The 576716-nt window shown below is 33.3% G+C and overlaps 1 protein-coding gene and 1 long non-coding RNA gene across 2 annotated transcripts; one reads left to right on the top strand and one right to left on the bottom strand.

Annotated features, from left to right (window-relative positions):
* Positions 1–87722: 87722 nt before the first annotated feature.
* Positions 87723–165992, bottom strand: LOC127553328 (uncharacterized). Its single transcript, XR_007951725.1, has 3 exons — positions 165894–165992; positions 105102–105181; positions 87723–88020 (listed from the first exon to the last, which is right to left on the bottom strand). It is a non-coding gene; the product is annotated as an uncharacterized LOC127553328 (long non-coding RNA).
* Positions 165993–243407: 77415 nt separating this feature from the next.
* Positions 243408–562140, top strand: MYCBP2 (MYC binding protein 2). The gene is made up of 83 exons (XM_051983950.1): positions 243408–243817; positions 284363–284438; positions 302871–303086; positions 316524–316677; positions 321378–321574; positions 321777–322019; positions 322339–322410; positions 323742–323838; positions 327105–327178; positions 333067–333205; positions 337780–337856; positions 341907–342111; positions 343354–343518; positions 345366–345524; positions 347458–347662; positions 351659–351804; positions 352131–352232; positions 363794–363901; positions 373423–373542; positions 375119–375200; positions 379367–379484; positions 381682–381886; positions 383222–383375; positions 386158–386333; positions 389658–389783; positions 389873–390000; positions 391031–391122; positions 394511–394645; positions 394885–394968; positions 396135–396231; positions 397832–398024; positions 398626–398900; positions 400393–400614; positions 402440–402631; positions 404525–404731; positions 405842–405973; positions 407131–407309; positions 410477–410619; positions 411152–411252; positions 415873–416091; positions 419649–419874; positions 422534–422652; positions 424098–424185; positions 425088–425137; positions 427295–427467; positions 431988–432132; positions 441685–441900; positions 444876–444931; positions 447869–447984; positions 451996–452093; positions 453179–453295; positions 454012–454152; positions 463563–463787; positions 464705–464837; positions 471766–471888; positions 498052–499704; positions 500247–500416; positions 501400–501644; positions 503605–503772; positions 506315–506472; positions 507150–507349; positions 509933–510082; positions 514032–514192; positions 516353–516509; positions 517339–517563; positions 519600–519665; positions 521264–521503; positions 526421–526519; positions 528341–528421; positions 530256–530522; positions 531163–531446; positions 532152–532248; positions 534566–534685; positions 546389–546490; positions 547785–547913; positions 548004–548136; positions 549673–549776; positions 551706–551894; positions 552326–552433; positions 553761–553970; positions 556104–556211; positions 557492–557657; positions 561318–562140. The coding sequence occupies exons 1-83, from the start codon at positions 243489–243491 to the stop codon at positions 561431–561433; spliced, it is 14076 nt and encodes a 4691-aa protein (XP_051839910.1). The 5' UTR covers positions 243408–243488; the 3' UTR covers positions 561434–562140.
* The last annotated feature ends 14576 nt before the right edge of the window (positions 562141–576716 follow it).

Genomic DNA, 576716 nt, shown 5'->3' with positions numbered 1-576716 from the left:
ATCATTCCAAGTGCAGAATTTAAATGGAACAAAGATTTCCTATAGATTATGAAATCATCTAGATACTCCTGTTTGAAAATATTATTGTTCATTGCATTAAACCTTATAATATTGCAATCTCCTAAATAAGATTAATAAAAATTCAAAAGAATTTGATCTAATGCCACAAAGAAAATCTCAAATGGATAAAGAATACCCATAGTCCTAACCAATGAGTCCAAAGCCTGTGTAACACTATATTAGTGAGCTATGAGTTTCACTAAATATGATATAAATTGCATGCACTAAATTTACATTTGCAATTGCATATGTGTGCAAGAGTTTTCCAACTCTCCTATAGTGTTACTATGCTAAATGTTCATTTGGCTGTGATTTCCATCAGCAGAAGTAATACTGGGCTATGGGAAGGGGTACTAAAAATAAAAAAGAGAGGATCTGCTAGAGGGCATAAAGGAAATGAGATGGCCAGGAATAATGATAAAAGATTGAACCTTGGCATCATAAGACAAAAATTCACCTATTAGAGTCAGGGGAATCTGGGAGCAGAGTCCAAAATTTAGGTGGAGAAGTAGATAAGTTCAAATAGACAATAAACTAGACTAAAACTGAATGGAAAGAAGAGAGCAGATTAGATCACCTTTAGGAAATTGAACTGTTTTTCATGGCCTCAGGCTTCTCACTGAAACAAAGGTATATGTTTTAAATAGTGATATTCTTCTAGTAATGCTAAGTACCAACAGATTGTAGAAAATCACAACTTCCAAATAACTAAAATTGTACATATTCTGAAAGATATTGAAAGATACATGATGATTTTGAATAGATTATAGCATATTAAAAATGAATTATACACCCAAAGCAGAAACTTAAATCTCATTCTTAGACATTGTCTTGCTAACCATCTGCTCATTTCTGAAATCCACACATAAAGAACAAAAAGATATGGATCAGATATTATGAAGGAGTGATAATGGTAAAATTGGGTGCTCCAATCATATTCATGAAATATAAAGTATCTATAGGAAAGGCCCTAGTATATTTGGCAGATTTCCTTTGGAAAAATTATTAAAGAGTATGAATGAGTCACACAGAATGTAAAGAGTTACAATAAATATAATTGAAGAAAGTCTCCACATCAGAGAGATCACAGATCTACCAGAGTTTTTAAGAATTCATTTTTGTCTGTGTTTCCTTTGATTGAGCTCTCAGCTTATAGCAATGTGCCACTCTTTAAAAAAAAAAAAACTGTTATATTATCTTTTGTCCAGTCATATAGCAGAAAAAAATTTTGCATACATTTTTATAATATTTTGTGTTGCAATTTTTTCTCCCTTCTCCCTCTCCTCTTTTCTCCTGAAGATAGTAGGCAGTTTGATATAATTTATACATGTACCATCATGTAAAACATATGTCCATATTAAATTGTGAAAGAAGAAATAGATTTCGCCCCCTCCAATCCCAAAATTACAAGAATATTCATTCAGGACCCAACAGTTGTTTATGTGGATATAGATAGCAATTTCTTTCATGAGTCCTTTGTACTTGTCTTAGATCATTGTGTTGCTGAGAACTGAATCATTCATAATTGTTCAACGTACAATGTTGCTGATGCTATGTACAATGTTTTCCTTGTCTTGCTCATTTCACTGTATATCAGTTCATCTAAGTCTTTCCAGGTTTTTCTGAAATCTGCCTGTTCATCATTTCTTATTGCACAATAGTATTCTGTTACATTAATATACCACAGCTTGCAATTTTAGAAAAGCCTGGAAAGAGTTGCACAAATGTATGCTGAGTGAAACAGGCAGAACCAGAAATACATTGTACACAGTAACAGCAAGATCAGCTGTAAAAGATTTAGTTTCAGTGATCCAAGGCAATCCCAATAAACTTTGGATTTTGTTTTTGTTTTGTTTTGTTTTTATGAGCTCCAGCCACAATAGCTCTATTAATCTCATTGTATTCTTTATATAATTTACAACGGGCATAGTAAGATTTCTTAAGTTTTTCAATGTAATGACTTGAGACCATTTTGAATAACCGTATAGCAATTATACTGAAGTAATATAAATAAGTTTTGGTGTATACATTTTCGGAAAATACTGTAGGTTAACATTGCATTACAAAGACTTTACAGATCACCAGTTTTTAATGTGAATAGCATTTCTTGGCCAAGTGAACAAATGGATTCCTTCCCAGTTGCATCTTCCTGAGCAGCTGGGGCACAGGCCAGAGGTCCTTGCTGCAGGAGAGTATCTATCTGAGTCTGCCACTTGGCCTTCATCTACAGGTACTGGCCTTTGCCCTCAAAATGCTTCTTCTCTTCTTCAGTTTCTGAGGTACAGAGAGTGGCTTTCCCTCTTTGCTCAGGGACATGTAGGTGACAAAGGCATTGGCAGCCTGGTATGTCTCTTGGGAATGCAAATAGACAGGATCACCTCCACCAAGACTTTGATTTCCATGGACTTATTGCTTATGAAGGTCATGCATCTAGAGGTGGTGATGACACCTTTCCTGATCTTGTCTGATGACAAGATAATGTATAGTATAGTATAGTAATGTATAGAGTAATGTATAGTAAGATAATGAAAGTAAAATATATAATCAGAAAAAAGTTTATTCGGTCATTATTCTATTGATGGGCATTGCCTTGATCTCCAATACTTTGCCATAATGAAAAAGACTGTTATGAATATTTTGTACATGTGGTTCTTTTTCCAAATTTTTTATGATTTCTTTGGGATACAGACCAAGTAGTGGTATTGCTGAATCAAAGCATATGCACAATATTCTCAGTGTGTAGCAGAAACAATATCCTTGCCTTGAGGGCTTGACATTATCTTTTTCCTTTTTCCTACGTACTCATCTATGAGAGAAGGCTTAGAGTTTGAAAACTGAAATTTAGAGTTGCTTGAGAGTTATTAGATGTTTTAGTTATAGACTAGCTTATGATACTGAAAAATTTGAAGTTTATAGAATGCTAATCATAAACTTATTCAAGGTTTAAGAGAAGCATGACTGTAAGACTAGGAAGTGATTCCAAAGTGGGGGGAGGGAAGTGAAGTCTAAAGACATTAGCTAGCTGAGAATGTTCCCGTTTATTTTTAAAAGCCTAATGCTGTAAATCTCCTAAGGAGAAATATGGAAAAATAAGGAGCCAAGATTAGAAAGAAACCCTATCTTAAAAAAGATATTGACAAGTAGAAGCATTTCCAAAGCAATATTTCCAGTCTAGGGTATTTATGCCTTAGGATTATTATGAAGGATCAAAGGAGATAATATATATTAAGAACTTTGCTAATATGAAAGCCACTATATTAATCTTATTTATTATTGATCTCCTTGGGGATGCCCAATAGTAGCATTACTAGATCAAAGAATTTGAACAGGTCAGTGAATTTTTTCTTCTATTTTCAAGTATTACCAGAATTTCATGGCTCTACCAATAATGTATTAGTTTGCCTACTTTATCAGTGCCCCTTCAACATTCTGTTTCCATCTTTTAGAATTTCTGTTAATATTCTTTTCTTAGTGATGAAGTAATCTGAATAGAATATCCTTCACTTATTCTATTCAGATTACCCTTCAATTATTCCTTTACTTAGTCCTCAAAATGATAAGCTTTTTGAGCTAGTCAGTATTATCAATGCTTTTGTATGTATGTATATATGTATGTATATATATGTATGTATGTATTACATACATATATATACATACATATGTATGTACATACATACATATATATACATACATATAGTGGTTAACCTTTTTCTCATTGTTTATATTATTTTCAAAATTACATGATGAGGTATTAAAGCAAGATTTTTGTGATGAATGAGAGACAAGACTGAGAAAGGCAAAGTGATAGTTCTTCCTAAAGGAAGTCTTCTAGAATATTGGGTGGATTTTCTGTGGGAAATTTCAGGAAAAAAATATTGAAAAGATTTATTCAGGAAGAAATGTCATGGTGGCATCCATGCAAAATGTATCGTATTGATCAAAATTTATCTCAATTATATTCGACGGTTGCTTCTTTTCTTTCATCCCTAATCTAGACATCATTGCTTTCTCTGTCCTTGTATGTATCACATTCTCATTCCAAAGCATTCATTTCAATGGGAAATGATGGGTTTCAAGGAATGTACCTCATCATCAGATTATCTGTCAAATGCCCTCTAGGACAGCCCACAATTGCCTAGCACTCATTGTTCACAACTCCTTTCCACAAAAAGAAGAGTCATTGGTTGACTAATGAATATATTTTAAACAAACCAGTAAAAAAAAAAAAAACATGAGCCCAGAAACCAATTATGAATCTTCCTAAAACTAAATTATGAAAATTTTAGGCTAGAGGCTAAGGAAGTACCTATAAGGTAAAAATATACCAAGTAAAAGGTCATTGTAGCCTAAAGTTCAAGGAAAGAATATTAAGGATCTAGACAAGAAAGTATCTTTCCATTTGGTATGTAGAAAATCAGAGCAGTGACTTCAGGAAGCTATAGGCTATTACAAAAAAAAAAAAAAGATAGAGATTGTAATCTGGGTTCCCTCTACCACAAATAAAATGAAGAAGCACATTCCATCAAAAGTATTTAAAATCTATACATAAGCTGAGCAAGAAATTATAGTCAATAAAGGGCAGAATGGGCAAGAAAGATCTTTCCTTAGCCTTCAAGCTTATTTTGCAACTTGTATTCTTTATATCTTTTTTCCTACTCTTGTTTTGTTTTGTTTATCTCAATTTTTTAGGAAGACTACAACTTTAATCTTAAAGGCCCTTGTAAATTTGACAATGAAAAAGATAAAGTGAATCTAATCTTAGGGCATTATGGAAAAAATATTATAGGTATCCTTTACACATGAGGGTAAAGGTGTTTATGAGAGTGGTGGTGTTAGAGGCAGAGTATCCCCTCTTTCACCACCCATCTGGAAAAAATACTAACTTTTGGCCCAGAGAAGAAGTTTAAATTATTATGGTATTAAAAGCCAAAATACGTTGATATTATGCAATACTACACATATATTTTATGCATTTCTGATTTTCTAAACATTTTCTTTATCATCTGCTGACCTCCCCATATCTTACAACTTTTGCAAAACCCCCCCTCAAATCCCCTTTTAATTTCTTATGTTGATCTGCAATATACCAAAATCATAATAAGGAAAGTTGCAATGTAAGAAGGATAACTGTTTGGTACTCCTTCTGATCAGGTACAGTGGTGATATAAACCATTCCAGCTCTATTAGTCAATAGGGTCCTGGAACAGAGAGGTCAAAGTTCATCAGTGAATGATAAATCTGCTTACTAGATGGATATTCCATCACAAAAATAAATATATAAAATTATTGTGTTTGTATGTCAGATTCTGTTGCATGTTTTATTGATCACAATACTAAACTCAGTATGCTGAATACTTGTGTGTTTATCTAACCTTAGTTTGTTATTAAAAATAGAATGATAATAAAGGTAATATTGGTCCCAAGTCTTGAAAATGATCTGAATTGTTTGGTGTATTTACATAACTCACTTCATTTCTGCCTTAATTTCTCTGGTTTGTGACCTTACAGAGATATCTATATTGATTAATAATTAAGAGTTCCTTTGAAAATATAAAGCATTATAGAAATGCTGATTAGTCATTTATTTTAACAGTGTGACTCAGAATTGGAAGGTTTCCAATATGTCTCATTATTCTTGGTTGATTGATTTTCACCAATCAGGCCAAATGAAAAACAAAAGTAGACATAGGCTTTTAGAGCTGAAAGGAACCCAATCCAACTCCCTCATTTTTTTCAGATGAAGAAAGTGACAACTAAAGACTTTCTCAAAGTCACATATCTAGTCAAAAGCAGAAATTTAGCTAGTACCCAGATTTCCTGGCTTTAGGTTTGGCGCAGAATAATTCACACCCTCTAGAGCCAGCAAAACAAATTCTCATTTTACTGAGTTCTATCAGTGAGAAAACATATTTATTTAATTTTTTTTTCATTTGGCATCATGGTTTAAAGCAATGTGAATTTGAAGGCTGAAAACTAGGGTTTTTTTCCAAGGTCTATCAATCACTGACTGTGTAACCTTGGGCAAGTAAGTTAAGCTGTCTAATACTTATAGTACCAACTTCACAGAATTCTTGAGGACAAAGTCCTTGGTGCACCTTAAAAATGGTATTTAAATATGTTAATTTTTTTAAACAAATTTTTCATAACTAATCTGTTATCTTGTCAAGAAAATCAGTTTTTGGTTTGTATATTCTGTCCAAATAGTTTTCATTTAAATTTAAACTTCTAACTAGATTTTTTTCAACCTCACCATTTCCTTTCTAAAAATAAAATCAATGAATTATGTACTACTATCCTTATATTTTAAAATGTCTTTCTTAGTCTTCCTCTTATTTTGCTTCCTATTGATAGAATGAATTTAATTTCTTAACCTCTTATATAATATTATGCAACCTCAGCTACCTCTGGGAATTTAGTATTCCACAAAATTAAATAATCATCAAAGGCAAAAAAGAAAAAAAATGATATGGAGCAAAAGCATCAATGATATGGCCACATTCAACCTTCTTGAGTTTAAAGGGAACTAGATTGAAATACAATTAGGAAATATTTATCAGAATAAATAAAATACAATAGAACATAGATCAGATTTTCTAAGTCAATACATGGCAGATAGGGATTCTTATGTGTGATTTATTGGTCTCTATTTCTATAAAGTGTGACACTACTACTCTAGAGGATGGAATTTTGGATTAAAACTAATAAAAATCCAGATGTGAAGAATAACCAGAACATAAGGTCCATACCTTAAGAAAATTGGTTCAATAAAATGGAGATGTTAGTTTTTTAGAAAAGAGATTTATGGCGGATGAGATAGTTGTCTTCAAGTACTTGAAGGTCTGTCATATGGGGGGAAAATGATTTATTTTGTTTTGTTTTAGTTCCAAGGGGTAAAACTACACCTGCTAGATACTTAAAGGAAATGACCCCAAAATTATAATACTTTACACAGCAAAATTCATTTATTAAAGTATAAATATAAGGAAATCAAGTACTGCCTCATTAAACAATGACTAGCAATATTGAGAAAAGGAAGATGTGCAAGACATTCAGGTGTTTAAGGATGAAACTGGAAGACAATATTCAAACAAATAAAAAATGGAAAAGAGCTATAGAGATTCCTACAGCTAATTTTTTTCCCACCAATGACAGTGAAGCTACAATAATTTGAATCTAACATAATCATCTCAGATGTGCTACATCAAGAATTAGAAAACAGCACTAAACAAACAGCAACCCCTCCAAAAAAAAGAATTCTTGAGTAAGACAAACCACACATTCAGAGAGGCTCATACTGTAGAAGACAATATTATAAGATTTGAGGGAATTGGTCTCAAGGACCTGAAGCAGAAGCAGATACCAAATGCTTGAAAAATTCATGAAGATTATTATCATCTTTTTAATGAAACAACTAAGTGAAATAAGTAATTATCAATTTTCTTTCCATTTCTATTAAAATTATGAAAACAATGTGCATATGCATTGAAGAAGCTAAAACAAGGATATAGATGTAGTTTTTTGCTATAGGAGACCACATCTTTTAAAAATCACATAATTGACAAAATAGTATAGGTACAATGCACTCATACTGTATTTATCATTTGCTTATTATTTTTTTAATAGCTTTTTATTTACAAGTTATATGCATGGGTAATTTTATAATATTGACAATTGCCAAACCTTTTGTTCCAATTTTTCCTCTCCTTCTCCCCACCCCCTCCCCCAGATGGCAGGATGACCAGTAGATGTTAAATATACTAAAGTATAAATTAGATACACAATAGGTATACATGTCCAAACCATTATTTTGCTGTACAAAAAGAATCAGACTCTGAAATAGTGTACAATTAACCTGTGAAGGAAATAAAAAATGCAGGCGGACAAAAATATAGGGATTGGGAATTCTAGGTAAAGGTTCTTAGTCATCTCCCAGAGTTCTTTCACTGGGTGTAGCTGGTTCAGTTTATTATTGCTCAATTGGAACTGATTTGTTGCTGAAGATGGCCAGGTCCATCAGAATTGATCATTATATAGTATTGTTGTTGAAGTATAGAATGATTTCCTGGTCCTGCTCATTTCACTCAGCATCAGTTCATGCAAGTCTCTCCAGGCCTTTCTGAAATCATCCTGCTGGTCATTTCTTACTGAACAATAATATTCCATAATATTCACATACCACAATTTATTCAGCCATTCTCCAATTGATGGGCATCCATTCAATTTCCAGTTTCTGGCCACTACAAAAAGGGCTGCCACAAACATTTTGGCACATACAAGTCCCTTTCCCTTCTTTATGATCTCTTTGGGATATAAGCCCAGCAGCAACACTTCTGGATCAAAGGGTGTGCACAGTTTGATAACTTTTTGAGCATCGTTCTAAATTGCTCTCTAGAATGGTTTGGATGGATTCACAATCCCACCAACAATGTGTCCCTGTTTTCCCACATCCCCTCCAACATTCTGCATTATCTTTCCCTGTCATTCTAGCCAATCTGACAGTGTGTAGTGGTATCTCAGAGTTGTCTTAATTTGCATTTCTCTGATTAATAATGACTTGGAGCATCTTTTCATATGGCTAGAAATAGTTTCAATTTCTTGGCCTGAGAATTGTCTGTTCATATCCTTTGACCATTTATCAATTGGAGAATGGCTTGATTTCTTATAAATTAGACTCAATTCTCTATATATTTTGGAAATGAGGCCTTTATCAGAACCTTTGACTGTAAAAATGCTTTCCCAGTTTATTGCTTCCCTTCTAATCTTGACTGCATTGATTTTGTTTGTATAAAAACTTTTCAATTTGATATAATCAAAATTTTCTATTTTGTGATCAGTAATGATCTCTAGTTCTTCTTTGGTCATAAATTCCTTCCTCTTCCACAGGTCTGAGAGGTAAATTATCCTGTGTTTCTCTAATTTATTTATAATCTCATTCTTTATGCCTAGGTCATGAACCCATTTTGACCTTATCTTGGTGTACAGTGTTAAGTGTGGGTCAATGCCTAGTTTCTGCCATACTAGTTTCTAATTTTCCCAGCAATTTTTGTCAAACAGTGAGTTCTTATCCCAAAAGCTGGGGTCTTTGGGTTTGTCAAATACTAGAATATTAAAGTTATTGATTGTTTTGTCCTTTGAACCTAACCTATTCCACTGATCAACTAATCTATTTCTTAGCCAATACCAAATGGTTTTGGTAACTGCTGCTTTATAATATAATTTTAAATCAGGTGCAGCTAGGCCACCTTCATTTGATTTTTTTTTTCATTAATTCCCTTGAAATTCTTGACTTTTTCTTTTTCCATATGAACTTTGTTGTTATTTTTTCAAGGTCATTAAAATAGTTTTTTGGGAGTCTGATTGGTATAGCGCTAAATAAATAGATTAGTATTGTCATCTTTATTATATTTGCTGGCCCTATCCAAGAGCATTTAATATTTTTCCAATTGGTTAGATCAGGCTTAATTTGTGTGGAAAGTGTTTTATAGTTTTGCTCATAAACTATCAGTATAACTAAATCAGTATAATTCTGATTTTCCCTTGGCAGATAGATTCCTAAGTATTTTATACTATCAGTAGTTACTTTAAATGGAATTTCTCTTTGTAACTCTAACTGCTGGATTTTGTTAGTGATATATAAGAATGCTGATGATTTATATGGGTTTATTTTGTATCCTGCAACTTTGCTAAAGGTGTGGATTATTTCTAACAACTTTTTAATAGAATCTCTGGGGTTCTCTAAGTATACCATCATATCATCAGCAAAGAGTGATAATTTGGTTTCCTCATTACCTGCTCTAATTCCTTTAATCTCTTTCTCAACTCTTATTGCCAAAGCTAGCATTTCTAATACAATATTGAATAGTAATGGTGATAGTGGGCAACCTTGTTTCACTCCTGATGTTGTTGGGAATGGTTGCAGTTTGTCCTCATTACATATGATGCTTACTGATGGTTTTAAATAGATGCTACTGATTATTTTAAGGAAAAGTCCCTTTATTCCTATACTCTCAAGTATTTTTAATAGGAATGGATGTTGGATTTTATCAAATGCTTTTTCTGCATCTATTGAGATGATCATATGGTTTTTGTTAATTTGGTTATTAATATGGCCAATTATACTGATAATTTTCCTAATATTGAACCAGCCCTGCATTCCTGGTATAAATCCTACTTGATCATGGTGTATTATCCTGGGGGTGATTTTCTGTAGTCTTTGCTTATTATTTTTAAAAATGCTTCTGGTCCAATAAAGGAAAATGCTTATTTAATGGAACTTCTCAACATGCATATGTTCATATCTTCAGGATTTCTTGATAGGATTAATCATATTTTAAATTAATATTACTATTTAGTAAAGCACAGAAATGTGAAGTATGTTTTCCAAAGGTAGCTATTTGTCCTTTGTTCTCAAAGGAGATATTAGAAAGGTGATGCCATGACTTGCAAATGAATTGGATTTAAGCAAGGGAGGGCTGTAAAAAGTCACTGGTCTTAACTTTCTTCCCCAAAGCCAAATGAATCTAATGACAAGATATAGATCAGGATGAATGCTTATGACCCTGAATGAAAGATAGTTAACAATTTCATGAAGATTGTCCTATACAAATTGCAAATGAAAAGGAGATTTTCTATGGATAACAATTATAGACATGATTCTCTTTGTGGAGGCACTTTACTGATTCCACCAAATACCTGAACAGTACATGCCTTGTTAATGAGATTAATGGCAGATCAAAAGAGAAAGATCATCATCTCCAGTGAAAAAACTAAGTGGGTGAAAAAATATTACCCAGATTGTGATATGCAATTTGCATATAAAATTTTGAGTTAATCTTTTGGTGTATATACACTGTCCTAGCAATCTAGATGCATAATGATCAAGGTCCAGAACTCAATAGGTTGAGGTAAGCAGCCTAGATTGAATTTGAATATAGGTGGAGCAATTTCAAAGGCTTAATATTTTGCTTATCATAGTACCCGTTTTTGTTTGTTTTTTCAAAGCCCATATTTTTAACAATAACATTCTTCCACTGATACCATATGGCTCTAGGTCATGAGGTATGATTTCCAAAAAGCCAAAGTTTTGGATTAGCCAAATGGAAATTGAAATATGCATAGCATGTACTGGAATATACATCTTCCCACTTAGGATACAGTACATTATCACTGATTATAAGCATTTGATAAGTTTAATAAAGGATCTCATTTTGTGGCATGTGTAATTGGAAAAGGAAATAGATCATAGTGTAAGGGATAACAGAGAGTCCAAATACTGTATCCACAAAATATCAAAAGTGGGAAAGAAAGATTTCCAGTGTATTGGGTGCTTGGTTATTCTAACAAATGGATTGTGATCTGTAAGAAAGGATGAAATAACCATACCTACAAGTTTTTGAATAACCTAAAGCCAGAAACATTTACTCCTGGCCACTAATTACTTTAATAAAGGAAAAACACTCAGACTAATATAAACAAATATTTAGTTTTTTTCAATGTAAATGTGATAGAATCCTATCTAATTTCTCGATTGTTCTTTCCTCTTTCAAACATTAGTTTTGTCCCTTCTTTACATTGTCTTAACACTTTGACTTAGTCCCAAAAATCAAGTCACAGAATAATAAAAATAATAGCAGTATTTCTAAGGATTTTTCTGTGAAATCTGTGGCCCCAAACTGTAACTCTAAGTTTATTTGGAACAGGTTCAATCTTGGGGAACTTCACACAAAGAAATTGTTTTTTAATAGATATTTATTTACTTCTAGATCTCTACAGCAAAGTCAGAGAAGTCTCAGCTACCTTACAAGCACTCTGACTCATAAATCAATAAACATAAGTCAAATTTTATTTCATCTCAGAAAATACATAAAACAAAGAAGATTTGCAACCAGATTCAAAAATAGTCAAAATTCTTTTTCCCTCTGTTGGTTTCCATCTTCTACAAAGAGTACCCTGGATTTGATGCTACCCTACCATGGCCCTCCCCTCAAATATAATGCAAAAATTCCTAACAACTAAACTACTTAATTCCCTCTCACTAAAAATATCTCTTTCGACTAAAAATCAAACATTGTTCAAGTGATGGAACTAAAGTTTGGATTTTGAAAAAACTATCAATTAAGTAATAAATTACTGGGGAAAATTATGTTGAGCTGATGAATATAGTGTTCTGTTAATCATAGTTTCATAGCTTCATTGTCTACTTCAGGCTTTCTCATATCTAGATGTGTGAATATGAGATGACACTAAGTTTCAACTATATGCATTCATATAGTTAATACATTTACCATAGGAAAACAAAATAGTTTGCTAAAGAGATGTGACTCCCTTGAAGGACTAATGGTACATTCCATCAAATAATTCAGCTCATTCCTTTCTGATGACTGCTAGCCTTTTAGTAAATCTGTTGCACATCTAACCTAGATCTTTACAGAGTCTTTCACAGAATAACAACTATATATTCATAAGGAAACTTCTATGATGTGCCTCTTAACCTATGTTGTCAATAACATGGCACATTGCCCTGGACTTGTTCATAGCTAATATTTCTTTCTGTATTTCATGGATTTAACTTCTCCAGTCCCATTTTAAACATAGCTAAACTATTTCTGAAAGTCATGCTCTTATCTGACCTTAGGAATCTAACTCTCAGTTTAGGCACAGATATCTCATCTTTGACATAGAGCAATTGGAAACAACCTGATCCATAAATGATGTATCTTATTCTGGTGTCAAAAACCTTCCCTTACTTTCCCATGTAGGTGAGAACTCAAATATTATTTTAAACTCCCAACTCAATTGTTATGCTATGTAATCACCTTTATACAATAATATTAATTTCTGTGGGAGCAGAGCCAAGATGATGGAGTAAGTCAGCAAACAGGTTGAATTCCCAACTTTCCCCTTCAAACCCCTTTAAAATATGTCAAATTGAATTCTCAAGTGACATGGCCAACAAAAGGTGAGAGTAAAACATTCTTTCCAGCCCAAGACAACTTAAGAGTTTGGCATAAGAGATCTGTAACATGGGGGTAAGGACCAACCACCAGAACTTAGGATGTTGCAGCAGCAATGGCCTTGAGGCAGCAGTGAAAGCAGCAGCAACAATTTCAAAAACTTTCATCCCACAGAAAATAAAGAATTGGTGAAAAAAAAAATTTAGGAGACCCTGAGCTAACACTGAGCACAGGACATGTTCTATTTGGTAACTTTATTTCCTATACACATTTCTGGGTCCTATTTCCAGGGTAGAAAAGAGAATTCAAGATCAATCACAAGGAACCAAGGTCCTTGGTCACAGCTCTAGAATAGAAAGAAGTGCTAGCACTTGTAGTTTCAAGAAAACAGGGGCCTTCCTAGGTAAAGACTAGAGCACAGACCGGGATATTGCTGACCAAATCTTGCCTCAGAATACACTACCTTGGAAGCACCCAAAACTTTTAGACCCCTAGAAGTAGCTCTGAAAGCAGTAGCATGAAAAAGCCTGATGCTTAGAAGAATGCCTCTTCAACCTCAGGTAAGCAGAACTTATTTTTAACATAAAGTTCAAAGGCAAAAAATAGACTGGGAAAATGAGCAATAATAACCAAAAAAAAAAAAACTATAATAACTATAAAAGTATAAAAAGCCATTTTAGGGAATAGACACAAACTCAAAAGCTTTCAATATGAAAATATCTACAAGCAAAATCTCAAAAAAAAAATATTGAACATGAACCCACCAGGAATTCCTGAATTAAAGAAAAAAAATTTAGACTGACAGAGGAAATGAATGAGAATTACATGAAAATTAAAACTTTGGTAGAAGAGGCAATTTTGGTAAATAGTAAATAAAGTAAAAGCTTAAAAAAATAGAATTAGCCAAATGGTAAAAGACGCATAAAAATTCACTGAAGAAAAGAACTTCCTAAAAAGGAGAATTGGCTGACTGGAAAGGGAGGTACAAATTCTTACTGAAGAAAATAATCCCTTAAAAATTAGAATCAGGCAAATGGGAGCTTATGGAAGCAAATCAGGCAAATGGAAGCATTAGACATTAAGAAACAATAAAATAAAGTCAAAAAAATGGAAAAAAGATAGAAAATATCAAAAAAATGACTAACGATCAAGGAGAGAGAAACTATTTGAGAACTATTGATTTTTGTTTTTAAAAAACCTAGAGATCATATTTCAAGAAATTATAAAGGAAAATTGTCCCATTGTCTTAGATCTGGAGAGTAAAATAGAAATGAAAAAATTCACTGATCACTGAAACCCCTGAAAGATCTCAAAATTAAAAGATTTGGAAATATAATATCCAAGAATCCATAGCTGCAAGATCTGGGAGAAAATGTTACAAGCAGCCAGAAAGAAATTATTCAACTATCATGAAGACATAGTAAAGATCACACAAGTGTCAGCAGCTTCCATATTAAAATAATGAAAAGTTTGGAACATGACAATCCAGAAAAGAAAGGAACTAGGATTACAACCAATAATAACACATTCAGAAAAACTGAGTATAATCCTTCAAGGTGGGGTAATAAATATTTAATGAAATAGAGGACTTTCAAGTATTCATGATGAAATGACAGAGCTGAACAGAAAAATTGACATTCAAGCACAAGATTCAAGGGTAATACAAAAAAATATGAAAGATAATTCCTAAGAGACTTAATATTACCCAACAGAAAATTAAGAAAGGGGATAAAAGAAGGGGGAGGGAGTGATAAGAAAGAAATTGTATTAAGAGAGACAGTGCTCAAAAGCAAAACAGATTTCACATACACAGAGACAGAAACAGGAACATAGAGAGAACAAAAATAGGATGAAAGAAAATGCACAGTAAGTAATCATAACCATAAATGTGAATGGAACAAACCCATGGATTAAATGAAATTGGGTTGCAGAATGGATTAGAAAATTGAATTCAACAATATATCATATACAAGAAATATACTTGAAATAGAAAGATACATATGCAATTAAAATAAAGGGCTAGAACAGACAGGATAGCAATCATGACCTTAAACACAGAAAAAGTAAGTATAGACCAAATTTTAAAAATATAATCAAGGAGACTATATTTTATAAAAAGGTTGTTGTGCCCTGCTTTCTGGTGCCCCCAAGTTGGGGTGACAAAACAACCATTGCTTTCTAGAGCCTCCACACCATGGTAATTAAAATATACCTAAAGGAGAAGTGATGAGGATGGTGGGAAAAATGGAGTCCATTTATTTCAAGGGCTTTCCCCTTTTTATAATGTAACAAAAACAACACTAAGCATGTGGGACCACATAAACAACTTGCTATGATATGTAGTTTGCCATTTGGTATCACTCTGCCACCTGATATCACTCTGCTTCAATCTCAATACAGTTTGTCACTGTCCCCTGATTTCTCAAGAAGACCTAGAGCCCTTAGGGGAGATGGGGAGCCAAACGCTGTTAGACAAGTTCCTTCTGGGCTGAAGGGTCTTATACATTACCCAGAGTTTCCCCACTGACTTTGACCCTCCACAAAAGGTACCATAAACAGCGAGGTAATATCAAACTTTTTAGAGTAAATTACTCTAATAAAAGATGTTATGATTTGATTTTTCTTGTGATATGGCTAATATGAAAATTTTTTCATGATTTCACATGTATAATTAATGTCATGTTGCTTGCCCTCTATGGATGGGGAAGGGGTTTAAAAGAGAGTAAGAATTTGGAATTTAAATTTTAAAAAAAAGAATATTAAAAAAATAATAAGTTTGCAACTAACAATATGGTAGATGATCAGAGTATAAAAATTTGCTAATCCAAAATGAAAATGAAATGAAACTTTAATTAAAAAGAAGAAAGATAAATTGAAACAAATTTTCATATTTCTGAGTATTTTTGAGAAGTTTGCAAGTTTTCAGATATTATCTTATATTTTAATTTTGTTAGGTATTTTTAAGTTGTCAACTGAGTTGACAAAGCATAATCCATATTGTATTTCTTGTCATTCAAAATGGATTATTCTACTCACCTAATTTTTTTTTTACTTTGTTCTCTCAGATGTAGTTAGTTGGCAGGTATATAGAGCACTTGACTTGACTTTGAGCAAGTCACTTATGCTTTAACTGCCTTAGTTTGTTCAAACATAAAATGAGTGATAATATCATCTACTTTGATTTGTGAGAATCAAATGAGATAATATTTGTAAAGTATTTAGCATAATGTCTGCTGTCTAGTATGTATTTATAATAAGTACTTGTTGTTTTCCCTCATTCACACTTAAGACTTTGTAATAACCTAAAATCCCAAACAGAATCTATTCCAAACAAAAATAATTTTTATGACTGTCAACATCCCTAAAATGAAAAATTTCAAGTACCACGTACTAGATAGTAGCTGACCAGTCACCAATGGGTAATTCACTAACTGACCAAACAAATAAGCAAAGCCTCAAAACAAAGTTCCAAAGTGAGAGTGATACGTCTATCATGTATCAGCAAACTGTCAGTAATACATAGTAATAGCATTCCACTTGCACATGGACAATTCAATCACTGTCCTGTTACCACAATAAATTAACATCCATTTAGGGGTGCAATTTGATCAAGTATGAAGGAAAAAGGAGGAAAAAAATCATAATAAAAATAAAATTGAAATAGTATTCATAACAAAATAAAATATTATAAGAGGAAAAAAGCGTACTTTAAAAAGAAATGAAGTATTAAAATGTTTTAAAATCTAGCAAATAAAAAAATTCACAAACATTTTTATCAATATATTTTCCCCAAAGGAACAAAAATGGTGAAGTACATTCACTTTTAAACTCAAAGACATAAAGAATAAAAATGATATATAATCATAAAAATAATTGAGAAAAAATTAAGGTTTTTTGTTTTACATCTATCTTCAATGCATGTAACAATAATGCAGTGCTTAATAGGAAACAGGAAGAGAAGTAAAATGGCATCTAAATTTTCAAAGCAGAAGAAAAGCAATCAAAAAAAAAAAAAAAAATCCCATGGATGAGGTTTTTGTTTGCTACCAGTAGGCTGTGCTGTCTCGCAAAATTGACTATATCAGTGCCCACATGGCCCACATCTTTGGAATATATAGACATGTTTATTCTGCACCAATTTCTCCCTATGTTAGCAGAGGACCAGTATTTTTCCTTAACCAATGAGTATAGACCATATTCAAAATAAAAGGCATAATGAGAAGAGTGAATTTGCGTGATGCTACTTGCCTCTATGAAAAGTTCTTACTTTTATTGTCTTCTTATATCTATGTAAGTCTATTTATTCATGACTCAATAGCCTAAGGGAATGGTTTGAATTTCTGCTACTGAGGAAATTATGTTAACAAAAATCAAAACCCATAAGATACTCTTTCATAGAGCTCCAATTTCTATTAGGACACAGGGACCCTCCTCTCTGCTGCTTCAGTAATTCGGCAGCAAGACTATTTTCTGTCTCTCTCTTTCTGTATTAATACCATTAGTTATTCACTGATTCTTTTCCTTGCTTACTCACAGAGCAGTGGTGACCTGTTATAGTTTCACACCAAGGAGAAGACAGCTTTTAAGTTATTTTTTTAAGTTAAAAAAATATTTCTTAAAGTAAATTTACATGTGAACTGCAACCATTGAAAACCAAATATTAAAATTTGGAAACAATTTGATGACAGACTAAAAAATTTTAAGAACATAATGTTCTAGGAGCAGAGTTTAATATAATCGCTACATGAATAACAAAACTGTTATGCACATGTTCATGATGGTTTTAATCATTGTAGAAACAAGTCTATAATGTTTCAAACACTCAAGTGCCACTGAGAAAAAAATATATTTGTAACATAATTGGGCTGTTATTTACAACGTTAGGCACTATTAAAAAACTTTTATCATGAAACTTTTGGATCATTTCTGCAAATCCTCTTGTACTCTATTACTTGTACAATCTGCTACCTCAGATTCTGTCTACATTCAAAAATGGGGGGGAAATTGGAATGAAGAAAGCTAAGGCTGCTCCTATTCACATGCAGAACTCCTTCACAGTGATGTTCAAAGACTAATTAAACCTCTTATAGTAGGATACAAGCGAAGTTTAACTTTTGCTTCCATGTGTATTTTTATCCTAACACTAAAAGAAATTCCAAATCAAATTCAAATAGGCATTAAAATATTTATTCCTATTGTCAGGTTGTAATGAACTTCTTGGATAAAGCTTGGGTGGTGATAAATTAAGTAGAATTCAATCCTAAAATGCTCTACTTTCTGATTCTGGTAAATATATTGAGCTTTTACCTAAATCATATGCTTGATCTCAATTGCCAGTTAGATTCACAAAGTAAAGAAGTGACATGATTTAAGAAAACTATCAAGTACTTTGCATCAGCTGGCAAGACTTGAAAGAGTGTAGCATCTGGGGAAAATTCAACATGCAATTGTAACTGTCTTGGAGTTTAGAAAAAAACCGTTGGCTGAGCAACCAGCTATTTAAATTACTGAAAGCTGGCAATTAAAAATAATCCTCTGGGCTGATAATTAAAGGGCCATTTGAAGTAGTACAATGGGCAGAAGGTGATTCAAGAGATTCTAGGAGTGTTTTGCTTTAAATGGGCTGGTCCACTCCTTTTTGGAGGCTGGAGATGTTGATATCTAAGAGTATGGAACAATTGGTGTATTGATTGGTTTTTATAAATGTTTTCTTTTTTTCTCTTTTAAAAACTGTAAGAAATGACTCTGTGGGAAGAGGAAGGTGTTATATAGGTGAAAATTTAGGCAATGTGAAAAAGATATTAATAAAAATCTATTTTTAAAAATAAATGGCTAATGCAGACAAGGGGGGGGGCTCATTATTTGTAGGAAGAATATACTTAACTCTTTAAGTGTCTTATAGGATGCCATTAATTTGTAGGGATATAAATACCTAGTGGTCTAACAGATATAGATATCTAAATGATAAAGAATCTAGGTAAACAAAATATAGTGGAAAGCACCAGATATTGGGAATCAAAAGACAGAATCAAACCCTAAATAACTCTTTGATGTGGGGTCAATCATTTTAACTTTTCTGGGTCTTGGGTTCCTGATCTGCAAATTCAAGAAGTTGGATTAGAATACCTCTGAGTTCTTTTCCACTTCCACCTTTGAGTCTGTAATCCTATGAGTTTGAAGTGCCTTTAGGAGTCATCTATTCAATGCAGCTCTCATCCGAAGAAAGAAAACATTCTACTCTATCCGCAAGGAATCATCTATCTTCTACTTAAGACCTCTAATGATAAGGTATCTAAAGGTGGTACAGTAGCAAGAGTGCTGCTAGGTGTGGAGGCAGAAGGCGTGATTTTTAATCCTGTCTTTTACTTCCTGGCTGATGACCTTACACAAAATGTTTAAACTATTTTTTACTCCCTCCAGTGAGGAGGGTTAGTGGACTAAATGATTTCTGAAGTTCTTTCAGCTCTAAACCTATGGAGTTCTGACTTCACAAGATACCCTGTTCCAATTTGGAATAGACATTGTCAGGTTTTTTCTTTCTATTGACCCAAAAATCTAACTATCAGTAACTTATACTCAGTCCTGGTTCTAATCCTCTGGAAAAAAAGCAGGACAAAGCAAATCCATTCTTTGTGAGATCTGAGTTTTCCAAAATTGAACATTACAGAATCTTTCCAAGAACAGCTGCAGATAAGAAGCCACTCTCCCTTATCCGATTCCCTCCAAACACAGAAGCTATAAATTCATTAAAGACGCATCTCTGGCCTTCAGTGTTTCCCTGGCTACAAAGACAGACACAATAAGAAACAGAGGAGACGCCTCCTGTTTCGCAATAGTCGTTATGTTTATAGCCACTAGAGGGTAGTAAGAACCCCTTGGAAATCAATGCGACGAGCCCTAGTATTCCGCCTCCTCAAAAAGAAAACCATGTTATGGAAGCATTTTCCTATTTCGCAATAACAAAAGCGTCGTCTTCCTTCCAGCAGCGGAAGAAAAAAAAAAAAAGAAAGAAAGCAAGAAAGGGAAAAAAAAAGTAAGTCTTTTTTTTTTTTTTTCTTCTTTAAAGCTCTTTTGTCCAGGTGGCAGCAAAATGACTGCCAGGGATTTTAACTGGCTGTGATTGCCTGGGTAGCTTCACAACCAATCCCTTCCACCCCCATTTAGGAAGGCACTAGAAGCACGGTGATTCAGCACTTGTGGTGTAATGATGTCAGTTCCCTAATACACACCCTGATTTAACACCCCCTTCAAAACAGCAACAGGTCAAGAAAACTAAGGGATCATAACAGACCCAAACATGCCGATCATTGCCACTTATTAGCAGTCATTCAGAGGACAATGCAGTCTGTCTATCTCGTTTTCTCTCTCCTTCTCTCTGTTTTGCACCCCAACCCTCCATTACCCAGTCTCTCTCTTTCTGCCTCAGTCTCTTCAACTCTGCCTTAAAATGATGTAAGCCGTACTTGCTTTTTTAGACCCTGAGGTCAGAATGATTATTTATTTTAAATTTGCAGCTCCGTTTAACCCACACTATTTGTGGAAGGTGAGGAAGAGACAAGTCACATGATTGCCAAGATGTAATCATCCTTGTGAAAATGCAAATGAATCTGGGAAAGAATTCTGAATCACTCTGATCTCTTTAGTTGAAATCTTCACAAACTGAAGAGGGGGCAGGGAATTGAGAAAGTCCAGAATTACAGGACCTTACAACCTAGGACTGAAAAGATATTTAGAGGTTATCTAGTTCTCAATAGATGCTTTCTCTGGCAATCTCTAATGTCAAGACCCTAAGTCTAGAACTGGAAGGGACCTCTGAAAACCTGTATTCCAATTCCTTCATTTTTGTTTTGTTTCGTTTTATTTTTAATGATCTACATCACCACCACCACCCTTTTGAGCCAAGAGGCTGTGCTAGGTTTGGAGGAATAAAATGACAAAATGAGAAAAGATTCTTACTTTCATGGACATTATATTCTAATAGGAAAAAAAATGTGTGCACAGATAAACACAATTACACACAATATAAATTTAAAGTAAAGGAGAAATTTGAAAGAATTGTCTACCAGCGAGATCAGGAACATCTATATATAGGATGTGGTAGTATCTGAGCTGAATTTTGAAGCGGACAAAGAATCCAAAAAAGGTAGAGGGTGCCACTCATATACAACCTTCTCCTTTTACAAAAGAGGAAACTAAGGCTCATTAAACTTAAGTGACTTGCCTAAGGCCATACAAATGATAAATTGCAGAGGAATGATTTGAACTAAAATTTCCTGACTCCTAGACCAGGAATCTTCCCACTTTTCTTCTTTGCCACAGTATAACAGAAGATGGTGCTATTAGAAACATGTGTTTGGTGTTTTGGGTTTTTTTTTTTTTTTTTAAATTATTGTTGCTGTTTTTTCAAGGAACAGCCTCTGATGACCTGGCTATAAAATGTGGCTTTAAATGGTTTGTGGCCTCGTTCTTTAAGGAAGATTTATTTTAAATGTCAAGAATAACTGAAGAATGTTAAAGAACTGTTGTAAATAATAGCTACCCTTCTAAGCATAAATATAATGAGTGATGAGAGAAGTCAGGAGCCAACACATTTTGGTTTACTGAAGCAGAGCTTGGCCAGCATGGTGATTTCATTCCTTGGCACCTCGTGGAAATCATTCTAGAGTTCAACAGGCAATGTAAATTGACTACAACTCTCTTCTTCTGAAGTGAATTGACTAATGCTGACCCATTGACAGCTAACTCCATTAAATGTGAGACATAAGGGCTGAAAAATAATCTTACCATCAGTCTTAAGCAATGCCCAAGATGGAGTTATCATTCACATAAAAATACATACATGCACATACACATGTGCAAACCTCTACTCCATTGATCTCCAAATCTGAGATGATGAATCACACCTGATTAATGTTGGAAATAGCATTTGTACCCATATCTCCTAACTGTAAGTTCTATGCTCATTCCTCTACATGTTCCTTCTTTTATTAGTAACTTTTATAGTAAACTAAGAAGTCTTTCATGTAGAATATGGACTATCTACTATCCATATAGCTATCTATTTACATGTGACATAGGTAGTTTGTATATAAGGGACATCCTAAATGTATGCAGGAAACATATCTGGTTTTCGTTCAAGTAACTAATTAGAAATTTGGAGAGAAATAGTATTTAGTCGTGATGACTCAGGGTTCATACTGTGTGATGATGGGTAGTCTTCCAATTGACTTCACAGCTGGAATGACTGATGACTCAAGGGTTTTTGAACCTGAATTAAATAGATTTACAAAAGGGTCAACCCATCCCTTGCCCTCTCTTTTCAGTTTTGAATAAGGCAACACTACTTTAAACTGGTTCTGAGAGGTTGGTGAGGAAAAGGTATGGTCCTTGTCTTTCCTTAACAAGGCAGCTATGAACATATTGCTACCTCTGAGTCTTTGTTTTTTATTATTTCCTGGTCTTACGTGAATGAATTTTTAGAATTAGGAGTCCTTAGGTGACCTTAAGAGTTTGAATAAGGCTGGATGACATCTAATGAGAGGTCAGAGCTAAATGTCAGTTAAGAATCCCACCAGAGTGGTAATGGCTGATGATAGTATCTTCAGTGGCAATGGGGACATATTAGGGATATATGTTAATCACCAAAAGATAGTTTCAGGGAGTGCAACTCCCTACTAAAATGAAGGCTATAGACTCAACAAAGTTATTGATGCTGTTAGCCCACTTGTGCTATCCACTTAATAGGGAGTTATATCTAAGGGAACCTTGGTGAAAACTCTATAAAGAAAAATAAGTTCTCTTAATGCCAGGAATTGTGAGGTAGCTCTTATATGCACTGAGTCTTTCCATGTGTTTCAGACTACCTGTGTACATTAATTTTGATCCCACTCCTCAAGGGACCTTGTATATACAGGAAGAAAGTGTGTTCTGAGATAAGGGACATGTTTTCTATCTATATTTGCTATACCTTCTCAATGAATCTCTTTTTCTAAAAGCCAAGGGAATTCCCTGGCTGATTATTATTGGGGAACACAGGGCTAATGAGCAACAATACTAGAAACTTCAGCTTTTCAATATTACGCCTACTATTCTGAAAGAAAATGGGGGCAGCAAGGTGGCGCAGTGGATAGAGCACCAGCCCTGAAGTCAGGAGGACCTGAATTCAAATTTGACCTCAGACACTTAACTCTTCCTAGCTGTGTGATCCTGGGCAAGTCACTTAACCCCAATTGCCTCAGCAAAAAAAAAAAAAAAAAAAAAGAAGAAGAAGAAGAAGAAGAGGAAGAAGAGGAAGAGGAAGAGGAAGAAGAGGAAGAAGAAGAAGAAGAGGAAGAAGAAGAAGAAGAGGAAGAAGAAGAAGAAGAAGAGGAAGAAGAAGAAGAAGAAGAAGAAGAAGAAGAAGAAGAAGAAGAAGAAGAAAGAAGAAGAAAGAAGAAGAAAGTGAATAGTAGTCAGCCATCTCAGGAACCCAACCCATGAGTGTATATATCCATGGAAAAGAGTATTTACATATATGAAGGAAAAAATGCATTTATAAAGGAAAAGTTGTCATATAATAATAATAGCTAACATTTATATACTATTTACTATGTACCAGACACTGTGCTAAGGGCTTCATAATTATTATCTCAATTGATTCTCACAATAACTCTGGGAGAGAGGTGCTATTATAATCTCCATTTTACTGATGAGGAAACTGAGTTAAACAGCTTGCCTGGTGTCATACAGCTAGTAAGTGTCTGAGTAAGTGTCTTGAATTCAGGTCTTCCTAACTCTCTAGCCACTGTGTTATCTAACCACCCAAAGCTCAACATTATGAGAGATAATGTCATATTGATGGAGAGAGGACCAATCTTTGAGTCAGGAGTATATGGGATGAAAGTCTGCCTCTAACACATATTAGTTATTTATCCTCTCAGTAGCCCAGTCAACTACAGAAGAGTTGCTGACCTGCATTTGTGGGGAAAGGGAGGGGGTTTCCACACTGGGAATTCCTGGGAATTCCACACTGGGAAATCACAGATCCAGACGCACATATACTTCCCCCTACCCGCAACCCAAAGCTATATGTGTGTATATGTACATGTATGTATACACTTATACACACATATATATTTATTCAGTTATTCAGTTATGTCTGACTCTCTATGACCCCATAGACCATATCATCAATACTATCCATGAGGTTTTCTTGGCAAAGATTTAGGAGTAGTTTGACCTTGAGGTTATCTAGTCCAATCCTTTTATTTTACAGATGAAAAAACTAAAGTCAGTGAGGTTAAGGTGACTTGTCCAAATTCACCTAGGTATCAAAAGACACGATTTCAACCCAGGTACTTTTGACTTCAAAGCCATCACCCTTTCCCATGCTGTAGATAAATAATATTACTTTTTTGTGCCTCAATTTCCTTTTGGTAAGTTGAGCTAATTTCCCTTTCTTTGGCTATCTCATACAGAGTCATAATTAGAAAAGTGCTTTATAAATGTGAGATATGAAGAAGTGTATAGTGAACAACTGGTTCTGTCTCTATCACTAAATCTTTAAGTTAATCTTCAGTTTTCTTGTCTGTTAAAGATGGCTGTGGATAGGATCCATATTAGTAAGGTAGAAATGAGTAAATCCAAAAGATTCCATCTCATGGATTTGAATTATTTTAGTTTATACCATTCTGTGAGTGGCAAAAAAGATAAGCAATCTCCAATAATCAGGAGTTCCCACCAGCCATATTGACTTTTAATGATCAAATGTTTGAAATCTGCTCAGTCCCAGCCTGGGCTATTTAATTGTTTAAATAATTAAATTTAATCCTTTAATTAATTAAATGGTTATAAAGATAAAATTATCAGATAAAGAGGAAAATGTTCCAAATTCATATATTCTTTCTGTATGCCTTTGAATTTGCAAATCTGGAGATAAACAAAGGATGGTGGATCCCAGAATGGAGAGGATATAGCTGCTTTTTCAAGCCTCATCACTGAATCTCTACAATCCTCTAGAACAGGAACAAATCACAAAACTTCCAGAACATTTTAAGCACGCCACGTCTATACTGGACTTCTGAACTTACCATAGACTTCTGCATGCATCATTATAACAATGGTCTTTTATTTTTTAAAACAGCTATATAATTTTGTGAATAATACACTAACTTGGAGTCACAAAGACCTAAATTCAGATCCTGCCTCAGGCATTTATGAGGTGTGTGACTCTAACAAGTCTCCTGTATTCTCTCTGTCCTAGGGTTTTTTATCTGTAAAATGTGAGTAATAAAAATACCTATTATTATAATCTTATAACACTACAGGACTGTTGTTTGTAAATGTAATTTTTTTTTTAAGTAACAAAAATTTCTCTCCTATCTCTTCCATTGGGAAAGAGGAGAACAAAATCCTTGTAACAAATATACATAGTGAAGCAAAATGGGGGAGAGAGAGAGAAGGAGACAGGGATGAAAAATGAAGACAGGAGGGTGTAAATGGTATAAGTATAATCAATCATTGGTTGGAATGGTTGTTCAGTTCTAGTGAAAGGCACTCACATTTTGGGAGGAAGGAATTTGGTAGATTAAATGGTGCAGCCCTCTTTTTTTTAGGAGTAGCAATTAGTTAGAACAGGGAAGCAAAACATTACAGCATAAAGAAGTCCATCCATAGTTCTTGCATCTTGAGAATAAATTTACACAGTGCTGCTAGGATTGATTGAGGAATAACCCACTGCTTTACTCATCTCATGGAAAATTCTTCAGATATTTTCCCTAGAGAGAGAAAATAACCAGCAGAAGAGTTTAGGCTTTTCACCAGGACATTAATGAATTAGGTCCACAATAATGGAGCTATAAAACATACTAATGAATTACTTTCCTGCAAAAGACAGGCCCACTTGAAAATGTACCATCCCAATAAATTCACCCATTATGTTTTTAATCTATTTCCTTTGGTTAGCATAATGCAACATCCAAAAAGAAAATAAAGAATATTTGTATATGCCAACTAAAAAATGATTCATGTTCCCAAAGCTCATTTGTTAGCTGCTTGTTTGAAACTAGAAACATGTTTTACCATAGAAACCATCTTACCCAGTGGTAGTTATGTTCCCAGACTAATCCATAGAAATATATTTTATCCATAATGTAGGCAAACTATTTACTAATAGTGCTTACCATTTAATAGTACTAATTGCAATAAATAGTAATTACCATTTAAAACATTTCTTCCAGGAAAAGATATAAATCAAAGCACCAGGGACACTACCCAAACAAAAACGTTTCTGCAGCTACCCCAATAACAAGGGGAAATTTTCTTGCCTGCAGACTTCAATTAAAGAGGTTTCAGATGCAAGTTTGGGATTGTGTGAAAGTATTGTTCCCACTGGGCCCAAAGTATCACTATTGGCAAATCTTTACTTTAGCATCCAATAATCTTTTTTTTTCCCCAAAATTGGCAACAGAAAGTCTGTATGAGTTGAGTATCTTATACAGTCTCTTAGGAAGGGCTCCTAGCCAGATTATTAGAAACGATTAATGGATTTTTTTTCATCCATATCAGAACATAAAGATAATGAATGAATGAATGAATGAATGAAAAAAAAATTATTGGGCTCTTACAATGTGCCAGGTACTGTGCTAAGTTCTGAAAACAGAAATAAAACCAAACAAGACAGTCCCTGATCTTAAAAGAAAACAACATATATAAAGAAAGAGCCATGGAGCAAGATATTTAGAGAGGGCAGTCAGAAAGACTAATAACTAGAATACAAAGGAAATTAATTCAGATGTTCTTAACAAAAATGGTAGTGTTGAGAATTGACAATGGAGAGGTACTTGTGTCGTTGATGTTGTTCAGTCATCTCAGTTGTATCCAGCTCTTTGTGGCTGCATTTGAGATTTTCTTGGCAAAGATATTGGAGTGATTTGCCATTTCCTTCTCCAATTCATTATGTTGATGAGGAAACTAAGGCAAACATAGTTAAGTGACTTGCTTAGGTTCGCATAGCTACTATGTGTTTAGAGCAGATTTGAATTCAGGTCTTGCCGATTCCAGGCTTGTCACTCTGTCTACTGCATCATCTAGCTAGCCTACTTGTGCACCACATAGCATTGAAATTAATGGGAAGTATTGATTTAACTGTCTACTAACTGGAGCTGTAGGTTATGTTGGTAGAAGAAATATACCAGTGAAATTACAGATCATGGAAGTATGGCAGACTGACTTCCTCCAAGAAACAATGGGGTTAGAATAGTGATGGCCTTTTGATTGGATGTTTGGGTTTTTTTTTTTTTTTTTTTAGTGTATAAAAATTTAGGATGGCTAGAAATCAGTGCATACTTCTGCTTTACATATCCCTACCTTGAAATATGATTAACAAATATATTATCACATAGAGTTTATTTATCAACAATTTACTATTTAAAGAGGCACTCTTCCATAGTGGATGGAGTGCTAGTCTTAGAGTTGGAAGATCTTAGTTCAAGTATAATCTTTGACAAAAATATTATATTTTTAAACTCAAGTAATTCCCTTAATCACTCAGTCTCTGAAATAACTCTCTAAAACTGTAAATTATTGAGATTACTGGAAGATACCTTATTGTCTGGATTGGAAGAAGGCATTTCCACACAAAGAATTCCATACACTGATGATACTGATAATTACAGGTCTGAATCTTCCCAATCCATGAGGAATAGTATTCAGCACACCTTGAGGAGTAGTTGGGTACTCTTATAAGCAAAGTGAAATGAAAAATTGAAATAATTAACTAGAAAATAAAAAGGAAGAGAAAAAACCTTTGCTACTGGAAAAATTTTACTGACCAAATAAGCAGATTGTTCATAGCCATTTGACTTATTGCTTCCAGTTTGATAATGCCATTTGAATAGATCATTTTAGGTCTTAGGAAGATGATTGTGAAAAAAAAAACCTAATATTTTGACTTCGAGCTGGGGATCATCACTCTATCCATGCTCAATGCTAGTGTTTCCCAATTTTGCTTCAAGGATTTGTTGCTTTTCTTTTTGAGCATGCTATTTTTAAGAAATTGCTTGAAAAGATTCACTTTGATCATTTTTAATGTGCCCTACATCAGAAGCCATATCATGCTACTGATGCTGTTTTACAGTTTTCAATGAATGATGCAGGCAGAATAACCAATAGATGAGCCACTAAAACACAAAGGAAAAGAAAAAAAAGGAATAAACCTGGTGTTCAGGCCAAAATTGATACAATATGCTATTTGTTTAGTCTGTTCAGGAGGGGGTGAAACTGTATTTGAAAGAATTTCACAATGAACACTGGACATAGTCAAGCATAAGTAGTAAATAGTAAGTAAGCAATGTGCCCAAAGTAAGTTTTCAATTTTTAAATTGCTGTTATATGACCATATAATAGCATTGGGGACTTTTTAAAAATAATAACAATATAAAAATAAAACTTGTGAGGACAGGAGAAAGTAAGAAGTAGAAATAGATTTATTTTAAAATTCTGTTTATTTATTCTTGACAACATTTCAGCCATCAAATAATGTGTCAAGAATAAATAAACAATATGCCATATCTCATGCATTCCCATTTTGCTTGTGTGTTTCTTAGAATTTATAATTTTCTTCAAAGTCTAACTTACACATCTTTCCACATGAAGCTTTTCTTGATCCCCCAGTTGCCAGTGCCTCTCTCCACAAATTACCTTGTCTTTATTTTATTTTATTTTTTTAAATATCCTTTCAAACATATTACTAACTCTCCAGATAAGATGTAAACTACATGAGGAACAGATCATTATATTTTTTGTTTTTGTAGCACTGACTCTTCAGTGTAATACCTGGAATATAATAGGTGAGTAATGAATGCTTGTTGCTTGACTGCTCCCATGCCATTTAAAATATTGTTATAGGAGAAGTGCTAAAACTAGCACCATAAATTTAGAGCTGGAAGGCACTTAGTTCAACTTCCTCATTTTTACAGGTAAGGAAACTGAAGCCCAAAGAGATTAAATTACTTGCCCAGCATCACCCCTGAGGCAGGATTTGAATGTAGGTCTCTTGACTCTAAGACTAGCATCCTATCTAGCTACCTCAACTATCAGGAGAGTAATTAATCCACCAGAGGAAAGAATACCAACTCAGAAGACCAGAGTTCATATCTCATCTCTGATACTTGTATCTGTGATATTTGGTAAGTCTTATAAATTTCCAGTGCCTCAGTTCCCTCATTTAAAAAAAAATAGTGGTGAGATCTGATTCAGTTATAAATATATGATTTTATATGGGTCTCCACTTATATCTGGGTATAATAAAAAAATACTGAGTCATACTTCCCTGTTGGGCAAGCTATTCCCTGACTATACACTTTGGGAAGTTATAAAAGCTTTTTCAAGGCACAGGAAGCCATATAATAAATTATAACTTTAAAGTTATCTTAATAGCTTAAGAGATTTGATGCAACTTCCTAAAATAGTCTCATACAATAGCTTATCCAAGGCTATCCTTTAGCTTATTTGATACATTCTCCAAATCTCCACAGGGAAAACAGAGGATTAGACTGGAAATTGAGGGGCTTCTGTAAGGCTGTTTACAGGGACAAAAAGGATATTGCCCACCATGCTCTCTTACAGTGGCTGGTCCTATATCTCTTAAATAGGTCAGGATTCAGCATTTATGTAGTACTTTTAGTTTTGAAAAATATTTCAAATATCCATGTAAAGTAGGTATGACATATGTTATTATCCCAATCTTACAGATGAGAAACTTATTTATTTGTTTTCAATTTTTGCTTTTATAATCATTTTATTTTCATTCTTTTTCTTCCATCTTCCTCCCCTAACCCTTCCCCAAGATGACAATTAATCTGATATAGATTATATGTGTATAATCATATTAAACATATTTCCACATTAGTCATATTGTGAAAGACAAATCAGAACAAAAGAGAAAAAACACAAGAAAAACAACAACAACAAAGTGAAAACAGTATGCTTCAATCTGCATTCAGATTCCATAGTTATTTCTATGGATATGGAGAGCATTTTCCATTATGAGTCTTCAGAATTATCTTAGAAGATGAGAAAAATCGAGAGTAAGAAATGTTAAGTGTCTTACCTAGGGTAGCAGAGTGTCAGAGGCAGAATTTGAATTCAGCTTTTTCTAATGGCAAGTTCAGATATTGTACTATATGCATTTTGTACAGGGACTGCAGGTTGACCAAGGAATGAAGTGTTTGACCAGTTTATAACTGTAGCATATTCAGTGGCCATACTCCATCTTAGCAGATGGGCTAACCCATTAAAGGTATTGAATCCATTTGTGAGTAGGGGGATATCAACCCCAAGCACATAAAGGGCAAATGAGAACAATTTATTCCAACAGCCATGAAGGCAGCTGAAGCAGATGCTGTGGAACACTTGGAAATTATTCGAACATCAGACTCCAAGGAAATCTACTGTATCCTGGACCATCAACAGTCATCTTGATCTTTGTCTTGCCATCAGACTTTGATAATTCAGGAAGAATCAGCTTTGTGCAGTGGTGCCTTATTTAAATGCAATAGTCAAGACATTACCTGTTATGTTTTTCACTTTCTTTGAAAATGAAGGACAAATAACAATATATACATGTACACAAATATGTATATATCACCCTATAAAATGAGATATATATATACACACACATATACATATTTAAATTTTGTTGTTACCTTTTGATTAATATTGCATTCATATTTTTTTAACCAGAGATCCCCTTTTTAAATATATATGTATTATTTTTAATTTATGGAATAAATAAGATTTTTATTACATAGTATTATAAAAAATAATTATACTTAAACTGCATATCTACTATATACAATTTGCTATTTCTTTTAAATATATAATAAAGTATATACATTTCTTTTTTTTTCTTTTCCCCTTTTTTCCTTTCTTCCCCTTTGTCTTGTCATAGAGATGTCTACCAATAGAAAAAAATAAGAATATATACATACACATATAGTATAAATATATATATATGTAAAATTATTCTATATATATACTTCTATTTATTAGTTCTTTCTCTGGATACAGATAACATCTTTCTTCATATGTCTTTTATTTTTAATTTATGTACTTATAAGAGTCAAAATGATCTATTTGATCAAAGTTGTGCTTAAAACAATATTGCTGATATTATATACAGTGTTCTCTTGGTTCTGCTCATTTCACTTTTCACCATTTTATGCAAGTCTTTCTATGCCTTTCTAAGATCATTGAGCTCATCGTTTCTTATAGCACAATAGTGTTCCATCCATTGATTTCTTCCTAGTAGTAGAAAAATTTTAAAGCAAAACCAAATGATAATATCACCAATCATTCCCTAACTCTTTTTTTTTAATAGCTCATCTTTTCTTAGAAATACACAAGAAATATCTTACTAGTACTAGCTTGGGTGCATTACTTATTTTTCTGGGCCTCAGTTTGGTTTGTGATTTTTGTGATACTCTGAAGCTGGTTGGCACACAGAGAAATTGAGCAATCTGGCTTTATGTTGGAAACTCCCATCTTTCTGGGAAGGTTTGGCCACATTTCTTCCTAGAAGTATTATTGTTATTGTTTAGTCATTTCAAGTTGTGTCCGACTTTTTGTGACCCCATTTTGGGTTTTCTTTCCAAACCCACTGGCATGGTTTGTTATTTCCTTCTCCAGTTCGTTTTAGAGATGAGGAAATTGAAGCAAACAGGATTAAATGACTTGTGCACGTCACAAAGCTAATAAGTGTCCAAGAATGGATTTGAACTCATCTTTCTGACTCCAGGCCTCATGTTCTATTCACTGAGCTACCTAGCTGCCTCCTAGAAATATGGGACAAATTCATAATCTTTTATTTTTTTAATGAGCATTTCACAGTAGTAAGTGAGGATCTCAATAATTACAATAATGTCCTATTAAGTTTCTAAAATACCTTTCTTCCAAGAAGTTATAAGACTTCATAAATATCTTTTTTTTCCTGAGCTAGGTATTCCCATTTTACAGATAAGAAGCTGAGGCAAAGATCAAATTATTTTCTCCAGAATCATGTAGAATCAGTGGAAGATCTAGAACTAGGTCTTGACTCCTTATATTGTGGGTGTTTTTGTTTTCTCTTTCCTCTTCCATTCCCTCTCCTCCATTCTCTCTCTTCCTCACTTCTTTTCCTTTCTCTTTCCTCCTCCTTTCCCTTCTCCTTCTCCCCCCTTATCTTTCTCAATTTCTGTCTCTATCTTTCTCTCTCTCTATCTTTCTTTTAAGAAGAAATAATTAGCATCATATGAAAGAGCATTTGAAGGCAATCCTTGCTTTCTTCCATTTGGAGGCAATTAAATGGTGCAGTAGATGAAGTGCCAGGCTTAGGGTCAGGAAGATTCATCTTCATGAGTTTAAATCCAGCCTTAAACATTTGTTAGCTATGCGACTTTTGGCAAGTCACTTAAGTCTGTCTCAGTTTCCTCAGTAAAATTATCTGGAGATGGAAATAGCAAACCACACCAGTATCTTTTCCAAGAAAACCTCAAATCAGATCTCAAAGAGTCACACGTAACTAAAAGAAAACTGAATGAAGAGAGAGCATTGCCATTATTTTCCTCAAGCTTATTTTAAATAAGCTCACTAAAGGAGTTTTCCATAAAATTATTTACAAAGATACTCCCCTGGAAGGATCCTTTCTGGAGATAGCCAGATGGAGTCATGACTAGCATGCTAGGTCTGAAGTCAGGCAGATTTAAATTCAAGCCCAACCTCAGATACTTATTAGCTCTATGAACCTAGTTAAGTTATTTAATATCTATTTATTTACATTTTTTCATGATTTATTTACATTTTTTCATGGAGATTTCCAGATTACAGCATGAGCTACAGAAAGAACCTGCCCTTCTTAGTGTTTTGGAGCTGATCCATGAGAACCCAGAGTCCTTCTTGGGAGTTGAGAGCACATGGCATATAAATTACGATGGAATAAGCTACATTTAGTCACAAAATGGTTGTCTCCCACATTAACTTTATAAAGGACTCCATCACAGTGGTCTCTCTAAGCATTTGCTGCTAGGTTACAGGATTTCTGATATCACAATCCCAGTGAAAATTGTGAGCTTACAGTTTCCTCATCCATAAAATGGGGATAAAAATAACATCCATCTCCCTGACTTGTGATAAGGAACAAATGAGATGATATTGATAAACAACTTATAATTACTGTTTGTGAAGCACTTAGCACAATGCCTGCTACAAAGTAGGTGCTTAATAAATGCTCCTTTTCTTCTTTCTGTGTGTCATTTTTGTTCTCTTTCTTTTGCAAGAGATTCTTAGGAAAACAAGAACAGGAAAATCTTGCCCAAGTACTTGGTATTTGACCTCTATTTAAATCTTGGTTTCTGCTTCCCCACCCTTGACATTAATTGTCTCTTGCTTGGGATTTTCTCAATTCAGTAAGCATACTAAGTGCCAAGCACTGTGTAAGGTTCTAGGGATAAAAACATAAAACTGATACATATAGGGCAGTTGGATGGGCATTTGGTTAGAGCCCTGAATCAGGAGGATCTGAGTTCAAATTTGACCTCAAACACTTAACATTTACTAACTGTGTGACCCTGACAAATCACTTAACTCCAATTGTCTTATTCATATGTATATGAATATATATGGAAATTTTTATCCCTCTCTTTCCCTCTCTTCCTTCTTCAAGATAGCAAGCTATCTGATATAGATTAAAGATGTGTAATTCTTATAAACATATTTCCATATTCATCATAGCAGAAATATTATAACTTGGAAGTGAATTACTAAAAAAGGTATGAGGCATTGTTGGTGAAATTGTGAACTGATTCAACCATTGTAGAGAGCAATTTTGAACTATGTCCAAAGGGCTATCAAACTGTGCAAACCCATTGATCCAGCAGTGTCTCTACTATGCCTGTATCCCAAAGAGATCATAAAAAAGGGAAAGGGAACCACATGTGCAAAAATGTTTGTAGCAGCCCTTTTTGTAATGATAAGAAACTAGAAACTGAGTAGCTTCCCATCAGTTGGAGAAGGGTTGAATAAGTTATGGTATATGAATATTATGAAATATTATTGTTCTATAAGAAATGATCAGCAGGATGATTTCATAGAGGCCTGGAGAGATTTACATGAACTGACGCTAAGTGAAGTGAGTAGAACCAGAAGAACATTGTACACAACAGCAGCAAGATTGCATGATGATCAATTCTGATGGACATGGCTCTTTTCAACAGCAAGGTAATTGTGGCCAGTTCCAATGGACTTGTGATGGAGAGAGCCATCTGCACCCAGAGATAGGACTGTGGGGACTGAGTCTGCATTACAACATAGTATTTCATATTTGTATTGATGTTTGCTTGCTTTTTGTTTTCTTTCTAATCTTTTTTTTTTCCTTTTTTGATCTGATTTGTCTTATGCACCATGACAATTGTGGAAATATGTATAGAAGAGTTGCCATGTTTAACATATTGGATCACTTTACATCTAAGGGAGGGAGTAAGATAAAGGGAAAGAAACAAATTGGAATAAAAGGTTTTGCAAAGGTGAATGTTGAAAATTGTCTATATAAATATTTTGAAAATAAAAAGTTTTAATCAGAAAATAAAGAAGGTATTAGGATGAAGTCCTTTATAAAGGTGATATGGGAGACAGCCATAATAACTAGATAACTAATAATAACTTACCCAGTTGAAATTATAGGGGTGTGTGTGTGTGTGTGTGTGTGTGTGTGTATGTATGTGAAATGTGTGACCCAATCATGTCCTTCGATCCCCACCAAGGATTTTGGGTTTTCATGTCCCAGGTCCATAATCCCAAAAAGTCTAACTTCTTTGAGTAATGCTTCCATCTGAGAGTTCTTCGGGGAAATTCTAAATATATTTTTGGTATAACTCTTGCATAGGTTTCCAAACATGTAAGCAAAAGGGTCCCCAACATTCAAACCAGTACTACATTTTAGGAATGGAAAAAACTCATATTTATCGCCAAGAAAATGCATAAGATACAAAGGACTCATAGGTACTCACAAACATATGAAGTACCCAAGAAATCTGGCTTTAGATACTTTTAAGCTCTGTGACCCTGGGCAAGTCATTTAACCTCTGTATGCTTCCTTGTCTTCAACGTTATAATGGGGATCAAAATAGCACCTAGTTCAGTATAAAATACTTAGCACATTGTTTGGTACATAAAAAGTATATAATACATAAGTGGTACAGTGGATACAGTGCCGGGCCAGGAGTCAGGAAGACTCAGATTCATGAGTTTAAATCTGGCTTTACTTATTAGCTGTGTGACCCTATTTTACCTATGATACCTATTTTTTCATCTTTAAAATAAGCTGGAGAAAAAAATAACAAACCACTCCAGTATCTTTACCAAGACAATTCCAATGGCATCACAGAGTTAGACTTGATTGAAAAATCATGGAAAAGGTATTTAATAAATGTTTGTTTCCTTCCTCCCCCTTTCTATCCTTTTCGTCCTTCTTTTTTCCTTCTTTCTTTCCTTCCTTTCTGCCTTTATCAGCTCCCCTGTAAATTAAATCACTTTATGGGCTACTGAATAAATGATTCTCCTTCACATTGGACCTGCTATCATGTGAGCAACTGAAAGTATAGTAAAGAGCAAATAGGAAAGATTCCAATGTCCTGCTCCAACCCCCATCCCCATATGACTCCAGTCTTCTAATTGAAGGGGTCACTTGGCATATGGCAATCCTTTCTCCTTAAGAACACATTGTTAAATGAATCTTCAACTTCTAGCAGATCAGTTGCCCAAACTCTCACAGTTGGGATTACCAAGGGCAAATCACCTAGTCTGGGAAAATATACTTTCAAGTTGTGTATAAACATATGTCTATCTCTACTGTGAGCTTTTTCAGGAACTCTGCCAAAGCTTAGGCAAGGAAAACTCATCCTTAAGAACTCTGGGCTCTGACAAGTGCTTAGAAAAGGAACCTGAAAGGCAAAATGGCTCAGGAGGTTGAGGTCAAGATACTTCAAGGTACTTGGGCACTCAGCAGTGCTTCAAGTATAAGTTATTATTAGTTATTTCTGGGATAAAGAAGCAGATATTCTTTTCCCTCTTTTGTAGAATAAAGGTAATTATTCAGATGTGAAAATCTAACATAAAGAGAATAAGAACAAGAAGTGAGACCAACTTGATTTTATAGGCCATAGAGAAGGAATGGTTCTTCTAACCAAAATCTTGTACTTTCAATATTTTCCATTGACAGTCATCATTTCAGTTGGTGGACCCAATATTTTTCAATTGTTCAGTTTCAGCCACAGTCACAGGTAACAAAGCAGAAGAATTTTCTGTGTTCTCTTAGCAAGATGTCCTTTGTGCCTTCTTCCTCTGGAAGTATCCTTCAGGAACCTCTAAACAGAGGTCCACACACTATAATCTCATTGGGGATATCATGATATTGAATGGAGGTTCTATTTATCAGACCCCTTATACTCTTCTCCTGGTTAAATTTTTGTTGTCTCTGCAAATACAACTGGAATATTTTAAGATGCATTGATGCCGGCTCTTTGGTGACTTTGGGAGGGTCAAGTTTTCTCTGTGTTGATTGCCTCCACAAATGCAACATGTAAGCATACAATTCTTAGGCATTCTCCAAATTAACCATATTTTGTGGATTTTTAGTCACCTCATAATTGATAAACCTAGAGATTATACTCTCCCTAAAATGCATCATTTCTACTAACTCTTTTTCTTTCCACCTTAAAATTCCTGAGAAAGGCCAAGATCATCCACTGCTTCCTGAGTCATTGCCAGGCATCTTGACCTTTGTCTTGTTACTAAACTCTGATGGCTGAGCTAACAACTTTGTGCAATTCTGCCTCACTCAAATCCAATTCATGAGCAAGTCAAGACATCACACTGGTGATGTCATTGGTCCTCGTTGAGAACAAAGAAAGGAAAAACAAACAGTTAAGCAAATTGAACAAGCAATTTATTCCAAAGTCTCAATAGATTATTACTTGCCTTTTGCTTGTAAGAGCCTTCTAGACCTGAAACAATAACATGTTTGCTTTGAAAATGCAATTAGAGCTCATTGCTAAATTAATTAGGCTTCATATTGCTTATTTCTTTTATTTTAAATAACCCTAACAACAGAAAAAATAGCACTGAGAAATAACTCAGTCTGAGTTATAGTCTGAGAAATAACTAAAACTTAGTAAAAGATTAATGAAGAAATAATTCAAGAAGCTTATTTTCTTGCTATGATGTCTAACCCTTTCTTGAAACCTTTTTCCATTTTCAAAACACATATATACATATGAATTTCATATGCATATAAATGATGCAAAGAAACTACATTTTCACACACATAAATTACATATATGTGTATAGGTATGTGGAAAGTGTTATTTCTAGACACATATATTATGCAAATTTTGATTGTACAGTACTGAATCTTAAGCAACCTGATAAATTATTACTATTTTATCTATGAGAAGGATAAGAAATTGGACTTGTAAGTTCACTGGGATAAGAAATTTCATAGAAGGAAATTCCCTCTACCAATGCAAATATACTAGACTTGCTTTGTAATTTATAAACCAAGAGAGTTCCCTGGAGAACTAAGACACTGTGATCAGTATCGATCAAAAACAGGCCTTTAATCCAAGTTTTCTTGATGCACAGGTCAATATTCTATTCACTCACTGTGCCATATTGCTTGTTTTTCATTGATAGAATGGAAAATCCTTTCTTTTTGCTAATGCCAGTATAAGATTATGAGATAGCTATAAATATTTGCTAAGTTAATATAGAAATAGACTGCTCATTAAGATATCAACCTATATTCATTATATTGCAATGCAGATATAGTTATTTCATTTATAATGGTACTCTCTCCATTGTTGCAAATTGCAACCTCTTTCTGCCTCAAAAGATGGCATCATTACAGGAAAGAATACAGAAAATTACAAATAATCTTATCTCAGAACATAACAAAAAAGGAATGGAAAGGAAAACAAGACTGCAGAAAGTTTGATAGGAGAACCTTGCCAATTAATATCATTCCTGAGACATTTATAGAAACAGAATATCAAATAATGGATGCAAAATAGAACATATTCCGCAATATTTCTCCTATTGAGTGACCTATTATTATGATTAAAGTCAGTGGCAATACCTCATCTTAACTTTTAACATGATAGTATCTGACATGCTATACAAGTTACAAAAGAAGAGAATAACAACTCACAATTGTTTTAACACTTTCAAGTTTGCAAAGTGCTTTATGCCTATAATCATATTTGATCCTCATAACAACTTGTAAGATAGGTGGAATTGCTATGAAGATGATAGCAAATAAGGAAACTGTTACAAATGAGGAAACTGAGGAACATAAAGGTGAAATGACTTGCCCTGAGTCACACAGTCTGTGAATGTCTGATGTGGGATTTAAATGAAATCACATATTTCTGACTTTGAATTCTAATTAATCACTGTACAACATTGTTGCGAAGAATAACTATACTTACCAAGTACACATAGAAATAATCCATGCTCTGAGACACTGAGGAAAAGGTACAAAGGAAAAAAAGAAATTAACAAAAAAATTATTGTCTTAGAGAGCCTACAAAAATCTCATTATGTCTCCTTTTTCATCTTTATGAAAATGATCTTATGTATGTTTTGGTAGCATCCTTAATGAAAATGTAATAAGGGGGCAGCAAGCTTTTAGAGATAACTATAGAAAATATCTTCATAGTGATATAAATTAGTGAAAGGTATAGAGAATTCAAGATTCTGATGTGCTTCTTGACTTTGATTTCAAAAATACATTTGACTTACAGAGCTAAAACAGTCTTAACAACTTGACTCTTCTATATATATATATATGTTTTAAGATCTTGTTAAGTTATTTGTAAGAAATAATTATATACCACTGATATGCTTCATAATCGTAGATATGTTCTAACCAAAAATGCTGCCTATTATGGAAGATGTTGGTACTGAATTCAAAATGAAGATTTCTATGGAGGTAACATCTTTGGATAGCTCTCAAAACTGTGCTCTAGTTATGTCTTTATCTACTACCTCCCCTAGAGAGTCAGGGAAGCAGGGAAATGTAGAATTAAACTTTTGAAGATAAATTTAGGAAATTTTATTGTGACTTATTCATGGAAGAAGGGCATTTCATATACTCATAATCCTTCTAAGAATCCATGTTGAACTTCATTTATCTGTCTTCACTGTGATACACTAGTCATTGCGCCTCTTCCAGAAGTATCTGGGTAGTACAGAGTTAGAGCTCTGAAAATTTGAGTTCAAATTATGCCTCAAACATTACTAACTGTGTGACTTGTGGAAGCAATATTATCTCTCAGTCTCAGTTCTCTTATCTGAAATAATATTGGCACAAGTAGAAAGTACTTTGTAAATCTAGTTAACTAGTTAGATACTAGCTAGCTGATTTTACTCTTATTCTTACATTCTTACCCTGAAAAGCTCTGCCTCCAGAACTTTATTACAGTGCAGGCACACATTCTCAGTCCACATGTACCTTAAACCTTAAGGTTACTGTCATTTTAAAGTGAGCACCCTCATTTTCCAGATTTTAGCTTATTATATCTCTAAATAGTAGCTGTAATTCTTCCTTGTTGTTTATTTGTCCTTTTTGTTTCTCCCAAGTCCCAATCCTTCCTTCTCTAAATAACCTCTCATCAATTCTTAGGATGTTGCTATATTCTACCAACAGAGGAACAGAAGAACTGCATTCACAATTTATGGCATGCATTTAAATGAACAATCCGTTGAGTCCATAAACAGATACCTCTTAGCTGGCTGTTATAGATGGGAAAGAATCTGGGCTCAAAAGATTAAAAAAAAAAAGTAGGTTGCCTGGTATTTTTGCATATGGGAATTTGCAAAGCACTTTTAATAAGTCTAATCTTCTCTTGCAATTAAAAACTTACTTATTTATTCCTATAATTCAACCAGCAATGCTTTATGGCTCTATAGGAAACAATATAAGCTCTGAAAACATAAAATTTGCAGTTGATGCAAAGGGCTTTAGCATATAACTAATATGCAAGACTGGTATGCAAGAAGTGGTATAAAAGAGATCATTCACCCAGTTATCAAGCAGCCAGCATTTAGTAAGTGTCTTCTATGTGCTAGGGGTATAAAAATATAGTTAATATATTGAATACTCAGAAGGAAATTATTCTTTAATGGAGGAAGACAAGTATTTAGATTAAACTTAATGAAAATAAACCAAAAAATATATGTTAATTTTAAAAGGAGCTTTAGAAGTGGGGAATCAAGAAAGGGATTCTATGAGGTAGAGGTAAAAATATACTGTTTCATGCACTGGGCATATTAAACATAAAGGTATAGAGATAGAAAATGGAGTGTCTTATAGGAGGAAAAGAGAGAATTTTAGTTTGGATGGATCACAAAATCTAGGGGAAAGGAAGGAAGAGAGAGAATAACATACAATATGACTAGAAAAGTAAACTGAAAGAAATATATGAAGAGTTTTGAAATATAAACATAGCAGTCTATATATTTGTTCTCAAGGTAATACAAAACCATTGGATTTATTGGATAGGAGAGTGATATGGCCAAATATTCACTTAAGGAAAATCACTTTGCCAGTATTGTGGGATATTGATTAGGCTAGGGAGAAATATAAAGCAGAGAAAATGATGATAAGGCTATTGAAATGATTTAGGTGAGAAGTGATGAGAGACTGATCTAAGATAATGATTATGTGAATTGAAAGAAGTCAGAAGCAGAAAATGTGGGAAATGATGAAAAATTAGGAATTGAGGACAATTCCAACATTGTGAATTTGGGAGAGTCTAAGAATGGTAGTGTTTTTGATGTAAAAAAAAAAGAGAGAGAAAATTTAGGGATTGGATAAATTTAAGGGAAAGAGATGATAAATTCTATTTTGGTTATACTAAATCTGAGATGTATTCTAAATGTTCACCTTGACATATCAAAGAAATGTTATTGAAAACCCAAGAAAGCAGTTATACATTAAAAGCAAAGGATCACAAATGGTACATACAAATGCCATCCACTGGTATCCATGTGTAGCACAGGCTGTGAAACCATTTTCCCAACCCCTACTTGAAGTAATTTGCTTTGTCTCCAGAGGGCAACTGTTATTTTTCCTCTCGTGGATCTAGGGAATGCTAAAGTATATTCCTTCCCAATGATTAACAGTTGATAGCCAGATTAATTAATTTTTAAAAGCATTATTTCCTTGGGTGGTATATAGCAAGAACAATTGATATAAAGCCTCTCTCCAAAAGTGTGGGATACATTCTTCCACCAGTATATATGGAACCAAAGAAAAAACTGACTTAAGCTTAAGGCACATATGTGGCAAAAGGGAGCTGACAGCTCCTGGATGTTAGTTTCTTTCTTTCCTCTGTGGGGTTAGCTCCCTTCAGAATAGAGTAGATTGCATAATTCCTAGGAGATAAACTGAATCTGCCTTTCTTCCTTGTATCTAATTTATCCTCACCTCCTGATGTAGTCACTGTATCAATTAATTGTTCAGACTAGGATGCTGATGGAAAGTCCCTCCTCAGACCCTCCAAAATACAGAAGGTTCTTCTCTTGTTGAAGAGAAGAAGGTGGGGAGGGGAAGCCAAGGCACATTCCTTTTGCCCCATGCCATCCCTTTTCAAAAAGCATAGTCGGAAAAGCTTTCACCATTAAGTTGCCAGGTGCTAAAATACCCTATTTATGTAAGCCCCAAAGGAAATCTACTCATTCAATCCCAGAAAATTTCCTATCATATGTACTCAAAATACCTTCAGTTGATATCATGTACAAGTCTAGATCTCTTCCACACACAGATTATACCTCTAATTGCTTTATTTAGATTTGCCTAGAAAAGGTATCAGGGTCTAACATCTTGCTAGTTACTTCATGTAAGTAGGATGTTAAATTGATTGAGTTGCTTGACTCTCCTTCTCCGCCCCCCAACTTTATTCACAGAACGTTAAAAGACCTTAAGAGTGTCCTTCATTACATTGCAAAGATCTTCTATTGAGAGTTTATGGGATGAATGGCATGGATGAGAATCATACAAAAAGAAAAGATATTTTGTGTAGACAGTTTTCATTGCCATAGCCAGTATCCATTGGCGTTGAAATAATTGCTACACTGAAGTATTTAAGTAGAAACAATATAAATATATATTGCTACATAGTTTCTTTTAAAATGTAGAACAGTCTTAGATGATTGTCCATTTTAATTCTTATCAGTATGAATCAAGTCACTCAATAAACATTTATTAAGCACCCACCATGTGTCAGGCATTATGCTAAACACTGAGGATACAAAGAAAGATGATTCCTGCTCTCAAGTAATTCTCAATCTAATAGGATAGACAACATGCAAACCACTATGTACTAGAAAGCTAAATAAAGGTTAAATTTGAAATAATTAACTGGGAGAAGGAAGTTTAATGAAAAATTAGATAAATCTTCTTGTAAAAGATGAGATTTTAACTGGTACTAAAAGAAAAAAGTAACAAAAGCTACTAGGTAGAGATGAGGAGAAGGAGCATTCCAGGTCAGAGAAACAGCCAGTGAAATTGCAGTTAATTCATGGATCATCTTCTTCAGAAAACTACAAGTGTACCAGTGGCACTGAAGAGTTCAATAGAAGAGGAGAGAGAATATAAGATATAAGAAGACTAGAAAAGTGTGGAAAGGGCACATCATGCAGGACTTTGAATATCAAACAGTGGAGTTTATATTTGCCTTGATTTATATTTGCAATTTTTTGAATAAGGGTATGATGTGGTCAGATTTATGTGTTAAGATGATTACTTTGAGAGCTGAGTGGGGGATATAGACCAGAATGGGGAGGGACTTGAGATAGGCAGACCCACCAGCAGACTATAGTATGGGAATAAGGTGATATACCAGACACAGGGCCTGTACCAGGGTGATGGAAATGTCAGAGAAGAGAAGGGGGGGATATTCAAAACATGTTATGAAAGTAAAATCAACAGGCTTTAGCAGCAGATTGAATATAATTATTAAGAGAAACTGAGGAGCTGAGATTGATGCCTAGGTTTCAAGCCTGGGAGGTTGGAGATAGGAATAGGGAAGTTAGAAAGAGGGGAAAATTTGGGGGAAAGGCAATGAGTTCAATTTTGGACATGTTGAATTGAAGGTGTCTACTGGACTTCCAATTTGAGATATTTAATGGGTAATTCGAGTTGTGAAGCTAGACATCAACAGAAAGGTGTTGTAGATTTGAGAATCATCAGGACAGAGAAGATGATTGATTCTATGGGTGTTAATGAGATCACTAAGTGAAAAAGAATAGAGGGAGAAGAAAAAAAATCTAAGACAAAACCCTGTGGGATGATCACAGTTAATTGATATGATAAATGATGATCCAGCAATAGAAGTAGTCAGATGAGTAAATAAAGAACCAAGAGAGAATAGTATCACAAATACCCAAAGAGAAGGAAGCATCAAGGAAAAGAGAGTAATAAAAAACATCAGAGACTGTAGAGTTTTCAAGAAGGATGAAGAATGAGAAAGGATCCATTGGTAATTAAGCGATAATTGGTACCTTTGAAGAAAATTTTAGTGGCATGATGACACTGGAAGCTAGATTGTGAAGAGTTATAGTTGGCTTTCTCAAGGAGTTTAGCCAAAGAAAAAGAGAGATATGGGTTGATAGTTGCTAGGGATGGAAGGATCAAGTGAAAGTATTTTTGAGGATGTGGGAAAATATTGGTCTGTTTGTAAGCAATAGGGAATTAGCTAGCAGACAGAGGGATATTGAAGATAAATGACAGAACGGGAATAATAGAGGGATCAGTTTGCTAGAGAAGTTGGGAATAGAATAGGAACATTTGTGCATGTAGAGTACTTTGCCTTGGCAAAGAAAGTGACACTAATCATATGAGACAAGAGTTCTTCCACTATCACAATTGTTCAACAAAAATCAAAATTTAGTGAGTTATATGGTACTTCATAATTTTTGAAGTCCATAAAGCTTTATTTTGAATGCCCTACTTGCCAAATAAGGTAAGATGCTACTGAAGTCTCTTGTATAGTCCACTGAGGCATTGAGAAAGGATTTCAGAAATGTTCTAAATTGTTTCCTTCTGGGAAAAAGTTAAAGTAGAAAATCAATAATGCCATTAATAATAAATGCCATTAAATTCCTAATTCTTGGCATGATGTTGCCAAGATAAATTCACCTGGCATGGTACTCTTCACCTTTGCAGGAAGATGTAAAAGGTATAAGCCACTTGACAAAGTTACCAAGTCAAAGCATTGCCAATAAGAAAACATTTCTCAGTTCTCCAATGTGTTCTTCTCAATAATGAAAAGAGTCCTTGATTTGGAGTCAGATAATAGGGTTTTTTTTTTTCCCTTCATTTAAATTTTTTTATTTTCCTGTTACATGTAAAACAACATTTTTGGAGTTAAATATGTGTTTTCATTTTTTTACATATTTCCATATGAATCACATTGGGAGAGAAAAATCCAAACAAAAGAGAAAAACCACAAGAAAAAAAAAAAAACAGAAGGAAAAAAAGTGACCATAGCATGTATTGATTTACATTCATTATCCATTGTTCTCTCTCTGGATGCAGTTGGAATTTTTCATCTCCAGTTTATTGGAATTGCCTTGGATCACTGAAACACTGAGAAGAACCAAGACTATCATAGTTGATCATTGCACAATATTCTTGTTGCTGTGTACAATGTTTTCATGGTTCTATTTGTTTCACTCAGCATCAGATAATAATTTTTAATGTTCCATTTAACTCAAAGTCTTATGACTCAATGGTCTAAATTTGAATACTGGCTCTACCACTTAATGTGTTTTTAGGAAAGTCATTTTATACTGCAGAGCATCAATTTCTCATTTGTCAAATAAAGATCATCCCTTTACCATTACTTCATAAGTTTATTATAAGTAATAAATGACATATGTAGAGTGCTTTGTGGTTAGTAAAGAAACCATTAAAATAAAAAAAAATAAAAAGGAAGAAAAATTAAAAGCAAGTTGTTGCTATTGTTATCATCTGGAAGTTTAAGGGTCATCATATCATATCTATCATAAATAAAATAGAAACACCTTAGAACAAAGATGGTTTTAGTTTTGTCTTCTTATGTATTCCCAAAGCTTTGGGATTACCTGACACACAATGGGCGTTTGTTTTATATTAAAGGTTTATTGACTGATTGGCCTGTTCTAAAAATCTGAAATACTATTATGCCATAATTTTACTATAAGTTAAATTACCGTAAGCATGAAGAGGACTTAATTATACAACTATCACCTATAACAATCTATGTAGTAAAGTGGATAGAGTGCCAGGCCTGGAGTCAGGAAGAGTTGAATCCAAATCCAGCTTCAAACACTTATTACTTGTGTGACACTGAGCATGTGACTTAACCATGTTTGCCTCAGTTTGCTTATCTGTAAAATAAGTTGGAAAAGGAAATAGCAAACTATTATAATATCTTTGCCAAGAAAATCCCCAAAGATGTCTTGAGTCAGATAAGAGTGAAAACAATACAAAAAAACTTATAATAGAACTCCATAGTATAGATTCCATTATTACAGATAAACTTTGATAAACTTGAATGGCTGGTTTCAAAATAACTCTGTAAGAATTAGATTGTCATTATCTATAGGAGAAAAAGGTTTATATTATGCATTTTACATAAAATAGAGATACAATTTACTAATTTATGGGTTTTTCCTCTAAAAGAGAAATACTGATGCAGTTTCCTTTTACCAATAGATATCTCAGTGCTAGCACAATTTCTGATGGACATGGGAAACTTAAGTACTTAGTCCAAATTTAACATTTTGTTTTTTGTTTGTTTTTTTTTTGTTTGACCAAATATTACAATCACAATTTTAATATTGGCACACTTTGGGGGAAGGTCTATCTACCTAGAAAACTAGGATGTTCCTTTTTCCCAATAGAAACCAAAAGGATCACTTCTCTGGATTTGGGCAAATAATCAATTATTAAGTGATTGTTGCAGGAGAGACAACATGTCCAGGATGTCCCAAAAGTCTTAGTGTAGTTTTAAGCTATTAAAGCTTAAATAAAATGAGCTTCCTACATAAGATTCATGTTATTTAATATTCTCCACACAGCTTCTCCTCTTTTTTGCAACTCCTTTCCCCCATACCAGTAGTGGAAAGAATGATGGATCTGGAGCGCTGAAAACTTAAAACTTCACTAAGATTTTGGGAGCTCCCTGTATAAATATAGAAGACGCAAATATATACCGAATAAGTACAAAATAAATACAAGGTAATTAGAAAATAAAGTAGGGAAGTTGGACACTAGTAGCTGGGTGGATCAGGAAAGACTTCATGTAGAAGATGGTCATGAGCTGCATTGTGAAAGAAAAAAGGCATTCTGTGTTGCAGACACAAAGAGGGAGTCCATTTCAGGCAGGGAAGACTGCCAGGACAAAGGACAGAGACAGGAGATGGAGTGTTATGTATGAGGAACATAGAAAAGCCTATTTTGCTGAACTGCAGTTTAGGAAAATGAGTAGTGAATAATAAGCCAGAAAGGTTGATCGAGAGAAAGAACTGATAGAGTCTGAATGCAGACAAAGGTTATTTTTTAAAACTTTATTTTTCTTAGGTTTGTTTTTGTGGGGTTTTTTGTTTGTTCCGTGTTTTTCACAAGATGGCAAATATGGAACTATGTTTTACATAACTGCTTATGTGTAATCTGTATCAAATTGCTTACTTTTTTAAAGGGGGAATGGAGTGGGAAAGAGAATTTGGAATTCAAAAAAATTTTAAGAAGAATGTTTAAAATTGTTTTTATATAAAATTAGAAAAAAATATTTTAAAAATTTGAAAACAAAAATTGCTTGAGGCAAGGTTTTCAGGGGCCTTAAATGCCAAACAGAAATGTTTTTATTTGATCCTGAAAGCTATAAGGAGTCACTGTATTTTATTGAATAGGAAAATGATATAAATAGATCTGTGCACTTTGGCCACAATGTGGAAGACGGGTTGGAGTGGTGAGAGAGTTGATAGAAAGAGACTAACTAGGAGGTAAGTGCAAAATAACTATTGGAAGAGCCTTAATTAAGGGGATAACCATGAGGATAGAGAGAAAAGATTAAATGACAAAGATTTTGTTGAGGTTAAAAAAAAGGGGGGCAAGTTTCGACAGCTGATTAAATATTTAGAGTGAATGAGAGTAAGGAGTGGAAAATAAAATGAATAAACTTCACAAAATGAAGTTTATTAGTATATAAAACTAGAAAAAATAGAAGATAAAGGAACATTAGGCTTCTTAATCAAGCATATCAAAAGGATATTGCTTGTCCTTGATTTAATCACTGACAAACCCTCTTGCTCTAGATAACAGGAATTAAAATCAAACTCTAAATGGACTGTCTTCTATTCGTGGAAGGAGGCAAAGATAAGAATGACACTGCCCTAATATTAATTCTTAAATTGTGCAACAGTGAAGACCTAAGTTCTATTGACTTATATAATCTAAAACTCTCATGAATATTTCTTTTATTGAGAAGACAAAATCCTTGACCTTGGGAAAAAGACATCATAGTGAATATTTATATGAAGAGCTTATTCTAATGCCTATATTTCTGAAGTCTCCATAGGAGTAAACTGTTTACCTAGGTGAACTCTTCCACATTCTTCACTCCTGCCTTCACAAAATATTAATAAAATTAACTTCTTCATATGATTCAAGTATTTAGTTTTCTTTCCCAAACTGTTTCTTTTCCTGTACTCCTTCCCCAACCCCATACCAATAGTGGAAAGAATCATGAGCCTAGAATCAGGGATTTTGAGTTTGAATTCTAACTCCATTAGTCAAGAATAGTCAGTCAAGTTACATTTGTTAATCACTTATCATACCCTGTGCTAAGTATTGGGAATATAAGTACAAAGGAAAAAGAAAAACAGTACCTGTGCTTGAGGAGCTTATATTCCATGGGAAAACAACATATAGAAAGAAGCTGAAGGTTTGGGAGAAGATAGACTTAATAGAGAAGACATGGTGGAAATATACAGAGGAATGTACCTAATAAGAAATGGAGATATAATTGATCTGGGTACTATCCTTAAATAAAAATTCTGGGAGGAGCCATCCAATCAAAAGAAGACATAAGAATTGAGAATAAATCCAAGATATGAATTTGAGAGCAAAAGCAATCTTTTAGGATAAAAAAAACTTTACTGTGGTCATTCTACATATGAATCAATTATTGTATAGACTCAAATTTTTTTCATCTCTGAGCATCAATTCCCTCATTTTAAAAATGGGGATCATAATATTTGCACTATTTATTTCAAAAACTTGTTGTGAGGAAAACAATTTGAAAACTTCAAGATGCTATTATGTATGTTATTATTATTGCACCCTGTGAAAATTGATGGATCTTCTAGGGAAAACATATAGAAGAGTATACAAGAATAGTAGAGGATTAGTTGGGAAAGGCTTACAATCTGCACTCCCGGAGGGATCCAACATAAATCCATTAAAATATTGAACTACTGACTATGAAAGTGACTCCATAATGAACACCCAAGGATGCTTCTTTTAGAATTCTATAAAGAGATTGATATAAACAGAACACTTGCATCAGGCAAATGGTAGATATCTATTTTTTAAAAATATTTCCCTCCTCCAGCTCCTTTTATAGTATCTGACTTGCTTCCAAGTAGAGCTGATTGACAAGTATGAAAATGAAGATTCAAACACTGTAAAATTAATTGTTCCCTACAACTTAGTGATGAACATCCCCATGGAGACCAAGAAATAGATGGCAATAGATGTCTAGGAGTGACAAAGGTCAAACAAAGTGAGAAATAGTTTGGGATTATGGATAAAGTGCTGAACTTGGAATCAGAAAGATTTGAGTTCAAATCTTGCTTCAGACACTGAATAGCTGTTACTATAGGTAAATCATTGAACCTTTCTGAGCCTCATTTTTCTTGTTGGCAAAATGTGCAGGGGGGACTGGCCTAAATTATTTATTACAAAGGTCCATTCTACCTCTAAATTTACAATTCTATAGTTCTCATAGAATAGGGCAAGCTTCGTGTGATTGTACATAAAAACATGGAAAGCTGCAAATACAGCAGATATTTATACTTCTATTATGTGGGATTGAATCTATATAATCTGAACTCAGACTACATTTATTTTCTTGTCCTTTGAACTCTAATTTTGATCGTAAATCTTATTTCTATTCAGCATGATACTTTCAGCTTTAGCCATCAATATTGTTGACCTGAATCCCAGGTACCAACTCTACCTTATAGAACAATGCTTCTGGATCCTAAATATATGAAAATTAATCAGTTCATGGTTTTACTTCATCCCAAAGTCAAGAAGATTTCAGTGTGTATCCTGGAAAGTGCCCAACCTTAACCCATGGAAAGTCATATAACTGAAGGTGCTCGTGGGTAGGACCTATGAGTAGAATGAGGAGCCTCAGTATATGCCCCACAAGTATTTTCTCCCAGCTATTAAAGTTGTCAGGCAACAGTGCTCTAAAGAGCATGGGTCCAGAATATCACATTTCAGCAGATCTTAAGTAAGTTACATTAGGAAATGAGTCTTCAGGTTAAGGTAGCTACCCTAGGATGTCAGACTTCAACCATCAGGAGTTTCATTATGAGCAGGCCAAACTAGCTTTTCTCGTATCCTCATTGACAGGGCAGGGCTACTTGCTAGGACACACCCTACCTAACTGCTATCTACTCCCTTCTAAATGACTGCAAATTTCTTAACCAACTATGTGAGATGTTTAAATTACTCACTTCTTGATCAATCTGTCAACTAACATATGAGCTAGTTCCAGTAGAGAAGGAAGGGTGGAGATTGAATTCACTTTCATTTATTAAGCACTGATAATGTTCAAAGTACCTGTCATTCTATTTACTGATGGAGGACTTAGACAACACAAGAGGTTCAAAAATAGGTAAATATAAAACAATGCAAAGTAATTTCCAAGGGAAAAAAGTATTAATAATTAGAGAAATTGGGGCGGGGGTGGGGGGGAGGAAGCTCTTATAAAGAGGTAGCACTCAAGCCATGTCATGAAAGAAGCTGGAGATTTTGAGATATTCATAAGAAATCAAGTTTGGGAAGGAATGAAGTTGAGTACATTCCAGATAAAAAGGATCCTCTATGCAAAAGCATGAAGGTAAAAGATAGAATTTTATGAAGAAATAAGAACAGATTAGTATGTCTCAAAGAATGTCATATAATATGAGATAATTGATAATCCTCTAGTCAGACCAAATCAATCATTATACATTCATCTTTGGGCACCAGATTTTAGGAAGGACATTGAAAAATTGGAGTTCATTCAAAGAGGGTAACCAAAATGATGAAGACACTGGAGAATATATTAGGAAATGAGCAATGTTTTAGCATTATGGTAGTAGAGATGGCTAGAGGGAACTGATAATATAGTGGATAGAATGCTTGGCTTGAAGTCAAGAAGATTTGAATTCAAATCTGTCTCAGACATTTATTAGCTGCCCTAGATGAGTCATTTAACTTTTATTTGCCTCTGTTTCCTTAACTGTAAAATATGGATGGTAATAATAGCACTATCTCCTAGAGTTGTTGTAAGGATCAAACAAGATAGTATTTATAGAATAGGTATTAAATAAAGGTTCCTTTTCTTTCTAGACACAAGTAATACCATTTTAGAATAATCTTCCATTTGATTATTAACTCCCGCATCTTGCTTTCCTTTAATCAAGGACAAGGCCAACCAAAAGATAGAATGCACTCTACCTTGGGTCCCTGAGGTCAGTGACAGAATAGAAGATTAGGAAGTCTCTCTCTTCTCCTCTGAAACAACAAATTGTTACCAAAGCTGACAAGTTGTGAACTGAGGTAAAGTTGGAGAATGGACTGTTTCATTGTTAAAGGGAAATACAAGGCGAAGAGTGTTACGGACCATGCCTAAGTGCGAAACCTAGAAAGCCTGTATAGGATTAAAGGGGACTATACCATTAAAGGGTGGGTCAGTCCTCTGGAAGTCCCCACAGCTGTGGATCATAATACACATAACAAGGAATTGCAAATTAGCCTTTACTTACCCAGATGTTGCTTGTGAATTGGGAAGAAAGAAAATAGGAGGCAAGACGGAAGAGGAGAGAGGTCAGAGAATGCAACTACCTCTCAGTCTCCTTAGCATCCTCTCACATGAAGGCATCTATTCTGCTGGTCAGAATTAGATCTCCAGCAGCCACCAGCAGGTGGCTCCCATAACACCCAGTAGCTGCTAGCAGGTTGTACCTATAACAAATGGCGCCCAATGTAGGGCACAAGAAACAAAAAAGCAGCAGCTCTCAAGAACTATCTGTGAGTAGGATCCTTCCCGGAGAGTTCCATGTGTTACCCATGGGGAAGGAAAGGGAGAAAAGACCCAGTAAGACTTTTTCAATTGGGGTAATTAAAATGGGCCAACACATCAAAGGCCAAGCCAGGAGACTGATGAGAGACTTATGAAAAATGCCTGATCTGACTACAATCTTATTTCTCCATTTGTCAAAAAGTTTGCTTCCATGATGGATGATGTTAGAGCAAATTGAATCTTGCAAGGTTCAACAGCTGCCATTCTCATCCTGCAACCATCCAGAGGAATAGGACAGAAAAGACTTTGTTGGTGTTGTTTGCATTCCTCAGCATGTGGACTCAATATTGCTTTGCAACACTGGACAAACTTACAGATCATGCTGTTGGGAGAAAAATAATCATGTTTCTGTAAAACAAAAAAAGGGGAATTGTTAAAGACCATGCCTAAGTTTGAAACCCAGAAAGCTTATAAAGGGTTAAAAGGGACAGTACCATCAAGGGTCAGGTTGGTTCTCTGGAAACCCCCACAACTGTGAATCATAACACACTTGAGGGAATTGCAAATCAGCCTTTACTGATCCAGATGTTGCTTGTGAATTGGGAATGAAATAAATCGAAGGCAAGAGGGAAGAAGAGAGAGAGGTCAGAATGCAATTGCCTCTCTCTCCTTATCATTGTCTCACATGAAGGGATCTATTCTGCTAGTCAGAATTAGATCCCCAGCAGCCACTAGCAAGTGGCTTCTGTAACTCCCAGTAATCATTAGCAGGTTGTGCCCATAACAGAAGAGACTCCCTTTACCAATACTTTTTTTGCAATTGATATTCTTAAATAATTGTCTCTAACATCAAGATTATGATTTGAACTGTAATGACAGAGCCACTGTGAACTGACCACCCTGAACATTAGCATGCTTCTTTCTACCTTCTACCATTTTCAACCTGAGATTTCCAGGAATCTGGATTTGGTGGATTCAGGGGCTTTAGCTAATAAGGAGAACAAAGAACAGGGCTGGTATTAACAAGTACTTCTTTGGATCATGAATGCTGTCAATGGTGGCACAGACCATTTATATAAACTGGCAACTGGCAATTCAGAAAACTAAGACTTTGCATCCCCAGATAGAAAAACATGGAAAACCTGCACAGTACCTTATTCTAGATATAATTTGCTCTTTTGTAATTTCTGATAATACTGGGAAACAAATGGCTAGGTATTCATGAGTGGGAATTTCTTGGATTCATTTCATTCCACTGTGCATTTTGTTTGCAGAATTGTGTGTGAACTTATGCAGGTAAAGACACTTGTCACAATGAAACATCATTCTATTATGAACATTTAAACACATATTCAATATCATTGGAGCAATGAAGCTGTTTCCATACAGGTTCTGAGACTATGCAAATGATCAGATAAATTGAATTAATCAGTGGAGTTCCTGAAGAACAATGTGGTTAAAAGGTTTATCTACTTTTCCTGTGTTGTTTGTGAATTCTTTACACAGGCTGTCCCAGAATACTTGAAATGCTCTACTTTCTTGCCTCCTTGTTGTGGAATCCCTAGCTCAATTCAACTAATGTGCCTGCTCTGAAGTAGAAGACTTTAAATTGTTCCATTATCCACCATTGTTAGCACTCAATAGTGTGAAATGAGAGTGGAGGAAAGAAACTCACAATAACCAAAGATCATGATAATATGAGAGTACTTGTCAGCTATCAACACTCCATTTTTTTAGGTTATTTTTTTTTCTGCTTGCTTATATTCATGATGAATCTATTTCAGTTCTCAAAGACTTTGATAAACCTTGTTGCAGACCTGAGTTTGAGAAATTAAAATATTAGTTCATTGTAGAGCTCAGATATCTAGATCCATATGAACTAGTTAGAGTAGAGTTGATGGGGTAAATGGACCCTAGCAAAATATCCCTGTCTATAACCTAGTCCCTGTCTATATGTCCCTGTCTATAACCTAGTATCTGAAAGGGTCCCAATGAGGAGCAAGCTAATATTGACATCATCATGTACAGACAGAGCTATCCTGTACTGAAGCCCTCTGTTACCTTATACAATCCGGAGATTAAGCTGTAGACATCAACTTCCAAGGCTATTTTATATTGATAGAATGACCATGACCACCAACTGAGTTGCTGATGCACACAATTAACACAGTTTAAAAAAAAAAAACTTGCTCTGCATCCTATCCCAATAAAAAGACCCACCTTGTCCCTATTAATTGCTAGTTCATTAGGAGCTTTGCCTGCCTTGTGGTGTAATAATAAAGCTTTGCCTCTTAATTTAGAAATAGCCTGAGCCTATGAATTTATTCCAGACAATCCTCCTCCCCTACCTTCATCATTTGTACTTTTGTTACCTGTTGAATTTCATCAGAGTCATGTACCTCCCATATAGCAATGGATTCTACCTGTTCCATCTCAAGTCACCACTGCTGTATTATACTTAGGCTCTATGTATATTTTTAAGATAAACAATTAATAAACAAACATTTATTAAACTTTTACATTGTACAGAATTCAAAAGACAGAACAAGAACAGCAGAACAGATAGATCTATCTGATCATGGCCTCTTGAGAGTCACATGAACTCATATACAGCTTTCTGAGCCCAGTTCAGAGGCCAGAAATCTGGGGAGGATGGAGACTGTGCACAAAGACAGGTTTCTCCTCCCAGCAACTTTTTATGATAATACTTAGTTTTCTGTATCCCTAAATGAAAGTATTCCTACCAAACCTTCTGCCTTCTGTGAAACAAAAGTACTTCTCATTTGGCTTAGTAACAACAAATGGAATTCTTAGTTTACCAGACTTTTATGGCTAAGGCAAATCTTTTTCACAGACCAGCCCAACAAAAGTGCATTTAATACTAATTATTAATGCCACTTGTCAGAGTGTGTTATAAGATGTGAAAGAGACATACATAAATAATTAATAAATTAATATTTAATTTGATATTTTCCCAGTTATATGTAAAATATTTTCAAGCATTCATTTAAAAAAAAAATCATGTTCCAAATTCTCTGCCCTCTTCCCCCCTACCCATTGAGATGGCAATCAATTTGATGTATGTTATACATATTGTGGTTCTTGTTATTTGCCCCTTATTCTCAAAGATGACCATGACATCAAGGAGGTGGTGCCATGACATGCAAATGAATTGGATTTGATCTGAAAATGCTATGAAAGGTCACCAGCTTCACTGTCTCCTCTACAATCCTCTAGGTCCAGATATAGATCCAGATGACTGGAGATGGCCCTGGATACAGTGGGAAACCTTGGAAACTAAGATCTTTAACAAGTCTCAGTTTGAGTGAGGCAACAGCCTATTCACTGATTAAGACTAGGCAAGAAAAAAATGAGGCAAAGAGTTACCTTTTTCATTTTTTCCAAAAAATAAACAAATAATTTTTTTTAATGGAATCCATTTGGAAAGGGAAGATCCTGAGGGTTTCTGATTAAAATAACAGCAATTGTGATTTACATTCACACTGTGGCAATCAGAGTCAAAACAAATAGTGGGCTTGTCTTGGGACCTTTTGTTGGCCAGTTCAAGAGAGCCAGAATAATTTGGGTTCATCCTTAAGGAAAAACTCATGAATAAAAAGGAAGAAAGGAAGGAAGGAAGGAAGGAAGGAAGGAAGGAAGGAAGGAAGGAAGGAAGGAAGGAAGGAAGAAAGGAAGGAAGGAAGGAAGGAACATAGGGAGAGAGGAGGGAAGAAAAGGAAGAAAGGAAGGAAGGAAAGAATATAAGGAGAGAGGAGGGAAGAAAAGAAGGAAGGGAAGCAAGGAGAAAGGAAGAAGGAAGGAAGAAAGAAAGAAAGGATAACTTAAGCTTTGTTGCCCAATCTTCAGTTGAGCAGATTCTGCTCATAGAAGTTGTTTCAGGGAGATGATGCCATGACATGCAAGTGAATTGGATTTGAGTGAAGGAGAGCTATTCAAGGACACCAGCCTGTCTTTCTACTTTGGAACCTTGGATACAAGTTATACATGTACAGTCATGAACAACATATTTCCATGTTAATTATGTTATAAAAGAAAACACAGATTAAAAAAGAAAGGAAGAAAAAAGAAAGTTGTTTTTTTTTTTTTAAGTATGCAAAGTCCTATTTAAAGAAGACCTTTACAAAGGTTCTTAACCTGAGGTTCAAGAACTTGGGGAGCTGTATACAATTCTATCTCAATATAATTGGGTTTATGATCCTGTGTGTTTATGTTATGCTCCTAAATATATTATCTTGAGAAAGAATCCATCAGACTATCAGAGGACTATGAGACAAAGAATTTTTAAGCACTCTTGCTTTAGATGAATTTAAGTTTTAAAGAAAAGATATGTTCATAGATAGGTACATGCAAGATATATATTCAGACTAAATTAAAGATAATATTATAAGGAAAGGCAACTTCCTGGGTGGAAGTTGAGGAAAGAATTATAGATGCTTCAAAAGATTAAGGATCCAGTTTCATGCATTTGGGTGCTCCTTCCTTCAATGCAGAATGAAAACTCTTCCTCATGGTCTTCACAAGTTGCTGTGGCCTCAGGTGATAAATCTCTATATACTTACCTTGGATGATCTTTGGACAGCAAGAACTCACCAGGTTTCTGGATGACCTTTTCTACACTTAAGTTTTTATTGTAGAATACAATATTCATCATGGCACCTGTATAAAGGTATAAACTCTGCTGGTATGGCCTTCAAGCAACCAGGATCATCTTCATCTTATAGCAACCAGGATCATTGGCCAATGAGACCCAGAAAGAAGACTTATATGAAGGGTCCTCTTATACACTTACCTTATAAAATGGTATAATTCAGTTTGAACAAAAAGAAATATGATTTCTAGGTATATAATAGAATATAGTCCAGGTATTCTTAATTTTCCAAGACTTTTTTTTGCTGTTAGTATTTGAGTAACTCAATTAAATTGATTTCCTTTGTTATCTCATATATTTTATTTTACTTATTTTATGCATTAACAACATTCTAAAAATGGTATCCATAAATTTTATCAGAAGATGCCAAAGGGGTTCATGACACATTCAAAAAAGGTTAATAACTCTTCCCCTGGGCAAATGCAGACAAATCTAAAAAGAAGAGATGGTATTGTAATAGGTGGGATAGAAAGCTCCTATAATAACCAATAACTTTGTAAGGTATAGAACTTCCATAATGTAAAGACCTCAAGTCTGAAAAATTAAGGCAAATGGTTCTATGCATAAATCAAATGAGAACTGAGTTGGAATAGTGGTCAGGGAACTGCTCTTGGAGTCAGAAAGACATGGATATAAATACCACCTCTAAGAAACTGTATTGGCAACCTTCAACGAATTATTTAACCTCTCAGTGTCCCAGCAAACTGTATAAGACAATATATTGCAAAATAGGTGCTTATCTTCATTTGGTAGAGAGCCTTTTCCCAGTGAAATCACAAGGTCAGACTTTTAAAAAAATCAACAAATTAATTAGAGCAACAGATCTCAAATAATGGTCAGGGATTTCTGTGGGTCCCTGACACCCTTTCAAGGGGAGGAAGAGTCTGAAATCAAAAATACTTTCATAATAATGTTTTAATTTCTAATAATAAGCATACAATTCTTAAAGGGATCCTCAATATTTTTTAAGAGTGCAAAAGAATGCTAAAAGCAAAATGTTTGAGAGATATTGAATAAGAGATTGTTTATCCAGAGGCTCTCCCTTAACCCATCCAAATTTACTGATTTAAGGTAGAGTTCAGGGACTCAGCAATCTTAGATTCCACCTTGTAGCTCCTAAACTCATTCCAAGTGATCATCCAACAGTGTTGACCAAATTCCCACTCTATCCAGAGCACTGAACTATAGCTCAGTGGAGAGACAAAGAGAGAAAAAAAAAAGTTGTTTTTTTTTTTGTTTGTTTGTTTTTTTAAATGCTATCCAGTTAAGACACAGAGAATGACTTGGAAATCCCTACAGAATAATGTGCAAATTCACATAGAGTTCAAGAGATAGAGAGCAGAGCACTGATCAGAATTGGGTATAGAAGGTGACCATAATCATGTATGACTATAAATAAATGAGAATTATTACAGAGTTTGTAAGAAAACAAACCCTAGTATAATTCCAAAGGACTCCTATAATTATTTCCTGATGTCTTAATAATATAACTCTAAGGTGTTATTAGAGCTATTGTTTTTCTTTTTATTGAGAAAAAAGAGTTCTACAGTATTAAAAAAAAAGATTCTAGCATGAATCTCATGCAAAAATATTTGTCTTCAAAAAAAATTATAATGATAAAAAACAATATGTGATTGAGAAATTTCTTTGCCTTGATATTAAAGCTTGTGCAAGTAAGCCTGTATTACTTAATAATTCAGAGGATCTCTCACAACTCTCTCCAAAGTAAAAGGCATTAGATTTTATTGTGTTCCTGTCATTCAAAAGTTCAGGCCTAAAATAAATCAAAGAAAGAATTCGTCCTCGGCTGTCACTAAGGACTTTTACACTTCACTCTCAGATTTTATCAGAGCTCAGGTGATGACAGAATAGTCTATAGCATAACAAATTTGTCACTGAATTCTTCCTCTATAAAAAGGAGAGGATGAACTAAATGTTCTCTAAGATCAACTTTGCAGCTCCAATATTCTATAAAATAGGATCACACAGCTGCCATGTTCCCCAATGCTGTATTTTATGCATGTGCAAGGATTGTTGTCAGAGAGGGCAAATAGGGTCACAGTTCCTTGAATTAAACCATGCTTCTTAGAAAATAATGCATGGCATAGATTGCTGTCCTACTGAATCAAAAACGAAGGATGAAAGTCGTGAAAGAGTCATGAACCTGGGACAGATATAAAGCTGAAATGAGGCTGGATTATGCAATGATTCCTTCCTCACTCCTAAAGTAGACTATAAGGTTTAATCTTGGCTAAGCTTATTAGATGGTCATGTGATCGAGCCACTCATACCTGCTTCTGGAGGGAAAATTGCTAGCCAGAAGCATGATGGAGTCTTAATGGTAACATGCCCTCCTTTGTGACCAAAGTATTGGAAAGCTTTAACTTCCTGTCTATTCACGTGAGTCAGTGTTGGTCCCATGAGACACCTTCAGATCTGAGCAGGAGCGTTTGCCCAGATATTGAGTCAAGATTCTGTTTGACTGTAAAATGAAAGAGCTAGAAAACAAGACTGAAACAAATAAGCAGGGAAAGTACCACTGATGAAAAATGAAAGAAAAACCAAATAAAACAGAATAAAATAGTTTATTTTTTATCTGAGTGTATAGCTCTGAGCTACCTTCTCTCTACCTTATCAGGGAAGCACTTGGAAGAAAAAATAAGTACCATATACTGATTCTAAATTAGGTCTTGGCTCAGTGATATTCACATAACTGAAAAATCAATTTTATCCAATAAAAGAAAATAAACTGGTTATAGTTATTCAATAAATATTTATTGAGTGCCTAATTTGTGTGGAATATCTTGGGCTAGACTTGTAATTCAAGTGTCCTATAATATTAATTTTTAAAGAAAGCTAGCTAATCACCATCTGCTTATATGTATTTATATAAAAAGTTCTATATATGTAATCTCATATGGTCTTACAACATCCCCTGATAAGTAAATTTTTATAATTATTCTCAATTCATAGATGAGAAAATTGATGAAACAAGTTAAGTTACTCTCCCAGAGTCATGTAGCTATTGTACTCTAAGTTGCATAAAGTCAGAGATCATGTCATATTCATATTTATCCAAGAGCCTTTGCATAATTGATTTTCAATTAACATGAATATAGTGAATGTGAATATAGCTTTATTAATACAATCTAACTCAACAAACATTTATGGGCACCTACTATGATCCATAAAATGAGTATAATAATAGCACTTACCTCTCAGAGTTGTTGGGAGAATCAAATAAAATAATAATTGTAAACCACTTAGTCCAGTGCCTGGTACATAGTAAATGCTATAAAAATGTTAGCTATCTTTATTATTGTTATTATTATAGTTAAGGCATATAAGGGCACATTTGAAATAGGGTTTTTGTTTTGTTTTTGTTCTCAGGGAGTTCATCTTGGAAGAGGTGATAGAATATCACACAAAAATAAGTAAATACAAAATAGAAGCTAGAATAGAACTGGGAGATCACAAAACTTTTCAAAAAGACACAGTTTTTTGTCACAGTATCTGAGCTGAGTCTTAAAAGAAATCAAAAATTCAAAGAAACAATTGAAAAGTGAAGAAACTGAAGCAAACAGAAGTTACTTGAGCAGAGACAAACAGCTAGAGTCTGGGAGCAGATTTGAACTCAGATCTGACTCCAGGCCTAGTCAATCAAGCCCACTAGTTGTTCCATTTTCCCACCTTTGATGTTACAGACCAAGAGCCACCAACAAACAAGGTAGTATAGGTAAAAGAAGTTTCAGTCATGGTGTGAAAATGTAATGCTGTATTTTAAAAATATATTGATTAGTTTTTTTTAACTATTTCTTTCTTTCTTTCTTTTTTTTAATAAGGCATGGGAGGGAAGAGAAAGTGATGGAGAAGCAATCTATTCCAATAAATTATTATTTTAAAAAACATGGAAGAATCACAATTAACTTTTATATCTCACTTCCTATATGCCAGAAAGTTCTAAGCACTTTTCAGTTATTATTTCATTTTATCCTCATAACTTCTGTGGAAAGTAGGTATTATTATTAGGCTACTTTTACTGATAAGAAAACTGAGGCAAACAGAGATTAAATATTGATTGGAAACCATGCCAGAAGGGCTATAAAACTGTATGTATTATTTGACACAGCAATACCACTAATAGATTGTACCCCAAAGAGATCAAAGAAAAAAGAAAATGACCTGCATGTACAAAAGCATTTTATTATATTTCTTTTTTCTTTTGGGTGGCAAAGAATTGGAAATTAAGCAATGTCCATCAAGTGGGGAAATAACTGGACAAATTATGGTATACTATTGTGATGGAATGCTATTGTCATGTAAGAAATGATGAACAAGAGTGTGTTATTTACCTCGACTCTTAGCTTGTCAAGGGCTGTAATGAGAATCCAGGTATCCCTGCTTCTACCATTGTAGTCACTGCTTCACCCACCGGTCACCATGCACAAGTGTATCTCTATTCATCTTGGCCAAGTTGGTGTGTAGGGGATTCGTGGAGGAAGGAGAATTCTCTGAGGCACAGAAGGATATGGCTGCCCTAGAGAAAGATTATGAGGAGATTGGTGTGGATTCTGTTCAAGCAGAATGTAAAAAAGGAAGGAGAAGAGTATTACTTACCTCTTCCATACAACTCTGCAGCACTGTATCCAAAACTCGTCAGCTTAAATAAACACTTAGCTTATCTGTAACCTAGGCAACTGTTGAGAAGATACCAAGATGGTATGAAGGTAATTTTAATAGTACAGCTAGCTATCTAGTCTGTCTATACTATCAAAACTATGATTACATCTAAGTTTTCCACATGTCTTTGTAAAAAAAAAATGTCCATCATGCCTATGAAACTAATGGTTTTAAAGGAAAATGCAAGAAATTTTAAAAAAAGAAATGTTGAACCTGGGAAGACTTACATGTACTGATGCAAAGTAAAATGAGCAAAACCAGGAGAACACTATACACAGCAATAGCAATATTGTGGCAGTGATTAGCTGAAAATGACTTAGCTATTCTCAGCAAGAAAATGATCCAAAGGGCTTATGAGGAAAAATGTTCTCCTCTTCCAGAGAACAAACTGATGGAGTCTTAATGCAGATTGAAACATACTTAAAAAAAAAACTTTATTATTCTTGGGGAAAATTCTCCTACATTTTCTTTTGCAACATGATGAATGTGGAAATGTTTGGAATGATTGTACATGTATAGTTTATGTCAAATTCCTTTCCTTCTCAAAGAGGAGGGATGACCAGGAGGGAGGAATGATCTGGAACTCAAAATTTAAAAAAAAAAATGTTAAAAATTATTTATGTGTAATCAAGAAAAAAAATCAAAATAAACAATATATTTACTAAAACAGAATTTAAGTGACTTGCCCAGGATCACACACCTAATAAGTGTCTAAGGTTGGATTTGAACTGAGATCTTCCAGTTCCAAGCCAGCCTTTCTATTTACTGTGTCAGTGGAAGATTCCAGAAGAGTACAACCATTTAAGAATGGAAAGGAGGGGTAGATCTAGGGCAGAGATAACATGTCACAAGATGGGTTAGCCTAAGAAAATCAGAGGTTTTTTGAACTGTAACAATTTTATTTATGTGTGTTGTGTTAATATATATTTGAAATACTATGTAATGAATATTATACCTATAATATAAGCAATGTGATTTTAAAATTATATGAAGAATTATTTGGAGTCCAAAGGGGGGAAAATTCTTACTTGGGAGACAAAGAAGTTTCAGTCATGGTGTGAAAATGTAATGTTGTATTTTAAAAATATATTGATTAGTTTTGTTGAACTATTTTTTCTTTCTTTCTTTTTTTAATAAGAATATCTATTATAAAGTAGGCCTTGAAACAGGGGTTGGATTTCAAAGGAGAGAAATGGCAGCAGGAAATATAAGATAGAGGAATGGCACAGCCGGAAGCAAAGAAGCAAGAAAGTTCTTCACGTTTTCAAAGGGCGTTGAGTGGTCCATTTTGGAAGGATAGTGTCAGATTTCATGGTCTCTGGAGATAACTCTCAAATATGTCCATGCTAAATCCACCAAGGATTCTGAATTTTCTTCCTCTTCTGCTACATTTCTACTTGGTCTCCATCTTCCATGGCCCCATGTGATGCTAAAGACATACATGTAGAGTACTATATACAGGTTATTGAGAATCAGGAAGAAATAGTAGCATCTCTACTTTGGTTTGTCTATTTAGATAATTAGTTTTTCCATCAAACTATGACAAAATTCATTTTGGGGGGACTTATGAAAGGGAAAAGAGATAATAATAACTCTTGTTTTGAAGCTTGTCATTATCTTCTATTAAAAGAATGTACTAAAACAACTTCAGCCAAATACATTATATACATTAGTGAGCAATAATTTTTGGCATACAGTGTAAGAGATGTATTTTTGCAATTCTTATGTATTCAAAGGTGATATTACATAAAAGACATTTATTCCATGCAAAGTACTGTATATAATTCTTCTGGATGAAAGATTAGTGAACCCACCCTATGAATTACATCAGGTTTTGATCAACCATTCAAACTTGCTTATCCAGACTGGGTGGAGCTAAATATTAAACTCTACCTATTTACTTGATGAGAAATGAGATCGCCTTCCTCTGTAATAATGGGCTGATGAAAAAAAGCCAATAAAATTCTTAAAAGGTTTAATTTTAATGAAAGAAGAGCCATATAAGAACAATTTTCTACAAAGGAAGATAATAAATAAAGTCACATGAGCTGGTGAGTTACTGTAAGGGTTATATATACAGAAAGAAGAAGATACTCATTCATCCCTCTTATATATGACAGCTATTAGATAGCTTTTAAGTGCTATGTACATCTCCCCTTTTCTAAGAACATCCTCAGTGCTTTCAATGAGTTCTCATAGGGTTTAATAGCACCTACCTCACAAGATTGTATGAGCAGCCAATGAGGGAACATATGTAAAGTACTTTGCAATCCAAAGCACTATATAAACCATCAGCATCTGTCATTGTCTTCACTGTCATCACTGCTGTTGTTTTTTATTTTTTTAGTGCTCTCTGTTACCATCCTCCAGTTGTACTCCAATTTACCAATGTCCTTCCTAGTGAGGCAACTAACAATGAATACAGCATCACTTTAGTTTCTTGCCACATTGATCCCTATCCTAAAGTTATTCACCATAATCCTCCTTCACCAGTTCTTTTCTTCACATGAATCATGTTGATCCATGAATTGTTTTAATCTAATTTTTCCTTTTGAATAAGACATATCTTCATTGTCCAATTCTAGTCACATAGCATATCCTCTCTTTTAATTAGGATCGCAGAATTTCAGAATTACAAGGAATCCAAGATATAACTTATTAAGGATCCCAGAATGGTAACTAGGAATGTGTGTCTCATTGATCTATGCATACTTCATTTGTAAATCTGACTCACACTCTAAATCATAAATGGCAGCAGACAGGTTGGATAAAGATCAAAGAATAGACATAGATATCTGCTGATACAAAGTCTGTTTATTCATGCAGTCCTCAGCCATCAAAATGGAAGTCACAGAGAACAAGTGACAGAAACTCCCAGGAATTATGTGACCTAGGAAGTAGCAGAAACGGGGAATTATCAAGGGAGTAGGAAACATTCCTAAACCCATCTTTCCAGAAAAGTAGTGAAAATTCTTGGATCTAAGTCTTCTAGAGAAAAGAAAGAGATCCTGGGTAACCCTTCCTAGTAGAAGAAAGAGTTCATAGACAATGCTTCCTAGAAAGAGGGAAACAATTTCATGACCATGGAGGAGTCATATGGAAGAGCAAACTTGGACTTTTTCTCCTTTTATGACAAGTAATTGGAACAGGTTTAATGAAACAATTCTTATTTTCTTTTCATATTCTATTTTGCTACCTAGTACATTTCCATACATTTTTAACCCTCTATCAGAGTTTCATAAATGGATCTTATTTAGCTTCTGTACTCATTTTTCCTCTCAGTGTCATATGTACTCTTTTCAAAAGTTAACTGAAATGAAATGAAGTCACTTGACCCCCTGAGCCCCAGTTTTTTCATTTCTAAAATGATAATAGGGATTCTTCATGGGATTTCATTGATATAGAGAACTTTAGAATGAAGACACATTTTCCCCTTCTCTGAATTTATTGTCTTATATAGCTGCCTAGAATATTGAGTGTTTAAGTGACTTGCCATATGCATAACCAATATATTTCAGATGTCTGTCTTGAACCCATTTCTTCTTGGCTCCAAAGCTAGCTCTTTGTTTACTATGCCATATTGCTTCTAAAAGAGTAATAGTAATAATAATAATAGGAAAAGATGAAAAGAGTGAATAGTGATAATATGAATAGTAATTATAATTATTGTACTCAGAGTTTTTTGTGAGAATAAAATGTGAAAATGAACCCATACAGCATCTATTAGTGTAAGATATTTTTATTGGTTCTGGCAATGAAAATTATGAAGTAAATACAATTTGTCTTTTGCTTCTTTCAAGTCCCTTTCCACAGTCTTTCCTCCCCTAGACTGGCCTCTTAGAAACAAATAGTACTTTCCAGTCCAGCATCTTTCCACTGGCAGCTCTAGTAGCTTCCAATCTTCTCTTTCCACCAATTAACCTTACTTTTCATTCTCTCTCAGCTAAATGGAAGACAGTCTGATAAATGAAAGCTCCCTAAGGTCCTCATCACAGTTTAGAAAGTTGTCTCTCAAGGGATATTTGCATTTTTACAAGGGGTTCCTGGGGACATTACCTTACAACCAGAGGAAATGTGACAAGCTGTAGGCCCTAATTTTTGGATTGCTCTCACTGAGATACTCTGCCACAACAGCAAGATTCCATCTCTGGCAATACATAACTCATACAGAAATCTTCCTGTGTTTCTGTAATACTGCAAGTGCCCCCAGAGAGGCCTGCTGAGATCAAACATTGCTGCAGGAATTTTCCTCTTTTGATTTGCAAATTCACAAGGTGATAGAGGAATCCTGAACCTTCATTATGCCACATGCCAGCTTAACAGTTTCCTTCCTATCAGGTTCAATTTTGAAAATTCTAACAAAGATTCCAAAGGTGAGCTGTGTACTTTAATGAAATTAATGCTTTCTTGCTTACAAAGATGTTCTTCTGATGTCCTTGAAAAATAGGCTAATAGAGTTTCACTTTATTATGAACAACTCATCCAAGGAAAAAATATGTATTTTAGTCTCCTTTGAGACTTTAGTATACCTCTACACCAGTCACCAAGAACTAGGAAAAAATTGTATTATTTTCCAGAAATGAGGCTATTTTCAAAAGCATACACCCATCAAAGCACTATCCAAATGCTGTTATATATAATATTGAGATTTTCCAGTCCATGCAGCAAAATAGAAAATTCATTTTGGAAAATAGCTCAGATGATACAAGACAGTATCCTTTTCTTTATTGTCATTACACCAATAGAACCATATCATACTGAGATTGCAAGACCAGATCTATAAACAAGATTTATTATAAAATAATTTTGCTTTGACAGATGGTCTATATTTCTAAGGTACCAATATAAAAAGTGAGTGTGTTTTTTTTTAAATAAACTAAAGTCTTTAGCAGCTTGCTTTAAAAAAATTATAGCTGGGAAAAAAATAAAAACAAGGACTGCTATTCCTGTGGTTATTGTCTATCATTTTAGATTAATTTCTTTAGTGGTTGCCACTAGCAACAAGAAAATTAAAATGAATAAATTTTGTTCAAATAAATACTGATGTTTACCCTAATAATCAACTTATATGTAGTTGTGGAAATTTTGCAAGTATGGTACAAATCAAGATTCTAAATCATTCACTTTTTTTAAAAAATGGTGTTTAAATTTTAAAATGATATTCTTTATTTTTTCAAGTGTAATCTTCAATCATAAGGATTAGAATATTGGAATAATGAATAATATCTGGCATGTAAGACATATCTTACATTGTTATGTGCTTTGCCAGTTTTCACAATAAAAGATAGAGATGAAATTAAATACCCAGCCTCAAAACTTGCTAGAGGTAAATTTAAGGCTTAGTAATGTCATCTTTTTTCTTAGGATTATTACTAATCTGAACTCAGTGGTAATAGAAAGATCTCTTTCAAAAATATTCTAATGGCAACCCATTCACAATTTATAATAGAATAACAGATCTATTCCATGCACAGATTAATGTCCATATCTCTGATTTAAAAAAAAATGAAGACTTGAAAATATCTTTTTGGATTTTGGTTCATTGCAGTTGTTTAATTTGAAAGTCATCATTTGACATGTTGCCTCCCCTCACAGTAACAACACTAAAATGCTCTTATATACTATTTCAACCAAACCATTCATTTGGAAACTGAGGACCATATTAGTGAAAGTCCAGTGAATAGAGCCCAGGACCCAGAGTCAGGAAGACCTGAATTCAAATTTAGTCTAAGATACTAGCTGTGTCTCCTTCAGTTTCCTCATTTGTATAATGGGGATAACAACTATTTCCCAAGGTTGTTTTAAGGATAAAAATGGGAAATTATCTTTAAAGAGCTATACAAACCTTAAAATGTCATATAAATGATAGCTATTATTATAATTATTGTCACCAATAACTTTTTCAAGATCACTCCAACACATCCTAAGTTACAAAACTCAAGTCTTCTGACTCCAGATACATTCCATTCACATCTTTCCATTGAATCGTACTCCCTCTGTTGAGATAAAACTATATCATGACAAAGTGGGACTCTTCTATATTTTCCTTTTCATATAAGGACTACAAAATACCTTTCAAGTAGTACATTTTGTTACTGTCTCTGTTTCACATGAAAAAACTAAGGTATGAAGAAGTTAGGAACAACACCACATTCATATACCACAAGAGGAAAGATCTATCTTCCTACTGGGTAACTGATCTCAGTATTGCACTTAGAAAGTATGGTTGCACATAGTCCACTCAGAGGCAATTAAGAAAAAAAAACCCAGTAGTATCTGCAATAGACTCATCCCCATTTTAAAATTATGAAAAACTGCCAACTGGGATCCATAAGCGAGTTGCTGATTCTTCTAAAGTCAAATTGTACTTTCCATTTTAGAAAAAGCACAATGCTTATTGAGTTCTACAGTATAAGTAACAGATTACAGGCAGTTCCCACTTAGGGCCACAATGAACTCCATTTGACTAGGTATTAAAGCTGATCGGCGTAAGGCAAAATCCCAATGGCTCATAAACTGTATCTTGGCTTCTCACATTCTGTAGACTTCATTTGCACTCAGGCATTAGAGGAAATCATCAAATGAGCAGGTAAAGATCATAAGTAGTGAAGCAGACAAGTATATTAGACAGGGATGGATGAATAAATGAGAACAATAAAATACTAAGCAATGAAGAGCAAAGACTATGGTTACTTAAAAACAGACAAGATTTTGTGAAATTTTCAAAATCTCTAGATTTCAAAAATGGTGTTTACTATACAAACACCATAAAGTTATTTTTATACAAACATATTGATTTTTATTCATAAAATTTCTTCTGTGTATTACCCTTTTCAAAAACCAAGGTGAAATTTTAGAAAATTGTCAGCAGCCTGAATTTTAAAACTACCTTCCATTTGATAGGTCTTTTAACCCTTAAAAGCCTTTATCTGTGGCATAAGAAATGCAAATTAAAATAAATGAGGATTCATTTCACTTTGCAAAGTGGCAATTATTAAAGAAAAGTTACTTATCCACTCTACAAGCATTTGATTATTAAATACTTACAAAGCTCCACAGCTGTGCTAAGCATTTTGATATACCAAAAAAAAAAAAAAAAAAAAAAAAAAAAAAAAAAAACCAAAACAAAACAAGAATCCTGCTTTTTACCCTCATGGGTCTTACATTTCATGGAGTAGCTAATGTTCTCTTAAATAGACATATTCAAGATACCTATAGAATAAATGTAAGATAATCCTATAAAAAAGAGCACTAATAGCTGAGGGGATCAGAAAAGGCCTCCTACAGAAGGTAGTATTTGAGCTGATTCTTGAAGAAAGTAGTCTAAGAAACGAAGATGAGAAGGAAGAACATTATAGGTATAGGGGCCATCAAATCATGAGTGAGAAAGAGCAAGTAGGTTGATATTGTTGTCCTGTATAGAATATGTGGAAAGATTAATGGTAATGCATAAGAAAAGTGAAAAGATAAGATGGAAAAATCATTGGGTAACTATATGGAGGATAGGTTGGAATGAAACGAAGCTTAAGATGGGGCAATCAATTAAATGGCAATTGCAAGTCTTGGCAAGAGACAATAAGGGGGAAGGCAATTAAGAGGCAATTAATGTTGGAGAAGCTATGAGAAGATAGTCCCATTGATGCATTCATTGTTGCAGTAGCTGTGAGATAACATGACCATTTTAAATCTAAATTTGGAATTCCAAAATAAAAGTAATTAAATTATCCATATACATTGACATAGCAATTCTATTACTGGAGATTCATCTTCAAAAAAGTCAAAGAGAAAGACAAAGGTTCGATCTATACCAAAATGGTTAGAAGAGCATATTCTTTGTGCTCACAAAGAATTGGAAGCTTATCAATTGGAGAATGTCTTAAAAAATAAAAATAACTATAATTGAGTATGATTTATGTAGTAAGAAATTATGAATTATGAAGAGAAGAAGATTGATGATGATGATGATGATGATGATGATATTGGCCAAGTCCAGTTCTTATGAGTATGTTGAGCATACTTGGCTATAATAATCTCCTTCAAAGCATGTATAAGTAGTGTTTTTATTTTGCTTACCATCTTAAGAAAGGAGCCTTTCAATTAACTGTGAACTAGAAAATAGGTAAATAACTGGCTATTTATTTATTTAGCACTTATAAAGGTCTGCAAAGTGTTTTATAAATGTTTTCTCATTTGAGCCAGGACTAAGAATGCTTACAAAAGACTAACTAGATGATTTTTCTGCTTGACTGTGAGAAAGCCTCCAAATAGAAACTAAGAACTATTAGAGAAGATTTACTTTTTCAACTGGACTAATAAGAAGTCATAAATACAAGACCTTGCTATTGCTTCTCTTGCTATTTTGTCAGCTTATTTCTGCTATAGGTGAAGGGAAATTGGAAAGGGAATGTTCTAGTTTGGATCCTTATAAACTTCACAAGCTTGAGAGAATCCCAGAGATTCAGGTATGAACCAGAGTTTGTGGGCAAACAAGCATGGTTGTGGCCACTGCGGTCCTATGGAATACCTGGGAATCAGTCCAACAGTGGATTGACCCAGAATCCAAAATGCCAAGTCCTACAAGAGATATCAGCTCTTTCATCCATTATGCCATATTTAGAAGTAAACTGAGGCAACTGTTTTAAAGAAATTGCTTTAAGTGTGAACACATCCTTCCAGGGATTTAGGTTATAAAGGGGAAAGATTTGGGGGAGGCAGCAAGTAGGTTGATATTGTTGTCCTGTATAGAATATGTGGAAAGATTAATGGTAATGCATAAGAAAAGTGAAAAGATAAGATGGAAAAATCATTGGGTAACTATATGGAGGATAGGTTGGAATGAAACGAAGCTTAAGATGGGGCAATCAATTAAATGGCAATTGCAAGTCTTGGCAAGAGACAATAAGGGGGAAGGCAATTAAGAGGCAATTAATGTTGGAGAAGCTATGAGAAGATAGTCCCATTGATGCATTCATTGTTGCAGTAGCTGTGAGATAACATGACCATTTTAAATCTAAATTTGGAATTCCAAAATAAAAGTAATTAAATTATCCATATACATTGACATAGCAATTCTATTACTGGAGATTCATCTTCAAAAAAGTCAAAGAGAAAGACAAAGGTTCGATCTATACCAAAATGGTTAGAAGAGCATATTCTTTGTGCTCACAAAGAATTGGAAGCTTATCAATTGGAGAATGTCTTAAAAAATAAAAATAACTATAATTGAGTATGATTTATGTAGTAAGAAATTATGAATTATGAAGAGAAGAAGATTGATGATGATGATGATGATGATGATGATATTGGCCAAGTCCAGTTCTTATGAGTATGTTGAGCATACTTGGCTATAATAATCTCCTTCAAAGCATGTATAAGTAGTGTTTTTATTTTGCTTACCATCTTAAGAAAGGAGCCTTTCAATTAACTGTGAACTAGAAAATAGGTAAATAACTGGCTATTTATTTATTTAGCACTTATAAAGGTCTGCAAAGTGTTTTATAAATGTTTTCTCATTTGAGCCAGGACTAAGAATGCTTACAAAAGACTAACTAGATGATTTTTCTGCTTGACTGTGAGAAAGCCTCCAAATAGAAACTAAGAACTATTAGAGAAGATTTACTTTTTCAACTGGACTAATAAGAAGTCATAAATACAAGACCTTGCTATTGCTTCTCTTGCTATTTTGTCAGCTTATTTCTGCTATAGGTGAAGGGAAATTGGAAAGGGAATGTTCTAGTTTGGATCCTTATAAACTTCACAAGCTTGAGAGAATCCCAGAGATTCAGGTATGAACCAGAGTTTGTGGGCAAACAAGCATGGTTGTGGCCACTGCGGTCCTATGGAATACCTGGGAATCAGTCCAACAGTGGATTGACCCAGAATCCAAAATGCCAAGTCCTACAAGAGATATCAGCTCTTTCATCCATTATGCCATATTTAGAAGTAAACTGAGGCAACTGTTTTAAAGAAATTGCTTTAAGTGTGAACACATCCTTCCAGGGATTTAGGTTATAAAGGGGAAAGATTTGGGGGAGGCAGCAAGGAAGTTGGAAATTAATTGTACTTTTGTTCTTCATATTTTTATAAATAAATATATCTGTAAATATTAATTGGTGAAAAGGCACGAGGACACTAATCACTTGAGATTATCAATGACATAAGAGATATTAACTATGTTGTTTTTGTTCAATAGTGTCTGACTCTTCAGGACTCTGTGGACTATAATATCCATGGGATTTTCTTGGCAAAACTATTGGAATGGCTTGCCATTTCCTTTTTCAGTAAATTAGGAAACCACTTAAATCTGATACATGAATAAGTCGAGACATCACTCCGTGTTGTCATTGGTCTTCTTCAAAATGAAGAATGAACCAGAGCAAAAACAAATAAAGGTTAAATGACTATCCAGGGTCATACAGCTAGTACATGTTTGAGGCCAGATTTTAACTTAGGTCTTCCTGACTCCAGGCCCAACATTCTAGCCATTTAGTCATCTAACAGACTTCTTTACATGGTAGTAAATAATAGGAAGAATACTTTGAAATGAGGGCTTGAACTACTAATTTGAAGTATTCTCAATATCTATTCTTGGAGAGAAATCCAATAATCTTTCAGGGGTACACCTAGAATATTGGAAAGTGTAGCTAGTCTTGTTCTAGAGAACCTAGAACCCCAATGGAAGTAGGAATTGGGATAAAGATGCATCAAAAATTATGTGGATTATATTTCTGTTCAATCAAAAAGGAATTTTCAAGAAAAAATGTGTCATTGGCTAAGAGAATATTACAGTTATAAAAAATTACAATGTACAGGATTTTCTGAGGTTGCAAAATTGGCAGCCAGACAAGGCATTCATCAGAGGGCACAAAACAACATTATTTTTATTACAATATTATTTTAGTGGATCTGTGATCTTATAGCAAATGCTCCATTCTTAAGTAGAAATCCCAACTTGCCCATGTCTCCTCATCTTCCATAATTCATGTTCTTATTCTCTAATTCACCACCCTAGAGGATCTAATTAATAATGCTAGAAACTTTTCTGTCAGTCTTTTCACATTTTGTAGGTGTCGGTGAAACACTCATTCTATGTATTATTGCTCACACTCAGAATAAGGATCATTAAAAGAAAGCCTTAATCTCCTGAATGTAATCTACTATTTAATTAATGCTCAAAGTAGATTTGCTACTGAAGTGATTTCTTACAGCAAAAGTCACCTTGTCTCTCCCTACTCATTAACTCCAGTACTTCTTTGTTGCTTTTGGGTTCAAGGGTAAACTCCCTTTGGGATGAAGGGAAATTTCTTGGTTTGCTATTCAAACTGCTTTTTAATCACATCTGAACCCATCTTTCCAAAGTAATTTTGGTTTTCTTTCTCATATTCTGTGGTTCAATTAAACCATCCCCCTTGCTGTTCCTCACAGATAACTATCCATGTCCTATCTCTATGCCTAGGCACTAATTGTCCCCCTTTCCTGGAAAACTTCCTCACTTATATTTGTTTGACTTTCTAGACTCAACTCAAGCATTATCTTTTACATGAAATCTTTCCTGATCTGTCCCCTATCTCCCAGAGCCCTCCATCTCATCACATTCTGATTAGACTTCCAGTTCACTATTATCATGTAATTATTTTGTATCTGTAAACTTACTTATGTATATGCTGACTCTTGCAATGGAATACAAGTTCCTTAAGGGAAAGCACTGTCTTTTTTGTCTTTAGTATTACCAGTACCTAGCTATGTGGCACAATGAATAGAGCACTAGGCTTGGAATCAGGAGAGCCTGAGTTCAAATCCAACCCTAAACATTTATTAGCTGTGTGACCCTAAACAAGTCCCTTAACCTTGTTTGCCTCAGTTTCCTCAACAGAAAAATTAACTGGAGAAGGAAACGGCAAACATTATTTATATCTTTGCCAAGAAAACCCTAAATTAAGTCATAAAGAGCCAGACATGACTGAAATGATTGAATGACACACATAGTAGGCATTTAATAAATGCTTATTTGTAATGTCCAGCCTAGCTCTCTTGAGGATCTTGGGACCAGCCTTGATCTTAGTGGAGGAGTACAGGAGGCCAAATAGTCCCCAGGAGGATGGTCAAAAATGGAGTCTCTCATTTCCAGTCCTCTCAGCCTTAAGTACTTTGGTATGATTACATCATTACAGCATATTGATTATGTGTGAACTAGAGAACTATCATCTCATCAGTTCCACTGAGTTAACACCTTGTTGTAAGTATCCTTGATTCAAATATACTTCTCCAGAGTTGGCCCTCAACACTTATTGATTAAAGAAGAGTCAAAAAGTAAGTGCATACCAGAAATGGAGAACCCACCCTGGGAAAAAACACCCAGGTAGGAGATGGAATAAGTAGTATAGTTTCTCTGGAACAGATAGAGGGTGAAGAGGAGTAATGTAAAATACAATTGGAGTTGTGGTGGAAAGCAGACTATAGAAAGCTTACTTAATAATAATTGCTAGTATTTATATAACACCTCAAGGTTTATAATGTGCTCTGAAAAGCTTATCTCATTGGATCTTTACAACACCAGTATTACATATGAGGAAATCTGAGGTTGTCAGTATATAATACAGGGATTAAGACACAGTTGGCATTTAATACATTTTTTTTGAATTTTTTGGATTGAAATAATCAAGTATAGAACTTAAGCTCAGTCTTCTTATTCCTTGTTCCTTCCACTTGACTATTGCCTCTGCTTATAATGAAGGGTATAAGGTTTAAGGGAAACAAAGAAGGCACTAGTATTCACTATGGAGATTAATTTGGAATGGATTTGAGATCCAAAATCCTAACATTTAGAGTTTTCCCATCAAAATAGTTAATCTGATATTTTCAAATTGACATCTGATCAGCATCTCCCTCCCAAATATATATATATATATATAACTGCAAATGACAATATGATGCTTATTATAAGTACAAACAAAATCTCACCCTAGGAAGGAGTGCATCAGCTGAGCCATAATCGAGGCACAAAAGGCAGGAAATAGCTCTGCCAAGAACATGCTGATTTTATTCCTAAATTTTGGCATTTAGTCCTTTTGTATATATGTCACTTGGTCTTCACATAACAAGGGCTCTAAAGTCTGGGTTTTGAGAATTTTGTCTTGAGGCATTAATGAATAGTTTTTTTCAGACTATCATCGTTACACTGTGCAAATAATAGAAGCCAATCAGAATGTCATTAATACGAACAGAAATCCTCTTGTCAGTTGCTATGATACTGTGTTCCCTTACATTCCTATTACGGGTATAAAAAACATTTGTTTTGTGGGTGACAAGCAAAAGGGGGAAGGGAGTTTATAAAAACTTACTTTGACATTGGGTCAAATATCAAGGCAACAAAGAAAACCCCAAAAGGGTACTTGATCTCAAGGAACTTACATTCTAATAGATGGACAACATAAACGTAAATTATAGTAATGAGATAAACACAGAGGATGACATAGGAAGGCACTAGTAGGTGGGGGCATCAAGAAAGGCTTCTTGTGGGAACTGAGTCTTCAAGGAAGCCAAGGACTCAAAACTCAGAGGTTAAAGATAGCATTCTAGACATCTGGGATAGTCAGTGTAAGAGTATGGAGTTGAGTATTGGAAAAGTTATAATATTATAGGGACAGTTATTACTGAAACTATAAGCCATTCTTCAAAGGGATAAAATAATATTATTCTTTCTAGTTTCTCATCAAACATGAAATTAGAAGATTAGAAAAAGGAAATGGGGGGCAGGAAATCCTCACATTTGGGATGAATAGATTAAGAACATTAATTTGTTAACAAAAATTGAAAAGAATAGAAGGAAATAAACATTTTAAGAGCCCTTTACAAACATTTAATCCTTATAATAACCTTAAGAGGGAGATGCACTTTTTTTTATATAGTTGAGAAAACTGAGGCAGAGATGGTTAAGTGACTTGTCTGGGGCACATAGCTTATAAGTGTCTGAGGCCAGATTTAAACTCAAATATTCCTCATTTCCTGGACTCTATCCATTGCACTAATTCCTTCTAAGAAAAGAGCTTAGATTTTCAAATCAGATTACAAATGATAAGTTAATTTGGCTTCTAGAAGTTGAACCATTAATTATAAAGAAAATCATAAATATTTAATTTTCTAAGTACTGAAATAATTGATCTTATTAGTTAAAGTGGCTAATCTTAGCCTTGGAGAACAGATGATGAAATAGAATTCTCTTCCCTTTGTAGAAAAGCTGGGGGTGATAAATGTGGAATGTCACATTGGTTATTAGATGGGATCACTGTTTGGTTTGCTTTGTTCAGTAAAAATAAATGAATGAACGAATGAATGGTGCTGAGACTAGCTACCATCTATAAAATGTGATACTTCATATTACCTTGTAACAAGAAGTAATGAAGAGAACCAAATGTCATGGTTATGTTACTAATTTAAAGATTCATTATTCAATAAGTATATTCTACCAATCCAGTTCAAAATCTTCCACCCCAAAGTGGATGAGATCTTTAAAAATTGCTATGCCCCTCCAAAAATAATCACTTGGTAACTAGATTTCTGATGATGAATCATTTTGCTCTTAACTATATAGGATTCATCAATTGATAAAGTATTGGTTTATAGTAATGAGATAAACACAGAGGATGACATAGGAAGGCACTAGTAGGTGGGGGCATCAAGAAAGGCTTCTTGTGGGAACTGAGTCTTCAAGGAAGCCAAGGACTCAAAACTCAGAGGTTAAAGATAGCATTCTAGACATCTGGGATAGTCAGTGTAAGAGTATGGAGTTGAGTATTGGAAAAGTTATAATATTATAGGGACAGTTATTACTGAAACTATAAGCCATTCTTCAAAGGGATAAAATAATATTATTCTTTCTAGTTTCTCATCAAACATGAAATTAGAAGATTAGAAAAAGGAAATGGGGGGCAGGAAATCCTCACATTTGGGATGAATAGATTAAGAACATTAATTTGTTAACAAAAATTGAAAAGAATAGAAGGAAATAAACATTTTAAGAGCCCTTTACAAACATTTAATCCTTATAATAACCTTAAGAGGGAGATGCACTTTTTTTTAATATAGTTGAGAAAACTGAGGCAGAGATGGTTAAGTGACTTGTCTGGGGCACATAGCTTATAAGTGTCTGAGGCCAGATTTAAACTCAAATATTCCTCATTTCCTGGACTCTATCCATTGCACTAATTCCTTCTAAGAAAAGAGCTTAGATTTTCAAATCAGATTACAAATGATAAGTTAATTTGGCTTCTAGAAGTTGAACCATTAATTATAAAGAAAATCATAAATATTTAATTTTCTAAGTACTGAAATAATTGATCTTATTAGTTAAAGTGGCTAATCTTAGCCTTGGAGAACAGATGATGAAATAGAATTCTCTTCCCTTTGTAGAAAAGCTGGGGGTGATAAATGTGGAATGTCACATTGGTTATTAGATGGGATCACTGTTTGGTTTGCTTTGTTCAGTAAAAATAAATGAATGAACGAATGAATGGTGCTGAGACTAGCTACCATCTATAAAATGTGATACTTCATATTACCTTGTAACAAGAAGTGAGAACCAAATGTCATGGTTATGTTACTAATTTAAAGATTCATTATTCAATAAGTATATTCTACCAATCCAGTTCAAAATCTTCCACCCCAAAGTGGATGAGATCTTTAAAAATTGCTATGCCCCTCCAAAAATAATCACTTGGTAACTAGATTTCTGATGATGAATCATTTTGCTCTTAACTATATAGGATTCATCAATTGATAAAGTATTGGTTTATTGTAGTGAGATAAAGAGAAGGTAGAAGGCATTATGGTACCTCAACTCATTTGCATATGTCTGTTAAATGATGAAAAAACTGAAAAAGGGGGAAATTATATTAACTTTTGGAGGCTGAAGCATGATTTTAAAAGGACTACCAATTTTACAGGAGAAACTTGGGGACTGTTATCATTTAGCCAAAAGATAAATCATAGAGAGTCAGGTTGCAGAGCTCTCATTTAAATCATTATGGTTAGAGGAACCTAGAAAAAGAAATCTGAACTATGTTGCTGTGAATTCTGTCTGGTTGAATAATGAAGCATTTGGTAAGTGAATAATTAGGTGGGCTGGTCTGTACAGCCCCAAAATAGCTAATCTGATGAGATTTGCTATTTTCTGACTTGAAGAGAAATGCTATTGAAGAGCATTCAATCTTCAAGAGCAAGAGATAATGTTTTATAAATGCCCTACTTGAAAATGCTTGTAAATGCTACATTGAAATATAGAAGTGATTTACCTAGATAAAGAGTGATAGGGGCCAAATAAATAAGTAGTAAACAGAGAATTAGTTTCTTATAATACTGATGTTCCTAAGTGGACTGATGACATCAAAGCCTCTAGCCCATAATCTTGAGTTTCCCTAAGCATAAGGATTTTCTTCTTTCATGTATTTCCTTTCCAGTTCCTTCTAAGTGCCCACACTTTACCACAGATACTGAGTGTGTTGATGGAAAAGTGGGAACCGTGTTTATGTGTGGATTGTGAAATATTTTGATAATTATACATTTCTTTCAAAATATAAATTATATTATTTACTTTGGCTTATTCTTATGTAACTTATTTTAATTTATTTTTTAACATTATTTAAGAAATAAAAGTATCCTCGTTATAATTGCCTTGTATAAAGTTCATTGCATTGTAAATGGATGGATGTATAAATGGGAAATACATTGAATGGACTCAAGAGCTAGAATGGTAAGTAAAAGAAATGTTTTTCCTCCCAAAAGACTTACCTCAAGGACTCAAAAAAAATTGAATATAACCTCTTTAGGAATCTGGATTTGCCTGGGACAAATATGTTGAAATGATAGAACCAACCCAGAACATAGTGGTTGTCAATATGCCTAAGTGTTAGATGTGAGTATTCTTATAGTGGAGAGTGATTATTTCATATTACCCAGCAATTTATGTCCAACTTACATTATATTGGAAATGCAAAGATAAAATATTGCTGAGAGGCTTTGTGGAGGAGAGATAGGTTGAATTTGACTTTGAAGTTTAGCTGAGAAATCACAGCTAGAGAAAGGAGGAAGGACACTCTAGGAGGAAAGATAGCATGGGCAAAAGCACAGATGCATGAGAGCAAAGAGAATGCATAAGGTGGTATAGGGCATAAAGTGTTAGACTTGGAATCAGTAAGACTTGAATCAAAACCTGCCTCAGATACTTATTAACTGTAAAAGTTACTTACCTTCTCTAGACCTCTATTTCCTCATCTGTAAAACAGGGCTAAGAACACCTATCTCATGGAGATATATAACAAGTAAAGCTCTTTGCCAGCTTTAAAGTACTATGTAAATACAGTTATTATTTTTGTTTGGTTGAAGAGTAAACAGTTTGATTGGCAATAAATTAAGATGAGGTTGGGAAAATAGGGTATCACCACTCAGAATAAGAAGAAGAATGCTAAGCAGGAAAAGATTCTGAACTTTATTTTATAGATAACATAACAATATTAAACTTATTTTAAAGTCAAAATGAAAATAAAATTAATACAGCCATGTTGAGGAAATTGTAATTAATGCCAGAGACCAAGTTCTGGGGTGATGATCATGGCTAGACTAGTGTTCAATTTTCATTTTAAGTCTCAAAAACTTTTTATGAGTTTGACTCAGTTCTCACTTCCTTTCCTTGTGCTCTTTTTACTCCTTTATTTTAGCTTTATCCCGAGGAATAGACTTTTTTATTGCCTTTTTAAATAAGATGCTGCGATGGTCATGCCTTTGACAGTCAGTTTTCTATGACTTTCATGTAACCAACTTTTCCACACTTGAAAGGCATTGTTTTCTCAGTTGCAGAATAATCTCAAAGAGAGAAATGGCTGATGAACAAGCCTGATCTTGTAATAGGCAAAATTCTATAAAACAAGGAGTTTAACTCCCATAGTATTTGAGACATAAGAATGTTTAAAAATGAGTCACTGTGGATTCATAATGAGTCATTCATCACAGAGAAACTAACATGATGAAAAGGATGATATCTTCCTTTTCATCATGCTGAACAGCATTGGGAGAATATATTTATTCAATAATGAATCTTTAAATTAGTAACATAACTGTACATATGTATATATATTTTCCTTTTCATCATGCTAGTTTCTCTGTGATGAATATATATATATATATATATATTCCACTTGGATTTCAAAAACTATTTAAGACATTTCTGCTCAACAGGATTAGAAATTTCAAATACAAACAATTTGCTAATTTTCACTAATCAGATTGCCAAAATGATGGAAAGTAGATACCAAAAAGCTAAAGATACAAGGTCAAGAAGTATAATAGAGGGGGGAAAAAAGCAACTGACTTATGAAAAGTAGAAGAACTGATTGTCATGACACATAGTAATCCATCACCTTTCAATTATGCAAACTGCACAAAGGACCCAAAAACATTTACCAAATGACTTTGTTAGAACATTTTAAATTATTTTAAAAATGTTTATTCACAATTATGTGTAAAAATAAATTTTAACTTTTATCTTTTTATTTAAATTTCAAATTCTTTTCCTCCTCTTCTTGCTCTCTGAGATGGTAAGCAATTTATACATCGGTAACCATGCAAAATTTCCATATTAGTCATGTTGTGAAAGAAAACACAGACTAATACAAAAACACACAAAAAAGTGAAAAATAATATACTTCAATCTTCAGTGTTCATTACTTCTTTCTCTGGAGGTAGATAGCATTTTTCATCATGGATCTTTTGGAATGTTGTTAGAGTACATATGTTTTTTACATTTAATCATCTTTATAATATTGTTTTACATATTTTTAACATATTTACAATATATGTTGTTACTATATATAGTGTTCACTTCACTTTCCATGTCTTCCCAGATTTTTCTGAAACCATCCTGCTCCTTATTTCTTATGGCACAATAGTATTCTATCACACTCATATAAAATAACTTGGTCAGCTATTCCCTAATTGATGGTTGTCCTCTCAATTTTGAATTCTTTGCCACTGTAAAAACAGCTGATGTAAATATTTTTGTGCAGATAAGTCCTTTTTCCTTTTAAAAAATCTCTTTGAGAAATAGACCTAATAGCAGTATTCTACTACTAGGGTAGACTAATAGTCTAGGGTATGGACAGTTTTATAATTCTTTCAACAGAGTACTAAATTGCTTTTCAGATGGTTGGGTCAGTTCATGACATCAAATGTATATACAAAGAGTGTATATACATAAAGTGCTTTATAAATGAGTCAATTCAAATATTCAATAAACATTTATCAAGTGCTTACTATGTGTTAGTCACTTATCAAGCACTGGGCATATAAAGAAAAGCAAAAGACAGTCCTTGCCCTAAAGGAAGTCACAATTAATGGGTTTTCTTCATCACTGAAAAATTGGAACTGATTTGAATCATCTCATTGTTTAAGAGAGCTATGTCCATCAGAACTGATCATCATATAGTCTTGTTGTTGCCCTGTATAATGATCTCCTGATTCTCCTCATTTCACTTAGCATCAGTTCATGTAAGTCTCTCCAAGCCTCTCTGAAATCGTTCTGTTGGTCATTTCTTACAGAACAATAATATTCCATAACATTCATATATATATGAAGAAAACCAGAGAGAAGACTGTGGGAATTGAGTGTGGACTACAATATAGCATTTTCACTCTTTCTGTTTTTGTTTGCTTGCATTTTTTCCCTCTCAGGTTTTTTTTTTCTTTCTAGATCTGAATTTTCTTGTGCAGAAAGATAACTGTGCACATTTGTACACATATATTGGATTTAATATATATTTTAACATATTTAACATGTATTGGACTATAAGCCATCTAGGGGAGGAGATGGGGGAAGGAGGAGAAAATTTGGAACAGAAGGTTTTAAGGATCAATGTTGAAAAATTACCCACGCATATGTTTTGTAAATAAAAAACTTTAATTAAAAAAACCATGCTTTAAGCAAAATACTTTCTTCACAGTGGCCCTTGAACATTTGATAATATGCAATCTAGTAGAAAAATATAATAATATACACAAATATCTATAATTCAAAATAATTCATGTTCAATAGAAAAAAGAGGTGCCAGAAGACTATTAATTTGAGGAAAGGGGAGATTATATTGTGGAGGCAGCTATGAATGAAATGGAATTTGTGGACTGAGGTAGTCCATGTATTTTTTTGGGGGGGACTTGACAGTTGTGGAAAAAAAAAACAGCAACAACAAGAAGTTATATCTGGTCCATGGAAATGATGTGCTGCATAGCCTCTGATTCAAAGAGTGAACTCTTCATATGTATGGATAATCCAATATTAAATTACAAGGGAGAGTGTGCCCTTTTATTACAGAAAGACCAACATTGATTGAAGAATCATAAAGTACCTCATAAAATATCAAGTGCTATATTTACATTTTGTGTTTGATTGTTATCCATATGCTTACTTCAATTCTATTAAAAATCGTACAGCACTCCCTCCTTTAGTTTTTATATGAGATATATGTAATATATATATCCCTTTCTAATCTTGTCTGCATTCATTTTGTTTGTACAAAACCTTTTTAACTTAATATAATCAAAATTATCTATTTTGTGATCAATAATGATCTCTAATTCTTCTTTGGTCACAAATTCCTTCCTCCTCCACAGGTCAGCTTATGTTCTTCTGATTTGTTTAAAATATCATTCTTTATGTCTAGATGATGAACCTATTTCAACCTTATCTTGGTATACGGTGTTAGGTGTGGGTCATTTTCTAGTTTTTGCCATACTAGTTTTCAATTTTCCCAGCAGTTTTTGTCAAATAGTGAATTCTTATCCGGAAAGCTGGGTGTCAAACACTAAATAAAGCATGGGTTTTTAACACCTCCTTTGTATCATGGACTTTACTTCTCTTGGTAGTCTGGTGAATGTCTTCTCAGAATATTTTTAAAATGCTTAAAATAATATAGGATATACACAGGATTATAAAAGAAACCAATTATGCTGAAATATAATTATCAAAATATGTGAATTTTTTAAGCTCATAAAGCTCAGGTTAAGAACCCCTTTCTTAAAGTATCCTGTAAATGTCAGCTCTATTGATGATGTTGATGAAGAAAAAGAAGAGTAAAAAAGTAGAAGGGCCTGACTTATCTAAACATTGCCTCTTACTCAGTCTCTAGTAGAATGCTCTTTACACAAACACACACATACACACACATATATACACACATATACATACATAGCTGTAGTAGCTATTCAGAAAATATTTGGTGAGTATAACTGAATTGTTGAATTATTGAATGCCATGGAATAGCCATAGTTTATATCCTAAATAATTAGAATAGATAATCTACTTGACAGAGAATAATCATTACATGTCAAGTGCTCCTTCCAGACAGCTTACTGGGGTTGGATAAGCCTCTTTCAAAGGATGCTCATGAGGGCTCACTAAGTGGATCCTAAGTGTATAATGAGAGACAGAAGGAACATGGCATAAGTATAGAATGGAATGAAAGAAAACTACATGTTGCTGGAGGAAAAGTTGTAACGACTGTGTAAACTTAAAAGATTTTAGTCAAATTTTATAAGGAAAGAAAGAAGAAACCAATGACACTGGCAAACTATAAATATGATAATTGGTAGATTATATTGGACAAAAAGTGAGAGAGAAATACAGTAATAAAGTGGGCACTGTACCAGTTACTAAATAGAGCATAGACAAGTGGCTTAGAGAGCCCTGGATAAAGCTCAAATGAGACATCAAAGACTTAGCAACAACAAATGCTATGTTGGAAAGCAAGCAGATCAACAACCAAAAAGATGAAAATAACAGCGACTTCATGGATTTGAAAGGCCTCAACTATAGAAACTCTAGAATCTTCAAGAAAATGCATACAAGAATTTGTAAATTGATAAATGGTCAAAGTATATGAAGAAGCAATTTTCCAAAAAAGAATTCAAAGCTATCAATAATCACATTAAAGTACTCTAAATCACTACTGCTTAGAGAAATGGAAATTAAAGCAACTCTGAAATATCACCTCATACATAGTATGACAGAAAAGAAAATTGACAAGTGCTGGAAGAGATGTGGAGAGACATGAATGCATTGCTGTTAGAGTTGTGAACTACTCTGGAGAATAATTTGGAACTAAATCCCAAGGCCTATAAAACTATGCATAATTTATCACCCAGAATTAGTAGATCTGGATCCTAAGAAAACTAAAGAAAAAGGAAAATGACCTATTGTACAAAAATAATTACAGCAACTCTTTATGGTGGCAAAGAATTGGAAACAGAGGATGCCCATCAATTAAGGAACAGATGAATAAGTTGTGGTATGTGATTGTAATGGAATACTATTGTGCTATTTAAAAAATAATGTACAGTTGAGTTTCAGAAAAACCTCATTAGACTCATAAGCACAGATACAAAGTAAAGTGAATAAAAGGAGAACATAATATGTGGTAACAGCAATATTATAATAATGATCAATGAAAGACAGCTAATCTGATTAAGACAGTAACCCAAAACAATTTCAAAGCATGCATCATGAAAAATTCTTCTAATCTCCAGAGAAAGAACTGATGAACTCTGAATGCAAATCAAAGAATACTTTAAAAAAAAAACTTTCTTTTTCTTGGTTTTGTGTGTCCATGCTTTCTTTTTCAACATGGTCAATATAGAAACAGGTTTTATGTGATTTTATGTGTATAATCAGCATCATATTGCTCATTTTTTTGTTATAGTTTTGTTTTGTTTTGTTTTGTTTTTTGCTGAGGCAATTGGGATTAAAGGACTTGCCCAGAATCACACAGCCAGGAAGTGTTAAGTATCTGAGGTCACATTTGAACTCAGGTCGTCATGATTTCTGGGCTGGCACTCTATCTACTGTGCCACCTAGCTGCCCTCTGTTTTTTGTTTTTGTTTTTGTTTTGTTTTGTTATATTGCTTATTTTTTCAAGAAGTAGGGGGAGGAAAACAATGGAGGGAGAGAATTTGGAACACAAAAATTTTTTTAAATAAATTTTTAAAAAATTATATGTAATTTATTGAAGCAAATAAAATGTTTTTTGTTTGTTTGTTTGTTTTGGCTGAGGCAATTGGGGTTAAGTGACTTGCCCAGGACCCCACAGCTAGGACGTATTAAATGTCTGAGGCCAGATTTGAATTCAGGTCCTCTTGACTTCAGGAGGACTGTTCACTGTACCACCCCAATAAAATGTATTTTTAAAATACAAAGAGGAAAACATCTTTAATATGCACAAGAAGAAAATCATTTCTTTAATAAAAGAGAATTAGATTTGCACTTTTCCCCATCATTGTTGAAATCCTGTGAGTAAGCAAATGAGCCTGCTCATCCAGCTCAGGTTTGTTCTGTCTCAGCCCTCTGACACATTTAGGCTGCTGGAAACCACAGCAGTGGTGGCAGGAGCACCATGGTGACAGGGGCAACCAGGGACACATTCAGAAATGGAGGTTTCAGGGGCTGATGTTGAAATGTATCTATTACTTGTCCAGATCAACCCACATTAACAGATGCTACTCACCAAGCTAAGTGTAGATATGGGGTGGGGAAATGGCAAGAAGTGAGAGAAGGATGGCGAGTGCCAAGCTTGGCAATCCACAAAGGTCAGTCATGCAGCCACAAGTCTGGCCACTTTCTAAGTATATCATGGTTGCTCTGGCCTCCCTTTCTCAGGGACAAGCCTGTTATACTTCCCCCCCACAAAACACACACACACACACACACACACACACACATCAAAAAGTCTCTTTTCTCTGACATTAAGCCTCTACTCTATGAGTCTCCCAATGCTAGGGGTCCAGTGACTAATACTGAAGCTTCATTGTTATCATTTAACATAAGATTATCTTTTACAAAGGAATATTTACTTCAAAGAAAGAGCAAGAGCAAACATACAAAATTTTCTCCATCACCTCACAGGCTTAATTACTCTCTATACGTGTCCCTTTGTAGATCTGAAGACCCATGAAAGACAATGGACTCCTAAGTGGAAGAAAACATTAATAATATTTCAAACATGTTTATAGGTCCACTAGTAGGATACATGGGATCCCATGAAAAATTTATTTTTTATTTTATTTTATTGTAATAGTATTTTATTTTCCAAATATGTGCAAAGATTGTTTTAAACATTTACTTTCACAAAACCTTGTGTTCTAAAATTTTCTCCATCTTCCCCTCCTATCCAAGACAGCAAGCAGTTCAATATAGAGTAAACATATGTAATTCTTCTAAACATTTTCGTATTTGTCATACTGTGCAAAAAAAAATCAGATTAATAGGGAAGAAGCATGGTAAGGGAAAAATAATTAAATAAAAAACAACAAAAAGCTGAAAATATTATACTTTAATCCATATTCAGTCTTTACTGTTCTCTCTCTGAAGAGATGGCATTTTCCATCATTAAGTCTATTGGAATTAAGTCTTGAATCACCTCATTGTTGAAAAGAGCCAAGTGCATCACAGTTGATGGTTATATAATCTTGTTGTTGCTAGATACAATATTCTCTTGGTTCTACTCACTTCACTTAGCGTCAATTCATGTAAGTCTTTCTGAAATCAGCCTGCTCATCATTTCTTATAGAACAATAATATTCCATCACATTCATATACCATAATTAATTCAGCCAATTCCTAGCTGAGGGGCATCCACTCAATTTTCAGTTTCTTCAGGAAAATATTTCTTGCAGGGCTCCTATCTATGTAATAATTTAATCAAACAGACATTACAGAATTTATGGGTTTATATGAAGTATGATGACTTACTGATGAAGGTATAGAATAATTAGCTAACAACATTCACCTTTTCATTAAAAGTATGGTGATTTAAAACACTGAACTGTTTACAGCTAAATTAATGGATGTAGACCCTCACCCCACTTGCTAGGATTACTTCAATAATCTCCTAATTGGTCTCCCAGCATCCAGCTTTTCCCTTTTCCAATTCATCCTTCATGGAGATGCTAAATTAATATAGTATAGGCTGATCATATCATTCCTTTCAGCAAGAAGCATTTATGACTCTCCACTGCCTTCATATCAAACACAAATTCCTCTATTCAGCATATAAAGCCCTTCCTAATTACATATTCCTTTTCCATGTGCAGTAAATGAATCCAGCCACATTTGCTATTCCCGGTACACAACATCCTTTCTCCTTTCTCGGTACTTTGCACAGAAGTCCCTCCAGTCTGGCATCCTTTCCCCTCCTTACCTCCATCTCTTGAAATCCTTCATATCCTTCAATCCTCACCTCAAAACTTCAAGAGTTTCCCTAATTCTCCCAGTTGTTATATCCCTTCCAAAAATCACTGGGTATGGTATTTACCTTTATATAATCTATATTTATTCATCTGTGAACATAGTGCTTCTCTTTAGTAAAATGTAAGCTACTTGAAGACAGGCATTGCCTCACTTTGGTATTAGGATCTCTAGAATATAGTACAGGAGTTGACATGTCACAGACTCTTTGACATGTGCTTATTAATGGCACTGACATTACAAAAGTCCTTGCCTGCCTTCACAGAGTTCACAAATTATGACACATCCACAAATAACTATAATGTTAACTAAATTATGATGAATACAAGATCGAGGTACAAAGAGCTCAAGAAAAAATATAGGTTAAAGAGAAATTGAAGCTAGAAGAATCAGAAAGAAGTGGCACCTAAGTTAAACATGCAGGGAAAAGGAGGCTTTTGACAGGCATGAGGTGAAGAGAGAGGACATTCCAGACTCAGGGGACATAATACAAATTCACAGGGCAGGAGCTATCAGAGTTTTGGAGAATAACTCCTCTTCCTATCTGGTTGAAATATAATATCATAAAACTAGCAATGCAAATAAAATGTAATAATGGTCATATACAAATTCAAATAAAATCTGGAATGAAACAAAAATTTCCACCAAAAACAAAACATAAAAAGCAATTTTAAAAAATTTTAAGGGGCTAGATGGCACTGTGGATAGAATGTTGAACCTGAAGTGAAGATAATTCATCTTATTGAGCTCAAATCTGGCCTTAGGTGCTCAGCTGTGGGATCCTGAACAAGTCACTTAATCCTGTTTGCTTCAGTTTCTCATCTACAAAATTAACAAAGAAAAAAATGACAAACCATTCTGGTATCTTTGCCAAGAAAACCCCAGATGGGGTCACAAAAAGTCACTCAGCTTAAATGACTGAACAGCAAGAATAGTAAATAGAGTGTTGGTCTTGGAGCCAGGACCACCTGGATTTCAAAACCTTCTTCCAAAACATACAAGCTGGGTCTGAGTAAGTCAAAACTTCTCAATACTGTAGGTCACTAAGTTTATATGTCACAGAGAAGATACAGGCCTGCATGAGTAAAAGGAACTCTTTTATCTCAGAACTCTCTATACCAGAGATTTCATAGTCTCTAGCTTATTAATAGAGGCAGTTGCTGGTACAATGGATAGAATGTTGGGCCGGGAGTCAGGAAGACCTGGATTCAGATTCTGTCTCAGCTGTATACTAGCTGTGGCCTTAGACAAGTAATTTAACTTCTGTTTGCTTCCTCAAATATAAAATGAGAGTTATAATAATACTTCCTTTGCAGCTAAGTTCTAGGGATCAAATGAGATAATATTTGTAAAAAGCACTTAGCATAGTACCTAATACATAATAGGTACTATATAAATATCTTTCTTTCCTCCCTAATCAAAAGTGATTGCTCTGATTACTATAAAAATATTTACCAATTTTTGACTTATTATTGAGTGTTGCCTTATGTCTCTTTCAAAGACATCATTCTATATGTTTAGTTAACTACATAAATCAAATTAGCTGAGTAATTTATTATGAAAACAATTATTTTTAATAAACGTGTCTTATCTGCCAAGACATTTATGGAGTTTTTTCAAGAAAATAATAAAATAGATTTAATAACAATTCTCATTAACAATTAATATCTTAATAAAAGCCTAAATTTTGTATTATTAAAAAAGAAATACAACATTTGAAAACGTTCACCTTTATCTCCTTTTTAATATTTACTTTTGTATATATTTCATAGTTCAACCTATTAGTACAGTATTACATGCATATAAATTACAAATACACAAAATGTTTTGCTGATAGATTGTCAAAATAATTTGGAGAACATTGTCTTGAAACACTCAGAGTTCAAATGATTCTCCCACGGTCACACAGCTACTGGTGTCAGGGGCCAGCCTGCTCTTTGCCAGCCTCTCTCTCCACAGCTCTTCACGTAGAGCAGAAATCTTCTTCCTTACAGATTATACCCCTTACCTCTATTTCTCCACCTGTAAAGGAACAGAAAATGAAAAAGTGTGTTTCTAAATCCAAATTGATTATTTTTGAGGGTTCAAAGACAATGATTGAGATGTCTAGTTAAGATGTTTCCATGAGGGAAGAAATGTAGCTATGTAACCTGGGGCAAATCACATAACATTGTTTACCTCAGTTTCTTCATCTGTAAAACAAGCTGGAAAAGGCAAAGGCAAACTACTTCAATTTCTCTACCCAAAAAACTCCAAAAGAAAACTCCACAAAGAGTTAGACATAACTGAAAAGACTGAATCGACAAGAAGATTTAAATTGAAATTCTGCTTAGGGGCCTACTGGCTTCATGAACTTGGGCAATTTGATTTAATCTCTCATCCTAAATTTCCTCACCTGTAAAAATGGGATGACAATAGCACCTCTCTCCCAGGATTGATGTGAGGATTAAATGAGATAAATGTAAAGTGTTTTACAAACCTAAAAATGCTATATAAATGACAACTGTTATTGTTATTCTGTCTCCACTATATACTTAGTCTTATCACTTGGAACTGGGAAATCTCATCATAAGGTGTTTGGGAACTGGAAAAGAAGCGTGAGAGAGTGAGATTGAACACCTCCTGCACTTAGCTCCTTCTTTAGCTGCTGGAAGAAAGATCCAAGATGCCTTTGGCCAAGTAGATTTTTCTCCATCAAGCAAAGGACTTTGCTTCTTCTGAAGGGACTGATTTAGGCAAAGCAGTCCCCAGCTTACATGCATGATTCAGGGTATTGCTGGGAAAATCCCACAACTTTCCTAATGCATGATCTTGTCCCTGGACTCTGCTTCTAATCTATCTAGGAGCTGAGTGTGCTGATGGATCTGGATGAGCTTGTCCCTTTTAGTCAGAGTGTAAGGAGTGTAAGGCTGAAGTGTGAGGTGTTTTTTGTTTGTTTGTTTGTTTGTTTGTTTTTGCCCTATAGAGCTGGAGCCTCAGGAAGAGGATTAATTAAAATAACCAGAACAAATCCTAGCCACTCTCCTGAAGAAACTAGAAGTAGAGATGCCTCTGAATACTTCCCACCTCACTTTCTCCAACCACAATTTAGCTTACTAAATACAAAATTTGCAACCATCTATTTCAGCTTAAAAATCAGAAGCTACTTCCCCTCCCATCTTTCACCACTAGCAATCTTCACATCACATTATCCAGGTCAATTTGCTAGTTCAATTCAGATATTCCAATATCCTAAACAATATATTCCAAAACAAAAAAGGGAGGAGGGGCAACAGCATTCACTTGGTTTACAGGTCATTCATAATTATTTTGTTTTATTCTGATATTTTTCATTTTTATCTTAATAATTTTAATAATTTGTGTGTCCACAATGGTGCCTCCAAAGTGCCTAAAAAAGGAAAGGACCCCAGAGTAGAGTACTTGCTTGCTGGCTTTCCTGCCTGCTTATTTTTTCTTGCACCTGAAAGCAAAGATAAGGAAACTCATTCCCTAAGTAGTGTTTGGTACCCTTAGGCAAACCTCCCCCTGAAATAGATTATAGTTATTGACTTGCTTGGGTTCAGATATTATTAATCCTGTGCTTCAAGTTCTGTATTGTCATGGATGATTTGTCTTATTGATATGTTTACTCTCTCTAACTGTATAGTTTGTGATCCAGCCACATGTTTCTATTCTTTAAGATTCTTGGACAGCAGAATATAACAATAAAGGATCTATTCTTGATTCAAATTTTCAATTTAATTTCTCTTGCTCTGCCTTTAGTAACATTTAAGGATAGTTTTATACTATCATTTCTGTGATGTTTCTTTTGATATTTTAAGGCCAACTCCCTTGTGTTTTTTTTCCTCTTTCCATAAGTAAGCCTGAATTTATATTATAATCTTCTTAAGTGCGGAGAATACTTATTACTATAAACCCTCTGTAAATAATCTAAAAAGAGTACCATTAATAAAAATATTTTCATAATATCATCATTTTATATGTGTAATTAACTACAGGGTCACTACTGGAAAAATCTAAGTGTATATATAATGAAGAAAGAAGCTCTAGCCCAGAAATAATGTTTCAGGATAAACAAACTCTTTCCTCTTATATTCCAGTAGCAGCTACTAATAATTGCACACACTGGGTGTGAAAGTTATCGTTAAATAACTTTGTGTTGCTTAGTAAATAAACAATCTTAAGGCATTTAAAATCAATTCGCTCCATAATGGAACTCTGTAAATGCCATTGAAGGAAGACAAAAGCTTTTTTTGTCTCTCATTATCAAGAATCCTCACATTTTCTTAAGCTTTATTTCTTTGCAAAAAAACATCATTTAACAATTATCCCCATTCCTATCCCAGTTCTGAGATCTATTGTTTGGGATCTAGAGATTTAAAAAACACAAGGTTGTATAATAAACATTTACTTAGGTATTCAGATAGTGGTATGATGACATTTCTATGAGTACTGTTTCCTAAAGGGAAATGGCAATTACACCATGACTTTCTGTCCTGAATAATTCTTGTCTGTCTTTCAACAAATTCAACATAAATGATCCACCTAAAAAGCTGGATAACTTTTCCCTAGTTCTTTTAATATCTTAACAATGATAGTATATTGTAATATTTGGCTAACCAGCCATTGTATCAAAGTTTACCACTTGACTGATCTTCTTCCTTTTCCAGTCATACATATCTTTAATGTTCTCTCTTCCAATTTTTGTTCATTTTGTTGTTGGTAAAATATCACAGTCTGCTTACATGCACCTTTTCATTGACTTTATCTCATTTATAATTTGCAATTTGTAAGCATTTAACTTGACTGGGAAGATAGTAAACCTAAAGAAATAGGTTTTTATAGGAAAATAGATTAATAATTATAAGCTCTGCATTTTTTCTCAAATGCAATACACAATTTTCTCCGAGAATTTAACTCAGGGCATAGATTACTGTCCATCTGAGGTACCTGATCAAGAGATAGGGAGATAGATAGATGGGGAGTGAGGTTGGGGAGACAGAGACAGACAGACAAACAGAAATATGCATGCATAGATGATGGATATGTGGGTTATCTGTGTAGCTAAAACTGCAATTAAGGTAATATATAATTTTTGTGAACTTTGTTTTTCTGATTGTAGATCAATTGAACTATTATAAAAATTAGAGATTTCAGTGAAGTGACTTGGTAATGTTCCAGAGCTTAATGTAATTGGAATAATGTTATCTATAAATAAACTATCTTGAAAAACTTTATTAATGATCAGCAACCTCTTTTCTCTATGGATTAGATATAGGATGGCTTTATCTCCTGAAGTCCAGTGCCATATTACCAGCTACTCATTGGACTTAACAGCTTGATTGTGGAAGTGGCAGTAGGCATCTCAAATGCAACATGTACAAAAATAAATTTATTGTGTGTTCCCTCTAACCTAGCTGCAATAGGAATGACTTGTTCTAATAATCTGGATGGGAACGATGATAGTAGATCACACTGAGCTGTTAGAAATTTATCACAAATGTCCCAGCATCTTTAAAAGGCAATAAAAACATCCTTGAGACTTGATTGGTCCAACATACTTAGGCTAAAATAACTGACATAAATTTACATTTACCTAAGATATAAACTCATAACCAAATTATTCATGCTCCTCAAGCTTGATGTGAAAGTCAGCACAATTTAATGACTGGGTATACCCCGATAAGGAACTAGAATAGAAGTGGGGGGAGAGTTGCATCCAACTGAAATAATTCTGTATTTCCTTGTTGAGTATTCTTCCCATTCTATTATTAAGTAAACTTCTTTTGTAAAATATTATATTGTCTACATATATCTTATTTCATCCTAATCTTAAATCTGAATTAACAGACTAACCTTAATTAGATTTTCCCATGAACACCAACACTCTTCCAAATTTCCCTTTTCCTGTTTAGGGGAATTCTTCTAGTCATCTCAGTTTGCAATATTGGATTCATCTTTACTATTCTGTCTCCCTTGATCCTACATCCTATCAGTTACCAAATATTATTACTCCTACTACTGCAACCTCTCATTCATCCATTTTTCCCTTTGCCACTCACATAGTCACTCTATGCTAGTTCAGGTCCTCAACCTCTTCCACCTAGACTATTGAAATATAACCTTCTAATTGGTCTCCCAGCCTCCAATATGTCTATCTCTATTTATCTTCCACATAGCTGCACAATTGAAATTTTTAAACATCGAATTGATCATGTCAATATCTTCCTATTACTTCTAAGAATAAAATAATATGTAAACTACTCATCCAGACATTTAAAGCCATCTACAATCTGGATTCCTCTTATCTTATATTATTCCTCTTCATATACTCTCCAATTTATTCAAAGTGATCTACTAATTGTTCCCTCATTCCATTTCATCTTATATACTTGCACCTTAGTATAAATGTTTTGCTACATCTGGAATGAACATCTTCCTCTCTTTCACTTCATAACATCCCAAGTTTCCTTTAAAGTATTGTATTGGTGCCACTTCCTATACCTGAGGGACTTTTCTGATCCTTTTCCCAGTTATTAGAATTTTCTCCCTCTAGAAATTCTTTGACTTTTTTTGTATATACTTTGTATTCACTCAGTTGTGTAATATAGTATCCCTAGGTAGAACATGACACTCCATGAAAGCATAGAACCTTTCATCTTTTTTTATCTCCTAGCACATAGTAGGCATGTAGTATTTGTGTGTTGAAATGAACATCTGGTAAAACTTTGTTTGCATATCTTTCTGTTTTAAATTTGCCTTGATATTAAACTTCAGGGAACTGAACTAAGTATTTATCATTGGGGATTCTATAGAAACAATGATACCACTAAGAATTTCTGTGCCCAAAGCAAATAAAATAAAAGGTGACTTCAATTTGAAGGTGGAACTACTTTGTAGCAAAGAGATAATGACTTGAGAACATCATTGCAAAACCACTGCTGGAAAGGTAAGGGCTATGGGAAAGGAAATAGTGTGGGGTGGGAGATCACCCTAGTATACCATCTGATATCTTTCTGATTATATTACTTCTTGTCAAATTCTATTGCTTTGGGTTGCTGCAAATTCTATAAATATCCTGTAAAATGAGGGTCTTGGAGCAGTGACCCAATCACTTTGCCTAGATACAATTCCACATAGAATCTTGAATTATATTAATATACTCAATATGAACTTTTTAAAAAGAAAATTATAATTTCTTAATAAATAATGAATTTTTTTGTTGATACAAAAATTTTTGGGTATTGTTTTTTTTTAAAGCACCATACCCTACATACAGTGGAGATTTTGCATATTGCAAACCTCTCAGTGAACATAAAGATATGGTATGCAGGGGTCCTCAAACTTTTTAAATAGGGGTCCAGTTCACTGTCCCTCAGACTATAGTCAGAGGGCCAGACTATAGTAAAAACAAAAACTTTGTTTTGTGGGCCTTTAAATAAAGAAACTTCATAGCCCTGGGTGAGAGGGATAAATGTCCTCAACTGCTGCATCTGGCCCACGGGCCACAGTTTGAGGACCCCTGAAATAATTCGTGAAAACTTTGGTGACTTCCCTTTCTTGTTTTCTGAAAAAGGGTCTATTGTCTTCATCAGACTGCCAAAGGAATCGATGATCCATAGAAAGGTTAAGGATCTCTTCCCTAAAGATACAACAAAGATCAGTGCATCCAAATTTACCTATTTCAAAAGGTTACATTCTTTGGATAACTCATTGATGGTGGTTGTGTTTGTCACTTGAAATGGACATTAAGAAGCTGTACAATATAGAATATCTGGGAATACACCTGCCAAAACAAATCCAGGAAGTATATAAACAAAATATTTTTAAATAACTTTTTATGCAAATAAAATCATATTTAAATAATTAGAGAAGTGTTAATTTTTCATGGAGGACCAATACAATAGAAATGACAATTTTGCCTAAACACCTATATATTCAATGCCATCCCAATTAAACTACAAAAAAATTGTTTTACTAGAAAACAATAAACAATTACTAGAAAAAATAAAATTCATTTGGAAGAATAAAAAAAATCAGGAATATCAAAGGAAACAATGAAAGAAAATAAAGGAAAGAGATTTAGCAGTGCCAGATCATTAACTGTAGTATAAGGCAGTAATTATCAAGACTCTCTATTTACGGGTTAAAAAATAGAAAAGTAGGTTAATGGAACATAGTAGACATACAATTTATAGCAGCGAAAATTATATAGTAGCCTTGTATTTGGCAAATGTAAACACTTAAGATTTGGGAATTCATTAATTAGTAAATATTGTTGGGAAAACTGGAAAACAATGTGGCAAAAATTTGGCATAGACCATATTTTACACCATGTACCAAGATAAGGTCAAAATGGATACATGACCATAATATACACAGTCTAACAGAGATATTACCAAATAAATTAAAGTACATGGAATACATAACCAGATTTATGGATAAATGAACAATTTATGAATAAACAAGAGATAGAATGAGTTGTAAAGTGAATAATTTTGAAATTATATTTAAAAGGTTTTATACAAATAAAAGAAATGTAGCTAGAAGCAAAAGAAAAGCAGAAAATTGGGAAGAAATTTTATCAAATATATTAATTACCAAATTGTGTCAAATACATAGAAAATTTAGTAAAATCTATAAGAATGAGTCATTTACCAATTGATAAATGGTTAAAGGATATGGATGGGTAGTTTTCCAATGAAAAAATCAAAACAATTTATAGTCATATAATAATTTTGAAATTATTATTGAATAGAGAAATACAGATTAAAAGAACCTTGAAATATCATTTTTTATCTGTCAAATGGATTAAAATGATTGACCAGGATGGCAACAAATGTTGGAGATGTAGAAAAATTGGAACATTAATTCATTGTTGATAAAATTATGAACTAATCCAATATTATCTTACATTCTTTGATCTAGAAATACCACTAATAGGTTTATTTCCTTTTTTATAAATGAAATATTTTATTTTTATTAATATAGCTTTTTATTTACAAGATATATACATAGGTAACTTTTCAGCATTGACAGTTGCAAATCCTTTTGTTCCAACTTTTTCCTTCCTTTCTCCCACTCCTTCACCCAGATGGCAGGTTGACCAATACATGTTAAATATGTTAAAGTGTAAGTTAATAGGTTTATTTCCAAAGATGATAAAGGAAAAAGGAAAAAGAAGCTATATGTTCTAAAATATTTGTAGCAACTCTTTGTGTGGCAAAGAAATGGAAATTGTGGGACTGCTTGTTAATTGGAGAATGACTGAACAAGTTATGATATATGACTATGATGGAATACTACTATGTTATAGGAAATTATAAACTTGATGGTATTAGAAAAACATGGATAGACTTGCATAAAATAATGAAAAGTCAAATGAAGAGAACCAAAAATATACTGCATAGAGCAATAGCAATATTAAGAACAATTTCAGTGAATAAACAATTTTGACTCTCATAATTAATCAAGTTAACTACAAAGGATTTTATGAAAGAAAACATTATCTGCATCCAAAGAAAGAATTGATAAATAGATGTATGTATGGAATGCTTTTACATATATACTTTTATGTGAATGTATGTATATATATGCATATATATACATGTGAATATATATTATATATATATGTGTGTGTGTGTGTGTGTGTGTGTATACATATTTATATCTAATCTGGCCATTGCTAGAGTAAGAGAAGAGAAGAAAAAAGGAAGAAATTTACATGATAACTTTTTTATATATGTTTAAAAGGAATAGTGAATTGTATTTGGTAGATTTGCAATTTTATGTGCAATGATTTTTTTATTATACTATGTTATAAAAATGTTTATTTTATTCAATAAATTAAAAATAAAATAAATAAAATTTTTAAATTGCTTTGCTTTAACAGACTATATCATAGAATGATGGACATTGTAGTCCATCTTTGTGAATCTTTTACATTTTTAAATTTGTCATTTCTAGATCTTTTCATCAGAGTTTCCCTGTTATTTGTGCTTTGAAATTTTATCCAATGTAACTCAATATTTTAAAACATAAATCACTATAAAATGAGGGATTTCATAATGATTCATTATTTCATGTCCTTTTTGAGGGACTTCTATGTGTGAGATATTTTACAAACAGTATTTGGGTCCTAAAACCTTTGACTACTAAGATCATCAGGAAACACATTTTATAATATAGGTAAAGGTTCAACATAGAAATCACTTCACCTTGGTCATATAATATGTATGAACTTCAATTATCTTAATTCCAAGAGCATAAATTCTGGCCTGGCAGATCCACTCACTGAAAGGTGACTCCTTACTCACTTCTGAAAAAAGAACTTGCAGAAAGGGTTATTTATGTGTTCCCCTGCTTTCTCCAATAGGTCACCCAGAATTATTTGCTAGGAATAAAAATGAGGAGTTGCAGCTATGTCATCATTACAGAGCCCTGAATCCAGGATTGTATATTCTGCCCTTGATATACCATTTAGTGATAACTACTAGTGGGCTTTGATGGAGGGATATATGTCTGATCCAGATATAAGGTGATTGAAAGAAAACACTCCGTACCAAAAATTAAAAAAAAAAAAAGGTACATCCTATCTTTGATATATCATTTGGTGATAACTACTTCTGAATTGGACTTTTGGGGGGTACAACTCTGATCCAGAAATAGGAAAGTGATGATTGGGAAAAGGAAAAAAAAAAAAACTTCTCCATATCACTAATGAAAACCAAATTGCCTCTGTACCCCCTCTAAAAGTTTTTCAAGGATCCAAACCATAGTCTATTTTGATAGTGACTTTATCTCTTCCAGGAGCCACACCTAGCCCATTGAATTAGTCCAGGCAGTCCTCCAGTACCTACATTAGGAGTGGTAACTGATGAGATGGGGAAATGTCCATATAAGACAGAGGAAAGGGAATTTTTCTGGTGATCATAGGTCTGCAAAGAGTCTGAAAGATTCACGAAGGTAGAAGAAGTTTTATTATGGAAGGGGACCTCTATATCAATAAACGACCTGGAGCACTTCCTTGGTTTTAGAGACTGTGCTCTGATAATGATTCTTACTCTTCCAATAGAGAGCAGAGGGCTCCTAAGATATGGGATCTTCTATCCCATACTACTATCATTCCATAAACAAGATGATAAAAAATAACCCAAAGCTTCCCAGTGGACAAGATAGGCAAAAGCACATTAGATTTTAAAATCTGCTTATCTTAATCTATGTATTGGTCTACTTTGGATAAGACATGGAGATTGGATGGATTTCTCATGGAGAACAATCCAATGGTAACACAATGAAGGCAACCCTCACATAAGCCACGTCTCTTCCCACCATGCCTTTCTCCACATGGATTGTTGCCATTATCTGATTGATACATAAAATCACTTCTCTTAGTCTCTCAGTCAGTCACTCTTCACTCAGTCACTTGAAGTAAAAAAAACTCATCTTGAGGGAATATGATACAATATCATCATTCACTCTACCCATAAGAACCTTCATATTGATTGGCAGTGTGGTCTCAAGGTGAACAGTTCTGTGAAAACTAATATTCTAAATTCAGTTGGGTTATGTTTTATATATAACATGAAATCCATTATATGAAAACACTTGCCTTTATGATCTCACAAAATTCAATGAATTTGAAATTCATTCAAATCAAACAATAAATATTTATTGAGTGCCTATTATGTTCACTATACTTGACATTGTAGAGAATATAGAGAAGACATGGTACATAGCTCTCATTCCAGCAAGAAGCTATTTATACATTAATCCAGGTGAATGAAAGATCACTCCACCTCAGGCAATCAAGAAAAATCCTTGATGGAGATAGGACATGATCTGATCCTTAAAGAAAAAAATAGTCAGTCCACAATCAACAAATATTTAAATGGGGGCAGCTATGTGGCAAAGTGGATAGAGCACCAGCTAGAAAATCAGGAGGACCTGAGTTCAAATTTGACCTCAGAAACTTAACACTTCCTAGTTGTGTGATCCTGGGCAAGTCACTTAATTCCAATTGCCTCAGCAAAAATAAATAAATAAATAAATGAATTAAGTGCTTGTTCAATCATTTTTTAATCTTTCCCAATTCTCCATGACATCTATTTAGGATTTTCTTTGTTTTGCTTTTTTTTTTGGGGGGGAGGTGTATATGTGAATATATGTTTATATATGTGAATAAATATATTTAATTTTTGAATTACATGTAAAACTTTTTTTTACATTTGTTAAGTTCCAGATTCTTTCCCTTCCCTCCCACATTGAGAAAGCACATGTGAAGTTATGCAAAACTTTTCCATAAAAGTCATATTGCAAAAGATAACAGATCTTCCCTACCTCACCCTCCTCAAAAAAACTTAAGAAAAATGAAGTTTAAAAAAATCATGCTTTAATCTGTATTGATAAAATAAGTTTTTTCTCTGAATACAAAAAGCATTTTTCATCATTTGGGGTTTTCTTAGCAAAGATACTAGAGTAGTTTGCCACTTTCTTTTCCAGCTTATTTTTACAGATGAGAAAACTGAGGCAAACAGGGCTTAGTGATTTGCCCAGGGTCATACAGCTACATGTATGAGGCCAGATTTGAACTCAGGTAGATATTTCTTCCTCACTCTGGGCCAAGTATTCTGTCTGCATTATGTAAATGCTTACTATATACAAAATACTGTGCTAAATACTGGAGATATAAACATAGGATTGATCTCTTTCCCTGACTGGGAAATTGATGAAAAAAAATCCTGTTACAATTTCTATAGATCTCCTGTCTCACAAAATATCCTATGAACCTAGCTTTCCTTAATGAGATAATTAATGCACGAAGATTCAAACTCATTATGATACCTTATAGGAGCTAGAGTTCTGAGGAATTGCACAGATTGGATAGAACCCCTTTCATTTTACGTAAGAGTGTGTTGGTAACCATTGGTTTAACAACCAGCTCTCTTGGGAAGGAGAATATATACATTATAGAATTTGAAATTAAATTTAAAATGTTAAATTTTTCTGCATCATTTTAAAACTCTAGACATCAACAAAACAATAAATAAAGCCTTGATTTGCAGCATTTGGAGATTTCTGAGGGGCAAATGAGCACACTAAAATTTTTAATAATCAGTTCACACAAGCTAGTTTGAGCTTGTTCCATCATTTCTGATTTCACTGTTACTAGCAGAGGAAAAATGACTTCTCCAAGATTAAGCAACAATTCAATCTGGCTTTAGACTCCAAATACAGAGTTCTTTTAATTCTATCACATGATCTCTCACCCCAGAAACTACAGCCAGTATCGATTCCACTACTCTCTCAGAATCCCAAGTCAGAGGTCAGGTTATATAAAAGGTCATAGGCTATATTCATCATAGATCCTTTTTAATGGTTCTTCTGTCATCCCCTGGTACTGTTTAAGTGAATCTTATTTCATCAGGCTATAAAAAGTATATTGCCATAATTCCCCTTTATTGGCTAAAAACATATTGATCTTAAATCATTTTTTCATCATGTTGGATATAGTCCAGGATTAATGCTTTCCATGCTGCATAACTAAAAGATGGTTCAAAGTTATGGCTTGCTGCTAGTCAAATAACATTTTAATCAAAACAAAGATAAGAAGGAAGGATTGAAATGGAGAGTTCAACTTGGCTCCCCCTACACAGTTTTTGTTCTTTGCCACCACACATCACTTTCTTCAGCTGGAAACCTTCAAAAAACGTTGGGCAGAGAGAAAATCAAGTCAACTTGGATCCACACTATTTTTGTGTAATTTTATGGCAAAACCTCTTTCCTACACTGAAATAGGTTTTAGGGTCATAGTTTCTCTATAGGTATTGGACCTTTCTAACTCTAAATAAAATAGAGGCTTGGTAACAAGAACTTGCTCCTGACCAAGAAGATGAGGTTCAAAACTATTGATTGGCAGTTGTGATTGCCCACTCAGCAATCACTCTTACCAGTTTCTCCTAATTCCCAGGACCTCACAAGAATCTCTGGCCACTGTCTTTTACAATGCTTATACCAATTTTACCAAACTTACTTTAATTACAATAAAGAAGGAGGGTATTGAGGTATGGAATTGTTATAGCTGCTATTGGTAGAGCTGAGAAGGGTTTTATACTCTGTCTTCCACTCTGAAGATTCCTATATACTGCACATAATAACTGGAAGAAGTAAGGCTTCTTTGAAGGTGTTTACCAAGATGTTTTGGACAGTTACCAAGCAGTTGTGCTGAAAAGAGACAAAGAGAGATGGAAGAAAAGGAGGAGTTAGAAAGGGGAGATAGGAAGAAGTAAGGAAAGAGAGAAAGACCTCCTGTGAGGTCAGCAGCCTCCTAATTCTAAGGCTGGAGAAAGACTTGAGTGGTAAAAAGCTCAGAAGAAGCCTACAAAAAAGAAGACTTTTGATGTGATGAAAAGAATTATACTGTAATGTAGGCCTTTTTGGACTACGGGGGTATGGTGGCTTTGTAATGTCCCTTAGGGAGAAAAGTGGAAGGGTTGAGGAGGAACGATGATAGAATGGAAAAGAGAATAGAGAAATTAATAGAGTGAGAGAAAAGAAAGGAAGAAAGAGAAAAAGATAAAGTAGAAGGAATGAGAGAAGTGATAATACAGAAGGGAGGCAAGGAATGGCAATGAGATGAAAGAGAAAGTTCTCCTAATTTCAGTTGCTGTAAGCTTTCCCAGTGTCTTGATTTTTGTGTTCCTTTCTATCATTCCTGACTCTGGGGAAGTATTCCAGACTATGGTGCTACACTACCTAAAATCCTAGGCACAAATAATATTTAAAGGCTCAATGGTGAAAAGTCTATTAGCAACAGATGCATCTCAGACAATACCGGAGATGTCTTCTTTCAAGTTTACCTGTAAGATGAGTCCTTATAAATCCCCAAGACCATTAAGCAGCAATTCAAATACAAACCCAGGCTTCAAATTCCAAAGTCAGAGACAAGGATTACAACAAAAATGGAGACAACAAGAGACAGAGTTAGAAAGATGGAAAACATTGTTGTAAGTGAAACATGAAAAGCTAGTGGTGTTAAGAAAGCCAAAGAAAACCAAATCAAGCCATGAAAAGAGGCTATCTCTGACTGACAATTTTGCTCAGCACAAACTCCAGTATACCTCTCTTTACTGCTCAAGTCACACTGGTCTTAAAAAAGAAAATCTTCTAGAATTTGGATCTTTTACAGTAAGCTAGTCACCAGAAACTTTGAGACTCATGTTCATTCAGTGCCATGTTGCCTCTGGATGCAATCCTACCCCCATCCTCCCAGCTTTTAGACTAAGTGGGCTTCGAGAGCTTGATTTAGAACTACTTCCATGGGACCTCCCTTCTTTGCTTGCAAAAGTCTGTCAGACTTAGAAGGACTTTATTCCCTTCAGAGGTTCATGAACATATCTGCTTCCTTCAAGGCCTCTACTAGGCACAGTTCCTTAAAATCAGGACCCATCCATTGTCAAGGCTTTCCCTACCCAGTGTCCTAGACTGTCCACAAATCTTAAATCAGCCTACAACTGCCTTCCAGATTTGTACAGTCTTAGGAATCCAATAACTTTTTTTCTAATTGTCTTGATCAAAAGAAACCTTGTCTTAGCCTTATTTTCAAAAAGATGTTAGTTTAAAAAGTCTTCTGGGTTGAAATAGAAATTGAACTTAGATCAACATTCTTTGCTATATTCCACAATGAATTTTTAAAAATGAATATTTGACCTAAGCATTAAAAAAATAAGAGAAGTAGATTTTATATCTTTCATTACTATAGGTAGGAGGATGAATTCTTAACCAAACAGTAGGAGCAATTACCAAAAAAAAAAAAAAAAAAGGTAATTTTAATTATAAGAAATTTAAAAACTTTTGCATAAATTAAGTAAAAATAGGTAGGATAAAAAGAGGAAATGTCAACTGAGAAAAATATTAGGTCAAATTTCTCTATTATTGATATATCCATATTATCCAAGATATATAGACAACCCCTATCAATAAAGGTGACGAGGTTCATCCTTGAAAGTTTGATCTAGAGGTTACTATTCTAGGTGAAGAGAATAGATCACCGGTAATATAAGGTGGATGGCAATAGGGATGGAACTTTACAGTAAAGAAAGGTTGTCACCAGAAGAAATACATTACTATGAGAGAACTGTCAGATGTTGTAGACTAAAACTATAAGCCTGATCATGTCATACAGCATGGGGCCAGCAGAAACATGTAGCATGATTACAGTGTAAGTCAATAGAAAGGGATACTTTAACTGTGTGAACATAGGAGGGCACTTAACCCTGTTTCTCTTTTTACTCATCTGTAAAATGGCAATAATAGCTCCTATCTCCCAAAGTTGTTATGAGTCAGATAAGATAATAACTGTAAAACACTTAGCACATTTAGCACAGTGCCTGGAACACAGTTAAGAACTATGTAAATGTTAGTTTATCATTGTTACTATCATTACTCACTAGATGTCAGTTAATCTTAGCACTTTGAGTCAAAGCCCTTACACTCCTATCCTAGTTATTTCTCTCTATATATAGTCTATTTCTTCTTTAAAAATAGTTACTTAATCTGCAAATTCTGACTTTGTTTACTGACATACATTAGTGAGGTTTTATTATAGGTTGAACTTTTCAAAAAAAGTTAAAAAATTTTTAATGCCTTGATTCAGTTATATAGTCCTCTTCCCATGCTATGCAATCCCTTCTAGGCCAAGTGTTAGCAGAAACAGTATTGCTGCTTATATAGCACACAGTTCCTTTCCCAGATTCTTTAGTTCACATATTCAACAATTACACAAAAACCACTATTCATAATGAATGTCACACACCTGGAGAGCAACTATTGACAGAACTGACTCCATCCCTGGGACATGCCTTGCAATCCCTCCACTGAAACAGCTAACTTTTAAGGCAATAAATGGCATGGTGACATAGCAATTATAAACCTGCTAATTTGACAACAAATGAATCCCATGCATGCAAACCTAACATTCTGGCAATCAATCCACTTGCTTGTCACTGGAAAGTGCCTTAAAATCTTTCAGAGCTAGCATTTTAAAATAGAATTTAATTGGAACCTTTTAAAAAATGAAATCTGGTCTTAAGTATTTTTATGGTAGTGGGAAGAACATTATGCTATTATACTTCAGAAAATCATACATTATGAATTTATCTGTACAAGAAGAGTAAAGCAGAAAGTAGTGTAATTATGCAATGAGTACAATTCATTAGGCAACCAAGGAAGGCTATTCAGGCTTTTAAAAAAGAAACATATCTCATTCTAAATAGAGGTTTTTACCTGAATTATCCATATAATTATCTCAATTCTCCATTTTGCCTATGCTGATACAACCCAAATATCAATTTCTCTCTGTTCCTACTACCACTGTCCTGAAACAAGTTCTTATTAGTACCTACCTAACTGGCAATAACCTAAGAAATGTTCCTACCTTCAGTCTTTTCCTCCTTCTAACACATCCTTGACCAAACTAGTATTTCTAAAACATGTGTCATTCCTCTGCTCAAAAAACTTCAGTGTCTCCTTTTGCCTGCTATCCAGAGCAGGAACTAGCATGGGACAACTGAGCCTTTATGTCAGGCACTAATGTGGAGGTGGAACACACAGTCTTCCTTCAGCATAACACTGGATGTCTGATCCTGAGCCTCCTATAATCCCTTCAACTAGACTCCAGGCTGCCACACCCTAAAGTTCTGTGACTACTACACCCCTTTCCAGAGCCTGCTGTCACACTTGTATCCTTTGCTCTTGATATACTACCTAGTCTAGATGTCTGTGCTACATAGGACATCCAGGATCAGTGTAGTAGATAATTGGCCTGGAATGGAAAAAAAGGTGACATGAGCCAGAATCAGGCATTTCATGATATAGTGGTAATAAAATTGTGTTCTGAACTGATGCTGAGTGAAGCGAGCAGGACCAGGAGATCATTACATACTTCAACAACAATACTATATGATGATCAATTCTAATGGACCTGACCATCCTCAGCAACGAGATGAAACAAATCAGTTCCAATGGAGCAGTAATGAACTGAACCAGCTACACCCAGCGAAAGAACTCTGGGAGATGACTAAAAGCCATTACATTGAATTCCCAATCCCTACATTTTTGCCTGTCTGCATTTTGGATTTCCTTCACAGGCTAATTGTACAATATTTCAGAGTCCAGTTCTTTTTGTACAGCAAAATAATGGTTTGGTCATGTATACTTATTGTGTATCTAATTTATACTTTAATATATTTAACATTGATTGGTCATCCTGACATCTAGGGGAGGGGTGGGGGGAAAGAGGGGAAAAATTGGAACAAAAGGTTTGGCAATTGTCAATGCTGTAAAATTATCCATACATATAACTTGTAAATAAAAAGCTATTTAAAAAATAAAATAAAATTGTGTTTTATGGGAAAATGTTATGTTCAGACTTTTCTTTTACTCCTGGCATTTCTCCAGGAGTTGTTGGGCACCAAACATCATTATCAACTGTTTCTCAGCCCAACAACTCCAGGAGAAATGCCAGGAGCAGAACAGAAGTCTGCACATAACATTTGTAGATCTGATCAAGGCCTTTCATATTTTCAGTCATGAAGGTTTATGGAAAATTATGTCAAAATTTGATTGCCCAGAAAAGTTCATCATTATTGTACATCATTTTCACAATGGCATGCTTGCCTGGGTTTTGGAGAGTGGACAATACTCTGGCACCTTCTCAGTTACCAATGGAATAAAAGAAAGCTGTGTGCTTGCTTCTATCTTTTTTAATATCATGTTTTCAGCCAAACACCTTCAATGAGGATGAACATAGTATCAAAGTCAACTAATAATAAATTCTTCAACTTGAAAAGGCTACAAACCAAACTAAGGTAGAGGGAGTATAATGTAGGATTTCTTTTGCTTGCAGCTGATTATATGTCCAATGGAGCCTCTGAAGCTCAGATGCAGCATAGGATGGAAAAATTGCTGCTTGTGCTAATTTTAGCCTTTCAATTAATAACAAGAAAACACAGGTACTTTATCAGCTAGCACCATATTATATGTATATGGAACTACTGGTTACAACAAATGGAGAAGTTGTGGATGCTGTGGATAAGTTCACTTACCTTGGCAGTATACTTTCCAATGTTCACATTCATAATGAGATTGACATATGCATTGCCAGACTTCCTCAATGTTTGGGAAGCTCCAAAGGAAAGTGGGAGAGAGGAGAGTTATTAGACTGACTACCAAACTGAAACTCTACAGAACATTTGTGCTGACCTCATTGTTGTGCTATACTAACCTGGACAGTATAGCAGTGCTGTGCCTGGAAACTTCACTGCTTCTATTTTAATTGTCCTAGGAAAATTCTGAAGATCTCCTGGCAGCTTAAGACATCATACACTGAGGTCCTTTCTCAAACTAAACTGCCAAGAATTCAAACACCGCTGCAGAGAACACAACTCCTTTGGGCTGATCACATTGTTTGAATGCCAAATGTAAGCTTGCCAAAAAGACCATTTTATGGAAAACTCTCACAGGGCAAGCACTTATGTAGTGGTTAGAAAAAGCAATACAAGGACACTCTCAAAGACTCTCTCAAGAACTTTAGAATTGATTGTATGACATGGGAAACACAGGCATAGAACTGCCCAACATGGCATGCCCTCATCAAAGAAGGTGCTGGACTGCATGAACAAAGTAGAATTGAAATAGCCCAGAAGAAACGTGAGATGCACAAAGTTAGAGAAATCATGCCAAATGTTCATAGGGACTATTTGCGCTCGATATGTGGCAGAGCATTCTGAGCTCATATTGATCTGATCAGCCATAGTTGGACACACTAACTTGACTCTGACATAGTGATGTCATTTTGTTCCTCTTCAAGAATAAAAGACAACAGTGTTTTAGTACATAGAATAAAAAGTAATAATGATATAGGGAATGAGTAATGTCCTCAGAGTCAGAAAGATCATGGCTTAAGTCCTAGCTCTGACACAAGCCACTATCTGACTGTAGCACCATCTTGGCCATGCCTACTGAAGGTATCATGCATGAGATCAGAAGAAAGTATATGCATGCCTTTGGGTTCAAACAGAAATTTTTCAGGGTCTTCCTCTTCTCTTCTTCACTTCTCCATTCCCCCACTTCCCCACTTCCCCAGGAGTTTTGTTACAACCTTGAATTTGAAGAGCCTCTGGCAACAAGAAATAAAAGGGAGTAGCTTCTTGACTGTTGAGGGGATGTTTTATGCTGACTTAAGTTCTATCAGTAAAAAATCAATACACCTTTTTGTGAAGGAACAGATAGATATTCTTGGCTGAAGTCATTATTATCTTCCTTCAGAACCATTTTATGAAAATTCAGTAAAATAAAATATAAGTACCAGTCTATTGTGACACAGCAAAACATTACTTCTTTTTTTTCTTTCTACAACTGCCAGAAAAAGAAATGTCTCAGACTTGTTTTCTTAGAGTTAATAACTAGTGTTAATTCCATATAATAAATATTGAGATTTTTTTCCCAGAAGACTGCTGAAGTATTTTAATCATCTCTTAAGAAAACACATTTGGACAAATGATTCAGAATGAGATCTGGTTTTTGAACATAATCAATGTGGGAATTTGTTTTGCTTGGTTGTGCATATTTATAATATGAATTTTGTTTATGGTTTTGTATGTATGGTAGTCAAAGATACATAAATGGTAGGTAGGTAGAAAGATAGAATTAGCTGAGAACAAACTCTAACGCATAAAAAAGTTTTAGGAAGATTATTTTAAATATTATTTGACAACGGAAAGAGTTTGAAAAGGTGTAGCTCACTCTTCAAGCCTTTGTGCGGTTTACATTATATAGAGTTCAGATAAAATTACTAGTATACAAAATGGCACGTAGGCAATTTCTAGAAAAGGGTAGAGATGTAGATTATCTAGTAGGTATTAACATTCAGTACAATTTAGGTTACCCAAAACATAAACATAAACCCAATCCAAGATTTGGTTGGGATTTAAGCATCTGTCTGGATTCTTTGAATAATATTCAAGGTGAGCCTTACCTCTATTATAATTTTTGAATTTTAGACAATTTCTAGCCATTGTGCATCTAGGTTCAAACAATATAGATGAAGTATTTTCCCATAACAGACCAAAATGGATAAGTACTATATATTTTGTTGCATAATCTTGTTGCCATAAGTCTCTCCTCACTGTATCCTTTCTACTTAGCCATCAAAAAGATATTCACATTTCCTTCACAGGCTAACTGTACAATATTTCGGAGTCCGATTCTTTTTGTACAGCAAAATAATGATTTGGACATGTATACTGATTTTGTATTTAATTTATACTCTATTATATTTAACATGTATTGGTCATCCTGCCATCTGGGGTGGGGGGAGAGGGGGAAGGAGGGGAAAAATTGGAACAAAAGGTTTGGCAATTGTCAATGCTGTAAAATTACCCATGCATAAATAAAAAGCTATAAAAAAAGATATTCATAAAGTATAGATCTGATCTTGTCATCTCTCCCTTCCCCTCACTATATTGGGTTTCTTTAAGGATAAAAGCGAAATTAATTATCTTAATGATAGTTATGAATAAAAGGTGCAATAAATTTTTTTGGACTTTGAAAGACAATTCATAATATATCAACCAAATTTTAGCCAATTAACAAGACTATGAATGCAAAAAGACCAGTACAATATAAGCTCCTTGGAGCAGAGATTTTCATTTTAAAATCCTTTTCCCCTAGAATTTAGCATAATGCCTTTCACACAGTAGGAACTTAATAAATACTTGCTGACTTGAATTAAATATGAACCAAATTAAGAAAATCATTTAAGCAAACTAAGCAATCATTTGTCAAACAACCAACCAAGGTAAGGGCAATCTGAATAATTAAGTCTCCAAACATTGTTTTTGGGGGAATAAAGAAAAGAATGATGAAGTACTTAGAAGAAGAAGGAATAGAAAGAAAAGAATGGGAAAGAGAAATTTTTTTTTAAAGAGAGGAAAGCAAAGATTTGGTTTTTTAACCTGAAGTATCTATGCCTATATGGATTCTCAACTGCTGTCTTCTTTAATTTCTTTTCATGGTTTTTTTTTAAGGTTATGACAATGAGGTAGAAGTTTCATTATTTTCTAGAAAAGTGTAAACTCACTAAAAACAGGAACTAGATTCCTTATTCCCAGTATAGCATGTTGCACATAGTAGAGAAAGAAACAAAAACTAAATCTTTGATTTCATCTTGATATGGAAATCCCAGAACTCCTCTCTTAACAATATATATTAGTATTTTCTGTACAATTTACAGATTTAGAGAGTAGCCTAGAGTAACAAGGGATTAAGTGATTGTCCCGGAGTCACACATTCAATATAACTTGAACCCAAGCCCCACTCTCTATTTACTATACTATACTGCATATTCTAAATGTTTAATAAAAATCTGTTGCATTGAAGCAAATTAAATCTCTAGATGCTACCAAGTTTAAGGTGTCATCACCATCAGGCTGGGTTGTTCTCATCCAATAGCTAACCCAGTTAAATGGGGAGATGCTTATTCACTAGAAGTTTGGCTGCTAATTCATAAATATGTTGGCCACAGCAACTCATTAAATCTATGAAGAACTAAACAGTTTTTAACCTGAATCAGTGAAAAAGAGTACCCAGATAGATAATTTTTCTAATATCTCAGGAATTACTTCAAATCTCAAGTTGTTGTTGTTGTTTTTATAGACAAAGATACCTTTTTGTTTTCTTGCAAGGAAGAGAGTAATTTTTTCAGGAAAGCATTTTTCTCTGGTGAGCTTCAAATAGGAAAATAGACTCATTTGCTCTCATTCTGTGGTTTACTTCCTTAGCATCTCATGATTTATATAGATGATTTATCTATCAGAATTGGTAACTTTCCTAAAGGACAGGTGCATATTATTAGATCTGGCAGGTCTAACCCTAGGTCCATCAGAAAATCCAGGACCAAAAGGATACCAAAAATCAATTACATTTAGAACTGACCAGAACCTGTTTAAAATTATGAGTAACATTGCTCTGTCATTGTACTTCAAAGTACAGAGACTCAAACAGAATGATGTAAATTCCTGAAATTTTAGAGCTGAAATAGGATTTTGAAGGCGATCTACTTCAGGAGTAGTTAATGTACAAACCATGGTGTGTGTGTGGAGGGGGGAGGGGGAATAAAGGGAAAAAGTATAGTGATAAATGCATCCCAGTCTATTATAACCATGTGGGAAATCAAACAGCTCAAGTGAATGTCCTGTAGCCTATTGAAGGATAGGTCTTCCAGCTTCCAGCTGTGCTGGATTCCAGAAAGACAGAGGAGAGGGAAAGAATAGGGAGAGAGAAATATATTGAAAGTAATTGTTAAATTACTTGGTGGGAGGAGAGAAATTCAGGGAATCAATAAAGATTTTTTTTTTTTTAAGAAGTGGTATTTGAGCTGAGCTTTAAAGAAGGCTAGAAATTTTCAAATATGGAAGTAGAGGAGGAAGTATATTCCCTTTTCAAGTTTGTGATCCTAATGTCTATTCCGCTGTAATTTTATCCATAAAAGAAAAACTATGTGTGTTTGGGGTTGGAGTACTTAAAGATAGAGTTTCAGAACAAAGGAAAAACTCAGATGAGGAGAGTATCCATTTTCCCTCTGGACTAACTACCATAAGCAGCTATCTATTTATCCAATAGGTTAGATCCCTGTTTGAAAGATTTTCCTGCATCTAATAGCTTCCTGTCCTTTTTGAGGAATGTTGTTTCGTCAAAGGGGAGGGATTTTCCTACAGTTGCCCATCAATCATATCTCTTGGTATATTACTTAGCAAAATCAAGGGCAAGCATATTAATAAGAACTTGCATAATACTTTTCTCATAAACAAGTCAAGGTTTCTCAGAGATATTATGAAATGAAGTTTGACTAAACCAGAAAATCAGCTGAAGCACATAGATTAAAACTAGTCTCTTTACTCTCAAGCTATGTCTCCAAAATATTTACAAATTTTGATTTTAAAAATCATACAGTCACAACTTTTGCCTAGCCCTGAGGAAAGAAAATCACCAACTAACTGAATTTTTCATTTTCCAAATAGGTGTTTTGACTTTTTGAAAAAGCCTTAGTCCTATCTTTTCCTTAAAATGCTACATATATATCCTTGAATATTATTTTCTATGCAAAATGGTAAATGTCTCAGTCTAATTTCTTTTCCTTCCAAAACAATGTAATTAGAAATTCACCAATAGCATTTACAAATTATCTCTGGCTAAAGAGATGGCTTGGCTGAAAGGCAGACAAAATTATTTCTCTGAATGTGATAACAGACAAAACTCATTAAAATTCTATATAAAAATTCTGGTGCAGGGATGAGACAGTGTTCCCTGGCTTGTGTGAGTCCAAGTATTTTTTCCTGTGTCATTCAACCAGAGGAGAAATATTAATATTGCATGCCCATTAACGGACTAGCTAAGATAGCAATGTGTCCACTAATGGACTAGCTAAGATAGCAGAGGAAGAGAGAATAGTAGAAATAATGAAGACAAGGTCTCTTCAGAAGAAACAAAGATCTAAGAACACCAGCCATAGGAGTGATTGCTCATTCTTGAGAGTAATCTTAATTGGTCATTTTTCCACCTCAAAATTATAAATTTGGCCCACAGATAAGTGAATTGAACATGAACTGTGGGAGAAAAGGATGGGAACTCTGTTGTTCTGATCCCCAAAACATTAGAATCCTGGTTTCAATGTCTAAACTCAGATCAGGGGTGGTCACTTTTACTCTGTAGCTGTCTTTAAAATTCAGCTGAGGGACAAGTGACTAGGATGGGTATGATAAGACCAGGAGAACCTACAGTTCTGCCACTCTGAACCTGTGGAACAATGAAGTTGACTACTGGAGTTTGTCCCAGAGGTAAGCCTACTTAGAGACATACTAAGATCTGGATCTTAAAAATCTAAATCCAGGAGGGCAGTGAACCTGTCTAGATTAGACTATATCCTAGATAAGACCACTCAGGGCCCACTAAAAATTTGCAGCACATTGGCCTGAGTTGGCCTATGATCACTGAAAAACTCACTAACCAGAGAATGCCATGCTAGGATTCCAGATAACACAGAGGAATATGATACAAGACGCTGGTGTTTTTATCTAGACAAGTGGTAAACTTAACCTTAACAAAGAATTGAAATTTTGGGAGTAAAACTAGAATAATGAGTAAACAAGAACATTTCCCATGATAAAGAATTATTTTGGTGCCGGGGACAGCCCAGACATATACCTAGAAAAGATGAATAACTCCAAAACATCTATAAGCAAAGCCTTAAAAGAAAACATAGTTTAGCTACAACAGCAACTAGAATCCCTAGAAGAAATCAAGCAAGCAGTTTTGGTTTGTTTTTTGTTTGTTTTTGATTTATTTCATTTTGATTTGTTTTGTTTTTAAGTAAAATTAATATTATAAATGAAAATATTAGAGTAAAAATTGGCAAATAAATGAGAAATTTGGAAAAAAGATTTTTTTTAGAACTAGAGAATTTTAACAAAAAAAAAAAGAATATAAACACCTGAATCAAATTTTAGAACAGTGAAATGTGATAGATCTTTTGTGATTGTTAAATGTCAGTAAAAAGGAGACAACTAGATAGCTCCATGGATAAAGCACTGGACTTAGAGTAGGGAAGACCTGAGTTCAAATCACTCTAGTATGTTTGCCCAAGAAAATCCCATGGACAATTTAGTCCATGGGATCCCAAAGAGTTGGACATGCCTGAACATCAAGAAGAAAGGAGTGTTCTGTTCATGGCACTTATACAAAACCTGATCGTGTATAAAAGCATAAAATCATCACAAATAGTTAAAGAGATATTAGATCCATCTTTCATTAACAACAAGACCATTGAAGAAAGAATTACAAATTAACTGGAGTCTAACAATCCTAAAGAACTGGTAGGAAAATTAGGGAAAGCATGGACAATTTCATTAAAATTAATAATAATAATGAAGCAACATAACAAAATTTGTAGGATGCAGCCAAAAACAATCCTTAAGGAAAAACTAATTGCTCAAACACTTTTATCAAAAGAAGGGAGAAAAAATTGATCAATTAATTTGACATGAATTTTTTTTATAGAAAATCAGAAAAAAATTAAAAATCTTAATTAAACATTATAACTAGTAATCCTGAAAATCTGAAAAAGTGTAACAACATTAAAAGTAAAAAAAAAAACATTGATTTATTAAAGAAAACTAGGAACTAGAATTTTTTCAATCATTAGCTTTTTGATTTCTTTAAAGAGACCAATGAAATTGCCTACGTCAAGAATGAAAAAAAATGACAAAAACAAAATTGTCAGAAACTAGTTTGCCCAACCGCATACCAATAGATGCAAAAACTTAAATGAAATATGTGAATATTTGAAGGGAAATACGTGAATATTTGAAGGAAAAAATGTGTAAAATGTTCAGATTAACAAGATGAGAAATAGAGCGTTTGAATAAATCAATCCCAAAAGAAGAAATTAAAAAATTCACAAATGACCTCCCCCCAAAAAAACTCTGGGAAATGATAGATTTACAAGCAAAATTTATCAAACTTTCAAAGAACAATTAATGCCATTGTTACAAGAGCAATTTGTAAAAATAGGAAATAAAGAGATTCTACCAAGTTCCTTCTATGATACAAATATGATCTTGCTACCTAAATCAGGATAGTAAAAACAGAGAAAGAAACATAGACAAGGAGTTCTCAATGTATTTTGTGCATGCATGTGTGTGTATGTGTGTATGTGTGTGTGTGTGTGATAGACCCTTTGGCAATCTGCTTAAACCACGAACACTTTTTTCAGGATGATGTTTGTTGCTTCCATATGTAATAGGAAGAAATGCTCTGTTTCACTTAGAGGCTTATAACAAGAAAGATGTAATTTTTTTTCCATCCAAATTTATGAACCCCATGAAATCAAGCCACATAACTTTTGGAATCCCAAGCCAAGATCTCTAAAGTATATTGATGCATAAATTTTAAATAAAATATTATCAAAGAGAACTATGCAACATATCAAAAAAGATTATGTAGGTTTGATTTATCTCAAAAAGTACAGGGTTGATTCAATATCAGAAAAACTATTAAAATGATTGACTATGTTAATAATAAAAATAGTAAAAAAAATCATATGATTAAGTCAATAAGTTCAGAAAAAGCTTTTGACAACATACACTAATTTCTGTCTTTAAAAAATCTTAGAAAACATAAGAAATGCTTTGATGTTTCTTTAAGATGATAAATAATATCTACCTAAAATCAAGAACCATTTTTATATGTAATAGAAATAAACTAGAGTCTTGTCCAAGAAGATCAGAGATAAAACACAGCTTTCCCTTACTATTATTGTTTGATATAGTGTTAAAATTCTAACTAGAATAATAAGACAAAAAAAGAAACTAAGGGATAGTTATATATAATTTTTTGTTTTTTTGTTTTTTGCTGAAATAGTCTGGGGTTAAGCAACTTGCCCAGGGTCATACAGGTAGGAAGTGTTAAGTGTTTGAGATCACATTTGAACTCAGGTCTTCCTGACTTCAGAGCTGGTACTCTATCCACTGCATCACCTACCTGCCCCTAGTTACATCTTTCTATCTCCATGTATATAGAGAGTAAATATATATATTTATATATACATATATGATGCAAAATTCTTGCTTTCTGCTGATGGTATGATTTACTTAAAGAACTTTAGTCAATCAAAAAAATTATCTAAACTATTAATAACCAGCAAAATTATAGGATGTGAAATAAATCCACTTAAATGGTCAACATTAATGTATATTGCCAACAAAAATAAATAAAAATAACTACAAAGGGAAATTCTATCCAATATAACTACAGGATATATAAAATACTTGGGAATCTACATGCAAAGATAAACACAGGAGCTATGTTTTTACAACTACAAAAAATTCTTCATGGCAATAGACATCTATATAATTGGAAAAATTGCTCATGGGCAGGACAAGAAAATATACCAGAAATGATAGCACTATTGGAATTAGCTTACTTATTCAATGCTACACAACTCAAAAAACTAAAGAATTAGTTTACAAAGCTAGAAAAATAACAATGAAATTCATCTAAAGGAACAAGAGGAAATTTCTCAAAGGAAATCATGGGGGAGGGGGAGAGGAGAGAAATAGGAACCAAAAAAATCATTAAAATTATTCGAGACTATGTCCAAACTTTACTGAACATTGCCATTGATTCAGTAATATCATTACTAGAACTGTACCCCCAAAGAGATCAAAGAAAGAAGAAAGAATCCTTTGGTACAAGTAGTGTTTATAATAGTTCTTTTTGTAGTGGCAAAGAACAGGAAACTAAGAGGAAGCCCATCAATCAAGGAATAGCTAACTGAAATTATGGTGTGTGTGAATATAATAGAATGTTATTGTGCTATAAGAAAAGTTGAAAGGTACAGTTTCAGACAAACTCAGGAAGATTCCTATGGAGTGATATAGAATGAAGTGATCAGTATTCCAAAAAACTCCAAAAAAAATACAAATAATAATATTCTAAAAATAAATTGATTTGAAAAATTTTAGAACTCTGATTTTTAAAAAATGAATAGCAATATTTTTAATTCAATGTAGCACCTCCTCTAGATTATTCTCCAAAATTAAACTCACACACATGTTGGATGATCAAGAGCTCTCATAAAGTTCTAGAAAACCTTTTGAGTCTAGTTCCTAAAAATTATAGTTCACAACCTCTCACTCATGTGTTTCTATTACCAGTGATATCAACAAACAATTGGCTTTTAACAAAGGTATTTATTAAGATAGTATAATAAGGACAGTAGCTTAAAAAAAAGTCTCCCCATTTATATCTGAAGTGTATTCTCACAAACTCAAGAGTAAGGAAGTTCACATATATGGATTACTTTTAAGCAAGGTAACACACAGAATAGGTATAATCTAAGGCTTATAAATATTCCTCTGCATGTTGAATTTTCATGAAGTGAGGCAAGTTGTTTGGTTGGGCTTCCAGCTTCTACTTCTTCAATACTATTCAGTCTCACTATTGAGTACAGAACCAGCTATGCTACCATAGATCCACCTTGAGTGTCATTTGCATGCTGATTCTGACTGGAGAGTATGTGCTGGTTTTCTCAAGTATACAAGGTATCATAGTTGGGGAAGGAGAAGAGAGAAAGCTTCTTAGTACATGCAGAGGTATCTTTTTGTTTTGTTTTGTTTTGTTTTTTGTTTTTAAAATTTTAATTTTATTTTATTTAATAATAACTTTGTATTAACAGAATCCATGCCAGGGTAATTTTTTACAACATTATCCCTTGCACTCGCTTATGTTTCGTTTTTTCCCCTCCCTCCCTCCACCCCCCCCCCAAGATGGCAAGCAGTCCTATATATGTTAAATATGTTGCAGTATATCCTAGATACAATACATATTTGCAGAACCAAACAGTTCTCCTGTTGCACAGGGAGAATTGGATTCAGAAGGTAAGAATAACTCGGGAAGAAAATCAAAAATGCAAATAGTTCACATTCGTTTCTCAGTGTTCCTTCTTTGGGTGTAGCTGTTTCTGTCCATCATTTATCCATTGAAACTCAGTTAGGTCTCTTTGTCATAGAAATCCACTTCCATCAGAATACATCCTCATACAATATTGTTGTCGAAGTGTATAATGCTCATCTCACTTAGCATCAGTCCATGTAGGTCTCTCCAAGCCTCTCTGTATTCATCCTGCTGGTCATTCCTTACAGAGCAATAATATTCCATAACATTCATATACCACAATTTACCCAGCATCCATTGATGGGCATCCATTCATTTTCCAGTTTCTAGCCACTATTAAAAGGGCTGTTACAAACATTTTGGCACATACATGTCCCTTTCCCTTTTTTAGTATCTCTTTGGGGTATAAGCCCAATAGAAACACTGCTGGATCAAAGGGTATGCACATTTTGATAACTTTTGGGGCATAATTCCAGATTGCTCTCCAGAATGGTTGGATTCGTTCATAACTCCACCAACAATCATGCAGAGGTATCTTCTACAGATTATACCTGTTCACTGCTCACCTGAATTCCCAATTCTTTCAAATTCTTTTAAGGCTTATTCAAAGCAAGGTTTATCATTAGCTATCTGATAATGGTCCTCCTCATTAACTTAATTTCTGTATTTTTACAGGTAGTTTGAAAATATACTAATACCTTATGATTATATTCTGAATGTTCTAAGTTTGAGACTGGATCATACTTTTTTTAACTTTTAATTTTATTTTTAATTTCTAGGATAAAACAAGTATTTCATAACATAGTATAATTTTTTTAAAAGATGATTGTACAGGAAACTGCAAATCTATGATGTAAAACTTGCTATTCCTCTTAAATATGTAATAATTCATGTAAATGGTTTCCTTCCCTCCAACCTAAATATAGCTACCATTAAACACAAATGTGTGTGTGTGTGTGTGTGTGTGTGTGTGTGTGTGTATGTGTGTGTGTGTAAAATCATCCTACGTACCTCTATTTATCAGTTCTTTCTCTGGATATAGATAGTTTCTTCCTCCATCTCTTGTAGTTTATTTCAGTTAATAATATTCAAAATTACTTATTCCCATACATAGGGCATATGTCTCCTCTTCTCCCAATAGAGTTGGAGTCTGCTGTAATTCAACTCCCCCATATGATTCACTATGGACAAACTCATTTTTTAAATTTAACTAAAATTGTTTGATTTATATAAAAATTATATTCATAGCACCCTATACTTTGATCAATTGTATAAATTTCTAGATCTCTTAGTAGATTTATACATAATCTCTTCTTTCTAGTATTCTTGATTTAAAGGACTTAGCCCCCAGCCCAAAAGAAACACAGTCCTCTTAAAACTATTGTCAGTCAACATTACATTGTTTTACAGAATAAAAACAATTTGTTTTAAAGTAGCAAATAGTATTACATCAAGTAATTGTATCATCAACAAGCATCTTTAAAATCTGGGTTCTAAGCTAACTGTATCAATCTCTTCTAAGGATCTCTAGGGACAGAAGGTTTTGAGTTTGTCCTGATCCTATCTTTTAATTCCATTAGAACAACTAGAAATATTGTGACAACTTATCAATTACTTAAAATATACTTCATCTCCAGATCTAGAAACTATTGCTTCAGGAGAGAAAATATACTTGGAATCTGAAAGAGTACAGACTCCATCTAATCTGCAAATCAGGCATCAGCAGGGATGATGAAACTTCCTAGTATTGCATCATTACAGATATGTGAGCACCGAATGTCTGACTTTAGATGAAGATAGAAATCCTGAAATCTTCAACATAATGTAGCATGTCATGCAATTTTCTTCCCTTTTGTTTCTTTTTTTCTTGCTATTTTCTTTCTCAATAGGCTTTTCAAAACATACTATTACATGATTCTTGAAATTTGTGTCTCTTGGACACTAAGTATTCTAGGAAGAAAAGGTAAATGAAACCACATTTAAGTATCAAGATACCAACAAGATGTTGGAGTAAACTTTCAAATTTTATATCAATAAACTTCCAAACTTTAATGAATCAAAGGTATAGCTGGCTAGCAAATTAAAACTTAGAAAGAAAGCCTTTGTTGTAATAATATACAGCTGGCATAATATTCTACCAAATCAGTCTCTCTCAACAAAATATGTCCACAGCTTTGGTAAACCATGGCTTTTCAATTTATAATGTAAAACCTAAGGTACAATTTGTGAGGTCAATAACTCATGTTTAAACAGATGATTAAACATCTGTTTCTAGGCAAACAAAGCTCAAGTAACTCAGTGGGGTAAACTACATGAAATTACTATTCATCCACATGACACTACTTATTCTGTGTTGAGCAGATAGTTAGGCATGTTGTGGGATACTTAGTCCAAGAAGGAATAGATACACTACAAAACAAAGCACAAATACTGATATAGGAACCAACTGTTTAGAGCAATAAAAGATCTGGAATTAGATGTGGTTTAATTGCCATGATGAAAGATAGCTTTTTCTTATAATAAGAAATAAGCCCTGGAACAATTATGTGGACTGCTTAAAACAGACTGGATTTAAACAGTGTAGATGAAAAGAATTTGCCTTCCCAAAATATGATAGAAAATTTCTTGCTACTTCCTTGAAAGAGTTAATATAATGGCACTAGAATAAATACATCACAAAACTGTGAAAAAAAGGATATTCCAAATGTTATATTTGAAATATAAAATTCAATTCAATGGCATTTACTAAGAAACTTTTATGTGCAGGACAAAGCACTGGTTTTTCTTTAATGGAAATTGCAACTTAACAAGGAGGAAACTATATGTATACAACTATATAAAAGAGAGAATAAGAAGTTATGATAGCATAACGGATAGTGAGCTATTATTGAACCAGAAGACTTGAGTTCATATTTAGTCTCTGATACATAATGGCTGTTTCTTAACTTTTCAATGTTTTAGGGAACATTCATTGTTTAGGGTAGCTAGGTGACTCAGTGGATAGAATACAAAGGCTGGATTCAAATTCATTCTCAGGCACTTATTACCTGTGTGACCTTGGAGGACAGGACACTTAACCCTGTTTGCCTCCATCTCACATCTATAAAATGAGTTGAAGAAGGAAATGGCAAACCACTTGAGTGTTTTTGCCAAGAAAACCTCTAATATATTCATAAAGAATCAGACAAAATTGAAAAATGAACAATAAACAACAACTAACCCTGTTAATTGTAGAGCATTTATCTATCTGCATTGGTAGTTGGAATTCCACACAGAGAAATTGAAATCACCATCTCATCCAAAAACAAAATGTGTGTGTGTGTATGTGTGTGTGTGTGTGTGTGTGTGTGTGTGTGTGTGTGTGTGTTTGGAGAGAGAGAAAAAGACAAGAGACACACAGAGAGAGAGACAGAGACAGAGACAGAGAAAGATAGAGAGACAGATATATATTTCAAAGTAGAAAACATAGGGAATGGGAAGAATGTATTGAGCACAAAGGAAAAATCCAGACAATGTGCTCAAAGAAATTTGAGGAAATTTCCTGAGTAAGACTAGTGATAGCTTCTCTTAAAAAAAAAAAAAATTAAAACTTTTAAGTGACCTACATGTGCAAAAATATTTGTGGCAGTCCTTTTTTTAGTGACAAGAAACTGAATGGATGCCCATTGTTTGGAGAATGGCTGAATAAATTATGGTATATGAATGTTATGGAATATTATTCCTTTGTAAGAAATGACCAACAGGATGATTTCAGAGAGGCCTAGAGAGACTAGATGAATTGATGCTAAGTGCAATGAGCAGAACCAGGAAATCATTATACAAGGCAACTACAAGGTTATACAATGATCAATACCAATGTATGTGACTCTCTTCAACAATGAGATGATTCAAACTAGTTCCAATTGTTCAGTGATGAAAAGAGCCATCTACACCCAGAAAGAATACTGTGGGAACTGAGTGTGATTCACAACATAGCATTTTCACTTTTTGTTGTTGTTTGCGTGTATTTTATTTTGCTTCACTTTTTCTCTTCTGTAGCATGATAATTGTATAAATATGTATGCATATATTGGATTTAACATATATTTTTCTACCATGTTTAATATATATTAAACTACTTGCCATCTAGATGGCAAGTTGGGGATTGGGGAAGGGGGGGGAATTTGTCAGAATAAGGAATTTCTGCTTTATTCCATATATCAAAGAGCCATTGGCAGTTTTTGAGGAAAAAAATGACATAAACTAAAAACATTAGAAAATTATCTAGGTAATGGAATGAAGACGGAAGAGTGTGGATTGGAGGCAGAAATATTTATTGGAAGACTATTATATAGTTCAGAAGTTACTGAGAGTTGAACTTATTTTTAGTAATCTTTTCATTTACATTTTTGTAGTTGCTACATATATCATGTATATATACATAAGTGCCTATTTATGCTTATTTATGTTTATTTATTTTTGTGTATTATTCTTTTGTTTCTGCTTATTTGCTTTGTATCAGTTCACATGAGAAGCATGATGGGATAAAAAGTTTACCTCAAAAACTCCTAGATTTCAAGGTCTGGTCAACACATACTGACTTTATAATCCTGGATAATTCACCTAATTAACTTCTAAATATTTTAGCTAATCCCCCAGTCCTAGAAGTTGCAAAGAAAGTGTCAAACTGTATCAGAAAGAAAGTTTCATATCAATATATCATAGATCTAGTTCCTTTCCCTATTACCCTATTAGTTCATAAAAAATTTCCCCATGTTTCCATGAATTATTCATATTCAACTTTTCTTCCTGCACAGAAATATTCCATTACATTCATATACCATGATTTTTCAGTTTTTACCAATTATGCAAGTTTCACTCTGTTTTCAAACTGGTTATTTTTTTCAACAATATAAAAATTGTAATATAAAATGATGTACTGGACAGAATATGAGAAAATCATTTCCTATCTATATGTATTTATATCCACACATCCATCCATCCATCCATCCACACATACGTATAATACACATACTTAGATGATATAGAAGTGATATATGTATATGTATATGTGTCTGTATATACAAATATACAAATACATATGTTGATATATGTGTATAAATATAAACACACATGTATAAACACACATACAAAAGCAATCAAAAACCCTGACTCTTAGTTAAATGCAAAAGTTCTTACTTAATATGGCATATTGATTGAAAAAATAATAATCGTAATAGGAAAAAATAACTTTTGCCATATTTTCAAGGAGATGTTATTACTACCACATTGTATAGCCTAGGTTATGATATATTTCCAGTAAGCACATAATTTTTTCTATCCAGTAAGACAATAAATTATTCCTTTAAGTACTCCATTTTGCCACAGTGTAGTACTCTGAAACTGGGGAGGGGGACGGGAGAGACAAATAGTGTTTAGGTTTGTTTGTTTGTTTGTTTCAAGATGGATGGTCCCTGAGAAACCTTTACCACAAGTAGATTTCTTACCTCAGGAACTTCCCCTCAAATATTTTTGACTGACTTCTTTTTGTAATTAGGGGAAGAAGTTGGATGTGGAAGACATGATTATTTTTTAAACTGAATAGAGAGAATTATACTATTTAATAAGCATTTTCTCATTCATCAATGTTTGAAATAATCATCCCTTTTTTTAATTTAGAAAGGTTTAGGCAGGACTGGGATGAGAATTAGTCAATGAAGAGGCTGAAATAAGATTTTGTTAGGAATGATGGTCATATCACACTTTACTGTTATAAATTTTCTTCACAGGTACTATCCATCCTGGTTACTGCTGCCTCACCTTCTGAAAGAAGAAAGAATATATCAGCCCTAGGCAGAAAGATGAGAGCTAACGTAGAGAGGAAGAAAATGCTCCATTAGTGAAGAGAGGAGAGGAGACAGGAAAAGAAGGGCAAAGAAATGCCAGAGATATAAGTTCCAACCTAGGGGCATGGTTATCCTAATGAGATAACAGTGAAATCACAAGAAATCTTTGTGTGTGAGAACATACAGATGTCACTTCATAGGAATTGTACTGAAATGTACAAATCCCCTGAACTATTAATGCTCTTCCCTTTAAGTAGCCAAAAAGTGAAGCTGAAATAAAGCACTTAGCACAGTACTTAGCATATGGTAGGTGCCTAATAAATGCTTGTTTCCTTTCTCCCTTCCAATTCCAAATCCAGCACCATTTTTACTCTATTACATGTCCTCTTATAGATAAGACTTTATGAGCCCAATCTCCCTGCAGTCAGTGGAAGTTGTAGAAATGAGAGCAATAAAAGTGTCAGAATCTGTACAAGTTGGCATTTACATATTATAATTGATAACAAATGTTTAATGAGGTTTCATTTGCATTTAGGTAATAGAGCTGTTCTGAATCAGCTGAGGATTGAGATTATACCAATATTGTCAAGTTACTTTCTTGTCTTTTCAAGATTTTATTGATCACACTGAGCTTCATGATTTTATAGTTAGGCGAAAAAGCTTTTTGCAGAAGCAATGATATACAGCTTGGTATCTGGGTTCAAAGTTAACGTGAATAATTATTAGTTTCCTCTTTAAATTGTCTCAAGGTTTCAAATGGATGCAACATTTACTGAAACCCTCATTATTTGCTGCAGGACTAAGAGGCATTCTCATAATATATTTAAAGGTCACTATGTTTCACCCCTGAGGTGGCTGTACTTCATTGCAGAATGAAAGGTTTCTAAGAAAGAAATTGTGAAGTTCTCAGTCTGATACTCATTTGGATGAATAGTGAGCTCTGTGTATGATACAATCACTCAAAGTGGAATGTACATCTGCCTCCTCCAACACACCCACCTGGCTATCTCCCAATGGAAATGGGCAGATGTACAGAATTTGGAATAGCAAATGATGCCAAAACATTTGGGGGAGAGGGAAAGACAGGAGCAATATGGAGCTCTGAGGTTCTTCACCTCATTTTTCAGGAAATAGATATTTAATATGATATGTGTGCATTAGTGAATATATACGAAGTTTTATATATGTATATACAGAGAGTATTTTAAAATACTCTGTATGGGAGCTTGAAGTCTTTTTCCCTTAATCTCTCTCTCCCGTTTGAATGAATAAGAAGAATAAATGACTAAGAATATATTTGGCATTCTGACCCAAAGGCATTCAGGATGATGTGTAAAAAAGGAGGAAAAGAGGAGAGAAGAAAATGGGGAAAGAGGCAGATGGAAAGAGATTTTGCCCTCATCTTATACAAGAAAAAAGGCACCAAAAATCTAGACTTTCCCTTCCATCTTCCTTTTGCCTTGCATGAGAAATTACCAGATTACTATGTTTTTGGAAAGACCAGGAAGATTGGCAGAAAGTTGGAATGGGGATAGAAAAAATTAACCCCTCCAAAAACAGTCAACACCTCCCACATACCACCATCACCAAAAAATATGCTCCTTTTTTTTCAAGAGAGTTCAATAGACCAAGATGGAACTTTTATAGCTACTCACATAGTCAGTTATAGGATCATTGATTTAAAACTGAAAAGGACCTCTCAAGCTCTTCATCATACAGGCAAGAAATTGAGGCTAAAAAATAGTTAAATGATATATTCAAGGCCAGTCACATAATAAGTAAAAGAGGTGGGCCCTCTTTATCTGAAACTAGCATATTTTACACTCTATCAACTTGCTTCTCTGAATCCTGATCATAAGGAATATAAATTAGTCAGGGGATTTATATCCATCCAAGGGAATCATTTAAGAGTGTATTTTACTTTTCTCCTTTTCATAAAACTTTATGATATTTTGAACTGCATGATTGTAAGTAGGATATTAGAGATATCATGCATGTAATTTGGTCTCTATATGAAAGGGGAGAGCCTATAAGTCAGTAAATACATCTAGGAGACTATTGCAATGATTCAAATGACTATGGACAGGGTCATGTGAGTGGTCTTAGTTTTGTTTTTTTTTTATGTGTAAAATGAGGAGGTTACAAAGAGGTCATAAAAAAGGGGAAAGGACACACATGTGCAAAAATGTTTGTAGCAGCCCTTTTTTATAGTGGCAAGGAACTGTAAGCTGAGAGGATGCCCATCAATTGGGGAATGGCTGAATGAGTTATGACATATGAATGTAATGGACTATTATTCCATAAGAAATGATCTGCAGGCTGATTTCAGATTTTGCATGATCTGATGCTAAGTGAAGTGAATATAACCAAAAGAACGATTTCCACAGAAACAAGATTATATGGTGATCAACTGTGATGAACTTGTCTCTTTTCAACAATGAAATGATTCAGGGCAATTCCAATAGTCTTGTGATGGAGAGAGCCATTCACATTCAGAGAGAGGACTGTGGAGAATGAATGTGGATCACATAGTATTTTCATCTTTTTGTTGTTGTTTGCTTGCTTGTTTTCTTCTTTCTCATTTTTTCCCTTTTGATCTGATTTTTCTTGTACAGCATGATAAATGTGGAAATATATGTAGAAGAATTGCACATTTAGCCTACATTGGATTACTTGTTCTCTAGGATAGGGGAAGCGGGCAAGGAGAGAGAAAAATTTAGAACTCAAGGTTTTGCAGAGATGAATGCTGAAAACTATCTTACATGTATTTTGAAAAATAGGAAGCTATTATTTTTAAAAAGTAAAATGAGGGGGCTGGACTTCTAAGGTCCTTTCTAATTGTGAATCTATGAATTGAGGTTCTTACTATCATGAATATCTCTGACACAAAGATCATCACTAACATATATTTATTTTAGACACAAACTTATCATAGTTATAGAATTTGAAGGAACTTTAGAAAGAACTTGTTCACTTCATAGGGTCAGGAACCAGAACTGAATCTATATCTTCTTGAGTCAGGCCTCTATCCACTAATTCATTCTGCCTCTCTTAAAAGATATTTGTATCGGGGCAGCTAGGTGGCTTAGTGGATAGAGCACCAACTCTGAAATCAAAAGGACCTGAGTTCAAATATGACCTCAGACACTTCCTAACTGTATGACCCTGGGCAAGTTATTTAACCCCAATTGCTTGAGAAAAAAAAAAAAGAAAGAAAGAAAGAAAGAAAGAAAGAAAGAAAGAAAGAAAGAAAGAAAGAAAGAAAGAAAGAAAGAAAGAAAGAAAGAAAGAAAGAAAGAAAGAAAGAAAGAAAGAAAGAAAAAGAAATGTATCTATAAATAAAATTGCTAATCTTTCATTTCATGCAAATATTATTCTTCAAATATTTAAAAGCCTGTCATGCAGAAAATTAAAGGGCATCCTTTAATATCACTCATTTGCATATATGACTTCTCTACCATTAGATGGTAAATACTTCAAGAATCTTATGTCTCTATCCATTGATGTCTCACATACAGTGACATGTATGCAATGTGTGGATAATAAGTGAGCTGAATTGTATTACTCAAGACTTACAAACTCACTCCTGTGTTAGTCTATGCTTTTCTTTAATCCTCAGTATTTAGTACTTATTGTAGAAGCTGAGAGATGGAATTTTAAAATATTTTTATTGCATAATCAAGTTTTCAAAATTTTAATAAAAAAATGAGCTTAATGCCTTTTCCTCAATCAATGATCCAGAACTTGCTTATGACATAGCATAAATAAATCAATCTGGTAACAAACACTCATTTTTTTAATCCTATTCCTATCTCAGTTTCTACTGAGGCCCCTAGAAAGGAAATGAACTAGCCAGTATCAAACTAATAATAAATAGCAGAGTCATGATTTCAATTCAGGACTTCTGATCTCATATGTAATATTCTTTCCACTCTTCTCTACTGTCTCATTTGGGATGAGATAGTTGCTACTACTATTCAACTATCTGTCCCTTCTTCCAGTAAAGAAAGTGAGGGATATAGGTAGTTTTACGTAAAAGAAGAATCTGACTTCATATCTTTCCTCTTAGATACAATGACTAACTTTGACAAATCACTTAATCTCTTAGTGCTATTAGGCAAATTTCTAAAACTATATGTTGTAGAACAGTTTCATCTGCACTAATGGAAGGAGTTTCCTCACTGGGATTTCCCTAAATCAATGAAATCAAAGGTTTGAAAGGTAAAAAAAGTATTATTAAATAGAAAAATTGAGTGGAAATATACATAAATCTGGGTGAGGCTAATATATTTTGATGTGTGTGTGTGTGTGTGTGTGTGTGTGTGTGTGTGTACTCACATGCTCTATGAATAACAGTAGGTTTTTCTGTAAATAAAGAGAGAGATCTGTGCTTTTCTCATTTTTCTGTCCCAACCAGAATGGCACAGAAATCCTGAGACCATGTCTACTACACGATGTGCAAAATTTCCTCCTCTTGTCTCTTCTAACTTTTCCCTCCTTTCTTTCTAATAAAAGAAATAGAATTTATTTTTTCCAATATAACAAGTATTTATTATTTTGCCTATAATGTGTCAGGACTGTGTTAAGTGTTTAGTTATACAATCAATAAAAAAGAAAGACAGCTCCTGCCCTCAAGGAATTTATAATCTAAAGGGAAACAAATAGAGAAATAAATACAAAATCAATGAAAGGGAGAAGAGAATATTTATTTTAAATAATATTTTGTTTTTCAAATACATGCAAAGATAGTTTTCAATATTCAATATGAATAGAATTTAGTCTTTTCTTCACTTTCACTCTCAGTGGTGCTATGGTCCCAATTAACTCAGCTTTTTAGAGCAATAGGTATTAATCTAGGGGATATGAATCTGTTTTTCATATTTTATTAACTGCATTTCAATGTCACTGGTTTCTTTTATGTTGGTATGAATTTCATTTTATGCATTTAAAAACATTCTAAGAGGTAAACTGTTTGCATTTTTGTTTTTCTTCCCAAGTTATTTTTACCTTCTGAATCCAATTCTTCCTGTGTAACAAGAGGCTCAGTTCTGCACATATATATTGTATCTAGGATATACTATAACATATTTAACATGTATAAGACTGCCTGCCATCTAAGGGAGGGAGTAGAGGGAAGGAAGGGAAAAATTGGAACAGAAGTGAGTGCAAGGGATAATGTTGTAAAAAATTACCCATGCATATGTACTGTCAATAAAAAGTTATAATTATTTTTTTAAAAAAACATTCTAAGAGGATATTCATAGGCTTCACCAGGCTTCCAATGAGGTAAATAACACACACAAAAAAATGAAGAACACTTAATCTAAGAGAACTCTGACAGAAACTTGAGTTCAAGTGTCATGGTTTTTGGGGGGAGAGAGTTATAGAAGCATTCTTAAAATTAAATTATAATTTAAAAGCCCCCATGATAGCCAATTAACCTGCTATACCAGATCTGCAGGATCCTAGCTTAGATCATCTATGAAATGCACAATCCCTCTGGGCCAATCTCCCCAGGCATGCTCTGATCTCAAGTAATGGCAGTCCTGCAGACAATGGAAACAAACTCATTTATAGAAAGATAATCAGATTTACAAAATATTGTTAGCAGGGGTAGATAGGGAAAAGTGATTTTTTTTGTTGGTTTTTCTCCCTAGCTATATTCTAAACAGATACCCTTCAATTGCTGTGGTTCACAATCAAGAGGGAAAAAGTCCAACGATAATCTGGGTTTTTTCCACCTAAATTAATTGAATTTCCTACTGTCTGCCATGGACATTGGCAATTACTATCCCAGGGAGAACCCAGGTACTTTGCACCCCCGTTGAACTCTTTCTGTACTGTTTGCGATTCTCCATGCTTTTGGTCTCATACTCTCCCAAACCCAAGCCCTCTTCCACATTGCAGAAAACTGCTCAAGCATGGAAATTTCAAGAATGAGACCTGAGACTAAATTTCAACTCATAAAATTTATGTTCCTATTCCAAGTCTAGTGGTCTAACCACTGGCCCACCTTGCTACATTGTCTCAAAAAAGTTAAACAAAACTACCTAATAATATGACCATAAGTCATAATCTATGTCATTTTCCAATTTTGTGGTTTATTATTTACAGAAAGAATGTATGTTTTAACTTTGGTGTGACACATGATTCCAACATTTCCCTTGTATTTTATAAGCTCTTAATTTTCTTTTAATGTCATCATAGAATACATAGGGCTTTCTATCTTTCTCTGAAATCTTTATATTTGTCATTTCTTACAACTCAGCAATGTCATGACATTTATCTACTACAATTTGTTCAACTATTCTCTATCATTGAAGCATATCATATTTCAATTCCTGTGTTTTATTATAAACAATATGTCTATTAATGTTTTATGCATATGTATATGTATACATATATATATTTTTTATTTCCAAGTTTATTTTGAAAGGGGCTTATATGAAAAGGAAGGAAAAAATGCTTGATAAATGAACAAATAGAACAAAGGAGAAAAAACTATTTTGTCTTGTGATTCTCTTTCTACTGGGGGAACAGGTGGCAATGTGTTTGTTTTCTAAAGTTAACAGTTAAAAATAGATGATTCCAAAGTAAATTCGGTATCTTAAAAACTAGTAAACCTCTCATTTTAATATTGTTCCAACTTTCTTTTCCAGACTAGATCCCATTGTATTTCTACTTGAGTCTTCCATACCTATAAAGCTGGTCTACTCACTATTATTCTTCTAATACACCTTATACTTTTTCTATTTTGACTTACAATGTGTTCCAGTTCAGAAATGTCTTATTCCTCCATGGAGCTATACCTGTCCAAATTTTTCTCATCCTATAATGTCCCACTCATATAATATTTCCTGAGTTTTTTTATTCCCCAAATGACTTCATATCTATAGCAATGATTTATGACTTCTGCTACCCTGTATCATTAGTTTTATTTTCACATGTATGTCTTTTCCCCTCAATTCAGTTATAAAATTTCTTTAAGTAAAAGATTTTATTTTAGTCCTTAAGAAGTTATAATGGACCTTTATCCTAATAGGTATTCAATAAAGATTTAGTAATTGATTATCATGGCTAAAAAGCAGCAGGGAAAATAATAGGTCAAGAAAAGACAAGTTAAGGACACTGATCATAGAAGCTTGGAGTTAGAGCCTTTGGAAGGGTGAAATCTCTCAAACAGGATCCTGTAGTCTCTTTGAGAGCCATAGCACAATTCTAAGTTTTATGGATTAGACCAAATAGAAAGTAGGAAAAGAGTCATGTTCCACTTTCCCCTCATTACCAGTTATGGGCTTGTTTCCAGCACAACTATACATACACCTCTTCACCCAGGATAGAATTACATTTTCCAGGTCTGTTTCTATAGATGTCTCAGACTACAATTACTGAGAAAAGAAAATTCTTGTCATCAAAATTCTCAGGACTATCAAATCATTCAACATCAGAGGCATATTTTTTCACTGAAAGTCACATTAAAGATGTGGCAATACCACCCACTTTGTTACCACTCCTAAGGAAAAGTAGCATTTCCATTTGACTTGATAACTGAAATCTTCCATATATTTTTTCTCTTTCATGAGAATGTGAGATCCTTGAGAAAAGGGACAGTATAACTTTTCTATATGTATTGTCATCACTTAGCACAGTACTTTTTACAGAGTAAGCATTTAATAAATTATTTACTTATTCATTACTGTTATTAGTCTATCAGCCCCTCAGGTTTACTATAATCTAATAGTGATTCAGGTGCTAATGACTTTGCATAAGCAAAATTGCCCAATCTCACCTTTACACTTCTTCCCACTCTGCCTCCTAAAGCATCTCTTGGATGCCTTTCTCATCTTTCAGCTTACGAATAAGAACTCTTTCATTTTTTAGATGGGAAACAATGAATAGCACAGTATGGCCAGGCATGGATAGGCTTCATTATACATTACAGAACTATTACATTATTTTCCTTAAAAGAAAATAGCCTTCTTTCGAACTTTCTTGTATTCTTTGAAGGTAACATCATTCTTCTAGTTTCCCAAGTTCTCAATTTCTTTGTTATTCTTCATTCATCACTTTACTAATAGTATTCTCATGTCTTATAGGATCTCTTAATGATCAGATTTGATAACTTCTCTTAATGATCAGATTTGATAACCTTTTCTCAATATTAATCCTTTTTTTAAAAAAAATTCTCTATAGTGGTTGGCATTGTTGACTATCCTTTTCTCCTAGATGTTTACTTTCTTTTTTTCTGGGTAGCTGAAGACAATGGATGTCACCTATAAAAACTGTTATATTTACACACTTTTAAAACTTGGAAACAGAGTTTCCTAATCTGTTAAAACATCTTCTAAAGGAAACATTTCAGTGGCTTTTCTAACCTTTTGTTAAAAATATAAGAACAAAACATGTTTAAATTAGTTTTTCAAGAATAATTGATTGGCAGGGGGAAAATAATTTTTTATTATCCAAATTTCAACAAAAACTTTTTTGTAATTTTAAAATAAGTTATAATTTCATGAGCACATCAATGGTGTATTTCTTTCTTTTATGTGGTATCTTTTGTGGTATTCTTTTGCAGCTATGATAACCATTAAAATTAAGTCTAAATATCACTTGAACTTAATATTAAACCTTTAAATCACGATATGTGTTCAAACAAAAATTTCTAAAGATAATGAAACTTTATTACCATATCTTCATCAAGTTATTGATATTCATTAAGTTATTGATACTAATAATATTTTTGAGACAGGATATATTTTTATTATCAATAAATAAAACGTGAAGAATGTTTTATCTTTCTATGCACACACACACACACACACACACACACACACACACACGTGTGTGTTCTTCTTTTCTTTTGTATAATATATGATGGTTTTCTCTGTGGGAGCAGGTTTCTTGGGAAGGTTTTCCGAGACAGCCTTAAGTTTCGGTTCAGAGTAATAATCACCTCAAATGCAGCCAGCTGATAGAGGAGAAAGGCAGAACAACACAGCATTCCTACCTTCATACATTTAGGTTAAATATCTTTAGTTTATTCAGCCATTCATAGTATGGCAAGTCTCTTTATCTTATTATTAGTATTTCTCTTGTCACACTCCAGTTTGCTAATGTTGCTCTTAAAAGATGGTAACCAAGACTAACTAAAATATTAAAGATATGATCTGACCAGTAAAATGCAATGACACTATTACTTACATGATTTTTGGCATTAAATTTCTTGTAAGGCTTTCTAATATCACATTATCTCTTTCAGCAATAATCACTCAGGATTTTTTTCCCAAATGGACATCAATTAAACTGAAGTTTTGAAACTAAGTGCAGGGCTTTAATATGTATCCCTATGAAATCACATCTTGTTGAATGTGACCTTTATTTCTAATACACTGAAATCTTGTTGGAACTTAATTCTATCAGGTACTGTTTTAGACTTTTTTCCATTATTTCATGAAAGTCTTCTCCTGATTTTCTAAAATCAATCAGCTCATTTTTTTATATCATAGTAGTATTCAATTACAATCACATAACACAACTTGTTTAGCTATTTCCTAATTTATGAGTATCCCCTCAGTTTCCAGTTCTTTGTCACTAAAAAGAGAGCTGCAATAAATATGTTAGAATATATAGGTTCTTTTTTTTCCTTTTTCCCTGCTTATCATAGGAAAAGACTTACTGCTGGTATTGCTGGGTCAAAGAGTATACACAATATTATAACTGAGCATAATTCTAAATCATTCTCTAAAATGGTTGGATCAGTTTACAATTCCACCAATAGTGCATTCATGTCTCAATTTTTCCATATTTCAAATTTTCCAAATTCTCTAGCATTTGTCCTTTTACTCTTGTATCATCTGAGCCAATCTGATAGATGTGAGATAGTACTAAAATTGTTTTAATTTATATTTCTCTAATCAATAATGATTCAGAGCATTTTTTCAAATGACTATATATAGCTTTGATTTTTTTCTTCTAAAAACTGACTGTATTCTTTGATCATTTATCAATTGAGAAATTACTTAAATTCTTATAAATTCAACCAAATTCTCTATATTTTTGAGAAATGAAACTTTTATCTGAAAAATTCTTTATAAAACTTCTCTTCCAATTTTCTTCTTTCCTTCTAATCTTGCTACAATATTTTTATTTATACAAGACCTTTTAAATTAAATATAATCAAAGTTATCTTTTTTATCTCATAATGCTCTTTATCTCTCGCTGATTCATAAATTCTCCTATTTATAAGTCTCATAGTAAATGTGATCCAACTTGTAATTTTCTTATGATATCCCTCTAAATATCTAGATCATATATCTATTTTGATCTTCTCTTGGTAAATGGTTTAAGCTATTGATCTGTACCCAAGTTCTTCCAAACTTCTTTCTAATTTTCCCAGTAATTTTGAGCAAATAGTATATTCTTATCCCAAAAGTTTAAATCTTTACATTTATTAAATATAAGCTTACTACAATCATTTACTGCTGTGTGCTGTATGTCTATGCTTTCTATTTCTTTTTGTTTCTTAGCCAGTACCAGACAGTTTTGATGATTCCTAACTTTTAATATAATTTAAGATATGGTAGAAATAAACCTTCTTCCTTTACTTTTTTTTGTTATTAATTCCTTTGATATGTTTGATCTTTTGTTCTTCCTAATGAATTTCATTATTATTTTTCCTAGATTAATAAAATAATTTTTGGCAATTTAATTGGGATGATAGTGAATAAGTAGATTAATTTAGATGGAATTGTCATTTTTATTATATCCATTTTGCCCACCCATGAACAATTATCCAATTATTTAAATCTGACTTTATTTGGATATAAAAAAGAATTTTATAATTACATTTCATGTTTATGTTACAAATTAGTTCCTGAGTTTGTTGTCTTTGAAAGTATAATCCCGGGTATTTTATACTGTCTACAATTATTTTAAATGGGCTTTTTCTTATGATCTCTTTTTGCAGAGTTTTGTTAGTGATATACAGAAATGCTAGTGATTTGTATGGGTATTTTGTATCCTGCTACTCGACTAAAATAATTTCAACTGGTTTTTCAGTTGAATCTCTAGGATTTTCCAAGTATATCATCATATTATCTGTAAAAAAAAATAGTTTTTACGATCCCATTGCTCATTCTGATTCCTTCAACTTCATTTTCTTCTCTTATTGCTATTGTTAGCATTTCTAAAAAAAAAATTGAATAACATTGGTTAGATGAGCATTCTTGTTTTACTCCTGATTTTATTGAAAAAGCTTCTAGTTCATCCTTGCCACAAATAATGTTTGCTGATGGTTTTAGGAAGATTTTTATAATCATTTTATGTAAAATTTTTATGCTTATATTTTCAATTTTTAATAGGAACAAATGTTGCATTTTGTCAAAAAATATTATTTACCTATTGATATAGTCATAGGGTTTTTGTTACTTTTATTATTGATATAATTGATTATGTTGATTTTCTTTATATTAAATCACCCCTACATTCCTGGTATAAATTCTATTTGGTCACAATATATAATCTTTTTGGAATATTGTACCTCTTCTCTAATACTTTATTTACTATTTTTGCATCCATATTCATTAATAAAATTGGTCTATAATTTTCTTTTCCTGTTTTTGCTTTGTCTAGTTTAAGTATCAGTACTATATTTCTGTCATGGGTTGGTTTTGGCACATATAGTCTCAGGTATTTTATTTGTCTTCAGTAATTTTAAGTGGTCTAGAATATAATGAGTAATATTGGTGATAGTGTAGTTTCCCTGTTTTTCTCTTTTAATTAAATTTATTTTAGCTTCAACTTGGTCTGAGATTATGATTGCTACCCTTGCTTTTTTTTTTTACATAATAAATTCTACTACTTTCCTTTATTTTAGTTCTGTGAGTTTCTTTCATTATTATTGTAAGCAATAATTGTTGCTCTCAAATGTTTAATCCATTCTGCTATCCATTTTTGTTTCACAAGTAAATTCATCCCATTCACATTCAAAGATATAATTACTCACTGTGTATTTCCTTCCATCCTATTTTCCTCATTATATTTCTCATTTATTTACCATATACCCTTCTCACACATCAAATTTATACTACCCACTACCTTGCCTTCTGATTCCTTAAACTATCACTCCTTTGAGTCCCTATTTTATCCTCCCCCTTCACTCTCCATCTTAAGTTATCTACACCCTAATAGTCCTTCCCTTATTGTCTCTTATTCTCTTAATTATTAATCTACACACCCTTCTAAAAGTTCCTCCCTTATCCTATAATTTCTTTCCTCTAGTTGCTTTCTAAATTTAGAAGACTGTTTTTACCCTTCTACATAAATTTACTAAGTTTTCTCTTTAGTCCATGTTCAATGAGAATAAGTTTCCTTCATTAACAGCCCTCCATCCCCATTTGAATCTTCTGTATCAGCTCATCCTTTTAATCCTCATTTGTATGAAATAACTGACCCTTTTTACTTTTCCCTACCCAATTTTATTTTTTAGAATCACCTTATAATACTCAGCCCAGCCCACCTCTTACTTTCAAACTACCCAAATAATGATGACATAAATATAAAATCTTCTTTATACAAATAAAAAAATTAAATAAATAGGTAAATTTTTCATTTTTATTATACTGGCTTTGCCTATCCATTTTATTTGTATAAATAAGATAAAATATAATAAAATAAATTAAAAAATAAAAATTATTTGTATAAAATATGTGTTATATATATATATATATATATATATATATATATATACATACACACACACACACACACATATATATATTTGTATAAAATAGGTAGGCAAAGCCAGTATAATAAAAATGAAAATTTTACCTAATTAATCTGTTTAGTTAATGCCACCCCAATTAAATTCCCAAATATTTACTTTACTGATTTAGAAAAAATAATAACAAAATTTATTTGGAAGAACAAAAAGTCAAGAATTTCAAAGAAACTAATAGAAAAGATTAAAGCAATATGAGATTTTAAACTATTATAAACAATAAATATCAAAAACAATTTGATACTGGCTAAAAAATAGAAAGATAAACTAGTGGAACAGAATAGACATATAAATACTCCTATACTCAAATTTCAAAGTTCCCAAGTTATAAAGGAATATAGTATCCTTATGTTTGACAAATATATAGATTTAAGTTTTGAGCATAAGAAGTCATTATTTATCCAAAACAATCCTAATAAACTTTAGATAGAAAATGCCATCTGCATTCAGAAAAAGAACTATGGAGATTGAATATAAATCGACACATGATATATTCAGTTCTTTTTTCTGTTTTTTTTCCTTTCCCATGATTTTTCCTTTTTGCTCTAATTTTTCTCTCACAGCATGATTCATAAAGCAATGTGTATTAATAAAGATTTTGTAAAAATAAATAAATAAATAAAAGAAGTTATTATTTGGTAAAAATTGTTGGGAAAACTGGAAAGCAATCTGACAGAAATTTACACACATCACAGATCAATATATTAAACCATGTACCAAAATAAGGTCAAAATGGATATAAAGGAGACATCACAAGAAACTTAGAACATGAAACATATTAGCTATCATACTCATGGGTAGGCAAGCAAATTATGAATAAATAGACAGAAAGCATTGTTAGAAATAAAATGGATGATTTCAATTATTTTAAATTGCATAAGTTCTTGTACAAATTAGAAGGATAATAGAAAATAGAAAGGAAAAAACTTTCCTAAACAAGGTCTCAGATAAAGGTCTCATCTCTCAAACATATTAAGATCTTTGTCAAATTTATGAAAATACAGTCATAAAAGTATTGATAACATTTTCATTTATAAAAAGTAAAGTTTCACTTTATTAGCTCTCTTTTAATTGGTCTTTAATGTTTACCTTGTGTTTCTCCTGTCATTTTTATGTCATCATATGTCATTTTTCCCATTAAGTTCTGATCTTTTTGTCACAAATATGTGAAAATCTTTCAGTTTTTTTAATAACCATTTTTTATTCAGTCTTATCCTTTACTTTCTTGAGTAAGTTACCATTGGTTGCAGCTCTTTTGCTCTTTAAAATAGTATTTCAAGGCTATAGTCCTTCAGCACAGGAGTTGATAGGTCTTGTATAATCATGACTGTAGCTCCACATTTAAAAAATTTTTTCTTGTTGCTTGCAATATTTTCTTCTTAACTTGGGAACTTTGAAATTTGAGTATAATATTCCTATAAGTTTTCCTCCGGGGATCTCTTTTAAGTAGTGATAAGTGGATAATTTTTTTTATTTTTTCTTTATTTTTCTGATTCTAGAAATTCAGAGCAAATTTCCTTAATATTTACTTGCAATATTGTAATGAGATTCTTTTTTTGTAACTTTCATGTAGTTCAACAATTCTTATATTGTTTTATTTTTTTTAATATTATCATTACATTCCTCATCAGAATAAATACTAGTACACTCACTTTCCAGAACTCTTCTCAAAACTTCAGTTAAAGCAAAAAGAAAACCAAATTAACTTCCATTTCTAGAGTTATTTTGGAAAAGAGACATATCTTGTCTTCTGGGGATATCAGAATCTTTATACTACCCACTAAATTTGGGAAATGTATAGAAGTTTTTATTTCCATAATATTTCTACAAATATCTCTAAGTCATAGTAATGTGTACAATGAACATTTAATAAGTAGATTCTTATTCTGCACATACTATTAATATGACCTTGGGCAAATTTATTTTTCTTGGCTTCAGTTTCCTTATCTATAAAGGAAACAGGATTAGAGCATCTCTAAAGTTCTTTCTAACTTCAAATTCATATCCTATGAACTAAAGTAATTGTCACTTCTAGGTCAACTGGCATTGGTCAAGAAAGGGTTGCCAGCTGGGAACTGACATATAAGAACAGCTGTGCAAAGAAATCAATGGCAGCAGAGAGCAAAGCAGCCACAAGGCATGACTGGTGCAGAGAGGTTGTGTTATCAAGAAAACAGAGACAACAACCAAAAGCTGAGATACAGGCTGGATCATTTGTGCTAAAAGAAAATGCAAGAGCAAGGACAACAACAAAGTGTTAGCTTTGGTAAGAGGTAAGCTAGGAGATCAGGAACAATGTTTTAGGTCAACCAAAGAATAAAATTTCCATAGGGGAACTTTTTTTGTCTCTTACAGCAACCACTTTGCCTTCTGTTGCTTAAAAAAAAAAATGGCACTGGCAAAAAAAAAAATACTGGCACAGGAAGTCTCAAATGCATTCATTTAATGAAGAGTGACTACAGTCACTCAAATGGCAAGATCATGGTTTTTACTTGATTTCTGGAGTCTTTTAGTAAATATTCCAAAAGGACATAATCAATCAAGTACAATATCTACTGAAGTCTTTCAAGAGAATGGCATATCAATATGAGCAATTGTTCTATGCTCTGAAATAAGCACTAGAGTAGAAGTCAAAAAACTTGATTTCTAATCCCAGTTTACTAGATACAAGGCCTTGAAACAAGTTCATGGTCTAGTAGGGAGAACACTGAGTTTGAATATGGATGACTTGAGAGGATCTGAATTTAGACTACTGTTTACTACCTCTATGACCTCTTTCATGTAACTTAACTTCTTTAGGCCACAGGCTCAATTTCTCTAAAATGAGGGAGTTGAATTATGTGGCATCTGAATTCCCTTCTCGTTTTAAATTCTATGATCTTCAATCACTTAATCTCTCTTGAGCCTGTTTTTTTATCTATAGAATATAGACATTTCTATTTATTATCCAAATAACGGAGTAGAAAATTAATATGGCATAGTGGATAGCAAACCAATCTAAGGATTAGGAAGACAGTACTGTCTATGCAACCCCTGGCAAGTCAATTAAATTCTCAATGCCTCCAGACAACTTCTAAAGTCAATAATTGCAGACTAGGTGTTTCTCTATTTTGGCAAAGTTTCTTCATTAAGTGTTCCCTATAACGATTTAATCACAAGTTTGGCTCCCTTCACTCACCTAAAATCTAGGCTGTTTAGTCTAGTCGTATCTGACTTTTTGTGATTCTCTTTTGGAGTTTCCTCAGCAAAAATTTTGGACTATTTTGCCATTTACTTCTCTGGTTCATTTTATAGATAAACAAATTCAGGCAAGTAGGATTAAGTGACTTGCCCAGGGTCACACAGCTAGCAAATGTCTTAAGCTGGATTTGAATTCAAGAAGAAGAGTCTTCCTAAATTCATTCCAGATATTTTGTCCACTACACTATGTGGCTGACTCCCCCCAAAAATCTCTATAGATTTGTATTCTCTTTAGTGGAATATAAATTCCTTGAGGACAACTTAATATTGTCTCAGGACACAGGTGGCAAATTTTGTTTTTATGTCCCTTGTACCACAAAGCATTTGACCCATATTTGTCATCAAAAAAAAGTTTGTTGGTGATTGATAAATATCTGACCTATATCCCCTATAGAATGTGTAGAAAACCAGTTTGTATACTTTAAAATCCTATGAGAATGTATTATGAGAATTTTTAAAAGTTAGTAATATCATTAACCTTCATCATTTAGAAGCAAAGCAAGTAGAAAGAAATCTAAAAATTTATGAACATATATTTTTAATTGATATTCTATAAAAACTTGTGTTTTTCATATTTAAGAAAAAAGGTTAGGAGTTTGGGAGAAAAATAGCAGGATTTAACTGTTTAAAGAGACAGGTAGTATTAGTGTAGTAATCTAAATGCTATTAATAATTTTCCCTTTGTGTGCTAATTAATCTATTTTTAGTTTGTCTCATTAAGATTTTTTCATTACTTTTTGCTCCTATACAATCTAATACAGCTACATTGGGCATATCTCTATAATTACATATACTTGTCATTGCAGGCTCCTTACTTTTTTTTTTTTGGCTCTTTTCTTCTTTCTTTAGACTCCTTATCCCTACAAATTGAATAAGATTGTGACTTATCATAATTAGAGACTTTTCATCCAGTCTGAGGTTAAAAGAGTGCCTTTCATAGTGATGATATCATTAATATCCATAAACAGATGGGCAATTAACAAATAATTTTTTACAATGATGTAGATGACTATTTCCAAGACTAAGCCAAAGTCTCTGCTGACATTTCACATATACATTCTTCAGGGACTTTCCCCAGAAGCACACTTCTGCATCTCAAGTCAAATGAACAAATCAATCAGCATTTATTAAGTGCTTACTATGTTCAAGACACTGTACTAAGCACTGAGAATACAAAAACAAACAGAAAGACTCCTTTTAGTTAAAGATTTCACATTCCACTGTAAAAAGACTGACTATAAAAGGAAGTTGAAAGAGAGTAGGAGTCAAAAACAAAAATATCTGGCACAGGATCATGGTAGAGAAAATCCACAGACTCAGGAATACAGCCTGAAAGGAATAAATATATGGATGACCTGGATGTTCTCCTTAAAATGAAAGATGTGATGAACCAGACAATCAGAGGGAAAACCTGCAAGAAAATAATATACTTTTAAGTTTGAGATCCAGGGGTGGTGTGAGTATTCAGGGTAAGGAGGTTTCTGTGACATGGTAGAGAAAATATAAAATGGAGTCAGTAGTATACCCTAAATAATAATTTGCTATCTTCACAATAATGCTGGAAATAGTAAAATTAAGGAATAACTCAAGAATAGAAGGATCAAGACAGATAATTGCCCTGAAAAGTCATTGAGAATGAGTTTCATTACTTTCTGAATAGAATTCTACCTCTTTCAAGTGTATAGTAGTGAAGCACTATGAACTTCCCTGACTAAATCCATCACCTAGATGGCCACAAACCCTCATGTAGCAATTCAGTCCTTTGAATACAAATGGCCCAATATTAATATCCTTTACCTTGAATTCAGTAAATAAAATAGACCCAACTTCAAGTGTTAGTGAATTTGCCAGCGACTCTGGCAATCACTAGCCATTATTGATGATTCAAGTAAACAGCATTTATTAAATGCTTACTGTTCACACAGCACTGTGCATAGTGCTGGAAATATGAAGATAGACAAAAGAAGCTCCTGTTCTCAAGTAATTCAAATTCTAAAAGGTGAAGACAACATACAAATTTCTATGTATATTGATGATAAATACAGAGGATAGATGCCAGCATTGAAGGAGGACAAGGAAAAGTCTCTTGCAAAAGGTAGAATTTGAGCTGAAACTTGAAAAAAGCCAGCAAAACCAGGAGGCAGAGATGAAGAGGAAAAGCAATCCAGGAATGAAGGCTAGCCAATGTAAAGGCATAGAGTCAAGAGTTAGAAGGAAATGTGGGAGGAACTGTGGTTCTGAATCAGCTTATGTTGAGGAGAATAAACATCAAGAAGACCAGAAGAAAAGGAAAAGAATAGGTTATGAAAGAATTCAAAAGCTAGAGAATTTTTTATTTGTTTTTGGAGGTAATGGGGTACCATTAGAGTTTATTGAATAAGAGGGTGGAAAAAGCAGAAATACATTTTAGGAAGATCATTTACCATTAGAGTTTATTGAATAAGAGGGTGGAAAAAGCAGAAATACATTTTAGGAAGATCATTTTGTCAGCTAAGTTGTTGTTGTTTCAAAGACAACCAATGGCAGCATGAGAGCAATGTCTTGACTTGAATATTAATTAGATTTAAGTGAGGCAGAGCTGTTGCAAGAAGTCATCCTTCTTCCTGAAAGAGTCAGTGGCAAGTGGCAGCTGAGTGGAAGGTGGAATGGAATGAAGTCTCAAAGAGACCAATCAATATCTTATTACAAGAAACCAAATATGAGGAAACAAAGACTTGGACTAGAGTAGCAGTTGTCAGAGGAGAGAAAGAGAGAACATGAGAAATGTTGTGAAGGCACAAGATACAAGATAACTTAGAGTCAGTTTGGATATGTGGGATAAATGCCAGTAGAGTTAAGAATAACATCTAGGAGGGTGAACTTCAGTGACTGGGAAGATGGTGGTGCCCTCAATAGTAAAAGGAAAATTAAGAAGGGTAGAGGGTTTGAAGTAAAAATATTGAGTTCAGTTTGAGAAGTCTAATGGGCAATTTAAGATGTGAAACTGGAGGTCAAGAAAGAAGGTAAATCTAGATATATAGATATTAATTGAACTCATAGTAATTGAAGAAAGATCTAAGAGACATAATATAGAAAGAGAAGGAAAAGAATCAAGGACACCCTCTTGGGAATATCCATAGCTAATAGTAATGAACTGGAGGAAGATTCCCACCCACCCACCCCCCAAAAAAAGACTGAAAAGGTAGGAAGAAACCAAGAGAAAACTTGAAAATTTATAGAAGAAAATATCTGGAAGCTAGTGATCACCATTGTCAAAGGGAAGACGAATGAAAATTGAGAAAAGGCCATTATATTTGGCAATTAAGAGATCACTGGAAACTTTAGAGAGAACATTGAGTGGAATGAATGAATAAATGAAGTATTTGTTAAGTACTAATTATGTACAAAACACTGTGCTATTATAATTGTATAAATATGTATACATATATTAGAGTTAACATATATTTCTACCATGTTTAACATATATTGGACTACTTGCCATCTAGGGGGAAATGTGAGGGAAAGAGAGGAAAATTGGAACACAGAGTTTTGCAAGGGCTAATGTTGAAGAATTGTCCACACATACATTTTGAAAAATAAAAAGTTTTAATAAAATAAATAAATCTGGAGGGAAAAAAACCACTGTGCTAAGTGCTGGGGATATGAATAGAATAATAAGATGGTCCCTACTACCAAGAAGTATATATTCTAATGGGAAAGATAAAACAGATGACAAGTTTCATCTACAAGTCATATAGAAAGGTCCTGTGGTTCTTGGGAAGCAACATAGCACTCCCGATGATTAGGATCATCTTTATGTCATTTTCATTTATAAAATATCATTTTCTGATGTTAAACAATTTGACAGTAGGAAAGACTTTTTTAGCTCTTCAGTACCTATGTTTGTAGTATCTAAAGAAGCCCTTATCATGTTGCATCTCCACAGGAGTTGCTTCCTGGATAATGGATGAAGGCACTATATACTAGGAAATATCTTGCTATTCCCAGACGGCTATTGGGCTGTTTTCATTAAGATCTTAGGAACAGATCAAGATAGTATTGGTGTTTTAAATTGCTTAGTACATGTTGTCTCTCCTGTCTACTCATAAGTATTGTGATACTTAAGTAAACTAGCTTATTAGATGAAAATTAGAAATCAGACCACAAAGAATTAGAAGACAGTGAGTGAGAGCAAGGAGACACTGATTTTACATGAATTTTGCAAAGAGTTTAGCCATATTGAAGGATTTGTTTTGGCAGAGAAAAAGACTACCTCTTCATGTGATATAGGATTAAAAGAGAAGGTGAAAAAGGGGAATACTATAGAGTTGGATTGATTCATCAGGAGGTCAAAAAACTCAAAAATACAAGTCAGTGCAGGGGCCAAATCTTGGGAAAGAACCAAAGGACAGAAAGATTAGAAGTGATAATGAAGGTGAAAAACAAGGTTAGGTTCATATGGAAGATGGAATTTTAAAAGATTGTGATTAGAATTTATAAAAAGAATTTATGAAGGAACTTACAAAAGTTCCAAAATATGGAGTGGAATACTTGTGAAAGATGATGAGGCTAAGAACATCTATGTTCATTCTCTATCTGTAAATGAGGACAATTCAAAGAGTAAATACATGGAAGGACCGAGAGATTATGACATTTTTAAAAATATCCTTCTGTTTGTTAGAGTTTTCCAGTATGAGATCAGGCATTGAGGAGGACAGAAGGACTGTGACCCAGGCACTGAACTCATAGAAGAGCAGTATTCTGGGATTAAGTAGATGAAAGCTAAACAAGATCTTGAATGTATGACAAATTTTAATTGAATAGATCTCAGAGAAGAAGAGGTTCCTGGGAGAGATAGTAGAGAGAGAGAAATAGTGATATAAAGAAAGGGCTAGCCCAAATCCTCTGACCAGTGAATCAGGAGCATGACTGAAAGTGCAACCAGCCCTGGAAAGGGTGACCAAGGATGCTAATAGCATTGGGAGGAAACCAGATGCCACTGAAAGCCAAAAAGTGAACTGAAAAGGAAAAGCAAAGTTGTTAATGGAGAAGGCATTTCAGAAAGTGTAGGGTAGATAGATCTAAAGTGGGATGTTGGGGATTTAGAGTTGTAGAGGAAGGGAGGGAGGGAGTAGTTAATGGAAAGTGAGGAAGGTGGTTTGTACTATGACAGACAAGGGTTCACAATTGCTAGGATGAGGAAAATATATTAGTCTGGGAGACCTGACTCTTAGGAGACATTATCAAAGGAAGATACAATCTAGGGGAATTGAAATAGGAGGCTATGTAGTCTGAGAATAGCCTCCAAAACACGAGTCACTTTTGGAGAAAAGAGAGAGGCCAAAGACCTGATTTGAAGTACCCAGGGAAGACCCAGAAGGAAGGAGACAAGTAGATCCTAGTCTGATGTGGGTAACAATGAATTGAGAGGCCAGACATGAGCAGATTCAGCTACCGCTTCCCGGGAAGTTCCAGGATCTAGGAAGTCACTGACAGTAATGCTGGGTTTTGAGGCTGGAAACCTGACACAAAACAAGCAAGTTAGGAACACTAAAATACAATAAATTCCCAAGCAATATTTGTGCAATATCCTATATATATGGCATGCAAAAATATATTAAAAATGCTCTAAATCCATCAGACAAGATAATTTATAACCTGGTTTAAATTTGGATTGTAATAGATCAAAATCGATGTTAGCCAGGTGGTGCTAGGAAATACATAATATAAGCATAATCCTTTTGACAGCAGAAAGGAAAGGGAAAAAATTAAAACTGGCAGTCATAAAGACAGCTAAAGAATTTAGATTTAAAGAAAGAAATTAAGTACAACCACTATATGATTCAATTATGGGAAAGATAAAGAACATTGAGCTCTAATTTGTCTTGTACCCTAGAAGTCATTAATGATGACAGCTTCTGAATTTGAATTTAGATAAGACAATACACCTTTCTGAAAAATAGAATAACCTCTCTTACAACAATGAGAAAATCAGAGCTGCTAAGCTTTAGGACCAACGAGCAGCAGCTGTGGGGTCTAAGGACCTCACCAACTCCTCTTTAAGGCTATCTGCAAGCATAATCAAATTCTCTGGGTTGGTGTTCAGCTTAATTATACTAAACATCTGATTTTCTTGAAAGGAAGAAGAGAGAATCATGTATAAGTCATAACAAAGTAGATGCAGAGGAGGAAGGGAGTTTCCTAAATGACTTTCACTATGTGTCTTATATTCCCTCATATTCTCTGTGTTTTATATATAGGACATGATGCAAAATACCTAAAATCTTACACTTGAGGAATACCAAAGGCCTTGGGGGAATGAGTTTGTATCACAGGACAATAGTTATGTCACAGATAAGTTCTTTTCTATTTCAGTTGTGCCAATTTTGAGATCACAAGAATATCACTATCAAAAATACTAATGTCTCCCTCATTCACCTTCCTCCCTTCCATTCTACTTCGGTACCCTGAAACTCTAGAGCAAGGCTTCTTAAACTTTTTTTCCATTCATGACCCCTTTTCCCTTGAGAAATGTTTATGTGACCCTGAGTATATAGGTATATAAAATGCGAATCAAACATTTACTTATAATTATTCATAATTTCATAATCCCACATTCAATAACACAAGAACCCATATAGGATCACAAACCACAATTTAAGAAGCTGGCTAGAGGATATATATAAGCTGAATTAATTGTGGCAGAATTCCTAGGAGAAGGTTGTTTGACTTATGATAAAGCAAGAATGCTCCATACAAATATGATGGTGACCTTGGTAAAGGCAATTTTGCTACTGTTTAATTTAATCATTGATTCATATTCAAGGTCCAGAGATAAAAATAATGGCTTTTCTAAGTCAGTACAATCTAGGAAGACTTGTATAGTAAAGAATACTGATTACCAGAGAACCTAGCTTCAGTTCAATCAACAATCACTTATTGACTATTAATGTGCTTGCACTGTGCTAAATGGTGAGTATACAAAGATAAAAAAATGACAGTCCTTACCCTTAAGCAGCTTACATTCTACTGGTGAAGAAACAATATGTACACATAAATAAATGCAAATATACACAAAATAAAATTAAAGTAAGGTTGTAAAAAAGTAGATAAAATATAAAAGGCCCTTGAACTGAGTTTTAAAGGTTAGACTTTCTGAAGAGCAGAGGTCAAGAAGAAAAGTATTGTAAGTATGGAGATTTTTTTATGCAAAGACAAAATAGTGAAAGATGATGTCTTATCCAGAGAACCACAAGTAGATGAGTTTGACTGAAATGAGTATATATGGGAGAACAATAAAATTAGCCTGGAAAGGTAGATTATAGCCAGATTTTTGGAGGGCTTTAAATGGCAGAGAGAAGTTTCTATTTGGTCTTAAGGAAAGTAGAGAGCCACTAAAGCTTTTGATAACCTCTGTAGCCCTGTCTTCTCAGCTATAAAATGAAGAGCTGAGGTGGCTAAATTCCATCTTTCCCCTTAATCTGTGACCTATGATCCAATTTCTGCATCTTAGCCAAAAACCTTTAAAATGACTCCTACAGCATAACCCATATTCTTGGTATTGGAGAGGCAAGGACTACCTTGAAACATTCTTCTAAAAGAAAAATGAAGGAAAGAAAGAAAGAGAAAAGAAGGGAAAACAAAAACCCTGTGCTGAAGAATTACTAGCATTTTGAGATGATTTTTTTTTGTTTTATATTTTTATCTTCCAGAAAATAAGATGTGGTAACTCCAATATTAGGAATAAGACAAGGGGCTTCTAATTAAATACTCATAAGTCTGGGAAAAGGTGAGATCAGTGAGTATTTTCAAGCCAATATTTAATTAGGAAGTAAGACAAACAGAGAAATTCTCTCTAGATAACTGACTTTATTTAAGAGGTAAGGTTTTCCAAACAAAGGACTCCCTGGAAGACCACAAAAAGAAATGAACTTAAAACCAAGAGTAGAGGAAAGGAGTATTAATTAAGTGCCTATTATGTACTGGACACTATGTTAAGTGCTTTCCCATTACAAAAACCTTAGGAAGTAAATGTTGTTATTATACTCATTTTGCAGTGGCAGAAACCAAGGCAGTGGTCAACTGGCTTGCCTAGACTTTTACAATCAGTAGTATCTAAAGCAGAATTTGAACTCAAGATTTCATAACTAGAGGACCAACACTTTAACCACTGTATCACTTAACTACCTAAAAGTTATTGGAAGTCTGAGTCAGGCATTGGCAATACCAGACTTAGAATTGTCATTTCTGTCTCAGTAGTGGAGCCTCTGAACACCTATTCCAACTTTTCACAATTTAAGATGGTGCCATTCAGATTGGAACCCTGGAGAAGGCAGAAGGGACTTTGAACTAGGAGTGATCCTAAAATTTCAGTCCCCAGGGAGCAGCTGTTCTGAGCCCATAAATGTATGCATATTTTTGGTGGGGTAGTTTGGTTACCTAATCTAATGTTCAAGCAGCAGAATCTCCACTGTGATTGTAAATCAGCATATAATCATCCTCTCTCTAGAACATCCAGGTAGGCAAACTGATTTTTTTTTAAAGAGTCATGATATATTTAGAAGAATTACACATTTAACATATGTCAGATTGCTTGCTGCCTTGAAAGAGTAGAAATGGAGAAAATTTAAAATTTGGAACACCAGGTTTTGCAAAGGTGAATGTCAAAAACTATCTTTGCATGTATTTGGAAAAACAAAAAGCTATAAAAAGATAGTTTCATGAAGAACAGGCCATGCAAGACTAACCTCATTTCTTTCTCTTTTTTTTTTTTTGACAGAATTGTTAAACTAATAGATGAAAGGAATGTTGTTAGTGCAGATTTTGATAAAATATTTCATACAATTCTCGTAAAGAAGATTGAGAGATAAGGATTAGAAAATAATGCAATCAGAAGAATTTGGAACCAGTTAGTGACTCAAAAGAGTATCTATTAATGGTTCAACATTGATGTGACAAGAGGTCTCTAGTGGAGCTTTTCAGGGATCTGTGCTTGGCTTTGTGCCATTTAACATTTTTGTCAATGTCTTTAATAAAGACATAGAAATTATGCTTATCAGATTTGCAGATGACCCAAAAGTTGGATCAATAGTCAACTAATGATGGATCCTTAAAATGCTGGAGTCTGGGCTGAATTTAGTACAATGAAATTCAAAATGGATAAGATAAGATGAAATTCAAGAAGGATACATTTGAATAAGAAAAATTTAATTTCACAAGTATAAAATGGGAGAGACATGTTCAGAGAGCAAATGTTCTAAAAACAAGCTCAATATGTCAGCATTGTATTAGAGAGACTAAAGAAGCTAATGAAATTTTAGCCTGCAATGGGAGAGCCCATAAAGGTCATATCTTTACAAATGTGAAACGATTAGTCGAGTAAATGGCAGCTTACGTGAATTAACCTAGAGTGAATAGAAAGAAGAGATCTTTATAAGTGCTAGTAGTTAGTTCTCTTCTAGGGTGTGTGGGACAACAGAGTCACTTATTCTCTAGCCCCTCTGCTTCTGGAAAGGAAAGAGGGAAGAACAGATCTGAAAGGAGGGACAGTTACATTTTAAGTCAGGGTAGCTAAGCTACAAAGTCAGCTAACAATAACTGTGTACTAGCTCTAAAGACCACATCGGCCTCCCTCTCATTCTGAAGCTGACTACAGGAAATAGATAAAATCAGACAGAAGCCATGTCTTTGGGTACCTGTTTTATTTAGGCTGGCATGCCATGTACTGTGGTTGCAGACTCATCACATTGAAAAGAAGAAGAGATAGCAATAACCCCATGGGACATCCTCATAGGATCATAAATGTTTTTGTTATTGTTGTTTTTTAATAGGCTCTTTTGTTCTGTTTTTTTTTTTTCCCTTTGGTGATTTTCCCTTTGTATATCAATATTTTGGATATCCCTGGAACAATCTTGTGTGTCAAGTTATGTTGTAAATAAATTGAGGTCCAAGGCACAGGGAATACAAATAGGTGGTAATGATTCTATGAGACAAGGTCAGTAACAACTGTGTTCTTGGCAACATCTTTCAAATCCATCTGTATTCTACTGAGTGTACCTACTTCTAGTCACAGAATCCTCATAAACAGAGGTCACAAGACCCCACCAAACACTTTGTAATTGTGATCTCGATGAGGATATTGGCACCATATTGTTCTAAATGTGTGCCAAGAATTTTTATTACTGTAACATGGGTTTATTTTGGCCCTACTATCTAAGGGACAGGTGTGATGCATCCCACCCTTCCCTCAAGGTTCTCTGGTATTCTAAAAGTGTTGGGGGACAAAGGAAGGATCTCTTTTTTTCTCTCTGCTCAAGTCATATCAGCTGTGTTCTCCCAATTTTAAGGATATAGTAAGTAGCACTCAATTTCTATCTCACAACAGGGAGAGAGGGACGAAGGAGAAAGAAAGAGAGGAAAGGGGGATTCAGAAAGACAGACAGACTTTGGAAAACAGCATAGAGATAGAAGAATTGATACTACAACAAGTTCTTGCACACTAATTTGCTTCCCTGGAGACATCAGGAAATGTCCCTGGGATGAGATTGGGATTTCTCTCTTGGTAAAGCTCTTTGTTTTCTCTGAAAAACATTGGATACTAGGGTCTCCTTTGGATATTAGGGTCTTCTATAAAGATAGTATGAATAAGAATGATGAGATTTCTTTTTTTATTAAAGTTTTTTTTATTTTTCAAACCATAGGCTTAGACAATTCTTCAACATTAGCCCTTTCAAAACTTTTATGTTCCTATTTCCCCCCCTTCCCTCACCCCCCCCCTAAATGACAAGTAGTCTAATATATGTTAAACATGGTAGAAATATATGTTAAACCCAATATATGCACAAGAATGCCACACAAGAAAAATCAAATCAAACCAGAAAAAAAAAACAAGAAACAAAATAAAATGCAAGCAAACAACCACAAAAAGATTGAAAATATTATGTTGTGTACCACACTCAGTTCCCACAATCCTCTCTCTGGCTGTAGATGGCTCTCTTCATCACTGAACAATTGGAAGTGGTTTGAATCATCTCATTGTTAAAAAGAGCTACATCTAAAATGATGAGATTTCTATAGTTAATTTCAATTCAATAAAAATATGATAAGGTCTAAAATAGGCAAGATTGGTCTAAGTACTGAGGATATGAAAACAAAACAAATAGTCCTTTCCCCCAGGGAACCTGCAGTCCTCTTGGGAAATATAACTGCATAGATAATAAGAGGAACAACTAAAGTAATACAAAGTCATTTCAAAATGACAAGAACTCAAAAACTCACTGATTTTCTCTCCTTTTTTTTTTTAAATTTGGGGCTTTAAAGGTTTATTTGTTTTTACATCTAAAACTTTGTTTAAAGTTATAAAAATGATACTCATACACACACACACACACACACACACACACACACACACACACACACGTAAAACCAAGCCATCTCAGGATTTGGAATCTAACAGCAATCATGGTACCAAAACAGATTTTCAACTGTTATAGTAAGAGGCCAGTAATGGAACAAATATGAGTAAAATGCCCATATGGGAATAAAAATGGGGCACAGGAATGAGAATAAGGAAAAGTCAGTTAGTGATCTGCATCCAAATATTTAAACATCAATTTGACATTTTTTTCCAGGTGGCCTAGACTCCTTTTCTCAGCCAAGTTATCTACTTAAGTTACCTACATGTTCTGATAAAATCAAAGCCCTTAGAAACCAGGGTTAACATGAGTGAGGAAAATCTTATCTCCTCTCCTCCACAATAAGTTTAGATTCTAGTACCAAAAAAGGCCTGCTGTAAGACCTAGAATCTGAGTTACTCTTTAAAGACAACTTTGAGTTCTACAAGTCAGCGTTGAAGAAGAATATATTCTGGGAAGAGGATACCACTTCTACAAAGGCACAAAGGTAGAAGATAAAAGACCATGTACCTGTAATAGCTAATAGGCCAGTCTAAATAGAACAGAAAGTTCTCTGTAAAGCAGTACTCAAATACATTGTTAAAAGATTAAGCATATCTAAAGCAGTGTCAAACATTTTATGATTCAATTAAGGCATTTCTCTTCTGAAAGAAATGTTTTTCAATTAGATGTTTGTAGCCTATCATACATCCTATGAAATAGGATCTCTTTTAGATAGCTTATGCTTTTGAATGTCAGTAGCTTTTCAAGTCAGTAGCTTTTCCCTCTCATTTATCAAAAACAAATATGGAAAGAATCATAAATGGAAAAATAATCCATTATGTGCAAACATTAATTTGTATTTTAAGAACTGGCATAACTTAAAAGTAGATGATCTTTCTAAAGCACATCATCTGTTCTTTTCTCCTTTTTAAAAGCTGTACATTTGCAGAACTGTGTTATGAAATTAATTAGCACTTAGCAATCCCATCAAGGGCAACTAAGCAACTAGCACAGTGCATTGGAGTAAGAAAAAGTCATATTCCTGAGTTCAAATCTGGCCTCAGACACTAACTAGGCAAATCACTTAACCCTGTTTGTCTCAGTTTCCTCATCTGGAAAATGAGTTGGAGAAGGGAATGACAAGTCTCTCTAGGGCCAAATAAATCCCAAATGGGGTCACAAAATGTCAAACATGACTGAAAAATAGCTGAACAAAAACAAAAGTCCCATCAAAGTTTGAAGCAGCAGCAACAACTAATGTAAAGGAAAGTATAACAGGAGAAATGGTTACTATGCAAAGCCAGAGCCCCTTATTTTTCATTTTCATACAAGTATCTAGCATAGTATCTTCCATATTGTTGTTCAGTTGTTCAGTCATGTCTGACTCTTTATGACCTTATTTGGAATTCTCCTGACAAAGATACTGGAATGGTTTGTTATTTACTTTCTCAGCGGATTAGGCAAAGAGAAGTTAAGTTACTTGGCCAGGGTCCCACAGCTAGTAAGTTTCTGAGATCAAATTTGAATTCAAACCTTCCTAACTCCAGGGCAACTCTCTGCCCTCTGAGTCACCTAGCTACCTACATCTTTCATGTAGGAGAGGCTAATAAGTGCCCATTGAATTGATTAAATCCAATCGCTGCTTTACAATTCTGGGTTTTCTCTTTATTTATACTGAATTCAAAGTCGAGCATTTCAAACATACCTGGCTATAGTGATTCAACAATTATTTTCTCTTATAAGTACATCTACTCTGCAATATGAGACCATATGACAGAAGTCAATCTCCTAACTTCTATTGGAAAAGAAAACATCCAAGAACTAATGTACTTAAAGTATTCTAAGCTGTAAAAATACTATTGTACAACCAGCAGGCTCATTTCAGAAAGGCCTGGAGAAACTTACATGAACTGATGCTAAATGAAGTGAGTAGAACCAAAAGAACATTGTACACAGCTACAAGTTTATGTGTTGATCAACTCTGATAGACTTGGCTCTTTTCAACAATGAGGTGATTCAAGGCAATTCCTATAGACTTGGAATACATCCAGGTTCTATAGGGACTGAATATGAATCACAGCATAGTATTTTCACCTTTGTTGTTGTTATTGTTTGCGTTGCTTGTGTTTTCCTTTGTCATTTTTTCCACTTTTGATCAGATTGTGTGTGTGTGTGTGCAGCATGATAAATGTGGAAATTTGTTGTAAGAATGGCATATGTTTAACCTGGAAATACGTGAGTGGAAGGTAGGAGACAGATTAGGGCTGGATAATTAGACTTGAGAATCATTAGCACAAAGATTATAATTGAATCCCTGGAAGCTGATTAAATGGTGTAAAGGGAAAAAAGGGCCCAGGACAGAAACTCTGTGGGACATACACAATTAGCAGGCAGAGTTTGGGTGAAGATTCAGCAAAAGAGACTGAAAATAGTGGTAAAACAGGGAAAAGAACCAGGGTAGAGAAATATTATAAAAACCTAGAAAGAAAAGCATATCAAAGGAAAAAAAAAAGGTCATTGGCTGGAGAATCTAAGGATGAAGATTGAGAAAAGACCACTAAATTTGGCAATTAAGAGGTCATCTATGACTTTGGAGAGAGTAGTTCTGGTTAAATGATGGGATTAGAAGCCAGATTGCAGAAAGTAAAAAGAATGGAAGTAGAGGTACCAGTTGTAATTAGCCTTCTCAAAGAATTTAGCCACAAAAGAAAGGTAAGATATAAGATGATAGGTTTTTTTTTGTTTGAGGTTTGGTTTTTTTAGGGTGGAGGAAACATTGGGGTTATAGGCAGGGAGATATTGAGGATAAATGAGAGCAGTGATGGTTCTCTGTGGGAGAAGAAGGGATAGAGGAGTTTGCCTTGTCAAAGAGAAAGGCCACTTCTTCATGTAAGATAGGGGGAAAAGAGGAGATAATAGAATCTGAGTAATATGAGTAGAGAAGTTAGCACACTTGGCAAATAGTCTAATTTTTTTTTTTCAGTGCAATATGAGGCTAAGTTCTCAGCTGAAAGGATAGGAGCCAGGGAAGCTTGGGAGGTTTGAAAACAGATGAAAATGTCTAAAAAAGTCACTGTGGCAAGTGAAATAGTGAGTCAATTAGGGAAGTATAAATAGATTGTCTTGCCACAGTAAAGAGAAATTGAAATTAGGCAATATACATAATTCAGTCAGTGTAGATGTCTTGCTCAGCGCTAACTAGTGACTACATGTCTAAGGCAGGATTTGAACAGGTCTTCCTGTCTCCAAGTCTTGCAGTCTACCCACTGAGCCACCTGTTCTATTTCTTCCTTCCTTCCTTCCTTCCTTTCTTTCTTCTTTCCTTCCTTCTTTCCTCCCTTCCCTTCTTCCTTCCTTATTTCCTTCCTTCCTTTCCTTCTTTTTTTTCTTCTTCCCTCTTTCCTTCCTTCCATCACTCTTTCCCTTCTACTTTATTTCCTTTCTTCCTTCTTTCCTTCTTTTATTTTTTCTTTCTTCAGTCATTCATTTATAAATTACATTTTTATTTAGTTATGTGAATCCCAAATAGGCAAGTAAGTTACCCAAGGTCACAAACCAAAGATAGGTTTAAAGTCCAAGTTGCTTACCTCACATTTTCTTGGTTGCAGTTTTTATCAACATGAACTTAAATATAATGTTTAAGATAGAATTCAAAGTTACACTCAAATAGCAAATAAGCTAAATTTCATGCCAAGATAATGGACTGCCAGATTTTTGATGCAGTCACACTCTTTCTTCAATATTGATCAGGTATAGCAGGAAGGTCATGTGATTCCAGGACTCAGTTCATCTGTATTGATAGTGCTTACTCATAAAGATACTGACACGTTGAACTCAACTGATGAAGAATTTTTAAGTGACCCCTATTTACTGTCATTAAAATTTTCATCAGTTAGAATGCAACTTATCAGGAAAATAATTTTTTGTCACAAATTACTTTCTGGGGACATTGCAGTTTCAAATCCATTCTCAGATAAGAATTAAGATAGTCCCAACAAGATAAAAACTACTACCAGAAGACATGTTGGTACATATAATTGTACTAAAGAAACTAGAAGCTTTACTGTCTAATACAACTGCAGATGTTTTATAATTAGTTTGTAAATATGATTTCTTTTAAAAATATTGTTCTTTTAAAAATTTATTTTGCTTATTAGCTATCACTTGGTGTTTTGGACACATCACCCAATTTACCATTTGTGCACAAGTCTGTACAATGACTAAAATTGAGACTTGAAAGACCAGTGGTTTCTCTGCTAGTAAAATGGCAAGATGGTAAAATGTTGAATTACTGATCTTTAACCTATGCCTCTAGAATCCATTTTCAGAGCAATGCATACATGACTTCCAGCTGGGTTAAGAATACTCCCTATGGAGCTGTAGCTTAATGCACTGAGCAAAATGCATTTCAGCAGGCCAAGCAGATAAACACAGCCGATCCAGATGCTAACCAGTCATTTCAAGGACCTTACCATAGAAGTCAAAAAAAAAAAAAAAAAAAAAAAGGCTTTTACTTTCAGTTTTCCTTAGGTCACTCACATTATTTCCCTATTAACTTGCAAAGATATCTGTCTCATGAAAAAAAAGACAGCATAAACATTGTTAAAGAGCATTGTGTTGCAAATATAAAATTATAGAATTCATTGCCCTAAATATGTATTTCTCTGCCTCTCACAGAATAAGGATCACCTGATGAGACCAGAGATTGAGCTTATAATATGCACAAACAACACCCTATGAATCAAATATTTGGACATATGCAAATATGGTGCATGACTCATGCAAAGAGCAACCTACCACCCTTCAGTTCCCTGTTATTATTAAAGATGCTGGTTTTTAGAGTCCTCTTTGGCCAGAATGTATTTGAAATGCTGTTAATTCCCTTCTTCAGTGGCAGAGTTCAAGCAATTTAATTCCTAACTTTATATAGACAATTCACTGAAACAAATTATTAACTAGCATCAAATATAAAAATTGAGTATAAGAGGAATATTTGCATATTTATTCATTGCTCAAAGATCTATTTTGCAAGCTAAACCTAGACATGTTTCAGATTATTTTTATCTCTCAATTTTCAGAAAAGGCATAAAAGTTTAATTAATGCAACATAAGCACTTTTTGTAATTCATTTTTTGCATCTCACAATTACTCATACCTTTTAACTAATCACTACATTTTTTTGCAGTAAGACTGTGTGCATTTCTAAACAATAGACACCAATAATAAATTTGCATTTATGTGAGTACTTAAAAGATTTATGAATCATTTTACTTATATCATACAACCAAATTCTCACAATCATCCTGTAAGATTCATAAAGGAAGCATTATCCCCAATCTACAAATGAGGAAACTGAAGCTCAATTATGCTTAATAATACAGTGAAACTCTATATGTGATTAAGGTTCTGGAATAAATTTATAATTCTCATTAGCAAAAGCTATATAAAAATAATTTTTAAATTTTCTAAGTATTTAAATTTGAACACTTTGTGTATCTAGTGATACAGAATTAAATACAATTAGAAAACTAAAACTAGTGTAAAATACATTTAATTTTTTAACATGACTAATATAGATCAATGACTAATATAGAATAAATGAAATGAAGTGCATTCTTAAATATACAAAGTCTGATATTTTGTCTTTTGGCAATGGGATTCCTTAATTATGATTTTCAGTAGAATGAAAATTACATTGTAATGACAAAGAAATCAATTTAATTCCATAGCTAAGATACAATCCAAAATGAAGCAAAGCAGTAGACCTCATCTACTTGAGTTTGAGAGAGAAAATAGCCTTCCTGAATAATTATGGCAGAAAAGTGGAGATGTGCTGTGTAAATTTGGCCTTGGAAACTGAATGAACCAATCTGAACATCTTTTTTCCCAAAGTTTTACTCTGTTAATACAAGTTAGAAATAATTTTATATTGTATTCCTAAGATAAAATGACCAGACTTTTTATATTAAAATATAGTTATTAATGGGGAAAAAAAACAAGTTTGTGGACCTCAGGTATAGTTTTGTTGCTTTTAGTATAACTGTGAAAAAATGAGTAAAACTTAACATGATGATAGCCAAATATTTCTTTTTTAAATTTTCAATAGTATTTTATTTTTCCAAATACATACAAAGGTAGTTTCCAACATTTATTTTTGTTAAACTTTGTGTTCCAAATTTTTCTCTTTCCCTCCCTTACTTCCCTCTCCCCAAGACAGCAAGTAATCTGATACAGATTTGAAAATAACTAGTCTTAATGAAAAAGATTTTAATTATTTTTTTTCCTGAGGCAATTAGGGTTAAGTGACCTGCCCAGGGTCACACAAATAGAAGTGCTTAGTGTCTGAGACCAGATTTGGACTCAGATCCTTCTGCTTTCAGAGCTGTTGCTCTATCTGCTGCACCAACTAGCTGCCCCTTAATTAGTTAAATTCTTAAAGCCAAATTAGTCATGGAACTTTAACACATGGAACTCTAGGCTATATCATCTAGTCATTTACTCTTTTTTTACAGATTAAACCTATATCCAGAGAGAGGAAATGTCTTGTCCATTGTAAAAGCTAACTAAAAATAATATCTGATTTTTAAAAATAGCTAACTAATAGGAAAACAGAAGCAAAAAACAGGTTTCCTCAAACCCAGTGCAATGCTTTTTCCACCTAGGCAGATTAATTCTATACTTACATGAAGATCATGAAAATATACTCTTCTCTATCTATTAGAATAAATGATTTAATAAACCAGAATTGACCCTGATTTGCCAATAAAACCAGAACATTAATGAGATATTCTCTTTTGGGCCATGTCTATATGCAGGCTCCTTATAATAAGAAAGAAGTGTCAATCATTCAGTTGCGTCCAACTCTTTGTGACTCCATGGAGCTTTCTTTGCAAAGATATTAGAGTAATTTGCCATTTCCTTTTCCAGCTTATCTTTCAGAGTAGAAAACTGAAGCAAACAGGGTGAGGTCACAGAGCTAGTAATATCTGAGGCTGGATTTGAATTCAGGTTTTTCTTGTCTACAGACCAGTAATCTATCCACTACAACACCTAGCTAACAAGAACACTAGTATCATATTCATAAGAAAAGATTCCTCTACTAGTTTTCACTGATTTTCATTTCATACTGATCATTAAACAATATATCTACATAGGAACTATTGTGGCAATCTACATTGTTTTATCCACATCTGAGTCCATTTTTAGTGTGGATAAAAATGGGTTTTCCTTCTATTTTGAAAGTAGGACACTTGTTTCCACTTAAGATAGTAGAAAATGTGTCATGGTCTTACAATGCTATTCGAAATATTTTGTGCTATTTTCATATTATGACAAGTTAAGAATGCATGCTACTGAGAGACAAGTAAAATTTTAGGTGGTCCAAGAACTATGATAGGCACAACTTGAATGAAAAGGATACTCAATTTCTATGTTGATATTGTATTCACAGATGCTTCTTTACTAGAAATGTTTTAGTATAGTTTAGTATTTGCGTTTTTCTAAATGATGGCTGACTAGATAGTGAACACAAACTGATGAATGTTTGTATGTAAAATTAGAAACAGAAAATTAGGTCTAGCCTTCTGTCTAGTGCTCTCAAGTCCAGTTAATTACATCAGCCTTTGCACAAATATTAACTCTCTTGGGAGAACCCCAGTGCCTGATCAATCTCTCCATTAGGAGACTTTCCTTGATATCCTATTGAGTGCCTGCTCTCATCTGCTGCTTCTTTCCTCCATCCCATTACTGCTAATTACATTCCCCGTGGGCCAAACATAACAATTGTGCTCCTTCTTAGTATTTACATCCTTCAAATATTTGCAGATAATAATTGGCACATCTTTATCTGTTTTTATATTTTCCTAAATCATTTTCACTGGAATTTTATTACTTGGGGTTTGTTCTGCTTTAAATATCTTAGTTTAGTTTCCTGATATTTTCATATCCTATGACACTTAAAATTTACTGCAATTTTTAATAAAGAACATTAGTAAAGTAAGTAAAGAATTTTTCAAAAGAATGTTAATTCCTTTACTCATGACTCCTGGATGTAATTTGGAGCTAAACAGTCTTAGGAGAGGATGTGGTCTGCCACAGGATGTTATAAGTCCAAATATGAAAAAGGGCTCTCTGCATATATATGTATATCTGATAGCCAATTTTTAGTAAAAAGATTCCCTAAATTGATACACAGTCACATAGAATCACAGATTCTAAAGCTAGAAGGGAACTCATTTAGTCAAACCCATACCTGAATGTGGATCCTCTTTACAATATGCCTGACAAGTCATCATCTAGCCTTTCTTTGAAGACCACAAAAGATATGGAATTTATAAACTCTAGAACAAGGAAGTTAGAGGCTATTTAGAGAAATGAAAGTCCTGAATAATTACTGTTCCAAAGGAAATGACTCAAGAAAATGTAGAATATGCTTGGAATCTCACACAAAGTTCACTCATGGACATTATAGCAATAAGATCAGTTCACACACCTTCTAAAATGCATGTTTAAAATCAAACTTGAACTCTGTTTAGACTGTGGTGTTTTGCATGAAGAACTATATCATTTCTTGATAAGCTTAAGCTATTTCATGAATTTATGCCTCATCTTTTGAAGTCAGCAAAATGTATTAAATGTTTATACCACTAACTATACTATGTGCTGATGATACAAAGAAAAAGAAGAACATGGGTCTGTTTCTTCAAGGAGCTCAGATTCTAATGGGAGAACCAACATACAAGCAATTATATGTAGTGTAAATGGAAGGTAATCTCAAAGGGAAGCATCTAGTGCTGAAACTGAAAACTGGAAAAGGTTTCTTGAAGAAAGCAGGATGATTTACAGTTACTCTTAAAGGAAGCAGGGAAAGTCAAGTGGTGAGAAGGAGGAAGGTGAACATTCAAGACATAGGGAACAGCTAATGAAAATGCATAGAGTAGAAACAACATATTGATTAGGATTGGAGAGTTACATGGAAGTGAGTAAAGCATAAGAACACTGGATAATAGGAATGGGCAAGTTTATGAAAAACTTTGAAAGTTAAACCGGGGGCTCATAACTGATCCTGGAAGTAACAAGAAACCACTGGTATATATTGAGTTGAGGGAGGCAGGTAGCATGTCAAGATCAAATTTGTGATTTAGAAAGATCTTTTTGGAAGCTTAGTAGATAATAGACTAAATCAAGGAAACACATGAAACAGGAAAACCAACCGAAAGTCTATTGCAATATTACAAGTATGATATAATGAGAGATTATGCTATGATGGTGACTGTGTGAATGGAGAGAAGGGGGAATATATGAGAGTTGTTAAGGTAGAAATGACAATTTTTGGTGCCAGATTGAGTATATAGAGTGATAATAAGTGAGAACTTGAGGACGATACTGATATTGTGACCTTGGATGACTAGGAATATGTTAGTGGAAATTCAACAACTTTAAGATATTACCTCACACCTGGCTAACATGAACAGAAAAAGAAAATAACAAATGCTGAAGGAGATGTGGAAAAATAGGCACTCTAAAGCACTGTGGATAGGGTTGCAAACTGCTCCAATTATTCTGGAGAACAATTTGGAACTAGACCCAAACAATGCATACCTATGGCCCATCAATACATTACTAGGTTTATAGGAGGTCAAAGTAAATGGATAATGTTTGTACTTATTTGTAACATGCCTCTTTTTTGTTGTCAAATAATTGGAGAGTGAGAAGGTACCCATTTGGGGAATAGCTGAACAAGCTATGGTCTATGATTGTGATGGAATACAATTATATTATAAGAAATGATCGACAGGATAGTTCCCCAAAGAGGATGAGAAGGGCAGCTATAGTCATGACCACATAGCTATAGGGAAGAATAACATACACTGATCACAACTATCAGCCCAGAGTCCTCATTGGTGTGATTCACATTTGAAAAAAATCAGTCACAATGATGTTATTGACTTTTAAACATACTTACTTAAGAGAATGCAAATATAGGATTAATCATTACTTTTAGAATTTATGGTCAAAGAAGAACTAGAGAACATTATGAAATGCAAAATGGTTGATTTTGATTATATTAAATTAAAAAGGTTTTCTACAAATAAAATCAATGCAGCCAAGATTAGAAGGGAAGCAGAAAACTAGGGGGAAAATTTAAATCCAAGTGTTCTGATAAAGGCCTCATTTCTAAAATATATAGAGAATTGGTATTTTTTAAATAAAATTTATAAAAATTTTTATAAAAATACAAGCCATTCTCCAATTGGTAGTCAAAGGATCTAACAGATAATTTTCAGAAGAAATTAAAGTCATTTCTAGTAATATGAAAAAAAATTCTTTATAGCATTGTTGATTAAAGAATTAAGACAACTCTGAGGTACCACTATAAACCTATCAGATAAGCCAAAATGACAGGAAAAGATAATGATAAATATTGGAGAGGATATGAGAACTAGGATACTAATACACTGTTCGTGGTTATGAACTGTTCCAACCATTATGGAGAACAATTTGGAACTATGCCCAAAGGGCTGTCAAACTGTGCATACCCTTTGATCCAGCAGTGTTCTTACTGAATCTGTATCCCAAAGAAATCATAAAAAAGGGAAAAGAATCCACAGATACAAAAAGGTTTATGGCAGTCCTGTTTGTAGTGGCAAGGAAATGGAAATTGAATGAATGCCTATCAGTTAGTGGCTGAATGTGTTATGGTATATAAATGTAGTGGGATATTATTGTTCTATAAGAAACAATCAGCAGGATGATTTCAGAAAGGCCTGGAAAGACTTAAATAAACTGATGCTGAGTAAAGTGAGCAGAATCAAGAGAACATTGTATGCAGCAACAACAAGATTATGTGATGATCAACTGTGATGGACTCGGCTCTTTTGAGCAATAAGATGATCCAGGACAATTCCAATACATTTGTGATACAGAGAGCCATCTGAATCCAGAAAGAGGACTTTGAAAATGTGGATCACATTGTGGATCATAACATGGTATCTTTACCATTTTTGTTGTTGCTTGCTTGTTTTTTTTTTTCTCTTTCTCATTTTTTTTCTTTTTGATCTGATTTTTCTTGTGCAGCATGATAAATGTGGAAATATGTTTAGATGATTGAACATGTTTAATCTATATTGGATTATTTGCTGTCTAGGGAAAGAGAGAGGGAGAAAATTTTGCAAAGATGAATGTTGAAAATTCTTTTTACATGTATTTTGAAAATAAAAGGCTATTATAAAAAATCATAACCTTTACCTAAATCAAGAGCAATAGTAATCATAATATTTATGGAATAGAAAGCAGGAGCAAAAAAGCCTCATAACATTTTAATAGGTGATAAGAGCAGAAATAATAATGTTTACTCAATAGAAGTCAAAAGAAGAAAAAATAAAAATAAATATAGATTTTACTTTCCTACTACTGTACTCAATATCCATGGAGAAGAGTGGGCATACACAGAAACCTAGGAAAGAGGTGCATAAGTAGGAAAAAATCATGAATTTGAGGCTACTCAAGACTTTGGATGAAAGGCTTTGAAGTCCTTGGACTCTTGAAAGAATAGTTTACACCATGCATCATCTTCTGGACAAAACTACTTCTCCATCTTCAGCTATCCTTCTGATTCTCACAGTTTTCCAACTGGATAAAGATGCTTTGCTGTAACTCTAGAGCTGCATAGTTCCCTGTGTGAGGATGATGAAAAAGTGTTATACTCTCTCAGTGACGAGTCTTTCCTTCTAAGAATTCCTAAATTTTTCAAATCTACTCTAGAAGTTTAAGGAGTTTTTCCCTCTCAAGTTGTAGATAAGTTCATGTGCATAATACTTCATAGCATTATTGATAAAAATAGAACAAAAGGAATAACTAGCAAAGAAAAGCAAAACATATTATCACTCCCAACACTCCTTTGCCATAAAACTGGAATAATAAGAACAAAAAACTAATCACGTATAATACTATTTCTAAAAACAAACCTAACTATAATAAAACTTATATACTTTTTCAATACTTCAAAATAGGATAAATTCTTTGGAAAGCAATGGAAATAAAAGACTATGTGCACTGCATATCTATATAACATCAATGTTCTGCTTTGAAGAGATAACTATTTCTTTTATGGGTGGTAGTCAGGCTAATCTTACTATGTGAAATGGGAAGTTGGATTTGATGGTCTCTTCAAGATCTAAATTTATTATCCTAAATTTTGTAATTCTATGATCTACTTTGGTAGAGGGAATTACCCCACCAGTAGTGCCCATAGTGGGGGGAAATGGGACTGGATGTAAAAAAGAAAAGAAAGGAAATTAAATTAGAAGAAAATAATAATTTCCAAGTAAATTCACATGTGTATTTGTATTTTAAAATGTTATATCCATTAGTAGAACAAATTCAAATTTATACACTTGAGGCAATAGAGCAATTTTAAATTTAGTTGATCTATGAATACTAATTAGAAAAGCTTAATTAAAGCACTGTGTATATTACAATATGATACAATACTCTAGCCAAACATTAAAACATCATTGAATTATTTTTCTTTATCTAAAAACAATAGCATCTTATTTTGCCAATATGTACACATATAGAAAATGCAGAAAGCTAACATATTGTTGAAATGTCCAACTTCATTTCTGATGTTTCAATACACAATGAGATACTATGTTTGAAGTAATAAGGATCCTCATAGGAAATGTAAAGCTAATTCTTCCCTTTGCCATCAGTACACTGAAAACAATAAACCATCCTGAGCAGAAAGGGGGAAAATTTCTCCTCACTACACTCTTGGATTCTCCCCACCAGCAGCCTCTGCAGCCTTTGGCAACTGTCCAGAGAAGTGGACTCAGCAGAAGGCATGGTAGCAGCCTGAAAAATTTAGGAAGCTATATTCTCTTCCCCAGCCAAGACTCTTTTCAGAGGTTTCCCTGGAGCATAAGCCCACAGGCAAACTTCATTATATCAGTGTGAAAGAGAAATATTCCCTACCCATGCATAAACAAGACAAAGGGCATACCTCCAGAGGTTTATACCAATGGCAGGGGTGGGGAGAGAGAGAGAGAGAGAGGGAAACTGCAAGACGAGTAGGTAGAGAACTGGATTACATATGTGGTTGGCAGAGTTTTGCTATTAATTTTAGACAATTATTAATTCCTAAGAGAAAAGCTACACCTTTTGTGCAGCATTTTTGCTGCATATACTATCATATGGTACAAAATAATAAATCTGTCACATAAACTTCTCTCCATTCTCATGAATTCCACCTCTGTCTTTTCCATCTCACTCTCCTGTATTTCACATTTTAACTTTTTGAAAAGTTCAGGGGCAGCTAGGTAATGCAGTGGATAGAGCACCAGCCCTGAAGTCAGGAAGACCTGAGTTCAAATCTGGCTTCAGACACTTAATACTTCATAGCTGTGTAACCCTGGGCAAGTCACTTAACCCCAATTGCCTCAGCAAAAAGAAAGAAAGAAAGAAGAAAATATGATATTCATACTCAGGCCAAGCATATGCCTGTATGAGATCAAACATAAAAAGGTACCACAAATGACAAAACTAATTATAGTTGTTCTTCTTGTGGTAGCAAAGGACCAGAAACAAAGTAAATGTCTATCTTGTGATTGCATAAATGAAATGGAATTTCACTGCTCTTTAGGAAATGATGAATATGAAGATTACAAAGAAGCATGAGAAAATTTATGAACTGATGCAAAACAAAATAAACAATTCCAGGAAAACAATATATACAGTTATTACAACCATAAAACTAGAAAGAACAAAAAAAAGGTATTGAACACATAGTTCAGTAAACTGGGATGTGAGTTGGCAACAACGATCAGTTGATCATTCACTTCTCCTCCAGCATTGTGACAAATATCTTCAGTAGCTTCTTGTTACTTCTAAGATAAAATACAAGCTTTTAAAAAGGTTTGTAATTTAAAACCCTTCTCAAACTGTTTTTTTTTTAGCTATCTCTCCATGAATACTTAACATTCTTCTCTTGGTTTTTTGGTGTCCCAAGCTTCTTCCAAAGGTACAGATTATGTGCCAATCTCCTATGGAAGCCTTTTCCTGATACCTTTAGTTGTTAAAACTTCTCTTCCCCATCCCTGATTTAGGTGTGCTTTATATTGATCTTCTCTATGGTTAATTACAGAATTGATTGGTTATTCGATGTTTGTTGAGTTCCACAGAAATATTGTAAGAGCCCCTGCTACTGAACCCAGGTAATCAATCTTTCTAGGTTTCAACTACAAGTGCCAAAACTCTGACCCTCTGATGCCAATAACACTTTCAATCAGATTATATTTCTAACATGTGCAGCAGCCACATCTAGGTATAATCATCTCAGCAGACAAGATAAACCAGGTTGAGGATAACCAATCCTGTTACAGAGTTGTTGGGGAGGAAGAGTTGGGGGATGTCTACCCCTAACATATAAAGACTTTCCCCAGTAGAATCGGCAGATGAGAACAAATTGTTCCAATGGCCATGAAGATGGCTAGGTAGGCATTGTGGAGTGCTTAGAGCTTGATCAGATATCAGAGAGATCAAGGTCATCCACCACATCCCAGCCCATCACCAATCATCCTGACTTTTGTATTGCCACTGGACTTAAATGACTTAGAAAGAAAGAATGAGGATGATGATGGTGCAACTCTGATTCACTTAAAAATCCAATTCTCACATTAAACAAGGCAGTACTTCATAATGCTATTAGTCCTCTTAAAAATGAAGGATGAATAACATCAGTATTCTTTCCCATTCTCTCAAATTATTATGTATACATTAATATGTTTAAATGTTGCATAGAATTTAAGTTCTTTTAGGATTTTTTTTAATGTTGTCTTTATGACCCTAGCATGTAGCAAAATTGCCTTATAAATAATAGGCAAGTAATAAGTACTTGTTTGATTAAATTGGAGTTAAAAACAATATACGACAGTCTGGTTTGAGGAAAATAATTCTAGAAGTAAAATATTTGTTTTAAATACTAAGAACAACAAAAAAGAGGACTATTTAAATTTGGGGGTGGGTCAAGAATAACATATTAAACTCTTACAATATCTCTATGCAACACAACAAACATTGAATAAACAGTCACCTTTGTAATAAATCAATGAAAAGTTCAACACAAAATAAAATCACACCAATTTCTAAAATAGAATTTCTTCTAGGAATATATGTGTATGTGTATGCATAATCTCAAATTATGTGAGCACCAAGTTATGTGTAATATCCATTATCAGTTGAGCCTACATATGAGTACAAAGGCTTGGACCCATTTGGATAGCTGGGACAGACTGATGTTATTTTAGCCACATTTCCCTTTGGCAATAGTATGACAAATAGCTCCAAATTCCTGAGTAGATAGTAACTGTTTATATTGAGGAAGCAAGATGATACATCCTTTGGATATTTGATACTATTTCAGCTGTGGACTTCTTAACCTTATCTAAAACTCTCTGTTTAAAGCACCAAAGGAAGCTATAGCCTGAAATCAGACTAAAGGTCTGAGTCCTGTGCAAAGTATTAAGTTCATTTTTTAAGTGACTATTTCAGATTTTTTTGAGGGGAAAGACAGAGAAGCAGTATAAGAGAAATTGAAATTGTTCAACTCCTTCTTGTTGTTCAATTGTGTCTGAATCTTTTCAACCTCATTTTGGATCTTCCTGGCAAAGACACTGGAGTTTTGCCATTTCCTTCTCTGGCTCATTTCATAAGGAAACTGAGACTTGCTCAGGGTTTCATAGCTAGTAAGTGTCTGAGGCCAGATTTGAATTCAAGTCTAATCTACCTGATTCCAGGTGTGGTGCTCTATCCGTCACCTAGCTGCTCTGTTCAAATCCTTATTTGCTTCTATTTAACTAGGAGGATGCTCTTCAGGTTCAAGGAGGCAGAATAAACATGGCTAAAAAAGGATTTAGTGCTAAAGTTAATTGAGGATTTCAAATGCAAAGTCAGTGGATCTGGGTTCAAATGTTACTTCTGTCACTACCTGTGTGATAGTTAAGATACTTAACTATGTCAGGCCTCAGTTTCCTCATCTGTAAAATGAGAAAACAGTATTGTGTCCCTTCTAGCTCTAAATCTGTGATCCTATAATCATAATAAAATATCTAGTCATTCTTTAGATCATAATACTAACATATAACATTAATATAGAACTTTAATGTTTCCAGAGTGCTTACATACATTATCTCACTTGATCCTTGCAATAACCCTATGAGGCAGATGCTATCATTATCTCCACTTTTCAAATGAGGAAACAGATGGATCAAAATTAAGTGATTTATCCAGGATCACATGGTTAGTAAGAAACTGACTTAGAATTCAAACTCAGGTCATCCTGACTCTAGGTTCAGAGTTCTTTTCCTTATGCCTTATTGTAAATGAATGCCTTCAATACAGAAATAAAGTGGCAGCATGGAATAACATTAGATCCAGAATTAAATCTTATCTTTTCCCCTTACTACCTAAAGCAAATCCCTATATATGCCTGAACCCCAGTTTTCTCCTCTGTAAAATGAAAGGATTGGATTACATAATCTCAAAGCTACTTTTCAGCTCCAGATCCTAGATCCTTGAAGAAAAAGGGAAGAGATTAACTAGAAATAGTAAAGTTCCTGTTTTCTTATTCTGTTAAATATTTTAAGCATTTACTATGTGCTAAGCACTAGAAATACGAAGGCAAAAAAATATGAATCCAGGCATCAAAGGGTGTGCATTCTACACAGGGAGGGATAAGGTAGGGATGCAACATCTATAAAGATAAATACAAAATACTTTGAGAAAGGAGAAGGAAGTGACGTTCTGCATGGAAATAGTATTTGAACTGAGTCTTGAAGAAAGCTAAGGATTCTGAGGCAGAGTTAAAGATGGAGGGCATTTCAAGCATAGAAAATAGTTTATGTGAAGGCACAAAGAGGAGATGAAATACTAAATTTAGGGGAACAGCTAATAGGCCAGTTTGACTAGAACATCATGTTCATGAAAGGGAACAATATGAATAAGTTTGAAAAGCTAGTCTCACAACAGATTCTCACTTGTAGTATTTGTCCTCTCCACTGCTGCTAGATCATCCCCCTTTTGTATATTATTTTACATATTTGACCTGCAATTCCCAGTTCCTTCTAAATAAAACCTAAATTTCAAAGATCTGTACAAATGTTTTCAACTTACCTTTCTAGTCTTGTCTTTTCCATTCACATATTCTATATCCAGATAATTATTCAGTAGCCCCTGAACAAGTATATGCTCTGACTCAGTACCACTCTTTTGGCTCCCAACTCCTGACTCCACCTGCTTGTTACCAGATACTGTCCTAGATTTAATCTACTAATATGCCTGCCCCTACTCAGTTCTCTCAGTAATGGCTTCTTATTCTTCACCTACCACCAGCAGTTACCTAGTGTAAAAGGCTTCTTCAAAAGAAAGCTATACTTTGAAATGTCTCTAGTAGTTCTTTCTTTTGAGACATTAAAATATTTTTAAAGATAATCATTAATCTTATTAATGAAAAGCTTATCATCTTTAATCTCATTGTACTCTTCCCTAGTGCAACAATATCTAGTGTTTTATTTTTATTTGGTTCTGAGTGTCATATTTTAAGAAGAACATAGATAAATTTGAGAGTATACAGGAGAGAGTTACCAGAATAGTGAATCATCAATATGCCATAGGAGAATCAGTTGAAAGAAATGGAATGTTTAATCTGGATAAAATTTAATGGGCACATGATTTATATTTATAATATTTAAAGTGCTATCAAATGGCAAAAAGATTAGGCTTGATCTATTGAGCCCCAGAGGGCAGAAGCAAGGGCAATTGTGGGGAGGGGAGTGGGACAATATGCAAAATGGCAAATTTAAACTTGATGTCTAAATGTCAGGAAAACTTCCTAATGATAGCAGTTATATAATGTGAATGTGCTGTCTTCAGAAAGTAAAGGCTGGATGAACACTTGAGTGTGTTTTAGAGGAAAGTCTCTCCATGTAAGAGTTAGATCAGGTGACTTTTGAAATTCCTTATAATTTTTAGAATTTGTGATTCTTATAAAGGCTGAACCACCACTTCACATCAATTCTTCATTCAATGAGTTACTCTGGGGACATAAATAAAAGACAAAAATAGTTCTCACTTTTAAGGAGCTTACAAAATGAATGCAAAATGAATCAAACACAATCCTTAAAAAACTAAAACATGACCCCGACTATTGTCAAACTTTATTTAGCTCTGAGAGCTTCTTTTAGTTGCTATTTATTTGCAAGACTGCTCTAAGCAAAGTGTAAGGAAGTGGTAAGACTTATTCAATAAGAATTTTTTATATAAAAAGAGCTTCTTACTAACTTGGCAATGTTTTAATCTAAATTAAAAGGTAATTTTGGTTGATTAGATGAGACCATATTGGCTACCTACCTTCCCTGAATAGAACACAGGTCTTCTTGCACTTTTCTATTTATTTTATGTCTATTTCAGATGACTAGGAAAATGAGATGTTAAAATTAGAATTTCAAGGTATCTTAGAGATCATGGTCTAATTCCTTCATTTTATAACTAAGGCCCAAAAGAGTTAAATGATTTATCAAAGTCTCATAGGTATTATTGTTGAAGTGTGAGAATTGAAGGTTGAGAGATCCCCTGACAGCAATAGGATCCCCTTTGGCCATAGCTTTGTGAAAGAATTCACAAATCCAAATTACAGGCTGGAGGTTTGTGGCAAGAATGGGTTTATTTACGTTTAAAAAAAAAAAAAGAGTATGCTAAGAAGACAGCTTTCTTAGTGGGCAAAATCCTGTTAGGAAAATTTTGCAAAGGTTTTAGCAAAGATGGGTTCCCTTGAGAAGAACCAACTTCTCTGTGGGCATTCCTGTTTAAGAATTGGCAGAGATGGATTGACAGGACTTCAGTTTTATCAGGTCTGTCCTGGCCCCAAACCAAAGATTAAAGGGGACACAGTTTACATCACTATGTGGCAAAGATAACATCCAAACCCATTCCCATGATGATAGATCCAACATTCATATGTGCAAACTAAATATGGAATAAAGACCTCAACCACACAAAAAAACCCAACAAACTAGAAAAAGTAAATATTAAAAAGGCTAGGGAAAGAGATACATTAATTTACTCAATAGAGTCATGAATTGATCAAATCATTAAAGAAAACAATTTGGAATTACACAATAAGTTATTAAACTGTTGATCCTCCTTGATTCAGGGTTCCCAAGACTGAGTAAATGTTAAGGACCACACCTAAGTGTGAAGGGATAGTACGATTCTTCAAAAGTCCCCACCACTGTGAATCAGGAGTTCTACATCAGCCTTTACTGATGCAGATGTTTCTTGTGAATTGGGAATGAAATGGAAGCATGAGGTAAGAGGAGAGAGGTCAAAGAATGCAACTGCCTCTCAGTCTCCTTGTATCATTATTATCCTCTCACATGAAGGGATCTATCCTGCTGGTCAGAAGTAGATCCCCAGCAGCCACTAGAAAATTGCTTCCATAACAAGTAAATACCTCAAGGAGATCAAAAATAGAAACTTCCTACATATACCAAAATAGCAGCAATTTTTGGTGCCAATAAATAATTGTAAACAATTTGGGGCCCATAGACTCTGAAACAGGTTAACTGTGGAACCTGTTATTGCCCAGTTTAAAAAATAAATAAATAAATAGAAGGAATTCAGAGGAGTATTGTTAGGATTCTTACGAGATGCTAAGTCACTGGAATTGATAGAAACAATAATTATCTAATTTAGCATGATTCAGTATGATTGATCTGATCCTAGAAGGAGATGTTATGGACCAGAACTTGAAATAAGGTACTAAGTGGAATTGAGGAGACAATGGTTAAATTTAGTATAGATTGATTTAAACCTAAAACAAATAATGATTTCCTAAGTGATATAATGATTGGTGTATACTCAGTGTGGGATATATAAGGAGGAGATCTCAAGGCTAGGAAGGACAAGCCCACTAAAGGACAAGCTCACTAGAGGACAAGCCCACTAGAGGAGAAGCCCACTAGAAGCTCTCAGAGCCTCAGCCAGGATTCAGTCGAGGAGATTCAAAAGCTAGAGAAGGCAGTTTACACTCTTGGAACCAAAACTACAGAAAGCCTCTAAGAAAAAGTAATGGAGCCCCAAGTAAAGAAGATAAGACCTTGAAAGAGACAATAAAGGATTTGGACTTTAACTCCTGGCTGCATTTGAGGTGATTATTACTCTGAACTGAAACTAAGGCTGCCTCCAGAGTCCCCCCCTCCCCCAAGAAACTTGCTCCCAGAGAAGATTACATTTTAGAGAACAATATTACAGAGCATGAAAAGATTTATATAAACTAATATAGAATGGAAAAAGTGTATCTAGGGGGTCAAGGTACACAAGGGATGGATGAAGGAAAGAGGAAGAAATAAACATTTATATGGCCCTTACTACAAATTTCATCCTTGCTTGTTTCTAACATTTACATTTAATATCATCTCAGCAAGCAACTGCTGCATAGAAGAGATGAAAGTCAACCCAGAACCTGACAAGGACATGTATACACATACCACTGACTGCCATTGAGGTACCCTGTCACCCCTTTGAAATGTTTGGCAATCACCCAGGTATCTGAATACAAGTTGAGCCTCCAAAAATGCTGTATAACAGAAAAACAGAGTAATCTTTTCTGTGATGCAAGGAATAAGGCTCTCTGGACCCTTAGTAAATGACCTTCCCTCAATAACCAGTAAATGACCATTCAGATGCAAATGACGATTTACAAGACAAGCAAGACAGTATCATGAAAGATGTTCTGTCTACATTTGCTCTTAGTTCATTTTTTGAATTTTTAAAAGTTTAATATCTTATTTTTTCTCAATTACATGTAAAAATAATTTTAACATTATTTTTGCATATTTTGAGCTCTAAATTCTCTTGCTTCCTCCCCCTTTCCCTCATTGAAAAGGCAAGAAATTTCACATAAATTATTTGTATGTAGATGCAAAACACATTTTAAATCATTCTGTGAAAGAAACACATACACACACACAAAAAAAAAAAGAAAGTAAAGAAAAAGTATTTTCAATCTGCATTTAGGTGCTACCAGTTCTTTTTTTAGAGATGGATAGAATTTTTCATGACTCCTACAGAATTGCCTTGGACCACTGCATTGCTGAAAAAGCTAAGTTATTTGCAATAGATCATCATACAATATTGCTGTGAGTGCATACAATGTCCTCCTGATTCTGCTCATTTTACTTTGCATCAGTTTATTTAAGTCTTTGCAGGTTTTCTGAGAGCATCTGTTGATGATTTCTTATAGCATAATAACATTTCATACCAATCGTATACAACAACTTGTTCAATTATTCCCCAATTGATGAACATCCCCTTAATTTCCAATTCTTCACTACCAAAAAAAGAGTTCCTATAAACATTTTTAACTATATATTTTTTTTATTTTTTATCTTTTTGAGATAATGACTTTAATTAGTGATATTACTAGGTCAAAGAGTATGAATGGTTTTGTGACCCTTTAGATACATTTTAAATTGCTCTCCAGAGTAATTGAATCATAATGGGAGTCATCAGCAATGAATTCATCTTTTCATTCTCTCACATTTCCTCCAACATTTTTCATTTTCTTTTGCTGTCATATTAGCCAATCTGATAGGTATGGGGTGATAGATCAAAATTATTTTAATTTGTATTTCTCTAATTTGTAATGATTTACAGTATTTTCTCATATGATTGTGGATAGCTTTGATTACTTTTTCTAAAAACTGACTGTTCATATCTTTTGATCATTTAGCTCTTCATTCATTTTGACAAAAGTCATTCCTTACTAGTCTTGGCAGTTCAAGGATCAGTTGATTTATGTAGATAGCAAAGTTTTCTTTGAATGCAATGACTTTGAGGACTTTTTCTTTTTTTTTTTTTTTAACTCTATGTATGTCTACATGCAAGAGGATTTTCATAGTTTTTATTTAAGATTCATCCTTGTAATGCTGCTTGCATACTGACATGTTGTAAGGTTTTTTTTTTTTTTTTAAGTTCCTAAGGATTTTTCCTAGTATCTCTCTATGTTTTCTCAGGAGAGACCTGAGTTTGAATCCAATGCATGACATCTAAGCAGCTGTATTAGTATAACCAAGCCTCTTAATTTCTCAGCCTTTGTTTCCTTATCTTTTTAAAATGACAATAATCACACTTATAGTACCTCCTACCCCAGATTTTTGTAAAGATCAAATAAATGAACTCATATAAGAGTTTTACAAGCCTTCAGACATTATATAATGTAAATCATCATCAATTTATTCATCTTTTTGAAGGAATTCTGGTAGAAATGGTCATGGAACAAGTTATCCTACTATTTATACTTACTATTCTATAGACCATTGGACAAATGGATAAAATAAATGCTTTTTGTAGTTCAATAAAAGCATTAGCGTGTAAATTCATCTGTAGCCTCAATGAAAACAACCCCCTAGTAGCAAATAGGACAATTAAGTCAATATGCACCTTATCTTATTCCCATATGATTTTTATTGTCTCTGCTAATTCTCTGTATTTTTGAAAGCTTCTATTCAACATAATTTGGAGATTATGCTTCTTCATTATCATTATCTTATCTGTAATAATAGATATCTTTCTTATCTTCTTTCACTAAAAAAGATATTTTACTGGAAGAATTCAAGATCATGAACAAATAAAAAGAAACATAAAATATCTCTATCATCCTGTCTCCTAATAGAGTTACTCCTAACATGCTTTCAATGAGTTTGCCAAAAGTGAGTTTGTATAACAATAGTTTCATTCAATTACAAATATCAATAATCTTACCTATCTGCACAATAGTCTACCAAACATTAATCTTAAAATTATATAAATAATCATAATTATTCATGATGATTAATCATAAAAATAATAATAATTTAATGGCAACTTGTTCCATAACTGTTCCTATTTGAATTCCTTTAAATAGAAGAGTCAGAAAGAGAACAAGATTGGACCTGTGCTTTCAACAATATAAAGAACTCCCAGGTGAGGAAACTTCTAGTAATTCAGGTCATCATTTTCTGTGCAACATAATACTAAGATTTTGAGTGACTGGATTCTAAACAGGCTCTATGTCCACTATATCATACTTCCTCAAAGATAAGAAAAACAAAACAATCACAGCATACTTCCCTCAATTCATTGCAAACTCAGGCTGATATAAAGATAGAATATTTGCAAGAATTGTCAAATTCAGTTCACTGTTCATTTTATTAGACTCTTTTTCTTTCTTTTTTTAAATTCCATCTTACAATGGATGGTTCTAAGGTTAAGGCAGGAAGAGAGATTTATTTAAAATTAGGATGCCTTAAAAACCAAAGATAAGCAAAAAAAAAAAAAAAAAAAAATTTAAACCACTATGTCATCTCACCAAAGCATTCCAGTTGTTTGACTCTGGAACCGGTTCATTGTTCATCTGAAATTCAAAATTTAAGTACTGATTATCCAAATCTATGTGTTGCCCATCTAACTAAATGTCATAGTCTGGACAATAAACATTCTTTATCATGCTAGGTTTTTCTAGTACAGGTAATTAAAACATATCCTATTGAGAGTTTATGAATTATAAATCTCATTTATGTAGATCTTCAATTCTTCAGGACTTGATGCAATCAGCTCCTGTCCTTTGCAAACAGACTTATCTAAATCTCTCTCATCATCTACAGGCAATCTTCATCTGATATGGGCTCTGTATTTGACATTCTCCATAATTTCTGCATAAGTAGCACTCATTTCCTATTTATCAATGTCTCAGCTACAGTTTCACCTTTAATAAAAATGTATTATTCAGAGCTCAAGGGTTCAAACAAATTAAATTAAATCTACTTAATAAAAATATATTCAAACTCTTGCCACCTCTTCCTCAAGACAATTAAAAAGAAATTTGGGAAGTTGTTTGTGACCTTGGCCACTTATGCAATACCAATCCCACTTGACATTATGCGATTGATTTAGGGAGAAGCTATTAAACTATGCCTTCCCAGTTTCACAGATATCTTAATCCAAAAGACTCTACTCCCTATTTTCTAGCTACTAATAACATGTGATCAAGGTCACAAACATGACCTTTATAAAACAACTTCTCAACTCACTGTTTTATCCTTAAATCAAAACTGAGGGATGCTAAGTAAAAAAATTAAAAAATAAGACTTGGAGAAGATTCTGGGAAAATGGCTGAGTAGGTTGCTCAATTTCAAGCTCTCCTGATTTCCCTCAAAAACAGAACAAATTTGTGCCTCAGGGTGAACATAAACTGGTGAAAAATCAAGATTTGGGACAGAACAGATTCTCCTTATGCAACCTGAAACTATCTGAAGAAAGACTTGGGCAGGGATTAACCCATGTAAAGTGCAAACACCTCTGAACTAGCTCTACATAAACACTAAGTGAGGAGCCCTAGGGCTAGCTGGGTGTGGCTGAAGCCTCGCAAGTAACCACAGAAAAGTTAGCCTCTTGGACTGTTTATGGAGGTCTTTGTCTAGGAAGACTTGAGTGAACCTTGACTGATTAGGAATACCAGACCCCGCTGTGCTGCTGAGATATGACCCTGGGGGAGAAGGAACAAGCATCTGTGCAGAAGCAGGGGTGCAGGGAAGCTACTGGCTGTGGGCACTTACTAAAGGGTGAAGCTCTTAGTTTGAGGTTTCAGGTCAGAGAGGAGAGCTCAAGTGAAGTCAGACATACCCTCTGCAGGGTTCAAGGTGCTTACACTAATACCTCTTATAAAAAAAAAAAAAATGAACTGACAAAGAAGAAAGAACCCCACCATAAAAATATACTATGGGAACAGGGAAGACCAGCACTCATCTTCACAAGACGCTTTAATAAAAAAAAAAAAAAAAAAAAAAAAAAAGCTTTTATCCCAAAGAAAAGAATAACATGAAATGGCTCCTTGCCCAGAGAGAATTTATAAAAGAACTTAAAAAAGAATTTAGAAATTAAATGAGAGACATTAAGGGAAAAATAAAAATAAAATAAACACTATCTAAGAAAAACAAGGTTATGGTTAAAGTTAACCAACTAGAAAAGAGGATACAGATTCTCAAAGACAAAAATAAGTCTTTGAAAATTAGAATTAGGCAAAGGGAAGCAAGTAAAGCTATGAAAGACCAAGAAATAGCAAAATATATTATAAAGAATGAAAATAGAACAGAATGTGAAACATCTTATAAGAAAAAAGACATTCTGCAGAACATATCAAGAAAAGAAAATATAAGAATAATTAGATTCCTAAAAGTTGGAATAAAGGAAAAAGACCTTGACACAATAATGCAAGAAATAATCCAGAAAATTGTCCTGGAGTGATAGAAAATGAAGGAAAAGAAATAGAAAAAATCCACCAAACACTACCTCAATGAGATCCTTTGTAGAAAACACATAGGAACAATATTGTCAAATTTAAAAATCCCTAAATCAAAGAGAAAGGTTTGCAAGAAACAAGAAAAAAACAATTCAAATGTACTGGAGCTACAATTAGAATTGTGCAGGATTTGTCAGCAGCCACAATAAAAAACTGCAGGTCCTTGAATCATATCTACCAACAATCAAAAGAACTAAGCCCATAGCCAAAAATATCATATCCAGAAAAATTATCTATAATATTAAATGAGAAAAACTGGATATTCAATGAACTTGGAGATTTTCATGACTTTTTGTCAACCAAATCTGAACTTCATAAGAAATTTAACATATGAGAGCCAATATCAAAGACCAATTTCAAGGAAACAAGGAGAAATTCTTTATGTTTTCACATGAGAAATGTATAGCATATGTTTAAGATTGTCATTACAATAGGGCCACTGGAAAGATTGAGGCAGAGGTAAGGTAAAATGAAGCATACAGGAATAATAGACACAGAAGCATTAGAGGGGAAAGGAGGATTCATAATTGGGAAAACCTACTCACATCAGGAATGGGTTAAATAAGCCACACTACATATATACTCTGAAGGGTATAGCACCTTCAAAATCTATAAAGAAATAAGAGGAAGGGATAGGTGGACAGGGAAGCAAAGGGTGTGGGGAAAAAGACAAGGGAGGGATTCATGAATGGAAGGAGGTTAAGTAATAATAAGGCAAGTTAAGGTCAGAATTAAAACAAAGGCTCAGCAGGGATAGGAATAATATATGTGGGAATGTGTGAGTGTATGTATGTGTATGTATATTTCTACATATGTATATATAAATATATCCTTTCTTGACCATACTCTGCTTGGAGATAGAGCGGGGAAGAAGGGATAGATGAAAAAGAGAAAAAAAGAATAAAGTAAAAAAGATGAATTGTAGAAAGCAAAAGAACAATTTACAAGGAAGTAAAGAAAAGATGGACACTCATGAATATAATTTCTTCAACTAATATATATACTTTCTTGAACTAGTATTTGTTGTTATATATTTTGAATCCTCTCTGATGTTCTGCTGGGCACATAATAATGTTCTTTTCTGTTTTGTTTCATTTTATTTTGTATTCCTTTTCTGTTTTTCTTTTTTCTCATTCTGTTTCTTTAAATAAAATAAATTTAAAAGGGAAGCAGCTAGATGGTATAAAGTGGATAGAGCACTGGTCCTGAAATCAGGAGGACCTGAGTTCAAATCCAAGCTCAAACAATACTTCCTAGCTGTGTGACTCTGAGCAAGTTACTTAACCCCAGTTACCTCAGCAAAAAACAAAACAAAACAAAAAACCAAATTTATATGGGCTTTCCTTGTTTCTAATCTGCCCAACTGGTGAGGGCTTACTGAAAATTAACTGACTCCCATGCAGGGAAACCCAAGTCTCTCAGTTCACAATCCCATAGTTGTTTCAAAGTTCTATCTATACTGACTAGGGTCCACACTATTATCCCCATGTTTCCTAAGATTTGCAAACTAGGTGCCACTGTTCTTTCTATTATTGCCTGCAGACCAGATGTTACTGAAAAGGTTAATGTGTCTTTCTGAGTCAAATGGAGTTGGTCTCAGAGTATCACTCATTTCCCAGTATTCTGATGCTTTACATATTGTTTTTGCTCCTAAGGCAAATATAATTTCTCAGGCTAGGGTATCACTGCTTTTCCTCACTATTCTTTTGCAGTCAAAGCTACCCAAATATCTCTGTTCTCATCATTTATTGGGCTTCTAACCAAAGGTCAGAGGACTACTGTCCTCTCATGTTCTATAGCTCTTTCAAAGATTTAACCACATCTCATCCTCATTGCTAATTGTCCCAGGTTTACCTCTACACCTGATGTCATGGATCACGAAGAGTTCAATCAAAGGTTCTTTGTGAACCTTTAGTGAAAGTATCTTCAGGAGGCAGAACCAAGATGGTCTGAATTCTCCCAAATTCCCCATCAAACAACTTTAAAATAATGCCTCAAAATTAATGCTAACACAGCAAAAAACACAAAAGAATGCTTATTATGTATATATTTATATATATACTTTTGTTTCCCCCATTAGAATGTTTAATAAGAATTATTTCATTCTTAAATTTATATCCTCAGTGCATGACACATAACAAGTACTCATTAATAAATACGTGTTGAATGATTTATTAGAGTACATATCTTATAGGAACTTGTGATATGTTAGTTTGAATAAATCCCAAATAGCAACACAAAGTCAAGAAGCAGAATGTGACCCAACTGCCATGGGAGCTCTGAACTACAGAATTCAAGAGTCAGAAATGGGTGAGTTGGATGGATGCCACTGACTAATCTCTGCAGTAAGACTAATTCTTCCTATTTTAAAGTTAATTTTAGAAATAAGACTTGCCTTTGTCTAGCACGTTAAGTATAAGTTTTAATTTTTAAAAATAAAGTGGCAAAAAGATAATGAATCATTACTTCAAGAAGCTTATTCTTTAATATAGAGGGTCTCATAAATTCACTGAAAGAAAGCTTTCCCAGTCACAGAAATGTGCAACATTCAGTCATTCCATTCATATTTAATTTAGGTGACCCGATCCCATTAGGAGAAAGATTTGGAGTAGTAAGGGAAGAAATCATCTACTATCCAAACAGGAAAGATCAGCAGATTAAGACCAGGAAAGAAGCTTGGGAAATAAATCCTACATGAAATACAAAGTTGATTTTTTTTTTCTATAGAGAATATGGTAGGGAGGAAGGCAGGGAATGTATGGATAATTGATCATACAAAATTCAACTGGGTAAAAACATTACTTTTCCAGCTTGTCAATCAATGGATTAATTTTATTTACATTCTATATTTTTAAACATTTTTATTCTTGCAAAGGAAGAAAACCATAAAGAACTGGTTCTAAAATCCTTGCAAGCTAATTTTGTGATATCCTAGCAAACAGGCACTTTTCAAAGGTGGGCCCAAAAGAGGTTTTGGTTTGTCTTTACTTCTCCAAAGCCATGTGAGAAAAAAGGAGGGGAAGTAAAGGTCTCAAAAGGAAACACCCAGGGTGGGGATAGGTGTGCTCAGTTCCACCCACTTTCCCTGAAGGAAGGGTGCTAAAAAAGTACTCCATGCAAACTGCCTTCCATACTTATCTCTATTAGACTACATTGTGGTGGTATACCTTGCTGCTAGATGCATATTCATAATAAAGGAAGAATTGTGGACCAAAGAAGGTATACAAAGACCTTGCCATTGGATAGCTTTCATGCTTGTCAAGATTCATATGTGTGACAACACCAAAAATGGGAGGATGGAGTAGGAGGGGAGTGGAATGTCCATAGATCCAGTCCACACAGATCTATATAATACTCTCAGGTAGAGGTTTGGGTCATTAAGCCTATACTTCATAGGCAGGAAATTAAGATTAAGAAACAAATTTAATGCCTATGAACATTACCTTGCTGCTGGATGTTCTGTGTTCTAAAAAAATTTGGCTGCTGTGGAATGCTTTTGTTTTTTGAAAAGAAAAGCCTATTTAGTGAAATAGGCTCCCCTGCCCTCTTCCAAATTTTAACAAAGGCTTTGAGGATGGTTCCTTTTATGGATGAAAGAAACTAAAGTTTTAAGTTGATACTTAAAGATACTTAAGGATTTCAGGGCCTGTCTCTCTAAAAAAACTTAAGACAAAACTTTGAGGTCTAAATGAAAAGGAGGGCTGGAATAACCCATTCTTCCTCTTATGGGAAAGAGGAATCAGCTCTGGACTATATCTTAAGCGAGAAGCCGCAAGCATGGAAAATCTCACAAGCAAATCTGAAAGCAAGCCCAGAATCGGAAGAGCATTATTTATCAAGGACCACGAAAATCAAGCCAGTAGAAATGTCCATCAGAAACTAGATGTCACACTCAATATAGAGAGCAAAGACCAGAACAAGGGGAAACAGGCCTAGCAGAAGATGTATATAACCCTGAAGCATTAGAAGCAAGAGCTGTTCTTCCTCACAGACTCTCTGAATATGTTTGCTATTCATATTCCTTTCCAGATGTGTTCACTAGAATTATTCACTCATCCCAATCGTATGTCTTTGGTGATGAGCATGACTTTATGGTGCTATGTATGCAAAGCACTTTACAAATGAATATTTGCTTATGAATGTTCCACTGTAGGAAAACAATGTTAAGAATTTCTATTGCTTGAAATACTTTAGATTGTCTACAGACATTGTAAAGCAAGGGAGATTCTTAAACAAGTTTTATCATGTATGGAAAAGCTGATTCACTTAAATTATTAAAATAAGGTGTTAGACTTAAAAGACTCTAAGGTAAATGATTGATGACAAATGGATGAATCATTGAAAGGAAAGGTTCTTTGTTAAATTAAACAAGCTTGTAAAAGTATTACACAATAAGAAAATTGGTTTGGCCTATAAATCGCTGAGATCTATAATTTAAAAAAATCTTTAAAGCCAACTGAGATGTCCAAGAATATTGTTTGTGAAAGATTTTCATTGAGGCAAATGCTTAAATGAAAATCTTTCACAAACAATATTCTCTTTTCTTTCTTTTACCTATCTAACCTTCTGGCTATTTACCAGGCCTGTTCCCATCAAGCACCATGTCTTTTTTTTAATGCTATTTTATTTTTCCCCCTAATTAGATATGAAGAAAAAAATTAACATTCACTTTTAGAAGAATTTGGGTTCCAAATTTTTTTCTTCCCTTCCACCCTCCCCTGCCCTCTTCCAAAAACAGTAGACAATTTTATAGGTCCTTCATGTGTTATCATGTAAAACATGTTTCTATACTAGTCACAGCTGTGAAAGAAGAAACTGATCCAAAAGGAAAAAGAAAAAAAAAAGTAAGTAAAAAAGTATGCTTCAATCTGTATTCAGATCCATCAGGCCTTTCTCTGGATGTGGATAGCATTTTCCTTCATGAGACTTTTGTACTTGTCTTGGGTCATTGAATTGTGGAGAAGAGCTGAGTCATTTATAGCTAATTATACAATGTTGCTTATACTGTGTATAATGTTTTCCTGGTGCTCCTCATTTCACTTTCTATTGGTTTCCACAAGTATTTCCAATTTTTTTTTCCTTCTGAAATCTGCCTGTTAATAATTTCTTATTACACAATGATATTCCATTACATATATATACCACACCTTGTTCAAGTATTCCCCAATTGATGGACATTCTCTCAATTTCCAATATTTTGCCACCACAAAATAGGCTGCTATGAATATTTGTGCCCATGTAAGTCCTTTCCCTCCCCTTTTTTTATGATCTCTTTGGAATACAAAACTAGTAACTGGGTCAAAAGGTATGTACAGTTCGTCTGCCCTTTGGAGACAGTTCCAAATTGCTCTCATAGCAGTTGGATCAGTTCACAACTCCACCAATGGTGCATTAGTGTCTCAATTTTCCTACATTCTCTCCAACATTTATTTATTTTTTTATTTTGGGTTATATTGGCCAATCTGATAGATATGAAGTGATACCTCAGAATTGTTTTAATTTGCATTTCTCTAATCAAAAGTGATTTAGAGTACTTCTTCATATACCCATAGAGAAATGGCTTTGATTTCTTCATCTAAAAACAGCCTGAGCATATCTTTTGGCAATCTTATCAATTGGGGAATAGTTTGCATTCTTATAAATTTGAAAAGTTCTCTACATATTTGAGAAATGAGACACTTGACAAAAACCAGACACTGTAAAGATTGCCTCCTTCCAGTCTTGGAAAGAAATTTTAATTTAATATTATCAAAATTATCTATTTTATATTTCATAATGCTTTCTGTCTCTTGTTTGGTCATGAATCTTCACTTCTATCTAGTTCTGAGAAGAGTCATTTGAGGTCCTCCAGTAGTATGGTTTTGCTATTTATTTTTTCCTATAATTCACTTAAATTCTTCTTTTAAATGCATGCTATATTACTTCATGCATAAATGTTTATTATTGATATTATTTCATTTTTCGTGATACCTTTTAGCAAGATATAGTTTCCTTCCTTATCTCTTTTAATTAGTTCTATTTTGCTTTTACTTTGTCTGAAATCAAGATTGCTGTTACTGCTTGTTTTTTTTTTTTAACTTCAGCTGAAGCATAGTAAATTCTCATCCAGTTTCTTACTTTTACTTTGTATGTATCTCTCTACTTCAGGAGTGTTTCTTTTAAATAACATATTGTAGGATTTTTGTTTTTGATTCACTTTTCAATCCACTTCCATTTTATGGGAGAATTCATCCCATTCACATTCACAGTTATGATTACTAACTGTATTTCTTTTCATTCTATTTTTCCTCCTATTTATCTTCTCTCTTTTATCCTTTCCCTCCTCACCAGTGTTTGGCTTCTATCTACCATTGACCCTGATCTGCCCTCTCCTCTGTCCTTGATCTATTTAATTAAATTCTTTCCATCCTACTTTCCTGTCAGGTAAGATGGAGTTCTATATTCAGCTGATTGTGTTTATTATTCCCTCTGTGAGCTAATACTAATGAAAATAAGGTTCAACAATGCCCACCACCCACTTTCCTACTTTTCCCTTCACTATAATAAGTTTTTCACATCTCTTTATGTGGAATAATTTACCCCATTCTACCTCTCTTTTCTTTCATCACCCAGTGTACTCTCCTGTTTCTCATTTCTTGATTATTTTTTCATGTCATTCCTTCAAATTTACCTCATAATTATACCCTCTATCAATTTATTTTCTTTCTAGTTGTACTATTAGTGGTATAATTTTTAAGAATTACAACGTTCATCTTCCCCTTGTAGGGATATAAACAATTCAGTTCCATTGTATCCCTTATGTTTTCTTTTCCCTTTTTTCTCTTTTTAAGGCTTCTCTTGAGTCTTGATATTAAAGATCGCAATTTTTGTTCAGTTTTAGTCTTCTTATGAAAATTGAAATCCTTTTCTTTCACAGAATGACCGTTTTTCCCCTTTGATGTGTTATGCTTAATTTCACCAGGTAGGTGAGTCTTAATTGTAGTCCTAGCTCCTTTGCCTTCCAGAATATCCATGACTTCTTATCCTCTAATGTCGCAGCTGGTGAATACTGTGAAATTCTGATTGTATCTCCCCCATATTTGAATTGTTTCTTTCATGGAAGATCCTGTCCAGGTTGTCCTTTAGATTATGATTTTCTGGTAGTCTATTGATTCTGACATTGTCTCTGGATCTATTTTCAAAATTAATTGTTTTTTTCAATAAGGTATTTTATATTTTCTTCTATTTATTCATTCTTTTGAGCTTGTTTAATTAATTCTCGATGTCTCATAGAGTTATTAGCTTCAACTCGACCATTTTTTTTTCAATTAGTTTTTGTACATTTTCCCATTTGGTCAATTTTATTTTTTAAGAAGTTTTTTTCAATAAATTTTTGTATCTCCTTTTCATTTAGCCATTTCTACTTTTTAAGCAGTTGTTTTTCAACTTTTTCAAAGCTGTTATTTTTTTTTCAAAATTCTCTTGCCTCATTCTTATTTCTTTTTTGAATTTTTCTTCTATCTTTTTTATGTGATTATTGAGTTCTGTTTTGAGTTCTTACATGAGTTCTTTCTGAACTTGAGACCACTTCCTCTTTTTCCTTGGGGCTTTACCCATAACTGTTTTGACATTATTGTCCTCTTCTGAGTTTATGTCTTAATTTTCTCAATTACAGTAATAACTTCCTATGGCCAGAATTTTAAAAATTGCTTTTTGCTCCTCTATTTTTGGCTTTTCCCCCTTTTATTAAAGTTGAGTTGTGCTCCTAAGATGGAAAGGACACTGTCTCAGGATTCTTGTGCCAGGATTTGAAGGCTCTGGCTGTTTATCTGGTGTTACATATTGCCATGAGGTCAACAGGGGATCATCATGTCTGATGCAGTACGGAGGATGTAGATTGGAAGGCACTGTTACAGGTCATAAAATTCTGATAGCTTACTGGCAGTGAGCTGTGGTTCTAGTGTTAGTGTCTGACTTGTGCTGAGGCTGATAAGGTGTTTCTATATTTCCTGGTCTACACTGAAGTGCTTGGCAGTGGGTCAGCTCTGACAGCTGTCTATTTGCTTAGGCACCAGTAGAGTTAGGGTAGCATGTATGCCTGGGGCTAGACTGAAGCACTTGAAGGTTTGGCCACAGCAGGCTGGAGGTTTCCCACCACTTCTCTTCCCTGAAAAAATCCATTAGTATTAGAAAAGGCATTTAGAAAATTGTTGTTGTTATTTACAATCTAGTAGGGAAATAAAACATAATAAAATAAAAGAAATTAGAGAGTTTGTATTAAAGCACAGTATTATAACAAATCCCCAGAAAAATAAACTCCAAACAGGATAAGATTTCCCTCAAAAGGCACGTTCTTTAGAGTTAAGATTTGTTTGTTTGTTTTACATTTTCCTAAATGGGGCAAAGTTGATAAGCTAGAAGAGAAAAAGTGAGGGGAAGGAGGATAGTATAGAAATGCAAGTAAACTAGAACTTCTTGAAACTGTATGGTGGCTTGACAATGTGGAAATTTACTCTACCAAAGCTTTGTAAAAGCTTCAGGAGTCAGCCAATTAGCCAATAAGTATTTATTAGGTGCCTGTTATGTGCTGCACATTGTGTCAAATATTAAGGATACAATGGCAAAAAACCCCCAAAAACATATCATAAGGAAAAATTAGTTCCAAATGCATGGAAGATATAAAGAATCACTCATTAAAAAAGGACATTCTTGAACCTAGAATGGTCCAACAATAGGTATTTTTAGCAAAGATTGGATGATCATCTATTCATCTGCTACAGAGGAGATTCCTGTTTGTTTTAGAAAGCTAGATTAGATGTTTTCCTCCAACTTTAAATTCTAAAATATATTTATGTGCCAAGTGATCCTGTCAAAGTCTACCTTAGCTCACCAATGTCTAAAGGTCAACTGAATTACAAATTAATCTCAATAGTGCAGATCCATTCAAGGATGACACAAGAAATATTGGACTCATTACAAAGGATCCCAGAGAAGAAAAATCACTTTGGAGTATTTGTGAACCAAATTTATGTCAGTATGCTTTTGGTAAGCTATTCTGAAAATAAAATGTTTTGTCATTTTGACAATTAAATTGTTCCTTGTAAGATACTTCAAATGTCAGAACCATTAATGATTTCTGTCTCAAAAAGGTCAAACTATTTGTGATATAAAAAGATGATTTTTAAAAATTATATTCTAAAAGTTTACATAATGAATTGCTAATCAATCAGCAAGCATTTATTAAGGGTGTACTTCATGCTAAGCATTTGGTATATGGAAAAAGTTAGATACTAAATTCTTAAAGACCTTATGCTCTTTTTTTAAAAATGTATGTATTTATTTAAAACATAAATGCAAAATAACAAGAAACAAAATAGAAAAAGAAAGATAGAAAAAGAAAAAATGTATTGTCATATGCCCACCAGAATCAGGGAGGATTCAAAATATGTAAAAATAAATTTCCATAAAGCATATATAATAATAAAAGACATTGTATTTATAATTGTTCATCTTTGCTTCCTTGTAGTTTTTTTTTAACTCTCTCCTGTGCACTTTTTACCTTACTCTTTTTTTTCCCTTTTCTCCCTCCCATCTTCCCCAAGTAGATTCAGTTAACTACACATACACATAGATATAGATATGTACATAGACATATAGATATACATATACATATATAAGCATATACACATACATATACATCTAAAGCAATATTAAAATGAATGCTATATAATGTAGATTTTAAAATTTGACTTTGTCTGAGATCAATAATTACTCCTCCTACTTTTTCTAATTCTATTCTGATCATCATTATATGTTTGTGTATATCTCTTATTTTCTATCCTTGCTAACTTTTCTACTTTACTTCTTGCCTTGTTATTGTTTAATTTCCCTGCTGCTCCCCTTCATTAATCTACATATCCTTCTATACCCCCACATTATCCTATTTCCTCGGCTCCCATTTATTTCCTTATACATTTTGGAAAGTGCTATATCCTTCTTGATATATACATATCAAGAAGGATACATACATATATATCTATATATTAGAATGAATGCAGGCAACTGGAGAGAAAAAAATTACAGTAAACTCCTGCAATAAAAGCCTCATTTCCAGAATATATAGGAAAAAGAGCCAAATTTATTGTTTAAAAAGCCATTCCCTAATTGATAAATGGTCAAAGGATAAATTGTCAAAATGGACAGTTTTCAAAAGAAGTATTCAAAGATATCAATAGTTACATTAGAAAATGCTCTAAAATGCTATTGATTAGGAAAATACAAATTAAAACAACTCTGAAGTACAACTTCATACTTAAAAATTTGGCTAATATGATAGAAAAGAAATTTGAGAAATACTAGATAGGATGTGGAAAAATTGGGATACTAATATGTCGTTGTTAGAGTTGTGACCAAAAATTGTGGTATATGAATGTTATGGAATATTATTGCTCTGTAAGGAATGACCAGCAGGATGAATACAGAGAGGCTTGGAGAAACCTACATGGACTGATGCTAAGTGAGATGAGCAGAACCAGGAGATCATTATACACTTCGACAACGATACTGTATGAGGATGTATTCTGATGGAAGTTGATTTCTATGACAAAGAGACCTTACTGAGTTTCAATGGATAAATGATGGACAGAAACAGCTACACCCAAAGAAGGAACACTGGGAAACGAATGTGAACTATTTGCATTTTTGATTTTCTTCCGGAGTTATTTTTACCTTCTGAATCCAATTCTCCCTGTGCAACAGGAGAACTGTTCGGTTCTGCAAATATGTATTGTATCTAGGATATACTGCAACATATTTAACATTTATAGGACTGCTTGCCATCTTGGTGGGGGGGGAGGGGAGGAGAGGGGTGGAGGGAGGGAGGGGAAAAAATCGAAACATAAGCGAGTGCAAGGGATAATATTGTAAAAAATTACCCTGGCATGGATTCTGTCAATACAAAGTTATTATTAAATAAAATAAAATTTAAATTAAAAAAAATAGAGTTGTGACCAAGCCAGTTATTTGGGAGAATAATTTGGAACTATAGCCAAAGGGCTATAAAAAACTGTGCATACCCTTTGACTCAGCAATACCAACACTAAGTCTGTATCCCAAAGAGATTTTTTAAAAAGGAAAAGGACTATATGTACACAAACGTTTATAATAGCACTTTCTGGGATGGCATCTGAAGGGATGCCTATCAATTGGGGAATGACTAAAAAAGTTGCAATTTATGATTATGATGGAATACTATTGTGCTATAAGAAATAAGCAGAATGCCCTCAGATATCTAACTGGAAAAACTTACATTAACCGATTTTAAGTGAAATGATCAGAATGAGAACAAACAATAACAGTAATATTATATGATGATCAACTGTGAATGACAACTATTCTCAGCAACACAATGATGCAAGACAATACCAAAGGACTTAATGACAAAAAATGCCATCCATCTCCAGAGAAAGTATAGATAGATCTAAATGCAGATCAAAACATAACTTGGGAAGATTTCATTGCAAAGTGAAGCAAGTAAAACTAGGAGAACATTGTTCATGGTAACAGGAATATTGTAATGGTGATCAACTGTGAAAGATGTAGCTACTCTGATCTAAACAGTGATAAGACAATTCCAAAGGACCCACAATGAAAATTACAATCCACCTCCAAAGAGAGAACTTGTTAACTCTGAATGAAGCATACTTTTTCATTTTTTTTATATTTCTTCTTTTTTTTTCCCAACATGGCTAATAGGGAAATCGATTTTCTATAACTTCACATGTTTAATTGATATTATACTCCTTGTCTTCTCAATGGGTAGGGAAGGATTGGGAGGCAGGGAGAGAATTTGGATCTCAATAATAATATTTTTTTAATTTGAATTTAATGATTTTCCTTACAGGAGAGTAAAAAAAAATTATTGAACATATAATGACTAGTTATTTTTGTGGGGAAGAAATATTTTGTCCAGAGGAATCCTCAACATTTAAAAAATTTTTTTCTGTGAGGAGGGTTCAAATGTATAATTTTGTCAGCATTGGGAATTCAAGTTACATAAATGAGTAGTTCTTTAGGAATTTATACTTTTAGAATGTTACCTGAAGATACTAGGAAGTTGCCCATAGTTACATAAGTAATATGTCAGCAATAGGACAAGAACCTAGAATTACCTGACTCCAGAGCCAAATCTCTACCCGCTATCCTATGCTCCATCTTTTTTAAAAGTACAATAAATAAAGTAATACAAGGTACTGTTTTCCCAAAAACTCTTTTATGTATTTAATAATAATTAGCAGAGTGATGAAAGAAAAAAATCCCTTTGCTTGTCTAAAGGGCTTGTCCTGTATGGAAAAAACTATATTACATCTACCTATTTTTAATGGATTTTTTTACCTCAAGAATTGAGTCTATAATTTTTTTGGTCTCTAAAATATGCCAATGGGATTTATTTATTTTCTTTTGTTGGCAAGCCAACATGGAATCTTATAAGTTGCAAAAGAGAAAATAGATGTTTCCATAAACACTCAATAAATGCCTTTTGACTTAACTAAAAAAAAATCATGTGACAGAGGAAATTGGATTTTGCGATTTTAAACAAATTCTCTTATAATGATATAGAACAAAACACTGAATATAATGGATACTAGTGTGAAGAAACTATTTAAAATAAAAAAACTCTAGGACCTAAAATAGAAATTGAAATAAATGTATTTAAAATATAGTTAATTATTTCAATTTCCATTTTCGGTCCTAGACTATGCAATAATCTGAACCACAGATTTAGAAGTTCAATGAAATAGATTTTTGATGACATTTCTTAATTTTGTCTTTGAATTATATTTTTCCTTGTTTTAGCAGAAAGTTACTTACCTAATAAAATTGATGCCATAGACAAAATGTCAAGAAAACCTATGCAGAGGTTGAAGTGGTCATATCCACGACAACAATAGAGGTGCCAACAGATCAGAAACCAGTACCTAAATTCAAGGAAAATCTGTATCCTGGGGTCATTTGTTTTCATTTGCTCTCTCATATCAGTGATTAAAATTTAAACTTAAGAGACTTCACCAGAATTATACCTATATTTATGATTATTAGGGCACGAGTGAAAAAGCATTGCATTTGGAATTGCATTTTGGAATTTGGTTTCGAATTCTAATTTTACCATATGCCACCTATATAACATTATTCAAGTCAATTTCAATTTTTTCTCCTCATCTGTAAAATGAGAAAAATCAACTAGATGACAGATAAGATCTCTTAGAAATCTTCATCATATGGTCTTGAGAATAATAACTTCCAGAGGCACTTTCTTCACTATAATGTAGAATAGATAATTAGAGAGGAAACAGTCCATGATACACTAAAAAACAGTTTCCAAATACAACTATTTAGAAAGCTAACAACATATAAGATATTATACATGTAATGTGGTTTGGAACATTCCTAAATCACCTATGGTATTGTCACCCAAATAGAAATCACTATAAAAATTACTTATCGGAGACTAGAGGAGTAGAGCATATACATAAATATTTTCAGTTGACCTAGTATGGGATTGGAAACAGGTTTTTTTTTCCCCCATTAGTTGCATGGTTCAAGCTGTTGACCTCTTTAAAATGAATTGACTCAACAAGATTGTAGGCTTTTTCTAGTATTCTGTCAGAGGCTAAAAATAACTCCATCCACAGACAATGAGATCATGAGATATGAAGAAATGATTTAAAAGTAAATCTTCTCTCCTTCCCTCCACTTCATGTCATATGGTTGAAAGATAAACAGATGTTGAGTTTGGGCCTTTTTGACCATTCTTTTTTGTTCTAGGCATATGGAATCATCAAAGTAACTGAGGAGTATGAGTCAAGGGGATCACGAATTCAGGAATTCAGATTAGGGATTCTAGACAACCAGGCAATAAAACCCTGAGAAACAAGAGACTCTAACCATGCGGGACTTTGGACTTGAATTTAGTGAGACTAATGATACATAAGAATGGAGCTAAACTATAAGCCTAATCTCCCTTTTCTCCTCAGAGACTGAAATGATATGGAGTGGGGGGAGGGGGCAGAATATATCCCAGACGAATTGAAGGAAATATATGTGTTTATTATTGCCATAGCTTTAAAGTAAATATTTTTACATAGCTTTTGTAAAAATCAATCTAATGTTAAGTGGTTAAATGAACATGAGTTATTAGTCATTTTGTCCCTAAAATGGGAGCAATACAATTGGTAAAAGAATATGAGTGTAAAATGTAACATGCCTAACCCTCAGAGAATAGAAGCAAATAATATCATAGATATTCAAAATATCATGGGTAGAGTCTGAAAATGGAATTATGTGGCAAACATGGTTGTAAGTGTACTTTATTTTTCACAGGACACATCTTCCCTAGGATTTTGAGAGGCTAACAGTCCTTTCAGGTTTTTCACTAGGACAAATGTGCAATATATGAAGAGTGAAGAAAAGATGGGCACAATAATTTTCTCTCCTTACCTGGCTTTGTCTCTATACCTAGTGAAGAAACGCCACCTTGCACTAATAGAGAAGTCAGCAGTATGAGCACCTAGAAGCAAAAAAGGTTCACATATAATCCAGCCAATAAATATGTAGTATACAGAAGCAACGAGGATAAGATCTTAAATTTTCAAACCCTTAGAATAGTAAACAAGAAATCTAACTTTGAATTGATGCTATGAATGAAGAGATAACAGTTTTATTCTCTCTACAGTGAGAGCTGAAGTCTTATGACCAGATGATGATTCTCTAACTTCTTATGATTCAAGTCTCAGTGTAAACAACACCAACTGTGTAGAGAGACAAGGACACAACATCTACCTATGGTGCTTTGTTTACATATTGGAAGGTTAGGGCTGGTATATAATGGAAATTTATAGTACATGCACAGCTTTTGTTGTATTTGAACATTTATACCTTTTTTATCCCTTTGGTTAAAGTTTTTCTAAATCAAGAATGATTTATACAGAGGCCTCTGAGTGACTATAGTTAAAAGGGGAAGTAGCTTAGATTGTGGGGAGCATCAGATAATAACACACACACAAACACATACACACATACACAATCACTATATTTGAGTATCTCTAATACTTCAACACATTTATAATCACAATTTCTCAATGATTATAGTCAGCTTCACAAAATCATGTTAAAAAATCTTTCATTTCTTCTGAAAGCAATTTATTTAAATAAGGTAACTCAAAGGATAATCCAAAGATTTATTTATTTATTTATTTTGAGACTGAATTTCTCTATCCTGAACAAATTGGAATTCAGAAGCTACTCACAGCCAATCTCAGCAGTGATTTTCATGGAAGCTTTGACATGCTTTGTTTCCTACCAGGTCCAGTTTAATCCTCCTAAGGCAACCTGGTAGCCCTAAAGGGACATATTAATAAAGGACTCAAAGACTATGGATAATTTTATTTACAAATTTTTAAAACCTAATTATATCTTTTAGTTGATTGATTGGGGGATGTTTAAACTGCTTTCATACTTTTATCCTCATAGTTTCACAATTCTATAATGTCTAGGTGCTATTGTACCTTTGCTGAATGGCTTTTGTTTTCATTGAAATTATATATAATTACCTTGAAAACAATTCCTATTGATTTCTTAAGAAACCTTCTTCAGAGTAACTAGCATATAGCTCTTCTCTCCATATATTCTTTCAGGTTCAAAATATTGACATTGCAGAAAGAGTTAGAATCCATACTTGAAATATAAATCAGTTATAATGATCAAAATCAGCAGAGATGCTCTTCATAAAGTAACAACACCACAAATAACTAAGGATTGGTGTAGAATAAAGATTCTACTTTTTATTTTTTGCTTCGGAGATATTCTGACTCCCACCTTCTTTAATTGCTCAAGGTCTAGTGTGCTGAATGCTGAATTGTCTTCTGGACATTGTGTTTTCTCCCCTCCCCAGTGTAGCTTCCTCCTTATAATTATCTGGCACTTTGCCCTATATCTTCTTTATGTGTGTTTGTGTGATCAATCCAGAGCTTGGAAATTGATCATAGTTCTTGGATGAATTGTCTTATCTGCATCTCTGGGGAACTATTATTTCTTTGTGGTACCCAAGAAAGTATTTACTTCATTATATAAATATAGCAGTTAGGTCAGCTATTAGATTATCTTCAATATGGAAAACATAGGTATCTATGGATAAAGTTTGTGATACAGACTAGTATTGTGATTACTTGATCTATTAAGACATAGAATGTAAGATCACTGAAAAACATTCTTTCATTCATTTCACAAATATTTATTGAATGTTAATTGTTGGCAACTGAGAGTTTATATAACTGATAAGAAAGGCAGCCCACTATAGAAATGCACTGGTGTTCAAAAGTACTGGCACTTGGCAGAATATAAATAGGCCTTCACCCATTCAAAAAAAAAAAAAAAACATACCCCAATTAGTTCCTGTCCCATGGTCTAGCCTTTACTACTGAAAAATATCAGTCACAACAAAGCCCATGTACATAGCAAATTGAAAGTATCAGGAATAAAGCATAGATGGACCTGCTATTTCCTACTTGAATCCTATATGTAATAGCATTGTTTTTGTATATGAAAATAATGCTACTAAATCATCCATAAGTCAAATGCACTCTTGAGTTATTGCATGATCTTCATAACTGTTCTACTTTTGTGTTTCTGCCTTCACTTTTTTTCAATTGCCTTGGGACCAGTGACACACATGTATCTATAAAATGATAGAAAGTGAAAAAATTCAAATTCTTGTCCTCTGGCTTCAAATCCAGGATTTCTTATACTTCATCACACTGCTTGCTCTTTGGATTGCTATCATTGATATTGGGAAGATTAATCTTTTTTATTGATAAAAATTTGCTTGAGGTTAATTTAATTAGAATTCAAGCTGATAATGAGTTTCCCTTTCTTTATTAACTTCTTTTTCACTCAATCATATCCTGAAGAACAAATATGAAGGAAAGAGCCAGTACTATCATACCTATTGTGTAAGATATAAGCTAGGTAAAGTCACTGCTCTTTTAGTGCTATATAGTATAAAATAGAATTAGTGATCATAAAGGTAAGAAGTTTGTCTAGAAAATGAATTGGCAAAGACACATTTTACCCAATTCTTAGTAATGGGATGCTATTTCTTGGAACAAGAAATTTGTGAAAGAGAAAATTTCATCTACCAAATAGAATGACATCTTCTCTGCAAGGTATAATCAGACTTTCCTAAGAGAAAGAGAGATTACATGAGAATTGGGGAGGAGCAGGAGAGGGAGGGAATGTCAGAATTTTGGAGTTGGGTCAGTCCCTGAATAAAAATATACTATTTCTGTCCTGCCCAAAAACTATGCTCCTAGGATGATACAAGTTATAAAAAAAATGAGTAAAAAGTATTTCTATTTAGTATAAATTACTGGTCATTGTGGTCAAGCAGAAGAATAAGCTATTTGCAGAGGTATCAACGGCAATCTGGAGCTGTTCATGGTCCTGATTTAACAAGGACAAAGGGAATTGCTGAAAGGCAAATCTACATTTGTCTTTGAAAGGAAATAAATTCTACCAGATTAGTGCAATAAATGCTGCTATGATATCAAAGTTGTAGTGAAGCAAGTAGTGCTTTACTAACTTAATATGTTTTCATATGCAATTGAGGTTTTGATTTCCCAAATTGATCAAGAACAGATATTTTCTAATACTTTACCCTGCTACCTCCTTTGGTGTACAATGTGGTATTCAAGACCATTTGCATGGAGATTATTCAATGGCCCCTGCATATATGAAAGATATACTTGGTAAGAGTTTAGGTGAGCAGAGATATTTGTTTTTATGGGTTCTTAATTCAAGAGAAAGCATATTTGGTTCCAGCTCCTCTTCAGGGAGAGATCCCTAAATGGAAAAAAAATAGTCTTGGAAGAAGTCAACATATGGAGGAGCCAGTGTTTCAATCTTGTTATTCGGTTAATATGCTAGAGAATTCGGGGAAATTACCTTTGAGTGAGATCTGGAAGGCTTTTTCATTCTCTTTTGATGATTTGAAATACCTTGCTTCTACTGGAAAGTTTCATTCAATCTGACATATTTATAATCTGTTTATAATCTGACATATTCTAATTTGTATAATTTCTCTGATTTCTGTTTGTTATTGGCCTGGATAAATGGATTTATTTGTTATTCACTATGTTCCTTGTATAACTGGTATTTGTCAAGAAAGGAGTTAAGTCTTTGAATCTATAGCTTGGGGCAATCTTCCATTTAGAAATAGTGTCTAGAGTTCAGCTTGAACAAAAAAAAATTTCTCCTAGATTAAAAATATTTACAGAGTGAATAAGATATAATTCTAACTCTGTATTCCTTATCTGATAGGAACAAATGACTAACTTCATGATACAACCTGTGACTCTCTTTTTCAGGAAGGAAAAGGCTTCAGAGATATGTATTCATGCCATTTATGAGTTACATTTAGAAAGACTGATATAAACATATCAAACACATGCATACACATGCACATACACATACCTATCATGTGTTTATTTCAATACAGCACTAAATGTACTTATCAGTTTTTCTCAGCTGTGGCTAGCTAAATTTGAGTTACACTCTCTACCTTATTAATAATATTTTTTACTTTTCCAAATTAAATCTTTCTGAGGAAGTTATTTTATACTTACAGCATCTTACTCAAATTAAACTCATTACAATCCCACATCCCCCTCAGCCACTAAGATCAATAGTGGGAGGAATGTAGTAAAGGTTTAACAAATGTTTTCTCATTCTCATTCTCATTATTTAGAGAAATAAAGTTAAATGCTGTCAGATTGTAGCATGTGAGTAACTTGTCAAGAACTACAGGAAAGCTGAGTAGTGACCCTGGTTATTGATGTCATTTATAAACTCTCTATGGAACAATCCGTTTAAGTAATCCTATTAACATTTCATCAGAAATATGGCCCCTACCTTCTTCCATATTGTTAGTGTATGCATCATGCTTATAAGAGTTACATGTCTGTTCCATTCCCTAAAAGAGGCTCTCACTTTTGTTTCTATATTTCTTTATATATGCCTGTGCAGGATATTTTCAGGGAATGGGGATCTGGTAACATTTAGCATCACTTCAGTCTTTCACACCTGATAGGAAGTTTTCCTTAATACTGTTGCAAAAAGTTTAACTATAATGCATTAGAGATTGAATTTTGAGTTTTCCTATATTGGATTCATCATACTTTCACTTTCTTAAGAAATAAGTTAATAAAAGTAAAACGTTTCTTGAAATCTTGAAGATTTAAAAAAAATTACATTTATACTTTTGTTTTTCTATTTTTTTCTACTAGACGGTGAATTTGTACCTTCATTTCAATTGCCCAATGGATTTCAGGTGCCATTGGAGAGATTTTGAGTACCTCATGTGTTTCATAGACTAAAAGGAAGCATTCTGGTAATATATTTATTTGGATAATCCTTTAGAGATCTGGAAATACTTAGAGAATCTGTTATACTTAGAAATTTTCACTCAGAAAAGTTAGATTTCTCACATGAAGATGAGATGACTTCTAATCAATCCCAGATGCTGAATGCCTCTTGAAAGCTCCACACTACATGGGCTTTTCCATTTAAAAGGAATAGATGGCTCAATTTTCTCTTTTCCATTTTCTTTTCTTTGATGTCTTTCATCCAGCATGGAGAACAGATAGACACTTCAGACAGATATCTAGTACTCAATATTTTAAAGAACATAATTAAGGAATGGGATTTGTAATAGCAAAGTATCTACAAACAAAAGAAATAGTAGCTTCAGAAGTTAATAGTTGAGCTTAGAGAAAAGTAGACCTGGGAATGCAATTGATCACTATCACTAAAAGAGACAAAAACCTTAAAAAAGAGTTCTGGGAAGACTCCACAACAGAGAAGGTATTTTAAAGGCCATCAGTATCATAGAAATGGATAGTCTAGGCCATATGTGCTATGCATGTTTGCTCCATGACCACTATACTTTAAGTTTTTGCCTATTATCTGTGAATAGTAGAAGAGTAGATCCCCTATTTATGAAGGAAATTTTACTATATCCAGTCTTCTTATTTGTCTTATACTTTATTATTTACTTAATAAAATAAATGCCTTTTCTTTAGACTAATTTTGTCTACTGACTTTTAAGGAGAAAAACATTGGTAGAGTCCATGACCTATGTAATTTATATGGCCCCAGACCCAAAGAATATCCTAGAATCTTCAGCAACTGCTAATCTATGGAAATGCAAACTTCAAGTGAAAGTGAAATTTTGGTAAGTATTTAATAGTGTGATTACACTAGTAATTCATAGCTTCTGTATCTTGATCAATTTTCATACTTTCCAATTCACTTAGTGAGTAAATGATATTATCATTTGGTTTTTCCCATGAGATATACATTATCTACATTTTTTCTTGTTATAGAAAGTCTGTTGTTGATTGTTTTCAATGACTTTTTTTTTCAAATTTCTCATTATAATCTCAACATTGGTGAATCCCACCTCCCATTTTTCCTCCTTATATTTTAAAAAGCTTCTTTTAATTATTGTTCTTGTTGTCCAATGAATTTTTATTTTTTTAAGTTCTTTGGTTTCTTTTTATGAATTCCTTGACACTTTTAATCCTTGCTTAAATTGTTTAAATATTTGACGATTTTGAGATATTTTGTGATTTTTTAAAATTTATGATGCTTTGTGACACCAAAAAATATATATAGACACATATATTCTGATTCATTTTCCTAATTTGCCTTAGAGTAAATTTCATTGTTGAGGGGTTTGTCCAAGCCTTATTATTATAAATCCCAGTAAGACCTTATTACTATATATAAGCCTATTATGAAAAAATATCCTTGTGTGGTTCACATAATCAGAATTCAACTAAGTGGAAGCAGAAAAACAAAGCTGTAGGGGGAGCACTCCAGAAAGGAAAAAAAAGGATTATAAAGTAAGGAAAGAAGGAAGAGACTAGTCCCAAACCCCGTTTTGACAATTGTCTGAGCAACACCCTAAGCCTAATACAGCATCCAAATTTTAGGGATAAAAATAATGAGGGAGAACAATCACTTTTGACCAGTCGAAAGATCTCAGTTTGAGTAAGCTGTTATTGCCTTCAATAAAACTAACTGTTGGGGATAGAGGGTAGCATGGGAAAATCTGTAATTAAATCTTATTTTATATCATATATACTTGACTTCTATATCTTCTCATACCTATCAGTAAAGGTTGCAGTAGTACTCATCCTAAGATTGTGGAACCTAAAGCTCTTCCCTGCAAATTCATTATTTTGATTTTTTTTTAACCTCTTTCCTTGGTGTTTAGATCCCCACTACCACCAGAAGTGAGAATACTAGTTCCCTTGCAACTCCAGCTTTGTAACCAACTGTACATTTTTTTAATATTCCCTTTTTGTTTGTAGTTCCCACTTCAAATAGCATTGATGGCAACAAGATCACATCCCTCAAATGCTGTGTATGAGTTAATAATCTCAATTGTCTTTTTAAAAATTGTTTATGAGTTTTTCTCTTATTTTTCTCTGTATATACACATGTACATTTTTAAGGTGCATTTTTTTTTAATTTTGAGTTCCAAATTCTTTCCCTCACTCCTTCCACCACCCTTCCTTGGAAAGCCAAGTCATTTGATACAGATCATTCATGTGCAGTTATGCAAAACATTTGCATTTTAACCGTGTTGCAAAAGAAAACACAGAACAACCAAAAAAAAAAAAAAAAACACTGGAAAAATAATGTTGTTTTTTTTTAAAGATGTGATTCAATCTGCATATAGATGCTATCAGTTTTTTTCTTTGAAAATGGGTAGCACTTTTTATCATAACTCCTTAGGAATTGTCTTTGGATCATTATATTGCTGAGAATAGTTAAGTCATTCACAGTTGATAATTGTACAGTATTACTAATGCTCTGTACAATGTTTCATTTTGCTACTCACTTTGCATCGGTTCACATATGTCTTACCAAATTTTTATAAAAATATCTTGCTCATCATTTCTTATAACACAACAATGTTCTATCACAAGCATGTACAACTTGTTCAGCTATTTCCCAAATGATGGGCATACCCTCAATTTCCATTTCTTTGCTACCACTAAAACAGTTTCTATAAACATTTTTGTACATATAGGTCCTTTTCTTTTCTTTTTAAAAATCTCTTTGTGACATATACCTAGTATTGTTATTTTTAGGTCAAAGAGTATGCAGAGTATTATAGCCTTTGAGCATAGTTCTAAATTGCTCTCCAGAATGGCTAGATCAGTTTACAACTCCAACAATTTCCAATTTTTCTATATCCTCTCTAGAATTAGTTATTTTCCTTTTCTGTCATATTAGCTAATCTGGTGTGTATAATATGGCACCTTAGAGTTATTTTAATTTGCCTTTTTCATGTGACTATAAATATCTTTTTTTTTAATTTGGAAAGGAGCCTGTTCATACCTCTGACTGTCTAGTTATTGGGGAATGACTCATTTTTTTTAAATTCAGTTCTTTATATATTTGAGAAATGAAGCCTTTATCAAAGAAACTTGCTAAAGAAAAATTTTCCTAAAGTTTTCTGCTTTCCTTTTAATCATAGAGGTTTTGATTTTGTTTATTCAAAATTTTTAATTTAATATAATTTAAATTATCCATTTTATATTCTGTAATGTTCTCTATTTCATTTGGTGATAAATACTTCCCTTATCCATAGATCTTGCAGATAAAATACTCCATGATCCATTTAATTTAATTCATCCTTTATATTTAAATCATGTATCCATTTTCATCTTTTCTTGGTATATACTATAAGATGTTGGTTCATACCCAGTTTCTATCTAACTCCTTTCCAGATTTCCCAGCAATTTTTTTTGGTGGCATGGTGGCAACAAAATTATGTGATGATCAACTCTGATGGACTTGGCTGTTTTCAACAATGAGATCATTCAGGCCAATTACAATGGACATGTGATGAAGAGAGCCATCTCCATCTGGAAAGAAGACTGTGGGGACTGAATGTGGATCACAACATAATATTTTCACCTTTTTGTTGTTGTTTGCTTGCTTTTTTCTTTTTTTCTCATTTTTTTCCCTTTTTGATCTGATTTTTCTCGTGCAGCATGATAAAAGTAGAAATACGTGTAGAAGAAGTGCACATATTTAACATATATCTGATTGCTTCCTTTTTGGGGGAGAGGAAAGTGAGAGAGAGGAATAAAAATTTGGAACACAAGGTTTTGCAGAGGTAAGTGTTGAAAACTATCTTTGCATGTATTTGGAAAAAAAAATTTTTTTAAGCTCAGTGGAGCTTTTTAAAGTGGAGCCTATACTTTCTAGTGTTTTTAATAGAATCAGTTCTATATCTTTTTCTGTCTCTATTGAAATAATCATATGACTTTTGTTGTTTTTGCTACTGATATAGTCAATTAATTCTAATAATTTTCCTAACACTGAACCAGTCCTAAATTTCCTAATATAAATCCCATTTTGTCATATTGTGTGATCTTTGTGATGAAGTATGGAAATCTCCTTGCTAGTATTTTATTTACCTTTTTTGCATTAATATTCATTAGGGAAATTAGTCTATAGTTTTCTTTTCCTGTTTTTGGTTTCACTGGCTTCTGAATTAAAATCTTATTTGTGAAATAAATGGAATTCAATACAACTCCTTTGTCTATTTTTTCAATTTTTTTCAAATCCTTTCTATAGTTTTTTAATTAATAGTTCTTTAAATATTTGTTAGAATTCACATGTGAATTCATCCAGTCCTGGATATTTTTTTTTTTTTTTAGGAAGCTCATTGATAGCTTGTTCAATTTCTTTTTTTCTAAGATATATTTAAGTGTGGTGTTTTTCTTCTTTTTTATAATATAATGGTTCTCTCTGGGAGCAGGATTCTTGGGGAGGTTTTCTGGAGGGATCAATTCAGATCAATAATCACCCCAATTGCAGCCAAGTATCAAAAGTTCAGCTCTTTTATTGCTTCCTCCAAAATAGCCCAGTTAGTTTTCTTGGTGGCCTATCTCTCTGCTTTGTTCCAAGAGCTCCCTCCAAATGTCTCCAAATCCAAAGGTTTGTCCTTCAGCCTCTAGTCAGCACAAAGGTGGAAGATGGAATGAATCTCTCTTGCCTCTGAGAGAGGGCTTCTGACTCTCAATTTCCCAGAGTGCTCCTTCTGAGTCTTATCTCCTTGCCTGGGGCTGGGAAGCTTTCTGGAGAGCCTTTCAGACCAGCCTTGGTCTCAGTGGGGGAAGTGAATGAGGCCAGCCACCACGGTGGTATGAGATGGGATGAATGAATCTGATTGCGCTTCCGAGAGTGGGTTTACTCTGAACTGACTGACTGGTTCACTGAAGCTCTTTTTATGCTCAGTGTAAAAGGTTAACTCCTCCTTTGAGAGAGTGGGATTATGGGATCTGAGAGTGGGATTATGGGTTTCTGGCTTGTGAATCTCATACTGAATACTGTTTTATGAATCTCCCAAAAGCATGAACTCCAATGAGCACTTAAATACATTAGTGAGCTAGAGGGTTTGCTAAGTACCATGCTAAATTAGGCAACTGACTTATCACTTTGTAAAGATTCCAACATTTAAGTGTTCTCTTTCCTCTTCTGTTAATCTGAGCAATTTATATTTTTGTAAATATTCATCCATTTCACTTAAATTATTAGATTTATTGCCATACAATTGAACAAAATAGCCCCTGATTGTTGCTTTAATTTCATTTTCTTCGGTAGTTTTTTCACTCTTTTCTTTTTTGATATTAGTAACTTGGTTGTATTCCTTTTTAAATCAAATTAACCAATGGTTAATCTAATTTATTGCTGTGTTTTGTTTTGTTTTATAAAATCAGCTTCTGGTACAATGGTTTTCTTATTTTCAATTTTATTAATCTCTCCTTTGATTTTCAAACTTTTTAATTTAGTATTTAATTGGGGATTTTCATTTGTTCTTTTTCTAGTTTTTTTTTTTTAAGCCACATGTCCAATTCACTGATCTGCATTTTCTCTCTTTTATTTATGTAAAATTTAGAGATATAAATTTTCCCCTAATTACTGCTTTGACTGCATTCCATAAATTTTGCTATTTTGTCTCATTGTTATAATTCTCTTTAAAGAAATTATTTATTATTTCCATGATTTATTCTTTGACCCACTAATTCTTTGCTCTTATGCTAAGGTATCTGAGTCCGCAAGCTAAGGAGTACAAACAGTACTATAACAGGTGTTGAAGCTTGTGAGATGTCATAGAGGCAAACTTTCAAATGGAGAAGACTATAGTCAGAACAGGCATTTAAGTCTCTCATCAGTCTCCTGGGTCAGCCCTTTGATGTAAATTACCCTGACTAAAAAAATCTTACCAGGTTATCTTTCCTTCCCCACGGGTTATCAAAGGAACTCTGGGAGGATCCTACTCACGAATAGCTCTCAAACGTTGCTGCTTCTTTGTTTCTTATGTTCCCACGTTCGTGTGCCACACTAGTATAGTATTATTGTTTATTTTCTCCCATAACTTAATATAATATTTAACATATGAGATCCCACATCAAAGATTAATTTCAACATGGATAAATTGTGGTTATTTGCTTAGAAATGTGTACTGTACCTTTAAGATTGAATTGGGTGGTTCAAAAGAAAGACTGAAGAAGAGTTGAGTATGAACTGATTCTAAAAAAGCAAAACTGTCTAGGAAAAGGCAAAAATAGCAATTATATTATACAAATGAGATACAAAGGAAGAATAGACACAGAGAAATTAAGGGAAGGAGGGAGGACAATTGGTAGTTCTGAAAAACTACTTATATGGGGATGGGTGAAAAAGAGAACATTGCACATGTATATTATGAAAGGTATAGCTGCCTCAAAAATCTATAAGAAGTAAGGGGGAGGGAATAAAGTAAAGTGGCGTATAGAAGGATGAGTAGATTTATAGCAGTTAGATGAGATAAATTAATGGGCAACAGATAAAGGATAAGATAAAGTATAGAAGGGTGTTTAGATTAAAGGGAGTGGGATGAGGTATGTTGATTAAAGGGAATGAAATAAACAGGGAAGGCAGGGAGGAGGTTAAATATTAGCAAAGCAACTTAAGGAACAGAATTAAAGTAGAAGAGTTAGCAGGGATAGGAAATAAGAGATATATAAACATGCTACAATAAGAATCAGGAATAGAATTTATGAGAAATTTTTATAAAGTAGGGTTAGAAGTCATTGACCTTAAAGTCAAACAAAGTTTCAATCAAGAGAGGTCTACATTTTATGTCAGCTATATTAATATTGTTTTAGACACATATTTGCATATGCATAATACATCTGTATATATATGTATATGTATCGATGTATGCATATAGATGTATGTAGGTGTGTATGTAGATATATGCAGGGGTGAGTAAGGATAGGTAGGAATATATCTATACACATGTGATGACCGCATATTTAAAATCAGCCAGAGTCAGGAATTCAGGTTAAGGGAAAAATCTTCAATCTTTATTCTCAGTAGAGAGAATTCTCAGTAGAGGTGAAGAAGGATTGCAATAGCAATATGGGCAGCTGTGACAGGAAGCCAGCTAGCAGAGGGGGATCGGAGGTGGAGGGCAGTCGCGATAGCAATGTGAGCAGCTGTGTCAACAAACCAGCCAGCAGTCTCTCTTTCCGCTTCCCTTTCCACTCCCCTGCTTCCACCCACCAAAAACGGTCATTTCCTATACAACACATCAGGACTTGCACAGAGTGGGCAGGGCCATTTTTTCTCCAAGCATATATGTTAATAGAATATGGTCCAATTACTATTTAGCCTCATGTGCTTGGGACCTCAGTGCATCAACTCAAGCCTCAGCCCATTACATACACACACATATAAAAATGTGTGTGTGTGTGCTTAGCTATAACCTGCTTGGGGGAGGGGAAGAAAAAGAGAAAAAAAGCATAAAGTAAAAAGTACACAGCAGAAAATAATCTACAAAGAAGCAAAGAAAAGATAGACAATCATGAAGATAATCTCTTCTATTATTATATATGCTTTCTTGAAAGTAAGATTTATTGTTACATATTTTGAATCCTCCCTGATATTCTGGTGGACACATCACATTGTTTTGCTTTGTTTTCATTTTTTTCTTTTCTTTCTTTTTCTTTTTGTTTTTTTCTTATATTGTATTTAGTTTTAAATAATTTTTTTTAAAAGAAAGATTGGGGCTTTCTAACTCAGTCTTATCTGTGATGTCACGAAAGACAAAAGAAGTTGTAGAGTGGAATGAGGTTCTAAAATAAGGTAAGAAAAAAGAGACATTTGAACTTTCTAAAGATAAGAAGTTTGGTGGTCATGAAGCCAAAGCTTCATCTACTGTCAAAATCTTGGCAATTTGGTTTTGTAGGTGATTTATCTCACCTTTTAATTTGGTCATTGACTCAAGGCTGACTTCAAGCTACTTCAAGGTGGGGAGTTTCTCTGACCTTGAAGATTGGATACTGAGGAATAGTGCTGCATCTGATACACAATGGACTGGACTTTCAATTCTACTATAAGTGACTTAAATTATTCCTAATTTGAATAAAGGTTTTCCCAATCATCTGCTGTTTTCCAATTAATATCTGCCAAAGTAAGGACAAGGGGCACATCATTCAGCTATGAGTCAGAGATGTTGGGCAGTTTCTAAAAGAATGCCTGAGGACATAGCTTTAAGAGTCCCAATCCTCCTTACTTTGCTTGAAGCACCCCATGTGGTTTGTTCTGCCAGACTGATATAGGGGAATCTGTTTCCATCTCTGATATCATAGCAGCCTTCCACCTGAAAGGACTTCCTAATGTTAGGCCATCCTTGGAAATAGCAGGTCTCTGTCATTTACAACTCCTCTTCCCTCAATCACTTGGATGGAGTCTGCCTGGTCCAACCACTCTTTCATAGATTACTCTTGATTGTAATCCTAGCTCCTTTGACCTCTAGAATATCATATTTCAGGCCCTCTGATACTTTAACATGGAAGCCACTTAATCTTGTGTTATCCTGTCTAGGTCCCGAATGTTTGAATTGTTTCTTTCTGGCTGCTAATGTTATATTTTCTGTTTGACCTGGGATTTCTAGCATTTCTCTATAACATTTGTGTAAGTTATTATTTTTGGATCTCTTTAAAGTGATGCTTGATAGACTCTTTCAAGGCAGTTTTTTTTTTCCTTTCTTAAAGCTTTTTATTTTTCAAAACAAATGTGTGGACAATTCTTCAACATTAGATCTTGCAAAAGCTTGTGTTCCAATTCCCCCCTTCCACCATGCCCTCCCCTAGATGGCAAGTAGTCCAATATATATTAAACAAGGTAGAAATATATGGTAAACCCAATATATGCATACATATTTATACAATTATCTTGCCACACAAGAAAAATCAAATAAAACCAAAGGGAGAAAAAGAAAAGCAAAATAAAATGCAAGCAAGCAACAACAAAAAGCATGAAAATGCTATATTATCAACCATACTCAATTCCCACAGTCCTCTCTCTGAGTATAGATGACTCTCTTCATCACTAAACAATTGGAGCTGATTTGAATCATTTCAGAGAGGTGCCATATTTATCAGATTTGATCATCATATAATCTTCTTGTGTATAATGACCTAGTTCTGCTCATTACACTCAGCATCACTTCATGTAAGTCTCTCCAAACCTCTCTGAAATCTTCCTGCTGGTCATTTCTTACAAAATAATAATATTCTATAACATTCATATCCCATAGCTTATTTAGTCATTCTCTAATTGATGGGCATCTATTCAATTTCCAGTTTCTTGCCACTATGAAAAGGGCTGCCACAAACATTTTTAGGGCAGTTTTTCTTGATAATTTCTTGAAATAAGATATCCAAGCTCTTTCTTTGATCACAGCTTTCAGGCAATTCAATAATTCTTAAATCATCTCTCTGCAATCTATTTACCAAGTTAATTGTTTTAGTGATGAAATATTATACATTTTCTTCTATATTTCATTCTTTTGACTTTGTTTCTTGATGTCTCTTGAAGTTATTAGCTTCCATTTGCTCAATAGTAATTTTTAAGGAATTATTTTCTTCAATAAGCTTTTCTCTCTCTTTTTCCATTTGATCAATTCTATTTTTAAGTAGTTCTTTACTTCCATGAGTTTTTGTACATTTTTTTTTCCTTTTGGTAATGCTGTTTTTAAGGTGCTTTTTTTTTTAAAGAATTTTTGTTCCTTTTTTACCAAGATGTTGACTCTCTTTTCATAATTTTCTTGCATCATTCTCATTTCTTTCTCCCCTTTTTTTCCCCTTTATCTCTCTTGTCAAATTTTGTGAATCTTTTTTTTTTTTTGAGTACTCCCAGGAATTTTTCTTGGGCTTGTATCTAATTCACATTTTCTTTGCAGTTTTGTTTATAGCTATTTTGCCTACATTGTCTTTTTTAGGGTTTATGTCTTGAGCTTCCTTGCCATCATAGTAACTTTTTATGGTCAGGTCCTTTTTTTAAAAAATGTTTTGCTCAGCCTATTTCTTGACTTTTAACTTCATGTTAAGATTGAGATCTGCTCCTGAGGTAAAGGGGGCACTTTCCCAAGCTTCAAATTGTTACTCTTTTCAGGGTTAGTTCTGAGGAATCTTAAGTTTTTGGTGCTTCCAAAATGGCATAATCTAAGGAGAGATATACTCATTCTTCTCTTGGCCTGTGCTCTGGCTTATACTTAGGGAAAAGGACCTTGTTGTCCTGTAGTTACAAGTATTGCTGCTCCTATTAGTGCTGGAACTATTACCAGATCCCTGTTCTCCAGCAGTCACAAGTACTAGTATTCTTTTCTGCCTTGAAACCCCCTTGAACTATGGTTGTAAACACTCTTCTCTACCCTGGAATTATAACTAAGGCCTTTACTCCCCTGTCATCTTGTTCCCCTGCCCTGGAACTGCAACCCAGAATTGCATATGAGCAATTCATCAGAATCATGACCTCAGCATCAGCAAAAAGTCACCCATAATCTTTTTTCTAACCAGTTGCCTAACCCCTTTACTATTTGTCAGCTCCCGAAGTTGCTACTGCTTCTGCCACTGATGCAGCCATCTCCAAGGCTTTTGCTTCACTCCAGGGTTGACACCCCAACAGACCTTTTCTACTGACCTCTTACATAGTCTTGGGCTGGAAATTTTTTTCACTCCAATCTTTTATTGGTTCTGCAACTCCAGAATTCAATTTGAAGCATACTTTTAGAGTTGTTTGGACAAGAATTTGGAAGAGTTTGGGTAAGTTCCTGCCCCTCCTTTACTACCTTAATTCTATCTCTTAAATTATGTTTATAACAAAAGATTATGCACTAGATATAAAATCATTCTAGTTCGCTGATTGAATGTGTCATTTAAATCCAAGAGTACACTAAAAATATGCTAATGTGGGAGGAAGGGGAGGAAACTAGTCTTCAAACTTTGCTTTGGCACAACCTGTATTTAGTAAAGCCATTTTTGCATGCTTTTTATGCTGTCCTTAATACAAGAACAAAGGAACATGAGCATTTATGTGAGGCAACCTTTCCTTTCATTAGCGTGTTGTACATTGACTACTGTGAACATTATAATGCAAGATACTATTTACCCATGAAATCCTACCAGAAGTGAGATTGGGTTAAGACTAAATTAGTATTTGCTGAAACTAAATTTTGAAAGACTCTTTTTCTAAGTAGAAAGAACATTTTTATTATATATGATTTATTATATTCCTTTTTGCTTCTATATTTAATTGTTTTATTTAAATTATAACTTTACAACTTTACAAAACCATGTAGTTTTGAAATTTTGCTTGTCAAATGTACAATAGTTGTGGGGTTTTTTCCCCTTTTAAGTTCTGCAAAAGGCTTTACCTCCTTCCTATTTGCAATTTAATCTAATAATAACATTGTCAGGTAACTCTCAGGATATTTATTACTATCCAAGCTGAGTGGACTGTCCATCCTAAGATAACAATCACCTTCTATTGCCATTGCTAATTTTAGTGGGAGATGGTGATCTATAAAGGATGTATTTGTATCATTCTTGTGATAAGTAGGTGGCACAATAGATAGAATGCTGGGCATGGAGTCAGGAAGAACTGAGTTCAGGTTTGGCTTCAGACACTTACTATCTATTTGACCATAGGTGAGTCATTTAACCCTGTTTGCTTCAGTTACTCATTTGAAAGATGAGCTGGAGAAGAAAATGGCAAATCACTCCAGTATTTTTGCCAAGAAAATTCCAAATGGGTCACGAGGGTTGGATACAATAGAAATGACTGATCAATATAATTCTTAGCTTAGAGACAATAGAGGCAATAATTAAGTCCATCATAGATATAGACAATACTCCCTTTCCATAAGTTCACATTATGCAAATTTGACTCCCATGTGGTCAGACTGAGTTCTGATCTGGTGGGGGGGTGAGGGGGAAGGTAAGGGGCAGAGGGGAGAGGAGCAGCAGCAGGGCCATTGGCTATAACAGTAGCAGCATTAACACCAACACAGCTGCAGCCCCAAGCCAGGGATCTGCTTCAGAGAAGGAAGTTTATCAGATTGAGGGTGGATAGAAGAACTACTAAAGTAATTCAGGATATTGGGGCATAGAGCTAAGGATAAAACAGATCCAGGAATGGAGGTACAGTGAATTCCCTGATGGGAAGAGAGAGGTCTGTAGAAGAATCCAGTTATAGTAATTAAGAACTGTCTGTTTCCCCCTAATTGACAGGTGCGTATACCAGAGTCTGCTTAGGGTCAAAGATAAGTCATTAGCATGAAAATAATTATTCACCAAACAGGCATGTGTGCCCCAATCAATTAGTGCTCAAAAGAAAAAAATATTTGTCCATGAGGTCAGGCACATAACACCTGATCAATTAATAGGAATAAATCTTCAAGAGCTCTTCTAGGAGTGTTAGTCTTACTAAGAAAGAATGATATCTGGATTGGAGTATCTTTCTCTATTTAATATGGAGCAAATCCCAATTGTGACCATCACATGTATATTGGTACTTGTAGCAGAATGGAGAAGTCTGGGATAGTGTACTCTAAAGAAAGATCTTCTTTTGGAGGCACCCAAAGAGGTCAAGGTCAACACTGCACTTTCAAAATTCAATTTATCATTGAAATCTTTATCCATCTCTCCCCTTTTTTTTTTAAGGGGTAGCTAGATGGCACCTGAATAGAATACTAGTACTGAATTCAGGAGAATCTGAGTTCAAATCCAGCCTTAAACACTTAATACTTAATAATTAATATCGTGTCACAACTCCCTCACCCAAAAGAAAGAAAAATTACTTTATCTTTCTTAGGCTCTTCATGATTTTTTTGTATCCATTTGTGTGCTTATATTCAAAGTTTTGAAAATATTGTGGGAACTATGATACAATATGGAAGCTCTAAATATCACAAATGTACTGATTAATTGGAACACATAGGTGTTGCCTTGGATGGAGTGCTGGGTCTGAAGTTAGGAAGACTAATTTTCCTGAGTTCAAATCTGGCTTTATATACTTATGGGCAAATTACTTAATCCTATTTGCATTAGTTCCTCATTTGTAAAATAAACTGGAAAAGAAAATGACAAATCATTCCAGTATTTTTGCCACAAAAACCCCAAATGGGTTCATGAAGAGTCAGATAGACTGAAGAACAACAAAACTTATTATTTATTATTTAATATGATAAAGTTATTCTCTATTTCTTAAAAAAAAATTTACTAGGATATTGTATTAAGGCCTTAGAGACAAATCAATGAAAAGCAATACAAATAATTGATGAGCTCTGAAAATAAAGAAATAAGTTTATGTGACCCAAAAAGGGAGAGGTTAAGGGGAGATTTAACCAGTGTCAAATATTCAAAGATTACTTTATGAATATTAGGAAGCAATTGCTCTCTCTCATTTGAGGAAAATGATAATTGCTTTAAATTGCAACTGGTTGAATTGAGTTGGGAAATTAGAACTATGAAACACTAGACTATGATTCTATGAGACATAATTACAGATTCTCTTCTTATATTTTTAAAGGTACTCTATTTCTTGTGTTCTCTGTTTTGTTAGCATATAACTATTTATTTATTCTTTTTATTTCTTCTGATTTCATTGTAATTTCATCTTGCTCATTTGTTGTTTTGTTGAATGAATTTTCTACCCATTTTTGAATCAAATTAGCTAAGATTTATCTATTTTATTAATTTTTTCAAAGAATTAGCTTTCAATTTTATTATTTTTATGTATGTTTGTTTCCAATTTATTTATTCCTTCAATTTTTAATGTTTTCTCTTTTTGGTTACTTTTGGTTTGTTTATTTGTTAATTTTCTAAATTTTCTAAATGTATAATTAATGAATTCTTCCTTTTTCTATTTTTAAACATATATTTATGATTTTCCATATATGATTTTCCTTAAGGACTGTTTTTGCTACATCCCAACAATTTTGGTATGTTCAGGCTAGCTTTCTGGAGGTCCTCTGGAAGGGCCTTCATCTCAGCAGGATAGACAGCATAAGAATGGACAAAAATAGAGTCCAAAGTCTTTATTGTCTCTTACATAGTCTGTGTCTGTCATAATCTGACCCAATCTCAGTTTGATCCAGTCTCCTCCAGCAGTCTAACAATCTGCCAGTCTCAATCAGTCTCCATCAGAGTCTGACTTTGTCCCCAGTTTAAATACCTTATTACAATTACATCATTACAGTATACTGAGTATAAGCCAATCTAGAGTGATTATATCATTATATCAAACTAAAGTGATTATATCATTATATCATACTAGATATATGTGAACTAGAGAACTATTATCTCATCAATTCCACTGAGTTAACACCTTGTTTCAAGAATACTTCTCCAGAGCTCCTGCCCTCTACATCTCCTACTTTCTTTTGTTTTAGAACACAGGTGGTCACATCTTCCCTGACTTCTCAGGGAGGGAGGTAAAAACACCAAAAAAGAGGTTATCATACCCTCCCTGACAAAACCAAATATTGTTAGCCTGTTTCCTCTGGATTGAAAGGTTTTACTTGAAACAGGTATACATAAATCCATCAGCATGGGAGGTATTATACAAGCACATATTAATATAACACAGGCTAGTGATGATGTAACAAATAACATGAATCAACATGAGGAATTATACATGTCCATAAGTCTTAGAAGGAAGGTATATAAATAACAATCACACATATACCTCCTTCAGCAGTCAAATAAACAATCTATTGTCCATTACTTCATGTGCCAGGGAATCCAATGATTCCTGCAGATTTTGAAGTCCTGTAATAGTCTCATCAACAATTTTTGATGTTCATGAGTCACTTGCCATATTCAAAGGGTTAACAGCCATGCTCTTTCAGTGGTGCTTGTAGTCAGAGATTGAACCATCTGATGTTTCTTGGGTCTTTTCCTTTGTTTCAAGAATCTTCTCTTTTTCTGTCTCTCTCTGATGGACAAGGCAAATATGGCTGGTTGGTACTCATCTGATTCCTTCTCCATCTGTTAAGATACAAGCAACCCTCTCCCCCAATTAGTTAAACTATCTGATCCCTTCCATTCACCAGCTTCTGGATCTCTCCACATCACCTAGCAATTATCTAAAAATAGTGGATCTGCTAGTGTAGTCCACTAAAGATAGTGGACACTGCCCTTCCAATGGGTTATAAAACCTGTCTGCCAGAGCCAGTGCATCTTTATCAAAAATAAAAAAAAAATTAATAGTGTAAAGGACTAAATTTAAAAGTTCTCTAGGGTTACCTGTGGCTCTCTCTTTCTTTTGTTTTTGGAGGAGCATCTTGATGTCTCTATTTCTCCTCTCTACTATTGCCTGTCCTTAAGAATTAAAAGGTAAGCCGTGGTATGTAAAATCTGATACTGTACATAAAAATGTGCAAAATGTTTAGAGGTATATGTAGGTCAATTATCTGTTTTTATTGTTTGTGGCACACCCATAATTGCAAAATCTTGTATGAAGAATTCAGTGACTACTCGGGCTGTCTCTTTGGCTGCTGGCATTGCAAAAGTAAATCTTGGAAAGGTGTCTACTATAACATGGATAAAAGACAAGTGACCAAAAGATTTATAATGTATCACATCCATTTGCCAAATTTCATTGGGTCTCAAACCACAAGGGTTTTTCTCTAGAGGGAGCATAGGAGTGTGGAAAGGAAGGCAAGCTGTACAGACTTTTACTATGCTCCTAGTAAAATTTGTTATCCCAAATTCAAACGTAAAACTCGAGCAGCCTGATGATATTTAGAATGAGTTTCTTGGGCTGCCTGAAATAAAGGAATATTGGCTAACATGGTTAGGAGAGTTGCCTTTGAATTTCCATTTAAAAAAAAGGACCTGGAAGTCCACTATGAGAATAGACATGCAAGATATAAATCTTACCTGGATGCTTTCTTACTTGTTCTTAAAGTTTTTTAAACAGCTGATATATATTAGAAGCTACAAATTTATTAGGACTGTGGCAATTCTTTGTACCACACCAACTGAATAGGCCAAATCAGATATTATATTTACAACTCCTGGATGATAAGTAAGAGCTACCATTTTTGCATACAGTTCATTCTGCTGAGTGGATTGAAAAAGAGTTCTGACTACTTTCTTCATAGTTAAGTCATGAGAGTATACAACACAAATGTTACATTTGGATGCATCTGTAAAGATAGTTGATCCTTTAAGAGGAAACTTAGAAACCTTTTCTTCAAAAAATTCATTGCCAATTATGTAATAGTTAGGATATTTTTAATGGAGATCCATGTGTAAAATTTGGAGCTGTGGCCAATAAAATTTGCCACTCTGGGACGGTTTCACAGCATACATTAATTTGTGCATTGGTCTTATCTCAGATACTTATACTACTCGCTTAATGACCTTTAATAAAATTCTAGCCACAAACACTGGGTAAGGAGTAAGGCTTTGTTCTGGTTGTGTTGGGAGGGTCACCCACTCTATCACACTGTGTCCTTGATGAAGGACTGCTGTGGGTGCCTCTTTTGTAGCAAAAACTGATATTTCCAAGGGTTTTTGAATAATTCTTTCAATCACATTGGGTAAAGCCAGTTCAACTTCTCTCAAAGCCTCTTGAGCTTCTTTTGTAACTGATGTGGTGAGTTTAAAGCAGTGTCTCCCCTTAAAATGTCATATAATGATTGTAATTGATAGGTAGTTAAACCTTATACTGTATACATCCATTGGATATCTCCTATCAATTTCTGAAAGTCATTTAAGGTGTTCACCTTCTCTATTCTTAAAGAAAGTTTTTGTACTGTAAGCACCTTAGGATATACTCCATATCCTAAATATTGAAAAGGAGCTTATCTTTGATTTTTTTTCTGGAACTATATGCAATTTGTAGTTCCTTAGAGTTTCTATGGTCTTTTGTAGGCATGCTTCTAACATATGCTCCTCAGGTACACACTCCAAGATACATATTGTTACATGTAATATTATGTAACAACATAACTTTTGTAAATGCTTTTCTTACTGGAGTAAGAGCAGCAGCAACATACATTTGGCACATAGTAGGGCTATTTTTCATTCCTTGTGGCAAAACTATCCATTCATATCTTTTATAAGGCTCACCTAAATTAACAATGAGTACTGAAAAGGCAAATCCTTTCAATCCTCCTTATCTAGAGGGATAGAATAGAAACAATCCTTAATGTCTATAACCCAAAGGTGCCATTCTCTAGACAATTGAGTAGGAGATGGAAGATCAGGCTGAAGAGTTCCCATAGTTTCCATCTGTTCATTTATTTTTCTCAAATCAGTCAACATCCTCCATTTTCCATATTTCTTTTTGTACTCACCCTATTTTCAGGTCATGACGACTTCTCCACAATACACGATCATGTCAGTTGAACTGCTGAGTGTAAGTCCTGACATTCACATTTGGACGCCAAAATGCAATGTTTGGGCTAGCTTTCTAAATGTCCTCTAGAAGGACCTTGGTCTCAGCAGGATAGATACCACGAAAATGGACAAGAATAGAGTCCAAAGTCTTTATTGTCTCTTACATAGTCTATATTTGTCATAGTCTGACCCAGTCTCAGTCTGACCTAGTCTCCTCCAGCAGTCTGACAGTCTACCAGTCTCAACCAGTCTCCATCAGAGTCTGACTTTGTCTCCAGTTTAAATACCATATTACAATTTTATCATTACAATATAGTGAGTATAAGCCAATCTAGAGTGATTATAGTATATCAAACTAGAGCGATTATATCATTATATCAAATTAAAGTGATCATGTCATTATATCATACTAGATACATGTAAACTAAAGAACTATTATCTCATCAATTCCACTGAGTTAACATCTTGTTTCAAGTTGTTTCAAGTATACTTCTCCAGTGTTCCTGCCCTCTACACATCATTATCATTTTCTTTCATATAATTTTAAATTTTTTATATGTTTTGTCCTTTGATCTGCTCATTATTTATCATTTCATCATTATTTCCATTTAGGTCTGTGTCTTTTGTTTGTAGCTCTTAAATCAATGACTATCTTTATTGTGTTAAAGTCTATATAGGATAGATTTATTATTTTAACCTTTTGGGCTTTGTCTGTAATGTTTATGTTCCCTAATATGTAATTTGTATTTGTAAAAGTTCAATGTGGTGTTGAGATATTTTCTTTTGCACTCCCATTTAAAAGATGTCAAAAATCTTTTAACTTTCTATAACAATTTGTTTAGTTCTATATTTTGTCCTTCTGTTAGATTATTTAAAACCAAGGGTGGGATCATTTGTCGCTATTGGATTTATATATATATATGTGTGTGTGTGTGTGTGTGTGTGTGTGTGTGTGTGTATATGTATGTATGTATTAAGCATACATTAAGCATTCAAATTCATAACGAAAACATTAACTGAGCTGCTCAGTTAATGTTTTCGTTATGAATTTGAATCCTAAAGTATTTGAAGCATTTAACTTTATTACTGACATTGATTTGTTAGTTTCTTAGATTGGTTGTTCAACATAAAGTAGTATTTTTATTTACCACTTTTTATTTTTGAAATTTTTTTTGTCAGATAGCATGATGACAAATTCTGCTTTTGGGGGATTTAGTTTATATGCAGCAGAATTTTTTCTAGCCCCTGTTTTACTTTATGTCTTTGTCTTTGTTTTTAAATGTGTATACAATAGATGATAGGGTTTTGTTTTCTTATCTAATCTGTCATTTTTTCAATTTATGATATTATATAATCCATTCACTTTTAAAATTATGAGGATTGGATTCATATTTCTCCCATTTGTTTCCCAGGTGGGTTTTCATTTTCCAATTATACTTTTTCATCCCTCTTTTGTTGCAAACATAATATAATGTTCCTTCAGTTACTTTATTCTTTTTTAAGGTTGTCCTATTGCCACTAACTCTCTTCCTCTCAACTGAACCCCCTACTCCCATTTGTTACCCCTTTCCCTATAGAATTTTCTTTATTAAATTAATTCTCAGTTACGCAGATTCTCACTTTTCCTGTTAAATTTATCTTCTTTCCTCATTTGCCTCAAATTGTTTTCCTTGACTTTATGCCTTCTATTTCCCCTGCTTTCAATTGCCCCCTGGAAGTTCTAACTTCCCCCTCCCCAAGGTAGTTAGTGGTTTTGTTAAGCACTAAATCTCTTGAGTCACACCCATCACAAAGTTCCCATATCTCTTCATACAATATCTCTCTTGACTATAGGAATATTCACAGTGGAACCACCTCCCACCACCAAAGCAAGACCTTTTTCGTTCCCCCTACTCAATGCTTCACCTCTCCTCTTTACCCATTCCCTTTAAGGATCTATCGCCTCTTCTTGAGATGCCACAAAAGTTACCTTTCATTGCTAGTCCTTGATTTGGCCCAGATACAAAACATATACCCTCTGTCCTGTGGTTCCCTCCTTCCTTCATTTATTCTATAATTTTAAATTTTTTATATGTTTTGTCCTTTGATCTGCTCATTATTTATCATTTCATCATTATTTCCATTTAGGTCTGTGTCTTTTGTTTGTAGCTCTTAAATCAATGACTATCTTTATTGTGTTAAAGTCTATATAGGATAGATTTATTATTTTAACCTTTTGGGCTTTGTCTGTAATGTTTATGTTCCCTAATATGTAATTTGTATTTGTAAAAGTTCAATGTGGTGTTGAGATATTTTCTTTTGCACTCCCATTTAAAAGATGTCAAAAATCTTTTAACTTTCTATAACAATTTGTTTAGTTCTATATTTTGTCCTTCTGTTAGATTATTTAAAGCCAAGGGTGGGATCATTTGTCACTATTGGATTTATATATATATATGTGTGTGTGTGTGTGTGTGTGTGTGTGTGTATATATATATATATATATATGTATGTATGTATGTATTAAGCATACATTAAGCATTCAAATTCATAACGAAAACATTAACTGAGCAGTTAATGTTTTTGTTATGAATTTGAATCCTAAAGTATTTGAAGCATTTAACTTTATTACTGACATTGATTTGTTAGTTTCTTAGATTGGTTGTTCAACATAAAGTAGTTTTTTTATTTACCACTTTTTATTTTTGAAATTTTTTTTGTCAGATAGCATGATGACAAATTCTGCTTTTGGGGGATTTAGTTTATATGCAGCAGAATTTTTTCTAGCCCCTGTTTTACTTTATGTCTTTGTCTTTGTTTTTAAATGTGTATACAATAGATGATAGGGTTTTGTTTTCTTATCTAATCTGTCATTTTTTCAATTTATGACATTATATAATCCATTCACTTTTAAAATTATGAGGATTGGATTCATATTTCTCCCATTTGTTTTCCAGGTGGGTTTTCATTTTCCAATTATACTTTTTCATCCCTCTTTTGTTGCAAACATAATATAATGTTCCTTCAGTTACTTTATTCTTTTTTAAGGTTGTCCTATTGCCACTAACTCTCTTCCTCTCAACTGAATCCCCTACTCCCATTTGTTACCCCTTTCCCTATAGAATTTTCTTTATTAAATTAATTCTCAGTTACCCAGATTCTCACTTTTCCTGTTAAATTTATCTTCTTTCCTCATTTGCCTCAAATTGTTTTCCTTGACTTTATGCCTTCTATTTCCCCTGCTTTCAATTGCCCCCTGGAAGTTCTAACTTCCCCCTCCCCAAGGTAGTTAGTGGTTTTGTTAAGCACTAAATCTCTTGAGTCACACCCATCACAAAGTTCCCATATCTCTTCATACAATATCTCTCTTGACTATAGGAATATTCACAGTGGAACCACCTCCCACCACCAAAGCAAGACCTTTTTCGTTCCCCCTACTCAATGCTTCACCTCTCCTCTTTACCCATTCCCTTTAAGGATCTATCGCCTCTTCTTGAGATGCCACAAAAGTTACCTTTCATTGCTAGTCCTTGATTTGGCCCAGATACAAAACATATACCCTCTGTCCTGTGGTTCCCTCCTTCCTTCATTTATTCTACTATTTTATAATGTAGTCCTTCAAAAAGATCATTAATTTACCTGAGGGTAAGGTATTACAAGGCCTTGTCTATAATGTTCTAGGGCTATCTCTCTAATTTAATCCACCTGATTTCCACTTTTGCCTTTGTCTTATTGTGTACATTAGAAAAAAATCTCTATTATAGTGTTCAGGTTTTTGGTTTTTGGTTTGTTGTTATTGTTTTCTGTAAATATGTTTTTTGCTTGTCATGCTCTTCTAGGAAACCAAAAGATCTTTAATTTGTCTCTGTGCATCCTATCTTTAATGACAGCATGCTTTGCTTGGATAGAGAACAAAGGTTTAATGTTTGTTTGTTGATATTTTTTGGAGTTGGGTTTATTTATTTATTTATTTATTTATTTTTGCTTTTCTTCTTCTAGATTGTCCTTTACTTTTGTGAATTTGCATTCCCAATCTATTATTGTCTCTTTTTTCCATGGTGAAGCTTGCAATCATAGATTCTTGTTTTTCTATTTTGCTCATCATTTTTGTCTTGCATGCCAAAAATATTGCTCTCAGAATTTCCTTTTTTTTAAATCACTCAAGAAAAAATGTTGTAGTTTCATATTCTCAAATTTGAAATCTGTTTCATCAATTGTTGGCCCATTTTCTTTTGATCATATGCCTGAACTCATTTACTAGTTCTTTATGCTGCATTTCCTTCCTTCTATTATTAATGTTTTCCTCACTGGTTTGTGAATTTATGTTCAAGATATTTGAGGGTTTTTTAATCCTAGTTTTTTTTTTTTGTAATTTCTGTCATTTTTTCCACTTTTCCCTTATTTTTTTCTATTACTCACTTTCTGACTCCCTCCCCTTTGATGGTAGTTTGTCTGGGGATCATCTCAACCTCTTCCAACACTAGAAAATTCACAGTTCACTAAACTAGGCCTCTGCTCTCTGACTTCTTGAGAGGCCAAAATTGATTCCATCTTGATTCTGAGTTTTTTCCCTTAGGTTTGGTGAAATAGCCCTACATGGCATGTTCATGAATGCATGCAGAGCACAGGGAATTGAAATACATATGTGGACAAGCTTTTTCAAGCCTAAACATGTATCCTGCCCTTTTCCCTACTCCTCTACTCTCTTGTAGAAATCTTTTCCAAAACAAAATGCTACCATATGTTCACCAAAACCATAGTTCTCAGCTTAGAGTTCAGATATCCATGGCACTTAAAAGAGGGAAGACCAACCAAATTGTAGGTTTGAGTTTTATTGCAAGGCAGATCCATGTGTAAGCCACAGCAACCTCATAGTCTCTTATGTGGTAGTGAAAATGAGAGTACCATATATACCCAAATTTTTATGGATTATTATTTTTCTAAAGTTTTTGGCGCTTTCTATGCATACCTTAATATGGGTGGTGAAATTGCTTTATTTTTGACACAATTTCTCTTTTGGTGAGATTTGAGACATTGTGAAGATCATAGAAAATATTTATTATTCCATTTTGTTAGTCACATGATCTAGAACTAGGTTTATATGAACTGAAACTTGTCTCTACTGGTTTCAAATAATAGAATCTAGATAATTATTTTTCCGGAATAATTTGAATTTCCTCTAAACAGGGGAAAAATCAAGATAAGTTTTATAAGTCATTTTCCTGAAAGGGCAACTAATCAAGGTCATAAAAATAGTTTTCTTCTCTTATAATGATAATAAATATAATTCAGATTTTTTGATCTTTAGTCCAAGTTTGATTCACAAAATGGATCTGAATTTTGGAATGAAAGTTCTAAGATAATCTGATTTAATTATATTGATAAAAGGCAGTAAAATGAAGCATTTGGATTTTCTTAGATGAACTTCTCCTAGCGATTGGTTTTTCCTAGCGGAACATAACATAATGTGATGACCGCGTATTTAAAATCAGCCGGAGTCAGGAATTCAGGTTAAGGGAAAAAATCTTCAATCTTTATTCTTTTTGAGATGAAGGGGGATTGCGATAGCAATATGGACAGCTGCAACAAGAAGCCAGTCAGCACAGGTGAAGGGGGATTGCACGTGAAGAGGGGTCGCAATAGCAATGCGAGTGGCTGTGTCAACAAACCAGCCAGCAGTCTCTCTTTCTGCTTCCCTTTCCACTTCCCTGCCTCCATCCACCAAAAACGTCATTTCCTATACAACACATCAGGACTTGCACAAAGAATGGGCGGGGGTCATTCTTTCTCCAAGCATATATATTAATAGAGTATGGTCCAATTACTATTTAGCTTGGGACCTCAGTGCATCAACTCAAGCCTCAGCCCATTACATCTCCCGCTTTCTTTTGTTTTAGAACACAGGTGGTCAAGCCATCCCTGACTCCTCAGGGAGGTCAGAGCCCCCAAGGGGAGGTGATCACACCCTCCCTGACTTCTCAGGAAAGGAGATGAAAGCGCTGAAAAGGAGGTGATCATGACCCCACTGACATCTCAGGAAGGGAGATAAAAAGCACCAAAGGGAAGTGGGGGTTGCTAGCGGGTTTCTGGGCTGAAGGATCTTATTATGCACAAACCCATCAGCATGGGAGGTATGACACAAGCACATAGCAGTAATGCAGAGGCTATTAGTGATGACTCTCCCCACAGTCAGTGCAGGCTTGATATGGTGTAACAAACATGAATTGTACACGCAAGTAACAGTATAACAAACAATATAAATCAACATGGTGTTGTAAAAGATTGCCAGAAGTCCTAGAAGGAAAGTATGTAAACAGCAGTCATACATACACCTTCTTCAGCAGCCAAGAAATAGTCCAAAACCAATCTATTGTCCATTGCTTCACATATCAGGGAATCCAATGATCCCCCCAAGTTTTTGAAATCCTGCAAAAGTCTTTTTATGTGTTAGGGAATCCAATGATTCCAGCAGATTTTGAAGTCCTGTAACAGTCTTACCATTTCTCAGAAAATCCAATGATTCCTGAGGGCTTTTAAGTCTTATGTCTCAGAGAATCCAATGATTCCTGAGGGTTTTCAAGTCCTACAACAATCTTATCATGTCTCAGAGAATCCAATGATTCCTGAGGGTTTTGAAGTCCAACAATTTTCTATGTCCATGAGTCATATGCCATAACTGCCATGTTATTTCAATGGTAAGCACAATCTGCAACAGAGCCACCCAATATTTCTTGGGTCTTCTCCTTCGTTTCAAGGGTCTGCTCCATCTCTCTGTGATGGACAAGGCGAATACGGCTCATTAGCACCCATCTGATTCCTTCTCCTCCTGTAAAAATACAAGCAAACCCTCTTCCCCAAGCAGTTAACCTATCTAATTCCTTTCTATTTACCACTTTCGGGATCTCTCCATATCACCTGGTGATTATCTAAAGATAGTGGAGCTGTTTGCACTGGACACTGCCCTGTTGTGTTAAAAGGCCTGTAACCTCCCCAACTGAAATCCTGATTGCTTTTCTGTTAGTTGAGACATCAGAGTTCTGAATTTCTAAAGACTCTCTGGGTGTAACCTCAGTTGCTATCATGCCCCACCTATCTTTTGATTGATACCTTGGAGCTGGGCCCTGCCTCTTATGTCTCAGAGAATCCAATGATTCCAGCAGATTTTGAAGTCCTGTAACAGTCTTACCATTTCTCAGAAAATCCAATGATTCCTGAGGGTTTTCAAGTCCTACAACAATCTTATCATGTCTCAGAGAATCCAATGATTCCTGAGGGCTTTTAAGTCTTATGTCTCAGAGAATCCAATGATTCCAGCAGATTTTGAAGTCCTGTAACAGTCTTACCATTTCTCAGAAAATCCAATGATTCCTGAGGGTTTTCAAGTCCTACAACAATCTTATCATGTCTCAGAGAATCCAATGATTCCAGCAGATTTTGAAGTCCTGTAACAGTCTTACCATTTCTCAGAAAATCCAATGATTCCTGAGGGCTTTTAAGTCTTATGTCTCAGAGAATCCAATGATTCCTGAGGGCTTTTAAGTCTTATGTCTCAGAGAATCCAATGATTCCAGCAGATTTTGAAGTCCTGTAACAGTCTTACCATTTCTCAGAAAATCCAATGATTCCAGCAGATTTTGAAGTCCTGTAACAGTCTTACCATTTCTCAGAAAATCCAATGATTCCAGCAGATTTTGAAGTCCTGTAACAGTCTTACCATTTCTCAGAAAATCCAATGATTCCTGAGGGCTTTTAAGTCTTATGTCTCAGAGAATCCAATGATTCCTGAGGGCTTTTAAGTCTTATGTCTCAGAGAATCCAATGATTCCAGCAGATTTTGAAGTCCTGTAACAGTCTTACCATTTCTCAGAAAATCCAATGATTCCAGCAGATTTTGAAGTCCTGTAACAGTCTTACCATTTCTCAGAAAATCCAATGATTCCAGCAGATTTTGAAGTCCTGTAACAGTCTTACCATTTCTCAGAAAATCCAATGATTCCAGCAGATTTTGAAGTCCTGTAACAGTCTTACCATTTCTCAGAAAATCCAATGATTCCTGAGGGCTTTTAAGTCTTATGTCTCAGAGAATCCAATGATTCCTGAGGGCTTTTAAGTCTTATGTCTCAGAGAATCCAATGATTCCTGAGGGTTTTCAAGTCCTACAACAATCTTATCATGTCTCAGAGAATCCAATGATTCCTGAGGGTTTTGAAGTCCAACAATTTTCTATGTCCATGAGTCATATGCCATAACTGCCATGTTATTTCAATGGTAAGCACAATCTGCAACAGAGCAGCCACCCAATATTTCTTGGGTCTTCTCCTTCGTTTCAAGGGTCTGCTCCGTCTCTCTGTGATGGACAAGGCGAATACGGCTCATTAGCACCCATCTGATTCCTTCTCCTCCTGTAAAAATACAAGCAAACCCTCTTCCCCAAGCAGTTAACCTATCTAATTCCTTTCTATTTACCACTTTCGGGATCTCTCCATATCACCTGGTGATTATCTAAAGATAGTGGAGCTGTTTGCACTGGACACTGCCCTGTTGTGTTAAAAGGCCTGTAACCTCCCCAACTGAAATCCTGATTGCTTTTCTGTTAGTTGAGACATCAGAGTTCTGAATTTCTAAAGACTCTCTGGGTGTAACCTCAGTTGCTATCATGCCCCACCTATCTTTTGATTGATACCTTGGAGCTGGGCCCTGCCTCTCATTTCTCTGGGTCAATCTACATTCAGAGGCCCAGTGAAAGCCTCGGTTACATTTTGGACATGAGGTTTTGGGTTTTATTTTCTCACCCTGCTTTCTCATTCTGTCTCTATACCAACATCGAGCTTTCAGATGCCCTACTTTACCACACTGAAAGCATCTATGAATCTCCCTGGAAGTCCCTTGCCAGGAGGGACCCTATCTTCCCATGTTTGGATTTTGGGAAGTCTGCATCATAGCCTGGCTATAAAAGGCATTTGTGTCCACTGTGGCACAGCGTCTTATGAGCTCCTTTAAAGGAGCATCCTTGTGCAGTCCTAGTATAATTCTTCTGCAAACCTCATTAACATTTTCCTTAGCAAGTTTCCTTCAATTTCTCATTCAATTTCAACTAACAGAAAAGCAATCAGGATTTCAGTTGGGGAGGTTACAGGCCTTTTAACACAACAGGGCAGTCCTCATTCAATTTCCATCGAGGCATTCTATTTATACAATATAATACAGTTGGCCTTGAGAAACCCGTATAAGTTCTAGAAGAAAAGGAAAAGGCTCTAGGAATAGCCAAATGGGGAAGCCTGAGATAAAGGAGGAAGACAATGAACAGATTACAAGTTCCCTATTTGTCTATTATACTCACCTAAGTTCCTGGTTACTGGAGACTTCTTCAGTGAAAGTTGGGTTCTTGGTACCCACACTTGGGCGCCAAATGTGATGACCGCATATTTAGAATCAGCCGGAGTCAGGAATTCAGGTTAAGGGAAAAATCTTCAATCTTTATTCTCAGTAGAGGTGAAGAAGGATTGTGATAGCAATATGGGCAGCTGCGACTGGAAGCCAGCTAGCAGAGGGGGATTGGAGGGTGGTCGTGATAGCACTGCGAGCAGCTGTGTCAAGACACCAGCCAGCAGTCTTTCTTTCCACTTCCCTTTCCACTCCCCTGCCTCCACCCACCAAAAACGTCATTTCCTATACAACACATCAGGACTTGCACAAAGAGTGGGGGGGGGCATTCTTTCTCCAAGCATATATATTAATAGAGTATGGTCCAATTACTATTTAGCCTCACGTGCTTGGGACCTCAGTGCATCAGCCCATTACAAAATAACTTCACAGAAAGTAAAAAAGGAATAACAGTAGCAATTAGTCATTTGACACAGAATTTGATAACTAGATTTGAGGTTTCTTGATTTGGAAAAAGAAACATTTCAATCAATCTTGAAAAAGAAAAAGAAAGAAGTTTCTCAAAAGAAAATCTGACAAGACTTAAAAAGATCAATTTTTTTAAATTTAAATTTAATTTTAATTTTTAAAATTTTTATAGTTTCCAGTGACTTATCTCTTTAATCTTTAGTTTCCAGATACATTGTATTAAATATTTAATTTGTTGATCATCTTGAAAATACAGTCATAATTATATAATCAACTCATGTTCAAACATTAATTTTAGCTATGCTAAGAATTGAAAGTTTAACAAATTAAAATTTTGTAATTATTGGATAATATTGTTCTTGATATCTGGTTTTGTTCTTTTTTTTTTTTTTTTTTGGCTTGATAAATTTATGATGTGCTATATAATATGCTGGAGTAAAAGCAAAAAGATAACTACATCAATTGAATAGATTTTGAGTAAATTACTCTCTGAGTCTTTGTTTCCAAATCTATAAAAGAGGCAATTTTCATTAACTGATCTATATAAGAGCCCTTCCAATTTTATAATTCTATAGTTCACTGACATTTGTTTATTAATTGCATTCAATATATCACTTAAAAATAGCATAAAGAAGCAACCAGATCGTGCAGTCATGATGAGTAGAATGCAAGTTCCTGATAAATGTTTTATTGACCTTTGAATACTCAGTGCCAAGAACAAAATAGGTGCTTAATAAATACTTATCAAATTTAATTTGTTTGGTAGTAGAGTCACCTTAATGCCTAATACTATGACCCCACTATGCTGATTATGAGAGTTCAATAAACACATATATAGTAATTGAAGAATTTGAAAAAATAAATAAGTCATAGTTGTCAATATTATGTCATCACTCATTCAGTAAGCATTTATTAAGCATTTCCATGTACCAGTGCTATGCTGTGTGTAAAATCTAATCATCCTGTTTCTTACATTTATGACCAGAAGTATGATGGCTTGTGTAATCTCAGGATAAAATGGAGAAAATCTTTATTTCTAGATTCACCTTAATACTGAAATAATTTATTTACATTATTTTAAAAATAATATAAGAAAGTTGATATCAGAAAATATAGTAGAGAATAGAGTAATGGAATAATCATTAAGCCAAATGTTGAAAATGTGACTCCTAATTAGCTCTTGTGGATAAATGTATTCCCAGAATTTAACATAAGGCATGTGACAATACTATTGAGATCTTGTATACTACTATGCTTTCTCCAATATTTCTTGAGATTATGATGCAGATTTTTCTCTTATTGATGACATTATAGGAGAGATTCCTGTCCAGATTGTTTTTGCTGACTTCTCAGTTCTCTTCTGCTGAGATTTAGTCATTCACAGGTTTGAAAAGTGAATGACTGAATTATGATAACTATTAGAGTAGTTTAGCAGCAAGGCTCATATCATCTTTATCATACCTTCAGCACCACAAGCTGCAACTGCTCTATTCTAGTCAGAGGCTCATATATCCCTGCTTACCTTCAAAGACCAATAAGGACAAACACTATGGACAAGCACTTAAGTAAAAACCTTGTACGTACCCAAAAGAAAAGTTATAGATTTTTGTTTGTTTGTTTGTTTTTTGATGAGGAAACTATGAAGGATCTTTTTCAAATGGGTAGCACCTTTAATGGAAAAAAGGAGGCTCCATATTGAGAGAAAAGTTGAATTCTTAGTGTTGCTTATGTACATTAATCAGAAATGGGATGCAGTAATGTTGATGTTAGAAACAGTGATGTTAGATAAGACTAGTAGTTACTAGAAGTCTATATAAATGAATTTTGGCAAATAAGGAGTAAGTGATAAGTTGAGAAGAGGTAATATATTTGTAAGTCATTACAAAGGATAAAGCAGGTTTTCTAATCTGGAGCCTTTGAATTTATTTTGTAAAATATTTTTACAATTGTTTCAATATATTTGGTGGTTTTGTTATCATATTTATTTATTTTATGCATTTTGGAACATTACCATAAGAAGAAAGCCATAAATTTCACCAGATTGCTAAAGAGGTCCATGGCACAAAAAAGGTTTTAAAAACTTGACCATAGGGGTTATAAAATAATTGGGATACTAATATACTGTTAGTGGAATTGTAAATTGAAAGAAAGAAAAAAATGTTGCTCTAAACTAAAGAATTAATTAGTAGGGTACTTGCATTCTACCCTAAGGCAATTGGGATTAAATAACTTGCCCAGGGTCACAAGGCCAGGAAATGTTAAAGTCTGAGGTCACATTTGAACTCAGGTCCTCCTGACTTCAGGGCTGATGCTTTATCCACTCTACCAACTAGTTGGCTGCCTCTCAGAAGAATAAATTTTACCACTCAATTCAATGATCAGCTGGATTTCAGTTCTAAAGGATAAGGAAGAAACAATTGGAAGAAAGAGTAAACCTAACTAGTGAAATTAGAAACAAATATGAATGGATCTATGGTCTTCAAGTCCTTGGGATTACTAGCATATCACAAACCTTGATCCCATTGCATTATCCCTAATATCTGAACTAAACAGCATGGACAAGAACCCTTAAATTTGAGATATTCTGCTTAGATCTTGAGAAAGCTTTTGCTTTGGTTGTTGTTGCTTTCCTAACAGGGAGGAAAGAAGGAATTTTTCCTGAATATAAGGAGTCAGTGGAGACCTTTAGCCAGCAACCAGTTGCCTTAATTCCATGTTTAGGAACTATTCCATAGATCTCCTACTAGCACTTCCCCACGTGTGGATGAATTCACACATTTAATGAACAAAAAATAGAAACTTTATGAGAATAAGTCATGTGATAGATAATAACAAGAGACTCATTTGGCTATCCCAATCATCAGTGGAATAATTTCCATTTTTGTTGTTTTTCTCCAAAAGCAAGGCAAGTTGTATCCCTGTATTTACTTTTTTTTTAATCTAAAAATATTAGCTAGTCTTTTTTTACTTCAACATTTCCAAATATATCCCTTTCTACTTCCCCATATATAGTCATCCTTTGTAATACATTTAGAGAGAAAAAGCCACTCACATTATCAATCAAGATATCAACCAAGTGTGACAGTAAATGCATACTCATAATCCTCCATCTCTGCAAAAAAAAAAAAGGAGGAAGATTTTTTTCATCTTTTTTTCTAGGGCCTACCTGTCATTACAATATCCACTTTCAGGTTTTTGTTGTTACATTTACATTATTGTATAGATAGGTCCCTATTTGTGTGAATAATAAATTCCTTGAACTAGTCACATTTTTTTTATAATTGCATTTTAATAGCATTGGGCTAGAAACAATGACAGTATCTTACTTCAATTATATTTTCAAATAGCATGAATTCAAACAAGTGCTACCACTTCAGAGGATTCCTTATTTGCCCTAATTGGGACCTAGCTATAGTTACTATCTATACATTTTCCTGATTTTTCTTCAAATTTACTCTCTCACCGTTCATATGGCTTCCTTTGCTTCTCTAAATTCTTCATATTTACTTCATCTAGAATGCTTATTCCATTCATGAATAATAATATAATTTTTAGGGGATTACAAAGTACTTTATATTATTTTATTTGAATTGAATCACAGTTTATTTATCTATTTCTCAATCAAAAGGAATTTTGCTTCTTCTGATTTGTACAACTAGAAGATGTGCTACTATAAATATTTTCTTATTTTGGGGACCTTTCTTTCTATCATTGACCTCCAAAGAAATATATTTCTAGTAGAAAGATATCTCCATCAATGAACATAGACATTTTAGTCAATTTCTTAGTATAATACACAATTGTTTTCCAATTCAAAATGGCAACAACAGGGCATTAGCATGCATGTCTTTCTGTAGTTTTTACAAGTTTCTACAAAAGTTTCTAACTTTTGTCATGTTTACCAGTTTGTAAAATATGAGGAAAAATTTCAGAGTTGTTTCTTTATTTTCTCTTATTAGTAGTAATTTCAAACATTCTTTCATGTGGCTGTTAATATTTCCTGCAACTACTTCTAAAGCTTCCTGTTGACCTTAGATAGTTTGGCTAGAGTTTAGCCAGCACAATTCTATACCAAGCTGGACTTGGAAGGAACATATAAACTTTTTAATAGATCACAAGATGAGAAGAAGGTAACCTTTCAGATTTAGTTTATATAATATAAATGTGTTTATTCCCTTAGTGTATAGACCCTGACAAATTTGATGAATACAGTTTTGTTAGACCTTCTTGATTGATTAATTCAATGTCATCCTGATTTTTTTTCCCCTTTGTGAACAGGAACATATAACACAAGTTGTATTCATCTAACTACCTTGCCACAAGTTATGTTATAGCTGGAGAAGTATATTTTTTTTCCCACCAGAAACAGGGATTTATGCTGGGTCAAATAAATTATAAATGAATCCAAAGTATCCATAGGTTAGGATTTGCCAGCCAGAGTAAATGCCTTAAAATTTAGAGATTTAAAGAGTTTTTTATAGACAATTCATTCTAAAGGACTCAAGGCTAAAGGTGATCTTTCCATGATTTTTGAGGAGAGAGATTTCATATAAATAGGGCATTGAACCAGAGAGGGTCCTTTTGGAATTTATATGACTGTGCCCTTGATAAAACATAAAAACCCAAGTTTCCCATTCTTACATACTAATCCAATGCCATTTAATACAGATACTTCAGGGCTCATCTTTTACTCAGAAAAGGAAGACAGAGTACAATCTGAGTCCATATACCTTGAGGTTATAAATTCTTTTCATAGTTTGAATTCAGCACAAAAGAATCATTCTGTGATTGCCAAGGTTTTTTGTCAAGATTATAATGGGGTCATGGTTACACAACTATGAAGAGGCTGTTACACACAAGACTACAAGAACAATTTATTTCAAGGAGTTCAACACTTATACAGTGCCTGGCAAATAAAAAACACTTAATAAATGCTTGTTGACTGACTGAGAGATCTCATCAAAACATATTTTTGCTTTCTTTTCTCCAAGTGATTCATATGAAACACTGCTACTCTCATAGGAATCTGAGATAAAGCTCTTATTCATCACTCTGGGTATACAGTGAAGAAGTAAGGTAACAAAAACACCTCAGCTAGCATTCTTCCAGAAACAAACCATAGTACCTTTGAATACCCCTTATGGAATCATCCTAAAGGGTGGAGGCCTTTATGTGGGAGGCTTAGTGGAACCACTCCCCAATTATTGGGCCTTAAAAAGATGAAAAAGCTATATGGTATAGTTAAAAATTTAAAATACATGCATAGTCCCTCCCAACAAGGACATGAATAGCACTGTGATAGAACCCTACACAATTCACTGATTGACTTAATAAAATTTGTCTCTAATGATGTGAGAAGCTTCATATAAGAAGCAAGGAAAGAGACATAGCTCTTCAGACCTGATTATTTCTGTCCTTCCTTGATGGCATTTCAGAGGAAAACTGAGGAACTAGAGAGCTATGTTCTTCAATATCTAACCTTTTCTTATTAAGGATACAAATGATGTTATCCAGTAAAAGGGGATGAGCTTTTTCTTCCCTATATGCTTCATTAGGCAATCAATAAACAAACATATAAAACTCCTGTCCTTGAGATCTGGCCTGAAACAAGACGTGAAGCAGAAAAATTTAGTCTCATTGCATAACTGGTGATATGATTGAGCATATTTTTCAAGGCTACAATTTGTGGTATCCACTTGACCTTAATCCAGTGGAGCTTGATTTTAGAACTGATTTACAAATTTTAAAGGATTTTACTTGGTCTTTTGCCCAAACTTTTCCCTAGAATAGAAGAGAACTGAGTAAGGGCTAGCTAAGTCAGCACCACAGCTTTAGAAAATGTGTAGTCATTACATTCAAATAGCCTGATTTGTTCAGGCAGCTAAAGTAGTTTGCAATATAATGCCATCATATGTATGCAAAGGACACCCAGAGAGATTTAAAGGAAAGGATAGTGTTGGCACTGTTGCCAATAGTTATTAGTCTGGCTGCCATCATGGAGTTTTGTGACAGATTTGTTTATGTGTAGAGAATGGTAGAAACCCAGGTAAGTCTCCAGGGCATGAGAAGTGCCTGGCTGCATTGTTTGGAATTCCTGGGAGAAATTTCTGATGGCAATGCTTCTATATCTCTCCCCTGGTATGCTGAACCCTGGGGAAGAGGCCTGGGGAACTGTGTGTGACATTTACCTTTTTCCTCCCTCTGGATATTTGTGTGCTGTGACTACCATTTGGTACCAGGGAGGTACCCCTGGTAATTGCTGTACCAGCCTTGAAGAGCAGGAAAATCTGTGATAATAAGATCTTTCTGAGATAGTTTAGCTTGCCTTTCTCAGATTGAAAATCTCTGACACTGTCCTGGCAAACTTGAGACTTGCAGATATGAATCACTGCCTTTTCTTCCTTAGTTCTATTTGATCCTTGCAAGGGAAGAATTCTATACATAAAAGGGAATACATGTCTATCTACATGGTGAAGTTCTATGATTTCAAAGTTCTACTTTCAAAGGAATGGGATTTAGGATAATTTGCTACTGTTATATTCTACACCAACTAAAGAAATTAACAATTAGCTTTTTGGTAATAAGTCACTGAATGCAAAATTTAGAATAAATATTTGTGTAAAACTAGATTTCTCACTATGATTTCAAGAATATTATCAAGAAAGGTTTCATAATCTTGAAAAAGGAATAAAAGTTATAATAGGACTGTGGAATAGCCTATTATAATATAATAATATATTGTTCAGAAAAATCTGAACCTCAATTAGATTTTTAACAAGGTTTGTTATAGGAAAAATTGTATCCAAGTGATAGAGAAATAATTCATTTCCATATAGCAATCTTATACATTCCTCTTAGACTGTAAAAATTAATGATGGATCCATAATCTTACACTTCCCTCAATGTAATAAAATTTTCAACAGAATAATGTGTGGGATATAAAAAGACCCCTACCCAAAAATGACTACTCAGAGATCACTCATAGAAAGCAGAATTACTTATTATAGCGTCTCATGAGAGGCAGAGCAGTCCCACTGAGAAGTAGATTCAAAGTAGGAGGCCCACTCCTTTGAGAGTGTTCACAGTTTTTATACATTTTAGACAAAGAACCCTAAAAATCCCATCCTCTATATGTTGTGATTGGCTACATAAGTCTCTATTCCACTATTTGGTCAATGGAATGTAGTAGATAAAGTGATGCTATAGCATCTTTAGCCACTATACTTTTTTTAATCGCTTCTTTGGACAATGGAATGTAGTACACAGGCCTTATCTAAAATTATGTGACTCCAGAGAAGCTGAAACTGAGGTCTTAAGGCTTCAACTAATTTAACAGTTACTGATCAATATGTGCTTGATCTTTATTCTTCACCTTTTCTACTCAATTATAATTTCAAATATCCTCTTAGAAAACATCTTCTCAAATAAACCCTACAGGTAAATTCAGTTAGTTGTAAATTAAACTACATTTAGAGGATTCACAATAAGCTATTTGAAAAGGAGAAAGATTTATATGTTACCAAGGAGTAAAGGAAAGTTGAGGTTCTTCCTCTGGCTTTTTAACTAAGGAATATTGAGATTCTAATGTAAATTTTCACATTCCATGGGAGAGGTTTTAATCAAATGAGATTAATATAAATATTATATATTATATATATTATGCAAATATAATATATATATAATAAATACATAAATAAATAAATGAGGTTAATATAATATAAATAAAAAATAAATAATATAAATAAAAGTCACAGGAGAAATAAAAATTCCATAACATGGGCACCCAGAAAAAAAAGTAATTGGGAGGTAGAAAGGGTGCTGGGGAGAAGCCTTTTGATGATGGATAACAGATGACATTTTGCCTATGATCATTAGTCTATATAAAGAATGATGATGAATATTTCCCAGCTTCTGAAATTTTGAGTGAGTCTAATTTCCTGAGAAAACTGCTTTGTTGTAAGGGATTTGGAGGGAGAGGGGCAGTACCATATGGTATGGAGTAAAGAAATTTAGATTAGAAGAACTTTCTGTTAGATTTAGCTGAAAATTATTATTAATGAGGGTGTATGCTATAAAGGGCACTGAACTTATGATCAGAAAACCCAGCTTCAAATCCTGGATCTGTTGTGACATTAGAAAAGTCATTTCATTGTTCATGGCCTGAGCAATGTTGAAAAACTATGCTCAGATAGATCAATGTAGAATCCTCACTCTTGAATATCATACTCACTATGGCTGAATAAACTTCCTTTTGTTAACTGTTGGAAAGATTTGTGTGTCATTTTGTTTCAGTAGCAGATGAAAACTGAGCTAGATCTACCTCAGTATAAAGGATCAATGTTATTCTTGATTAAATGTCTTATTATCTTCAAAATAAAAATGTTCACCAAAATACAGGAAGTGATTTAAGACTAGTTTCTGTCCCAGTACTTTAGTAGTCTTATTTGCTATTACCAAAAAAAAAAAAAAAAAAATTAAAAAAAAAATTAGGAACCAGAATTGAAACTGAACTCCCTGCCCTTAAAAATGAATAAATATATAGAAAATGAGAATACTGATATTCTTCAGGGATGATTATTAAAGGGTCAGTTGCTCAAAGATAAGCAAAGATGTTTCTGGATGAGTCTAATAAGTCAGAAACAAAACTGGATAATTAAGAACAAGAGCAACAACAAAAACCCCAAAAAGTGAAAGATGAAGATGTTGGTTTCAGGATTCATAGTCTAGATAAAGAGGAAATAAGAAAAAGGAAGTGGTTTATAGAACATGAGCTTTAATATTTTAAGTTTAAATTTTACTACTACTGACAAAACATTTAATAGTTATAAATTGGCAAATCTTAATCATAAGAAGAAATTGTGGGAAAAAAGAGTTTTTAGACTAAATATTATATGGAAGGTTTGTTTTTGAATGCCTACCTTAGTTATTTTTAAAATTTTAATATAAAAAAGAAATGAAAAACTTTCTCAAACACCTTATGATGTAAACATACTTAGAGAGACAAACTAAACGTCTTTTCACTAGCCACTGATTTCTAGACTTCTAGATTTAACATTAATTTCTGATTAATAGCATTAATAAGATTCTTTTTAAAAAAGATTAAAATTAACCATGTATTTGGTTTATCTTGCTTATAATACCAAGAATATTCTCTTCCTTTCTAATTTACTTAAAACTTTACTCTGCCAAAAATCACAACTCCTTTTCCTTTAGGTCTTAGCCTTGGGGGAAAACCAAAAATATTGTCCTCAGATGAAAGAAGCTTTAACCACAATGAGTTTATACTAGTTGCTATATACCAAGAATGTAGGAAGGAAGGAAGGAAAGAAGGGAAAAAGGAAAAAAGAAAGGAAGGAAGGAAATGCAGAAGGTAAGAAGGAGGCAGGGAGGGAGAGAAGGAGGAAAAAAGGAAGAAAGGGAGGAAGGGAGGGAAGAAGAAAGAGAGGGAGATGAAGGAAGGTAAGAAGGCAGGGAGGGAAGTAGGGAGGAAAGAAGGAAGGAAAAAAGAAAAGGAGGGAGGGAAAGGGGAGGGAAGGAGGAGGAAAATAAATGTATATGGAAGTGTTTTAATAAAAAATGCATAAATAAGCATATATGCAAATGTATGTACCTGTTAGCATATATATACATAAATATAAGTTCCAATATATAAAAACATCCGTTATCAAACTAATAAATGAAATCCACATATAGCCTTTAAAATTTTTTTAGTCAATTAACTTCAAATTCTCTTACCTCAAACTTTTTCAAAGTGCCTGAGTAGATCATAAATAACAAAATTGAGTATTTTTTAGTTTCAACTCCTTTTCATTACTATTTGTGAAGGAGATAAAAGATCTTGAAGTAGTTTTTTGAAGTTCTAGATTCAAAATATATCATTATCATAGAGTAGAGGTGTCATGATGATCTCTCCATGGAATAGAATGAAAGTGAAGAGAATAGAACAAGTCATCTATTTGCTGTACTCAACAACTGGTTATACTTCTTTCCTTTCCTTTCCTTTTCTTACTCTACCCTATTAAGCACTCCTTGATGGTTAGGGTTTTGTGCTTTTTGAAAATTAGCAGACTAATATACACGTGATCAAAATAGGTAAACAATGGGTCACAAAGCTATTAGCTATTTATTATAAAAATCTACAATGGCCTTCCATTGTGGTACATCAGTTTTGTATTCTAGAATGGCTGACATGATTTTTTTAGTTTGATACTTCCTAGTCATGAAACAAAGCAAGGTAACCAAATAACAGAGCAGAAATATTAGAGATCTTAAATTCATTGTACTTTTTATTCCTTGGCCTTTTTACTCTAGTTAGTATGCCTCATTTACCATCATAGATTTAATAGATAAATTTTTAGTTGTTCCTATTTTTTCCCTGGTTAGGATTAGGGACTGAACTTGGGATTTCACTGGAGTAAAAAACTGCCATATGAGGAAATTCCCTCTATCAATGCTGGTGGGCACTTCATCTGCAGTTGGTCATCTTAAAGAGATGCCAAGAACACTGAATCATGAAGTGACTTGCCCAAAGTCATTTGACTAGTATGTGTTACAGGCAAAATGTGGACCAAATCTTATTGGTTTCAAGGCCCTCTTTCTATTCATTTTTGTCAGTGGTGTCCAACTTAAAAAGAAATGAGAGCCATTGAACTGTTAAGGATCCTGTCACAAAAAACCAAAGCAACAACAACAACAACAACAACAAAAACCCTTATATATTATAATTATCTATATTCTTTTATATTTTTAATTATTTTGTTAAATATATCCCAATAAGATTTTATTCTGGTTCTTTTGTTCTCTAGAATGTTGCAGATTGCAATGAGTATGTAGTAAGGGTTGAAAAGAGGAAGAAGGGAAGGACTATGATACTTCTGCACTATGATATGCTTTTTCTTATTTTCCTGAGGTGTGGGGATTTGGGAGTAGGGGAGTTTTGTTTCTTTTTTAGTATATTTTAACCCAACTAGAGGAATAGATGAAGAAAACTGATGGAGAAGATTTTGTTTAGGATTTGTTTGGGGTTTTGTTTTGGGGTCTTTTTGGACTATCCTTTTATTAAATTATTTTTTAAAAATACTTCAATGGCTAAAGGGGAATATTATTTGACAGTTTCCATATCTGGTACAAGTGAAGCCCATACTATTTTTCTCTTTGTCATACTGCTCTTGTTGCTGAATACTTTCCAGTACTAGACCCTCAATAAAAAACTGTCTAATTACTACATGCCATTTGGAGTTTTCCAACATCAACTTTTAGATGTAAAAAGATCTATGGAGGTAGGAGGAGTAAGTCAAAAAATGGCATGGAACTGATAGAGCCTTTTCTGTCTCATGGAATAGTCTAAGCCACATCCTGCACAAGAACTAGAATCTTTTTTTAAAAAATAGTTCTTTGTATTATTTTAATGTACCTTGTACTTTATAATTATTTATATAAAAGTTTGATCTTCTCCACTAGAGTGTAAACTTCTTAAAAGAGAGGGATCTGTATCTTCTATCTTTTTATTGCCTTTTGCAGAATACACAGTGCTGTGCACATAGAGGGAACTTAACATTTGTTAAATGAATTATTACTAAACTAATGAGGGAGTATAGACACGTCCATTTCTATTTACATCAAGTTGGAAATCCTAAAAATAAAAGGTGAGATTATTAAAAACTGAATGTAAGAAAACCATTGAATTAGTAAACAAAAGAAACTGATTTTATAAAAAATCCTAAAAAATAGATAAACCATTTGTTAATATAATTTTCAAAGAGAGAAGAAAATCAAATCAGTAGTATCAAAAATGAAAAATCTAAATACACCATTACTAAAGATGAAATTAAATAAATTATTAGCAGTTATTTTACCCAATTATATACCAATGAGTCTAGCAATCTAAGTGAAATGGAAGAATATTTACAAATATATGAACTGCCCACATTAACAGAAGAAGAATAAGAAATCTAAACAAACTTATTTTAGGGGGGAAATTGAACAAGCATTAAATGAGATTTCTAAGAAAAAAGCATCAGGATCAAACAGATTTATAAGTGAATTCTACCAAACCTTTAAAGATCGGCTAATTCCCATATTAAATAAACTATTTGGAATAGCAGGCAAAAAAAAAAAAAAAAAAAAAGAGTCCTACAAAATTCCTTTTATGAAACCAATAAACCACAAAGAGCAAAAACATAGAAAGAAAATTATAGTCCAATATCACTAATGAATATGAATATAAACAGCTTAAATAAAATTCTAGGTCAGAGACATATATCAAAAAGATTATATAGTGTAATCAATTAGGATTTACATCAGGAATGTAGAGTTGCTTCAATATAAGAAAGACTATTAACATTATAAGTGATCATATAAATTACAAAAGCAACAAAAAATAATGTGATTATATCAATAGATGCAGAAAAAGTTCTTGAGAAAACATAATACTCATTCCTATTGAAAATACTTGAAAGTATATGTATAAATGGGTTTTTCCTTAAAATGATAAGAAGCATCTTCCTAAAACCATCAGCAAACATTATTTATAAAGGGGAAAAGCTAGAAGCCTTTTCAGTAAGATGAGGGGTGAAAAAAGAATGCCCATTATCACCAATATTATTCAATATTGTACTATAAATACTATTAATAGCAACAAGAAGAAAAGAGAAATTGAAAGAGTCAGAATAGATAATGAGGAAATAAAATTATTTCTTTTTGGAGATGACTTGATGATATACTTGAAAAATCCTAGAGATCCAACTAAAATATTAGCTGAAACAATAATTTTAGTAAAGTAGCAGAGTATAAAATAAACCTACATAAATCATCAACATTTCTATATATCACCAACAAATTCCTGAGAAGAAATAGTAAGAGATTCATTAAAAATAATAGTGGACAATATAAAATACCTGAGAGTATACCCACTAAGACAAACTCAGAAACTACCTAACTATAAATTTTTTATACAAATAAAGTCAGATTTAAATAATTGGAGAAATATTCATTTATCATCAATGAGCCAAACAAATATTTTTTTAAATGACAAATTTAACTAAACTAACCTATTTATTCTGTACCATCCCAATTAGATTACCAAAAAAAATTATTTTATTGAACTAGAAAAATAATAATAAAATTCATTTGGAAAAGCAAAAGGTCAAAAATGTTAAATGCATAAATGAAAAATGTAAAGGAAGGAGATCTAGTAGTACCACATCTTTAACTCTATTATAAACTGGCAATTATTTTGTTTTAATCTGATACTAAGAAATAGAATGGTGGATCTATGGAACAGAATAGGTATACAATACGCAATAGTTAATTATTATAATAAGCTTGTGTTTGATAAAAAATTAAGATCTAAGCTTTGGGGATAAGAATTCATAATTTGGTTTTTACAAATTATTGAGAAAATTGGAAACCCATCTGGCAGAAACTAACACCAATATTTTATACCATTTACGAAGATGAAGTCAAAATGAAAGCATGACCTAAAAATAAGGGAAGATATTACAAGTAAATTAGAAGAATGTGAAACATATTACCTATTAGATTTACAGATAAAAGAAGAATTTATGGATAAAGGAGAGAGAGATGATATTGTATGATATAAAATGATAAATCTGATTACAGTAAATTTAAAAAAATGTACAAACAAAGCCAATGTAGCCAAGATTAGAAGGAACAAAGAAAACTGGGGAAAATTTTTATAGACAGTTTCTTAGGTAAAGGTCTCATATTTCATATTTCAACTATATAAAGAGAACCATATCAAATTTATAAAACATTCCTGACTTTTTTCAACAATGAGGTGATCCAGGCCAATCCAATAGGTTTATGATGGAGAAAGCCATTTGTATCCAAAAAGAGGACTATAGGGACTGGATGTGGATCATAACACAGTATTTTCACCTTTTTTGTTGCTGCTTGCTTGCTTTTTTTCTCAATTTTTTTTTCCTTTTTGATTTGTTTTTTTTGTGTGCAGCATTATAAATGTGAAAATATATTGAGAAGAATTGCATGTATTTAATCTATATTGGATTACTTGCTGTCTAGGGGAAAGAGTGGGAGGAAGTAGAAAAATTTGGAACACAAGAGTTTTGCAAGGGTGAATGTTGAAAAGTATCTTTGCTTGTATTTTTTTAAATTTTGTTTTATTTATTTATTTTGCTGAGGCGATTGGGGTTAAATGACTTGCCCAGGGTCACACAGCTAGGAAGTGTTAAATGTCTGAGGTAAAATTTGAATTCAGGTCCTCCTGACTTCAGGGCTGGTTCTCTATCCACTGCACCACCTAGCTGCCCCATTTTGCTTGTATTTTGAAAATAAAAAGGTACTATTTAAAAAAAAATTTAATCTGTTTCCCAGTGTATTCAGTGAAAAAGAAAAAGAATCTATATTTTAAAATATGTATAGTAGCTCTCTTTTTGGTGACAAAGAATTGAAAATTGAGAGGATGTGACATCAGTTGGAGAATGGCTGAATATATGATTATGATAGGATATTATGAGCTATAAGAAATGATGAGTAGATTAATTTTTTAAAAATTAAAAACTTGGAGAACCAAGAGAATATTACCTATAGCAATAGTGTTCGAAGAGTAACTATGAATATCTAAGCTATTCTGAGTAATAGGAAAACAAAAATTCCTATTACTACAATGGATTTATGAAGGAAAATGCTATCCACCTCCAGAGAAAGAATGATAGTTAGTATGTATTATATTTGTATATACACAAATATATTTTATCAAATTTTGGCCTTCTCTAACATGGGGTTGAGAAGGAAAGAGGAAGACAACTTAGAACTCAAAAAGTAACCAAAAAAATATAAGATTAAAAATATATTATGGCTAGGATTTTGACATATCTTATAAGAAAAAAAATGTTCATTACTTTGAACTATCTATTTGTAGGGGCCTAAAATTAGCATTTTAAAGGGATCATTGTCAGACAAATGAAACTTAGAAGAATGGTTATGGATAATGCTTATGGTTTAATAATCAAGATCTATCTTCATAATATACTAAATATATAATGAAATATTTTTAAGTACATGAATAAAAAGCACAATCCTATGTACTTTCATGGGAAGTAGGAAGCTTTCATAAAAATACAATGCCATTACTAGCCCAGTTAATTATAAGTTTTATATTTACTTTATATGTGATTTATAATCCTACACATTTTTTAGGTAGCTAATATGGCCTATTTATAGAGTCAATTGAATAGTCTAAGTATAATTACAAGATAATATACTTTTACAGATACTGGCTTACATAGAAATACAATAACATTTGGATAACAGGTGAGGCCCTTTGTAATATTAAAACTCAGGTAGTTACACTTCCACTGTATTTAAAATGCATATTTAAAAACTATTATAAAATTTGTTAAATTATATGCCAGTTATCCTATGATACAATATTTTCAGTTTTGGGATCGTGATTTTCAATCTGCTATATACTATACCACAGGTGAAGTTCTATTGCAAAAAAAAAAAAAAAAATACTTCCTGCCCTTTAGGAAAATAGGACAACGAGGTGGTACAGTAGATAGAGAAAGCACTGTGCTTGGAATCCTGAAAACTTATTTTCCTGAGTTCAAATCTGGCCTCAGATACTTACTAGCTGATCCTGGGAAAACCATTTAACCCTTTTTGCTTCAGATTCTCATCTGTAAAATGAGCTGTAAAAAGGGCTCATAAAGAGTTGGACACAACTGAACAACAAAAAGGAGCTTAGATTCTAACAGTGCAAAGAAGTTCACAAATAAATACACCAATACACATGAATCAAGCAAGATATCTTGAATCATTTGGCATTTGAACAGAATGTAAAGGGAGCTAGATTTTCTCTGAGTTGGAGTTGAAGAGGGGGAGCATTCCAGGCCCAGGAACTGTGAAAAGACTGGTTGGAGGTCTACTGCAATAGTATAGGCAGGAACATGCTCCAGTGCATAGAGCCCTGGAAACAGAGTAAGGAAGTCCTGGATTTAAATCCTTCCTCAGATATTTACTTGCTGTGTGACCCTGGGCAAGTCATTTAACCTTATGTTTTGGTTTCCATACTTGTAAAATGAGAATAATAGCACATTGATTCCTTATTGTTGTGAGCATGATGAGATAATGTCTGTAAAATGCTTTACAGATCTTAAAGATCTATATAATTGCTACTCATTCTTATTATCATTCTTATTATTATTATCTAAGGTAGAACTGCTGAGAGCTTGAATTAGGGTAGTTGTGGTTTGAGTAGAGCAAAGACAGATGAAAAAGGTGTCATAGAGGTAGTTGGCAAGACTTGGCAAATAAATTAATTCAAATTAAATAAATCAAAATAAAGTAATTCAATATATGTTAAATATGTGCAATCCATCTAAACATACTTCCACATATATCATGCTGCACAAGAAAAATCAGATCAAAAAGGGGGGGAAAATGAGAAAGAAAAAAGCAAGCAAACAACAACAAATGAAAATACTATGCTGTGATTTACATTCAGTCCCCATAATCCTTTCTCTGGATGCAGATGATTCTCTCCATCACAAATCTATTGGAATTGGCCCGAATTGTTTCATTTTTGGAAAGAGCTATATCGCAGCTAATCATCACATAATCTTGTTGCTATATACAATGTTGTCTTGGTTCTAGTCATTTCACTTAGCATTAGTTCACAAAAGTCTCTCCAGGCCTTTCTTAAATCATCCTGCTCATCTTTCTTCTAGAACAATAATATCTCATTAATTTATATACCAAAGCTTTATTCGGCTATTCCCCAACTGATGGGCAACCACTCACTTTCCAGTTCCGTGCCACTTCAAAAAGGGCTGCTACAAACATTTTGGTACATATGGATCTTTTGTTAGAATTTACAATTAAACACTTGAAAATAAGGAACAATTCAATCACTTTGCCTATTTTTTTATTCTATAAAATTCTTTACAATCATGAAGAATAATTGTTTATTATTTACAGCACATTTACAGCATATACTTATGCACTACAAAATGCCTAATTTTTCATGGCTGTCTTTCAAGTTCAGTGTCAGTAGAAATACAACACAAAATATTTTTATAGGCTAACATGATATTTATCATCTTCTTAAAGTAATATTTTTTGCATGAAAAAGGGTACTTAAACATATTGAAAGTGTAGCTTGTTGGGATTGAGAGATGTTTTGAAGCATTCTGTATGAAGTGGGTAAAAGCCCCACATATCAGAACTTCAAATGTCATATTTATAATTTCTCTGCTGCCTTCTACAACATTTAAAATTTTTTTAATGCTATAATAAAGTACTGCATAAAAATGTAAATTCAATTAAAGTTATTTATTGAAGACTTTTATATGCTCATAGCTGTGCTAGAGAGAGATATCTGTATCTCTCCATAGAAGACCATAGAAAACATTTCTAGGTGTCCCTGAACATTTGATATTATCCTATGTGTTGTGTACGTATTCATCCAGCCCTTGTTACAGAATTAAAGTTTTTAGCCAAATGAGGTAACATGAACTTTAGTGTTACTTTAGTTTAGCATAGTTCAAGGCATATATATACTAAGTGCTTAACAAATACTCTCTACCTACCTACTTATCTAATCTGATTCTTCGTACATTGTAGCTTCTGCAATGTTGTTTAGTATGTTAGTGCTTATGATCTATTATGTAATCTTAAGTGGATAGATCACAAGAGTACTGAATTGCAACAATGTATATATATATAAAATGACATGTCAGGATTTCAGAGATGTGAACATGAAGGGTTGTAATGCCAAATGAAAAAGCACTGTGTGAAGATCAGCATAATATGATCATTAAAAAGATTTTGAGAGTGTGCTTGATCCCCACCAAAAAATAAAAATAAAAAACAATGCACCTTGTATCACTTGCAGGCTGAGAAGAAATCTACTTTTGAGCAGAATTATTCCTTAAGGGAGGACATAGAGTGAAACCATTCTCAACCATGCCTAACCCATTTTCTGACATCCTATCCATTCAGTTTACTTCACTACGCCCATCTACTCATGCTCTTTTTCTCCTTAGTGCAAACATACATGGGCATACACACATTCACACATATTTAAACAGGACCCTGAAAGATAAGAAAGCTAAGATGGCAGCACTGAGATTGCTGCTGCAACAGCTTTCATTGAGATTAGAAAAATCAAAGCAGAGTAGTCTCCATCTTTCCTTTTCCCAGCGTTCCTGAAGTAACAGCAATCAGTATACAGAGTGGTCATTGCAGGAATGCGGGAATAGTAACTGCAATGGCTCAGGGGCGGGAGGAAGGTTTGGTTGGGAGATAGAACCGAGACATTACGAGAAACACAACTGCAGTCTGGAACATACAGGGACACTCCCTGCAGCGTTAGCTGTCTGTTGCTTGCGGAACACCCGGCTGCATGGCCCTTCCGACTCTACGATGTCCCTTGGGAAGGAGGGTGTGATCTCTTTCTCTCTCTGTCTCTCTCTCTCTCTCGCTCGCTCTCGCTCTAGCTCTCTCTCTCTCCCCTTTCTCTTCCTCTGTTTTCTTTTTTTTCTTCCTTCACGCTCTTTCCCTTTCCCTCTGCTTCTCTCTCTCTCTCCATCTCTCTCTTATTCTGGCAGAGCTCTCCCAGAGCTCATTCAAGGTGGGAAATCTTTCAAGGTGTCCTGCTGCAATGGTTATAACTGAAGGCAAGAGCGGTGCAGGGGCAGGAAGAGGAGGGGGAAAGACTGCATCGGTTCCCGTTTACATCAACTATTGCCGCTACTGTAGTATGAAACCTTGCCAACCGCAACACCAACCAGGCTTGGATGCCTAGCTCGAGGAGCATGTGTGCGAGGAAGCACGCATGCTCAGGAGAGCCTCCTACGATCCAGTAGTTTCTTTCGGGAGAACTCCACTTACCAGGTTTTAGTTTCACCCGGAAGGCTCAAAAATCACCGGTCTGTGATAGAAGTGGCGATTAAAAAAAAAAAGAGGCAAGAAACAAGAAGGATTGGAGGAACTCTGGATTAAATACCTCTAGTCTCGATAGTCTTCACCTGAGTCTTGCAGGAGGCCAATCTTCATCCAGGAATGGGATGTTTGCTAATATGTGCATGTCACTCTCCTGAGTTCATAGACAATCTCATCCATTCCCTTGGCTTCAGAGTTATGCAGTTTCATTGGTAGTACAGTATATGGTGGACACTTAATATTCATTGATTAATTTATTAGAGTAATTCTCATTTTTCTCTCATCTCTCATCTCTCCCATATGCAGTCAAGTGCGTTCTATCTCTGTCTCTCAAAACGCCCTTCTCTCTTGTCTTCTCTTTTCCTGTCTTATTGTCACCACACAAGGTTCAAATTTTAGTTATTCTCACCTGTATTATTGGAAGAACATAGCAAAGGACAAAATAAATCCAGCAGACTAGTCAGAAAGCTTGTCTAATAATCAAAGATTATTATCTTTGTCCCACACTCTCTTGGAACAAACTCTCACTACCCCAGTCTATGCACATTTAATTTCTTCTCATTCAAGGACCAATGAAAGTTTCACCTTTTTACCTTAGTCCAGTTAAAAAGTGACTCCTTATCTTTCCTGAAGAGAAACCTTTTTGTACTCTCCTATGTTTTAACCATTTTAAACTTGCAATATACTGTTACCTATGTTACTTGCAATATATACTGTTATCTGTATTAATATCTTATCCTTCAAATGGACCTTCTAATGTAAGAGCAGATGCTGTATTGTTTTTCATCTTTAGACCCAGCAAGAGCAGCTAAATAATGAAGTGGATCTGGGCCTAAGATCAAGAAGATTAATATTCCTGAATTCAAATCTGTCCTCACATACTAGCTGTGTAATCCTGGGCAAGTCAAGTAACACAGCTTGCCCACATTCCTCATCTATAAAATGAGCTAAAGAAGGAAACAGCAAATCACTCCAACATCTGTGCTTAGAAAACCCTAAATGGGATCACTGGACATAACTAAAATAATACAACTAGTCTACTGTGTTGAGCAACAAATAGCATCTAGCACATTGTGTTTTATCTTGTAGGTGTTGGTATTGAATTAGCAAACATGATTCCTGAGCTCTGTAAGAATTATATCTTGTAGTTCCCACCAAAATTTAGCTTCCATCTTCAGGATTTAGGTCTACATTAATGGACATGAGTCCTTATTCCAGTGTTGAGTTGAGCATTTAAATCTCAGAATATATGAATTTGTTCATCTCCTTCCCATCACGCTAATGCTTAAATCTCTCTACTTCTCACATATACATGTACATACATTTCATTTGAAATAACAAAAGAGGCTGAAAATTTATTAAAAAGAAATCTCATCTTTAACTGGCAAGCACACAAATGACAAAAACAAAGTGTCTCAATAATATGAGGATTAATAAAGCCCCATTTAGGAAAGGTGTGTCTTATTTTGTATATCTCTTCCAGCACAAAACATAATATTTTGCATATAGTAAGCAATAAATGTTTGTTGAATTTATGAAGTCAAGATGACTCATACATGTCTTCTTATTCTTCATAAAACTTACAGCATTATGTTTCAGAAAGACCCCTAAAATTTATTTTTATCTTATCAGTTATTGTATACCATAAAATAACCTTCTATAATTTATTTATGAACATACCCACTGTTTTTGTATGGGGGTTACCAAGATCTGTTGCATTGTTAATGGTGTTTTCTTTCCCAACATGCCAGAGGTCTGCTTAGTAAGTATATAAGATCAAATTTAAACTCAGGTTTTCCTGACTCCAGGCTAAAATCTCTATTCACTTCACCATCTAGCTGCCTTTTATTCAATATATGGAAATAAATATAGTGTCCTGTAGGAATTGTTGTTTACCCTTATTCTTTTTTAGCTATATTTCCAAAGCTAAGACTGTGGGTGAAAGAGGCTATATTCTTGATAATAGAGAAAGGATCAGTCATCAATATGAATGATATCTCTACTGTAGGGCATCAAATGAGTGAGACATCAAATATGTAAAAGATAAAAGACATAGTTGTAGGATTTAGAGCTGGGAAGAAGCCCAGAGATCATTTCTCTCACATTTTAAGGATGATGAAACTGAGGGTCAGGTAAGTAGTAATGCCCCAAATCACATAGATAGATAGGTAGGTAGTTAAAGGTATAGCTGAGATTTTAGCTAGGTCCCCTTTTTCTGAAAGAATCCAACAACATCCAAATTAGAGAAAATACTAAAGAACATTTCCAAATCCATAAATACTCATATGCTAATTTCTGCAGTGTGAACACATTGGGTAAGGGGGAGGCATTTAAATACAAATTTAAAAGAATTGATTGAAATGAAAAGTAGGTTGAAGGAAAGGAGGGATTCATTATGAGGGGGAGAATATTTGCAGTGAGAAAAAATATTTATCTAGTAGGTTTTGCACAGGAGGTGCCAAGCATATAGCTTGATTGAATTGGAGAATCTGAGTAAGGGGCATGAAGGCAGTTTGTAGAGAGCTTTGAAAGTGAGGAAGATGAATATGGACCCTCCTCGCAAAAAACTCCACTCTCTCCTCCTCTGTGCGTGACTTCATGTGTGTGTGTGTGTCCATTCAGAGAATAAAACGAATAAATTCCAAAGCTTTCTGAAGACAAGACCTGACCTGAGACAGCGGGAAAAAAAGGACGGGACTAGTAATCAAGAGACCTGAGCTGCAGTTGATCCTACTTTGTCCCCCAACTCATTCTTAACTTTGAGTTGCGCAGGTCCTATTCACTTCTCAGAGCCCCAATGGTCTCTCCTGTAAAAGGACAGAAATCGATGAGATTATTTTTTTTTCCATCTTTAACAATATCTGAAGCTCATACAGGCTTTCAGATGGCTTTCAGTAAAGAACGAGTCTTTGTATCTAATTGGAATTAATAACGTTGATAGTCATTCGATTAAGTGCGGCACACATTTACTAAGCTTCTATCATTTGCACAGGACAAAAGTGTTCATGTAGCTGGGGAGATGCTTCCTTCTCTTTTGCTTCCTCCCAGTGTTTGTCTCCTCCACCTCTTTCCCCCATTCTAACATTGACAGCTAACCCTTCCGTGGTTCGCCGGCACTTTCTATATTCCCGTTCACGAGCTGCTTCTAAAACCCGGAGAAATGGATTCCTTTCGTAGTCACCGAGCTCCATGCTCCCCACAGAGGGGAAGGGAGTGGAGACGCGTTAGTGCTACTGAGCATGTGCGAGGGTCTTGCGCATGCTCCTGGATGGAGCTGCTTCCCGATGCGGGCAGTGGCTGTGGTTGTGGCAGTGGCAGCAGCAGCAGCAACAGCAGTAGTAGCAGCAGCGGTGGTGGTGGCGGCCGCAGCAGCAGTAGCAGCAGCAAGCGGCAGTAGCAGCAGTAGCAAGCGGCAGCAGCAGTTGCTCCCAGCCACGGCCGGGGTGGCAGCGGTTGTAGCAGCAGCAGGCAGAGCGGCGGTGCTCCTCCTCTCACTCCCCGGAGCGGCGGGGTTAGATGAGCGGCTCCGGTAGCGGCGACGGAGGCGCGGGGGGGAGGAGGAGAAGGAGAAGGAGGAGGAGAAGGTCGTCGTCGTTGTCTCTGTCTCCCTCTGGCAGGGAGTAAAGAGGCCGCGGTCAGCGCCCCCGCCAGAGCCGCCGCGGCGGCCGTCGTTGGGCAAGGACTGCGTGTGCGTGTGCGCGTGTGTGCAGGGGCCGCCGGGCCCCGGCGGGCCTCGGCCGCAGAGGCGGGGAGGAGGCGGCGGCGGCGGCGGCTGAGGCGGGGAGGAGGAGGAGAAGGCGGAGAAGGAGGAGGATGATGTGTGCAGCGACCGCCTCCTCAGCCGCCGCCGCCGCCGCCGCCGCTTCCTCGGGTCTCGGCGTGGAAGGAGGCTTCTTCCCGGTGTCCTGCCCGGCTCCGGGGGCGCTGCTGATGTCGGGCCCCGAGGGTTCCGCGGCCGCAGCGGCAGCTGCCGCTGCGGCCGCCGCAGCATTAGGGCTCGGGCTCACCCTTTCCGACTCACGGAGCCACTATCAGCTGCTACTGTCGGGCCGGGCCCTGGCCGACCGCTACCGGAGGATCTATACTGCAGCGCTCAGCGACCGTGACCAGGGAGGCAGCGGCGCGGGGCACCCGGGCTGCAGGTACGGGGCCACCTCCCTGCGCCAATTTGCCGAGTGTGCGTGTCTGTGGATGAGTGTGTTGCGTTTGTCTGCATGAGTGTATATGTAAGTGTATATATATATATATATATGCATGTGTGTGTGCGTGTGTATGCATGAGTGTAGATGTGCGTGTGTGCGCGAGCGTGTTTCCCCCTCCCCCCACCTGAAAATAGCGTTTTCTTGTAGGGAGCTTTCTCCCTCCCAGTTAAACTTGACTCCTAGAGATACTGCGTGGTGCACCGTTAGACCGTTTCGTACTGGAGGTGGCGGGCATCTGGGGGTGGGGTGGGGAAGGAGGAGAATGCAGGGGCATCATTTCCTTCTTCCTCAAAAATGAGTGGGGGAATGAGAGAGGGGAAGAAGAGAAATTGGATCCTCAATGGAGCCAACGTTGCGGGCTGGGTGCACGTGTCACATACTCATGCCTCCTTTAGGGGGAAAAAAAAAAAAGCTAGTATTAGTCTTCCGTCAAAGCGGGAGGGGGAGATCGGGAACGGGCTGGTAATGTTTATGCAGAGGTAAGGCACGAAGTCTAGAATTGACAAGTTGGAGGAAGGGGTGGGGGTGGGAGAGGCATTCTGATGTAGCAGGTTTTGTTATTGCAAGCAGAGCCTAGTCTTTTCCTTTCTCCACCTTTTTTACTGTCATTTTCATTGAACGAATTTGACCAACCATCCTTTTTTCCCCTTGTGCCATTCTGCAGCACAGTAGAGGGCAGGATTGGAATAATGTGATATTTTAAGCTAGAGCTGGTACCAAGATTGGAGCATAAAAAATATCGAAAAGAATAGAAGGTAGCATTTTGAGATTTAGAAACAGAAAGATGAGGACAGAAAGTGATCTAAATATGTGACACCTTAAAAGGTTTTAGAGATGAATGTTGATCTTACTTAGGTCTTGGTTCTTGCTGGATCAGAAGTGTTTTGTTCCAGCTGTCCTTGTGTTTTGACAGCAGCAGCAGCTGCTGCTGCCACCTTTCCCATCTTTTTAATGGGCTCTTCTCTATGGTATTACTAGGCAGATAAAGTGGAGGACAACTTTCAGAAAAAAATGAAAACTGGATACAAGTGCCAAAAAATGTGACAATTGAAATAGAGAGTGGCTGGTGGGGATTCTTCCAATAATTGCTACCTTCTAAATCTTTCTCTGCTCCTTTTCCAGATTCTATGTTTTGAAGCTTCCTTGTTGTCTTCAGGGTTGTTACTTTCATTTTCTTCTTTTCTTTTTCTTTTTTAAAGTAAGGCCTTCCTTTGGTGAGGAGTCTGCCATTGTTTCTCTTCTCTTAGTTCTGCCACTTACCTTGAAAGGTAGTGACAGTTTGTTTCATTGATTTAGGATTGAAAACAGTAACTCGGAGTTGACCTTTTCACTTTACAGGGTATCTTGAGGTAAGCCTATACTTAGGTAAAGGTTACAGTACAAGATTTTTTTTTCTAAATTAAATGCCATAAATAAGTGGTCCATTTTATATATTTAGTATATGCACATTTCTGCATCAAAATAAAAAGAATGGAGCTAAATTGAAAGGAAAAATTCATTGTGGTTTCTGTATTTAATTTGACTGATTTTTCTTAATATTATGTCAACCTTTTTGTTTTTGTTTTTTATGGTATTAGAGATCTGGGGAATATGGTTTTGGCATATCATAGCCTTTTGTATGAGTGGAAACCTATGCTATGCAAAGCAACAGGGCAGGACCAATTTTTGTGCAAATATTAAAAACAAAGAAATCTCTGAGACAGAGATTAAGTGATTTGCCTAGGGTCACACCACCAGTGTCTGACTAAGATAGTGGGAATAATTTACAATATTGCTGGTATCATGCACCTTTGAAAACCTTTGTCACATAGCCTAAACTTCATGAATGTTGGCTCAGAATTCTTTAATGATTTGTGACTGGGCTATGTGTTTTTTTAAATAATAGAAACCTAAAAGTTAAGACAATCCATTTAACATATTTGATAGGTAATTCAAAGATATAGATAGAATTGGTTTAAATCAACAGATCACCATGAGGCATTTTTATGAAGTACTTTAACTAAAAAAATTAGTCATCTGGTGGCTGATCTGTTAAGGAACTTTTCCAGCTATAGCTGGTCTGTATTGAAGTAGATGAAACAGTTTCAGAAAGCACTGTAGCTTTAAAAGAAATTATCTGGCAGCCAGTTTGTTAATGAACTTTTCTAGACTTAGCTGATATTTTCCAGCAGATGTGGTCCATTATCTCCCCTATTTTTTCCTCTCCTTAATGCTTGAGGAAAGTTGAAGAAACTTTTGAGTTCTGGTGGCATAGCCTTTTCAGTAAGATCAGTCACCTTAATTTTACAGTGAGGCATGAGGATAACTTTAGATCAAAGATGAGATATTGGATTTCCTAGGTATGCTATAGAAGGGATTCATATTGAGGTTGAGCTTCTTGATCTCAGAATTCCTTCCAGTTCTGAGATTCAGTGAAAAATATTTTTTTCTTTTTTTGTTTTTGTTTTTTAAAATTTTCTCCAATTATACTTAAGTACTTAAAATTCTCTTCTTCAAACCAAATTGAAGATGTTGCTGATTTAGTTTCAGTAATTAGTAGAATCCTTAGATCCTTATAAACAGTTGTATCAAAATGATGTCTTACATCATTTCGAAACATTTAAAAGACCTTATTTTATACAGATATTTATTTAGCTTCAGGCAGATGATTATATCAAATCCTCATTTACTTGATTGTTCAGAATATAATGACTACATATTTTCAGATTGAAATCAGTAAGATCTTACATTCTTGCATTGTGCTCATGTCTTTTGACCATTTGTTCTGTTTATAAACATTTACTAAGGAAAAATCAGGGACATGATAATAACAGCATCAAACTGGTACTTCAGGCTTAAGCTTAAAATTTAAAAAAAATTAAATTTGTATAATGCTATAATTACAATAACAATTTTAATTCAAAGTAAGCATAAGTAAAGATCCACTTGCCTTTAATTTGTGGTCACTTTTTTGTAACTATTTAGATAAAAGTAATAAAGGAATGATCTCAGATGCTGAATGATATGTTTAAGGAAAATCTTAAACCAAAGTTAAATCATGCTATATCACTTCCTAAAATTTGATAAATTTTTATATGTTGGCTTTTCAAGTACTTTATACTCAGGATGGTTAAAACACCAGTTTCTTTTTTAAAATACTATTATTTTTAACAAACTTTTCAGATAATTTTAGAATGTTAGAAATTATAAATTTTATCAGTTAATGTGTAAGTATTTAATTTATTGATACTTTACTGTTATCTTGAGCATGGCGATGCTATAAACATAATGACATATTTTTAAATCTTTTATTAATAAAATAGAATCAAATTACTCTAGTACTTTAGGAAAGCCTGGATTTATATCACTTTTAGTGATTATTTTTATATTTCTAGTCCTAGAGATTAAGGAATTTTAAAATTTTATAAGATATCTACTTTAAATTAAGGCCTTATTTCAGCTATTTGTCATATTCATCAATTGTATACCTATTTGTCATTCTGCCTGATAGAAATAGACTTGCAAGAGTGTCAGAGAAAGATCTTTACTTATGGGACATAAACAACAGAAGTAAGATACTACTTGAGAGAACTAATATAAAGTGTCCAGGGAACCAAGAGTAGATCAGACCTGTAGAAGACTCTAGAGTGGTATAGTTCAGTAGAGAAAAATAATAGTGGGGAAAATGATTTGGTACCAGGTACGTTGGTCTCTCTTGTATTCAGATATTCAAATATCTGCTTTTAGATGTTCTTGTGGAAACAAGTAAATAAATGTGCAGATGTAAATAATGGCACACAGAGAATACTAGACCTCTTTGTAGTGTGATTTATTTCCAGTCTTTAAAGAGAAAAGGTTATTTTTTTTAGAAGAGAAGAACCCAGAGCCATTACCACTGCAGGCAGTAGGATACATTGTCATAATGCAGGATAGGGAAAGAAATGGTAAAAACAACAACGTGAAATTTTTAAAAATCTATAGGCTGCAGATGAAATAAGTTACTTCAGAATAGGCTACATAAAAATACGCTCATTTGCAAAGCATTGATCATTATTGTTATTTGTATATTTAAGTCTGATTTTAACTTTTTGGTTTATCATACCTGCAGTGGTTTTAAAATGTTCTTGTTTTGAAATCAAGTTTAGTTCAAAGGAATCTAGTTTAGTTGTATATGTTGCTAGTAACTTGAAAAGATTCAAATGCTTTGCATATAAATATGCACCAAATAAATGTTGAGTGAATGAAAATCATGAAATTGAATAATGCAGACTTGATTTTGGCACACATGAATACCATTTTGTGTGGAGAAAATGCAAAAATATTAGTCAAAATAACTTTTAGTCATCACTGTCCCTAGCTTTTCTGTTAGTCAACAGCAGAACAGTGTTGTTGACTATATCCCCATACCCCAGTTCAAATACAGTGTATCTCATACCTTCAAATACAAGGTGAATGACTGTAATAAAGATACTGGGACAGAAAGAAATGGGAACTTTTGTTTGCTATAAGGTTATTAGGTTAGTAATACTTGTGTGGGAGAGGAAAAGGCTTTATTTATTTGATAAAGATGACAGGAATACATGCAGTCAACAAATAATGATTATTCTGATTGCATCTGGAATCCTAAAAACTAGATGGCTTCTTGGAAAATATCTAATCTTACCCTCTCATTTTCAAATTAGGAAACTGAGGTAGTAAGTAGTAGAGCCAGAATGTGATCTCATGCTCTCTGACTCCAAATCTAATGTCCTTTTGATTTTACTCTTTTATTTTCTTCCATATGTGAGTGTACTTAATAACTTAGATAATCAGACTGCCCTGGAAGCAGAAATATCTATTGTACTTTTTTATGATAATAACTTTCTTAACTTATTTCAGGAACAAGGTAGGATTTGTCATCCTGTATTAGTAATCATTTCTGATGTATAACAGGCTATTTTGCATTTTTTTCTTTTAACTTGGTTTTAAAAAAAGTTTTCAATGCATTGTCAAGCCGATTTTCTGTGCTTTGACAATTGATATATTACCCTTAATGAGCCATTATTTTTCTAATTTAATCTTCTCTAAAGATAGATTTTTTTAAATGCCTGAGTACAACTTAAATGTAAATCACATAATTTAAATCTACTTTGTTCATAAATTGATAATTATTCAGTTAAATTTAATCATTGTTATTTGGCCCCATATAACTTTGAGAGAAAGAATAGCATCGTGAGGAAAAAAACACTGGATGTGGAGTCAAAGATTCAAGTTCTAGCTCTATCATTAACTATTTTTGTTATCTTAGACATCCATTTATTTCTCTGAAGAGCACTGAATCATATTTACAGCAGAAAATTTCTTCAGAGGCCAACACTCTCACTTTTATAAGGTGACAAATTTAGTTTAGAAGTAAGGTTTGAATCAAAGTCTTTTGCCAAACCAAACAGTGCTCCTTCCCAGTTTCTTTATATGTAAAAAATGGGGAGGAATAGCTCTAAACACAGACTCTGGAGTCAAGAGGACCTGAGTTCAAATATGACCTTAGATACTTAATAACTGTGTGATCCTGGGCATGTCACTTAAATACAATTGCCTTACCAAAAAAAAAAAAAAGAAGAAGAAGAAGAAGAAGAAAAAGATGAGGAGGAAGAGGAAGGGATTAAAATGTTCTCCAAAGTCTCTTCTGGCTCTAAAACTACAATACTAAGAACATTAGCATAGGTTCTAATATCAAAGAATGGAAATAAATGGCACAGTGGAAAGAGTGTTGGCTCTGGAATTTGAGAACCTCAGTTTGAATTTTTCTTTTAACATATAACTTGTTCTTAGGAAAATTATTTAACCTCCCTCTATTTACTTAACTATAAAATGAAGTAGTTAGACTAGGCCTCTAAAGTGCCTTTTGGCTCTGGATCTTTATAACTTGATTCTATGATTATAGTCAGCTGCACATTTATCATGTCTCATTAACTGATAAGTACCATGTGTCTTATCTTAATTTTTTTTATCACTCCCCAACACCTAGTAAAATGTTTGCTCTTTCATCATAATTGGCATCCTTTTCAATCATCTTCATCTACAAAAATAAAGAAACTGTTCTGAGAGACACATGTAATGTAAATTTTCATAAATATAATCCAGATATTAAAATTATCAATATTATATAATTTTTGTTTTCAAGCTCTGATAGCATTATTTATTTACTCTTGGCTTATGGATTAATTAAGCATTGGAGCACTGAAGATAAGGGAGAATACTTCAGGTCTGTTGGAACTAAGTAAGGGAGAACATAATGTTTGTTATGTATGTTGTTGTTCAGTCATTTCAGTTGTGTCTAATTCTCTGTCACTCCATTGGGAATTTTCTTGGCAAAACTACTGGAGTGAATTGCCATTATCTTCACCAGTTCACTTTATAAATGAGAAAATTGAGACATACAGATAAAGTGACTTACTAGGGACACACAATAAGTACTTACGGCTAGATTTGAACTCAGGAGGATGAATCTTCCTAACTCCGGGCCCACATACTCTTATTCACTACTCTCCCTTAGCTACCCTCAATGGTGTATAGAGGGTGTAGCAAATAAGTCAGTTTTCCTGGAAGTTAGAGTTTCATCATCTACCTGTTGCTCTTGATTCATTTAAATGTACGGTGGATGGAACTCTGGATTTGAGCCATAATACCTTGGAATCCTGCCTCTGACAGTTTTGTCAGAGCTTTGTGATCCTAGATGGACAAACCACTTAGTCTCTTAACTTCAATTGCCTGATCTGTGAAATGGGAGCTAATAATAATTTTAGCACTTATCTCATAGATTTGTGAAGATTAGATGAGTTAAAATGCTTCTCAAACCTTAAAACACAATATAAATGCCAGGCTTTTTTTTTTTTTTTTTTTTTTAAATCATCATGTTAACTAATAGGGACCTTACAGATCATCTGGACCAGGAATATTGTGTGTGTGTGTGTGTGTGTGTGTGTGTGTGTAGGGGGGTGTGTGTGAGACAGATGGACCCCTCAGGCAGTATTGGAGAAATCTATGAATTCTTCTCAGAGTAATGTTTTAAATGTGTAAAATAAAATAGAGAAGATTACAATCAAAGCCAGTTATATTGATAAACAAATTGGGCACTAATCAATCTAATGGATCTATAACCTATTATCTGTTATCCCTGAGCCTTGAGTCAGGAAGATCAGACATCAAATCTGGCCTCAGAAATTTAACAAACTGCTTGCTTCAGTTTCCTCATCTGTAAAATGGGAATAATAATAGTACCTACCTGGAAGGGTTGTTATGAGGATTACTTGCATAGTACCTGGCACATAATAAGCAATATGCAAGTTAATAACTCCTGATCTAGATGAAATTCCTTCATGGCAGATCAGGAGAAGTGGAAATTACTTGCTCAGAGTAAAAGATGTAGTGATAAAACTACTGGATTTGGTGTTTGAAGACTTGGATTCCAGCCCCAGCTCTGTTCCCTTTGTGTCTTTGTAAAAGTGATTTCATCTATCAGTAAAATAAGGGTGTTGAACTAAATGATCTTTAGGTTCCTTCAGTCCTGTTACTGCAAATCTGTTGGTATTACCTGATCTCTCTGAACCTCAGTTTCTTCTCTGTAAAATGAGGGAAATAGTACTATGTGACCTGGACATTTGTAAGGCTAAATGATGTATGCATGATGTAGTGATTACAGAGCTGAATGTGGAATTAGGAAGACTTGAGTACAGGATGCTTACCCTTTGTGACCCTGGGCAAGTCACTTAACCTCCCTCAGCCTTATCTGTAAAATAGAGTGTAATAACAGCTCCAAGGATTGCCATAACATTTATAAAATACAAACTTTTATTCACTATATAAAAGCTTACTCAGCATTATTATATAAAGTGATTTGTAAACCATGAAACATTTATTTATTAAGTATTAATTAAGAGTCTACTACCATGTCTAAAATACTATGTTAGTTGTAAGTAGGCATGGAAGATTTAGATAAAACTATTTCCCTCTTATGGGGTTTGGTCTAGCAGCACTGTGACTCCATATTAGCTGATATCAAGTTTTGTTTTGTTTGTTTGTTTTTCTCTAATTTCAAGAACTTGTTTAACCAGGTCTACTGTTCCTTGGCTAAAACTTTGAAGACAACATGTGAATTTCTCCCCTAATTTTCTATGGTTTCCCCTTCATCAACCAACCATTTATTCCTTTTTGATCAGAATTAGGAGAAATAATTACTTCTGAAAGGTGTGATTACCATTAAGATATTTCACAAATGAGATAGCACATGTCTAGGTAGTAGAAGTTGCCCATTCTCACTCTATCTTGCTTCTGTGCCAGTTTTATCATGTAAATCAGGAAGTTCTCCTGTAATTTTTTCCATCTGTCTGAATGGTCTATGATAATCTTATGTAGCATTGTCACTAATGATTTCTCTCTTTTTGGTTATCCATATTATTTTCACTTCAGATTTAGATGTTCTTGATAGAGTATTACTCTGCTACTGTTCTGCCAAATCTGATTCTTTGAATGAAAGTTCAGCAGTATTTTATATAAAGTCCTGATAAACTAATATACATTACTAAGATGACTCAGATATTTGATCAGTTCAGTGCGGTCGTTACAGTACCTATAGAATATTGGTATTACAAAGATGAGCTTTTGTTTCTGCGAGTTGTTTGAAATCTTAAAAGAGTTTTGTATTTCCTGAAGGAAATCCAGCTTATTCTTCTCTTTAATTCTGGACTTAACACTGTTCCAGAAGTACATATCTGTGTTATATTCTGGGTAATCAATCAATAAACATTTATATATATATTTTTTACATTGGCATTTGATTTATTTATTTAATATTTTCCCCAGTTATATTTAAAATTTTTTTTACTTTTGATTTTAGAACAATTGAGTTCTAGGCTCTCTCCCTTATCCCCACCCCCAAATAAGAAGCCATATGTAAAGTTAATGCAAAACATTTTCACAAAAATTATGTTGGGAAAGAAAACATAAATCTTCTACCTTAATAAAAAAAAAAAAAACCCCTCAAGAAAAATAGAAAAAAAAGGAGAAAGAGAGAAAGAGCAAACGAATGAGAGAATGCAGTCTGTATTCACACACAATCAGTTCCTTATCTGGCATGATTTTTCATCATAAATCCTTCATAGTAATCGTAGACCATTGTGCTATTGAGAATAGCAAAGTCATTTACATCTGGTCATCCCACAACATTGCTATTACTTTGTGTACAGTGCATTTCTCTTTGAGTTCATGGAGGATTTTCCACTTTTTTTTTCCCCTGAGAGCATCCTGCTCATCATTTCCCATAGAACAATGATATTCCATCACAAACATATACCATACTTTATTGAGCCATTGAGCCATTTCCCTATTGATAGGTATCCTTCAATTTCCAGTTTTTGTCCTGAGACTAGAGCTGCTATAAATATTTTTTGTACATATAGGTCATTTTTATTTATTTTTTTAACTCTCTTGGTATTCATGTCTAGAAGTGGTATTGTTGGGACAAAGGATATGCATGAATTTATAGCTTTTTGGGCACAGATCATAAATTTGATCATTTTTCAATTGGGGCATGGCTCTTTTTTTTTTTTTTTTTTTATAAATTTGACTCAGTTCCCTCTATATTTGAGAAATGAGACCTTCAATAAACATTTATTAAGTGTCAACTTAGTGTCAGGCATTGTGCTTAGTACTGGAAATACAAAAAGGGACAAAAGATAATTCCTGCCCTTAAGGGCCTCAGAATCTGGTGGGGAAGACTGACCAACAAACAAATACATAAAACACTGTCTATACCCAAGGTATGCATTTTTGTATGTATGTATGTATGTATATGTGTGTATCTCTCTGTCTCTCTTAGTCTCTGTCTCTGTCTCTCTGTGTCTATATATATATATAATAAGTAGAAAATAATTAAAAGAAGGAAGGCACTAGAATTAACATAGGTTGAGAAAAGTTTGTTATATAAGTTTATTAGTTGAGACTTAAAGGGAGACAGGAAAACTAGTAGGTGAAAATAAGGAGAAAGCGCATTCCAGGCATGGGGGATAGGAGGAGAAAATTCCCAGAGGCAAAAGATAAGAAATATCTTGTTACCAGAACATCGTGGAGGTCAGATGTAAGAAGATTGGAATGATAAGAGGGGGCTGAGTAGTGAAAGACTTTAAATATTAAATAGAGATTTTTATATTTGATTCTGCAAGTGATAGCTACTGGCATTTATTGAATGTGTATAGCATAGGGTTGAGATGTCAGAGGGGCGAGATGATCAGACCTGTTTGGAGAATGGAATGGAGTGGAGTTGGGAAAAGACTTGCTGTTGCAAAGGTGAATTTGATAGGACTTGGCAAGAAATTGAATATAGAGGTTATAGATAATGAGGAGTTTAGGATTACACTCAATAAAGGGCCTTGGAAGCATAGACAAAAAATTAATTAGAAAGTAATGTAATCCTCATGAATGAGTGAATCAAAGAATAAATCATAGAAACAAAATAATGTCAATAAATGAATGTCAGCAATGAAGCAAGATATCAAAATATGTGGAATATAGCCAAAACAATATTTATGTCTGTTAAATCCTTACATTATTAAAGTAGAGAAAAAGCAGATCAACAAATTGGGCATACAAATTAAAAACAAACAGCTGGAAATAGAAAAAAGAAAAATCACTAATTACATACCAAAATGAAAGACTGAAAATCAAAGTAGAAGTTCATCAAATTGAAAATAAAACAAAGATACCCAATTAAATTAGTAAATCAAGAATGGTTTTTATGGGGAAATACAAAACAAAACAACAATAAAATAGAAAAATCATTGGCTAACTTGATTTCTTTAAAGAAAGTAAATCAGATTACAAGTATTAAAAAATGAAAAATTTGAATGCACAGCCAATGAAAATTAAATATTAGGGCTGTTTTGTGTAACTATATGCCAATAAAACTGAAGATTTATGAAATGAATTAATACTTAAGATAACATAAATTGCTCAGAGTAACAGAAGAGAAAATAGAACACTTGATTGGCTATATAATAGAAAAAAAATTTTTCTGAACAATATATGAAATTTATGAACAAGCCATAAATGATCTTTTTTTTTTAATTTTTATTTTTATAACTTTTTATTGATAGAACCCATGCCAGGGTAATTTTTTACATTATCCCTTGCACTCACTTCTGTTCCGATTTTTCCCCTCCCCAAGATGGCAGGCGGTCCTATACATGTTAAATAGGTTACAGTATATCCTAGATACAATATATGTGTGCAGAACCGAACAGCTCTCTTGTTGCACAGGGGGAATTGGATTCCGAAGGTATAAATAACCCGGGAAGAAAAACAAAAATGCAAGCAGTTTACATTCATTTCCCAGTGTTATTTCTTTGGGTGTAGCTGCTTCTGTCCATCCTTGATCAATTGAAACTGAGTTAGATCTCTTTGTCGAAGAAATCCATTTCCATCAGAATACATCCACATACAGTATCGTTGTTGAGCCCAGTATCCACATATAATGATCTCCTGGTTCTGCTCATTTCATTTAGCATCAGTTCATGTAAGTCTCTCCAAGCCTCTCTATATTCATCCTGCTGGTCATTTCTTACAGAACAATAATATTCCATAACATTCATATATCACAATTTACTCAACCAGTCTCCAATTGATGGGCATCCATTCATTTTCCAGCTTCTAGCCACTACAAACAGGGCTGCCACAAACATTTTGGCACATACAGGTCCCTTTCCCTTCTTTAGTATCTCTTTGGGCTTATAGCCCAGTAGAAACACTGCTGGATCAAAGAGTATGCACAGTTTGATAACTTTTTGAGCAGAGTTCCAAATTGCTCTCCAGAATGGCTGGATGTGTTCACAATTCCACCAACAATGTATCAGTGTCCCTGTTTCCCCACATCCCCTCCAGCATTCCTCATTATCTTTCCCTGTCATTCTAGCAAATCTGACAGATGTGTAGTGGTATCTCAGAGTTGTCTCAATTTGCATTTCTCTGATTAATAATGATTTGGAGCATATTTTCATAAGGTTAAAAATAGTTTCAATTTCTTCATCTGAGAATTGACTGTTCATATCCTTTGACCATTTATCAATTGGAGAATGATTTCTTATAAATTAGAATCAATTCTCTATATATTTTGGAAATGAGGCCTTTATCAGAACCTTTGACTGTAAAAATGTTTTCCCAGTTTATTGTTTCCCTTCTAATCTTGTCTGCATTAGTTTTGTTTGTACAAAAACTTTTCAATTTGATATAATCAAAATTTTCTATTTTGTAGTCAGTGATCTTTAGTTCTTCTTTGGTCATAAATTCCTTCCTCTTCCATTGGTCCGAGAAGTAAACTATCCTATGCTCTTCCAATTTATTTATAACCTCATTCTTTATGCCTAGGTCATGAACCCATTTTGACTTATTTTGGTGTACGGTGTTAAGTGTGGGTCAATTCCTAGTTTCTGCCATACTAATTTCCAATTTCCCCAGCAATTTTTGTCAAATAATGCGTTCTTATCCCCAAAACTGGGGTCTTTGGGTTTGTCAAACACTAGATTATTAAAGTTATTGGCTGTTTTGTCCTTTGAACCTAATCTATTCCATTGATCAAATAGTCTATTTCTTAGCCAATATCAGATGGTTTTAGTGACTGCTGTTTTATAATATAATTTTAGATCTGGTACAGCTAGGCCACCTTCATTTGATTTTTTTTTTTTTTGAATCATCTCATTGTTGAAGAGAGCCACATCAATCAGAATTGATCTTTGTATAGTCTTCTTGTTTCCGTATATAATGGTTTTCCTGCTTTTCCTCATTTCACTTAGCATCAATTCATATAAGTCTCTCTAGGCCTCTCTGAAATCATCCTGTTGGTCATTTCTTACAGAATAATAATATTCCATAACATTCATTTACCACAATTTATTCAGCTATTCTCCAATTGGTGAACATTCATTCAGTTTCTAGTTTCTAGCCACTACAAAAAGGACTGCTGCAAACATTTTTGCACATGTGGGCCCTTTCCCTTCTTTGAAATCTCTTTGGGTTATAAGCCCAGTAGTAGCACTGCTGGATCAAAGGATATGAACAATTTGATAACTTTTGGGGCATGATTCCAGATTGCTCTCCAGAATGGTTGGATTTGTTCACAATTCCACCAACAATGCATCAGTGTCCCTGTTTTTCCACATCTCCTCCAACATTCCGCATTATCTTTCCCCATCATTCTAGCCAATCTGACAGGTGTGTAGTGGTATCTCAAGAGTTGTCTTAATTTGCATTTCTGTGATCAATAGTGATTTGGAGCACCTTATCGAATGACTGGAGATACTTTCAATTTCTTCCTTTGAAAATTGTCTGTTCATATCCTTTGACCATTTATTAATTGGAAAATGACTTGATTTCTTATAAATTTGAATAAGTTCTTTATATATTTTGGAAATGAGGCCTTTATATGTAAAAATGTTTTCCCAGCTTATTGCTTCCCTTCTAATCTTGTCTGCATTAGTTTTGTTTGTACAAAAACTTTTTAACTTGATATAATTAAAATTTTCTATTTTGTGATCAATAATGAGCTCTAGTTCTTCTTTGGTCACAAATTCCTCTTCCACAGGTCTAAGAGGTAAACTATCCTATGTTCTTCTAATTTATTTATAATGTCATTCTTTATGCCTAGATCATAAACCCATTTTGACCTTATCTTGGTATATGGTGTTAAGTGTGGGTCAATGCCTAGTTTTTGCCATACTAATTTCCAATTTTTCCAGCAGTTTTTGTCAAACAGTGAATTCTTCTCCCAAAAGCTGGGGTCTTTGGGTTTGTTGTCAAACACTAGATTATTAAAGTTATTAACTGTTTTATCCTGTAAACCTATTCTATTTCTTACCCAGTACCAAATGGTTTTGGTGACCACTGCTTTATAACATAGTTTTAGATCTGGTATAGCTAGGCCAGCTTCATTTGATTTTTTTTTTTTCATTAGTTCCCTTGAAATTCTTTACCTTTTGTTCTTCTAGATGAATTTTGTTGTTATTTTTTCTAGGTCATTAAAATAGTTTCTGGCGAGTTTGATTGGTATAGTACTAAATAAATAGATTAATTTAGGTAGTATTGTCATCTTTATTATATTCTCTCAACATATCCAAGAGCACTTGATATTTTTCCAATTGTTTAGATCTGACTTTATTTGTGTGAAAAGTGTTTTGTTGTTTTGCACATATAGTTCCTGACTTTCCCTTGGCAGATAGATTTCCAAATATTTTATTCTATCAACACATATATTAAATGGAATTTCTCTTTGTATCTCTTGCTGTTGCATTTTGTTAGTGATGTATAAAAATGCTGATGATTTATGTGGATTTATTTTATATCCTGCAACTTTGCTAAAGTTGTGGATTATTTCTGATAGCTTTTCAGTTGATTCTCTGGGGTTCTCTAAGTATATCATCATATCATCTACAAAGAGTGATAATTTAGTTTCCTCATTACCTAGTCTAATTCCTTTCTCTTTTTCATCTCTTTTTGCCAAAGCTACAAGAAATAGAGAAATTATACTTAAAATGATTATAAGCACTATAAAGTACTTGAGGATCAACCTATCGACACACAGAAACTATATGAACACAATTATAAAATACATAACACAGAAATAAAGATATAGATTTAAATAACTAGAGAAATATTAATTCTTCATAGATAGGCTAAGCTAAGATAATACCAATGGCCACTGCTCAGATTAATTTATTAGCCAACCAAATTACCAAACACTTATTTTATAGAGCTAAAAAAAAATATTCTTTTGGAGTAACAAAATGTCATAAATATTGAAGGAATCAATGGGAAAAAAAGTGAAGGAAGGCAGCTTCAGCTTTCAAAGTATGCAACAAAGAGACAGTTATTAAAACAATAGGAAATAATGCTGTTGATCACTGGAATAGATGAAATACACAATATATAGAAGTGAATCACTATGGTATCCTAGTCTTTGATAAATCCAAAGATCCCAGTTAATGAGGCAAGTACTCGCTATCTGACAAAAGCTGCTGGGTTAATTGGAAAACAATCTGGCGGACATTACACATAGATCAGCATCTCATACATACCAAGATCATCTAAAATAGGTACATGATACAGACATAAAGATTCAGATTGTTCTCAAATGTTCTCAAAATTATGAAATTATTTGATTTGATTGAAAGAGTAGAAAGACCAACAAAAGGACATTAGCATACCTATTTTTCCAATCCTCTTCAGCATTTTTTTTCATTTTTTGTCACGTTAGCCAATATGATGGATATCTCAGAGCTGTTTTAATGTGCATTTCTCTAATTATTAGTGATTTGGAGATGCTTTTCATATATTCTCTGACCATTTATTAATAAGGGTTTTTATTTTTAAATACTTGGCCTAATTCTTTATATTATGAAATAAAATGAGATTTTTATCAAGAGAAACCTTCCCCTCTTCCCCACATTTCCTATTTTCCTTCTATTTTTGACTATGCAGGTTTTATTTTTGGAAAACTTGAAATTTAATATAATCAAAATTCTCCATTTTACTTTCTGTGTCCTCTATAACTTATTTAGTTATGAACGCTTCCCTTATTCATAAATCTGACAAGTAATGTTTTCCATGTTTCAAAGAAGGGAGAAAAGTAAAATTATACTATATCCAGTTTACTGTTCTCCCTTCCTCTTTCAATTATTTTGCCATAATTATGTATATATTATTTATCTGGTCCTACATACTTCATTTTGTATCAGTTTATATATTACTGTGCTTTTCTGTATTCATTGTTTCTTAATAATAATTCCACGACATTCCTGTGTCTATTTCCCCTTCCTCCTCTCCCCCAGTAATTTGCTACTATAAAAAGTACTATTATAAATATTGGAGTATATGTCTAGCAGTGGAATTTCTAGGGCAAAGAATATGGACATTTATTTTAGTTAATTTCTTAGCTTATTTCCAAATTGCTTTCCAAAATCAAATGATCATAGCCCCTCCAAGACTATGTTAGTTTGCCTGTCTTTCTACAAATAGTAGGTAAGGATTCCCATTCCTTGGCCTTATTTTTCCAGTTTGCTAATGTGAGGTGAAATCCCAATATTTTGATTTGCATTTATTTATTACTCATTTGGAGTAGTCTTTCATGTGGTTGTGAGATTACAGGGGATTTTTTTTCCTTTTAAAATATTTATTTTTTATTATTAAAGCTTTTTATTTTCAAAAAATATGCACAATTTTTCAACATTGACCCTTGTATAGCCTTGTGTTCCAAATTTTCCCTTTCTTCTCCCACCCTCTCCCCTAGATGGCAAGTAATCCAATATATTATATATGTTAAATCTAATATATGTAAATATATTTGTACAAGTATCTTGCTGCACAAGAAAGATCAGATCAAAAAGGAAAGAAAATGAATAAGAAAACAAAATGCAAATGAACAACAACAAAAAGAGTAAGAATGTTATGTTATCCATACTCAGTTCCTGCAGGCCTCTCTCTGAGTGTAGACAGCTCTCTTTATTATGAGATCAGTGAATCTGGCCTCAGTCATCTCAGAATTGATCATTTTATCATATTGATGTTTCCGTGTGCAATGATCTCCTGGTTTTGCTCATTCTACTTAGCATCAGTTCATGTAAGTCTCTCCAGGTCTCTCTGAAATCATCCTCCTGATCATTTCTTATAGAATTATATTCTATAACATTCATATACCATAACTTATAAAGTCATTCTCCAGCTGATGAGCATTTATTCAGTTTCCAGTTTCTTGCCACTACGAAAAGGGCTGCTACAAACATTTTTGCACATATGGATCTATAGGAGATTTTTTGGAAAACTTTTATGCATTGGGAAATGGCTGAACGATTATTGGACTTATGCATTTATCTTGGTTGCCTATTTAGTTAGAATATTAGATTCTTATCACAGATATTTAATATAGAAAAATTCCTTCCTCCATTGACAGTTTCCTTCCTTTTTAAAGTTAAATTAATTTTTGTTAGTGTAAAAGTATTTCTACTTCAAATAATTTAAATGATCTGTTATATCCATTGCCTCTGTCCTCTGTTGCCTCTGTCAACCTACTTTTATGTTTTAGTCAAATCAATTTTGTTGTATTTTTGGAGGGTAGTTATATTTTTACAATATTTGGAGCATCTGAAGATTTGGAGATCTAAAGAATCGGAAATGGTACTAGAGAACAATAGAAAGAACCATGTTAGCAGTGAGTTGGCTGCAGTATAGGACAAATAGGGAAGAAGAACTAGAGTAAAAGACATCACCAGGGAAAGGATTGAAAGATAACATGTACTAGACATGTAGCAAGGGCAAGGGAATTCTTCAGTATGTTATGAAAACATGAACAAGAGTTGTATAGGATAAACAGCCATGGATGGATTGTAAACTACAATCATTGGAAAAAACATCCTAGTTGATGAACCTAACCGATCTATTTAAATATATTTGTTCAGTGCTTACCCAATAGCTACTAGAAATGCAAAGAAGAAGGAAGAAACAATCCTTATTCTCTCTCTTTTTTTTCCCCCATGGCAAAATGTCTTTCTTTTATTGTATTTTCATTAATAGCAGGTAGTAATAATAGGAGTAGTAATAATGATAGTATTAATTGCTCACATAATTCTTACACTTTACAAAATGCTGCCTTCACAAAAAATATTGTCACTATTTTTTTTAATTCTTTTTTTTTTAAATAATTTTTTATTGATAGAACGCATGCCAGGGTAATTTTTACAGCATTATCCCTTGCATTCATTTCTGTTGCGATTTTACCCCTCCCTCCCTCCACCCTTTCCCCCAGATGGCAAGAGTCCTTTACATGTTGAATGAGTTGCAGTATATCCTAGATACAATATATGTGTGCAGAACCAAACAGTTTTCTTGTTGCACAGGGAGAATTGGATTCAGAAGGTATAAATAACCCGGGAGGAAAAACATAAATGCAAGCAGTTTATATTCATTTCCAGTGTTCTTTCTCTGGGTGTAGCTGCTTCTGTCCATCTTTGATCAATTAAGGCTCTCTTTATCAAAGAGGTCCACTTCCATCAGAATACATCCTTAAACAGTATCATTGTTGAGGTATATAATGATCTCCTGGTTCTGAACAATCCTTATTCTCAAGGAGCTTGATATTTGGCAATAACATACACATACATGTGTGTAGTAGAGAATGGAGGACAGATAAAACTACTGAATTAGATGTGGTAGATCTTGGACAATTGATTTGATGTGGGGCATGAGGGATCTTTGTATAGCTTTGGAGTCTGAGTGACTGGAAAAGTCAGCCATACAAATGACAAATGTAAGAGGAAGGGCAGCTTTTAAAAGGAAGGTAAGTGGAATAGAATGACTATTAGAATTAAAGTTAGAGAATATAAGTTTGGATTCCAGTTTATTATTTAGTCATTTTTTGAAAGAAAAATCAGAACAAAAGGGGAAAACCATGAGAAAGAAAAAGCAAACAAAAAAAAAGTTAAAATAATATGTTTCAATCAGCATTCAGTCTCCATAGTTCTCTCTTTGGATAGGGATGGTTTTTTCTATGCCAAGTCTATTCGAATTGGCTTGGATCACTGTTTTGTTGAGAAGAGCTAAATTGATCATAGTTGATCATCACATAATCTTGCTGTTACTATATACAATGATCTACTTGTTCTGCTCACTTCATTGAGTTTCAGTTCAAGTTTCCAGATTTTTCTGAAATCAGTCTGTTCATTATTTCTTTTTTCTTTTTTTTAATAATAGCATTTTATTTTCAAAATATATACAGATAGTTTTCATCCTTATCCTTGTGTTCCAAATTTTTTCCCTCCTTTCCCTCCATTTCCTCCCCTAGACAGAAAGTAATCCAATGTATGTTAAACATGAACAGTTATTATATACATATTTTCACATTTATCATGCTGCACAAGAAAAATCAGATAAAAAAAAGGGGGGGGGGAAAGATGAGAAAGAAAAATAGCAAATAAGCAATAACAAAAAAGATAAAAATACTATATTGGGATCCACATTCAGTCCACACAGTCTTCTTGATGTCAGTGGGTCTCTCTACCACAAGTCTATTGGAATTGTCCTGATTCATCTCATTGTAGAAAAGAGCCAAGTCCATTACAATTGATCATCATATTCTCTTATTGCTATATAAAATGATCTCCTGGGTCTGCTCATTTTACTCAGCATCATTTCATGTAAGTCTCTCCAGGCCTTTCTGAAATAATCCTGCTGATCGTTTCTTACAGAACAATAATATTCCATAACATTCATATGCCGTAATTTATTCAGCCATTCCCCAATTGATGGACATCCATTCAGTTTCCAGTTTCTAGCCACTACAAAAAGGGCTGCTACAAACATTTTTACACATGTGGGTCCTTTTTCTTTTTTTATGATCTCTTTGGATACAGGCCCAGTAGAGATATTTCTGGATGGATATGCACAGTTTGATCTGCTCATCATTTCTCATAGAACAATAATATTCTATTACATTTATATATCATGACTTATTCAGCCATTCCCCAACTGATGGGCATCCACTCAGTTTCCAATTCCTTGCCACTAGAAATAGGGCTGCCACAAACATTTTCCCTCTTTTATGATCTTTTTTGAAATAGAGAATCAGTAGTGGCCCTACTGAATCAAAAGATATAATTTTATAGCCATTTGGGTAATTCCAGATAGCTCTCCAGAATGGTTGGATCATTTCACTACTCAACCGACAGTGTATTAGTGTCCCAGCTTTTTTACATCCCCTCCAACATTATCATCTTCTGTCATCTTAGCCAATCTGAGAGATGTCTTAATTTGCATTTCTCTAATCAGTGATTTAGAGTTTTTTTCTTATGACTAGAAATAGCTTTAATTTCTTGAACTGGGAATTCTGTTCACACCCTTTGGCCATTTATCAATTGGGGAAAACTGGGAAAAAAATGTTTTGCATCCAGTGGTTCTGATAAAGGCATTATTTCTAAAATATGTACAGAATTAACTCAAATTTATAAAAATACAAATTATTCCCCAATTGATAAATGGCCAAAGGGTGGCCCATCAGTATTTGTTAGGAAAATTGATCTATAATTTTCTTTCTCTGTTTTGGCCCTTTCTGGTTAGGTATCAACACCATATTTGTGTCATAAAAGGAATTTTGTAGGACTCCTTCTTCCCTAATTTTTCCACATAGCTTATATGGTTTTGGAATTAATTTTTCTTTAAATCTTTGGTAGAATTTAACTGTAAGTTCATCTGGTCATGGAAATTTTTTCTTAGGGAGTTCATTGATGATTTATTCAATTTCTTTTTTTAAAATGGGATTATTTAAGTATTTTATCTCATCTGTTAATTTGTGCAATCTATATATTTGTAAATATTCATTTTACTTAGATTGTCAGATTTATTTGCATACATTTGGGTAAAATAACTCCTAATTATTGCTTTGGTTTCCTCTTGATTGATGACAAGTTTCATTTTTGATACTGATAATTTGCTTTTCTGCTTTCCTTTTTCTAAGCAAATTAATCAAATGTTTATCTATTTTTTCATAAAAGCAACTTTTTGTTTTATTTATTAGTTCATTTTCTTGCTTTCAATTTTATTAATCTATGCTTTGATTTTCAGAATTTCTAATTTGGTATTTAATTGGTGGTTTTTAATTTGTTTTTTCCCCCCTAGCTTTTGTAATTGTATGCCCAATTCACTGATCTTTTCCTTCTCTGTTTTATTCATATAAGCCTTTAGAAATACAAAATTTCCCCCTAAGAACTGCTTTGGCCACATCCCATAAGTTTTGGTATGTTGTCTCATTATTGTCATTCTTTGGATAAAATTGTTGATTGTTTCTATGATTTGTTGTTTGACCCATTCATTCTTTAGGATTGGATTGTTTAGTTTTCAATTAATTTTTTATCTATTTTTTTCTTGGCCCTTCATTACACATAATTTTTATTGCATTGTGATCTTAAAATGATACGTTTAATATTTTTGCCTTTCTGCATTTGATTGTGAGGTTTTTATTCCCTAATTACATGGTCAGTTTTTGTGTAGATGGCCATGTACCACTGAGAAGAAAGTATATTCCTTTCTATCCCCATTCGTTTTTCTCCAGAAGTCTGTTATATCTAACTTTTATAAAACTGTATTTACCTCCTTAACTTCTTTCTCATTGATTTTATGGTTACATTTATCTAGTTCTGAGAGAGGAAGGTTGATGTGTAATTTCCTTCCTTATTTCTTTTAATTAGATTTATTTTTGCTTTTGCTTGATCTGACATCAGGATTGTTATGCCTGCTTTTTTTTTTTTTTAAACTTCAGCTGAAACATAATGTATTCTGCTCTAGGCTTTTATCTTTACTCCGTAAGTATCTCTGTACATCAAATGTGTTTCTTGTAAATAACATTATAGGATTCTGGCTTTTAAACCATTCTGCTATCCATTTCTGTTTAATGAGAGAGTTCATCCCATTTGCATTCACTTTACATTTCCAGACATCCTATTTTTCTCCATTTACACTTAACCCCTCCCCCTTTCCTTTTTCTTTTTTCCCTGCTACTTCCCTATAAGATGACAAATTTCTATACCAAACTAAGTGTATATGATATTCCCTCTCTGAAACAAAATCAGTGAAATTAAGATTCAAACAATGCCCATCTCCCTCCATGACAAAGATACAATTCTTAAGAATTACAGGTATCATTATTCCAGGTAGGGATGTAAACATTTTAATCTTAAAAAAAAATAATTGTGTTTTTTTTTCCATCCCTATTTATCTTTTTATGCTTGCTCTTTGAGTCTTACATTTGAATTTTAACTCTGTTCTTTTCATCACTAAGGCTTGAAAGTCCTTTATTTCATTAAACGTCCATCTTCCCCCCACCAAAAAATTTTGTTTTCATAATTTTCTTGCATAGCTCTCATTTCTTTTCTTTTTTCTTTTTAAATTAAAACTTTTTATTTACAAAGCATATGCAGGGGTAAATTTCCAACACTGACCCTTGCAAAACCTTTTGTTCCAAATTTTCCCCTCCTTCCCCTCACCCCCTCCCCTAGTTAGCAGGTAGTCCAATACATGTTAAATATATTGAAATACATGTTAAAGCCAATCTATGTATACATCTTGTTGCACAAGAAAAATCAGATCAAGAAGGAAGAAAAAGAAAAACTGAGAAAGAAAACATAATGCAAGCAAATAAGAATAGAAAAAGTGAGAGTGTTATATTGTGTTCCACACTCAGTTCCCACATTCCTCTCTCTGGGTGTAGATGTCTCTCTTCATCACTGAACAAATAGAACTGGTTTGAATCATCTCATTGTTGAAGAGAGCCATGTCCGTTAGAATTGACCTTAATATAGTCTTGTTGCTGTGTATAATAATGATCTCCTGGTTCTGCTCATTTCACTTAGCATCAGTTCATGTAGGTCTCTCCTAGCCTCTCTGAAATCATCCTGCTGGTCGTTTCTTACAGAAGAATAATATTCCATAACATTCATATGCCATAATTTATTCAGCCATTCTCCAATTGATGGGCATCCATTCAGTTTCCAGTTTCTTGCCATTACAAAGAGAGGTGCTACAAATATTTTTGCACATGTGGGTCCCTTTCCCTTCTTTAAGATCTCTTTGGGATGTAAGCTCCGTAGTAACATTGTTGGATCAAAGGGTATGCACAGTTTAATAATTTTTTGAGCATAGTTCCAAATTGCTCTCCAGAATGGTTGGATCCATTCACAGTTCCACCATAATGTATTAGTGTCCCAGTTTTCCCACATCCCCTGCAACATTCATCATTATCTTTTCCTCTCATCTTAGATAAGCCAATCTGACAGGTTTGTAGTGGTATCTCAGAATTGTCTTAATTTGCATTTCTCTGATCAATAGTGATTTGGATAGCTCTTATTTCTTTTCCCTATTTTTCTTCCATTTCTCTTTTAATATCCTTTTGAGCCCTTCTAAGAGAACCTTTTGAGCTTGAGATCAGTTCATATCCCTCTTTGATTTCACATATAGGCATTTTGCCATTGCTATTCTCTTCTGGGTTTGTATTTGATCTTTTCCTGTCCCCGTAGAAGCTTTTTGCTTTTTTGCTAATTTTCAGAAGTTGAACTCTGCTAAGGCAAAGGGGAGATTTTTCCCAAGTGTTTTTTTTTTGTTGTTGTTTTTTTATTTCCCCCCAGAGGCTCAGTGATCTCTTACTGACTTCCACGGTGCTGAGACTAGTGGTGTTACAGGCTTCCCCATTGTGTTAAGTTGGTCTGGCCCAGTCTTGCCTGTTGTGCTATGATGTGGGGGACTCACAATTTGCTTTCTGTGGTTGGAGGTCTCACAACTGGCTGCCTATCTACTGATCCTCTGAACAAGGACATAGTCATTGCTGTCATTTGCTAAGAGTCTCCTGCTGGATTCCCTGCATTGGGAATCCTCCTTACTAACTCTTGCGCTCCGCCACTTCTCCCTAGCCCCATACGCCCAATTCAAATAGACCTTTCCTAAAGTCCTTCCAAGATATCTTAACCTAGAAAATGACTACATTCTGAATGTTTGTGGGTTCTGTTGCTCCAAAAGCTGCATAAAGGCTTGATCTAACATTGAAGCTGGAGAGAACTGAAGCAATGTCCTGGCTTCTCTGCCATCTTGGTTCCACCCCCTTTTAAAGATTGTTTTTAAGGTTATTAATGTATAAAGTATTCTCCTTTGCTTCATTCGATTTATCACTTCATATGTCTACATATAGGTTTCTTTGAAACCATCTCTTTGGTCATTTGTAGAATTTACACATATCCCATTATTATTCACATCCCATACTCTGGTCATACCCCAAATTAATGGACACCCCCTTTGTTTTTAGTTCTTTACCACTTCAGAAAAAAAACTATTCTCTCATTTGTTGTTTCTCTCTCTCCATTCCTCCTTTTCAGTTTATATCAGCTTCCTGATACAATATATACAGAGTGTCACAAAAATCTTAGTGCTATTCTAAATGAAAAAACTAACGTTTCAAATATATATATATTCCCCCCCCCTCTCCCCCAGCCTCTAATTTCATTGATTTCCCAGACAAGGAAATTAACATCTTCTCTGCTACTTGGTACTGTAAGTAGCAGAGAGCTATCTAAAAGAGGCAATGACATGATCAGTCTCACAGACAGTGTGATCAGAGGCTAGACTTGAACCTTGAGTCTTCCTGGATTCAGGGCTGGCTCTCTATCCAAGCTAGCGGCCTTTTATTCAAATATGGGCATAAAGAATTCAAGTTGTAGTTTCTAGGGGAAGTGGAAAAAGGAAAGGGAGGGGAAAAAATTTGGAACACCAAGGTTTTACAAAGGGGAATGTTTAAAACTATCTTTGCATCTATTTTGCAAATAAAAAGCTGTTATTTAAAAAAAAAGAATTTTCATTAATCTTTAGAATGAAGTGAAATATTAGCAAAAGATATGTAAATTTTTTTTTGTTTGTAGGGTAAAAAAGAAAAAAATGATCTCTGAACAGTCAAATATGAAAATATTTTGACTGCTAAAAGTATTAAAATATTATGATGTGATTAATTTGTATACTATATATAAACAGTTAATAAAATTGAATTTCAAAGTTGTATTCAAAACAAAACAAATTCAAGTTATTTTGTTATTTAAATGAATAGTATCCTTAATCTAAATAGCAGCTCTCAACCATAGAAAAGTGTGTGTGTGTGTGTGTGTGTGTGTGTGTTTTACCTGTTGAGCAGTCCTCATTTCTACCATATTTAATCCCTGAGGACCAGATTGGTCTCAGTAAAAAAAAACAAACTGAGATTAAACTAGAAGAGCTTTGGGAAGAATACATAAGAAAAACTGAGTTGTATTTCTTTTAGTTTGAGAGCTAAGAAATCTGGTAATTTGGAAATTTTTTTTTTAATTGGTATATAGTAGTGATTCCAAAATGAATAAAGACTAAGATTCACAGATCTATAAATCATGTATTATTTAGTGGAAGAAAAGAAACAAACATAACATCAGGAATTATATCTAATAGCAGTATGTATTTTAGAGGCAATTTTTAAAAAATCAGTTTTTTTTTTTCCTTAATCAGGATCTGGTCTGTCTAATGTTCTACTAAAAAGAAAAGAAAAGAAAATTAGACAACTCTTAAAATATAATTAGCCTGTCTTGAAAGTCACATGATGGAAATGGGAGGATTAAACATTTTCTTGGATCCTCACAACTTTTTAGACCATATCTCTTGAGCTTAGAGAAACAGTGATAAAATGATTTGTTCAGGATCACATAGCTAGTATATAAGGTAGAATCAGAATTTATATACAAATTGTATATTTTTTTTTACATGGGAAATTTATAGCATATGTTTAAGATTGACATCAACAATATGACAGCTCAAAAGAAACATTGGGGCAGAGTTGAGGTAAAAATAATAATTTTGTCATACAAATGGGGTACAGAGAAAGAATAGACACAGAGGCATTAGAGGGGGGAGGAAGGCTCATAGTTCTGAAAACCTCACATCAGGAATGGATGAAATAGGCAACACTATATATGTGCTATGCAGGGTATATCACCCTCCAAAATCTGTAAAGCAATAAGAATGAGGGAAAAAAAGAACATGAATTGAATTTGCAGATTTTCAGGACTTTTTATCAACCAGACTTGAATTTAATAGAAAATTTAATATGTAGAAGCCAACATCAAAGATCAATTTCAAGGAATTCAACATGGATAATTTTTTTTTACATGGGAAATTTATAGCATATGTTTAAGATTGATACAACAATACAACAACTCAAAAGAAAGATTGGAACAGAATTGAGGTAAAAATAGTAATTATATCATACAGATGAGGTGCAGAGGAAGAATAGACAGTTATTAGAGGGGGGAGGAGAGCTTGTAATTTTGAAAACCTACTCGCATCAAGAGTGGGTTAAATAGGCAATACTACATATATACTGTGAAGAGTATAGTACTCTCCAAAATCTATAAAGAAATAAGGGGGTAGAGATGGTCAGAAAGGGAAGCAAAGGTCTAGGGAAGAAGACAAGAAGATGTGGAGGGAGGTTAAGTAATAGCAAGGCAAGTTAGGAGCAGAATTAAAGCAAAGGTTCAGCAGAGATAGGAAAGATGTGTGTATGTGTGTATATATCTACATATGTATATATAAATACATCCTTTTTTACTTGCTTGGGAGTGGAGAGAGAATAAAGTAAAAAAGGTGCAAAGAAGAGAATATAAGAACAGTTTACAAGGAAGTAAAGAAAAGATGGACACAAATATAATTTTTTCTAGTAATATATATACTTACTTGAACTGGTATTTGTTGTTATATATTTTGAATCCTCCCTAATGTTTTGCTGAGCACATGACAATGTTCTCTTTTGTTTTGTTTCATTTTGTTTTTTCTTATTCTGTTTCTTTAAATAAATAAGTTTTTGGGAAAAAATAAATGAGTCCAAATGCTGTCTTAGTTTCTTCTTCTTTTTTTTAATTTCTCTATACTTTATCCAGATAGGGTCCATTCCATGAGAGAAATGAGGATAATTGAGATCTGTTTGTTGTTTCCAAGAGTTGTAGAGCGAAAGGGCAGGGTATAGTGGCAAAGACTGTACAGATTCAAGAAAAGTCCTGAGTTGATCCCAAAGTACAAATTAGTAGATTGTTAAATAAATACTGCAATATAAAAGAAAAAAAGTCAGCACTTGATTAGGTAGAGGGTCCTTGGATTCCCAAGAGAGCACAGAGTCATAGCAAGATGTCCTAGAATAAATGAATCGACAAGCCAGAACCTTAAGAGACATTGTGGTTTGCACAGCAGAAATACTAGAAGATATAAATCTGAATCCATCACAGTGGATCTCCTGAAAGAAAGAAACAAAAACAACTGACTAGGAATATAAATATACAGAAGTGGAAGGACCATCTGGAAAAAGAAAAGCAAAAAACACTAACATTAAAAGAATACATGATATTTATAAAATCAAAATATTGATCCTAAAGGAGACTAGGGATGTCAGGAATCATTAGTCTCCAAGAACATGAGAAGTCAAAAAACTTAAACACTATAATGCAAAAAGTGATAATAATTATTATTATCATTATAGAAAACTGGCTAGAATAAATATATCAATTGAAAGAATTTATGGAGGGCTTCGGGGGGGTGGGGAGGACAACCACAAAACCTATGTTATATTCTCTGACATATAATAGTTAAATTTAAAATTTTCAGTGATAAGTTTTATAAGAAACCAGAGAAGGACTTTTATTTGAATTCCAGGGTTACAATGATCTTACTACATAGTAAGATTCCTAACATGTTATTGTAGTCATAAGAGTATAACTAGAAGAGAAATGAAGAGATGAAACTCCTCCTTAAATGGAGGTCCTGGGAGATCTTCCAACTACTCTTCTTGCATAAATTAAGTTTTCCAGTTCAGCTAGATGTGTAGCCCCATCAACAGTGTATTGTGTCCCCATCTTTTCCATTATTTTTCCAGTTTTTATTATTTCCATCTTTTTCATGTTTACCAATTTAAATAGCTTTAGATTTAGAGGTGGTAGGGAGCCTTTGAGCCTGATTTTCTCATTTTAAATGTGAGGGAAATGAGGCCCAGAGCTGAGATTTGTCCTAGGTTATTACACAGGTAGCTATTGTCAGTAGGAGCATTTGAACCCAGATCCTTTTACTCCTGAGTCAAAGCTCTTTCAACTTTACTGTTTATGAGATGATTCTTAAGAACTATTTTAATGTTCATTTTCCTGGTTATTAGTTATTTAGAACAGTCTTTCATAGCTTCATAGCTTGCGATTTGAATAAACATATTTGTTTAATGTTGGGTTTCCCTCCCCCTTTAGGAAAGGTAGGAAAAGAAAATATATGCTTGTTGAGATTAAAAGATTTCTTTTTTTTTTAAAGAATATTTCTTAAAAATCTATATTTGAATCTCACTTCAGATGTGCAATAGCTTTGTGACCCTGGGCAAATCATATAACTTCTCTTGGCATCATTACTGAGCTCTAAGATGGGGAAAAGCTAATAGCACCTATTTTACAGATTTTTGGGAGAATCAAATGAGAGAATGTATATAATGGGCATTGTAATCTGAAAGCACTTTATAAATTTGAGTTCTGAATGTCTATATAAAATAGAAAACATTTTTTAGTTTCTCTAGTCAAAATCAGTTTTATTAACTTTTATTATTAACTTTTTGTATTGTGAAATGTTGAGATGAAACTCTCAAAACACTATTTTCAATAGTTAATAGCTATTTATTTAGAGACTTTGGTATAAAGTAATTTAGAAATAATTATTTAGGAAATTAGATCCTCTAGCCAAATATGGATTTCATAGCAGCAATGGTAATATGGAGCTGTAATTCAGTTGGAACAGTTGAATAGGAGTAGGAAGGATTCAGTCCTCGTAATTATTTATAAATTGATATCAGTTTGAGGAAATATACATCTATACATATATATGTTTTTTTACCTTGAAGGTTTGACATGTCAAGCTACTCTAGGAATTTTGTAGTTAACTGGCTTGCATTTCCATAACAAACAACTCAATTCCAATTTTTTTTTATTTTCTATAAAACAAATTTGTCTAATCACAGAATTTGTTTATAACATAACTGTTTAACAATTAATGTATGTCTTTATTATGCCCTTATTTAATATTAAGTATTATATTATCTGTGCCTATGTCTTATCCTTACAAGTTCTGTGAAGGCATGGGCTGTATCTTATACTTTTCAACATCATGGTCTTCTCATAGTGGATGCTTAATGTTTCTTGTTGAAATAAATTGAAAATGAAAAGTTCCTTCCAAGTCTAGTGATCTATGAATTTGAGAGTTCTTTTACCTTATATTAAAATTTGATTTCACTAAAGTTTAGTTATTTTTATTTTTAGTTGCTATTGCTATAATACCAAAGGCAAGCCAACCTGTCCCAAAAATGAAGTTTGTGATAATTTTCAAAGTTTGTTATTTATGTTGTGGACTTCATCATCCTCCCACTCATGACTGTTCTCTCTGTTCATTTCCCATATCCTTTAAAGTTACCATGATCCTGATCCATTGGTTCTACTTGCATAGGATCTTGAATCCTTCCTCTTTTCCCTCCAGAATTCTAATCCATTGCCACTTTCCTGTACTTGTCTTTTATATAGTTTAAGTGATTTTTTGCAGTAAGTCAACAAACATTTATTAATTACTTACTATATATGTGTGTCTACACACATACATCTAGATACATGTGTTACATACGTGTGTGTGTGTGTCTGTGTGTGTGTGTGTAGTTAACAGAAGGAAGTCATTAGTCTTAAGGGGATCAAGAAAGGCCTCTTGTAGAAGGTAGGATTTTACTGAGATTTAAAACCAGGGAGGCTAGAAGATGAAGATGAGAGAGTGTGTTCTTGGGTTGAGAGACAGCAAGTGAATGCTTCCAAATCAATAGATGGAGTATCTTGTACAAGGAATGGCAAGATGGTCAGTGTCACTGGACCTCAGAATGACATGTGAGTGTGGGAGTGTTAGAGTTAAGATTTAGGTGTTAAGAAGACTTGGGAAGATAGGCAAGGACCACATTATAAAAGCTTTGAATGCTTGACCAGAGAGGATTTTTGCTTTTGATCTTGGAGAGGATCCTTATAACTAGTCTTTTAACTAGTCTTTCTTCTCCCTAATCTATCTGCCAAAATATTCTTACTAATGAACATTGCTCAAAACCTATCAGTAGCTTCCTATTGTCTATAGGTTAAAATGAAAACTCTTTAAGCTGAAATTTAAGACCCTCCACAGTCTATCTGGTTTCAATTTTCCTTTCCAATTTCATTTACTTTTTTATTCACTCATTTATTCATTCATTGACTTATACCTTTCCCTGACATGAATTCTTGGTTTTAGCCAAACTATACTCTTAAGTTTTCTTTAATGCTTTTTGTATGTTTATTTGTGCAAGCTATTTACTATATCTCCCCTTCCCCCCCCCCCCCTTTCCAGGCAATTGGGGTTAAGTGACTTGCCCAGCGTCACATAGCTAGGAAGTGTTAAATATCTGAGACTAGATTTGAACTCAGATCCTTCTGACTTAAGGGCTGGTACTCTATCCACTGTGGCACATCGCTGCCCCCTTTTTACTATATTTGTATTGTACTCTCTCTATATGCCTTTCAGAATCTTTATCTTTCTTCAAGATCCATTTCAGATGCTATCTTTTCTTTCTTTCTTTTTTTTTTTTAATAACTTTTTATTGACAGAACCCATGCCAGGGTAATTTTTTACAACATTATCCCTTGCATTCACTTCTGTTCTGATTTTTCTTCTCCCTCCCTCCACTCCCTCCCCAGATGGCAAACAGTCCTTTACATGTTAAATAGGTTACAGTATATCCTGGATACAATATATGTGTGCAGAACCAAACAGTTTTCTTGTTGCACAGGGAGAATTGGATTCAGACGGTATAAATAACCCGGGAAGAAAAACAAAAATGCAAGCAGTTTATATTCATTTCCCAGTGTTCTTTCTTTGGGTGTAGCTGCTTCTGTCCCATCATTGATCAATTGAAACTGAGTTAGATCTTCTCTTTGTCGAAGAAATCCACTTCATCAGAATACATCCTCATACAGTATCGTTGTTGAGGTATATAATGATCTCCTGGTTCTGCTCATTTCACTTAGCATCAGTTCGTGTAAGTCTCGCCAGTCCTCTCTGTATTCATCCTGCTGGTCATTCCTTATAGAACAATAATATTCCATAACATTCATATACTACAATTTACTCAACCAGTCTCCAAATGATGGGCATCCATTCATGTTCCAGATTCTAGCCACTACAAACAGGGCTGCCACAAACATTTTGGCACATACAGGTCCCTTTCCCTTCTTTAGTATCTCTTTGGGATATAAGCCCAGTAGAAACACTGCTGGATCAAAGGGTATGCACAGTTTGATAACTTTTTGAGCATAGTTCCAAACTGCTCTCCAGAATGGCTGGATGTGTTCACAATTCCACCAACAATGTATCAGTGTCCCTGTTTTCCCACATCCCCTCCAACATTCCGCATTATCTTTCCCTGTCATTCTAGCCAATCTGACAGGTATATAGTGGTATCTCAGAGTTGTCTTAATTTGCATTTCTCTGATTAATAATGACTTGGATCATCTTTTCACATGTCTATAAATAGTTTTAATTTCTTCGTCTGAGAATTGTCTGTTCATATCTTTTTACCGTTTATCAATTGGAGAATGGCTTGATTTCTTATAAATTAGAGTCAGTTCTCTATATATTTTGGAAATGAGGCCTTTATCAGAACTTTTGTAAAAATGTTTTCCCAGTTTATTGCTAGATGCTATCTTTTCCAAATAAAGCCTAGTATAGAAGTTGCTGGGTCTTGTGAAATCTTTTTTTTCCCTTGAGGCAATTGGGGTTAAGTGACCTGTTCAGGGTCACAGAGCTAGGAAGTATTAAATGTCTGAGCTCAGATTTGAACTCAGGTTCTCATGACTTCAGGGTTTGAGCTCTATCCACTGCGCCGCCTAGCTGTCCCTCTTGTGAAATCTTGATAGAAATGTTTTTTTTTTCCTTGTTGCTTGCAATGCTTTTCTTCTTAACTTGAGAGTTTTGAAACTTGTCCATGATATTACTGTAAGTTTTACTTCTGGAATCTCTTTCAAATGGTAAGCAATAGATTTATTTTCCATTTCTACTTTACCTTTTTGTTTTAGAACTTCAGGGCAATTTTCCTTAAATTTTTTTTGTAATATTGTATCTAGAGTATTTTTTAAAATCAGAATTTTCAGGTATTTTGACATATTGTTTCTTCTCATTTTGTTCTCCAGATCAGTTGTTTTTCTAATGAGATATGTCACATTCTCTTCTATTTTTTCTAGTTTTATTACTCTTGATGTCTTATAATCCATTCAATTCCTCTTGTTCAATTGTAGTTTTCAAGGTATTACTTCCTTCTTTAAAATTTTGTACCTTTTCCCAATTGGTTTCTTAATTTTCTTGGATTGGTTTTATTTTTTTCTCAGTGTCTATTATTTGATTTTTAAATTCCTTTTTAAGTACTTCTAAGAGCTGTGACCATTTGGTGTTACTTTTTGTAGTAGGAGTGTCTTGTTTGTTTGTTTAAAAATTGTTACTCACTTAATTGAGAAGATTGAATTTATTTGTGTGAAGTTCATACATTTTTCTTCATCCAAAGTTTGTGTTTTTACTACTTTTATTTCCTCATTTCTTTTAGTGTCGGAGGATTAATTTCTTCCTGTAGAGCTTACTTTGATTATGTGACTTTTTCCCTAAAAAAAAGATCTGCAGTTTTCCCGTTTTTTTTTTCTGCTAAAAATCACTTTTTACATTTTAAGATATAAGAAGACTTTTATTTTAAAATGTAAAAAAAAAAAATTGCTCTGGCCCATTCAAAAACAGCCTATACTGGCTTATGGATATCCTAAAGGCAGTTGTTCCCATACTCATTTCTGTCTTACAGGACTATATAAAGAAAATTATTTGTAAACCCTAAAACTTTTAAAACCATTTTACAAACCTCTTTGTATGTACAGTTTTTGAGATATTTTTATCATGCTTCACCTTTTCCCCTTTGCAATGTACTTCAGTGTGATTCCTCATTTCTTTTGCCTTTTAATGATGTGTATCTCCTTTGGTATGCTTTATCTCTGAAAAACTTCCCTTCTTAGTACTTCAGCTATCATCTTTATCCTAATTGGTGATCTTAAAATTAACATTTCCAATTTTGACTACTGGACATAGCCACTTAAATGGCCTACTATTATTTGACACTTAACATTTTTGAAACTAAACTTCAGTTTTCTCCTTGCTTTTCTCCTGCTTGAATCAATTGTGTATTGTGAAGTATGTTGTTTGAATGGATTAAGTAGGTAGATTTGATGTGAAACCTTTCACATAGCATTTAAGTTTGTGTGGGAGATGGGGGTGAGAGGGAAATTGTCTTTGTTTCCTGAATTGCCTGGTATGTCTTGTTCAAAATAGTCCTTGAATACAGAATCAAATAAATAACACTATTGACTTGGAAATTTATTTATTTATATTTTTATTTGTGGATTCTAAATTTTGAACAAGTTATGCATTCTCTAAAGAGAAAGATAGGGAGAGACAGACAGACAGACAGACAGACACACACAGAGACAGACACATAGACACAAAGAGAGAGAGAGAGAGAGAGAGAGAGAGAAACGAGAACTTTATGTATAGAATGCAAATAAATGAGGTCATGAGGAGTTGGACATGACTTAACAGTGACAACAGCACTTCCCTATAGTGACTGAAATATGCTTCCTTATAATAGATATATCTGTGTGATATCCTGTAGACAAATACAGGTATCTCTCTTATAGTTGTTGTTAAGTTCTTGACAAAATGGACCCTACTTATCCATGCAATAATCTTGGCAGAGATACTGGAGTAGTTTGCCATTTCCAGTGACTTGCTCAGGGTTACACAGCTAGTAAGTGTGTGTGAGGGACTTAATTATTTGTTTGTTTGTTTAAACTTAGGTTTCTTGACTCTAGGCCCAGTCCCACATCTACTGAGCCTCTAGCTGTGTCCAGTAAGGAAGTACTACCTAATATTAAGAATACAAACTTAAGTAATTCGTCGTAACCCAGCCAACTGAGTCTTCCCATCACATCACATTACATCATCCCCTGTGATTTTCATTACTGTTTGGTTAATCTAAACCTCAACAGAGTGGGCTTTGGAAAAATCTGCCTTCACCCTTCCCTCCCCATTTTAAGAAGCTGGGTCCTAGACTTTATGAGGTAAAGTGACTACTACTTCATTGTCCTAGCTCTCTCAGCATATTGTCCATTGGGCCACATGCCCCTCAATATTTATTACTATCAGAATCTACTAAGTTATAAAAGTGCTCAATATAAAGCACTTATGTTTTCTCAAGCTAATCAGTGCTTTTTGATTAGTGTCATATAAGATATAGAGAATATTTTATTTTAAATATGGCCATAAAATAGCAAATTGTTACGAAGTACAGGATTTGGCAGTGATTGAACATTTAGGAGTATCCAAAAAAAAAAAAAAAAATCAAGGATGGTGCTGAAATTGTGAGTCTAGGTAATTAAAAGGATGATGGTATCCTGAACAGTACTAGGAAAGTTTAAAAAAGAGAGGGGAGGCAGTGACTTAGGGAAAATGACTAATTCTGTTTCAAACATGATGTATATGAGATGTTTCCAAGACATCCACTTCAAAATGACCTAACATCAGCAGGTAAGACAGGAACTGAGAAGAAATATTAGCTTGACATTAAAGAAAGACTTCCCTCAGTAAGTGGTTATTCGGTCATATTCCACTCTTCATGACTCTATTTGAGTTTTTTTTGGCAGGGTTACTGGAATGGTTTGCCATTTTCTTCTACAATGTATTTTACAGATGAGGTCTTAAAGCAAATAGGGTTAAATGACTTGCCCAGAGTTAAGCAACTTGTAAATGTCTGAAGTTAAATTTGAACCCGGGAAGATGAGTCTTCTAAATTCTAGGTCCAGCACTATATCTACTGAAAAAACTGCCTGACTGACTGCCCTCTACCTCCACCCCACAATGAGTTCTACTGTATCCTTCACTTTATCTTATCTGAAATGTTCCCACTTCTTCCCTACCTTTTTGAATTCTAGTCATCTTTCAAAACCCTAATTCACATATCACTTTTGCAAAAAAATTATTTGTATCTTAACAGGGAAATCTTCCTTTTGACTCAGAATTCCTCCTATAGCATCCTTGGCAGATATTTGGTCAGTTCTTTTTGAAGAGCTCTCTTAATGAAGAAATGATTAATTGATTGATTAAAAAAAAATTAAGTGCTTACTTTGTACCAAGTACCATGTTAAGTATTTAAAATTCAACAATAAAAGAGATACACAGTCCCTGCCAGGGAGGATAATAGTTTAGATAAAGTCTAAGGGTAAAACCACAGGGCAGGAAGGCTAGGTAATTACCAGAAATAATGGTAGTTACTGTATGGTTTTATTGATATTGCCAAAGGAAGACATGAAAAGGATTGGTTCTATCCATAATTTCATGTTACTATCTTTCTAACTTTTGGTGGAAAACTAGAGGGTTTTTTTTTTAAATCTTTGTACATATAGGATATTCCTTAACATTTCTTATTCTGTTTCTACTAAAACTGTCACTGAGACCAGACTATGCTACATGTAAATAGCAATTTTCTATTTTGTAGTAAGACTGCTGCTCCTCCCAGATTTATTCAGGGATAACTCAAATTCTAGGTTGCAGTAAAGTTCTATTACATTAATTACCCAGTGTAGGAGGCTGTCTTTTATATAGAAAAGTTTTAGTTTATATATAGTGTTTTAGTAATTAACAGTGATATAAAAAAAATAAATAGAGAAGAGGAAGGGAGCTCTATAGGAGTACATTTCATCATGTCTTTGAGAGATTGCCATCATTTTGGTAGCAATTTTGTTGTAAATAGTATAATTTATTTCAATTATAATCTTGTGAATTTCTTAAATACATATGTGTATATGTACATACATATATAAAGAGAAGCTTTATGTTTTTAAAGGTGGCAGATGAATTTTGTATCATATTACAACTATTATTTGTGCATTCTTTGATTCTAAATGATTATATAAATTATTAAGGAATAAGCATTGTTGTTATAACAGAACAGTCTTTTACTTAAATTCATGGAATTATAGAATCAGAATCCTAGAACTGGAAAGGAATCTTAGAGCTCATTTAAGCCAACTCACTCATTTAAAAATTAAGTTTTATTGGTAATTTTTGTTTTTTCTGTTAAACTTCACTAAGTTCATAATTCATATAAGTCTTCTCATGTTTATTTGAATTCCTTACATTCCTCTTGCAGCACAATAATATTGCATTACACTTTATCACAATTTCTTCACCCATTTCCCATTCAATAAGTATTCACTGTGATTCCAATTCTTTGCTACTACAAAAATGCTGAGGTGAATTTTTGCTGTGTATAGAGATCTTAGCTTTGCCTTTGAAATCTTTGGAAATATATATTCACTAGAGAGATCTCTGAGCCCAGGGTAATAATTCAGAACTTCTAGAATTTGACCAATTCAACAACAAACGCCTTGTCTTTCTTTAGTTTTTTCAACATTAACAGTTTCCACATGTTGTCATTTTGGCCATTTTTCATGGTGAAAGATATACCCCAGGAGTTGTTTAATTTGCACTTTTTGTTGTTCAACTCCATGTCCTGTTTCTCCAGTGTACTTCTTTTACAAATAAGATTGGTTATAATCTTGATCAGAAATGTTTTACATCCATATTCAGGAAATCTTAATTTCCTTTATTTGATCATGGCTTTTTATCTTTGTGTCTTGCTTCTTGTTCTTTGACCTTGCTATGATCTATAATCCTTCTGTCTTTCAGGTCTATCCCGGGCTACTCTATTTTCCCTTCTCATTCTAGAACATTGGGTGAATCTGTTTTGATTTTATGTTTGCCTCTTCTCTTGAATCTCTTCCACCCTTCTCTTACAGATTTTGCTTTACCAAATCCCAAACCTGGATTGCTCACCATCATACACTTTTATTTCTACTCACATATTGCTGCATGAAATTATTGTTGTTGTTGTTTGTCCTTCATTCTTGAAGAGAACCATGACATCAGGAAGATGATGGTGTAATGCGCAAATGAATTAGATTTAAGTAAGGGAGGTCTGAGCAGGGTCATCTGACTCAGCATCCCCTTCAGAGCCATCTGGTTTCGGTGGCAAGATATAAATCAAGTCATCTTGCATGAAATTAGAGGAAACCATGAAGGTGTGAAGATGTACTGACTGTGATTTTTATCTACTTATTTCCTTCTTCATTCTAGTCTTCGATGATGAGGTGACCTTATATGCTTGTCAAGGCCAATAACCCACTATGTGTTTTCATCCCTTCCCATATTTGCTAGTAAACTTTTTCCACCATCATTCCCACTCTAATCTAATATCTCCCTAGCTATTCATTTCTTCCCTGCTGCTTTAAAAAACATAAAACATTTCCAAATCACTCTAAACCTTAAAAAATTCTCTTTAGGTCTTACCAAGCTAGCCAGCAATCACTCTTTATCTCTCTCTTTTTTGTTTTTTTGCTTAAGTCCTTGAAAAAACTATCTATAGTTGGTGCGTCAACTTTTTTTTTTTAATTTTGTTCTATACATTCTGATTTCTGATCTCATAATTCAGCTGACATTATTCTCCAAAGCTACCATCTCTCTCTCTCTCTCTCCCTCCCTCCATCTCTCTCTCTCCTCCACTCTGTCTCTCCCTCTCCCCCTTTTACTCTCTCCCCTTCTCTCTCCTTCCTTCCATTCCTCCCTCCCTTCTCCCTCTCTCTCTTCTATTTCTCTCTCTCTTCCTCCCTCCCTAGCTCTCTCTCCTATTTCTCTCTCTCTCCCTCCCGCCTTCCTTCCCTCTTCCCTCCCTTTTCCCTCCCTCCTTCCTTCCCCCCCCCCCATTTCTTCCCTCCCCCTCAAATTAATGGTGTCTTCTAACTTCATTTTCTTGACCTTTCTGCAGCACTTGACTCTATTGATCACTTTCTTCTTTTGGATGAGTTAGCCTCTTTGGGTTTTTGTGACTGTTCTAAACTAGTTTTCATCCTACATATTTCACTGATCCCTTTCAATCTATTTTCTTTGATCTTTGATATGTTACATCTTCCAACTGTGTTTGTCTCTCAAGGAACTGTTTTGGTCTCTCTTTTCTTTTCTCTCTCTACTGTCATCTGGTGATTACATCAGCTTTTATTGGCTTAATTCTCATTATATGGAGATGATAACCAAATCTATTTACCTAGCTCTAATATGGCTCCTGATTTCTAATTTCATGTTACTGAATGTTCATTTTATACTCCCTCTCTCCCAGTTTTGAACTGAATGTCCTAGAGATATCTCAGATTCTGTTAGGTCTCAAGTAAAATTTAGCACTTTTCTCCATGAAAGACTCTTCTTTCTGGTTTCTGAACTTCTCTGATATTGTCAAAAACACCACTATTCTTCTAGTTAGGCTCACAATGTTAGTATCATCCTCTCACTCACTGCACATATCTAATCAACTGCCAAATTTCTTCTTTCTCTATAGCAACTATTCCTTATGTCCACTTCAACACTCACACAATCACTCAGTTCAGATCCTCCTGAGCTATCCTGAGTTTTCCTGCCTTAGTTTCTCTCCACTCAAAACTCCACACAGCTGCCAAAGTGATTTTTTTTCTAAATCTTAAATCTGATCATGTTTTCCCTCTGTTTATTTAACACCGTGTGTTACCTATTACTTATTAAGTTCTTTATTTGTCATTTAAAACTCTTTACAAGCTGATTCCTGTCTACTTCTCCAGTCTAAGGAAGATCTTTTCTAAGATACAGCTACATTAACCTATTTGCCATTTCTCACATACAATAATTCATTTCTCTTACACTGGTTTTTTTCTATCTGGAATTCTTTCTCTCCCAGACTTCAAAACTCAAAATCCCTACTTTCCTTTAAAAATCAGCACAATCATCATTTCCTTCAGGAAATTTCCTCAGCCTCTGGTGTCACTTCCTCTAAGGTACCTTTCACGTACTTTGTATTTAATACATTCTTATTAGGATGTGACCTTAAGAGCCATCATCTAATGAGCATTTATTAAGCATCTTGAACACTGTACCAGAATGTGTGCTAAGAAGACAGTCCCTGCTTCATATGGAAGACTTTCTGATTTTTCTTATATTCTTAACTTAGTATAGTGCTGAGCATAATATAATCTCTCAGTAAATGCTTGTTCCTTGCTTACTAGTGATTTGGATCAAATTTTCATAAAGTTTTTAATAATTAATATAATTATAGATTTGGAATTAGAAGGGACTTCAGAGACTATCTAGATGGATTCCCTAATTTTTCAAATGTAGAAACAATTCTGTATATTTTTCAATGTGGAACGCCTAGGGTCCCACAAATGTTTAGTAGTAGAGGTAGTTTTTAATTCAGATACTTTGACTTCAGAGTTAATTTTCTTTCTTTTGTATTATACTTTTAACCCGTTTTATTTCTCTTTTTAGATTATTTCTATCCTTTTGACTAATAAAATTTCTCTCAACAGTAATTGAAAAAACTACCTAGTTCCTTTTCCTTCCATTTAAAAAAAATCATTTGATCTCTATATGTAACTCATTTGGAAGTTATATTATGTTAAATGCTGTTTTAAATGTATTTTTGCTTGTTTTTCTTTTTTTCTAATTTTTAAATAAAAATAAAGGAGTTCTTCCTCAAATAGATTGTGCTTTCTTGAAAATTAGGCTACTAAGTTCAGTGGGTTTTGATTCTTTTTTATCCAACCTGTTCTACTGATATATTTTTCTGCATTCTTGTCCAGTTTGACTCATCTGCAACTTCTGACACTCTTAACAGCTTCCTCTCCCAGATATGCTTTCATTTGTCTTCTGTGGCACTGATCTTACAGTTCTCTGCCTGCTGACATAACTATACTTTATCAATTTTTAAATCATTTTTTGCTGTATTATTTGTCCTACTCATTTAATCAGTGTCTCCAAAGATACAAGCTGGATGTTATGATTATGCACATATATATATATATCCATCCCTAATCTCTATTCTGAGTGGTAGTCCTGCATTATGAACTTTCTGCTGAATTATATCTACCTGAGGAACTCATTAGAATCTGAAATTCTTGTCCAAATAGAATTTATGGTCTTTTCCCATAAGTTTTCCTCTTCCTTATTTCTGACAAGGCAACGCTATTCTATCCACATTTGTGGAATGGGAACACCTTGTCTCTTTCTTTTCTCTTACTTCCCATATCTGATTATTTTCTGAATTTTGTTGGTTCTGCCTCAGTATTGAAAATCTGGCTTTCATCCCTGTTTTCCCTAGCTTTTGATATGTAAGCCTTTTTGTAATATTTTGTACTTCTTGCTACATCCTGCAGTCTCCTCACATTGATTCTATTTAGCATGAATGCTTGTTTAATACTTATGGCTAGAGATGATCTCTCTTCCTTTTTTACTTCAATATCTTCTCCCATACTACTCCCCCATGTTTACCTTATATATATATCTTCTATTTAATAGTATTACAATTATTTACATACGCACTTTCTTTTCTTCTACTGGATTGTAATGTCTTTGTTGACAGAACCTGTCATATTATTTTTGTATTTTTCTATGCCTAATATGTTACTTTGTATTTTGTAAGAGTTTGTCAAATTTTTGAAATTTATTGTCTAAGTAGACAAAAATATTAACAAAGTATAAAGCTATTATAATTCTATATCTTTGGCTATATAAATGCATCTATATGTTATATACATGTGGAATGTATGCTGATATATTTTATGTTATAAATACATAGGTCTTGGTTTATGTAAGTTATTATTGCCTTAGAATTTATTTACATCTAGTATCAGTATCATATTTTGTGACTTTTAGTAACTACTTTCCAGTTGAAATCTTAATCTAAATTTTCTCTTTCTTTAGGAGTAAGAAAATTTTAAATAAGAAAAAGCTGAAAAGAAAACAGAAGACTAAATCAAAAGTGAAAACAAGAAGCAAGGTAAATAACTGCCATATAGATAAACTTAAGATTTCTGTTTGGCATAAAAACTTTTAAAGACAGATTAAAATGATTGGGAGCGGGGAGAACAGGTAAAAAGCTATTCTTTGACTCAAAGGAGTGCTGAAAAGGATCTCAGAAATTAGTATAAACATCTGATTTTTCAGATGAGAATATTGTCATAGAAAGGTTAAGTGATTTAGTTTCATATAGTGACAGATTTAGGACTAGAACCCAGGTCTCCCAAGTGACAGTTTACTAATTTTTTCCTATATTATACATGATGCTATTACATTGTTGAAATATGGCGAGAGAAAGTAGGAATGTTCCCTTCATAAGCAGTTTTGTGACTTTTGATGAATTCAAAAAGAAAATTTTTTACTGTTTAGTCCTTTTGTTCTTTTTCTTGGGTTGAGAATTATCATTCTTTTTCTAGTGTCCTTAGTATTAATCTGATTTAATTAATAGATTAGAATCCTATTTATGTACATTAATTTCTATATCCATTTCCAGACATAGAAAATTATAGGCCCCTGTTATATTTGTCTTAGTGATTAAAAAAAAGTTCTTGTAAGTAATGAGTTTAATATCTTCCCCAGTAAATAGAATCCTTTCTACAATATCCCTTTCAGATTCTCTTTCATTTTGATTGCCTCATCATTGATTAAAAGTTCACTGTGAAGTAAGGCAACCCATTTCAAATTTGGTCAGCTCTAAGAGAGTATCATAGGAAAACTATCATAATTTTGAACAGGAATTATCTTTGAAAGGGATGTTATATGCAACTAATTTTGTGTATCACTTGAATTTTTCAAAAAATAAATCACATTCCATTTTTCCAGATAAAGAGAGGGAAATGTGAACTATTTTTATTGTATGTACACGTATATAATATTCTGAATTTTTCTCCCAACCATTATGTTGGGAGGTCTATGGGCAAAAAGAATTTCACATTTCTTTTCAAGTTTTTAGCCATTTTCTCTTAGCTGATTTTCCCAGAAAAAATCAGGGCCAAGAAAGAAGTGGAAAATTAAGATGTTCTATTTTCTTTGTTGGTTCTGATTTTAAACAGGAATGAATTGATGGCAGCAATGACAATCATTTAGACAGTTCAGTTCACTCAAGTTAAGGCAAATAATTTTCATGTAAGCATATATATACTATAAAATTTAATATAGATACAACAAGCAGTTTTTTGTGGGGGAAAAAAGATTTATCAAGATTATGAGCATTAACAGCTTTCTCTGCTCTGCAGATAAATGCCTTTTGTACAGAAGTAATATGTTTAAATAGCTTTTAATTTTTCAATTTTAATTTTAAGGAAACTATTTTATCCTTACATAACTTAATTAAAAGATAACTGAATAACTTTAAAAGGAAATTTGCTTGTAGAATAATAATGACAATGTTAAAATATGCTGTTGTCATAATTTATCAATTATAGCTTCCTTATAATTTGGTACTGGACTTGTAAAGGACCTTAGAAGACATCTAATATGATTATATAGGATCATAGGATCATAGATTTAGATCTGAAAGGGACTTTGGAGGACATTAAATCTGATCTCTTCCATATTTTACAGTTTTGGAAAGTGAGGCACAGAAATTAAATGACCCATCTAGTAAGTGTCTGAAACACGATATGAACTCTTCTTTCTTACTGTTAAGTCTAGTACTGTATTGATTGCACCATTCATGAATATTTATTTAATACCTCTACTTAAAGGATTTACTATTTCATCAGCATAGAGAATCCTTATTATGGGAACTTACTCTATGCAGACACAAGCTGCTAGTGACATAGTAAATAGATTAATCTTAGGGAACTGAAAGTCTGAGACACATAGAAGTTAATTGATTTCTCAAAATCATACATAGTGTTGTTGGTAGAATTTGAAGCCTGTCAAGTCTTCTTGGCTTTAAGTACAATGCTTTATTTATTCTGCCTTCCCTGCTGCTTTGTATTTAACATCAAATTTGTTAATAGCAAGATAGAATTTTGATACCAGTCAGTTGGAGTATTTTATATGTTATTTCTATGTTATTCCATTTGTCTTGAATTTACTCAGTTGTTAGACTCTGTATTTTTGGAACAATATAGGACCAGTATATTGTTTTTTTCACTATAATGGTGTGTCTCAATTCTTTGTGTACAATTGATTTCTTTAAATTTTTTTAGTTGTAGTGTTGAAAACTCAATTACAGAATAAATAATACAAAACTGACTTATCAAAATTGGATCTCTAAAGGTGCTCTAAATCACTGATGATCAGAGAAATGCAAATTAAGACAACTCTGAGATACTACTACATACTTCTCAGATTGGCTAAGATGACAGGAAAAGATAATGTCGAATGTTAGAGGGGATGTGGGAAAACTGGGACACAGATATGTTATTGGTGGACCTGTGAACGAATCCAACCATTCTAGAGAACAGTTTGGAACTATGCCCAAAAAGTTATCAAACTGTTGCACACCCTTTGACCCAGCAGTGTTTCTACTAGGATTATATCCCAAAGAGATCTTAAAGGAGGGAAAGAGACCCACATGTGCAAAAATGTTTGTGGCAGCCCTTTTTGTAGTGGCCAGAAACTGGAAACTGAGTGGATGCCTGTCAATTGGAGAATAGCTGCTAATTAAGTTATGGTATATGAATGTTATGGAATATTATTGTTCTATAAGAAATGACCAGCAGGATGATTTCAGAGAGGGCTAGAAAGACTTACATGAATTGAAGCTGAGGGAAATGAGCAGGACCAGGAGATCATTATACATGGCAACAACAAGATCATATAATGATCAATTCTGATGGACGTGGCTCTGTTCAACAATGAGATGATTCAGAGTAATTCCAATGATCTTGTGATGAAAAGAGCCATCTGCACCCAGGGAGAGGACTGTGGGAACTGAGTGTGGTTCACAACACAACATGTAAGCATTTTATTTTATATTCTTTCTCATTTTTTTTTCCTGTTTGATTTGGTTTTTCTTGGGCCGCAACATAATTGTATAATATGTAGGCATATATTGGATTTAACATCTATTTCTCCCATGTTTTACATATATTAGATTACTTGTCATCTAGGGGAAGGAAGGGGGGAAAATTGGACACAAGGTTTTGCAAGGATTAATGTTGAAAAATTATCCATGCATATGTTTTGAAAAAAAAGTGGTTTTTTAAAAAATTGGATTTCTATTTTAATAAAGACTTTAATAAAGATTTAATAAAGGCCAATGAAATCAAAGCTATATATATACATATATATATATAGCCCCTTATAAAAAAATGTTCTGAATCATTACTGATTAGAGAAATACAAATTAAAACAAATCTAAAGTACCATCTTATACCTATCAGATTGGCTAAAATTATAGATGGGGAAATTGACAAAATGAAAAATTCTGTAAGAAATATGGAAAAACTGGGACACTATATATTGTTGGTGAAATTGTGAATTGATCCAATCATTTTAGAAAGCAATTTGGAATTATGCCCAAAGTGTTATAAAACCTTGTCTACCTTTGACCCAGCAATATTCTATTAGGTCTTTTCCCACAGTGATCAGGGGGAAAGGAAAAAAACCCTATATGTTCAAGAATGTTTATAGCAACTCTCTTTTTGTGGCAAACAATTATAAACTAATTTATAATATGGTATCGTATGTACCTAAGTAAATATGTAGTATTAAGACAATTATGGTATATTGTTAATAAAAAATAATTTTTTCTGATTCCTTATAGTGCCAAACTGGCACATGAAGTTTCAGGAAGAAAGGCAGGGAAATAGTGATATTTTGCAAGATGAAAGACCATTGTTTTATTTTATTCATTTAATAGTCATTTATCTTTTCTTCCTCTTACCTTCTTCCCCCACTGAAAATAAAAATTTTTGTAACAAATTCTCATATCATCCATGTCCAAAAATGAATATCTCTATATGCATATTTAATTTATCATTTCTCTGTTGGAAAGCGGGTGGATCATTTCACTGTAGATCAGCTCATACTGCTTTATTAGGTTTCTCAAAAAAGATTCCTTACATTATTTCCTATATGACACAAATAGTATTTTATACCAATCATATACCATATTTGGCTCAGTGCTACAACTGCCACCACTATGCTTATATTTCTAAAGATCAAAAAAAAACAGGAAAAATCCTTAAAGGTATAAAAAATGTTTGAAGCAGCTCTTTTTGTGGTGGTAAACAACTGATTCTTCAAAAAAAAAAATAGCAGTGCATAAGCCTTTTTTTTTTTTTTAATTTCATAAGTTTTGGGCCTCTCTCAGTCTTTTCATAAGATCCTTGTTTTGCAATCTATCATTTTCTCCATATGTGTCTTAGTGGCACATGGATTGAAACTATGGATTGATTTATTTTGGACAGTTTTATCAATTTCTTCATAGAATCTACCTTTTCATTCTCTGAAATAGATATTAGTACATAAACTGTTTATAGTAGTCTTTTTTTCAGATACTTCTCACGAGCAATAGAATAAGAAATAACTAACTATCCTATGTGGGGTATTTTTTGTTGTCTTTGGATCTGTGCTGAAGCCAAATTTGCCAACTATTTTCCTTGTCTCCAAGAAGAAGCTATATACCATCTTTTTATTTAGCTAAAACTTTTGATTTCCTGTAAGGGGAACTTGCCAAGAGTAATATAATTTTGTTCCTCTTGGAGAAGGATTCTTTTTTTTTTTTAAATTAAGGCTTTTTATTTACAAAACATGCATGGGTAATTTTTCACCATTGACCCTTGCAAAGCCTTCTGCTCTAAATTATCCCTTCTTTCCCCCCCACCTCCTCCCTTAAATGGCAGGTAGTCCAATTCATGTTAAATATGTTAAAATACATACTAAATCCAATATATGTATACATATTTATAGTTATCTTACTGCACAAGAAAAATCGGATCAAGAAGAAAAAAAAAACCTGAGAAAGAAAACAAAATGCAAGCAAATAACAGAAAGAGTGAGAATGCTACGTTGTGGCCCACACTCAGTTCCCACAGTCTTCTCTTTAGAGGTAGATGGTTCTCTTCATTACTGAACAATTGGAACTAGTTTGAATCATCTCATTGTTGAAGAGAGACACATCCATCAGAATTGATCATCATATAGTATTGTTGTTGAAATATCTAATGATCTCCTGGTTCTGCTCACTTCACTCAGCATCAGTTCATGTAAGTCTCTCCAGATCTCTCTGAAATCATTCTGCTGATTGTTTCTTATAGAACAATAATATTCCATAATATTCATATACCACAATTTACTCAGCCATTTTCCAATTGATGGGCATCCACTCAGTTTCCAGTTTCTTGTCACTACAAAAAGGGCTGCCACAAACATTTTTGCACATGTGGATCCCTTTCCCTCCTTTAATATTTCTTTGGGATATAATCATAGTAGAAACACTGCTGGATCAAAGTATGCCAAGCTTTTTGAGCATAGTTTCAGATTGCTCTCCAACATGGTTAGATCTGTTCACACTTCCACCAACCATGTATAGGAGAAGGATTCTTAACCTTTTTGGTGCTGTGTGTCCCTTTAGTTGTTTGGTGAAGCTGATGGATCCCCCTTCAGGATGTTTTGAAATGCATAAAATAAAATTTATAGATTACAAAAAGAACCAAAGAATAGTTCACACATCCCCTTGAAATCTGTCCCACAGTCCTCTTGAGGGTTTATACACCTCACGTTAGGAATCTCTGCTCTACTATATATAGGAATTTCTTATTGGTCATTGGATATGTTACATTTATAGCATCAATAGCCAAGTCAAAATTTATACCCAGATAAAAAAAATTGGCACCAATGCAGTATAAGTTCTTAGAATACAGTGAATTAAATCATTGTACTACTTGATAATATTTGAATATCAAGTTGAACAGTCTGTGAAAGTTGAAAGCACTACAATATCAGCAATGTAGTATAATAGACAGAGACTTAGACTCAGTGACAAGATGGATTCAAGTCTTAACTCCAATACATGCTGACTCTGTGAGCCAACTTGTCATTGCCAGAGACAATATTCTATATAAAAACAATTCTATAAGTTGCAGAGGAGATACTGAAGTGCATTTATAGAGACAATTTCTTCATCTGGAAGTTCCCTATGCCATCTAAATGACAGATGTAGTTCCTATCAGCCCCTTTTCACTTTGGTAAATGTAATATAGTGTGCTGATTGCCCCCAAATTTAAAAATTTAAATAATTCAATTGTTATATATGCTGATATAGAATTTTGTCATTAAGTTTAGCAACTTTATTATTTTTTTTAAACTGAAAAAAAAAGTCATTTCGTGATAAATATATAATGACTTTGAAAAGTATTTCCCAGGAACAGTTGAAAAGAAATATAAACAAAACCAGTAGAAACAGTTTAGGTAATAGAAATAGGAAAAAAAAAAAAAGCCCAAATCTAGAGACCGTGGGGCACTGGTACATGGAATGCATAACTATATGGTTTGAGAAGAAGGCCCACTGCTTCCTTTGTTGAGATGCTTTAGTAGTATATAGCATGAAAATCAATAAATTGAAATATCTTGAATGTGTATGTGTAAAATGCAAAAGTGAACTAAGAGGTTTTTTTTCCTGAAAAAATTAGATTCTTTTAATAACCAAAAACAGCCCTTTTCCCAAACAATGTCTCTTTCATCAAAAAAGGAGGACTTGCTTTGAATAATATTGCTTATAGCATTGCTAAATTGGTGCTACTTGCTACTATCAGTACAGTTGAAACAATGCTTGGTGAATCATATGCAAAGCGGAGTCGAATAATGCCATTTAGAGTTAATACTGTGGGAAAGAAAATTCTCTATATGTTTATTTGCATAAATTTTTGGAACTGATTTTCCAGAAGATTTCTTACTTTGCAAACCTATTTATAGGATCCACACATGTATAATATGATTGGAGAACTTTTTAATGAAAATGATATAATGTAGAAGAATTGAATTAGAATGTGTACTGTGGCATCCACAAGGTTAAAATGTGGTCCTTTGTTCAATTTAATAGATTGCGTTCTTTTATATTATATCAGTTTATATAGGAATTTTTAAAAGATGTTATAAAAATAATCAGTTTTATTTTTTAAAAATAACCATGAAAGGAAAGCTGTTTGGAAAATGATGAAATAAAGTGGCTTCTGGTGCTCTTAACCCACAGATGGTAAGAGGATTGGACAACTGGTCAGAAGGAGATTACAGGGGTTGCTTTGCTGGCATTGGATGCAGGACTCTTACATTGCTTACAGACAGATCCAGGTCACAGGCCTAGTTTGCAGAGGAACACTACTAGTACAGCAGGATTTGTGGCTTAAGCAGAGGGAAGACTTTGGTAACAGTTCCAGGACAGAAAGGAGTGCTTCTGGATACTCCCAGACTAGAGGATAGGCCAAGAAAGTCATAAACACACCTCTCCTTAAATCCTACCAACTTGGAAAAACTAAAAATTACTGGCATCCATGTCCTGTTTCCTCTTCCATTTCCCCCTTTCCTACCTTCCTGGCCCAACTAGCTCTGAAAACTGAAACTTGGGGCAGCTCCTCTTCAACCCAGAAGCAGAGTCCATTACCATAAAGTTAAAAGTCAAGAAATAAGCCAGAAAAATGAGCAAACAACAACAAAAAAGGACCTGATATTAGAAAGTTATTGTGGTAACAAGGAAAATCAAAACATAAACCCAAAAGAAGACAAGAAAGGGAAATGTGCTATATCCAAACCCTCAAAGAAAAATGTGAACCAATTTCAGGTTCAACAAGAATTTATGGAAGAGTTCAAAAAGAATTTTAAAAATCAAATAAGAGATGTATGTTTTCTAGGGGAGGGCAGAGCTAAGATGGCAGAGTAAAGGCACCAAGTCCTCCAACCTCATTCTCCAGATTGTTCCAAATTTCTTTAAATAATGATTCTAAACAAATTTTAGAGCATCAGAATACCCAAAAAGACGGAGTGGAACATTTTCCAGCAGAAAAGGTCTGTGACAATAGGATGGGAGTCCAACATGCAGTCGTGGTGTAAGCCACACCATTGCATTCTCTGGCTCTGGCCCCATGACAGCAAAGCAGGGATAGGTCTAGGGACATCTGAATCATCATCAGTACTGGTAGCTTCCAGACCTCTCAGCCCAGAAACAACAAAGAGGATTTGGAAAGTTAGCAGAAAAGATTTGTGCTAACAGGTTGGGAATGTAGCACGCAGTCCTAGCACCATGCCAGCATAGCCCAGGCCCCAGTGCCAGCAAAGTAGGACTCTGTAGCTTTAGCACACTAGATTTTGAATGGCAGGGACACTCCTAACAATTCCAGGGCAGAAAAGAGTGCTTATGGTCATGTCCCTAGAAGAATCTCTGAAAACAGCTGCACAAAATCCCTGAAGCTTGGAACAATGCACTCTTCACTCTGGAACCAGAGTCCTACTTTAACAAAGTGTTAAAAGCTGAGAAATAGGCTAGGAAAGTGAGCAGAGAACAACAAAAATTTCTGACCATAGAAAGTTACTACGGTGACAAGGAAGATCAAAACACACACTCAGAAGAAGGTAACAAAAGTCAGAGCTCCTACATCCAGAGCTCAGGCTTTGGGTTCAGGCCATGGAAGAACTCAAAGGGGATTTTGAAAATTAAATAAGAGAAATGGAGGAAAAAAATAGGAAAAGAACTGAGAATGGTGCAAAAGGAAATACAAAAAAACTAATGAGGAGAAGAATGCCTTAAAAAGCAAAATTGGCCAAATGGGAAAGGATATACAATAGCTCGCTGAGGAAAACAATTCCTTAAAAATTATAATTGAGCAAATGGAAGTTAGTGACTTTATGAGAAATCAAGATACAATAAAGCAAAACCAAAAGGAAAAAAAAGGAAAATAGAAAAAAAATTAGAAATATCTCATTAGAAAAACAACTGACCTGGAAAATAAATCCTAGAGAGATAATTTTTTTTTAAATTAAAGCTTTTTATTTTTCAAAACATATGCATGAGCAATTCTTCAACATTAGCCCTTGCAAAACTTTGTGTTCCAATTCCCCCCTTTTCCCCCACATCCTCCTCTAGATGACAACTAGTCCAATATATGTTAAACATGATAGAAATATATGTTAAATCCAATATATGTATACATATTATGTATAAAGATCTCCTGGTTCTGTTCATTTTACTTAGCATCAGTCCATGTAAGTCTCTCCAGGCCTCTTTGAAATCATCTTCCTGGTCGTTTCTTATAGAACAATAATATTCCATAACATTCATATACCTTAATTCATTCAGTTATTCTCCAATTGATGGGCACCCATTCATTTTCCAGTTTCTTGCCACTACAAAAAGGGCTGCCACAAATATTTTGTACATATGGGTTCCTATCCCTCCTTTAACATCTCTTTGGGATACAGGCCCAGTAGAAATACTGTTGGATCAAAGGGTATGCACAGTTTGATAACTTTTTGAACATAGTTCAAAATTGCTCTCCAGAATATTTGGATCCATTCACAGTTCCACCAACAATAGTGACCCAGTTTTCCCACATTCCCTCCAACATTCATCATTATCTTTTCCTGTCATCTAAGCCAGTCTGAGATGTGTAGTGATATTTCAGAGTTGTTTTAATTTGCATTTCCCAAAGAGATAATTTAAAAACTATTGGTCTTTCTGAAAATCATGATCACAAAAAAGTCTCGACATTATCTTTTAAGAAATTATCAAGGAAAACTGTTCTAGTACTAGAACTAGAGGGTAAAAAAGAAAGAATACATCTAACACCTTCTGAAAGAGATCCCAAAATGAAAACTCCCAGGAATATCATAGCTAAATTCTAGACCTTCTGGTCAAGGAGAAAATATTGCAAGCATCCAGAAAGAAACAATTCAAGTATAGTGGAGCTACAGTCAGGATAACACAAGATTTAGCAGCTTCTGCATTAAAAGACAGGGAGGCTTGGTATATGATATTCTAGTGGAGTGGAGCTAGGATTACAATCAAGAATCACTTACCTAGCAAAACTGAATGTAATCCTTAATTCTTCAGGGGAAAGGGGGGATATTCAGTGAAATAGAGGGTTTTTCAGGCATTCATGATGAAAAGACTAGAGCTAAATGGAAAGTTTGATTTTCAAATATAGGACATTGGAACGTCTTCAAAAAAGTGATATAAGGGATTTGATATGGTTATCTGTTTGTATTCCTACATTCAAGGATGATACTTGTAACTCATTAGAACTTTCTTATTTTGGCAGTTTGAAGGAGTATATATAGACAGAGAACACAGGTATGAATTGCATATGAAAGATAATCTTTTTTTTTTAATGATGAAATTAAGGGGTGAGAGAGGAATGTACTGGGAGAAAGGGAAAGGGAGAAGTAGAATGCTGTAAATTATCTGTCATAAAGAGGCAAGAAAAAGGTTTTAAAGTGGAGAGGACTGAGGAGTGTGTGAACCTTACTCTCATCAGAATTGACTCGAAGAGGAAATAACATACACATTCAAAATGAGTATAGAATTCTATCTTGCCCTTCTGGAAAGTAGGAGGGAAATGAGATATAGGAAGGGGGAGGAGAGTGATAAAAGAGAGAGCATATTGGGGGAGAGAGTGGTCAGTAGCAAAACACTTTTGAGAACACACAGAGTGAAAGGAGAGAGAATCGAATAAATGGGGGAGATACAGCACAATTGTAACTGTAAAAAGAATTTTGAAGCAAGTCTCTCTAATAAGACCTTATTTCTCAAACATAGAGGGTATTGAGTCAAATTTATAGAGCCATGTCCCAGTTGATATGTCATCAAAAAATATTTATGCCCAAAGAGCTACAAATTCATGTATATCCTTTGACCTAATAATACCACTACTAGGTATGAATACCAAAAGAGATTTAAAAAAAAAAAAGGAAAAGGTCCGATATGTACAAAAATATTTGTACTGAATGGCTGAATAAATTATGGTATGTGATTGTCATGGAATATTATTTTTCTATGGAATTGATGAGCAGGATGCTCTCATACAAACTCGGAAAGTCCTCCATGAATAGGCAAAGTGAAATTTACTGTATAGAAAGTAATAGTAATATTCTGAGATGACCAACTATAAATGACTTTGCTTTTCTCAGTAATACCATAATCCACTCAAATAAGAGAGATAGAGGGGGAAAAGGGGAAAAGAAATTTTGAGTTATGCAAAAAAAATTATGCAAAAAGAGTCAACAGCTTGGTAAAAGAGACTCAGAAAATAAGAAAATAACAACTTAAAGAAAAAGATTCCTTAAAAAGTAGAATCGACCAAATGGAAAAAGAGTACAGAAATTACAGAAGAAAAAATTACTTTAAAATTATGGCTTTATGAGATTTCAAGAAACAATAAAATTGCATCAAAAGAATGAAAAAATTGAAGAAAATGTGAATTACCTCTGGAAAAACAATTGACTAGAAAATAGATCAAGAAGGGATAATTTAAGAACTAAGATGAATGAATAGCTCAAGAGATAGTTTCTGGGTAATTAATAATTACTAAATAGGCTAGCTGATAATAAATGTATGTTCATTGATTTCACTTAATAATCAAAGACAAAACTATATGAGTATTTCAGTATCTTGGGGAAAGAGTGCCCCAATAGGTGAACATCAACTTTAATTTGTGAATATTTGATGAGGGGGTAGACTTTCAGATGAGATGAGGTGAAAGCCTTCAGCTTTTCCTCTAATAATGTGCCTTCATCATAAGACTCAATTTTCTCAAAACTACTCTGATTATTTTTCTTCTTTATGAGCTGGATTGTTCTAAATTCCAATAGAATTGATGCTTTGGGGTTTGAAATCACCTAGATTAGATTTTGTTTACATTCTAATGGACAGAAGCAGCTACACCTAAAGAAAGAACACTGGGAAATGAATGTGAACTATCTGCATCTTTGTTTTTCTTCCCGGGTTATTTTTACCTTCTCAATCCAATTCTCCCTGTGCAACAAGAGAACTGTTCGGTTCTGCAAACATACATTGTATCTAGGATATACTGCAACATATCTAACATATATAGGACTGCTTGCCATCTAGGGGAGGGGGTGGAGGGAAGGAGGGGAAAAATCGGAACAGAAACGAGTGCAAGGGATAATGTTGTAAAAAAATTACCCTGGCATGGATTCTGTCAATATAAAGTTATTATTAAATAAGATTAAATTAAAAAAAAAGATTTTGTTTACATTCTAAACTAAAGTAAGGGCTCCTGGTTGGGTGGGATCCTAGCCAAGATTGCCATAGAGCATGTTCTTGGAAGATTTGGACCATTTCATCTATCAGCCGTGTCCTTCAGAGATTGACTGCTTTATAGGGATTGCTCCCTAAATGAGGAAATAAAAAGCCTGAATCCTAGTTAATAATGAGTTATTAGTTAAGTAAAAAATGGTAATTTCTCTCAGTATTATTGGACTACTTGAAAACCAAAATCATAAAAAAAACCTAGACATCACCTTTCAAGAAAATTATTAAGGAAAACTGCCCTGGAAATCCTAGAACCAGAGAGTAAAATAGAAATTGAAAGAATCCACTAATGACCTCCTGAAATAGATCTCCAAATAAAAACTTAAAGAAATATTATTGCTACGTTCCAGAGCTCCCAGACAAGAGGAGAAAATATTGGGAACAGCAAGAAATAAACAGTTCATATTATGGAGCCACAATCAGGATAACACAGGATCTAACAGCTCTACATTAAAACATCATACAGCTTGGAATATGATATTCTGGAAAGTAAAGGAGCTAAGATTACAAGTAACAGCCAGTGAAACAAAATATAATAATCCTCAGGGAGAAAAATGGATATTCAATGAAATGAAGAACTTTCAAGCATTCTTGATGAAAAGACCAGAGCTGAACAGAAAATATGATTTTCAAATATAAGAATCAAGAGAAGCTAAGAAGATAAACAGGAAAAATAAGTTTTATAAGGTAAAAAAATAGAAAATATAAGATTAAACTATTTATATTCTGACACAGGGAGATGATACTTGTAGCTCTTAAGAACTTTATCACATTAAAGTAGTTAGGGGTATACATAGACAGAGGATATATGACATTTGACTATGATGGTTGATATCTTTAAAAAAATAAAATTAAGAGGGAAATGTACTGGGAAAAGGTAAAAATGTGAGAGGTAACATAGGGTAAATTATCTCATATAATAGATGTGTAGAAGAATTTTTACAGTGGAGGGGAAAATGAATAACTTGGAATTGGCTTAAAGAAAGAATAACATAGTTGAGTATAGAAATTCATTCCTACAAGGAAGTAGGAAGGTATGAGAATAAGAGAAGGGGAAAATAATTGATAGAAGGGAAGATAGATTGGGGGGGAAAGAGTAGACAGAAGCAAGACACTTTTGAGAAAGCACAGAGTGAAAGACAGGGAGAAAGAGAGAGAAATGGGGGGAAATGGGATAAAAAAAATATACAGAAATCATTATTGTGAAGAAAAAAATTTACAACAGGTTTCTCTAATAAAGCCCTCATTTCTCAAATATATGGGAAAACTGAATCAAAATTTTAAGGATATAAGTCAGTCCCCAATTGATAAGTGCTGAATGAACTATGAAAACTAAGTATAAGCAGTTTTCAGATGGAGTCAAAGGGATCTACACTAATATGAAAAAAAAATGTTCTAAATCACTATTGATCAAAGAAATTCAAGTTAAAAACAACTCTGAGATACCACCCTACATCTATGAAAGAAAAGGAAAATAATGAATCATTGGAGAAGATGTAAAAAACATTGAGACACTAATATGCTGTTGATACAATGGTGAACTGATTCACTTTAGAGAGCAGTTTGGAACAATGTTTCAAGGATTTATAAAATTTTAAAATCTTGCTTGTTAGGTGTCTATTACAAAGAGATTTAAAAAAAAAGAAAAGAGCCTATGAGTATAAAAATACTTATAACAGCTCTTTTCATGGTGGTACAAAATTGGAAATTGAGGGGATGCACATCAGTTGGGAAATGGCTGAACAAATTGTGATGGAATACTATAGTGGTATAAGAAATGATGAGCAAATGCCTTCAGAAAAACCTGGAAAGGCTTACACAAACTGATGCAAAATGAAATGAACAGAATCAGGAAAACATTGTACACAATAACAGAAACAATGTGTAATGATCAACTTTGAAAGCCTTAGCTATTACCGGCAATACAGTAATGTAAGATAGTTCTGAAGGACTTGTGATGAAAAATACTATTTCAGAAAAAAGAACTGATGGCATCTGCAGGCAAATCAAAGCATACTTTTTAAAAACTTATTTCTGTTTTTATTTTTGTTCTGTATTTTCTTTTATAACACGACTAATGTGGAAATATGTTTTTCATTACTATAGAAATATAAACTATTTCTAATTGCTTTCCTTCTTAAAGAGAAAAATTGAAACTAAAAAAATTTTGAGCATATTAAAAATTGTTTTTAACAGGGAAACATAAAATAATAAATAAAAATGTTAAATATTAAATAGACATTTAACATTAAACATCAATAATGATAACCCAAGAAAGAGAAAAATTATAAAATAATATGGGTGTAGAACATAGGATACTTACATATTATTGTGAACCATTAGCATAGGACTTTCTCCTGACAGAGGACTTCAATTGACATTTAAGCTAAAAGAGGAATTGAAATTTTTCTTGGTGATTGAATATGAAATATTCATTTTGTAACAGATTTCCTCTGAAATATTTGGTGGATATTTTTGAAATATTAAAATAATTTAAGATATTTATATTCATACTTTGATCCAGAAATACAGCAGCTAAATTTATGAAAGTTGGAGCCACAGATAATATGGAAAACCTATACTGAAAGTGAAATAAGTGAAAGTGAAAAAAATATTGACCTGCTTATTAATTACTGATTTCATCTACAATTCTCATTTTATTTTAAATACGTATTTCTAAATGTGACTGGATATAGCATATTTTTGCTATCATCATCAGCAAGCATTTATATAGTACTTTAGGTTCTCAAAGCATTGTACTAAATATTAACTCATTTGATTTTCACAACAAACCTGAAAGATGGATAAAATTATTATCCCTATTTTATAGATGGGGTTACGTCTGACACAGGTTTATTGATTTTTTTCCTGTCATCTTAGCCAATCTGAGAATTGTGTAGTGGTACTTCTGAGTTGTCTTAATTTGCATTTCTCTAATCAATAATTATTTAGAACAACTTTTCATATGACTAGAAATAGCTTTAATTTTTTCATCTGAAAATTGTCTGTTCATATCCTTTGACCATTTATCAATTGGAGAATGGCTTGAATTCTTTTTTTTTTTTCTCCAGTTTATGGCTTCCCTTTTAATTTTGTCTGCATTGGTTTTGTTTATACAAAAACTTTTTTTTTTTTTTTTTGGCCGAGGCAATTGGGGTTGCCCAAGATCATATGGCTAGGAAGTATTAAGTGTCTGAGGCCAGATTTGAACTGAGATCCTCCTGACTTCAGGGCTGGTGCTCTATCTACTGTGCCATCTAACTGTCCCTGTACAAAAACTTTTTAAATTAATGTAATCAAAATGATCCATTTTTGCATTCAAGTTCTTCTTTGGCCATAAATTCGTTTCTTCTTCATAGATTTGAGAGATAAACTGTCCTTTGTTCTTCTAATTTGCTTATAATATCACTCTTCAAGTCTAAATCATGAACCCCATTTCAATCTTATTTTGTTATAGGGTGTTAGGTGTGAATCAATGCCTAGTTTCTACCATGCTAATATCCAATTTTCCCAGCAGTTTTTGTCAAATAGTGAGTTCTTATCACAAAAGCTGAGGTCTTTGGATTTGTCAAACACTAGATTACTGAAGTCAGTTACTACTTTGTCCAGTGAACCCAACCTATTCCACTGATCTACTGCTCTTATTTCTTAGCCAGTATCAAATGGTTTTGATAACTGCTGCTTTACAATATAGTTTTAGGTCTGATACAGCTAGGCCACCTTCATTTACATTTTATTTCATTAATTCCCTTGAGATTCTTGACCTTTTGTTCTTCCAGATGAACTTTGTTATTATTTTTTCTAGACCTGTAAAATAATTTCTTGGGAGTTTGATTGGTGTGGCACTGAATAAATGGATTAATTTAAATAATGTTGTCATTTTTATTGTATTAGTTATACCTACCCATGAGCACTTGTTATTTTCCAAAGAGATTAGATCTGACTTTATTTGTGACTTTATTTATTTATTAGAAAGTGCTTTGTAATTGTGTTCATATAGTTCTTGACTTTGCTTTGGCAGGTAGACTCCCAAATGTTTTTTATTATCTACATTTATTTTAAATGGAATTTCTCTTTGTGTCTCTTGCTGTTAGACTTTGTTAGTAACATATAAAAATGCTTTTGATTTATGTGGATTTATTTTGTATCTTGCAACTTTGCTAAGTTATGAATTGTTTCTAGTAATTTTTAGTTGATTCTCTAGGATTTTCTAAGTATACCATCATATCATCTGCAAAGAGTGATAATTTAGTTTCCTCCTTACTTAGTCTAATTCCTTTAATTGCTTTTTCTTCTCTTATTACCAAAGCTAACATTTCTAATACAATATTATTGAATAGTAATGGTGATAATGGGCAACCTTATTTCACTACTGATCTTATTGGGAATGGTTCTAATTTATCTAGTTCATTATTGGGGGGGAGGGGGCGGGTTTATAGCAAGATATCCTTTTCCTATATATCTTTCTTAGATTTGCGAAAGCAGAACAATACTTTACATGTGTCTGAGATAAAGGGTTGGTATCTTAATATCTATTTCTTTTTCATTTTTCTTTTTATTGGTCAGTAGTTGACACAAAAATAGTACAATTTTATTTTGAAATAGAAATTTTGATACTCCTGTCTTTATTTTATTTTCCTATTGGATACAAGGAAAAAAAAAAAAAGCACTATATCAATTAACGTAGCTTCATCCTTAGAGGTATTCTTAATTTCTGATTCTTCCAGTGTTAAGATTAAAAACAGCAGTTGTCCTTACTCGAGCTCACATAATTGAATCTCCCAGGTGACTATCTTAAAAAATAAAATATTTTAGAGATTCCAGGAGAATACAAAAATGGTACATCTGCCAATTTTGTAGGCTTGTGACAAGTTCCTATTGTCAGCTTATCTTTCTCTTCTTGAGAATTATTATCTATTGCCTTCACCAGTCTTTTTCACTTTCCATTTTTGGTATAACACTTTTGAAAGATTGCTGCTCTAGAGTTTTGTTGAATATATATTATATATATTAATTTGAGAGGAAAATAGACAAGAGTCTTCAGAACTGATGACATGCAAAGACTAGCCTCTTTTCTTCTCTTTATAATGAACTGGAAGCTAGGAGACTTGATTTTTTTTTTTTAATCTTTTTTTTCATCCTACATACTGTGACATTGCTCAAGTTGCTTAACTCTTCTGGGTATCAGCTTCTTCAACTGTAAAACAAAGTAGCTTCATTCTGGAAGTCCCTTTCTGGCTCTAAAAGTATATAATTCTCCTAATCCATTTCTAAAAAATGTTAAACACAAAGTATTCTCTCCGTTTCACTTAATAGTTTTCTGTCTCTGGTTCTATATCATTTGTCTCTGAGGCTCTGACTTTCTCTTTTCTTTCTTGTACTTGTTTCACTTGTTTTTTCTTCCACACATGCATATCTATCCCCATTAAACTCTGGCAATCTCTCTAAGGTAGAAAGATATTAAATATATTCTTTAGCAATAGACATGTATGTATCTTGTCTTTCAACTATCCTGAGTTTGGAGGTACTGACACTTCTGTCCATTGATTATATATGCATATGTACACACACACACCTCACAATACTTGTCTCCAAGTCTTTTTTTATTTCCAATTTATCTCTCCCTATCTTTTTTACTCCATTATCTAACTGTCAATTTTGTGTTGCTATTTTCCTTATAGGAAACACACATTGTGCTTAAGGATATTCTGAAATTGATAGGCAAGGTGATATCAGTTGATATTTTCATAGGATAAGACAATAAAAATAGACATTAAATTTGTTTAATGTCCTATTATAGACATATCTTAAATGGTTCATTTACTTAACAAAGTAAATTTACTTTTTTTTTTTTTTTTTGCTGATTTTAAATCTAACTTTTTATCCCCGACAGCAGAGTTGCCTAACTTGCCTCTGTACCTAAATTTTATTGAGAAGTATTTAACAAAATAAATAAAACTACAGTACAACATAGATAGTGTTATTTTGTGATTTTCTAAAGATATGTGTAGTGGGCAGGGATTTATTTTTTGAATTTGATATTATGGTCCTCCTTCATGTTACCTCTGCCACATTTAATGTTGTAGGTACTGATCTAGTTAGAGAGCTAATAGTCTAAATATTTTTTTTATGGTAAAGGAAAATAATTTATTTGTTAAAATTGAAAAAAAAAATGTTCTCTTTGTATTTCAGTCTGAAAACCTGGAAAATACAGTTATCATACCAGATATCAAATTGCATAGCAATCCATCTGCTTTCAATGTTTATTGCAATGTACGCCATTGTGTTCTGGAGTGGCAGAAGAAGGAAACATCATTGGCAGCTGCATCAAAGAGTTCTGTGCAGAGTGGTGACTCAGATAGTGATGAAGAAGAAGAATCCAGAGAGCCACCTGTCAAGCTTCCCAAGGTAAATTACCTTAAACTCTCTTCAGAAACATACTTGATTTACATCATATATACAAGTTTATTTTATTTCAGTAAAGTTGACTTTCACATGTGTAATAGATGTAGGCCTTGAATTATAAACTAGTTAATAGATAAGGTAGAATCAACAACCTGTGAGAAATTATTTCCTTTAGAAATGACATACATTTAATAGATTACATAAAAGTTTGGATTCCTGGCAATAAATAGGTGAGGCAAATGACTGTCACACAGAAATTAGATATGCATGGTTATACTTTTCAAGTAAAACTGTCAGTCAACTTAATACAAGGATATGCAGATAATAAAGCATTCTGGAATTGATGACTACACCCAAAGAACATGCTTGATTTTATGTGGTACAGAAAATATTGGTAACATTGAAGAAGACTAGGTAAGAAGGGCTTATGGGTTATGAAGTCCTTAATGCCAAACACAGTATTATTGATCTTGTAGGTAATATTGAGCCATTTGAGTGTTGAATAAGGAAATGATGTAATCAAACGATGCTTTACAAAGTTTGAAAGGGGATGAATTTGAGTAGGGACAGATTCAGGGCAGAGAGATCCATTATAAAGCTCTTCTAGTTATTAAACTAAGAATATTGAGGATCTGAAGAAGGGTAATGGCTGAACAAGTGGGAAAAATAGGATATGTGCATGAGAATAAAAGAGAAAGAAACAACCTGACAACTGATTGGATGTGTGAAGGCATGTGAAAGAGTCCAACATGACAGCAGGGTTTTAAGCTTAAGTGACTAGAAGAATGGTGGTAGTTTGAACAGTTCTAGGGAAGATGAGGAAGGAACAAGCACCTACTATATGCCACACACTGCTTAGCACTTTTACAAATACTATCTCATTCGATCCTAACAGTAACTACTAAGTAGCTGAGACTGGATTTGAATTTAGGTCTTCCTGTCTTTAGACTCAGTGCTCTATCTAATGTACTATGAGGTGCCCCCCAGAAACTAGGAGACAGTGTGATTGAAGGAGAAAGATGGCAAGTTTTGTTTTGGATGTATTAAGTGTCTCTGGGTGACTTACTTTGAAATAACTGACTTCAAATCAGGAAATAGACTAGGGCTATGTAGGTATGAAAATAATTTGTACAAAGATAATTTAACCTATGGAAGTTGATGACATCACAAGTGACAGAGTTTAGAGAGAAGAGGGGCCAAGAAAGAGCCTTAGTGGATAAGCAAATTGTTAATTATTTTTTGGATAAAGATCCAGGAAAATAAGCTGACAAGAAGCAATTAGATGACAGAACCAGAAGAGAGTAGAGTCACAAAAACCCAGAGTTTCTTCTTCAAAAGAAGGTGATCAACAGCATCAAATGTGGCAAAGAAATCAGGAAGGATGGGATCATTCAGTTTGAAAATGAGTTTGATAGTTATAGAGAAGATAGTTTCAGTTGAATAATGAGGTCAGAAGCTAGTTTGCAGAAACCAAAAGAAGATAGAACGTCATTTGTAGACAGTTTTTTTCAAGGAATTTAGCAGAAAAGAAGAGGAGAGAGAAAGAATAATATTTGTCTAGCCTAGTCCAGTTTACAAGGATTTTTCCAGAATAGGCATGCTTTTAGATGATAGGGAAAAAGAAAGAAAGTAGATAAGAAGAGGTAGAAGAGAGACAGGGGATAGTAGAAAGTAGAGGCGGTTTGCTGCCAAATAGAAGAAGAGATGGGGCCATGGAAACACATAGAGATGTTGGTCTTATTGGGCAGATAGGACTTGCCTCATCAGAAACCAAAACAAAGGAAGTGATAAGAAGAGATAGGATGGTTTCACAAAGATATGACATGAAGAGGAAAGAGGATTTAATGATAATTGGCCTTACTTTGGGGAAGGGGTATAAAGTATTAATCAAAGTCCTCAATAGAGAGGGTCAGGAGTATAGGTAGGTAGTATAGTATAGGTAGATTAAGGAGAAAATAAATTGGGGAGAAGTTTTAGTAAGTAAGATACACAATGCCAGGTGGGAGTAGAATCTAGTTCAAATTAGATAGCATAAATTTGAAATAGACTCCAGATTTGTTGAAGGACATGTGAGGAAAAGTGAAAATGACATTATAATGAGTAATCTAGGATTAAAGTTTGGCAAGTCATGATCAGCAATAAAATAAGCTGACAAAGACTTCAGGAATAGAGGATAGTTTAGAGTTGATATAATTCTTCAAGGGAAGATTGGAAATGGGATTAAATTTAGCTAGAGTAAGATTGATAAGATTCTAGTCACCTGGATAGTACTGAGAGATAGAGGATTTGGAAATTTGGTGAGTAGGAAGAGTATGAAGAGTGAGACCTAAGAGAGAGAGGAAAAGATAAGATAAAAGACTTATGAGATCAAGTCAGAAAGACCTGATTTCAAATCCATTCTCAGGTGCGTATTAGCTGTATGACCCTGAACAAGTCATTTAACCTTTGTCTTGCAGGATTATTATGAGATCAAATGAGATGATATTTGTAATATATATATTACAGTTTCTGAAACACAATAGATGTTTAATAAATGCTTATTACTTCCGTTATCAGACAAAGAAAAGTAAAAGTTCTTAAACACTTGTGGATATGGCAGGATTAAAGTCATGGCCAGACCTTTGTATAGCTGAGGGAGAGTAGAGGAATAGGAATGGGAGTTGAGTAGACTAAGAAACTAGGAAGTTAAAGATACCTGTCATTGTATTCTAAAATGAGGGAAGAAGTTGATGTGTAAAGGCATGCTGACTCCACAGAGGAGCTCGTAAAGACTACAGTTGCATATAAAGAAGCCATTACCAATATGGTCGTTTTAAGACTCATGCTGAAATTTCCACAAATATCATCTGGTGGAAAGGAAATACCTGAATTCAGTTGAATGTTTTTTCATTTAAAGATTGGCTAAAGCCAGTGTTCAAAACGATAATGTCTTCTCTGCTTATATATTTAGGAACTTAAAGAGCTAGAAATAGTACCCAAACTATTTGATGTCTGTTTTAGCATTTCATCTACTATGCTACAAGAATTGTTGCCATTTGGAGAATACTCTTATAAATTCTCTACTTAAGTGAATTTTCATGTATATTTTCCATCTGTGTATGAGGGAATTAATTCTTAAGAGTAACTTCCAAACATTTATTTATTTTGGGAGAAACTAAGTAGTTAAGCTTTATATATCTAATTTTGTAGTATGTAGTACAGGTCTTAATTAGCTCAATCATTGTGTTCAATTTGCCTTTTGTGTGTGTGTGTGTGTGTGTGTATTCCCAGTGTATTTTATAGTAGATGCTTATTAATTGCTTGTTGATTAATCCTGGGTGTCACATTTTAAGAGATGCATGGACAAATTGGAATCTATCAAGAAATTGATAAAAAATCTGAAGAACATATCTTAGAAATATGGTAGGGGCTTTTCAGTTTTGAAAGCAGAGAACAAGAAGTGAGGGAGCTAGGGGAACTGGCAACTTTTTAAAAAATACAAATACAGCTGTCATATCTAGTTATTAATTAGACTTTATTCTTTGTAGCTCCTGACAGCAAGATTTGGGGATTTAGACCTTATTGACCCTTAATCACATTCTTGTTTCACCAGCTCCTTCATTTGCAATTTGTCTAACCTTCACTGATAACTCCAGGTGTCTGACTTTCATTAATCTATAATAATGTTTTAATCCCTGAGTCTTCTTGATTCCCTGAGCTAAAAGAGCCACACATTTCTGAAATTAGCTTCCTTTTCCAGTTGCTGCTATTATATATTGTTGCTCAGTTCTTGCAGCTGTTTCTTCCCTTTTTTTTCCTTTCTGTACCAAATATTTCTACACATTCCATACTCTAGGATCTATTTACAAGTGTTTGTTCCCTCCTCCTAGAATCCTTATTTCTTCAAGGGTCAACTCAGGTTTAGGCTTTACCTACTTTGTGAAACCCTCTTTGTTTTCCCCAGTTGTTAATTCTCTTCTCTTCTTACCCGCCCTCCTCCTCTCCTGTCTCGCTAATCTTCTTTTCCTCCTTTATTTGTGTACATGTTGTGTTTCCATGGTGGAATGTGAAGCACTGTTTATTTTTGTCTTTTTGAAAGTAGCACAGTGCTTTATAGATGAATTTTTAGAACATTTATTAAGTACTTACTATATTACAAGCATTGTGTAATTGCTGGGGATGCAAGTGAAAGCAAGTAAAACAGTCCTTGCCCTTAAGGAACTTAGAACATAGAAAAAGATGGAATGATAGCCCTCTTCTCTTTCTAGCTACATGATTTTCAAGTGTTTATGCTCATGGACATCCAAGGGAATCCTAGTAGATCCTCTTCCACTTACTTCCTCCCTTTCCTTCTATATATCCAATCAGTTGTTGGATTGTCAACCTCTATATTCATAACATTTCTTACATCTGTCCCCTTTTCTCCCATTTCCAGCACCCTTCTTATTCTTCTCTCATACAATTAAAAGTAGTCTCTTAATTGGTTTCTATGCCTCATTTCTACTTCTCTCAGTTCATTCTCCATACAGTGACTAAAATGATTTTCCTGAAGTATATCTGACCATCTCCAGGATATCTTAACTTCTTTTTTGACATTTATAACCCTTCATAGCTCTTGTTTGACATTTAAAACTCTTCATAATTTGGTCCCATCTAACCTTTCCACCCTTATTGTGTTCTGCTCTCCTTCATACATTCTTTAGTTCAGTCAAAATGGCTTTTTTTGCTGTTCCTGACTTGACTCCATCTTCTATCTCCTTGTTTTTGCATTTTATTTCCCAAGTATGGAATATACTTTTTGTCCATCTCTTTAAATTCTTGATTTCTTTCAGGATCCAAGTGCCACCTTTTATTTGGTTCCTTTTCTGTTTTTTTCAACTAGTAATGACTTTCCTATAAGGTTGCATTGTATGTGTTTTATACGTGCTTTCTTATGTATTTGTTGTACCCACTTCCGTGTTAAATTGTAAACTCCTTAAGGATTTAATTTTTCTCTTTGTATCTTTAGTTAGTGGGTTATCTTAGGTTCTCAGTGAATTGATTGTTTTATTGATAGATTCTTGATTTTTTCCCCTGCTTTATACTAGTGTCTTATCATTTGTTACTTCTTGAATTTGGCCACCATGACATCTCTTGCATTTGTCTTCTGTTACTCAGAGACAAAGTTTTAGTTTAGGAGTTTTATGTCTCTCACATGCATTATTGTAATATTTTCTTGAATGGCTTCACTGTTTCAGTTTCTTTACTCTTCAATTTATTTTTCACATAGCTGTTAAGATAATCTTAAGATTTGTTCTAAAACTTTTAGTGGTTCCTATTACCTCTAGAATAAAACACAAACTCTTTAGTGTGGAAGTGCTTATGATAGTGCCTCATATAAAGTAGATACTTTTATAAGTGCTACTTGATTGACTGGCATTTAAAACCATCTGCAATCTCAGTACTACTTTTGATGAGGTTGAGAAGGGATCCCAAAAGATTGGGAGTCACAGACTAGTGTTGGGAGGTGTCTAAAAGAAATTTGCAGCCTTGAACCCATATCCAAGTCAAGGGGCAAAGTGTATTTAACTCCAATTGAAGCGTCCAATTGAAAGTCCAAAGGTGTAACAAAGAACCTGGAGCAAGGAGACAAAATTATCCAGTTTGTGTCATTGATAAGCTAATTTTCTGGCCTAGAGGTACACTTGAGGAGCAGTCTCAGGAATTTGGTTATCACTGACCAGCTAGACCTAGGACTGTCAGAAAACTTTAGAATCATTGACAGATAAGATTGTTAGCACAATAGCATCCTAAGATTAGAGAGTCTGAGAATTACTGATATATCTTCCCTAATATCATTATAGTCTTAGGCCAGAAGACTTTTACAAACTCATTGACAAAACAATAGCATTCTTAGATCAGAGATCTTCAGGATCATATTCCAAAGCAAGAAGATTTAAAATCACTGACAGATTGTTAGAACAGGAGCACCCTAAGGAAAGGAACCTTAAAATTATTGCTGTTTCCATTAGAAGCTATTTTACATAACTTTCACTTCTAGAATTTCTCTTATTCTTACAATCTATATCTTCCCCCTAAACAATACTTGCTGCTCGTTCCAAAGATTTAGCATTTCATCTTTTCTTTCTTTGTCTTTGCAAAAAACTATTTCCATTCTTAAGGTCACCCTTTTACATTTACCACTTAGAATTCTTTATCCTCAAAGCTTAGCACAGGTACTCTCTCCTATACAAAGTTTTTGCCATCCTGCCAGGTGTTAGTGCTACTCCTTCCCCACTTATTTTCTATTCTGTATATTGTTTATCTTTGTTCTAGAATATATACAGACAAGGGTGTTTTGTTTTTGTGGCCTTAGCACCTACCATGGTATTTTGGGCAAGTAATGTGCATCTTGTGTGCATTGAATCATCCTGTGCTGTAGTTTCCTTTCAGGACTTTCACCATCCTGGTCATAATCTTTGTTAAACATTTCACTTTGTAATTGACCTTTCTTAAAATTTGACAGCTGAACTGAGACAATACTTCCAGTATGATATGACCAATATAGTAGGATAATCACTTTTCTCTATACACCTTTTATTATATTGTCTGATATGATTTGATTAGTGTCACACTGTGGACTCATATAGAGTTCATAGGCCACTTAAAACCCTAGGAGTTTGTTTATCCCTTCCTTTAAACAGATTGTGCTTGTGAAGTTAATTGTTTTGAACTCAAGTGTACAGTATACATGTATTCCTCTTAAATTCCATCTTAAAAGATTTTGCCCATTGTTTTAGTCTTTCACCTTTTAAAAAAATTCTCTATTAAATTTATTGAAATTATCTTTTAAGTTCTTTGAAATGTTAGTGTGTTAATAAAAATAATTACTAGAAAAAGGATTTTTGTCACATCTTTATTTAGTCAAGCAGACCACTAGGTGATTTAGTGGACAAAGCACTGAATATAGTCAGGAAGACTCCATTTGTATTTGGCTTGAGACAATAGTTATGAGACCTTAGTCAAGTCATTTAGCCTCTCTCTCTGTTTCCTTTTGTAGAAGGATAATAAGAATACAAATCCCTTTAGGTTGTTGTAAGGATAAAATGAGATATTTGTAAAGTGCTTTACAAATCTTAAAGTAGTTAGTGGTAGTAGTGATAATAGTTATTGTAGTAGAAGTAGTCATCTATATACCATATGTCTGTTTCCATATAACAGTTTTTCCCAGTTATGTTTATGCTATTCTCCTTTATTTATATTTCCTCCTCAGTTAAAGATCCTTTGTAGCACTTAGATCATATGTTACATATAAACTGTCCAGTCTGGGAAATTTTTCCAACTGCTTCATGATTATTCTAGCTGAAGTTTATTATATGAATCTAATAATTCTATTCAATTACTGATTCTGATTTAAGTTGATAAGGCCTAATGTCACATAAGACTTGATGCCCTGCTTTTGGGATAGTTTCAGTCTAGAAGCTAAATTTGGATAGTAGCTAGTTTTTTTAATACAGTAGTTTTTTACCTCTTTCATTATAGAACATTATAGCTTGCCTGTTCCTATTTGCTCTGAACTTAGTCATGACTTCATTGAGTGCTGGATAACTTTCATTATAATTCCAAAGATGACCAACCTGGTCTTTTATGGTGAAAAAAGAAAATAAGTGTCATTAGTAACAGTTTTCTTCTGTTTTTTTTTTTAAGCTGTCAAGTTCTCATATAGAAGCAGTATCATGTAATTTGAAGATATTAGGAAAGTGTATTTATACAACTTAGTATCTTAGAATAGATTTGTTGATTTTTTCAGCCTTGAATCGTCCAATTGATGGTGGTAATTGAGTTTAAAATAAGTTTAGAAATGGTATTGTCATGTGAACGTGAGATATCAAGGAGAAAGAAAGTACATGTATTAGAAAAAATGGGATTTTTCACTTCTATATTAAAAAGCATCAATTATCCTTAAATTCCCTGTCTTACTTCAAATCTCCAAGTCACTTATTCCTCTACATGAGGAAAAACCTATCTGATAACCAGTTCTTGCCACTTTGCTTCAGATTCTGCTATTCAAATTCTTTTAATTTGATAATTACCATTTTAGGGTAACTTTGTTAAGAAAAACAGTATCACTGTTCTGTTTAGCAGCCTTTTGCCACTACAAATTAAATAAATGTTTTCTAGCTCTCATTTTAGGAGTATGACTAAATTATCATAGAGGGAAAGAGGGAATTGCAAGTAAAGAAGAAAGAGCAGTGCTGTGGAGTCTTTCCTTCAGAGAGGACCATTTTGTCTATTATGTGATCTACTATGTAAGAGTAATAACAACACAATTAAATTCTGCATTCTTTTTAGAGAACATATACCAAAGAAATTTGTTATTCATATTCAGGTATTAAGTCCTACAGAAATTAATTGAGCAAAATTGAACGATAGTGTTAAGGTCAAAAACTCACAAGAAGGCTAGAAGCTTTTTAAGTATACCAGTATAAATTACAGATCTGATTGAAAAACAAGACAAACTAAAAATATAGGCAGTTGAGGAGGGGAGGAAAAACACCAATTTATTTGCTCATCCCCAACAGTTATCAATCAAACAAAACCCATTTATCATTTTTTTTGCTGGTAAAACCAAAGGGACCAAAGAAAATACCTTTGGGAAAATTAAAGGACAATTTAAGTGAACAGAATAAAGACTTTCATATAGAATGGTCAGGTGCAAACAGGGAAATAGACCTATAAAGTACTCAAGTACTACTTTTTCAAGTCAGGAACAAATCTTTAAAAAAAAAAAAAAAGCACTCTAGTTTCATAATGTTCCATTTAAACATAGCTTCCAAGATAGAACATATTATTCCATGTAACTTGATTTGTTCTGGATATCTGAGAGGGATCCTTGAGAACTACGAATGTAATAGAAGACTGAGTATTTGATCTCCATTATGTATGGATAGCCCAGGAAATTTTTCATTGAACTGCCAATAAGGTATTGTTCATATTTCTGCCATGATGTATAATAAAAAATATAGATTAATTTCACTGTCTAGTTAAGAAAGTGAAAAGGTGAACTAACATTTCTCTACTTTAAGTTAATAAGAATAAAGTTTCCTAATAGAATGGAGGAACTTCAACAAGAAAAATAAAGATCAAAATAATCCAGAGGGGCACATGATATAATCTCAATAAGGAGGATAAAGATAGAAGATGGATCCATTTAATATTTGGTGTTACTTAAAATGTTTGAAGGCCAATTAAGTTTCTTAGTGGATAGGTTGATAGGCCTATATCAGGAAGATTAATGTTCCAGCTGTGTGACCCTGGGCTAGTCACTTAACCCTATTTGCCTTAGTTTCTTTATCAGTAAAATGAGAAGGAATTGGCAAACTACTCCAGTATCTTTATCAAGATAACCCTCAATGGGATAATCATACACAACTGGAACAAAAATTAAAAATATTTTTAAGAAAGTTCAGGAGCTCCAAATTAAAAACCCCTACCCTAAAGAGTGGGCAGTTTAAAGGACAACACCTAAGGAAGAAGTTTATTGTTTCACAGTTGGGTGGTGTGGTGCCGGGACTGGAGGCAAGAAGAATTCCATGTTCACATATGACCTCAGACACTTATTAGCTGTGTGACTTGGGAAGTCACATAATCTCTGCCTTCCTCAGTTTCCTTAACGTAAAATCATAGATAATAGTTATGCCTACCTCACAGGGTAGTTGTGAGAGTAAAATGACATAATATTTATAAAGCACTTAGCACAGGGTCTGGCACATAATAGGTGCTTAATAATGCTTGTCTTCCTTTTCTTCCCATTCTCTTCCTCCTGCTTCAAGTGATAATGATGTTGTTCCAAAGGTGTTACCAGAAGAAAGATCATGCAGTAATTGAGGCAGAAGAGACAGATGAGTAGTAATGGTTGGTTATTCTTTGTTAAGGGTATTAAAAGTCATCATTTGTCATTCTGACATAAGGATTTTCAAGTTGTGCTTTCTTTCCATGGAATATGTAAATGCATAAATGAATGAAAAAGCATTAACTACATATTATTTGTTAGACAATGTACTAAGTGGTAAAGATACAAATACAAAAGTGAGACAGTTCTTGCCCTCAAGGAGCTTACATTTTAGCAGGGTAAGACCTATAGCATACATATAAGGGATGGTTGAAGGAAATTTCTATCTAGGGAGTCAAAGGGATGGTGTGCAGAATTATAGATGGTCATTTGGGTTTCAGGTGCCCAGATAGCAAGAGATAAAAAGTAGATGAGAAGAAGAAAGGAAGCCACAAGAGTAGTAGAATGTCAGCAGAAAAGACAAATCATTTATAGAAGATGGAATCTAAGAAAAGATCCAGCAACAAATCTATGTCCCCAGTTTTTTGTACACAAGTGTACTAAGATGGGTCCTCTTGGGATTATTAGGAGTGAACCATATGCTTGTGAGTGAAATATAACTATGGAAGAACTAGGTATCTGTTTTACAGAAGGAAACAGAATAGATAAAATGGGAGCAAAAGTTTAGAATTGCATATTAATAAGATATATCCATGTTAGAAAAATATATTAATCAAAGACTAGGGGGATGGTAGGATAATACAGGAAATCTGTACCAGTGGAGGTAGAAACAAAAACAACATTGTTAAGGAGCTATAATTATAAACTGTCTTGACAAAAGAAGGAAATAGAGTACAAAAAATGTTGAAATGGCTTTGACTATAGCAGTAATAAGCTACTTGAATTATCTGGGCGAACTTGAAATCATTGCCTCTGCTTCCCTTCCTCTTACTCTCTTCTATTCTTTGGAAAGGTTTCTAACTCATTCAAATGAAATTGCTCTGTCCAAAGTTACCAGTCATCTCTTAATTTCCAAATTGAATCACATTTTCTCAATACTTCTTGACCTTTCTGAAGTTATTGACACAATCTACCACTCTCTTCTTGACACTCTCTTCTCTGTAGGTTTTTGTGGCACTGCTTTTTCCTAGTTTTCTTCCTTCCTTTGACTACTGTTTTTTACTCTCCTTTACTGAATCTTCAGCTAGGCCATCTCCACTAAGATTGGTCCAAAGGCTCTATCTTGGATCCTTGAATCTTTGCTATTTACTATTTCACTTGGTGATTTTCACTATATACTATTTCACTTGGTGGTCACATCAGTTATTATTTCTATGTTGATGACTCTCAGATCTACTTATTCAAACCTGACCTCTCTCCTAATTTCCATTCTTATTTCTTCAGCTGCTTGAGCAAAATGTCCCACTGGAATCTTAAATTCAGAATGTTCAAAGGTGAACTCATATTTTCCCTCAAACTTTTCCCCTTTTTTCTGAAATTTCTATTATTGGCAAGGTTACTGCCATTTTCCCAATCTCACAGACATTCCTAGGTGTCATCCTCAGTTCCTCACTTTCACTCATCTCCCCATCACATGTTATTTCTGCCTTCATAAGGAATATGCCATGTTGCCTCCATGCATCAGGGAAAGTGTTTGCATCTCATTCTATATGTAGACTAAATTTTTTCCTGTCTCCTTAGAATTGGGAAGAAGCCTTTATGATTTATCAGAGATGGGTAACAGATAAAGTATTTTTTAAGAGTTAATAAACATTGCCAAGGGATTGTTAGAGTATTTCACATTTTGTGAATTAATTCTGGGTGAGGAAGTACATATTGAAATCTTAAATCAACAAATTACCCTGAAATGTTTTAGGCAGTGAAGGGACAGGATAGAACTATAGGAAGATGTCATGAGACAGAACAAAAGGAAAGTTGGCTTCAAGTAGGCAGGTATAAGATACCTCACCTCTTCTCTACCCCTATCCCCCAAATAAAGGCCATTAAAAAAGTTAGACAACAAATTCTGCAAAACTAGTTCATTCTCATTTTGAATAGTTGATACAGCCCTGATCGGAGCACATCAAGTAAAGCATTTAAAAAAAAAAATCAAGAGAAAAGATGCTAAAATTATTAGAGACAAATTATCACAGATTTTATAAAGAACAGATTATTCTCTTGTTTACCAGATCCTGAAATATTCACTTTAATAAGGATTGTTGAAATCAAAAGAAATAAATTTAGGATATAACACAGAATCCTTAACACAAGAGGCAGGAAACTTGAAAATTTTGCTTCCTTCAAGATACAGAACAGTTAGAAAATATAATTAAGTTAATAGAAACACAGTGTTAAGGGAAACAAAGATGCTAGGTATGTCTCTTTTGAGCTTGTAACTGAAAGTGTGTGCACTTAAAAAAATTACCTTATGAAGTTATTGTCAGAAACTACAAAGCTAGAGATTGTGGCCTTGCAACAGAGTTAGAGTTCTTTGAAATATATGGATGGTTTCAGAGGAACTGCCATGTAAGCACCAAAAATGCCCTTTTAAATAATAAATTGGTAGGGCATTTGGTTAGTATTATAATTTTTCTATAGTAAATAGCACTTTCCAATATTATGCTTTGAATAAAATTTTCAGACAAAATAGAGGAAATTAAAATGAGGGTTGTTGTTTTTCCAATTAAATTGACATTTTTCCAATTTTCCAAGATTTCCAATTTTTCCAACTATATTTAATTTTTAAAGTTTTTAAGTTGTTTTTTTTTAAGTTTTTAAGACCTCCTTTATAGGTAGCATGACAGAGTGGAATGTGCTCTTTATTTGAAAGCAGTAAGCAGCAGGGTTTTTAATTTTGCACCTATTTAGTGTATGACTCATGGCATTTTACCCTTTTGAACTTTGGTTCCTTCATCTTTAAGATGGGCATCTAATATTTATACCACCTACCCTAAGCGGTTTCTAGACAGAAGTTTTTGGTAAACACCAGATCACTGTGCAAATGCTATTCTTTTTATTGTACAGCAGGTATCTTTGGAGGCATAAGAATTGTCAAATAAAGATCCCATACTACTCACAAATGTCCTCTTAATATTAGAATATGGAGTAGATTTGTTCAAGTACAAAAGGTGAATGAATAACTGGAGTAAAATTTCATGGAATATTCAGGTGAACATTTTTTGAAGTAGGATCATGATATACATCATCCTTAAAAAATTTTCATGGGAGAATTGCTGAAGGTGATTCCCATTTATTTTTTCATTCTCTTTATATACATGCATACATATAGACATACCTCTACATAGCTTTGGATTTTGATCACAACTGGCAGTTAGCATCTTGATCACATGTTGTTATTGCATTGTAGGTAAGAATCGTGAAGTACTACCCACAAATAAAAAAGAGCAATGGATGAATGTAGGTTTTTGAGAAAACCATGGAAATTACTGTGAGTGGCTTCTTGGTTTAACTCCAAAGTGAGAGATTTCCTTAGTCTTGAATTTCAATTACTGCTTTCTATTGGTCTCAGTATCTTGACACCAGATAATTCTGTTAAGGAAATGCTTTTGCCAAGTGAAGTGCTCAAGAAATATTTATTTGCAGGCTTATTATAACTTTATGTACCTTATGTATATTTTTATCTCAATTAGATCATTGAAGTTGGACTTTGTGAAGTTTTTGAGTTGATCAAAGAGACACGATTTTCTCATCCATCCCTGTGTCTTAGGAGTCTGCAAGCTCTGCTTAATGTGTTGCAGGGTCAACAGCCAGAAGGCCTCCAATCAGAACCACCTGAGGTTCTTGGTAAGATCTCATATTTGTTGATGAGTTATTTATTTAATTAAGTATTTGCTCAATACTTACATAATAAGTATACATAACAGTGTGAAATGTCATCTCTGATTAATTTGTTGACAGAAAAAAAGAAGGCTTAAAGACTTTCTTCTTTCATTATTATCACTTGAGTGCTATTTAAAACCCAGAATTTAGATATAGAAAATGGTTTTTCTGGTAAGAATTGTTGATAAAAGTAATATAAATATCTACATATAACTCATAAAATTAGGATTAGTTATTAATATTTAAACTTCTCACCAAAACTTTTTTTTTAAACCAGAACTATTAACAGAAATAAAATAGGACTAATACAAATTTTTATTTTTCTGTCCAATTCAAGTTAGCATTAGTGTGATGGAGTAAGATGATTTTTTAAAATGGAAAGAGAAAGAAGTGAGGGACTAGAATTATCTACAAATTAATGATATAGAGACATTGTTGAATTTAGAGTCAGAAGATCTAGATTCAAATTCTGTCTCTTGCCACTTATTATCTTTAGGAAGTCTAAGAATCTCTAGTTTCCTTTGAGGCTCATCTCAAGTGTCTTCTTGTACCCAAGACCTATTCAAGTCCCTTAGTGCTCTTTTTCTACCCTGAAATCATTTTGTATGCATTTCATTTTTATTTATTTATTGTGCATGTTTTTCTTCCTATATACTAAGCTATTTGAGGTCAGGGATTGTTTTGTTTTTGTTTTGTGACCCTAGTACTTGGGGACACAGTAGATAGAACATGTAATTAATGCTGATTGAATGAATATATTAATGAATAGCACTTAAACTAAGTTTTCTCATCTGTAAAATGAAAGGGAAGGACTAAATAACTTCTCTGTTTCCAGGACCAAATAAAATCTACGATCCTCCGATTTTATACCAAAGAATAGTCAGTTGATAATTCTATAATCAAGGCTAAAAAAAATTTGGTAACTTTAAAGAATAGAAGCATAAATAGAAGCACAACTTCTGAATTGATGATTTTCTCCTCCTGTTGACCTTGTCAGTCATTCATTATGTGCAAGATATCTAATATAAATGTTACAGAAGGAAACATGAGGCTTTGAAAATAAGTTGTTCGTTGTTAGCTTGTTTAATAAAGTTAATTCTGTTGATTCTTCTCCCAGATCAGTTTTATCTTTGGCTCTTCTTTTCCTCTCTTCATCCATTCTGTTATCCATGTTCATCTGCCAGTATTTTTTCACTTGCAGCTATCCCTTTCTTTTCCCCCACAACTATTGTAATTTACTACTTCATACCTGGACTTCACACCTCTTTTCACTGGTCTCTTTCTTTACACTCCTGTGAGAAGGCAGTATAGCATGGGGATAGAATATAAGATTTGGAGTCAAGAAGACCCAGGTTCACATCCTGCAATAGTAACACTGATTAACTTTCTGAGCCTTACTATTTTCATCTATAAGACTGTTATCAAAATAGCTGAAGTACCTATTCACAAAGATGCTTTGAAGGTTAAATGAGATAATATATATAAAGCATTTTGAAGATTTTAGGATGTGTAGATCCCAGTTATTATTCTTTTCTTTATCTACAGATCTGATCAGGTTATTCTACTTCCTCAAACTTTTGAATGACTCCATGTTGCCCACCAAATAAATTTCTAAATTCCTTAAGTCTGGATTCAACCCTCTCCACAACATGTCTCTAGTCTACTATTGCAAAAATTACCTTATGTTAGTATTCTTTTTGTACTCTACTTTCCAGCCAAATTGGACTTCTTGACATTCACTGCTCTCCAACCTCCAACCTCTTTTCTTTGGCTCATGTTGTTCCTTATACTTTCCTACGCCATTTCTAACTTACAATCTGTGTGTCTTTTGCAGTGATATTCAGATGTCAACTTCTACATGAAGGCTTCCCAGGTCTCTACTATAATCCTTAAGTTAGAAATGATCTTTCCTTCTTTGGAACTCTCAGAGTATTTTGAAGTTTTCTTTTATCTAAAGTCTATTTTATTGTTATTTATTTGTCTTACTAACAAGGTTTGAAGCTGAAAGAGGAACAGACTCTCAATTGTCATGTCTTCCTTAGCAATAAATGAATGCAATCCTTTCCCCATCATCACACCTTCCTTCTCTGACTAAACATTGAACATTCAAGTTAATTGTAAAGTCTAGACCAGATGATTTAGTGGAATATGTATTTTTATTAGCTCTTGATTTTGTTACATGTAGAATTAATATCCTGATGTTAAATTTTGTATGCCTCATAAAAAACAATTTTCAAAGGAGAATTTGAAAGAGAGAGGACTAAAAAGTATTAATTTTAAGAACATAGTAAATAGGATATTGTTGCCTGCCAAGTGATTTGTCAGATTAGAGTTATAAAAAGGAGAGAAACCAGAAGACCATTGTTTTTCATTAATACTTTGATTTCTTACCTTCTGATATCTTACAGAGGTGCAGCATGGCATAATAGGTAGAGGACTAGCCTCAGCTTCTAACATGTAAATATCTGTGTGACATCTTCCAAGTCACTCAACCTCTTAGTATTTCAGGTAACTTGCTAACATTATAACTTGTAGAAAACTGTTTAGCCTTTGTAAAGGAATTTCCTTTAGAAATTCCATGCCAATGAAAATTAGGAAAAAACTCCACAAATCCATCTCACATACTTATGAATTATTATTTAGATTTTATTTAAAAAAATTTTAGGGGGCAGTTAAATGGCATACTGGATAGAGCACTGGCCTTGAAGTCAGGAGGATCTGAGTTCAAATCCAACCTCAAATAATTCATACTTTCTAGATGTGTGAACCTGGGCAAATCACTTAACCCCAACTGCTTCACCCAAAAATTTTTTTCTAAATTTTCAGGTCCTTTAATTAAAGTTTCCTTTTTTACATATTTTTCCTCTTCTCTGAGGTGTTTAGCTCAAGTTCCATCACTGTTTAGTAATTTTATTGTGCTTTTTATTAGTAGGTAACCATAATGCCTGAGAATTCGTGTTCTAAACCATCAGAATGCATCTCCCTCCCTAAGAGCAATACTTAACTTAATAGAAATTAAAGTATCTTATTATGAACATTCTTTTGACCTCATGGATCCCTGGAAGAATCTTAGAGATCCCCAAGATTCCTGGACCACACTTTGAAAAATATTCTGGGTGAATGAATGCCATTTTGTCATTCACCAAGAGATACTATAGTTCTGAGGTCTACATGTTTTTACAGTGGGCCATAGTTATTGGTATAGAGAATTTCCCATCTTCAATAGGCACAAGGGATACTTAGCTGCTCCTTTGGATGTAGCTTATGTCTGATATGGTAGAGGATTTCCATCTCCCTTTACATCACAATTATTTCCTAATTGTTTTTTAAGTAGTCCCTTAGATGCCATCTTCAGATCTAAGATCCTCCCAAATATTACCTCTCTCTGTTCTAGAATTAATATCACATTAACAACAGAATAGATATTTTGGTACATTAAAGATTTCATTAATAAAGAATTAAAAATGACATGGAGAATGTTGAGCGAAAACTGACCAGAATATTTAAAAAAAAAAAAAAAAAAAAAAAGGTTTGACAGAACATGCACTTTTTCCTACCCATAGGACTACTCCTCAACTTCTTCAATGAAAGATCATTAACAAGCTAAGCATACATTTTTGTAGAAGGGCCATGAGAATTTTGAGGGAAGTTTAAACCACATCACACAAGTTGAACGAAATGGGGACCAAAAAGAAAGGAGTCAAGTGAGAGACATGGTCAGTGGTTTTAGATATTTGAAGGTCTCTCATAGTTGTCATATGGCTAGTGAGTTTTTGGTTCAATATAAGGGAAAACTTCCTCACAATTAGAGATAGTCCAAAAAGAGCTTGGGCTCTTGAGAAGTGGTAAATTCTTTATTATTGGAGATCTTCATGCAGAACCTGGATGCTTCAAATAAAGACTTGTGGTGGGTTGTTTCTTTTTTTCCCTTTTAAGGTAGTATTATCAGATGGTAGTTTTGAGATGAGGGTTTCATTAGATAACCTCTAAGGTCCCATCAGTCTCTAAAATTCTAAGATTCTCTGAACCTGAGACCTTGGACAAAAGCTTCATGTCTGGGTTTCAGTTTATCTAACCTGTAACTTCTTTTTCTGAAAATGATTCCTGCATTGTCTCACAAGGCTGTTTCGGAAAGGTATGCTGAAAAGATTTTTAAAATAATATGTAAATAATAGATAGGATATCCATAATAAAACAAAACCACTATAATAAAAATTAAAATTTAATATCTTCAATAATTATTTATGCTAACAATATTAGTCTTGTGGTGATAACTTAATTTTTGTTTATTATAGTAAAGACTTTCAAATAAATATGTACAAATTTATGGCCCCACAGATTTTTTTTTAACATCAACTTTATAAGACAAATTATTAATATAAAATGAAATCTGTGGTAACTTCTTACATGATTCGCTTCTTCCTTAAGTGAATTGACTATTTTTTAAAGTGACTTTTTAGGCAAGGTTCATAAATTTTGTAAATTTAATTTAATTTAATTTTTATTTAAAATGAAGGTGCTAAACCAGGATGGTCTTTAAAATGCCCTTTCTACTTCTGTTCAGATTGACTTTTGGGAAAGAAGAGTAGAGAAAGAAATTATGTTAATATGTGTAAAATGTAATTTACCTGTGCTAATTTAGTGGCATTTTATTTTATCCACAGAATCTCTTTTCCAGCTCCTTTTGGAAATTACTGTTCGAAGTACTGGAATGAGTGATAGTACAGGACAGTCCCTGACTGCACTTTCTTGTGCTTGTCTATTTAGCCTGGTAGCTTCTTGGGGGGAAACAGGAAGAACTCTTCAGGCTATATCTGCTATCCTCACTAACAATGGCAGTCATGCTTGCCAAACAATTCAGGTATTTCATACATATTTTCATTTTGATATTTTAAAACTGTCTATTTTAGATTTCCTATTTGCACTGCTTTTTGAGTTATTTTAAATCACTAACAGATACAATTATATTATGCATTATTTTCATATTTATAAAATGCTGTTATTAAACTGTTTATCCATATTATATATTTGACATAATCTAATATAATTTTGTACCTTTGTAGGTGCCAACAATTCTAAACTCTCTGCAAAGGAGTGTACAAGCTGTTTTGGTAGGCAAAATTCAGATTCAGGACTGGTTTAGCAATGGGATTAAGAAAGCAGCATTGATGCACAAGTGGCCTTTGAAAGAAATTTCTGTAGATGAAGATGACCAATGCCTACTTCAGAATGATGGTTTTTTCCTTTATTTATTATGCAAGGATGGATTATATAAAATTGGCTCTGGATACAGTGGAACAGTGAGGGTAATATACTCTTTGTAGTTAAAATCCACAATAGAAGATTCTTCTTTTGTATATGTGTGTGTGTGTGTGTGTGTGTGTGAGATTTGCTTGATTTAAAAAAAAAAAAAAAAACAACTTCTAATCTAGAAGTACTGATAAGTGCTTCTTTTTAAAACCTACTAATTAAAATTCAATGCTAAGTGTTTTCCTTTTTTTTTTAATTGTTCTGCTTATTTGTTTTCAGCTGACTATAATCATTATAATATTTCTAGGTGATTAAGTAATAACATATGAAACTGCTGTTTTAACAATTGTCAGACTGACTTTTATTATCTTACAGGGTCATATATACAATTCTACATCCCGCATCAAAAACAGAAAAGAAAAAAAGTCTTGGTTAGGGTATGCTCAGGTAGGAGAATGTCTAAAACAAGACAAACTTTTTTTTTTTTAATCTTAGAAGTTTATTGTTCACATATATTAAAAATGATCACAATACTTATTTTAAAATTTATTTTAAGGAGTATGACTCTTTACTAGTTTTAAATCACCCCTACTTATTCTCCCAATTTAGGAAAAGAAAAAAAAGTGCTATATATAATTGTGATTTATGTCAACTATGAACAAAAGTGCAGCAAAATAGTCTATTTCCCTTGACATTTTCTTTATTTTAGAAGCATTTTTGAGAGGGAAGAAAACTTATATTGATACATTGGGAAAGAAGAGTAAATTCATTTTGATATTATTTATAAAAGTAAATATCATTTTAAAAGATGCATTGCCTAAAAACAACTTGAATAAATTCTATGAAAGTAGTCATCGTCTCCCTAATAAGCAGTTTTGTGAATTAGATATTAAATGTATTAAAAAGAGAATAGTGGGATAGATTGTTTGTTTTTAATTGCATACTCAGAAAGTTTATTTGTTTCAAATAAAGTAAAACAATATATAATATATGTTTTTACTTTTAAATTATCCAGTTATGTTGATTTCCCCAAGAACTCACTAGTTCTGAATCTGTTCTCCAGTTAACAATCAATTTAAATAATCATTTGTAGCAATTTTTCATATTTATTGAAATTGCCTATAGAAATAATTTCCCAGAAGGAATTTTAATTTGAATTTACTAAATTTGTGATAAAATATTTTTAAAATCTAAAGTGGGATCTCCTTTGAAATTTGTCACTGAACTGAATAATTGGCAGTTGAGATACAAGAAACTCCTAAAGAAATTACATTCTACTAGGAAATAGTATTGATTACTATTTATTTTAAATATGTATTAAGTACCTTTTATGAAGTACACCTTATTTTACAAAATGACAAATTTAGTTTAGTGATGACTGTAACTAGAAGCATGGCTTTATTTATTCTTTTAAATTGTCATTTATAATTTAATGAATTACTTTTTCTCAAAATTATAATGCTAATTTGTTTTTACTTACTTTAAAATTAGCTAAGATAATCTTGAATATAATTTGTGATTCTTTGCCAAATGAAAGTGCCTATTCTTTTATTGATTCAAATGATTAAGTATATATTAAGTAGTGGAGCATTTTATGCCAGTATTAAAATGCATATGTATTCTTTTGTGTATATTTAATAATTCTAAATAATGTATATAGTAATATCTGTGTATCTCAGTTCTCAGAGAATATAACATGGTTCTTTGTGATTGTAAAATAAGATATTTTAGAAATGAAAAAGATCTCATAACACATAAATTTTTTTTGTTGTTGTCAGGGTTATTTGTTATATAGAGATATGAACAATCACGGCATGACAGCCATAAGAATAAACCCTGAAACACTGGAACAAGATGGTACTGTAACATTGCCAGGTACGTTATTCTGGTGTTAATTTTATATCTTAAAAAGTGATTTATAAGAAGTTTCTAGGCTAGATCGTTTAGTTATATGAATAAAATAGTATGAGCAAAATATATGCTTGAAATTATGTTCCAGTATTTTTTCAACTTCTGAATAATGATAGTTTGTAAATTTAATGTATTTGGCCCAAACATAAGTATAGCACAAGTATAATGCTTACATATAAGGTAATGTTTTTTAGTGAAAATTTATGTTAATATTATTTAATTTAATTATCTAAACTATTTGAAGTAAGGGAGGTTTAATACTTGAATTTATATTTTGAAATTCTTTGGGTGAGTCATCTGCCTATATTTTTCTTTTTATTTTAACAGTAAGATTTTATTGGAAAACCTTAATTGACAAATGGGTATTTTGATTTTTTTTCTTTTAAAAATGCTTCTGGAACCACAAATTAATGTTAAAGGTATGCAAGGCCTTAATTTTTTTTTTACCTGTCATTTTTGAAAAAGAAAACTTAGTCTATCAAGTTGATTTTCAGCGGTTTGATTCGTTTTAAATTTTCAATTTTTATGGTCATTTTACCATAAATTTTAATTATTGGTATTGTATGAATGTATATCTTTATCTTTATGTGGACAATTAATTATACTTTGAATTCATTGTGACTCTATTCTTCAAACACCTTTTGTTACATTTTATTTCCTATGGCTACATGTAATAACAGTTCTATCTTTATATAATATTTTATATATCATAGATATCTATATTAATTGGTTAATTTGAATGATATGTTAGAAAATTCTTTTTCCAATTGTACTTCCATTTCACGTAGAGGCAACTGGGACCCATAACTATTTCATATAATTAGTTATTCTCTATAGTAGAAAATAACTATCTATTTTGTAGTTACTATCCAATTTCAGATAAAATTGAAAAGTTCCTTTCATTCCAAGTCCTCTGACATAATTTTCCGGTTCCTAAAACTCTCCTTTTTGAATGACCACTTCTTATCTGTTTAAAAATCCCCAGAATTGTCCTCATCATTTTACTGTCTGAAAATAAAGATATATAATCCAGTTATTAATTGTCAATTTTTCTACACTGTGTTTGATGTTATGTAAGAGAAACTTTATAGTCCATCCGGAAGGGGTTGTTGTAAATGCCTGTATTTCATATGCATATGTAATATTTAGGAGGAAGAATGGAATTATGTCTGTGGGGGGGGAAATCCCCATTCTTCTGTTTCTTATGCACTGATAGAAACTTCTAGAAACATTCTTGGAGAATAAATCCGTCTTGTCTTACACTTTTTAAAGAAGGACAAAAGAAAAATTTGAAACCATTGGAAAGAAGACTCAGCCTTTCAAACCTAAGAAGAAGCTGCTGCTTTCATTTTTCTGCTGCTTTTCATTTTCAACTCCTCTTTGGATAGTGTCAGGTTTTTTGGTGGGGAAAAGTGGGAAATGTCACCAGGGATGCCTATTATCTTTACATTTCTAATCAAGAAATAGAAGAATTCACTGTTAGGATTACGTTTAAAATGGATATTAGTTGAGTAATTCCTTGAACTTCATGCAACCATTGTCTTATAGCCTGTATTCTCTAGAAATGTTTTCTGCCTTTATAGATGGCCAGAAAATGTCATAATTAAAAGAGTAGTTTCTCAACATTCTGTAGTGTTTGTTTATGTTTTATTTTAGTATGTAAAGCTCTAACCAAATTGACACTTTATTCTTTGTGTCCAGGAACAGCTTTTATATCATGTGTCCCTATGTCTTTTTATTGTCCATGTTTGACGATGGGCTGCCTCAGACCATTGAGCTGCTTTTTCTGCGTCGCTCCATTCCTTGTCCCTGCTTGTTTCTGAAATAATGAGTTTTTCTTCTTTGCTTTTTAGTTTAAAATCTTACTGCTTAGAGCTTGAGAAGCATCTTTCTTGTACTTCTTTGTATTCTGTACAGTGGAATAGGAACTCTTTCTTTCGATTTCTCCTCTCTTTGATTATCAAGTCTCTTGGGCTTCCAGTGGGCCTTGTCTCCCAGTTTCTATTTCCAGTTTGTGATCACTGAAATTCTCTGTTTGGGTAAGGGTCTGCCTGTGTTTTGCATATTTATAATAAGGAAATATGCTAGCTCCTGGGCAAAAGCCTATAGTAATCCAGCTTGTTTGGGTTCCTTTACTGCATTCCAAGAAAGGAATTGTGTGTTTCTTTGATTCAGGTGCAGCTAGAAATGGAAATTTTTTTTTTACAGTGATGTATGGAGAGATAGTACATTTGTCAGCAGTTATTTTTTGAGACAGTTTCTGTGTGTGTGTGTGTGTGTGTGTGTGTGTGTGTGTGTGTGTGTGTGTTCTTTATGCTTGCTAAAATTTGTTTTTTCAAAAGAATACTGTCTGTTTAGAAGCTAAATATGCTTGTGTTCAGTGTTAACTCAACAACAATCACTAATACAGATCCCATTGGTGCTTCTATAATGCAGGTATCCCTTGTTATAGAAACAGCCTTGATATGTAGCATATTTTTAAAATATAGGTTTAAAAGTCTTAATAATTCATAGGATAAGGATACCACTGATAAAATAGGGATAGCAGCTTGTTTTTAAGAGTAAATTGTAAATATTTAAACAAACAGAGCATATATTCCCAGTGAAAGGATTCTAGATTCTGGACAATGCTAGAAAGTATAAGAAATTATTCAAAGAAAATATGAACTTCTGGGTATAGACTGCCAATGTGAATATATGTAGAGATTTGAAGTGTCACTGGATTTTTAAATGTGTGTATCTATAAAACAAGGGATATCTGTAATTGGATAATAATAGACCCCAATTACAAAAAAAAAACTTTTAAATCCATCAGTTTTTTTCCAATGGCACTAACCATAGTGGTGTCTGTGAAAGGGTAGATTGTTGCCAATATTGCATGTGGTTGTATTGCAATGATTATAATCAAAATTATCGCTTGTTCATCATGGTGCATGAATATCTAATAAGAATTAATTTTGGCGTTAGGTTGAACAGTAAGATCCTTGAGTATTAAAGACTGAAGAAATACTTTTAAAATCACAAAAAATTTATAGGTAGAATTATTAACTGAATTATTTAGTTTGTCTTAATTTTGTTGGATTCTTTATTATAAATTTGAATCTCCTTTGAGTTAAAATCAATACTTATTCCTTAGAGAACTCTCATTGTGACATCATCAGAGGAGTAAGGTCCTTTCTGGATTGTGTCTTTGTGTTGTAATATAATTATTGTTTCTTCCTTCTGTACAGATTGCCACACAGAAGGACAGAATATTTTATTCACTGATGGAGAATATATTAATCAGATAGCTGCTTCAAGAGATGTAAGTAATTTTGTGTAATTAAATAACATTTCTGCAAAGAGAAAAGGACTTGATGGTTAACTTCTAGATAAAATATATGGGGTCTGCACTTGAACTGAACAAGCATTGTAGGAAAAAGACATGGTTGGCTACCCATGCTAGTTATTTTTGCCATATTCCAAAAGTATCTATTATATATATATAAAGTATTACATATCTATTATATATATATGAATATATATATTCTTACCAAGCTATATCAGAAATGTAAGCCATGGATTGTTAAGAGAGCTTTTCAGAAAATAGAAAGTATATAAATGGAAGAATGAAAATATAACAGTTCTTGGAGAAATTCATTACTTGTCCTAATGCCATCATTAGCTGGGTCATTCATAATATGTTGCTGTCATGTAGTTGTTTAGCAACAAAATTAGCTATTTAGATTCTTTAGATTTAATTTTTTTTGCATTTTCAGGAAACTAAAAGATATTATAATTATTTGAAAGTGCTTTCCTTTTAAATGTATATTAAAAGTTTTGATACAGTTATATTAGGCCAAAAAACTTAATACAGAATAGGTGGTACAACATAGTGGATTGAGAACTTAGAAGTCAAGTTTCAAGTTCTGCCTTTAATATATACTGATTGTGTGAGCCTAGGCAAGTCACATAGCTTCTTTAATGACTCTAGGAATATTTCTAAGACTAAAAATGCAAAGGAGGTACCATTTTTCATAAGTAAAGGAAGTACTTCACTAGGAATTCCTTATACCATTAAATCATAGCTCTAGTTTGTTTTTTAAAAGTTAATTGTATTATTCAGTCTCATACTCACCAAATTTAGTTTTCAGAAAATTTTACATTGAAACTCATTGTATTTGTTATTTTCACTATAGAATAAATCTGGTGGTTAATTATTGGATTAATTATTGAAATACTAAAAGAGAAAACATTCTTACAATGTGGTTTGTAATATAAATAGTAAGAAATTTGTTATAGAGAGGTTCTGGTATATTTCATATTATATGGGAGAAGAATGAATGAATGAAATGTCCTAGATTTTCTCTTCTATATTCTTTCATTGGATAATCTTATCAGTTCTCATGGTTTCTGTTATCATCATTCTGCAAAATGATTGTCAGATCTTACTGTCCAGCCCTAAGCTCTCTGCTGACTTCTAGCCTCTCATCTTAAATAGAATGTTCCATAAATATTTTAAACTGAACTTATCCAAATCTGAATTCATTATCTTTCCCCCAAAACCTTCCCCTCTTCCTAATATCTCCATTGATCGTGAATGTATCATCATCCTCCCATTCACCCAGGTTTGGAACCTAGAGGTCATGCTCCCTCTCTCTGATCTCTTATCCAATCAGTTTTCAGTTTTGTCTTCATAGGCTACTGCCACCATGTTTTCTGGGGCCTTATTAGCTGTGATGATGCAAGAGCAAGGGGCCGGGGCACCAACAGAAGCAATCCTCAGGCTGCAATCCTGGGAGGATGGTTGTGGGTCTACACAGAAAACATGGTTGGTTGTTTAGAGAGCTCTGGCATTCTTTGGACTCTTGGGCTTATATTCATATCAGTGGCAGGTGATCAGTGGTTGGCATTGGTGATAGAGAGGAAGATGGATCTTTTTTCCCACAACAGTTGCTCTTGTCATTGCTATTATGTGACTCCAAGTAGAAGCACGATTAGTTGTCTGAGAGTAGTGTTCTTTTCAAAAAACTTTTGGCCATCTTCATTAGGATCCATCTTGGTTACAGTCACTTGGCAAATTCTGCCTCTATCTGTTTCTCTAAGATTATAATTGGTAATAGCAAGGCAGGTAGGTGGCCCAGTGGGTGGAGCACCAGTCCTGAAGTCCGGAGCCAATGAGCTCAAATCTGGTCTCAGACACTTAACACTTCTTGGCTGTGTGACCCTGGGCAAGTCAGTTAACCCCAGTTACCTTGAGTGGGGGGGAGGGGAACAATAGGTAATGGCTACAGTTGTCAAGAATATATAGGTGTGGGGGAAAAAAAGAATATATATAGGTGAGAGATAGTTTAAAGAAGGCTTTGATTATGGTAATATATTATCATTTCTCCCTTTACATTTGAATAATGAAATATGCATTTACATCTGGGAGAGATTTCACTTCATGTATTCCAAGCACCCTGCAATTTATAGAAGAGGAAACTGAGGCTGCATTAGATTAAGTGATTTGTCCAAGGCTAGGTAGATGGTTAGCATTTTAAACAAAGTGCTCTGATAAAAAATTCAATATGATTTCTGCTTCGTGGAACTAACTCCATGGTAGCCTGTAGATTTAGCTTTATAAAGTGTTAAATTCCTTTCAAAAAAAAATCATCACTTGGTTGTGTTGTCCAAGTTTCATGATCTAGGCTAATAAGTAATGTATTTTCAAATATAGATGAAACTCTCTTCATACTGATTAATTTGATGAAGAAAATTTCACTATCATTATTTTTGTAAATTTAGTGATTGTAACTGAATAAGTTCTTTGAAGAACAGCCATAATTTGACACTTTTCATTAATCCTTAGGCATTACCTAATATCAACCAGACTTATAATTAGTCCCAATTAGAATGTTTATTTGTAACTCACCCTGCCATATTATCTTATAATTTATTCTTTTCAAGGCTTTTACATGGTTTTAGGCTGACTTAGTAGATCTTTACACATCTTTTCCTTACAAGTTATGGGATATTTTAATTTAGGGAATTGTTCTTGTAACCACCCTTTTTAAAAACTAATCAAATACTGTGTTAGTTTCTTTTTTCTGAAAGAGTTTCTGTTTTCTAAGCTTTTCCTTCCTTTCTTATTTGTATCAGAAGATAAATAATAATAGCCTCACATTTATTTGACTCTTTACAATTTATATACTTCATTTCTTGTAATATCCTCTGAGATAGATGTGGTCCTGACATATTTTTAGTCTAAGTTTATAGATGAGAGAACTAATTAATTCGAAAGTACTCAGTTGCTAGATATTTTAATTCGCAGATCAGTGCTTTTCTCACTGTGCAACAATGAGGGTTGAAAAGGAAAGAGAAAAAGAGAAGCTTAATGATTCCTAATTTAAAAACAGTTCCTGACGCTCATTAGATAACTCTTTCCCCATTCAAAAGGATATTGCTTTCCATTTAACTTTCTTTGTCCCATCCAGTAAATATTTCTTATGTGTCTGTTGTGTGTAAGGGATGTTGGATACTAGGAATTACAAAATATCTGCCTTCTAGGGGTATGCTGCATTATGTAGGCCCTAGATACTGAGAATGTGATAACCACAAAGAAAAGATTCAGATTAAATATTGTTTTAAAAAAAAATGTCAAGGGCTAGGGAAAGCTTTATAAAGAAGGGGACATTTGTACCTTGAAGAAAAAAGATTTCAGCTGGTAGAGAGGGTAAGAAAGAGAAAAAATTTGAATGGTGTTTGACTTGTTTACCTAAACTAAAAAGATTGCTTTCATTTAAAAACAAAACAAAAACATTTGAAAATCATTTCTGAATTTAACTATATTGACAATCAAGTTTTCCCTTTTGTGTACTATTTGTACTTGTGAGACTTAAACTTATCCTAAAAATCCTAGAGTAATCAACTTTAAAGACATTTTCAATTCTTAAATTGTAACTTTTAATTCATTTTAACAGAAAAATATTAAACAAATTCAAGATGTAGAGCACCTTTACCAGAAGGTCATTTCTTTGTATCTTGCATGGATTTAGGATCTACTTCTCAGAAAGTAATCCTGCTAACCAAAGATACCAAACATAAATTCACAACTTATATCCCCATATGTTGGAGTGGTTGCTGTTTGCTTCTGCAGTTCATTTTATAGATGAGAAAAACTGAGGTAAACAGGTTTAAGTGACTCGCCTAGGACCACACATCTAGTAATGTGTCCCAATACCTAACTTCCCTATAATAGTTAATAAAAGCAGTAGTAATATGCTTTGTCATATTAACAAATCTGTTGAACTCAGACCTAGACTACTTTTTGATTAAGCATTTTAAATGTTAGTTTAATACTATTCGAATATCAGTAAGATAGACTAATATTGTTCTTTTCATCTACCACAGCTTTATTTTTTCTTTTGTCTATATAAATGTTAAGTATTAACTTCACATGATTTTAAAATTTAGAATAGACAAAAACAATTAGCTTTAAGAAATATACAGGGGAATAATGAAAATAATATTGAATGTAGAGTAAAACTACCTGGACTGAGACTCTCCCACTTATATCTGTTGTGACTATGGACAGGTTAATTACCTTGAGTTCATCATACTTTCTAGTAAAATGAAGGTATTAAACTAGATTATCGCTGAGGTTCCCTTTAGTTCTGAAATTGTTATTCTTTCATTTTAAGGCTAACTAAAGGATAAAGAAAAAGAAACTAAGTTAGATTCATTGGCTTTAGGGCTAAAAGAGACTTACATTTTGCAATTAAGGAAATAAATACAAGTCTAGTAGGTAGTGCTTCTGTGATTCAAACTCATGTTCCTTAATTTCAAATCTAACTTTCATATGATTATAGTAAAGATAAAAAGACATGAAGAAAATGGAAAGTAAGGAAGAGAACATGAGAACAAATGAATAAATAAGAAGAAAGAGTGAAGAAAGAAAAAAAAAATATAAGAAAACCTCAGCATCATAAAAGAGATAGGCAAAAAGAAAAAGCATAATTTCTTATCCAGTCATTATAATAGTTGTTTCCAAATTTTTCCCTTATCTTTACAACAGTCCCTGACTTCTCTGACACCTAGAGCTATACCTTTTTTCCAATAGTCATTGATCACTGACAGTGCCATTCATATCATTTAGTTAAACAGTATTATCAACTACAATCCTTCCAGTAAAATGGGACCCTATCAGATACTACCATCTACCTTGTATCTCCCTTTGGTTCTTTGGAACTTAACATTTGTTTGTCGACCTACATTCTTTGAATCTCCAGCCTTTGCCATTATATCTAATGCTAAAGGTGAAGACCATACTTAGAGGACCATCAGGCCTTGCCATTCTTTTATTTTTACTTAAGAAAAATTTTTCAACTAATATTTATATCTATTTATCTGTCTATATCCCTCTTCTCACTACCCCTTCACTTCCCATTGAACAGATTTTTTTTAAATAGACTTTTTGGGAGCGAGGAACATTTATATAGCATCTACTATATAGCACTCCACTCCCCTTCCCTTCCCTTCCCTTTATCTTATCTTCATCTTACAAGAGTAAGGAGAGTCAGCATATGCCTTATTTTGCATACTTTTAAAACTCTTTGCATCCCCAATCTCTAGCTCCGTACTTGGCATGTAGTAAATGCTTAATAAATGCTCATTCATTCATTCATTCTTCCTTACTGTCAAAATTGTACACAAGGAATTTACCAACTGTGGTCTGCTTATTTTGCCCTTAAGAGTTTGTGTCAACATATTTGGACTTGTGTCTTTAACACTGAAATTATTTTTAAGAGATGTATAAAATCATATCCATATATCTTCATCTTACAGGGGTAAGAACAGTCAACAAATATTTGATTTTGTATACTTTCTAAAGGGAATGATGATTCTAAGCTGAAGGCTAAATCTGTTCCAAGAGCCTGAAGTATCCTCTCCATCATAGTATGGAACTTACAAAGCAATTCTAATTTGAACCTTTTCCAAGTGAGTTAATTATTAGAAGTACCAAGAGACACCTCTTAAAATTTGCTTTCACTTTTAAAGTGTTGCCATGCAGCATTTTCCCTAAGACCAGTTTTTTATTGAGATTCCACTATGATTGATAGTTTTCTCTTTTTAAAATTCCATGTGAATTGCTAGACCAAGTAGACATTTTATCCAAATGAATTTATGATAATTATGCGGTATTTAATATTTTGAATGCTCTGTTTTGTTTAGGATGGCTTCGTCGTTAGGATATTTGCAACAAGCACTGAACCTGTACTTCAGCAAGAATTGCAGCTCAAACTTGCCAGAAAATGTTTACATGCCTGTGGCATCTCCTTATTTGATCTGGAGAAAGACTTGCACATTATAAGTAAGACTGTACAATGAAGATCACTCTGCCAGCTACTTTGATTCTTAATACTACCTTCTCTTTTAAAACACATTTTTAAATGTTCACAACCCTGCAGTTGGATTTTGGGAATAATTTTGTTGCCAGAAATGGAATCCAGGATTTACATGTGATCAAGAATATGGCATATTAGGGTTTTCATATGTAAGATCTGTGTGAGTTCTAGAGTCCGGATGCTAACATTTGGAAGTGGCCTAAATGGCAACTAACCCAACTCATATCAAAACAAAAATACCATCTATATTTTATCACATAAGAATCAATAATATCATTATAATAGCCTAACTTTATGTAGCACTTACTGTGTGCTAGGCATACCCAGATACTGTGCTAAGCTCTTTATAATTATTTGATTTGCTCGTCACAATAAGCCTGGGAGGTAGGGGCTGTTATTATCTCCATTTTACAGAGGAGCAAACTGAGGCAAACAGATAAAGTTACTTGCCCAGAGTCACATAGATAGTAAATGCCCTGAAGTTGGGCTTGACTTCAGATCTTTCTGATTCTAGCTCCAGTACTCTTAGCTACTATATTCTCTTTTAGCTCCTAATTTGTTTATGATATGATTTTTTTTTTTTTACTGAATATCTCTAGTTAGCAGACCTCAATACTTCCCAAGTCATCTCATTCCACTTTTTGAAGAGGTCAGATTGTCTGAATATTTTTCCTGATATTGAGCCTTAAAATATTCCTCTTTTACATATTCAGCACATTGCTCCTAATTCTTTCCTGTGGAACCAAACTGAACAAGTTTCTTTTTTTTTCCCATGAAACAATCTTTCACATACTTTAAGATAGTGATTATATTTCCCTAACTCGCTCTCTTTTAAGTGAAACACTCCAAATTTCTTCAAACGTTACTTGTATGGCATGAACCTGTCATCATCCTATTTGCCCTTCCCTCTGAATGTTTTCCTTTTGTTCTTCCTAAAATGTGACACCCAGTACTTAATGCATTCCTCCAGATGTGGTCTGAATAGGACATGTTATAACAGGACTAGCATTTTCCAAACTGGGGACATCTGTCCTAAGATTACATTAGATAATTTGTCTTCTGAATCGTATTTTGGACTCATTTAGAGTTTTCATGTCATTGCCTATCTATTCATCCGCACAAATCTTTTCATACTGACTGCTGCCTGACAATTTCCCATACTCTCATCTTATACTTGCAAAGTTGATTTTTTTTTTACAGAATTGGAAGAATTTATATTTCTCTACTTAATTTCATTATATTACAGTGAGCTCAGTGTTTTAGCTTGCACAATATTTTTGGATTCTGACATTATAATTCAAATTTTAGCTAAAATCATCTATTAGCTAGTTTTGTATAATCCACAGATTTGATCAGCATTTCATTCATATCTATCTAAGCCATTGATAATAAAATTAAACATCATTATTACATTCATAGATCCTTGGGACACTCTACTATACTTTCTTCCAAACTGATATAGAACAATAAATGGCTACTCTGGATTTTGTCATGTGGCCAATTCATAGTTCATTTAATTATAATACTAAAATTTTTAGTCAACATCTCAGCCTCTTGTTCACAAGAATAGTATAGGAGATTTTTTTTTCCTAACTCTTTATTGAAATCTAGGTAATACATTGTTCTCATGTACCATCCTAGTAGTTTTTCAGAAAAAAAAAAAAGAAATGTACTTTGTTTTAGGACAATCGATTTTTGATCAGTCTGTAACTGGCACTTACTAAAACTTTGTTTTTCTGTCATGTCTGACTTTGTGACCTCATTTAGCGTTTTCTTATCAAAGATAGTGGAGTGGTTTGTCATTTGCTTCTCTAGCTCATTTTACTGAAAAGGAAACTAAAACAATCATGCTTAAGTGACTTGCCCAGGATCTCACAGCTAGTAAATTTTGAGGCCAGATTTGAACTTAGATTTTCTTGACTCCAGGTCTCACATTCTATGCATTGTGCCATTTAGCTGTCCAGCTGTATAGCAAGAACTGTGAGAGTTGTAGGTGATACAAAGATAAAAATGAAAATTCTTGCTTTAATATTAGCTCTTGGTCATCATTACTTCTTTTTCTAAATGTTCACTAACTTTCTCTTTAAGAGCATTATTCTAGAAATGTGTTAGAAATTGAACTCATTTGAAAATTGGGCCCACATTTTCTCCTTGCTAGTCTTGTAGTACTAGAAAGGATTCATCTGTCTAGACAGACATGTTCGATCCTGTTCTTTCAGTATCCTGTCTAGGTTCTAGTTCATCAGGGACTGAGGATTAGTTCTTATCAAGGGCAACTAAGTATTTTTACTACATTCCTACTTATCATGAATTCTAAATCTTAATTATTTTGTTCTTTCTACTCCAAAAACCTTTTACTTTAAAGGATAAAACAAGAAAAATAAATCAAACAGACCTCTCTATACTTCATTCTGTATTATCGTCGCTTCTATACATAAAGCAAGCTATCCTTTCTTTGATCCTCCTCTTTTTTCCCAATGTTCTTTTTTTTTTAAACAATCATTTTTATTACCTTTCTTTTCCAGCTTTAACTCATTCTGAATTTTATCTGTCATGAACTATTTTTAAAGGGTTATGTTATATGTATTCATTCTTTTTCTTTTTTATCTGCCATTGTTTCTGGGTTTTTTGTACATTGAAAAAAAAACTGGTTAATGATTTCTGTACTTTAAATTGTTCTTTTTTTTTTTTTTTAACCCAACTCCCTTTTATTTATCACCATTGAAATTATTTAAAATTTTTTGAGTCTTTAGAATTTAACTCTTGGGCACTTCCCATTTTGTTTTTTTTTTTTTTTTTTTTTTAACATGTCTATTATTCTACTTTTCCTTTCAGTGAAAACCATGGTGTTTCTGGAACTTACCCTTTCTTTAGTTCTAAGGTACTTGTTATACTGTGCCTAAATTTCCCCTTTTCTCATGCACATTTTTACTTTGAGTTACCCCCATTTGGGGGGGGGGGGGAGGAAAATGTCGTTTTTACATGTTGCAATTAGTTCTTCCATTTTGGTGATAATCCAGAATAGAAATTCCCCTAACTGTGACCTCTACCTTTTTTAAATTATGTAGTTATCATTAAGGTAAGTCAAGAAATTGCATTATCAATTGCTCTGTTTTGTTCAGGAAAAGTGTTTCCTCTTAATTTGAGTGAATGATATCATCATCATCATCATAGCTTGTCTTTGTGCCAGACATTTTCCCTAACTTATCAGCTATCTTCTCTAGGTAATTCTTTAGGTCTTTGTTCTAATAGCAGTTTTATTGTATCCTCTCTTTATCTTTTCCCAGAGTCTTTCCATTGTTCTGGTTTCATACTTCTGGATTCTAAATTTCCTCACTTGAGATTTTTTTTGATCAACCCTCACTCTTTTAAACTCAATCCTTTTGAACAGATATATACTTGTAAAGCCATGTTTATACACCAAATTCCATGGATAAGAGGCTGAATTTCTCTCTCTTTCTCTTTCATTTTGTCTTATTCATACTTTCAACATTTACTCAAAGACATTTGAAGTCCTGGGTTTTATTTAGATTTAGTCTTGTTTATTTCTGGGAATTCTTTCTATATTGAAACGGCTGTCCATGGTATAGGAGGTTTTTAATTGGGTTTGACATAAAAGACAGTTAATTTTAATTTTATCACAAGAGAGAGCTTACTCTCTCTTGGAAATTGGAAGTATAATAGAATTTATAAAAGAGAATTTATTACTGGCCTGAATTATGACATGAGTTTATAGGGACCGCTGAACATAACTTTAAAGAGAGTTTGATTTGAAGACAAAGGCATAAGAACTAGATAATATCCAGAAGGATATTCTTATTTGAATTGATTTTTGAGATTTTCACAACCACAGGATTTTCTAACATCATTATTTTAAAAATCTAGAGTGAAAGTCTTAATATCTACAAATCAACTAACAATTTAACTAGTCATGGAATATCTTCTGGGCTCATTCTCTGAAATTAGTACCTCTGCATTGTCAGTAAGACAAGATGGTATGCACTACCTTTTCCACACAGAAAGATTTCTGGAGCAAAATGTGTTCTGTAAACTGGGAATTTGGGTTTGCCTGTCTGTCTTGACTAATAGGGCCCCACATTGGTGACTTGAGATATTAAGCAAGTTCTACTCTTTTGAATGAATGTTTTGTTGACTTTGATAAAACTTGTAATTATTGATTTACTTTATGTATTTTAGTTGTGTGGATTAAGAAACTTTCTCTTTATTCATAGGACAGTTTTTCAAATAAAGATCTGCTTATAAATTTCTAAAAGTGTTAAGTTTGTGTTTAGTTTAAATCATGATTGGTATTACAAAACGTATTTTTCTAAAGTTAAAGCTGTTTTTATTTAACTGCCTTGCTAAAGTGCAAGTACTATATTTGGCATGGTATTTTCTTCACGTGAAAATTTTGTCTTCTCCCCACCCCATTTATGACATGCTATAAATATGACCTATTTATTAGAAGTAAAAGAGCATTTATAATTTTAAGTTATTATATTATTTGTACACATATTAATTTAAAATTTTTAATTTAAAGGTACAGGATTTGATGAGGAGTCAGCTGTACTGGGTGCAGGACGTGAGTTTGCACTTATGAAAACTGCTAGTGGAAAGGTATATTATTTATTTGGAAATTAACAAAACAGTAGCATTTATAGCTTCTTTAAGGAATGAATGTATTCTATAACAGTCATTGATTACTGCAAAATTTGCAGTAGCATACATATTTTTTTAATCTTTATTTTTCAGAATATTTCTTTGTCTTGATATCCATAGTTACTACTCATTAATGTAAAAGATGAATATAAAGTAATGAATATTCAATTTTACTTATGTATTTTTGTTTTTAAATGATTGTTCATCACTCTAAAATATACTGAAATATTCTGAAATGCAAAAGAATAAGAGTTTTGTGTTTGTGTTTATGAAAAATGTATATCTGCAAATTAAAGATGATAATAATCATATTGCCTACTTTACAAGGTTTAAAAGGAAAACTACTTGCAAATTAAATTTCCCACATAAATGTAAACTTTAACAAAATCTCTAAAGTTTATTTTAAATAGTTCACACAACAATGAAAATAATTCCACAGATCATCATATGAAGAAATAATTGCCTCATATATGTTCATTTTTAAAATGTGCTAAACATTTTTTTGAATGCAAAGAAGTTTGGTGGACAAAGGGGAAGAAACATAACTTAGATAAGATTAGGTTCTTGTCTTCTTGGAATTTGCCATCTAACAATAAATTAAATCTTTATTATTAAGTCCTCACAAGTAAGTTATTTTGCTAGTCTAAGGATACAAAGATGAAAAATTGAATAAACATATATTAAGTAGATGTCAGTATCTTGGAATCCAGGGATAAAAAATAAGGAATAAAATTATCTATCCTTCATGGAGCTTACATTCCATTAGAGAGGGTTATATACAGATAAGTAAAAAATCTTTTCAGAGGATGGACAGAACAGTAGCAACTGAGGGAAGAGGAGACTACTGAGTATGTAGCATGGGGATAGGGTTTAAGGAAAACATGCAGATTCAAAGTGATAAATAGCAGGTGGAGGCTAGTTATAAGAGATGCGCTTTATAAGGACATGGAGGTATATGAGGACATGAATTGCTGATGTATGGAAACAATCAGCCAGTCTGATTGGAACATGGAGCACATGAACAAAATAAATATAGAAAAGGGTGTGTGGGAGCCAAATTGTGGACGGCTTTAAGTGTCACACTCAGGAGTTTGTAGTTTATTTGAACAATATCGAAAAGCAGCTGAAAACTTTTTACATAGGAATGATGTTATCAGTCCTTTGAATTAAAGATTATTTTGGCAGCTCTTTTGAGCAATCTAAAGGTTAGAGAAGTTTGTGACTAGAAGTATGGTTAGGAGTAAAATCTGTAATTTCAGTGATAAAATGAAGTCCTTTACAAGGATACTTCCATTGTTGAAGATCAGCACCTTTCTTTCTACACTAGCGTCTTAAAAGAGTTTAATAGAGCACTAAGAAGTTGTGGCTTGTCTGGGATCACAGAATTATCATTTTAACCCAGATATTTTTTTCTGACTCTGAGACCTCTCTATTTAATATATTGTGGTACAACTATGTCAGAATCAATAAACAGATTTTTAGGAGACGTTTTAATTATTCTATGTAAAAAGTGATGGCTTCAATTAGGACAGTGATCATCTGAGAGGATAGATGCAAGATGTAAAGGTAGAAATAACAAAAACTTGGTAATTGACTGACTATAGTCAATAAGATATAAGGAATTCAAGGGGAAGGAGAAATCAAAAAGGACTCTTCAGATGAAAATATGGCTGACTAGTTTGAGTTGGAAAAAGCTTTTTAGTTAAATCCCCTTCATTTTACAGATGACAAAATTAAGGCCCAGATTAAAGAAGTGATTTGCTCAGAATCATGTAGGTAATAAAAGACAGAGCTGTTATTTGAACTCAGTTCCTCTGTACCCAAACATTGGTTGTCTCAAATATTTTAGTGCACTTTAATCTGTTTAGGCTTAAATTATAATATAGCATTTATTTTGCATGTTTTTTGTTGCATTTTCAAGTATACAAGAGCTTCTTTCACAACAGCTCTATAACATAGAAAGTACAAATATTTCCATTTTGCAGATGAACTTGAAAGTAAGAGTATATGTGTTCAGCATCATTTAATTAGGATTTAGCTAGCAGGCATTCTGTGATAAAATATTGGATTTGAGGAGAAAAATGAGGCTAAATAAGATTTGAGACTCATATAGATGTATACAGATGTAGATAGCAATCACATATAGATTCTAGCCAAGCCTTTGGAATAGATGAGTTCATCAAGAGGGTATAGAAATAGAAAGGGACTTAGATAGAGTCTAATTCTTAAGACCTAGGAGAAATAATAAGATAATTGCACCACAAAAACAATTATAAATTAAAATATGATTCACTGCTTGAAAGTGGTCACATAGAGTACAAATAGAAATTTGAGGAAATCTTATTTTCATCTGGAGAGACCAGAATAGGTAAAATTTTGCCTAGTCTTAGCCTTTAAAGGAAAAAAATGAAAGATTTAGTCAGATAGATACTAGATATGGGGAGAAGTAATTCCAGTAGGAAAATATAAGAGAACCTAGTGAGTTGATTAGAACCTGAAGTACACCAAAGAGAATAGTATAAAATGAACCTAGAAAAGAAAGTTAAACAAGGATTGAATTTTAAATACTACATTAAGTATTGTGTATTTTTGTTCAACAAATAGTCACTGAAAGTTTTTAAGTAATAAAAAGATGTTATCAGATCTGCTTTTAGGAAAATTATTTTAGCAGTAAATAAAGAACAGTTTGGAAAGGAAAGAAGCTGTTAAGCTACTTTAAGTCAGCAATAATGAGAACCCAGATTAATGTAAAATGATGTTAGGTGGTAGTATGGTAGTAGCAAAACTAAAGGCAAAAAAGAACTTGCCAGCTGATAGGCTATGGGGAAACAGGGAAAAAGAATAAAAAGTTGCTCCACTTTTGAGCTGAGTGGCTGGGTAAATGGACATACCACTAAAAAAATGGCTAAATTAATTGAAAATTTTAAGTTTCGGGATGATAAAAGAGTTAAGTTTACTTTTGCACATACTGAATTTATATCCTCAGCAGGATGCCTTGATACACATTTCCAGTAAGTTGTTGAAAATATAGAACTGGAGTTTAGAAGAGAGTTCAGAGATTGAAGTAAAGATTTGGAAGTCATTTTAATAGGAATGATCTTTGAAACTATGGAGATATAAAAACTGAAGAAACTTACCCACACTTACGGAGAGGAAGGATAAAGGGGAAGGAAAAAAAGGAACCTAAACCTACATGATTCACTGTAATCAGATAACTTTTTGTAGTTTATAGGAAAATCCTTGGATTATAATAGCTAGCTTTCATATTAGATTTAATTTTACAAAAAGCTTTATACATATTACACAACCCTGGGAGGTAGGTGCTATTGTTTTTCCCGTTTTACAGATGGGCAAACTGATGTACAGAAGTTTAAGGGAAGTAGTAAGTGTTTTGAGACCAAATTGGAACTCTGAATTTTCTGATTCCAGGCCATTCTATCCGCTTAACAAACTGGCTACCTGAGAGTTATATTACAATTTCTTTAAAGCCATAAATATGCTTCTATCTCTTGGAGCTCAATTCTTAAAGGACTTATTGTTTCTTTTTTTTATCTTTTTGTTCTGTGGGTCTGCATTTTATATATATATTGTTTGGAGAATACAAATGAATAATATAATAATAGTTTAAATCAGGATTTTTCAGATTCAGAATTTTATCAAGGTTTTAATGTTAAGATTTTGTGTATTTTGGGAAATAAAAAGTGTGGCCTAAATAAAATATAGGTGTTTGTTCTTTAGAATACACCCCTCCCCCCACACACACATTTCCCTTTTCTTTAATATACTTGGTAACAATCTAACAGAGATAACACTTGTGGTTATTTTTTCTATATATGTAATTTTATTTATGAAGTTAGTGGGGAGGTTTTTTTAATTGTGTTTTCTTTTTAAAAAAGGCATTAAAAAAAACTTGAATGACTTGAAACCTAATTTATGATTATTATGTAGTTTTGTTCTATTTCAAATCTCAAGAAGGATTCCAAGATAATGTAATTCCTTTCTCTGAAGATATATTATACAGGCAAATACCAGAGCCTTGGAATCAAACAAGGTGGGCCTTCAGCAGGAAAATGGGTTGAACTGCCAATTACTAAATCTCCAAAGATAGTTCAGTTTTCAGTCGGCCATGATGGTTCACATGCTCTACTAGTTGCAGAGGATGGAAGCATATTCTTCACAGGATCTGCCAGTAAAGGAGAAGATGGAGAATCAAGTAAGTTGCATTTATTAATGACAGAAATAGTATGAAATCAATTTTATTAGCAAATATATTAATTCCATGAATAATTATTAATGTACCATTGAGATTATATTTACTTTGCCTATTTTTTTTGTTTGTAAAATGTTGCAAAATGGAAAAATTCATAATCACTACAGTGCCTAAAATGTCAGATAATATTTTAGCAGGAGGCTTTGCCTTTTAAGTATGATATTATTAAAGATAAAAATATATAAATGATCTAAAAAAAAAACACTTTAAAATTGCTAGACATTTTTATTTTTTAATTTTAATGATTTTTTACTTTTAATAAAAAATTTCTAAAAATTTAAACCTAATGGGTATACTTTGTATCTTATTATTTGTTTGACACACTTGTTCTAAATGATTGTATTTTTGTTTCGCTGTAAAAAAAAGTTTGTCTAACTCTGATGTTTGTCACAGAATTGTAATTGCTGATAAAATTCCAAAATGATAGGAAGTTTGTCTTAAGCTTCCTTAGCAACAACTCTGATATTCTGCCTCTATTATGAACTGGCTCTGTTATCTTGAGCAAATGATTTAACATATCAGTGCCTTAGGAAACTCTGAAACTAAAATATAGAGCAGAATCTTGACCTGTGGTAATAGAGGAAATTTCTTCCTTGGGAAGCTCTCAATGCCGATGAAATCTATTATCTGTCTCTGTCCTGTCCATTCTGAAGTATTTAAGAGGATTCAGCATGAACTGAGCTCAGAATCATAGGATCTGGGTTCACATTCTACTTCTTCCATTCTTAACCAGTTTTTTTTCCATCTATAAAATGATGAACTAGATAACTGGTAATGTCCCCATCCGAGTGTCAGTCGATAGCTCTGTGTATTTGAGGGACAGTCAAGTGACATTGTGGATAGAGCACTAGGTCTCACTTAATAGATGTGGTACCCTTTGCAAGGTTCTTACTTGTGCCTCAGTTTCTTCATCTTAAAATGGAAGCGATAACATCTATCTTGCAAGCTTATTATGAAAATCAAATGAGAATTTAATATTTATAAAGTACTTAATACTGTGCCTAGCACATAGTAGGCACTATATAAATGTTTTTCCATTCTTCTTCCCCTTCCCTGTTTTTATTGTAAGTATATCAATGTTTTAATCAATGATTTCAGTAGTGTATACTTGGTTTTGTTTACAGTATAGATTTTTTTTTTTACACATTAACTTTAAATTACTTTATTTTCCCATTTTTTTAAAAGCTAAAAGCAGACGGCAGTCCAAACCATACAAGCCTAAAAAGATCATTAAAATGGAAGGAAAAATTGTAGTATATACAGCATGCAATAATGGAAGTAGTTCTGTTATTTCTAAAGATGGAGAGCTCTACATGTTTGGGAAAGATGCTATTTACTCTGACAGTTCAAGTAAGTTAATATTTAAAAATTACATAGCACAAATGCAAGGACCTAGATAAAAATGTGGGAAAATGTGCCACTAAGCAGTGAAGTGGTTAGCATGTAGGACTTGGAATTCATAATATTTGAGTTCACATTCTGTCTCAAACACTTAGTAGCTATGTGACCTTGGGTAAATGTGTTAACCTTTATATGCCCTCAGTTTTCTTACCTGAAAAATGGGAATAATAATAACATCTACCTCCCTGGGTGATTATGAGAATCAAATACAGTAATATTTGTAAAGCACTATGAAATATCTTAAAAACACTTTGTAAATACCAGGTATTTTGACTTGTGAGTCCTTTTACTGTACATTGAAAATCACATTCTTCCTTTTACTGTACATTGAAAATCACATTCTCTGGAGTAAACTAACATGTGATTCCCACTTTAATCTCACTCTTTATTTTAGTCTTTTCAGATATAACTTATTTTATATTTGTAACACCTTCTTATATACTCTTAAGATAATGAAAAATCCTGCCTCAGATTCTTATTAGCTGTACAACTCTATACAAATCATTTAACCTTTCTCAGACTCCATTTCCTTATCTGTAAAATGAAAATAATTATAGCATCTACCTCTCAGGGTTATTGTGAGGATTAAATGATAGCTGTAAAGATATTGCAAACTTTAAAATGGGATGTAAATGCTAGCTTTTGTTAGAAACATTACTGATGTCTTGTAGGGTTAGCCAAAGTTACACTATGACATGAATATCTAAAAACTCTTGAGAGAAGGGACTATAAATAAATAAAATATTTGATCATTTTTGCTATGTTAGACTTCATAGTTGTACTATGTAGTTTGTGAATATATATTGAAAAATATTGCCTTATATGAGGGATTTTATTGCATAAGGAGCAGTGTTATCTCTTAACAAAAACATACAAATGATAATTTAAAAATTAGTCGTTACAATAAAGAAATAGAGATTTGTGTGGAATAGTTCATTGAGGATTGCTAAATAAACACATCCATCTGCATGTAATTATGAAGTTAGAATAATAAAAAACCCGTAAGTTTACATTTTAAAAAAGATATTCCAGTTTTTAAAGGAAAGCAGTGACATAATCATTATCAAATAGAAGGTTTAAAACAGTAAACAAAACTTAACTGGCTATTTTTAAAAAATGATAGCTGACATTTATGTAGTACTCTTTAAGATTTACAAGGTGCATCACATAAATTATCTCATGTAATATTTTAGGAGGAAAAACAAAAATCTGTGAAAAGTACCAAAGATTTTTTTGTTTGTTTGTTTGTTTACAGATGAAGGAAGGGTTTGTCATGTACAGAGATATTATGTGGTGAAAGCTGATATTGAATCCAGGTCTTTCCTCACTCAATACTAGTTTACCTCTTTTGATTTCATAAACCTGACTAATGCCAAATATAGTCAATGATGGGTCTTAATGCTAGACATACAATGCATACATTAAGCATTAAGTGGTTGGTAATTATTTAATGAATCAAATTGACTTGACTGAATAGTCTGAGGATATTCCAATTTTCTTTGTAATAATCAAGGCTTGTGAGAAATCACTTTATTGAGTTTTTATCAAAAGAAGTGTACTTTTTATAATAAATTTTGGTGGGATTTTATTTAATTTTTCAGTGATAAGTAAGCATCCACAAAAATAGGTAAATCCTGGGTCCTTTGTTCCATCACAGTTGTCTGTGAATCAAAGATATTTACAACTGTGGAACCAATGCTATCTTCTTGAAGAATTGACCAATTAAATATCATAGATGCCAAAAGACACATTCTTGACCCATTACCTATTTCTTACAAATTCTATTTTCCCAATAGGTTTGGTAACTGATTTGAAGGGCCATTTTGTAACTCAGGTAGCCATGGGAAAGGCTCATACTTGTGTTCTAATGAAGAATGGAGAAGTTTGGACATTTGGTGTAAATAACAAAGGACAGTGTGGACGAGACACAGGCTCTATGAACCAAGGAGGGAAAGGTAAGTATCTAATGCATTCATACTATAAATTTCCTTCTTTAAAAATAAATTAGGCAATGAAATAAAGCCTTTAAGATAACACAATACTTTAAAAAATATTTTTCCCTTAAATTTGAAAAATCATTATACTAGTTTTTTCTTATTGTTGTTGTTCTATACTAGTGGTTCTCAAAGTATGGTCTAGAGAATCCTGGGGATCTCTGAAATCCTTTTAAAGGGTCTACAAATTCAAAAATAGTTTTTATTTCCAATATGGTAAATGTCTATAAATATAACCCAGATAAACAAAAACGTTTTGGAGAGATCCCCAATAATTTTTAATAGGATAAAGATACTGAAAACAAAAGTTTGAGAACCACTGTTCTATACTCTCTGGCTTGTTTATTTCAACAATTTCCATGCAGAATTATCATCTCTATGCAAATCATTCTGTTTATATATCTAGTTTTAGTCTTTTCTAAGTTCTAATTCCACATCACCGTTTGCCTTTTGGGCATTTCAAATTTAGTGACCTATTGACATCGCAAAATCAACATGACCAAAATAGAATTAATGTTTTCCCAAAAATTTATTCTTCTTTCAGATTGCCTAAATGATGCTAATCTCTTTGCTATTCCTTGAGGAAAACATTCCATCTCCTGACTCCATACATTTTATTGGCTATCTCCCAAGCCTAGAATTCTATCTCTCCTCATCTATTTTGTCTCAAAGACAAAACTTAAACTCTTCAACCTGGCATTTAAAGCTTCACAGTTTGGTTCAGTAGTCTGCCTTCATAATTTTAGCAACTATTTCCTGAAATGGTTACTTGTTGGATTACTAAGTAGCTTAGAGCGTTTATATTTTTTTTAATGTGAAGCTCTAAAGAAGCCATTACAAAACTAACAAATGTTAAAGTATTGTGGACAGAAACCCAGACAGAGACAGAAAGAGAGAGAGGGGTGTGTGTGTGTGTGTGTGTCCATCCATGCCTGTACATGTGCAAGGGATAGGAGGCCATGTGTTTTTTTCCTGAAAAGCTTCAAGATGTTTCCTACTTCAAAGCTTTTTCTTTTATCTGTTGCTTCCTTTTTCCTCTCTTTCCCTCTATTTTTTTAAAGTAAGTGTGAAAGAGTTGTTAGTTGGCTTTCAAATTCATATTTTTGTTTAAATTGTTAGATGTGTTATATCCTTCCCCCTTCAAACTCCTCCCCCCCTTTTTAGGGCATCTAGATAGAATGCTTGTCCTGGTCAGGAAAACTCATTTTCCTGAGTTCAAATCTGAGACACTTACTACCTGTGTGACCTTCAAGCAGATCACTTCTCTCTGTTTTCCTCAGTTCCTTATCTGTAAAATTAACTGGAGAAGGACATGACAAATATATTATTTTTGCCAAGAAAACCCCAAAAGAGGTCACAACAAGTTGGACACACATGAAACAAATGAACAAAATCCTTTATATATGCAGTTGGATTAGCATGATGCCATTGCCCACTGTAGAATATGGCTCACTAGAGAGACTAGAACGAGAGAGGTCAATTAGGAAGCTCTCATATGAGATCAGATGAGAGAAAATGAGAATCTGAACTGGCCAGTGGCTGTGTGAGTGAAGAAAAGGAGCTTGAATCTAGAGAGTGGGAAAAGTAGGATTGATAAGATGTGGCAGGCTCTTGGCTAAGGGGGATAACAAAGAGCGAATAATCAAGTTTGACTCCCAGGCTTTGAACCTGAGTGATCTGAAGGATGGTGGTACTCTCAAAACATTGTATATGTGTGTGAAAATATATACATACAATTATACATAATATGTAATCATTAATGCACACAAACATTTATACATGGATATCCAAATATGTAAAGAAGATGTTAATTATATAGATATGGAATTTTCATTATTTTTAAAGCATAGAAATAAGTTATATAGAAAGTTATTAATTGTTGTTTCACATACAGGTTTTGGAATCGAAAATATGGCAACAGCAATGGATGAAGACTTGGAAGAAGAACTAGATGAAAAAGATGAGAAATCTATGATGTGTCCTCCAGGCATGCATAAATGGAAACTTGAGCAGTGCATGGTTTGTACCGTCTGTGGAGACTGTACAGGTTATGGAGCCAGTTGTGTTAGTAGTGGACGTCCAGACAGAGTCCCTGGAGGGTAAGGAAATACATTGGTACAAATAACTTAATTTTTATTTCTTTAGCCTAACATAATTATTAGTAGAACATCAAGTATACATTGTTTACCATATATTTGTTTTAGAAATAATTCCAAATATTTCAGAAAATCATTTTTGTTATACATGTCTTAGAACTAAAATTAAATCATCACAAAGAGTTTAGTCTATTTTTTATTCAAAATACCTTTGCCCTTTATTAAAGAGTAGTGTAGATGTAGATTGTTCTTTCTTTGGTGGCCCTTGATACCATGGGTCCTATGTCTCTGAACCCATAGCCATGCTTGCCATAGAAATTCATGAATACTTAGTCTCCTAATCTATGGAAAGGTTGTGATCTGTATTGTTGGAAGAAGTAGTTAAAATAATGAAATCATGGATCCTGAAATATGAAGAAATGAGAAAAGGGAAAGCTCATTGGCTTAACAGGTTGAATCTGTGCTGTAAGTAATGAAGGATGCCATACTGTGTAGGCAAAGAGTTGTTGCCCAGTGGAAAGCAGTGCAAACAACGGGCATTTAATCTCATTTGTGATTCTAGCAAAGTCAGACTTACAAACTCAACATTGGCAATAGTGATCCTGGCTCTGAATACAATATCCAGGAGAGCTGTTTATTGTTGTTTTTCTTTAACTGAGTCTGGAACAAATATTTCTCATGAGGCATGGTACTCCAAAGGGGCATGATGTAGAGAGAAACATATAGGATTAAATAATTTTGCTTTGTAATTTGGAAATATTTCATAGGACCTGATAGAATTTTAAAATCTGAATAGTAATAATTTAACTGGAATATCTAGGTGGTAGGTATAGTGGATAAAGTGCCTCACCTGGAGTCAGGGACATCTGCATTAAAATCCAGCTTCAGACACTTAATAGCAGTATGACCCTATGCTTCTTTTTTGACACTGGATGGACTTCACAGCATAGCAGTTTGTGTACCTGATTTGGCGACATATCAAGTATTAACATCTTATTATTTCAAGGAACTAAATTATTGGCAAGATTTAATCATATAAACCAACACTGGGAATTGTTAAAGCCTTCATTTTTCAGTCAAACAGAATAGAAACCAAAAATAATGTAGAAATGGTAAAGAGACCTTCTTTGTTTATTTTAGTGAAAATTATGGATGAGATATTTGTTTTTTTCTTATTCTTTTTATTTAGTTTTATTATGTATACTACCATTTGGGCTGAGAATATTTGGTAGTACAAGCTTTCAGAATAATAATAAATTAAAAAGAGAACTTCAGTTCTCTATTTCAAAAATACTGAAATTCCATTGATTTTTTTTCTACAGTGTTAGGTTATAGTTTAATTTATTAAGTTAAAAAATTATTATATTTTTTGATTTATTAGACATATAAGAATTACAAACAAGTTTTATATATTAGTTTTGAAGGTCAGCTAGATGATATAGTAGATAGGTTGTCAGTCCTGGAGTTGGGATGGCCTAAGACTTACTAGCTGAGTGATCCTGGGCAATTCACTTAACCCTGTTTACCTGTTTCATCATCTGTAAAATAATCTGGAGAAGGAAACAGCAAACCACTCCATTATCTTTGCCAACAGAATCCCAAATGGGCTGATGTAAAGTTGGATACCCCTGAAACAATTTAACAGTAATAAATTTTCAATAAAAACGTGAAAAGAGTAAATAAAATTAATTGTTCTTGCATTTTGTTCATTGGAATTAAACTTTCAGCAACTCAGTTTTAATTATAAAAAAGTATTGTGGAAGAATGAGCTGAATGATAAGAAGCTCAGATAATTTTTGCCCTTCAAAGGGAAAAATTCAGTGGTAGAGTTTTAGAAAATCCAACTTATTATTCCATAATTCTAAAAACTTTTATTTTCTGTGTCCTTAGAGCCTTGCTTCCGAAATCCATAGGTGGGTAGCTGTTCTTATGGAAAACTTTGCTGTAAATAGAAACTAAGTTATATTTTCACAAGTTGTTACTTCCTAGAAGGACAGAAGTTGAAAAGTTCTTTTTAGAAAGCCCATATTTGAAACAGCTATATCATTAATTCTTGGCCTAGTATACTCTTATTTGCTCATTAGACTTAGGATAATGCTGTGTTTGTAGCAGCAAGTACTCTATAAATATTTTGTTAAAATATAGTATATTGATTTCTTAATTTTTCCCATTAGAAATAGAATATTATGGTATAGAATTGTCTAGTTTGGAAAATAATTCCTTGTCTTATAATTTGCCACAGTATTTTTAGCCTTTAGTTTTCAGTCTAGAGCCCTTAGACATGGAGCATTTTTTTCTTTATGTGTGTGAACTAGTCATTTCTTGAGGTCATGCTTTCCATGAGTAAAATGAACAGGGAGGACTAAAAGGCAAAGTTTTTCCTTGAAAATTTTAGAAAGTCTTTAAGTCCTATATTCTTGGTTGTCATTGTAAAATTGTAATCATCAGTAAAATCTGTAATAACTTTATTTCCTCTTATTTCCAGATAAGTAGCTTTTTTTAGGTTGAGGTATGTATGTGTATATGTGTGTGTGGGGAGGAGGGGAGGGTTGATATTGGTAAAACAGTTCTAGATTAGGGCTGTCTTTTGAATTTTTTATAATGGTGATGACAGACTTGCTATGTGTTAGCTTTAAAAGTATATTTGTTCTGTATATATTTGTTGTTTTCCTCCATTAGAAAGATAATTCCCTTTCTTCTAGGATCAAATAAATAATTCTCTGTTTGATATTGAAGGTCTCTAATAAGCTGGTTGCAGCCTATTTTCTATGTAACATTCTAGCCAGACTGACCTGCTTGCATTTACAGCTTTTGTTTGGCTGTACCCCAAAACTTCAAATGCCCTTCCTCCTTCTCTCTGTCCCTGAAGAATTTCTAGTTTCCTTCAGAATTTAGGGCCAGTATCATTCCTGCCTCTCCACAGTCCTGAAACTACCCTGTGTATATTGTGCACTTATTTGTATTCAAACTGTTTCAAGTTAAGAAGATATAAGCTCTCTAAGTACAAGTACAAACCTGATTTGTTTCTGTATTACAGGATCTGGTATGTCTCAAGCTCTTACTAAGTATTTGATCATTAAGTAACCTTAGGGAAACTTTGATCTTTTTCTTTTCAGATATTTGAAGCCTTGTAGTAGAAGCAGGATTAAATTTATAGTGGAGAGATATAAATTTAAACTCCTCTCCACTACACTACAGTTCATAAGCAATTTCTCTAAGAGATAGCTACTTAAAGTTCAAGGTACACTATGGCTCCACACTTCTAAAACTTAAACTCAGGAAGGCCCACTGGCATGTTTATCATTAGTCGTCATCAAAAGTATATAATCAGACATATATTGAAACGGCACCATTAGAAGCTAAACATTTCCTCCATAAGCCTAGGGTGTGATATCTATGAATATACACAATGTGAATAGTAAGAATGGATGTTCATCAAGTTCATGATTGTGAAAACATGGCCAAGGAGTTCAAGTATATTCTGTGCAAATATTTTGTATTCAGTGTGTGTATATTATGAGTATGTGTATGTGTAGGTGACCTAATAATATATAAAATCCTTAAAAACAAAGATTACTTTATTTTTGTCACATGGTACAATATGAGATATTTTTAAATGTTTGGTTTTTTTATTAATTGGGGAGATTACAGAAAACATGCTAGCTTTCTTTAGATGTTTGAAATATTGTAGGAGATGAAGGAGATGAAAAAAAGAATTAAATTCTATCAAAGATTGAAGCTCAACATTTGGTATGATTTTCAGGGAGTTCTTGATTTAGCATCAAGAACTTAATAATGATTAGAATTGCTCAAAAATGAGGTAGGTTACTTTAATCAGAAGTGACTTTGCAGTCACTGATTGGATAATCATTATTTTTAGGTAGTTTTAGACTTATGTGATCACCCAAAGAGAGTCACTGATGTCTGTTATGGAGGAAATATAGATAAGGAATGAAGTAGCAAGAAATACTGTTAAATAATTTTGATTATCTATTTTAGGATCTGTGGCTGTGGTTCTGGAGAATCTGGCTGTGCTGTGTGTGGCTGTTGTAAAGCCTGTGCAAGAGAATTGGATGGTCAGGAGGCAAGACAAAGAGGAATTCTTGATGCTGTCAAAGAAATGATACCTTTAGATCTCTTATTAGGTAGGGTGCTACTGTTAATTTGTTTATGTATGACACATTTTACTCTGCTGTCTTACAAATTTTATACTTTAATAAGTATTAAGCATAATATCTATCTTTGTATTTTGAAGAATATAGGCAACTTAGAGCTAAATAAAATCAAGGAAACTGATACTATAGATTATTTCTTAAATTCTGTACCTGTTCTGGCTCCCTCTAAAATGAGCCCTTATTGTAACAAAAAGGAGCATATATTATGTAGAATAGTTTTCTTGACTTTTAATTTCTTGTGCATTTTGATCATGTCCGTGCCGTAACTTAGTCTTCTTATGTTGATAATTCTCCAGCTGTCCCTGTACCTGGAGTTAACATTGAAGAACATCTTCAGTTGAGGCAAGAAGAAAAACGACAGCGTGTAAACAGGAGACATAGATTGGAGGAAGGCAGAGGTAAGATTATACAGGAAGAAAGTAGTTGAAAACCTGATAATTTGTTCAAATAGGCAAATTTGTTTTCAAAATTAGAGTAAAGTTCTCTGAAGAAGCTATAAATCCCTAAATACATTATGTAAAGTATATTTACCATATAAGCAAGAACTTTACTATCAGTCTGTAAAATAGTTTTTTAGCACATACAGCTTCATGAACATCAATCTTTAGATATCTTTTTACTACAGGGAAAAACTCCCCAGCTCATTAATCTGATCAAGCAACACCAGTTTCTAAGAGGTAGACAGGCTCCATAGCCACCAACCAGTTCAATTTTGTCTTGTATTTCTGTATCAATCTCTCCCCTATTACAGTATAACTTTTTCTGGGGAGCCTGGTCTCAATATATAAACTAATTACTATATTGATGTATATATTTTGCTACTCCTTCAGAAACAGACCAGGATTCAGGTGAGTATAAACATTTGCAAATTTTATTTTTAGAAGTAGATTTACTATTTTCTTATCCTATAGTTATTTAACTATTTCTCTTGGTTTCAAGGTGATTTGGAGGTTTTAATTAGATTTTTTTAAAGATTGTATCCTCTTAGATGAACCAAATCAGTTCCAATAGAGCAGTATTGAATTGAATCAGCTACATCCAGTGGAAAAATCTCTGGGGAATGACTATGAACCATTACATAGAATTCCCAATCCCTATATTTTTGTCTGCCTGCATTTTTGATTTCCTTCACAGGCTAATTGTACACTATTTCAAAGTCCAGTTCTTTTGGTACAGCAAAATAACTGTTAGGACATGTATACTTATATTGTATTTAATTTATACTTTAACATATTTAACATGTATTGGTCAACCTGCCATCTAGAGGATGAGATGGGGGGAAGGAAGGGAAAAATTGGAGCAAAAGGTTCGGCAATTGTTGATGCTGTAAAATTACCCATGCATATAACTTGTAAATAAAAAGCTATTTAAAAAAAAATTATATCCTCTTAAAATAATCAAAGTGAGATTTATAAACATTACCAAAGCACTTTTCCAAAGAATGATTATAACAAGCTGTCTTTAGTTTGAAATTTCTTGCCTAATAAATAAAACTGTCAAAATTGACACAATGGTACCAGATATCATTAATGTTTGTTTAAAATGAAACCCTTGTTGTTGAAGTTATATGAAACCTCCAGTGTGTCACATCGTCTCAAGAAACAATTCATGGTGACCGCTCATATCTCCTTTAAGGTAGTAAAATTTTGTTTTCTTTTGGACTCAGTGATGAATTATTTTTGAAAGCAGAGAAATCTTGTCTGTCTTGTTTCAGAGTTGCCAAAACTGTCTATATGTGGTAAAACATGTATTTGAAAGATTAAGATTATGGTTCTATTAAAATTAATCTATTGATTAGTTGTTATTATTAATATCTTCCAATTCATTCAAAGTCACATTTCCTAAATGCTTAAATTAAAAGAAAATGGTATGGTAACATTGAAATATATACTTAATTCCTGTAATTATCCAAATACCTGAGATCATTATATGTTAACTGTTTCATGAGTCTACAAAGTTATAATTTGAGAATGTGAGACTCATTATTATTGGGTCTTTAATGTTTATGTTCATTAAATGGTCTTCATTTTACACAATTGACAAAAACTGCACAAAGAATATTGTAAATTGTCAGTTATAAACCTTTTCTTCTTATTCTACCTTCCTTTTTATATGGCATAAAAGTTAATTTGTAATGAAGCTGACTGAATTGTTTAATGCTAAAATCTTTGTTTATCTTTTCACTGCACCAAAGTAACCTTAATCATTTTTCATGCATAGAAGAGATTGTACTTTAAATAAGTTAACGTGTTTGTAAATGTATTCAGAATGTAACATTCCTTTACTTTATGTGACATATATTTTCTTATTTGTGACAGTTTATAAAATGTGTCATGGGCCTCCAAACATTATTCTCATTCATTATTTTCTACTTACATGTTAAATAAGCTCTCTTTATGCTACTCTATTTGATTTAGCAAATATACATATCAGTTGCAGAAAGGTATGTTTTTATTCTGTTAGAAATTCCTCTCACTAGCCCTCAAAATTCAGTAACAATATAACTTTACTTATTTTTTTAATTTACTTTTAATTATTGAGGAATTATCTGTTTATATGTTTTAATTTTCTAGGTAGTTGAACTTCCTTTTTTATGCTATTAATTTTTTATTTTAACGATTTTTGTTGAAATCTTTCTAAAAGATGTTGTACATTCTACTTTTAAACATTATATTGACCATAAAATAACCTGTATTTCCTGGCTCAACGTCATCATTATGAACTATAACTTGTAAATACTTTATTGCAATTACAGACCTGAGTTCAATTCCCCTTTGACTTTGTGACCCTGGTTATTAAACCTCTTAGTTCTCCAGGCAGCTTTCCAAGTCTATAAGCTACAGAACAGTTACTGATTTGCTTTGCTAGAGTGAGTTTCCCCACCATGCATTATTTACCCAAATGAAATCCCAGTGCAGAACCAAAAATAAAACATTATAATACAGAGATACTCTTGGGAATCATGGGGGGAAAGCATGTTTTTTTTTTTTTTGCACTAAACTAATTGATCCCTAAATTGCTTTCACCATTTCTACTGTCTCTTTCTTCACTGTATTGTCACTTCTCCATGTATGATCCACATTCTCTCTTCTTCCCCTCAGTATGTTGCTATCTAAGCTTTTAAAATGTCAGCTTACTTTACATTCATGTTCAAACCAACCACTAGTTCATGAGGAGCTCAGTTATTTGTTAGCACAAGTATTTTTTAGAAATGAATGGAAAAAATCGAAGTGTTTATTTATATGCTCAGGGATATACTAAGTGCCTTACAAAAATCTGAAAACAAAAGCTAAGGTGTTTTCTAGAAAAGCTATTTTTCTTGATAGGCTATCAAAAAACAGCCTTTTGGATAGCCTATTTTAATTTACTTTTAGTTTTATTGCTATGTTCTGCATGGTGTAGGTTATTGAAAGTCCAACTTTAATGGAGATGTCAGACTATGAAGAGCACCTGTTGGGTAGCATATACTAGATCTAAGGTCATTCTGAAAGACCTGGATTCAAGTCCTGTCCAGATTATTTAATCTCCATGTGCCTGTTTCATCATCTTTAAATGAGAGATGTAAGGCCCTGCCCAGTCTAATTTTATGATTCATTAAATGTTCACCATCTTCATTTCTTCTTTAATAATTGGGAAATTGATTTTAGTGTCTATTGCTTAAAATATTTGCTTGGTTTTTTAAAAGGAAGATTTCTTTTTTTTCTTGAAAAATTACATTGGACTTGAACATTCACGTTACACATTTCTATGCATCCTGTGATAATTTTTTTGTTTTAAATCTCTAGGAAATATAGAAGGCTTTGCTCCAAATCTTGTATTTTTAAATGTTGGGGTGTCTTTATTTGGCTCAGTATTTAAAAGAATGGTTGCTGGCATCACTTTAGTATCATAACTTCCTATAAAGAATACAATACTGTCTTAAGAGGGGAATCTATCCTCTAGTTTCTCTTCTGCTTAGTACCTTTATTCTATATTAGTTGGAGACTTCTTCAGTTGAAAACAGGTACTGTTTTGTCAGCAGTAGTGTCCTCATCAAAAGATTAATCTTGACCCGATTTTAAGCCTGTTTACCAACTCTAGACTCAATAGGAATTGAGAGGCTGGTACAGCAAGGAAGGCAACTAGATGGTGCAGTGGGACATCATATTTGGAGTCAGGAAGATTCATCTTGTGTCCAAATCTACCTTCAAACACTCTATGTATGGTCCTTTGTTTGCCTCAGTTCCTCGTTTATAAAATGAGTTAAAGAAAAGGGCAAAATGCATTATCTTGATTAAGAAAAATCCCAAATTGGGCTGCACACAATTGAAAATGATTAAACAATGAGAACATAGTTGGATAGTGTAAGTAGTTGGCCCTGGGGTAAGGAAAAACAAGGTTCAAATATTGTCACTGGCATCTATTGGCATCCCTGACATCACCTGGGGAACCAGAATATGTCACCTAATTTCTCAGTTCTCCAGTCCACTAGTAGGACCACTGGGCTACACATAAGAATCCCCCAGTGGCTGCATATTGACTTAGAAAGCCACATATAAACACTTTCTGTTCTATTCTATTTTTATTTGTTTTGTTAAATGTTTCCAATTATACTTTAATCTGGTTTCAGATGCACTTGAGAATATTCTCTTCCAGATATTTCTAATTTGAATGACTATAATTTGAAGCATAGTTGCATTAGGGAAAAGATTTTCCTCATCAGGATTTCTCTGGTAAAGTCGCGGGTGCAGACCAATTCATTCTTTCAGTCATTCACTACTTTTCTGGCTTCTATCCTTACTGCTCGATATATTTTCTAGTAAAACATGTTAGTGGCAATGATGGAGTTTGTTTAAAAAAAAAAAGTAACGGATAGTATACTAAAAAAACCACTAACAACAAATCAGTGCTATAGTTTGTTAGCCTTCAGTTTTTACTTGCCTTTGGGGGTATCTGTCATATGCCAGCTATTAATTTTCTGATGGTAACTTAGGGATCTATGTATCTGAACAAACCAGTCTTATCCCTTCTTCCACTTGTGAAGACCTTGAACCTAGACTTTATTTCACCCTTCCTCCCAAGTTTCCTCTAGGCTAAATATCCTCCGGTCCTTCAGTCAATCCTTATATCACATTCTAGGCCTTTCATCATTCTGGTTGTCCTTAACTGATTATTCTACACTTTATCAATGGACTTCTTAAAATATGCCATTCAGAATTGAATATGGTTCTTCAGATCTGGTTTGATGAGGGCAAAATATAGCAGGAATACCATGTCCCTAGTGTTTGAATAGTGTGACTCTGTTTAGCCTAAGTGTGAATTAATTGCCTTGAGTGCTATTACTGTCCACTATCATTTAGTCCATCCCTTAGTACAGTGCCTGGCACTTAATAGATGCAGAATTGTTGTTATTTGTCTTTTCTTCTCACAGAGGACCTGACATAGAGGTAGGACTGTGCAAGGTCATATGCCTCACTTTAACCTCCAGAGTCTTCTGGTCCAGTGGCCAGATATAGATATGGAAGACTGGAAATGGCCCTGGATGTAATAGGAGACACTGGCCTTTTCAAGCTGAAGTATTAATCAGGTCTCTGTTTGGCTAAGGCTATATCATTCAGTGGTTACCTGTAGATGCTCTTAAAAGTATTTTTTCCCCTTTTCTTTTGTACCCCTGAACCATCCCAAGATAACTTGGGATTTACTGACTAGCTTTCTTTCTTAAGGCCCATGCCTTAAACCAAAACCAATCTGATTCTTATTGCCACCAATAGGTCCTAGGCCAAGCCCTATTTGGTCATTTTTTGACTCACTGAAAGTAAAGAGCAATCATTTCTGCTTTTGCCAGAAACTCTGAGGTTTTCCCTTTCCAGATTCATTCATTTATTTATGTATTTATTTGTTCATTTATGTTTTTTCTATTGATCTTAAAGATGTAGGGCTTTTTTTAGACTAGGTGAAAGAGAGATTATTTGCCTCAATTGCTCCCTTACCTTAATCACTGAATGGGTGCAGCCTCAGACAGACAGAGACCTGATAAAGACATTAGCTTGAAAAGGCCATTGTCTCCTATTACATCCAGGGCCATCTCCAGTCATCTTGATCTATATCTCTATCTGGCCACTGGACCCAGATGGCTCTGGAGGGGAAAGTGAGGTAGGTAATCTTGCCCAGCTCCTTCTCACTTAAATCCACATTACTTGCATGCATGGCATCACCTCCTTGATGTCATAGTGCTCTTCAAGAATGACAAACAGTACCAACAAAACTTGGTAGTAAATGAGGCAAAGAATGGCCTTTTTCGCCTAGTTCAAAAATAGAAAAAAATGAATAAATGAATCTGGGAGAGGAAGGCCCTCAGCATTTCTAGCTAAAGCAGAAATGACTGCTGTTTACTTTCAAATAATGACCAAATGGGGGTTGGCTTAGGACCTGCTGTAGGTCAATCTAAGAGAGTCTGAGTGATTTGGGTTTGAGGCATAAATGTATCAACAAGCTTTTATTAATATTTATATTCTTAACACTGTATTAAACATTGAAGATACAGCTGCAAAAGTAAAAAAGTCCCTACCTTTAAAGAGCCTATACTCTTTTGTTGGTATATAATATATACTTAAAATTAATGCATAGTAATTGGGTTGAGGCTATATGAGGGTGGAATGCCTGACTTTGGCACTTATTGTTTCATTCAGGAAATGCCTCTTAACCTTTCTGAACCTCTGGGGATAATAATAGCACCTACTTTATAGTGTTATTTTGAGGATGGTGTATGAAAATTTTTGTAAACCTTGAAGTGCTAAATAAATTCTATTGTTATTATTGTTCCTACTGAGAACTAAGGGGATCAAAAAAAATCTTTTGAAGGATGGGGTATTTGAGTTGTGCCTGCAGTTCTAATGTAGATTAGATAAGATAGAAAAGTATTATAAAATCCTCATTTTAAAATGTGATCTTACAGTAATATATTCAGAAACATAGGACCAAAAGCACAGATGAAAACCCTGATTATCCCCAGACATCTAGTTCCTAATTGACAGAGAGTCTTTATGGACTACTTGTCAAGTCTAGTCATTCAGTTTGTTCCTAGCTGAACTTCACTGAATGTCTTGACTCATTTAATTATTATCTAGCCTGCATCTTTTTCACAGTTTTGATATTACCAAGAAAGAAATAAAGAATTCATTTTTCTGTTAATGTCCAAATTTCACATAGTACAAATATCTTCTAAGTCTAAATTATTCTGAGATCTTAATTAATTGGAGAAAATAGGACAACTGAGTACCTACAAATAAAAATTGGAAGTTACATAAACATATTGTGAGAGAATTCAAGTTAAATTTTAAAAATAGTAATTAAAAGGAATAGTAATTAAAAAGGAATTCTAATAATTTACTATACATGCATATTGAATCATAATTTTAATATTTTAAATGGTCCATGATATAGACAGTTCATTTTTAGACTTGTAAATGATGCATTTTCCTCAAAAACTAAAATAATACATACTAAATTTTTAAGATTTTTTTCATTTTTAAAATGTGATGAGAATTTTCAACAATTAAAAAATATTTCTTCACAAACTAACTTGATGTTTTCCCATTTGTATCAATATATATATAGCAATTACTTTGTTTCTAAGTACTTTATCTGGAAAAGTTGGGAGGTCAAACGTGATCTTTTGAAATATCTTTTATTATTATTTCAGCAAAACATTTTTGTTACCAGAAGCCATGATCCGAAAATCATTGTTACTTAATTTAAACTGCATTGATAGGCAATATCCAGAATTTGAAAGGGTCATATATTCCATCCTAGTCATATCACATATCTAGTATTGCATTGAGTCTAGATTTTAAGGACACTTTAAGAATATTGACAAATGGTAGAGAAAAGCAACCAGGATTGTTCAGGACCTTGGGGAGTTGAAGATGACACTGGCTTTTTCAGGAAGACCTGAGTTCAGATCTTGTCTCAGAACAATGAGTAGCTTTGTGCATCTGGATAAATCATTTTCTCCACGTGTAAAATGAGGAAGTTGGACTTTATGACCACTAAGTTCCTTTCTAACTTAAAATCTATGAGTCAATGCTCAGTCAAATGAGCTGCTGGAGGAATCCATGAGTAGCAAGGTTAGTTTGATAAAAAGGGGGGCCATCTTATTCTCTGAGAGACTGAAACAAAGAGAAGAGAATGTTTAAAGCCAAAATTTGGGAGATGTGGACTATGAGAAGAAAAGAACCTCAAGAGAGATGACCTCAGTGTCCTCAGTAAAGTAGGATGTGAGTTTATTAGCTGATAAACCAGGTTTAGTGTTGTGTTGGTGTTTTGAGAGAGGAGATTGTTTGGACTTTACTTACTGTTTTGTCATTCCTTCACGAAGAAGGCCATAACATCAGGGAAGTGATGCCATGGCTTGCAAATGAATTTAAGTGAGACAGGGTTGTGCAGTGTCACCTACCTCACTTTTTCCTCTGGGTCCAGTGGCAGAATATAGATCAGGATGACTGGAAATGGCCCTGGATGCAGTGGGAAACCTTAGCCTTTAAGTTGAGTTCTTTCCCAGGTCTTTGGTTTGATGTCAGGTTCAAATGAAATAATGTAGATAAGCCCTTTGCAAACTTTGAAGTACTATCCACAGTTTTTAATTAATGTGAATAATTAATCTTTTGAAGTGGTTTCATTATTTGAATATGCATTGCATATTTCCATTGGGCTAGAATTATTGACCATATTTTACATAATTATAACTTTAAATAGAGGGAATTTGATTAATAGTAAATTTATGCTACTATTGTTATTTTAGTAGTAATAGCATTATCTCATTTGATCTTCACAATAGCACAATAATTGGCTTCAGTAATTATCTCCATTTTGTAGAAGAAGAAACTGAAACTCAGAGAAGTTGTGCACAGCCAGTTTCAGTGGTTGAATTTTTACCCAAGTTTCTCCTTACTTCCAAGTTTAGGAATCTTAATATTACTGCCTACAAACTCTCTAAGTAGCTTCCAGTACTTTCAAATTAAAAATTTAATCAAAGAAATATCATGGGTTTGCACCTACCAATAAGATGATAGAACTTGGCTTAAATTTTAGAAATAAACTATCTAAAGATCACGTATGCTTCATTTCAAAGTAGAAAATTTAATGCCCTTAAAAACCATATTAAATTTAAAATGTTGCTTGAAAAGTCATCTTCTCATAATAGTAATAATAATTCTGCTATTTATTGGTAAAATTATATATACCTTTCAGATATAACAAGTGGTTTTTGGTTTTGGTTTTGCTTAAAAAATCAACTACCTATTGTAAAAGCTTTGTAACTTGGTAACACACATGCCTTATCTGAAAAATAATAATTGTTGCATCTAATTTACGATTTTGTCATCATGGCAATTTAACCAGGGCATCAGCTTGTCCTTTTCATGTGTGAGTGTGCATTTGAAATATCCCTAAGTGGACATATAAATAACCATATAGATATTAATAACTCCCTGGTTATTAATATCAGAGCATTGACAGGGTAAGTGCATATTTACCAAAATTGTTTGCGGCTGTCATGACCTATAACTTATACTGGATCCAAATAGATGTTTTCCATATAGATGATAAGATAAGATCCTACAATTATTTTTATTTTGAGGTGATATTGTGCTGTTTGCCTTAAACCCCAGAATATTCCAGGACCTTAATGACAGATAAATGACAAATCGCCTCACAATCCATATATAAAAATTGATTATTAACCCATTTTGAATAAGATATAATCATTATCTATATCTGTATTACTAGAATCTACTAACTTTCCTATATGTACACACACACACATAAAGTGGTTTGTTGAGTATTTGTTGATAATTGGTTTTTATCAAGACTGACATGCAAATGACTAGATTCCAGTGAAAGTATGTGTGTGTGCGCACACACACACACACACACACACACACACACTCTCACACATATAGCGATAACTAGAAATCTGTTCTGCATTTAGATAGTGATGTGCCCAGAAATGAATAGAAGAGAGCAGAAGATTGCATATGTGAAAATGTTCAATATTTTAACAATCTCCTAGTGCTACTTGAGTAAAAATTCATCTAAATTTTTTTTGCCTTCAGTTTGCAAATCCTATTTTCTTCAGAGAATTAAAGTTTCAAGCAACCTGAAAGGTAACAAAGGGAGTACTGAAGTATGTAGCGGCATGTTTTCTGCGGTGACCTATATGTAAGAAGTGGTCTAAAGGATTGTATAGAGAAAATGTTTGATCCAAAAAGAAATTAGGCTAATTGCATTGCAAAATCAACAGAAAATAGAGGAACAACTTGAATATTTCCCTTGTTACCCACAAAATGTGGAAAGACTCTGTGGAAGTCTTCTAGTACATTGAGTAGATGGATACTTTATAGAAGAAGGCTATGCATGAATTGCAAAATTGCATTTTATACTGAGATGGGGAATACATCAGTGAGATCAGAAATTCACTGAAATATTAAATGTGTGTGTATATGTATTTATAGAGAGAGAGAATGTATTGGTGCAAGTATCTACTAATTATCTTTAAAAGCATATGATATTTAAAACTTTAGTATAGCAGAATAGGGCTTACAGACTTCCATATTTTTGAAACATATATAATATTTTAAACTAAACTGCACTAAGATTTTTGGGATATCCTGTATACAAATATATTTTTGTATAGCTTTACCAAAATACTGTCTTATCCATGAAAAATACAAATAAAATAAAAATATACTATATTGGCATAGATATTAGCCATGTCCTTTCACTAAAAACCTCTCCTTTTATCTCACCTCTGTAAATCTGATTTTTATATGGAATAAAAAATAAAGGTAGGGAAGCAGAAAGAAGAGACAAGAGTCATAATCTGGTCATACTCAGGACATCCTAGCTACTTTTTGGATAATAATTGTTTTGTTTTGTTTTTCAATATATCATTTTTTATACTGTCAGAGAAACTTCATTTTAGATATGGAGCCTATATTTAAGACAGCTTACATGGAGGCCATTGTGGCATTTAAAATACCATATGTGTTTGAGTGTTTAGTATAGTGGTTATACCTTTTTTTTTCATTTGTTTCTTTTAGTGGTGTTCATACACAATGTCCCAGAAGTCTTAATGCATTTAAAAGTTATTGAAGTTTTTAAATGCTCAAGACTTTGGGAATATTTTATTCATATTTTATAAATTCTTTGATAAAGTTAAACATAATTTTAGAAAAATCTTAATAGCATCTTTTGACAGTTGACATGTCTTTCCATTCTTGATATAGTAATGATTGTGTCATCAGTGTTGATAAGTGCAAAAAATTTCACTATTATTACTAATATCATAATCACCTTGTCTTCTCTGCAAAAGAAGAGAGTAAATGAAATTTGCTTTAGGAATATAAATGGAATTTTCACCAAGAATGAATTACACACCTTAAGTAAGGTCATAAATGCATTCAAATGAGTATTTATTTTCAGAAAACTTTATTATAATTTAATTAACTTAGCTAAGAACTTGAGTTTTAGCAATTCACTTCAAAAGTAAATTTTATTCAAAGTAATATAATCTATTATATTTAAATTACATGTATGTAGCTGCATGAATATGAATATTTGGGGAAATGTTAATTTAAATCATCTGCCCAATTCATTTAGAAATAGTACTTTATTATATTATACATTTATACATATATATGCATATATAATCCAGTAATTGTAAAGCATGTTATATAGTTAATTTTGAATGAATTTGAAGTCATCATCTGTTTAGGAACATCAAGGAAGTTGTTGATAAGGGTGGGGGTTGGAATGGTATTGAAGTGGGGGAGGTGGGGAGAGGGAGGAGGGAAGAAATAATTCCCAGTCCCATAAATAAAGAAGAGTCATTCTTCATACTTTTAAGTTGAATTATTTTTGTTCAATTCAGTGTTTCCATTTTGTGAGCTTTTCCATGTATATGCAAAATGTTTCTCCTCAGGCCCCCTTGTATTTCCTGGTCCTATTTTTATGAACCATCGAGAACAGGCTCTAGCCAGACTCAGACCCCATCCAGCACAACTAAAGCATAAACGGGACAAGCACAAAGGTATTTGGTCTTCCTTACTGACTAGGATGGGGCATTTGCCCTGATTTCTAGTCATTTCTTCCATTTGCCTAATTTTATTCTTGGAGATATGCACAAAACTGATTCTCCTGCTTCATTTCTGTCCTTCCTATTTAACCTGAGGAGAAAAAAAAGCACATAAAATGCTAAGCTGCTCTAAAAACTTCGCAAATGTCATGTTTTCTTATTTCATGTTTTCCTTTTCTTTGATAAAACCATTTTATCATGTGTCTTTTTTCATCTCCTTTTCTCCCTAAATTTTACAAAGATAAGTGGTGATGGAGGAAATGATCACTGTCTTCTGGTTTTGTGTGTGTGTGTGTTTTGTTTTTTTTTAAATGTATAACTGTATAACTCTTAAGTGACTAAAGAAAGTCAGGCATTTTACTGTCTTCATTTATTTACATAATCTTTTACTTCATAATTACTAAGGTATTTATTTCAATATATAATACCTCAATAAAGTATTTGTATGAATTCTCTATATATGAGTGCATAAATTTATTCATGTGATGCTATTTTGTTGATTAAAAATCACTGAAACAAGAATGGAGAAGATATTTTCATCTAAATTAACAATAAAAATAAACATTTGATAATATGCAAATATATAAGCATATATATTTATAAATTTAGGGAAATAAATTCCATAAAATAATAATTACAATAAAAATATGGGGCATTTAATTGTGACTTTCAAATTCATTTCAATAAATCTTACATATAGATGGAGCCAATTATAAAATTTATTTGAAAATATTTGAAAAAAAATTACATAATGTCCAGAAAACAAAGAAATAAATTTTCTTTCGTAAATATTTCTTAAACACATACTGGCAAAATAAACTGTAAATATAGTATTTTAAAGTTCATTAAAATAGGAATTAGAATAACTATAGGTGGCAGCTATATTAGTTGGGGAAAGATGGAAGGAGGTCATATACAGTGGAATATAGGCGTGGTATTGGGGTTTGCTTACTTGTTCTCTATTGAATTTCTGTATATTTCTTGGATTATAGTTGATTAGGTTGGAAGAGATATGTTCTAGTCTGCCTCTGCAGCTGGAAGTTCACTGTTGAAATGTTTTGGGTGCTCTAGAGATTTGGTAAATCAGAATCATCTTGTTTCTGGGATTTTTTATCGGTATCCTGGGGAGCTGGATTAAATATGCATTATATTGAAACATTTTAGCACTCACAAATCAGGAACCAGTTGAATTCAGGAAATTTAAAGTGAACAGGATAAAATATAACAAATTCTAGGATTTCCCAGATTCATTTAATGTAGTTCTTGTAAATTAGAAGGTAGGCTCTACATATCAAAGAATACTTCTTTTAGTTGCTTATACATAAACAAATATTTCTTAAACAAACTGAACAAACTAAAGGACTATTTTTATAAAACAGACATGCAGTATATAGAAATAGATCAACTCTGATTGTTTTTGCTAAAATATGTTACTTGAGATTAATATAACTCCATTTAAAATTTTTTATTTGAAATTTATCAATTATTACATTTTTTAGGTACCTAATGACCATAACAAAATTTGTGATTCAAAGACAGGAGAATTTTTTTGAATTTTAAAAATATGCTGATACAATTAATGCAAATAGAAATATATTATGTAGTTAGTTGAGTTGTATGTTTCTCTGTTTATTCATTTAATGTTCTGTAAAAAAACATTTTTAATGTAAAATTTGTAATAATAATAATAATAATAATGCTGTTTTTATATTACTTTAAAGTTTACAAAATGTTTTATATACCTGCTTTATGTGAACTTCCCAACAATCTTGTTACATACAAGGACAATGAGTTTCAGAGTGTTTAGTGATTTGCCCATAGTTAAGTAAATTCTTAATTGATAATTAAAATACAGCTATTAAAATATACAACTTTATTTTTAACACCGTGTCAATCATCTATTTTGTCTTTTAGGAATAATTTGTAAATACAAAAAAAACTGGGCTATAATATCCTATATGTCTTATAATAGCCTGTCTTAAGGCTTCATTCCCCAGACCATCTTATATAATAAAGTGCACTTACTGTGCCAGTAACAGAATCCCTCAAGTTCCAAAGATATTTATATTATACTGATTTCTTATGGTGGATAATAACATAATGAGATTTTAGCATATATGAGATATTAAAAATTGATGGATAAATGTTTTTATAATCTCTTCAATCTCATTTTAAATGCCACTAAGGGTTACCTTATCATTTAACAACCCATTGGAGTATGATTTAGCACTCATTAACCTTAACCCTACCAATGTTGGATAAATATGATACATGAGAATGCAAAAATATAGTGGAAGAATAATTCTCTTCACTCAATAACCTTCCCCCCACCCATGTTATCTTCCCAACATCCACTATCTCTAGCTACAAATTTTGTTTTATATTCACAAACTCATTGTTTTCTACTTTAAAAAATTATAGTTTAAAGACAACTAAAACTTACTTTGCTCTGCCATTTTTCATTGAAGACATGACATGAAGGTCAAATATTCTACAATTTTTTGAAGTTTTTATAAACTTAAAAAAAAAGTTATAGAATGTTTAAACTCAAAAGAGCCAAAGAAATTATATGTTCTAATTTCTTCATTTTATATATGTGGGGAAGCTAAGATCTATAAGGCATACCATGGTATGCCCATGGTAACAAGAGAACAAGGCCTATAGCTCAGCATTCCTAAATAATCCATCTCGTGACTAGTTTGATACTCAGACAATATGATTTAGCACTCATTGACCTTACTCCTACCAACATTGGATAAATATACACACCACCACACACATGCATGCGCACACACATACACACTCTACCAGACAGTTAGACCTGGGAAAATAGACCAAGTTTTAATTAGCCATTAACCAAATTTAAAAATAGTTTCAATGTTATTTTAGAAATATTTTTCTTCAAAATCCCTAACAACCTATTTCATATTTCAACAATAAATAACTTTTTGATTCTATTTGAAAAGTTTCTGAATACATCCAGTTAGCAAAATCTAAATTTCCCTAAAAATCATTCTAATCTTGAATATCAAAAAGATTATGTTCATATTTTACACATTCTATGGCAAAGTTCATTTGTTTCTCATAGAAACAGCTGAATAGCACTCAATTTTAAAACATGCAAAATGCTGTTGAATTAACATTTAAAGATGTAAGTAATGGTGCTTCCAACTTCATAGTATAGAAACTCTGCATTCATGTAAGTAGTATTTGGGATTTGTAGTAATGATCATATATCTAATACCTGAATATATAAGGTGTGTATTGTGATTTGTATAATGAGTATGATATTCATGTTACATGAATGTATAAGCATATATTGGTGCATTTATATATATGGCTTTCATATTGGTATACATGTGTGTATGTATCTATGCATGTATACATATATTGGTACATATCAGATAGTCAATAGCCAACCCAGAATTTGAAGGCCAGTTGGTTCTCTGACTCTAAATGCAGTATACTTTGCTTCCCAAGATTATTTCTATTTGTTATTTTATGCACAATTTCTTGAATGTGCACTTAATATTTATCTAGAATGAAGAGCCCAGTTAATCTTTTTATCTTTTCTCAGTTATATGCATCATGTAAGTAACTCAAAATTAAAATTGTATCTTTTTAAAAATCAATTTAATATTATTATAGAAGAAATATAATAATACTAAAGCAATCATAAGAAGGCACAAAATATTCCTGGTGACTGAATCAGTTATGTACTAAAAACCTGAATTTAAAATATATATATATATGTTCACAAATAGGGAATAAAGACTGGTTCTGGACTATTATTGCACTGATATAGGAATTCCTAGATGAAGAATCTCCCCTCACCAATACAGATTGGCACTGTATCTGCAACTTTTAGTGTTAGTTTAAAGAGAGTTACCTAGAGCTCTGTTAGATTGACCAGGATCTCATATCCAGTTTGTGTCAAAGGCAGGACTTGAAACTAGGTCTTCCTGGTTGGGAGGTCAGATACCTATCCACTATTCCTTGATTATTAGAAGAATGTACAGTCTAATGAAAATTATAAAACTAGTGTTATTCAAGTTCAGAGAACTCTTTTTCATGTTTATGTATAAAATAGAATTTTAAAATTGGAGAAGAATTTACAGATCTTAATTATCTCCTTACTTTACAAGTTAAGGAACTGAGGTCCAAAGATATGTGACTTTCAGTCATGTAGCTAATTTGTGAGAAAGCTAAGACTAGATCCCAGATCTTGATATTTCTATTTCACATATTTGGGAACAGAAAAAAAATTAATTTTGTTTTCCATGATATGTACATGTATATCCTATATATATGTATAAAATATGCAAGTAACATGTATATATTATATAAGAAAAGGTCTAAAATATTAATTTCTTTTAAAAAACCACCTGTTCCAGGAGATATACAACATTAGCCCAGGATAAATGGTTGCAATGTTAACAAAGAGAAAACAGAATTCCCCAGTTTCGATTTTGCTTTTGTTTTCTCAATCAAGAATAATCTTCAGAGTAAAAAAGGTAGGCCAAACATGGTTAAAAGGAAATTGAAGACCAAGATAAATGAGATTATGTAAGATAAAACCTAGAAGTTTTAAATTAGTATAAATGTGTAGGCTTAGATTATTTATGTTTTATAGAGTTCAGATAAGTTGTAGATATAAATTAGGAATTATTAGCTGTCCTTTGAATAATTGTGGTTATAGAGAGAGTTTTTAGGAGACTGAAAATAGTTCTTCCTCAGTTTTCAAAAAGGGAAAGATGGTAGTTTCAAAAATTACATTTATAAACACACATACACATATAGGTACGCTCACACTTTTTTATACATATATACTCATATATGCATATGTATAGAGAAATTTGTATTTCAACACACATTTAAGAAAATATCATGAATATTTTGAATCCTGGACCCTGGGAAACCAAAGACGTTGAATTTTATTTTGCTTTTTGTTTTGTTTTTTAAATTGGTACTGTAGTGTGAACCATAGACTCAATCTGAATCGTTAATAAGATATGGCAACCAAAAAAGCTATCTTGGGCTATATTAAGAAAGGACTGCTTTCTAGCATAAGGAAATGCTAAAACTCTCTGCTCTAGTCAAACAACATCTAGATTTATGTTCATTCCTGAGTACCACCATTTAATCTGGCAGAATAAAGTAGGCAGAATGGTAAAATGTCAAAGAAATGGAGATATTTATTATGAAGAAAAGACTTGTGTAAGGCATTTCTCTTCAGATACTTGAAAGTCTGCCACATACAAATGGATTTGACTTGTTCTTTCTAGCTCTGGAGGGCAAAACTAGAGCATGGGATGAAAGTGGACAAGAGACAAATTTAAGATTGATGTCAAGATACACTTTCTAACAATTAAGAGTTTTCCAAAAGTAGTATGATTTGCATCAAAATACAGTAGTTTCTTTTTCACTGAAGTTTTCTAGCTAGCAAAGGCTGACAACTGCTATCAAATATGTTATAATAGGGATTTTTTTTTTCAGACAAACTGAAAGATAAGACCACTGAGTTCCCTTTCAAATCTGTGTTCTATGATATCTATGTAGATAAAGGGACATAAATGTAGACTATATGTGACAATAAGGCAGATTTTTATCTAATTGGAAAACTGTATACAAATTGGGTTGATAAATAGACCATTATCCTCAAGCGCTCTAAAAACATGCCACAGAATTCTGCCCTTAGCCCTGTTTTTTTTTTTTTTTTTTTTACCATTTTTATCAGTAATGTGACTAAGTTCATAGAAAACACAACTATTAAATATTCAGCACAAAACTAATAATGATGCATAATGTTTCATGAAAGAATTTGGTCCTAAATTATTTGAAACAATATACCAAAACTAATATGCAATATAATAGGAATAAATATAAATTCTTAAATGTGATTTCAACAAAATATCTCAATTCTAGGCTGAAATCGGGCTTAACAAAAATTTATGCAGAAAAGTCTCAATTTATGCTGATACAAGTCAAATATAAATCAACAATACTGACAAAAAGCCAATTGTTCTTTTAGGCCTAGTTAATAGAAATATAGATACTGGATAAGAGAAATAATAGTTTGTCCATTGACTGCACTAGTCAGCTTTCATCTTAAGTATAGTATACTACCCACACCTTGTAGACAACACATTAACAGAATATAATGGAGTTTTCAGAAGTCAAAGCATAATCTTAAAATAATGTTATCTAAGAATTTACTAAAGGCACTGGTGATATTTAGCTTAGAAAAGAGAAAATGAGGTAAGAAGCTGTAATTGTTTCAAAGTGTTTAAATATTCATTAAAATTATCTCCAAGAAGCAAAAATGAAATTAACTGATAATTGAGAGAAGGAAATGGGCTTTTATAAGCAGATGTCTGGATTTTCATTTAGTCAGGAGACATGAGTTTGAATCTTGAATCTGACCTTGCTAGTCTTGTGTTTCTTAGCAATCACTTAGGATGTCTGAGCCTTAGGATCCCCATCTTTAATATTGGTGATGGTATTATTTGTACTACTTGTCTCACAGGCTTGTATTATTTAACTTAAGGAAAGTTCTTTTGGTTAATCATGGGGAAGATCTTCTCAAAACCAGAACTATCCAAAAATGAAATCGGCTGGCTTGAATGGAATATTCAAGGAAATAATGGAAGGGAATGGGGGATTTTTGTTTGGTATCAGAGGAGATAATTGCGACTTTTTCTAATTGAAGTTTATGGTGCTATATACATAACTAAGTAGTTAATCCCTAGAGTATTCAAAAGTTGTTGTTTATTCGCTTTGGAAACTATCCAGTCTTTTATTTTATGCTCCTTTCTCTTAATACTTAAAAAAAATACTAATTGCTTATTTACCCTTTTACCATAGTCAATTAAAGAAATCTTCATAAATTTTAATTTTTGATTCCTGACTTCTTTATTCACACACATAAAATGAACCATTTTGAATCTTTCTACCCTGCTATGAACAATTACTTTATTATAAATTTTTAAATAGTAGGAATTTTAGCCATTTTAAATTTTTATAATACTATAAATGTAATATTTAAATAAATGATTGAAGTCCATTTGATAATAAAGCCCTTTTTTAAAAATTATAATACTATTGACAAGTTACATATAGATAAGTAAAGAGGGCTATTTATACTTGAAAAAATATTATAAACTATACAATTGTGTATCTTATATAACAATTCTTCTAGTTATACTCAAATCTACTTTTTTTTTTTCAAAATAATTCCATAGTTGACTGTTTTTGATGTCCAATTTCCACTTTGAGGTATTATATGTCAGATTTAATTTCCATATAAAGGAAAAAAGTCAATTCAGAAATCAGAGTAGATTTAAATAAAGATTTTTACTGTTACCATACATAAAATTATATGAAAGCAATTTGTGTTGCCAAATATAAACAGACCTCTTTTGGGTATTTAAATAATTTTATAGTGCAAAAGATAATATATTTATAAAATTTCTTCATTTGATTCCCCAATTCAGTTCTCTTTTGGACTACTTTTTTCCATTTTTACCCACATTTTTTTTCCTATTCAGCTCTTTCATTCAATGAACAAAGGTGAAAACAAACAAAAAAAAAATTATTCTGGGTAAAGTAAAACAAAATTCTTGACGTTTTTAAAAAATGTTTTTGGCTCATGCAGATATAGTTTGACAATTTGATCTAAAACGTTTAGCATAGTCTTCTAATATTATAGTAAAACCTCTCACTAATTCAGAATTGATGATAATTCATACAATATATGTGATATTTTGAATAAAAAATTCAAAATAATTTCTTCCTCTGTGAATTTTCAGGGTGATACTTATAAAGGGAATCCAGTCTAAAATCAATAGCTTTTCAAACCAAGGGCTCAAGAAATTAAGGATTCCTTCAACGTGCCTCCAACTTCTGGGTCCAGCAGTTAATTCTTGTATGTTAAAGGACTTTTATGTTTATGATACATTATTACATAACATAGGCCCATTTTGAGTTGTAGTTTTGTTAACCTAATTTAACTTATTTGTGTCAATTAGTTTATAACACATACTGTACTTGACCATATTAAAACTTCAAGTTTTTTGTTATTCAGAGATTTAAATTTTTCACTGAGTTAAAACAGGCCCCTTCCATTCCGAATTAGTGAGGTTTTACTGCCCTAATGATCTTATTTAAAGAAAGTCAGTATTTGTCATCACTATTTGTGATTATTAGGGGGGGGGGGAAAGAGGAAAAAGTTGGCATAAAAGATCTTGACTTTTCCCCATTTTACAATATAGGTGGGGTCAGTGGATATGCCAAATAAATGAAAAGCAAATTAAAATGGAGATTGGTTAAAATTGAATATATTTTTTTGTATGTGAAAGGTAATGTTTTGGATAATTTAACCTTTCATAACATAACAAGATTGACCATTTGACTATTTCTAGTTTTCAGTTTTATAAGTGCATTGAATATTAACTTTGTAATGTAAACAGTAACAGTCAAAACTTTTTTTCTGAGAATGACTAGTTGAAATATTTTAGATTATCATGAGAAGATAGAAAGTGATTTCTTGATTCAATTATTATTATCAATTTCTGCAAAAATACTCTTAAGATTCTCCATATCATGAAATCATTTTTGGTCCTAAAGTTTGAGTGTAGGAATATTCACAAAGATCAGTAATTAGAGAATCTGATATGTAAATGGAGGTCAGAGAAGAAAGAGGATAAAATCAAATAGGAGGGAAAAGGGAAAAAAGAGGAGAGGGAAAAGTAAAAGAAAGGGGTGAAAAGATAAGGCACAGAGAAGGGCAGAAGTAGTAATGAAAGAAAGAATGGAAAAAGTGTTGATGGTTAGTTCTGATATAATAAGAAGAGGGGAAAGGCATAGAAAAGGATTTGATTGGATAGAGTGATGGCGATATTGGGGAAGAGATGAGTGGAGAAGAGATATATACTTCATGAAAATATTCAGTTCTTTGAAAATAAATATTTAAGTAATTGGTTTTAGTATTTTGGCCACAAAATATAAAAGTTCTCTCTAGGAGATCTGATTGCTTTTCATTGGGAATTTTAGTTATATTAACTGATAATACATAGTTCAATTACTTTAGAATGTAATTATTCAATGGCTTGGTGTATAATTTTAACATGAATTATTTATATTTCAAATTTATTATAGTTTATATTTGACTATTTTTTATTAAATTAATGACTTTTCTAAATTGCATAACTGTCTACATTAGTAATTCTTAACTTTAACTGATTCAGAATTCTATATTCCTAATGATTTAGTGATTTACAAACAAGTATAACATATACCTTTCTAAAATTGCTTTGTTGCAGGTAGATTGTTGAGCTATTACTTCTAACAACTGCAGATTCTTCTTGCTTTTCTATTCTTTTTTATAACATTTTGTCTCCTACTTTTTCCTAGTTACTATTTTAAAATTTGTTTTTGAATATGAGTACTAGCTTAGTTAAATATTGCAATAATTACAGATGGAAGTGGAGAAAGAGGAGAGAAGGATGCAAGTAAAATCACAACATATCCTCCAGGCTCTGTCCGTTTTGATTGTGAGCTGCGGGCAGTGCAAGTCAGCTGTGGATTTCATCATTCAGGTAAACACAATCATTCTGATAGCCACATTAAAATATTTAAGAAATTGTAGTGAATTAGTTTTAACACATGTTAAGATTTAACTGTCAAAAATCAAGAGTTTGGCAACATGTAGCATCAGCAAAAGGTAGCACAGACTGAAGTTTGGGTTTAGAAGAGCTAATTTCAGAAGGCCCTTCCTCTGCCCACTTGGTAGCTATATAATATTCAGCTGATTTTTTATAATCTTTGAGTCTCATTTTCCTTATTTGTGCATATAGAACAATATGTTTAAGTCTGGAAGGGATATTACAGATTTAAGCCATTTTTTTTATTTTAAAACTGAGGAAACTAATGTACAAAGTAGTTAATTTATTTCAAATTATTTATCTAGTTTTTGGGAAATCCATTATTTGAGATAAGCTTTTCTGACTTAGTTCAGTGATGTTTCTACTAAAACAGCCTACCTTGCCTTACCTTTGTACTTGTCTTGATGTTCTCTTTATGCTTTGTTTTCTGCTCAACACTATCTGAACTTTCTTCCAGATTCTTTGGTATTTCACTTTGAATATTCTTCTTTCCTAAGGTTCAGGTCAGAAGTTATAGTATAAAGGAATTATAGTGTTTTGCATGAATAAAAACAATTGGGAAAGAAAAAGAGATAGTCTTCATTTTGTTTTATTTACAATCTCTGCACTGCTCTTGTTAATTCCTGGAGGAAAAAATCATCTTCAAAATAGGATGAGAATCAGATGAAACTATAAAGTACTACTAATATATAAGGAAGCATTTTTATAGTAAGATTTATCATATATGGTATGTTTCAAAGGAAAAGCACCAAAAAATAATTCGCATACTTGGATTCTAGTCATGCCTGTTGCTTTTAATTTGCAATTACAATTCTAAGCTTTAATTTCCCCCATTTTATACTGACAAATTAAATGATCTCTAAAGTTATCTTTTTCAATCCCATATTTTTATATATATATATATATATCCTACTTTATACACACACACACACGTACATATATATCCTATTTAGGATATGTTATATATCCTAATTGATATTCAAATATGTTAAATAGAAAAGTACAATAAACAAACCATAATTTTCTAAAGTGGCTTATTTATTTCTGTTTACTCAGAGCTAGTTTAGTATTTTAGTGAGATAGTTGATTTGTACATTATTATTGCTTTAAAAGTATCTATTTAATAACTTGGTTTTATGATGTTGATATGGAGACATTAGTTTAATTAATAGAGTAAGTGATATATACAAAGTATACATATTATGTAAAATGTATATAAAGTATACTGTATATAACATACATATGGTGTATATAAAGTATATATCGTATACCTATGTATTTGTTATGTAAAAAATTAGACTTTTTATTTCTTGAGAAAAATTCTGCAGAAATAGAACTAAAAATATATGTAATAAACCATAGACAAATAATTATTATAATCCCATTTAATTTTGCCAATTTCCTCTAACTTTCTAGATCATTCTAGCAATAAATCACATAACTTTTTGAAACACAGGAATGAGATTGTCATTCATTAAAGAAAAACTAAAACAATATATTTTGATTACAGTGGTTTTGATGGAAAATGGTGATGTTTATACATTTGGATATGGACAGCATGGGCAGCTGGGACATGGAGATGTTAATTCCAGGTAATCTTTAATGGAAATGGAAATCATGGTTTTTGTAAAGTTTTCTATATTCTCAAAACTGCATAGTCTGCATATTGTTCTTTTTTAGTAATTTTTAATTAGTAAGTTCAAAGTTTAATATATTAAATGCTAATTTGGGGAGGCAAACAATAGTTGTTTACTGGATAGTTTTACAGGTAATATCTCAGACTTTGAGAAATCACAGGTCTAGACTCCCTCTTTAAAAAAAAAGTGCTGAAAAAAACTGAGTCTATTTAGTTACACATTTGACAACTAACCTAGATTTTAAATCTATTTCAAGTTATTATGGCATAGGAAGAAATATATTAAAGAAAACTTTTAGTCTGAGATTGCATTAATGAATTGTGCCAATGGAATTACTAAAGATGCTGTATGGATTCCCCACACACATAATATGAGTAATTTATGAAAATTTTATTAATTTATCATTACCTTTTCTACTTTTAATATTTTTTTCTGTTCAATATCTCTCCCTTTAAACATCTCTCTTAAACCTTACTCTACTCTTTTCCTATATTATTTAGAGAAAGGACTTGAGTCTCACTCACTTTGATGACAAATTGACATTTCAAATTTCTTAATTCATTTTTATTAAATTAGATTCTAAGTCCTTTGAAGACAAATCTTCTTTTGTTAAACACTGATTATACAACTCAGTCTTCTGGATTGTCAGGATGTTAAAATGATGAATCAGACACTGTTCCCTCAAAAAACAACATAATAAATAGTGATTTTATATAACATAACGGAGTAGAATATGTTAAGTGCATGAGAGGAACACAAACTATTATAATCAATTATAGAAAAGATCACTTCCAGCTGCTAGGATCAGAGAAGGATATTTGGAAAAGATAGAATTTGAAACGAATATCATTAGCTTCAAAGAAGAAAGAACGTATTCCAGGCATCTTGAATAGCATGAGCCAAAATGTGGAATACAAAACATATCCAAAGGGTGATAATTATAATATGAGAAACACTTATTAAGTGTACAGTCAATGCACTAAGCAATGGGTTTACAAATAAGAAAAAAGACAGCCCCGGGTCTCAGAGAATTGTTGGTCTAATGGAGAAAGATAGTACACAAACAGAAGCTGAAAAGGGAAAATGGTGAGGGGACCTCATGAAGGTGATAATGAATTATGAGCCAAGCAGAATTGCTAATGGCAAACATCCCAATACCTGGGATATTGAGCCCTTTATAAAAGGAGACTATGGAAGGAATCTTTGTTCTACAGTTAGATTGACAGAAGTAATTGAGGGTACTGTTGAAGTATAAATAGCAAAGCTGAAGCAATCATCATGACAATAAGTTTTCTGATGAAGATGAGTTTACCCTGGGTAGGACATAAGGATGATAAGAGAAGTAAACCAAGTAGAGCAGCTGATGACAAATTAACACACGTAGAAACAACAGGTAGATTTCAGATACAGCAGATTTCAAGAGAAATAAGGAAGTTAGGAAGAGGAGAGCATTTGGGGGAAGGGGAGGAAATGAGTTCAGTTTTGGACATGTTGAGTTTATAATGTCCATAGGACATCCAGTTGGAGTTGATGAATAAGCAGTTAGAGATGGGAAACTGGAGGTCAACAGAAAGATTAAGGCTTTTCAAATAAATGTGATAATCATTAGCATAGAAATAATCATTGAATCTATGAGAGTTGATGAGATTACCAAGATTACCAAGTATAAAAGAGTGCCTAGTAGAGAGCCTTAGGACAATTAGTGGGTATAACTTGCATTAAGATCTTGAAAGGACGTGAAAGGAGTGGTCAGAAAATTAGGAGAGAGTAGATGAAAACTTAAGAAGAAGAGAGTATCAAGGAAAAGAGGATGAATAACAGACTACAGAAAGTTTGAGAATGACGGTTGAAAAAAGAATATCAAATTGGCAATTAAGAGATTATTAGTAACTTTGGAAAAATTAGTTTTAGCCAAGTGGTGAGATGTGAAGCCAGACTACAGAGAAATGAGTAAAGAATGAGAAGTGGAAATTGAAGCATCAGTTAGATAAAAAGCTTCTTAAACTATGGGTTGCTACCCCAGGTTAGGTCACATAACTGAATGTGTGCAAATAATTTCGTAGTAGTGAAAGGTATCAAGTATTCTGCTCAGATTAATTCCTTCTTAAAAATAAATAAGTATATCCTCATTAGTATGCAAATTTGCTTTCATCTTTAATAAATGGCAAAAATTATATGTATACCAAAGAATTGTTTAAAAATAGATGTCTTTATGATTTGTTATCAGTTATTGTTTGATTTGTATACCTATTTTATATATCTTTATACCCAGGGTCACATAAAAATTTCTCAGGGAAAAAGTGCCGCAAGTGGGAAACATTTAAGCAGTCCTGTATTAGATGGCTTTCTATGGAGTTTAGCAACAAAAAGGAAGAGAGATAAAGGATTGTGATATATAAAAAGTTTGAAAGACATAGTGTCTGGGTAATTAATCATTATATTAATAATGCTAATATATCATTAACAAAATGGTAATTATTTGGTCCATCTCTCTTAAAACAAAAACCCTTCATTAATTCAACACTTATGTGCCTTTGAAAGAATAGGTTTTCTGAGGGTGGAAATCAACTCTGATTGGTTAAAGTAATGAGAAAAGGAATATGATAATGAAAGATTGACCTGTTCTAATGAAGGAATGGGAGTATGTGACTTTGATCCTCAATTCTGGTCAAAGACAATCTATCTCCATATCACTCCTCCAACAAAAGAGAAAGTCCACATTTTTCCAGATATGTCTAAATAAAACAAAATGGGCCATAATCCATCAATTCACCTAACCTTTGAAGAGATCTGAGTTTTTAACATTATTATCAGCCTTGCACTCAGGATCTGTCTATAAGCTAATCAAGCTGATTTATAAAGGAGGAAATAGAAAAGGGGAAGAGCTTTGATCCTAATTCAATATTTAATTATTAAATACAAGAGAGAAATAATCTTTTCCCTCAGGATGATAATCTATAGGAAAGGACAGAACAAGTGAGTTTTTAAAGGATGCGGCAAACATGGACATGTTTGTAGACAATGAAAGATCAAAGGTAGGGATTATAGATGGAACATTCTGTCAGAGAAGATGGTATTAAATTATGTTATATATTAATTGAAACCAGTGAAGGAAAGAGAGAATATTAGAAAGAGAACTGGGAAAATTTAAAAGCCAAGAGAAATTAATGAACATAAACAAAAGTGGTAATTTAGTAGTGTAAGATACCATACATAAATTTAAGAAGATGAAAATGACATTGAATTTTACTTTCAGTAGGTTATGTAGCTTTTACTTAGCATTTGTGTTCACTCTTTAGCATAGTATGCTACATGAAATAATTATCTACTAATGAATGCCTTTGTAACCATGATAATGCTAGAATAAGAAGCAAAATTTGTCATTAAACTTTTTTGAATCATTAAATTCTTTCCATATTTCTTGAGTTTACATGTCATTCATTTCTATATAGATTTTGTTCATATTTTGACTTAAATATGAAAAAAGAAATATAATTGTTTCCAAGACCACTATCTTGGAAGCAAAACTTCCTTATTATGTGATGTTCATTTTCTAAACTATACAAGAGAGTAATACCATCTCATATTTTGGAAAAGACTCTTTGAAGTTTAAAATTATAATGAAATTATTTAACAGAGAAAGTATCATAGAAGGATTTGAATAATTCTTATGTTTTCTCATAGTATTGATTAATTCTGTAAATGAATGTTCCAGCTGTAAAATAAAAATAAAGGCATAGCCTTGACCTTTTTGGATCATTTAAGGTTAATCATCTAATTTAAGTTGTCTTTTAAAAATACCTCATCTTTGGGGCAGTTAGTCGGCACAGTAGATAGACTACCATCCCTAGAATCAGGAGGACTTGAATTTAAATATGCTTCAGACTTGTACTAGCTGTGTGATTCTGGGCAAGTCACTTAACCCTGATTGCTTCCCTAAAAATAACTCATCTGATTTCCTTCTGATATCATTAGAATCATAAATACTGGAAATATTATAGTGTCTTTGCCATTTTTTCTCACTCCATAATTTATTTAGGTTCTTAATTTAATAAAATGAATTTTATTAGAGGTTGCTAAAAATTAACTCTAAATTTTTTATGCTTTATTTTTAAATTTAGGGGATGTCCTACTTTAGTACAAGCTTTGCCAGGTCCTAGTACACAAGTCACTGCAGGCAGTAACCACACGGCAATACTTTTAATGGATGGACAAGTCTTCACATTTGGAAGTTTCTCTGTAAGGAATTGTCGAACTCTGTTGTAATAATTCATTATATCTTTAAATTATTTAGATTTCTATCTCCATAGTCTGGTATAAAAATAAAATGTTTTATGTACGTTTAATAGATTGATTTAATAATAATGGATTTTTTCTAAGTGAAAATATTGTCACCTCAGTGGATCAATATTGGTTATTATAGTTAGAAGTATTTATTATATCTCATGGCCTTTTAGCAAACTGTCTTTCAAATAAAAGGTATTTTCTTCCCTGAATTATTAGTAATTATATTTTTATCATAAATTTTTTAGGGGAAAAAAGTTGACACAATGATTATATTAAAAGCTGGAATATTATGAATACTTAAAAGGGGGAGGGGTTGCCACAATTTGAGACATTTACAAATAGTTTTCATTTCTCTGTTGAAGGTTAGAATTTAGGGAAAGAAAGGTAAAAGAACATTGTATAATGATACTATACAGGTATTCAGAACTGTCTTACCCTTTTTTATCATCTTGACAATCATCGAATGAAAGAGAAAGATTATTTTAATCCTCAATTACCCAGTTTTATGTCATCTACTTTGTGAGTTAGGTAGAGCCAAAATCTGAATCTTTGCCATCATTTGACTGGTATGCAGATAAAGAAAATTTAATAGCTTAAGAAAAACATATGTATCTTGGTTTAAAAAAAAAAAAAAAGGAAAGGAAAGGAAAAAAAAGTCCACCAAAAAAAATACTCTATTTCAAAGTGAAACACATTTTATTCAGTGGTCAACTTTTCAGTGCTGATTTTTGCAACTTTTAAAATAGGGGGCTCTACAGGCTTATATGTAGGCTTTTCACTGAGTGGGAAAGGGGCAGAAAAGTTTTGAGAGTTTGGAACTCAAATTTTTTTTTTAATTGTTAAAAATAAAAATAAATTTATTGAAATGTAGAAACCAGTAGTTTTGTTATGCAAATTTACTTGTCCTTTGAGTAAATAGTGAATGTTTTTACTGTTTCTCTGAATTTTTGCTATTCCTTCCCATGAAACAAAAGAGAACCAAGGATAGATGACCAAGCTGCTCTTCTAGTCCTGTTATTGTTTTGTTATTAGCTATGCAGTTCTTATGAGATTATGCTATTTTGCATGTATGCTATGATATTCTGGATGTATGCTACAGTGGTGACTTCAGTGTAAGGGATTAGCAAAGGAAAGAGAAATCAACATTTTGAGTTGGGAAAGAAACATGCTTGCTAACTTCTTACTTCTCTAATCTCACTGTACTCCCTGACTAAGTGGACAAATTTTTATTTAATACTTTTTTCAGCTTTAACCTTCCCTTTTTCCTCATTCCATGTCATAATTGGAAAGTGCTTTTCTTTCAGTCTTAAAATAGAAGCATAACTAAATTGTGAACATACACATAAATATATAAAAAGTGATTATGACATTTTAAAAAATGTCCTGTGTTAACATCCTTTCTCAGGGTAAGGACTTAAGAGAAGACTATTACAACAGATATTATATGCATTTTTTCTATCAGACTTTTTAAGTGTACTTTTTCACAGGAGAATTCAATCAGGTAGTGAGGAGCAACAATGAAGGAAACAAAGTGTATCAATAAAAGGATTAAAATAAAAGAAAAAGTATTCATTTTAAATTGCTTTTTAGCCATCATTCCTATTTTATTTTTAGCAAAAGTTGCTTAAAATAAATATTTATTCTTTTTTTACAGAAATGTAATTAAAATCTGTGCTACATTCACTATTAAATGCTGGTTTAAAGATTTTGTTTTCAATATGTAAATTATCTTAATGTCTTTAATGTGTTAATAGGTTCATCATCTCCTTGTAATGTCAGTATTATTTACTAAAAGAGCAAATAAATGAATACAAATTATTTTTAAGATATAGATTTGTTAAACTTTTTACTTTGAAAAAATTTGTGGCTTATTTTTAGAAAGAAGCATATTTTAGAAATAGCTTGCTGAGATTTATCCTCATTTGGGTATAGTTTTGAAATATTTTAAAGAGATTATTGATTAATTTTCTAAAGAGAATAAACTATATAAAATCGAATAAAATTTCATGAAAACTTGAAATGCAAAGTACATATAAGTGATCAAGTGGATGGTATATTTTTGTTTATATATATACATTATATGTATATACTACTCTTGTTACATTTTGTTCTACTTAATGTTATTATTACTGTTTTCCAACCTGTTTAGAAAGGACAACTTGGCAGACCGATTTTGGATATGCCTTATTGGAATGCAAAACCTGCTTCCATGCCTAATATTGGATCAAAATATGGACGCAAGGCTACTTGGATTGGAGCAAGTGGGGACCAAACTTTCTTGCGCATTGATGAAGCACTTATCAACTCCCATGTACTTGCCACATCAGAGATTTTTGCCAGCAGACACATAATAGGTAAAATAAAGAGCTAAAAAAAATTAGGTCTAATCTTGGTATAAATGATCTGTAGAACACTGTAAAAATTTTTACATTCTACTTGAAAGGTAGAGAGATGAGCATGAAGCAACTGAGGCAAGTATGGGTTATAGACAAATTGTCCTCTTAACTTTCTGCTTGTTCTTTAGATGGAAGGAAGTGAAAGGAAGTTGCTAAGATGTAGATGAAATGGAAAGATGAGAGGGTAAGAACTCCAAAGACTACAGTATTTTATAAACTAGCTTACACATACTTAAAATGTATAATAGGACATGATAAAACATAAACAAAGGGCTGTTTGAGCTCTGTAAAAAGATTATGAAAGTTGGGTTACTACTTCCCTTTTAGTAAATAGATTATGTGTGAGAATGAGTGGATTCTCTGAATAATTTTTAATTATGCATATGAAGGAATCAATAATTGGCTTAAGTGACATTTTTAAAGCCATGCTAAGTGAAATATTACCAGGTTTTATTAATACTAAAATTTTGTATTCATATGGTCATAATACCATAAACCAGTAGGGGCTTTAATGCCAAGATAAATAGCTTGCATTTTATCACATAAGCACTAGGGGACTACTGGTATAGGGAAATGATGCAAATATGTCTTTAAAACAGTATAAAAGTTAAAATAGACAGGAGAGAAATCAATTAGCAGTTACAACAACCCATGTAGGAACTAATTAGAGCTTGAACAAGGATGGTAGCAATAGAGATAAATGTAAAAGGATAAATATGGAAAATATTTAGGAACCAAAATTGATTGAATTTGGGGAGCAGAGTGTGTTAGGAAAGGAGAATACTCAAAGATAATTCTGAGTTTTAAAGTAAAAGACTGGGAAAAAATGTAGTGTCATCAACATAAATGGAGGAATAATAAGAAGGGCAGGTATGAGGAAGTGACAAGTGCTATTTTGGATATGTTGAATTTGAGATGTTGGCCAACTCTTCAGGGGAGATGTTGAACAGAGAGTTCCAAATGAGATTTTAGAGCCGTGAGAAAGATTGGAGTCCACCGAGTTATATGCAGAGGCAATATTTGAAGATATTAATCAGGGAGATTGATAATATAGAGAAATAATAAAAAGCAGACTGGCAAAGGAGAATGTTACAGAAACCAAGAGAGAGATGTTCTTTGTAACACAAGGAGGTTAAACAGTTCAGTCACATAATCTTTCCTTTGTAGTTACTTAGATGGAAAGGAGTTATGAGTCTGGGATGCTTTTTTATTTTTGTTTTATTTATCATTCTACTAACATATTTCTTACACTTGTTATCTCTCTTTAAAATCACCTCCCCCCCCTTTTTCAAGGCTTAATACCTGCCTCCATATCGGAGCCTCCTCCATTTAAATGTCTCCTGATAAATAAAGTAGATGGAAGCTGTAAGACATTTAATGATTCTGAACAGGAGGATCTGCAAGGGTTTGGTGTATGTCTTGATCCTGTTTATGATGTTATTTGGAGGTAGGTTACTTCCTATGTTCATAAATCACTGTGTATTTAATATGCATTTTATTAGAAACTTTTCATTCTATTTTTCCAGACACTTTAGTTTTTCCCGTTAGTACAAATTTAAATACAAATTCTTCTAATTTTTCATTTAAAGGCCTTCACAGTCTGGCTTCAAAGTTGATTACACATTTTCATCTTTTCCTCGCTCTGTCTTCCTTCTAAACTGACCTATTTACTGTCTATTCATAAGTTTCTATCAGCCATTTCCATGTCTATGCACAGGCCTGAAATGTTTTCCTTCCAATCTCTTGTTCTTGTAACCCTTTATTACATTTAAGGTTAGCTACTTTGGAGGATTTTTCTGATTCCTGAAGGCAGTTAGTGCTGTCATCCCAAACCCACTTTGTTTTTGCATAAGTCTTACATTTTCTTATAGTGAGTTGTCTTCTCCTCATTAAGTTGTAAATTCCTTGAGGGAAGACAAGGATACTTTGTATTTATGTTCCTACCACCTGAAACAGATTGATTTAATCTATTATTGTTGATTAATTTATTGCTAGTGATTTTCACTTGATTTAATATGAAGACATTAGGAAAAGATAATGCCATGAAAATTTTATTTCTTTCACTAAATTGCTAACTATAATCACTTTGTATGGTACTTGGTAGTTAACTATGGCATTTCATTCTGTTTTTGAAAATAATATTTGTAATTGTAGGTGGTCAATAATTTTTTTCTTGTTCAGATTTTAAAGTTCTTTCTAACTTAAGTCGATTGTGATCTTTTATAATTAAATAGATATTGCAAAGACCTCTTAGAGAATTGTATGTTGGGGATTGAGTATTGCCATATAGAGCTTACTTAGAATTTTGAAAAAGAAATATCTTTTAAAAAGACCTGTAGAGGGGTCAGCTAGGTGGCATAGTGAATAGAGCACTGACCCTAGAGCCAAGAGGACTTGAGTTCAGATCTATCCTCAGACACCTAGTTAACTGTGTAACCCCAGGCAAGTCCTTTAACCACGTCTTCCCCTCTTCCCCCCCAAAAAAGGGAAGACTTTTAGAGAAAATGTAGATAAGGGCTGAATAATAATAATAATAATAATAACAATAATATAAATTTTGAAATGGTTGAAATACTTGACTGCATATAGGTATCAGATTGGAGACATCTTTTCTACTGAGAATAATGCTATGAGAGTCTCTGTTAAATAGTCATGTTTAATATAGGAAAATTTACTAGAGATTGATTTATGTTCTCTCTTTTTTTTAATAGCACTTACATACAAAAACTTATCCCTTGCAGGGATAGAAAAAGGGAGATAGACTAGGAATAGATGATGCAAAAACAAAAAAGACATCTGGGATTTATGAATCTGGAAGCACAATGTAAGATAACAGTATTAGTAGTTGCCACCAAAAAGAGCTAATGTGGTCTTAGACTACAATGATAGGAGTATAAACAGAGAACAAAGTAGATGAGATCCTGCTACAGTGTCAACTAAGTGACCTAAGATCACTTGTGTTCAGGTCATTATCACTTAAAATTATGTCATGAAGATCATGGTAACTATTCTCAAACTTTTTGATCTCAGTACACTCTTTATATTCCTAAAAATTCTATACCCTAAAGAGGTTTTATTTTATATGGGTTATATCTATCAATATTTATCATGTTGGAAATTAGAGCACTTTAATTTTTTTATGAAAATAGTTTTGACCTTATAGACCCTGGAAAATAGACTTTAAGAAGTGCTAATTTAAGGAATGAAGGACATTAAGCCAGTAGAAGAAAAGATTCAGAAGAGGAGATTGTTTGATTTAACAGTCAAACCAGCTTTTAATGGGATTCATATTGGTTTAGCCCCAAAGGAAAAATAGAATCAGTAGGTGAAATTATAGGGAGACAGACTGTTGCTATTTTAAGAAAGAATTTTCATAAAATCAGAACTATCTTAAAATGGAATAGGATACTTCAGTAAGTAGTGACTTTCTTGTCATTGGTTGTATTCTAGCAGTCTGGACAATTATTGTCATTAATCTTGTAGAGGTGATTTGTGCTTTGGTAGGCACATTTAATAAAAACACAAAGGGACAGCTAAGTGGTGCAGTAGCCAGAGCACCAGCCCTGAAGTCAGGAAGACCTGAGTTCACATCTGGTCTCAGACACATAACACTTCCTAGCTGTGTGATGCTGAGCAAGTCACTTAACCCCAATTGCCTCAGCAAAAAAAAAAAAAAAAAAAAGATTTTATTTAAACAAAGTTGGTATGAAAATCATAGTTACACAGAATGCTTTTCTATGATTTTGTCATCTAATTTCTTCATTTTTCCAAATGAAGAAACTGAGATCCAATGATGGTAAGTGATTTAGTAAGGTCTTACAGCTATAGACAAAGCTGGGGCTAGAGCTCATGTCTTCTGGGAAAACCCATGTTCTTTTTGCTATGTAATAGTTTCAAAAAACTGTTCTAACAATCTCTTAAAAACAAATCAGCAAGTAAATTAGTAGTGTATATGTTTTTTAATGCTTGACAGTTTCCTCCATAGGTTCTTTTTGTGGTCTTCTACCAAATTATATTTTTATATGTGTTTCAAGTTATTATTATTAATAATCATCGCTGATATCTAGTTTTTGAGATTTGAAAGTCATTTTGCATAACTATAATCTTTATTACATCTATGTTATATATTTCATTTATATATTATGCATTTTATGTTAGTTAAATGTTTCATGGATTTTTTATATAAGCCAGATAATTTCTAAAATTCTTTAATTATTTTTGTTTTTCAGATTTCGACCAAATGCTAGAGAATTGTGGTGCTACAATGCTGTGGTTGCAGATTCCAGGCTTCTTCCTTCTGCACCAGACATGCAATCAAGATGTAGCATACTTAGCCCAGAGCTTGCTTTGCCTACAGGATCAAGAGCTCTTACAACTAGGTCTCATGCAGCTTTGCACATCCTCGGTGAGTAGGGATTTATGATTGTCACTTAGTTAAATTTCTTTAGCTACTCTTGTTTTACTTTCTGAGCATGGGGAGATATATAGTTTATGGGGTTTTTTTGGTTAAAAAGCATTTGTACTAGGTACTATCATAAGAGTTATAGAGTACCTCCTCCATTAAGTTTAATCTTAAAAGAATAAAGGCACATGCAAATTATAGCTTTTTAATTATGTTGTCTTAAGCAAAGGTAGATTTTTACCTTCCTGTTGAGCCATTGAAACTCTAATAAGTCTATTTTGCAAACATTGAGTATATTTTTATTTTCTTGATTTCTTTTAAGTTACCACATTTCTATAGAGAAAGAAGGACTCCTACTAAACTCCTCTTATGGTACAGACATGGTACTGATACCTAAACCAGGTAGGATGAAAGCAGAGAAAGAAAATTACAGACCAATTTCCCTAATGAATATTGATACAAAAACTTAAATAAAATATTAGCAAAGAGATTATAGAAAATCATCCCCAGGATAATACACCATGACCAAGTAGGATTTACTTGGAGGATACCAGAATGCAGAACTGGTTCAATATTAGGAAAATTATTGACTATATCAATAACCAAGCTAATAAAAACCATATGATTATCTCAATAGATACAGAAAAAGCATTTGATAAAATCCAACATCCATTTCTATTAAAAACCCTAGAGAATATAAGAATAAATGGACTTCTTAAAAGAGTTAGTAGCATCTATTTAAATAAGCATTAGTAAGCATCATATATAATGGAGATAAACTGGAAACATTCCCAATAAGATCGGGAGTGAAACAAGGTGGCCTACTGTCACCACTACTACTCATTATTTATTAGAAATGCTAGCTTTGACAATGAGAAGAAAAAGAGATTAAAGGAATTAGAGTAAGTAATGAGAAAACCAAATTATCACTTTTTGTAGCAGATATGATAGTATACTTAGAGAACCCCAGAGAGCTATTAGAAATATTAACTAATTAAATAAAATATTAGCAAAGAAATTATTAACTAAATAGTTATTAGAAATAATCCACAACTTTAGCAGAGTTGCAGGATACAAAATAAATCCACATAAATCATCAACATTTTTATACGTCACTAACAAAATCCAACAGAAAGAGATACAAAGAAAAATTCCATTTAAAATAACTGTCAATAGTATAAAATATTTGGGAATCTATCTGCCAAGGGGAAGTCAAGAACTATATGAGCAAAACTACAAAACACTTTCTACACAAATAAAGTCAGATCTAACCAATTGGAAAAATATCAAGTACTCTTGGATAGGTCAAGCAAATATAATAAAGATTACAATGATACCTAAACTAATTTATTTATTTAGTGCTATACCAATTAAATGCCTAAGAAACTATTTTTACTGACTTAGAAAAAATAAGAACAAAATTCATCAGGAAGAACAAAAGGTCAAGAATTTCAAGGAAATTAATGAAAAAAAAAAAAAAAAGCAAATGAAAGTGGCCTAGCTATACCAGATTTAAAACTATGTTATAAAGCAGTGGTCACCAAAACCATTTGGTATTGGCTAAGAAATAGAGAAGCTGATCAGTGGAATAGGTTAGGTTCACAGAACAAAATAGTTAACAACTATAGCAGTGTAGTATTTGACAAACCCAAAGACCCCAGCTTTTGCGATAAGAACTCCCTATGTGACAAAAATTGCTGGGAATATTGGAAACTAGTATGGCAGAAACTAGGCATTGACCCACACCTAACACTGTATATCAAGATAAGGCCTAAATGAGTTCATGATCTAGACATAAAGAATGATATTATAAACAAATTTGAAGAACATAGGATAGTTTACCTCTCAGATCTGTGGAGGAGGAAGGAATTTGTGACCAAAGAAGAACTGGAGATCATTATTGATCATAAAATAGATAATTTTGATTATATTAAGTTAAAAAAGTTTTGTACAAACAAAACTAATGCAGACAAGATTAGAAGGGAAGCAATAAATTGGGAAAAAAAAATTTTTTTGCTAAAACAATTGGGATTAAGTGACTTACCTAGGGTCACATAGCTAGAAAGTGTTAAATGTCTGAGGCCAGATTTGAACTCAGGCCCTCCTAACTTCAGGGCTGGTACTCTATTCACTGTGTCACCCAGCTGGCCTGGAAAACATTTTAACTTTCAGAGGTTCTGATAAAAGCCTGATTTCTAAAATATGTAGAGAATTGACTCAAATTTGTAAGAATTCAAGCTATTCTCCAATTGATAAATGGTCAAAGGATATAAACAGACACTTTTCAGAGGAAGAAATTGAAACTATTTGTAGTCACATGAAAAGGTGCTGTAAATCATTATTGATCAGAGAAATGCAAATTAAGACAACTCTTGAGATATCACTATACAGACTGGCTAAGATGACAGGAAAAGATAATGATAAATGTTGGAGGGAATATGGGAAAACTGGGACACTTATACATTGTTGGTGGAATTGTGAACGGATCTAATTCTGGAGAACAACATGGAACTATGCTCATAAAGTTATCAAACTGTGCATATCCTTTGACCCAGCAGTGTTTCTACTGGGCTTATATATCAAAGAGATCTAAAGGAGGGAAAGGGACCCATATGTGCAAAAATGTCGCAGCCATTTTTGTAGTAGCTAGAAACTGGAAACTGAGAGGATGCCCATCAATTGGAGAATAATTGTGGTATATGAATGTTATGGAATATTATTGTTCTGTAAGAAACGATCAGCAGGATAATTTCAGAGAGTCCTGGAGAGACTCACACGAACCGATGCTAAGGGAAATGATAAGAACCAGGAGATCATTGTACACGGCAACAACAGGACTATACCATGATCAGTTCTGATGGACATGGCTCTCTTCAACAGTGAGATAACTTAAACCAGTTCCAGTAGTTCAGTGATGAAAAGAGCCATCTACAACCAGAGACCATGGGAACTGAGTGTGGATCACAACATAGCATTCTCACTTTTCTAGTTGTTGTTTACTTGCATTTTATTTTGCTTCTCTTTTTTTCATTTGCAGCGATAATTGTATAAATATGTATGCACATATTGGATTTAACATATATTTCTACCATATTTAATATATATATTGGACTATTTGCTGTCTCAAGGAGGGAATGGAAAAGGAGGGGTGGGGATTGAAACACAGGGTTTTTGCAAGGGCTAATGTTGAAGAATTGTCCACACGTTTTGAAAAATACAAAGCTTTAATTTAAAAAAAAAAAAGTTACCAGATTTCTTTTGAGCACCAGTCCTGTTAAGAATTTCATTTTACAGCATTTTAATATTACTTTCTTCATTTTGTTTCAGGTTGCCTTGATACATTGGCAGCCATGCAGGATTTAAAAATGGGTGTAGCAAGTACAGAGGAAGAAACTCAAGCAGTAATGAAAGTTTACTCCAAAGAAGATTACAGTGTGGTGAACAGATTTGAAAGTATGTACGTTTATATTTTTTGAAAAGTAAATTTTCCCTGTAAATTTGAATCATTATCATTAAACAATCAAATCCTTTCTGCTCTATAGGTCACGGAGGAGGCTGGGGTTACTCCGCTCATTCAGTTGAAGCAATTCGTTTCAGTGCTGACACTGATATTTTACTGGGTGGTCTTGGCCTTTTTGGAGGTAGAGGAGAATATACTGCTAAAATAAAGGTAATCTATTGAATGATTCTTTTTTCTTTTATCTTGAAAAAATATGGACCTAGTTGTTACTATCATATAAAAGAGTGTAGAAAAAACATTTATGTGAAACCAATATTCCTGATCATTCTGCTAATAAAGACCATTGTTATAGCTGCTTTTGTTCCAGCTTTGTCTTCTTACCTCTTAACTTACATGATGGTTGTTCAAAATGAGAGAACTTATTTCTCTTTATCATACTGTAACCTAGTAAGCTGTTTCTGTTGTTTTATAGCATACCATCATTACACTATATTATGCTGCTTTTATATTTCAGGAAATCCTTAAAAATATTTCTTTTATGCAACCTACTTGTAGTTACCTCCCTACAACTCACAGAAATAAGGTCATTTTTCATATTCTTTTGCATTTCAAAAGTTTTTCCACTAGTTAATTCATCCTTATATCAAGTTCAACCTCTTCACTTTAAATTTTAAATTATTTTTCTAGACTGCTTATGTCATTATCATTGTGACGTTTTTTCTTATTTGCCACCTGACCATATATGCTCAAGAAAATATTTTCCCAACTTCTAATTCTAATTGCCAACCTCATGCTTCTTTGTAAGCATTTTTCTCATTCTAAGTTCATCTTCTTCAATCTAGGTTTTGAACATTTGCCTATTACTTTTTAGTCAAGCCTCTTTATTTCTGATCTCAATTATTTCCTTGGAAATACTCCTAGATGAAGTAAGCTTGGAAAGGATTCTCGCCTCCTTTAGATATTGTTGTTCAACAATAAATGTCTACTCATATATAAGGACTTACAATAAAAGAAAAATTAAAATTGAAAAATCATAACTATTCAGTGTTTTTTTTTTAATATGTTATTTTGACATGTTGCCTTGTTCAGTTTAAATGTAAGTGTCTGGAAAATAGATTCTACTTGAATTTTACTTTCATAGTGCTTAACATATTTTGACTTTTTAGCAAATAAAGAATGAAAGTTCGAATACAAAGGCCTGACTGCTGAGATAAAAATCAACATTTATCCTTTCTCTTAGTTGTTTGAATTGGGTCCAGATGGAGGAGATCATGAAACTGATGGTGATCTTCTTGCAGAGACTGATGTCTTGGCATATGATTGTGCTGCTAGGTACTTGATTTTTTATTGTCTTTATAACTACTTTAAAATTATGTAATGAGATTAATAAGCTCAAATTTTATAATAATTTTAATCATTTTAAATTTCTGCTAAATATTTAAGCTTAACATTTTAAGCAGAAAATTTAAAATTATATTTAGTGTATTTTATTCATAAATTTCAGAAAGAAAATAGAAATTTTTTTTAAATATTCGGTTAAATTATGTTTTGGCCAATGCCATATCAAAAGTAAATGAAAATGAATCTCTTATTTATAACAAACAATATTTGTTACTTATAAAGCTACCATATATATGTTGCAGTAATTCAGTTGTGGAGTAATAAGATTCTTCATCAATATAATGGCTTTATAAATAGATAGAAAGGAATAAAACTTGACATGAATTGGACATGTGAACAAAGAATGTTGAAGGCAGCAAGGGTAACACCAAGGTTATTTATAACTTGGGTATTTGGGAGGATAAACATAGTAATAAGAAAGTTGGGAAAAGAGACAAGGTTTGGTGAAATTTTTAAACTTTGAGTGAAGATAATGATTCTGTTTGACCATATTGAGTTTGAAATTCCAACAATATGTCCAGTTTGAGATTTCAAAAAAAAAAAACAGTTGATGATGTGAAATTAGAGTCAGAAGATAAATTAGATCTGGATATAAGTTGGAGAGATCATCTGTTTAGAGATGAAGAGATCACCAAATAAGATAGTATAGAGCCTAACTTTTTAAACTGTGGCTCACAAGCCCACATGAGTTTTCATAACTGAATGTAATGGTCAAGAGATTATGATTTATTGTCATTAAATGTTTCATTTGTATAACTGTTTTTATATGCCTGTGTGCCTGGAATCATGTGAAAAATTTCACAGGCAAAATATGATTGCAAGTGGAAAAAGTTTAAGACACTGGTATAGAGTAGCAGTTTCCAAAAGTGTAATATGAGGATTCTAAGGGATCTTTCAGCCCCTTTCAGAGCATTTGAAATGTCAAAATTATTTTTATAATCATGCTAAAATATTATTTTTTTTAAAAAACTTCACTTTTCTAAATACATATCTGTGAGATTTAATTTTCTTCAGCTATAACCAAAAAAGTTTCAATGATATTTTTCAAGAAATAAACATTTATTAAGTGCCTATACTATGTTTCATTCTGCTGTTAAAGAAAGATGCAAAGAAAGATAAAAGAAAGTCCTTGTTCTCAAGTAACTCACAGTCGAGTGGGAGAGACAACATGTAAACAACTGTGTACAAACAAGCTGTACAACATATTTGAAATAACCAACAGAGTAAAGTCACTAAAATTAATGGGATCAAGATCATTATTGTAAATGGTGGGATTTTAGCTAGTATTTGAAGGAAGCTAAGAAAATTATGAAAGAGAGTTGAAGAAGACATGAATGTCAGCTAGTAAAAATGCTTTATAGATGGGTTACCTTCAAAGAATTGCAAGGAAGCCAGTGCCACTAGAACACAGATTTATTTGGAGGAGAGTATATAAGGGGACTGGAAAGGTTGGCAGGAGAAGTCATGAAAAACTCTTAACTGCCAAATGGAGGATTTTATGCTTGATCTACCAGAGGTAATAAGGAACCACTACAGTTAGAACTATGTTTTAGGAAAATCACTTTGATGACCAAGTGGAAAATGGAATGGAGTAAGGAAAGACTTGAGGCAGATAGACTGCTCTGCAAAGGTCTGCACTAGAGTGATAGCAATATCAGAGGAAATGAGATTTTCAGATACAATTGACAGGCCTTAGGGAGATTGAGGATTCAAGGATGACAGATATCTAAGTTTCTAGATTAAATGCAGAAGCAGATATGAAAATATAGCTGTCCTCAAAAGAGACATTAAAAGAGATTGGCAAAAAAATTTATATATTTATATATATACACATACACACACACACAATGTCACTCTTTACTAATTGATATGATTATGTTAAGAAGTAATGGGGTTATTTATTATGATACTAAAATGAATTATTAATTAAATATTTTTAAATGTTAATTTTTATTTAGAATGAAATAAATTTCAATAGATATAACTTCTATATTGGGATTCTTAAGACCATTATTAAAACCATGGACCATTATTCCATTAAATAATGTGTATAAATGCATGTGTGTATTCATGTACATATGCATACATCTTATATAATTTTTAAGAGTTTAAAGTGGAATTGAGAGTAAAAGGTTTGAAAACTACTGGGAGAAAAGGAACCAGGCAAGACCCTTGAAAGAAACTCACTGCTAGTGGAAGTGTCCTAGCTTAAGTTTCAGCCAGAAACTGAGGAGTAGTATGAAGGTAGGAGGATTATCAGGAAAATGCTGTTATTAGGAAACGCTGGAGAGGAGACAGTATCTAGGAGAAAATAATTTACAATGCTAAAGGTCTCAGGGTAGTCAGGAAGGATCAAGACTGAGAAAGAATTGTTTGTTTTGGTAGTTAGAGGTCACTGGTAATTTTGGAGAGAACAGTTTGAGTTAATAAAATCAGAAGTCAGATTATATGAAATTTAAAAATGAATGCATGAAGTGGAGACACCTAAAGTCAATGGTTCTGTCAAAGAGTTCAGGTGAATAGGAGAGTGAAAATATAGGATGTGATAGCTAGTAACATGGTTGGATTTAAAAAATATATATATAGGGGACACAATTATGTTTGTAGGCAACAGGGAAAGAACACTGACTAGTAAGGGAATGAAGGTTAGTAAGACAAGGATTGATAAGGAGACATTTTTCTAGAGAAAGATGAGAGGGAATGAGATAAAGATGCACATGAGAGCTTAACCTTAGTAAAGAGGAGGAATGTTTCTTTTGTTTATATCATGAAATTGGCTGAAGGAACTGGAGACATTGAGCCCCTACAAGAGACAATTTATGAGTATCTTGAAGTGTGGGAGTGGTATAGGTGTATAAGATAGTTATCTTCAGTGTTTTTGAGACTAAATAAAAAGAAAGACTTTAACTTATTCAGTCTGACTCCAGACAGAAGAATTTGGCACTGTTATATGTAATAAGAAAAGCAAATTTAGATTTTAGTCAATCTAAAAATTAGAACTATTTCAGAATTGAATAGGTTTGTGTGTGTGTGTGTGTGTGTGTGTGTGTGTGTGTGTGAGAGAGAGAGAGAGAAAGAGAGAGAGAGAGAGAGAGAGAGAGAAGGGAGAGAAGAGGGAGAAGGAGAGGGAGGGAAGAAGAGAAAGAAAGAGAGAGAGTGTGTGTGTGTATATGAGTTCCCTTCTCTAGAAATCTTCATGTCAAAATTGAATAATTTCTTTTTATGTATGTTTTAAGAAGTTCATTTAAATTGGGTTTCTTTAGATAGGTTTAGTCACAATCTTTAGATTTTGGCATTATCTGATTAATATTTCTCTCAGAGAAAAATATGCCATGATGTTTGATGAACCAGTTCTTCTACAAGCTGGCTGGTGGTATGTGGCATGGGCTCGCGTGTCTGGACCCAGCAGTGACTGTGGATCTCATGGACAGGCCTCTATTACCACAGATGATGGGTAAGTCTAAAATATCATTCATTATTTCATCAGAGAATGTGCTTTAAGAGCAAAGACATCAAGAAAGGTCTAAGGACAAGTTTTAAAATTCAGTGTGACCTCCTTCCTGACTTGTTATCTTTGTACAGTAAATTAGGTTTAAGATCAGATTTAAGTACTCTCAGAAAAATATTGATACATTTTATTGATTAATTTTTTTTAAGAAATGAGGTATTGTAATTTTTTTTCTTTTTCTTCAGAGTTCTTTTTCAATTTAAGAGTTCAAAGAAATCAAACAATGGTACAGATGTTAATGCGGGACAGATACCTCAATTATTATACAGGTATTGTACATATTTTAATTAAAATTATTTTTCCCCTCCCTTGAAAATAGACTCAGGAATTTTCTGAAGTACAGAGTATGATAAAAATAAAAATTATTTTGGTTATTGATTATTTTTAAAGCATTCAAGGAAGGTATTACTATGTAAAGAGAAATGTAGACCTATATATAAAAACACTTAATTCAGTTTCCTTTCTATGTGTTTGATTTTATTTTCCAAGACTTTTTTTACATTAGAGAAAGCTAGGTGATTCAGTGGATAGAGTGCTGGACTTGGAATCAGGAAAAACCCGAGTTCAAATCCTGCCCCAGATAAATACCCAAGTTCAAATCCTACCCTGTGACCCAGAGAAAGGAATCTCTCTGGTTTTCAGTTTTCTCATCTGTAAAATGAGGATATTAATAATCATACTTTCTAGGGTTGTTATCAGGCTCTAACAATATTACAAATGAATAATACTTTGCAAATCTTAAAGGGTATATAAATTCTAGCTATTACTATTTTATTCTCAACGTGAGGATTAAATTTAAACTGATAACCATCTTGAATTCTTTTACATATTAAACAATATTTGTTTTCTACTAAGATCTTTATGATTAAAACTATAATTTGTTTATTTTCCTACCTTTTTGTGTATAATAGCCAAACATAAAGAGAAAACATTATATTTAAATAGGAATGAAAAGCTTTATATTTAGGATCTGATTAATCTGCTGTAGGTTTTATATTTTTGTTAAATATTTTATGGTAAAGATACAGCATTTTCTTATTTCAACAAAATGTAATATTGAATTAAAATTAATAAGCAACACAATGGTCAAGTAAGATAAGATGCTTTGCATCCCCAGAACTTTGTGCATAATAAGAACTTCATAAATGCTTTATTCTATTCATTCAACTTCACATTCTAGAGGTATGAAAAGATGCACATATTTTTGTCCCTTTTTTAGGAGTTGATTGCTGTAAAATGAGGCAAGATTTGTATATTCTCAGCTTTAAAATTAAAATTTTTTAGTCTTTTTCTAATTAGTAGATAACATAATATCTTTTAAATGACTTACCATGGCATTCACTTAAAACATATGAGACAATTTTACTTGATTATATTAGAAGAAAAAAATGGATTTCCTTATATAAATCAGTTTTGTATATTTACCTTTCTTCAGGCTCCCAACCAGTGATGGCAGTGCTTCCAAGGGTAAACAGCAAACCACTGAACCTGTACACATTTTAAAGCGATCTTTTGCAAGAACAGTCTCTACGGTAAGCCAACTAACTTATTTTGACAATTTTAGCCCATACATTCATTTCTAAATGTTATACTTTAATTTTATTTAAAGGTTTATATTTCTGCTGTGTATATATGTACAAAATGTAATAATAAATTCTCAACTTGGTTTAGTGAACTCAGATTTTTATCTAATTTTAGTGCATGGTCATCAAAATGTGACATGATTAATATTAGTATGTTAAAAGAAGTTGAAAAGTTGATTTAAAAAAGAGGAAAAATACATTTTGCATTCTTAAGGTTTATGACCTTGAAGTAGCTTTATAGATATAATTTGGTCATGAAGATTCCAAAATTCATTTTTAAGATCTGTAATGGTACTTTTTAAGCATATAGATTTCCATTTGAGTGAGAGTTGTTCTAGAAGATCTTTCTTCTCAGATTAAATAGATAAATTATAAAGCAAAATGGATCCAATTCATTATGATCTGTGATCTTTATTAGCCATTTTTGTATAGTGTTAAACTTACTATTGCTTCTTATTAATTATGTTGCAGCCCAGTGGCTAATAAATTTGTGCTAATAGAACCTATGATGCTTGTTGTTTTTTGTGACTTTGTTGTCTGCTCCTCTCTCTAGTGTTTCTGGCTTATGTTTCTATAGCTCTTCAAGGTTGACTAGACCTTCAATCAGTATTCATTTCATTTTTCTTTTGTCCTCAATTAATGGAATGAAAAGTTTAGAGTTTGTTAGTTTTTTCCCCCAAGTAAATATACCAGTATATTAATACCTAAATTTATTCAGTCATCCTTTTCACATCATTAGGGGCATGGCACTCCTGCAGTCTGGAAAAATCTGCATAAGACTTTTTGATCCTCCATACCAGAGAAGTCTAAATTAGTATGGTATCAAAAGATAAAGAATATTGATATTATACAATCATATATGTATATTTTTGGCATTTCAGAGTTTCTAAAATTTTTGTCATCTGCTAACCTTTACTTGTTTTCTGCCGCATCTGCAAATTTCTCCAAAAATTACCATTTCGTTTCTTCTGCTAACCTGTGATATATTGAAACTGCAATGGGGAAAATTGTGATGTGATGTGATACTTGAAAATTATTTAAAAAGCAATCTATTTGTATAGAAATAAAATAAATATAGGTACTGGATCTGTTTCTTTGACATAAGGAATTCTTTAGGTCTAGGAAACTCTTTACCAATCTAAATAAGCATCTTCTTTGCAACTTATAGAATTGCCTCAAGCAATGAGAGGTTCACTCATTTAGAGTCACACACAATCAGCTTGTGTCAGAAATGGCTGTTAAAGCTAAATTTTCTTGGTTTCAAGCTTAGCTTTCTATTTCCATACCATGTTGTCTCTAGAAATATGTTCTTTTGGTTAATGTAATGAAACAATTAAACTTTTTCCTCAGTTTTTTTTTTTTTTTTTAATATGATCCTGCTGTTTTTTCTTGATAAATAAAAGCACTTTGAAATGTTTGGTTTTTAAAAAGTATTATCAGATAAGTGAAATCCTGACACTGATTATCAACTTTAACTAAATATTTATGTATTTCAATCTTTTATATCTATTGAACTAATAATGCTTTAAACTTTCCTATTCTAAACTAGGAATGCTTTGAGTCATTATTGAGCATCCTTCACTGGAGTTGGACTACATTAGTTTTAGGAGTAGAAGAACTTCGGGGATTAAAAGGATTCCAGTATACTGCTACTCTTCTTGATTTAGAGAGATTGCGTTTTGTGGGTACTTGTTGTCTAAGGCTGTTACGTGTCTATACCTGTGAGATTTACCCTATGTCAGGTATGATGTAAATTTTATCAGGAAAAAATCTGTACACTTTAAGTACGCCATTAATAATTGTTAAATTTCTTCATTTGAAATTGTTGCTTTTAGATTATAGAGTTCTTCCCTGCTGTTATGTCCTGATTCATTAACATAGATCCAGATCTCTGAGCATAAGTAATTAGTAACATTGACTTGCCATTAAAAAAAAAAAAAAAAGATATCAGGTTCTAATGAAGTATTCTAGGTAAATATGTTGTTTTATTGGCCTAGTGTATTAATTTTGGAGAAATAAGTTATAATGTTAAAATCAATTCATTTAGTAGCTACTAAAATATATTAAAATAATATTTTTCAAATTTTAATACCCTGGTACTTACTATATCACTTTAGGAAAATTATTATAGTAACTTCAAGTATTTGAGTGACTGATATTTTATTTATATTTAACATAAGCAAAAGAATTTGATTTTGTTTTATAGCCAAAGTATAACTTGTTTCATTATGTATAGATATTTATAATTTTAGGTATAGAATAGGGTATATGCTGTGCATTTTAAGAAGAATTTTTTAGTTTATTATTGTTACGGTGTTTACACTTCATTTTGTCACCTTATAGCTACTGCCAAAGCAGTTGTAGAAGAAACAAGTAAATTAGCAGAGTGTATTGGAAAAACCAGAACTTTGCTACGAAAAATTTTATCTGAAGGAGTGGATCATTGCATGGTCAAGTTGGATAATGATCCCCAAGGATATCTCAGTCAGCCATTGAGTCTTCTGGAGGCTGTCCTTCAGGAGTGTCATAACACCTTCACAGCCTGCTTTCATTCTTTCTACCCAACCCCTGCCCTGCAATGGGCTTGCCTCTGTGATCTCTTGAATTGTTTGGATCAGGTATGTTAAGTGCCACAAAACAATGGTAGAAATTTTCCGGTTTTAAATTGTATGTTAATTCAATAGAAATAGAATACAAAGCTGGTTAATAACTCCAGATAAAATTTCAGATTCATATAGATGTTTGATATTTTTGATATGGATTAATTAACACCAGTCACATCATACAGTTTTATTAAATGACTTCTCTGGGCCTGGCAGTGTATATGATGTGCAGGGATACAAATGCAGAAGATATAAAATAATCCCTTCCTATAAGGAGCTTATATTTTATTAGGGGAATTTGAAAGTTTCATAGATAGGTTCTGTCATGCTGTTCTTAAAATAAATACACAGTAATTTTGCAAGGAAAACACAAACAACTAAGGAAATCAGGAAAGGCTTCTAAATAGAGGATATTCTTAAGATTTATTTTCTAGTTAACTAGAGGTTTAAGAATTGGAAGTGAAGAGTTCAGGGATTTCAGACATAGGCAATATCTGTGAAAACTTGTAGAAGCAGAAAATAAACTATCCTGTAGAAGAATTATAGTTTAGAATAATAAATTTAGAAGTTTCTTAAATAGTCCTCTTTATTATGCAAATGTAGGCTTCCTTGTACCACTATGGCCCACAGTAACCAAAGGCCTCATTACAAAGGCTAAGTCTCAATCCCCAGACAGTAATATTGAACTCCCAATAAATTTGTGACTTCTTGTGTACTTCACGGCTCAGTACTAAATAGCTTACTAGCTATAGTCATTCAATTACATGGTTAAACTGCCATGCCTAGTAAAATAGAATTGTCCATTTTCTAAATGAATATAGTGGTAGCTAGAAGAGGGCTAGGGGAGGCATGAGATTAGTGTTAAAAATGAATTTTAAAGTATAGAATTTTGTTTTATAACCAATTTAGCACAAAGTTAACTTATATACATATCACATCAAGGATTGCCTTAATGCATTCTAATTTTATAGTTTGTTAGCCACTTTTCTGAATAACTAGCATGAAGTAATTGGACAGTATTATAAAGTTATAAAAGCAAGGGGTTTTCTGATTTACCCTGTTTGCTAGTTAATTAGATAAACTAAGATTAGGAGAAAAATTTTAATGCTTGTTCACATATGACACAAATATAAAGGATAGGAAATTGCCACTAGTATTAAAATGATCTTTTTTCAGATAGTTCTGAAAAAGATCAGCCAATAGCAACTCTAAACTATATATGTTTTTAATAACTGAGGTTAGAAGGAAGTATTCTCTAAATGTAACTTGTTCAATATTCTTTATACTCTATAGAATCAGTAACTGATCTTCACAAAAATCTTTGGTTTTAAATATTAATATTTGTTCTCATAGAATTTCATAGCAAAAGTAGCACTGAATTTCAGTGCAGTTATGTCTAATTCCAAAAACATTGTCATTGATCTGTGTTTATTTAATTTTTATGCCTCAGAAGGCTTGGAATTTATATTCATTTATTTTGGGTTGGAATTTGGGTCTTTTTTCAAAGGATATCCAAGAGGCAAATTTCAAGACATCAAGTAGCCGACTGCTTGCAGCTGTTATGTCAGCTTTATGTCACACATCTGTGAAGTTGACCTCTATCTTTCCCATTGCCTATGATGGAGAAGTATTACTTCGATCCATTGTTAAACAAGTTAGCACTGAAAATGACTCTGCTCTGGCTCACCGGTTTCCTCTGTTGGTAGCACACATGGAAAAACTCAGTCAGGTCAGAATTTATTTTGAAGTACTTCTTGTTATTTTTCCAGGGAAATGAAATTTTAACTTGCTTTATTACTTTTTGTCTTTAAGAAATGAAAGATAAGGATGTTGTTCATTCTAATCTGGTAACAAATGTTAATTTTCTTCTTTGCTAATTCTCACAAGATTAACCTACTTTAAGGAGAATTCTCACTTGTATATTTGTAGGACAAGTTTAATTTTCCTACAACTTCTGCAGATCATTAAATATCCATTTTATTGGGGTAGGGCAATTATCATGGAGAAATGTGAGCCTTGGCATTATTTTCAGAAGACAATACTAATATTTTAAAGTCACTATTTACTTAAATACTCCAAAAAAAAAAATGTATATTTAAGATTGCTTTTCTGAAAATCTTTAGTTTTTATTTTATGATTTCTTATAGAAAGAGAAGACATTGCAAAATCTTTATATTTTTAATGATTTCTTCAATTATAAAATATAGAAAATGTGATGTATAATATATACAAAATTATAATTATGAAGATTTTGTATAACTATTTTATTCAAAATAGAATTTTATTCTCCAATGTATTTGAGATTCAGATAATCACTAATTTATTTTTAGTTCATTATGATCTGTGTTAAAATATCAGAAAGCTTAATGAATTTACTATTATGACTGTCATTCTATAACTTTCTTAATCTTAAATATGGCTTAGTCATACCGTCAAATGATTCATTCTAAATGAATTGATTATATTTGTCCTTTAATTAATATGCATAAACCATAATTTTGATTTAAATGGTTTTTTGGTTGTTGTTTTTTACTATTTTGGCATCTTAGATATAGTAAAGGATAAAATGATTATTTTTAAAATGTAAGAACAAATGTTAAAATATATTGCCCAATGAATATGTAAACCTTCCAGTGATTATGATATATCTAGTCTTAATTGTGACTGCAGAAGACAAAAAAAAATGTATATAAACAAAAATATAGGAATAAATATTAGTGCTTTTTAATTAAGTTGTGCATAGTTAATTGCTTTATAATAATAGAGATATTAAAGTGGTTCAATTCAGTTAGCTAAATGTTTGCTATGTGCAAGGTACTGTGTCATAACAATGCATCAAGGAGTTTTGACAGCATTACTCAGTGAAACATACCAATGGTGTCTGGGGAGGAAGAAAGGCTCCATTGCTGGGAATTGCAAGATCAAATGCTAAGACTTGGCGCTACAAACTAGTGTAAAATTATGTACAACTTCTTTCATAGTTTCAAATTTTGATTTTCTTGTATATGAAATAGAATCGATATCCATTCCTTGTTAAAATAAAGAACAACAGAAAGCCCTTGAAATCAGATCTTGTTTAGAGTCCTAGCTCTGACACTTAATTAGATTTGTGTCCTTGGGAAGCCAATTTACTCTTCTCCCTTAAATGTCTAAAGTCCTCTTTACCAGTAAAATTGGAATAATACTTGCACAAGTCATCTTACAGAATTATCATGGGGCAAGTTTAGAATAAATTTTAAAAGTGAACTGCTTTTATTACAGAAATGAAAGACTGTAAAAGAGTGATCAAGGGTAGGTAGATGGCACAGTGGATAGAGGACCGGCCCTTGAAGTCAGTTCAAATTTGATTTCATTCATTCAACACTTCCTACCTGTGTGACGCTGAGCAAGTCACTTAGCCCCAATTGCCTCGGGGTGGGGGTGGGGGGGATCAAAAGAATAAATGAGTTTAGACACTAAATTTTTAAAACAAAATCATTCTGAATATATGTTTATTAGCAGAAACTAAGGCAGCATTTTCGATATATTCTGTTTTATCTTTCCCTACATGATAGAGTGAGGAGAATATCTCTGGAATGACAAGCTTTCGTGAAGTTCTGGAGAAGATGTTAGTTATTGTTGTGTTACCTGTGAGAAATAGTCTAAGACGAGAAAATGAACTCTTCTCTTCCCATCTAGTCTCTAATACTTGCGGGTTACTTGCTAGTATTGTGAGTGAACTTACAGCATCGGCCCTTGGATCTGAGGTAATGATTATGTCATTTAGTTTTATATGTGTTGCTTTTAAATAAACCATAAAATTTTTATTTAAATGCATTTTCAAATGAAACAATTCATACAATTTAAAGAAAACTGACAAAAGTTTTCTTCTATTCTTCCTTTATAAATAATTTGAACATAGTCTCCTGGCAAATCTATCCCTTTCTGCCAAGTTTTAATTTTTTTTTTTTTTTTTAAAGACATCAGTACAAAGTAACTCTTAGTTGGGAAATCAAGGCTCACATAGCTCAAAATCCTGAATTATTTTACAATCACAACAGCATTTTTGATGAAAACAAAGTGTGATAATATAGAAAAAGCAATAAATTAGAGGATAAAATGCAAGTATCTCTCTCTTTCTAGTTCCGGCTTTTCCTCTTATTGGCTTTGTGCCTGGGGTCAGGTCACTTTACTTTTTTGTTGCTCAGTTTCCTTAGATAATGAAAAGTCAATCTTCCATCCAGTAATGATTTACTAAATGTCAATTACCATTTGAAGCGAAGACTTGGAAGGAATCATCAACAAATATTCACAGAATTGATATGTCTCTTTAAAAAAGGGTATTAAGTACACTGGGTTATTAAAAATATAGTATTTAAAAGCTACCAAGTATTCTGTCCTCTTCATAACCAAATTTCTTGTTGAGAACTTTTTGTGGCAGGCAGATTACAGAATTTTAAAACTTTACAGAATTTATTTTTATTATTATTTCTTCTTGTCTTGGTACATTTCTCTAGTTGTTTTCAATAGACTTCTTCTCCCTTCTTTCTCCCCGACGGATAAATTGTCGTGACCTTTCCCTTTTTACCACTTCAATCCAGATTGCTAACTTGTCTAGAAAAACATTCTGGTCCCGTGTACTGCTCTATAATTCTGACACTCCAAATGAATTGCAGGGCCTTAGAATTTTAGGGGAAACATTCTTTTCTGAAATTTATTCTGTGTATGGATGGCTATGAATCGGGAGCATCCCATTTTCTCTCACTTGAAATATTTCATATTCAAATAATTAGTTTTTAATGTTTTATATACTATTTATGTCTCTGAGTGAGTTCCAAGGATATATTTAATAAATTGCCAAATAGTTAACCATCTAGTTGTGCTTAAGGAGTTTACATTTCTAACCAAGGGTAATCTTCAAAACTTAAAAAAAAAAAAAATTAATTATAGCTATAACCTACAGGTCCCAAACCATTCTTTTTTTTTTTTTAATTTTTATTTTCAATAGTATTTTATTTCCCAAATATATGTTTTAAAAAATTAATTTTTGTAATACTATGTGTTCCAGATTTTTCTACCTCTCTCTTTTGCCTTCACCTTCCCAAGGCAGCAATCAATCTGATATATATATATATACACATATATATATATCAATCTGATATAGGTTAAATGCATGCAATTCTTTTAAACATATTTTCATATTTGTCATGTTGTGCAAGAAAAGTCAGACCAAAAGAGAAAAAAATCTCAAGAAAGAAGACAACAATAACAAAAAAAGTGAAAATATTATGCTGCAATCCACATTCAGCAAATAACTCATAGTATTCTTTGAAGACCTGTTTTAGTTAGTGCAACCACAAATTCTTCTATTCACTCCATTTCATTATTTCAGTAATATTTTATAACCAAATTTAAGCATGAACTTGTGAAACTCATTTAATTTGACCTCCCTTTCATAAAAGACTTTTTTGTCGACTAATTTCTCCCTATATCATTTTTCCTAGAATTTTTTTTTATTGGGGCACCAATTAACATTAGGTAATATATATTTGTATATTAGTCTATTGTCTAGAAACTTTCAGATAAATTTTACTTGAATAAAATAATATTTCTGCCTAGTACTACAAAATTATTAATGTTTTCTTTTACATTTTTAACAGGTTGATGGACTTAATTCTCTTCATTCTGTCAAATCCAGTGCTAACCGATTTACTAAAACAAGTCAAGGAAGAAGTTGGAATACTGGAAATGGGTCTCCTGATGCAATCTGTTTCTCTGTAGACAAACCTGGTATAGTTGTGGTTGGCTTTTCTGTTTATGGAGGAGGAGGAATTCATGAATATGAATTAGAGGTCTTGGTTGATGATGTAAGTATTGCTGTTGAGTTAATATTACACTGATGTTGGCATGATAGATATTTTAAATTGTTGAAGAATTAGCATCTGGAAAAGACATTAAATTTATTTTCCTTGGGAGTCAGAATTAGAACCCACGAACAATAATTAAAAGATGACAAATTTCTATGTTTAAAAAAAAAAAAATGTTTTACTCACATTTAAACCTTTCTACAAATAGGATGGCTTTCTTAAGACTCCCAATCCCAGAGGTACTCAGATGGAAACTAGATAACATTTATTAGGACAAATACGAATGGAATCTATTCCATGGATAAAGAGAGAACTTAGAAGAGAACAGGATAAAATTTTCTCTCTTGTATTTGGGAAATGTTGAACTTAAATTGTTAATTTTATTAAGAGATAGTCATTTAAGTAATTACAGTGCATTTAGTCATTGGAGAATTATTTTTAGTTTTAAAATATGTATAATTTCTCATAGATTAAAAATAATCTTAACAAATGTTAAGTGCTGAAGCTTTTTTTGCTACTGAATATAATTTTCTCATAATACATGAATCTAAGTATATTAGTATTTTGGTAGACAGATAATTTTGTGTTTTGTATTTTAGAAACACATTTATGAGTTTGGATCCCTTCTGGCATATTTGTAGAAAGTGTTATTCCTTTGGGTAGGACATTTAACTAGAAAAGAGATTCTAAACATTTTTGTTTCATGGATCTTTTTGGCATTTTGATAAAACCTATCTACTCAGACTAATGTTTTTAAATGAATAAAACAAAATATGTGAGATTACAAAGGAAAGAAATTATATTAAAATACAGTTATTTTTTTGGTCCTGTGTAGAGGAGGAAAAGTTGTATAATGTGAAGGAAGAAGCAGTTGTGGTATTTGTAGAAAACTAAGTATTCAAATAATGAAGTAAAATCACTAAGACTTTTTTAAAAAGTATACTATTATCTAATGTGATGTTTTACATATCAGAAACTTTGGAAGTATTTAAGATCAACAATGAAATAAATGTTGTAGGTTGTTAAAAAATTTTATCAGCTAAGAATTATAGAACTTTTCATAATTACACATTTTGGGACTTTTAACATGGATTTTTTTTTTTCAAATAGAGTGAACATGCAGGAGATTCAACTCACTCACACAGATGGACATCCTTGGAATTAGTCAAAGGAACCTATACAACTGATGATTCCCCTAGTGACATAGCTGAAATCAGACTTGACAAAGTAGTTCCTTTAAAAGTAAGCTGGAAAAAAATTTATATTTTCTTAGTAATGGATGATGGTGCTTTAAAGAGGGAAAAAAGTACATATTTGATTATTTTCAAGATAGTGAAAAGATTTTATGAATTTTCATTGACATAGCTGATCCTAATCTGTGCTCCCCCTGAAAATGAACTGTTTATCATGTTGTATCTTGGTACAAAAGGCATGTCATTTTTTGGCTTTGTGTGAAAATAGATATAAATTATACAGCAACCATAGTGAGTATCTTATTATCAGCTATAAGTTAAAAACATCAAAGTCTTAATCATAAACAATGTTGAAAATGCTAAAGCTTATTATCATTGAATGCAATTTGATATGCTGTTAATAATTTATTTTTGATCTTGAAAGAATTATCAAAAAAAGATACTGGGATTTACCTATAGAGCAGAAATAAATACTTTGCAAATCAAATTTAGAATCTGAAAGGGATTTTGGTTTATATCTTCCCTTCCATGCCCAAGGGGCAGGTCAATTCTCTGAGAGCTTCCACAATGGATCATAACATTTGAAGAAATTGCAAAGCAGTTTTTACTGACACAGGTATTGCTTGTGAACTGGGAAAATAAACTGGAGACAGAGGGAAAAGAAGAGAGGTCAGCTAACGCAACGCCCCTCAGTCAGAGAGGTCAGAGAACGGCAACGGCCTCTCAGTCTCCTCATATCATCCTCTCACACAAGGAGATCCATATCTCCAACAGCCACTGTCAGGTGGCTCCCATATTACAACAGATTTATATCACATAAATTAATATTAATGAAGACACAGCCCCTATGGTCTTTTGAGAAACTATTTTTGCTTAATCATTATTGTTCATTCAGGAGCGAAAGTAAAAATTAAAAGTAAATTTATTAACTTTCCCCTGTTGAATATCTCCAATTTGTCCTTTATATATCTTGTTTGTAAGTAATCATTCACATATTTCACCCCCATTAGGCTATGACATCTTTAAGATTGGGGGCTATTTTTTTTACCATTGTATCTTCGGTGCTTAGCTTAGTGACTGAGACATAGTCACTTTTTTACTTTTTAGCTTGAGAAAAAAATCATGGTGTAATTTACTTCATTTTAGTGTGTGTCATATTTAAATTATAAATGCATATTAACATTGTTTGCATCACCTATTTTAAAGGAAAATGTGAAATATGCAGTTCGTTTAAGGAATTATGGAAGTCGTACAGCCAATGGAGATGGAGGAATGACCACAGTCCAATGTCCTGATGGTGTAACATTTACATTCAGTACATGTAGTTTAAGTAGTAATGGCACAAACCAAACAAGAGGGCAAATTCCACAGATTCTATACTATAGGTAGGTGTTGTTTTTTTAATAAAAAGAACTAATACATTTACCTGTAAGGTGAAAGTCTTATCACAGATAGTTATAACTCAGTTTTAATTTTTTTCTTTCATGACTCTATCAACACCTTGTCCTTCTCTTTGGAGTATATAGCACTTTGTGTAGACACCTTCAAATTAAATGTTGTGCTTTCTTTATCATTCTTAATATCTAGCACACTCTTTTGAATATTTAATAAATTTAAAGCCAACCTTTATTGTGATCTCATTTTTTGAATTTTTTCCATTTTTAGTTAATATTCTCTGTAAGTATGAATGCTTCAGGATGTTGTTAAATATCTAAAATCATCTTCATTGTACATGTATAGCTTTTATAATATTACTCTAAGCCAGTGCTTCTTAAAACTTTTTCCACTTGTGACACCTTTTTACACAAGAAACTTTTACATAATCCCAGGTAAATAGGTATATAAAATAGGTTTACAAATCAAAATTTATGATAATCATAATTTCATGATTCCATATTCAGTTAAAAGATCCCACAGGGGACTTCAAATCACAGTTTAAGAACTAGGGCTCTAGACCATATTATTTTATTTAAGTTTTGATATCCAACCATACCCTTTCATAAAATAACAAAATCCTGCCACAATATTGGATGATCATTCAGGAGGACAATATAAAGTGATAAGAACATTTAATTTATTATCATAGAGCATGGGTTCTGGCTCTGCTACTTATTTGTTATAGCCTATATAAGATCTAGGTACCCTCTTATCTTTGACCCTATGACTTTGAGAAGTCACTTAAGCTCTTTAAACCTTAATTCTCCATTTTTAAAATGTGAGAGTCTCAAATCCTTTGATCCAGCCATCCTATCCTATCTTCTATTGAATACAAGTGACACTCCCTTCTCTCCTCTGTATGTCTTTTCACTGGCTGACACCCCATCTGGAATTTGCTTCCTCTTCTCAAAATCCATGGTTGCCTTCACAGTCTCAAATCAATAGTCACATATTACATGAAATCTTTCCATAATTTCCCCTGTCCATTAGTGTACTTTTTCCCAAATTGCCTTCAACTCTGTGTATATTACATATATACTTTTATTTATAAGTTTTATCCTTTTAGAATGTTAGTTCCTTGTGGACAGAGACTATCTCTTTTTTGTCAGTGAATTCCCAGTGCTGAGCATAGTGCCTAGTATAGAATAGATACTTTAACAAGTACTTATTATGTGATTGGTCCTGTGACCTACATATCATGTCCATTGTAGTCCTGGAGAGTCCCAGGGAAACGCTCTTTTACCCATGTTTTCTGTCCTCTCTGTGCTCTTCTATGGTACCATAGGCAACTTAAGGAAAGACTATGATGGAGAAGAAGCTAATGAATCAATTCCCTTCTCTGCTCCAATGCTAGGAAGCTCAGGAGGATATGGGTGTAGCAAAGGCCTCTGATGAAAGGCTGATGGAGATGAAATATAACCATCTGGCTTACCCTTGGAGGCTAGCACTGGAGTCTGCTGCAAACTCAAGGGGTTCACCTGGTGACAGTACCGCAGCCACTCTGGAAAAGTCTCATAGCTTTCTAGGGTGAAGTAATTATTCTAGGTGACTCTGAAGTTTTTTTCATGAGAGCTCTGTAATGCTAGGAAATGAAAGGGTTGTTATTATCATTGACAAGATTACTCACTCCTATGTTTTTGTAGGTTTTTATGGAACATAAATAATGTATAACATTTCTCAAAAAGTGAGAAGGAGGAAATGTTTGATGGAACAGCTAGCAGCTTGCCCTAGTTTCTCGCTCTGGGCTATGAAGAAAAACTGAAAGAATTTTGATTCAATGCTATTTTTTTTTCAGATTACTTTGAAGGAAGGGGAACAGGGTAAAAGAGGCTATCATGAGGCAATGGAGGTAGAGAAACAGATACTAGGCTATTGACTTATGTAAGCTGGATAGCAACATAGGTCTGTGACTCCTGGGTGATTTTCTCTCTATGTTCTCATGTAGAGTTGCTAGCTTTCTTTTAGGAGGAGAGTTCCAAAGCAAAATGATATGGCATAATATTTGAATTATTTAGGCTATTATTGTGCCATTTTATGCCATACCAGTTTACCAAAATAGAGAGAACCAGACAATGGTGAAATCATAATCCAGTTGTAGCCCTGGGGCCTATGTATCTCTTTTCCCAATTTAGTTCATTCTCCTGTCCTAAGAGAGCAAGGCAATTACCACCGATTGTGGGAATTGGGTAACTTTGTTCCTAAAATAATCCTTGTTCCTAGAACATTTTTTTTTCATCTGAAATGTTTTCATTAAACTGGTTAATAGTGTCAGATAGTATGTGATTATTGACTACTTTGAATGTTATTGTTGAGGACGATGAGCAGTATTTTTTTTCTTTAAATTTTTGGATTCAACTTTTAAACAATATTCTTATCAATTTTTTTTAAAGTAAAACTGAATTTGCAATTTGCTACCACCAGCTACTGATTTCTTGCTCTTGTTGGTATATTAACAAGGTATTTGCTATGACTGAGCAATCATCAGAAACAGCTTTTTATTCAAGTCAAGTTTCTACTGATTTATTTATGAATTTCTACATTATATTTATCAGAAATGTAAGACCATCAATTAACAGTTAAGTTCAAAAATTAAATTGTAGAGATGTTTCTAGATAAATAATTGATCAAGATAAATGACTTACCCAGTAAACATTTATTGATACACCAATGTGACAGGATGTACTACTATCAGATTTCTCTGGACCAACTTAATTGTTAATGAACTGGCATTCTTCTTTCTGTGTCTGCCATAGATGCTAGTTTGCATTCCTTCTGTTTAAACTAATTGAGCAAATAACTTGTCACAAAAATTATTATACTATTCTACTTACTACCCAGATAAAGGAGGGAAAGATCCTTATCCATTTTCTTTTTTTGTTCTAAGACAATTTAGACTCTTTCATATCCCATGGTAAAATTATAAGTTACTTGCTGGGTAACTTGCTTATGCTCAGCTACTACTTAGTAACAGCTTGAGACAGTTTGAATTTCAGACTGTCAGTTAGGATCTGCTGACAAAATGTGTTTCTAGAGAGCCATGATTGTAATAGACATGCTTTATTTTAGGGGAGGAAAGGTCTTATTTAGTGGTCTTTCTTTTACTTCAAATATATAGGAGTGAATATGATGGAGATTTGCAGTCCCAACTTTTGAGTAAAGCTAATGAAGAAGATAAAAACTGTAGTAGAGCTCTCTCTGTTGTGAGCACTGTTGTTCGAGCAGCTAAAGACCTCCTGCATAGAGCTCTTGCTGTAGATGGTAAGATTCCTTTTTTAAATTTTCCTATCTTGTCTTATTAATTTCTTATGCAGAATAGTAGACTTATTTTTCATAGGATAAACAGGGATTCCTCAATATGTATTTGACCTGTTCAAAATCAAATAGAGTCATTATTTGTACCTTTGACATAATTGATACTTTCTCACTCAATTCTGAAGGAAATAAATCCTATATCTTAAATGACTTGAGCAATTGCTTTATCTTCTTTCTTAATAATTGTAAAGCAAAAGCTAGAGCTACATATCTGGCCCCAAAATTGTTTTACACTCCAGACAGAACTTGTCCTCATGACCATTTTTATTTCTTTCTAGTTTGTAAAGTATTTTTTAAGAGTGATAAGTGAGGGGTGGGGGTGGCGACATTTTTACATGCATACATACATAACACACACACACCACATATATGCTCTATTGTAAAGCTATTGCCATGTATACACACACACACAACACACACACACGTTTTGTGTGTGTATGTGTATTATGTACTAAAGATTGTTTTAATATTCTTTTAGCTGATGACATTCCAGAATTGCTTAGTTCTTCCAGTCTTTTTTCCATGCTGCTTCCTCTTATAATAGCCTATATAGGACCAGTAGCTGCAGCTATTCCCAAGGTATGTAACTTATTCCTCCTACATTTAATTTTATATTTACAGTTGAAATTTTAGACATTTACCTTTACAAGGAATCTTTACAATTTCAAGTACATACAATTAAGCTTAAATTTTAAAAGCAAATATTATAATGACTTGAAATAAAAAAGAAGGTCAGAATCTTGAAGTAAAGCTTCTCTTCTTGAAAATCCTTACTGGACTATTGTGTACCTTTGTATTTGTAACTACTAGTGAAGAATGTGGAGAACTTAAGAGATGGTGGTGGTACTGCTCAGATTCCAAGCACTGGATGACTAGATTTATTTAAATAGGAAAGTGAAGGGAAGAGTTATGATTTGGGCTATTTTGTATAATCAATAATAACAGGCATTTATAAGTGCTTACTCTGCATTAGTAACTGTGCTTTAGACTACATATTAAAAAATTACAAATATAACAGTCTCTGCTCATAAGTATCTTGAAGTCCTATTGGGTGAAAAGCACATGAATTCAGAGAAGAAGTAAATAGAAAACAAAAAGGGGTGAAAAGGTTGGATAGAGGATACTATGAATTCACTAGATTAGGAAAAATCTCTTGTAGAAGATGGCACTTGTCCTGAACTGTGAAGAAGATGAAAATTCTGTAATACAGAAATAAAAGCTTGCATTTCGGATATTCAGGACTATCTCTGAAAAGGTCTACAGAGATAGGAAATGGAATGTCATCTTTAGAATCCAGCAAGTTGGTTTGTTTGTCTCTGGCATAAAATTCATGATTTATTCGAAAAGACCTACTTGCCTAGGAAATGGATCAAATCGCATAGGGAGAAGAGAGAGAATGAACTTGGGGAGGGGTGGGGGGGGACTAGTTTATTGTCAAAGGAAATTTGGATGCCGTGAGTGGACATGTAAAAGACAGCATTACAAAAATGGAGGATTTCTAGCAGTTTCAAATACTATAGAAACATTTGCCTTTGAGTTTAGCCTTTAGTTAAGATTGAGTTCATCCTTGATCTTGGAGAAAACAAGTTCAATAAACTGATTGAAATGAAAGCCAAATTTCAAAGAGCTTAAGAAAGATAGCAAAGTCTCTTTATAGAAGTTTTAAAGTGAAAAGGAAAAGAGACCTAGGCAAAAGTTTGAATGTTTAGCAGGGTCAAGGGAAAGACAGGGTTGTTATTGTGTTATTTTTATTTTTAAATGAGAGAAACTGAGCATATTTGTACACAATAACAGAAAAAAGTAATTTGAAAAGAAATCAAGTCGAAATTATTTATGGGACAGTATCCTAAAGACAGGGTTAGTAAGTATATAAATAGAGGGATTAGTTTTGACATAGAGGAAGATCATTTACTTCTCTGATACTAAAAGGTAAAAGGAAAAGAAGGAGATGAAAAATTACTGAGAGAGATGTCTTCGGAAGGTTTTTTCAATAATAGGACAAATTAGGTCAGGTAGGTGACACAGTGGAAGGATTACCAGCCCTGAAATCAGGAGGACCTGAGCTCAAATCTGGTCTCAGACACTTACCACTTCCTAGCTAGTCACTTAACCCCAATTGCCTCAGCAAATAATAATAATAGTAGGATAAATTTTCACTTGTGAGAATAGTTTTTGTGTTTCTAATGAAGATATTCATAGACTGTATGTTTGTATTTTCTGCCTATAATTTTGATGTTAAAACAGCTTTTTAATGAACAAGTTGTTGATCCAATAATTTTGAAAATATTTGAATTTTTCACTTTCAGCAAGATATATTGGCATCATGTAGTCACAATCCTTGAAATTGATATCCTGATTTAAAACTTTATTTTTGTCATGGCAAAATGCAATGTTAATCAGTAAACATTTATTAAGTGCCTACTTTGCTCTGAGAACTGGACTAATAATACTGAAGATGCAAAAAATAACACACACACACACACACACACCCCAAAAAAAAAAAAAAAAACCCAAGACATAAAGATAGTCTCTACTCTGAAATAGCTCACAAATTAATGAGCTAGACAGCAAGCAAGCAAATAAATACATACAAATGGAAAGTAGGAAATAATTAACCAGTCACTAAAAATTAAGAAGAGTTGGAAAAGGCTGCCTATAGAAAATGAGATTTTAGTTAGTACTTGAAGCCAGGTGATAAAGTCATAGGAGACAGCCAGTGAAAATACCTGATGTCAAGAGATGGATGGATTATTCGTGAAACACCAAGGAAGCTAGTGTCCCTGAATCCATGAGGACTTGGCAAATAATAAGATACAAGAATCCTGGAAAAGCTGAGGGGCAGTGGCATAGGGAGAACTAGCTTATGAAGGACAAATAGAGCATTTGTATTTGATTTTGGAGGTGATAGGTAGGGAGTCACTAGAGTTTATTAGATAGATGGTGTGACATGATTGGTCCTGCATTTTAGGAAAGTCACTTGGTGATTGAATGGAAGATGGATTGGATTGAGTAGGGCAAAATTTGAAGCAAGCTGACCCATTAGCAGAATATTGCAATAGTCTAAATGTGAAGTGATAAGGGCCTACACCGGGGTGATGTCAGTATCAGCGGAGAGGAGGTATATTCAAAAGATGTTTCAAAAACCATAAATATAAAGTTCTTGGCAACATGTTAGGTGTGGTGACAGGAAGTAAGAGAGAGGAGCTGAAATTGATATGTAGGTTCTAAGCTCTGGGATCAGAAGGATGGTAGTGCTCTCTACAGTAATAGCAAAGTTTACAGGGGAAAGGAAATAAATACTAAATTTAAGAAGTTTTTGTTATTTAGTCTGATTTAGTCATGTATGATTCTTCAAATTCCATTTGGGGATTTCTTGGTTAAAAAAAAAAAAATACTAGAGTGGTTTTGTATTTCTTTCTCTAGCTGATTTTATAATTGAGGAAACTGAAGCAAACAGGGTTTTGTCATTTGCCAAGAGTTACCCAACTGTAAGTGTTGAAGGCCAGATGTAAGATGGATCTCTTGACTTCAGGCCCAGTACTCTAATCATTACCATCTCACTATCCTGGGTGTCCAGTTCACAATGACTAAAAAAGTATTGGAGATGTTAGATTGTAGGTCAGAAGGGAGTTTGGAGCAAGATTAGGTTGATTTGAGAATTACTGACATTGAGATTGGCATTGGGATTTGATGGGATCACCAAGCAAAGCAATATATTGGGAAGAAGGAACAAGATAGAGCCCTGTGGGACACATATAGTTAAAGAGTGCAACTTGCAAAAAAATCCAGCAAAGGAGATCTAGAAGGAGCAGCTAGATAGATAAAAGGAAAACTAAGAAAGAGGCATCTCAAATATCTAGAGAAAAGAGAATATTAAGGAGGAAAGAGTGATTGTCAAAGTCTGCATAAAACTTAAGGAAAATGAAGATTGCAAAAAAAGATTTGGCAATTAGTGAATCACTAGTAACTTTGTAGAGAGCAGTTTTGGTGGAAATATAAGGTTAGAAAGCTGGGGTATAAAGGGTTAAGAAGAAAGTAGGAAAGTGGAGGTACTCATTGTAGACAGCCTTCTGGAGGAGTTTAGCCACAAAGGGCAGGGGAGATACAGAACAATAATTAGCAAGGATAAAGGGATCAAGTGAGGGTTTTTTGAGAAGAGAGATTAGGGCAACTTATAGGCAACAGGTAAGGAGCTGATAGAGCAAGATCGAAGATAAATGATAAATTTGGAAAGACCGAGATTGGAAAAGATGGGATAAAGTGACTTATCTGGGAATTAGAAATTACTTTGATAAAGAGAAAGTCTACTTTGTGTGAGATAGAGGTGAAGGGAGAGATGTGATAGAAGGCATATATGAGTGATAAGAATTGAGGAACAGGGAATCCAAGAGAATAGTCTCAATTTTTTCAGTATAACATGAAGCTAGATTCTTAGCTGGAAAGATTGGCAGAAAGGAGGACATGAGAGTTTTGAGGAAGGATGAAAAGATTTAAAAGAGCTACTGTAAACAGTGAGTTGATAAGGGAGATATAAATAAGCAAAGTGTAGAAGGATTGGCTCGCAGCAGTGAGGGTACAGTTTAGATTGTATAACAAATTTGTATTGAACTTAGAATGGTCACTTGATTTTTTTTCTATTTTTGTTCAGTAACATATTGTCCTATGAAAAGACTGAAATTACTTGTTCAAATTTTATCCTTGTATTTTTCTTATATTTAGTTAAATGTTTGCCCCTCAATAAATTTCTTTTTGTAGAAGAATTATCACAGGTTGTTTGTAATTACAATATGTAACTATAATTATTCTGAAAAGCTTAATGTAATCTTTGAGTAACTTGGTTTCCAAAAGGTTTAAACATTTGATAATTTTATCAGTATTTAGAAGGAAAGCGATTTGAAATATACATGCCTATACACATATGCAGACAAATATAACATATTTATGTTGTATATATTTTTGAAGAATCTAGAAATTTATAAAAGAATTTAGCTCAGTATTGTGAAGTGTTGAGTTTTATCTTAAACCAGAAAAAGAGGAAAACAGCTTACCAGTGTTACATGGTTGTCACTGAATAAATATTTGTTGAATGAATTAATGTTAAAAATGTGGAATGTATCTAAATATAAGATTTAGATAAGGGAAATTTTACCCAAGCCTAAGATCTACATTAAAAGTTAAACATAGTCTTTTGTATCCTAGGTGGCTGTAGAAGTCTTTGGTCTTGTCCAGCAATTGCTTCCTAATGTTGCCATTTTAAATCAGAAATATGCACCCCCTGCATTCAATCCTAACCAATCCACAGATAGTACCACAGGAAACCAGCCTGAACAAGGACTTTCAGCTTGTACTACCTCTAATCATTATGCTGTCATAGAAAGTGAACATCCATATAAACCCGCATGTGTTATGCACTATAAGGTAGGTTGTATAATGTTATTTTTATGAATTTTTTTCTATATTCTCGAGCATAGGCATTTTAAAAAACTTGATCCACATAATAAGCTTATTGGTTCAGCCACATTACTGTTTTTCAAAAGCATACAAAAGAAGTATTATAAATATTCCCTCCCATCAAGGTATTTAGATTGTTTATTAGAGAAATATGATATAACACTTATCATAGGTCTGATTCTAAAAATATATCTGCCTATGAAGTAGATCAAAAATATTTAGCTTTTGGCAACATATAAAATTTCTATCATTCAACATATATGTTTTACACACCCAAGGAAAAGTCAAACTTTATAGTTTACATGAATGTGTATGTTAGACATTAACATAAGTATCTTACTCTAATGTTTTCTAATAGATACCTGGTCTTTTTGATATAAATGTTCCCTACATTGATTGAGATCCTTGCCTATAGTCTATCAATTGCCCCTTGCTCTCATTATAAGACTTGGCTACATCTTTTTGTGGCCATTTGTTTCTCTGGTGACATCTTTTATTACTGCATCCTTGGGACAGTGGTGATATATTGTAGTCTGCTAATAACCCTCACCTGCCTCTCCTTTCCTTTTCTGTAACCTACACCTTCAATTCTATAGAAATGCGAGTATTACATAATTGGTCAATGATATTCAATAAATATTTATTAAGCTCTTACTATGTGCCAAATACTGTGCTAAGTGCTGAGAATACAAATTCAAAATAGACAATCATTACCCTCAAAGAGCTTATAAAAAAGTCCTGAAGTAGAACAGCCAGGTGAGAAATGTGATGTATAAAGTGAGATTCTTTCATTTTGGGGTTCAAGGCTCCCCCTTCCCATCAGAGTAGAGAAGAATTGTAGTGAGATAAAGTATCAAAACTGATGAGATCTTGCAGGATCTCTCGAAGAGGACAGTCATCCTACAATTGAAACACAGAAATGTCAATTGGCTAAAACAACAAAAAAAAAAAATATTGCACATTCTATGCAAAGTCACTATTATTTCCCCTACCCTCCATAATAAAAAATAACACAAGAAATCCACATATTGTTCTCATATATCTATAATGTCAAGAAACCTAGATAAAGAACTCAACCCCAAGAATTTATGAGAAGACAGGAACAAAAATTAAAAGATGGATTACATTTTACATCTTTGAGAGGATACTCACATCAATGAAATCACAGATCCAAATATGAATGAATACTTGATAATCTTATTAATAAGTATATTATTCATTAAGGTATGTTCATTAGAGTGGATTACTCATGACTCCAATTAAAAACTAGGAATTTGATTTCTACTAATTTTTAAGTTTTTAAAAATTTCTTGTTTTTAAATCATTATTAGGTATCTTTTTTTAAAAAATGAAGCTTTATTCAGGTTCATTCTATCAAAAGTGGATAAAAAGCAAAATTTGAATAATTCTAGTAAGTTTGTATTTTTTCCTGGTCATGATTGCCTTTGTGTTTTTTTTAAATTATTATTTTTAATTTTACTCTGTGATTACTCTCTCTTCAACCTCTCACATGAGCAAATTAAAAAACAAAAACAAAAAAACAAATGAAACCCTTAATATGTATAAATGTAGTTTGGAAAAACCAAATTTTTCTACATTAATTATATCTGAAAATGTATTTCTTTTTCCAAATTTTAAGTTCAGCACCTCTTTTGCAGGAGGTGAGAAACATGTTTTATCATTAATTTATCAATGTTCTGATGTTTTTCAAAAATGTTTTTCTCAATAAAATTACCATTTATATTGTTTTCCTGATTCTACTCACTTTACCAAACTCAGCAGAAGAGAAGTCTTCCTGGTTTTCTTTAAAATGTTACATTTTACTATTTTTATGGCATAATAATATTTCATATTCATATTTGTATACCACAGTTTTGTTAGCCAATCTCTCATAGGAGATCATTCTTTCTAATCTCCAACTTTTGATTACCATGAAAAGAGCCATAATAAATATTTTTATAGATCATAGATATTTTTCCTTTTTTTAAAATTTCTTTGGGATATAGACCTAATATTTGCATTGCTGAGTCAAAGGATATGTGTACTTTAGTAACTATTCAACATAGTTCCAAATTTCTTATCATCCATTTTGGATCATTTTACAGCTCCACCACTGTGGGACCTAATTTAACTGTTTTTCTATAGCCTCTCCAATCTTTGTCATTTTTCTCTTTTATTGTTGTGACCATTTTGATGAGTGTAAAGTAGAACCTAATAGTGGCTTTAATTTGCATTTTTCTAATTATTATTGATTTAATGTTTAGATTTTTTTTTTCATATTTGTTGATAGTTTGGAATTCTTCCTTTAAAAACTTCCTATTCAAGAAGTCTATAGCCAAAGTAAAACTAGAATGCATTATGAAACGCAAAATAGATAATTTTGATTATATTAAGTTAAAAAGGTTTTGTACAAACAAAACCAATGCAGCCAAGATTAGAATGGAAGTAGAAAACTGGGAGGAGGGGGAAATTTTACATCCAGTGGTTCTGATAAAAGCTTTATTTCTAAAATATATACAGAATTAACTCAAATTTATAAGAATACAATTCATTCTCTAATTGATAAAATGATAAATGGTCAAAGGATATAAACAGACAATTTTCAGATAAAAAAAATGCTATAAATCACTATTGATCAGAGAAATGCAAATTAAGACAAGTCTGAGGTACCATTACACACCTGTCAGATTGGCAAAGAAAACAGGAAAAAATAATGATAAATGTTGGAGGAAATGTGGGAAAACTGGGACATTAATACATTGTTGGTGGAATTGTAAACTGATCCAGCCATTCTGGAGAGCAATATGGAAATATGCCCAAATGGCTATCAAACTTATGCATATCCTTTAATCCAGCAGTGTCTTTACTCGGCTTCTATCCCAAAGTCATCATAAAAGAGGGAAAAGGACCACATGTGCAAAGAATGTTTGTAGTAGCCTGTTTTGTAGTGGCAAAGAACTGGAAAGTGAATGGATGTTTATCAGTTGGAGAATGGCTAAATAAATTGTGATATTTAAATGTTATGGAATATTATTGTTCTATAAGAAATGATCAGCAGGATGATTTTAGAAAGGCGGGGGAAAAGGAGAGAGAAAAAATTTGGAACTCAAGGTTTTGCAAGGGTGAATATTGAAAACTATGCATGTATTTAGAAAATAAGTTATTAAAAACTTAAAAATAAATTAAAACCATCTATTTGTATCTTTTGACCACTTATCTATTAGCCAAGGGAGTGTTTAGATTATAAATCTTAATCTTAAAATAAGGAATAATCCATTCCTTAAAGGTTTTACACGTTTCCTTATGTCTTACATATTTTCTCTTTATTAGAGAAACTTACTGCAAATATCCCTCCATTACCTCTTTTCCATTTTCATTTTAGCCACATTAGACTTGTTTGTGCACTTACATTTTATTTATCAAAATCGTCCATTTTATTTTATTTAATCTTCCTATCACTTATATAGATACAAACTCTTCGATTTTCCATAGATTTAAAAGATAATTTCTGTAATTGACTTTAGGTGACTTTTCCAGATTGTGTAAGATGGATGACAATTGAGTTTGATCCTCAATGTGGTACTGCACAATCAGAAGATGTTCTCCGTTTGTTGATTCCTATTAGAACTGTTCAGAACTCTGGATTTGGACCAAAGGTGAATTCTGTTCATGAAAACCTCAATTCATGGATAGAATTAAAGAAATTTTCAGGGTCTTCTGGATGGCCAACTATGGTTTTAGTCTTGCCAGGTAAGTTTTTTTGTGTACTTTACTTACTGATAGTTACATTGAGTATTGTTCACTGTACTTTGAGACAAAAACAGATGAGAAAAGAGACCATATCAAGAAGAGATGTGAAAAAAAAATTTGAAAATAGAATGAACAGTGTATTCTAGGGACAAGAGTAACTTGCTTATGTTGGGATATAAAGAGTTATAAATTTGAATAGGCATAGTAAAACCAGATTATAGAAAAAAATAAACTGAATCTTTATTCCTTGGCCAAGTCAACCTTTATCCTTGTGTACTCTTGATAACATCTCTTCCTATCTTTTCCAAAAGGTTTCATCTTTAATCTTTCCCTATTTATCTCAGACTTTTAAATTAACCCATCAAGTTATCATTCAATATCTATTTTTTCTTTCTCAGCCAAACTGCTAGAAAAAGCTATCTATATTCTCTGCTGCTAACTTTTCTCCTGACCACCATTTGCATTCTGTTTTTCAACCTCATCACTCAATTGAAACTGCTCTCCCCAACATTAATGCAGATTTCTTAATCGCCAGATATTCTTGACTTATCTTCTGCATTTGACACCATTTACTAGTCATTTCTAGATACTAATTTCGTTGTGGGCTTCAGGGACTTCTGTGAGTTTTAAACCTATTTCATTTCCTACCTGACTTCTTCACTCTTTCTCTTTCCCTCCCTATGTCTCTGTCTCCCTCTCTCTTTTCCCTCCTGGCCTCCTTCCCCTCCTCCTCTATCCTCTTTTTACTTCTTTCACCCTTTCACCTTTCCCATGTATTTCTCCTTCCTCTCTTTGTTTTTTCCCTCTCATCCTCCTCCTCTTTCTTATTTTCTTCCCCAGTCATGTGCTAGCACCATCCCCCTCCCTCAGTACATTCCAATGGCTCCTTTTTACCTATAGGATAAAATATAAACTTGTCCTTTGCATTTTTAAAACCTTTCATGATCTGAGCACAGTCTATGTTTGTAGCTTCACTGACTATTACTTTCCCCACACTCTATAATCCAAACAAAATGGCTTTCTCTTAATGCATTTCCCATTTCCATGCCTTTGCACTGGTCACCTTCTCACCCCACACCCATCCGCTGACCTGGATTGTAATTTTTCCTTACATCCCTTCCCTGAATTCTCTCTTCAAGAGGCAGCCCAAGCACCAGCTTCTATCTGAAGTTTATTTTTATCCTCCTTATATTTATTCTGTATATCCTTATTAATTTACTTGTAATCTTGATTCAAGTATAAATTACTTGCAAGTAGGAATTATTTCTTTTGTTGTATTTGTATCCTTAGAAGCTAGAATCATATGGTACATAGGTACTTAATAATTTTATATTCAATCAAGAAGTTTTAGTCAGTCATTTACCAACTGTTTGCTTCCTCTTGTATCCTTTGGGATTATATAAATCCTATAAAGGCTTTTTGGTCATTTTTTTTCTTAAATATTAATGTTATAAAAATTAAGCTTTAAGAATCTGTAGTATGGGTTGTGACTTGCCATCACTGATGCCAAATGAACCTTTCTGAATATGGACTATTGTAGAATGAACATCGAATTTGGAGTCAGGAGACTTAGTTTCAAATCTTTGCTTTGCCAAGTGTTACATTGCAACATTAATCTCTTAAAATTAGAAGATTAAACTAAACTCCAAGTGATTTTAGATATAGTGCTCTATAATCAGTTTTGTGATCTTAATCAGTTTTCTCTTTTAGTACTTAAATCATAGCTTTTTAAACACTAACAACTCCAAAACATCCAAAATAATATGAGAGTAATAGCACAGGTTAATGCTACAGTAATTACAAAATCATATAGTCCTTTCCATTAACACAAAAGATAGAGAAAATGCATTTAGTAACATAATGTAGACAAACTGAACTAAAGAACAACTATTAAGGAACAAAACCAATATAAAAACATTCTGAGTAGGAAATAAAGTAGCCCTGAGTTGTGTGGATAGCTTATAAATAAATAATTGAAAGATAACAGTTGTAATTCAAAAATAGGGAAATTTGTTCAGCATTAAATAATGCTGAGAAATTATCATTGTTGAAGTTGATTCCTCAAATAAATATAAGATGATATTCCTTATGTCATTTATGTTTTTATTATTCATTTCTCCTTATTTGGATCTCTTTAAAAGTATCAAGTTCTGGAAAAGCTAAGACCCAGCAAACAAGCTGTGTCCTAAGTTTGAGCATAACAACAATTTTTTGCACTCACTTTCTGCCACAGTAGAAGCTCTGCCACAGCAAAATCCCAGAATTGTTTCATATAATTATTGTGCTGTTTAGACCAATACCAGGTGTTTTCTGAGCTTGGACAAGTACCTACTATATTCATATTCAAGTCATGATTCAAACTTGTCACATTGTTGCTTTTACCCTTGATAGTCAGGGCTGCAGTTCACTACCCGGGCTTGCTTTAAGTATTGAGATTTGGCTACTCTAAAGAGGGTCTCCACTCGCCAGGCCAGGGTTCTGGCACATGTGTTCTTGCTTGCAAGCTATTTCCTTTACTTTGAAATTAAACTGTTTGATTTTTGAGTGTCCTGTTCTGTTTGACTCCACCCACCTACAAGTTAGAGGTGGGTTTCATCTCGTTTATAAAAGGAAAAATAACTAAAGGAATAGTTTCATTTCAAGATTTTTATTTTCTTAGGAAATGAAGCCCTTTTTTCATTAGAGACTGCCTCAGATTATGTGAAAGATGACAAAGCTTCGTTTTACGGTTTCAAATGTTTTGCAATTGGATATGAATTTAGTCCTGGTTCTGATGAGGTGAGAGTGAATCTTTTCCTAATTATGTTAAGCTAAGCTTTTTTTGATTGGCAGTATTTGGTTTCTAAATATCAATTATACATTTTGCTCAAAGTTTAAATTCATTTTTAAAACTATTATTTGTACTTTAAATACACACACACACACACACACACTAGATGGAATACATTATATGTTTATATGTTAGGTTCTTTGAACATTCTTGATAAATGGAAAAACTGAAATTTGTTTGCTTATGGCTTATGGTAGAATCATCTCAAACCATCTTGCAAGATCTGATTTTTAAATTTTCAGTGTGAGTTTTTATGCATTGGAAATTGGCATATTACAAATCAGAGTTGATTTATTATTTTGTTAGTGGTCTGGACTTAAGAAAGTGATGAAGAATATATTAATAATGCCATTTAAACTTAAAAGTTCATGGGAGGAGGGAGGAGAACTGGTTGTTAAACATTTGCCAGCTCATCTTTATCTTAAATTAAGCAAAAATCTCTGTGGTTTCTTAAGATGTAATTTTTATAAATTTTTATGCTCTTCTTGGATTTTTCTCACAAATCTTGTACATACAGCTATCAATATATAACCTAAATAAATAATTCAAAAGTAAGTAAGTAAAAAAGGCACTAATAAGTGAATTGATTGAAACATCCCTGCTTCTTCTAGTTCCTCACTCCCCAAATTAGCTTGACTAATAGATGCATTGTACAATTTCAATTTTGAATTTTTAAAAATGTTATCATCATATTCATCAAATTATACCTGATCCTGATCTCAGTTTCTGCCCAATATGCCAAGAAAAGAGGGATACAGAGCTTTTTGAAAAAGACAAATACCCCCAAAAACTAACAACATAGATGTGATTTCTTTTTCTTATACTCGTGTGCTGCTTAAAAGGATGGGGAAAAGGAGGGGAGAAATTGGACTTGAATCTCAGCTCAGATATTTAGTAGCCTGTATTCTTTCCCCTTTTCCCCTCCAAAATGTCTTACAATTGTAACAGAAAGGGAATGTTAAATATATGCAGGAAATTGTCATTTCTCCAGTTAATTCACTTAGTTATTCCCTGTGGGTTGATAATTTTTTGGTTTGTTATGGGGCCTCACCTATATTTCTTTTAAATGTTTAAAATTTAATTTAGCAAAATAAAACATAAAATAAACTGTTTTAAGAGAAAAAAGAAAAAGTTTCTCAAGAATCAAGTTCTATAGATTAAAAACATGTTTGATGTCCTTAGCATTTATATTAACCTGCCATTCAAGATGAATTATTTTTCTAACATATTAATTCAAAAGTGAGTTAACACAATTTTCCTGAGGTTATTCAAAGTATGTTTTTTGAGAACCTACTTCTTGCCAATTTTGATTTTATAGAAATACATTTTACTAACCTAAGTACTGACATCAAACACAAACTTTTAAACGAGAATTCAATTTGTAATTTTACAGGGAATTATTCAGTTGGAAAAAGAATTAGCTAATCTTGGTGGAGTTTGTGCAGCAGCTTTAATGAAAAAGGATCTAGCGCTTCCTATTGGTAAGTAATACTATATTCAGGTATTCTCTTACTTTGCACTATCTATTCATCTAATACTAAAAGTATTTTTCTCTCTGTCTCTCTGTGTCTGTCTCTCTCTCTCTCTCACACACACACACACACACACACACACACACACACACACATATGCATGCATATAGATGAAAATCACTGTACTTCCTCCTCATAATCTCTTCTTTCCAGTCACTTGTCTTATAACTTTGAATCACCACCCTTGCAGTCAGAAGTGCCCCATATCTAATTAAGATGCTTATTTAAGACCTCCAGGCAAGATGGAGTAAAGATAAAGCCTAGTATGCTTGTAATCAAGAATCCCTCTTTTGCATTCACCTCTGTCCTTTCTCACGCCACTACATTCCTAAACTATAAATGCATGCCTATTGGTTAATTAGGGGAAGAGAGTTCTAATTGCTTGAATGCAAAACGTACATTTAAAACACTTACTAAATATTTTCCTCATCAGTTCCCTCTCTCACTGTAGTTTTAAATGTCTTTTAAGTGGCTACAAAGTAAATATTAGATCTTCATTATAGTTTTCTTTGCCATTGACTTGGTGTCTGATGCTAAGTAATTATAATTCTTGGTATGAGGATCTCAGAAATAATCAAGGGTGCTCAAGTTAACTAAAGTTCCATTAAACTAAAGTAGCATAATTCCTTTCTGTTTTAATAAAAGGGTGAAAATAGTAGATTAAAAGAGGATTCCTATAAATATAACATATATTTTTATATTAAAATACATGTTGCGAATTTTATCTTATTCTATACAAAATAATGAAGGGGGGATATTCCTTAGGCATTGGAATTTAAATGCAGAATTTTATAAAATTCAGTGCCAAAAAAGTTTAACTTTTTCAGTGAAACATTTAATTTGTACAGCAGGTAATGAATTGGAGGAAGATCTTGAAATTCTTGAAGAGGCTGCTCTGCAGGTAAATACATTATACTTTATGTTGTGAAATACAGTTTACTTTGTACATTGTAAGTATATTTACAAGGTACGTAATTTTACATTGTAAGTAATCCATGAATCCAAACTGAATTTGATCACTAATTTTATTGTAATATTCATATTCCCATTATTATCAGTTTGGATTTAAATAAATACTTCATAGAAAGTTATTTTATTTTATTAATAGTTCATTCATTTGGGTTTTATCTTTCTAAGAGACCAATATATTACTACCCTTTCCTAGTGATCAGAATTTGGCTATCTTTGAGCCTCTCTACTCAGTTTCTTATCAGAGAAATACACTAACAAAAGGGTCACCTATCTCTAGATTAAAAACATGCATAATAATAACTTTCTTTTCCTATAAGTAGCTTGAGCTAAATATGCTCTGAATTGTCAAGAAAGATTTAACATATACTTCTGTTCATTCTAGCTACTGGTACTTTTACCTTAAGGAACAAGAGAAGTATGCCATCATTTATTATTAGAGGGAATATTATGATTTAGAAAACTACATATAATTCAGATAATGATATTAACAATAATAATAATACCTAGCATTTAAATAGCACCTGAAGGTTTGCAAAGCACTTTATGTGTATTATCTCTCTTGACTCTTTCTGAATGAAATAGCCATTTTAATCCCCATTTTACATATAAGGGATGTGAGGTTAAAAGAAATTAAATGATTCATGTAGGGTAACAAATTTAATGTGTCCAGAGTAGATCTAAACTCCAAGGGCAGCATTCTATTCACTGAACTTTCTTGCTTAAGTATTAAATAATTACTGCTTTGGTTGCTCCCTCAAGTCTCACCAGAAGTCACAAAATGCCCCCTCAATTTTCTGGCCTGTTACATAGGAATGATAAAATTGTATAGCATATTCACTACTATAAATTTTAAAATAGTACTGTAAGGTAAATGTGATAATAAATGAGTTCAACTTCACTTTTTTCACTTTTAATAGCTTTTTATTTTATCAAATACATGCAGACAGTTTTCAACATTCACCTTTGCAAAACCTTGTGTTTCAACTTTTTCTCCTTCCCCCTACCCTCTCCCATAGACAGCAAGCAATCCAATATAGATTAAACACGTACAATTCTTGTAAATATTGAATTCAACTTTAACAAATCTATAGTATGTAGACACATATAATGTATGAAGTCTTTGGTGACCCAAGAAAGAGAAAAATTTTAGCAAGTAGAAATGAAAAGAGAATCTATTTGAAGCATGGGAAAGATAGCTTTTGTGAGTAAATATAAAATACAAGATATTCTCACATAATAGCTTGTAGTTTATTTTGACTAGATCAATGACTATGTAAAGAAGGAACAAAACAAAGTAAAGTTGAAAAAAATAAGTTCAAGTCAGATTATATAGAATTATCATATGCCAAACTAAGATGTTTGTCTTTTATGTTTTAGGGACATTATACATAGTCTTCTCTAAGGAGTTTACAGTTTAGTAGAAAAATATATACACACATACACATATATGTATATAACATACATATATATAAATACAAAATCTTTAAGTGCTTAAAAGAAACGCATAATCCTCTATGACCAAGGTTTATAGGGGAGAAGGAGTCTATATTGACTATGCTGTCGACAGGAAGACTTCAAGGAGAAATTATCCAAATATAACTTATATAAAGGGAGATAGAGCACAGTTTGAATAAAACATAGAACTTGGTTATCACACCTCTATTCTGGACATACATAAGTAGTGGTACAAATTAAGTGGAATGTATGGGAAAGGAGAATGTAGAATGGTGCCAGACTGTGGAGAGGACTTAGAAATAGAATATTTGACCAAATTTTTTGCTGAATTATACTTTATACTGAATGAAAAGGAGCAAAATATTCAGCATTAAATGTATGTTTTTCCTAAGGAGTAATTTACAAGTGTTGTTTTTTGTTTTTGTTTCTTTCAAAATATAAGTAGTATTTTAAATGCTAAATATTTATGCACACGTGCCAGTATAAACTTACCTGAGTTTTCAGAGGAACCCTTTGTATCAAACTTTTTAATAACATAGCAAGTTTGTTTTAAAGAATCCCTTTTGTGAATGTATTCTGTGTAACAATCTTTCTATGAGCTGATGTGTCAGTTTTCTCTTTTGCCAAATAGGTGTGCAAAACTCATTCAGGTATTCTTGGAAAAGGTTTAGCCCTTTCTCATTCACCAACTATACTGGAAGCACTTGAAGGAAGCTTGCCACTTCAGATTCAAAGCAATGAACAGTCATTTTTGGAAGATTTCATTGCCTGTGTTCCAGGATCAAGTGGGGGACGACTTGCAAGGTAATGTGTTTTGTGATCTAATTTTTTTTTGGCTTGTTTCACTTTTTAACCCTGAAAACACTATAATATGAAAATTATATTTTGTCATAGCATAAAATAACCAATTTAAAATGTTTTGGACTTTATGAATAAATGCAGAATGTATAACATTATCTCTCCCCATTCTCCATTCCCAACTCCAATTCATCTCTAATTTAAAGTCTCTGAGATTTATCTGGGCCCTGAGAGGTTTATTGACTAATTATGGTCCTTAGAGGCAAAATTTTAAACCAGTTATGTCCAAATCTAAGTGCTATTCACTATAGCATGCTTCTGTAAATAAGTAATTATTCTGAAGCACAAAAACTTTTAAAATTTTTATTTTAAGAAATGTGACAAATGTGTCAAGTATCATGAGACTTTGATTTACTATTTTTCAAAGGGACAAGCAAAAAATATATTTTTGCTTATGGTTTTGCTTTTTTATTTAAAAAAAGAGATAAAAATTAAATTTGCTTCTGTACTGAGTCCAGTGAAATTAATGAGATTATTCTTAAGTAAAAATAAGTAGGGGCTTCCCACGAAAATAAATCAGATTTGAAGGAAAAGAGACATTGTCAACACTATATGTACTTCACAATCAATTTTCCTGGACCTTTTTGAGTTCTGAGAAGATTCCAATGCCTATTTTTTAAAATCACCATTTAGCAAACATTAAATACATACAATGTGCAGTCTTGGTTCTTATTTATCTAACATTCAAGATGTGATTAAAGAAAAAAGTTATAACTTTTTAAGAGATTAGTACATGGTAATTGATCAAGAAAGGCTTCCTATAAGAGGTATAATACCCGAAGTTAGCCCTGAAGGAAGTTAAATGTTATTGTGAAGATAAGAAAGTACATTTCAAAAATTTTGTGGAAAGGAACAGACATAGGAGATGTATTGGTAGGAAAAGTGCGTGAGTTTGGGTGGAATATAGAAAACATCAAGAGACAAAGTATAAAATGATTGAAAATACAGATTGGAGCATAGTTATGAAGGGTTTTCACTGCTAAACTTGTATTTTATCCCCAGAAGCAATAGAGCAACTTAAGGTATAAAAAGAGAGACCATAAACAGAATTTTGTTTTTGGAAGTTATGGGAAAGCTAGATTAGAAAAGGGAGTGAAAAGATGAAGACCATTTGGAAGCAATTTTAATCATCTAGAACCTTAATCAGGATTGTGGACTTGAGTGCAAAGAAGAGTTCACTCATCAAATGAGATAAAATGTATGTAAAGAGCTTTACAAAAATTAAAATGCAATATGTATTCTGACTATTGTAATTATTGTTGTTATTATAAATAAGAAAAATAGTATAAAAGACATTGTGGAAGTAGAATCAACAACATAAGGGTGGTTAAGGGTAATAAAGAGAGAATTATGATTGAAGTTGTAAACCCAAGTAACTGGAAGCATGATGTTGTCCTCGATAGAAATAGGAAAGTTTAAAATAGGTGTAGCTTCATAGTGTGGCCTGCAGGGGCATAGCTTTGTAGCAGGGGGAAAGAGAAAGGTACAAAATTAATTCTATCCTTGATACATAAAGCTTGAGATAGTTGAAGCTTAGCATAAATATTTGAGCTGGATATATAGCTTTGGGAATCGTCTGTATTAAAAAAAATAAAAATAAACCCTTGTTGGGATTTTGATAAAAAGTTGAAAAAGAAGAGGATCTAGGAAAGCTTTTTAGGGGAGCCCCACATTTAAGCAAGGGATTATGGTTGATGATCAAATAAAGGAAACCCATATGGAACATTACAAGTACCATAGGAAAAAAAAAGAGATCTGTGTAACAAAAGCAACAGAGGAGCAAACATACAAAAGGATACACTGAATAACAGTGTCAAAAACTACAAAGAGTTCAGGAAAGATAAGGACTATGAAAAGATTTTCAGATTTAGTAATTAATAAACCATTATTGACCATAATTCAACAAACATTGATTAAATGCATTCCGTACTCTAGGTACTGTGCTAAACACTTGGATTAATGAAATGGTCCCTCTCCTGAAGAGACTTAGTTTTTTAAAAAGGTTTTGTTTGTTTGTTTGTTTTTTCATTTTTTCTTTTTTGTACTACCTTAATTCTTCAAAGATGCCCCCAAAAGTCCTTGAGCAGAAGAGGAATGATAGGGCTTACCCTCTACTTTAGGAATATCACTTTCAGCAGCTGTGTGATGGATGAATTAGAAAAGGGAGAGATTTGAGGATGAAAGATCAATTAGGAGGCTTTATTTTTCCTCCTTCATTTATCAAATGAGTCACCAAATCTTGCTGTTTCAGCCCCCATAGAATTTCTTCCATTTGACTCCTCTTTCCACTCACAACTCATCTAAGCTATTGCATTAATCTCCCCGATATCAGTCTGTCTCCTCTTCAGTCCATTCTACAATTAGCCCCTACAATTGTCCTTAAGTACAGATTTGACCATGTGACTCATTGTTTCCTTATTGCTCCCCAATGATAAAATAAAAACTCCTCTACTTAACTTTTTAAGCCCTTCATAACTTGGACACAGCTTACTTTTCCAACTTCATCAGACATTACTTTCCTTTTCACATTTAGCAATCACACCAAACTGGCATTCTCTCAATTTTTCACACAGGGTATTACATTTCCAGTCTTCATGCCTTTGTACTTGCTGGCCCCCATGTTTCAATGGAGTTCCTCCTTACTGACACATCATAGAATTATTCTTTTTTTTTTTTTTTTTTTTTTTTTGGCAAGGCAAAAATTGGGGTTAAGTGACTTGTCCAGGATCACATGGCTAGTAAGTGTTAAGTGTCTAAGGCTGTACTTGAATTCATTACTGCCCTGAAAAGGCAGCTTAAGCACCACCTTTTTATGTGAAGCCTGTCCTGATTCTCCCAATTGCTAATAGCTTTCCCTATTTACCTTGTATTTATCTACTGTGTAATTTTTAAAAATTCTCTTTTTATTCTATATATGCTTGTTTTCCCCATTGGAATGTAAGGTCCTATGTGAACAGATTATTTTCTTCTTTGTCTTTGTGTCCCTGGAACTAGGAAATAATAGATACTTAATAAATGCTTGTTGATTGATTGATTGGGTCCTGAGATAAAATAGTGTTCTTTTGAATCAAAATAAGAAGAAACATGCAAGAGATAGACTTGTGAACTAATTACATATGCAGAATGTAGGAGAACAAATGGTGAAAGAGTACTCTGAGGTTCTAAATTTGGAGTGACTAGAAGAATTAGAATAAAAAAAGAAAGAACTTCTGAAAGATAATGGATTCAGAGAAAAAGATAATGAATTTTGTTTTGGTTATATTGAATTTGACATGCTCTTAAAGCATCCAATTTAATGTCCAATAGGACATTGTTGTTGATATAGGATTAGAATTCAGGAGAAATAATAGGGCAGAATGTGTGAATCTGGGAGTCTCCTTATCAGGATAATACTATGAGTACTCATGAGCTGACAAGATTGCCAAGAGAGAACATATAAAGAAAGAAGATAAGAGTGTTTGGGATAGAGAGAACATATAAACAAAGAAGATAAGAGGGCTTGGGATGGAATTCTGGGATACACACAATTGGGAGAAATGGAAAGGAAGACTGAGAAGTATGTAAATAGAACTAAGACGAAGCAGTAAAAAATACTTTCCAGGAAACAGTGATTAACAGTGTCAAATGTAACAGAGAACTGAAGAAGGATGAGCATTGAGAAAAGGCTATGAGTGTCACAATTAAGAGATCATCCTTAATTATGGAGATTGTAGTTTAGAGTTAATTGTTGAATTGAAAAACTAAATTGAAATGACTTGGAAAATGAATGAAATGTATTAAGCACAGAAAACGTTTTCTTGTAGTTCAGCTGGGAAAGAGAGGGGAAATATAGAATTGATATCTTTAGGGAATCATTGAGTCAAGTGAAGCTTTTGTTTAGTTTTTTGTTTTTTTGTTTTTTTTTTTTTTTTTTTTTTAAGATTAGGGAGATTAGGCCATCCTTGCAGGTAAAAAGGAATGAACTAGTAAATAGAGATTTAATACTAAAGCATAACTAATTGTGGAGATAATCTCTTAAAGGATATGGGAGAGGATGAGATCAAGGTTACAAGTAGAAGAATTGACCTTTAAAAAAGCAATTTCATTTATTTGACTATCTTAAAAGACTGCCAATAATTAAAAACTGAGTGGGAAGAGTTAAACTTGGTGTTTGTAAATTGTCTAAGAAATCAAATCTTAAGATTGTCTGAGTCAACCCTGTAGTGTAGTAGTCATGTTTTTTAAAAGTGTCTTGACCTTTATAATTGTCATCATTATTTTTAAAAAGCTTTTTAAAAACTACATTCCCATATTTTGGGATGTGGATTTTTTTTCAGGTAGTACACAAGAAAAGGATGATTTGTGAATCCTTATTGTGGCTAAAATTTATTTACATTATTTACATTGTTTCAGTTTTTGCATATTTATTATACCTAAGTTAAATTGCAGTGTTAAGTCATTAAATGTATACAATTTTAATACTTTAGGTGGCTTCAACCAGATTCTTATGCTGATCCTCAGAAAACATCATTGATTCTCAATAAAGATGATATTCGTTGTGGTTGGCCTACTACAATTACTATTCAAACAAAGGATCAGTATGGTGATGTGGTTCATGTTCCTAATATGAAGGTAATTATTTTTAATTAAAGTAAACTAATTAATACTTATTAAGCACCTATTATATAGGTTGTCAAAATTTTAAGTTCAGATCTTAAAAATCATCAAGGGGGTGGGGGAATGGCATGAGTGGCCTGTTAAGAACTAGAAGAGCTTCACATTCTCTGTGAAGTTCTAAAAATGCACCAGAAGTAAAACCAAGAGAAATATCCACAAGTTCCTCCAGCCTGTCTACAATTACTCACCATTTGCTTGTAAATATTTTAATATTTTTCCTTTCTTCTGGGTTTGTATTATAGGAATTTATATCTCCATAATGTCTCTTTATCATCAGAATATCCAAGCTTATTTCCTGAATTAGGACTTTCTACTGGCTAGGCTTTTCTAGATGGTGTACTAGGACTGTATACATTCCTGGGTTTCTGTTATCTGGGATTTTGCTGCTGTCTTCTCTGATTCTTGAATGCTATGTTCTTCAAAGATGTTAAGGGCAGTTTAAGTCAGGGAGCTGTAAACTTTCCACAGTTCCAAATAATATGACTCAGGTATGTAATGATGGTTTTGGAAATGGATAATACAACTATAACCTTACCTTTGATGGCTTCTAGCAGTAGCTGGCCCACCCTGTTAGAGCTCTGGAAGGCCACCATAAATAACTTTAAAAGAGCTAAGCTGTATAAGTTGTCTGGTCCTTGCCCTGGTCATATTCCATGCTCCATGAGCAGAATTTATAATCCAGCCCTCGAATCAGAGATACAGCTGCCAGCATACCCCACATTTCTGCCGACTAGTAGGCTGAATCTGACATTCAGCTCTGCAATCAGAATAACACAGGATCCTAGGATCTTGTCCTCGGGTCAGCACATAGAATAGGTACCACCCTGTTCTAAAGTCAGGTCTGCAAACTGAATTGTCTCAGGCTGGAAAATATATTCTAGATTATGGTTAGATTTACTGGTCATTGTTTGTTCTGATGCCATTTCTTGATCTTTCTTGGAAGAGAACTCAGCTTGTACTTCTTTCTTTTATCCCCTCATATTTTCTAACCCCACAGAGTCCAGTAGGTTGTAAACCTTACCCAGGAATAGAATTCCACGGAAATTAGAATGGACCAAACAGAAAGCAGTGACACCATGAAATGGGAAATATTAACATGTAATAGAGCAATAGAATATGATAACATTTATATGGTGCTTTATAGTATACAAAGTATAGTGTATATGTTGGCTCATTTGGTCTTCAAAACAGCGGTGTGAAGTAAATTTTTTATTATCTTTATTTTACAGTTGAGTAAACTGATTCTGAAACAAGTTAAATGACTTACCTAGCATCACACAGCTAATAAGTGTCATAGGTGAGATATTCAGATGTTCCTGACTCCCAAGTCCATTACTTTTCTTGCTTCAGTGTATATAGGGCTGGGGGAAACAGAAGAAAATATAGAAATATAAGGAATCAAAAACAAATGACATGGAAAACAACTCAAGGAAGTATCATGTAGAAATAATTGGACTATCTGAAAATGATGGATGATTTTAAAAAGTCCTGAATACCATATTTCAAGGAATCATAAATGAAAATTTTCAAAATCTACTAAAATTCCATGGGGAAGTGAACCTAGAATGAATTCCCCAGTCAACTGCTGAAAGAAAACCTAAAATGAAAACTCCCAGGAACAATAATTCCAGATCAAGATCTACAAATAACCAAATAGAAAGAGTTCAATTCCAAGGATCTTTAAGTTTTGGCAACTATTGCCAATATAAAGAGAAAATCTGGGTTATAGTACTTCAAAAGGCAAAGATAAAGGCTTTACAGCTAGATGTAACTTATCCAGTAAAAGCTTTGATAAGAAATAAGAAATAAGCATTCCTAATGAAAAGACCAGAACTGAATTGAAATTTTGAAATAAAAATGTAGATATGAGTAGAAACTGAAAAATAAATATATTTGATTAAATGGAAGGTACTATAATGATGATGGTTTATTTACATTCTAATACTGGGAGGAGAAATAAGTGTACTTTCAGAACCTTAATGTCTTCAAGGACATAGAAGGAGTTATACAAGATAAACATAGGACCTAAGAATAGTTTTATACCATTTTTATGGAGCTACATGAGATGAAGAATATATGAGCATACAAGAAAGAAACTCAATTGCACAATATATAGAAACAAATGAATATTATATAGTTTGCTGTCTTTTTTGATTGTGTGGTTTTTTGTTTGTTTTTATAAACCAAAGTTCTCAGCTACTAGAGTCAAGTCTCAGTTTTGGGGGCGGGGGGAACTTGGAAAAACTGAAACATAAATTTAGACCACTATATACACCATATATAAATGTCAAATGAATACTAAGATTAAATTTTAAAGATGATATATAAATCGATTAGTGAAGCAAGGAAGGAAATCTCTTTCTTTCTTTTTTTTTTATTATTATAATAACTTTTTATTGACAGAACCCATGCTAGGGTAGTTTTTTACAACATTATCCCTTGCACTCACTTCTGTTCCGATTTTTCCCCTGTCTCCTTCCAACCCCTTCCCCAGATGGCAAGTAGTCCTATATATGTTAAATATGTCGCAGTATATCCTATATATAACATATGTGTGCAGAACTGAATAGTTCTCTTGTTGCACAGGGAGAATTGGATTCAGAAGGTATAAATAACCCGGGAAGAAAATCAAAAATGCAAACAGTTTACATTCATTCCCCAGTGTTCTTTCTTTGGGTGTATCTGCTTCTGTCCATCTTTGATCAATTGAAACTGAGTTAGATCTCTTTGTCGAAGAGATCCACTTCCATCAGAATACATCCTCATGCAGTATCATTGTTGAAGTATATAATGATCTCCTGGTTCTGCTCATTTCACTTAGCATCAGTTCATGTAGGTCTCTCCAAGCCTCTTTGTATTCATCCTGCTGGTCATTTCTTACAGAACAATAATATTCCATAACATTCATATACCACAATTTACCCAGCCATTCTCCAATTGATGGGCATCCATTCATTTTCCAGTTTCTAGCCACTACAAACAGGGCTGCCACAAATATTTTGGCATATGTGGGTCCCTTCCCCTTCTTTAGTATCTCTTTGGGATATAAACCCAGAAGTAACACTGCAGGATCAAAGGGTATGCACAGTTTGATAACTTTTGGGGCATAATTCCAGATTGCTCTCCAGAATGGTTGGATTCGTTCACAACTCCACCAACAATGCATCAGTGTCCCAGTTTTCCCGCATCCCCTCCAACATTCATCATTATTTTTTCCTGTCATCTTAGCCAATCTGACAGGTGTGTAGTGGTATCTCAGAGTTGTCTTAATTTGCATTTCTCTGATCAATAGTGATTTGGAATACTCTTTCATATGAGTGGTAATAGTTTCAATTTCATCATCTGAAAATTGTCTGTTCATATCCTTTGACCATTTATCAATTGGAGGATGGCTTGGTTTTTTATAAATTAGAGTCAATTCTCTATATATTTTGGAAATGAGGCCTTTATCAGAACCTTTAACTGTGAAGATGTTTTCCAAGTTTGTTGCTTCCCTTCTAATCTTGCTTGCATTAGTTTTGTTTGTACAAAGACTTTTTAATTTGATGTAATCAAAATTTGCTATTTTGTGATCAATAATGGTCTCTAGTTCATCTTTGGTCACAAAGGAAATCTCTTTCTTAATTCATAGATAGAGGAAGTGTGGTAGACCAAATGTGGCATAAAGAAGATAAGGACAATGTAAACAACTTTGATTACATAAAATTAATTTTTTGTTGCACAAATAAGACCACTGCAATTGAGTTTAGAAGGAAAATAGTTGGGGGAAGAAGAAGTGGAAACTTTGTAGCCGTTTTTTCTGGTAAAAATATATTAAAGAGTCTGATTTAAATTTATGAAACTAATTCCTCATCATATAAATATTTGGTCAAAGGATATGAATAAGCAATTTTCAAAGAAAGAAATCTAATATATCAATGACTTCATGAAAAAATGCATCAAAACAATAACCATTAGAGAAATACAAATTAAAATAATACCAGATTCCATATCGCATCTCTCAGATTGTCTGAAATGACAGAAATGGGAAATTACAATTATTAAAAAGGTTCATGGGAAAATAAACACACTAATGAAATGGTCTAGCCATTTTAGAAAGTAATTTGGAATTATGTCCCTAAGGTCACCAAACTATGCATGCCTTTTGATCCTGTAATATAATTACTAGGCTTTAGAGAGTTTAAAGAAAAAAGAAAATAAATGAATGTATGATAAAGCATTCATCAAATGCTTACTTTGTTTTAGTCACTGAGCTAAGCACTAGAGATACAAATTCAAGTAAGTGAAGATATAGAACTTACATTCTTTGTGGGGAAAACTATACATAAAAAGGAACTATTTAGGAAGGAAATGAGAGGAGCATGCAAAGTGACACATTTTTTGGCATCCTAAAGGAAAAACTCATTTAGCAGTGAATTTAGGGCAGAATCTAGGTAGTTCCAATGGGAGAAAGTTGAAGAATATAGCCATAGTTGAGGCAGAATCATGTGGAAATAATCAAGAAGGACTCATATACACAAATGTTTATAGGAGCAAAAGCATAGTAAAGAAATGCAAACAGTATCTCTTAATTGGGGAATGCAGACAAATTATATATTAATATAATGGAATATCATTGCACCATAAAAATTGAGAAAAGTAATGGTTGCAAGAAGTCTGAGAAAATATTAATTTATACATAGATCAGGAGAAAAATTTATATAATAACAACTAAATTATAAAGAAAAAACTTATAAAGACTTAAAATTCTGATTAGTGCACTAACTACTCATAATTTCAGAGGATTGATGATGAATCCTGTAACCCACATCATAACAAAAAAGGTGATGGATTCAAGGCACAAAGTGAAACAAAAGTTTCTGGACTCAGCAAATGTCAGAATTCCTTTTGAATGGCTGAACAAGTTGTGGTTTATGAAGATAATGAAATATTATTTTTCTATAAAAAATGATGAACAAGCTGATTTTAGAAAGGCCTGGAAATATTTACAAGAACTGATGCTGAGTGAAACAAGCAGAACCAGGAATACATTATGCTCAGTAACCAAGAGCAAGAATATGAGATGATCAGTTGTGAAAGACTTAGTTCTTCTCAGTGGTTCAGTGATCCAAAGCAATCCCAATAGACTTTGGACAGAAAATTCCAGAAAAAGAACTAAAGAGACTGAATGTAAATCAACACATGCTATATTCACTTCTTTTTTCTGCTTTTTTTTTTTTTTCTCTCCCGTGGTTTTTCCCTTTTGCTCTGATTTTTCTTTTTTCTTTTCTTTTTTTCCTTTTCTTTTTTTTTTTTAAATAGCTTTTTATTTACAAGTTATATGTATGGGTAATTTTACAGCATTGGCAATTGCCAAAATTTTTGTTCCAATTTTCCCTTTCCTTTCCCCCATCCCCCTCCCCTAGTTGGCAGGATGACCAGTAGATGTTAAATATATTAAAATATAAATTAGATACACAATAAGTATACATGACCAAACCATTATTTTGCTGTACAAAAAGAATCGGACTCTGAAATATTGTACAATTAGCCTGTGAAGGGAATCCAAAATGCAGGCAGGCAAAAATATAGGGATTGGGGATTCAATGTAATGGTTCTTAGTCATCTCCCAGAGTTCTTTTGCTGGGCATGGCTGGTTCAGTTCATTACTGCTCCATTGGAACTGATTTGGTTCATCTCATTGCTGAAGATGGCCAGGTCCATCAGAATTGATCATCAGATAGTACTGTTGTTGAAGTATATAATGATCTCCTGGCCTTGCTCGTTTCACTCAGCATCAGTTCGTCTAAGTCTCTCCAGGCCTCTCTGTATTCATCCTGTTGTCATTTCTTACCAAACAATAATATTACATACTTCATATACCACAATTTATTCAGCCATTCTCTAACTGATGAGCATCCACTCAGTTTCCAGTTTCTGGCCACTACAAAGAGGGATGCCACAAACATTTGTGCACATACAGATCCCTTTCCCTTATTTATGATCTCTTTGGGATGTAAGCCCAGTAGTAACACTGCTGGATCAAAGGGTATGCACAGTTTGATAACTTTTTGTTTGCTCTGGTTTTCCTCTCCCAACATGATTCATAAAGTAATCTGTATTAAAAATAAATAAATTTACTAGGAAAAAAAAAAAAAAGATAGGTTGGAACTGTAATATGGAGGACTTTAAATGCTAAGCTTCTCTGTAGCCTATGGAAACTTGGCCAAGTTCCAGGGATCATCTGTAAATTATCAAACAAGTTGGAAAAGGATTGATTTCTAGAAATTAAAGTTAATGTGAAATTTCTGCACTTCTGTAAGTAGAAACTATCTAGTAGGGAAAACTTTGAGCAAGGCCTTTTGTCCAGGGTAGCACCTAGTAAACTTTAAATGGTCTGATGGTTTCCTATTTTGTCTTAACACTGATCTCTTGGGACAACAAAGAACCCAGCAAAGAAAATGTATCAGATCTAAGGAGAATTTCTTGAGTAACACATGAATGGGAAAAAATGTCCAGCAGTCAGTTTTAATTACTTTTTTTGCCATATGCTCTCTAAACATGAACCCACTTTTTCCTGCACTCTGTTTGTATTTGGAATTTAATATATTGCATAATTTCACCTTTTTCTTTCTTTTTTGTGGCTATATATTTTATTAGATCTATTTGAATTAGCTTAATAACTTTTCTAAAACCAAAAAAAAATTTAATAATAGCTTTTTATTTTCAAAATACATGCAAAAATAGTTTTCTTTTTTTTTTAATAGGAGAATGTAATTTTATTTTATTTAATAATAACTTTATATTGACAGAATCCATGCCAGGGTAATTTTTTTACAACATTATCCCTTGCACTCGCTTCTGTTCCAATTTTTCCCCTCCCTCCCTCCACCCCTTCCCCTAGATGGCAAGCAGTCCTAGTTAGATATGTTGCAGTATATCCTAGATGCAAAAATAGTTTTCAACATTCATCCTTGCAAAACCTTGTGTTGCAAATTTTTCTCTCTTCCTTCTACCTACTCCTTCCCCTAGACAGCAACTAATCTGATATAGATTAAACATGTGCATTTCTTCTAAACTTATTTCTATATTTATCATGCTGCACAAGAAAATGCAGATCAAAAAGGAAAAAAAATGAGGAAAAAAAAACAAGCAAACACCAAAATAGTTGAAAATACTATGCTTTGATCCACATTCAGTCTCCATAGTGTTCACTTTGGATGCAGATGGCTCTCTCCATCACAAGTCTATTGGAATTGGCCTGAATCATCTTGTTGAAAAGAGCCATGTCTGTCAGAGTTGATCATCACATTATCTTGTTGTTGCTGTGTACAATGTGATCTTGGCTCTACTCACTTCACTTAGCATCATTTCATGTAATTCTCTCCAGACTTCTCTGAAATCATCCTGCTGATCATTTCTTATAAAACAATATTTCCTGATGGGCATCCACTCACTTTCCAGTTTCTTGCCACTGCAAAAAGGGTTGCTACAAACATTTTTGCTCATGTGGGCCCCTTTCCCTCCTTTAAGATCTTTTTGGGACATAATCCCATTAGAAATACTGCTGGCTCAAAGGGTATGCACACTTTTTGATAACTCTTTGGGCATAGTTCCAAATTACTCTTCAGAATGATTGGATCAGTTCACAAATTTAACAACAATATATTGGTGTCCCAGTTTTCCCATATCCCCTCCAATATTCATCATTATATTTTCCTGTCATCTTAACCAATCTGATAGGTGTAAGGTGGTGCCTCAGAATTGTCTTAATTTGCATTTCTCCAAAAAGTGTTTTAGAGCATTTTTATTTCATATGACTAGAAATGACTTTAATTTCTTTAACTGCAAATTGTCTGTTCGTATACTTGACCATTTATCACTTTGATAATGGCTATAAATTTGAGTCAGTTTTCTATATATTTTAGAAATGAGGCCTTTTATCAGAGCCCTTGGATGTAAAAAATTTTTTCTAGTTTTCTGCTTCCTTTCTAATGTTGACTGCACTGGATTTATTTGTTTAAAAAGAAACTTAAAATTTTCATTTTCATTCAACTCTTTGGATGTTCTTAATGTATTTGATAAGTAATACTATGCTGTTTTCATTTATGATCTTCCAGTGGCTGTTGTTGAAAAGAGTCAACCATTACTTATCATAAGCAAAATGTCCACTTTGTAGAGAAGTATGAAAATAATAACAAATTCTGAAATCTGAAGTTACTTATAGGAATTAATCCCAGGAATGTAAAAAGTTTCTGATGAAGTAGTTCATTGTACAAATATGAGAAAACACATTAAAAGTTTAATTACCATAGGAATCTCCTCTTTTGTACAAACGTTGTACAGTAGAATTTTTATTTACTATGGGAAACAAAACTTTACATAACAATACATCTTTAAGCATATATAAATTGTATTTAATTTCTGGAAGTTCAGCTTGGTACATAAATCTCTTTCTTAAAATAAATTTTCTCTGCTTTTCAACATACTATTAGATACTAATTTTCCTTTGAGGAATCATTCATCACTGAGTATATTCCTTCTGACCCCTTGAAGAGTGAAATCATTTCATTCCTTTTGTCAGTAGCAAATTTGATGACCCAGTCTGAAGCATTTTCTTTTCAAATAAACAAAAGAAAACAAAAGGAAGTTCAGAACAACATATAGACTAGCAGGACAGCTTTGAAAATTAAATGTTGAGTTAATCACATATAGAAAAGAAAAGGCAAATTCTACATAAAGATTCTTGGTTTCATGCACAATCCTCTTTTTCTGTTCTGCTTTGTTTAAGAAATTGCTCATTTTATTTGATATTTAACTTAAGGGGGGAAAATTATTTTTAAAGACATTATCAAGTTCAACGCCTTCATTTTATAGATAGCTCACATTAATATAACACTGGAAATATACAGAACACTTTTCTCAAAATAATTTTGTGAATTATTATCTGCATCATAAAGATTGGAAAACTAAAGCTCAGAGAGATTGGTGACTTCCTTAAAGCCCAAGGATCTCAAATACATAAATGACCGTGCTAGGACTGAACCTCAGATCTTCAGATTCCAAATCCAGTGCTCTTTTCATTATAACATATCCTTTTGTTGATATAATATTTGGTGTTTTTCCTTAATTCTTTATTATGAATAATTTGACTTTACTTGATTTTGGTTTTATGTGTCACATTCAATAATCAATAAATTTTTCTAAGTATATGGGAATCTTAGTATTTGACCACACTCATGGTTCATGCAATGGAGCCATATTATAGGTGAAATAATAATATTATTATGAGAGCTTTCTGATAGTACTTGTGACTGAGTTCTTTTGGAAGAAATCTAGATTGCTTCAGTTTTACTGTAGAGGTTGCATTTTCTTCAAAAGATTAACTCGATTATCATTCTCCCTTTCTCTAGCCTTTTATGCTCTACTCTTCTATAGCCTGCATACTTTGATATTTCATATATCCTCACAGAATAGCCATTCACATTTTTATTTGTGAAATTAATTAATTGTACTTTATTCTGGTAGGTGGAAGTAAAGGCTGTTCCTGTCTCTCAGAAAAAAACATCTTTGCAACAAGAACAAATGAAGAAACTTCAAAGAATACCAGGCAGTCCTTCAGCACCAGCTGCTTCCATGAACCCTGATATGACTTTTGGGGGGCTTGCATCCCCCAAACTTGATGCTTCTTATGAACCAATGATTGTAAAGGAAGCTCGTTATATTGCCATTACTATGATGAAGGTAATTGATTTTAATTTAGCAAGTCTCCTCCCCCCACCCCCCATGATCCCACATTTTTAAACCTCTGATAATGTTCAATCGATGGCTACCTAAGGCTTCCCTAACCCTTGACACTGATACTGCTTTATCACATACAGTCGTTGTAACCCAACCTCTCGTCTGTCCTATTCTATCTGCCATTCACTTCTACTGGAATCTTTGAAATTAACAAATTTCCCTTCCTTTTAGAATTCTTCTTTTCGTGTTCCTTCCATTGTCAGCCTATCATTATACCTAGAATTTCCTTAAATGATGAAATCCTTGTCCATCCTTTATAGCACCTTCTGACATTGCCCAAAGGAAGAATTGGAACACTCCCTGCTCTCCATTGCCATCTCTCGAGCTTTCTTCTACCATTAACACTCCAAAATCCAAATTCACAAGCTATTCCAGATGTTAGTGTGTCAAGTACTGTGTCAAGTTACAGAATATTTTCCCTCCTTTCTCAGTATGTTCATTGCCTGGTATCAACCATCTCCACTTTGCCTCCTGCGCTCATTGGAGACTTAAATGTATATATTAGTATTACTAGAAATACCCTTATCTACAAGTCCCTTGATCCAATGAGCTCATATGATCTTCTCCTCACTCTACCTCAACTACCCAGAGGTATGGATATATCCCAGATTTTGCCATCATTCACAGATATTCCACTTCCATGATCAAGAAATCTGAAATTCCTTTATCCAACCACATTCCCATTCTCTTCTTCTAAACCTGTTTATCATCCTCACTATGATTTCAAGATTATCCCAACCATTTGCCTCCTGTGTACTTTATACTAATGGACAGATCTGAAAAGATCATCCCTATAGACTAGCTCTGCTGCAGATTTAAATTCCTAATCTTATTTGGACCCTTTCTATGGCACGTCAATTGTTTTACTCCTCCCTCATTGATTCTATATTCTGCTCTCCACAAAGACTCTTCTCTTTTCTCCTCAGTGCCTCTCATTATACCCTTGCCTTCCACACTCTCAATAGAGAACAAGAAACATTGCTGTTTGCCATGAGTTCCCTTTTTTTTTGCATCCTTCTCGTTTTACAACCTATGACATCATCCCCCACTGTTTCCTTAACTGCTTTAATCTGTGAAAAATAAAAAGATGGATCTTCTTGCTAAGTCTGACTTCTGTGTCTTCCCTTGTATCTGCCTCACAGGGTTGTTGTGAGGATCAAATAAGGTAATATAACACAGTGCTTGACAGATGCTTATTAAATGTTCCTTCCCACCCCCTTCTCTTCAATCCCTTATCCTCTTGCATTATCCCCAACAGATTACCTCTACTATTATTCCCTCTCTCTCTAGCCTTCTATTTCTGCTCCTATCTATCTACTAGTTCTGCTACTTCTGCCTTTAAACTTGTCTCCCCATCTGAGCATTTCACCCCACTATTCAATTCAACTCTACTAACTTACTATTTACTTTGGAATAGAACAAAAACTCTTCTGTTTCTTCCCAGACTGGCCCTTCCTACCTTTCCAGTCTTAATCCACATTTTTTTCCTCACAGTCAGCCATCCTAGTCCTCTTGCTTTTCCTTATATGCAGAGCCCATCTCTGTCACCATGCCTATGCATTGGTTCTCTTTCATGCCTGAAATACACCACCTTCCCACCTTCACCTCTTAGAATCACTGATTTCCTTCAAGACCCAATTAATATACCACTTTCTGCACAAAGCTTTTTACCTTTTCCCTTGCCCCCTTGCTGCTAGTAGTCTACCTCCCAAAACTACTTAGTATTTATTTTATATATAATCTATAAATACTTAGGGATTTGTATGCAAATGCAGTGGTCTTCCCTATTAGAATGTAAGCTTCTTTTAGGAAGGGATTGTTTCACTTTTGCCTTTTTATCCCCAGGATTTAGCACATAGTTGACCCTTAACAATGTTTGACACTTGGCTGATATAATTTTAATCTTCTACAAGAACAGATGTCCCCTATTGAAATTTTATTCTTATTCATATCATAGAAGGAAGATGATTCCTTGTTTTCAGATGCTGTGCCATCAATGTACAAAATTAGCTGAATCCCCCCACAGCTGGAAACACCTCCTCTATTGATGATTTGTCACCTGAGGATCAACCTAGTCGAATTTGGAGAGGTTCACATTACTAAAAAGTTAGAATCCAGCTAGTGAATTTTTCAATTCTCGTAGCTTATGGTGACCATCTTTTAAGGAATAGCAATATTACAATCTGTATGACAAATATTTAGAAATATTTAAACAAAAGACAAAGAATGAGGAAGAAAAAAAACTAAGATTATACTACTATTGTTATGCGTACAAAAGGCAAAAGTGTTTCTTATTATGTTGATGTCATATTTGTATAAAGTTTCAGGAAAAAAATTCTTTAAGGAACATCCAATTCTCACTGATTGTTTATAACCTTTGCCCAGTGACATAGCCCCAAGTTTTCAGATTCTTCTCTTTGTTCCATGTGAAGTGGGACTGTAAAATAATTTAATAGGTTTGGGTTTTATTTTGTTTTTCAACAAAAGTATCAGAACTTTTTGTTTGTTATGTTAACATGGCTGAAAAATTCACCATCTACATACCTGTTCACCTAGAAGTCTGTAGATACTTCTTGTTTCATTCGTGTATCACTCATAGTATTTTTGGCATTTGTAATTTGTAATTGTCCCATAACCTATGACTTTGTTTTGAATATTTTCACTGGGTGATTTGATTTTCAGCCTAATCAAAAATCATTCAGATAAGATTCATAAATCAGGTGAGTATTCTAGCTATGACTTGAATTATAAGAGAATTAATGATACATTAATGAGATAATGAGTACTTCAGAGAAGGAAAAATATTTCATCGCAGAAGAGGTAGGAGAATGTTTCCAGTGGTACTGTTCCTTGAAGGATAATTATTAAAGGAAATTTGTAATGATTTTAAAAGTTTTTTTTTTAATCTGTTTTCATAGGTCTATGAAAACTATTCTTTTGAAGAGTTGCGTTTTGCTTCACCAACACCTAAAAGGTAAGGCTAGCATGATCAAAAATATTTGCCCCACTCTACCAATTAGTTAATTTCTGTTAACAAATTTCTTTTTAAAAATAAATTATAAGACATCTGAAGGACAAAGGGAAAATACATAAGAATCCCAAACATTAGGAGCTTACAATTAAGGTATATGGCATCAGTATGTTAAAAGGGAAGAGAGAAAGCAAATTTTGAGGTATAAGAAGGAGGGAAGGAAAGCCACAAGTGAATGCTAAAGTGGTGTTTGAGACAATAAAAATTTCAATATTTAAGTGCATTTTGCTCATGGAGAAGTAATAACCTAGTAAGGAAATCGGTAAAGAAAAAGACACTTAACATATCCTAGATAAAACTGAAACTTAATATTAGTTTTGCCATAGTTACCTGTTGGAATCCTTACTAACTGCTAACTAATTAGAGTTGATCTAATCTTACAAGAAGATGTTTTGGGCAGAACCTGAAACAAGGTACTAAGTAGAACTAATTAATACAAGGCTTGTGTTCACACCTTTACTCATTGGAGTTCAATGAGTTCACACCTCCCTTGAAGCTCTTTGGGCCAGAGAGCACTAGCATAAATAGAGCTTCAATGGGCCAGTCGAAGAAGTGCTTCAGAGTAAAGAAGCTACAAGTCGGGATTTCAGCAGAATTACGCCAGAAGCCCTCTCTTCAAGGCAAGACAGATTCAACTTGGTACTGGCTCTGGAGGCTGAAGAAAGCAGAGGCAGAAGCAAAGGACAAAGCGGCAAGAGCTCTTGGAACCAAGCAGAGAGATAGGCCTCTAAGCTAACCGGGCTAGAAGAAAAAGATCACCGCATTTTGGCGCCCGAACAGGGACAGACAAAATCCTGATTCCAGGGAAGGCACCCAGAGAGAACTTTTATAATATTTTATAGAAGAACAAGAACCCCACATTTGAACTCTAACAGTTACCATTGATAATTAAGGAAAGAAATGGATAATGTGGATTAGAATTGTCCTAAGGGATAATCCAAATACCATTCCCAATGAAGATGGAAGAAGCAAATTTTTGTAGTCTGTAATCTAGCCTGCAAAGATAGCAGATTAGAAGAATATTGTCTATAAGTGAAAAATCAATCAAAAGCATAGATTCAGGATATACATTTGTGAAATTTCCATATAAAGCCAAAACTCTCTTATGTATTAAGATATCTTCCTATGTGCCTATCATTCCACCTTAACATATATGTCTCATCAAAAACAAACTTAAAAAATAGAGCAAAGTTCTGTTTTGATGATATGAAAAATAACTTTATACTTTCATTTTATTAAGTGGCTTTAGATGTATTCTAAATTGTCTAACTTTGTTCCCTTCCACTTGCAGATTTTTGTTTTGGGGACTTAGAATTGAATTCAGCAAGTTTTTATTAAATATATATATTATAAATAACTACTGTGCTAGGTTCTGCAGATACAAAGTTTAAAAAGGAACCTGTCCTTAAGAAACTTGGTTTCTCCTAGGGATAAAACACATTCAGATTAAATAAGTATAAGAGTATTTGAGCATGAGGGAAGGCATGAAATGCAGAAGATCAGAAAGAGCATTGTATAGGAAATATGGCACCTGAGCTGAATTTTCCCCTAAGGTGAGGAGGAAATGCATTTCCAATTTCTATAAATGAGAAAGTGATGAGAAAGATAATATTGAGTTTGGAGAAGAGGTAGTTAAGTATAGTTAAGTATGACTGGAACATATGTGAAGGGGCACATTATGAAATATGTCTGGTAAGGTAAATTTGAACTAGAATGTAGAGACCTTTAAATGTCAGGTGGAAGAAGTTTGTGTTTCGTTCTAGAGTAATAGAAAGCTGCTCAAGATTTTTGAGCATAATTGTATCATGGGCAGTTAAATGTTCTCTAGGAAGATCATTTTTATAGCTGTGTGAAAGGTGCATTGGAGAGGGGAGAAACTGAAATAGGAAAACCAGTTTAAAGACTACTGTAATAGTCTAAGTAAGAGAATATAAGAACCTTTGGATGGCTTTGTGTATAGAATCAGTGAGATTTGGCAATTGATTGAATACTAGCAATGATGAAAAAAGAGAAAAGCTAAGGATGACTGGTGTGAACCCAAATGATCGGAACATTGATCATCTTCAACAAAAATAGGGAAGTTTAAAAGAGGAGAGAATGGAAGAACTGGAAGGAGTTCCATTTTGGACATGTTAAGTTTAAAATGCTGAGATAGATTATAGAGAAAATAGATGAACACTTATAATAGAATTTCAGTCAAAGGGTAGGTTACAGATGATGATACAGTGAAGAATCTTAATATCAGATAGGTAGGAAGAAGAACCAGGAAAAAATAGTATCAGAAAGTGAGGAAGAATGGAGAAATACACAGGTGGTAAGGATGGTCATATCTATCAAAGAGAGTTCACAACTGTGAGATCAGCAGAGAGGTCAGGACTATGAAAAGGCCAGAAGATTTAGCAATTAAGAGATCATTAGTAATTTTGAAGATAATATATTCATTGATTGATGGGTTTGGAATTCAGAATGAATGGTGTTAAAAGTGAGTGATTCAAAAAGTTTTCTTATATTCTAAAATCTTTCAAAATCATAGTGGATTGAAAGACTAATTTTTAAACACAAAAAAACTAAATAGGCTATTACAACTTGGGGTAGTTATATAATTAATCAATGAAGTAGAGAAATTTTATCAATCCATAGCTAATTGAATTATAATTCAACTAAATTATAAGAAACTGAAAAGGATCATTTTTGTTGATTTTAAGAAGATGAATTGTAATTAAAGGATGCCCTGAAAGTAGGAAGACTAAACTGAAGGCTAATTGAATTTATAAACATGAGCCCAAGGGAACATTCTAAATATTTGCTGAATTATATAAATGGATTTTTAAGACAATTAATAAAGTTAGATTATTACATTGTTTCTTTGTTTCTTTTCAGACCAAGTGAAAATATGCTAATAAGAGTCAACAATGATGGCACTTATTGTGCAAACTGGACTCCAGGAGCCATTGGACTCTACACTATCCATGTTACTATCGACAGTATTGAAATAGGTATTTGGCCTTTTTTTTTTCCTAAGTAGGAAAGCTATTTTGAATGTAACCTAATAGCTTCAAGTCAGAATCAGGGTGTATAATACTTATATTCATAGAGGGAATTTGGAAAGATATTCTTTTTTTTTTTTTTTTTTGCATAAGCATAAATAGCCAATAATAATGAGAAAACTCTAAGCAATTTGTTTTTTCACTGTAAATTTGTTTTTTAAGATTGTGTGGGAGTGTGGGCAGAGGGGAATATGTGTGTGTAGACATACTCATCTCCATACACTCAAGTTGACAATTTATCATTTGGGCTGGGACCTATCTTGGTTACAAAAGAAATAAATGCCGGTGCACTTTTGATAATTTACTAAATCATTTTTAAACTAACTGTTAATGATGTATTATACTACAACCTGATCTTGACGATTAAATATGTTCTGAAGTTTTTACTTATCATCTAATATTTTTGATGACATTTCTGTCTTTGATAGAAGAGTTTCCAATATCGTGTAAGATCCCTAATGGCAGGAACTATTTGCTTTTTGTCTGTGTGTTTTTCCGTAGCCAGCGTGGTGTCCAGCACAGTTTTGACACTTAATTACTTATTAACAAGTGCTGTTTTTACCAAATACAGTTGATCTTTTTTGTATTCTTATTGCCATAGACTCATAGAGCAAATGACACAAACTAGGAGAAACTTCTGACAGGTTGGAATGATAAGTCATATCAAATAGGGTGAAATTTAGTGGGGATAACTATAAAGCTTTTCTGAAAATCATCTTCCTAATGATAGTATGGAAGAGGCATGAGTAGACAACAACTCTGGGGAAGAAAAAGTCTGACATTTTTGATAGGGCCTTTAAGCTCAATATTATTTATCACCTTGACATAGTAAGGAAAAAAAAAAATCTGTTGTCTGGATTTTAGCATAGTTACAGAAACAGAATTCTATTCAATAATTTGTGACTGTAGGATATATTACATTCAGTTCTGTGTGCCACATTTTACTTATTAAAGTGTAGCATTTGTAACTGGTTATTATCAACCCTTAAAGGTTTTCTTTTTCTTTCTTACAAAATGGAAGGCTCATAAGATAGGGTTGAGAATAAAAGGATATATTTGGAAATGACTATAATGTAAAAACAAAAAGAATCAGTTAAATAGTGACTTTTGATCTTTCTGACTCTTAGTTTCTATTATGCTTTAAAATTTAAAGTTCTACCTTTGGGCTAAAGGAAAAAAATCACTTCAACAGGTATAGAATACAAAAAGAGAAATAATGAAAATGATCATAGAACTTTATGAAATGCAAGTTCAGCTTGTATGACTCAGTAATGTGGCACAGTGGCTAAAAGAAACAATGATATAATAGTCAACTTTGAAAGGAATAATTGTTATTCACCATGGGTTCCACCTCTACTCTATGTTTCTTAAACCCCTTTTAATTGTCTTCACTTCTTTTATCCTTTATTTCAGTCTCTGATGAAGCAATAGCCATTTTCTCATTACTAAGATTATCCCCTTTGTTTAAAACCTTGATCTCCCCATCTCCGTTATTCTTTAATAAACCACTCCTGCTATCATCTTCATTCTTTCTAATATTCAAACTCTCACATTCTATAATCTCATTCCCTCTTTCCTACAAACAGGCCAATTTTCTCTCATCCTTAAAAAAAAAAATCTATCTTTGCAGGTTATTGTCCTCTACTCTCTGCCAACGTTAGGCTATCCCAGAACTCACCAGAGTACTTGGGTGACAGAAATAGCCACTACTGGGAATGCCCTTCTCTCTTGCATTCCCCTTCTTGCCAGGCTGCTTGATTGTTCACAAAGTAATGAGGAAATGGGTATCAACCCTTTGCATGTTTTGTGTGAAAAGGAGGACCACTGGGTCTTTCGGTGCTTGCCACTCCCTCCTCAGATCTTCCAGGACTTACCACTTTCCCTGCCTCGTGCTCTGCTGTCTTTTGATCCTATAACTTTGTCTAACCTGTCATCTGCCTTGTACTTGAAGCTCTTTTTATTTGTCTTTTTGTTGTTGTTTGTATCCCATCACAGGTTTGGCCCATAGTAGAGCATTTTATAAGTGTTCTTTCTTTCATTCATTTTTTTCTCTCTTCCACAAACTCTTAGAAACAGCTTGTCTGAGCATTAACTCCTCATTTCATCTTTTCTCTCTTACTTCCCAGTGTGTGCTGCAACCTCATCACTACATTGAAATGCCACCTTCCATTGTTATCAGTCATCTCATTACTGCTAAATCTGTTGGCCTTTTCCTCAGTCATCATCTTTCTTGATCTCTGCAGTTTTTGACATTGTTGATCACTGTCTCTCTCCCAGATCCTGTTGCTACTCTGAATTTTTATACTTTCTCTTGATTTTCCTACCCACATAATTGACAATCTCTTTTGCTGGATCATCATTCATATGTCTCCCTTTGTGAATATATTCCATAGTTCTATCTTGGGCCATCTTCTCATTTCCTTTTATGTTCTTCCCTCTTAGTGGTTTCTTTAACTCCACTAAATCCAATTAGTGTTTCTACAGATGACTCCCAAAATTATAAATCCAGTTCTAGTCTCTTATCTGAGACTTATCTGAACTCTAGTTCCACATCAACTGCCTATTGGAGATTTTTGAACTGGATGATCTGTAGGCATCTCAAACTAAATATGAACAAAATTCATTATTCTTCCCATGAAACCTATCCTTCTCGCATTGTTTCTATTCCCAATTGTCAGTGTCACAATCCTTCTAGTTACCCAGGTTCACAGTCTTTAAGTCGGTCATCTTTGGCTCTTGATTGTCCCTGACAACACGTTATATTTTGTGCATTCTACCCTTATCACATCTCTTGAATATGTCATCTTCTCTCAATCTACATGACTACCATATTTCAGATCTTTATCACTTTTCGCCTGGACCATTGAAATGTCCTTCTCATTGATCTCCTTAATAAGTAAGTCTCTTCCCTGTCCAATCCATGCTCCATAGTGTTACCAAAACAACATTAGTAAAGCACTGATTTGACTTGGTTACAACCTTGCTCAGTAAATTCAAGGGATCTCCCCACCTTCTCTGGGATAAAATACAAATTCCACTGTTAGTCAATAAGAGGCCTTCGCATCCTAGCTTCAACCTACCTCTCTAGACTCACCACATTATTTTCTTTCATGCACTCCATAGTCCAACCAAACTGGCATTCTTGTTCTTTATATACTTCCCATAGAAAGACCTTCCAGTCTTTACCTCAGTGCTTTGCACAGGTTCTACCCTTTGTTAAAATGCATTCCCTCCTCATCTTCATCTCTTAGAATTACTTAATAAAAGTCAGTATATATGTCATTTCCTATATGAAGCTTTTTTCTAATCTCTTAGTATTTCTCCATCAAAATTATTTTGTATTTACTTTGTTTCTATATGTGTACAAATTGTTTCTTTGATAGAATATAAACCAAAGTGCAGAGTGCCTCACCCATAGTAGGCACTTACTAAGTATGTATTGATTGGCTGATTGATAATTCCCAGAATAAGGGAGGTAATAGTTAACTTGTATATCCCCCTGATCACATCTCATCTTGAGTACTATGTTCTGAATGCCATATTTGATAAAGAATATCAACAAACTCCATGTTTTCAGGACCCACTGAATATTTTCAAACAGATAACATTGCCACTTGTTGGGGATATTGTTAAACTCTTAGTTGCAGCCTAGACAAAATTGAAATTGTTGCCCCATTCAACTTTTTTATTCTGTAATTTTATGAAATGAGTTTTTAATTCAACACTTTGCTATTTTCATTTTATTTTATATCCTAGTAATAGAGATTTTTCATTGAATAACATTTTCAACACACCATTGATGTCATTTTTTTCCTTCTTTATCATTATTACTCACAGTATAAATATCAATCATTATGTATAGATCTTTAATTTTTGCCTATTTTATAGGTATTCATAATGCATTTTTAACATATTTTTCTTTAATGTTACAACTTTTGTTGTTGTTTGTTTTTATTAAAGATGCTGGCTTAGAAGTGAAAGTGAAAGATCCACCAAAAGGAATGATCCCACCTGGAACTCAGTTGATCAAACCAAAGGCTGAACCTCAGCCAAATAAGGTTAGAATAGAGTGAAATAAAAATCACAGTAACTTCATAGTATATATTATAAGAGAAAAATGCTCCTTTTAAAATAATACCTAAAGGACATAAATTTCAAATAACTAATCTCTAGTAACTGTCCTAATTTACTGATAACATTTAATTATTTTTTGGTATAATTCAGCAAATATTTCTTAAACTCTCTTCTTTCCAGATAGTATGGTATGCTAGCTATTGGAAGAGATAGAAGGTTAGATACCAAGTAATGTGTATCCACTTGGCATAGATAAAGTGAATATAAGATAACTATGATTTGAACTTATGTATAAGTGCCTTAGGAAGTTACATGGCAAAGTGTTCTGTGAAGTGCAAGGGAGAAAGTCATCAGAGATATGGTGTAGCAGGGAATTTTATAGAATAAGTTGCAAACTATTCAGAAAGTTTGTTGAAACTATGAAGGGGAAGGTAGAATACCTCTTGGGTCTATGAGGCATTATGATAAAGGCAAGAAATACACTAGCCTGCATCAGTGGCAGACTAGTCTAGTTTGCTTGGAAGAGAGGGAGAGTGGTGTGAAGCAGTGTTGGATGTTGAATGGACTGCAAACAGAAAGTAATGTCAGCATCTGGAAGGCTCCAGAGGCAAATAAGGGGTTTGTGCTTATACCGTAAGCAATTAGGAACTCTGGAAATCTCTGAACAAAAAAGCAATACTACCAAATTTTCTCAAGCGCTAAGCCTTCCAGCAGTCTAAAGTAGTTTCTATTCAGTTTCTCTATTTCTTATTTGAAATTCAAGAAATATCCAATAGAATTTTATATTAATTTTGTATCATTATGTATAAAATTGGCAGATTTCAAGAAGCATGTTTTCAAGCAAAATTATACATTTTTTTTAAATCTCCTTTAAGGAGCCACATTTTTATGATTTAAAAACAAACCAGGAATCAGGTGTGGATTACATTGAGAAACCAGCAACAAATATTTCTGAGATTTTTTTCTCAACAATGGAGCATTTTCGACATCCATTTATTTTGTTTCTTCTTACTTGCAACAGCTCTATTTTAAGTTTTTCCTCCTTACTATCTATCTTTACTTCTCTCAGGTTCGAAAATTTGTGGCCAAGGACAGTGCAGGGCTCCGTATCCGTAGCCACCCTTCCCTTCAGAGTGAACAAATAGGCATAGTAAAAGTCAATGGAACCATCACTTTTATTGATGAGGTAATTTATAAAGAAGTTTTGTCATGTGAATTTGAATTTTGACTTTTATTGTTCATAATTTCAAGGAAAAAATAAATTTTCTGATTTTTCTATTTAATTAATATAATTAAATCTATGTACTTTTGGAGAGTGATATATGTCAGTCTCACAAATGTAATTTTTCTTTAACACTATGAAACTATCTTGAGACTATAAACAGGTAATGGTTATTTTGACAGCTTATATGGAGATAAAATAATTGGCATATATATAGGATGTGAAATCATTAAAAAGGTGTGCCATTTTTATTTAGTCTTGGAAATGTATTTTTTCCAAGATGTGTTTTCTGCTTTATTCCAAGGTGTATATTCTATTAGTGTAACTCCATGCAGTATTTTTTTTTTAGCAAAACAACAAGATAACTGTTTATATCTTTGGGGAAAGACCTAATTCCTTATTCTAAAATGTTCTATCTTTAATATTTTTACTAACTAGTAGAAATTATTTTCATAATTGCATTGCATCAATTATCATGCTTGAACATCCTTTGCAGCTTCCTTTCCAACCCCCTCTCCCAGAGTCATGGATTCTTATAGTCTTTCTTTTTTTCCATTAGCTAGTTGCTTAATTTCCATATCTATCATTGTCTGCTTGCTTTCCAGTCTTTTTTAAGTCCTTGCTACTCTCCTTGCAGTTACAGGAGGGCATGGCTCGTATTTGTTGCTTGTTTCCCATAGATCCACAATGATGATGGTGTATGGCTGAGACTGAATGATGAGACAATAAAGAAGTATGTGCCTAATATGAATGGTTATACTGAAGCCTGGTGCCTCTCTTTTAACCAGCATCTTGGCAAGAGCCTTCTGGTCCCTGTTGACGTAAGTAAAAGGTGCCTTTGAAAAATGTTAGAGGTACACTCTGTCCCCATTACAGGGCTTTCTTTAATTAAGGCTACAATTTTACAGTTCTGAGGTAAATCACAACTTAATTTAATAACTAATACTTTATAGATGCTTAAACTCTTGAGAGATTTTGTCTAAAGGTGGTAGAGTATAGAAAGATTAAGGTTTTTAAAAGAAACAAGGAAAAAAACAAGACCATTAAATTCTGCAGTGGAGTTGGAAAAACCGATTAAATATTTGTTTTTCCTTTTTCATTCATACCATTATTTGAACTGAACTTCAAATTAATATTTATAAAGCAAATTACACTTCTTGAGAAGTTTTCCCATCAAATTGTACTTTTTAAAATATATTGATATTTTGTAACTCATCTTTGTGTTTCGTGTAAATTTTTTTCTTTGTCTTAAAATGAATTAGTTTGCTGCTGTAGAAAGTAAAGACACAATATTGGCTTTAGTTTTAGGAGACAACACATTTTACTTTATCTAAATCCTATATCCGTGGAATAATTTGAATAGCCTTCGGTAAAATCATCTTCCCTAGATACCACATTTGTGGATCTTTGGACAAATTCAGTGAAAACCATTTCAGTTCAGTGAAAAACTGATATGACTACTACTTATATGTGAAGCTAGCACAAACTTCTCTTAATTTATACATTAATACCTAGTTTGAGAAAGTGAATCTGCTAAATTAAGCCATTTTAAGTGAGCATTTAAATAAGCTTCAGATTAATCTTTGTTTTCTACTTAATATTTGTACTATTTTCACAATAGCATCTAGAACTTAAAATATATTACTGGTGTTTAAGTTTGCCTACTGAGTTATAGAATTTCTAATGAGTTTTGTATGGACTATGCTTAAAAATTATGTTAAAAATTAATGGTGAGATCCTTAATATGAATCTATTACTGGAATTAGAATTAATGTGGAAAACAAAATTTTAAAAATCAAAAAATTTACACTGGTAAATCTCTTTGTCACTCTTAAATATATGCCTACATTTTAAAATTGAAATAGAAAGGAGAAAATTTAGGAATTGTGAAAATAGAGAGCAGATTGGTTGGTTAATACCACGCTATAGTGGCTGAAATTTTGATTTCAGAGTTTGGAATCATTTTGCTTCACAATAGCAGATGTACAGCATATTAAAATTTGAATGTGTAATTATTTTTAAAAACCTATTGTAGGCATTTTAAAGATATTCACCAATTTTGATTTTTTTTGTCATTCTTAGAACTTTGGTTAAGATGATTATTGCTGAGTTTTTTGAAGAATTTTAGTGACAATAGCATCTAAATGAAAGGGTTTTGAAGATTGATAGTAAATTTAATATTAGTTTTAAATATATTTCCTAGCTTCCTCTAAATTAAGGTCCAAATTTTTATAATATTTGAAAAAATAAAAACATTTGCTAATACATAGACAATAATTTGAAAATTACAAAAGTAGAATGGTGTATTTAGGAGGTAAGGTTCAAGGCCTGCCATTGACCATGGGAATTTCACTTAACCTCTCAGTGCTATGATATCTCTAGATTATATCATTTACACAGGAAGGGCCCTTTCATAAGTACAAGAAATTTTTTCCTGATAATGAAGAAATGTAAAATTTTCTGAAGAGCCATTTATCATTCTTGAAATGGGAAATTTTTAATTTAGAGAAAAGAAAATGAGCAGGAATATAATTAGTTTGGGTAATCCATATAAAAGACATTATATACTGCATTCCCAAACCAAATATCCTACAAATAATTTTTATATAAACTGCTTTATTAATATATACATACATATATAATTCATATTTCTACTTACTATAGTAACTTTTCCATTTCTGTGGATAATTGAGAACTTACAGTATTTGGATTCTTTTCTTTGATGCTGTCATTAAACTATTTTTTAATGTAATAGAATTCCTTCTTAAAGAGTACCATAGTAATCATTCTTTGCTAATCAAATTTCAATAAATTATATTAAAATAAAAATTCTAATCGTGAGTTTTTCTAAATTCTTGACAATGAAGCTATTTAATGATAGTAATGTAACTTTAGAAAGAAAGAAAGGACTGCATTCTGGGATTCTGCAAACCTAAGTTCTACTCATGAGGTTAAGTGATTTGACCAGGACCACAGAGAAAGTAAATGTCAGAACCATGATTTGAACTTGGGTCCTTCTAACTCTAACTCTAGAACTCCAATTGTTACACCATCTAGTGGCCTAGATTAAGTAATTGCTAAAGTACTATCCATTTTGTCCTTTCTGTTTAACAGTGTGTATGCCAGATTTCCACAAGTGGGGAGTGGGGAGGGGAAAGGGGAAGGAATGACTTGTAGGCAGATTAACAGCTCTGAGTGTGTCAGAATGGAGACATGGTTTAAAATTTTCCTATGCAGGCAGTACGTAGCTTAAAGAGCAGGGACCCATCCAGATTCAGAGTGGAGGAGTTTGGGACAAGAATTAAGTCAAAAGTTGAGTAGCATGGAGAGAATACATATTACCTACTAGACAGAAGCCAAATGTCCTAGGATTGATATTTTAGTTAATTTTACCTATCATGAAATTCCTTTATTACATATATTTCTGTGTACTTTTTAGACTCTGTTCTCCCACTTTACTAATTACACAGTTTGCCATAATGTGTTTAAAAATATTTTGATTTAATCTATACTGTTTTTAATAGATTGTTACTAGATATTTTATCAATAAGTTTACATTTAAGAAAAAATTAAAGAAAAATTACACTTAATAGTTTTTTCAAATCTAAATTATATAAATATTCACACATACATACCCATACTCACATATAATTAGCAGTGTTATATTTTTAGAATGAAATAAACATGCCTTGTCATCCTTACTAGGTTGTTAACTCTTTTGGTTGTTGGGAAGGAATTATATTACCTTTCATAGCATCCAGCACAGTGATTTACACATAGCTAGAATTCAATATATACATTTAATTAATAAGTTAATTACTATTTTAACAGAATTGACTATCCAATTCATTCAATGAGAGATTCAAAGTTAATATTTATAAAGTACTAAACCAAACTGGTCAATTGTATTAAACTCTTAATTATCACTATATACAATATTTGAGTATCCATATGCAACATAATCTTATTCTTCCCAAAATTGAGAGGACAAGAATGATACAGACATACATTTGTATGTACACATGCTTGCCTACAAATACATGGATAATCTATGAGAGAGATTCAAGAGTTTAATATATTAATGATTAAAAGTAAATACTTGCAGACTTGTTAGTTGATTGACTGCCATAAGATATTAAATTCAGCACATATATATGAAGCATTTACTGTATGCAAAGCATTATGCTACATTTATGTTTTGAAAACTATAGATTACTTTCAAAACACACAAGGGTAGGTAGAATTTTATTATATTTTATTTTTAAAGTTTTTTATTTTCAAAACATATGCATGGATGATTTTTCAACATTGATCTTACATAGCCTGGTAGGTAGAATTTTAATGGGGGAATTTATTTAATATATAATATGGATTTGTAAAGGACTTTAGAGATCATTTGCCTCAATTCTCTCTTACATGTAAAAAAAAACTGATACCCAGAGAATCTAAAGTGATTTTCCCCCAATGTCACATAGGTAGCAAGCAGAAAAGTCAGTATTCATCCATGTTTTTTTAATAATAGATCTAGCCCTCTTTTTAACTATATCATAAATTTATGTATCCTTTAAGAACAGATAAAGTTATAGTTTAAAATGTTGTAGTATTCTGTTGTGGATGCATGCCGTATTTGACTTTACGGTTCTGTGATTTTGCAGCTTTTGGGGAGAAAGTCTTAATAAATGTAAGATTTGGCACATTATATTTCTGTACTTAACTACTGAAATAAATTTTCTCTGGTGTTTCTTTTTTTCATTGGTTTGTTGGGCTTAGCTTTGCCTTGAACAAGGAGTAGTTTAGCCTATGGATTAATAAATTTTTACATAGTGATAATATTATTGGATGTCATTTCTGATGATTGACTTTTAGTTTATTTAAAAATTTTGTCAGGTATTTTTGTCAACTATTAGAACAGTTTTTTTCAAAGAGAAATAGGTCATTGTGTGGAGTTTATGCAATGCTATTAATCAACCAATTTAATCAGTTGTATAACATTAAAAAATAATTTGCAAACATAATATGTTGAGAATTCAGAGGGTCAAAACTTTTGAGGTCAAAACTTTACATTAATATTCCATATCCCTAAAACCAAGATTGTTTTTTATTAAACACTCAAGAATACTATAATCTGTTGTTTTCAAACTCTAGGTCCTTAATACAAAGGCTCATTTTATTGCTTCCTAAAATGTCTTTCAATTTGGAAATTCCTTTTTCCCTAAATATTTTTTATTTGGTAATTGAGTATAGAATAGACATATTGATCAATTTTATCACAAAAGTTAAGAAGATTTTCTTATTAAAATTCACCTTTTGATTATTTTTTTTTACTTTTTAAATTAAGAATTTGAACCACAATTTATGATCACAAATTTTAAGTATTGTATTTATCATCAATTGTTATTTGTACATTTTATACAACATAAAAAGAATGCTTTAAAAAAAAAAAGGTAAAAGAGAGGTACAAGCTTTATTTATTAGTGTAACACTATCACCCTATTGCTTTTTTTCCTGCTAACTTCATCTGCTTTGCTTTTCACAAATAGCTATTAACAATAACAAAAAATTATTGCTTGCAAGAGAATTGTAGGAAATTGTTTTATGCATGAAATGTCTGCATAATTGTTATATGTTGGGGGTAAAAGTATAGGTTAGCAGACAATTAAATATGTATTGTGACAATTGTTAATATGTTATGGTTATTATCACTCATAATAAGAACAAAAATGAAGTTAACCAGAATAGACTTAAAAGTTTTTATAAAGTACTATTTCAGATGATTTTATATTGCACAGCTTTTCCATTTCTCAAGTTAAAATGGTATCTATTTACCATCTAATTAATTATGTATTAATGTCATTTTATGCACTCTGTCTTTATAAAAAGTGCATTTCAAAAATTTTACTTTCTTTCTTATTTGAATCATCTGTTTTTCATTATGTGTTAGCTTAAATGAATAATAAATGTATAAAATGTACAGAATGTACATGTATGGAAAATGTTTAGAAAAAGCTGTAAATGGTACTAAGTGATTTAAATGGCTCTACTGATTTAGAATTTGAGTGTATTTGTTGTTACTGGTTGAATCTTTGGATGATATTGGTTTAAAGGTGGATTTTTATATATATATATATATATTAAGGACTAATATATATATAGTTTGTATATTACTTTTTGCCAAGAAAACTTCATTTTATCACCTACTTTAACTGTGAAGTTACATACACTTTGCTTTTTATGGAAAAACGTGAGTTTCAGGGAAATTCATACGGAGTACAAATATGATCCAGATATTAAAAAAATTTTTTAAAGTTCATTAATTTTATGCAAATGTTTTTAAAAAACTGAAGTTGTTGAAAGCAAATAATTTTAAGGAAGCTTTCAACATTTGGACCATTTTCTACCCTCAGAAAAATAGCCACATCCTTAAAATAAAAGGAAATGCCTATTTTTCTTTGAGCTTTATTGATCAATTTGGTGATAACAAAAAAAAAATCACTAGTAATTGGTTTTTTTTTTAACTTGGAGAAAAGGGATAAATGACCCTGTTTTTCCTTTTGTTTTTTGTCTTCTATCTTTCCAACTAGGTAATGTCCAAAAATTCCCATTTACTAGATTCTGTTATTGTCCATAATAATTGTTTTATTATTATTTATACTATCTACAGATTGCTCATTGTTTTTATAAAATAACAGGCTTCTGTCATAAAACAAATCTGGCTTGCACTAGAAGAGATGCTTCTTTTGCAAATGAATATGTTCTTCATACACTAAAAGACTTTATAATAATGTCTGGCTCTTGCTTTCTGTAAATGGCATGGCACACTACATCTATAGAGAGCTTTTGACATAATATTTAATTTAGCTGATACTTTTTAATTGATTGTTGGGTTCAGGTGTCTTCATTTAAAGAAAAATCACTTTCCCTTTAGTAAAATGCTATTTGTTTCTGAGTGCTAGCATGTTGTACTATTTCTAGCATCTTCTGGAGATTATATCCTGTACCCTTGCTTTGTTGATATGTCTTTCTTAAACTTTATTGCTCAGAATATCTTTAATGCTAGCCAAGGAGTCAGGGATTTGGACGTTTTTTCATGGACTTCTAAAGCTTTTTTTCCCCAGGTGAGTTAACTGTCAGGTGTAGTCATGCTGTAATTCCAGCTTTAAGCATGTGTAACTTAAATTAAAATCTAATTTTTGAAGTTTATATTTAATATTTTAATGGAAAATAAACTTTTAATATAAAAGCTATAATTAATAAAACTAGTTTTCATTTTCCTTAAACTTTTATACTTTATATGTTTAAATTTTATATTTTATGAAGTTTTACAGTTTTAGTAATTTTAGGCAGGTCTTAGTTATTCAGTAATTGGTTACATGATTCATAGTATTCAGACATGTCTCCTCCATCTTCTGGAATTGACTGTCATTTTGATCATTTTCAGAAGAAAAACTCAAATTCAGGTTTCATATCACTCTGCTAAGCAGAACACTGCATAGTCAAAACACTCTTCTCCAATCTTGAATAATAGAAAAGACAGCACTAAAACTGGTTTCTTTACTTAATTAATATTTAAAATGATATTTTTAATAAATGTCTGGAAAAAATTTTTGATATACATGTATTCCATTTTAAATACTTTATATAATATACTTTCCCTTCCTATATTAACACCAAATTATATATTGGATAGCCCATTATAGTTGCTTCCAAAATAGTTTTTATTTAATAACTGAAAAGAATTTTTTGTTTTTATCACATCCATCTTAAAAGTACATAGATTTACTTTTTTTTTCTTTCTGAGACAATTGGGGTTAAATGACTTACCCAGAGTCACCCAGCTAAGAAGTGTTAAGTGTCTGAAACCAGATTTGAACTTTGATCTTCCCGAATAAAAGACTGGTGCTCTATCCACTGCGCTAACTAGCTGCCCCTATAGAATTTACTTTTTCTTTCATGTGAAGCCTTACCCTAATACCTACAAATTATATAGCACTTTCAGATTTGCATTTTAAATCCTGTTTTTACAGATGTAGAAATGGAATGTTAAGAGAAGTTAAGGATCTTGCTCCGAGTCACACAGCTCAAAAAAGCTTCTCAAGCAGGATTTAGGATAAAATAATAAGAAACAAAAAAAAAAAATTTAAATCTTTGGTATATTTTTGAAGTTACAACATTTTTTTTGTTTTGTTTTGTTTTTGTTAAATGTCCATTTGAAAATGTTTAGCAGGAAATATTGTTTATCTGGGAATGCAACTTAGATGTCTAAGTGTATGGGGATGTTGTGTATCTTAGAATGAAAATCCAAACCTTGCAACTGTCCAATATATATATGAACTTAACTCTTAAGTGTATATAAATTTTTGTATTCTTTATCTTAAATTGGTATTGGGTTATAGTAAATAAAGAACTCACCTTTGGAGTCTGGGTTCAAATCCTTCTTCTTACATATATTGACTATGTGGTTCTGGAAAAACTACTTAACCTTTTAGTGGACTCATGAAATTCTTAAAACTCTTAACTGGTAAAGAAGGTGCCAGTCTGCATTGGTAAAGTAATTTTCTTACTGGAACCTCTCTCTACCTTGATGAAATATCAAAGCCCTTGCCTCAAAACACACACACACACACACACACACACACACACACACACACACACACAATCTAAACTAAAGCAAATATTGAAAATATTTGCTTCCATGTAATTTTAATTTAGCCTATATAGCACTTTGGGGGAACATAAAGAAAATTCTATGTAAATATGGTATAGTGAGTACAATAAATACAAATTTACAAATTATTCATATGATAGATTTTCCTGTTTTAATATAGTTGACACTTAGAACTTTAATTAGTTTTACAAAACACTTTTTTAGAATATTAAATATTTCAAGTCTTATCTGAATGATTAAAATATCTAAAATCAACAAAAATTCCCAATTCCACAGATCGCTTGAATTGAAGTCATATTTCACTATTTAATAATCTATTTTTCTAAAATCACACAATTTGTGTATGGTTTATTTTTAGGTTTTGGTTTTGGTTTTGGTATTTTTGCTGAAAAAAACATAATTTACTGTGCAGCAAATGAGTGTAAGATTATACTAGTTCATAGAAGACTTGTCATGTTGATCTCCATGTTATTCTAGCACTTGGTAATAAAGAAAAAATCTTTATACCTGTTTTAACTACATGTGGTAAAAATACAAGATATTTAACATAACATGCATATATATATATGTATATATGTGTATATATGTGTATATATATATATATATATATATATATATATATATAAAGACTTTGGTCATGACCCTACAAATATAGCAACTATCGTATCATTTTTTCCTTTGGTGAAGAAAGTATGAATTGCCAAACAGCTTTCATGGTACAATTCCAGCAAAGTGAGTGTGTGTGTGTGTGTGTGTGTGTGTGTGTGTATAAAAATATCTTTGGCTGCTTCATGATTTTTCTTTTTACTTTTTAAATGGAGAATAATGAAGTTCTGGACCTTCCCAACATTGTTATTATGAAAATACATTGCTACAAGTCAATAATTTAAAAGTTATAAAGAGTTATTGCAGGAAAAGCATTGACCTTACTACCTACAAATAATTATAGCCTGTTTAAAAGTGAAAATACAACTAATATCTTCTCTTGTGATTTGCTTGCAAGAACTTGTTAAAATTCTTAAACCTTTAATGTTGGATTTTTTAAAAATTAAAATGTATATTCTATCAGTTCCCCAAAGCTATGTTTTCTTTACTTTTATTCCTTAGAAAAAAGCTTCTTTGATGTTTTTCTTCCTCTGGGAGAATGTTGAATATTGCTTTTTAAGAAAACAAACTCTATTGCTCTATCCATTTCTTTTTACAATTTCCTTATGTTAGAGTATTCACTTTAATGTTACTGGAAAAACAATCTGTCCATCATTATCATTAGAATTTAAATTCCAAATGCTTCACTAGTTCCCTCTTCTTAATAGCTCTATTTGGACATATTGCTGGGCTATTCCTTTAGTCATTGACTCCAATTTTAAAGCCTCTCTATGAGAGGGAGAGGAGAAAGTTCATTTTGCTGTAATATTAACTATCAGAAGCCAATATGACATCTAAATATTGTCATTTTGATACAGATTAAAATTTTCTTCTTTTACTAGGCTTGCTAAAGTTCTCATTTTAAATTGTAAAAGTGGTCATAGGTTTTGTTTTGTTTTGTTCTTATTTTCAAATTTTTAGGAGACTAAGTCTAATACTGAGGACTTTTTCAAAGATTTGAATTCCCGGTGCCCTCAAGAATCAGTGATGCAAGAACAAGATATGCCATTCCTCCGAGGTGGGCCAGGCGTGTATAAGGTAGTGAAGACGGGACCATCAGGTCACAACATCAGAAGCTGCCCTAACCTTAGAGGTATCCCAATTGGAATGTTAGTACTGGGAAACAAAGTCAAGGCAGTGGGAGAGGTATGATTTCTTGTAGCTTCATGACTTCTTAGATATCCGTTATAATATAATTCTGCAAAAGCTTCACCTTCTTCAAAAGGTTGGCATTTTCATCCCAGGTTTTTAAATGCAAATGTTCATATTTAGATGTTGTTTTGTATTAGAAATGATAATGTAACTTTGTTTTCTTTTTCTAATCTTATTTTTTTCTTCATAATTGCCCTAGTGAGATCAATATACCAATAAAGTGGCTATTTTATGTAAAAATCATCACTATTCACCTGTTGTTGTTCTTTTCAGTATTTTAAATGTACTGCAGTAAATTAACAGTTTTAAAAAATTATATTGTTGTAATCATGTTGTTGTAAATCATTGTTTAACATAGATGAAGTAATACTTTTCAAGTTTCCAGTGATATGACCAAGTGCAGAAGGGGAGGAGGGAGCGCCTGTCTCTTTGTACCTATTCATCTGTCTGAAGTCCCTGAGTGAATACAATAACTTGTTTTCTCAAGCTGGCATTTGCCTCTTCAGATGGGCTTGAAGATGTAGTGTGTCATGCGTCAGGAATATTTAATGAAGATAAAAGTCATACACGCTAAACAATAGGCATTGTGTTGTGACATTTCACATGCCAAAGAAAGCACACACATTACGTGCTAAAGTCTTAAATTCAGAATTATCTTCACAGTTCAAAATAGATTTGGGTTTTTTGGCTTCTTTAATCTAAAGTCACAAATCAATATCATGTTTTAGGAAATTTTTAATAGAGATGATTTTGTGTTACCTCAGGCTGTGGCCTTAATTTCAGAAACTTGTTATTTTGTGACAGAAGTTAATTGGAATTATTACACTGTTACAGCATTTTACTGGCTATCAGCACTCAGTTTTCTTGAAAGATAAAGACAGTCACCCATGCTTTTTGTGTATGTACACCAGGTAACCAATTCTGAAGGTACATGGGTTCAGCTGGATAAGAACAGCATGGTAGAGTTCTGTGAGAGTGATGAAGGAGAAGCATGGTCCTTAGCTAGAGACAGAGGCGGCAATCAGTACCTCCGACATGAAGATGGCAAGTTATTTTAAATTTTATTCAAAATAATTGTAGAATATAAATTTTTTTGTATATGGTGTTATATGTTTTAAGTTTTTTTCAAGTAAATTCAAAATGGGGAGATTAAATATCTACTTATAATGGTTGGCTTTTACGGAATTGGAGAATGAAAATATTTTTTAAAATAACAAACCAAAATAATGAAAGAAAAAAGGAAAACTGAAAATATTTTAAATTATTAATTTCTAAATTGATGTGTATTTTGTAAGTAATAATTTTATCTGATTTATTCTTTTGTACCAGTCCAGGACTGTAGGTTTTACTCGTTCTACTACTAGATGGAAGTTCAGTTTTCAAACCACCAATCGCAGTACTTCTCCCAGGCAACTTCATTTGATTTAATTTTCTCTTAGAGAATAATTTTTGAGTAACCATGATCTATTTTAGAATTGCTTCTTGAATTAGTGATCTAATGATATTAAATGGCTGCCTTTTTTTGACCACAACAATAAAGCAAGAAAAACTAAGGAGGACCACATATAAGAAATGCAACAAAAGGTATCATTTAGACTGAACAATTTGGATCAATTTGTTCATACTCTGTTTCTTAAAATGTCTCTCTTTGTTGCATTGCTTTTACCAAAATGCCTACTATGCACTTATAATCTGTCCATTTTTATTAGAAAAGAGAATTTTTACATATAGGAAACTTTTAATATGTTTTGTTTTATTTTAGTGAAAAATTATAATTTTGTCTGTACCACTACTAGAACCAAGAAAGAGTCATTTGAGTTTAGTAAAGAATCATTAATTTGTGATAACAGCAAGGGGAAAATTCTCTGATTTGAAAAACAGCTCAGTTTTTTTTCATTTCAAGTATAATAATAACTTTTACTAATCACTACAGTTGTTGGGATAAGTTAACAAAAAATACCGCAATTGATAGTATGCCTTTAAAAATACATAAAAGTCAATTTAAACAATGTGTCTGCTGAATAGAACTTCTGCCATTTAATAGCCATATACCTGAGCAAGTCTCTTAACCCCAGTTTTTCTCTAGTAATGACCTGGAATTATCAGAGAAGCCATAGACAGATTGCAATCTTTGTCATTGGAGGGGGGGGTTCTCATACTGAAAGACCTTTTCTATAACAAAAATCACAGTTTTTTTTTTTTTTTAATATGACTAGTCCATAATACAATAATTGACTATAGGGGAACCTTTTTACAAGGTGAAATCATGCTTCAGAAATTCTTTGAGGATTTAAATAAGTATTTAATAATAATTAATGCTTGGGGCTTTAAGGTTTGCATAAATTGTGGCATAAATAGTATAAATATCATTATCCCCATTTTACAAATAAAAAAAGTGAAGTTCTGAAAGATAAGTGTCTGAAACAGGCTTTAAACCCATATCTCCTCTGTCCATGTCCAGTGCCCTGTCATGTTACCTTTGTAAAATGAGATGGAAGTAAATATGTTCTTGATTGGTCTTCCAAAAGTTTTTGAAAAGGTTTCATACTAAAGGTTATGGGCACAAGTAGATTAGATGCAGAGTAAACTATGATAAAGAGAAAGGAACAATCCAAAGTGTTTTCACTAAACTTTGAGAAGGAAATCACTTTCAGCTAGGGAGATAGGCAAAAGTATACCAGAATGGGGGCAGCTAGGTGGTGCAGTGAGTAGAGCATTAGAGCATCAGCCCTGAAGTCAGGAGAACCTGAGTTCAAATGTGGCCTCAGACACTTCATACTTCCTAGCTGTGTGACTCTGGGCGAGTCACTTAACCTCAATTGCCTCAGCACCAAAAAAAAAAAAAAAAAAAGACTATACCAGAATGAAAACAAAATCTTCTGTTCTTATTATGGTGCATGTCAACTTGGACTACAATATATAATGTTACTCTGATTGTTGTTTCTAACAATACATATATTTGGAGATTCAGAGAAGAACAAATAAAATGGCCAGAGATGTGGGAAGGTAGCCTTGTAAAGACAATTTAAAAAAGAAAATACAAGACCAGAAAAATAAATGCTTATAAAAGGTATAATCAGAATCGATTGAATTATGAATGATAATGGATTTAAGAAAATGTGATTTTCACAAAATTCCCACATACTAAGCTAAATCTATATTATTTTAAATTAAGTGGAATGAGTATAGGATAAATAAAATAATATTTTCCCCATTGAATAATAAACATGGAATTCTTCATTTTAAGAAGTGGTACAGACAGAAAAATAAATATTTCAAAAACAGTTTTGAGCAAGCTTATGAATAACAGGACTACAAATGGTTATCAAGTGCCGCCGAGCAATACCTAATCTTTAAGCCTGACTTCCGGAAAGAGAACACTGTGCTTACATATCATCTCCTGAAGAACCTTCAAGTGAGGACTTTTGTTTTAACACCACAGTATTTCCTGATACTATATACCATCACTGTTAGATTTACAAGAAGTATCCCCTTGGGGAAAAAGAAAAGATTTTAAGCAAGGAAGAATATTTTAACATCAGAAAATTTTACTGACTGTATTATAGCAGTGCTATTTTCTCATATCCTACAACTGAACAAAAATGAATTCAGTTATGCTTTTATGTTAATAGCATCCACATTATTTTGAAAATTAATAATTTATGCATACGTATATAATGTATATTATATGTGTGTATATATGCATACATATATACATATACTTATGTGTAACATATGGCTTATTCAGTCAACATCTCTGCATATGGATATATGGACCCCTTGTAATGACTCCACAATCACCCAAAGGACCTACTATCATCACTACTAGTTTGACAGCTTATTATCTTAAGATCTCTGTGTTCCTGTCATAACAATAAGAATTCATACAGTCATAAACTCATGCATTTAAAGCTGTAAGAACTTTCAAAGGCCATCAACTCTAACTCTTCCCCTTTATAGATGAGAAAGTTGAAACTGGAATGGGTTGAGTACCTCTGGGGTCATAAAGGTAATTATTAACAAAACTAGAATCATCTTCAAGTCCTGTGACTTAAGAATGAGCACTTTGTTTAGTGATACCTCACCTCTTTGAAATATGCAATAATCACCTGCCTAGAGGCAGAATGTTTAAAGATTGAACTATCACTTATTCACAGATATTTTGACCAGGAAGTTTTGCTGTAATTACTCATTTGGTCATTTTTATATTTTCATAAAGTAAAGTTAATTTAGATTTACAAATCACTGGTTTCTATATTTTTCTAAAGTTTCCAAAAACAAAAATTTTTGATGCAAAAAAAACTCCTTAAGTCCTTTTTTATCCTTCATATTCCCGCTTTCCACTTCAACAAGTTTACCACCAATTTACCAAAGAGATTTACCACCACTAATGCATTGTTATTAATGAAATACCAAGAATATTATTCATTAATTACTGTCAAAAAGGAGAGTATAGATATCTTTATAGATATTAAAAATTTCAGATAATTTCCTGACAAGTCCTAGACCTTAGGCTTGTGACATAAAACACTGCTAAAGAACTTTGTTTTAAAACTTTATTTTCTTTGGTCAGAGATGTTTTATTCAGAAAACAGTGTTAAAATAGGTAATTCAAAGTAACTTATTTTTTAAAGATCTCATTCAATGTAATAGACCCAATTGATAAATTTTTTAGGTAATTAAATGAAAATCAAGAATATTGTCATGAATACAGAGATCTTTAATTAAAAACCTCTAAAAGTTTTAGGTCTCCCAAATGCTGTGTTTACTGTATAAAAGACATAACAGTAAAACTATTATTGAGTACAATTGAAATATATTTTCAGATGTTCAAAAATGAAACCTTCCAAATAATTTTTGATAGAAATATTCAAATTAGGTAAAAACAGCTAATGTTAACTTGGCTCTATAAACAAAACTTTACAATTTACAATTAGTTGAATATGGTCCTGAAGACAAAAGAATGGTTTTTTAGGTTCATGATATTGCCAGATAAAAATTTTACAAAATGTTGAATGACCTTTATAATGGTAAGTTGAAAATCATTAAATTTTTCTAGGAAATATATCACTATGTGATATTTTGATGTTTCTGCCAAAATACTTTTTCTCTTTTAATTTTAATTTTAATATGACAGTGACTGAACTCAAACATTTATTCAAAACTATATTGTCAAATATTTAAACTTTTAATTTTTTTTTTTTTACTTTGCCCCAATAAATGACCATCTCAAAAATTGAGATAAGGCTCTTTAATTGAAACCACAGAATTGTAACAAAAATAAGACACACCAGTAAGAAGTTAGAATTTAGTTTGTGCTTGTTAACTTTTGAACTCTATTTTTTAGGTATAAAATTGGAGATTCTGCAAAATAAAAACATAAGAATCTCATACACATACTGTAATGGGCTGAGGCTTGAGTTGATGCACTGAGGTCCCAATCACGTGAGGTTAAATAATAATTGAACCATACTCTATTAATATATAAGCTTGGAGAAAGAATGGCCCTGCCCACTCTTTGTGCAAGATGTGTTGTATAGAAAATGACGTTTTTGGTGGATGGAGGCAGGGGAGTGGGAAGGGAAGCAGAGGGAGACTGCTGGCTGGCGTCTTGACACAGCTGCTAGCATTGCTATCGCAACCCCAATTCACCTGCAATCCCCCTTCACCTCTGCTGGCTGGCTTCCTGTCGCAGCTGCCCATATTGCTTTCTCAATTCCCCTTCACCTCAAAAAGAATAAAAGATTGAAGATTTTTCCCTTAACCTGAATTCCTGACTCCAGCTGATTTTAAATACGCAGTCATTACAACATACAAATATAATAAAATATATAAGTATTATATGAATGTGTATGTTATATACTATGCTCCAAAAAATGGTCCTATTTAAAGTTCTCCCACAGGGTATTATGAAATAGCATCTCTATTGGCATCATTGGTTAAGATAAAATACTGCTTTTCTAGTTGTGGCAGAGTGGAATTTTGTCCATTACTGGCAGAAGAGGAAGGGAATAAGCATATATTAACTTTCTATTATGTGCTAAACACTTTACAAATATTATCTCATTTAATCCTCACAACAGCCCTAGGAAGTAGATGCTGTTATTATTCCTGTTTTACAGTTAAAGAAATTAAAGCAGACAAGCTATGCAACTTGCTCAGGGTCACATAACTAAAGTCATTTTTGAACTCAGGTCTTCCTGACTCCAGACCTAGAACTCTATCCATTGCATTACCTGGATGCCATCACTATTTCATGTGTGTGTGTGTACACATACATATATACACAAAAATTAAAGTTCTACTACATTTTTGTATTATGTGTACAAAATATTGATGTGCCAAATACTATTTATGCTGCACCAATAGATAGCTATTCATATACATTTAACACACATATATTATATGTGTATGAATGTATACACCCTTGTAATTTGATGTAGAAAATTCCCTCAATTGATACAAACCCAGAGTTCTTCCTTTTGTAGTTTAGAGACTTGGAGAGATATGTAGGGTCACTGAGAGTTTAAATGATTGCTCATCCACCATATGTCAGAGATGAATCTTAAACCTGCATCTTGCAGATTCCAAAGGGAGTCCTCTGACTTCACCACCATTTTAATTCTTTCATTTAAAATAAAGATTAATATTTATATAAATATTTTTAAATTTTCTTTCATTGGATACTGGATTTCCACAGATGAAGTTGATAGGTAACTTTTAGCTACCTAAAAACATAAATATTTCAGTACCAATCCAGGAGCCACGCTCTTTATCTGTACTACTTGCTACTAGACCATTCTGAGGTTGGAGGGTGAGGGCGATGCTTTCTTTTCCGTTCAGGATACTATTCATGGGTGTTTTCCAGAGGAAACTTTCTACTGCTGAAATATCTCAGACTGAAGAATTTTGCCTAAGGGAAGTACTAGGATTGGTTTTTTGAAAAAAGTCTACAAATGCTGGTAAAGGGGTAGACCGTACAGTACCACTGGTACAGCAGAATTCCAAATTACAGGTAGGAAAAAATATTATGCCACTCTCCAAGTTCCATTTTCTATTTAAAAGGGCATTGCCTTTTTAAAATATATTTTAAACAGTTCGTTGTTTGTAATATGTTAGTAATGGAATAAACATATCTCTTTTCCTTTAGAGATTGTTCCTTTCCTATCTATTCTAAGATCTAGGATACTATCATTTGAGGATTCAGTATTCGTCTTTGTATGTGCTTTGTTTCCCCTGTTAGATTCAAGTCAACAGAAGTATTGTGCTGAGTATTTCCACAGTTCTTAATAGAAATGCAAAAGTCTTCACATGTTGACAGTCTCATATATATTACGTTTTAATTAAATTATATATATGTAAAACTTGTTTCATATATATTACATGTTTTAGTTAAATTATATATGTGTTGAAAGAAAAAAGAAATTGTTCCTTTTTATTTTTCAACTTCTTTTTAAAAATTATGGCTTTGCTAGAATTCAAATAATTATTTTGATTTACCTAAGATTATTGCTTTTAGTCATGTAAAAAATATTTGATAGATGTATTATTGGATTACTTTTGTTACAAGGTGTATTTAGTTTAATGCATTAAAACATAAAAGCCATATGATATTCTGTTATCAATTTAATCACTATTAGGTGATTAAACATAGCATAGCTATAGTTCATAAAATAAAAAATCATAATGGAGTGTATGTGTGTATCACTTCCATATATACTACCACAACAAACACTAAAAGCTAGCATACTATTGGATTTCATTTTGCACTCTGAAATGAAGATAATGGAATCTTTATTACAAGCAATAAAGATTGCCTAATGAAAAATTAGAAATTATCAAATGTAAATACTTGTGTTATCATTTCAAATCTTTACTTCATAAAATTTGATATTTTTTTCTTATTGTTAATACAAATAGCAGATAGCAAATGAGAGTCTAATTCTATAGCTATCTATACCTTGTCTTTTAGAACAAGTTCTTCTGGATCAGAATTCTCAAACTCCTCCTCCAAGCCCCTTCTCAGTACAAGCTTTCAATAAAGGGGCAGGTAACAATGCCCAAGGATTTGATTATGGACTTGGGAATAATAAAGGTAAGTATTAAAATATTTTAAAATAGATTTTTAATTCATTTTCATACCTAACTATACTATTTCTGTATTGTACCTCCCCTCTCAAAATACTCAATCCCTTAAGACTATAATTTGCTTATTTCAATTTAAAGGTACCATTTGAGTGGCAGTGCAAATGGCCATGTTTTAATGTCTCTTTTTATGTTAGTAGACAAATTTATTTAGAGAATTTGATGCTTACATTTTTGCTATTTTTCTGTACATATGAAGCTTGAGATTCAATAGAACTTAGAGAAGAAATCATAATTTTGTTTACCTGTTTGCTGAAGAATTAATAGGATAATAGTGTTGTACAATTAAAAGCACAAAGATTCCCTAAACTAGCAGTTAAAAATTAAAATTATAATCTAATAAACAGGGAAATTATTATAAATTGGCTTCATTTGTTGGTTCTGTTGAGTCATACAGGAAGTTCTTAGATGTTAGCAATTAGGTTAGATCATTTAGGTTGAAATAAAATACTTGAAAACCTTAAATGCTACATGTGTTAGCTATTAATGGTATGTACGTTGACGTTATAGTCAAAAGGACATAGATTTAAGGATAGAAAAAAACCTTCATGTCTTGTTATTCCAGTGCTTGCATTTTATACTTGAGGAAACTGAGGCCCAGAGAGGTCAAATGAGTTAGCCAAAGTCGTGAAGGGAGTAAGTGACGAAACCAAGATATGAATCAAGGTCCTTCAATTCCGGATTCAGCTCTTTTGACATTGTAATACACTTTTTCTGGTGCTATTTAGATAGAAATTAACTTTATTTTGATGGATTAGTAAAGAATATAAAATTACAATTCAGTTTAAAAGAATAAAATAGAGACATTAATAGAGAAGGATAAAAAACACAAATAATCCAAAACAAGTTTCATAATTCATGTGTTCATTTGACTTAAAAATTTACATAAATGTCTATTCTGTCTTGCTTCTAAATCTCACTTAACCTGAAAAATCCAGCTGGGTGATGAATAGAAAGAGCAGAGCTATGTAGATTTATAAAGTTTAATAATAAACTTGGAAGATAATAATAAACTAATCCATAGGGCTAGATTATAAGAGGGAAAGAACTTGACTATCTCATTCAGTGCTTGTAATGAATCATGCTATGTTAGTATAGTTGGCTTTCTTAGCCAATTAAGACCAGCTAAGCATTCAGTAAATGACAAAGCCAATTTCCTAGTGCTTTCTTAATTAGTTCATTTTATGTTTTTATAGTCCAAGTCTAGTCAAGGATTTCCTTTCGAATTTTTCTGATATTTTAGGGAATAATCACCCACAACATACTTTACTTAGCTGTCCCATTTTACATTTATATACAAATATAGTAGGTTTTATTTTTCTTTTATTATCTTTCTGCTACCTTTCTGCTATAATTAAAATTTTCAGTGCTTACTAACTCCTGCCATATGTATATTCATTTGATCTTAAAGAACTCTTATTTCAAATTATATATCTTTTTAATAGCAATATTAATAGATCATTCAAAATACCCTCAATTATTATTCTCTAAATAAATATTACTATTTTAAAGTACCAAATAGCTTGATAATTGAAAAAGGAAAATTAACCATTATTACTACTTCATTGCATTAAATACTATTAAGAAAGAGAGGAAACAAACATGACGTTGATAATACTTTGTCCCCAAATTGCAGATAATGTTTGATAGCATTTTTAAATTGGCAAAGAAATTGATGAAGTGTGATGTAACCTTCATTATATATGTTTCTACTATCATGATGAATACATTTAATCACATTTATTATTTATTTGTATGTTTTGAATCACTCCATAACAGTTCCGTCTTTTAAACTACTGATAATAATCTAATGAAACTTATAGTTTTTTCTAGTATATTTCCTTAAGATGAGATTTTAATTCTTAAGGATTCTCTATGTAATCTAATCTTTTGCTGTCTAACTCAATAGGTAAATAGCATAGAAATGTGTTCATATCATTGCTATTATATTTTTTATTGATAATGTGGAGATTTTAATTTTCAAAATTTAATTACAATTTGAAAACATGGGAGAAAGTCTTTAGTATCTATTTTTGATCTATTGTATGAATTTTTAGTTAACCTTTTTTATTTATGATTGAATGCCTAAGCTCTAGGACAAAGAAATACTCTATACAATATATTTTAAAATTCATAAACCATTCTTGAGAAGCACTGTTCAAATTAAATTGCTCACTTTCCTTCTTACTGGTTTTCAGAATTCACAAATGCTGAATCATTTTGCTTTTTAACCAGCCAGAAAAACACGATTATGTATTTTTAAGACATTAATAGCAACTAGCATCTTTACAAAATAAAAAATTAATCATTTGTGTTATAAAAATTTTAAAAAGGAGACATTTATTTTAAATCTCAGTAAGTCCAGTACCTTAAAAGTAATTTTGTAACAGAAACTGAAAATTGTACACCTCTGTAGAATAAACATTTGTGAAAATTGTACACTTCTGTGGAATAAATATCTATCTTGAATAAGCAATATGTATATAAAATTATTCAGAAGTGGGACACAGTCTTATTCATATTCGGCTTGAATTGTATTTCATGTTGGGCAGTGTAGATATATATGAACACCAAATAAAAGACAGCATTCATTTAGCTTATTTGTATCTTATGTTTATAAAAAAATTGAATGGATGATCCAAGATTTTTCATAAATTACTTGCTTTTCTCTGTTATTAACATATATCTGCTTTAGATTTGAGTATTTAAATATAATTAATGCCAAAAATAAGTTCTTATTTGAAATTTGGTTGGGTTTTATTTTTTGTACTGTAAAAGTTGGTCCCTATATTTTGCTATTGATTGTTGCCAACTATCATAGATATCTATATTGGCAAAGTTTTAATCCATAATTAACCTGATCTATGCATTATGCAACACCATTTATTCCACCATTTTGGATGTTGATTAATAACAGGTTGTAGTTTTGACTGTTTTGCCCACTGCAGGTGACCAACTGAGTGCCATACTGAATTCCATTCAGTCACGGCCCAATCTCCCAGCTCCTTCCATCTTTGATCAAGCTGCAAAACCTCCCTCTTCCCTAGTCCACAGTCCATTTGTGTTCGGACAGCCCCTTTCCTTCCAGCAGCCTCAGCTTCAGAGTAAGTCTGTCAGCATTAACCTGCTTCATAAGTCCATTTCTGAAGCTTTGCCATTGCTATAACAATCTGAGTTGTTTATCAGCTACTAATTATCCATTGGTTCGCCATATTGGTTATGCTTAAAGTTAGAGGGTTTTTTTTCCCCATTTTTAAATATAGATATTATTCCCATGATATGTTCTTGTGCTAGGATTTTTTGGTTTTTTACCCTCTGTTGCTAAAAGATTATTGAATTTCCCTATATTCTTTTAATCAGTTTAGTTGCTTCAAGTTCAACATCACATTTTGCATCCTGATTCTAGCACATTAAAGATAAATGATATCTTTGTAAAGAAATTATTTTAAATGTTACCTTTTAAAAACAAATTTGAGATTTGAAATTTCCTTATAAAAATAAGATGCCTTAATAGAAATCACTAGTATAAATGCATTTTCATTGGTTTCCAAATATTATTATGGATAGAAATAAAAGTATAATAGCATACATTTGATTGGGGGGAGTCAAACAAATTTTATATATATATGAAAGATATCAAACAAATAATATGTTAATATTTTCAAATCCTTTAAGAAATATTAATTCTTTGAATTATAATATAAATTGTAATGAAAAAAAATTTATTGAAACATGAGATTGAAAAATGAAGGGAAATATGACTGATAGCTCTCTGTACATTTTTAATTACAACCCCATAAGATGATCAGAGATCTGCTATTCATTGAGAATATTTAGTTGAATATTTCACAAAAGTAGATACGTACAGAAAAGATTTAAAGTAGAAACTTGCTTACCAAACAGATTCAGAAATACTTTTTGAATCAATCACAGAACTAAGAACTAGAGAAATTTTAAGTTGAGAAATTTTCTCATAAGAGAAATATGGCATTTCAAATTAAAAGTTATTAACAAATGCACATAGACAAGTAGATGAAAAGCTTCAAAAATCAGGATCAAAAAAATAATAAAATGAAATTCAGGACTAACATTGGAAATGAAATTGATTTCTCATTATTAGAGTAGCAGGGAATTCAAAAAAAAAAAGAAAAAAGAAAAGAAATATGCCATATATTTAACCAAGGTATAATTGGAAGTCTTCGGGAAAAAAATTATATCAAAAAGCTTTCCTTAATAAAGTTCAAAAGAAAAACTTAGAAAAAATTGAAAAGTGTAGTTTAAAAGTTACATATATTTTAACTAACATGTTCTTTATTAAACAATAATAAATAGAACTGAAGTTATAACAATGCTACTATGATATTGGGCCTATAACAGGCATACAGTAAATATGTATTTAAAATTCTTTTTCATAGTCTACCAACTTGGAATAAATTTAAAATTAGGGCATGAAAATCAAAAACCGTATGTATACTGAAGTCCCAGTTTTGTGTTGTTTTTTTGCTTGTTTGTTTTGAAGAGAAAGTTATTGAGTAACTAAGATTATCTTCAGATATCTCAGTTAAATACTGTTCTGGGTTGTAGTTGACAATATATTCGCAAACTGTCCTCCTTTAAAAAAAAAATTATATATGTGTGTGTGTCTGTGTGTGTATGCACACATATACATGTACACACACATACATACGTATATCTATATATGTGTATATGTTAATATACACACATATATTATGGCAGCCTTCTACTTGGATACTTAATGAGATTATTTCAGTTTAATTCTGAAATTAAGGTTTGATTTAGTTTTGTTATGTTTTTTTAAAACTTTATTAATGGAAAAACTTCAGAGCAATTTTTTTTAAGGCAATAAGCATTTTACTTCATAATCTCAAAAAAGAGCTTCAATCTTTAGTGTAATGACAAAGTTCTTTAGCATCAGAACAAAAAAAATTATGCCTTTTTCAGTAAACTAGAGCTTTGTTAAAAAACACTATCTTAAGCTATTTTAGTATGTGGGTGTTACTCAGAATAAATAAGTAAAATGCATTTTCCTTGAGCTTCATTTTGTCTCACTTTAATTGTTGCAAGTCTTTTTGTCACATATTTTGTGACATTAGATTCAAGGATCCAATGTAGAAATACACACACACACACACACACACACATACACACACACACACACACATAAAATAACCAGTCTAGAAAATGTATATATATATATATATGAAAGACCAAGTTCAGTAGCTGTCACTGTGTAATAATGAAAGACATATTAAAGAGTTTTTTACACTTTAACCTTTGAACTTTGATAACATTGACTATTTTTCCTTTGAAGAGTTTAATTTTCAGAGGTTAATAATTTGATTTAAAAAAACATTCACTTGCCTATTATAAAATCTTCAAGGATTTGGCAAATTTGTATTATAGTCAAATGAAATTTATTTTAAAACATCTTTTAAAATACCTTTATGTAAAAGGCAAAATTGAGTGTTGCCACTAATTGAACAAAACATTTAATGTATAAAAAATTATTTGGCCTTGTGTAGACATTACTTTAGCAGTAAGAAAAGATTCTCTATTTTACTTTAATTTGATATCTTAAATTCTACAAGTATATTCATTATCTTAGCTTACTTTTCTAACTAAGAAAATTAAATCCAGAGGTAAAATAAACTTTTTTGTTAATACTCAGGTTACATATGGATGCATATTTCATTATAGTTTTCTTCTGACTTTTAATTACAAATTTAATTTTCAATTTTGAGTCTTCAAAATGACTTGCATTATTTTTGGAATTGTTTGACTTGGATTTCTAAAAATCAGAGTAAGATCTTGATCTTCTAATTGTCTTTTGTTGTTGAAATCCCATAATCTTTTTTTTTTTTTTTTTGGTCATTTTTATCTTTAGACGCAACTTATCTCTGTGTCCTCTGAACATCTAGCAGAGTACCTAGAAGGTACTCAATAATCATTTGCTGAATCATGATGATTGGTAGAAAAAATTGATTCAGTACTTATGTTTTCCTTTCAAATTAGTGCTTATTAGAGTCTTGAATTCCTTTAATATTTTTGTATAGGATAGTTCTGAATCTAATTTAGTAGCCATTTTCCATTAAAAAATATCCCTAGCATACATAATAATTCATAGTCCATAAAGTATAAAGTTAGAGAAAGAACCTCTGCCATTATTGAAAATTAGTCCTTTACTACTTTTGTGTATATAAAATATGAGCAGTATTTAATAAGAAAGTGGACAATTTACTTTGTGTTTCTTAAATAATAAAAAGAGAATGTGCATATAGCATTTTGTGCTAACAAAATAGAACTTTTTTCAGACAGAAAATGTATGAATGAACAGCTTAGTATACATTTTATAAATTGAGTAAATTACCCATTGAAGTTTTTGTCCTTATATATAGGAGAGTCTCAGTTTTAGGCCTACTAAATAGAAGTAAAATGTACAAAAAAAGTGAAATACTGTTTATTTAATAAAGATAAATCTTTTTAGTTCTATAATATCTTTTAAGTAGTAAAAAAAAGTTTTTTTTTTTTTAATCAAGAATTTGGGATAGTTTATCTTCAACAAATAACATTTTTCAATTTTGACCATACCTATTCACATTCAGATACATTTGCTGACACTTCAGTTTCCTTATGCTTTCCTTTCTTGGTAAGGTCTTTAAACACACACACACACACACACACACACACACACAAAAAAAAAAAACTTTACCATTTTTCATGTTAGGAAATATTTAAGATTCAGAGTTTTTGAATACATGCAGTATTCCATGTTCCAGTAAAAGAAGAGCTTATATCCACCTTAGATAACAGTCTATATTTCCAAAATGGAATAGGTTACAGGAAAAAGAGTTAAAGAGACGTTTAACAATGACCTATCCCACTGGTGATCTAGTTAGCTTCTGTGGGTTCAGCTATCATTTCTGGGATAATTTCCAGATCTCTCTATCCAGCCCTCTATTCTCCCATGGGCTTTAGTCTCACATCATTTACTGTGACATTTCAAACTAAATTTTAGTTTAAGCAATTTAGACATCTCCAGAACAAACCTCATCACCTTTTCCCCAAGACCTTCCTTTCTAATATACTTTCTTATTACAATTTAGAAGACCAGCGTCTTCCCCCTGTCTCAGGCTGACACCCCCGTTGGTAACCTTGGCTCCTTGCTTTCTCTTAGTCTCCACATCCAGTCTGATACAAAGCCTACTACTTTCGCTTCTGCAGTCTCTCTTGAACATGGTTTCTTCTCTCTCCTTTTTTATTGCCAGTACCCTAGTGTGGACCTTTATCTCCTTGTCCTAGATTACTGCCACATTCTGCTGATGGGTCTCCCTGCCACAAGTCTTTTCCCATCTTCCACAAAGTGGTTAAGGTGATGTTTCCTACAGTGCAGGTCTGACCATGTTATCCTCTATTCAGTAAACTCACAGGCTGCCTATTACTTACAGAATCAAATATAAAATCCTTCAGTTGATATCCAAAGCCCTTTTATAATATAGCCTTCGCCCTCACTTTTCAGTCGTCTTACACCATATGCCCCTCAAAGACTCAGCCATCCGTTGTCACTGGCCACCTTTCTGTTCCTCAAATGAGACAATTCATCTTTTAGTTCTGTGTATTTCCATGCCTGGAAAGCTCTCTCTCCTCATCTTTGATTCTTGACTTCTTTAGCTTCCTTCATTCCCATCTTTCCCAGTTCCTCTTACTTCTAAGTCCCTCCATCTATTATTTTCTTACATATAGCTTATATATAGCTCATTTGTACATAGTCATTTGTATATTTTCTCCATTAGATTGTGAGCTCATTAACGTCAGAGACTCTTTTGCCTTTCTTTATATCTCTTATCCCTTATAATGCCTGGAACATATTAGGCACTTAATAAATACTTAATGACTGACTTCATGAAAACCTAGAATGGCTTACGTAAACTGATGCAGAGCGAAGTGAGCAGAATCAGAAGAACATTGTACACAGTAATAGCAAGATTGGGCGATGATTATGACAGACTTAACTCTCATCAGCAATACAGTGATCACTGACAATTCCATGCCTTCCATATCTAGAGAAAGAACTATGGACACTGAATACATACTATTTTCATTTTTTAAATTTGTTTTTTCTTTTTTCTTTCTTGTGGTTTTTCCCTTTTTTCACTCATTCTTCTTTCACAACAAGACTGATATGGAAATATGTTTAAAATGAATGTACATGTATGACATATCAGATTGCTTGCTGTTTTAGGAAGGGGGTAGGAGAAGGGAGGAAGGAAGAAAAAAAATTGAAACTCACAGTCTTACAAAAATGAATGTTGAAAACTATATATGTAATTAGAAAAATAAAATAAAACACTATTTAGTGGGAGATGTGATAGGAGGGGCAGGGGGATGAGATGATTGAGTTGGGGGGGAAATGACAGATTTCATGCCTGATCTGTTGCACTGATTTTCTGATTGGTCACTACAATCCATTCTCTACTGATCTGCCGAAATAATCTTCTCAAAATGAAGCACTCTCTCTCTCTTTCTTCCTCTCCTCTCACCCTTCCTTCCTCTCCCTTTCTGCCCCCCTCTTTCTCTTTTCTCTCTTTCCTCTCTTTTCCCTTTTTCCTCTCTTCCTTTCTCTTGCTCCCTACTTCCCTTTGTTCCTTTTCTCTTCTTCCTCCCTCCACCCTGTCCCACACACCACACCCATCTAGGATCTTCTCTAGCTTCCTTCAAAGCTTTACTACTCTACAAGCCTTTCCTGGTTCCCCTGCTAGTACCTTCCACTCTGAAATTAACTTCCATCTATTCTATATATTAATTCTTTCATGTGTAGAATCATTTGCATTTTTTCTTGCCCTTTAGAATGTGAGTTCCTTGAGGGCCAGGACCATGTTTTTGTCTTTTTTTTATCCCCAGCACTAGCACTGAGTGAATCTGAAATGCTTGTTGACTGAGTTATTGATAGGAAAGCTCTTGCATCAGTTTTTAGACCAAGTGTCCTCATTTACATTTAAAAATTCAATTTAAAAAAATTCAAAATACCCAAAATGACTAGATGAGTTTGGGATTATCTACAGTTCATAATTTGGGGTTTCTATATAGTGAAATAAAATATAGCATGCTGTTTTGTAGAGTGTGTAACTAATCTTAAAGTATTCATTTAGGACTTCAGTTTTTTTAATGCTGAAATAAAATAGAAATAAATAGACAGGTAGATGGGATCTAGTGAAACCTTCTTCAGTAGAATCATAAGCTTCTTGATAGAGGAATTGTCTTCTTTTTAAATTTGTATCCCTCATACCCACCACAGTACTTAAAATAACTATGGTACTTAAAGAGTAGTTGTTTGGGGGCATCTAGGTGGTGAATTAGATGGTGAATTAAATAGAGCACCAGTCCTGAAGTCACGAAGACTTGAGTTCAAATCTGGTCTCAGACACTTACTTCCCAGCTGTGTGAGTTGTTTGATCTATTAGTTTGCTTCTCAAAAACACTTTATATAAAAACAAGATTTTTCTGCAATATTGTTTTGTTACAAAACATGTTCTGGTTCTTGCTTAAGTTCTCTCATTAGGTTTTGGTGTCGTATTATGCTATCTATAACCTTTATGACTTTGGATGAATTATTTAAACTCTCAGCATTAATTTCATTACCTACATGTTCTTTACAGATATGATTCTAAACATAATTCTCATTTATGAGTAGGTTTAAGAAAATAAAGATTAACTATTACAATTATTCTGCTTGGTCCCCAAGGACCAAGAAATAGGTTCAGAGAATTGAAGTTACAAGAAAATAAAATTCATTCCAACATATAAGGAATAATATGCTGCCGATTAAATCTGCCCAGAATTAGAAGGTAATGATTCCAAAGAGAGTAAATTATTGCTTCACTGGAGATCTTCAAGCATGGATTGGGTACCTATTGAAGGTATAGTTGAGATTGATCCTTCAGGGATGGATTTAATTAAATTACCTAAAAAAATCTTTTTAGTGCTGAGATTCTCTAATTTTTAATGTTCCTTTGAAACTTATTAACTCTTATGACCATGGGCAAGTCTCTCAATTCCTTTAAGTTTCATTGTCCTCTGAGATGAAGTATTACTGGGGGAGGTACTGGTGTAGGGGGGCAGGGAAATATATTGGAAAAACTGAGGTTCAAAGAGGTTAAGAGACTAAGGATGAATGCATAACTATTAAATAACACAAGAAAGTCAGGAAAACTCTAAGCCTCACACTTATCCACAATGTTACCCATTATAGAACATCCTCAGAAATAAACAGAAATCACTCATGCAATTCACAGCAGAACTATCAAGTATATAAAGAAATCATTACTAATATACTCTTAATGATAGAAAAAACCTTAGTCTAACATTGAATAGAAGGAAATACAGACGTGACCTGTGTGGCATTTGATTAATTATTCAGCATTTTCACTGACTTCAAAATGATTCGAACTAATTCTGATTGTTCAGTGATGAAGAGAGCCATCTACATCCAAAGAGAGGACTGTGGGAGCTGAGTGTGGACCACAACATAGCATTCTCACTCTTTCTGTTGTTGTTTGCTTGCCTTTTGTTTTCTTTCCAAGTTTTTTCTTTTTCCTTCTTGATCCGATTTTTCTTGTGCAGCAAGATGACTGTACAAATATGTATACATATATTGGATTTAACATATATTTTAACATTTTAATATAATATTAGACTACCTACTTTTTGGGGAGGAGGTGGGAGAAAAGAGGGGATAATTCGGAACAGAAGGCTTTGCAAGGGTCAATGGTGAAAAATAACCCATGTATATGTTTTGTAAATAAAAAGCTTTAATTAAAAAAAAAAAGTCCTCTCTTGATCAGCAACAGCTCTCCTCCTTCTCCCAGTCAATATCTGTTCTCTTTATAGATCTTCAACTTCAAAGCTGATGATACTTTTTTTGTATAGCCCCTTTATTTGCCTTTATTTTTGTTTCTTTTCCATATATATATATATGATTTTTCTGCCTTATTAATTGTTCTGTGTCTTCTTTTACTATGTTAGTTCCATCTTTCATTAAGAGACAGAGAAAGAATTAGGTTCTCATAAGATTTGGATATTATGTAGAATATCATTTAAGCATTTAGTGTACTGGGAATCAAAATGGTTTAGTTGCCATATTTAAATCTTATATACTGTGGTGTTTTAAGCATTCTCTAATCTTCCTCCACTCATGTACTTAAAAATTCATCCATTCTTTTTATCTTTTCTAACATTCTTTCCTGTACTCTTCCTATTATTCTTCACAGTGCATACTGCAGGCTTTCTTTTCAGTCTTTTACTAATTGAACTCATAATCAATTCATATGTTATCCATCATGTTATCATGTTAACCCTTAGATTTGAAATTTGAAAAAGAGATAGACCAGCTACATGAACATCACTGATGGTATCTCATGCCAGTTCTTGCATTTAGTTCGTCTTCAGCAGTACGCTGACCCAGCATGCAGATGTTCTTTGCTTTTTGGGATCACTCATAATTTGAATTATTCAGAGGATATAACTTGCCTAGTTGAAAATTCTCTCTCCTTTCAAGTTTGAGCCCAGCTCGTTTTCCTTTTGTAATATTTCTCCAAACCATGTATCATGATCTCATTAAGTTTTCATCCAGCTGTACATAATATGTTTATACATCACCTTTTTCTTTTCTTTTCTTTTTTTAACTGTATGGATTGATAGGCCAATTGTTTTTAAGTTTTCATGAATCTCATTGAAGAAGTCCTATCAGGGCTGTACAATGTCATCTGCAGTCATAAGCACCTAGAGCATCTCACCAGCTACAGCAGGCTCATTTTCCTTTTGATGACCATGGACAGTGTCTTTGGGGTAGCTTATGGCTTCATTTTTTATGCCTGGGATTATATTGAAAATCAAAGAATCATTAAACAAGCTGTCTTTATGGTTAATTCTACTAAGGTATCTTTTTTTTTTTTAATACGTTCATACAAATCTCATTGTTTGAAAGGAACTTTTAAGGCCGTTTTGTTTCGTGAAGTCAAATGTTTTTGGGAGGAGAGTATCAGTAATTTTCCTGAGAAATCCACATGGCCCTGATAACCTTTTTATCATTATTTTGGTTAAAGGAATAGATAACACTCTTACCAAATTGGCCAATAACTGAAATATGGGAGGCATACTTAACACACTGACTGAGAATTAGAGTTTTAAAAGATCTTAATGAATAGAATATTGAGCCAAACTTAAAAAGGATAATTATAAAACTTAAGCCATGGGTTCAACAAACAGCTTTACAAATACAAGATCATAGGGGCTTAGCTGGCCAACAGTTCATTTGAAAAAGAGCTTGTTTTGTAATTAACTGCAGGTATCATATCAATCAGCAGCTTTATGTGACAATCAAGAAAACTAATGAAATACCAGTTTATATTAACAAAGCAATACTATCCAGGACTTAGGGAATGTCACAATCCTGCTATATTCTGCACTGATCAGACCATATTTTGAGTTTTGTTTTAAAGTTCTTCGTTCATAGTTTATGAAGGTTAATTGGTAATCTGAAGATTATGCAGAGAGGGGCAACCAATAAGGTGAAATCAAGGCATCAAAAAAAATTGAAAGAAATAGAGAGATTTAGCTTAGAGAAGATGTGAGATGACAAAATAATTTTGAAGAATTTGAAGGGCATTCACAGAAAGGATTTAGGCTTATTCTATAAAATTTAAGAAGTTCTAAAGCAGCAAATTAAGGCTTGATATAAGGAAATACTTTCTAATAGAGCTATACAAAAAACATGGACTACCTTGGAAAGAAATGGGATATCCCTTCTAAAAAGTCTTTGAGCAGAGTTTTGTTTAGTGTGTTTAAGTCTCAGTTGACTACATGGCCTCTGAGTTCTTTTACAAATTTGAGAATCTACAATTCTCTTTGTGAGTATTCCCATATATTTTTTATTACGTATTACCTAAATCTAATTTCATTTACTATTCTGTGAAATAAAATTCCTTTAGCATATTGTATTAATGTTCATATGTAGCCCAAAAGTCTTCCTTCCCCCAGATTTTATTTGAAGATCTTGCCACAGTTTGATGGGTAATATATTGTGATATATAACTACAACTTCCTTACAGATACTGCTACAGTTTGATAGCAGAAATCCATTTTTCTCCTATTCTTCTGCATGATTATCAGCAATGGCATTCATCTTCAGATTAATCATTCCAGTTAACTCTATTACAAGTGGTTTAAAAAGATAAATAATGGTTATAATGTGCCTAACATTTTTTCTGCTGGGGTAGGTTTTTTGGTAGTAGTTAGGGTGGAAGGAAATTGCCTTTACATGTTATCTCTCATTACAACTCAAGTAAATCAGAAGGCAAAATCATATTTTTAAAAAATGTGCAAGGCAATGAAATGACATGAGAAAGATATTGATGGTTCTGAAAGCACCTACTGTAGCAAAGTTAATTAAAATTTTGGAAGACAATAACTATGAATATATTAGGATTGTACTTTATATCTGCTAAAAGAAGATAACTATCACTTTAAGCTGCTTGAAGAGCTTTTATAACTACTCCACAATGGTATCAGAACAAGTAAGATTTTCGGAATTCTCTTTCTTACTGAAAAGGGGGGAAAAAAATCATATCCTTTCTAGGTCTCAGCGTAGCACAAAAGAATTTGTTGGCAGTTTACTTTCCAAAATGTGGTTTCAAAGAGAAAATAGAGAAGCAGAATAAAGATATAACATGACATGAATTTAAAATATGCCAGAAAAATAAGCAAATGTTTGCTTCTTTATTGACTCTTAAAAATGTTCAAGCTCTATTTATAGTCATCTGACACAAGTATATCCCCCCCCCCAAAAAAAAAGGAAGCAGGAATAATAAATTATGTCCCTGCAGAGGCAAAAATTGACATTATTTTTAACCACTTAAGATAAAAGCATTAAAATTTGCTATTAGAGTTTCAATCAAACTTGTAGAACTTGTGTTTTCCTCCTCAAAATTGAGTTAGATGGAAGGTAAGGACCAGAAATGTTTTTTGCAAGCATATATGGTGATTACTATTTTTATTCTTTGTAACATTTTTTTAAAATAATATTTTTTGAAAATTATACTAATAAACAGTTTTCTTCTAGTTTTTGTTTGACAGTGATAAATGTCAACATGGAATGTCAAATGTCAAAATGAAACATATAGCTCATGGAATGCTCTTATGCAAATAATACTTATTTTTTCCAATTATATGTAAAGATAGTTTTCAGCATTCATTTTGTGTAAGATTTTGAGTTCCAAATTTTCTCCCTCCCTTATTAGTCTTTCCCTAAGAAAGCAAGCAATCTGATACAGGGGTATATATGTATAATTATGTTAAACATATTTCTATATTTGTCCTGTTGTGAAAGAGGAAATGGAAAAAAAAAAGGAAAGAAAACACACACACACACACACACACACACGAAAATGAAAATAGTATGCTTCACTCTGCATTCACACTCCCATCAGTTCTTTCTCTGGATGTGGATAGCATTTTCCATAGTCTTTTAGATTGTCTTGGATCACTGTATTGCTAAGAAGAGTTAAGTCTATCTTAGTTGATCATCGAACTGTATACCTTGTTCTTCTGGTTCCACTTACTTCACTCAGTATTGGTTCTGTAAGTCTTTCCGGGTCTTTCTGAAATTCATTTGTTCATCATTTCCTTTACACAGTAATATAGAATTCCATTACACTCATATATAACTTGTTCCCTTACTGATGAAATAATTCACAATTTATTATTAATATTCTTATTGCATTGGTCTTTTCGCATCAATTACCTATTCTTGTAATCATGCCTATTAATAGTCTTTTAGTATGATGGTTTGTAGTTGGAATTGAAAAATAACAATGATAATAGCAATAATAAAAATAACAATAATTTGAAATCATACATCTAGAGATTGAAGCAACCTCAGAGATTATCTACTTCCCTCATGTTATAGTCAAGGAAACTGATGTAAAGTATTAGAGTTGGAATATGAATTCCAGTATTCTGAATCCAAAGCCACTGCCTTTAATATAGCATTTTGACATTCGTAGAACACTTGACCCATTTCTAAAAATCCTTATTTGAACTTTATTCTATCCCGATTAGATAGATGTCATTATTGTCCCATTTTATAAATAAGAGTAATGAGATTGAGAAAACAGTAATGACTCTAGGTACTGAGGTGGGATTCCTGACTCTAAGATCAGTACCCTAGACTACATCATGCTACCTTCCTCAGAAAATAACTGTATAATTTGTATTTAATTGAAGACCAAGATCTGTATTATCGGATAATCATGTTAGATGTATTCTTCTGTGTGATTGTTATATTGGGGGAAGAGATTAAATGACCTATTTTCTTATAGCTGTAGAATTATTTACATCTTCATACTATAAGTTTGCATTGCCAACTGTTAGTAGTTTTATTTGCCACTTAAAAAAAAAATTAAACTTGCAGCTTGAATATGCTGCCATCAGGTAGCAAAATGTGGCTTGATTCGCATAGTTTCATGATCTGTATTTTATATGACATGGGATAGAATTTTTTTTAGTACTTTTAATTTAAAAAAATACAACTTTTATCATAGCAGAAAATTAAAAACATTAACCAACATGGTATTTAAAATTGGTTTATAGACTCATGGAATTTGGAGTAAAAAGGTACTTTAAAGATCATTTTACAGTTCAGGAAACAAATCTAGAGAGAGGGATCAACTTCTTAAACCTCACATATATTAAATTCTAAGCTGAGATTCTAACTGAAGATTCTAGATTCTGTGTGTTTACTTGCTAGATGATATTTTAGATAGAGCACAGAGCCTGGAATCAGAAAGACTTGAATTCAAATTTGACTTTGATACTTAGGAGTGTGACCTTAAGCCAGGCACTTAATTTATGTCTCTCTCAACTTCTTCACCTGTAAAACGGAGCTTATAAAAACATAACACAGAGTTGTCGTGAGACTCAAATGAAGAAAGTATTTAACACCGTGGCAGTAATATAGTAGATACTTTTTCATATACTTCTTTCACATCCCCTTGAAATACTGAACCACAGTCTTAGAGAGAACAGATTTAAAAAATGATAAATAGCTAGTTAAAATAATAAATAAGCTAATAACTTTGGTACATTGCTCACAATTTTACAATCCGCCCATAATTCTAGAGCCATTTTTCTCAGGAATAAAATATATTTTGGGACACAAAACTCATTTTTTAGTTCATTGTCACCTGTTTGTCCCTGAAGCTGTTCCCTGTGCATACCTCAGTATTTAAAAAAAAAATCTTTTCCTAGCTGTATGACCCTGGGCAAGTCACTTAACCCCAGTTGCCTCAGCCAAAAAAAAAAAAAAGAAAGAAAGAAAGAAAAGAAAACACTCCTCTGACTTTCTTCCCACCAACCAGCAGCTGACATTATTCTCCACAGGTTTCAGGTTATTCCGAGCTTCTCTTTCCTACTTTGAGGCAACAGGAGAAAACAAGGCTTATCTTTTTTTACACTAAAATTCCTTGTGATTAATTTCTTTTGCCTGGTGATAACTTTTAAATTTATTCTTTCTCTCTCTCCCTTTTCTCTTTTTCTCTGTGTCTTTCTGTCTTTCTGTCTGTCTCTCTCAATCTCCTGTCTCTGTCTCTCTTCTTTTTCTCTGTTTCTATCTATCTCTCTTTGTCTCTCTCCCTCTCCCTCCCCCTCAACTTCTCTCTCTGTCTTTTTCTCTCTCCTTCTCTCCCCTCTCTTGTTCAGTTACACTTTAAGACAGAGCTGCATTTGTCTCAATAACGTCTTAATCTTCAGCTTTTACACACTTTGCAGAGATCTAGGCACATTTTTCTGACAACTGAATATATATTTAACAAAACTTAAACAAGGCTATTGATTAGAAGTTTAATTTTAGTTCAGCTCTTTCACTAATATATTTCAGAAGAGTTACCAAAAACTGATTGACAGGATAAAAGTTCAAGAATAGAAAAGATTTATAAGACAAAAATTATATTTAAGATTTTCTACTGCATTTAGACACTAGTAGTTTTTCCTTAAATATTTGTTGAATGATCACAATGTTGGCAATATAAAAGACATCTTTAAAATTATAACTAGAGGCCATTATCCTGTTAGGTGTAATTACTACAGTACTAATAAAACTTTAGAATTGGAACTAACCTTAAATATCATCTCATTTAACCTTGTTTTGTAGATGAGGAAACTGAGACCTAAAGTGATTTACTCAAGATCACACAGGAATTTCATTAGTGGATGAATATAGACTTGAATTTGAGTTTGCTGTTTCCAGGCCATGTATCTTTTGTTTCACATCATGGTACTTTCTTTATTCAGTATTTTGACAAGTCTCTAATACTCTGCTGTGAATATTCTTTCCAGCAAACAGTATATATCACAGTCCATCTATGCCTTCTCATCTTGTGTGAGTCATGCCATGTCCTCCCATAAATGTTCCACTGGGGGTCCATTCAGTATGCATTATCATATTTTGAATAGTGGACATTCTTTATCCACTGTGTTTTTCTTTATTGGTCCTTTAGGTAAAATTTATGGTTATGGGTCTCATTTAAGAACTTAACATATTATTTTCTATATTGGAATACAGAAAAAATCTTTTGAACGCTTTTGTTTTTGTGTCAGCATAAATTTTTCTTCTCTTTTAAATCCTTTTTATATCTGTATGTACTTCCTTCAATTTTCCTTTTTCCTATATTCTATTCTGTGCCATACCTTGCTTTTTTTCACTATTACTTTAAGAAACTTCAAATTAAGTCAGGCTTGAGGAGGAGTTATTTCCAATATACTTAGCAACAAATATTTGGGATCACCTAGAGTTTTCATTTAGCTTTAAATATGATCCTTATTATTTAATTTCTTGTACTTTAATAAAAACTATTTTTATTTAAGTTATTTCAGAAAAACTTAAATTAGCCCAAATCAGCAAGAGACTAATAAATCTACTAAAACAGTAAAATTGGATCAGTACCCTCCCCCCAATAATTATAAAGATTTCATTTTAAACTACATAAGAGTCCCATTGCCTCCATAAAGTCTGTTTACCATTTTTATTGCTGGGATGTCGGTGTGTCAAAAGTATACCTTACTTTAGGTTTCAGTTTTTTATGAGAATGTCTGGTTCTATATATATTGTCCTCCCAGTACCATGAAAGACCGTTTACCCAAGTTACCCAACTACAACTGGCCTGTAATTTTGAGTGATACATAATCTCCTAACCTAGCTCTGTTTATATACCTATTACTGAAATTTTAACTATATTTTATTTTCTGATTCCTTTTCTTTCCCACATATATATCTACAAAGGATATGAATCCCTAGAGATTCTCAGTATTTAACCTTTTGTCTTTTTTCTAGTCTCTAAATACCAAACACCCTATTGATATGTTGTTGAAGTTTAAGTATGGGAAGTTTAAGACAAGTAATATGCTAATGCACAGATAACAATTGAACCAGTTTCAGCAATACGTCATTAAATCCAACTCAATTAAAACCTGTATTGTCAGATTTTAGTCTCTCCTAGAGGACCATTTCTATATCACCACCTGCCTAGTGAACATTTCAAACTGTTCCCATAGACATGACAAACTCAACATGTCCAGAATAGGTATATTGGCTTTCCCCCAAAAGCTATGTGACTTTACTTTCCAAGATACCACTAATCTTCTAGTTATCTAGGTTCACAACCTCATTTTGGTATTATCCTGGATTTCCCTCTCATCCCACAAATTCAGTCATTTGCTAAATGTTATCATTCTATCTCCATGCATCCCTCACATCTATCTTATTAACTCCACCCACACAGTCACACCTTAGTTAAAGCTCTCATCACCTTTGCTTGGACTGTTACAAATATTTCATACAATATTTGGTCTTTTCCCGACAGCTCAGTGTCGTGTTTTAAGTTTGTATTTTAAAATAAAGGTTAGTTAATATCTTAAAAAATAAAATTGTGAAATTTCTGATGAGTAAAAATAACTTTTTTGAGTATGCAATAATTATTTGACTTTAAATAAGAAAATTCATTGGGTTCACACTCTAATAAAATGTGCTGTATATATATATATATATATATATATATATCCTTGCAGTAGGAGCAAATATAAACTCCCCTGTTATTTAAAGACTTTCCGTAGTCCTGGCTTCAAATTTCTTGTCCACCTTTATATAGCACATTTTACATACCTTCATACATACTGATTGGGGCCAACCAAGCTGGACTTCATGCTGATTCTCATATTACATTGGCTCTCCATGTTCATTTTCAGTGCTGTTTTCATAGGTGGAATGCATCTCTTCCACCTTTCACTTAGAATTCTCAGTTTCCTTCAATACCCAGCTCAAGTACTACTTTTTTTGTGATATTTCATAATTTGTCCTCTGCCACAGCTACTGCTTTTCCTCAAAATTATCTTGTTTCTACTTCATGCCTTATTTTGTATATATTTGTATATGGATAAGCAGACGTCCATCTATCCTTATAATGTCAACTTTTTGAAGGGAAGGACTATCTTTATTTTTTTTATTCCCAGGGCCTATCAAAGCACTTAATGAAATTACAAGTCCAGGATATATCTGTCATAAATGCTTTTTGATTGATCTGGCATTCCACCATCCTGTCTTTCAGAATTAAAGCTTATTCTTTCTTGATAACTTTATGAACTCTGTGTACTGCAGGTAGGTGATAAAGTAGGTATAACACTAAACTTAAAATCATTAAGACCTGACTGAGTTTAAATTTTGCCCCAGACCCCTTACCAACTAGCTGTATGATCCTGGGCCGATAACTTATTCTGTGTCTGCCTCAGTTTCCTCATCTTTAAATAGGATTAAACAGGATAATGAGATATTTATAAAGTACTTTGCAAATTCCAAAACACTGTATAAATGCTAATTGTTATTGTTGTTATTACTGGCAGAAAAACCTAGTGATTCATATTCCCAGAAGCACTTTAAGTACAATGATTTTTTCCCCTCTTTGTGTCTTCGGTTATTATCATAAGGCCATACACATTGTGATAATGTATTCAACAAATATAAAATGCCCAAGATTTTACTGTCTTATTATTAACTTAAAAAGCTGCTTGTTGAATTTAATTGAATAAGGTAAGTTAACTTTTAGATCATTATTTGGTAGAAAAAAAATTTTTTTAAGTTCAGGCCTTAGGGGAAAAATCTTTAATATTACAATGTGGCACATTTTGTGTGTGAATATTTAGATATCTTAGGTTATATAAATAATCCTGCTTCTTTGCAAATCTTTTGATTAACTACTGATCCAAGAAAAACCACTAAGATGTAAAAGGTAAATTGATTTAAAAAAAAAAAAAAAAAACAAAACTTATTTTTCACCCCTTGAAGTGGAATTTTGTTTTTATAAGGATTATATATCAACAGATAGTCTTCTGATTCTGGTTTCTCTTAATTTTAACTCCAGCTTCCAAACTCACTGGGAAAAAAAATCAAAAGTTGTGAAGCATTATAGTTTAATGGTGCTTCAAGTAAATGGAATGTTTTCACTTGGGAAAAATGAACCTTTAATAGACTAATACAAGCACAAAATAAATGAAGGTATTTTACAGAAAGTACTTATTAGCCTATTCAATTTATTCTTTTTTTTTCCAATTTATTCTTAATCTTTATTTATGATAATCAAGAGTGAATTAATCAGGTATTATTCTTGCACACATTTTCAATAAGGACTAAATATTATAATGATGTATTTTGCTTTACTAATATTATGCAAAATTCTTATCCCCAGGGCATTAGGGACAAGATCTTGTTTGTTAAAAAATTAATATGTTAAATTATTAAATGATCAAAGAGGATGTTTCTTCCCAAATCTATTCAAGAATGTAGAAATAATATTAGTCTGGGAAGCTTTACATTTTAAGTCATATATATTCTCTGAACAAAATATAACTTTGGGTTTTTTTGAAGCACACTTGATTTTATGCATAGTAAAATATGTCATTTGTTTAACATTGCAAAGTTTTGTCTTATTTCCTTTTGTTTGCTTTTAAAAGTCTGTTACAAACACATTTTTGAATCTCAGTTGTGCGAACTCCAAAATGTAAAAATTAGATTGAATACTATGGTCTTTCATTGAAAATATCTTCAGAAAGGTAGTTAAGCAAAAATAGATTAATTTAGGTTCACTTTAGATTTAGTCAGGAAAAGTCAGAAGTTGAATTTCCATATTGAACCATGTATCACTATCACCTAGGTAAATTTTCATTTTTTTCATTATCCACTTCACCATTTCCTGCAACATCTCTACCCAGAAAGAAGGTTTTGTTATGAAATATTGGGAATTTGCTCTTAAAATTTGTCTTGCAGTAGCTACAGTATTTTTCTTTTGAAGATTATCTATTTTTTATCATTTACTATTTAAGCAAAGAAAGTATAGGCAAAATCATTCAAATACAGACTTTGCATTGATTTTTTTAACTGACTTACAGTGAACCAAATCTAGGCATAAGGAAAAAACTTCTTTAACAATTAGACTATCCAACAGTGGATGATGTACCTTGAGAAACAGATTCTCCCTCATAATCATAAATCTTGTAAAGAAAAAACTTTACCAAATTGCCAAAGGAGCCTATGAAACAAACAAACAAAAAAATTAAGAACCCTTGTTGTGGAGGATATGCTGATACATCTCTAAAATTATAGGATTTTTGTCAGAGACTATCTAAATAAAGGTTTTTAATTAAATTAATATTTATAGAAAGTGTATTCTCCAAAACAGAATAGCAAATAAAAATAAAATTTAAATTTAAAGGAAAAAAATCTTCATAATTTTGTAGTATCATAGAATTTTAAAGCTGGAAATGACCTAAGAAATCATCATCTTCTGCCCACTTCCTTCATTTTATGACTAAAGAAACTAATTCTTAAGGAAGTTTAATGATTTAATCATGATTCTACATCTATTTGAAAGTAGAATTGGTACTAAATTCCAGACTCCAGAACTTTTTCCACTATTGTTTAACTAGTATTCTTGAAATTCATTCTTTTTTTTTTTTTAAGAATACTTAAATGAAAAAAAAAAAAAAGTGATCTAACTTTACAAAAATTATGACTCTCATTTGAAATGCTATGACATTTTAAATGATTATTAAGTAAAACTGATCGATTTTTCTCTCTTGCCTGTAATTTTTGAGAGAAGTATAGATTTGTTTAGTGAACTGTAGCTTAGCAGTGAAATTATTAGTAACAGGAGATACATACTCTTTAAAATGCTTTGTTTCTGCTTGTTTTCTCTGCTAAATTGTTTTCCATTGAATCTATGTTGCTTCTTTGCCACTGTTTTCCACTATAGAAACTCCATCTCGCAACCTTGCTTCTCGTGAGCGCATTTACAAAAATAATGGTGTAGCTGGGCCTGCTTCTGCTCTTTCATCTCTGTCTCAAAAACTAAAGGGTGGGTATGCATGCATTCATGGATGGGCCATTCAAAATTTATAAAGGACGTTTGGAAAAGGAAAAAAATTTCATCCCAATTCATTTTCATCCCATTCATTTGTTAAATGAGAATTTTAAAATGTAATCTTAAGATTGAAATATTTAGAAGTAAGTTTCATGTAATTTTACATATATCTTTTATGTCCTCAGAATTATAAATCAGATTTTTCTTATATGAGTATCTTGTATGTAAAATATATGTAAAGGTATTAATATTCTGTTTTAATAACCATCATAGGCAAAAATACACAATCTTGTGAGTTTTTTGCTTAAAATTTATCTAATGAAACTACCCTCACTTATTTGTGATATATGAAAACTGTTACAGAAATACTGTTATAAATTGAGTTTTTTGAAAGAAAAATGCTGAGTCTGCAAGCTGATTACGTTTTACATCTTTTTTGATAAGATCATGTACATAAATGCCTTCTTGTCCAAGAAATTCTTGGTTGGTATAGCAAATAAAATAAATTTCTTATAAAATATTCATTTAGGGCCAAGAATGTTTTAACAATATAAACAGGAAACTGCTTAAACTTAGGAAGAAATAGTGACATTCTAGATTTAAAATATATGTGGATCATTGATCTTAAATTGATGTTTTGATTCAAATGTTGCTTTTTTTTTCTCTATAAAATTCAGGTCAATAAATTTTTTAATTTAGTATTTTAAGAGGAAATTCATAAGAACACAATTATTAGGACTATACTATACTATAAATATTGTTGGGTTAGGATTTTGTTTTCTAACAAATATGTAAAACAATTTTGTAGATATTATATATGTATGCATACTTTCTCTTCTTTCTCTTATAAACTAGTAGGGCAGCTCATTACTCTGCCAGATAAGGTTTTTCTTCTTTATAGTATGCCTTTATGTCAATTATTTAAGTTTTGTTTATTTTTTTAATATACATTGCTTTATGAATCATGTTGGGAGAGAAAAATTGGAGCAAAAGGGAAAACCATAGGAGAGATAAGAACTGAGCATAGGATATGTTGATTTACATTCAGTCTTAGTCCTTTTTTTGGATGCAGATGGCATTTTCTGTCCAAAGTCTGTTGGGATTGTTTTTGATCACTGAACCACTGAAAAGAACCAAACCTTTCATAGTTGACTTTATATCAGTTTCTAAGGCAATTTTATTCCAATGTAGTGATTTCAGTGAGGGGAAAAAAGTGTCATTTAAAATCAGTGTAAAGATAACTGCTTTTTCTCAGTCCAGAGAAAGATGTTTTTTTTTTGTTTTGTTTTTTGAGAGTTTGACGTGAAAAACTTTGAATGGATTAGGAAGTATATAGATATAATAATTCATAAGAACATATTGTTTATGCCAAAAATGTGTGTCTAAAAGCTGGTTTTGGTCCTCACAACAACTCTAGTAGTGAGGTGCTATTATTATCCCCATTTTACATATGGGGAAAACTGAGACAAATAGAGGATAAATGGTTTGTCCCGAGTAACACAGCTATTGAGTGTCTGAGACTGAATTCAAACTCAGGTCTTCAGGACTCCAGATCTAGCATTTTTATTAGCAGCCCCTAATTGCCTAAAGCACAAAGATACATTTCATTTCATATAGATAAGTCCTATGTCTTAAACTATACATTATAACATGCTGAATTTTTATGCAGATAAATCATAATTTTTTAAATTTAATTTAAGAAAACTATTTCTAGCACATAAAAAAATTATTGCTATCAAAAGTTCTCCCACGTCTATGTTAAATATTACAAAATATCACCTCTTGCATATATGAGGAAAATCTTCACAAAGGAATATCAGTTATTGTTGGACATTTAAACTATACTAAACTCCAGACAAGCAGTCATGCTAACTTACAAACCATTTGCCCAAACAGTTAATATTTAGAAACTATTGTCATCCAAGCAGTCACTGAAACAGAAGAACCACTGTATGCGTGTGCGTGAGAGAGAGAGAGAGAGAGAGAGAGAGAGAGAGAGAGAGAGAGAGAGAGAGTGTGTGTGTGTGTGTGTGTGTGTGTGTGTGTGCATGTGTTTTAGTAGAACTTTTAGAAAATGTGAGAATTTAAAAGGATGGAAGGGAAAGATGAAATATCAATGGCCCTTTTCAGCCTGGGAGAGATGACATAATTAAACCATTGTTTTTGAAACATCCTCTTTGAAAAAAATTTAAATCCATCCTCTAAATTAAAGTAGCTATCAGCCATTCAGACAGTGTAAGTTTCTTGGCTACTGGTGCAGTCAAATTGCTTAAACTCCTTGAAGGCAGGGACTTGAATTCTTTTCTTTGTTTCTTCAGAACTTTGAACCTAGAATGCAGCCACATCTCTTGATACACATTGGCTGTGTTACATTGGGAAAGTCACTTAGCTCTGAATGCTATGGGCATCTCTTTAAAATTCATAGTTGCAGAGAAGGTAGCTACCTTTTTTGGTAGAGAGAGTTTGCTCACCCAGTTGTTCCCTATATGAGTAAATTCATACCACTATCCTTATTCTTTATCACCTTGCATGCTGTCTGGCACATAGTAGGTATTTAATAAATACTAATAGATAGAGTAAATATACTCCCACATAACTATCTACAAACAGCTAAATTGACGGAATGGCAGTTTTGACTTGGGATGAAAAGATAGGTAAATTTTTAGGAAAATTCACTACACCTAAAAGGAATTGAGAAATTCCCTAGAATGAAATTTAGAACACATAGACAGTCCAACTTTAGGGCCATCAAGATAATGTGAATAGATGTGGGAGTATGCTATATACCATTTGTCTGTCTTTTAAAAGTATTGTTTAAGATTGACTCTGCAAAAAGGATAGGAAACATTTTTTCCCACAATACTTCTTGTTTGCATTTCAGAACTCAAACAATGACTTATATTAGGTAGTAACTAAGGGAGCTTATTTCCCATTTAAAAAATGTATTTCAATTTCTAGATGACCAACTTTAAAAAAATAATTGATTTTTCTTTAGCACAACCTGTTGATAACTTGGAAATGTCATATAATTGCATGGTAAGCAGTGTTCAAGCATTGGTAGTTTATTAAATTGTACCAGTATGTTTAATAAAGCAGTACTCTGGTAGGCAATCTGATTAATAGAATGTACATATCTAGAGATAATAAAGCTAGTAAAAAAACATATTCAACTAATCTCCACTGAAAATTTGCTTTAGTACTTTAGCTTTTACAAGATACATTTCATCCATTTCTAGATTCTGCACTCAGTGAGAGTTTGCTTTTCTCTTTTTGTTCATCAGTTTTCATTTAAAACTTTTTTATTTAGTAGAACTTTTGATAAATGATTTTCTTTATACTTCAGTGATAATAAACATGTAGTACTTGTTAATTTTGCAGCTAGAAAAATATTTTGGGTTGCTGTGATATGTTATAATTTAAAATTTTTCATCAAAAATATTTTTCTTCTTTGTCCTTGGTTTTTATTTTTGATCTGAAATACTATTTAACCATAAAATGCTATAAAAGCATTATTTTTGCAAACAAATTTTGACAAAATTATATCTTTGTGTTCAACTACTGTATGCATTTTGCATGCAATAAATTTTCAATAAGTTGCAATTTTAACAATACCTTTCACTCTGAAATGAATTACACAGGTGATCGAGGAAATTTCTCTTTAGCCTCTAGACCAGCCTCTCCAGCAGGAAAATCAGATCTGTCCTCTAAACACAGAATTGAAAGCCGGTCACCTAAGCTTGATGGACGTTTGAGCAGGACTGTTACGGATCAAAAGAAACCAAGAGGCACAGAAGGTTTATCTGCTAGTGAATCCCTCATGTTGAAATCTGATGCTGCAAAGCTGAGGTCAGATTCCCACAGTAGGTCCTTATCTCCTAATCATAATACCTTGCAAACGCTAAAATCCGATGGGAGAATCTCTTCTGGCCTTAGAGCGGAGTCTCCAGGGCCAGGATCTCGATCATCTTCTCCTAAGCCAAAGACTCTCCCATCCAATAGGTCCAGTCCATCAGGTGCTAGTCCTCCACGCTCCTCTTCTCCGCATGACAAGAATCTACCTCAGAAAGGCCCTGCTCCTGCTAAGGCAAAGCTTGACCCTCCTCGGGAACGATCCAAATCAGACTCCTATACACTGGATCCTGATACTCTCCGCAAGAAAAAGATGCCCCTCACAGAACCATTGAGAGGTCGATCCACATCACCTAAACCAAAAATAATACCAAAAGATTCTAAAGTTTCTCCTGGAACTGAAAATAGAGCTCCTTCTCCACACGTCGTGCAAGAAAATCTTCACAGTGAGGTAGTTGAAGTCTGTACTTCTAGTACCTTAAAAACAAATAGTATAACAGACAGCACTTGTGATGAGAGTACTGAATTCAGGAGTGTGGATGAAAGCTCCAATAAAGTGCACTTCAGCATAGGAAAAGCACCCGTGAAGGATGAGCAGGAAATGAGAGCTTCTCCAAAGGTAAGCCGAAAATGTGCAAATCGGCACACCAGGCCCAAAAAGGAAAAGTCAGGCTTTCTTTTCAAAGGAGATGGATCCAGATCTTTAGAGCCAGCTAAGCAAGCAATGTCCCCTTCTGTTGCCGAATGTGCCAGAGCTGTCTTTGCTTCTTTCCTTTGGCATGAAGGTATAGTCCATGATGCAATGGCTTGTTCTTCCTTTCTCAAATTTAATCCAGAACTTTCTAAAGAACATGCTCCAATAAGAAATAGTTTGAATAGTCAACAGCCTACAGAGGAAAAAGAAACAAAACTGAAAAATAGGCACTCATTAGAAATATCATCTGCTCTTAATATGTTTAATATTTCACCTCATGGACCAGATATATCTAAAATGGGTAGCATCAACAAAAATAAGGTATTGTCAATGCTTAAGGAACCACCTCTCCATGAAAAATGTGAGGATGGAAAAACAGAAGCCACTTTTGAAATGTCGACACACCACACAATGAAATCCAAATCCCCTCTTCCTTTAACCTTGCAACACTTGGTAGCCTTTTGGGAAGACATTTCTTTGGCTACCATCAAAGCTGCTTCCCAGAACATGATATTTCCAAGTCCTGGCTCTTGTGCAGTACTTAAAAAGAAAGAGTGTGACAAAGATAATAAAAAGACCAAGAAAGAAAAAAAGAAAAAAGAAAAGGCTGAAGCCAGGCCAAGGGGTAATTTGTTTGGTGAGATGGCCCAGCTTGCTGTGGGGGGACCAGAGAAAGATACCATCTGTGAGCTATGTGGAGAATCACATCCATATCCAGTAACTTACCACATGAGGCAAGCTCATCCAGGTAAGATATTAACATTAAATACATTTCATCAAACAGTATTGTCAGGATATATTACTTTTAGGTGGGTTCATCCAATAGATTTTATTAAAAAGTCAAAAGATTTGTTGTATTGAATTTATTAGCATAACCCATTTTACAAATTTTTATACAGAATTTTTTAATTTTAAAAGAAAGCAAAAATCTACTATTTAATCACAAATTAAATAATTTATATGTGATATATATATAAATAATTCGACATATAAATGTTGATATATAAACACAATTTCATCAGTATTGGGCCTCAGGTGGGGAGCAGGGGTGAGGAGTAGTGTTGGAGGAATAGACTCTTTCTAATACTGTACTGATTAGCAATTTAAAAAATAAATTTAATGTAAATATAAGTGTTTTGGTAAATGTGTAAGTTATTTGGAAATTTCCAATTCTAAATATGCAAATTGATTATAGACAGTTTCTTACTTTTAATTTTCAGATATAACTTAACATTGAAGTAGATCTTAAAGACATATTTTAAAAATCTTCATTTTGATTATTTTTCTAAGGTTGTGGCCGGTATGCAGGTGGACAAGGTTATAATAGCATTGGACACTTTTGTGGAGGATGGGCAGGTAATTGTGGTGATGGTGGCATAGGAGGAAGCACTTGGTATCTGGTGTGTGATCGTTGCAGGGAAAAATACCTCCGTGAAAAGCAAGCAGCAGCAAAGGAAAAGGTATAGCTCCATATAATAGTGTTAATGTTTAATATGTGTGATGTATATAAAAATCTCTATTATTGAATAATAAAAATAACTTGTACCTCACTTTGACTTAGAGCACAGGCACAGCTCATTCACAGCAGACATTTTAATATTAACTGTAAGCAAGTCACTTCACTTCTCTGACTTAGTTTCATCATCTTTAGAAAGACAGGAGTCAGACGAGATAACTTCTAAAATCTCTTCAAAATCTGAATCAGTCCTGTAACATTGTGATCCCTATGATATCCTCATTTTCATTTTATTCTCCTTCTTTTTAAATTGTCTAATGCCTATACCTTTGAACTTGCAGTTGTCTCATTGACATCACTTATTCTTAATAGCATTATGAAATAAGTTTTTCAACTGTTATATCAAAATTACATATGTATAATAATGTGTGATAATACAATAAAAATTTATCCTATCCTATTCAAATGTTGACATTTAGGTTTTTTAATTTTTGCTGAAAAGTTATAATGGAAACATAATTTACAAGCGGCAAAAGGGAAAATAGCTTCATTGTTCATATTTGATAAAAGGAATGTATGAAATGAATATTGTTTTCAGTGGTTAGAATAATTTAAGGGAACAAATTGATATGTAAAAACTAGAGGACTCATAAATTCAGGTATTGAAGAACTTTATAATTAACAAGAATAAGAATAGCAAGCATTTATATAGACCTTAAAGGTTTGCAAAATGTCTTATATTATCTCATGTAATCCAGACAGCCATCATATATGGTAGCTACAACTATTATCCCCATTTTTAGGTGAGGAAACTGATACTGAGAAGGTTAGGTGACTTGCTAAGCAATTCCACAGGTAAATAAGTACCTAGATGTTGAAAGTTAAACATGTCTTCCTAACTCCAAATCTAACACCCTGTTCACTTTGCCATTTAGCTCTTTCACTTTATGAGATCACTAAGAAGTATTTACATTCTACCTTTGCTAGGTAAAACAATCTAGGAGAAAAACAATGCAAGTTAAGACTCCTCGTGCCTTGCCCACCATGGAGGCCCACCAAGTAATTAAAGCAAATGCACTCTTCCTGTTGTCCTTGAGTAGTGCCGCTGAACCCAGTATTCTGTGCTATCATCCCACAAAACCATTCCAGTCTCAGCTTCCAAGTGTAAAAGAAGGTATATCCGAAGATCTTCCCATCAAAATGCCTTGCCTGTATCTTCAGACATTAGCAAGGTAATGACAGCTATTCTTTGACTCTATTGACAGCTCTTATTGTATAACTGATATACCAGGAGTTCCAGTATTTGTTATGTTTACCACAGAATATTGGTACTATACAAACCAACACAAAACCAGTCTCAGTGGAATTTATATTTTAATTTGACATGATCTATATGTCCTCAACATGTAATGTAATAAATAAAAGGTTTAATATTTAACATGTCTTGGTCAACCTGGCCATCTGGGGGAAGGAGTGGGAGGAAAGGAGAGGAAAAGTTGGAACAAAAGGTCTTGCAATTGTCAATGCTGAAAAATTACGCATGGATATATCTTGTAAATAAAAAGCTATAATAATAATAAAAATAAAATAAATAAATAAACAGTGGTTTAAAAAAAGTTGGCTGAGCTAATGTCAGTGCCCCAGATAAACAGCAGTGAATTGTATTCATTTTTATATCTAGAAAATGAAATACTTAAGTGAAACCAATTCTTGTGGATAAAAAAAAAAAGTGTTTTAGGAAATGATTTATCTTATAATAATCTTTTTTTTTCTTTTGCTTAAATTATTCTTTAATTTTTAGATTAAGGAAAAATTTAAAAGAAAGAGGTGAATTGGATAGAAATTTTTCAATTTTTTATTTACAATATCCATATTACTGACAATAACTAGATAAATTTCATTCTAATTATTGGATTAAAGTTTAGTACTCACTGAGAGCCAAAGATAAAAACAAAGAACAGTCTCTGTTTTGATTATTTATACTCTAAGTATAGATTTTAATTTTTTTAACAAAGAATTAGAAATGCATTTTTATGTGTGTGTATGTAAATATGTATATATAAATGAGTCAAATTTATTAGAATACAAACTATTTTCCAGTCAAAGGATATGAACAGGTAGTTTTCAGATGAAAAAATCAAAATTATCTAATCATATGAAGAATTGCACTGAATCACTTTTGATTAGCAAAATGCAAATTAAAACAACTCTGAAGTACCTTCTTATACCTGTCGGATTGACTAATATATGTAAATTATATAAAAAGAAAATAAGTGTTGGAGAAAATATGGGAAAACACTAATGCACTGTTGATCAAATTGTGACCTGATCCAGCCATCTTTGAGAGCAATTTGGAATTATGCCCAAAGGGCATTCCATCTGTACAAATCCTTCCATCCAATAATACTACCACTAGGTCTGTATCTGAAGGAGATCATTTAAAAAGGGGGAAAGGATCTACATATACAAAAATATTTATAGCAGCTCTTTTTGTGGTGGTAAAAATTGGAAATGTGAGAGAATGCCTATCAATTGTAATGACTGAATAAGCTGGGCTATATGAATTTAATGGAATACTATTACACAATAAGAAATGATGAGCAGGAAGATTTCAAAAATACCTGAAAATACATACATACATACATATGTGTGTGTGTATACATATATATATGTATATGTATATATATATGTATATGTATATATGTAAACTGATGCTAAGTGAAATAAGCAGAACCAGGAAAATACTCTACACAGTATCAGCAACATTGTGTGTGATGATCAACTGTGAAAGACTCGACTCTTCTCAGCAACAAAGGACTCACAATGGAAAATGTTATCCACATCTAGAGAAAGAACTGTTGGACTCTGAATGCATATTGAAACATACTATTTTCACTTTTGGTCTCCTTCTTTCACAACTGTGACTAATATGGAAATATATATGTTTTATATGATTAAGTATATATATAACCTATATTGAAATTCTCACCCTTTTAGGAAAAGGAGGGAAGGGAGAGAGGAAGAAAAAATTGGAAGTCAAAATTTTGTTTAAATGAATGCTAAAAATTGTCTTTACATATAATTCAAAAAAACACTATTAAAAAATAAAAATCAGACATGAAAAGAAATATAGAAAGATCTAGATAATTGTCATAATGTTCTCTTTAAATTATCATGTATAATCTAATCCAGGCATCATCATGAAAATTTTGTGGGATATCAGGATGACAACCTCTTTCAAGATGAAATGAGGTATTTACGTTCAACATCTGTACCTGCACCATACATATCAGTAACTCCTGATGCAAGCCCTAATGTATTTGAGGAGCCAGAGAGTAATATGAAATCCATGCCACCAAGGTATGTCAGTTCTGTTCTTCTCTTTGTCAAAATGCAAATTTGGCAGGAAAATAGGTCACTGAACTAGAAAGGAAACTTCAAAGATTGTCTTATATAGACTTTAGCCAATGAGGCACCATAAAAATCACAAAAATAATCAATAAATTATCAAAAAAACTTATCAGTTTTATGAAAAACATTAAAAGATTATGTATTCACGAAGAAAAGAAAGATATTAGTTTGGATTGGATCATAGAATTTTAGATATGTAAGAAGAAATTATGTAATTTAACTTCCTGAACCTTTACAATTAGGAAAAATCTTTTCTAACTGAACTGTCATCCAAAGTAGGTACTTCTTCCTTTCCTCTTACTTTCTCCTAAGGCTTTTCTGAGTTTTGTTTCTGATCTTATCATTTCCTTGAAACTGCACCCTTTCGAATTACCAATCCTCTTATAATTGTAAAATCTAGTGATCTTTTCTCAAGTCTTATTCTTGTCCTCTTTGCAGTATTTGATGATGATTACTTTCTCCTCTTCTTTTCATTTCTATGTGGCTATTCTGATGCACATCTTGGTCCTGAGCCCCTAATGTCTTCACATTTCTCTCTCCATCATCTCATTTGGTGATTCCCCCCAACTACTTTTGTTTCAGATATCTCTATTCTGATGAATCTCAGATCTACAAATCTAGCCCTGAATTTTATTTCTATGTCATCAACTGCCTATTTCAAATTGGAAGACCTATAAGTGTCTCATACTCCTATCCAAAATATTATCTCGTCTCCCTCTCCAATTCTGCCTTACTCCTCTAAACTACCCTATTATTATGGAACCTAACACTGTCATTCCAGTCATCTAGTTTTACAACTTCAGTGAAATCCTTAACTCATTATTCTCATTTACCCTATGTATTTATTCTTTACTAGATCTTATCCTTTCTTCCTTTGTGAAATCTCTTACCTCTAACTCATTTCTCTAGCCTTCTCTTGCCTGGACTTTCAGTTATTCTTGCTTCAAGCCTCTCTTTGCACATGAATTCATCCTCCACAAGCAGTCAGTGTTTTCCCTCAAGTGCAGACAAATATGACCATGTCTCACACTACTTCCTCCTTCGAGAGACTCTCTATCATTTCTGAAATCAAATATAAAATCTTTTTGTTTGGTATCTAAAGCTTTTCTCAACCTGACTTCTTCTTAAAGCTGCATTCTTCTTACATTCTACTTTCTTCCATATATAGTCTAGTCATGCCAGCTTTTTCATTCTTTTTTGTACATGATGCTTTACATACTATTATTGTGTCTTTGGGAAGACTATTCTCCTTTCTTACCTCAACCTTCAGGAATCTTGTCTTCCTACATGCCTCAGTTCACATCACAACTTGTACAGAAGGTTTCTCGGTCCTCCAGGTACTAGGGCTTTCTCTTCTAAGGTTGCCTTCCATTGACTCTATAAGCGTAAGCCCCTTTAGGGAAAATAACATACTTGTTTATCCATTTAACACAGAAGCATGTGGTACCAAGCACTTAATAAATGCTTGTTGATTGATTGGTTTATAAATGAACCACATACAAAAAGACTTTTTAAACATTTCCTTGTTACAAGAATTTCTACATGACTAGCCTCCACACATATCTATATAAATGACATTTTGAACAAGTATGTAAGTATAGAATTTGGTTTTTTGTACAATATTTACACAACAATGAGTCCAGAGAATTATATTTTTTCAAATTAATTAGGTAAGTGAGATAATGAAAATTATTAGAATAAACCAGAAAGGTAAATTGGAATAGGAAGTATCCCAGTTCCACAATACAATTTGGAAAAGGAATTCAAGATAGAAGGAAGAGAATAAAAGGAATATTGAGTAAATATGCCTTATAAACTTCCTTTTCTTATTTTGCTGTCTTTATGGAGCATTCCATATGGGAGATTTCATATATTTTAGCTTTAAAGGAAAAAAGTAGAAAAATTATGAATTTACTATAGATTGAATCAGAATCCACTGAATTTGTTTTATCTAACACAAAATATAAGAATAAAATAATGCTAACACCCAGTAACAGTCTTATTATGACTAAAGAGTTAATGTCTTCCCATTACTTAGTGCATAGATTTGTACTATACAGCACAAATATGGTGAAATGCTATTCAGGAAAAAAAATGCTTAAAAATTTTGTTTTCATCTTTATTAGGCATTTGTATATATGTGATGAGTTTCTATATTCAGTTTTCTACTAATTCTTGAAATAAAGGTTCCTTCATTTTCATGACCACATCTGCACTGTTTTTAAAAAACATAAGCAAATTTTTATGCCTTGTCTTTCTCCTTTCACAGAAAAAATAAAAACTACATTTCAATTTATAAACAAATATTTTTTAAAAATGAAAGCTGGGTGGGATATTGGGGAAGCTGAAATAAGCTAATATTTTAGGGCTAAAAAAAGTAATCATTTTTCCCCATGAGAAATATAATTATATATTTGTCCATAATATTATAAAATAAATACATATGGTTTACATTAATTGTTTTTTGTTCCTTTCCTTGCCATGTCTACAGTTTAGAGACTAGTCCCATAACAGATACTGATTTGGCAAAACGAACTGTCTTCCAAAGATCCTATTCAGTTGTTGCCTCAGAATATGACAAACAGCATTCCATTTTGCCTGCACGTGTTAAGGCCATTCCTAGGAGAAGAGTTAACAGTGGAGATACTGGTAAGAGCAAAGGTCAAAAGTAAACCCTTCCTCAGCACAAAATATGTATTTCCAAAACTCCAAGAAGGTAATAATGCATCCACATCCCTGTCTTGGTGATTTCTTTTTCTTTTTCTTTTCTTTCTTTTTTTTTTTTTTGTGTATGTGATTTTTATTTTTGCTATTGTATTCAAACTTTAAATTTGACTAATAATATTGACAATAAAACCTCACATTTTTATCGTATTTTCTAATTATTGATATTTTACTATGAAAAATGCAAAATTACTATCATTTTTTAGGATACTGTAGTTTATAATGAGGAGTAGCTTCTTCTAGTATGTGCTACTCAATTCTACTAACCAGAGCTTTTCTTCATTGTAATCAAAACATCAAATCAAAGCATCAAAATTTTTCTTCAAGTAACTGAATAGAGATAACTGTTTTACTTCTTAAGAATTAAAAAAAAATTCTCCTTAAGAAATCTTTCCAATCTTGATTATTGCTATTCTTTACAAGCAGAAGAATGAGTGGCTTTGAAATAAATTCTCTTTTTTAACAATTAGTATCTCCCTAAAATGTATAATTCCTTAATGTTGTCATGTCTAGACTGTTGAATATTAATATTACAGATCGTGCCTATGAAAAACAACTATTCTGATGTTTCAAACTAATACTTTACTTTTTTTTTTTAATAGAAGTTGGTTCCTCTCTCTTAAGACATCCTTCTCCTGAGCTTTCTCGACTAATTTCAGCCCATAGTTCTCTTTCCAAAGGAGAAAGAAATTTTCAGTGGCCAGTTTTAGCTTTCGTTATACAACATCATGATCTGGAAGGTCTTGAAATAGCAATGAAACAGGCCTTACGGAAATCTGCTTGCCGAGTTTTTGCTATGGAGGTATGAGCATATTAATAAAACTACTAGATTCTGGGTAGTTCAGTTTAATGAAACTGCTTAATGGGTTTGGAGGCATCCATGCAAAGGAAAAATGACAGCATTGAGATATAAGAAGATATAACAAATTCAATAAATGTTTATTAAGGGGTTGTTATATGGGAGGCATCCTAAGATCTAGAAATAAATATAAAGGTAGAAATGACCCTGGCCTTGCTCAACGAGCTTACAACTTAATGAGGATAAAAAATAAGCACTCAATTAAGAATTATTGAGAATGTGAGAGAAGTCTAGGGGAAGTCCAGGGAAAGGTCTAGGAAGCATTTGAAGAAATTGATGCCACCTGAAAGAGAAAGGATAGAGAAGCCTTTCTGCAACTAGTTAGTATCCTGGCTGGGCTTCTATTATAAACAGCTTCACAAGATGAAAGTGCAGAATGGGTAGAGAATTGTCTAAGCATTAGGGGGTACTCAGAAAGATGTTGAGATGAAAAGAGCCCACTGAAAATGAAAGTGATCCACTTTGGTAGGAAGACAGAGGAAGTTAAATGAATAGTAGGTTAGGGCCAAATGATGGAGGACTGTGAATACTAGAAATGAGGCTCTATTCTTTGTATTGTAGACCATGGGAAACCACTAAAGGTTTTGTGAAGAGGTGAACATTTTTATGTACAACATTAGTTTGATTTCTTGGGCAGCAGTGAGAAGGGATTAGAAAGGGGATAAACTAGAAGCCAAAAAAAAAAAAAAAATGAACTTAATAGTCAAAGCAAAATGAAATAAGGACCTGAAAAGGGTAGATACAGCAGAACTATACAGAAATCAGGTGTGAAGATATTGAGGAGATTAAGTTGGCAGGATTTGGCAACTAATTGAATATATGGGATGAAGGAAAGGGAAGAAATAATAAATAACTTTAAGATTAAGTACCCTTCCTTTACAGTTCCTAGAGTCAAGGAATAACATCAAAAGGAAGCCAGATTTATCCACATAATTCATTGAGCCTTTGCCTTCTCCTCTTTTTTCATAGCTTTTAGCTGTAGGGAACAGGTTTTTTTCCCTCATACATAATTAGTAAACTAAATCCCACTGTTTTACCATCTCTGTGATTTTTTTCATCATAGAGTGAGACCTGGATAGGACTTAAAAATCCATCTAATCCAGTCCCCATTTTTACAGTTGAGGAAATTAAGACCCAAAGTGGTTGTCACTTGTCTGAGATTGTTACAGAGATAGTAAGAAAGTCATTTTTAACTGAATAATACTTTCCTCAAGTGTCAATACTAAATATCCCTTTTCAGTTTGTTATTGCAGTTTGTATAGCATTACACATCTCAGTCCAAACTTCAAATAGTGGGATAGAGTAAGTTTTCTGTTGTCTTAATAAATAGCCTCATTCTCTAGTTATCTTAAGGTGTGTTCTGCTGATTGTGTATCATTTGAGTCTTTTTAGTGTGTCTCTTCCCTAAAATAAACTTCTATTTTACACTGAAAGTGAAGGCTGCTATGGTGAGAATGTATAAGCAGTAAGTCTGAACTACTCTCTCTGAAAATTTGGCAATGAAAGGGAAAAATAGAGATACCTACTTTATAGAGAAATAACCTTAAATTTCATAAGTTTAGAGTTAGAATATATTTCCATGCTATCCAGACAACCACTCTTTTTTTCAGATATGAAAACTGTGGCTCAGAAAGATTAGAGAGACCTATCCAAGACCAGACAGGTGGAAGAGTTAGGATTTAAAGCCAGCTCATTTTGAGTTTCCAAATTCATATCACCTTCTAACACATCATGTCTTCTATGTGTTGACTCAGTTTAACTGAGTTACTAACTACAAATTTAAGCACATTGAAGTAAATTATTAATAGTTAACTATGTTACCTGATTTCCAAAATTCCTTAAGTCAAACTAATTTCATTTTGGTTAATATAAAGAGAATTCCAAAGGGCTAGAAATGATGTTCATGTTTTGATTCTTCTCCAGTAATATGCAATTAATTATTATTAATTACCTCTCTATATAACCTAAAACTATCTTAATTGTCAAGTGTTTTAAGAGCAACATACTTATTATCACTTTGTGTCTCCTGTTAGGTTGTTTTTTTTTTTGTTTTTTTTTTTTTTTTTTTTTTTTTTTTTTTTTTTTTTAGAAAATAAGTATCAACACTGGTAATAGGAAATTCTTTTTTTAAAAAAGAGAGAGAATTTAATTGTTCAGCATTTGAAAATCATTTCTTTTGGTAATGCTGAATGTTAATTGACAAGAGCTATGACATCATTTAGGATATTTATTCAAAGAAGTAAAACAAAATAGGGTGGGAACATTTTATTATCTTAATAATACAGGATTATTTCCCTCAATTTTTAAAAGAGGTTGAAAGTGAAATTAAGACTATTTAAAGGACAACATACTTCTAAGAAAATGTTTGACCAAAATTCCTTATCTTTCCCTGGGCTATTTATTAAATATATGAATTCAGAATGCCTATGTTTAAGAAAAGGTTTATGTTTCTTTTCATATATACTGTATTTGTTGCTACTTAATTTATTTCACACAAATTTTATCTCTGCAACTTCAATTATTTAGGCTTTCAACTGGCTTTTATGTAATGTCATCCAAACCACTTCTCTCCATGATATTCTCTGGCATTTTGTGGCTTCACTGACTCCTGCTCCAGTGGAACCAGAGGAAGAAGATGATGAAGAAAATAAAGCAAACAAGGAGAATGCAGAACAGGTATATATGAAATTCCTTATAAATAACAGTATTTCATTTGGACAGAAAAAAATTGAGAGTTTATCCATCATTCTTATAGCTTATAAGAAACAAATTTTTCCATACATATTGATTCCTCACTTAAAATGGGTTTATTTCCTAGGGGAAAAAAGTAATAAAAATTAAATCTGGTTCTACCCTAAAAATATTTATATTTCTGGAAAAGAATAACTAATTTCTCATAGGAATGATTACAAATATCAAAAAAGTCAACCAAGTTGCATATTCTGTATGCTATATCAAATAAAAATTTCTAAGGGTATATGATTCAAATGAAACAAAACAGATTACCAGTTACATAAAATTGTGCTTAATAAGGTAGTTTTTTGGGTTTTTTTGTACTATGGAATGCTTTTTCTTCTTCCTAATTTCAACCTTATTTTTACTGCAACAAATCAAATGGTGAAAGAAACTTTCACCAGAATCATGGAATTCAGTTCTTCTGTAAGTTGATATTTAATAGATTCTGCAGAAATCATTGAAAGATTTAGAGCTTCTTCATTACTCTTTGAGACATTGATTGAGAGCTAGCTATTTTTCTAACCTCTTTTTCTCATTTTAAATTTTCATAAAGCAAGGGAAGATAAAAGTTGTAAAAACAAACATCTTGAATTGTAGTTTTATTAACCCTATAATTTCACTGTCTTTCAATTTACTTTTTTTTTTAATTGTATTAAGTCCCTAATAGGAACAAAATACCATATGCTAAATACTAAATGCTGTAGATGCGTAGTTTAAAAATGATCGTCATGCCCTCAGAAAGCAGATATTCTGCTGGAGCGGGAAAGGTTCAAAATGTATACAGACGGGTACAATAGAAGAGTAATATGTTATGGAGAAACCCAGATATACTATTGTTGGACATTGTGATGGGAGACAATACATTTTCCCCTGGAAAAATCAGGGACAACCTCATGGAAAAGCTGGCCTTGAGAGGAGAAAAGAGTTCTGATGGAAACAGGAAAGGAATGTTTTGGAAGCCAAAAAAGCAGCATTCACAATGTTGGTGGAGATGTGTAATAATCCAGCCAGCCATTCTGGAGAGCAATTTGGAACTTATGCCCAAAGGGCTATAAAACTGTGCATATCCTTTGATCCAGCACTGTTTCTACTGGGTCTGTATCCCAAAGAAATCATTAAAAAGGGGAAAGGACCCATATGCACAAAAAATGTTTGTAGCAGCTCTTTTTGTGGTAGCAAGGAATTGGAATTTCAGTATATGGCTATCAATTGGGGAATGGGCTGAATAAGTTATGATATGTGAAAATAATGGGATATTAATGTTCTACAAAAAATGATGAATAGGCTGGTTTTAAAAAGGCCTGGGAAGATTTACAAGAACTGATACTGAGTGAAACAAGTAGAAAACATTGTACACAACAATAGCAAGATTGTGTGATGATAATCTATGATACACTTGGTTCTTCTAAGCGGTTTAGTGATCCAAAGTCCAGTAAACTTTGGAAAACACCATAGAGAGAGAACTGTGGAGACTGAATGTAAATCAACAAATGCTATGTTCACTTTTTTCTTTCTGTTTTTTTTTTCTTATAGTTTTTCTCTTTTGTTCTGATTTTTTTCTCCTAATGTAATTTATATGAAGTTATATATATATTTTTAATGAATATAACTCCCAAAAACCTTGTTTTACCTAGGTAACTGGGGAAAATAATTTTAAAAAAAAACAGCATTCTGAGTTTGAGGAATAACTGATATAATCATTCAAATTTATGTCAATATTGCAGGCATGAAGAGGAATAATGTCAGATAAGTCAGGAAAATAGACTGGACCCACATTGTGGAAGGTCTTAAATGTTAGACCTATGAAGTTAACATTTGCCTTCAAGGCAGTAGAGACCTACCAAAGGTTCTGAAGCAAAAGGATGCTATGGTCATATCTGTGCACTGAAATAATTTTGTTAACTGTATATAGGACAATTTGGAAAGGGGAAGAACTAGAATTGGGTGAACAGTAAGGACTTGGATAATTCAAGTCAAAAGTAATGGGAACTTAAAGTGTGGTGATAGGCAAGGAGAAAGGGAGATGTGAGAGATATCACAGAAACTTTAGCAATTAATTGGAAAATGAGGGAGAGAAAAGAATCTAAAGTTTTAAGCTTGGATGTATAAAAACATAGTAGTATCAACAGAAATAAAAAAGTTGGTAATTGAAGCAAATTTAGGAGGGAAGGTAATGATTCTCTTTTGAATAAGTTGAGTTTAAAATGTTAATGGGCTACCAAATAAAGATGTCTGGCATGCAGTTGAAGATGCAGCACTTGTAGTTCAAGGGAAAGATTAGGACTAGACATATATATCTTTATGACTTGTGCAGAGACAAAAGTTACTAACATAGAATCCAATAAAAGAGTCCCTTGGGGGCATCCAACTTAGGATACATTAGAATTGGAGGATGAACTAACAAGAAAAACATTCATCTATAGGAGATGTATAGGAGAGGAGAACCAATGTAGGATAATCAATAAAAAAGCAAAGTCAAAGGGAAAAAATAACCCAAGAGGAAAGTGAAAATTCAGGATAAACTAGGGTTGGTCAGCAATATCTTACCTTACAGAAAATGAGGGCTGAGAAAAGAATATCACATTAAAAATGAAGAAATCATTTTCAGTGCATTAGTAAAGTTAGAAGACAAATTGCAAGGGATTTTAGAACATAAGAATGTCTGGTAGAAATTTGGTAGTGGAAGAAACCTGAGCATGTTGATAAGGAGTCAGCTGATAAGAATTTGAAGATGAAAGAAAAATAGGGAACGATTGATGGAGAAGTAGGGCATAATGAGATCTTTCCTGAAGAAGAGAAGGCCCACAGTATTCTCTGAGACTAAAACAAAAGAGGGTAGGATATCTAAAGGGAGGAGATTGGCTCAAATGTCTCTTTAAATTAGGAAGCAAAAGTCACTAGCTGAGAGAATGCAATAAGGGTGAGGTAGAGAACTTGAGAGGTCTAGAAGTATAGGAAGACTGAGAAGATAAAAGGTGGGAGAGGAAGTTATCCAAAGGTCATGATTCACAAAGCAGAGAAAGCAGACAGAGGGCAAAAACTTCAGAGAACTGGCCCATGCTCACTAGACTATTAGATGCTGAAGCCCACGGTACTCCTGACACCAAGTACTTTATTCTTTGTAGAGCATAATGTGAATTTCAGAGGAGGAGATGTTGCTGAGTAATTGTGGTAAAGGAGAACAAGAAATGTGTTGACTTTTCCTGATCTTGTAAGTGAGAAGAGAAGCCAGTATTAGAGAGGGTGGCAAGGGAGACAGCATCTTCAGAAGAAATTCATGTTTTAATAATCTCCAGAGAATGATAAAGTGAAAGCACAGGCATGCAGAATTAAGGAGAGTTTGCTAATGGGGAAAGAATGGGCAGTGAAAAGTTGGGCGTGGAGGAAAGGAAAAATGAGCTACAATGGAGTCAATATATAAATATCTCTGTGGGAGATAGGTAGGTAGGTAGGTAGGTAGATAAATAACTAGCAACTTTGTTCTTATTTCTTTTTCATCTTCCCATTTTATAGCAGTAAAAAATCTGAACTGAATAATTATGTCAAGAATAAAGGGATGCAGTTCTGTGTATATGAGTCTGATTTATATTATACACATGATAACAGCAAACACTCATTTACCAAACTGACAAAACTGAAATTATAGGAGAAATTATATATGTTCAGATCTGGAAAGATATTTGGAAATTATATATATTATATCTTCATTTTTCATAAATATAATTACTGTTTTTCCTTCCTAAGATACAAAACTTAGATATTTTCTTTAGATTACTAAGTGCAGATTTTTGAAAATGCATTTAAATTGCAGATTATTTTTCTTTTTTTTTTTTAAGTTTCTTATATAAAAACATTCATTCATAACTATTTGATTTTAATGTCTGTCTAGGAGAAAGATACAAGAGTGTGTGAACATCCACTCTCAGATATAGTGATTGCAGGTGAAGCTGCTCATCCTTTGCCACACACGTTCCACCGCTTGCTTCAGACAATCTCAGACCTTATGATGTCTCTACCCAGTGGCAGTTCATTGCAACAAATGGCCCTCAGGTATTCTGATATTTAATTTTTCAGCCACTTTAAAGAAAAGATCTTTGAAAATTTTTAAAGTTTTAAAATGCTTATAAAGTTTCTGAAAAATTAGTAAAATCCAAGTAGAACCTTACAGGCTTTTAAAAGATTGCTCTCAGCATTGATCATAGAAACATCCCTTCTCTTCATCCTGTTCTTCCAGCCCTCTTCATAGACTGGTGGTGTTTCATTTTCCAGAGCAGAATGGGACAAGAGCTAGAGCTCTACCCCATGAAGAGCTGGGTTCAAGTCATAGCTCTGATCTGGAAAATAACCTTAGTTTATTCATCTGTAAGATAAAAGGATTGTGCTAGCTGACTACAGAGATCCTTTATAATTCTAGATCTATAGTTCTATGATTCCCTCCTTAACTCAGAATCCTTGCCCCAGCTTGCCTGTTGATATATCCAAAATAGCCTTCTTTCTGAAAAGACAACAGTTTTTTCATGACATTTAAAAGATTTCTTTATTAAAAGTTTTTTTGGGTTTTTTTGCACCACTGTTCTTTCCATTCCCTCAAATTTTCCTTCATCACTTGTGGCACCTTCATCTTTCTCTATAGGGTCGAATAAAGAGAATGTTAAGGAAAAACAGCCCTCTGATTAAGAGATGTAGAGATATTGGTCAGACCCCTTAAGAAAGGAGAATACAGCTATATATTGAGAAACTAAAACGAATGGGGCATTAAATCAATTTCATCAAATCAATAAGAAAGGACAACTTTTCTGAGATTTCTTAAAACTTTGTAAATTTTTCCTTCTTTGTTATGTTTACTATCTATCTATTTTCTTATTACTCACAGTTTAAAAACACCATAGAAAAACCTCAAATTTGAGCTAAAACTATACCAGTGGAGGACATAGAGACCTGAGGGGATAATTTGGCTTTCATCATTTTTAAATAGTCCAGTGATAGGAGAAGCAAAAGGAATATTGTATCTTCAATCCAAAAACAAATATTTATTGAGTCCTACAAGTGACTGTGTTGTGCTAGACTTTTCAAAAAAGCAAAACAATACCTGCCTTCAAGGAGCTTACATTCTCCTGGAGGAGATGCACCATATAAATAGGTGAGTTTTAGACATAGCTCCCAATATAATATTCCTAAACTATATTTAACCATGTCACATTTTGCCTTTTAAAGAAGCTTTTGTGGCTTTCTGTTGCCTCTAAAATTAGAATACCATTTCCTCTGATATTTAAAATCCTAAAAAAATCTCTGGTCCTATTTTTTCATTTCAAGTTATATTACTTCTTCTCTAATTTGTTGTGTTCCAGCCAAATGGGCCCCCTGTTGTTCTCCGTACAATATTGTCTCCTACTCCAATTCCTGGAAGGGACTCTTTCCTCCTTTAAAGTGCCTTCTCTAAAAGGGACTGTCCCCACCTCAACTTATTACTTTCTCTATATAAATATATACACATGCAGGCATATATGTGTATGTGTATGTGAGTTTGCATTGTATTGACTTATTTATCAACATTTCCCCTCAATAGAAGGCAAGTTTTTTAAGGGCAGGAACTATTTTGTTTTTGTCTGTTTCCTCAGTGATTATCCTAGTGCTTTTAATTATAGTAAATACTAAATATATAATTTTTGACTGATTGAATGAATGAATGAATAGGTAAATGAACTTGAGGAGTGAAAGAGCAATTATGAATGCTGAGAATCGGGAAATGTTTATCTAGGAGAGTCTCTCACACACACATAGGAGTTTGGATGTTAAATATTGTTGTATCCTTCAGAATAGTAATAGTATCATCAAGTTGATTAGTTAGAAGTACAAAGTCATTATAATAAATGGAGCACCAGTCAAGGAGTGAATTTCAGTTCAATCTTTACATGGCCTCAAATTCCATATGCCTAATTTCTATATTTTTAAATGGACTTGTACTTTTCTGTTTTTCTTACAATTCTCCTTTATCCTTGCTCCAGCTAAATTTTCTGTTATATTTTCTTCAATGACTATAAATAATTATTTTCTTCCTTAGCCTTTTTCATTATTATTTGCTAATTTAGAACTTTAAATTTTGTGTTATTTAACATTTGCATAAATATATTTATAGTGCTAATTCAGGATTTTCTTTGTACTGTAATAACTGTCATAAAGAATAATCTGGTGTTGTTTATAATCTTTTAGGTGTTGGAGTCTCAAATTCAAGCAATCAGACCATCAGTTCCTCCATCAGAGCAATGTTTTTCATCATATTAACAACATTCTTTCAAAATCAGATGATGGAGATAGTGAAGAAAGTTTTAGCATCAGTATACAATCCGGCTTTGAAGCTATGAGTCAGGTATGTCTTTAAATTTTAACAATTTTAAGGAACTACCAATTTGTACAAAAAGTAGTAGAAGGATTATTGGATCTGTAGTAGAATCTGTAGTAGAATTCTGGATTCAAAACCCCAGTTCTATCCAATAATAGTTAAGTAACCTTGGACAATAATGAATTAACTGAAACCAGGACACCTTCCAATGAGAAGTTTCAGTGGTTAGATGGAGGAGATGTGTACTTACCTACTCTAAGCTTGAGTCACTTTCTAGATATAGATAGATAGATAGATATATACATTAATATAGATTTTATTAACAAGTGAAAATTTTATATTCTAATGTACATTTCATAGGAAAGCTGTGTGTGTGTGTGTGTGTGTGTGTGTGTGTGTGTGTGTGTGTGTGTGTGTGTATGCACGTGAATGTAAATTATATTTTTTCTAATTGCCTCATGGGGCTTTTGTAACAATGTAATAAAATTATTATCATTCTATCTATCACTCTTTAATGTAAAACATTAATTTGGAAGAAAAAAGTCCCTTTCACATTCTTAATCATTCTACTATATCTCTTTGACTTTTGAAAGAGGCTGTTAGGAAATTATTTACCCTTGTCTAAATCTTTAACCAAAGAGAAATTAAAGCTATTAATTCTTCATTCTTAGTATTATAGAAGATTTTCATGTTCATCATAATGTCCTTCAAAAGTATAGTTAACTAGAAACCAGAATTGATCTTGGACAATTTAATTCTAGCTTAGTCTAAGCTTTTTTCTTTTTTCCTTTTATTATAAATCTTTGTATTGGACTTTGTTTTGAATATTCTAATGATTTTCATTTCTTTCTAATAGGAATCATGTATAGTAATATGTTTAAAAGACTTAACCAGCATTGTTGACATTAAAACATCAAGCAGACCTGCCATGATTGGCAGTTTGACAGATGGTTCAACAGAAACCTTTTGGGAGTCAGGAGATGAGGATAAAAACAAAACTAAGAATATCACAATCAATTGTGTAAAAGGAATCAATGCCCGTTATGTTTCCGTTCATGTAGACAATTCAAGAGACCTTGGGGTAAATAAAATTATTTTTATTTCTGAATATTGTATTTAGTTTTTATATAGGTGAAAAATCTTATATAGAAATGTCCAGATTTAGTAAAAATGATTTATATAGGAAATCTTATTTCTCAACAGATAGAAAAAAATTAAATTTACTAGGAAATCTTTGATTAATAGTTCTGAGATTAGTTAAAATAGTGTCAACTGGGACTTGTCTTCCTAGGAAAATAACTCCCTTCTTATAGAATTGGGTCAGTATTGATTTATAGTATAACCATAACTCACCTTCCTGTGGTATAGCATAGTCAATGGTCAACCAGTTCTTACTATCTCATGACAAGTTTTATTATAGTAATGAAAAAGTATAAGATAGACAGTAGAGGAAAGAAAACATTGAGAAATGTAGGTAATAAAAATTAAACAAGATAAACACTAATTTTTTAAAGGATATGACAATAATCCCTTCTCTTAGGCAATTTAAAATATATTCACTATATAAGACCAATAAAGATACCATATAACTAGCAAGTACTTCAAGTACATGTAAGATGCATCGATTAATGACAGTTCAGTGTTATAGGATTGTCAGGAAAGTTATTCACCAAGGAGTATTCAGGGAAGAAGGTGTAATAGGTAGGTTTACATAGTCAGGACTTGAAGGATTGGTAAAATTTAAACAAACAAATAAGAGCAGGGATTGCAGTCTCAATAAATAGAAATAATGAGCAATTTCATAAAGTATATTTGAGGAACAATGAGAAGAAAAATTTGGCTAGATGAAGGTATTTGATATAGCTGGGAAGATAGGTTCAGACCAGATTATGAAGAACCTTAAATCCATAGCTAAACAGCTGGTGTTTGTTTGGAAACAGTAGAAATAATTAAGTTTTTAGCACAAAAGTGACATTTTGAAAGGATATTTGAGAAAGATCCATCCAGAATTGGTGTATATAACACAATATGAAATAGAAAGATTGGACAATAGGAAATGAGTGAAACAGGCTTTTGAAATCATCAAGGTATGAGGTTATAAGAGCAGTAGGAATAAGAAGGAAGGGAGAGCTGGGGACTTAGGGAACCTAAATGAAATACAAACTGATTTAAGGGATAAGATAGGAGTAGATAGCAAAAATGACAGATTCAGCAACTAGCATTTATAATGCTTCCAATGGAAATAATGGTAACACTAACATAAACAGAATAGTTCTTTCCCTTTACCTTACTGGGCCTCATTGCCTTCATCTTAAAGCCCCTTCCATTTCTTAATTGCCATGGTTCTATTAAAATAATAATCTAGTTTGGGGAGCAGGTAGATGATAAATTTGGTTATAGGCATATTGATTTCTAGGTAACAAGTTATATAAATACAAATATCTATCAAGCAGTTAAAGAGACGCAACTGGACAAACTAAGGGCTTCAAATATAGTTTAGGAAATCTGCCTGGAGGTAATAGTTGAAACTATAAACAAATGAACCTCTCCAAAGAAGAAACTCTCAGGCAGAGGAGAGGAGAGTTCTAAGTGCTAAACTTTGAGGATACATTTTAGAGCACAAAAAAGAAATAGCAGCAATGAGGATGGAAACTAGAATACCAGTAGTTGAAGAATGAGTGGGTAGTAAGAAAAAGAATGATGAGGGCAGCCATTCATTTGATAAATATGGAATTGAAAGGAAGGAGAAACTCACTCAGCCAGTGTTGAGTTACCTACATTGTGGTCTTCATTTTTCTAAGCATTCTGGGGGCATACCAGAAGGTATACAACTAGTTTTGTGCTCTCACAGATCTTAGAGTGTTATTAAAGAAATCAAGATTAACTTAACATTTTAGAATGGCACACTTTTATTAGAAATAGCATTATCAAGTGTTAAATGATATATAGAAATTCTAAGTACAATAATTACTTGGAGAAAATCAAAGTTATTGAAAGGTTTCATTGACGAAGACAGAGGAGGAATGTGGTAGGCCATAGGAAGGCAATGAAGGTTCTTGAATACCGAAATTACATGATCAAAATAGTGTTTGAGTGTCTTTTTTTTGTCCATTTCAGAACAAAGTGACTTCAATGACTTTCTTGGCTGGCAAAGCAGTAGAAGACCTGTGCAGAATCAAACAGGTATTTGAAATTCTTCCATTTAACAAATGATAAAGGTTAGAGGAACTTGAAGGGCATCTCTATACTGGTGAGTTCTAATCCAGGCAATCATTCCCAATTTTCCAATAGCCTGCTTATTGTCATTATTTCCTGAGTACTGAACTGCCCGGGGAACTGCATTTCCAACTATCTTCTTCCTGAAAAGGTTGTTAGGACCTCAAAATCTGCTACAAAAATAAATACATAAATAAATTTTGTAAGCTAACATGAGAATATGGCTATTTTATAATTATTTCTATAGGAGAACATGTCTTGAGTTCCAGGTAGCCAGATTTACGGATGAATTATTTGTGCACAGCATCTCACTTCAATGTTAGAAACTGTATCTGTAAAATATCAACTTCAGAAATCAGAAAATTTTTTCATAATTTTAGGTCATTCTTCTTGCAGAAATGAAATTTTATCAAAGTTGTAGGAAAGATTTAAGCTCAAGGTGATGAAAAACTTTCCAAAAATCAGTCATTTTTTCATCATGATCAACTCTTCATTACCTCATATGGGTTTCGATTCTCTTCTCCAACTCATTTTACAATTGAGGAAACTGAGGCAAATAGGATTAAGTGACTTGCCCAAGGTCATATAGCTAGTGTCTGAAGCAGAATTTGAACTCACAAAAATGAGTCTTCCTGACCCCAGGCCTGTCACTTCATTCACTGTGTCATCTAGCTGATTCTTTCTAACAATTAGCATTTTTCCAAAAAAAAAAGAAAGAAAGAAAGAAGAAGGAATTAGCTGCTCCAGAGTAGTTCATTTCCCATTACTTAAAAGAAGAATTATGGTATTTCATGATCATTTGCAGTGAATGCTGTGGGTAGAATTCATAATTTGGATATATAGATAAATAAATAAATACCCAGACAGAGAGACACATTTGTGATTCCCTCTTAAAGGTTTTATAATTTTATAATTCTGTTTCTATTTGTGACTTTATAATAATAGGTGGCATTATAATCATGTTATATATGGTATTTCATTTGATCTTTACAACAACCTTGTAAGTAAAATGTCATTGTTATCCCCATTTTACAAATGAGGAAACTGAAGTAAACACAGGATAATTGGTTTTCTCAGGATCTCAAGGTCATGTAGTACGTGTCTGAAGCAGGATTTGAACTCAAATCTTCTAGACACCAAATTCAGCATTTTTATCTATCATGCCATCACACTGTGTAGAAAGTTGATCGGTTTTTTTCCTTTTTTACATAACAAAATAATGTATCATAGTTCTAAAATGAACAAACAACAGTAATAAATCTTTAGATTGGATGCTAAATATGGATCTTGAGAAAATATTCCAAGCTAAGTAATACTATCTTACTTTTTAGTCATTACTCTTATGAGAATTGAAATTACTAGTTCAAATAGTATTAGTGGAAATGTCAGGTTAAATCACAAAATAGTTATTGACATTTTATTGTCATATGCAGTGCTTTACTGATTTTATGTATTTTATGTATTCTACTTGGAATTGTAATTACTTTCAATGGTATCTCTTAGACAACTTATACACATATTTCTAGGTCTGACTTATTTCAGTCATATCTGTTCTCTGACTTCAGGTTGACCTAGATTCCAGACACATTGGTTGGGTAACAAGTGAACTTCCAGGCGGGGATAACCACATTGTAAAAATTGAATTAAAAGGCCCAGAGAACACATTGAGAGTTCGACAAGTTAAAGTCCTGGGCTGGAAAGATGGTGAAAGCACTAAAATTGCAGGTCAGATCTCAGCTAGTGTGGCCCAGCAAAGAAACTGTGAAGCAGAGACTCTACGAGTGTTCAGACTTATCACTTCCCAGGTACGTTATCATTGCCTCATGTCCTTGAATTGCAATAGTCAGTCAATGTGAACTGCCTGCTCTGTAGCAGAATAAGTATACTATTAATTATATTAATTTAAATATTAATATAAAGTAAAACACGGGGAGAGAACAAACTGGAAAAGATCAGAAAAGGCTTTGTGGTGCAACCTCTTGGAGGAAGTGAGTAGTTCTGAGGAACAAGTGTATGCCAGCCAGGGAGAAGCAGCAGAGCCCAAACACAGAGACGGGAGGGAGAATGTGATGTGTAAGGAACAGAGTGACAGCTAGCTTGGTTAGACTGTAGAATAGGTAGGAGTGTATAATATGTCAAAGATAAGCTAGGGATGGTTGTAAAGGCTTTAATAGCCAAACAAAAGAATCTAATTTTCAAGCTGGGATAATAGGAAGCCAATGGAGATTATTGAATAGCAGAATGGCATAATCAGAGGAAAAAACCCCACTGAATAAAACCACTTTGACAGCTGTGTGAAAGAGGAATTGGAATGAGGAGAGAATTGAGTTAGGGAGACCAACCAACTCTGCAATAATCCAGATGAGACTAGACTAAATAAGGTAATTTTTTTTTTTAAATGAAAAGACAGGGGTAGAAATCAAGATATAGAATTAGAAAGATTTAAAAACTGGTTAGTATATGGGGCAAAGGAGAAAGTCTCTAAAGATAATTATTTTTGAGTGTGGGACTCACTTTGATATTTAATTCTGCAATATCATTGGTATTTGTGATCCTTCAACCATTGTAGGATATGAGTTCTCACACCTTCTGATTCTGTATGGTTTTTATCCATATTTATGCTCAAACTTTCTTAAAGGATCTATTTAACCCCTAGTTTTATTTATTTTTTTTTTAATGTCCCAAAGATACTTCTATATTGAGTCTTTTGCCATTAACTCTCATATGAGACTCTTTACTTCTCTCCTAATCATATTTGCACACAGGGTATCCTTAGTTACATAGTGATAACAATATTATTATTGACAATAATTCTGATTATGTGCCAAGCACTAAGTGCTTTGTAATTATTATCTCATTTGATCCTCACAGCAACTCTGGGAAGTAAATGCTATTATCATTATCTTTTAACAGATAAAGAACTGAGGTAAACAGGTTCTAAAGCTAATAAATGTCTGAGGTTGGATTTGAAGTCAGATTTTTCTGACTCTAAACTCTATCCTCTATATCACCTTACTGGCCCCATTTATCCTTATACATTTTTCCAATTGTTTTTGCATTGTCATTTTTCTTCTTGTTTTTATCTTTTAAAACTAGCAAACCATAAAGAAGACATAATTAGCAAAATGGAGTATGAATATCTAACAAAAAAAATCTTTTTTACTTTTCACAGCCCTCAATGCCTCTCACTCCATTTTAATTTGTTCCTCTTCCTTATCTTTTTCATCCCTGATCTAGATATCTTGTTATTTTATGCAAACAACTGTCTGTAGGTATATTAGGACACTGCTGGTGCTAGTTATAGAAGTTTAATATATATTTACTATATACTTAGCCAGGAAAAAAGCATTGTGCTAATTTCCTATCTTTGATAAGACACAAATGCTCTGCTCATGTAGCTTATAGCCTAATAGGTGTTTATCGCCTACTCAGACAGCAACATTAACCAATACTGTACATTGTGAATTGTATTAAAGAATTATTAAACAAAGGTTATGTGAAGTGTATCCTTATCAGTCTGTAGTGGCAGGGAGGGATGGAGAAATGAAAGAACCAGGGACAATTTCACGGAAAAGAAAGCATGAGTTAGTTTTGGAAGACTAGGAAGGAATTCCATCAGCCAACAAAAGGAAGGAATGACATTCTAAGCATGAAGAATGGCAGAAATAATATCCTGGAATTGGGGAGAGATGAGCATAAGCAGAAGCCATTTGACTGAAACACTGTGAATGAGATGGGAAAAGAGAAACATCACCAGTTTGAAATGCTGGACAGAAGGGTTTAATCTTTACTTGGTAAGCAGTAAAAATCCAATGAAGGGTTTTGAGAAGAGGTAGCACATGGTTCTATCTAGAAATCCAAGGGGGATGCATGATGGGAAACATATAAATCAAGATCAGCAGAGAGAAGCCATCATTCAATACATATTTATTAACACCTATTCTGAGGAGATACAAAGACAAAATTAAAACAATCCCTGCCTTCATAGAATTTTCATTCTAATGGTAGAACATGAAAATAATAAATGTCATGTATGAGGAAACAGTAAAATGTCCAGTTTGGGGAAATCAAAGAGAACATGAAGAAGAAGTAATATAGGATAAGGTGGGTTGGAACCAGCCTGTGAAGAGCTTTAAACATGAAACAGAACTGCATTTGATCCTAAAGATAACTGGGAGCTACTAGAGTTTATTGAAAAGAATAATAATATGGTCAGACCTCTATAACTTATAAGTATCACTTAGATGTCTTTGTGGAAAACTAAATTAGAGATTGTAAAGAAAATCCAAGAAGACCAATTAGGAGGTTATTGTAAAAGTTTAGACTAAAGATGATTAGAGCCAGAACTGGAGTAGTGGCCATGTGAGTGGAAAGGAGGAAATAGATGTGAAAAATATTGTGGAGCTGTACAACAAGATTTAAAAACTGAATCAATATGTGGGGTGAGAGAGTAAAAAGTCTAACATGATCCAAGGTTCCAAACTTCAGAGACTAGAGAGTTAGGAGTGCCTTCAAAAGAAATAGAATTTTGGAAAAGGAATGAATTTAGGAAGAAAGATAATGAGTTTTCTTTTATATGCTGAATTTGGAATGCATATACAACATCTATTTCAGGATTCACTAGACTTTTAATTGCAAGATACGGTGGAAGAGACACTAAAGCTGGATATATAAATCTCTATTGAAGGGGGTTACCTAGAGACTAAGAGGAAGAGAAGAGAGCTCAGGACAGACTTTTTCAGCTCAAGAAGCTTCCTGTATATTCAATATGTATATAAATGAGTGAATACTAAATAGTTATAACTCATGTCTCTTTGTTCCCTCCAAATTCTCGGTTTATATGAACTCCTTCTAGTCTTGGGAACTAATCAGACTCTTGATTCTTTTGCTCTCTTCTGGTGTGTTTACCTTCAAAAAGCTGAGTATAGTTCATGCATAGCTGGTGTCTTGAGTTCCACAGGTGTGGCTACAGAGTCCCCAGCTCCTACATACACACTCAAGGTAATAGGTGCAGATCATGTAGCGATCTACCTTTGTTTCTGGTCATAGCAAATGCAAAAAGTGTAATGGATTTGTAGAATTCATAATAATACCCGTAACATTTAAGAGAGTCACAGTAATTCAAAATTTGCTCCAACAGCAGCTTAACACATTGGCATCCCTCTTCCATAGACCCTACTCAGTCCCCTCCAGCCTTGACCCTTAACCCTATAGTTTAGATTCATCCTAGAAAACAAACACTTTGTGGTCTCTTCCTTCACTTCCCACTCTGCTCCCGTTGAATCTGCACGGTCTGAATAATTCATATTGATAGTGTAAAGCAAAATATAGGCGTTCTGTTCTTCAATAATGTGAGTCTAAGCTCTTATTATCTCTCCAGCCATAAGCCTCATGTAGAAGATCCTCTTCTATTTTAAGGTAAAGATGCTCAGCCACTTCACTTTATCTCTTAAGAAGTTTGCTCCCTAAACTCAAACATAGAATTACTCTTGAAGCAGCCTACAAAGCTAGAGCCATCCCAGAAGTATCCCTTTTGTATTAAACAGCTTGATTTAGGGATTGTGCTTCTTAGTAAATTCTTCTCTGGGACATAGGGATTCAGGATAAATTTTGTCCTTGGTCAGTGTGTGCTCAGCAGAATTTCCAGGTAGCCATAACTTATTGGATATAGATGCTTCAGTCTTATAAAGTGAAAGAGAGGAGAGAGTCAGAAGTAGTCTTGTAGTTTCAGATTTTTCAAAAATGTATGAATTGTCATGCCACTGATTAAAATAGTAGAATCAGAAGAAAGAGGGAAACATGAAGTTTGATTTTGCATATTGAATACAAGTTATAGAATTACTCTTGAAGCAGCCTACAAAGCTAGAGCCATCCCAGAAGTATACCTTTTGTATTAAACAGCTTGATTTAGGGATTGTGCTTCTTAGTAAATTCTTCTCTGGGACATAGGGATTCAGGATAAATTTTGTCCTTGGTCAGTGTGTGCTCAGCAGAATTTCCAGGTAGCCATAACTTATTGGATATAGATGCTTCAGTCTTATAAAGTGAAAGAGAGGAGAGAGTCAGAAGTAGTCTTGTAGTTTCAGATTTTTCAAAAATGTATGAATTGTCATGCCACTGATTAAAATAGTAGAATCAGAAGAAAGAGGGAAACATGAAGTTTGATTTTGCATATATTGAATACAAGTTACAGTTAATAATTCAGGTTACATCCCTAAAGTTGTAGACAAGAAGAAATGCAAATCAAGAGCCTGAAGGAGAGATCAGGAATTAAAAAGTCATTCTCAGGAATCATCTTCATTCAGAAAGTAGAAGCTCCACTTCTTTAGAAAATTTTAGGAAAAGTTGTAGACATAGTTAACATATATCAGATTATTTGCTTTCTTGAGGAAGGGAGGAGGAAGGAGGAAGGGGGAAAAATTTGGAACACAAAGTCTTACAAAAATGAATATTGAAAACTATATTCACAAGTATTTGGAAAAATAAAATACTACTAAGGAAAAAGAAAAAGAAAGACTGTAAACAGCCAGCAAGGTGACTTCTAAATAGAAGGTAAAAAAGAATACATGTCTATTTGGAAACTTTTGTAGCTATTTGATGTTATTTTGCATTGAAATTCTAAATAGTATAATTCTGGTGACTTAACAGATTTGATAGTATAATCTTCAAACAGATTTCCTGTTTTTTATAGTAATTTCTAATATTTCTTTCATTCCTATCAGGTATTTGGAAAACTTATTTCAGGAGATGCTGAACCTACACCAGAACAAGAGGAAAAAACACTTCTTTCTTCACCCGAAGGAGAGGAAAAAGTACACAATGTATTTAATTATATTCTTCAACTCTTGCTTTCTTTTTCTTTCTTTTCCCACTTTACTCTTATTTCAATTTGATCAAATTTTTTTAGCTTTTCCCTACATTAGGGAATTGTCCTGACTCTTTCCATATATTTTTTAATCATGTTATACAAGCTTTCTTTGTATCTTTTACAAGAATTATATTTTTTCTATAATAGAAATGAAATGTAGCAACACAATAAAGGGGAGGGGGGAGGTAGGGGGAACTAGTCTAGTATTTTGAATTGATGCAAATTTTGCTTTATCTAAAAAGTATATTTATCTTGGTTTGTTCTCCTTAATTCAAAAAAAAAAAAATGTGTAAAACTGTAATTTACTAGTTCACTTTAAATAAACATGTTCATCCATTTCCTCCCTATATAAAATGAAAGGCCAGGAGGAGATTTTAAAAATTTAAATGTATCCAGTTCAGGCCAACAGAAAACCTGCAAGGCTCTTTGCTAAGCACTAAGGAGGCCAAGATGAAAAGTGACTTAGTCTCTGCCTTTAGTTTTCATGCTAATACAGGAACTTTATTGGATGGATAGATGGATGGATAAGGTACTTCCAGTTTGGAAGATCAAACAGTGTTTCATGGAAGAGGCACTCCCTGAGTAGTAGGACTCACCTGAGAAGAGAAACAAGCACACTGCCAGTTTTGAGATACAGGCTGTTGCAAATACAGAGAACTAGGAGAAGCAGGATAAAGTCAGGCAAAAACTTGTTAGGCTATTAGTCTCAAATATATAGAATACATGAAAGAAAATTTGCAGTTCAATTGGAGTAGACTTTTCAAGCTAGGTGGAGTTTATAATTTATCTTGAAAGCCATAAGAAGGCCACTAAAGATTTAAGAAGGGAGTGACTTGGTCCATCAGAGTTGTGCTTTGGGAAGATTATTTAAGTGGAGAAAGAAGTTCCTACCTAAAATCAAAAAGACAAATTAAGAGACTGTTAGAAAAATACTGTCCAGAAGTAATGAATGGCTGAATGCAAGCACTGTCTCATACAGTGAATTAGGGATTAGGTATGAAGGGATAGAAAAGATCTAAGCAGCCTAAAAAACAAGATTTTCAAAAATAAGAAAATATTAACCTTCAGAGAGCTTATATTACAATGTTTGTAAACTGAAATGTTTACCCAAAAAAAAAAAAAAAACTAAAGTACAATATAAAATACTATTAAATAAGTGATACAGGAAAATCTTTTATTTTGTTACATGGGGAATTCCTAGAATTAGAAATTCTATGAACTGAGAAGTTAAGTGAGGCCTAAGGATTTGCCTGAAGCTCAAAGTGATTAAAGTGACTCCCAAGGGTTACAAAAGCTATTAATGTCTGAGATAAGAATTTAAAGCCAGACCTTCCCAGTTCCAAGTGCCATGTTCTCTCTCCATTGTCAGGTTACTTGAAATAAAACGTTCTAAAGATTGGACTTCATAGATGGAAAAGAATCATTAATTAGGTGAAGCAGTTACAAAAGGCTTCCTGATCAAAAATAATATCTGATCTCTACAGTACACTATTCTGGTCTTGAGCTTCTCTGACAAGCCCTGGGCATAATTTTGAGGAAGAAAAAAAAATTTTAGTTTGGGACATTTTATCTTTTTTTGATTTTTCATAACTTTTAGAGAACAAAACAAAATAACTCAGTATCTATCTATGTGATTTCTTAGCTGCTTCCATTTGAAATCACTGTGCTTTTTTTGGATGATTGACTAATTTTCTTATTGAAAATAATTTAAAATGTCAAATTAATCAATTTTGAATAATTTCTGTTTTGTTTTTTGTTTTTTCCTGCATAAAAGACGACATCAGATGCTGACCTAAAAGAACACATGGTTGGAATCATATTCAGTAGGAGTAAGCTAACAAATTTACAAAAGCAGGTTGGTTTACTCAATTGAATTACTAGAGTGATAACTTAATTAGCCAGGTGTTAAATGTCCAGCATTCTCTTCTTAGCTGAAACCCTTATAAACCTTTCAGCAAAAAGCAAGTGAACACTTGCTTGACTGGTCATTTAGTTAACTAGAAGAAAAGACTGTCATTTGCTCACAGGGGCTACCGAAACTAAACAATGGGAAATGAACAAGTGGAAATACCAAGTATAGACAATTTTAAAAAAGAATTTAGCAGTAAACCATTAAGTAATAAACTTTATTAAGTGTCTATTAATGTGCTGGCGACTCTGTTAAACAATGTAAAGGGAATAATCCAATCCAGAAACCATTTAGGTGCTAGGGATATAAAAAACAAAATGAAAAAATAGTCCTTCCCTTAAAAGATCTTATATTTTACTGGGACTATATATAGTAAACCATTGATAATGTTAAGTTATTTCTTAAGAGAGAAGCTAAAACTATATGGATCATTCTGCATAGAGATGATAATTGAGCCCCTATAAGCAAATGAAATCATAAAAAAGAAAGAAGAAAGGAAGACCTAGGAAAGAGCTTTGGAAAAACCCATAGTTGTAGGGCAAGACATAGATAAGAATCTTAAATGATTAACCAGACAGTTTGGAAGAGAACCAGGAGAGAACAAAGGAGCTAAGAGTATCCAAGAAAATCATAAGATCATAAAACTAGTGCTGGAAAGAACTTCAGAAGCCATCTACTCTAGCCTTTTCATAGGTGAAAAAAAAAGGGATATTTGAAAGGTACTTACCAAATGGCTTGAGAAAGATAGAATTTTTCTTTTTCAAATGAAAAACTGTTGCAGAATACATTTCTTATTTAACCTCTGTTTTACATTTGAGGCTACCATATATCATTATTGCTAATAAATTTTAAAACTTCATTGTTTTTTATATTTAAGAAAATAATTAAGAACAGAAATTACCAGCTTAATATTGCCCATATTGTTGAAGTACCTTGATAGAATGAACAAACAATAATTCTACTGATCATTTGAAAGCCACATTTCAGTTTTACCTATATTTCTAATTTTTTCTCCATCCTTACCTTTAAGGGCTCGCAGTCTAATGGGAGTAATGGGAACCAACAGAATGAAAACATCTGAGTATAGTCAGAATGTATGAAGGATTAATTCAAGAATTTTAACTGAGATTTGAAGGAAGCCAGAAACTGATAAGGAAACTTAAATGATCCAGGAAAATAAGATACACATTCACTACATTAATATCAGGAGGAATAACAATAGTGGGGTGCGGGGGGGGGGGGAGGGAGGAAATGTTAAAACTGAAAAGTGTATGATTATATGACCAAGTTGAGCCCTGAAAAGTGTAAATGAAAATAAACTTTCCTCCATTATAGAGATAAGGGACTCTAGTAGAATGTGGAATATTTTATATCTTTTCAGATTCAGTTGATCTGTTAGTATTGCTAAGCTGCTTTAATTTTTTTTCTCTTTTTATTCATGACAAGGTATGGCTTTCTGGATATGGAATGGATAGATGTAGAAATGAAGCTAATGTAAAAATTTTAAGTGGCCATTATACCAAATGAAAGCATTAATATCCCATTAGTGCTTTACTTAAATTTAAAAGTGATCTTGATATATCAAAGTATACAAAGTAAAGAAAATCTTAATATTCAAAATTATTTTCCACAATTGGGATAGTACATACTATAAAAAACAATGAGTGAAATGTTGCACTAGTTCTTATTTTTATATTAATAGGGTGTACATTATCCTAAAAGTGTGGTTTGGTTTTTGGTTTTTTTTGTTTTTTGTTTTTTGTTTTTTTGGCTGATGTAGGTATGTGCCCATATAGTCCAGGCCATTAGAATGGAAGCTACTCGAGTCCGTGAAGAATGGGAACATGCAATTTCTAGCAAGGAGAATGCTAATTCTCAACCCAATGATGAAGATGCCTCTTCTGATGCATATTGCTTTGAACTCCTCTCCATGGTCCTAGCATTGAGTGGGTCTAATGTGGGCCGACAGTACCTTGCTCAGCAACTAACTCTGCTTCAGGATCTCTTTTCATTGCTACACACAGCCTCTCCTAGAGTGCAGAGACAGGTACATTGCTCTAAAGAAATTATATTAAGGCTTTTTGCTCATATTTTAATTTCATGCTTTCATGACAAAGTTGAGGCTTTGAAAAAGCAAAGTTACTCTGTTGTGTTCATATGTAAAGTCCAGCCTAGCTCCCTGGAGGCCTCAGGATCAGCCTGAGTCAGAATAAGTAAAAGTCCTTGGTCTTTAGGGGGAGAAGCAGGCAAACTGCCAGGAATTTTGCCAGAGAATATGCTAATAGAGTCATGGTCTTATATCGAATAGATGCTCCATTGTCTGATTCAAATACACCTTTTCATAGTTTCAGCTCTTTACATTCATGCTAATTTGGTACATAAGCCTATTTTAATCCTGTCACAAAAAGACATGTTTTTCATGGTATGTTGAACCAATTAAGAAATGACCATTGGTAATGACTATTTAGGAAATCCACCTTTTATTCTTAAAACTTTTGTAGTAATAACAATGTACCTTTAAGAAAGTGAAAATTCAAAAATGAGATAACATTAGCTTTCAATTTGAGTTCATTGAAGCATGGTAACATGCCATCTCTAGTAAGGAAAATGCCATTTCACAACTCAGTGGTGAAGGTACCTCCTCTGATGCATATTGCTTTGAACTGCTCTTTTGATTTTGCTACTAGGTAACCTCTTTGCTAAGGCGGGTTTTGCCTGAAGTGACCCCTAATCGCCTGGCCAGCATCATAGGCGTGAAGTCTCTTCCACCAGCTGATATTAGTGATATAATTCATTCAACAGAAAAAGGAGACTGGAATAAATTAGGCATCTTGGATATGTTCCTGGGATGTATAGCAAAAGCTCTCACAGTTCAGTTAAAGGCCAAAGGAACTACCATCACAGGAACAGCTGGTACTGCTGCAGGAAAAGGAGTTACAACAGTTACCCTTCCAATGATTTTCAATTCCAGGTTGGTGAGAGTTATTTAAATCTTAAACTAATAAGGGAAGTGACCCTCTATTTGGGAATTCAAAATACACCTAGTTTTTAGTCAAAGAACTAAATATTTGATTTCAGACAAATTGAAAATGACATCAAACTAGATGTCCTGTTAGGTCTTTCCCAGTTCTGTTGTTCTGTAATTCAGTGACCTATATTCATGTAGTTGATTCACTCTTTTTTCTTAGATAAATCACTTTTCCCTTCTTTCAAGTTTTCATGTCTTGAAAATTTGTTTGCCAGTTACCACTATCATTTTTATAAGGATAATATGAGAATTAATGAAATTAACTATAGGCTAAGTTCTCTCACTACTCTCCATGGAGCTATATTTAAAATCTTTTCTTGAAATTAGATCCTTAAGATCTTATACCCAAAAGTCATTTTATACATGGGGAAACCTAGGTCCAGAAGGTTTAATAATGTCATAGCTTGGAATTGGAATCAGTTTTCTGCTTCCAAATCTAGAACTTAACATACTGTCTTCACCCTGCCAAATGAAATGTTCTGTCTATTTCTGTGCTGAATATGTGTATTCCAAAATAAGTAATGTACAAACTAATTTCTAAATTAATTCTTAAGTTGAATGATGAAACCTTAACTCTTTGGAATTTTTAGTCATTTATGATGACCTGCATTGTTGTGACGTAATATTTTTGTTAATTATCTTATGTAGTTATATTCGACGAGGTGAAAGCCATTGGTGGATGAAGGGCTCAACACCCACCCAGATTTCAGAGATCATTATTAAACTTATAAAGGACATGGCAGCAGTAAGTTTCTAGTCTTCTGAGAATGCTATTGGTGAGACTATAATCTATGTAAAGAGACTGTACTATGGTAAGCCAAAATAAAGAATATATTTTGCAGAATTTTGAGGAAGAGGTCAGCCTTGTGGTGATTTTTCTTTTGCATATTACAATATGTCAGTGTTTTCATAATATGCTGTTAAATGTTACTCTTCTAGTACATCAAACTATATGTCATTTCATTAGTGGCAGTATTTCTCTGCTTTCCACGTTATAATTTACTATTTTCATGTATTCCTCAAGGCATATATCAAATGTGATGTGCTTGCGGTTAATATTAAATTCATTCTTTCTGTGAGAATTCTTTCAGATGTTTAAATGAAGCTACTTTCAGAATTATTACAAGGGTTGTAAAGTTATCAAATCACTTCATATATCTCTGCAGAATTTCTTCTTTCAACATATTATTTAATAAGTATTTAAGTTTAAAGCAACAGAATATTATCTTTAACCAAATTATGAAAAGCAAAAAGTCTAAAAGGATTTAGAAAACCCTGTCACATAAGACATTATTTCTAATTATGATGCACTTTTTAATTTTCATTGTGGCACATGCTATTTATCTGCCTCTACTCTCAACTATGTGCTGTGTCCTTCTGGCAAAGATATCGAGGGAGGGAAGATGATGGTTAATAAATAGTGACCTAAAGAAACTTGATCTTTGCCCAATAGTTAATTTTGCGTTCAGAGTATTTGGGGAAGCTAACATAGACTATGCTAGGTGGCATAGTCCCTCATGTAGCTAATGTTCACAGAGTACAGTAGTGGAAGCCAAATCCCTGGTGATGGTTTAAACTCCTGAGTTCATGTAGTTTAGTGGAGAGGCAGAAGTTCAATAGCAACCTCTCTCTCTGTAATACCATACAATACTATACATTACTATAACTCTCTTGTCAATAATAAAGACCATTTCATGAGATTCATCATTGCTTATCTTCAGTTGATACTATATTGATTCATGTTTGATACAATTTGATACAATTGATACACATCATATTTATTTTGTATCTTTCCCAGTGTCTATACATTGTGGTACCTAAATAAGCATTTAGTTGAGTGAGTGAACAAATGAGTAAAAAAATTCAATGCAATGTATTAGTTGATTGACCCATTTTTTTCTGTTACTGCTCTCAGCAGCTGCAATCTATTAAGAACCTAATTCAGCCTGCAATCTAGATGACTACTTTATTAAAGATCATTCTCATGCTTTGAATTGCTTTTTATCAGTTGCTGCTTATAATCAGAATAGAGAAATACTTCAGACTTTTAGCTTCTGAAAACTGATTTGGCAATGGTTCACTACTCTAAATACCAAGTATATAATAAGCCAATTGGAAAGTATCTTAACCTTAACATTATCAACATATGAGCCAATTAAATATCAATTGAGTGTCTACTCTGTGTAAAGGGTACTCCTCATCAAAAAAGAGAAATAAGACATAGTTCCTATTCTCAAAGAGCTTATAGTCGTGGGAAAACAAAGTATAATTGTGAAAAGTTAAATAATTCAAGCAATAAGTAACTTGTCAGTACAACAGATGTTACTAGATAATACATGATTAAATTGCCAAATAAATAGGTAAAATAGGTAAATAAATAAATTAAAAAGAGATTTGATTGATCTAGACTAGAAAAACTTTCCAGATCAAGAGGCAATTAAGTGGGGATTGGGTAAGATGAGGAGGGGTGGAAGGCACGTTTTTATTAGCCGTCTCTTCTAAACACCATAAATATCTTCCCTTCTTCGTTTGTTTTGGTAGAATGGGATTTTTTCAGAATACTCATGAGATAGAAACGATTTAGAACTGAAGAGAACAATTTAGATTGATGGCAGCAAGTTTTTTATATTCTTGAGAAAAATTTTAAATATATATAGATCCTTAGTTCCAAAGGGGGCTTTTTATCAGAAGTGCTATTAAGATAGTTAACAAGCCACAAGTGGCTTATTAAGAGTTTTCTTAAAATTCATTTTCTGAAGCATGTCTGGCTTAGTGTTTCCACTTTATATTTATCTATGTCTACAAAGAAATACCTGTGAAATCATTAGGAGGGAGAAAAAAAAATTTTTTTTTTTTTTACTGCTCTTGGGTCAGAGTATAGATTTTTTAAAGAAATCTTTACCTTTGATTTCTTATCTATATAGCATGTACAATGTCAGTAGTTAATTATATTTGAAAGAGATAACTTGATTCAAGTTAATTTACTTGGCTGTTACTTAACTACCATGACTAAGCTAATCTGTTTGTATCTGGCTTTTTCCAAAAAATATCCTATTCAATAGGGTCATCTATCTGAAGCATGGTCCCGTGTCACCAAAAATGCCATTGCAGAAACCATCATTGCCTTGACAAAAATGGAAGAAGAATATAGATCTCCAGTTAGATGTATTGCAACAACCAGGGTAAGACTTGTTTTGGTTTTTGTGAAGTCTGGAGGCTTCAGAATCAGCCGGAGTCAGGATAAGCAAAAGTCCTTGGTCTTTAAGGGGAGAAGGGAAAGGGATGGACAAGACTGCCCAAGCTGTCCACAACCTCCCTTCTCTTCTTCTACCTCCAAAGTGACCCTGGCTGGGCTCACTCCACCCCCTAATCCCTACTTACTCTTAACCCCAAGCATTGAGCTAGCATTAACTGTGAGAAGAGAAATTCCAAACATGCTAATAGAGTTATTGTCCACTAGGTAATTAGCCTTAAGTGCTTGGTTGTCTGATCCAAGTGTACCTATTCATAGTTTCAACCCTTTACAGGTTTTATTTGTTGTTGCTCCTGGGTTTGTTTTTTTCCATTTGAGAGAAAATCATGATATAGTGGGGGGGAAAGGCTGAACTGGTCATCTAGAGGCTTTGTTTCAAATTCTGAGCTTGGGCAGCCTCTTTCCATGTACAGCCATGAACAAATCATACATATAACTCAACTTCCTTTTCCTCATCTATAAATGTCACAAGGTTGTAAACTTTAAAATTCTATTATTAGTATGGGTTTTGATGATGAAGAGGAGTTGTCATTATTATTGGAACTATTTACATCATAGTATGTACTTTTTGAGTGTTAGATTTGAACCAGATTTTACCTAATCAAAGTCTTTTTTTAAATGTTTAAAATTTTGGAGGGCAACATGAATGCTTCATTACTAACTCAAGATATATTGAACTAGGTTTATTTCAAATTGTGGCATCAGTATGAGTATTATAGAATCATAATTCAAGATTACAACTATTTTGTATCATTTTTTTCTAGTTATATGTACATGGATGGGTTTTTTATCAAAAATTGATACTAATTTTTTTTAAATTAGGCATTTTTTCTGTAATGCTTGGTTATCCCATTGCTAAACTTTTCTCAAATTCATTAATCCTAGCAGACAGTATCCCTGTCTTTTTAAGAAAAATTTCTTGAGAGTAGCCAATATCCTACTATTTGTTTGAAATGTATATTCCATGAGAGCAGGCATCATGCTTTATCTAAATTTGCATTTCCCTCAATATACAGCATGTAAGAAGTAAACATTAAATATTTTTAAATGGTAAATTTTGAATGTGAATATTATTTAATTTAAATATTTAAATTGAATCATTGTCTTAAATATGGCTACTTCAGATGGCAGATATTTAATCTTTTTTTGGTTTCCTTATTTTTCTTTAACATAGATATTCTAGAAAAATTATAAGAATAGTGGCAAGGTAGTAGTGGGACAGCATTAGAAAGAGGTTGTAACTGGAAGAGAAAGAGAATCGTTCATTTGAGTTCATAAAATTTTCATTCTCCATATCCAAAATTTCTATTTAATTTCAATTCGTAGCCTGTTACGTACCAGACAGTGGCTAAACATGTGCTGAAGCTCAGAGGCAGTTATTGGTATTACTATTCCATATCCTATAACATGCCCCTCTTACTTTTTTTTCAAATTTTTTTCTTTGATATTAATTCCTTTCTTCCTCCGCATTTTTTTAAAACTTCCATTTATTCAGTATGTCTATGACTCTCCTTGTTAACTCTCACAGATACTACTTAATTGTAGTACTAAAAGAGATACAGTGCAGCCCACTGAAAATGGAGCCTCCTACTCTGAGAAGAAAGGGAATAAATAACTTGCTTCTTCTGTCTTTTTATCATTCTTAATGGCTACTACTAAGTATTTGACCTTGCTATGAGGAAGTTTGACTGCATTTTCAAAGCTGTGTGCTTCATTTCCACCTATTTTATTTTAATGAGAAGAAAATGTCAAGAAAGTTAGTAATGCTGACACTATACTGATTTTTATATTATTTAGACTTAAAAACAACATTTTTTTCCTTTTTGGGTAAGATAAGTGAATTAGGATGATGTGGCAAGTATAGAAAATACTGGATCAAGAAATCCTGGATTTGCTTCCTGGTTCCACTCATTTATCAGCCTTGAGACTGCAGACAAATCATTTTACTGCTTTGACATTTGGTTTCCTTTATTGTAAAAGTTGGAAATAATATTATTGCCACCACCTGCTTCACAGCCTCATGGTCTAGAAAAATTCCTTATAAACATTAAACTATCATATGTATAAAGAAAGTAATTATCATTCTAAAAACGGAAAAGGTGGAGGGGAAAAAATTTTTCATTTATCAAGTGTTATGAGTTCAAATGTTGGAGTTCTTGTTCTTCTCAAAGCACAGCTTGGAGCCCTTCAGATGTCTCCAAATCCAAAGGTTCTGTCCTTCAGCCTCTGCCTCTGCTTTCTTCTGCCTCCAACCAAGACAGAGATGGAAGGTCTCTCTTATCTCCTTCTGGGGAGCCCAGCCACCAACTTGCCGCGGAGAGAGGGCTTCTGGCGTTGCTCCACTGAAATCCGTCAAAGTGTTCTCTGCACCAGAGTCGCTGGCAGTGCGATCAGCCAGCCAAGAGGAAAAAATGTATTCTGCCATAGATCCCTCATCGCTGGCCTTTTATCTGACTCTTCTGAGAGAATGGGATTATGGGTTTTCTCCCATAGTACTCTCTGGCCCAATGAGCTTTAAGGGAGGTGTGGACTCCCTTGAAGTTAGAAAGTATACTTTGTGAAGCTAGCATACTTGTGGACTCCAATGAGTAAAGGTGTGAACACAAGCCTTGTCTTAATTAGTTCTACTTAGTACCTTGTTTCAGGTTCTGGCCAAAACATCTTCTTGTAAGATTAGATCAACTCTAATTAGTTAGCAGTTAGTAAGGATTCCAACATCTCCCCCTTTCTTTTGTTTTAAAACATAGGGGGTTTCTGAGGGGGTACACATAAATCCATCAATATGGGCCAGAACTTTGTAACAGATATACATGGTATACATAAATCCATCAATATGGGAGGCATTATACATAATTTACATGAGCACATAGCAATATAACACAGGCTAGTAGTAATGTAACAAATAACATGAATCATCCTGAAAATTTACACATGTCCATAAGTCCTAGAAACAGTCCAATAGGATTCCATTGTCCATTAGTTCATGTGCCAGGAATCTAATAATTCTTGTAAGCTCTGAAGTACTGCAAAAGGTCTCATCAACAATTTTTCATCTTAAGGAATCCAATGATTCTCTCTGGTTTTTCAAGAACTAAAACAGTTTCATCTTGTGTTAGGAAATCCAATGATTCCTGAAGATTTTAAAAGTCTTTTTAACAGTCTCCTTATCAGCTATGCTCTTTCAATGGTGAGCACAGTCAGCAACAGAGCCACCCGATATTTCTTGGGTCTTCTCCTTTGTTTCAAGGGTCTGCTCCATCTTTCTGCAATGGACAAGGCGAATGCGGCTCGTCGGCACCCATCTGATTCCTTCTCCACATGTAGAGATGCAAGCAAATCCTCTCCCCCAAGCAGTTAGCCTATCTGGTCCCTTCCATTCACCACTTTCTGGATCTCTCCACATCACCTGGCGATTATCTAAAGATAGTGGAGCTGCTCGCACTGGACACTGCTCTTCTGGTGGGTTATAAAACCTGTCTGCTGGAGCCAGTGCATCTTTATCAAAGATTAAAAAATTAATGGTATAGAGAACTAAATTTAGAAGTTCTCTAGGGTTACCCGTGGCTCCCCCTTTCTTTTGTTTTTGGAGGAGTGTCTTAATGTCTCTGTTTCTTCTTTCTACTATTGCTTGACCTTGAGGATTGAAGGGTATGCCAGTAGTGTGTAAAATCTTATACTGTGCACAAAAGTGTTCAAAATGTTTGGAGGTATATGCCGGTCCATTATCTGTTTTTATTTCTTGTGGCACACCCATAATTGCGAATGCTTGAATGAGGAATTCAGTGACCACTCGGGCTGTCTCTTTTGCTGCTGGTATGGCAAAAGTGAATCCTGAAAAGGTGTCTACCACAACGTGGATAAAAGACAGACGACCAAAAGATTTATAATGGGTCACATCCATTTGCCAGATTTCATTGGGTCTCAAACCACGAGGATTCTTCCCTGGAGGCAGTGTAGGAGCGTGGAAGGGAAGGCAAGCTGTACAGCTTTTCACTATGCTCCTAGCTTCTTCTTTTGTAATCCCAAACTGTAAGCGCAAAGCTCGAGCAGCCTGATGGTATTTAGAATGGGATTCCTGGGCCTCCTGAAATAAAGGCGTACTGGCCAACATAGTTAAAAGGCTATCTGCCTTTGAATTTCCATCAAAAATAGGACCTGGAAGTCCACTATGTGAGTGGACATGCAGGATATAAATCTTTCCTGGATGCTTTCTCACTTGCTCTTGAAGTTCCTTAAAGAGCTGATATATATTAGAAGCTGCAAATTTTATTTGGGCTGTGGCAATTCTTTGTACCACACCTACTGAATAGGCTGAATCAGATATTATATTTATGTTGCCTGGGTAATAAGTGAGAGCTAGCATGATCGCATATAATTCGTTCTGCTGAGTGGACTGAAAAGGAGTTCTGACTACTCTTTTTACGGTTAGATCATGAGAGTATACAGCACAAATATTTTGTTTGGCTGCGTCTGTAAAAATGGTTGGTCCTTCAAGAGGAACCTTAGAAACCTTCTCCTCAAAAATCCATTGCCAATTATGCAGTAGTCTGGTTATCTTTAATGGAGATCCATGTGCAAAATTTGGAGCCATGGCCAATAAAATTTGCCACTCTGGGATGGTTTCACAGCATACATTAATTTGTGCATTTGTATAGAAGGTGTATATCTTGTCAGGTCTTGTCCCAGATAATTGTACTGCTCGCTTAATGGCCTTTAATAGAATCCTAGCCACAAGCACTGGGTAAGGCGTAAGGCTTTGTTCTGGTTGTGCTGGGAGGTTCACCCACTCTATCACACTGTCTCCTTGATGAAGGACTGCTGTGGGTGCTTCTTTCGTAGCAAAAACTGATATTTCCAAGGGTTTTTGAGTTACTCTTTCAACTACATTGGATAAAGCCAGTTCAACTTCTCTCAAGGCCTCTTGAGCTTCTTTTGTAAGCCGGCGTGGTGAATTTAAAGCAGTGTCTCCCCTTAAAATGTCATATAGGGGTTGCAATTGATTGGTAGTTAAACCTAATACTGGACGCATCCATTGGATATCTCCTATTAATTTTTGGAAATCATTTAAAGTGTTCAACCTCTCTGTTCTTAAAGACAGTTTTTGTAGTGTAAGTGCCTTAGGATATATTTCATATCCTAAATATTGAAAAGGAGCATGCCTTTGAATTTTTTCTGTAGCGATATGAAGTTTGTAGTATCTTAGTGTTTCTATGGTTTTTTGTAGACATGCTTCTAGCATTTGTTCCTCAGGTGCACATCCCAATATATCATCCATATAATGTAATAGCATAACTTTTGGAAATGCTTTTCTTATTGGAGCAAGAGCAGCAGCAACATACATTTGACACATAGTGGGGCTGTTCTTCATTCCCTGTGGCAAAACTGTCCATTCATATCTTTTATAAGGCTCAGCTAAGTTAACGCTGGGCACTGAAAAGGCAAATCTCTTCATATCCTTCTTATCCAGAGGAATGGAATAGAAACAATCCTTGATGTCTATAACCCAAAGAGGCCATTCTCTAGGAAGCTGAGTAGGAGATGGAAGTCCAGGCTGAAGAGTTCCCATAGTTTCCATCTGTTCGTTCACTTTTCTTAAATCAGTGAGCATCCTCCATTTTCCCGATTTCTTTTTTACAATGAACACTGGTGAATTCCAAGGACTTAGAGAAGGTTGTAAATGCCCTTGTTCAAGCTGCTCCTGTACTATATCTAATAAGGCCTGAATTTTATCGCTACTTAAGGGCCACTGTTCTATCCACACTGGTGTATCAGTTTTCCATTGGATAGGAATAGGTGAAAGTGTTGGCAGGCCTTCAACAGCAGCCCTGCTTAAAAAACCGAAGTACTCATTTTTAACCCCAATTGTTGTAAAACGTCTCTTCCCCACAGATTGATGGGGATTTTTTCAACTATAAAAGGAGTAAAAACTCCTGTTTTGCCTTCAAAAGTCCATCTCATAGGGGCAGCACTAACTTCAGCTGCTATTGATCCTCCTACTCCAGACATATAGGTATCTGCTTTAATCTTTGGCCAGTGACTGGGCCAACTGGCACCTCTAATAACTGTACGATCCGCACCTGTGTCTACCAATCCTTCCAATGGTAGGCCATTTATATAGATAGTGAGCATAGGTCACAGGTGATTGCAGTATGAACTCCACTTTGACTATTTTGTTGGGCTTGTATCCTACAGAGCTCACTATATTCAGAAAGCCACAAGTAGTTCTGTCCAGGTTCTAGGCATATTTTTGCTATAGATTTCCAGTCATTAGGGGTCAAGATTTCAAAAGACAAATTTTGTAATAGCATCTTAACATAAGCTGATGTAGCCCCATAAAGAGTGCAAGCTTTTTTCAGGTCTTTGAGGATTTCTATATCAAAAGGTGAGTATCTTCTACTTTCTTGACCTGAAGAATTAAACTGTTGAATTACAGGAAAAATGTGTGTTGAAATTCTGATACATTTTTCCTTCTTAGAACAAAATACAAGATTGCTTTTATCTGGCCCCTTGAGCTTCTTTTGTAAGCCGGCGTGGTGAATTTAAAGCAGTGTCTCCCCTTAAAATGTCATATAGGGGTTGCAATTGATTGGTAGTTAAACCTAATACTGGACGCATCCATTGGATATCTCCTATTAATTTTTGGAAATCATTTAAGGTGTTCAACCTCTCTGTTCTTAAAGACAGTTTTTGTAGTGTAAGTGCCTTAGGATATATTTCATATCCTAAATATTGAAAAGGAGCATGCCTTTGAATTTTTTCTGTAGCGATATGAAGTTTGTAGTATCTTAGTGTTTCTATGGTTTTTTGTAGACATGCTTCTAGCATTTGTTCCTCAGGTGCACATCCCAATATATCATCCATATAATGTAATAGCATAACTTTTGGAAATGCTTTTCTTATTGGAGCAAGAGCAGCAGCAACATACATTTGACACATAGTGGGGCTGTTCTTCATTCCCTGTGGCAAAACTGTCCATTCATATCTTTTATAAGGCTCAGCTAAGTTAATGCTGGGCACTGAAAAGGCAAATCTCTTCATATCCTCCTTATCCAGAGGAATGGAATAGAAACAATCCTTGATGTCTATAACCCAAAGAGGCCATTCTCTAGGAAGCTGAGTAGGAGATGGAAGTCCAGGCTGAAGAGTTCCCATAGTTTCCATCTGTTCGTTCACTTTTCTTAAATCAGTGAGCATCCTCCATTTTCCCGATTTCTTTTTTACAATGAACACTGGTGAATTCCAAGGACTTAGAGAAGGTTGTAAATGCCCTTGTTCAAGCTGCTCCTGTACTATATCTAATAAGGCCTGAATTTTATCGCTACTTAAGGGCCACTGTTCTATCCACACTGGTGTATCAGTTTTCCATTGGATAGGAATAGGTGAAAGTGTTGGCAGGCCTTCAACAGCAGCCCTGCTTAAAAAACCGAAGTACTCATTTTTAACCCCAATTGTTGTAAAACGTCTCTTCCCCACAGATTGATGGGGATTTTTTCAACTATAAAAGGAGTAAAAACTCCTGTTTTGCCTTCAAAAGTCCATCTCATAGGGGCAGCACTAACTTCAGCTGCTATTGATCCTCCTACTCCAGACATATAGGTATCTGCTTTAATCTTTGGCCAGTGACTGGGCCAACTGGCACCTCTAATAACTGTACGATCCACACCTGTGTCTACCAATCCTTCCAATGGTAGGCCATTTATATAGATAGTGAGCATAGGTCGGTCAGCCGTTACTGCTGCTGTCCAGTATATTCCTGGATTTTGTGGTCTGGAGTCAGAACCTGGGTGACTATCACGAGGCTGCTTATTAGGATTCTGTATGAGTAAACCTGATGCTACTACGTCTCCTGGGTGATAAGTCACACATTGTCTACCTGTATTAGTGACTGGGATATTATCTACACATTCCCCAGTTTCCCACATCAGTGTGTGGATGGACACTGTTTTGTACATACAAGGAGGTGAAATGGTCAAGCCTACTGTGCCTGGAGGTAGGGGATCCATAGGCTGGAGAGGAACAGATTTCACCTCTCCAGGGGGTATCTCAGTTGTCCCAGCTGCATACAGCTCTATTCTCCCCAATTGTAATTCCCTTCTGCCATCAGGTTGCTTCCTGGCTGGTTGACTGTGTAATCCCCTTCTCCCATCATATGGCTTTCTGGCTGATTGGTCATGTCTGGGTACTGGACTTCTAGGCACTCTCTGGGTGCACCATTGGCTGCCATCATGCCCCAAGTGTTTTTTGCCTTGGGCCCTGGGGCTGGGCCCCTCATCCCGTTTCCCTGAATCTGTCTGCATTCTGAGGCCCAATGGAAGCCTCTGTTGCATTTTGGACATGGGGTTTGGGGTCTTGTTCTCCCACCTTGTTTTCCCATTCTATCTCTATACCAACATTGAGCTTTCAGATGTCCTACTTTTCCACACTGAAAGCATCTACGAGTCTCTCTGGAAGTCCCTTGCCAAGAGGGACTCTGTCTTCTCATGTTTGGATTTTGGGAAGTCTGCATCATAGCCTGGCTATAAAAGGCACCTGTGCCCACTGTGGCACAGCGTCTTATGAGCTCCTCTAAAGGAGCATCCTTGCGCAGTCCTAGTATAATTCTTCTGCAAACCTCATTAGCATTTTCCTTAGCAAGTTGCCTTATCAAAATGTCTGTTATTGCATTTTCTCCATTTGTTCTTATGATAGCTGTCTGCAAACGTCCCACAAAGTCAGCAAAGGGTTCATTTGGCCCTTGTGTTATTTTTGTGAAGGCCCCCCCCCCTTGTCGTCTTTATTGTGAAGAGAAGCCCACGCTTTGATAGCATTATCAGCAATTTGCTGATATGCTGCTACAGAATAACTAATTTGTGCTGCGACATCTGCATAAGGACCTGTACCTGTTAGTAGGTCACAGGTGATTGCAGTATGAACTCCACTTTGAATATTTTGTTGGGCTTGTATCCTACAGAGCTCACTATATTCAGAAAGCCACAAGTAGTTCTGTCCAGGTTCTAGGCATATTTTTGCTATAGATTTCCAGTCATTAGGGGTCAAGATTTCAAAAGACAAATTTTGTAATAGCATCTTAACATAAGCTGATATAGCCCCATAAAGAGTGCAAGCTTTTTTCAGGTCTTTGAGGATTTCTATATCAAAAGGTGAGTATCTTCTACTTTCTTGACCTGAAGAATTAAACTGTTGAATTACAGGAAAAATGTGGTGTTGAAATTCTGATACATTTTTCCCTTCTTCTCTGGCCTTAATTAGTCCCTTTTGCAATCTACTCATAGGAGCAGCTGGATGCTGGGGGGGAGGTGCTGGATGCTGGGGGGGAGGTGCTAGATGCTGGGGGGGAGGTGCTGGTGCTGTCACTGCCCCCCCCCCCACTACCCCTCCTCCCTCCATCCCGAAGGGTGGAGTTGATGAAGGAGAGTCAATTACCTGCTCCTCAGGTGGGGCTGAGGCTGCCTCAGATTCACCCCACCCTTGAGCCTCACTTAAGTCTCCCTGCCCTGTGGGGATATGGCCATTAATCTGTTCTTTGTCTTCCTCCTTTATCTCAGGCTTCCCCCTTTGGCTATTCCTAGAGTTTTTTCCTTTTCTCCTAGAACAAGTACGGTATTTTAAGGCCATCTGTATCGTATTGTATAAAAAGAATACTTCAATGGAAACTGAACGAGGACCGTTTTCATTGTTATATGCAGAGATCTGTTGACCAACCAATGCCCAGTTTTTTAGAGAGATTTGCTCTTCCTCTAAGAACCAAGGGGAGGTGCGTTCTAATGTAGCCAGAAGTCTAGCTGCCTGTCCCCAAGTTACAAGTAGCCCTTGATCTTCTATCAGCTTAAGCAGGCTTTCTATAGCACCACTCCTGGGTGGGGCTGGGGTTTGTGGGGTTGGGGTGGGGGATGGAGAATCTTTACCTAGGATCTGTCCCATTTTCGCCAAGAAAGGTTGTACTCACTCAGTTCCTGGTCACTGGAGACTTCTTCAGTGAAAGTAGGGTCCTTGGTTCCCACGCTTGGGCGCCAAATGTTATGAGTTCAAATGTTGGAGTTCTTGTTCTTCTCAAGGCAAAGCCGGTTTAGAGGCTTGGAGCCCTTCGGATGTCTCCAAATCCAAAGGTTCTGTCCTTCAGCCTCTGCCTCTGCTTTCTTCTGCCTCCAACCAAGACAGAGATGGAAGGTCTCTCTTATCTCCTTCTGGGGAGCCCAGCCACCAACTTGCCGCGGAGAGAGGGCTTCTGGCGTAGCTCCACTGAAATCCGTCAAAGTGTTCTCTGCACCAGAGTCGCTCCTCTCGAGTCCAGAGCGATCAGCCAGCCAAGAGGAAAAAATGTATTCTGCCATAGATGCCTCATCGCTTGCCTTTTATCTGACTCTTCTGAGAGAATGGGATTATGGGTTTTCTCCCATAGTGCTCTCTGGCCCAATGAGCTTTAAGGGAGGTGTGGACTCCCTTGAAGTTAGAAAGTATACTTTGTGAAGCTAGCATACTTGTGGACTCCAAGCCTTGTCTTAATTAGTTCTACTTAGTACCTTGTTTCAGGTTCTGGCCAAAACATCTTCTTGTAAGCTTAGATCAACTCTAATTAGTTAGCAGTTAGTAAGGATTCCAACAATCAAGAATCATAAGAAATGGGGTTCTCATATATATAATATATGTATGTATGTATGTATTTTTTAGAGGATTTCAGCATACTCATTAGAGCCACAAACTATTTTTTATTTTAGCTGTGTGCAAAGATAACTTTCTAAAATATATTGTATGCTTCCTTTATTTTTTCATTAGACCTTAATTTGAATATAACTTAATAATAATGTTATGCCATGTTTATGTATAGTATTCATACATAGTATAATAATACTATTATGCTAATAGCATATATTAGCATATTATATATAATGATATAATATAAATATAATGATATAATATAAAATTATATATAATAATGTAATATATATAATATACTATTATGCTAATAATAATAATATAATTCGGAATCCATTTTTTTCACCATTACTTCAAATTGAAAGTATACTTTGTAGAAGCAAAATCTAGGAAAGCTTATGTGAAATGATTCCTGAATTTTCATTAAATGACAAAACTTATTGAGGCACAGTACATGCAAAAATGTATATGATCTTGTAACATTTTTTAAGCTTTATTGAGCATGGTACTGCACTAGGTGCTATGCAAAGTTCAGTAAACTGGATGCTGTACTGACTTTTCAGCAATTGTCCTTTTTAAACAAATCATGTAGTTATAGAAAAACATGTAGAGGACATATAACCATTTGAGTAGTAAACATTAAGTGAATATATAAGGAAATATTTACCTTTGTTTACATACAAATATGGAATACATTCATTTTTAAGGTAAAGTGGCGTGTTTCCCTATAGAAATGCACTCTTGTAAGCTCCAGGAAGTAAATGAGATATAATATTCAGCTAGTGCTGAAGCCCAAAAAATAAATAAAAACAAAAGAGAAACAAAAATCAGAGTTCTGCAGTGAGTTCTTACCTCCTTTCTTCTTGTCAGTGAAAAGGGTGATTTTCAGATATTTTCTGCTGAATGGCAAAAGTACATGACATGAACATGTCCTTTCCCCTATTTAGTATTCATTCATATTTCTTTTTTTCTTGAACAGCTCTGGCTTGCTCTGGCATCACTGTGTGTTCTAGATCAGGATCACGTCGATCGGCTGTCTTCAGGAAGATGGATGGGAAAGGACGGACAACAGAAACAAATGGTAAGAACAGCAGTCTTATTTTATGAAATATTTTAATTGTAGTTTTTTAAAGAGAAAAGAATAAGGTCTACCAAACAAACGTACAATAGTATATACAAATGATGAAAATTGTTATCAAAATTAGTTAAATTCCTTTCATCATTTACTTTACTATATTTCCTTCATTAATTTTCCAACTTCATAATTCAGAGAGAAATGTAACAGAATTGTTTAATAATAGTGATATTTTCTCTCAGTCTTGCTTTTAGATTTCATTATGTTTGGTTGATATGATATGATATAATCTTATCTCTTAAGTTTTATCCTGAATATAAGTCACTGAGAAATCATGGAATGTGTGGATAAAGAATCAGCCTCAAGATCAGGCTGATCCTGGTGCAAGTTCAGCTTCAGACATATTCTAGCTTTTACCTGGTGCAGATTACTTAACCACTGTGAGGCAATTTTCTAAGATTATGAAGTGCAGAATCCAATCTACATTGGTTTCCTCACTGGGTAATTCCTGATTTCAGTGAAATTACAAATCTAAGCCCCACCCCTCTCCCCCCCTCTAAAAAAAATCTATCCTTAGAAATAAGCTGCAGGGAGGAGGGAACCGGAAAAATACCTTTTCTTGCCATTCACTTATGTATTCAGGAAATAGTGTCTTCTTGGATACGCTAGCTAATAGGTACTTTCAGCAGTTATTTGAATTCTTGAAAGGTATTCTTAAACATTTAAACCAGGGGTTCTTGACTTCTTTTGTATGTCATGGGTCCCTTTGACAGTCTGACAAGACCTATAAACCCCTTCTATTCAAATGCATAAAATATATAAGGTTACAAAGCAAAAAGAGTTAGATAGAAGTGCATTTATTGAAGTATTCTAAAAACAAGTTCAAAAGCAGTAAGTAAAGAACTAATCTAAAATAAGTTTTGATATAATTTTCACCTTAGAGTTTATATTTATGATCTATTAAAATCCTATTTAGAATGAACTAAAGAATAACATTTTAATGCTAATGTATGAAGTTAGAAGTACTGTTTATTTAAGATGGAATTAGACTTAAAGTTAACTTTGGTTGCTACAATGAAATGTGAACATTTTTTAAGACATCACTGAACAAAGTATTCAAGTCCATAAGTTTTTGTTTTTTAATTTGTTTAAACACATTTGCAGTGATTCTGCTTGGCCCTCAGTATTTGAAATTTAATAAGATTGACAATGACTTAGATTTTAATAAATGACATCTAATTAGTGTTACTTCCTGGGACTTTATTTTTTCATTTTATTTAGCATTTATCTTGTTTTTCAGCCCATGTGTGATAATCACGATGATGGTGAAACTGCAGCAATCATTTTATGCAATGTGTGTGGAAATTTGTGCACTGACTGTGACAGATTCCTTCATCTTCATCGACGAACCAAAACTCATCAGAGACAGGTGAAGATTTCATGTTTTAAGAGTGCTTTATGAATAATAAAAATTTATCAGTACATAATTATTATTGTCCCATTTTCATGAAATTAATAGGTCTTCAAAGAAGAGGAAGAAGCTATTAAGGTTGATCTTCATGAAGGCTGTGGTAGAACCAAGCTCTTCTGGTTAATGGCACTAGCAGATTCTAAAACCATGAAGGCAATGGTGGAATTCAGAGAACATACAGGTAAAAAATAAAATATAACTGTGTTCATGAGTTAAAGTTATTGAATTGAAGTTATTTATAAAAGGATGATTCGAGAGGAGGGGTTCCTGATAACTACCTCTTACATTACTGATCATTGCATATAATATTGACCAAACAGACCTTTCAATTTTTTTCCTAACCCCTATGGCTTTTACCACTAAATCAGTCTATTAGCAAGCATTTATTAAATGTCTGCTGTGTGCCAGACACTGTACTATCCACTGGATGACACAAGTAATAAATACAAAGAATTAGAATACTCTAGCTAACTTACCATGTGACCTTAAGCCAACTGTCTCTTCTGAGTCTCAGAGTTCTTATCTACATAAGGAGAACATTAGTCTAAAAGATGTATAAGGACTCCTCTCCAAACTTAGTTTCTCTTAAGTGTAGATTAGTCATTCATTCAACCTTATTCTAAGTACTGAAACATTCTTAATAGAACCACTTTTGAGTCTAAGATGGAAAAAAATAATCTGTTTTTGAAACAGCTACATGAATTAAATAACAACTCTAAATAATATTCAAATTGTATAAATAACTTTATGGGTAATAATTTATACATTTTTAGTTCCTCCTAATTGCTGAGTCATGTACTTGAAGCTTAAATTAAAAACTCACTTGGAAATTACATTGCTGCTTACAATTCCTGTGTTTCAGGTTGCCATTTGCTAACTTCTGAAAGTCACAAAAACTTCTGCTATTATTAAGTGAGCCTGAATAAGCTAGGATTTTAGTCTTTTTTCTTTGTTTTGTTTTTAGATTAAAATTTTTTGGAGTTCTTCCTACCCTTTTTGCCTTTCCCTTTCTACTGGAAACTCAGAAGCATTTCCTATGCTTTGTCTTTTCACCTAATCAAGAACTTGTTTGTTTGACCTGTTGAGAATTTGACATGAAGTAGAAATATATGGTTCTTCATGTTCTGTTTTTCTTCTCTGCTCTTATCTCTGGAATAAAAGACTGCCTTTAAGATTCTTTCCTACATTGTAAAAACTGCTTACCAATCCTTCTGTCTTTCCTAAAGCTATTGATCAAACTTGCTTTCAATAGCAGCCATTTCAAGACTTTTTTTTTTTAATTTAAGAAAATAACAAGTTTTTGAAAACATAATTAAAATCTTAGTTTTTTTTGTCTTAATCCATTTCCTCATTCTGATGTCCTAAAATAAAACACATGCATCATATTGTTTGTTGATCCCTACTTTTTAAAAGGCAACTAAAAATATTGTGATCATCTCTCTTACCTAGTGGGAAATTCCCAAAGGGTAATATTACTGCTATCCATACCTTATATAGAAAAATCTTTCATATAAATAAGCATGTTTTCCTATTTGAAGAAGAATCCTGTAAATTATTTCATTCTTTTACATCTTCAGAAATACTCTTCTAGCATTATTTGACCCAAAAGGCAAAACAAAAAATTTTAGATATATTGGCTATCATTTTTATTCATTGTTTAGACATTTATTATATATGCTTATAATGTGATGCTTTTTTTTTTTTTTTTTTGACCTAGGTAAACCTACCACAAGTAGCTCTGAAGCATGCCGTTTCTGTGGTTCCAGGAGTGGAACAGAGTTATCTGCTGTTGGCAGTGTCTGTTCTGATGCGGACTGTCAGGTAGGTACAAGTAAGCATGCAGTCAGCCCCATAACTATTGGTAATAAGTCTTTATGTATGTAATTTTTGTTATATATAGTTCAACACTAAACCTACTTTACAGACTAGAGTGCAGAGAGGGTTAAGTAGATTTGTTTCAGTTATAGAGAATAAGAGCTTTTTGATATGAAGCACAGACTTTGTTTTCTTTTTCTTTTTTTTTTTAATTTTATTTTTTTTTAATTTTTATTTAATAATTACTTTATATTGACAGAATCCATGCCAGGGTAATTTTTTTACAACATTATCCCTTGCACTCGTTTCTGTTCCAATTTTTCCCCTCCCTCCCTCCACCCCCTCCCCTAGATGGCAAGCAGTCTTATATATGTTGGATATGTTGCAGTATATCCTAGATACAATATATGTTTGCAGAACCGAACAGTTCTCTTGTTGCACAGGGAGAATTGGATTCAGAAGGTATAAATAACTCAGGAAGAAAAACAAAAATGCAGATAGTTCACATTCGTTTCCCAGTGTTCTTTCTTTGGGTGTAGCTGCTTCTGTCTGTCATTTATCAATTGAAATTCAGTTAGGTCTCTTTGTCAAAGAAATCCACTTCCATCAAAATATATTCTCATACAATATCGTTGTCAAAGTGTATAATGATCTCCTGGTTCTGCTCATTTCACTTAGCATCAGTTAATGTAAGTCTCGCCAGTCCTCTCTGTATTCATCCTGCTGGTCATTTCTTACAGAACAATAATATTCCATAATATTCATATACCACAATTTACCCAGCCATTCTCCAATTGATGGGCATCCATTCATTTTCCAGCTTCTAGCGACTACAAACAGGGCTGCCACAAACATTTTGGCACATACAGGTCCCTTTCCCTTCTTTAGTATTTCTTTGGGATATAAGCCCTGTAGAAACACTGCTGGATCAAAGGGTATGCACAATTTGATAACTTTTTGGGCATAATTCCAGATTGCTCTCCAGAATGGTGGGATTCGTTCACAACTCCACCAACAATGCATTAGTGTCCCAGTTTTCCCGCATCCCCTCCAACATTCATTATTATTTTTTCCTGTCATCTTAGCCAATCTGACAGGTGTGTAGTGGTATTTCAGAGTTGTCTTAATTTGCATTTCTCTGATAAATAATGATTTGGAACACTCTTTCATATGAGTGGTAATAGTTTCCATTTCATCCTCTGAAAATTCAGACTTTGTTTTCTTAAATAAAATGTAATTAAATACTTGCTTTCTTCTCTGATTTTTCTGTTTTGTTTGTTTGTTTTTAATAGCATTTTATTTTTCAAATACAAAATAGTTTTCCAAATACAAAAGTAGTTTTCCAACATTCACCTTTGCAAAACCTTGTATTCCAAATTTCCTTACATCCCTCCTCCTCAAAAAAGCAAGAAATTTGATATAGGTTAAACATGTACAGTTTTTCTTAACGTATTTCCATATTCATCATGCTGTGCAAGAAAAATCAGATCAAAAGGAAAAAAGTTGCTGAAAGACCATTGATCACCAGCTCTGCAGTCAGGAGGACCTGAGTTCAAAGCTAGTCTTAATCACTTAACACTTCCTAGCTGTGTGACTCTGGCCAAGTCACTTAAGTCACTTAACCCCAATTGCCTCAGCAAAAAAAAAGAATTACTTGATATTTTTAATTCCTTGGGGATACATATTTTTTAAATGCATTATCATTAACTTTTAATTAGCTCTTCTTTCATTGAATTATAAATTTTAAAATTCAAAATGGGTCTTATAATTTTAATTATTTGTATTAAAGGGTTGAATAGAAAATAATATTAATTAATGCCTAATCTTACTATTTCTTGCCTATAAGAAAATTAGCCTGATGAGTGTAATGTAATTAGTCAGACATTTGCCTTTAATTTTTAAGGTCTTATGGGCTTGTTAATTTCTCTTTGACAGGAATATGCTAAAATAGCATGTAGCAAAACTCATCCTTGTGGCCATCCATGTGGAGGTGTCAAAAATGAAGAGCACTGTTTACCCTGTCTGCATGGCTGTGATAAAAATGCCACAACACTTAAGCAAGATGCTGACGACATGTGTATGATATGCTTCACTGAGGCACTTTCAGCAGCACCAGCTATTCAGGTGACTCACGGTTTAGCAGTTTTACATTGTAATTTTTATATGAACATTTGAAGACCTATATTCATTGTTTCACACACTAACAGATGTGTCTTCCAATTTATAGATAATTGACATTTTTGTCATAGGTCATTGAATTAAAGGGCATCTTTTAGGATCAGAGACTTCTTTATAATAAAGTAGGACAGTATTAAGTTTCACTGCTTCTCTTTTAACACACTCAAACTGAAGGGAAATGGCCAAAAGATGAGGAGAAATTTAGAGCCTGTATAATTTACAGACTAGACCTAGTGAGTAGTAAAGAAATGGTAAAAAGCCTGTGTACATCTATCTGGATTTTACAGTGCTGAGTTCCTAAAAGTCATAAATATCTCTGCTCTTAGTTACTTTTAATGAATGTATTTGCTTATGTGTTCCTCTGTTTTCTTTTTAAGTTGGATTGTAGTCACATATTCCACCTGCAGTGTTGTCGACGAGTTTTAGAAAACAGATGGCTTGGCCCACGGATAACATTTGGATTTATATCTTGTCCTATTTGCAAGGTATGAGAAAATAAATATCTATGTTCTACTTAAGTGCTAGATTCTTCTTGGTGTTTGGAGACTCAGGAAGCATAGTAACCTATTTTTATGGGCCCTTGATAACCCTACTGTTTAGCACCTCTTGATCTTTCTCCTCAGATATACATTACATTAGTTTAAAGATTGTACAACTTCCTTTTCAGTTGATATTCTCATCTGTGATAATGTATGTCTCACTAATTGTTTATAACAGATTTATTTTATTGTCTGTTATTTATGATGGATTTCAAAATTTTAGGTGCTTATTAATAACTTTAATTCTTCATTGAATTGGCTTTATTAGCCATCAAAAAATATCATTCAGACACATATCAGAAGTGTATCACTTCTTTTTAGCCTCTTTAAGAAATATTTCTTTGCAAATATGAAATGAAATAAGCTTATATCACAATATATTTAGCATTTGACTCTAAGAAAAATGAACTTATTCTTCTAATGTTAAATATCTTCAGTTGTCTGATGAAGCCATAATCTGACCTTTCAGTAGCATTAGGATTTAAGCCCTAAAAGCTCAAAATCCAAAATATGCCCTCTGACAGACTTGGAGCAGCCTCAGTTTTTAGCAAAACAACTCAATCATGCAATTATATTTTCTTTTTCTATTTGGTGCCATAAAGCAGAGTCATCTAGACATGACATCATAGAAAATGCTGCTTTCTTCCTTCTTGTATATCCTTCAACTTCCAAAAAACAAGATTAAAAGTCTCTAGTCATAAATAAAGCAGCAAGATAAAAATTTTAGAGAAAGAAACTTAAGAATAATTAGGATACTGTGTTTTACTTTTCCCTTTGTGTTTCTAAGAAGAGTAAGACAGGGTTAAGAGTTATGGGAGTCATTCTTCTTTGATTTAATATTTTATTAACCATAATGATCATCTTAGATATAGAAATCATTTTGATAGGAATCAGCTATTTTTGTTCCCCAGGGTTTTATATTCTTGTCAGATCAGTCTTTCAGCATCTTGTATTCAGAATGTATCTTAAATTCTAAATGCCTTTATTATCTAGGCTTGTCAGCATTTCTTTTACTAGTTCTATGAACATTACAAGGATCAATTACTGATTTTAAAAAAATGAAAACTTAGTTGTTGGATTTTAAAATATTAGTGAAATAACTTTTAAAATATTTTTGGAATGAGTTTCTCTTTCATTGAAAATTTTATTTGAGCTATTTGATCTATAGCATATTCAAAAAGTAACTGATGTGGGAAATAGTTACTACCTAAGAGATTATCAAGAAGCTAATATGAATTTAAAGTACTATATTCTTCATTCCCCATTTTTCCAGAACAAAATAAATCACACTGTATTAAAAGACCTGCTTGATCCAATCAAAGAACTCTATGAAGATGTCAGGAGAAAGGCCTTAATGAGATTGGAATATGAAGGACTGCACAAGAGTGAGGCTATCACAACACCAGGAGTTAGGTTTTACAATGATCCAGCTGGCTATGCCATGAACAGATATGCATATTATGTCTGCTACAAATGCAAAAAGGTATACCTGAAATTTTTTTTAACTTTTTTTAAATGGGAAATTGTTTAGATAATTAAGAAATTAAAAGTATGGTAGATCTTATAAACTCATTTTAAGACTGGGGATATAAATAAGACAGTCTTTGATTTATTCAACTCATGTAAAAGAGTTAATTTGTGAGGTTTATGGTTTGGTAGAGTGCTGAATTTGAAGTTTTTTTAGAAGCTTGGTTCAATATTTACAAACTTTGTCAAATCCTCAAATCTCCAAGTTTTAGTTTCTTTTGTGTAAAATGTGAAAGGTGGACAGGATGTCCTTTCTAGCTCCTTCCCACTCTAAATCTGTGATCCTTTGACATTGTACAAAGCATGAGGGATACAAAGGTAGAGATGAACTAATCCCTGGTCTCAAGGAGCTGAGATTCTAAGGAGAAATATGTTTATGGATAAAGTTACCATAAAATACATATGCAATGTAATTTCACAGTGGATAAAGAACACTAACAAAGATCTTAGGTAGAAAGTTGTCTTTGCAAATTGAGTCTTAGGTGAAAATCTCTTCATATACAGAATTGATCTTATTTAGTTTATTGATACAATCATCTTACTACACATAGTGGTTGATACCTGTAATCCCAGCTACCTTGGAGGCTGAGACTGGAAGATCTCTTGAACTGGGAGTTATTAACTACAAGTGGGCTATGTTGATCAGGTGTCCATACTGAGTTTCCACCCTAAGATCATGTGTTTTGAATTCTTTTTCCATAAGGGTTATATACCCTTGTACCATTCCTTACCTTATTAATTCTTCCCTATGGCTATTGTACATTTACTAGATAATTCTCTATTATCTTATAATGGGTTAAGATCAGATTAACGGTTTTTCAACATAGGGATTCAGACTATAACTTTGGCCTCTTTTTGTTGCTGTTCAGTTATTTCTGTTGTGTCCAACTCTTCATAGCCCTATTTGGGGTTTTCTTGGCAGAGATAACTGGAGTGATTTGTCATTTCCTTATCTATCTCATTTTGCAGATGAAAAAACTGAGGCAAAAAGGGTAAGTGATTTGCCTAGAATCACATAGCTAGTAAGTAATTGAGGTCAGATTTAAACTCAGGAACATGAGTCTTTCTGACTCTAGGTCTCTCACTGCATCTACTGTGTCACCTAGCTGTCTTTTTAGCCTTCTTAGTACTATGTAGCAACTTCTTTTGACAGAGTATCAAAGTAATTTTATTCCACTGTCTGTTGCAAATGCCACACAACAAAAAGTAATTTTTGACCCCCAGAGATTTACTGAATAAATATGAGCATTATTCTGTTATGTTCTTATATAATTGCCAAATCCTATTTCCTCTAAGAATTTTTCCTTTCTGACTAGTTTATAAACCAATCACAATCAGATGTTTTAGTCTTGTGCTTTTTAACAAAAAACTGACTTTTTCTAATCTAATTAACATTATTGTTTAAAATGTCCTAACATTAAGCAAACTAAGTTTAAAATGTTATTGAGGATTTAACAAAATATTAAATAAGACCAAAGCAAATTAAGTCGAGCCCTAAACTCAGCAAATTACCCATATTATATACTATTAGTCTGCTACTAGAAAACAGGCCTGCATTGAAATCCCAGTTTTCTTTATCTCTCTAATGTAAAAAGTACTTTTTTTGATATTGTCTATTGTAAATAGGAGGAAGCTAAGTAGTACAGTAAATAGAACACTGGGGTCAGGAAGATCTGACTTCAAAATTGACCTCAGACACTTACTAGCTGTGTGATCCTGAATAAGTCAATTAATCCTGTTTATTTCAATGTCCTTTTCTGTAAAATGAGCTAGAAAAGTGGCAAACTACTTCAGTATCTCTGCCAAGAAAACTCCAAATGAAGTTACAAAGAGACACAACTAAAAAACAACCAAACAACAACAAATTATAGAAAACCATTTCTTAACCATATAAGTGTTATATTTTTCTGTATTCCACTGAAAATATTGTGTGATTTGACAAGTACCTAATTAAAATGGCAGGTATCTCAAAGACCACCTAATGCTCAAATGTCCTAGATTTCTTGATTTCTTTTTCCTTATACAGTTCTGTCTCCAAGAGATTCTTACATGATATTTTTCTTCTTACATGATATTTGACTTCCCCTAGGCATATTTTGGTGGTGAAGCTCGCTGTGATGCTGAGGCTGGGCAAGGGGATGACTATGATCCCAGAGAGCTTATTTGTGGAGCATGTTCTGATGTATCTAGGGCTCAGGTGGGTATAAAAACTTATAAGATGCAAAGGTAGTTTTTTTTTAATATTCATAGTAAAATTTGTGTAAGCCTAACAAGTTCAGATCTATAATCATAGATTTCTACCTAGAAAAGACCGTAGCCATCATCTAATCCAACTGCCTCATTTTACAAATGGAGAACCTGAGGTTGAGAAAGGTCACATCTTAGGTATTAATAACTTACACTTAAGTATAGTTATTGAAAATCTTTCATATATGTTATTCCATTATTCTCAGTTTTTTCTGTATAAGAAGCATTATGTATTTACAGTTTTTTTGTTACCAACATTTTCCAGACAATAAACAGTCTAAAACTTTCTTTAAAACCTGCTACAGGCTATTTTTTTTGTTTATCCTTCTCCTGTTACAACTTTATAACATTTCTGTAAGATAGTAAGTAAGAAAACTGAGTGGAGAGTTTAAGCCACTTGATTTAAGTCATATATTGTAATAATAGACCTCTAGGACAAGAATTCAAGATTTCTTGATTTTGATTCAAGGTTCTTTATCCTATATTTCTACTCATGGGTTTTAAAAAGTTTTCTACTTAAAAGTTAGATTTGCTATAATCAAGCTATGTTGTTAAAATTAGTAAATGTACTAAGCAAATAATTATACAAAGCCTTGTTCTTGTTAGGAAGGCCAATATTTTCATCTAAAATTGAAGTGAAAAAGGAGCTAGTAGAAGGAGATATGTGAAAGATGTCAGAGGAAGAGGGGAGACAGAAGAGAAGGCAGTTCTTGCCAAATAGTCTCTTTTTTGGTGAAATACAAAACTAAGTCCTTACAAAATCCTTTGCAGTATCTCATTCTGTTTTCACAATAAATTTCTGAGATGAGTAATACAAATATAATTTCTACTTTACAAATAAAAAACTTAGCTAAGAGCAAAGCCAAAGAGCTTAAACTTAAACTCAAGAAGTGATGTAATACTATTAACCAATAGTATTTTTAAGTTAAAAAAATTTTAAATTGTCTTTTGAGGATAGGAATTGTCTCATAGTACGTGCTTAATGTTTACTGACTAAAAAAATAAGTGGAAGGAAGAAGCAAGATGCTGGAGTAGACAGGGGCAATATAGACTAAGAACACAAAGGAAGGAGTTTGTTTTGATAGGAAGAACCACTTCTTTCTCTAGGTAGAGACAGGAACAGAGAAAAGTGAAATGAGGAAACATTTTGGATCAAAGTTGTGTGAAGTTAAAGATCTCAAGTCTTTTAATAACTTTATTTAATATTCAGTTTGACTTCTTTTCTAACAGATGTGTCCCAAACATGGTACAGACTTCTTGGAGTACAAATGCCGCTACTGCTGCTCTGTGGCTGTATTTTTCTGTTTTGGAACAACACATTTTTGTAATGCATGTCATGATGATTTTCAAAGGATGACAAGCATTCCCAAAGAAGAACTTCCACATTGTCCTGCAGGTGAGCTGTTATCAATTGTCATCAAGCTGTCATGATTATGGTCTTGTATGTTGTAGACACAGATACAGATACCATACATTTTCCCCAAGTTGCTTAGAAAGCTTGTGAATGAGTTTGTCACTTTGTTTCATTGGACTCTTCTATAAGATTACAGTGGATTCTAATGGAAGAAATCTTTTATTTTGATGTTTTAGGATATGTGTATATTTATATTAGAATATGTTTTCAGTTTCATTTTCAGTTGCAAACAGTAAGGTCTTTGTTTCCAAAATTATTGTTAGGGTAAGACTTTTTATTAGGATTTTATCAGAATAGGATTAAGTGTCATGGAACTTTAGCCACATTTTATATCCTTTATATAAAAATGATTAAAGAGCTAGCCTCAAAGTCAGGAAAACCTGAGTTGAAATCCCATTTCTGATATACAATGTCTTTGTCCCCCTGGCAAAGTCACTTAACTTCCTAGTTAATTCTCTATGATTATATAAGGTGCAGAGCAGTTACCCATCTTTGTTGGTAGAGAAAGTTTCTTCACCAGGAGTTTAATATACTATTGAAATCACAAATCCATGCACTCCCATTTCCCTACCAAAAAAAAAACTTCAAAAAATGGGACAATGGAAACTGGAGTAATAAAGATAATAGAACATAGCGATTCAATATATCTAAAAAGCTAACATTGCCACCAGTTCTGCATTTGAAATCTGTCTTCTACTTTTTTACTTCTTAACACATTTCTTCAAAAATTCCTTTAAACTGCATATGTTCTTAATGTAAGCTTCTTGAGGGCAGACATTGTCTTACTTCTGTCTTTGTATCCCTGGTTCCTGATACACATTGTGGGACTTAAGAAAAACTTATTGGTTGGTTTATTGATTGATTGATATAAACAGAATTTACAGTCTCCCATTTATGAGGCAGGAAGCGGTATGGAAAAATAGCTGGGCAGTGTAAGGTTTGCAGCACAGCATTCCCAGCACAATGGTATGTGCTAGCGTCACACATTTCCTAACTAATTTTTTCATGTCTACTCTTAAAGTGAAGCTCCACGGTCATAAGAAGAGATAACCCCACCATGGTAGAAGGGATAGCTGAAAGGGCAAAGGAAACAACATTCCAATTACTGCCATTAGTGACAGGTGTGGGGGAAGGCAGAGGGACTGTGCAAGCAACAAAAATTATAAAGTGCCATCAAATGAGTCAAAGAGTAGCTTCATAGGTTCCCCTAGAAATTCATGCACGTACAAGATCTACCCTGGCATGGGAAACCTGCCCATGGCAAAAGATAGATTTGTTCTGTCTTAATCACTCCAAGAAAATGGACAATTGCTCTAAGCCAGCATCCTTCCTTGTTCTATATAAGTAGCCACAGAATTCCTCCTTATTGTGACATCATTTCTCTCTGTATAATCACCTTTTTTCTGCCCTTCTGCCTCTTGTAAAAACATGGGCTACCATTTTGGGCTGGCCAAAGGTGGAACTCTCTAGTCTGAGTGAATTTAAATCAATGCCCTTCTAATGGATCTGCTCTCAAGGATTCTGACAATAAATTACCATCTTAAAAAACTGAATTATTTATTGTGGGAGCTGGGTGGTGAAGAAAAAGAGGGACAAGGGCATCATGACCTACCAAAAGCCAGAAAGAGTTGGGATTTGAACATACTCTGACACATACTGGCTTTTTGACCCTTAGGTAAGTCATTTAATCCTGCATTCTACCTCAAGAAATTCAATAAAACTTGTTTTAAGTCATAAGTTATATATCGATGAAATGCATCTTTCCCGCTTTTGTTTTGGCAAAGTGTATCTTTATATTTTCTATAAGAAGTTATTTAAAAATGTTAGTTAAGGCAGCTAGGTGGCACAATGTATAGAGCACCAACCCTGAAGTCTGGAAGACCTGAGTTCAAATCTCATCTCAGACACTTAATACTCCCTGGCTGTGTGACTCTGGGCAAATCACTTAACCTCAAATGCCTCAACAATAACAACAACAACAACAACAACAACAACAACAACAAAAAGCTAGGAAAGAGACCCACAAGCAATTTTCCTCCAAATAGTCATGAAAAAATAGAAGTTTACTTTCTAGCTAAAATCTTTGGCATACTGCCACTTCAGGTAGAATCTTACTTTTCATTATCCAAGTCCATTTGTTTCCATTGTATGTTCCATTTGTTTAAGCTTGTATTTGACAATGTCCTATAACCACATGTGACTTCAACATTTTGATCTTCACATTGTCCTTGTCCTTAGAGGCTTGTGCCACAGAAGTGAGTGGACGTGATTCTCTGGCCCAGAGGCACACCAAGTACTTCCCCTTCTTTCCCTCTTCCATAAGTATCAAGTTCCTACTTAAAATACTTGCCCTTAAGACTATGGTTAATAATCCTTTTCTAGGAGTACTTTCTGCTAGTTCTTGATATTCCTTTCCCTTTCCTTCTTCTGTAAAAGAAGATGGAAAGGAAAAAAAAAAAAAAACATCTCCCTTTTTGGTCTCTTGAGCTAGTCCTGAGCTATTTATTTTCTTTACAGTTTACCTCTGTGCAATGGCAGAACAACTTGGTGCTTGCATTTTGTAAAGTTTCTACCTCAAGCTTGTTAGCTGAAATTAAATTATCTTTAAAGTAAATATAGCAAATGAGCTGAATTATATCACCAAGTTTTTTGCTTCTATTTGTAAGGGAGCAAAAGCCCTTTTGCCAGTTTTTGAATCAACTTGAACACTGAATTATTGCAAGGAAATAAATTTATAAATAGAGGCAAGAGTTTACTCCATAATTATGCAATGATTGCATTTTTGGTGAGCTTAGTTCAATTCATACTCAGTTGCCAAAGGTTCATTTTCTTTTTTGTGTATACCATAAATTAAATTAGTGAAGTGTTTATATTTCTCAAAGGTTTATGATTGCTGACCTAAAAATCAAGCACTGTTTGATTTTCTAAAAATAATATTAATCATGATTCTTTCTACTTTTACCACTTTCAGCTTTCTTTTGGGCTAAGGTAAAGAAGGCCAGTATTATTAGTACATGGTCACTGAATCTTAATGTTTTGCCTTTGAAGAGAAAACAATCAATATTTTCAGCCAAAATTATTTTCTACTACAATGAAATCAGTCATGGCTGTGTATTATGTTCCTTATAAGCATTTATAAAAACAAACAAGTTTTCATGTACTTTTTGATCCAGTAACACTGGCCTCCTGGCTGTTCCACAAATAAAGTATTCCATTTCTCAGGAGGTTCTAGGCATTTTCTCTGGCCATCTCCCATTCCTGGAACACACCTTCCTCCTCTGCTCCAACTACTAACTTGTCTGGCTTTCCTTAAGTACCAAATAAAGTTTTACCTTCTATAGGAAGCCTTCTCTAACTCCTTTTCAGTGTTTTTCCTCTTTTAATTACTTCCTATTTCTTTTCTATATAGCTTGCTTTTTATATATTTGTTTGCTGATTGTCTTTTCTATTAGATTGCAGGTTCCTTGAGGCTATACTTATTTGTATCCTCAGCACTTATCACTGTGCCTGGCACATACTGGGTGCTTAATAAATGTTTATTGATTGATGATTCATATGATTGTAATTGAACCACAGCTTTGAATAACAGTAGTATTCCTTAATTTTCATTAAATAATTGTTTATTTCCTTACATCTTCATAGGTCCCAAAGGCAAACAATTGGAAGGAACAGAATGTCCATTACATGTTGTCCATCCACTTACTGGAGAAGAATTTGCTCTGGGTTGTGGGGTTTGTAGAAATGCTCACACATTTTAGACCATCTAATTTTATTTGCCCAAAAAAACAACTGCCCTTGTCAGAAAGAGAATACAGTGGACTCTATACACTTCTCAGGATGAGGATGGGACCATTTTAAAATTAAAAAAAAAAAATTACAGTGCAAGAAGGATGCCAAATACCATGTACATAATTCTTGCTGTGAAAAAAAAAAAAATGCCTTTTTTTTTTTAAACCAAGACATCTACCTTGTGAGATGTTTGCATGTGGCCATTACAGTCATCGGCTATGAAACATTGGATATTTATAAATAATTGATATAAAAGGATCACCATGCCCATGGACTACAAATGATGCTGGCTGTCAGGCAAAGAAAATTTTAAAAAAAAATCATTGGTTATTGTATACTGACTTTTTGTAAACCTGTACAATTGTAACTGCATCACGGGACGGGGTAAAAAGAAAAATATTCTGTTTTATTTCCTAGACTGTTATAAAAATTGTGTTCGGAAGGCATATTAATGTAATAAGCATCATACTGTATATAAAAATATCAATGTTTGTCCTGTATAAGAATTACTAAATTACAAAAGCAATTTCATTTAAACTTCTAGGTTATGTTTGAGCCTGAAATTTTAATGAAGTGCAATACTGAGTGTGCCTCATATCTTGCAGCTGTAAACATAATGGAATGTACATGTCAATAAAGCCACTGTACATTTTTATACAGTGATAAAGTCTAACAAGCGTGTAAGGTTGTATTTGAGAAACAAAGCATACAGTAAACAAAATATTCCCAATGGTTTCTAGCAACCTCAAAGTATTCTTGGGGGCATCAAAAGGGAGGGGGGGAATGGGGAGAAATATATAATCCCTCTTTTTTTTTTTAAGTGTATTCCTTATGTGGGTCATTTTTAATTCATAATGTAAATGATGTACCTTAAATTAAAGTTACATGATAGTATTTTTATTTTTCCATCAAGTCTGTGATATTATCAGTTTACAGAGCTATGAGGAATTTCCCCTAATAATATACTTTCTCTGCAACATTTAGTATTAGAGCTGACTTAGGGCACTGAAGGTTAAAATTGACATGTGAATCTAACTAAATGGGTCAAGGACAGAACCTGACAGGTCTTCCTATTTCTGAAGGCAGCATTTTATCCTTGATACCATGATGCCTTTCTTGGAAAAAAAAATATCAAATTTCATAACAATAAAAATTAAAGAAACATTGTACAAATAGAACAAGAATTATTTAAAGTTTAAACTATAGATCTGATTTTATGTTGAAGTATGAATTGTTAGATTTTGAATTGAGTACACAGGATATAGGTGACTTAGTGGATAAAGCAATGAGCATGGAGCCAGGCAGATCGGAGTTCAATTCCAACCTCAGCTATTTGCTAACTGGGTAACATTGGGCAAATCATTTAATCCTGTTGACCTGAATCCATTGAAGAAGGAAATGGCAAACCACTCCAGTATCTTTGCCAAGAAAAGGTTGGAAAGAGTTGGATATGACTGAATGATTTAAGAACACAGGATATAATGCAGTGTGTTTATGTGGTCAACGAAGGCTGAAAAAATTATCAATAAGTAGATACAAAACTCCCTTAAAAGGTAGTTGGTATAGTAGAAAACAGTAAAAAAACAAACAAACAAAAACAAAACCTCAAAGTAAAAATATATATGGGCTTTAATAACAATACTGCCTCCTTGTGTGCCTTCAAAGTTTACTGGATCTCTGGCTCTTCTTCTAGTTAAAAAAAAAAAAGGGGTTAAACCAGATGAAAACCAGACGACCCTTCTAAAATCCCTTCAAACTCTTAACATTTTGTAATCTTACTAATCAGCAACTAATGGACTTTTGGTCAGACTACACAGTGATTTATAGGTTATCTTTGTAGTTAATTTACTGAAGACATTGCACCACGAGTTTTCTACCAGGAATTTCTAATACCAGTTAAATTTGAGGTTGGAGAAAAGAGGGATATAGGTGGGTCCTATCAAGTTTGAAAAGATTCATGTATAAATTAATATATAAGTGCCACTACTAGCAAGAAAGTTGTAACTACTGCTCCTCCCCGTTAAAGGACAAGCCCAGCAAGTATAAGAATGAAAAGGATCTTCAAGTAATAGTGAGTAGTCCAGTTTGGTACATAAAAGATACATAAAAGAAAATTGTGAGAATGATACTAGAAGAGTTTAGAATTTTGAATACTAGAAGTTAAAAAAGTTTATCTAATTTGATTTCACTCAGTGCAAGAATCCCCACTAACTAGTTTTATTTTCTTAAAACAAAAACATTGCCCTCATCAGTAACAAAACCTCGTAGATTTTTGTTTCTTGGAATAAGGGATTTTTTGGGAAATTTACAGCAGAAAAAAGAAACCAAGTACAATAAATGATATTCTTACTGTGAAAAATAATCCTCTTTAAAAAAAAAAAAAAGACATACTTAATAGGTAGTCATCTAAACTTCAAAGATTATAACAAAGAATTTATTCTAAGTCATAAAGCAGACCATTTATTTAGAGACAGATTTAATTGTTAGCAGGCTTAGATTAAACCAAATTTTGCTGCCTCGTGACTTTGACTTGTTAGTACTTTGTAAATCTATTCCCTCATTCAAATGACAGTTCTTCATCTAATTGATGACACCTGACATCATCTCACCCAAAATCAACCTCTTTAATTCTCTCAACTGATCCTTATATAATATTGCTTCCATTTTTTTTTAAACTTTCCTTGACACATATCTCCAGACAACCTGGTTTGTCAGCGTCCTTTGTAAAATGTGGTGGCCAGCATAAAATACAGTAGTTAAGTCCTATTTAAAAAGTAGTACTGAATACTCTAATCCTCATAACAGATTCTAAAAAAGTATTAGATATTTCGACCTATCTAAATCAATATTGGATCATACCAGGCTTGCACTTATAAAATTCCTAACTCTTTTGTATGATCTAATGTTAGGTAAATCTCATTGATACAGTATTGTGCAGTTAATATAGTTTGAATCATTCAATTTCCATAAATCTAAGGGTAGAAATGGACCAGAGAAGATGTCTAGTCCAATTTGCACATCCCTGACATACAATCCCCAAGTGTTGATTCAACATCTGCTTGAAGATCACTTTCCAGGAAAGTCTGTTTGACTTTTGGATAGTTATAATTATTAGGAGAGGTGTTTTTTTTTTCTTTATATTAAGCCTGAATTTGCTTTTTCACAATTTCTTTATACCTATTGCTGTTTTCTGGATCTAGATTAAATAGGATGAATCCCACCTCCACAAAATAACCCTTGGGATATCCAAGAAAGCAATCATATCTTATTTCTACTAATTCTTTTCTTTTATAGGTTAAACATCTTCAGTTCAAATTATATAGATTCTCAACATTTTATTCTAGTCTGATTTTCTTTATAGAATTTTAAAACATTCTTCCTCTGAACACTTGAAAATCTTCCCTTCAACCTCCAACAATCTAGCATGTATGTCAGACTTCGTTTTCTAAATCCCCAATACTAAGATGAGTTATTTTGGGGCAGCTAGGTGGCGCAATGGATAGAGCACCAGCCCTGAAGTCAGGAGTACTCGAGTTCAAATCTAATCTCAGACTTCCTACCTGTGTGACCCTGGGCAAGTCACTTAATCCTAATTGCCTCAGCCAAAAAAAAAGATGAATAATTTCTTCCAAAGATTCCCATCATTTCTAGTCACCAGTTCTTCCTTGTTGATCAGAATTAAATCCAGAATAGTAATCTTGATAGTTTCTCTATTTTTTTTAAAGGATGAAATGATTTAGACTAATCAAATTTAGCAACTGTAATAAGTTTTGGCGAAGAGAAAGTTCCAATAAATTTCCAAATAAAGTTTCTTTACTACAATAGCATGTCATATATTTCCCAAATGCCTCATCTAATTCATCTTCAAGAGATCTAACTTATATCCACTACAAATAAGTAAATGATATATAAAACTTCACAAAACTTAGTGCTATATTAAATTCTAGTTATCATTATGACAATATTACTTTTCCACATCCCAAACCATATACATCCACCATATTTTTGTTTTTAGACACCTGAATTCCTTCACGTATTTTTTCTCTTTTTAAAAAATAATCACAAATTATTAATATACAAAAAAAAAGGAAAATTGTAGATGAAGCTGAATGTTTGTTTTGAAATGTATATTACATATATGTAATTTAACAAAGTAGCTCAAAATAGTGCTTTGTGCCTTTTTTATTTTCTTCTATGCATTTTCAATGTTTTATTGGGACTCTCTTTTTTTGCATTTCTGTCATGCTTGCCAACAGCCTCTTCCCTAAAAAGAACCTTTTTTTCCTTGTAACAAGTAAGTATTATTAGCAAGCAAAACAAATGATTCCAGTCTCATTTTGCACCTTTACTCTGTCATCTTTTTGTCAAGAAGTGAGAAGAACACTTCACCACCAGTCTTTTGAAGTGCTACCTGCTTGCTAAGGAGATTACAGATCTGAAGTCCTTCAAAGTTTTGAGTTTTTTTAATTTAAAAATTTTTATCACAAATTTGACAAAACCGCAAAAAAATGTATATTTGCATAAACAAAGAAGAAAAGAAAAATTGTTTAAGAAATTATGGATCATATAAATATAGTGTGGGTTTTTAAGTCTATGAGCACATAAGTTTCAAAATTGTGCCTACTGACTATATTTCCTGATGTGGGTAAATAGTATTTTATTTTTCTAATTACATGTAAAGATAGCTTTTAACATTCACTTTTTATAAGATTTTGAGTTCCAAAATTTTCTCCTTTCTTCCCCTTCTCTCTCCCCAAAATGGCAAACAGTCAAAAGTTATATGTGTGCAATCGTAAACACATTTTCATATTATTCATGTTGTGAAAGAAGAAATAGAACAAAAGAGAAAAAAACAAAAAAGTGAAAATAGTATGCTTTAATCTGCATTCATTCAGACGTCATAATTCTTTCTGTAGAAGTGGATAACATTTTATCATGAGTCTTTTGGAATTGTCTTAGAACATTTTATTGCTGAGAAAATCTTAGTCTATCACAATTAATCATTGAACAATGTTGCTATATTACTGTGTACAATGTTCTTTTGGTTCTGCTCACTTCACTCAGCATCAATCTATGTAAGTCTTCCCAGGTTTTTCTGAAATCTCATACAGTGTAACATTATTCTATTATATTCATATACTACAAATTGTTCACCCATTCCCCAGTTGATGGGCATTTCTCAATTTCTAAATTTTTGTTATCACAAAAAGCTTCTATAAATACTTTAGTACATATAGTTCCTTTTTTCTTTTTTATGCTTTTTTGGGTTACAGACCTAGTAGTGGTATTGCTGGATCAAAGGGTATGCATAAATTATGATTGATAACCCTTTGGGCATATTCCAGATTGCTCTCCAGAATGGTTGGATCAGTACACACCTCCACCAACAATGCATTAGTGTCCCAATTTTCCCACACCTCCAATATTTACCATTTTGCTTTTGTCATATTAGCCAAGTTGATAAGTATGTGGTATTACCTCAAAATTGTTTATTCCTTTGTATTTTTTAAATGTGTCATTAATGCCCTGAAAAGGGGGGATGGGCAGTGGAGAACCATTATTATTATGTCTCTCTACTCTCCAAGTCTAGCACTAAAATCTTTTTAAACCCCTCCTTTACACCTGAGAAACATAGTTGAGCCAAACATTCCAACATCAGCTAAAGTTACATGTCTTCATAATTTATCACCTCTTTGTCAAGAGGTGGGAAGCATGTTTTATTACCTACCAGTCCTCTGGAATGGTAAATGATCTTTACATTGATCAGAGTTCTTAAATCTTTCAAAGTTGTTTTTCTTTCTAATGTTGTATTCTTGGTACAAATTTTTCTTCTTCCACTCAACTTCACTCTGCAGCAGTTCATATGTTCTCCCAAATTTTTCTGAAAGAGTGTGTGTGTGTGTGTGTGTGTGTGTGTGTGTGTGTTGTGTCTGCTTTCTAGAGCCCCCACACCAGGGTAATTAAAATATTGAATCCTGCTTTCTAGAGCCCCCAAGTTGGGGTGACAAAACATATTGTTGCTTTCTAGAGCCCCCACACTAGGGTGATTAAATATACCTTTCTAGTGGAGAAGTGATGAGGTGGGAATCTCAAGGATGGTGGGAAAATGGAGTCAGTTTATTTCAAAAACAACACTGAGCATGTGGGACCACATAAACAACTTGCTATTATATGTAGTTTGCCACCTGGTATCAATCCTCCACCTGCAATCACTCTGCTTCAATCTCAACACAGGTTGTCATCGCCCCCTGACTTCTCAGGAAAGCCGAGAATCCTTAGGGGAGATGGGGGCCAAACCAGACATTGTCAGCAGGTTCTCTCTGGGCTGAAGGGTCTTATGTCTCACCTAGAGTTTCCCCACTGACTGTGACCCTCTACGTGTGTGTCTACCATTGTTACTGTGTGTGTGCATATATATATATATATATATATATATATATATATATATATATATATATATATATATATATATATATTTATTATTATTATATATTAACACATTACATATTAATGCTACTATAGTTTTGTAAATAAGGTTCTTTTTTTCTCTTTGACATCTTTGGGTGTATATGTCTAATAGTGGTGTCATTGGGACAAATGGTACATACAGATTATTTTTGAAGTCCCAAAATGCTTTCTAGAATGATTAGAATAATTTACAGCTCTACCAACAATACAAAAGTATTTCTGTCTTCCCACAGTTACTCCAACAATTGCTAATTGTCATGAGTTTATGTTAATAGGTGGTACTACTATATTCCCTTCTTTAAATCTATTCTGTTCCTTCCTTCTAAAGTCAAATTCTAGTATGAATGCCCTCCCATTAAGTCTATCATGACTACAAAATCAAAGTTACTTCCTACATTGGAATCTCTATTTCAGCTATTTATTGCCCATGTCATGTATCAATATATGGGCGTGGGAGGCTATGGATTTTGTTGAAGAGCAATGTGATTTAGTGAAGCAGTTGTTCTGGAGATAATGATGAGATCTAGATTTCGAGATTCCCGGTCAGGGAACCAAATGATGAGATTAGATTCAGGGAACCAAAATGATGAGGTTAGGGTTCCTGGTGGTCAGGGAGTTAGATGATGAGGTTAGTAGCAAGTTCAAGATTCAGGGAGGTTTGGCTCCCCTAAATCTCTTTAGGATTCACACAAGGTAGGGAGTCGTGAGAACCCCCTTCTGGCGGCACAGAGGTCCTTTGTAAGGGGATTTACTAACCCAAAAAGCTAGACTGATAAAAAAAATTTTATTGTAAGCATTGGAAAATCAGCCTTTGCTGTGCATGAATAGAAAGACAATTCCTTAGTGGCGCGGTCCCTGCACACAAGTAAAGTTTCTAGTAGAGAAATCCCAACAGAGAGGTATAAAGCCTTGTTAGGGAAATAGGTGAGAATAAAGAGAGGGTAACGCTGAAAGAGAATATCTCATAGCAGAGGTTGCTGCTATGTCAGGGATGGCATGTTAGGTCCTCTGCAAGGACTGAGCCCCAAGTTGGCACTTTTTATCTACTAACTGGAGGCAGTTCTTGATGGGGGCTGGTCAGCTTGGGCTGGAATTTGAACAGAATTGAATGAGTGTCTCTAGGCTTGATTTCTAATTCAATGGGAAGCTTAATCAGTAGTGAGTGTTAGCAATGGGGATGTGCCCGGCTCTCAGGGAAACAGAATGACTCTGTTAAGGTGTTTCCCTCTGGTGGGGTCCTCTACAGAGGAAGGATTCAAGGAGACTTTCTCCTTTAAGGAATTTCTCCAGTGCTCTACCTCATGGCTTATTCCCAAAGTCAGAGAGAGAGAAAGAGAAAAAGAAAGAGAAAGAGTTTTGGAATTCCCCTCATCAGTAAGAGATTAAAATAATTATATATGTGTAATTGTAGACAAAGTTCTTAATCTTTCTAAGTGTTTGCTTCCTCGTATGTAAAAGGGGAGTAATAATACTTTTGCTATCTACCTCACAGAGTTGTTGTGGGGAACATATAAAAACATATAAATATGTTATTGCTATTACAATGGTTATTATTATTATTGCTGGCACTCTTCTTAGATATTGCCTTCCATAAACCATCAATACATAATATAGTGTCAGAGTTGTCAGGTATATAACAGATCAGGTTATTGGGGGAGAAGAGGGAAGCAAGAAGAGGAATGTTTTCCCTCCTTTTTCTGTGTAAATATGATCAAAAGAAGAAAAAAAAAAAAAGAGCTCATAATAAGATCATGAATTTAAGCCTGCAGGGGATAAAATAAAAAGAAAAACAGAGACAATGAGACTCTCAGACTTAGTAGCTGTTTGACCCTGTGGGTAAATCACTTAACATGTGGCTTCATCAGTTTCTTCCTATAGGGAAAAATATTACCCACCTTCCAAATTTGTGTTATGACAGTTCAATGAGGTAATATTTTAAGTACTTCTCTCCATGCATTGCACATAGTCGATGCCTAATAAATATTTATTTCTTCTTTCCTTCCTATGTTCTAGACGCTAACAAAACAGTCTGTAAGAAAACAGTCTCTTCCTTCAAAGAACTTATATTTTAATGATGGAAAACATCATTTAAAGAGGAGCTAGAAAAGGGAACCCATTGAAGGCAGTTGAGAAATCCAGGCAGGGACTAGAACCAGACAGGAGGAGCAGGCCTGATAATGGGCTTGTAATGATCCTATAATTGTAATCTGGAGATGTGAGGCTTCAGGGCAGAGTTTTTTTTTTTTCAGTGTAAGAAGGCAGCCAGTTGGCTGGGAGGTTGAGAACTCTGGTGAATCAGTTAATCCCAAAGCTCATCTAATCCAGTTCCCCTATTTTGCAGATAAAACTGAAAGCCCCCAAGAAACTGATATCCAAAGATATTAAATTTTGGTCTAAGGTCTGTTAAGTGGCAGAGCTGGAAGATGAAACTAGGTCACCTAGTATTCTAAATCCAGTTGTTGTCATTTCAGTTTGTGTCCTTCTCTTTGTGACCCCATTTGGGGTTTTCTTGGCAAAGATACTGGAGTGGTTTGCTATTTTCTTCTCCAGCTCATTTTACAGATTTTGAGGAAACTGAATCAAATGTTAAGTGGCTTTTCAGGGTCACACAGCTAATAAGTTTCTGAGGCCCAATTTTAACTTAGATCTTCTTGATTCTAAAATAGTTCTCTAGTATCTACTATGCCACCTAGTTGCCCCCTAAATCCAGTTTCTCTGTATTTTAAAGTCAGTTCCAGAAGTAGAAACCTATAGTTTCTGACAGGGAGAAAAACTACTCTTAGCTTTAATGAGAAAAGATTGTATAGGAGGAGAATTTGATCTGAAAATGTTAAGTATCTTTAAAGAGTTTTAAAAATAAGTCCAGAGATTGAATTTGTGAATGAAATTTGAGAAATTTGAAAAACTCTAGGCTTTAGAGAAAAGAGCAAAAAAAAAAAACTAAGAAGGAGAAGAAAGTTGGTAAGATGAAGAAATGGATAGAGTAATGTGGTTCTCAAGATGCTAACAAGATGAGTAGAATGACAATTACAAAGTTGAAAAAAACTCACATTTCTGAGAGCTATTAACAGGATAATAAAGGACTGAAATAACCTCATAAATTGAATGCTAAGGGTAGATAAGATGATACTTAACCATTGGAAAAGGCAAAATTACTCAATTTTTATTTTGTTTTTATCTTCTTTGAAAAAAAAAAAAAAAAGATCTTTTGAATAGAAAGTACAAAACAAAAAATGGCCTATAGGGATATGTACCCTAGATAAGGATTGTAAAAGAACACCTAATTGCCCTTGATGATTTCCAGTTACCAGTCCCAGATAAACGTACTTATTTGATAATGGAAGAGCTAGTGAATGTGGTTGCTGAGGCACTTAGGGATATTTCAAAGACATGGAGAATGGGAGGGATACTATAAGGCTGGAAAAGGACAGATGGTGTCCTAGTTTTCAACAAAAGGGAAGAAAAATGAGCTTAACTTTAATTCTTGGCAAAATTCTAAGAAATCATTAGTGAACACCTAGAAAAGGAAACAGTGATTACAAAGAACCAATAGGGGTTTATCAAAACATATCATGCCACACTAACCTTATTTCCTTTTTTTAGCAACATTATAAAACTTGCCTATGGGAAGTTTTTCCTAATCCCTCTTATTAGAGGTCTTTCTCTCCATCATATTATGCTGATTTATATACTTAATTATTCCCGTATTATAACCTCACTAGAATGTAAACTCCTTAAGGACAGGAACTATTCTCTGTTTTGTCTCTGTATCCTCAGGACCTAACGCCTAATAAGGCCTTCCTTGTACATAGTAGGTGATGATTAGTTGAATTAGATTGATAAATGCTACAAAGTTTAACTAAATTTTAACAAAATAAAATATATTATGCTATCTTGTAAAATAGTTGATGAGATGTGGGGAAGAGAATAGTGCAATTAGACAAACCCAAAATTGAACATCTGGATCCAAAGACTAGTCCTTAACAATTCCATGTCACATTAGAAGAAAACTTCTAGTAGGATAACCCCAGGGATCTTTGTGGGGTCTTGTGCGGCAGTAATTATAAAAGTTGCACATCACACAAGGACTGTGTAACAAGTGGATAACCAACACAATCCAAAAAAAATAATCTTAATAATCAAACACTAGATTGCTATGGTCATTTACTACTTTGTACCCTATCTATTCCATTGATCCACAACTCTGTTCCTTAGCCAGCACCATAGTTTTGTTGATTGCTGCTTTCTAATATAATTTGAGATCTGGTACATCTAGGCCACTCTCTTTTGCATTTATGGTTTAATCTAGAACATTGAGTTGAATTCACTAGGGTTTTAAAAATATCTACAAGTGCAAAGTGAGAAAATCGCAGTGCTTTGTCTAAAATCTCAGGAGTTTTAGTGAACAGCAAGTTCAATAAGTCGACAATGTAATAAGGGAGATTTTTTTTTTGTTAATGTTTTCTTGGGCTTCGTTAATAGCATAGTTACATGAATAAAGAGATAACTTCAGCAATTTTGCTCTTGTCAAATCACAATTAGGAAATAATATGTTCAGTCCTATATTTCATAATTTGGAAAGGATGTTAAAAAGCTAAGAAATGTCCTAAGAAGGATTCTAAGAATATAAAAGGGCCCCCAATTCATGCCATTTGAGAACTGGTTGAATAAACTGATATTTGTTTTGGAGAACTCTCTAGTGGGACATAACAGATTGTAAAATAGTTGAAAAGTTGTCATATGGAAGAGATTAAGCTTTTACTGGTTGACCCTGGAAAGCAGAACTAGGTAGAAAGCATGGAAGCTTCAAAGAGACATGTAGATTGATTAAAAAACAAACCAAAAAAACCTTCCAAATATATCTCCCTAAAATGCAATGGATAAACTTAGGAAAGGTAGCTGCCTTCTTATCAAACAGAGGTCTCCAGGCAAAGGCCACTTGTCAGATGGGTGGCAGAAGGAATTTTTTTTCATGTATGGGTTGGATCAGGTGACTTCTAAAGAGTTTTCTCACTCACAATTCTCTAATTCAATGATAGAGATTTCAGTAACCTAAATAGAGTCTGTAATAATTACTTTTCTTCCTCAGCCAAATGTGTATGCTCAAAAGGCACGCCAGCTTTCTTCTTAGATGATGTAAGAGGGATGTAAGATCCCTTGCATTCCTTAGATGTAAGAGGGAATCTCTTATTCCCCACACAACTGTGAAGAAATTGGAGGGTATGGAAATAAGTCACAGGTAAGGAGAGGATGATTGAACATTTGGAGACAAGTAATATTTAACCACTAAGTGGCACTGTCAGCCACTTTCGTTTTGACTTGTAGCCTTTTCAAATTGAAGAATGTGTCATCAGCGCAATAGCTGACTTTGGACTCCATGTTTGTCCTGCTTGAAGGCGTTGGACAACAGGGCTGAAAACATCAGGCTCAAAAGCATGGGAGCAAACACACAGCCTTGTTTTACTCTCTTGGATGATTGGAAAAGTTTGAAAGCATTGTCCATTGTCCAGAACCCAGACTAGCATGCCATCATGAAATTAACGGACTATATACTGATGAACTTCTCTGGGAAACCCAAGTTTTAACATGATTTTCCATAAATTTTTCTCACTATTGACAGTATCAAAGTCAGATTTACAAATTTAATGTACAGACCTCTGTTCTGGTCCTGGTTCTCCTGGAGTTGTCAGGCAGCAAACCACCATATCAATCCTTCTAAAGCCACTGGCTCTCAGGTAGATGACATTTGAAATGTAGATCTAGCAGTGATATGACTGAATGTATGCTTAGCTGAGTGACTTTGAGGGTATAATTCCAAATTGCTTTCCTAGAAAGGCTATTCACAAATCTAACAACAGGCCTTTAGTGTACCTGTTCTCTCATATGCCCTCCAACAGGTAATCACTTTCTCTTTTTTTGTCATCTTTGCCAATCTAACATAAGATGGAACCTCAGAGTTGTTTTAATTTGTCTTTATTAGTTATAGTTTGGAGATTTTCATCTTACAAATGATAGCTTGATTTTTTTTCCTTTGAGAACTATCTATTCATAGTCTAATAGGAAATGACTGTTGTGCTTATATTTTTGAATCAGTTCCTTACATATCTTAGATATGACACTTTTATGAGAGATGTTATGAAGATTTTTTTCTCTCAGATATTACCCTTCTGATTTTAACTGCATTGAATTTGTACAAAAGATTTCCATTTTCATATAATAAAATTATCCATTTAATTTTCTGTGATCCTTTCTACACTTATACTTGTGAATTCTTCCCCAATCCATGGTAATGAAAAATATTTCCATTCTTGCTGCTCTGATGTGTTTAATGTGACTTTATATAGAAATCAAATATCAATTTGGAACTGATCTTGGCATATGCTGGCAGATGTTGATTTAAATCTAATTTCTGTCAAACTTTTTTCCAGATTTCGCAATAGTTTTTGCCAAATAATGAATCCTTACCCCAGTAATTATTATCTTTAGTTTTGGGTTTTACCAAACAGGAAGTTAATAAATTAGTTTCTATTTTGTACTAATTTGTTCTACTGCTTATTTCCTTGCTTATTTGAAGACCAAACTTTATTTGTTTGTGTGTAGGTGTGGGTGTGGGTGGGTGTGTATTCAGACCTCCTTTGTTTCAGTTAGGGGAAGACCCACCTGCCCACCTTCAATTCCTAAGAATGACTACACTATTCGCACTCAGAGTAACTGATGTTGAAGGTAAAAGTGGAAAGAATCAAATCTCTCAGGCTGTTTCCAACTTCAACAGTACGGCATGCAAATGCTTGCAAAAATGCCTTGTTGGTAGTTCTCGCAGGAGGCAACTCTTTCCTAGAATCTAGCTTCTATATTTTAATCTAATTGCAAAGGAAAAGTTCATTAAGGAGTTGCCTTCAAGTGTGCAGTGATTAAGGACCACTTTTGAATCTTAAAATAATATTGGGATAGATGTGGAAAGAGCATCAGCCCTGGAGTCAGGAGAACTGCAGTTCAAATATAATCTCAGATACATTTACTAGCTATGTGACCCTGAGCAAGTCACTTTAAGCCCAATTGCTTAAAAATTGGGGGGGGGGGGGGGAGGAGAGAACACACAAAACTTTCGTTGTGCAACCAAACAAGTTTTAGATATTTGAATCCTCTGTATTACCATCTCCTAAAGTCAAATTCTTAACAAGAATAGAATGAAATTCTATATGTACAAAAAGGATAAAAGTGTAGATTTACATGTAATAATTACCTTACTTTTTTTGGTAATACTTATAATAAATTTTCTACTTTAAGACATACACACACACACATTCTACTACCCATAAAATAGCCCATGACTTTGTCTGAAAAAGTTTTTTTTTTTTCCTTGAGATTGGAGATTGTTGAGATTGGAAAGGGACCCCAAAACGTTGGGAATCACAGACTGCTGTCTTGAAGTGTCTCAAAAGAATTTGCAGGCTTGAACTCATATCCAAGTCAAGGTGTAAAGTTTATTGTAATTATAACTAGTTGAAGCAAGAATTTAGCAAAGAACCTGAAGCAAGAACTGGAAAATTTCTTCATGTCATTGATATGTTAATTTTATGACCCAGAGGTAGAAGTGAGGAGTGGTCTCAGAATTTGGTTATCACTGACCCAAAAATCTAGTAGATTCTAAGGCCAGAAGACTAGAATCATTGACAGATGATAAGATTGTCAGAACAATAGCAGTCTAAAGTTAGAGAGTCTCAGGATCACTAGTATATCTTCCCTAAAACCGAAGGGAAGAAATATTGTATTCCTAGGCCAGAAAACTTTTACAATTATTGACAGATTGTTAGAACAATAGCATTCTAAGGTCCTAATGGGGGACTTTGGGATCACTGATTCTAAAGCCAGAAGATTTTAGAAACATTGACATTGTAAACCCAAAGACACCAGTTTCTGGGATAAGAATGCATTATTTGACAAAAATTGCTGGGAAAATTGGAAATCAGTATGGCAGAAACTAGGCATTGACCCACACTTAACATCATACACCAAGATAAGGTCAAAATGGGTTCATGACCTAGGCATAAAGAATGAGATTATAAATAAATTGGAAGAACATTGACATTGTAAGAACAAAAGCCCTCTAAGGTCAGAGGACCTCCTTAGTGCTGTCTCCCCTAGAAACTATATTACATTATTTTCCCTCTCAAGAAGTCTGCACCCCAAATTCATTTGAGACAAAGGGACTGAGATCTCATCTTCTGGAGCTGCTTCATGCTAATAAGGGGTATAGAGCTATCCCTGCCTACTGGGGCCCAGACTGAGGAGGGGAGTCAAGATGGCAGCAGCAACATCTAGTGGATGTTGATTGTCAGAATCAATTAGCCCATACATGGCATTCAGGGTGAAAAAATAGTTGGAACTTCATAGCTTAGAGATTGGAGGAAACAAATCTCACAAGTAGGTTAAAAATGCAGGGACTAAATATGAGCAAAAAGAAGAATTAAAAGTGGAATTAGTAGGGACAATAGCCAGGAACCCTACCCAGAGGAAGATGGGGGGGGGGGGGGGGGAAGGGGTAGACAATGCTGTCATGAATGTCTCTCATCCAGACAGCTTTTCCTAGGGTAAATGCCAAAGAACACTTACCCCAAATCCCTGTGTTTATCTCCTCAAAGGAGTGGAGGTAATTATACACAGTGAAAGGAGTGCTCAAGTGGCCTACAGTGTAAGCACCATAATGTTTAAAAGGCATTAAGCCTTGGGTAGAGAGGATGACATGGGGAGTGGAAATAATTAATTTTAAATGGGTTTGATAGC

This window comes from Antechinus flavipes, chromosome 3 (genome assembly GCF_016432865.1).
Source record: "Antechinus flavipes isolate AdamAnt ecotype Samford, QLD, Australia chromosome 3, AdamAnt_v2, whole genome shotgun sequence".
Classification (NCBI taxonomy): Eukaryota; Metazoa; Chordata; class Mammalia; order Dasyuromorphia; family Dasyuridae; genus Antechinus; species Antechinus flavipes.
The sequence above is the reverse complement of the archived record's forward strand: the minus strand, read 5'-3'. Positions and strand labels throughout refer to the sequence as shown.

Coding starts and splice junctions, on each gene's coding strand:
- MYCBP2 (XM_051983950.1), top strand. CDS start 243,489: ATGATGTGTGCAGCGACCGCCTCCTCAGCCGCCGCCGCCGCCGCCGCC. Junction 386,334..389,657: donor TGCAGCTTTGCACATCCTCG/GTGAGTAGGGAT, acceptor ATTTTGTTTCAG/GTTGCCTTGATACATTGGCA. Junction 404,732..405,841: donor TAGAGGTCTTGGTTGATGAT/GTAAGTATTGCT, acceptor TTTTTCAAATAG/AGTGAACATGCAGGAGATTC.